Source organism: Vulpes vulpes, chromosome 10 (assembly GCF_048418805.1).
Source record: "Vulpes vulpes isolate BD-2025 chromosome 10, VulVul3, whole genome shotgun sequence".
NCBI lineage: Eukaryota > Metazoa > Chordata > Mammalia > Carnivora > Canidae > Vulpes > Vulpes vulpes.
The window spans coordinates 35,297,386-35,851,242 of record NC_132789.1 but is presented as its reverse complement, the minus strand read 5'-3'; the positions used below and the strand labels follow the sequence as shown (position 1 = coordinate 35,851,242).

Here is a 553,857-nt window from a genome sequence, read left to right as displayed (position 1 = left end):
TGCATAGCGGGGGCAATCATGGAAGCTGATGAAGATGGTGGTTTTTTTGCGGGTGACATAGTAAAGGATGGGATTTGGGGACAACCAGAAGGCCTTAGTGAGAATTTGAATATGTAGGGAAGGAAGGGGAGGAGTAAGGAATCGTTTCCAAGTTCTGGCGTGAACTGTCCAGAGGACAGGGTGGTGTGATTAAGGAAGATGTGGAAGACGAGAGACAAGGCAGGGTTGAGGTGGAAACACAGGAGTCCAGCTGTGTGTGTCTTGCATTACTGTGACATTCAAGTCAGGATGGCATGAAAGCACTCGGATATATAAGTCTACGGTTTAGAAGAGACGTCTAATTTGTTGATAAATATAATCTTTAGTGTTTGTTTCAGGCCATATGGACAAAGAAACTAACATGATTTTTTTTTTAAAGAAACTGATTCAGAACAAAGCCCAGAAAAACTACCAAATCCAGAGGTAGACAGAAAAAGAACTAGTGAGGAAGTTCTACCATCATGAAAATAACCAAATTCATTCACCAAACCTTGGTTTGATGCTTTGGTGTTATCTAAATCACATCTGTCAACAGTTTCTTAGATGAAAAGAAAGATTGAGACATATCCCGATCCAGTTTCTGTTTCTATCTACTGCTCTTCTCCATTCTCTGTATTCCTTTCCTGAAATGCCAGTGACCAAAATGAACAACTATTTATTTGTGAAGGGCTTGAAAAATATAAACATCCATGTGACATGTTATCACAGTAATAAAGAGTTGTTTTAAAATTTTTTTTGAAGATTTTATTTATTTATTTGACAGAGAGTGCACAAGCAGGGGAGAGGGGCAGAGGGCGAGGGAGAAGCAGACTCCCTGCTGAGCAGGGCGACCAATGTGAGGCTGAATCCCAGGACCCAGAGATCATGATCTGAGCCAAAGGCAAATTCATAACTGACTGAGCCACCCAAGCATCCCTTAAATTTTATTTTTTTTTTAAAGATTTTATTTATTTATCCATGAGAAACAGAGAGACAGAGAGAGAGAGAGAGAGAGAGAGAGAGGCAGAGACCCAGGCAGAGGGAATAGCAGGCACCATGCAGGAAGCCCGACGCAGGACTCGATCCCGGGTCTCCAAGATCACGCCCTGAGCTGAAGGCAGACGCTCAATTGCTGAGCCACCCAGGGATCCCAAATTTTATTTTTATTTTTTTTAAATAATTTTTATTTATTTATTCATGAGAGACATAGAGAGAGAAGCAGAGACACAGGCAGAGAGAGAAGCACACGGGGAGCACCATGTGGGATTCGATCCCCAGACTGGGATCACACCCTGAGCCAAAGGCAGACGCTCAACCGCCGAGCCACCCAGGAATCCCCCAAATTTTATTTTAATTGAATGTTTGAACTACATCATTTACCTGTGAATCCCCAGACGTAATACCTACTTTCATGCTGAGTGGATGCTCTTGCTGTTCCCTCTGGTTTGAATGCCCTATCTTCTCTGTTTTTGACTAACCAAGTCCTACTTAACTTTTAAAACCTAGCTCCAGGGATGCCTGCGGGGCTCAGTGGTTGAGCATTTGCCTTCGGCTCAGGTCATGACCCCGGGGTCCTGGGATCTAGTCCTACATCGGGCTCCCTGCAAGGAGCCTGCTTCTCCCTCTATCTGTGTCTCCACCTCTGTGTGTGTCTCTCGTGAATAAATAAATAAAATCTTAAAAAAAAAAAAAAAAACCTCAGCCCCAGTGGCATGCTCTTCTCTGAGCCATTTGCTGGTCTAATATGCAGAAGGAACCACTTCTCTATATCCTTACAATCTTCACTTTATTCCATTAGTAGAGATCTTGTCCCATTTGGTTTTGATAAGGTTTATGGACAGGTATAGATATATCTGAACCTGTGAAGTTTCTATCTATAGATAGAACCTCCTGTGAGGTTCTAACAGGAAGCAGCCATGTATTATTTGACTTTACATCTGTGATAGAACAAAGCTCACTGAATTTAGTCACATGTAATTGGAGATAATGTGGTAAAAGATAATGTGAACATACTTAATTTAAGTTCAGATAAATGTGACTTTTGCAAAGAAAACATTCAGCTGACTTTTTAACTTCACATCCCCTTATGATGGCATTTAGATATTTTCCTGTTATACACCAGCTCAGGCTGGTGCTACAGTGGTCTACATACTGTGTATGAATTTATATACATAAGATACATAAGATAAATTCCTAAAAATGGAATTTCTAGGCTGAAGAATATTTTGCTGTCAATAGATGTTGCCAAGTTGTTCTCTGAAAATGTTATACCAGTTTACACTACCACTAACGGTTGATGAGAGTGTCTTATCTCCCTTCCCTCTGGGCAACACTGAGCATCATCAGTCTTCCTAATCTTTGCCTGTTTGAAAGATGGAAAATGATATCCCACTGCTGGCTTTTATTTCGTTTTGTTTACAAGTGTCAACATGGGAAAGTCTTAGTGACTGATGGAACCATATACCAACAAGCATGGTACAAGAATAGAATGTATTAAATTAGAACTACCAGTCTGAATCATGAAAAGAAATCTTTATCCTGGCAGTCCTGAGAGGCCCAGAAGCAGCCCTTTTGCTCATCGCCACCGCTTGTATTATACACCGCTGAGCCCATATTTCAATCTCCATCATTCTCTACTAGAGGAAACCAAGGATCCTGAGGATAGTTTAATGTCCTGGGACAGAAAACCATCAAGAGGCATCTGGAAATTCCTGTTTTTTCTAGGAAGTCAGGGTGTTCTCAAGATCTTTGGAGGCAATTCTAAAAAGCCAAAGAGGCCATTTTTAGGGGGTTCCCTATCACCACATTGAGCCAACTTGATCACAAAACAATTATAATCATTATATTAAATTAGAACTCATTGAATTTTTAAAAGATTTAAAGTTTATAATGATATTCAAAAGGAAACTTTATATGAGGTATAAAAATGATACCTGTAAATACATAAAAAGGTGAATACATTACATTTAGCTTTTGTTAATTTTAGTAAATAAGATAATGTATAATATAGAATATATAATTTATTAAGATTTATAATATTATATCTATTTCTAGTAAGCATATCCATTCATAAAGAAGTTAAGTTCTTGTTTCTTTTTTTTTCCCCGTGGTTGTCACATGCGTGATGATTTCTTTTTTTTTTCTTTTTTTTAAATTTATTTTTTATTGGTGTTCAATTTGCCAACATACAGAATAACACCCAGTGCTCATCCCATCAAGTTCTTGTTTCTATTTGTATGGACAGAGTGAAGCAATGTTCATGAATTTTTTTTTTTTTACAGCAGTCTGAAAAAAAAAAAAAAAAAGACTATCAAGGATCAAGGAAGGGATCTCCCTGGAGGACAGGAGGTAATAGCTGATTAGCACCTCTAGTCACACACAGTAACCATTTAAATGAGAGTCCAATGGTGTGTTTGAAGATGTGCTTCAAGATGAAAAATTGGACAAATGTCCCCCCAAAAGAAACTTAACTGCATACACTCATTTTCTCATCTTCCAGGTAATATAACATTTAGATGACTCTATAATGATAATGAGGTGCTGATAAGACATACTTAAGTTTCCAATTATACCGACAGACTATGTCAATGTATCATTATGAAAGGATAAAAATTAAGTGCAGCCAGCCCACGGAACACCTCAATTCTAGTAAGAGCACCAAGTTTTTTGAACTTCAAGCTATACATATGACTGTATTAAGGATACTGTGGTAAGCTGAATAATGATTTTCAAGATGTCCATGTCCTAATCCTACAGAATCTGTGAATTTTACCTTCTATGGCAAAAGGGATTTTGCAGATGGATTAAGAACCTTAATATGGGAGACTATTCTGGATTATCTGGGTGGGCTGGTGTCATCACAACACTCTTTGGGTGGTCAGAGGAGGACTCCATGTCAGGGAGGAGGTGTTGGGATGTTTGAAGAGAAGATGGAGCATTGTGCTTTGAAGACAGAGGTAGAGGCTACAAGCAAAGGGATACAGGAGGCCACCAGACACTGAAAAAGTCAAGGAAATGGATTCTCTTTTCAGCATCTCCAGAAAGAACCAGCCCTGACAACACGGTGATGTTAGCTTGGTGAAAGTGATTTCAGACTTAACTCCAGAACTGTATCTAGTCCATGGTACTTTTTTATGGCAATCCTGGCAAATGAATATAAATATATATCAAAAATTAGCATTTATTATATCTTGAAACAAGCAACATTGCTCTAAATATCTCTACTTATATAAGTAAATCGTAAGGATTAAGGAGTATTTTGTGTTGCAAACTTAACGTTTTAAAACATTTAAAGTCACAAACACAATGTATTAGTTTCCACTTTAAGAAGCAAAGAAGAGGAATATTAAAAATTACAAACTTGGAAGCAAAACTTATTTTCAAGAATGATTACATCATAGAATTAATCTTTTTCTTCTTATTGCTCATATTCCCATTCTTAGTAACTTCCCAGGATCAAAGTTTGGCTTGTCTTGGCTCCCTTCCTCCACTGTCAAGTGTGTGTGGTTGTCTGCCCCTCACAAGACTCTCAGGATCAAGCAATTCCTGGTCAAGAAGCAAACACAGAATCGTCCCATTCTGTAGTGGATTCAGATGAAAACTGTTAAGGTACAGCTCCAGGAGGAGGTATTAGAGAAGACCCAAGCTGGGTCTGCAAGAGATGGATCACACATGAGATGGCACATGTGTCACCTGCTCACGTCACATCGCTCTGTAAACTACATCACTACGGCCTGAACCATAGACATGTTTTATCGGCAGAGTGATTTTTCTCTTACGTACGTAATGCTTCTGCATCAGTAGGTTGGTTCAGAAACAAACACATGAGAACTTTTTTTTTGAAATAAAGATTTTTTTACTCATCTTGGATTCTAGTAATGTTATGAAAGTCCATGCACATAAGGTCTTCTGAATCTATCCTTCATTTTTTTGTTAACTTTTCATTCATTACTTTTAGTTTGGCTTTGTCTTATATTTTCTTCATCATTCTTCCATATATTTTTTTTCCAGTAGTTCTTTTCCCCCAGGTTTTCTATTAAATTTTAAGTTTGAAATCATGTATTAAGTTTCAGGAACTATTTTGTGCTCTTTTATTCTATCTGCCTGAGAGTTCTCATTATGTTACAGGAGAGCTCTTCTGCCCCTTCTGTTGTGTCTGTATCAGTGTGAGTCATCTGTTCTAGTCGTTTACTCAGTATCCTTTCTTATGTTCTGTTAAGTTCTCTTAAAACGGGCATAAGTTCCTTTAACATCAGAAAACTCAATGAAAAATAATGTAGGGGTGTTCTTCTCTCTTAGACTAGTGGCAGATTGGTTTATAAGCTAAGAGCTCTCTTGTGAGGCAGGATAAGGATGGATGTTCTGTTCTCAAGTTTCTCCAGAGCTTTTCTCTCTTCCATGTCTCACTCCGTCCACTCCCTTACTCCTAATTCCTAAGATCACCTTCAAATAAAACGTGGTTGCAAGTCCTTGTTGAACGGTCTGCTTCAGGGCAAACCCAAACGAAGACACCTATCATGTATTCAGTTGGATTCTGGGCAAGAAGAAGCGGTGAGAACAATTTTTGGTTAAAAACAATCTTCTCCAGCTTCCCTCAAACCATCCCATCAAGGCAGCTGCATATTCCATGCAGAGGTGGGTGTGCTGTTACCTTCTGATGAACCTTTATAGTGAAATGAGCTGGGCTGGAGATGACCCTGTTCCCTGGCCGCAGCAGTGTATGGTCATAGGATGTAATGCCGAATCTAGGGAGCTTCTAAAAGTTCTCTTATAATTTTTATCATCACCTTTCAAATTGCACCTAAAGCCAGATGATATGTTTGTTAAATCTACGTTAAGCTGTGCATCTGCTAAGTGTTCCAGGTTTAGATGGTTGGAAAGGTCAGGCACAGATAGCATTGTAAGAATTAATTTTAAGTGTAAAGGACACAGAAGGAAGTCAACACAATTAAAATATGTAGACAACTCACTGGAACAAACCAATATGTGCAGCTTCCTGGTCCCGGATGCCTCCCAGGAGGATGTACTCAGATGATAATGCCTGTGTAGCAAGGGTCCTGTCAGATGCTCTAGAAGTAGAGAAATCTCAAGTATCGTCATACATATATACATATGTACAGTGCTGGAACTTTCCTGCCTGTAGCCCCGTGTAGGTATTCAGAAGAGAATAGCTGACCCAAGAGCACCTCATCAACCTGGCGGTTACCATGCTGCATAAAATGCGGTTGCCAGATACAGGGTCTTTGGCATAAACAAAACCCCCCTCTGTCACTCTCATGCTCTCTGGTCTAGTAGAGCCTGAACCCATCCCTGAGGAAACACTGCAAGGGTGAGTTTCCCAGCCCCTTCCAGGAGGCGTTTAAGCAAGTATTCAGACCAACTGTAGGGCTTGGACTGACTGTATTCCACAACCTGCATTTACCTCTGTAGCTCTTACCACAAGGAGAAGGTAAGCTTCATGAGGACAGTGGTTTTTATGATTTGTACATTGCTGTGACTCAGTGCTTTAGAACAATGCCTGACACATGATAGGACCTCAATAAATATGTCTCAATAACTAAATGAACGAATTCAAGATTCCATGTCCAATGCCTCTCTCCTTCCCTAGATCATGAACTCCACAAAATGAGGGATCTTTTACTTGGGTCACTGGTCTCTAACACTGTACCTGCTTCATAAAAGATGTTGCATAGATTTTTGTTAAGTTAGTGAATGTCTGCATGAATGACATTTGGCAAAATCCATTTAGCTAAAATTGAAGTAAAAATCATATAATTATTGTTTATAATAAGTATAAACAATATATATAAAATATAATATTGTTTTTTAACAATAAACATATTATTGTTTTAAGACTTCCTTGAAGATAAACCTCTTAGGCTAAATAATGATTCAGTAATACATCCTCTCAGCCTCTAGAACCAAACATTTTGCTTATCTCAACAATATAATTTCAAAATACCCAATTCAGTCTCACCTTCCCAGAGAAAATTATTTTCTCTTTTGGATTATTCCAAAATCTGTAAGAATACACATATTTCCTCTCTGCCTCTTTTTTTTTTTTTTATAAATTGGTGTTGACTTTTAAATTTTTATTGTTAGTTTGAAATTCATAATGAAAATGAAAATACCAATAAGGTCTTTGGCTCTAGTAATAAGTATTATAGATAACTCAAAACATAAAGCTTTCGTACATTACATCAAAATTTATCTCTTGGAAAATGATACAATATGGTTGACTGGAGAAAAAAGTAATTTATCAATTCATTTGGTCGATTCATATTTCACAATTATAACTTTTCTAAAATTAAATCTCAATACGTAACAACTTGGAGCACCTTAATGCCAAGCCTTTTCACTTGGGTGAGCCCCTTTTTATCAAGCTGGAACTGAGAAAGTCCTTGACATCATCTACTCCAATGACATGACACATCAGTGGCTTACTTTGTATCATTTATTTTCATAGTTCATCCTTTGTGAAAAATATTACCAAAACTGAGTGAGTGAAACTTAAAGACAAAGAAAAACAATAAAATTAAAATTGAAGAGAAAATACTCAGAGGTTGGGAGCCACTGATTCAAAAGGAAGAAATGAGGGATTTATAGAAGTATCTTATAATGTTCATTCATTGAGTCTTGGTAAAAACGCATTCTGCAGGTGTAAAGAAGTGGTTGAATTATTCACATAGAAATAGTCTGAGATATGAGCAAAGTTGGAAGTCACTCTGGAGGAAGATGGGCATTCCAGGGTGAGAGGATTAGAGTCCTCCAGAGTAGAAATGCTGCGGTGGCTTCATAGACAAGAGATAGAGTAGATTTCAGTTGTTGTTGATGACTTCTTGGGAGTAGATTGCATTGCAGATCCTAGGTTTTTAATCACAGATAATAGAATTAGGGAAAACCTCCAGTAGTTATGCAATTCACCCCAGTGGTTATGTGTTTCTCTCACCTCTGAGACATCCTGTAGACACAGGTGCATATATCATGAGTATAAATTTCAAAAGAGAAGGATGCTACAACCCCTCCCTTAGTAACCTGTAGGTTTATCCAACCTTTCTCTCATCTTCATTCTCATTCCCAGAGGATTACACTTCTGGAATGTCTTTTGAATTCCTGCTCTCCTTATCTTTCCATTGCCAGACCTTGTCACCCTCTGTGGAGACTATTCAGGTGCCGTCCTGAATGGGACCCCTGTACCCGGGTCTTCCTCTCTTCAATATGTCTTCCATCTTCCTGCTATTTACATTTCTCAGTGAACAGCAAAACACACGACCCCTTACTTACAAGTATTTCACTGCACACCACTGATTTATATTTTTTTAAAGTCCTAGAATGCTTCATTCAGCTTTTGATCTGACCCATTCCACTCTTCCAGCTTCACCCAGTAACCAGTTCCCACTCCTCACCATGCTGAAACAGATAGTATTCCTTCAACACATGGCACTTATGTTTTCAAGGCATTATTACCACTGCTTCTACCAGAAATGCTCCCTTCCCAACCCCTTCCTCTCTTCTTTGCTTGCAGAAATCTGACCGTTCTATTACAGCATCTTAAATATCATCTCCTGTGTGAAGCTTAAAAGGGACTGTTACTTCTTGACAGTGATGTCTCTTAATTTAACTTCTATCAGACCACTTAGCAGTGTGAATTTAAATGAGACAAAGACTCTCAAACTTTTGGTTTGAATGGGGAATGCAACGAAAAATAGGTTAATTGCCTATTCTTTTAAATTTTATTTACTTACTTGACATAGAGAGAGAGAAAGAGAGCAAGAGAGCACGATCAGGAGGAGTGGCAGAGGGAAAGCTGAGCAGGGAGCCTGATGCGGACCTCGATCTCAGGACTGTGGGACCATGACCTGAGGCGAAGGCAGGCACTTAACCAACTGAGCCACCCAGATGCTCCGGTTTATTACATTTTTATATATGAAGGGAGAAGGATATTATGAATCTCTTCATGGTTAGCGAAGAAATCTGGCAAGTGTTTATATTTCTCAGAAAAGAGAGATCAATCTAAACATTATTCCTCAAGCAAGAAATTATTACATAAGTTAACTAATCAGAATTATAGAATTTCTAGCAATGATGAGTCTCTCTTTTCACAGGGTATACATATGTCCTCAGAAGTCCAGGTGTCTTTAAAAGACCTTTCTGTTGGCCACCTGGGTGGGTTAATGGGTTGGGCATCCAACCCCTGCTTTCAGCTCAGGTCATGATCTCAGGGTGGTGAGATCAAGCCCCACATCAGACTCTGCTTTGGGCATGTAGCCTGCTTAAGATTCTCTCTCTCCTTCTCCTTCTATTCCTCCTGCCCCTCGACTCATGTTCTCTCTCTCTCTCAAAAAAAAAAAAAAAAAAAAAAAAACAAAGATTAGAAGATTTTTCTGTTAAACCAAAGAAGATTAGAATACAATTACATAGTTTTTACACATTTTCATATTTGATTAGGGAATAAGAGCAATAATTTAGTGAATGGCCTGAATTCTCTACTTTAACAGAACTGGCTTTACAGTCTGGGATGATATGTGCTCTTCTGCAGGTCTATGGGAATATTGTCTTCTCTTTCTGAGAGTCTTACCATGAGATACATTCTCAAAGCTATTTGATTAGTTAGTAAAAAGAATGTGCTTGAGAATCCTAAAGAGGTTCCACACCCAGGGCGAGCCCAATTGAGATCATGACCTGAGCCAAAATCAGGAGTCAGATGTCCAACCAGCTGAGCCATCCTGGTGCCCCCTAAGCTCTCTCTTTTTATTTATCAGAACTTACTGATTCTTTCCAATTTTCCTGGGGTTCTGCAAGCTGACTAGTTAACATGATAAATTGAGTAAGTGCTGCTATTTATCTCGGGTACCATTTGCACTTGTACTGAGGTCCATTAAATGATTAATGTGGGGCCTATAGGGACCAATAGAGACATTTATATTGGAAAAAGAAAAAAAAAAGCTGTCCTGGGATCCTTAAAATCTCAGCTTCTTAGTCTCCCCTTTGTCTGGACTTGCTTGAAACTTGCATCAACTCAAGACCTGAAGAAGAAACTTCTATTCACTTAGAACGTCTTTTCAGAGGCGCTAGTAGCAGTGACGGAGTCCCCGTAATGTTTTTTCATCAACCGCACATAGGTGGACTCTGCAGTGTAAACACTCCCGTATCAGGCCGTGAGGGGCCAGGTCACCATCAACACCTAGCCTCCTTATGAGTCCTCAGACCTGAGCTCAAACGGAAACAATTTACGGGTGATAAACAGCAGAGAAAGTGAGTCCGTTTGGAACTTTTCTGTTTTCTTTGTCAAAACAACCCTGGAAACTAGGGCGGCAATACCGCGCAGATAGGGGAGGGCCAGCTGGGTGTGAACCTCGGTTATCTCAGCTGGTCACACGTGAACCATGTAGAAGGAGCCACAGTCCTTTAAGTGATGGTTGAGTCCTATCTTCCAAACCATACACATCCCCAGGGAACCCGGGTGGAGCCTGCTGCCTCGCCCCGTTGGTTCACCCTGTCCCGTAGGCCACGTGGTGCCTTCCTACCTTCCCGTCATCCCCCCACTCTGCTTCACAGCCCTGAGTCCCTTTAAGCTAGTGATGCTCAGTGTGAGCCACACAGGGCTTCTCCTAAGGAGCTTTTCAAATATGCTAAAATACCTCCCAGAGGGTCTGGTCCATCTGGTCTTGGATAAGGCCTGGGGCAAGCTTTCTCTTCTTTTTCTTTTTCTCCTAAAATTACCCAAGGGCAGTGCCCGGTCCAGCTGACAACAGCTGCCTCCTGGGCTCCGCTCAGCCAGGGTCCCACCTCTTTGTCCAGTTGGCCCTGCCAGTCACTCGATTCCATCAGCTTCATCTCTGGGTGGAGTGACAGTCACCAGAAACTCAGAATGACTTTCTCATTTTGACTAGACACTATGCCTCTTGCCATTTCTTCTTCTCACTTCTGTGCTGAAACAGCCCCCCCACCCCCCGTCTCCTCCGCCACCTCGAGTATGTGACCACATGCACCCTGTCATCACTCTTGCTCAGTGTGTGTAGGCAACAGCCCTTGAGTCTGATCCTGCACTAACTTGACGAGTATATTTCTGGGCCAAGAAAATCTGCCTTCATTTCGTCCCTTGTGATTATCCCAGGGATTCCGAGCTGTAACATTGATTTCCTACTCTGTAATTAAGAAATTGAAGGGCCGGCAACAATACGAAGTTTGCTTGTTTGTATGTTTATACATGCCTGAATTTTAATTACTATGTTTGTAGCCTTTGGACTGGCCCTGGAAATAAGGAGTTTAAATTGTAAATTCTGGTGCTCTCCAGACGTCCCCAGGAAGTGTCCGGGAGCTCCCTTCAGAATATAAACAACTGAGGAGTTTCTTCAGCTATAATCTTACCGTGTTTTTGTTGTTATTACTGATTAGTTCCTGGTCCTTTCATTGGCTGAATTTAACTTAAAGCGAGCTGGGTCTTGTTTTAGCTCTGCCCTCCAAATCAAACCTGGGCTGATGTGTTGACATACCGTGTCCTGTTGGCTTCTGAAGAGAATTGCTAGATGTAGGCTAAAAAACAGAACACTGGAGTTCACTGTACCTGTCGAGGAGCGGCTCTTTTCCCTTTGTTTTCTATCCTAACGTAATAATATACTACATTTCGGGCCAAAGCTTGACATTAAAGATAACAAAAAGCGCTTAGAGTTTTACATTTGGAAACTCACGCCCGAGTAGCTGGGGTAGGTTTTGGGGGCAGGGAGCGGAAGAAATGCTGTGGCCGCTACTTTGCTTCTCTAAACCCTGGTTTTGTCATCTGTAAAATGGGGTAAAGTTTGCTGTCTTGCAGGATTGCTGGGACAGTTCAATGAGATAAGGATTATTTGTAAAGTAACTTGGCATGTTGTGAGATTTAAAAAATGGAAACTGTTATTGTTTACATCCCCAAATAACAATGTGTGAGTCCATAGCCAAAACTACCAGGTAGGTGCCTATCCTGTACATCAGAGGCACTTTTGCCTAGAAGTGCAAAGCTCCAAATATTAAGTAGAGTTCTAAAGCCCAAGCAGCAAAACAACAGCAAGGGAGCATGGATGTTGCTGTGACTTTTTAGCAGCTTCTGGAAGACACCCGATCTCCTTCTCACCTCAGGATCTTTGTTTCCTTTCCCTCCAGTCTGGAAAGCTCTTACTCAAGCTGCTCCCGTGGCGGGCTCCTTATCCGTCGGTTATCAGCTTAGTATCACCTCTGGAGAGGGGCCCTCCATGGCACGGTGGCTGAACGAGGCGCTCCCTTCCCTAGGCCCTGTTGCAACGCCTGGCTGTTTCCTTCCGAGGTGTGTTTGCACCCCGAATGGCTCTACTTTTGTGCTTACTGGCCTGCCAACCGCCCCTGTGAGGTGCTGCGGGGCCAAGGATCGCGTATGTCCCCTGGAGCACCGAGGGCCTGCTGCCTCGTACCTATCTGATGGCCAATAAACACTCATGGAAACCCTCAATTAGTAAACAAGGTTCTGAATGTCACAGATGGAGGAGGAAAGACGGAGTCGCTCCAGGGCCCTTGCCAGCGTGTTCACTCACACTCCACCCACTTGATCCAGTCCCAGTGGGCTCAACTCCAGACTCATTCTCTGGGCTCCTGCAGCTCCTTTGCCATGTATTCCTCTCTTCCCTTGGCCAACCCTGCACTTTCCCACTTGAATAATACTAAAATTTGATCCTAGAACTGGCTGGTGGTCAGGAGAGAAGCGGAGGCAAATTCTGAGTGGGGTCAGCATTGTTTTGTAAGATAACCCGGCTCATTTGAAGCTTCTGTATAGTTTACAAGCAAGAGAAGTTCTTCTCTCTTCCGGAGGTCCAGAGCGTTTAGGGGAACCTAGGTGAGTCAGGCTGTTAAGTGTCTAGCAGGTGTCTGTGCTCCAAGTCACCCAGTCTCTCTCATGGCTACGAGGGCCCTGATGCTGCTGGGCTGAGAATTCACCTCCTCCAAGTCCTGCCACTCTTAACTAAGGCTCATGTCTGCCCTTTAGTTCTGTCATCCCTGTGGTCGCCAGTGACGAGGGTCTCTTTAAAAGCTGCCCATGAGGCCCTGACTCTCATGTTTGGGTTTCAGTTGGAGCATAATAGTTGCATTCCTGTCTTCTGCACCGCTCAGTACATCTGTGGTGCCTTCAGTTTCACAGTCTTTGAAGTGGCTCTTTCTCCAGTACTCACAGGTGCCGGCCACCATGCAGGGGTTCATGCATTCCCTTTGACCTGTGTCCTGCCTTGGTTCAGGACAAGCCCAGGGAGGAGCCAGCTGCCGAGTGAGCAGCTGCAGGCTCTCATCCTTGCCCTCAGATTCACAGGACTACTGCTATCAACTGTCCTAGTTATGCTTGTAGGAAATTTGACGGAGGGGGCGCCTGGGGGCTCAGTTGGTGAAGTGTCTGCCTTCGGCTCAGGTCATGATCTCAGGGTCCTGGGTTTAGGTTCGAGCCCCACGTCAGGCTCCCTGCCCAGCGGGGAGTCTGCTTCTCCCTCTCCCTCTGCCCATCCCCATACTCGTTTTTTATCTCTCTCTCTCAATAAATAAATAAAACCTTAAAAAAAAAATGGACAAAGTTCCCTAGTACAGAAGGTAAGTTAAAAACAGAAACCAAATTTTGGTGCCCCCCAAACCCAATTAAAATGACTGCATTTTTACAATTTTTATTTTTTTAGGTGGGGGTAGAGAGAGAGAGAGTGAATCTTAAGCAGGCTCCATACCCAGGCTGGACACAGGGCTCCATTTCACAACCCTGAGATCATGACCTGAACCAAAAACAATGACTGAACTTTTGAAAGGCTTCAAAGAGGGGAAGTGGGGAGGAGAAATAACAGGAACCAGACTGGAAACTTGAGAGATGGTGGATGGGTTGTAAAAGACTTAGCAGGTCTCCCTCAACCAAATCCCTTTGCTGGAAGCAGCAAAGCCAAGGGGTAACTTGTTTGATGCTGAAAATCCTCAAAGTCTCAGGAATTGGCAGCCTCAGATTCTCCTAGAAATGAGGTGAAGAAGAGAGACTGGAAATGATGATCCATTGAAAATTTGTTGAAGAATCAAAAGGCCAGATCCCTTTGACCTCTGAGAAGCTGCATCTCTGCTCCCCTTTCATTGGAGATACATTCTCATGAGAAAGTAATACGGGTTTCTGGCTGTGGGACCCCTGACAGAATCGAACATGGTGCAACCTTATGGAAACAGTGAGCCCGTGTGCACGAGGAGCCGTCTCTGCTCACCCACCCTGTTCTCCCCAGCTCCGGGAGCTAGAAGCTGCCACTCTACTCTTCAGAGTACTGGACTCTTGCAGTCTTATCTGACCAGCCCAGGAGGGAAAAACAGCAGTGACATCAGAGGTTCTGTAACTGAACTGCCCAGCCTGATCTCTGTACAGCGACTATGAGCACCTCACCAAAACAAGAGATGAGACCCAAGAAATGGAAGGCCAGGGGAGTAAAGAAAGTCAGCCCAGGAGGAGGCTGAAGGCAACGTCCCAGGACAGCAGCTATTGACCAGTACCTGTGAATTTTCACCAGCTATGGACCAGGCATGATGACCAACACAGGAGCTGTCAGAAGAATCCAAAAGATATTTCATCAGCAAGATGAAATCAATACATCTTAAGATTTAGAGAGCTGGTAAAAAGAAAAATTGGGGTTTAAATTGTGATAAGTACCTGGAAAATGAAACCAATGATAAAGCAAGACAGTTTGCTGCAGAGCAAGTAAAAAGCTGTTCCAGAAAGAAAAATCAACCACAGTTTTCTACATGGCTCAGATGTGAGTGGTTTTCCATAGTCATGTTCATGTCAACATATTGATTGATATAATCGAAAGGAAATTTGCTGTGACCATATCATGAGGAGGTAAAAAAGTGAAGGTGTGGTAGGAGCAGTCATCTCATAGTGGGAGGTCAGAGGGTGATCCCCAAAACTGCAGATCCAGAAATATCAGTCTATGCACGTTCTTAAAAGGTGTGGAAATAGATGCTCACATGCCCAGTAAATGAAATAAAAATGATTGTTGTGAGGGAAAGGAGAGGTATTTAAGACATGTTTTTCAGGATGCCTGGGTGGTTTAGTCGGTGAAGCGTCTGCCTTGGCTCAGGTCATGATCCCAGGGTCCTGGGATCAAGTCCCACACCGGGCTCCCTGCTCTGTGGGGAGTCTGCTTCTCCTTCTACCCCTGCTTGTGCTCTCGCTCACTAGCTTCCTCTCCCTCTCAAATAAATACAACAATTAATTTATTTTAATTTAATTTTTAAAAAGACTGACGTTTCCTTAGTAAACCATAAGAAAGTATTTGACTTTTTTTCTAAAGGTTTTATTTATTTATTCATGAGACACACACACACACACACACAGAGGGAGAGAGAGAGAGAGAGAGAGAGAGGCAGAGACACAGGCAGAGGGAGAAGCAGGCTCCCTGCAGGAAGCCCGATGTGGAAATCAATCCCAAGACTCTGGGGTCACGCCCTGAGCCGAAGGCAGACGTTCAACCACTGAGCCACCCAGGTGCCTCAGTATTTGACGTTTTAAAGTGCATGTTTTTTAAAAGTTTGATACAAACAAATTCTAATATCCCACACCCATTAGGATGGCTATCATTAAAACAAAACAAAACAAAAAAACCTAGGAAATAAATAGTGTTGATGACGACATGGAGAAAGTGGAACCCTTGTGTACTGCTGATGGAAATGTAAAATGTTAGTCACTGTGGAAGTTTGGGGTTCCTCAGAAAGTTAAACATGGAGATACCATATGATCCATTGATTACATTTCTAGGGATAAGCCCAAAAGAACTGAAAAGCAAGGACTCAAGTGGAAACTTGTACACCGATGTATAGCAGCAATACTCATAATAGCCAAAAGGTAGAAACAAACCAAATATTCATCAACAGATGAATGGATAAACGTGTACATAAAGTGGAATATTATTTAGCCTTAGATGGGAATGAAAATCAGAAATATGCTACAACATGGACAAACCTTGAAAACACTATGAGATATACCAGACACAAAGGCCAAGTATTGTATGACTCCACATATAATGCACCTAGAATAGGCAAATTCCTAGAGATGGAAAGGAGAAGAATAAAGTTTACCAGGGGCTGTAGGGAGGGCTGGATGGGGAGCTATTATTTATATATAATTATATATAATCCATATATTGTTTATATATAAGAAGAATATATGGCTTTAATGGGAGATGATGGAAAGGCTCTGAAAGAGATAGCAATGATGATTGTATGACATCAGAATGTACTTAATGCTATTGAATTTTTTTAAAGATTTTATTTATTTGAGAGAGGGAGAGAGAGAGAGAGAGCATGAGTAGACGGAGGAGCAGAAGCAGAGAGAGAAGCAGACTTCCAGGACCCTGAGGTCATGACCTGAGCCGAAGGCAGATGCCTCACCGACTGAGCCACCCAGGAACCTTGAGGATTTAAAGATATCAGGAAGGAAGACTACAGGCTACAGAGGAGAACTCTGGGAAAGGGAGTTTAATAATAAAAGAAACATGAATTGTTTTAGAGACACCATGACTTGAAAATATGGGAAACGTGTCAGCCAGAAGATGAGGACAGACATGGAAGATGTACCTTGCTTTCAAGATATCGAATGTCGAAGACAGAAAATACCTCCATCCAGAACAAGGGAGCTGCTCAGCCTGCAGTAAGGAAGCCAGCTCTAGAATCATTTAATCATGGAACCGACTGGAGGACTTGGAACCGACTGGATGCCTTTTATCTCAAAGGAGCTGGAAGAAATAGGGCTAAATTAAATATCGAAGTCAGGATGAATTCGACAAACTGAAACTGAGAGTCATACCTATAAAATTCCGAGTACCTGTGAATTTTCACCAAGCTAAAGTGAAAAATTAGATAATGTTTGTAACTATCTGTGCTTTATACATTGCCATGGAGTATGGTATACTATGGATTCTGGGCTAGACCATGAAGGCTACCAGGCTGACAACATTGGGAAGAAGGGAAGGTTGGAGAGAAAGGGACATGGGAAGTCCTAAAATTTGGGGATCTTTGGTTATTTTCTGGGGTTTGCATGAAGTAATGAGCACCGGTGGTCAGAGCACGAGCTTCAGGGAGTTACTAGCACTGAGCACCAGGTAGGTGCCCACAGCAGGAGCTCACGGAGGGTTTCCACCCTGACACAACTGAAGGAGAATAATTTTCGTGCTCAGAATAGCTTTCCTTCTGCACTTAACAGGGGTCTTTTATGGAAGAACACTCTGAGGGAGAGGTGAAAGAGAACAGATTATATCCTGGATGTTTGGAAGAACTCCAGCCAACGTCCCACCAAGCTTTATGAAGGTGCAATACCACCACCCTCCATTCCAGTGGTAGAGTGTTACCTAAGGGGTGAGAGCGGCTTGAGCTACTATGCCAGGGGATTATCATCGCCAAGGGATTATCATCAGTGTCTTTATTTCATCATATCCCCAGGGATCCCGGGAAGGACATCATGGGCACCAGCCTTTGCCCAGGGCACTAGGAAATGGCTTTGTGGGCGGCCTGGACACTGGACTCCCCGATGAGGAAAGTCAAGATCTCAGGGTGTGTTGTCAGTCTAGACAGCTCTGAAACGGCCAGTGCAAGAAGATGCACATTCTGCTCAGCAAACCCTAGAATAATGAGATGAAGGGGGAAAAAAAAATGAGATGAAGGGGCGTGCCTATGCATTTGAAATAATTTTTTGAGTAAATAAAATGAGAGAGCAGTAAATTTGGAAAACTCCTGACTCCAAGCAGCGGTATAGGAGGAAAGTAGACACAAGTCTATATTTAGTGCAGACTATGTAATAAATGCTGGGAATAAAGTCAGTCCCTCCTCTCATGAGGCTTATTGTCTAAATGGGAAGATAAAGGTGAAATAATCCCCAGAGTAATTAGCTCTGTTGTGGGAAATTAGAAAACAAAATTAAAAGAACATGGTAATATGAAAAAAAGTCCTTTAAAAATGTAACAACAGGGGAGAGCCCGGGTGGCTCAGCAGTTTAGCGCCGCCTTCAGGCCAGGGTGTGATCCTGGAACCCCGGGATCCAGTCCCACGTAGGGCTCCCTGCATGGAGCCTGCTTCTCCCTCTGCCTGTGTCTGTGCCTCTCTCTCTGTGTGTATGTGTCTCTCATGAATAAATAAATAAAAACTTAAAAAAAAAAAGTAACAACATTCTAGGTGCATTAACAATGATTCAGAAGGTGCCTGGATGGCTCAGTGGGTTAAGCATCTGACTCTTGGTAATCAGCTCAGTTGATGACCTCGGGGTCCTGCGATTGAGCCCTGCACCGGGCCCCACACTCCGCAGGGGCCTGTTTGAGATTCTCTCTCTCGCTCTGCCTCTTCTCCTCACCTGACACACTCTCCCTCTCAAAAAAAAAATGTTTAAAAACATTTTAAAAATTAGAGACAGAGAGCAGGTGTGAGCAGAGCAGCTGGGGTGGGGGTGGGGGGGCGCAAAGAGAAGGCCTCAGGCCCAGCTAAGAGCCTGACCTCCGGACTCGAGATAATGACCTGAGCTGAAATCAAGAGTCAGCCATGTAAACAACTGAGCCCCCAGGCATCCCTCCTTATTAGAGATTTTAATGTCTCCAGTTTTCTCTCTCCATTTTTTTCCAGGTTTGCTAGAAGTCAGATGGGTATGAACTTTTCAGATTAAAAAAATATTTCAATATAGATCGATCACGTATTATGGCTCCTTCTTCCCTGAAAATGGTGATTATCAAGCAGGGAATTTAGGTCAAAGGAGTTAAAAAACATGCATTACATTCAGGAACAAAACTGTTTTTCCAATTTCAAGGTTTCGTCGTAAGCATTTAAATACAGTTAATGACAAGTCAACACCATCTGTAAAACCAAAGATGCTGCTTACTTGGCTAGGCGCAATCAATATTTGTTTACTGTTGTTAGCCTCTCTACATGTACCCGGGTGCTTCATTTCTTACAAGAAATCTATGTCTGTAACGAAAAAAATGACTGTGAAATGGTTTTATTTAAATCAGCCTTTTCTAGTTATTGAACATTTCACATGAATAAATTCATCTTTATGCACATGATGGCCTATCTGAAATAGCTTCCCAATTCTTTAAAATGTCACAGGCACTTCATAGCATAAAAATACTAAAGGCGTTTTACTCTCACATGGTTTGTTAGCAGAATAGGAAAATTAATCTTATCCTAACCAAAAGCAGAAATATAATTAGCTGAATCAAGGAAAGTGTGACATTTGCCCGTGAACTCTTTCTTCCAATAATATATCTATTTTGGGAAATCGTAAGACGGGAGTAAGACAAAAATATGAGAACATGTTAGGCATCTCTAACTAGTTATTGTCAAGTATTAGGAAATGAATGTGGTTCTTATCTGTGACTTTTTTCCAGGTCTCTATGAAGAGAAATAAATGAAATAAAAAGCTCAGTTATTAATAGCAACCGTCTGGGGGTGTCACTCATGGTGGGTAGTCAGGTGAGAGACTGAGTGTACCTTGTTCTCCCTCGGGCTCTCACACTGAGAATATTTACTGAGTTAATCACGTTGGAAAGCCTGACTCTATTGAACACTGACCTGCTTTCAGACTGAGCTAAAGACATTCTTCACCATGGAGGGAGCTGTTGCACAAGATTTCATAAAGTGTTGGGGGGACAGTGTTGAGCATCTGACATTTATCTTGTGTTCAGCTTCGTGTGTGTGCCTGGGTGCATGCAGAACATGAAAAATCTGGGTTCAAGGAAAAGTGAATGCTGTATACAGTGCTTATTTCTGCGGACTCAGATGATCTTCAATATGCTCCTCATCATTTTCTGGATTTTTTTTTGCAGTCAGCATACCTTACTTCCTAATTAAGGGAAGAAAAGTGCTTTCCCCCAAAATGATTGAGCATTTCGTATGAGCACAGTACTGCACTAAGTAATTTGTGAAAATAAAAAGTACAGACTTCCTTCCATTTGAAGCCTTCAATATGATGTCAATCAAGTGATATCCTATGTGATAATCTTTTTATTGCCTGTTATGTGTCAGATAATTCAAATTCCTTCGTGGACTCTATCTCCTTTAATGCAATCACACAGAAAATGTGTCCGTTCACTTGATGGTATATTATTCGGTAATTTCAAATGGTGTTGTTGAGGGACATAGGGATACAGATTTTCTAATAGTAAAACATAAACAGGCAGAAAAAAGGCATGTGTAAAGAGTACACGGGAGACAGTCTAGATTGTGATAATTCCTTCCTGCCATTAACTTTTAATGATTTTGATATATTTGACAGCCAAAGAACAATTTTGTCCTGACTTTGGGGGTACCGGTATGCAGGATGACGGACATTCTGTGAAAACAGAGGCCAGCGTGAGATGGGCAGCTGGAGGAGGGTTCAAGAAGCAGCCGCACAGGGCTCCCTGAGTACTTCAGAGGAAGGGGGACAGACGACGTTCGAGGAAGAGAAGGGGCTTGTGCAACAGCAGTTAGAACTGGGCCGCTTGTGAGACAGGGCAGCACCAGCTTGCTTATACGGTGGGTGCAGAGATCAAGTGAAATGGTCCACCTGGTGTCTTGTCTGGGAGGAAGACGCATAGGAAATATTAGCCATCATGATGATGGTGACAGTGAGAAGAGGGAGGAGAGGGACTCAGGACAGAGTCCAAAACAGCGGGCAGCAAACCTGGTTAACAGTCTGCTTCCTTGGGCAGCCCCGGTGGCTCAGCGGTTTGGCACCACCTTCAGTCTAGGGTGTGATCCTGGAGACCCGGGATCGAGTACCAAGTCAGGCTCCCTGTGTGGAGCCTGCTTCTCCCCCTGCCTGTGTCTCTGCCTCTCTCTCTCTCTCTCTCTCTCTCTGTCTTTATGAATAAATAAATAAATAATCTTTAAAAAAAAAAACAAACAGTCGGCTTCCTTGAATGGAAATGAGAGTGCCGCATAAGGCCTTCGGTGCTCTGCACATCGGAAACCAGGGGGAGTGCCCTGAGCCAGAGCAGTAGCTGATGCGTAGGGGAAGTAAGGAGAGCAGCTTGGGACATTCAGGATTAACCATCTCCGTGGGGTATTTATCAAATAGTAGTAAATAGGTGTGAAACCTTGTCATTGGTAGTGACGTGGACGCAGCTGGAAAGGATTATGCCAAGGGAGATAAGCCAGCCAGAGAGAGACAGATACCATATGATTTCACTCATACGTGGAGTTTAGGAAACAAAGCAAATGAACCTAGGGGGCGAAAAAGAGAGGCAAAGCAAGACGTAGAGCAAATTGATGGTCACCAGAGGGAGGGGGTGGGGGTTGGTCTGCTTTGATGACCACAGCTGGTGTACGGATGTGCGGAGTTTTACTAGGCCCTACACCTGACGCTAATATTCCGTTGTATGTTAACTCACTGAAATTCGAATAAAAATTTTTTTTCAAAGATTTTATTTATTTATTCATGAGAGACACACAGAGAGGCAAAGAGAGAAGCAGGCTCCATGCAGGGAGCCCGACATGGGACTCGATCCCGGGACCCCGGGGTCACGCCCTGGGCGGAAGGTGGCGCTAACCACTGAGCCACCCGGGCTGCCCTCCTCTGCCTATTTTTAAATTTGATTGCTTGTTTGCTTTTTTCTGTTTTTTCTTTTCTTTTTTCTTTTCTTTTCTTCTTTTCTTTTTCTTTTCTTTTCTTTTCTTTTCTTTTCTTTCTTTCTTTCTTTTCTTTCTTTCTTTCTTTTTTTGCCATTGAGTTGTATGAGGTCTTTATATATTTTATAAATGAACTCCTCCCCCCCCCCCCCCGCCCCTTATCAGACACACAGCCTGCAAATATTTTTCTCCCATTTGGTAGGTTGCCTTCTCATCTTCTGCTTCTGTTGCCTTGGCTTTTGGTGTCAGATTCAAAAAGTCGTTTCCAAGATTGAGGTTGTGTTGTGCCCAAGATTGCGAATCCAAGAAACCACCGAGGAGCTGACACCGATGCGAGTACATAAGGGTTTATTTACAAGCTCGAGCTTGGGTCCAAGTGTACCCGTCGCAGCAGAGCAGGGACTTGGACCCCGAGACTCAGAAGCACAGCAGTGTTATAGGGGCCAGTGGCCAAGGAGATCGTAACATATGCAGAGAGTTGCACAGTCATATTGGTCCACACGCAGGTGGCCAATTGAATTACGATTCACCCTATAGTGACCATTTGAACCAGCCTATTATTCTGGTTAGAATTGGCGCGCAGGGTTGGTGGGCAAAAGAGGGGTTTTCATTCCTTGACGGTTAAAGGTCAGAGGTCCCACATTCCTATGTGTGCTGGTTTCTGATAAGGATGTGCTTAATAGCTAAACTAGGGTGAGGGAGTGCCTTAAACAATAGGAAGCTCATGTGGGGGGTTTTTACATGAGATGGGTGTAGCACTCTGCTTGTCCAGGGGTAGGGGATTTTTGTTAGATTTCCTGGGTCCCACAGTTGGTGTCACCGCCCATGTTTTCCTCTCGGAGTTTCCGGGTTTCAGGCCTCAGGCTCGAATCTTTAATCCAGTCTGAGTGTACCTTGTGGGTGGTGTAAGATACAGGCTCAGTTTCACCCTTCTGCGTGTGGCTGCCCAGTTTTCCCAACACCATTTGTTGAAGAGACTGTCGGCTCCCCATCGTTTGTGCTTGGCTACTTGGTTGTAAATTAATTGACCATATGAGGGTGGCTTTATTTCCGGGCTCTCTATTCTGTTCCATCGGTCTCTGTGTCTGGTTTTATGCCAACACCACGCTGTTCTGGTGACTAGAGCTTGGAGATATAGTTTGAAATCAGGAAGTGTGATTTCTCCAGTTTTCCTTCTTTCCCAAGATTGCCATGGCTACTGGGGGCCTTTTGTGGTTCCAGACAAATGTTGGGACTGTTTGCTCTATCTCTGTGAAACATGCCATGGAAATTTTGATAGGGATTGCATTCAATGTACAGATATAGACATTGTAACAAAACTAATTCTTCCAATACATGAGCATGGACTGTCTTACGTTTATTTGTGTGATATAACTTTTAAATTTAACTAATTACTTTTTTTTTATTGGTGTTCAATTTGTCAACATATAGAATAACACCCAGTGCTCATCCCATCAAGTTAAATTTAACTAATTACTAATTAATCTTTAACGACCCTGTTTCCAAATAAGATCACATCCTGAAATATCAGGGGTTAGGACTTGAACATCTCTCTCTCTCTCTCTCTTTTTCTCCTTTGGTGGAAGGTACATAATTCAACCCAAATAGGGGCTGTGCAGATAGAGTATAAAATCTTAAAAATAAGTATCCCTCTTCAAATCTTTAATGCAGAGCCCCCACTTTTTTCAATCCTAACATTCCAAGAAAAATTTCCTGATAGCAAAGTTCCTTCCTCAGGCTTTCTCAATACCAGATGTTAAGTCCTCTAGAGAATCTGCAAATGGCAGAGGAAGAATGCAGAGAGAACACAGTTCTCAAGTGCAGCTAGCTTCTACTCCAAAATAAAGCAACGTCAGAATTTTTTTCAAGCTCTGTAATTTCAAAAATGTCAACAAACACTGTTCAAAGTGTTGGAATCTGTTTCCCTTTTTTTTTTCCATTCTGGAAGTTGAGCTATAAAATCAAATACTAATTACATAAAACATTATTCTCTGTTAATAAATAAATTAATCTCTGTTTTGTGAGCAGTTTTGTGACCTCATATAAATGCAAAGGCAATATTAACTTAAGTGGCATTTCAAATGAACACAGAAAAGATGGATTACTTAATAAATGAACAGGGATATTTGGCTAACCATTTGAGACAAAATAAAGTTAGAGGCCTACTTCATAAATTAAACTTACATATAATTGAATTACAGATCAATTTTTAAAATTAGATAAAATCAATCATAAAATAACTATGAGAAAATATAAGTGAATATTTTTATTTTTTCACATTTGTTACAAAAAATATATAAACAAGTAGGCTAGCATCATAAACACTTCACGATTACCTTTAAAAAATAACTGTAACCATTTTGGCATATTTAGTTTGTAAATTTAGAGTATTTTAAAACACATTATGGACATCATGACATTTTACCCCTAAATACTTCAGTAGCCATCCCTGAAAAATCAAAATATTTCCTAAAATTCACAACTTAATGATCACACTTTACAAAACTAACAGTTATTCCTTAATAATGTTTCATTTTCAAATAATATTCAACTTTCCTCAGTTGTCCCAAACAAGTCCTTTAGAGCTGGTCTATTAATATATTTTAAAAGATTTTATTTATTTATTTATTTATTTATTTATTTATTTATTTGAGAAAGAGAGAAAGAGAGAGAGAGAGAGCACAAGCAGGGGGAGAGGCAGAGGGAGTGGGAGAAGCAGATGCCCCACTGAACAGGGAATCCACCATGGGGCTCTGAGATCATGACCTGAGCCAAAGGCAGACACCCAACTGACTGAGCCATCCAGGCACCACAGAGCTGGTCTAATCAAACCAGGAAATGTGCGTGTTCATACATCACAAGTCCAATTTTCAACATAAATGTATTTGTGGATATCTTTGTAAATTTTAAGATTACGTTTATAACTTACAATTATAGGGCAGCCTGGGTGGCTCAGTGGTTTAGCGCCTGCCTTCAGCCCAGGGCATGATCCTGGAGACCTGGGAGCAAGTCCCACGTCGGGCTCCCTGCATGGAGCCTGCTTCTCCCTCTGCCTGTGTCTCTGCTTCCCTCTCTCTCCCTCTGTGTGTCTCATGAATAAATAAATAAAATTTTAAAAAATTACAATTATACTTAAAATGAGCCAAAGAGAGAAATTTACTTCATCATATTTCAGGCATTCTGAGATTGGTTTTATCAAAATATCCCTTAGCATTTATTTTTTATTACTTTTCATTTTTCATTGCTCAGATGCACTTGAATAAAATGAGAAAATTAGAACTAATTTGGTTTGGAGGATTTGATTTCAGAAACTCCCTTTTTCTTCACATTTTTTTTTTTAGTATTCAGTTTATTTGAGAAAATATATTTAAATACATAAAATCTAAAACTTATTTGTATATATATATATACATACATAAAAAGAATAACATGAGGGAAAAAGGTGTGTACTGTATATAACAGATGTTTATATTTTTCATATAAAAACAAATTGCTAACAAATTCATTCTTCAATAGAAAAGACAGCAGAATTTTATTTTATTTCAAGATTTTGTTTAAATTTAACATTTAGTGTAATATTAATTTCAGAAATAGAATTTAGTGATTCATCACTTGTATATAACACCCAGTGCTCCTCACAACAGGTGCCCTCCTTCATGCCCATCACTCAGTTACCCCACCCCACCACCAACCTCCCCTCCAGCACCCCTCAGTTTGGTTCCTAGAGTTAGGAGCCTCTCATGGTTTGAGACAGCAGAATTTTGAAAGGCAATCCACAGGAGAAATACAGCCATTAAACATATGAAAAGATGCTTGTTTTCATTTAAAAGAAAAACCAGTTATAGGATCCCTAAAGCCTCATCAGTTCTAACACACTATGATTCTGAATATAGAATATAGAAGATTCAGTTGGCACATTTTGTATATATTTGCCCTTGAATTCACCTTCCAGCACAAAACATTTTAATCTCTAGTCACTTGTATCTCATTTATCATATCGCTGATAAAAAAAATCTGGATCTTTAAAAAACCAACTTTATTAGGATCTTTTGGTTGCATAAGCTGGAATCCCAACTCAAACTTGCTTAAGGAAAAAAAAAATCAGCAGATGTCTACCACCTCCACACATTCCTACATCCTCAGTCTCCCTGTGTTTTGAAAATTCAAATGAGCTTTCTTCAAAATATAAGGGCAAATTGACCTAATTCTTCTCTCCTGCTGAATGGAGGAGAGTTAACTTCTCACACTCACGAGTCGAAAAGCTCTTAAGTAGAAATGACCTGAGAGCCTGCCATGGCCTCCGGGGACTTCCATTTCTGGAAATTTCTAGAAGAAAATCCCATTCCTGGCTAAGCCTCCAGTTGCATCTCTCCGGAGCACCTTAAGAATAGCAACTGCACGTCTAGAATGGCTTGTTTGTCAAGCCTCCAGGTGGTAGGGCGGTGTGGTGGTTATATTTTTGTTTGCCCAGCCCTCTCTTCCTCCTCCTCTTGGATTCTTTGGGCAACCACCCTCTCTCTCTGTGGTCCAGGCAGGCCTGTCAGTCACAGCATGTTCCCTGACCCCCCAACCCCAGCCCTATTTCCCACAAGGGGTTGTGACCCAGGCTGATCCATCACAGTATTCCTAAGGTTGGATTAATAGATGTCAGGGGAGATGTGCTCTTCCCCGTAAAGGAGGTTAACTTGGGATGAGAAGTTAGCTGCTGGTGGCCAAAGAAAGCCATTTGCCCCAGGAGAAGCATAAAAGCATAAAAGAGAGCTGGAGGTGATACAGGGGACAGAGAAGAGGTGGCATCAGATGAGCACATCAGATGAGCAACAAGAGTCCTGAAGCCATCCTACCCCTACCCTTCCCATATATGTGAGCCAGTAAGTTACATATGTTGCTAATTAGCTTGAGTTGGGTTTCTGTCCTTTAAAACCAAACAGCCCTAACTTATGGTACTTCTTGCTTGCAGGGCAGCTCCCATGGACCTGAGTTGTTCAACCAGTCTTCCTCTTATCTTCTGAGCTACTGTCCTCTACTCTCTTGGGCGTGTGACTCTGTGTGTGTGTGTGTGTGTGTGTCTGTGTGTGTGTGTGTGTGTGTGTGACTGTGTGTATGTGTGTGGGGGGAGCTGCTTAAGGGTTATCAAATGGCTTCCATAACAACAAAGAACCTGGTGGGTTGTGTTTTTTTTGTTTTTTTTTTTTTGTTGTTGTTTTTTTTCCAAAAACTCGTTTTTCACTTCCAAGGATGTGGGATATATTTTAAACACACACGCACACACACACACATATCATTTCCATTGGGCCCACTGATCCACGGGTTCACCCCAACACTGAGCATTCCTTTCCGTTCTGGTGGTCAATACAGGCATTGCCCCAAACCTAACAGTTTGAGAAAACAAACGTCATCTCCTAGTTTCCATGGTCAGGAGTCCAGGAGCCCCCTAGCCGGGTGGTTCTGCCTCAGACTCATGAGGCTGCAGTCATGGTGTCAACCACGACTGTCGTCATCTGTAGGCTTCACTCCAGGGAAGGATTTCCTTCCGAAGCTTGTTCCCATGGCTGTTGGCATGTCTGACTTCCCCAGGGAATCTGAGTTCTTTTGAAAGTACCGTGATCCTGTGCCAAAGGCTAGCCTGACAATCCTAGGATGGGAAGGAGGGTACGTGAGGGAAGGCAGGAAGAGTAGGGGGGAAGGTATTCCAGGCAAAGGAGAAGCACCCCATCAGGCTCCTGTGCCACTACCTGCCTAGAGCTATCTCTAACAGTTTCAAATATGAAAGTGGCCATGAACCCTAACTTTTTCAAATGGGAATCAGGCAGCTCCTGGGAATACAGTTCAGCGGGTCTGAATTCAAGCTCAGCCATGAGATTATAGTAGGTGGGAAAACACACAAACATGTGGATTGCTTGAGTTGCAAACCAAACTCATCGGGCCAGCAGTATAAACAAGAAGGTTCGGGGGCTTTCAATTCCAGAAAAAGCACAGTTCCAGAGGATTGGAAGAGCTAACCTCAGCTCAGCTGCCCACTCCCTTGGTCACCTATGCTCACAGCACCCCTCGGACTCTGGGTGGGCAGAGTCTTGTCCCATCTTCACCCGGGTCCTCCATTCTTTATCCCAAACTGATAGAGCTCTCCTCTGCATTCCTTAAGCAGTATTTATGTGCATCACGCATTGGGTGCTTAATCAAATATGTTCCAATTAATAATTCTATTTTTCAACAGTTTTAAAGATCACAACGATTAGTTTTTCGTGTGGGAATGCCATTTACAGGCAGTTCCCTGGGTTTAGATGCTTTGAATCCTTCACTTTACGCTAGACCAGTGCTTCCCAACCTTGGCTACCCATTAGCATCACCTAGAAATGTCTTCCCATTCCAGGATTCGACACAGGAATTAAAAGAGAATACTGAACGACTAAGAGTTACTAACTTTTGCTAAATAAAATTTCCTTGGCGGGAAGCCTAGGTGGTTAACCATCACTTGAGAATCTTTTAACTCCAAGCATGTCCTGTATACCAAGGGCATCCTTATAACCTGTGAGCTTGTTGGAAATGCAGAATTTCAGGCCCCTGCATCAGAATCTGCATTTTAACAAGGTTCCAACCAGTGATTCACATGCCACTAAAGGTTTGGTTTTGTTTTGTGTCCATTGGTTTTATTATGAAATATTCACACGTATAGAAAAGCTTATAAATAAACCTCCAGGTGCCTGACATTTTGCCCCGTGTCTTTAGGTGAAGACTACAATGAAAAGATATGAAGAAACAATCGAGACCCCCGCTCCTGTGTGGTCTTTCTAGTGTCTCTTCATCTGCTTTCCTTCCCATAAGTGGGGGGGGGACTGTTCTGAAACCCCCCATTCAGGTTTTTATATCTTCATTGTCTCTTTTCCAGTGGCTCTGTGCTTCTGAACGTTACATCTGCATTCCCTATAATTACTAATTTGTGTGTTCTTGAACATTCTGTGTTGGGACTATCTGTTCTGACAGATGTAGTTCAAACTCATTTATTCAGCTGTAGCATCATATTCCATTTGTGAATATATCACACGTTATATAATTTGTCAGGTGTTTAAAATTAATAATCCCCAAATTCAATAGTTTTCCATTTTCACCATTACTGTATTGAAATAAACATGTTTTTCTGAAACAAACATTTTATCCTGGCTTCCTGGTGGACTTGTGAAAGTGTCTATACAGGGCATGTACCCACAAGTAGATTTCAGCTTGAGCAATTTTGGTAAACTCTACCCCAAAACTATTGTGCAAATAAAGCCACCAAATCCCAACATCCTGACCAATACTTAAGATTGCCCGCAGTTTTTCCCTATTTATTTATTTATTTATTTATTTATTTATTTATTCCAGAGAGACACACAGAGAGAGGCAGAGACAGAGGCAGAGGGAGAAGCAGGCTCCATGTGAAGAGCCCGATGTGGGACTCGATCCCAGGACCCGAGGATCCCACCCTGAGCCGAAGGCAGACGCTCAACGCCTGAGCCACCAGGTGTCATCTCCCCCACATTTTTTTTTCTGATCTAAAATAAATGACATATTCATTCACAATTCCCTGACTATAAGTAAGATTGATAACCATTTGTTGGTTTAGTGGTCCTTTAGTTTTGCTTTTCTGCCAAATAATCAAATTCCTTGTCCATTTTTTAGCATGTAAGTATTTTAAAGCTAAAAAAATTTTCATCTAAGCAGGGATTTGTCTGTATTTTACAAGTTTTAATATGTTGTGTCTTCATTTCTATGCAATTTAAAAGAATTTTTTTTTGGGTGGGGGGAGCAGCTCACTCTTTATTAATGGAAGGCCCTGGGTCACTTGGAGCTGGTGTACTTGGTGACGGCCTTGGTGCCCTCAGATACAGCATGCTTGGCCAGCTCTCCGGGCAGCAGCAGACGCACCGCTGTCTGGACCTCCCGGGATGTCAGTGGGCACCTGGCTGGTTCAGTCAGTGGAGCATGTAACTCTTGGTCTCGGGGTTGTGAGTTCAAGCCCCACATTAGGCAAAGAGTTTACTTAAAATATATTTTTAAAAAGAATGTCTAATATTTTTTAAGACTTATTTTCCTTAAGGTACAGAACTTGATGTATGATATACATACCCATTGTGAAATAATCACCATCATCAAGCTAATGAACATATACATTGCATCATATATATTATTTCTGTGTGTTTGTGTGTGTGTGTGTGTGTGTGTCTGTGGTAAGAAAATTCAAGTGTACAACACTGTTGTTAACTGTATTCATATTGCTGTGTATTAGAACTCCAGAATTTGTGGCACCTGGGGGGCTCAGTGGTTGAGCATCTGCCTTTGGCTCAGGGTATGACCCCAGGGTCCTGGGATCGAGTCTCACATCGGGCTACCCGCAGGGAGCCTGCTTCCCCCTCTGCCTGTGTCTCTGCCTCTCTCTGTGTGTGTCTCTCATGAATACATAAATAAAATCTTTTTTAAAACTCCAGAATTTATTCATTTTGCAGAACTAAAACTTTGTGCTCCTTGACCAAATCTTCCCATTTCCCCCTCCACCCACTCCCTGGCAACCAGCATTCCACTTTCTGCTTCTGAGAGTTTGAGTATTTTTGATTCCACATATAAGTGAATCACGCAGTATTTGTCTTTCTGTGTCTGGCTTATTTCACTTCGCATGATGTCCTCCAGTTTCACCCATGTTGTCCTGAATGGCAAGATCTCCTTTTTGAAGGCTGAGTAATGTTCCAGTGTCGATACATACCAGTCTCTTCATCCATTCATCTGTTGATGGACATTCCTGTTGTTCCATTTTTTGACTATCGGGAATACTGCAGTAAACACAGGAGTGCAGACATGCCTTTCAGATACAAATTTAATTTCCTTTAGATATATATACCCCAAAGTGAGATTGCTCAGTCAAATGGCAGTTCTATTTTTAAGGTTTTTGAGGAAACTCCTTACTGATTTCCATGATATCTGTATCAATTTAAAAACTGCATGAGGGCTCCCTTTTCTCTACACCCTTGCCAACATTTACCTTTACTTTTTTGATGACAGACATTCTAACAGGTGTAAGGTGGTATCTCATTGTGGTTTAGATTTGCATTTCCCTGATGATGAGTGTTGTCGAGCACCTTCTCATATACTTATAGGTCATTTGTATATCTTCTTTGAAAAAAAATGTCTATTTAGGTCCTTTGCCCGTTTTTTAATTGATAAAATAAGTGGCTAAATAGACTTTTTTTTTTCAAAGAAGATATACAAATGACCAATAAGTATATGAGAAAGCTCCATGCCCAGCAGAGTTGATGCAGAGCTTAATCTCACAACCCTGACATTATGACCTGAGCATGCAGAGCTCGATCTCACACTGACATTATGACCTGAGCAGAAATCAAGAGTCTGACACTTAACCTACTGAGCACCCAGGTGCCCCAGCTGTGGGCTTTCCATAGATGTTCTTTATAGTGTTGAAGTACCTAATTTGCACCCATTTTGGTAAAACTCTTACTCATGAATTGATGTTGAACTTTGTCAAATGCTTTTTCTGCATCTATTGTGATGATCATATGAGTTTTTACTTTCATTTTGTTAATGTGCTGTATCGTGTTGATTAATTTCCATATGTTGAACCATCCCTTGCATCCCAGGGATGCAATTTGGATCCCATTTGGTCATGGCATATGACCCTTTTAGTATGTTGTTGAGTTTGATTTGCTAGAATTTTGTGGAAGATTTCACATTTATGCTCATCATAAATTATTATGCTCATCAATAAATATTCATTTACCTATCATTTTCTTTGCTTGGGTTGGCTTTGTTTCATTTGGGTATTTGGATGATGCTGAGTTTGGAAATGTTCCCTCTTTTTCCAGTTTTTGGAAAATTTTTGGAAGGATTGATATTAATTCTTCTTTGAATGTTTGATAGAATTCACATGTGAAGCCCCATCTGATTTAGGCCTAGTCTTTATTGGGAGGTTTTTTTATTTTTAATGTCCTTATTTGTTATTGGTCTACTCAGGCTTTCTATTTCTTCTTGATGCAGTTTCAGTAGGTTGCATGTTTCTAGGAATTTATCCATTTCTTTCATGTCATCCAATCTGTGGGCATGTAATTGTTCATAATAATTCTTTATGATCCTTTTTATTTCTGAGACATCCGTTGTAATGTCTCACTTTTCATTTGTGATTTTGAGTCTCCTTTCTTGACTTAGTCTAGTTAAGGGTTTGTCAATTTTGTTTATCTTTTCAAAAAACCAACTCTTAGTTTATGTGGATTTTTTCTATTGCTTTTCAATTCTCTAATTTATTTCTGTCTAATATATATTATTTCCTTCTTTCTGCTAAGTTTGGACTTTGTTTTTCTCTTTCTGATTCGTTGAGTTATAAAGTTAGGTTATTCATTTGTAAACTGTCTTTTTTAAAAAAGATTTTATTGTATTTATTCATGAGAGACACAGAGATAGAGAGAGGAGGAGACATAGGCAGAGGGAGAAGCAGGCTCCATGCAGGAAGCCCGATGTGGGACTCAATCTTGGGACTCCAGGATAATGTCCTGAGCCAAAGGCAGATGCTCAAGCACTGAGTCACCCAGGCGTCCCAACTTTCTATTTTTAAATGTAGGTGCTTATCCCTATATATGTCCCTCTTTGTACTGCCTGTGCTGCAACTCGTAAATTTTGATACGTTGTGTTTACATTTTAATCTCAAGACATCTTTTAAATTACTTTTGATCCCCTCTTTGATTTTATCCAATTTATAATTGATCCAATTATAAATATATACACACCCAACATCAAAGCATCTAAATGTATAAAGCAAACATTGACAGATCTGAAAGGAAGTTGACAGTAATATAGTAAGAATTCCCTTCAGTCAGTAGAGCATGTGACTCTTGATCTTGGATTCATTTCCCTCCCAAACATTGAAAAAAATTCATCCATTATTTCTTTAAATAACTTTTTCTCCTTTCTCTGTCTCTCTTCAACTGCTGGGACTGCCATAAAAAAAATATGTCTATTCATTTGATGGTGTCTCATAAATCTGATAAGCTTTTCTCCTCTCATTATTTTTTCTTTATCCTCCTCTTACTGGATAACTTCAAATGATCTGTCTTTGGAGCATCTGGGTGGCTCAGTGGTTGAGCATGGCTCAGGGCGTGACCCCAGGGTCCTGGGATCGAGTCCCATGTTGGGCTCTTTACAGGGAGCCTGCTTCTCCCTCTGCCTGTGTCTCTGCCCCCCCCCTCTCTATCTCTCTTTGTGTCTCTCACGAATAAATAAATAAAATCTTAAAAAAAAAACCTCAAATGATCTGTCTCTGAATTTGTAGATTCTTTCTTCTCCTTGACCAAGTCTGATATTGAAGTTTTATATTGCATTTTTCATTTTATTCACTATATTCTTCATATCCAGAATTCCCATTTGGTTCTATTTTACATTTTCTATCTCTTTTTGGAACTACTCATTTTGTTCATGTATGGTTTTTCTGATCTTTTTGAGTAGTCTGTATTTTCCTGTGGCTTGCTTAACTTCTTTACAACAATTGCTCTGGAGTATTTGTGGATATCCATTTCTTTGGGGTTGGTTACTAGAACTGTATTGTGTTCCTTTTGTTTTTTATTTCCTTGATTTTTCATGTTCTTTGTAGCCTTGCATTGATGTCTGACATTTGAGGGAACAGTCACATCTTCTAGATTTTCTGGACTAATTTCAGTGGGGAAAAACTTCTTTACCTTTGCACGGGTGTGGGGATGCTAGCTAGGTAGGGTGTGGCAGCTTGCTTCAGGGGGCACAGTGGCAGAGACTCTGAGATGCTGTGTCAGCGGAAGTCAACATCAGCACAGAGTGTGGAGTCCTCAGTGGCGAAGGCTGTAAGTGTCCACAGCAATGGTATGCATTGGCTTTAGGGATCCTCCAGCTCCACTTTTCCCCTACAGGAGGTTGTGACCAAGGATATTCTTGATGCTGAGAGGTGCTGGGCTGGGGCAATGGGGTGACAGAGGTAAAATGCCTCCTACATGTTTCTATGTGGCCATCCTTAGTTTTTGTGCTCCATTGAGTTGCTACTGATTCTTAATTGTACTCCAGAACTCTCCTGGAGCTTTAGTCATTGGTGGATAGTTCTTAAATCCCTGTTTTTGTGGGGTGGCCAGGGTTGGGACCTCCTAATCTGCCATCTTGCTCATGTCACTTCCCATTAAAGTTTGAGAAGTACTAATTTAGGGCTTCCCATTACCTCTGTCTGACCACTTTGCATATTCCTAAGCTTCCTAGTTAGTGGCAGCTGAGGGTATAGGCAGATTACAACTTCAACCAGAATCAATGGAATATAGTCACACATTCATTCTACAAATATCTTTTCAGCTGTGGGAATATCGTCTATGGTTGTGCATACCATGTACCGCAAATACTGTCACATCTAAGAAATGCCATTCACGTTGTACATTTATATTTTTATTGCTACAATTTTCTACCAGATGGCAGTACAGTGTCTTGTTCTAACAAAAGCAATCTGTATAACAAAGTTCAGCCAGATGGAAATAAGTACCTTGAGGAAGGGGTACCATTTTCTATTCAAGTGTGCCCTGTGGGCTAGATGTCCTTTAAGTGAGAGCAAGGACCTGAGGACACAGCAGCAAATCAGAGATGCCAACTTATTAAATAAATACTTGTCATTGAATATAATTTTTGTTAGTTTTTGTGCTAAGTTATGCTGTAGTAGGTTTTTAAAATTTAATGTACATGGCATATTCCCATTGCGTAGGTCGTTGCCTATGACTTTACTGTTTAATTTTATTACATCTGGTCTTTTTCCCTTCATCTTAGAGCATACTCCCTAATTACAGTACTATTCTATGGGGAAAATTCTAGCTACTTCCAAGTTTTGTACTTTATGGCATCATTGACAAGTATTCATTGTAGCAAGGTGAAAGGAAAGCTCTCTATACTGTTCTGAATAATTCAAAATTCCTATCAGCAAGTGCCTTGGATATGGACAATATAAGTTCAGTCAGTATTTGTTTTTGTATTTTCAAGTTTTGAAATACATCTCTTTTGAAGTTCTTGGACCCTAATGGAATTCTCCAACACAGTTGCAAGTTGTGGTGCAGAGTAGCAAAGACTTATGAGTAGGGATGCAACATAATTTATGATAGCTAAAAATAGGAAGCATTTTAGATTTCAAACAAAAGGTGAACAAGCAAATCACTATATATTCAAGCAACTAAATATTACACAGGTATTAAACCATGAATCTAAAAAGTAATATCATAAGCAATATGCTTACTTAAAATGTTAAGTAAAAAAGTTTATAAAGTAGAAAAAAATCATATATACAGTGCAGTCTGAATGTCCCCTCACTCCTTGTTATTTTGAGCTGTGAACTAGTATCATAGACATGACCCAGAGCTAATTAGAAAATCAGACTTGTGGACTCCACTTCAAAGCCATCGAGTCAGAATCTTCAAGTGATTCTTAGGCATTTCAGAGTCTTAGAATCATGGTCCAGGTCTTATTAACTTGGGGAATAACATCAGGCCATCTTAACAATTTGAACCAAAGTTCACTAGGTCATTGGCATCTACCCACCTAACACAAGACCATAGCCCTCCTCTGAACACAAACCCGGTGTCTCCACAGGGGTATCCACAAGTGTAGACTCAGGCACTGGGGTGGTAGCTTTACTTCTAACTCAGCATCCGTCCAAAATGGTCTTTGATAACGATTATTTTTAAATTATGTCAAAGAAAGGGGAGGAATGTATCTTCTTACCTTCACAATTTCTCGTTGAATAGGATTTTAGTGTAATTTCTGCCTATTTGTTTTCCTTTGTGCATCTTCCTATCCTTCACATGCCTCCTCCTGAGAAGAGGGAAGGAGGAGACCCAGCATTCCAGAGTTAGGAGAAATGATTGCGCCCTCGTGTGTAATGATGGATACCACCCCAGAAAGCCACACACATGCTCTCCTACCTCCTCACCATGGGATGTGGACATCACTATCCCTCTTGACCATTGTCCCAGTGACCATCTTGCTACACGTCCAACCTTGCTGATGTGGCTCACCCCCTGGTCCACTGACCACTACCCTTATGGTTAGACCAGTCTACCCTGGATCTCAGCTATGACTCTCACTATTGTAGATTGCTCTGTGGGGCTCTCCTAGGTCACTACCCAATCGTGGTTCTTTTTTTTCTATTTTTTAAAAGATTTTTAATTATTTATTTGAGGGAGTGTGAGTTGAGGCGGGGAGCAGAGGGAGAAGGGTAAGCCGACTCCCCGCTGAGCACAGAGCCCGACAGGGGGCTCGATCCCATGACCCTGAGATCATGACCTGAGCAGAAATCAAGCATTTCTGAGCCACCCAGGTGCCCCCTACATCGTGATTCTTAAGTCAAGTGCCTCCACCCACCTAATTGCTGGTGTCCTTAGGTAGTTCAGTGCAAAGCTCTGGCCACTACTAGAAGAACCTTTGGACTTTCTGTCCTCCAGGCTGGCATCACCTGTCGTATCCACATTACAGACACCACATGTCTGCCTAGAAGGGCAGCTGGGAGAGGACTTAAGCAGACATTGGACAAAGGCAGAAGGGTGTGGGAGCAGAGATCCCTCCCCTGAGAGTTTCACAGGAAATGGCCCATCCCGGTTACATGCAAGCTTAGAGTGTATAGTAGAATAGAAAAAGCAGAGTAATAGAAGTCAGAAAACAGTGTCTTGTCCTAGTTCCCTGTATGACCTTGGGAAAGTTACTCTCAGACTTTCAATTTCGCCTTTCATAAAATGAGGGTAAAAATATTTGTAGATTTGAATCTCCAAGTTCTGATTAAGTTCAATGAGTTAGTATTTGGAAAGGGCTTTGAAACATGTAAGATGTAGCACTATATAAATAATATCCAGCATCATGGCAAGAGAAAAGGTGATCTGTTCCCAAAATTGGCCTCACCAAGTGTCACACTTGGCCATCTGGTAGGATTTAGGAGTAACTATCGTGTATTACAAGGTCAGGAGAGAACCTGAAAACAAACACCACGTTAGAAAACAGTACACAGCTGCTGCCTTATAGGAGAAATGAATGGCATCCAGAGAGAATAAAATGTTAAATACAGGGGAAAAGGCATCCTGTCCTAAAAACATACCGGTAACAGAATATCTACATTTTATTTTCTCAAACATCTAGGCAATTGTTCAGATCCTGAATACATGAGGTTTTCGCATTTCATAATGTACCCTTCAGTCTACATAGATTTGTGGCAAAATAAGCACCATGCTTACAATATAATGGCTTTGTCGAGTTGGTTAAATTAGCCGAAGGCCTTGTTCAGCTCATCGTTAAAATTCATTTCCCAACATTCTTTAGCTTTGTTGACTCTTTCATCGGTTCCTCCTCAGTTCTGTCATCATTTCTTTCCTTGGATCTATTTCAATTTCCTATCAACAGTGTTCCAAAATAATTATTATAAAAATTGGAGAGAGTTGATGAACCTTTTTTATTGGAGAGAGATGAACCTTCCAGACTCCTTCCCAGCTCATCATTGCAAGCCCCCAGAGTAGAGAGTGGAAGTTTATAACTTGCGGGAGCCTTGGTGCTTAAGCATGCAGAGCAGATGTCTCATTTCACACGTTTTCCCCAGTTATTATACATGCTATCTCTGCCTGTGGGAGCGGAGCGCTGCTTTGGGGGGTGGGCCTTCCCTTGCCCCGGCAAGCCGGTGCGCGCAAGTGGGCTGTTGAGTCGGCTTCTCTTTACCCCGGGAGAGGAGGTTTTTTGATTGCTGTTTTCATACAAGCCCATCAGAGGGAAGGAGTCACACTTCCACACTCCTGCCTCCGCTTTCCCTACCTGGAGTGCGAAGACGTGGACGCACCCGTCTGGCCAGGCACAGCTTAATTCCCGAAGCGTGTGACACTGATGACCGCCACTGGGAGCGATGGGGCCCTCTGTCTCCAAAGGGCTGAGGGGATCTGTCGGTGTTACCGCTTTTTGATGCCACGGTTAGCAGCACAGGAGAGAGAAAGGCGGTTCTGGCCGGGGCAGTGGCTGCCTTCGTGTCTCCCCTCGTAGCGTGCGCCACGGCCGGCACACACCGTTCTCGCCCTGCAACGTCTCACAGCGCCTAGGACGGTGCCTTGCACACGACTCGTGTTTTGGAAGGACTGCTTTGGGGCACCTGGTTGGCTCCGTCGGTCAAGGCTCTGCCTTGGGCTCAGGTCACGATCTCAGAGTCCTGGGATCGAGCCCCACATAGTAAATAAAATAAAATTTTTATAAAAGGGTTGCTTCGTCAATTATATAAAATAGCCTTCCCCCTTTGGTAACCTAACTTTGCTCTGGTATTAGGGCTAAAAGAGAGGGGGGAGAAGGAATAAGGACACAGAAGCCAATCCAGAAAGCTACTGGGACGAGGAGAAAGGTTGGCCTTATCAGAAGGGCACAAAGATCTTCAGGTCTGAAGGTCTGGTTGGTCTTCTGGGCTAGGCGTTCACCTGCCTCTGCCTCTTACTCCTTCTTCCCTACAAGGGTTCTCCAAACAACCCCGTACAGGGAGTCTAGGTTCACATGCTTAACAGTGTCCAACCCAGGGAATCTCAGACACAACCAGTGGAAGGGTCAACTGGCACAACCCTGAACGGAAAGCAACCTGGCAGCAGATTGCAAGAGTCCTAAAGATACTCATGCCCATCGTAGCAGTAATTCCACTTCTGAAACTCCGTTCTATTGAAAAAAATCCTAAATCTGGACGAAGATGTGTGCCCCTGAAGTGCTCGGTACAGTTTTATTTGTGCGGAAACAGGAACAATCTGAGAGGTCTGCAGCAAGGAAAGAGGTGGATAATAACCCAGCCCCTGGCTGGGATTTTTATTAAAAATTATTTTGAGTTATAGGCATTTTGGCCTATTTTTAAGAAGTAGCATGCAGTAAAGTTGACTTTTGGTGTATGTAGGTTTTTTGTTTTGTTTTTTAAGATTTTGCTTATGTCTCTGAGAGAGAGGCTGAGCACGGGCACAGGGAGGGCCAGTGGCAGCCCAGTGCCCCCCAGGGCATCACAGTGACCCCCAGAGGGAATGCTCACAACACTCAGTGAGGCGGATACTCTCGCTCTGGTTTTACAGAGGGACGGACCAGGCGCAGAGAAGTTCCATCATTCCCACGGTGACACAGTAAGCGTCACTGTCTAGTTATCAGCAACCATAAGATGTCTCGGATGCAGGAGAGGGGCTGACAGGTAGGTGCTGCCTTCGGAAACCTTTATTTTCAGTGGCTGGTGCCATATGTTAACCCATTAAACAAATATTTTACTAAGTACCTTCAGTGTGGGTAATGGTCTAGTCACCGGGGAAACAGGGGTGAGCACACATGGCCCCTGTATTCACAAGACATGTGTTTTTTCTTAAAATCAAGTTCCTGGGGGATCCCTGGGTGGTGCAGCGGTTTAGCGCCTGCCTTTGGCCCAGGGCGCGATCCTGGAGACCCGGGATCGAATCCCACATTGGGCTCCCGGTGCATGGAGCCTGCTTCTCCCTCTGCCTGTGTCTCTGCCCCCCCCCCCTCTCTCTCTGTGACTATCATAAATAAATTAAAAATTTAAAAAAAAATCAAGTTCCTGGCAACATATACCAAGAGACCTTAAGGAGCACCCAGGTGGCTCTGGGGTGGAGCATCTGCCTTCAGCCCAGGGCGTGACCCCAGGGTCCGGGATCGAGTCCCCCATGGGGCTCCCCACATGGAGCCTGCTTCTCTCTCTGCCTGGGTCTCTGCCTCTCTCTGGGTCTCTCCTGAATAGACGAATAAAACAAACAAACAAAAAAAAAAAGACCTTAATACAAGTTTCCTCTTCTATCCAAAAGAAGAGCATTCCTATGAAAGCTTTTGTGGTAAATCCTCTTCATGGTAGCAAAAAACATGTACCTAGTGTTGATGTTTTCTTATTTTATTTTGTTTTATTTTTTATTTTATTTAATTTTATTTTTTGGAGAGGGAGAGGAAGAGGCGTGGGAGGAACACAGGGAGAGGGAGAGAGAGAATCCTAAGCAGACACCACACGCAGCGTGGAGCCCAACGCGAGGCTCAATCCCATGACTCTGAGGTCATGACCTGAGCTGCAATCAGAAGTCGGACACTTCACCGACTGAGCCACGTGGGTGCTCCTGTCAGTGTTTTGTTTTTTTTTTTTTTAAGTGAAGTGGCATAAAGCAAACCTGTATGTGTGAACTGTAACCAAGAATCTCATTTCTAAATGTGAAAATAATCTAAAATAGGTACAAGTACTTATACGGAGAGCTGTTTATCAGAGTGTGGTTCATAATGGGGACAAATGGAAACAGCTGTTGTAGCCCATAGTTGGGAAATAGTTGGGTAGATTGTGGCACAACCACACGCTGGATATAATAGTCCTTCATGACAGTTCTCAAAATGTTTCTATTTTATGAACAAATATAATGTTAAATGAGCAAAGCAAACTGGAAAACAGCCTGTTTAGTACCCTCTTACATGTGTGAAAGAATATGTATAGGACGTGATCTAGGTAAATTAGCATAGACCATAGGAAATGAACACGTTTGTAGGTGGAAAGGATGAAATATCAGCAGTTTCACAAAGGAAAAAACATCTGGCAGCAAATAAGCCAAAATATTACCTGTGATGATTTCCTGGTGGTGGGATCATCAGCAACGTTCATGCCGTTCCTTAGGGTTCTCAGCACTTTTCCATTTTCACAGTATACACAGATGACTTTTCCAATAAAAACATGGTTGTAGAATGAAAAGAGAACAAATGTTTCCCTTTTGGCCAATTGGCTGACTTGTAATGCCAGTCGCACTCTGGCTCCCCACCTGGAACCCCTCGTGTCTTATTAATTCCGTCTTATTTACGGGGTGTGGACTGGGATAGAGACTGGGCCCAACTGTGGGTCGCAGGAGGAAGCAGGGATCTGACGCAGGTAAAACACACGCCGACTCTCTGAGCCTCATGGGAAACGGCTGTTTTATGCTTGCTGCCCGGGAGGCAGGTTCCTAGGCCCTGACTCCTGACATCTCCAAGGAAGCCACTTGAATTTTTTGCTTATGACATAGAGACCTCCCAAGCATTAAAAATATGGGGGCGCCTGGGGGGCTCAGTCTGTGAAGCGTCTGCCTTCAGTGCAGGTCATGATCTCAGTGTCCTGGGATCGAGTCCCGCGCCAGGCTCCCTGCTCAGTGGGGCATCTGCCTCTCTGTCTGCCCCAGCTCGTGCTCTCTCTCTCAAATAAATGAATAAAGTCTTTTTTTTCAAGTCTGTATTTAGAACCAAAAGGAAGGTGTGTCATAAAGTTCCAGCTATTGAGGACAACAAGGACAAGTTGTATACGGTGGAGAGGGTGTTGTTTTGGGGAGATTAGCTGATCACTTTCCCGTCCTCATCAGTTGGTGCCGCTAACCACGCACATCCGTTCATGTAACCGAACACTGGGAGATAAAAGGTTTAAGTAAAAGAGGCCATCCTTTCAAAATACATCATAACTTCTCCTTTTATAGCGTGTTAGCTGTGTGCATACATCACGTGTGCACCCTCCGGAGTGTGCCCCGTGCCAGGCCCCACGCCAGGACAAGGTATGGCCCAGTGAACGGGCCGCCGGGCGTCCCACAGCTCTGCTGCCAGAGACGGATGCACCTGCAAATACAGGCAAAATTCTCCCTTGTGAGAAGCGAGACAAAAGCGAAGGACGGGGCACTGTGAGGAAGACGCAGGCCAGGAGCGGGGACCCTGCGCCAGCTGGGGCCCTCTCTGAGGAAGGGGCCTTGCCGTGGGGAGGGAGATGCAGGAGGGCCCTGCCCCAGTGACGAGGGGCTAGAGGCGGCCTAGACTCTTCTCTAGCAAGGCCGACCATCCTCAGCGGTGTCGGCAGGTGAGGCTGGGCCGCGACCCAGGAGGGTACCGGCCATGCTAAGGTCGTATCCAAAGTAGAAGGGGAATCCACTGGCGAGCTGGAAGCCGACCAAATGGTATGACTTCACTGGCATAGTTAAAACGTCATTCCAGCAAAGTGTTCTACTGGATTCTATTGGGTTCCACAGCTCTACTGCGTAAAATTCTGGGACGTCTGGGGTTTGCTTTAAAGATACTCCAGATACAGGTGCGCCTGGGGGGCAGTCGGTTTAGCTTCCAACTTTTTTTTTTAAAAAAAGATGTTACTTATTTATCCATGAGAAACACAGAGAGAGGCAGAGACACAGGCAGAGGGAGAAGCAGGCTCCATGCAGGGAGACCGATGCGGGACTCGATCCCGGGACCCCGGGGTCATGGCCTGAGCCAGAGGCAGACGCTCCACCGCTGAGCCCCCCGGGTGCCCCGAGTTTCTAACTCTTGATTTTGGCTCAGGTCATGATCTCATGGATAGGAGATTGAGCCGACTCGGGCTCTGCACTCAGTGTGGAGTCTGCTTGGAGTCTCTCCCTCCCTCCCCCTCCGCCCCCACCCTGCTCGCTCTCTGTCTCTCAAACACATACATACATACATATTTAAAAAATACTCCAGATATAAGAAAGAAAGAAAAAAAATATGAGGGTATGGGGGAGAAAGACAAAATAAAATTGTTACAAAAGTGCACAAATTGTTGCATCCGGGTGGTGGGCCCAGGGCGGGGGCGTGTATCACACACTTCTCTGTACTGGGGGTGTGTTTGAGAATTTTTCTGATTAAAAGCGTCCTTTCCAAAAGAGAAAAAGCAGGCGTGTTGGCTCTGATGCCGAGCTCCGCGTCTGCCCCGCCCCGGGGGCTGTGGGACCCTGGGCGCTTCTTCCCTGGGAGCCTTGCTGTCCCCGCGCTGGCGACACGCAGGCTGAGTGCCATGGTGGCCGGGCCTGGTTCCCAGGCGGCACCTGCCAAACGCTTCGTTTCTGTAGGTCTCACTCGGGACGCGTTCTGTTGCCTTCCAAACACTCGCCCCGCATGTGTGGACATCGGGCGGGAGACGGGGACAGTCGCCCAGGAGGGCAGCCAAGAGCTGGGCGGGGCCGGGGCCAGGGTCACAGCTCTGCCGCTTGGAGCCCGGGCAGACCAGCGCCTGGCGGGAGGGCGTCTCGGGACCCCCGCCCCCACCTGGCCCGTGCCCTGGGCTCCAGGTCCCCAGGGAAGGGAGGCAGCATGTACGCCTGCTCTCTTGGGCTTTTCCACCGGGCCTGACAATGACACTGACACAGGCAGCCCCATGGGACCGAAGCGCGCCCATTTAGGCAATGGGGACGTTGTGGGGCCCCCTAAGGAAGTGAAGCCCCCCGGGCAGCAGTTCGAGCCGAACCCTTCCATGCTGAAGCTGGCGAAGGGAGGAAGTTGTGACACTGGGACCAGGACGGGGCTGGGCTGGGGGAGTTCGTAGTGGGGAAGCTGGCGGGAGGTCGGGGTTCGCTCACAGGGCTTGTTGGTGTGGATTTCTCTAGACCCCGACTTGCCATCCCTGGTGACAAAGCCTTCTTTTTCTCCTGGTACAGGGAGGACATCTTCCATTGGGAGTTTTATCCCTTGCGTTGCGGGAAGGGAAGGAGGGGAAGCCAGAGACTTCTTGCACCTGCCGTTTCTCAAGAGCCTTTAGCTCAAAATCATCCTTATATCGAAGCGGCATATTCTGGGGTGACCCATTTTGCCATCCTCTGCACCCATGAAATAAAATCTATGAGATGCCAAAAAGCCCCAGTGATACTGAAATACAGGTAGGAGAATATTAAAAGCGGGTTTTAACATAGTAATATATATTTATAGTCATGTACTGGGTAACAAGACCCGGCAGGCTAATAATGACTGTAACATCGAAATAGGGACGAGCAGGTACACTATTTCAGGATATTGGCAACAGCTGTGACCGGGAAATATCGGCGCTTTCTCCAGAATCTAAGCTGGAGACTGGCATTGAGGGGTTTGCTAGGACGGGTGCCCGGGCTGGGGGAGGGAGGGGAAAACGCAGAACTGACTCGGACGCATCCTCACCGCCCAGAGCTCACCCTTGGCGACGAACACCCAATAGACTCTGGCAAGTGTACACTGACAGGTGCCACCATTAGGATATCGTGCAGAAGAGCCTCACGTCCCCCCAGATCTGTGCCCCATGCGCTCATCTCTCCCGCCAACCACCAGTCTTCTCACTGTCTCCGGTTTTGCCTTCTCCAGAGGTCACACGGTTGGAATCCTGTGGTCCGTGTCCTCTTCAGATTGGTTCCTTTCACTCAGTGGTAGCAGTTAAGGTCCCTCCTTGTCTTCTCAGGGCTTGGTGGCCATTTCTTTTGAGCCATCCTATATCTTTGTGATGATTTTTTTTCTTGTTTAAGTAGATGTCGGCTGCTTCCAAGGTGAAATACCCTGTTGAAGACAAAGAGACTTTAAAAAAAAAAAGATTTTATTTATTTATTTGAGAGAGTGAGAGAGCAAGCATGAGCGGCAGGGAGGGAGCCGGTGGGGATCGGGGCAGAGGGAGAGCGAGGAGCAGACTCTCTGCTGAGCAGGGAGCCCGATGTGGGACTCGATCCCAGAACCCTGAGGTCATGACCTGAGCCAAAGGAAGTGCTTAACTGACTGAGCCACCCAGGAGCCCCCACAGAGATACATTTAGTAGCCCCTCCCTTCCCAAATTCTTGAAACCTGCGGGAGTTTGGCCTGCGGAGCATCTGGCAACAAACGGGGAGTTGGGACGTGTTCAGGACTTGGTGCCAAGGTGTGTCACTGGGGCTCGGAGATGTCCGTGAAAGCCTTGACTTTGCCTTTTCCTTGCTGCGCTCTAGAACTGCCTTCAGAAACAGCTTCCACGTTTTGATGACAGCTGTGCTGTAAAACGGGAAGAAGGCCCATTATCATCTTTTCTTTAAACTGACAGAGCAAGGCAGGCAGTGGTGAAAAGCTATTCATCTGGATAACAATCTAGATTTTTAAAATCCAAAGGTGGTTAATAATGCGAACTAGGTACTTTGCCATTATGATGACGTATCGTATGTAAAATATTAAGCGCATCTAATGTTTCATTCATTTCCATCATATCAGTCTGTCAAGATATAATAAATCGACAAAGCTGTCTACCAACAGCTCCGCCCTAAAACATTCCCTATTGAACAACTCTTAGCTTTTCTAGGACTCATGAAACTTGAAAATTGCCCCTAAATTAGCATAGCTATATTCACACAGTATTTCCAGCCCCAACAAAGAAATGCCACTGGAACAGTCACCGAGTACTTTTTTATGCAAAACTGATGTTAGTGACAGATTTTTAAGCATGTAATTTGTTTCATTTTATTCGTAAAAACTCCCGGGACTGAACACTGAACTTTCAGAAAGTTATTTATTTTGCCTTCTGGCAGGCGAAAACTGATGTAAAAACAACCAACCAAGAGCACTGTGCACTGGCCTATTAGGTTCAGCTGTGCAGCAGGAGGGGACATAAAAGATCTTTTCTCCCGCATCCCCTCTCTCCCTGGAGACCGAGGGCACATACTTGGATTTTGTCTTATCATTTGGTCCTGATGCAACCTTACGATGGGGTCAGATTCCTTACGGGAAAATTGCATGCCCCGCCCCATTCTCCCCCCACTCCGGACTTGGAGAAGAGATCTTATAAATAAATAGCGGAGTCACCTGCTGCCAATGGGAAGGATGATCCCCTAGGGCCTACGGGTAGCGGGCGGGCTACACACGGACGCCCGGGCCCTTTGGAGTGGGTCAGCCTTGGACTCTGTCCTGGGCACAGAAGACCCATCGAGCAATGCATATGTCCCCGGAGGGACTCACAGTCAAGTGTGGAAAAAGAGATTAGTGGGGAAACAAAGAGTTAAAACCTGCAGTGGAGGGTGTGGGGCCAGAGGAATGGGTTGCTGACGGGATGTAGGGCAAGGATGGGGTGTCCAACTGCCCCGATTGTCATCTCCCGGGGGCCAGTCCCGTGAAGGAAACAGCAATTCCCCCCACTCCTGGGGGCAGCCACACTGTTTGCTCTGGAGGCAGCTTTTTCCAGAGTTGGGGGTGGGGAGGGCTCGGGGACCAGAGGTGCCAGGGACACTTGCCAGGTGCCTCTGCCCCAGCTTAATGAGAGGTCTGCAGGAATGCCAGGCGCTTTCCCTTGGTGCTACTGGAACGAACTGGGAACATCCGTGACATTTTCTGTCACCTGTACGCAATACTGTGTACTCACTTCTTCACTGTGAAATGGGAATACTGACTGCAGCTGCCTCATAGGGTTGATGTAAGGTTAAGGATTACAGGTACGGGCGCCTGGGGGGCTCGGAGTTGAGCGCCTGCCTTCGGCTCAGGGCGTGACCCGGGGTCTGGGGATCGAGTCCCACGTCGGGCTCCCTACTCAGCGGGGCGTCTGCTGCTCCCTCTGCATCTCCCCCTGAGTGTGCTCTCTCTCTCTCTCTCTCTCTCTCACTCTCTCAAATAAATACATAGAATCTTAAAAAGGTCAGATTGTGTCACACCGAGTAACCTCGGTTGTGTTGTGGAACTTCAGCTTGCTTGTGGGCGGCAACACATCCCGGGTGCATTCTCTAGAGCTGTGTGGTGCCAGGGCTTTGAAGCCACCCTGCTAGGACGTGTTGGTGGCTGCTGTCGGGGCCCAGGCTGGCCTCGCAGTTGGGGCCGCTCTTCTGTTAAGTGCTCTCTCTCCCTGGACCTTTGTGGCCTCCCCTGTAAGTCGAGGGAAGGTCTCTTTCAGTCTCTACTTCCTTGGTGGAGCGCAACAAGCAGGACACGGAGGCGACACACAGTGTGTGATTCCAGGAGGGGAGGCCTCGTCCCGGCCCTCCCAGCACCTCGCACATCCTCTCTGACACAGAACTCAGATTTCTTCAAGAACTGAATTACTTCTCAGCTCGTGGCTTCTGCTCTCCTGCAGGCCAGGTCCCCAGAGGCCAAACATTTGGGTGGTTGTCTCCCCAGTGTACGTGGCTGGAGCTTGCTTCTGGCCGCATGATGGTCAGCGTCGGGCCTTGGGATCCCTTATTAATTTTTAAGTGATCCTATCCAGCACCTTTGCGCATGGAGCCTCTGTCTCTGCTAGTGGACGGCGTGGTGCCCTCCGGGAAGAATGGGTGCATCTGGTTGTCCGCAGCCAGCGGCTGGCCGGGTAGGGCAGGCTCTCCGGGCTGGGCTCCGACTGCAGGCCTTACAAGACGGCGGTCCCAGGCTCCCAGGGCTGTGCTAACGGGAACACGGGCCATCAGGCGGGCTCAACAGCAGATACTCCTGGCTCCTGGAGATGCCAGCTGTGCAGGGGCTGGTGGGGACCGTGTCCCAGGCGCCTGTCTCTCCTCTGTGCCCTCCATGGCGAAGCTGGTAAGAGAGCTCTCTAGAGTCCCTTTTGTTTATAAGGTTGGGATCCCCTTCCTGGGAGCCCCTCGGTCAGGACCTGGCCATCTCCCAAAGGCCCCTCCAACCTCAAGGGGGAGGATATGCTTGGTCCCCACGGAACTAAAGGATTTACCTGTGCTCCCCTTTGTCCATGCTACAGGGCGAGGGTGCAGCTGGGGGAACGACCTAAAGCAAGCAGGACATTCTGGTGTAAGCTTTCTCTTTCTGCTCACTAGGATCTGCCACAGGAAGCCTTGGGGTTTGGTTTTGTTTTGTTTTTAAGATTTTATTTATTTATTAGAGTGTGTGAGCAGGAGAAGGGGGAGCAGTGGGAGGGGGAAAAGCAGGCTCCCAGCGGGGCAGGGGCCCCAGGATCACGACTGGCGCTGAAGGCGGATCCGCAGCAGCTGAGCCCCGCAGGTGCCCCGGCCACAGGACATCACTTGTGGAGCGAGAACACTGATGAAGTCCCCCCCTTTCTGTGTGAGTCAACTGGGGAAACCCGCAGCCCGGCGGCCAGGACCACGGGTTCTGTTCATTACTTCACGGTCTGCCGTTCGCCCACAATGCCGCTGCTGCCTCTGCGGCCCTGGTCCCCCGGGACCGTGGCTTCCGGGGGGGTGCTCTCCGTCCCGGCCCGTCCCCGTGGGGTCCCAGCTCCCAGCTCGCGCTGGGCACCCGGCTTCTCCTGCGGGCGGGTGCTCTGAGTCCCCTTCACCCCTCCCGGGCCTGCACTTCCTCCTCCCCACGACCCCCTCTGCGGCCCAGCACTCTCCAGCTTCTCCGCACAGAATGGGTTTGGACCAGGGGCTCAGAGCGACTTCCGCGGGCGGGGAGACGAAGTGTCGTCTGCTGGACAGACAATGGGGGAGGAGGAGGTAGGAGTGGGGGACGCGGGCGTGCCCTGCGCACACCTCCCCTGCAGAACACACGGCGTGTGCAGGACTCCAGTCCCCGCAGCAGGGAGCGCTGTGGGAGCTCACCGGAGCCGGAGGCCCCGCCCCCGTCCTGGGCCCCGCCTACCCCGGGCCCCGCCCCGCCCGAGGCCCCGCCCCCGTCCTGGACCCCGTCTACCCCGGGCCCCGCCCCGCCCCCGCCCGAGGCCCCGCCCCCGTCCTGGACCCCGCCTACCCCGGGCCCCGCCCCGCCCGAGGCCACGCCCCCGCCCCGCCCGAGGCCACGCCCCCGTCGTGGACCCCGCCCCGCCCCCCGTCCCGCCCCCGCCCTAGGCCCCGCCCCCGTCCTGGACCCCGTCTACCCCGGGCCCCGCCCCGCCAGAGGCCACGCCCCCGCCCGCCCGAGGCCACGCCCCCGTCGTGGACCCCGCCCCGCCCCGGGCCCCGCCCCCGAGGCCACGCCCCCGCCCGAGGCCACGCCCGCTGGGCCCGCATTCAGTGGCCTAAGGGACCAGGGGCGTGAAGGTGCGGCCCTCCCGCCCTGTCCCACTGTCAGGTCACTACTGAGGGCGCATCCCATCCTCAACCCCCACCGCACCCCGCAAGACCAGCTGAGGCTTTATTTGGGACTGAATGGCACTCAGACTCTCATAAGATTTTATTTATTTGAGAGAGAGAGCGCCCGTGCAGGGGGAGGGGGTAGATGGAGAAGCAGGCTCCCCACTGAGCAGGGAGTCCCACATGGGGCTTGATCCCAGGACCCTGAGATCATGACCCGAGCTGAAGGCAGACGCTTCACCCACGGAGCCTTCAGGCGCCCTCGGATCTCTCTGCCCTCCCACCCCCTGACCTGGGTCTCAGAGCTGGCTCCCCGGGGACCTCAGCACTGCGTGTGCTGGTCTCCATCCTCCCTGACTGATTCTCAGCCGTCTGTCCACGAGCCCCACGTGGCTTCCTTCAGATCCTTGTCCCCACGAGGACAGAGAAACAGAGGATCTGGGTGGATTATCCAGAGAGACGTGCAGGCCGAGGGGGACCAGGCTCAAATCAGTATGGGGACTGGAGAGGGTTCTGGGGGATGCTCCCAGCCACAGGCAGAAGACCATGGGCTAGACCCCAGCCAAGGTGCAGCGGAAGTAGAGTGGATTTAGTATGGAGTGTGGGGCTCGCTCAAGGCTTCCGGCTGGGGTCGGGTCCATCTCCCAGTCTGGAGAGACAGAGGGGATAGGCTGAGCTAGGAGGAGGAGAAAGACCTGGAGTCTCCAGGTCTGGTCAGTGGTTAGATGTAGAGACAGGAATTCAGTCAAGTTAGATGGCATTGACACATACACACACACACACACACACACACACACACCACCCGGTACTTTTGGGGAAATGACTGAGCTTAGGGAGCACCATACATTTGAATTCGTTCCCCTTTTCAAGGCATCACTTTGCAAAACTACAGACTAACTTTCTCATTAAACCTTCCCCGCTAGCAGGAAACCTTCCCCACATTCATTCTCCATGACGTCCATTGCATAGGGGGCAACAGATCTCCAGGAAACCCTGCGCAATCACAAATATAAATAGGATGCCTATATTTATGAGCACAGGAAGGAAGTGTCAGCCAACGTCAGGAAACAAGAAAAGCGATGTTAAGGTCCAGAGAAGGGGCAGCTAGAGGGGAGGAGTCCTTGGCTTTCCTCAGTACCTTCAAGGCTGGAAAATTTGTATTTTGAGCCAGTCCAGCAGATGGTGCTGCTCCGGTAGAGAGCGGAGAAGTCGTTCATTTCCTGGGATGCAGTCTCTGCTGTTTACAGTTCTGAGCTGATGGAGTTTCTGTCATAGTAAAATCCCAACGCTGCGTCCTCAGATGTTAATACACAAAAAGAACCTGGTGTGCGCAGCAGACCCCTGTCTTGGTTTCATCAGTGGGGGAAGCCCGCCTGGGTCATTCTTACTTCGCAGGTGCATTGTTATCGACAAGGAACTTGATTTTCTCTCACTGTTTCCTCCTAGAAGAGGCTTTGGAGTCAGCCCTGTAGTACTCGCTGTCACTGTCACCTGCTCTGGCCTGTGTGCTGACAAGGTGGCACACCAAACAGTATCTGTTTTGTCTACCTCTATTACATACGTGTGTTATGCATTATGTGATAAAGTGTCAATATTGTCTATGCCTTATTTTATATGTATACCTATGTGTGCCATATATAATAAAAGGGATAACACTACACAGGCAGGAAATCAGTCAGGAAATAATCACTAAAAGGTCGGTGTCTTAGGCCACGAGGCCGCAGCCAACTACCATAGCCTGGGGGGCTTTAGGTAGAATTCCGGCCGAGTGGAGCCGGGGTTTGGCTGCAGGCAGGAGCCCCTTCCTGGCTTCTGACCGGCTGCTTTCTCACCGCGTCCTCACCGGGGGAGGCACGCAGAATCCTCCCCTCTCAGGGCCTGGGTGGCGCAGTTGGTTAAGCATCCAATTCTTGATTCCTGCTCAGGTCACAATCACAGGGTCGTGAGATGGAGCCCTATGTGGGCCTCCGTGTGGAGGCTGCTTGGGGTTCTCTCTCTCTCTCCTCCTCTGCCCCTCCCTCTCAGTTCTTGCTCTCTTTTTTAAAAAAAAGAAAAGAAATTTCTCTCTCATCTTCCCCTTACGAATTTCCAATCCTCTCCAATTACAACCTCATTTAACCTTACTACCCCCTAAATGCCCTATCTTCAAATATAGTCCCCTTGGGCATTAGGGCTTCCACATGCCAGTTTGGGGGAGACACAGTCCAATCCACAGCAATTACTAAAGACAAAAGGGCTAAGTACCCGGATGCTCCGGAATGGCGAAATGCGAGCCCGGCCACAGGTATTCACCGGGTGGAGTGTCCGTGGCCCTTTAGTCTAATCTCAATGTGTTAAGAAAACAAAACCCAAAACCCTTGTGTTTCTTTCTACAATGATGTAAGATTTTTGTCACCAAGTAGTTTCCAGGTTTTTTTTCTCTGTTTTTGTTTTCTAAATTTCAAAAAAGTTCACATGTGCAGACGAGGTGAGAGAGTCACGCTCCTGTATACGGGCTCACCACTCGGCCGTCCTCCCAGCGGGAGGGAGCGGACCCTGAAGGGCACTCCAGCCACACAACCCGATTCTAGCTCCTTCCTCCCATGACAGCTGCACAGTGTTTGAAGGCAGTGCCGTGCCCTCCTCCCAACCCCGAGGGAAGGCTTGGCACCCACGCCTCACTTGGAGTCCTGAGGAGCCCTTACCGGCTGGGCAGTAGGTACACGTCTTCACAGACTGTGCCTCAAAGGTGAGAAGGCCATGAGGCTTCTTCGTCTTCTCTGATGGATAAAGTCTCCCACGTTGGCCCTGCCAGGTACTCTGTCTCGTGGGGTTTGCAGAGGTTGGGGGTTCCCAAGCCAGTTTCCCGCGCCAGTTTCCATCATTCACCGCAAGAGGCACGGAACTTGCTGAACGCTCCTTTACTCACAATGACGGTTTGTTACAGCAAAAGTCTGCAGACCAAGGTGGCCCAGGGGCAGCAAGCAACACCGGGGGCAGAGTCCCCCCGTGACCCGAGCCCTGGGATTCCAGCACCTTCTCTGGGTTGAGGATCTGCTCCCTTCTGCCAGCAACCACGCAGGACAGCCTGCAGGTGGGCGGAGCTCCCTCTACCCTGGAGATGGGCCTGACCCAGGCGAGTGCTCGGCTTCCAGCGACTCCAGAGGCCGAGGCCCGTTGTGAGAGGAGACAATGCTAGGGCTCCCAGATGCGCAGGGACACGCTTACCAGGCAGGACCTTCCAGGACTTTCCACACGGTACCTCTCAGGCAAAGGCCCAGACTTCTCTTCGGGGCAACCAATGATCTCCCACCAGGGTCCATGAGCCATCCTTCCCGCTCCTTCCCGGCCCATGTCTGCCCTCCTCTGCCAGCGTGGCATCTGGGCAGGTGGACCCCACGGTGACCGGAGAGTGGGGCCTTGACCTCCGGAGGTCCTGCCCCCGCCTCAGGGCAGCTGCTGCAGCCTTGACCTCCCTGGGGTCCTGCCTCAGGGCGGCTGCTGCAGCCAAGTGCCCTACGCCCTGCAATGCACTTCCCCGAGCACCCTGTGGCTCCTTGGTTACCCCCGAATCCCCCCACTTATACCTGCTGGGGCTGCAGGCCCACTGAGGAGTCAGGCCCTCCCTGTGGCCCTTGGCATAGGGACCTGCCCTTCCGCCTCGACGTTGGGGTCCTCATCCTACCCACAGAGGCCCTGCTGGGCCGGCCCCCCCGGGGGGGGGTCCCGTTACCTGCCTGGTCTCCCGCAGGAGCCTCCTGGGCCCTGCCGTGGCCTCCCTCTGCGTTGCCCTGCCCCCCATCCTGCCGGGGCGGGGGTCCTGGGCTGCTGTCGGCCCCCTGCACAGCAGCTGCTGTCAGAGTCCTGGGAAGGCCTGGGCACGTGTCCCCTTTGTCTCTGTCCTTCTCCCCTCTTCCAGCGTGTGGCCCAGAGAGCACAGGCCCCGGGCCTGACCTTGGCCCTCCGTGAGTTAGCGTGCAGCCCGCTGGGCCAGAAGTGGCTTCCAGTCAGACTCATCACCGTTCCCTGCGCTGCCGAGCAGGAAGGTGTGCATCTGATCCCGTTGGCCCTGGGGAAGGGTTTCCTGGGCTCTCCCGCTCAGGCGCTGCAGGGAACTCGATTTGTCACCAGAAGAGAGAAGGATAGTTTCAAAACACCATCGCTGTGGCGCTCATGGGACGCGTTTGGCAGCCGTGGAGGCCCAGAGCCCCCTGCGAGCAGCCGCCCATTCTCTCCCATCTTCTGGCCAAGAGCTCCCGGCGCGGCTACTGCCAGGCCGGGGTGTTGCAGGTGGACGGGGTCTCCGTGGGAATGAGGATGCCTCTGGGCCTTTCAGCGCCAAACGCCCAGTACTGTGCCGACTTCATTTCATTCTCCCCAAAGCCTGCTCGTTACCCCCACTTCACTGATGAGAAAATTGAGGCTTGGAGAAATACTTTGCCCAAAGCCTTCACCTTCGAGCTTCGAACCGGTCGCATGAGGGCTGTGATGCTGCCCTAACCACCCAGCACCCCCCTGCCTCCCCCGGGGCCTCCCCGCCTCTGGTCCCTCCTGAGGCCAAGGCTGCCACGAGGCCCTGTACAACCCGACCTCGGGCCAGCGGCACCCATTGCGTTGCCAACTGCTGAGGGTGCCGGGTGAGGGAGCCGTCGGGTGCCGTTTGCAGCCTGCATGGGGGCTGGCGAGCACCCAAGCCGCGCCCGTGGGATGCCCGCGGGAGTCGCCCCCGGGACTGCACGTGCCTCGGGGCTCTCGGGGGAGCTGGTAATGAGCCTGGTAGCGAGCAGCCGCTGACGCCCCGCGGGATCACTTTACCTAAAGCAGCCGCCACAGGAAAGGCAGGAGATCTAGGGGAGAGGAAGGGGGGAGGGGTTGAAAGCACCCTGGGGGCCCGGGAAGGCGGGCGGCCTGAGGCTGGGCCCCGGTACCACCCCAGGTGCCAGGGCCGCGGAGGCCGCAGGCTGGGGACCCAACTGGGGGTGGCCCGAGTGTGCACGGGTCTGTGCCGGCATCAGGGCGCGTGACCGGGAGGGAGCCCGTCTTGGGCTTCCGGGCGGCTCCTGCCACCGCCCCCCCCCCCCCCCCGTGGGCATCAAGCAGACCCAGGAGGGGCGCCGGCCCTCCGAAGGAGGGAGGGCGGCCTGCGGGGGCCTGGGAAGCAGCTGGTGGCCTTGCTGGGGGGAAGGGAGGGGAGAGCCTGGGCTGCACCCCAACCCGGGGCCCTAGGAGGACGTCACGGAGTTAGGGACGGGGCGGTAGGCATCGGGAGGTGTTAGACCCTGGGGTGGCAGGCTTCCCAGACAGCCCCAGGCCGCTCAGAATCCAGGCCCTGAGCAGTGGGCCGACGCCCCTGCCTCTGGGGCACAGCTCCAGTTCCTCCCACATGGCTTCTCTCTCTCGTTTCTTTTTTCTTTCTTTCTTCTTTCTTTCTGTTTCTCTTTCTTTCTTTCTTCCCTCTTTCTTTCTTCTTCTTTTTTTTTTAAGATTTCATGTATTTATTCCTGAGAGACACACAGAGAGAGGCGGAGACCCAGGCCGAGGGAGAAGCAGGCTGCCTGCTGAGAGCCTGGTGCAGGACTGGATCCCGGGACCCCGGGGTCACGGCCTGCACCCGAGGCAGACGCTCCCCCGCTGGGCCCCCAGGCGCCCCCAGGATGGCCTTCTCTGCAAGTGGAAACAATACAACCCTGCGGTCCACTTTGTCCTGGGTTTAAGAACGCAGTCACCTAGACGGTGGGTCTGCGTGACGTCAGCGGTGTGCAGGAACCGATCGTCGGGGGGACCTGCCTCGCGTGAGCAGCCCTCTGGGCCTCAGCGCCGTGGAGTCCTGTCCGGTCAACCCGGCAGGGCCGCCGCCCTCTGAGCTCGCGGAGCCGGGCTCCTGGGCCTGCAAGCGGGCGGAGCCGGAGTAGCGTCTTCGCTTTTCCTTTACCGTCTACACCCGGCTGTTCTTGTTTCCGGGTTGTTTTATTTTCCAAGTTCGTTGCCCTTCCCTTTGGCACAACAGGACATTTGTATAATAAGGCGTATTATAATTCCTCGTAACTTCCTAGTTTCTCTTCAAGACCTGCGTACTTGTGACGGCTGCTTTCCGCCTCCGGGAACCCCGGGGCACCCGCCGGCCGTGGGTGCAGCCTCACTTCGCCTGGGGTCTGGCTCCTCCTCCTTGACCACCGCCACCGCCACCGCCGCCTCCCACGTTCAGCAGTGATCAAGCTGAGCCTTGGGAGGTGTCCTGGGCGGGGGCTCCTCCCAGGAGGAGCACGGCCTTGGAGAGCGAGGGCCAGGCCAACGCGCCCCCGCCCAAGGTGCCAAGGTGCGGCCGCGGACGGGCCAGCAGCGCGCGGGCGGCGGGGCGGGGAGACGCGCGGGGGAGGGGTCACGGCGCAGCTTGGCTGTGAGGGCTCCGCCGGGAAGCGGCGCCGGCCGCCTGCTGGCTCTCGGCCTGGGCCTCCGGCCTCCGCGGCCTCCGCGGCCTCCGCGGTCCGGGAGCGCTCCCCTGGGGGCGCCCACGGGCCGGGCCAGGGAACGAAGGAATTTAAGATGGTTTTCAGGGCAGCCCGGGGCTCGGCGGTTTAGCGCCGCCTTCGGCCGGGGGCGTGACCCTGGAGACCGAGGATCGAGTCCCGCGTCGGGCTCCCTGCATGGAGCCTGCTTCTCCCTCTGCCTGGGTCTCTGCCTCTCTCTCTCTGGGTCTCTCATGAATTTAAAAAAAAAAAATTAAAAAAAATAATAAAATTAAATGATTTTCAGGGATAGTAGAAAGGGTGTTTGCGGCTCGGCAAAGAACAAAAGCCCCGCGGGACAAAGCGTGTTCCGAGCAGCCCGGGGCGTGGAGAGCAAAACCGCCCGCGCCAGCCCCGGCTCATTTACAAGGGGCCGTTGGACACCGCGGTGGGGCCTCGACCCGGGAGCCGGCACCGCGCCTCGCGGCTCCCCACAGGCCGCAGGCTGCAGGCTTTGGCCGGCTCTGCGCGGGCCAAGGCGCTTCCTCCGAGCCTCCCGCGTCGCCAGAAGATAAAGGCGTCTGCAGCTGCACCCGCTGGGCAGAGTCCTGAAGGCCGCCCGAGGGCTCCAGGGGCAACGCCCATCACCGAGCTTCACCTCCTCCCCGGCGCCATCCTGTTGGTAGGCCGCGCTCCTCACCTCCCGGTGGCGCCTCAGGGGACGGGCCCTCACCTCAGGATGGCGCCTCTGGGGACAGGCCCTCACCTCAGGACGGCACCTCAGGGGACAGGCCCTCACAGGGGACGGCGCCTCAGGGGACGGGCTCCTCACAGGGGACAGCGCCTCAGGGGACAGGCCCTCACCTTGGGGACGGCACCTCTGGGGACAGGCCCTCACCTCAGGACGGCGCCTCAGGGGACGGGCCCTCACCTCAGGATGGCACCTCTGGGGACAGGCTCCTCACAGGGGACGGCGCCTCAGGGGACGGGCCCTCACCTCAGGACGGCGCCTCAGGGGACGGGCCCTCACCTCAGGATGGCACCTCTGGGGACAGGCTCCTCACAGGGGACGGCGCCTCAGGGGACGGGCCCTCACCTCAGGACGGCGCCTCAGGGGACGGACTCCTCACAGGGGACGGCGCCTCAGGGGACGGGCCCTCACCTCAGGACGGCGCCTCAGGGGACGGACTCCTCACAGGGGACGGCGCCTCAGGGGACAGGCCCTCACCTCAGGACGGCGCCTCAGGGGACGGACTCCTCACAGGGGACGGCGCCTCAGGGGACAGGCCCTCACCTCAGGATGGCGCCTCAGGGGACGGACTCCTCACAGGGGACGGCACCTCAGGGGACGGGCCCTCACCTCAGGACGGCGCCTCTGGGGACAGGCCCTCACCTCAGGACGGCGCCTCAGGGGACGGACTCCTCACAGGGGACGGCGCCTCAGGGGACGGGCCCTCACCTCAGGATGGCGCCTCTGGGGACAGGCCCTCACCTCGGGGACTGTGCCTGGGAGGCGGGAGCCCCAGTGTCTCCTCACAACCCCGGTGACCGCTGACCAGGACGCCGGCAGCCCGAGGCTCCCTCAGGGTCCCGATGGGCGAGTGTCCACGGACAAGGCCCTGCGCTGCTCCGGGCGTGGGACCCGCGGCGGCCCGGGTCAAGGCTGCCCGGGCCTGGGCCGCAGGGGCCTGGAAGCCGATGCCTGGGTACCCCCCCCTCCCCGTGTGGTTTCCTGGGCCTGGGCTGGCCCGGGCCTCGGATTCTTTGCCCCCTCGGGGTGACGGGCGCGGCTAAGCTGGTGAAGGTAAAGGCGCGAAGCTTCATTCGGCGGCGGCGGGGCGGGCGACGTCCCCTGGAGCCCTGGTCCCCGGGGCCTCCTCGGCCGGGGCCTCCCCGTGCAGCCGCTGCCGCCGCCGCCGCGATGCTCTCCGCCTCCCGACCAGTCCCGTGCCAGGGTCCCGCGGCGCTGCGAGGCCGCCCGGGGTTATGGCGGGTTAGGCCGGGCCGTTCCGCCCGTTCCACCGAGGAGGAGCTTTGCTTAACACCACGGGCCCGTCCTCGTGCTGCGCTCCGGGTCCGCGGCCTGGCGGGGGGGGGGGGGGGGGGGGGCAGCCCGGGAGCGGCCGGCCGCGCCTCCCCACGGGACTCGGCCATCGCGGATGGGAGGTGAACAGTTTTCTTCACCTGAACGCCCAGGGTCTGTCACGCAGGCGCCAACACCAGGATTCCGCCGTGAGGTGGCCGTAGGCACATGTATCGCAGGTTCCCTCAGGCTGCTCGTGTGCCGAAGCTGTTCTTTCCGTGTTAAAACCCGCCCTTGGTGGAGGTGTTCCTCCCTAGGGCCTCCCCGACTGGAAATTTCAGTTGTTTTCTCCAGGGAGGCTGTACCTTGCCCACCCTTCTGTGCCTCCGGTCCTGAGCATTCTTTCTGAGGTGGGGCAGGGCCCGTAGTCTTCACTGCCCCCATCCGCATCAGGGCCTCTCTCTCAGCACCCTTTTGACCTGTGGCTCAATTTCACTCACAGCCTGCCCTTGGTTAAAACAGTTATTCATTACCTAAGGATTTCAGACTAAATATCCTTATTCCTAAATCAGTTTCCAGATGCTTCTCATACAGATGATTGGCAGACCATGCTTTGCAAAACACTGATTGCTCAGAGGGTCACTCATGGCTAAGGATAAGGATCGTTTTTGGTTTTGGCAAGTTTGGAGCAATGAACATTGTGCATTAAATGTACTGTTTTAATGCAGGAAAGCAAATATTTAAGGCCAATAATTTTTTTCCAAGATAATAAAACTTCTACACACATGATTCTACATTATATTACCTAGTTGTTCAGTAGTCTTTCTTTATTTCATTAGACATTTTGTAAGAGCTTGGACAATGTGTAACAGATCTAGATCTTGGGGGTCAGAGGTGGGTAAAATGTAGTCTAACTTTTTAAAAGATTTTATTTATTTATTTGAGAGAGAGGGCGAGAGAGGGGGGGAGGGGCCAAGGGAGAAGCACACTCCCCGCTGAGCAAGGGGCCCAATGCGTGGCTCGATCCCAGAACTCCAGGATCACGACCTGAGCCAAAGGCAGATGCCTAACTGACTGAACCACCCAGGCGCCCCAAAATGCAGTCTAACTTGGCAACGAGGATCATGTCTTGGATTATGTCCAGCGTGTACAGGATCAATGGATGTTTATGAATGAGAGATGATAAACAGCAAAGCAAGGACATGAAATGGTGAAAAATGACCACCTCCAGGTTGGGGGATATCAAGGCTCAGAGAGACCTCTTAAAAACAGAACTTCTAAAAAATAAAATAAAAAATAAAATAAATAAATTAAAAAAAATGAACTTCTGTTTGGGGAAAGATGGAATAGACTTACTTTTTCCTATTCCTGTCATGTACAGCTAAAAATCCTGGAAATTACATATAAAATAAACATTAGCTTCTGAAGGATGGAAGAAGAAGGTAGACCCTAGGGACATCAGGACCCAAGACATGACAAGGTACTGGGTTACCTGGCTTATCTGTTTGCCCCATATATTCCAGACCTGGAGATGAAGGAGCTAACATCCTAGAAATGCCAGTGAGCCAAGACAAAGACCCCATGAAATAAAGCCCTTACTATCTTTAGCCAAACAAACAAACAAACAAACAGAAAAGGGACAAATAGAATTCAGCAACATATATGATAATTACATACCATGACCAAGTGGGGTTTATTCCAGTGATACAAGGCTGGTTTAAAAATTTGAAAATTAGACTATGTAATTTACCATATTAATAGGATAAAGAGAAAAACAAAGCAATCACATTAATCAATGGATACAGGAAAATTTTGACAAAATTCAACAACCATGTTATGATTTAAGAAAAAAACTATCAGAAAGATAGGAATAGAAGGGAATTTCCACAATTTGATAAAGTGCAACTACCAAAATCCTACAGTTCACATTATGCTTGATGGTGAGATCAGGATCTGGGTAATGGTGTCCACTCTCACCATATTTACTTGAAGTTCTAGCCAATGCAATAAGACAAGAAAAAGAAAAGCATATAGATGAGAAAGGAAGAAATAAAATGATCCCTATTTATAGATTACATGATTGTCTACATAGAAAATCCCAACGAATCTACTAAAAAACTCCTATTGCTAATAAGAGACTTCAAAAAAAAAAAAAAGCAGCATACCAGATGGACATACAAATATCAGTTGTATTTCTATGTATTAGCGATGAGCATATGGCCACTGAAATTAAACATGTAATATTCTTTGTAATCATTCAAAAAAAAAGGAGAATACTTAGATGTAAAAATCTCTATATAAAACATTTACTGGACTTGTAAGCTGAAAATATGCTGATGAAAGAAGATCTAAATAAATGGAGCGAGTTCACAGATTGGAAGATCCAATATAGTAAAGATGTCAATTCTCCCAAATTAATATATAGTTTTTTTTAAGATCTTATTTACTTATTCGAGAGAGAGACAGAGAGAGAGAGAGAGGCAGAGACACAAGCAGAGGGAGAAGCAGGCTCCATGCAGGGAGACGGATGTGGGACTTGATCCTGGGTCTCCAGGATCATGCCCTGGGCTGAAGGTGGCACTAAACCGCTGAGCCACCCGGGCTGCCCTAATATACAGTTTTAATGCAATTCCTATCAAAATCCCAGTAAGATTTTTTATAGATATGTATGAACAACATTATTCTAACATTTAGATGGAAGAGCAAAGAAAATAGAATAGCTAAAACAATTTGAAAAGGAAGAATAAAGTAAAAGGAACCAGTCTACCCAGTTTTAAGTCTTAATATATAGCTACTGTAGTCAAGACTGTATAATATTGGCAGAGGAATAGGAATGTAGAAAAATGGAACAGGACAGAAAATCCAGAGTTTGGCTCACACAGAAACACACAACTGGTGTTTTAACACAGGTGCAAAAGAAATCCAATGGAGAAAAGATAGCTTTTCAACATATGGTGTTGAGCAATCCATAGCTAAAAAAGTGAAACCTGACCTGAAACTCATACTCTCTACAAAAATTAACTCAGAATGATTCATGGATTTCAATGTAAAACACAAAACTATAAAACCTTTAGTAAAACACATAGGAGGAGATCTCAATGATCTATGACTGGGCAAACAGTTCTTAGACTTGACCCCAAAAGCATGTTTTATAAAAGGAAAAATTGATAATGTGGACTTCATCATTATTAAAAACTTTTGCTCTGCAAAACATTCTGCTAAAAGGATGAGAAAACAAGTTAGCAAGTAGGGAAAACATGTTTGCAAACCACATACCCAACAAAGAGGACTGATATCCAGGATATACAAAAGAATCCTCAAAACTCATTAAAATCTAATGATCTAATTAGAAAGTAGGCAAAAGACATGAATGAGCACTTCACCAAAGGGGATATACAAATGGGAAATAAGCAGACAAAAAGATATTTGGCCATTAGGGAAATACAAGTGAAAACCACAACAAGATATTTACCGCACACCTTCTTTAGCTCCTTTACATATGATAGTTTCTACAGGTTACTACCACACGCCCCAGCAATTATGCCACCAGGCATTTATCCCACCGGAGCCCGCACACAAATGTTTACAGCGGCTCTGTGCATAATGTGCAAACCCTGGAAACAACCCAGACATCGTTCAGTGTATGGATGGTGAAACAAGCCGTGGCTCATTCACACCATGGAATACCACCACTCCGCACAAAAGGGAGATTATTGATACATTACAACCACCTGTATAAATCTCCAGACGATTATGCTGAGAGGGAAAAATATGTAATCCCAAAAGGTTAGATACTATATCCTTCCATTTAAATAAAATTATTGAAGTGGCAAGATTCTAGAAATGGACTATTGAGAACAGGGGTCAGCAGGAGGATATGGAGGGCATGGTCATGGGGATAAGAGGGCAGCCGGAGGGATCCTGATGATGTTAAGCCATATTCCCTGTTCTGACTGTATCGGAGTCAATATCCTGCTTGTGATGCTCCATTCTAGTCTTGCCAGTTGTTGTCCTGGGGAAACTGGGCCAAGGTATGTGGGATCTCTTTGTACGATTTCTTACACATTCATGTGAATCTACACTTATTTCCAAATTAAAGAGTTTAATATTAATAATTAAAAAACCCAAATCTTACTAACTCACCCTCCTCACCATTGTTGTGAGACAAAATCAAAATGCTTCCTTGTGCTTGATGAGAACTTGTCTAGTCTGGCCCCCGTGATTCCCAGCCCTGCAGCCTCTGAGAATTACGTATGGAGCTTATAAAAAACACTGATGCCCGAGCATCACTCCAGTTCAGTTAGATCAGGATCTAATCTCTGGGGTAACTAGATAGTAATTAGCGTTTTCTTTGATTACTGGTCACGGCCAGACCATAGGCTCCATGAAGCCTGTTTTTGCTTCCCAACTCCTAAATCAGTGCCTGTCCCCTGGGAGGTGCTCTGTGAATGTGTGCAAAGTGAAGGAATGAATGAATGGATACAGGGGAAACAGAAGGATCCTCCTCCCCTGTTTTGCTGCCTCCCTGAACCATGAAAGAAGAGGAGGAGACAAGGTGCCTTCCCTAGTGTCCTCTCCATCTCTCCCCAGCATCATTTCAGAATTGCAGTAGGGATCACAGATTTGCTCCAAGACAGATCCGTCTCCGAAGTATAAGATCTGGAAATGATGACAGTGCCTTCTCTCCATGCAACCGGCAAATGTAATGAAAGTGAAAGAGTCTGGCAAGGACTTATACTGATTTTGTCTTATTGTCCCTCAGTATGTATATGAACATTTACAATGTGAGCATGATAATCAATGTTTTAAACAATTACCTTGAGACAATTGCAAGTTCCAGAATTTTATACAAATTTCAGTCCACAAATTCACAAACATCAGTGTGGGGGAAATGTGACTTTATTTTCAGTAACTCCATTCAATTTCCATGTCTATACCACCATTACCACCACCACCACCACCACTATCACGACCATGACCACCATGACCACAACCACGACCACCATCACCACCACCACCACCATGACCACCATGAGCACCAGCACCACTACAACCATGACCACCATGTCCACCACCACCACCACGAGCACCACCACCACCACCACCATGACCACCATGACCACCATGACCACCATGTCCACCATGACCACCACCACCACCACCACCATGACCACCATGACCACCATGTCCACCATGACCACCACCACCACCATGACCACCATGTCCACCATGACCACCATGTCCACCACGACCACCACCACCACCACCACCATGTCCACCATGACCACCATGTCCACCATGACCACCACGACGACCACCACCACCACTACCACCATGACCACCATGTCCACCATGCCCACCACCACCACCACCACCATGCCCACCACCACCACCACCACCACGACCACCACCACTACCAATTACCATGACCACCATCATGACCACCACAACCACTACTACCTGTTCTACCTACTTGGTGGGAAACTTACCTTTTTATCCTTATTTTTGGCGGGTGGAGTATTTTTCAAGTGCTCCCTGAAAGTGCCAAGCTTTAGGGAGGTAAAGGTTTGTGAGGATCGGGAGTTTATTGGCCCTTGAATCCTCTTCCCATGCAGGCAGAAGGAAGCAAGGCCCTTTATGTGTGACGGTGACACTGTTCAGACTCCTGCTTTAGGCTTGGGGATCTTCACTAGGCTGCTTATCTTCATATCTGCCCAGATGTCTCAGTGGCCCTCCCCTTCCTGGTGTTGCTGGTTCCCTGGCAGCTGTGTGCTTGAAAGATGACCCAGCACCCTTTTCCTTCTCTTGTCTCCTCGCTCCATCCAAACAAAATGTCTTTCTAGTTGGGGGTGAAAATGTCATTGAGGTGGCTGAGCCAAAAAACAGAAGTGGGCCACTAGACTACCTGCCTTGGAAACAGGAGAAATGATGGGCCACAACTCAAGATACATCAAGAGGTGAGGGAATATGAAAAGAGAAAATAATTTAAATAGTAATTATACAAAGACACATTGAAATTTGTGCATTTATTGAGATTTGTCTTTGAATCTCCCCCTCCCACAAAGCCTCCTCAGGTCCAGACATGATTATCGATTATTTATTTCCTGCTTTCTTAACCTATATGGTTTCCTTATATCATTCTCCAAACCCTATGGAGAGTTCATATCATTCCTCGGGTAGACATGAGAAACCATGACCCCAGGAGGTTAGTGAATATTTAAGGACAGGGCCCACGGGTCAGGGAATCACTTTTCTCTCTTTCTATTGTATTATATCGACTCTGGCAGGCCTTTAGAGAGTGGATCCGGAGTTTGAGGATGATACCACATACCTGGATTGCTTGGCCTTTTGATGTTCTTCAGATTAAAGCATGGAAGGCCTGGCCATTCTGCCTCTGTGTGAGGGTGACCTGGGGCCAGGGTGGAAGCACTGGATGTGCCATCAGGAGTTATCTTCCCTTTGGCATTTGAGAATAAATTCTGTAGAGCAGTGATGCTCACTGGAGAGCTTAAAAGAATCTTCATGTCTGACTGCGTCCCAGGCCACTTAAATCAGAATCTCTGGGTAGGACCCAGATACCAGTATTTAAAAAATCCTCTAGGAGTTTCTCCTCTGCGGCCACAGTCGAGAACCAGGGCTCTAAGCAGCTGTTCCCAAACCTGTGCAAGCATCAGAATCACCTGGAAGGCTTGTTAAAACCCTGACTGCTGGGACCCACTTGTAGAATTTCTGATTCAGCAGGTCTGGGTGAGGGCCAAGATTATGCATTTCTAAGTTCCCAGGGGATTGGTGATTGAGCAGAAGTGAAGCTGGTGTGAGCTCCTGGTCTCTTCTTTACGCCTGTTAGGCCACAAGGGGTTTGTGTCTCCTGTTCCACAACTTCCCACATGCTGACTTGCTCAAGTACTAGAACACCGTTTGCTGTGTGAATGCTAAATAGCCTATGAGCATCAGAAGTATTTTGAAATAAATCAGGCAATGAATTCCATCAGGCTTTGAATGGATTTTAAGGAGCTTATCACAATTTTCAGTAGGAAAATAAGCATCTTTCAAAGGAAATTTACCATATTGAAATTTAGTTGTGCCACTCCTATTAACATTCTTTTTCTTATCTTTTCGACATCTTTGCAATAACTCCTCTTTATTAGTTTTATTTTTTAAGATTTTACTCGTTTGACAGAGAGAGAGAGAGAGAGAGAGCGCGCGCGCACAAGCAGGGGGAGCGGCAGCAGAGGGAGAGAGAGAAGCAGGCTTCTCGCTGAGCAGACTCGATCCCAGGACCCTGAATCATGACCTGAGCCAGAGGCAGGCACTTAACCGACTGAGCCACTCAGGCACCCCCCTTTGTTAAGTTTTATTGAAGTCAAGTTATAAAGTTTATGGAGCCAGAACTCAAGAGACAGGGATACATTTTCAGATGTATTGGGGTAGCGTTGCCAGATTTAGCAAAAAAACAAAAACAAACAAAACCCCAGGACACTCAGTTAAATTTGAATTTGAGGTAATGAAAAAGTTTTATTTTATTTTATATTTATTTACTCATGAGAGACACAGAGAGAGACAGAGACACAGGCAGAGGCAGAAGAAGGCTCCCTGCAGGGACCCGGATGTGGAACTCGATCCCAGGACCCCGGGTTCATGCAATGAGCTGAAGGCAGATGATCAACCCCTGAGCCACCCAGGCGTCCCTATAATGAAAACATTTTAAGCAGAAAAATGTCCCCTGTGATACTTGACAATCCTGATGATGGGACAAGTATGAGGATGGGAATGACCTATGCGCCTGCTGGGGAGGAACAGAACGTACCCATCCATTTCTGCTCATGGATACACAGAAATACTTGATCTTGAGCCTTGTCCACGGAGAGCTTAACGACATCGGCTGAACTGATGCATCACGGACACCTAGGGTAGAAGGGCAGTCTATGGGATTGCTGAGTGCCTTCCCGGGGGGCTGCTGATAACTCCGATCCCCGTCTCTTTCGGTTCAGTTACTCCAGTTGGTTTGGACAGAGGGTGATTGTCCGCTGTGTGCCGTGGGCATTTGGCAGTGTCCAGAGACACGTTTGGCTGTCACGCCTGGGGAGGTTGGTGCCACTGGCGGCTAGTTGTTTGGAGCCAAGGATGCAGCTACACATCCTGCTGCAGCGGACAGCCTCCTGCAATCAAGAACTGGCCCTCACAGAGCTGAGGCTGAGAAACCCTGGGCTAGATCCGACCGTGCAGGGTAGCGACTGTGTCAGACCACTCCAGCCCTGTCCTGAGTGTCACAGTGTATACTGTTCCTGGGTGTCAGTTTGGCAGAGAGATGCCTTCTACCTGTACGGTAAAGGAACAGGTAGAAGGATTTTGATAGGCTCCTTTCAGATCTTACAAAACAAGGAAAGTGCTGTAGAGGTTCCATAAAAAGTGCCAGTCCTCACTTGTGGCCGTCTTCCTTGGCATGGCCTAGATTTGGTACCTTTGAAGAGTTCAGGCAGGACCTGTGAAATCTAGGTGATGGAACCCCATAGCTGTCCCGTTTCTCGGAGTAGGGGACACCATTTGGTCTCCACCTTCCACATACCTCTGGCCGTTCAGGACTCCTTTGGTGTAAGTATTTGGGGGAGGCGCTGACCAAACACGTATTTGTCATGTTGTGTACGACAGCTGTTGCTATAACCCTCGCATTCAGAAGGAAGCTGATTGCTAAATCCAGCAACAGTGAACATTCATGATATCTTAATACCTCGTGTTTGCATCATGCTTACCTCTGATGAACTGTAAAGCATTTCATAGACATTCTCATTAAAGACCTAATGGTGCTCGTGGGAAGCAAGAGGAGGTGGGTCATATTCTTCCCACTTTAAGAGGTGATAATTAAGCCTGGAGTCACACACTATGTGAAGAGCTAGGAGTACATTGCGACTCTTGACACTGGGGCTGGGGCTGTCAGCCAGTAGAGCATCATTCTGCTGATGGAGTTGACTCATCAGACCCTGCTGAGAGCCCAGTCATAAATGTCTAATTTCAAAATCCTTTAAAAAAATATTTGAGAGAGGGAGAGAGACGGGGGTGGGGTGGGGAGCGGGGATATGCAGAGGGAGAGAGTCTCCAGCAGACTCCTCCCCAGGCGCAGAGCCTGCCATGGGGCTCGATCTCATGCATGACCTTGAGCTGAAATCAAGAGTCAGATGCTTAATGGACTGAGCCACCCAGGAGGCCCTCAAAATCCTTTTGAAATGTACACAGCAGATTGTGAAGGGTGGTTGTTAATCAGAGGACAACACAGCAAGGACATCTCCATTTCTAGTACTTTTGCCCTTTTTAAACAAAAATGCAGCAAAAGTATAAAGGGGAAGGAGTAGGAATTGGAGTTCAATAAATATTTGCTGTGGGCTCCGTGGTGCCAAATCCTGTGCTAGATACCACGGAAGATGAGATATAAATAGACGTCCTTGATATGTCATCTCATTTGTAAGCCGGAGACTCGAGACTTCGCAGAGAGAAGCCTACGGAGAGCTGTAAAGTCCTATAACACACACGTGCGCCGAGATGTGTGTATGGGAGGCCACGGTGTCCTGGGAGGCCAAGAAGCTTTTATGTAAAGGGAGGAATTATAGAGGAGACTTGAGGTATTAGTAGGACTGGTTCAAGTGGTCAGCGGGCATCTGCAGAAATAGGATTCCATGAGACAAAGGGGTTAGTGAATAGAGGTGGGGTCGTTCTTGCTACTCTCTGGAAGAGACACACACTTAGGGGCTCCCAAGGGGTCATTTCCTGATCTGTGAATGAGTGGAAGGCAAAAAAAAAAAAAAAAAAAAAAAAGCCACAGGATGAGGGGACAGAGGAAACAAGGGCTCAGAAGACAGAGGAAGCGTTCCCGAGCTCCCGTGAAGACCCCAACTCCCCGTTCCAGCTCTGCCCCAGCCGCAGATGCAGCTCCGACGAACCCCCGTGTCTTCCAGTGAATTCCAGTGTTTTGTGGACCCATAGCAGAACCTAAGGCTTTTGGAGTCCGGGAGTCCTCGCTGTGCACAAAGGAAGGAGCACGGAGGGTTGAGGCGGCCCGGACCGAAGCCCAGGGCGAAACCCTGGAACCAGTTCTGCCGTCCGCAGCTGGCTCTTCTGGGCAGCCTTGGTTCTGATGCCAAGTTGTGGGTTGGCCAGATGAGCTTCAAAGGCTGGGGGGCTACCGAGGTCTCGGGGCTGCTCCTCAGGCCCTGTGGCTCCAGACTCTTCCCACGGAGACAAATCGCCCCGGATGCAGAAGCCGCCTTGCTTCTTGAGCGCTGACTTTGGCTGCAGGTGGGTGGGTTGCGGCTGCTCGTGGCGGCTCCACTGGACAGAACTGCTGCCTTCCTCAGCAGCTGGTGGGAGAGGCCTCTGTGTGCAGCTAAACCACCAGCTCGGCGGGTGGAAGCGTTGTTCTGGCAAGTGAACTGTTTCCCCCCAGTATTTGCTTTGAGGATTTTTTTTTAAAACTTATTTTAATGACAGATTGTGATTTGGAAGTGATTCATTTTCATTTCATAGTTGTCTTGACAACAATGTAATTTATGACATTTCAGGGGCTTGAGAATCCTAGAATCTTACAATCAATGTGTTGCTTATTAAAATTCTCATAAAAAAACACACTGGCAAAAATTCTTTAGAGTTGGCAGACTAAAGGAAGAATTGCTTTCTGTAAACCTTTTTCTTTTTTGGTCACTAACGGTAGTGACTTCAGGACCATCGGCTAAATTTAATCTCAGGCCGAGCCAGACTCGTCTTTTTTTTTTTTTTTTTACGTGTTTTACCCAGGATTTGTTTGTATTGCCTTTGCAACTTCTTTTTGGATTTCTAAATTACAACTCTCTCTCTGAATTATCTTATGAAAGTGGAATCAAGTGGAAACAGCTTTATATTTTGCTTTTCCCCCACGTCTTACATACAGTCCTAACATCCCTCATGGAAAACGGTTTAGGAAGGTCTTTATCATGGAGCATGTCTTCTTTTTTTTAAAAAAAGATGTTCGTTCTTTATTCATGGGAGACGCAGAGGCGCAGGCAGAGGGGGAGCGGGCGCCCTGCGGTGACCCCTGCCCGATCCGGATCCGCCAACCCTGGACCCTGGGCGGCCCGTCTCGGAGCAATTTAAAGCTGCAGAATATTAAGGGAAAAAGTCACAAATGAGCAACTCTGGAAAGACGCTTGCAGTGGAGCACTGAGTGTTTTGCAAAATTCAAGTTTATGCTTTCTTTGGGGGGGGGGTCGGGCGGCGGTGTGGACGCCTCGGCAGCGTCTACACCGCGTGCTTCCGTGACCGATCACGTCGCTGGAGGCCGGCGCTCCGAGGACGCTCCGCACGGACGGCGCCTGCGGGCCTTCGGCGAGGCCATCCCGGGCGGCGGCAGGTGCGCGGCGGGGCCCGGGTCGCGCCCCGGGTCGCGGGCCGCGGAAGATGGCTGCCCCCAGCGCCGCGGACAGTCACGTGCCCGCCCCGCCGCGCCCCCTCCCGCGCTCGCCCAGACCCCGGCCCCGCGCTCGCCGGCCGCCCGGCGGCTCCCGGGCCCGAGGCCGGTGTGCCCGCCCGCCCGCCCGCCCGGACCCCAAGCCGGCCGCGGGGTCGGGCTCCCGGAGCCGGGCACCTCCGTGGGGGCGACCTGCGGCGGGCCGCCTACTGGGCATGCGCAGGGCTCCCGTCCGGGCGCCGCCGGGCTCCGGGTTTTCCTCGGCACTCGGAGCGGCGGCGGGAGGCGGGGCCCGGGGGGGCGGCCCTGTCCCCGCCCCCTCCCCCTCCCGCCCTCCCCTCCGCTCCTCTCCCCGCCCCGGGCTGGGGCCCCGGCGGCCGCCCCCTGGAGGCCGAGTTGCGGCCCCGCCCCTCCGGCCCCGCCCCCTTCCCGGGCGCCGCCAACACCCGGACGAGCGGACCCCGCGGAGCCGGGCCGACGCGGGCCGCGGACTGGGCATGCTCGGCGGCCGGAGGCTCGCGCTGGCGAGTCGGAAGCGTTCGCAGCAGCGCGGCGGCGGCGGCGGCGGGACGGAGCGGGACAGAGCGGGCCGGGCCGGGCCGGGCCAGGCAGCCGTCCCCGGGGAGCGCATCCCGCGGCGGGGCCCCGACGCCGCCCGGCCCCGGGTCTCGGTGCGCGGCGGCGGCTCGGCGAGCGCAATCCCGGCGGCGGCGGCTCCGGGGCAAGTGAGCCCGCGGCGGGGGCGGGGGCGGGGGCGGGGGCGGGCGGGGAGCGGGACCCGGGGCCGCGGGCGGGGGCGGGGGCGCAGCCGGGGCCCGGCCGCGCGCTCACCTGGCGGGCACTCGGGGGGCGGGGGCGGGGGCTGCGAGGCCGCGGGGGGCGGCGGGGGCGGGGCGGGGCGGGCGGAGGGCGGCCGGCGGGGTCCCACCCCCACTCCCACCCCGCCCCCGCCCCCACCCCACGGCCCGGCGGCGGTGTGACAGTCGGCCCGGGGCGGGGTCGCGGCGGGGTCGCAGCCGGCCGCCCCCGGTCCCGGGCTCCCCGGCTCCCCGGCTCCCGGCTCCCCGCGCCCCCCGCGCCCCCCGCGCCCCCAGCTCCCGGCGCCCGTATGACAGGGGGGCCCAGGGGGCGGCGGGGTGGGCGAGGCCTGCAGGCGCCCGGGCGGCGGGGGCGGGGGGCGGCCTGCGCAGGGGGCTCCGCGGTCCCGCGGCCTCGGCTGGGGCAGGGCGGCGGCCTCGGGGTGGGGTGTGGGCCCCGGGCCGGGCCGAGCGGGCGTCCGGGGCAGCGTCGGGGCCGTGGCGCCCGCCCCCGGGGCAGGGGGTCGGCGCGGGGTGGGCAGGTGCGCGGGGGCGGGGCGCAGCGGCGGGAGGCGGCTCCGGAAGGGAAATTTGTCCCGGTGGACCGGAGGCCCGCCGTCCTGCCCGGTCCTGCCCGGTCCTGCCCCGTCCTGCCCCGTCCTGCCCCGTCTGCGGCGCTCAGGCTCAGGCTCGGGAAGGCACCCGCGGGGTGTTGGGGAGGGCAGCGGAGGAGCGGACTGGTGCCCGACGGCTCGGGGAGGTGCCGGGGCCGCCCTGAGCCAGGGTCTGCAGGTGCCTGGGCCCGTGCAGCAGGAGCTGGACGGGCTGGGGTGGGAAGGTGCCTGGGCCCGTGCAGCAGGAGCTGGATGGGCTGGGGTGGGAAGGTGCCTGGGCCGGTGCAGGAGGAGCTGGACGGGCCGGGGTCGGCAGGTGCCTGGGCCCGTGCAGCAGGAGCTGGACGGGCCGGGGTCGGAAGGTGCCTGGGCCAGTGCAGGAGGAGCTGGACGGGCCAGGGTGGGAAGGTGCCTGGGCCCATGCAGCAGGAGCTGGACCGGCTGGGGTGGGAAGGTGCCTGGGCCTGTGCAGGAGGAGCTGGACGGGCCGGGGTGGGAAGGTGCCTGGGCCTGTGCCGGAGGAGTTGGGTGGGCCGGGGTCAGAAGGTGCCTGGGCCCGTGCAGGAGGAGCTGGACGGGCTGCGGTCGGCAGGTGCCTGGGCCTGTGCAGGAGGAGCTGGACGGGCTGGGGTAGGAAGGTGCCTGGGCCCGTGCAGGAGGAGCTGGATGGGCTGCGGTCAGCAGGTGCCTGGGCCCGTGCAGGAGGGGCTGGACAGGCTGGGGGTCAACAGGTGCCTGGGCCTGTGCAGGAGGGGCTGCCCCAGGTGGGGGGTTGGCAGGTGCCTGGACTCATGCAGAAGGGGCTGGATGGACTGGGGGTCAGCAGGTGCTTTGGCTCATGCAGAAGGGGCCGCGCAGGCCAGGGGTTGGCAGGTGCCTGGGTCCGTGCAGAAGGGGCCGCCCAGGCCAGGGGTTGGCAGGTGCCTGGGCCCGTGCAGAAGGGGCCGGTCGGACTGGGGGTGGGCAGGTGCCTGGGCTCATGCAGAAGGGGCCGCCCAGGCCAGGGGTCAGCAGGTGCCTTGGCCCACGCAGGAGGGGCTGGACGGGCCAGGGGTCAGCAGGTGCCTGGGCCCATGCAGGAGGGGCTGGACAGGCCGGGGGTGGGCAGGTGCCTGGTCCCATGCAGAAGGGGCTGCCCCAGGGCCAGGGGTCGGCAGGTGCCTGGGCCCTGCAGAAGGGGCCACCCCGAGCCAGCTCAGCAGCTGCCAGGGCCCGTGCAGAAGGGGCTGCCCCGGACTGGGGCTCGGCAGGTGCCTGGGCCAGGCAGGGGTTGGCAGCTGCCTGGGCCTGTGCAGAAGGGGCCACACCAGGCGTCCCACGGTGGGGCTGTAGGATGCGCGGAGGAGCCTGGGCCTCAGGTCCCTGTTGTCGGGTCAGGGCTCCCAGGGAAGCCGGGGCGGCTTGGTGATTCAGCAGGTGGCAGCCTTCCAGCTCTGAAGCCCGGCCGAGCCTGCCCGCCTGTTGGAGGCTCCAGCTTCGGGGGAAACTCCCGGCGCTGCCTCCTGCCTGGAGCGGCCCGTGGCCTTACCTTGCTGCTGCTCTGCGTTTGGAGGCTCAGCGCTTTTGGTCTTCCTGGCTGTGTCTCCTCAACTAGGTGGCGTGTGCTTGAGTCTCTCCAGCCCTGTGACCTGCTGGATGGCAGGAGGTGGCCAGCTGCCACTCTGCACGGTGGAAAGCAGGACGAGTTACTCTGCAGGAATCGATGGCAGTGTGCAAAGTGGAGAAATAGGCTTTTCTTTCTGTTCTGCTTCAGAGACTAGAAATTAACATTTTTAATACAATAGTAGGATGTATTTCTGTAACTCTGCAGGGCTGGTGGTAAGCTATTTAAGACATCTGACGGCATTTTTTTTTTAAAAGAAATTAATTCAAGGGATGGATTAAACTAAAATGAAGGGATGCAGTTATTAAGATAATATCTTGTTCCTTGGAGAATCCCAAGCATCTTGCACAGCGCCCGACTCGTGATGCTCCGTGAGTGCTTATTCAGCTGTCCTTTAAAAAAAAAAAAAATCCTAACAGAATCTCGTCATTAAGTTTTGGCACACTAGAAACTTTGTTTTCCTAACATGGAATTGCCTGTGTTGACCACAGGCATTCAGTTTTAGCTCGAAAACGGAATCTTTTTACCTTTTTGTTTTCCGGGTTAAGTCCCTTAATTTTCATATGGTGGCAGGTCCTGTATTCAGCTGGAAAAGAAAACCACATGCTTTGCTCACACGTCATGAAAATCTAAAAGGACTCCTACATACAGCGATCCTACGTTTCTTTAAAAAGCTGAAACATACTCTTGTTGCACATCAAATGTGCTCGGTCTCTATACAGAGCATTTCAGGAAGACTCTAGCACTCCTAGACCTTTGCCATCCCGTGAAAAGTGCTGCAGTGGAAAAGACAAAACCATGTTTGGGGAACAAAAACCCTGGATTGTTTGCACGGGGGGGGGGGGGGGGGGGATAAGCTCCCCTGTCTGGGGGAGGCATGAGTGTCGGGCCAGCTCATGCCTATGCATCATTTTAACTTTGTTCTTCTGCTCCTTCCTCCAGTTGTTCATCTGTTTCTTCTTTCCCTAACGACATACTTTCCTGGCATGGGCTTGCTTGCTTAGAGCTGCTGCCAGAAAGATCTTTTGCATTTTCTCACATAAATTCAATCAGCGGTGATTTTTTTTTGACTGTCCCCACGCTGTGGAAACCACTCTGTGTGGTGAACTGTTCCATGGTCCTTGGAAAAAGCTGTGTGCCCCTGAGGGGGTGTGACAGGTCATGGATGGCTTTTTCTTTGCCTTTTTTTTTTTTTTTTTTTATGGTGGCAATAACCAGTCTTTTGGAAGAACTGTTAGGGCATGCCTGTTGCTAAAGGCTTTGGCCTTTGTGTCAGAGGGCCTTGGTCAGGAGTACAAATGGTCGTTTGTTGTCTCTGCCCACATTCTGGGCATTGTGGCTGTAAAGTTTGTCACTTGGTAAGCTAGTCTGACCCCAGATGATGTGCTTATCTGCATGTGGGAGCTGGGCAGCAGAGTGGGATGCAGGGGCGGGGAGGGTGAGGAAAGGGGAAGAGAAGGTTAAGGGCCAGGAAGGGCTTGGTTTCATAAGGGACTTCTGGTTTCAGTGAAGCAGAATAGAATGCTGGCCAGCGAGTATGGCTCAGTCCCTGTGGGAGAGCTCTGCTCCCTTCCCGAGGCTTTCCCCCCTGCTCCCCCCCACCCCCCGACAGGCACAGATACAGAGAGACCCACACCCACCTGTAGACACAGGCACAGACAGGCGCAGGGAGAAGGAGCCCGAGTCTCAGCTCTGTTTAAATGCTAATACGTCAAGGTGGGAAAATGCAGTGCTCAGTAGCAGGTTGTGTTCTGGGGCCTGAATTCACCGGAGCTTGTGTGTCAGAACGGTCCCCCTCCGTCTCCGAGTGCTGAAGGGACCTGGAAAGTCCTGGGGGCTTCCCCTGAAGCAGCTCCTGCGTGCAAATGCAGGCCAGTGGACCCTCGAGCCGCTTGGGTGCCTTTTACCTCTTAGACGTGAGGTGCTGAGAGTTGGCCTCCGTTGTTGGCACAGGATCCCCCCTGTGCAAAGCCCCGTTCTGGTTTGATTTTTTCCGCTTCGTTTCTACTCCGTTTCTTCTCCCCGCCGCCAGAGGCGCCACCTCTCCCAGGTTGGAGGTGTCCTTGGGTGTGTCTGCGTCCCCGTTAAAGATGGTGTTTGTGCCTGTGAGTCTTCAGCTTACGCAAGTGGTGCTGTGCTGCAGGTCGCACCGGGTTTCCATTTCATCCAGCATCCCAGTGTTCATCCCGGGAGTCTGCAGCCATGTATAAAAGCGGGGAGAACTTTTCAGGACTTGGGGAGCTGTGTCCGTGTAGGCGCGATCTCGTGCGTTGCTCTGGTTCCTGTGCTGGGCCGCCGTGCGTGCACGAGCTTGATCACCCCTTTTCCTGTCGAGGGACACTTGGCTCGCCTCGGCCGCGCAGAGCTGGGATGAGCGTCCTGTGTGCCTTCTTCTCCAGGTGGATGCGGGACCGTCTCTAGCGCAGCGGTGTGCAGCCCAGTGGCAGCCGCATCGCCTGGTACCTGCTAGGAAACGCGGATTCTCGGGCCCCAACCTCGACCTGGCTCAGAAACCCTGGGGGCAGACCCCGATCGTCTGGGGATTGTGACAGTGGGGACACTTGGACACCGTCCCGTGAGGGCGTGTGCCCGGAAGTGGAACACCTGGGCGGAAGGAAGCAGCACGCCTGTTTTCACTAGAGGCCGCCGGCCCGGCCTCCGCGGGGGTGCGTGGAGGGCTGATGCCCCGCATCCCGCGAGGGTGTGTGACTTCTCAGTGCGTGTGAGCATCTCCTAGTCCCCAGAGCCTCTGACCCCGCTGTGGGCCGTTTCTTGCGGGGCTGACTTGCACTTGCTACTTGCATGTTCTACGTGTTAATCCGTCCTGCCGTCTGTCAGTCACCTTTTGTCCATGGTCACTTTCCGAAGTATGTGTTTCGACAGAGCCCATTACGTTTTGCCTTATGTTGCGCTTCAGGGATCTGGCGATGATCTTCCTTATTACCTGGGGCTCACGGGGATGCACCCGTTTTCCTCCATCAGCTCCATACTCCTGTTTTTCACAGTGAGGGCTTTACCCGTGTGGGGTTTATCTTCACACGTGGTGTCAAGCGGGGATCCGGTGCCGTTTCTTCCTTTCCGTTTTGTGAGCCAGTTTTTCCCACATCGCTAAGTCGTGTACTTTTTCCGTAATGTTTTGGAGGCGACTATGAGCCACATCTCTCATACTCGGGGTTCCCACGTGCACACACGAGCCTCTTTTTAAAACTCAATAGAATCGTAATTTGTGTTTGGTAACTACATCCGTTCTGAGTGTACAAGTTGATGGACTCCGACCGATGTACGCACTTGGGAGCCAGCACAGTGAAGATACCAAGCCTTTCCAGCGCCCCGACCTTCCGTCCCCGCTGTGTCCCCAGACCTGGGCAGCCCCCAGTGTGCTCTCTGCCACTGTGCAGTTGTGGTTGCGTTTTTAGAACTTTAAGTGAAACCACAGGGTATGGTACTGTTTAGTCTCTGGCTCCTTTCACTCAGGATACTGACTTTTTAAATCTTTGCTTTTTTTTAAAAGATTTTATGTATTTATTCATGAGAGAGACACAGAGAGAGGCAGAGACACAGGCAGAGGGAGAAGCAGGCTCTGTGCGGGGAGCCCGACGCGGGACTCAATCCCGGGACCCCAGGATCACACTCTGGGCTGAAGGCAGACGCTCAACCCCTGAGCCACCCAGGGATTCCTGGTGCCCCTGAATCTTTGTTTAAATTGTGAAAAAGGGGCACCTGGGTCATTCTATCCATGAACATGGTTATCTCATCTCTTACAAATGACTTTTTAACAGAATTCAAGGTTTTCTGTCATGGTGATGGTGGTTTTTGTTGTTTGCAAAGGTAGAAGGTGTTGCTCTGAGGGTAGTTCCTTCCGTCTTAACCTTTCAGGTGGGCAGAGTCCAGGCTTTGGGGGCAGATCCTTCTCTATTCAGCAGCCTTGAGTGACTGCCCCGTGGTTACTGTCTGGAGCCCAGCAGCCTCCCCGGGCCCTGGGGGATCAGGTCAGGGCGAGGGACCTGCAGATTGTGAAACAGCTGCAGTTCAGCGGCTGTTGGGTTAGAGCTCCCCTGATGCTGGCTTTAAATAGCTGCACACTTCAGTCCTGCTTCCTAGCGATTGGTAACAAAGGCGTGTCAGGAGAGCGAAGTGAATCAGCCGACCGTTGAACCGTGGGACCCCCGGTTCATCTACGTCTACGCCGGCAAGGCCGGGCTTCCACCCAGTTTTGTGGGGTTTCACGGAGAGTGTGGTACCTTCCAAGACTCCGGCAGTCCCGTGGGGGAGAGCCGTTAGAGAACTCCGTGATATAGACGGTATATAGCGGGTCAGGTGGTGTGTCCTGGGAGTTGGGAGAAGGGAGGTGTGCTGCTCTGTGAGTCGTGCCCTGGCTTGGGTAGAACCAGAGCAGAGACAGGAGGAGGGAGACCCCACGTGCGTTAGCATTTCTCCCCGGGCTGGGAGGGCCTAGTGGGTTCAACCCCACGGCAGTGAGTTTTGTGCCTAAATGTAAGTGTCGCAGTCATTGCTTTGGGAAACATGGTAGCAAGTGGCGGACAGATGCTCGGCTGGCCAGCAGCCGTGTGTTGTGTGGCGCGGTGGCTCAGAGCCCTGGGCAGAGCCCGAGTGTGTGTGTTCAGGGCTTGGCCTTACTGTTCAGGACCCGTGGGACCTTAGGCATGTTATGGAAACCTGCCGTGCCTCAGTTTCCCTGACCCTCACCGTCAGGTGTGGTAACTGCAGCTAACCTCACGGTGTCCTCGTGAGGACCACATAGGTAACGTCCGTCAGGTGCTTAGTGCCCAGCACAAGTTAATCACAATATAAATGTCACTCTTGTACTCTTGTGTCTCCTTCTGTTACTGTTTGTCGTGTTCCTCCTGTATCTCCTTGATGCGTACCAGGCCTTATGTCCAGAGCTGGGTGGCTTTTGTCCAGAAAGACCTGTGGGAGCCACAGTTCTGTAGGGTGGACTTCCTCTGCTCGTTGCCAGGCTTGCGCAGGGCGCGCGGGTTGTAGACTGCATGAATAGCCCTCGAGGGGTCGTGGGGCCCCGTGCCACCCCGCTGGGGCCCACGCGTCCTCCATCAGGGCTGTGGAACGAGCGCATGGACGTCGGGGCTCAGGCAGGAAGCTCAGCAGACCTTCTGGCCAAGGTGTATTCATCGTAGGGATTCATGTGGCCAGAGACCGCCTGAGCCCCTGACCCTTGGGACAGTTGTGCGAGGTGGAGAGTATTAGCATTCCCTTTTCGGACCTGGGGACGGTGGGGCACAGGTCATTTGCCCAACAGCGTAGGAAGAAGCCCTGAGGGATCGTCCTGTTTGGGGCCTCTGCCGGTTGGTAGGACCAGGTGGGACCGGGTTCAGATACCGCAGGTATTGGCCACACCGCGCAGGTATTGGCCACACCGCGCGCGTCCTGCTCTCTAGGCCGGCAAGGGGGAGGGGTGGACCAGCGCGGAGCCAGCGGTCGTGTCCGGGCCCAGGTTCTGAACTTGGGGATTTCCAGGGTGGAGGGAGAACTGCCCTCCCCAGTTCTTAGACCCTGTAGCAGCATGAAGTGCCCGTCCCATCTGGGGAGGTGCCCTGCGTGTTGGGTAGGGTTTGCCTCGCTCTGCCCTCGGCAGGGGAGGCTTTGTCCCCTCCTTTCTCCCCGAGGAAAGGTTGGGGTGCAGGGAAGAGAGCCACGCATGAGGACATGTCATGGCTGAGGACACATCGTGGCGGTGGCGAGCCCGAGCAGCCTCTCCTCCGGCCTCACTGTAGTAGGAAGCCGTGGTATGAAGGCCCTTTAAGAAAAGGAGGAGAAAGCAGGGGCTGTGTCCCATCCATGTCGTACAGGGTCCACATGTGGGAAGCCCTTGGGGAGGAGTGACGGCGTTTTTATGGCAAAAGTTTTCCGGTTTGCAACCGAATCTGCATTTTCCTCCTTGGGAACAGCGTTATGCATAAGACTATGAAGTGAGAAATTTTTAGATTTGAAAGACTTTTTAGGACATTAGAACTTAGATTCTAACTCAGAGGAAAACACACCAGTTAATGGTATTTAGGAAGGGGACTCTTCCCTGTGCTAGTTGTGGGGCCACCCCTGACCCCGCAGCTGGGGTGTTGCTTGGGGAGGGGATGTGACTGGCAGGTTGGGGATGGCCAGGGGAGCGCCGGGAGCCCCTACGAGAAGTGGCCAGATGCCCGGGTCTGGCCTTCTCGCAGCCTGGGGTTCACGGTGGCAGTAAATGGGCGTCGAGGGGCTGCAGTGGGCAGGAACCTCGTTCAGCCTCGAAAGGCACGGAGGTGAGACAGATGGGGTCTGGGCTCTCGGAGGGGAGGCTGGCAGGGGGACAGACGGGCACAGGTGAGTGCCTGGCCAGGTGGTGCCTGCAGCCTGGTGCCTGCATGTGCAGCCCCCTGGGGCCAGGGGTGGGAGGCTGCGCCAGGGGTGCCAGCACATGGGGGAAGGTCACTGAGATGGTACTGGAATGGTGCTGTTTGGTCTGGTCTTTCCTCCCTTGCTCCCGGGGCTTCCAGGTGGACAGCAGAGGGGACTCTCGGGGGCGCCTGCTGTGCGTGGCCAGATGGCAAAGGGGAACCGGAATCGCACTGTGCCCGGAAACCGTGTGGGAAGTCCGAGCGGGCGCTCCACGGTTTGTCTTTAAAAAAGGTGGCTAAGGTTTAGTACCTCCTGGAACGTAAAACCTGGAGGAGATGAATGGCTTTCTATCTTTAAGGTAAATCAGTGTTTTAAAGAAAGATTCTTTATCAGAAACAAGATTTTATTTTATTTGCCCACAATCTTTGGCAAAGTTCTAAATTCCAAAGTCAGTTTGTTTGCAGTGGTTTGCATTTCTCACTTAGGCTGTCCTCCCCTCGCCTCTCCGCCTCCCCGTCCCCCGGCAGCCCAGGCCCTGCTGCATAGCTGTACAGACCCCTGCACGCCCGGCACCTGTGCCAGAGCCCGGGCCTTGAGCTTGGGCAGCTCGCTCCTCTGTGCCCGGTTTCGGAGCCGGTCAGCTGGTCCTGGATTGCACGAGCCCCGGGTCACCCGTTGTTATCATCTTGTTTGTAGAAAAGAATCTTGTTTCAGGGTGTTTTCCCCCGAAATAAAAGCCGTGTGTCTGGACCACGCTCCTGAGCGGCCACGGCCACGAGTGCTTGTGCTTGTAGTTTCGAGGTTGTTAAAGGTACAGGGTGGGGGCTGCCTGGTCGTTCAGAGTCCGTGACCTGTCTCAGACCGTGGGTGGGGTGGGGACTCCTCCCAGGCCGGGTGCGGGTGCTGGGGACCGAGCTCTCTGGGGTCACGAGGTCGGGGATGGTGAGGAAGGAGCACAAGCATCCTGCGGGCAAGGTGGAGGATGGGGTTCCCCTAGACTGCTCCTGGAGGAGCGGGGAGAGCTGGCTGGGGTCCCCCCTCCCAGCAGTGGGGGCGGCAGGGGAGGCCAGGGAAGTGGCTGAGGGGAGCGCAGGGGTGCAAGGGGAAGGGGCGCTGGGCAGAGAGCTTTCCACTCTCATGACCCTTGGCGGCGGGGGAGAGGATTGGGGGGGGGTGTGTGTGCTGTGGTGTGTGTGTGTGGGTGGGGGGCATGGGGGCGGGTGTGCGCGGCAGCAGAGGAAGCCGAGTGGGTTCCTTCTGCAGAGCTCGGGCTGGTGGAGGTGGTGGGGGAGCCAGTGGCCTGGGGGTGGAGGGGGGAGCAGGGGTGTGGTGAAGTGGTGAGGGCAGTCGGTGGCCTGGGGGGTGGAGGTGGTGGTGGTGGTGGTGGTGGAGCAGGGGAGCTGGTACCCTGAGGAGGGAGGGGGGAGCGGGGGGGGGGTGGAGGTGGGGGGGAGCCGGCGGCCTGCTGTGCTGGAGCCCAGGCCCTGGGACCCGAAGGCCGGGGAGAGAACCTGGCCTGTGCGAGAACCCGCAGCCTTCGTTTGGCTGAGCTCGAGTCCCTTCCTCGGTGAGGTCACCGGGGACGGCACCTGTGGGGGCACGTGTCCCTGGCTGCGCACGCACCGTGAGTGTGCAAACCCCCTGAGCCACCGTGAGCTGGTGCCAGACGGGGGTCCTCTCCGTAACCAGAAGCGGGAGGGCGAGGACCCCGAGCCAGCCTGGAGTTTGCCCGTGGGTGGGGGTGCCCGACGGGGCAGTGGATCTGGGGGGCACTGGCTGTCCCGCATGCGACGGGAATCGAGGCGCCTGCATCGCGGGGTGGTCAAGTGGGTCCCCCGTGTGTGGCTGCGGCAGTGCAGGCGGCTGTCCTGGGACGCGGTGGCGGCGGGCGACCCGGAGAGTCCCCTGTGATGGAGGGAGCCCCTGTGAGGAGCGGGTGGTGTGGACCATTCCCTGGACGGTGGGGGCCGAGCGGCGCTCGGAGCCGCTGTGCCGGGACTGGCATCCGCGCCCAGCCTGGTGGCCACTGCTCTGACCACGGGGCCTGTTGTCCTGCTCGTGTCTATGGCGCTCGTCCCAGAGCCTGTCCCAGAGCCTGTCCCAGAGCCTGTCCTGGCCCCGCTCGTTTGCTTTCTCTGCCCTAAGGTCCGTGTCGTCGTCAGGTGGCTTCCTCTTGGGCCGAAGCCTTGAGAATCCTTGCGGCCACCTGACGTTGGGCGAGGCTGAGGGCAGGTGGTGGCCCGGCGTCCGCCCACTCGGGCCCTCTAGGGAGGGGGTGGCACCCGGTAACCCCGCCGCGCCTGGGCCGCCTCGCCTGGGCCGCCTTGCGGCTGCGCTGCCCTTTGCGGCGGGCGTGTGACGTTGGCCTGTGGCCGCTGCCTGTGTCGTGACAGCCGAGTGACTGGAGAGAGGCCGCGGGGTTAGGGGCTTCCACGGCGCCCTCGGCGACAGCCGCTTTGCCTCCGAGTTTAGAGCCCCCGGCAGGCCGGGGAGCCCATGGCTTGAGCCCCGTTGCCGTCGGCACGGGTTTCATGAAGCCGCTGGGAGCAGCCACACCTTGGGGTGTGTGCGTTCTCGTGGGGTGTCTGACGCGTCCGCTAAATTCACTGCGAAGATCTCTGAAAGGTCCTTTTTAAAGAAAGTTAAAGTGTCTGCTGGAGGGTGTTTGTTCCTGCCTGTCCCCTGTTGGAGGGACTGATGGAGGGCCCCTCAGGGGAGGCGGTGCACGCCGGGGTCTGGTGGGTACAGGGGACTTGACAGGGCCTGTTGCTCCCCCGAGGACGCAGGGGCAGAGTGACGGCGGCATCCTGGAGGGCCCGCCGCTGCCAGGGAGAAGGGGCGGGTGGGATGCCCAGTGTGGCTCTTCCCGGGGGGCCACGGGGACGGTGAACCCTGGGCTGGATGGTGCAAAAGTTAGGTGTGCAGGGCACGCTTAGGCCTTGGGCTGTTGGTGTCAGAGCTCCGCTTGAGATTCCTCTGCGCTAGCTAGGAGGGCCCGTAGTTTACGCCAGTGATAGGGTTCACGACGGCTGTCCTTCAAGGTGAGTATGTGGAGGGTAGCTTTTTTTTTTTTTCAAAGATTTATCTGGGGGAGAGAGCGTGTGGGCACAAGCGGGGAGGGGCAGGGGGAGATGCAGATGCCCCGCTGAGCAGGGAGCCCGATGCAGGACTCGAGCCCGGAAGCCCGGCGTCCGGCCCTAGACTGAAGGCCCCAGGGAGGGTGACCTTTGGGAGGGCTGGCACGGGTACACACCTGCGAGTAGATGGAGCTGTTCGGGTTTGCCCCAGAGCGGTGCCACAGCCGACGAACGTCCACGCCGGGAATGCCAGGCAGCCAGTGAAAATGTTACCTAGAAGGATGATCCTATAGAAAGTTGTCCTATAAAGTCGTCACGTGCAGGAAGGTACGTGGCCCTTCTGTGGACAGTCCAGGCTGGCGGCTCCTCCGGCCGGTGCCCCCGGGTGCCCCTGGCGCCGTGTGTCCCTCAGCAGGCCTGTGGTGTGCTGGGGACGAAGCTAAGTGCCACTCACTTTCTCAGAGTGCCCACGTTCTCGCGGGGGGACTGTGCAGAGAAGGGCTCCCGGCAGGCAGCTTGGCCCTGGGAAGCCCCATCCCCGTCTCCCTTTACCCGTGAGTCCCTGACCTGACGCTGATTTCCTAGAGGTTGGGAGGGCGTCCCGGAGGTGTCTTCCCTGCAGCCTTCTCGTCTCCCCGCACGGTGCAAGGCTCCGCGGGGGGGAAGGGCTGGCGGTGTGTGGTTCTGGGGTGGGGCGCCCCCGCCCCGCCTCCTGGCTCCTGTCCCTGGCACCACTCTCAGGCCCGCGTCCGTCGAGCCCCCGCCCCTGATGTCCTCTCGTCTGCAGTGTTTGCAGCCACGGGGAGCACGATACCCCCTTGGAAGTCACTGGTCTGGATCCCTTCTCGAAGCCTGGCGGGGTCTGGATCCCGGTCCAGGTGGCACCTTTTTCAAGGGGTGACAGCGCGGCCCCTCCGGTCGCTGTAGGATGGCTCTTCCACGCAGAGGGGGGCTAAAAACCAGTGTGCACTTCCCATCGCTGGCGGTGTAGACCACGGAGGATGGGAAGGTGTGGGGCCTGCTCCCGGGGGTGGTCCCCCGGGGAAGGCAGCCCGCGGGGAACCTCAGGACGGACCTCTGGACGCCGCAGGTGGTGGCCTGCTGAGCGCTCAGGGGCGCGGGCTGTGCGAGGGCGGGTGGGTGCTGGGGTGGGTGCGCGCCCGGGCAGGGAGGCTGTAGGGAGGCTGTCGAAGGCTGCTCCACCTTTGTCTTCTAGCCTGGGTTTGGTTTCCCTTTAGAAAACCCCCTCCCGCCTTCTCCCCGCCCTCCCCTCCTTTTTGTCTTTCTCCCCCATTTAGAAAACACGTAAGCAAACAGAATGTCATTCAGAGTCCCAGCTCCGCTTGATAACCGCGGTTGGCGTCTTGGCCTGCGTCCCGCCCGTCAGTTTTATCCGATCATTGGGTGTGCGCTCGGTGAACAGGCCAAATGCCAAAAGAGGGAATGTTCAAAGGACCTGTTTTGCCAGAAGGAAATCTCACGGCTCTAGAATGAGCTTCTGGGATGCAAGTGGGAGTCTGAGATTTCATGGGAATCATTACGAGATGATAATGGGGCCGTGGCACAGGATGCCCGAGTCCCATTGGGGGCCGGGTCGGGGCTGGCTCCGCAGGGGGGACGGGGCGGCAAGAGGAAGCTCACGTGGAGATGTGTGGGCCAGTGGTCAGCGTAATGCACTGGAGGGGCGCCCGCCTCCCACTCGCTGACCCTGTCAAGTCACAGACTCGCCTGTCCGCGGGTCCTCCCCTCGTCCTGGGTGATGAGGGTGCGGTTTGTGGAGGTGGCCCCTCACCTCCTTGGCGCGGTGCTTGCGAAAGAGGGTATGTGGGGGACCTCAGAGGCACAGGAGAGGTTGTTGCCTTCATAGGGCTTTCTTCCCAGCGTGTTTGTGGGCGGCTCCTGCCTCACGCAGCCCCTGAGAGGAGTGCGCACCCCCAAGCCCTGGCCCTGGGACCATGGGGCCGTGTCACTGGCTTTCGAGGTAACAGCTGTTTTCCCAGGCTCCCTCTGCATCTGGACTTGGCTGCGCACCGGCTTCAGCGTCCTCCCTGGAGGAGGTGACCGACGGGTCTGGAGAGGTAGCTCGCCCCCGCAGGCGTCCCACCTTCCAGCAGCAGGTGCTGTCAGGTCAGCGTGCTCTGTGATGCTGTTTGTAAGCAGGCTGTGTGCCCTCAGCGCCCTGCAAGGTACTGTTCGAATTTTATTCAAGCAGCGTTTTAAAATTGGTGATAACTGGCCGGTCCATCCTGTTTGAACACCCAGCACGTCTGTCGTGTCGTAGGTACATACATGCTTGTGTAAGTCACAAGTACGCGGCACTCCCTGGGGCGTCATGTGGCTCATGTTTGGCGGAAGAGATCTTTTTTTTTTTTTTTTAAATTATTTATTTATTTATGAGACATGGGGGGGGGGTGCGTCAGAGACCCAGGCAGAGGGAGGGAGAAGCAGGCTCCACGCAGGGAGCCCCGTGTGGGACTCGGTCCCATGACCCCGGGGTCATGACCTGAGCTGAAGGTGGTGCTGAACTGCTGAGCCACCCAGGGGTCCCTTTGGTGAAGAGGTCTTGTAAGGTTCACCTGGAACGCTCACAGACATTTGGGATCGACTTTTCTGACGCTAATAGGAAATATTCAGATGATGTGCCTCGTTGGCATGCTGCTGTCGCCATGCCAAGCAGCGACGCCTCGGTCAGACGCCAGGTCAGGGGCGCCAGAAACGTTCAAAGAGGCGTTCAGGTCTTTAGCCTTCCAGATCGAAGCTCAGGACCAGGTCTGGGTGTGGAAGCACGGGAGCTGGACAGCTCTGGTGGGTCCTTAGATACGTAGCAACCTACGTTTTACTTCTATGGGCTTAAAACACGCTATTTCTAGGATGTGACTGAGAATGTTCCAAATCTGTGATTTGCTGCCAAAGACTACAAACATCTTTTATCTTGTTCTAATTATAGTAAAGTAGACGTGACATAAAATTGACCATTTAACCAGTTTTAAGTGTACAGTTCATGGCATTAAGTGGACTCCCATGTTGGGTAGCCCTAACCCATCCCCCCTCAGGACTTCGTCGCCGAGCGGACATCCTGCGCCTGTTACGCACCGGCTCTACATCCCTCTCACCCCTGCTCTTAGTCCTCTGTCGATTGTGGAGCGAGAGGCGACACGGTGACTGCGTGACTGTTAGACGCGCTCGCCCCCCTGCGGGCTCACGGCGGGGCTGGCGGGGCTGAGCCGTGAGGCTCGCTGGCTGGGGCGCACTCGGGCATCCTCACCCTTGGGTCTCCCCGGCGAGGTAGGCTTACGGGACGCCGAGGAAGAGTGTGCGTGAGCGCGGGCTGGCCCGTGAGCTTGGCGGCAGCCTTCACCGAGGCCTGTCCGTGTTCTGGGAAAACCGCAAGGCATTTGCTCCTTGGGGCCCAGCTGTCGGCCCCTCGGCTCAGCCTGGGCCCCTGAGTGCGTCGTGGGCACCTGCTGGGGCCCCGGGGTGAGGGGCTGTCACAGTGCTGCGCAGGGTGCTCATCGCTGGCCTCAGGCACTCTCGATAGGGACAGCAGTGTGGCTGGGAGGGGCTTCCCCGTCCCCCCCCCGCCCCCCGGCGGGGACCCTCTGGGTTTGCATGCACACGTTTCCTGCACCTGGGGCCGGAGACGGGCGGGGGTGCGGGGGTGCAGGTCGTCCTGCCGGCTGGGGCGGCGTGTGTGCAGATGTGGGAGGCTGGCTTCCTGTTTGTGGAGGAGACCTGAAATGTTTTGTGCTCTTAGGGGCCGATGAGAGCCTAGCGACATTCGCCGCGGTTGGGGCAGCATCGGGCCACTGTGTTGCCGCTGCCCGCGTTTGCCCGGGGCTCGGGCCGTCCAGGAGGGCAGCCGCACTGGACGCGTGTTTACAGCCGTGGGCCCTTGCGTGTCATCGCGGTGGCCTGGGGCCCGGCCTCCTCATTCCAGTGCGTGTGGCTGCAGGGTCGGGGCTGGCTCTGTGCTCCAGGCCTTGCCTCCAGGGCGGGGCGTGCACCGAGCCACAGCACGAGTGAGCCTCCGTCTTGGGGTTCACATAGACGCTTTGGCAGGCAGTTAGCTAGTGCCCTTCAGAGGGGAAGCGCGGGCTCGGCTGACTTAACGTCTCGGCTCAGCTTGCTGGGTATCCGCAGTGCCCGGTCTGGGCGGAGCGATGACGGTCCTCGGTGCCCTGAGCCCTTCGAGGCCACAGGTGAGCGCACAGCCTCTGATCCCGAACGCGAACGCGCAGCCGCCGGGCGGCAGGTGCACTCGGCTTACGTTGTGCACCTGACAGCTGGAGGCAGCGGGGCATCTGCTGCGTTGACCCCACCCCGTAAGTCATGGTCGTGGTGCCATTTGGTGGCGAGAACATGGCAGAGACACGGGGCTCCTGCCTGCGTGTCCCCTGGTGGATGGGGGTGGGGGCAAGTGATCGGTGCCTTTACCCCTGCTGGGGAGAGTGGGCCCCCCTCCCGAGGAGGTTGAGATCTGAAGAGGGAAGTGGCACGTGTCCCCAACGTGTGCCCCCGTGTCTGTGTCTTCCACCCTCTGCGGAGCCCCCTCCGTCTGAGCCTCCTGACCACGCCGCCGAGATTGCTGATCCCCGTCCTTCCCCTCGTCGCCGGTCCTGGACCTCACTGCTGTCATTTCCTTCGTCCTCACCGGGTCCTGAGGGCCCGTCCTGTGAGTCCTTCCCCGGCACGTCTGCCCGACTCGGACCTGTGATGGTTCCCCGAGGCCCACCCCTCAGCCTTGCGGTGTGCAGGCCCACGCCCGGGGACCCGTGCCTTCCCTTCGAGCTCGGGTCTTGTGGGGCTGGGCGCCTGGCCGGGAGAGGGCTCCCATTGCTGGGCTTGACTGAGGGCTCCTCGCTGCCTGTGAGGCACGGTCAGGGCGTGAGCCCTGGAATGCTGGCCACATGGGCAGGGACGGGAAGTGCAGGGCGTTGATGGGTGTAGGTTAGGGCCAGTCGTTGGCCTCTGACCTGTACACCACTTCCAGGATGGCTGAGCCCCCGGTTGGGACAGACGGCACGGATTTCAAGCTTCATACTCTTCTTAATGTTTAAAAATTCAGTAAAAGCTAAAATCTCAACCTGCTCCCACGTGCTCTAGCCTGCCCCCTTCCTCCAACGCGGTGTACAGCACAAATTTTGCACACTCTTCGCAGTAACAAATGTTTAGAGATAAAGAGTATTAGAAATTGAGCTCAAGAATTCAGTCTTTGTGTCTCAGGGGTTTGTTGCCAGCGCATTGTTAAGGTCCCTTCAAATTCTATGGCTGCGCAATTTAAAATATGCAGTACTTATTTTATGACTAGAGAAGATTGCACAATTTTCTTTACCCTGAATTTTCTTTATCACTGCAACATTCGGAGGTACTGATTTTGAGAGTGTGTATCTTAAAAGACTGATTTCTTGGATTTTTTTTATTTTTTTAATTTACTGAACTTCCTGGTGGAGATGTTGTCAGATGGGCTCGTTCGTGTGGCGCAGAAGTTGTGGAGAACGAGTGCGAGAACGCCAGACGTAGGGGCGGCATACAGCGTTATGGATGGATTCTTGCCTGACGCAGGTTTGGGTGCCTGCCAGCCTGCAGCAGCGACGGGGGGGACAGCGTGCCTGTCGTGAGGTGTTAGGGGATTGGGTCCATAGGGGCCCAACTGCGGGGGTGCAGGGTGCAGGGCTTCCCTCTTCAGGCCAGAGCCTAGTAGATGGTGGTTACGAGGCGCCTGGCTGGCTCGGTTGGTGGAGCTTGTGGTTGTGAGTTTGAGCCCCACGTCGGGGTTAGAGTTTTCTTAAAAACAAACAAGCAAACAAAAAAACCCAACAAAACCTCTTTCCTTCTTTAAAAAAAAGGAAGTGGTTATGTCTTCCTGTTATTCTTTTATTATTTTCCATTGCAGAGGGTTTGGTGGAGCATGAGGGAAGCCTCGACTGAATGAAAACCTCAATTTCTTTTCGCTTGGATTCCTATCTTTTAAATTTGTTCATTTCCATCTTTTGTTCTGGTGGCTTTTTCAGCTGTGGAGGATGGTGTTAAAAACAAAATAAATCACGATAAGATTTTCTCTGTTTCTAGAAGGTTTGCAAATGAATCAGTCCGACTGGCCGGCTCTTTGTGCAGGGAGTAGTGGCTTTATGTTTTGTTTTTCATAGTTTTAAATATTTTTTATTATGAACTATTTTAAACATTTAGAAAAATACAGAGAATAGTACAGTGAACATATATATATATATATATATATACCTACGTCCGTAGTCTTATCAGATATTTTGCATATTTGATGTGTTTTGGGGAGAGTGTGTATACAGTTTTTTTTTTTTTTTAATATCTCGTGTCTGTGGGCCATAGGTTGAGGATCCGTGCGGTCCACCTGTCTGCTCTCTGGTTCCTGGTAGCGCTCGGGGCGGGGCAGGCTCCACGCGGACACTGCATCCGTCTCTGTTCCTCCGTCCTCCCCGACGTGACGTCATCACAGGAGAGCACCTTCCAGGAGGGGAGAGTATCTTGCTGGTCTCTCCGCCGGGGATACAGTTGTGAGGCCAGTGAGGGCCATCCTCCGGGAACCTCGAGGGCCCCTAGGAGGTGCGGGCGGTGGGGCCGTGATTCGGAAATGCTCCTGTGGAAACCAGGACGGTCTCCCTGTCTGTGCAGCCTCGGAGGTGGGAGGTGGAACGGACTGGAGGCCGCTGGCTGGGAGCAGAGCTCTGCGCTGGGAGCCGTGTTCCTGGGAGTGCAGGGCGCCTGCAGCCTGTGGCCAGAAGGGAGCGTGGGGCGGGGCCGGGGGGGGGGGGGGGAGGCGCGGGCTGGGAGCAGGGCCCCGAGGTTCCCCTCCGGGGCTGTGGGCCTGGGGGCAGCCTCGCCCTCTGAGGTGAGCTCCATTCTCACTGCCCAGGAGGTAGGAGCGCGGCACTGAGCTTTGGCCTCCACCTTCTGCTCTCTGCAGTCCCGCTGCCGTGGGCTTGAAGGGAGCAGCTGCGTGCTGGGGCACCCGAGGCACCGGCCGGTCACAGGTGTGCGGACTGAGCTCCGCACGCGAGGTCGTCTTGCCAGCGGCTCTGGCCCCTCTCCGGTACCTCGTGAAAGCGCCCGTCCCCTGTGGGTCGTCGGAGCAGCCTGGGGGCCGTCTGCGGTGGCTTCTCGGGTGCCACCGCGCCCTTCCAGGCACCAGAGAAGGTCATTTGCTGTCTGGATTCTCTCTCGCATTTATCCGGTCCCCAGCCTGCACCCTCCTGCCCGCTCTCTGCGCTGACCTCCTTCCTTCCATCCTCTCGGCTGCTGTCACATCCCTTCCAGGCTGCAGTGGTGCTCATGCGCAGGTCCTGCTGGGACGTGCCCCTGGAGAGAGCCCGAGCGCAGCAGGTGTGAGTCTCTGTCTGTCCCTTCCCCGGCGGTCTGTTCTTCCCAGCTCCCGGCCGTGGGAGAGCCCCCTGCTGCCCCCCCTCCCGCAGCCCGGCCAGCACCACCCCGCAGGTGCTGCACCTGCCGCGCTCGTCCCCCGGCTCCTCCGCGCTTCCCGAGGGACACGCTCTGATCACGGCAAAAACCGCCTTCTTCTTGCGGCCCGGCATGCTGTGTGCCACGTAGGAGGCGCTCAGGACAGCGAGGAGGCCGTACAGGATCAGGGAGCAGTCTGACCTTCCCGAAACCTGCTCTGCGTGGAGCCGCCGCAGCGTGATTAGCGAGGCCGGGCTGGGGTAGGGGGATGTGCGTGTGGGAGCGGGCCGGGGCCTCCGCGTGTCCTCGCAGCTGTGAACTCCGCTCGTGGGGAGGGAGGCTGCAGACCTGGAGACCGCCCTGCTGTTCCTCCTCCCCGCTGCTCCTCCTCCCCCACCCGGAGCCCGCACACCAGGGCTGGTCAGGGCCGCTCCCTTCCCCATAGATGCAGCAGGGCCGGGGCGTGGAGCTTGCTGCTGGCTGACTGGACGCTCTGTTCCAGAAGCCACACGTCATTACACCCCCTCCCCCCCAGTTTTGCAATCTTTATATTTATCCAGTAGCATAACTAATCAGCCAATTAATTCTTTAACTTTTTAAAAAAAAAAATTTATTTGAGAGCATGTGAGCAAGCATGAGCTGGAGAGAGGAGGGGGGCAGAGGCAGAGGGAGAAGCAGGCTCCCCACTGAGCAGGGAGCCCGACGTGGGACTTGATCCCAGAGCCCCGGGATCACGCCCTGAGCCACAGGCAGATGCTCAGCCCCTGAGCCACCCAGGGGCCCCGGTTGCTGGAAATTTTTTAATCTGTCATTTGCTAGCCATTTAGTCAGATGTTCTCTTTATTGGCGAGCTCATTTGGGATGATTTCCAGGAAACCGGAAGTACTTTGAAGAGACGTTGCTTTTTGAGATGAGTGCCCAAAATTTTTTAAAGCCGGTAATAGAAGAGCTGAATGAGCCAAATGTTTATTTCTTAGAGTCCGTCGCGGCTCCAGTGCTACGTGACGAGTGTCTGACCATTAGGAGTATCGCCGGGTGATCAGCTGGCAGGGTTCTTCTGTTGAGGGCAGGACAGGAGAGGAAACTGAGCCAGAGCTGTGTGATGCAGCAGTGACCTTGTGCGGGTCATTAGCCCACCCGCCGTGCGCCGTGCGAGGCTTTGTATGTGAGAGCAAGGCCGGGCTGCCGTGGGCTCCCGGCCTTGCCTGACCCGTCGCTGGCGTCATGCTCCCCTGCTCAGGCGTGGGTGTGATGCCCACCCTGCGCGGGCCCGTTCCTCCGGCTGGCATCTGGAACCCACAGCCACACAGCAGGGCCCCCACTTCACAGGTGGGGACGTTGTGTGGGAGGCCGGCTGCCGCGCCCTGGGTGACCCGTGTGGAGGCAGTCTGAGCCCCGGGGCTCTGACTGTGGCCTGCCTCAGTATCCCCAGCCGGGGGCCTGGCGGTGTCTGCCCACCAGTCACCAAGGAGGCCGGCACGCCTCCTCCCAGCACGTGCCACCACAGGCCTGGGCCAGGCACCTTGAGTAGGTCCAGGAGGCCCACCGAGAGAGAGCGGAACTGGGAGGTCCAACACGGGGTTCACGTGGCATCTCTCCCATCTTACTTGGTGGCCTGTGCGGTTTTGGCAGAATCGCTGAGACTCTGGAGCCAAAGAAGGCGTGACCCACGGCTAGTGCTCGGCTCAGTGTAGCCGCCGCTGTGGTCGTGACTGTGGCGGGCCTTCTGGTGGCCTTGGACTGAAGGTGCTGCCTGAGGAGCGTAGGAGGCTGCACTCTGGGGGAGACGGCCTCTGCTCACCAGCGGTGCTGCTGTGCACAGCGTAACCGCTTCTGCACCTCACTCTCCTTCACCTGTAACATGGGTGTGATGATGGTTCCCACCCCACGGGGGTCAAGGATTGTAAGGAAACCAGAACTGTCAAGAGGCTGAGCTGGAATGACCCGATTCTGGTCACCGGCCCCACTGTTTTTGGTGACCTGATGCGAGCCTCCTTGAGATCCAGTGACATTTCCTCTCCTTCCTGCCCGCATGGAAAGAATTTCTCAGTTTTTGTATTTCCTGCCAATGGAAAAGTTTGATTGCATGTTTTTACTAGACTTATAAATCATTATTGTGAAAATGGCTGTTGCCACCTAAGAAATTGAATTAGCTAAACTATAAAAGGGACATCTCGTATAAAGGAAACCTGAGTATTTTTTGTAGGGTTACTGCACCTAAAGTTGGTTACTGTAAGTGACAGTCTCATAGGTGAAAATATTAGACACATGATCAGCGCTCTGCTAACACAACCCAGCATTATTGTGTTGAGGTGATTGGACTCTCCTGCTTTAGCCTTGAATTTGGCTGGAGTGCAGGGGAGTTAATCCTGTTAGAAGTGAGCACAGGAAGATGGGACCCTAGACGTGAGTCCACTCAGAGGGAAAACCGTTTGTGGATTTTTTTTTTTTAAGATTTTATTTATTCATGAGAAAGGCAGAGACACACAGGCCGAGGGAGAAGCAGGCTCCCTGCAGGGAGCCCCATGTGGGACTTGATCTCGGGACCCTGAGGTCATGACCTGAGCTGAAGGCAGACACTGCACCACCACCTGAGCCACCCAGGCGTCCCAACAATGATTATTCCTCAGAGAACAAAATGCAGTGCACCCCGCCCCCCCAAAGTGGTGTGTGGATGTGTTTGCCCTCTTGGCCTTGAGGTTGGCTTTCAGAGAGCGTTGGGTGGGATGGGGGTGCCTGTAGGCTGAGGCAGCCTTGAGCCTGGGGTCAGAAGATCTAAGCAGAGGTTCCCCCTCCGGTGTTTTCTCGTCCAGCGTCCTTGTCCTGCGTCGTCTGCGACACTTGGCTGCGTCCTCAGAAAGCGGAGCCCGTAAGCTCTGCCTGTGTCACAGGCCGCGGGAGGATGTGTGCCGTGGTGGGTGCGTACGGAGGCACGCGCAGGCTGCGGTGTGGCTGGAGCTCGTGGGGGTCGGTCCTGAGTGTGCACGGGGCGGGGCCCTCGTGGCGTCTGCGGGATCCACGGTCTGGTTCCGCCCCGGAGGCTCTGCTTCTCTTCCCAGGGCAGGTGTGGGCTGCGTCACATGCATCTGGCTTCAAATTGGTGTGAGTTAAACTTAATCAGGAGTTTCTTCGTTAAAAGTGCCAAGAGGGGGTGAGGCTGACAGTTGTTTCCCACGTTCAGGATGTGATGGATCAGTTTTTTTCTCTTCACTTTTCTCTTTGCTTAAAGACAAATATTTACAGACCCGTTTTAATCCAGAGGCTCGTCACATATGTCGACCGAAATAGCTCTAATTTAATAAAAATCCTTGGTGGTAACGTGTTGTTTCACTTCCACTTGCAGGATGAGGGCAGCATGAGTGGCCTCGAATGTGCCTTTGGGAGTAGTTAGCCTTTCGCTCTTGATGAGGAGAAAGACGTCGGCCATCCACTTGAAGGGTGAGTACGCATTTCTGTGCACCTTTTTATCATAGAGACATGAGACCTACGTAAGCGCTAAAAGGCCGTGCAGGAGATTGGGGGCATCCACCACCTACAGCTAGCAGGCAGCATCTTGCCACAGATGTGCATGTGCGTGTGTGCGGGCTCGTACGTTTTCCTGCTGAAGCGTGGAAGGTAAAACTAAGCTGCAGGCATCATGACATTTCATCCTACGTTCTTAGGGCTGTAGCTCCTAAAAGAGGGGACATTTGCCCCTGAGAGGCATTTTAGAACATTCATAAACTATGTGGTGTGGAATCATTTAATTAAATGGTTATAGTTTCTTTTTTTTTTTTTTTAATGGTTATAATTTCCTATTAAAAGGTGTGATTTTGAATTTATGATCATTTCACAGCTGATGTAAATAAAGTCGTGTTTCCAAAAATGTTTAGGCAGTGATTTATTTAAGGGGCGGATAGGAAGTATGAATTTGCTTGATATGAGGGACGTTTGCATATTAGGACTGGGATGTGCACTTACACATGTGCCCCGCCTAAGAGGACGGCCGCGTTACCCTCCCGTGGTCTCTGCCCGCCTGTGCCCGTGCGGTGGCGTCCGGCGTTAGGTCCGTGGGTCTGACCACTGCTCTTCCCTGTCAGCATTCATGAGTAGACCGGTCTCTGGGCTTGCCTGTGATCGAAGGTCTTCCCAGGGTTTTTCACCTGAACTCCCAGGAGAGCGTGAGACGGCCAGCTGATAATGTCACGTCAAGGTTACTGTGTTGAAACCAGCGTTTGAGACATTCGCAGGGGCTTCCAATGCCGTGACTGGACTACTTGAACTGAAACTTTCCATAAAACCCTAAAGATGTGTTCACTGTGATTAGAGCTGTAGGTTGTTACACATCATGGCCAGCCACACCATCACTTGCCACTGCTCGGTGGTTCTGCACGGCGGGCGGCTGTGTGCTGTTCCATGCTCTCAGCTGCGTGTTTGTGGTGTCTCCCTCAGGTAGGCCCTGGGAACCCGGGCACTTTGTTGGGTGTGTATGAACTACACTTGCCCATTTAGAGCGGTATTTCATTTTATTTATTTATTTAATTTAAGACTGTATTTATCCATGAGAGACACGAAGAGAGAGGCAGAGACCCAGGCTGAGGGAGAAGCAGGCTCCCTGCGGGGAGCCCGATGCGGGACTCGATCCCAGGACCCCGGGGTCACGGCCTGAGCCTAAGGCAGACGCTCAACCGCTGAGCCGCCCGGGCATCCCTGGAGCATTATTTTAAAAGAAGTGTATTGAAGTGAGCCGGATAGGGCCGTGAAGGCCTCTTACATCCTCGTGTCTTATGTGGAACACAGAGTTAGTGACGGGTGAGGTTTCTTTGCAAGACTCCAACATCGTGAAGGAGCCGTGACAGGAGTTGTCGTTGTCAGCATGATCCGGTGTGGTTTTTGCTTTTTGGCCTCTGGTTGGACCTTGAGAAGATGATGATGATGAGGATATGGGCTCCGTGTGGGGGCGGACGGAGAAGAGGAAGGTGCCGGGGCCCTGTGTGGGGTTCAGTTAGCCCTCTGCTCCTGGGCTAATGGTTTTTCTCCGTTGAAACAGGGGATGTGAACATAAAGGACACACCTTGCTAAGGCTCCGGCTGAGGGTACTCTCACAGCCTGAGTGCTCCGTGTGGCCAGCCCTGATCAGGGGGCAGGATGTGCCCCCCTCCGGACCCTGGTCACCACCTCGCCCCGCAGGAACCACTGTCCTAACTTCCAAGTGCGCATGTGTGCGTGTGTGGCCTTCAGTGCAGATGGTGGTGTTTTGTGTCTGGCTTTTCCCGTCCACCGTGTATTACGTTGTCCCGTATCATTGCGTATAGTTGCAGACCGTTCCTGCTCATTGCCGTGGAGCATCCTGTTGTGTGAGCATTAAACGGTTTCTTCAGTCCATTACATACAGGTAATTTTGTGGGGGGTTCTCCTCCCCGGAGCCTCCCCAGCAGAATGAGGGCCACTCAGGGTTTCGTCCTTGTGCCGACAGCAGAGCAGTGCTGGTCACACAGCCCGTGCTCAGCTTCTGAGGTCATGAGTGAGGAATCCAGGTGACAGACGCAAGGCGCAGGCTTGGGCGGGAGAAGCCTGTGGTTTTTCAAGTCCTGTAGTGAGTGCTGCGCTCCTCCTGGGACTCCTCATGTCCCTTTGCACTTTGCTCCCTGCTGGCACAGGTTTTCTGCAGCCCCGCAGACGGGTGTGTGCAGTCAGGGGATGTTTAGTTGGTAGGCGCTGCTGTTAGGTGTTGGTGGAGGAGAGTGCTCCTGAGCACCTGTGCTGGGTGGGCCGGGGGGCACCTCCCTGGAAGCCGGCTGTGCTGGGGGGTCGGCAGGTAGGCTCAGAGGCTGTGTGGGTGGGGACTGCCCCAGGACAGGAAGGGGGCCGGGCGTCCCAGCACAGAGGCCTGGCCCACGTCCGCCTGAATTCTGCAAGTCCCCGGCTTCGAACCTTTAGGGACTAGAATGTTCTTTGTAAGGAAGTGGTTCCCATGGGATTTGGATGTGTTTGTGGCCATATCTGGTTTTTGTAAATAAAGTTTTATTCAGGCGCAGTCGTGCTCACTTGTTTATGGCTTACCCAGGACTGCTTTTGTGCCGCAGCTGCAGAGTGGAGGGGTGTGAGGCTTCAGGGTCGAGGAGCTCCAGCAGTGGTCGCGGGGCCCACGAGGCCTCACAGGTTCACCATTGGGCCCTTTCCCAGGCATTTGACAGCTCCTTCTCTACGTCATAGAGCAGGGCCGTGGTGGTGGTGGTCACCTCTGTAGTCTTCAATCGTCTGAGCCTGTTTAATTCTAATCCCTTTATTTATGGGGAAGCCACCACATGGCAGCAGTCGGATGTGGCTCTTGCCCTTGTGGGACTTACAGGAGGCTCCTGTGAACTGGATGCTCCGCTCGAGGGTTGTGCTTTTTATGCATCAGAACAAAACCATAAAATGGAGATGGAATCGCCCAAGTCCTCGATTTTAAGTGAGTGTGTTGGTTACACTTATTAGTTTTATAAATTTGGTAAGTGCTGTCCGTAACGTAAGGGTTGCCTTCGCTGTAAGGTGAGCGTTGTACGGGCTACGGGGAAATAGCCGTGTGTCTGTCTCCCCGCGGTGACCACAGACTCTCGAAGGCAGCATGTCCGGCGAGGGCCACGGGCTTCGACATGCCTGTCCCAGCAAGCCAGGCGGACCTCCCGTCGCAGGCTACCTGAGTAGTAAACACTAAACTCAGCAGAACAGATCCCTGGGTGGCGCAGCGGTTTGGCGCCTGCCTTTGGCCCAGGGCGCGATCCTGGAGACCCGGGATCGAATCCCACGTCAGGCTCCCGGTGCATGGAGCCTGCTTCTCCCTCTGCCTGTATCTCTGCCTCTCTCTCTCTCTCTCTGTGACTATCATAAATAAATAAAAATTAAAAAATAAAAAATAAAAAATCTATTAAAAAATAAACTCAGCAGAACAGCCTACGAGGTGATAGAGCTTGGAATGTGTGACAGGTGCGTCCATCTGTCACAGGCTGACCTGTTTGCCTTCGTGAGGCTGTAAAAGTTAATGGAGGCTGTAGAGGACACGGGCACAGGCAGGCGGGTGGAATGGTTTCTCTGTTGCTTTGCCCCCGTTAGCATTTCCACGCGTGCGCGTAGGTGTGTTAGAGGTGAGTCCACGCCCCGTCGTCACCCCCGCTGCCGTCCACAGACAGGCGGTGCCCGTGACCCGTCTGCACAGACCCTCGTAAGCTATCCTGGCTGCGTGGCCTGCCCCAGCCTGCGCCTGAACACGCGTTCGGATGTCGTAGTTACAGTTGCCTAGCTGTGTGTAACGATCGACGATAATCAATGACGATTTAAAGATGAGGGAGTGCGTGATGAAGGGTGTACCGTGTTCACTCCTTGCCCTAGGAGCTCCCGGCGCACTGGGACGCCCCCTGCCTCTCGGGCAGCCACGTGGGTGGCGGTGCTGTCCCTGCCCGGCGGCTCCCGGGCCCGTCGCTCCGCACCGGCTTGTCCAGTTGCCGTAGTTAAAGTGAAGGTGTCGCTCGTCTCTCTGAGGAGGGAAGGGTACGTGGCCACTCGTGCTTTCTGCTTCTGTGTTTAAAATGTGTGTGCAGGGATCCCTGGGTGGCGCAGCGGTTTGGCGCCTGCCTTTGGCCCAGGGCACGATCCTGGAGACCCGGGATCGAATCCCACGTCGGGCTCCCCGTGCATGGAGCCTGTTTCTCCCTCTGCCTGTGTCTCTGCCTCTCTCTCTCTCTCTCTGTGTGTGACTATCATAAATTTAAAAAAAAAAAAATTAAAAAAAAATGTGTGTGCAGATTCGATCCCAGGCTTCACGAGTAATTTTTTATGGTGCTGCAGGTTTAGGGGTCAGTGAAAGGAGAACCGAGAAGACCCATGTCCGCATGTTGTCTGTGGCGGGAACCACAGGTCTCACTGCTGTGGTTACGGGGAAGCTGCCGGAGACGCCGCGAGGGTGGGCCGCCTTGCCTGGTCTGTGGCGTCGGGAGAACTGGACCTTCTGTCCTTATAACCGGGACCCCCTCTGCTTGGAACCACAGCCCAGGTGTCTGCAGGGGGGTGGGGGGGGCGTGTTGACTCAGCTGGCGGTCCAGGCGTGGACCTGACCTCAGGAGGGGCTCGTGTCATGAGGACCCTGCTGGCTGCACTTCTTGGGCTCCGAATGGGGGCTCCGGGAAGCTTCGAGTCCACACTGATGAGGGGTCCCCCGGGACGCAGGCCGCATTCCTGACCCAGTGTCTAGTGCGGGTCTGCCCCTGGGACCGGGCCAGGGGCCTGTCCTGCCTGGGTCGCGTCGCTTCTATGTCTGCTTGCAGGAGGGTCTTGGCTTCTCCTATACCCAGTGTCCTCAGGCGTGTCTTGGGCTCCAAAGGCGCGTTTCTGCGAGGAAAACTGTGCTGCCGTGGTGAGCGCCCGCTCGGGAAGGTCAGCCTGGTGCGGGGTTAGCACTCGCCCGGGAACGTTGGCTGATTTTCCATCAGATCCAGGGTTTGGACCTCAGAGGAAGCAGAGCCTTGCGTGGGCCGGAGGGGCTGAGGCTGCAGGTGTGCTGGGTGAGGACGCGCCTTCTGTTGGAGACAGGCTTGGGTTGGCGTGGGTTGGTGTGGGTTGGTGTGGGTTGGTGCCGTCAAGGCCTCGGCCGCCCCGTCGGGACCAGACACCAGCGTCGTCCTTAAGAGTATCCCTCCACAGTGTGAGAGTGTTTTATGGAGAAACTGCTCACACTGGCTTCCTGAGGGAGGCTTGCCCCGGCGCGCAGACCTCAGAGCGACCCAGACGTCGGAGGAGGCCCCCTGCTCCCCGAGGACAGGGACAGTGATGTCTTTGTCCTCGCTGTGGGCTCCACACCCTGGAAACCTCACGTCTCCCCGTGGGCGATGGCACATGTCGGATCTGCGGCTGCGCACGCAGGGGGCAGCGTGGGGGGTTCGCGGGGCTGGGCCTGCCTGCAGGGCTTTGGGAGAGGCCTGGTGCTCTCGAAACTCCCAAAGCTGGCTTCGTGGCCAGACCCACGCGTTTGCCCTGCGGCGTCCTTGGCCCTGGTCCCCCGCCGCTGCTGCCTGGTGTGTGGGAAGCGCTGAGGTTTCTTGAATGAATACGTCTGTCTCAGCGGCGCCTCTGTCTTCAGTTCGGGTTCCTTCTGCTGAGAAACTGTGTGCCGTGTGGATGTCTTTGGGAATCAAAGCTTGGAGTCCTCCGTCACCTCCTGTGTGTGAACACGCCGCGTTTGGTGGTCCCTGGATGGAGGTGGTGCTGTTCCGAGTACCGATTCCAGCACCACTTCTACTCCACAGAACAGCCCTGTCCCGAGAATGGAAGGCTCAGCTGCGGATTCTCTAGAAACGACCCCCGGCTTGCCCCGTCCTCGTGGGGATCATGGGAGGTCTGGAGGTTGAACCCTGCTTGCTGTGTTCTCAGTTCCACGGGAGCTCCCTGCCTTGCTGAGCTGTCTGGGATTAAATATTAGCGGTTCCTCCATTGTCTTCACTTAACTGCATTTTAAAGGTGGGAGACCCTGGTCGGCCCTGTTTCCTGTGTGTCAGCAATGGAGAGTTCTTCTCTTGATCCTACTCCATGTTCTCCACGGCACCGTGAGCTGGTCCTGTGTGTGACAGCGTGGAGGCAGAGGTGGCGTGGCCGAGGGGCCACAGGCCTGCTCGTTCCACTGACCGTACTTGTGCCAGCACCTGCGCCATCCCCTGCTTGATCTCTTCCCGTGAGAGTCTTATCACGAGAAGGGTGGGTGCAGCACAGCCAGGTATTTTGAGAGAGTGAGTGTGACCACAGATTTCAGGCACACAGATTTTGCTTTTCTTGGATTTAATAATTACGTTTTTTTTTTTTTAACTTATTTTAGAGACAGGGAGAGAGAGCAGCGGTGAGGTGTGCAGAGGGAGAGGGTCTCAAGCAGACTTGTCGCTGAGCGTGGGGCCCTGATGTGGGGCTCGATCCAGAACCCTGAGGTCACGACCTGGGCTAGAGCCAAGAGGCAGAGGCTTAACGGGCTGAGCCACCCACTGCCCTAGTCATTGTCTGGTTTTAAAAGTGTGCGCAAATCGCTAATTTACGTTCCTTGAAACTCTTCTCCTGGTATCTGAAGACATGAGGTATTTCATGAGTTTCTTTCTTTTTTTTTTAAATTTTATTTATTTATGATAGTCACACACAGAGAGAGAGAGAGAGAGAGAGAGGCAGAGACACAGGCAGAGGGAGAAGCAGGCTCCATGCACTGGGAGCCCGATGTGGGATTCGATCCCGGGTCCTCAGGATTGCGCCCTGGGCCAAAGGCAGGCGCCAAACCGCTGTGCCACCCAGGGATCCCCTATTTCATGAGTTTCACGTGTGGACGTTGCCTCTGCTGCGGGCTCCTGCCCGGCCCGCGTCTCCACACCGCTCTGGGCTGCCTTGTCCCGCTCCGGGACCGGCTCCCTGCTTCCCTCATGACCTCTTCTCTCCTCTCTCCCTCGTCTGGCGGACCACATCTTCTGGAACCTTCCCAACAAGTCAGGGGGGAGGTTGATGTAGGAGTCCTTAGGCGTCTGAGAGGGTCACACTGGTTTCCAACCTGGCTGGCCGTGACGTTGTGCATGGAGGCCTCCGAGCCTCAGGGCGGGGAAGGCCTGGGCCTTGTCCCCTGGCTTCCAGCGCGGTGGAGCCCGGCCTTCGGCTGCCCGGCCCGCGTGGGCCTCGCTTTCCCTCCTCTCCCCGACTCTGTTTTAGCGTTCTGAAATTTCGTGGTAATATTCCTTGGCGGGCGGGGTGGGGGCTCCTTTCATTTACTGAGCTGCGATCCACTGGGCACCCCAGGCTGGAAACTCATGTCCTTTGTTTTCAGAAATTTTCTCGAAGTCATTACGGACCTCCTCTCCATCTTCTCTGATGTTCCCGTTAACGCGGCTTACCTGCCCTGTGGCCGTCCTGCCCTGGACGCCACGCCGACGTCTTCCCGCCTCACTTTCTCGTCTTCTGATGCCGTCGTCACATTATCTGGTTGCATTTTCTGACAGCTCTGTGTTTCCGGGTGGTGATCTCGGGATCTCCTGGTTGCAGAATCTTGTGATTTCAGGACGGGGTATTTTCTCGGAGTTCTCAGAGGGGGTTAATCACGTTTCTTCCTTCTCTTTGAAGCCCCTCCCCTCCCTGCATTATGTAATTTCTGCTACGTTGCTTTCTCTCCCTCCTGTTTCCTCCTTTGGTGTCGGACGCTTGCTCTGACTGTGCATGCTGGGGCGTGAGGCGTCACGGATGCGCACACCTGGGCTCTTGGGCCTGCCAGGTGGGTTGCGAGACTCTCTCTGACCTGTAGCTCCAAACAGGCTCAACTCTTAACCTCTCCTGTTGTCTGTCCCTGTGGCTTTATGCTTTGAAAAGCATTCCTTGTTCTTGTTTGGGGCTTTAGGAGAGAGGCGGCCTGTGTGTCATTTCCCCGTCTTTAACAGGAAGTGGACGTGGAAGTCGTACCCTGCAGGGCAGGGCTGCTGGCATTGCTGCTGCCCCCGGGCCAGCCCTGGAATCCCCTCCTTCTTAAGACGTGACGTGTACGTAGGTGGTCTCAGCCGAGACCTTGGCTTTCTTGTTAACTGCGTAGCAGCTGCCTCTTCTTATTTAAAGGCTTTCATCTCATTTTGGATATAAAATGCCAAAAACTTATAAATAATTGGGCTTTGAGACAAAAAAATAAGGAGCCTTAAAAACAGTCTTTATTGATCTTTCTAAAAGGAATTTTTCCAATCTTGAGCACATAATCCTTAGATTAAATTGCAGCTGACACATTAAGCCTTCTTACATGGAAAGCGTAATAATAAGCTTTAATGCCGCTGTCCTTGGCCACCCACAGAGGGCATTCCCGCGGGCCTGGACACCGGGCCTATTTGTGATTTGATCCCTGGTAAAATGCTCCAGAGTGGGTCAGAAACTCTGGTAAAAAAAAGTAACCTTAATTGTGAGAGTCGAAATCGGGCAGTTTTTAGGGGTAAGTGTAGTTCTTTTGATAGAGGCTGACGACCTTGGGTGCCAATTTCCTGGTGTGGCCCTTGCGGTGACACGTCCTCTCTCCAGCCCACGTGCTGCCCTCCCGCTCCCTGGAGCGTAGCCCCTGAGGAGGGGGTGCGGCCCCCAGAGGGCCCGCGGGGTGGCTCCTGGCCTGGTGACAACGAGGTAGCAGCGTTGGAGGACCTGCGGCTCTGGGCGGCACCACAGGGGCAGGAAGCCTCTGCCTCCATGCGGCCTGCTGCCCTGCAGGCCGGCCCTGCGCCTCTCCCCTGCAGGAAGGGCCGGGCAAAACCCAGAGCTCGCTTTCTGCTTGAGAGCCTGGGCTTTCTGTTGCTCTGTGAGCCGTTGAGGAAGTGAGAGCCCTGGGTCTCCAAAGCCTAGAAAGTCACTTAACTCACTCTTCCTGCTCGAGCCCCGGACCACCGAGGGCTACTTCGCATTTTGTCTTGAGATGGAGAATAGGAAGCCCAGCCCCGCAGAGACGCCTGTTTGTTTATTGCGTTTTTAAAAACAGCAAATACAAATATGTTGGGGATTCTTTTTTTTTTTTTTTAAGAGACTTTATGTATTTATTCATGAGACAGAGAGAGGTAGAGACACAGGCAGAGGGAGAAGCAGGCTCCATGCAGGGAGCCCGATGTGGGACTGGATCCCAGGACCCTGGGGTCATGCCCTGGGCCAATGGCAGACGCTCCACCGTTGAGCCCCCACGCGTCCCTACACTGGAGATTCTTGCAGGTTAGGGAGGGACCCTCGCCATTTAATCAGCAGCCCCTGCCTTCCTCTGTGTTCTTCTCTTCCTCGTGCCTTCCCAGGCATCTCCTGGTCTCTTGACATGTCTGGCAGTGAGCGGACTCTCTGAGCTGTGTCTGTGACTCGTGAGCAGGGACCAGACGATGACAAGTGTGCCGATTGGCGTCCGGGCGAGGTCTCCTGGGTTCTGTCCTCCCCGGAGATTATCGAGCTGGTGCTGTGGTGACACGTCTGCTTTCGAGGCTCTGGCCCCAGTCGGAGCGAGAGGTTTCCTTAGTTACCCTCCGCGCCACTGAACCGCCCCAAGGCTTCCCGAAGGCTTTCTAAATTCTGAGGGTCAGCAGAGGAAGAGATGTGTGTGTGTATACATATTTATCCTTTCATCCTGTCATTAAGAGCAGAACTGCAGCTGTTCTTTGCAGAGACTACAGGGTCGGGTCTTGGCCGGAGCGCACGTGCTCCCGGGGCGCAGAGCCCTAGCTGGAGCCCTAGCTTGCTGGAGCTCAGCCATTTCTCGTTTCTCCGTTCTGAGGGATTGAGCTCAGTGGCCCCAGGGCAGCCCCGAGGTTGCATTGGGCGGGGTCAGCTTTAGCCTGTCCTCTGCTGACGGATGGTGGGGGGGGGGTGTAGCGCCCACGTGCACCGGCATCGCAGGGGATGCCCCCAGCAGTGGGATGCCCCCAGCAGTGACGTCGGGAAGCGAAGCCTTATGCTTACGGGCTGGATGATTCTGCGATTCACAACCTGCACGAGACAGACCACAGCCTTGCCCTTTGTGACCCCAGAGTGTCATGAACAGGCGCCCTCATCGGGTAGAGATTGGGAACTACTGCGTTTCTCCTCCGGGAAGGAACTGCCCTTCGGGTGGTCGTGACCGAACTGCCTTGCCCACTGTGGGCCGGCCCTCGCCAGACAGGGAGAGGAGAAGGCGGCATTTGTGCGTTGGGCCACCCCGCGGGGAGGCGTGCGTCCCTCCCGCTGCAGCTGTGGGCGCCGCTAGCATTGCGGGGGGCAGGCTGAGTGCAGGCTCCGGGAGCCGTGCGCCCCGGGGGGTTCACAGCTGCTGGCTCCTCACACAGGGCCCCGGGGTCTGTGCCGCGGCCATGACGCTGAGCCGGTCTCTCTCGAGTCCGTAAGGGCTGGCCTGGCCTCGCTCCTGTCGAGGGAGGTGGGGTTTCCCCTGCTGCGGGGGCCATGTTGGCATGTGCACCCCCTTGCTGTGGGCGCCCTTGGATCAGCAGCTGGGGGCTGGTGGGTGCCGGCCTGAGGGTGGGCTCACCGGCTGCCCCGTGGCTCTGGGGGACCCCGAGTCTAACGGGGTGTGTGATGCCCCTGGGTGGTGCTCAGGCTTGCAGGGAGCGGAGCTGGGGTGCTGGGAGCCACACAGCCCGGGAAGAGGTCTGCGTGAGCGGTCACACCGCGTTGCCTCAGTTTCCTCTAGATTCCCTGCAGAACTTACAAAAGCCTCGGAGGGCACTGGCGATGCTTTTCTGCCCACGCTTGGGCCGCAGGTCTGTGTGGGCCCTGGAGCCCTGCTTGTGGGGGAGGGGCCCTCAGGAAAGCTTTCTGGAAGCTTCTCTGTTAGGCTTCCAAGCTCTTCATGGTGGAGGCAGTCCTGCGGCTTACTCCCTACTGCACGCTGCGGACAAGGGGGATGAAGAGGGCAGAGGACAGTAGCCCCTACAGAACACGGAGGAGAGCAGAACAAAAGGATCTCTTTCCAACCGGCAGACTTCCACAACTTGTTTATGCTTCACTTAAAGGATTAACAGGTGCCGTTCCCTGCGGTACCATGTTTCCCACTGATTTTGGCGAGCTCGCCATCTTGGTTTCAGCAATGGAAGCTGCTCTGTGCACGTGTGTGCACGTCTGGTGTGAGTTTGGAAAGAAAAAGTAATGTATGTGTATGTGCACACGCGCACACGTATGTGTGGAGCAAATGCCTGTGGTGGTCTCGTTGAGGCCCGCCGGTCACCTGCTGCTCCCACCGCCCACTGACACCTTTAGCGTACTGCCCATGACGCTTGAGTCGGGTGAAGTCTGTTATGGGCAGGGAGCTGTGCGTTTTGACCTTCGTGTTGTGGGAAGTGAGGATGTTGGGGTCCAGGTGGCCGACGGGCCTCAGCGAGGGGGCTGCTGGGTGCTTGGGCCGCCCCGTCTAACACAGTACCCGCGTCCCTGGTTACGAGTCCAACCCTGGGGCAGCAGTTTCAGGAGTTGCTTCCTTCTGACTAGAAGGAGGGACGTGAGCCTTGGAGGCGGTGGCCTTCCCGCCGGTGGGGGGGGGGGGCTCACATGTTCCTGTCTCTAGGGAAAGAGACGACCTGTGGTCAGAACTTCTGTGGAACGCACGGCAGGGGTCGTCCCCCTCTGGTTTTCCTGTGTGCCTGTTGGGTTGTCATTGCTCCTCCTTTGGTGAGTGGCATGTGAGAGCCCTGGTGGGGACCTTGGGGAGGTTACTTCACCTTCTAAGCCTTGGTTTTCTCATCTGTAAATTGGGGCTGTTGTTTGGCTTGGAGTTATTTTAGGGGTTAAATGAGGTTTTACACACAACTAATACTTATGTGTATACATGAGTTCATGTTTGTGCTAACAGGTGGGTTTTCACATCTCTGCTGTGCGTGTGCACGTCCCTGTGTACTGGGTACGTCTGGTGCTCAGCCCGGCACCTGGCACACAGTAGGGGCCCAGTGCACAGGGATGTGACCCTGTTACCTGTCGTTTGCTACAGTTACTCGCCAGCACTCAGGGGGCGCTGGGCTTGTTCAGTGCTCGCTGTGTGCAACCTTCCCACACACAACAGCACTGGCTGTAGAAAAACGGAGACGCTGCTGGGCTTTGTTTTGAATTACGTCCAGGTTCTTGTTTGCTTCTGTTGGTTTGTATTCTTCTGACTCGTAGCCTCTGTCTTTTCTTCATGTTTGGTGCATTCCCTCAACGTCTCGACGGGTGAGGCGGACGTGATGTTTCTCGGGGGCAGAGAACCTGGGCTCTGGGAAGACGGCCTCATCAACACATGTTAATCTTTTTACATTTTGGGGTTTCCTGTATGTCCGTGGACGCTGAGGGAGAAAGGATTTGTCAGGAACTAAACCGCATCCATGCGGCAGCTGTTTGTTTTCCTACTTTATGTCAGTAATTTGATCCAAGGCTGGGTCAGCAAGAGATGACTGATGTGTGTAGTCAGACCCGAGGCATTTCTGCCAGGGGCAGGCTGCTTAGGGCGTGCGCTTGTCCAGAGGGATCGTGGGCGGCATCACCTGCTGGGCCTGGAGCAGTGGGCAGGGAGGCGGGGGGGCGGAGACCCCCGCAGGCCCGGCGCCCTCAGTACGCCCCTCCGTGGGTGCGGGTGGAGGGCCGTAGCACTCCCACTGGGTCCCTAGTGGTACTTTTTAAAGAAAGATTTATTTATTTATTTATTTGGGGGAGAGCGAAAGAGGGAGAGTAAGAGCGAGCGTGAATGCAGTGGGGGCGGGGCGGGCTGAGGCGGGACTCACTCCCAGGACCCAGATCACGGCCTGAGCCCAAATTGAGAGTTGGGTGCTCTGCCCACGAGGCCACCCGGTGCCCCGTTTTCACTTTTAAAGGGAAGTTGACATGTGAGGGGGTGGCATTAGCTGTGCTCACGAGGGTTCACGTTGCACGGTTTCTGGGTTTATTCACAGAGGAAGTTCAGGGGAGCTGGGCCCAAGGACGACCTGTCCCCCGCGCTCTGCTCCACACCGGCTGCCCGGCTTCTCGTCACTGACCTGCGGCTCTTACCCGCCTTGCTTTGGAGGGACGGAGACCACGAGCCGCCTCCCAAGGGGCTGTTCCTGCCGGGGGCACGGGGTGGGACGGTGGGGACCCTATGCTGCTGCTCCGCATCCAGAGGGGACGGGGTGAGACAGTGGGGTGTTGAAGCCACTGCCCTGTGCTCGGGCTTCCTGCTGGAGGAGAGCCGGGCTGGCTGCCGAGGTCCCCGCAGCCTTCCTGGCCACTCTCCCTCCGGCCCGGCGCCGTGCAGCCGCTGTCGTCTCTGCTGCGCTCTCTGAGGGGCCAGGAGACCCGGGAGGCCCAAGCTGTCCAGGCCGTGTGGTGGTGACAGAGGCAGCCGGGCCTGCCCGTTACCCACATATTGCTGCCTCCGGCATGCGCAGGGTCCACTCCAGAGCCCCTGCTGCCTCTGCGGCCGCATCCCTCCCGCAGCCCTCCCGCAATCCCTCCCGCAGCCCTCCCGCAGCCCTCCCACAGCCCTCTCCCATCCCTCCCACAGCCCCCCTCCCGCATCCCTCCCGCAGCCCTCCCCCATCCCCCTGCAGCCATCCCACATCTCTCCTGCATCCCTCCCACCACCCTCCCATGGCCTGGCTCCCAGACATGTAAACTTCCCCCTCGCGGCCCTGCAGCGCCTGTGCCCGGGACACAGTCCGTCCAGCCTCCTGTCGGGCGCAGGGAGGACGTGGAGAGGACGGGGGTGCGCTGGGCTGGGCTGGGCTGGCCAAGCTGTACAGAAGAGCCTGCCCCGGGGCTGGACGTGGTGTAGACGGGCGTGGGCCTCGCTGCCCCTCCATCCTCCACCGCGCTGGTGCCTCGCTTATGCCTTCTTTCGAGCCTTCACTAGGAGCTACTAAGCAACAGTGTTTTCTTGGTTTCTGTTTTTTTGTTTTTTTGTTTTTTTTTTTTTTAAGATTTTATTTATTTATTCCTGAGAGACCCACACAGAGAGAGGCAGAAACACAGGCAGAGGGAGAAGCAGGCTCCCTGTGGGGAACCCCATGCAGGACTTGATCCTGGGACCCCGGGGTCACGCCCTGAGCTGAAGGCAGACGCTCACCCTCAGAGCCCCCAGGGGACCAGGCAGGAGCATTTGAAGGACATTGCTGCTTGTTCCTGAGTGACCTAGACACATGTCTCCACACCCTCCCCATGCCTGATGGGTGGAGGGGGATGGGGAGGCATCGTGCCATCTCCACCAGGCAAAGATTTAAATACTTGATGTGAGGATGACCTGAGCGATATTGCAGTTTAGAAATGTGGTGTTTCTGCAAAGTCTACAATTCAGGGAATGTTTGAAGTGGGAGAGGATGTCTTCCCCCATGGAGGAAGGAAGCTGGGGAGCATCTGAAGTGTGTGCGCCTGTTTCCTCGAAGCTCCCTCTGTGTTGCATCTGAAACAGGAATCCCAAAGTTGAGTGCCCTGGGGGCTGGGCAGGTGGCAGATGAGCAAAGTAGGTCAGAAGCTACATCCTTGCCGAGCCGGGGCCTGACCGCAGGAGCAGGTGCTGCGGGAACCCACATCTCATCACCGTGTGGTGGCCACGCAGGGGGACGGGGTGGGGGGCAGATCCTCCTATCCTGATAGAAATCCAGTTTTGAGGAACCAGTTGAAAGCCTTCATGCTGCACCCTGAGGGCCACACAGAGCCTGTCTGGGGTCTGCTTCTGGCTATGGCCAGCCTCCTTGAACCTGCTGGTTTTGTACTACTAGAATAGGTCGTATAGAGCCCAGAACACTCACAAAATAATCACTGGGGTGTTTTACATTAAAAAATAGAATTTTCAAGCTCAAATTAGAAACGTGTCCGATGGATTTGAATCCTACTGTGTCTGCTGTGTCTTCACGCTACAAATGCAGAGCCGGGTGCCTTGTGCATGGTGGACCCGTGATAAAGGTTTGTTAGCCTGTACTGGAGGCTGAGGACTCGTGAGAATCCACGCTCTTCGGGTTTCCAAGAAGCTGAGAGAAATTCAAGAGCAGAAGAAGCTGTCAACAGAACAACACAGGGAATACTGATAGTGTTCTGGGGTAGCGTCCTCCTGTGTGTCCAGCAAGTAGACAAAGCTGTGTGCCCAGGACCGTGGCTCCGTCCTGAAGGTCAGGGTGAGAGGAGGGGCAGATGTGTGCACGAGCACTTTGCAGTGGGAGTCTCTATAAGTCTCCTTTTCTGAGCGATCACTTCTGTGGTTTAGCTGCTTTGATGTTTTATTTCTGTCCTCTTAACGCTTCTGAAAGCCAGGGATTGTCAGATTCGTTCGACCTTGGCCCATGTGGTCTTGGTTGCAAAGAAGAGCTTGAGCGGAGAAAGCAGTTATTGGAAGAATGTCCAGCAGTCACCCAAGGAGTCAGAGCTGGGGGGTCAGAGCTGTCGCAAGAACCACCCCACAGGAGAGAGAGGCACCGCTGTGCTGCCAGTGCTTGGGGGGGGTGCACCTGTTGGCGCCAGCCAGGCCCCACGTGGGCAGGCACCGCCCTTCACTCAGCGCATTCTTCTCCGTCCCAGTCCCTTTGCACCACCTGCTTCAGGTGCAGAGTCCTGGGTGGGAGCATCTGATTGTGCCCCCCCCCCCCCCGGGGCATGTGCCACACCGGGTGCTGGGACCGGGATGCCTTCTCTCTCAGCAGCTGTGATCGGGGCCGCCAGCCACCAGCGCTCACCTCGTGGATATGAGGTCCTGGACACCGCGGCAGGAGAAGCCTCCAGCCCGGGGCTCGGGAGTCAGGTGCCACGCCATTCCCAGTGCGTGTCGCCTTGGGGCAGACACGAGGTTGTGTGCTTGGCTGACAGTGGAGTCGAGGTATTAATCCGCTTGTGTCCGACTCCCAAACTGCTTCTCGTCCAGGTGCGTCTTTGATGTAACACACCTGGCAGCGTCAGGAGGCCTTTCTCAACGTCAGGCCTGACGCGGGCCTGGGTGTGCAGTGCAAGCTACCTGGTGGAAGGCCGTGTCACCCTGCGGTGAGGGCACTGCCATCCACCGTGGCAGGATTCCCCAGATCCCCATAGATGGCGTGGGACACACAGTTGGACACAAGCATCTTCTGATGGCAGAGATTTGAGAAAGTGATCTTTGTTTTTGTGAATTCAACAGGCACTTCTGTGGGTCTGCTGGGTGCCGACACGGTACGAAGCCGGGGGTTACTGATGGGACAGCTTCTGCCCTTGGCCTTGTTTTGGAGAGCGGGGAAGGGAAGGGCAACAGGGTGCAAGCACCTTGCTTCTTTACTGGAAAGCTGGCAAAAAAGAAAACTGTGAATTACAGGGTAGACACCTTGTGGGGACAGGGCGGGGTGCCAGGGAACGGGCAGGGGGCAGCCAGTGGGGTGGGCACTAAGGGCGGGGTGCGCGCGGGGGGAGGGGGACCTGTTCTGATCTGCTGTCACCTGCCCTCGCTCGCTGCAGCCTTATGGCATTTTTATCCTGGGTGAAACTACTTTTCCTAGAATCCATTAACTGTGTGTGGTTCTCGTTCTCAGATGTTCTCTCTTGATCACTTAGTGTCACGCTGGCTCGCGCTGCGTCTGAGGGCTGGACCTCGGAGAGCTCTGCGGACCACCGGCGCTCCTGGGTGCGTGGCCGCCAGTGGGCGCGTTGCTCAGTTCTGACTGTGGCTGTTTGCTCGGCCCAGCACTGTCAGGGATGTGTGGCCCCGACAGCGCAAGCAGAGCGCCGGTCTCCAGGCTTTGAGAAAATAGTACACTTCCATTAAAATACATAGAACAGGGCGCCTGGGGGGCTCCGTGGTGAAGCGTCTGCCTTCGGCTCAGGTCATGAGCTCAGGTCCTGGGATCGAGCCCCGCATTGGGCTCCGTGCACGGTGGGGCGTCTGCTTCTCCCCCTCTCCCTGCCCCTCCCCTGCTCATGTTCTCTCTCTCTCTCAAGTAAGTAAATAAAATCTTTTTAAAAGAAGCCTTAAAAAAAAAAAAAAAAAAGCACAGGACAGAAATTCAGCTTCACCCCGTAAGCACATGTTCCCACCACCCAGGTTAAGAGGCAGAGCTTTTCCAGCCCTGACCTCTCACTCCCTGGGAAGCGGGCATGTCCCGTTCCACCCGGTGCTGCCTGCACGGCTCCCTGCGTGCGTCCTATTCCCTGATCCAGGAAAGCCCATGCTCTGACCTCAGTGTCCCAGGCTGTTGTGAATGTTCAAGTTCACCCTCAAGTGACAAGAGCAGGAATGTGTGTGGAAGTGAGGGTCCCGTGTTCTGCATCTCGATGTCTGGTTGGACCACAGGTTAGTGCGCTTGGCCTGAGGCCTGGAGTCTGGCCAGGCCCTGGGTGGTACCTGCTTGTCTTTCAGGCTGGTCCCTCGGCCCTCTCCCCCGCAGGTTGGGTGTCAGGGCCCTGACAAGCCCTGGAGCTGTCAGCCGTCACGTGGAGGTGGGCTGTCACCACCGTGGCTCCAAAACTACACGAGTGTAATCAGAAACCCTGCACCTGCGGATCCTGGTAACTGAAACCCCAGTCACTATAGGACGATTGCACAGGAGACCAGCTCCATGAGAAAAGCCTCTTATGCAAGACGATTTGAGTTGGGTTTATAGGAGTCTGTTTTATAGTCCTTTGTTCTCACTGAATTAGCAGCCCCTTCGGTGGCCTGGGGCTGCCTGGCCTGGGATGGAAGGCTGTCCTGCAGGTGCCGTGTGGGGATGTGGCCGGGGAATGATGGGGAGCGAGGGGTTCAGGCCCGCACTTGTCAGGGCCCCCGCCTGCCCTGTGGGTTGTCACCCTGACGCCGGGCGGGCTTGCTGGAGCCGCTGGGACGCAGCTGCTGAGGTTTCCTGGGCTCAGGAGGAGCTGGAGGTCCCCTGATGAGGGCCAGGGCAGAGACCGGATCAGAGCAGGGGGGTGTGCTTTGAGGGTACAGCGCTGGGGGTCGTGGGCAGATGCACGAGGAAGGAGCAGAGAAGACGCAGGGTGGAGGCGGCCTCTGCGGCAGGGTCCAGCTTGGTCGGCCAGCCCCTGTGTGAACGGGCGGGAGGGCTCATCAGACCTGGAGCTTCCTGAGCCGCACACCGGGCCCTGAACAGTGTCCTATGGGTGTCAGGGCCAGGAATCTGCATTTTAACGAGACGGCTCCACTTTGTGCAGAGCAGCGTCCTAGAATCTCTGATCTAAAAAGTGGTTGTTCGAGCCATGCATTTGGGTGAGAGTTGAGTTGGAGCAAGGAGAAACTTGGGAAGGAGAGAGAGTGGGCTTCAGACACGATCTGGAGAGGAAATGCATGTGAACGGGGAGTCGGGGGTTCATAGTCTGTGCAAGAGCCTTGGACTTTAGCTCGCCCTTTCTGTGGGGCATTCTGAGCCCCGAGGGAGACGTGCCTCCTGTGCTCTGTGCAGGTGCTCCTCCCTGTTCCGTGTGGGAGTGGAGTGGAAGGTCAGCTTCCCAGGGCCCTGGGTGGGCAGGGGTCCCGTTATTCCACAAGCAAACCTGTCTCTGTCTTGCACCTGTCCACCTTCAATTTAGCTAATAGCCAAGTTCGTCTTCCATCAGCTGAGAGCGGAATGGTCAAGGAGCGTTCAGGACCCGAATGTATTTTTAGCTCACTTTGCATTGACCTTTTATCAGAGTCAGTGTTTTGGGTGGCTGCTTTAAATCTTGCCGTGCTTCTTCAAGGCTTTGTTACTTATGAAGGGTACAGAGGACACCTGGCACGAACATGGCCCGTGGAGCCGCGCTCATTCCTAGAATCCGGGGATGGCCGCGGGTCAGGCTGGGAGGAGTCCCAGAAGCCCTCTGATCCTGCAGTGTACCCTCACTCAGCCGTCGGAGGCCAGATGTAGAACTTCGCACCCGCTTCGCAGCTGCAAGGCGGAGGTGGTGATCCCACTGGCTCGTGCTGGGGGGCATCGCGGGCTGGTATCTGCAGAATGCTCGGCTGGTGCCCACTGCACAGTAAATGCTCGTGGGCCGTAGCACAGGGGGGAGCAGACCCAGGGAAATTTTGATTTGCCTGAGGTCATGTAACTAGTTCAAGGTTCAGAAAGCGGCTCATTTAACTCCTCATTTTATTTTATCCCTGTCGACCGTACCAGTTAACTTGCTCTTAGACTGTGGAGTTGAAACTTTACGTCCACCCGGCGTAAGCACTAGGGTTCCCAGCCTCTGCTTAGCCTTCAGTGCCAAGAGTCTTCTTGAAGGAGGGAAATGCCCTGGGACGATGGCGCCGTGTTAGGGGAGAGGGACGGCTCGTTCACCGGGTGCGATGCTCTGAGGGTCGTTGCTGTCGGCGCCCCTGCTGGAAGGGCCGGGCTGCCAGGAGCCTGCACAGGGCTGTCCTCTCCCTGCTGCCCTGATGGACCTGCTTTCCTCAGTGTCTGGCGTGAGGACCTGCTGCTTGTGTTGCCAGAGCCCGTAAGAGAAAACAATGCACACGTGTGTGTACGTGCCCACATCAGCTTGCGGGACGGCCTGAAGGTCCACCAGGAAGCCGCGTTCTTGCTGGGCTCTTCCCCGGCTTTAGCTCCTCTCTGCTTTCACGACTTTCCTTATTAAGGAGGGGGTGTCAGGTGCTTCTCCCTGTTTACATGGGTGACTTGGGATTTCTTACAGCTTTACATAGGAGAGGGTGGATTTTGGTTTTCATCACGTCTGAGTGATGGGACCGTCACAGCGTGCATTGTAGTTTCTGCGTGCCCGTGAGCACCTGCTCCGGGCTACAGTCTCCACCCGGAGCTCACTAGGCGGGAAGCCTGATGATGCCCACTGGCGAGAACCTCCGTGCTCTGGGCAAGCTCAGAGAAGTCCTGCTAAAAGCTGGTGTCCGTAGACCGTGAGCGCAGGGCGGCCGCTTACCCTCAGTGGTCCCTGTATTGCCGTGGATGGGTTACTTAGCTTTGGGTTCAGCGTCCTCACCAGTAAAGTGGGAGGGATTATTTCTAGTTCAGGTCTCATGGGTCTCCCGTATCAGAGATGGGCTTTCTTTCTCCCTTGCCCCCAGAGCAGCCTGGGTATGCAGTGTGGGTAGGATTGCAGATGAGGCTGTGCACACAGTGAGGGACTGCGAGTGAGTGGGACTGGCAGGGCTGGGGTGCCTCTGGCAGCGCGGTGGGCATGCGCCCCGTGGGTGTACAGTTGGTGGCTTGGGTCTGGTGTTGCTTCAGGAAGCAAAGGCAAGGGGCGCCTAGGGCCTCAGTCAGTTCAGCATCTGTTTTCAGCTCAGGTCATGATCCCGGGGTCCTGGGATCGAGTCCCGCATCGGGCTCCCTGCTCAGCGGGGCGTCTGAGCCCTCTCCCTTTCCTGCTCCCTGTGCTTGTGCGCATGCACTTACTTGCTCTCTCTGCCAAGTAGATAAAGAAAATCTTAAAAAAAAAATTACAGGCAAGTTGAAGTAAAAGATTATGTCAGGCAAGTAAAACAAGGTCTAGGGTCTTTCTTGTCTAACCCATAGAGCTTCAGGAACAGGTCTCTGATGAGTGATGTTTGCCCTGCAGCACGTGTTTCACGTCCCCTTACATCCTGGTCTCTTTCTGGTCAGAATTCCCATTTCCAGGTGTTGTCTGAATGGGTCGGTGTTGGGACAGTCTTCGATGGTCAATATCCTTAGGTCCAAGGCCTTAAAATTTCATGCCCTGGAACACTGACGGAGTCCAGTCCTCCAGTTACCATGGAAAGGTGCCAGCTGCTATTTTTCATCACATTGTTTGGCTCATGCCACATTGCTTCTCTGGGATATTTCAGGTACGAAATGTAAGCAGCCTGGGATAACGTGGTTATGTTTGTGGAATTGATGCGGAAGGTTCCAGCCCGGGAATTAGATTTAGCACACGGGTGAAAGCTTATGTGGTGCCTTGAATACAACGTCCTTCCTTGTAATTAAAAAAAAATAAGCTAAAAAAAAAAAAAAAGCTGATAAACAGTAATGATGATGATGATGATGTTGGGAGTTGGCTGGACCATTACCACATGGAAATCGCCAGTTGTACTCTGAAGCCATAGGGTCCAGTTGAAGAAGCACCGAGGCAGGAGATCTGGTGGCGACTCGCATGGATCTAGAGCCAGAGTCCGGGTTTGGATCTGCCTCTGCCACTTAGTAGTCGTGTGATGAGTAGCTTGGTTTCTCTGTGCCTCAGTTTCTTCGTTTGTAGGATGGGAGGAGTAGTAATAGGACGTGTCTCATCGTGGCTGTGAGGATCGTATAAGGTGGTGTGAGCCGACTGGCTGAGTAAGGCTGCGCTGAGGCCCCGGAAGCTTGAGAGCCACCACGTCCCCCGCTGTCCCTCCTGCGGGCCCGTGTCGGCTGGCCGCAGCGGGAGGCAGTTCCCCGAGGCCTGTCTGGGGTGAGTGGAGGAGGCATTGGTTTCTGTTGTGTGAACAGAGCATGGCCTCAGAGGATAAAGCTCTCAGGAGCACAGGCGGGCTTGCTTAGTGCTTGTCAGAGATGATCTGGGCTTCCTCAGCCCAAATAGGAGCTCATTTCCTTTTTAAACCATTTTTCTGGTTGCCATCATTTGGTTCAGGGTGTGATTTCTACGGCATTTACATCTTTTCTTCACATTTCTCCTGTTAAGGCACGTTTCCTGCTTCAATTTTTCCTCTTTTATTAGACATTTTTACAACATTTAAAACTTAGTGTAAAAGCTAATTGATTTTCTCTGTGTTTATACTTAATATAAGGTATTAAAATTATCCTGACCTCATTATCGTGGGTATCTAAAGACATGTTTGATGAGAAATAGTAACCTTAGTGCTATTTACAGAGAACTGTTTATGTGGACTATTCAAACACTGGAAAATGCTTGTGAACATCACCTGGTCGTGTTTGAGCGATGTCAGCACTTGGATCTTCTGGCAAGATGCACGCAGTATGCAGAGCCGGGGCGTGTTAAGCGTGCTGTGCATAGTTTGTTAATAGGACCTGTGTCTGCAAGAGGGACTCCGCGTTGGCAGCAAACAGGACTCTGGACACACACTCGGCACATGGCATTGGCGTGGGCAAGGCTGAGGGGTCGGGTCGGGCGGCCTCTCCTCTCGCGCTCCCGTCCAGCTCACTCACCAGATGGGCGGCCTGACCCTTCCCGAGCTCTGCTCGCCAGCATTTCCTGCTCCTGCTTTGCTCTTGATGTTGAGTGGGTTCTCTGGATGGCTGAGCAAGTAGGAGAATTGGAATCCTTTCCCCCTGTTTCTTGACTGATTTTTCTTGGGGTCCTGAAGATCTGTGAGTTTCCCAAGAAATTCTGGGAAGGAGTTAACACCTGGACAGCCTGTCCCCATTTCTGTCCCGCTGCTCTCCCAAGGCCCCTGGGTGCCGCCCGCACAGCCCTGTGTGTCTGCCATCTGGTTGTACTGCTCACCTGTCCTCTGCCCACCGTGCGGGGCCGCCGTGGCCCTTCGCGGTCAGGCACACAGGCACGTTCCCCTGGGAGGCATCTGTTGTCCGCCCCGCCTGCAATACTCCTCCCCTCCCTGGGAACACGCTCCCATGTCCCCTTGGGAATGAGACCTCGGCTGACCACTTAAGCCCCAAGTGCTCCCCATTCCCCTGTGGCGCCCACCACTTACCTGCCACCACGCTGGGGTGGCCCTGAGGGCGGGGACTCAGTGCCCTGTTGCCTGCCCAGCAAGGGCTCTGCAAATATTTGTTGAATGAGTAGGTGAGATTACTTGGGTGGTTTTGCGGGGAGCAGGTGGGAGAGGGAAGATTGGTGACAGGGAATGAGTAAGAGGTGAGTGCCTTGGTCTCCCGAGCTTTGCTGAGAACCACCCCAAGGACTGGGGAGCACAAGGGGGTCAAGAGACAGGGAGGCGGGGGCAGACTCCCGATGGAACCTCTTTCACGATGGAAGGAAAGGGGAAAGCGATGCGATCTGGAACATTCCGTTTCTGGCTGGGTAAGACCTAGATGGTCTTCCCGTGTAGCTGAGATAAAGAATACCAGAAAAAAACCGACACCAAAACGTCTCTTTTATAAAGCAATTATATTAATAGGATAAAAGAATAACTTCCCTCTGCAATGTGTGTTTATCTGAAATACAGCTTCTCAAAGCCTCTAAGTAACCTTTGCTGAAATGCCGTTTTTAATTTGAGGTCAAGTTTCCTAAAATGTCTCGAAAGCCAGCCGCAGGGAGGCTTTGGCCTCCGGGGAGCTTATATCTTTAGACAGAGAGATCTTTCTCTGGGAGCTAACTGGAGTTTCTGAAGGTCTGAGAGCTTAATTAGCTTTCCAGTGCCTTGACTCACTAACAGAGTTCATATTTTAAATATGGAGTTTGCAATTCTTCCTTTTAATAAACGTGCCCTTTCCTGGGGTGGGCTCTGCGGCGGAGGCTCCAACCACACGGCTCGTTCCCTGGCATGGCCCTGGACCGGCTCGAGCGGCCCCGAGGCTGGAGGCGTCTGGCCGGCTGGGGTGAGGCTCCTTTGTGAGCCAGGCTGGCCCCGTTTCTTTTAGACCTCGAGTCAGGATGACGGTGAACCTCACAAACACCTGAGTTAACGCCCCTTCAGATGTGTTTTGGAAATACGTAGAGTATGACTGGCAATGAATTCTGATTCAGTAACCTGGAGGGATTCAGAGCAATCCTAGATATTTGCTGATTAAGAAAAAACGCAAAGTTGCTGGATGTGAGGTTCTTCACTGATCGCCCTGAGCTGATGCTGTCTCCCTTGTCACCGGCCACGGGGGACGCTGGGCCCATCAGTTCGCCCTGAGCTGATGCTGTCTCCCTTGTCACCGGCCACGGGGGACGCTGGGCCTTTTGGCTCGGCTCTCTTGGAAAGCGAAGATGATGGCAGGTTGCTGGTGACACCTGCTGGCGTGGCTCCTGGGGGGCTCCAGGTGTCCAGAACCCCTGGGGAACCCATCTGTCAAGTGAACAGATTGGCTAGGAGGCTCTCCCATCATCTCCCAGCATTAATTCTGTAGTCTGACTCTGCATCTGGTAAAAACGAAAACAAAACAAAAACCACACAAAAAAACAGGAAACAACTACCAAACAACCCAAACCCCCAAGCAGCAGCAGATCTGAATGTACTGACGCGATGCCTCTGACATGTTGTTGAGTGAGAAAAGCAGCTCCTAGAACATTTTGTGTTTCTAGAAAAAGGATGCACGGTGATCTGATCTGGTGTGAATAGGGGAGTAGAAGGGAAGCGCTTCACTTCCGTTATGCTCTTCAGAAGTGCATTTTATGGAGTCCTGTGACTTCTCATCCCAAAGAAGGGCAGGCGGGCGCGGAGTGGTTTGTGACTGTAACTGGGCTGTGCCGGGCGGCCCTGCGGTCAGCCGGGGTCGGCCCAGGGGCTGGGTCGGGGTGCAGCCTCCAGCCGTGCGTGCCCACCAGCTGCAGCCGTCCCCTCTCCATGCCTGGTGTCCCTGGCGTCGGGTGTGCCGTGGCTATTTTAAAATTTAAGAATAAAGAACGTGCTTCCTAAAAGCCCCTACCGTTAAATTCTTCGCTAGTTGAAGGCCACTCTTCTGGATCAGTGGTCTCTAGTGAGGTTTGCTGTGACCCAGGGCGCTCTTCCCTGGCTGACAGATGGGGCAGTGGGCCTGTGTGATCATGGACACGTGTGCTTGTGCTTGTGATTGTTTGCTCGCTACAGGCGGCCTCCGTCCGTGTCCGAGGATGCCGCACTGGCTGCTGGGCCCGGCAGGTGGCTTGCTGCGAGCTGCGGTGGCGCCCCGGCTGCTTTCCCACTGGCCGCCGCCCTCCCGATCACCGTCCCTGTCCTGGGAACGAGGTGGGAGGCTGGGCGGCGGGGTCACCCAGTTGGTGCTCGCACCCGACCTCTTCACGTCACGCCGTTCACCCTGCACCTGTTGGGCCTCGGAGGTGGAGCCCGGAGGCGTTTACTTCGGCCCCTGGTGTCGGGTCGTGCATGTGCTTCCCTGGAAACAGCGAGGGACTCCGCGGAGCCTCATGTCCACACATGTCCCCGGCAGCGGGCGTGAGTTCCCTGAGTCACAGCCACAGTGGCCTCCGTGGGGTGCGCACTGGTGCCTCGAGGTGGGAGTTTGTCTTACTCTTTTTTCAAGATTTTATTTATTCATGAGACACAGAGAGAGGCAGAAACACAGGCAGAGGGAGAAGCAGGCTCCCTGCGGGGAGCCCGACGCGGGACGCCGGGTCACAGCCTGCACTGAGGGCAGCCGCTCCACCGCTGAGCCCCCGGGCACCCCGAGAGGATGCCGTTGCAGCACGTGGGGACGGGCGCTTTCTCTGTGTGGCTGTAGCGCCGAGGCTGTCCCACGGCCGGGCCCTGACCCCCTGGGCTGTGCCGGGCTGCCTGGGGGGAGCTTGGTGATGCTGCTGCGCCCTCGCAGAGCTGGTCACGTCCCCGTTTTTGATCTTGTTGGTACCGCACACGTGCACCGTTCTTGCCCTCGAGGGACAGAGGCCCCCGGGCTGGGAGCGTTTCACTTCTCTTTTCCTTCTTCCCGACAGAAGCTGAATCCTTCAGCCGAAGTATTTAGCGGGCACCAGCGGGAGGTGAAGGGGTTTGAGTGGAGGGGGCTCAGGGAAGTGAGTAGCGTGCACGTCACTGTTCGTCTGGGGCAGAGGGCAGGCGCCCTGGCCCGGGCCGTGGGGCTCACGTGCCTGGCCCGGCCTCCCGGAGTGCTGCTGTGCACCCCCCTGCCCCCCATTCGCCCCAGCTTCCTTCATGTTCCTAAGCAGCCCCTGCTCCAGCACCGCCAGGTGGCATCGTGGTTTGTCAGTGCTCCAAGGATCCGGTCCACCCTTGCTCCCTGGCCTTCGCAGTGACTCACCCCCATCTACTGTCTGAGCTATGCAGTGACGCTTTTGATCTAAATTCGCTATTCAGGACAAAAACTGCACATGAGCAGAAGGGGGCTCCTGGCGGCCGCCGGCACCGTGACTTAGAGGTGGGAGGCTGCGTCGGCGCACACAGGCTCGCAGGCCGGCCCCCCTGGAGCTGGAGTAGGTGGTGGCTGGTTCAGAGATGCCACGGGGGTCCGGTCCCCCGCTCTGTGACGCCATCTGCGGGAGCAGGTGCCCGGGAGGCTGCTCCCCCTGCACCCGCTCTGGGCTGCAGCCGCCTCCCGTGAAATGCGGGTGAGGAAGGTTCTCCCGAGTTCCCGCGAAGACCGGCAGGTCCCTTCACAGGCTTCGGGTTTACCTGCTGTTGTGTGTGGTCACGTCCGAGTGTCCCGTGCGCGCCCGAGGTGGCGTTTCCTTCCCTGGCGCCGTCTCCGTGCAGGATGGGCCCGACGCGGCAGGCGGTGTGTGCAGGGCGTGGGGGGGCCTGCCCGGCCGCTCTGGAAGCTATGGACCTGCGTGCTTGCCTGTTGCCCTCAGCGGCCACTTTTCTGTCACTTGAGTGAATGTTGAGTTTAATTTTTTTTCTTTTTTGAGCTTAAAAGGCATTTGGAATCCAATCAAGTGAAAAAAATGTTGTGGTTTTGGGCAGCCCGGGTGGCCCAGGGGTTAGCGTCTGCCTTCAGTCCAGGGCGTGACCCCGGGGTCCTGGGATCGAGTCCCATGTCGGGCTCCCCACAGGGAGCCTGCTTCTCCCTCTGCCTGGGTCTCTGCCTCTCTCTCTCTCTCTCTCTCTCTCTCTCTCTCTGTCTCTCTGTTTCTCATGAATAAATAAAATAAAAAAATGTTCTGGTTTAACGATTTACTTGAAGAGTTTACTCACAAGCATGGTATGGTCATTGGGTCCAAGAAGCTGAGTTGTTCTTGTTGTTTTTTAAAGATTTTATTTATTCATTAATGAGAGACACACAGAGAGATTTGCTCACATGCAGGTCACAGTCCCTAAGGAGACTCTTCCTGACAATCCCTGGGACTCTGTTCTGCTTTACTTGCAGGTTTTTTTTACCCCAAACCCTTTTTTCTAACAGTGAATAATCTACAACCAGACAGAAAACAGGTATGTTGACTCGCCTTGGCTTCTTACAATAACTTGATTGCAGGCCAGCTTTGGGCCTGCTGTGCGGACGTGCAGAGGCTCACTGTGTCCCGTCCCTCTGTCCTCTTCCCCTCCCCCGAGTCCCCAGGGACGTGAGAACCAGCCCCAGACTTGAGGGTCATTCGTGAACCGTGTTGCTAGCCTTTTCCCGGCGAGCGCCCTGGGATGAGAGGATCTAAGTCTGTCTTGAAATGTTCACGGCTCTGCGCAGCCGGCAGTTGGTGTCAGGGTGGAGCGGGTGCTCACGGTGTGGACCTGGGCAGCTGCGTGTCATGTGGGTGCCTCACACCACTTGTTAAAATCGGCTTGAGAGTGGAGTGAGTAGCCACGGCTGGACGAGGGAGGAGGGCCGAAGTCTGAAGCATGACGGCCTGTCTTTGCTCTGACCAGCAGGCAAGTTGCAGGCTAAAAGCAATGCAGGCTGGGAGATCAGAGAACACTGACCTTCCCTTGGTTTGCACTCAGCATTACGTTATAATCTCCAAAACGTCTGCGTGAATGGCTGCTGAAAAATCACAACCAACGAGCAAATAAAAATCGGGACTTTTTGAATAATATGTCATTGAGATGTATTTAGCTTGTAAGTTGTAGGTAATACACAGCTTTCTATACTTTAGGTAATGAGTAATATATATAATTATGTGTTACATATTGTATTTGTCAACATGTTACACGTGTATAACAGACATGTAACACATCATATCTGTGTATATCATTCTTATTTTTTTAAGATTTTATTTATTTATTCATGAGATGCACACACACACACACACACACACAGAGGCAGAGACAGAGGCAGAGGCAGAGGGAGAAGCAGGCTCCATGCAGGAAGCCCGACGTGGGACTTGATCCCGGGACTCCAGGGTCACACCCTGGGCTGAAGGGGGCGCTAAACCGCTGAGCCACCCGGGCTGCCCATATCATTCTTATTTTATTTAAATATAAAATATGTGCACCTTTGAATGGCACGAGGATTATGGGCACCGATCCCCAACACGGTTTAGAATCTGCATATGACTTTTGACTTCGTAAAGCTTACCTGCTAACAGCTTACTGTTGACCAGAAGCCAACACGGGTGATTAACACATATTTTTTGTTATATACGTGTACTGTATTCATGCAATAAAGTGAGCTGGAGAAACTGTCAGGAAAATCCTAAGGGACAGAAGGTAATTTGCATTACGGTCCTGCGTTTATGGAAAATAGTCCCCATGTAAGTGGACCCAGGCTCACGGTCGGCTGTATGCAGTCTTACGCGAGGTACATATTCTCTGTATGGCTTTTCTCTCAGACTTTTCTTCATGGCACTTTGACTCATGTTATTCATAAATTCTCATTCTTGACATTTAATTTTTTGTGGGCAAATGGGTACATTTCCTGCTCTCCACCCAGATCGGTGGTGTCAGAAATTTTAGTTTTTCTTCTTTATCTCAATCCTGTAGGCCTCCTGTACTCCATCCCGCCAACAGGTATCTAAGAATAAGCCAGGGGCAGCGCCTCAAAACAGGGCTGGGTACACACGTGTGTGCGTCGGGTCTTTCTGAAATTTTTTTAAGTAATCGTAAGTAATTTTAAAGCATAATGAATGTGTTTCTGGCCAACCCTGGCAAAGCTTGTTTACACACACCTGTGTCATGTGCCTCCCCCTCCCCAACCATGTTGCTGGGGAGGGACGCGTGGAAGCGGGGTTCGGGCTGCCTGCAGCATTCCCACCGTGGCCCGTGGGCCCTCATCCACCTCTGGATACAGCGCTCAAGGTGGTCCCCTTGCACCCTGTCGGCAGGAAGACCCCCACCGCCTGCGGGGAGCAGCTGCCCGGGGAGTGCCTTCTCCTGGGACATGTCCACTTGCAAAGGAATGTCAGCTCTAGGAGTAAAGGTGCTTTTCTTTTTTTTGTTTATTTAAAAATTTTATTTAGGGGATTCCTGGGTGGCTCAGTGGTTTAGTGCCTGCCTTTGGCCCAGGGCGTCATCCTGGAGTCCTGGGATTGAGTCCTGCATTAGGCTCCCTGTGAGGAGCCTGCTTCTTCCTCTGCCTGTGTCTCTGCCTCTTTCTCTCTGTCTCTCATGAATAAATTAAAAAAATAAAGCTTGTATTTGTCACAGAATGAGTGAGGGGGGGGACAGAGAGAGAGAGCGAGAGCATGAGCAGGGGGAGGAGTAGAGGCAGAGGGAGGAGCAGACTCCCCACTGAGCAGGGAGCCGGACTAGGGGCTCTACCCCAGGACCCCAGGATCACGACCTGAGCCCATGGCAGATGCTCCACCGTTGGGCCCCAGGCCCCCAAAGTCCGTTTCCTCTGCAGGTGAGTCTACAGGTGGGTTCACTCACGGCTTTTGGAGCCCGGCCTGGTCTCTTGATGCACTGACACGGGCCTCTGCTCCCCAGACGGCCCAGGGTGGGCGGCTCAGCCAGGGGCAGGGCCTTCATCTTGCACCTCCGGGATCTTGGCCGCTGTCCTGGTCTCATCCCCGTGGAGGGTGGCGGTGTGACGGGGTGCCGCACCACACGGTCAGGGCCGGGCAGGGAAGGACGGAGGCCTGTCGGCGAGCCGTTCTTAGCAAGGCAGGAAAAGGCGAAATCCTTATGTTTTCAGTAGCAGGAGCTTCCTGGAGGCTTGAATCAAATTGTTCCGAGAGTAAAAGCTGCAGTAAGTGCTGCGATTTAGAAAATTAGGTTTATGTGATCGTGTCTCTGTTGGGTGAGGTCTTCACAGGTGTAACAGCATGACTCGCACAAAAGTCACCCAGGCTGCGGAGCGGGAGGCGTAACGCTCTCGGCCGCCCCGGGCCACACCCCCACGTTTCCAGAGCTCACACCCTCCCTGAGGTTTGTGCCCTGCGAGTGTGTCCCCAGCCCCGCAGCCACAGCAGCGCTCGGTCGCTTTCCCAGGTCAAGCCACCGCTGCTGGTGCCTCCAGAGGTATCCCGGGCCCACCCGCTGTCCCTTCCCGTTGCCGTCCTCCTGGTGTGGTCACGGGGGTCACTGTGGTCCCCTCCACGCTCCTGTGGCTCTCGTCCATCCTCTGTGAGGTGCACCCTGGCAGTTCACCCCCCTCCCCAAGGAGAGAACACGCTTCATCCCCCAGTCTCCCGTCGTAAGCTGGAATCAGTCTGCGCACCCCCGAGCCCGCCATCCCCAGCACGACCTGTGTCCTCTCCCTCTCCGTGGGCCCACCGTGCAGACTTGGTTTCCGTTCCTCAGAGTGCCATTCGCTTCCCCTTTCCTCCGTCCTTTTCAAGATTTTGTGGACTTGTATTCTTTCTCCAGTTCTCCCTCGAAATACCCTTCTGTCAGGTAGAGGCCACCCCGCTGCATCCCGCCGTGTCGTTGCTGGTACCCCATCCTCCTACCATCTGGCATATGGCAGACGCCTAACCGGATCCGGTGAGGGCAGGAGTGAGCGCGGTGGTATTTACGTGTGTTCAGGGCTTCCAAGGCTCTGGCAGGTGGCCTGTCCGCTGTCCGTGGGCACAGGTGCCACCACTTTCCTCACCGGAGCTCCACCCGGCTTGGCTCATCTGCCACCACTCCCCTCCCTGGGCTGGCTCTGCCGGCCTTGCTCCCTGGGTGGCTGTGGCCAGTCTGCTGGTGTGTGGGCGTGTGACGTGGCACCTGGGGGGGCCCCTTCCGATCCCACACCGATGCAGATAAATCCGACAGTGAGGTAGGATAATCTTTCATGAGGATGAAGTAACAAGTACTGTGGAGTCAGTGATGTCTGTGCAAGTGTCAGGCTGTACGGCGCGGGTCAGCGGGCTCTGAGGTCACACGTGATCACCGTCTGATAGAGGTGCCTGGGGGGCTCGCGGTTGAGTGTCTGCCTTCAGCTCAGGGCGTGATCTCAGGTCCTGGGATCAAGTCCCGCGTCGGGCTCCCCACAGGAGCCTGCTTCTCCCTCTGCCTGTGTCCCTGCCTCTCTCTGTGTTTCAGAAATAAATAAAATCTTAAAAAAAAAATCGCCTTCTAGTCAGCTGCCCTTCAATGGAAACCAGTGCGAACTGGCTGCTGTGTCTACAGGAGAGCCTTCCAGTAGGGACTTGACTGATTTTCTTTCTGAATTAAGTTCTCTTATTTCTCTTCTGTTGACTAGATGTTTAGTTTTCCTTTTGCAGGTGGAGAGTAAAACACCTCAGGGGGAGAGAACGGAAGACGTGGGGAAGTTGCCGAGTTTTATTTCCTGAGCTGTGGCTTGGTGGCGGGCGGGCCTCAGGGAGCCTTCCCGTGGTTCACGTTTGCAGCTCCTCCCCCACATCTAGCAGCACCAGGGCCTGGAAATCTGCATTCCACTGAGCTCTTTGCATCTTAAATAAGTTTTAGAAGTTTGAGAACCGCAGCCAATTGGAGGTGTCTTGAGTTTTTGACAGGATCTAAAAAAGGTGGCTCATCCGCTGAGCTCTGCGGTCTCACCTGCACGTACAGGTGACGTCAGGAAGCATGCCCCTGCCACCGTGGTGCAGTGACAGGCAGGGACACTGTGGCCGAGACGAAAGCAGCCAGTGGCCTTGCTGGGCTGGAGGTCAGCAGCGGGCATTGTTCTGGGGCCAGAACAGCGGCCCTTAGATCACAGCTCCGGGGGGAGGGGCCAGGGTGCCGGTGTCCTGGGTCCCATCCAAAGAACCTCCCCTCCCCGGGTCCCCTGCCCCGAACCCCACATCTCCCACCCCCGCACCTCCCCTCCCCTCCCCGGGTGCCCTGCATCCCACCCCTCCGGGTCCCTCCCATCCCACTCCATCTCTATCCTCCGTTTCCTGTTGCCTCCTGGGACTCAGTTCCACGTCGCCCAGCAGGTAAAGGGGTCCCAGTGGGGGACGGTGTCTAGAGACCAGCGAGGACATTGGTGCTGGTCACGGCGACCACAGGGTGGGGTGATGCTGGAGCCCGAGGGAGGCTAAATGCCCTCCATCCTGGGGACCCCCCCCCCCACCGAAGGGCGTCCCTGTGGGCAAGCCCTGGGGCGCTTGAGAATGTGACCCCGCAGCGAGCCGTGGGGTTCCCGCGCAGCACGAGGCTAAGCACCTGCCCGGAGAAGGGAGATGGCTGAGGCCACCTTCCTGGGTGATGGTTGTGCTCGGGCGGGGCAGCTCCTGTTCTCCCGTGGTGTAGACGGGTTCTGACCTCAGGGACCCCGGGGGGCTGCTCCGTCCCCCGCAGGGACGCTGATGAGTACTGCTGCACGTTGTCCCGCTGACACGTGGTCCCGGCAGATAAGCGGCGATGCTGAGTACTTGGGGCTGGGGACAGAGACCCCGGGATTTAGCAGCAGTGGCACGGCTGTGACTGACTTTGGCTTCAGGGCTCCCGAGCCTCGTGGAATTCTTCGGGGGCCATAAAGCTCCCATGGGGAGGAAACGAGGCTTGCACCAAGGACCGGATGGGGTCGAGACGTTCTGGAATACTTGGTGATCCCGTCGGTCTTGGACCGAGAGGTCGGGGCAAGGACAGGTGGATAAGGTTTAGGGATGTAAAGGGATGAGCCCACAGGGTGATGTCAGGTCTTGATTTGGGGAAGGACTCGGGTTCTGCTGAGCCAGATGGCGTGTTGCGCCGAGGATGTCCAGTGGACTCGGGGATTGGGGCACCTTGAAAACTGGGTAAGCAGTGGATTGGCAGGAAGGGCGGCAGAGACCCTGGGGGGAGCCACGGCACCGAGCGGCGGCAACAGGGCCCGGCTGCATCCCCACGGCCCGGTCAGCGGCGCGGCCTTCCTGTGGCTCACAGCCTGCCCCGCAGAGTGGCTCCTGGGGAAGCCGGTGGTGTCCAGAGATTCCGCTCAGAAGGCTTAGCGAGTGAGCACTGTGTGCACCTGTGTTGGAGCCAGACGGCCCGAGGGCAAGGCTGCCTACCGCCCACAGGGACAAGGTGTCGCCACAACAGCGATGTTGACGCGGAATGAAGCGCGTGAGCCTGTCCTGGAGCATGTAGGAACACAGCCGCGTTTTAGTAAAGGAACCATGCAGACCTGGGGAGGTGCCGGAAAGGCGTCAGTGGGAACGTTCACCTGCATTGACTCGCGTACCTGGAATTGTCTCGGGTGTGCTGCGGGGAGTGGTTAACCTGAACACGTCTGATGATTAAAACAAACCGTTTCACATGCTGAATAAAAACCTGATATCGGGTACAAACTTGCATCCAAATGTTTCAATACCTAATCATTTTTCAATCCAGATATTCCTGGTATTGGGATTCTAAGGAGCTGTTCTACTTGGAATTTGTTGATTTGGGCCCAAGGAACTGAGGGCTCTGATGGCAGGAGCGAATGTGGGTGGGGAGGCTCCGTTGGCAACCAGTGTAGTCGGGTCTAACAGGTTAGTACCACGAGGCACCCTTGGCCTGCCTCGCTCGAAACCCTCAGGGAATTCCCCATTCCCCACAGCAACGCTGCACCCTCCTGTCTCTCCGTGGCTGGGGGACACCCACCCGGCCCAGAGCAGCTGGGTCAGAGGCGAGCGAGGCTCAGGGGACAGTGCTCTAGATGAGCCAGCATTCCGGCCACCCACCTCGGCCTGGGGGGCGGTTTCTGGTTTGCAGAGGTGCGGCCACAGAGCCGTCGCAGTGAATCGGCCTGTCCAGGATTTAGGTCTTGTTTTTCAGCCAATTTGGAGGGCAGGGGGTTTGGGGGCCGGCGGTGGTTCCTGAGGCCCCCAGGGCCTGAGGTGCCAGCGCATCCGTGTGTCCGGGTCTGTTGCAAAGTCAGAGGGCCTATGCTCAGGCCTGGAGCTGACGCCGGCGGGGCCGGGCCCACCCTGTGGCTGCGGGGCTGAGACCCGCATCACTCTGTCCAAGTCTGGGGAGTTAAAGACTCGCGTCTTCCTCGGCTACTCCTAGACCCCACTCTCAGGAGACGGGGAATGTAGGAAGATAATACAGAGGAGACGTTTCCAGTAAAAGCAGTTGAGGCTGCTGGTGAGGGAGTCTTGAGCCTGCAGCAGGATAATGCTCACCTAGTCAGACGTGCCCGTGATGAATGCGGAAGACCCACAGAGGTACGACATCAGGATGACTCGGATGGTGTGAGTTTCGTTGCTGTGAGCAGGGCCCTTGGCGATGCACCTCAGCCACAGCCAGGCTCCGGGGCGCCAGCTGGCGGGCCAGCCTCCTCTGGGGGCATCACACAGCGCAGGCCCCCTTCCTCCTGCCCCTGAGGCCTAGACTCAGCCAAGCCCTCCTTTGGCCCTGGTGGGAGGACGGACACCAGCATACGTGTGATTATCCAGGGAATAAAAAGTCACACTTTTCTGGATTCAGCAGGAACAAAGACATTGTCCTGTTTTCATCCTGTTTTCCCAGTGAGACCCATCTGGGAAAGCAACGAAAAGAAGACTCTTCTTGAAAAATAAAGTCTTAATTAAAACGTCCCCCTTCCCAGTAAACCAGAGGGACCCATGTCACCCACCAGGCAGTTCCAGGTGAGGAACGCGTGGAGACATGTCCTCGTTGCTTCTGCAGTCCTGCACTGACCTGGGCCTGTCATAGTTGGGGGTGCATGAGGTAGGGTAGGAGGTGCTGTGATGACGGGAACACTGGAATACAGCCTCCTGGAATCCCGCTGCTGGCACAAACCCGACCGAGGGGCCGCGAGAGGGGAGAGACCTGCTGAGCAGGTGACAGTGAGCCCAGGGCCATGTGACAGGCCATCGTTAGGGTGCCAGATGCTTTAACGTTTTTCTCAGTTGTGCAGGTGACCCGAGTACATCACATAAGAGATTTAAATATTACCCACAAAGTCCCCATTGACCATCTTGTCCCCCAGCTCCTTTCTGGCTCTGGCGGTAACCACTTACTGTTTGGTGTCTTTGGAGACCTTTTACTGTATGTGTGTGCGTGTGTGTGTGTGCGCGTGTGCAGATAGCTGGGCACATACTATGGGAGAGCTTTAAAAACTAATATTTTAAATATGTAGGGGTGCAGTTGTGGTTGTAAAAGTTTTTAATTCTTCAGGGAAGTCCTAAGATACAGAGAATGTTTTTTAACAGGTATATAGCATTCTATGTTAAATGTACTGTGGTTCACATAGCCATGTATTTATTAAAGCTTTTCTGTTTTCCCCTTTTTCCTATTAAATTCGTGTAAATGTGCATATTAAGTTTTTTATTTAAGAATAAGTGTTTTTCTTACGGGTTTATGTATGTTCTCTTAACATAATAAGCTAATAATAACGAATGGATTATTAATATTATTAATAATAACAAACGAAATATATTCATAATAATAATAATGAACCACTATTCATTATTCTGTACAATGAAAATAAGTCAGAAATTGCATGAATGTGCTTCTATATGTGGGTAAACACATTTACAAATAATGAACTTTTAATAGGTTCTGAGGAGGTAAAATACTGTCTGTTGACAAATGATGATTCAGATGAGCTGACAGTGAATCTTCCTGTCACTCATTTTTCATTCAAAAGTTAAGCCGATGGTTAAAGCCGATGGAGCCAAGGGCCTCGTGCTGTCCACACTTGCTGGTATTCACGAATACTTCAGCCTCACACTACACTGGAAACCACAGCAAAGGAAGGAAGCACTAGTATATAAAGTCTAAAAAAAAAAAAAAGGAATTCACCTTTACAAAATCCTGAATGAAAATAAAAAATACTCCCTAAGATCCTGACCTGTGCCGGTTCTGTCAAATTTCAAAAAGAATGTAAGCCTAAAGTAAAATAAAAGAATTCCTTGGAGGGAATTCTCTCCACTTATTTTTCACCATCTTACTTTGTCTCAGATTCCAGGGAGATTTTAATACTTGCCTATGGTTTCTGTTCTTAGAACGTGACACAGAGACATTAGTTTCTGTAAAAATACCCTATTGTCACTGCACTCAGCCTCCGTATGTCTTCTCGTGAGGATGCGTACCTCCTCCTCTGGGTGTCTGTGGCACCTGTCTCGTATCGGTGGACACATTATGTGTCCCCAGTGACCTGGAGCGGACTGTCCCTGGGGACTAACCCAGCCCCGGGCCTGGTGGTCGCACTCAGTAGGTCCCCTCCTGCCCTGGCACACTCAGTGGCCCGCCCACTGAAAGAGATCAGCTATCGGTGTTTCCCACGGTCCTAGCAAGTGAGAAAATCCCAACCTGAACCATGTAGCACTAGGAAAAGGTGGCTGGGCCCATCTAAGGTTACGCACAGGCCATCTTCCAGGTGAGCAGTTTTGGGGAGGATTGCAGAGGTATGTGTAAGCCAAAGCTTGAGCATATTTAGGGCTTCATGAAATAATCTGAGTTGATGCAAAGTTTGACTACACCTGTGAACGCAAGTAATCCACGCCTGCATTTGGCCACAGAATCTGGGTTGGAATCCTGGCTCTGCCACCTGCAAGCCGATTTCTTACCCTTTCTCTCTGACCTTCGTTGTCGTACCTGTGAGAGGGGGAGCGGTGCCTGCCTTCTCTCGCCGTTGCTCGGACGAGGCTGAGGGCGGGTGCATCCCAAGCGCTCGGTCAGTGGAGATGGTGGGATTGTTACGCGGGGACACCCCCAGAAGTCTCACTCAAGCTGTGGGTGACGAGTCAGGGGAGCCAAAAGTGTTTTCCTTGTCCATTCTAGGTTCCCATTCTAGGTTCTCAGCTGCGGCTCCTGTAGCAAAAGACAGAGCAGCAGGAGAGAAGCAGTGTATTTGTCAGTGTGTGTGTCTCCTGTATACACGAGGAGCTCGGGGTGGCCAGCATTTGGGCTCACCTACCCTCTTTGGCTAAAACGAAGAAAGCCAGGTGTGGAGAGCAGGTGGCGGTGAGGTGGTCAGGAGAGTACGGCAAACAAGGAAGGTTGCTTCTCCGTGGGTCCTTTTGTGAGTGCCCTGTTCTTCCTTCTCTTCCTGGGACACACGGAGGAGCACCCTTGTGCAGGAGACTTCCTTTGTGCATGTACATTTCCCGTACTCTGTTTTCTGAGCTGCTTCTGTGTCTAATAATTAGCTCACAATGACCCTTGTGCCAAAGAGGCACATTTGGGTGACATATTCTGGTCTCCTGCAGTAGGGAGGGTCCTGACGGCAGCAGACAAGAGGAAGAAGGCAGATCACCGGGTAGGATGAGTGGGTTCCACCGGCCCCCTTGGTGGGGCGCTTGGTGGAACGGGCAGACCGGGAGCTTTGCAATTTGCAGACCGTAGTTTGAATGCTGCCGGGGGGATTTGGGAAGACTTTTTTCCACGTGTAGGGTAGTGGCTCTTGTCCCTGCTTCAGTAGTAATCATGCTGATAGACCCACGGAAGGAGCGGTGTGGGGGCGCTTGTCCACCAAACGCTTGTGCCATCTTTACTGAGCGTCCCACGCCGGGCGCCTCAGGACAGCCAGGTGGTGTTTCTTGCAGCAGGCTTCTGAGTTTGCAGCAACTGGGATTTGCATGGAATACAAGGATACAGGGAGTTTATAAGGCAAACAGCTAGTCAAAGGGTGGCACTGTCCCCAAACAGTTACAATAGTTTTTTACTATTAAGAAAAGTGAAAACTGAGGGAAACAAAAAAATAAGAAAAGATACAAACAGGTAGCCTGTGTATATTCCTTTTAAGGTAGAAAATAAAGTCACGTACACACGTCAGCACACACATCAGGAATGCTGCCCCCCTTCTGGTTAGGTGGCCAATACGGGGGTCGTCATTGGTAAGTGACAGATGAATCCACAGGGGGTGGGGGTGATGTATACAGGATGCCTCCTCCCGCCAAATGAGGCCATCACTTTCTGGGTTGTGAAATAGTTGTTGAAATTTCTGAAAACCTTTTTTATTTCAGTTATTTCTGGGATTTTGTATAAGTGATCACATTCAAATGTTTTTTTTTCCTGGAAGGCCTTGATTTGAGGACTAACCTCTCTGTGATAGCAGTGTGTCGTCAGTCATCTTATTTAGGGTTTTTTAAACCTGACACAGGGAAAAGGTGTTTTTCCCCCCTGTATTATCAGTAACTCTGTGAGTACCTGCTCTGATTACACTTTACTATTCTGTTCACAGCTCTTATTTAGTAGAAATGTAAGAAACCCTGTGACAGTACTTCTACGTGTATTGTGCAAGCTGTTGGTAAAAGATGATTCAGGGGAGCACAGGGGTGGCTCAGTCGGCAAAACATCTGCCTTCGGCTCAGGTCATGACCTCAGGGTCCTGGGGTCAAGTCCCACGGTGGGCTCTCTGCTCAGCGGGGGTCTGCTTCTCCCTCTGCCCCTCCCCCTACTCATGCGTGTGTGCACAATCTCTCTCTCAAATAAATAAAATCTTAAAATCTTTAAAGAAACAATGATTCGAGTTTTCGGTCTTTAGAGATAAAAGCCTCTTTATATTCTTCCTTTGATCAGAATTATGTGGTCTGCCCCATTTCCCCCTTCGCTCCGGCTATCAGAAATCTAAAAGTTATTTTAATATTCAAGGACACCAGTGACTTCATATTTGTGCCTGTTCCTTCCAAGTGCATGTGAGACTTTCTTGGATGTGGGTAATATTGAAATAATTTAATAAAATGAACTTGTTACGATAGTGTCATCCATTCATTTGGCTTATTATCTTTAAGACTTTTGGACAGAGAATGACATGCAGTTTTAATTGGCTGTGCATAGGCCAGGGATCTCGATGGAAACAGCAGGGCCGAAAGCCCTGTGACAGCTCAGACACTGTGTGGTTTGTCACGGAGGTGGGGTGAGGACTGAGGAGCATGCTGAGGGCTTAAATTATGCCGTGCATGGACGGCCGGGGCTGCTGTTCACGCTGAAGCAAATAAAGACTGGATGAGGAAATTGCTCAGCACGCGGGGCTGAAGTGTGCGGCCGCATTGGTCATCCCCGGCCTTGGTTCTGCTCTGCTGAAAGCACTCGTTGTGCGATACCCTGGTTGGTTGTGGCCCGTGTCTCGATTAGAGCTGTCTTCTCCAGAATGTGGTGATGAAAATACTACTCTTATTTGACAATTTTCTTCCAATTAACTTTGTGTCTGGGGTTTCAGAGTTTTGTTTCTTTTTTGCCCATTTTTTAAAAGTTTTATTTATTTGACAGAGAGGGACAGAGAGAGACAGAAGGAGAGAGCACACGAGCAGGGGAGGGGCAGATCCCAGGAGCCGGGATCATGACCTGAGCCTGAGGCAGATGCTCCACCGACGGAGCCACCCAGGTGACCCTTTTGTTTTTTGGACCATTTTTCCTCATTTTCTCATCAGTGGTTAGAAGTAGGGACGTAGACACACCAGAAGATGGTTTCTATTGTGCGGACTCCTCCCCAGCCTACGTACGGGCCCACAGACAAGAAAAATGAAGAGCAGCAACTGCGTTTTCTTTCTTTGGAGTCTGTGGAGTTTTGTCGTCTGCTGCAGGAAGAATTGTGGAAATGCGTGTCGGAGGGTAGGCAGCTGGCTTCCGAAGGGACCATCAGCCTTCCAGGAGGACTGCAGGCGGCCCCTCGTGCTTCCTGTGGAAGGTGCCGGTCGGCCCCGGTGTTGTGGTGAAAGCAAACGCATGCACCTCCGGGAGGCCTTGTTGGAAGGAGAGTTTCTGTGTCAGTGAAGGGCGTGCACTTCTGCTCTGCGTCCGGATGCGCAGCCCCCCAGGACGCAGCTCCTGCTCCTGAAGCATCACCGACGAGGGAAAGACGAGCGATGGTGCTGGGCCTGCCCTCCCGGGGTGACTGGGAGCAGCAGCCAGCCCTGTGGTCCCCAGGGGCAGGGAAGACACCCATTGGGCCTGGTCCCTGCCCGAGCGGTGGGGTGGTGTGCTGGTCGCGCGGCGTCGGAGCTGCTCAGTTGGTAGGGCCCGGTCCTAGAGGGCTGCTGTGGGAGGGGACTCAGACTGCGGTGTGTGTGCGCAGGGACGCACCTAGCAGGAGCCCCGGATGCCAGGCGGGGACCGGGGGCCACACGGAGTACTGAGTACCTGGGCCCGGCCGAGTCCTGCGCTTCTGGGGGATGCAGAGGGCTCTGGCCTCGCCAGCTGGGGGACAGCAGGAGGACCACCGGGAGCAGGGGCCCTGTGCAAGGACTGGGGACACAGCTCAGAGACTCGCCCCAGCCAGGCCTCCTGGGGCGAGGGGGCCTGCCGGTGACCCAGCTGCCCTCTGGAGCACACGGAGCCCCCCCCACTGTCCGCCTTAGGAGAGAGGAGAACGCAGAGAAGCGGGAAATGTGGCTCATGCCAACACGCAGAGCAGTTGTGGAAGCAGAGAGGCCCTGCACCCTCTGCCGCCGAGGAGCCAGGACACTGGAGGAACCAGGCGCAAGAGGAGCCCAGCACTTTCTGTTTTTAATGTCAAAAGTAAGGAAATAAATGTCAAGAAAATGAAACAATGATGGGGGGCGCGTTGCAGAGATAAAGGAGGGAGGTGTGAGTCGAGCTGAGCACCAGGACAGTTTAGTCCAGCGATAAATTATTCACCACGTGGTGAAGATGATCAGCTAGACCTCCAGGTGTGACGACAAGTGGATAAATAAATGAGCGACTGACGTGGTGCCGTGTCACGAAGGGGGATGTGGACGGGGCCGGAGTTGGAATGTTGGGCACGTTGCTGCTGTTGCAGTGAAGTCCGTGCCAGGTACGGGTCAGCGATGGATGCGAAACCCGTGGATCCTTTTGCTGAGGGAGAAGATATTTTCATAGCCTCAGAGTGTCTCCTCACCAATGACTTACTAGTTTTAAGAGAAAAATAATTTTTTTTTTTAAGATTTTATTTATTCATAGAGACACAGCTAGAGAGAGGCCGGGAGCCTGATGTGGGATTCGATCCCCGGTCTCCAGGATCACACCCTGGGCTGCAGGCGGCGCTAAACCGCTGTGCCACCGGGGCTGCCCAGAAAAATAATTTTTTACTGGAGAAATTGGACAGCACTTTGCCTGGGTGATTAGAGTAGGTATTGCCAAGAGGGGCTGATGGACGTCTGTCTGTGCCTCCGAGTTGGACCCTCGGAGAAGAAGGCCTCACCTCCGAGGTTCCTGGCCCCTAACGCATGGCCTGAGTTGAATCATGAGGAGAAGTCAGACCGGCCGAAGTGGAAATGCTCTGTTAATTCCGCAGGGGTGGTGGAGGACTGTTCTTCTGAACTGTGGGTGCTGTGTGTTTCAGCGTCTTGGCAGCCGGAAGCGGTGCACCTGCCCCTGGAGGACCCTGAGCTTGGAGGAAAGAAGTGCTGTGAAACGCACTGTGGTGTCGACTGGATATGGTGGTAAAGTACTGCGTCCGTGCGGTGTTTCCTGAGTGATGACAGCGTTACCCTCACGTATGGACACCCCCATTCTCAAGAAGTCAGTTCTGAAGTACTTAGAGGGGAAGCGTTGTGACGTCTGGAACGTGACGTCTGGAATATATCTCCACGGGGCTCGGAAACGTTGCGTGAACATGTGAGGCGGCCCAGCAGTGGTCACTGTGATTTCAAGTGTAAAGGAAGGCGTGTGAGCAGGATACGCGCGTTTCTTAACCCCCCGGGGTGGATCGTCTACCTTTGGAGGTGTCTGTGGTATAGACATGTAGTCCCACGGCCGTCGCTGGGTCCCTCGCCAGGCAGAGCCGTTGCTGTGTCTGTGGGCCGGGGAAGCGGATGTGGCGCACAGAGACTCTTGGGCTGAAAGCATCCCGCGTTACGATATGTTGCGACGGCAGAGGGTTGGGATGAGGGGCCACAGAGGTGGTTCCTTCGCCTCCCAGGCGCTGGATGACGGTCAGGGGAAGGCCCCTAAGCTTTGGGAACGCCAGCTGCTGCCTTTAAAATAACACTTGCCCAAAAAAAAAAAAAATAAAATAAAATAAAATAACACTTGCCCACTTTCAAGATCGTACGGCTCAAATGAGAAAATGCCTGCAAGAGGTCTTCGTAGAGAACAATTTCTTCTAAAAACCTCAAATCACTATTAATAGTTTTGGCAAGAGGTGACAAGTGGCTTAGGCAGGAGGCTGGTGGCAAGTCTCCTTACCTCCGGGGCCCCAGCTCCTTTTAAGTGCGGAGGTTGACGGTGCAGGCAAATTTCTTTCCCCTGCAGCCCCTTGGGCTCCTCCCGGTTGCCTCCTTTCTCATTTCCTGCACTTACTACTCCAGGCCAAGCTCCAGCGACCCAGGAGCCGTGGATCTTCTGACTTCCGAGAGCAGCGGAGCACGAGTGGAGCAGAGGGTGTGTGTGCACGACTGACACATAAGTCACGCTCGGCCTTCTAGCCGTTTGCGGGCGGGTCGTGGATCTCACGTTCCCCGGGGTTGCCCCTGCTGTTCTGAGGTCGTGTGCGAGGCTCTGATGTATGGAGTCCAGGCCTTTGGGTGAGCCCAGCTCAGAGCCAGCCTGGGGAAGGCCAGGTCTGGGAAGGCCGCTCGGGCCAGCGTGGTCGAAACGTGGGAAGCTGAGGGCGCATGAGAGAGCATCTGCCGGAGTCGCCGGAGGTGACGACAGTGAGGGCATCTAAGAGATCTCACGTGACATGATAAACAAGGACGTTGAAAGGATAAAGGGCCACCTGCATTAAGGAAAATCTGTTTGAGCCCAAGTCACTTTTCACCTTGAACCAAAACTATAAATAGTGATGTGATTGTAGAAGAAGTTATCAGGGGACGCTCCAGGCGTGGGGTTCCTAGGGCGTCCTTTGGGCCCAGGCCTTTCCTGTTATCCTGGAATTGGTTCTGATCGAGGCTCTTATCCGGGAAGATTGTGGTTGCTGTGTAGTTGGACAGCCTCGGGCTGTGCCACTCGGGGTGCCAGCCTGGCGGGACAGGGAGGGCATGTGCAGACCTGGACCCGCAAACCATGTCTTGTGTTGAGGGAGTCTTTACCGAGAGTGAAAACCCCCGCGTGAGACTGCGTGGTGCTGCTTGTTTCCATTCTGGCGCATAATTACTGCCTCTGTGTAGAGAGGCTCTGTGTATTGCTCAGTGTTGCTTGTTTGTAGGCTGGTTAAGAATGTGTTGTGGGGCGCCTGGGTGGCTCAGGAGTGGAGCGCCTGCCTTCAGCTCAGAGCGTGACCTCAGGGTCCTGGGATCGAGTGCCGCACCGGCTCCCCGCAGGGAGCTGCTTCTCCCTCTCCCTGTGTCTCTGCCTCTCTCTTTGTGTCTCTCATGGATAAATAAATAAAATATAAATATATACATATATATATATTTAAAGAAACGTTATGTTGTATGTAGCGTTCTACAGGATGCATGGACTCAGTTGTGTTGTTCAGATTCAGTGTTTGCATGTGATTATAGTGAATTATTTTTTATGATTAAATAAAATTCTTATTGTAAAAATCTATCACATTTTATCTGTTGCTCTACTTCCTTCCCAAGTTGGGCATTCTGTTGCGAGTCTAGTGGGTGTAAGATAGTATATCACTCTGGATGTAATTTGCCTTTTCCTGATTGATGGTGAGGTTGAGCATCTTTCTTTTTAGTATCCTTTGGAGAACAGTTTGTGATTTTAATGTGGACAGAATTTTCAGTCTTTTATTGTATAGCTAATGTACTTTTCTTCATTTTGAGATTTTTGGGTTTTTTTTTTGAAGTATAGTCTAATATTCTCTTAACTGTGTGTGTTTGATTCATTTTCATTGCTTTTTTTTTTTTTTTTTTTTTTTTACATTGAAGCTTTTGTCAAGTTGTGTTCCCGTTCAGTACTTTTCCCTCTGCGGGTTGGAACACACTCTCTTTCTGTTCTGCTGTGGTTACTCTGAAAGTACACTGCGCGTGCTTCACAGTTTGGACGGCAGTCGGCAGTCAGGATGTTCATCCCCTCTCAGAGCAGCGCAGAGCTCACAGGCACCGCGGAGGAGCGTCCCCTCCTGTTGTGTGTTCCACTCTGTACGTCGGTTCTGTTTCGCTGTACTCGTCAAACCATGGGTAACGTCCAGATGTTATGTTTACCTTTGTATGTACCTTTGCGGTGCTGGGATGTGGCTCCTTCAGAATTGTCCTCCCTTGGAAGCACTGGGTGGTAGCGTCTCCCGACCTTGGTTTACGTGAAAGCGTGTTCATTTTGCTCTCCTGGGTCTTCGCTGACAGTGGCTGTCTGGCAGCGGCATTGCGATCATACGGCTCGTCACCCCACGGCTTTGCTGCTGCTCTTTGGGAACCCGCTGTTAGGTCTCCCGTCCTTCATTCTTCGGTAAATGACTTGGCCTGTTTTGAGATCACTTGTTTGTCACTGGGGCCCTGCACTTTTCCTGCCCTGCATCTGTGTGTGGCTTTCTGGTTTTTATCCTTTTTCTATTTGTTGTGTGCTCTGTGTCTGTGGATTCATGCCATTCGTTGGCTCTGAAAATTCCCCCGCTATTAATGCTCTGACCACTGTCTCTGTCCTGCTCACTCTCTTTGCTCCTTTTGGTTTTCATAAGCAGGTCTTCGAGCTCCTCTTTGTCTTCTCTGTGTCTTTTAATTTGCAGTTGATACTTTCCTTCCTGTCCTTTTTTCCGTTTGATTTTGGTAATTTCTTAAGATTTAGCTTCCAGTTCAATAATTTTCTTTTCAGCTGTGTTGAATTTTTTATTTAACCCATCCTTGGAGTTTTTAATTTCAATGATTATATTTCTTACTTTTTAAAAAAATATTTGATTTATTTATTTGAGAGAGAGAGTGCACAGTGGCAGAAGGAGAGGGAGAAGCAGACTCTCCCGTGGGCAGGGAGCCCCAGCATCGGACTTGATCCTGGGACCCTGAGTTGTGATCTGAGCAGAAGGCAGATGCTTAACCGACTGTGCTACCCAGGCATCCCTATTTCTACATTTTTATTTTTATTTTTTTAAAGATTTTATCTATTCATAAGAGACACAGAGAGAGAGAGAGACAGACAGACAGACAGGCAGAGGGAGAAGCAGGCTCCATGCAGGGAGCCCAAGGTGGGAATCGACCCCGGGACTCCAGGGTCCTGCCCTGGGCTGAAGGTGGTGCGAAACCACTGGGCCACCCGGGCTGCTCTATTTCTTCATTTTTAAAAGCTCAGTTTCTGCTTCAAGTCTGCCTGAGTATTTAATGGTCTCTTTTTTGCTGGCTCATTTTGGTTTTGTTTTTTACTCCATCGTTCATACTTGAAGGAACATCAAATGGAGTTCTTTCACGCCCTGCACTGGATGATGCTGGTATCTGGAATCTTTTGTGGTGTAAATCTGTGTTTGTGGCTTGTTTCCTAGTGTCCATGGTGAGTTTTGATTATGTGCTCATATGTGTGTGATAATTATATGTCAGAATGCTGAGCTCTTGTTGAGATTTGTGTGTGTTTGTCCTCAGAGCCAGGACCGTGTTTGTTTCCTTTGGGAGTCCTGGTTTCAGGTCGGGTTTTCCCTCCTTGTAGGAAGCGGAGAGCCTGGGTGTCTCATCCCATCCTGGTATTGACGTGGCCTCCAGGGCGACTCCCGCTCTTGTCTTTGCTCAGGTTCCGGCGTGCTGTCCTGCTGTACCTTCCTGGTGTTTGTTTCAATACCTGAGGCAAGCCAACGTATGAAAATGTATTCCTAAAAGTAATTTATCCAGAATCTAACTAACTGCAGCACAGCAGATGGGCCCTACAAATACCTAGCCCACCGTAATTTCTAAATTAGTAATACTCAAGCAATACTTCAAAGCCAGTTTTCTGCACGTGCCCTTTATCAGTTTTCTTTGGCTCTTAAAACTTTACCTGGAACACGACTGTGTTTTACCCACGGCTGGGGAATAACCATAGTGATCTCCCTGAGAGCTCGCTAAGCCATATCGAGTACTTGTGTCACGTAATGTGGCCTTATGCTTTTGCCAGGTTTTTTCTTTTTTTCCTAGTTAATCTAATGTACTAGTTCTAGTTAATCAACTAGTACTTCTTTCCTTGGAAATTCAAATCTCTACTTTTGGAATAACCCGTAGGCACACAGCTCTTATTCACTCCTCCTTTCTTCTGCTTCCCAATCTATTTGCTGTTCGAGTGTCATTTTTCATTTTATCCAGAATCCCAGGTATAAAGATTCAGTGGTGGATCTCGCCTGTGGGTGCTCTCCTCACGTGGGGTGCAGAGGATGGGTGTTTACTTTGTGAACTAGGGGCGTAGCCTGCACAAACCCCCTGTCCACCCTGTGTGTCCCCTTCAAGGCATAGAAAACAGCGTGAAGTCTTTGATCTGTAAAATGTCAAGTTGCCTTGGGCGTTGGCACATGAAAACACGTTTTGTTTCGAAGTGGATGCCAGCCAAGGTTGCTGATTTAATAGTTTTTTATTCATTCTGCAGCAGAGTAGCCACCTGTGGGCAAGCGCACTGACCGGTATCTGTGGGTTATGGCTCGGCGGTGGAAGCGCAGTGGGAAGTGTGTCCACACTGCACGGTCTTTGTGCTTTGTGGGTTACAGGGAGGATTTTTGTAATCGCAGGTAATCATAAAAACGGCAGGCCCTGAAAACATCCCTGGGAAACGCCGAGCTCTGCGGCTAGCCCTCGTCTGGAGGATCGCCTGTTACTACTGGCTCAGTACCTTGCCTTGGAAACTAGCGGCGTCATGGTTCTGCGGCTTTTCATCCCTTGGACAGCAGTTGCTTAGTCTTTGTCCTCATGTTTTGGATTATTGTTGGCTGTCAGTTCAGGCACTATGGAAGGCTTTTGCTTTCCAAGTGGTTTGGTTTGCTGGGTTCTCCGGAAGCTTCTCTGGGGAAGCTGGGCGGGAGATGAAGAGCTGGAGAAGCTTGCCGGGGGTGGCCAGTGCATCCCGAGGAAGCCCTGCTCAGCCTCTGGGGCCAAGGGCCACTGTGCACGAACGCCCACTGCCTGAGCGTGGGCAGAGGAGTCCAATCCCCCGTTCCGTTGCTCTGGGGTCAGGACAGTGATTGGGGAGAGCGGCCACAGGCCCTTTGGACGTCCCTATTCTCTTCATTCACTGTGAATGTGTGTCCCGTTGAAGCCTGAGATTTGGATCACTAGCATGATTTTAACCCAGTTCACCAGAATGCAGTTTCTTGCAGGAATGTCCTGACTCTGGCCCCATCAGAGTGATGCAGAGAGACAGCCCAAGTACGGGTCTCTCACATGTCCTCCCCAGTGAGCGTGTGAGCTGGGGCTTCACAGTCGCTGTCAAGGTGAGTGACTGTAAATCTGAGTGCTCACCAGGCCCTGTCGTGTGACCCAGAGCAGTGCGTGGTGGCATGTACTCCGCATCTCGCAACCTGGGTTGTAATCGGGCTTGTGTAGACCAAGAACGATGGGCTTCTCTGCTGACTCAGCACGGGGATGCTTGGCCATTCATGTTCCTCCTTTCCTGCACAGGTAAGGAACTTGTCTATTTCTAAAGAAGGTTTTGAGAAGCAGGCTTATTTTTAGCACCTTCTTGTCCAACTTGACCTCCATCCTGCTCGGCAGATTCACACGGAATGCTCATCGTCATACCTTTTACTTGCTGCCTGTGGAAATGCCCAGTCAGGGTAGGCAGCATGGTGTAGAGGGAGTCACACTGGGTTCATTGGTCCCCAGACAGCCTGTGGTCATGCTGAAGTTCTGTTCGTGGTCTTTGTGACCTTGGGTAATTACTTGGCTCTTCTGGGTTTTATTTGCCCACCTAATAACTGCCTTCATCGGTTCATGTGCTGGAGCAGTCGTTCTCAGATGTTTTGCTCTTAAGAAACCCTTTCTACTGTTAAAAATTGTTGAGTACCCCAAAGTGCTTTGCTTCTGTGGCTTGTATCTTGCATTTTATGGTAGACGGGAAAACAGCCCCCAGAGATGTCCCCACGCTAATGCCCAGAACCCAGAACCTGTGGATAGATCACGTTACGAGGTGAAAGAGACGACTCCTGTGCTGAGCTGAAGCTCTTGAGATGGGGAGAGGATCCTGAACCATCTGGGGTCACCAGGTCATCACAAGGGCCCTTCTCCGGAGAAGCAGGAAGGTCAGAGCCAGAGACGGAGTTAGGAGGATGGAAGCAGAGACGGAAGTCATGCCACAGCTGGAAGGGAGGGAGCTTGAGCCAAGGAGCAGGGCCGTCTCTCGAAAAGAGGGCCTGCTTTTCTCCTGGAGCTTCAGGAGGAACTCAGCCCTGCCAACACCTTCATTCCGGCCCCATGAGACTCGTTTTTAGGCTTCTGACCTCCAGAACTATAAAATGATTTGTGTTATTTTAAGCCCCACTTAATTAAGTTAGATTTATATTTAAATTAAAAAAAAAACAATTCAGTTACAAATAACGAACCATTATAGGTTAGCATGAATTACTTTTGGGGGGGGAAATAAAATTTTTAACTAGCAGTGAGAAGACTGGCATTGCTTTACATTCTGTGAATCTCTCAAATTCTGCCTTAATAGGAGACAGCTGGATCCTCACGTGAGGCTCTGCCTACAGGCTGTTGTGGCATCAGATGTCACGTAGCGTCTGAAGACGCGCCCATGTGCTCAGGGCACAGGGAGCGGGGAAGAGGCAAATCATATCTTGGAGCTATAATTAAAATAGTTTTGGCCTCATGGATGACCTAAGAGGGCTGCAGGGTCTCCCCACTTGGGGACCTTCAGGGCTGGCACCGTCGCCCCACGGCCACTCCTAGCCCCAGAAGATACTGGGAACTATGGGTCTTATGCTGGGGGTCCCGTTACTAAGAAAGAAAGGGAGAATGGATACCAAGGGGTGTTTAGCGCGCTCAGATTCTTATTCTAGCAAAGTTCGATGCACATAGTAGGTCATCGCCAAAGCGTTGGTTCCCTGCTCCTTGCCAGGGAGGTGGGCATTTCGCTTAGATGGAATCTGTTAGAAATACCTACCACAGCGCACAGTGGTGTGTAGGCAGAGGCATAGCTGCAGCGACTTGCATTTTTGGCATTTGTAGATAAATTATATAAGCTATCTTTTGTTTGCTGCTCACAGGCGGCTTTTTGATATCTTGTTTGGGTCTTTTGAACTTAACAATATGCTTTCTTTCCTTGGGTAGGAGGAAATTTGGAATTGAAATGAGATCCAGACCAGCTTTGATTCATAGTTATTCTTTATGGGTTTGACAATACAGGGGGTGTGACGTTTCCTCTGGGTCATCCTGCGAACTGGCGGCGTTCCGTGGCCCGAGAATATCCCGGTTCCAGTTTCTGATGTGAAAGGGCAATTAGGAACATTTGTGCTAAAGAGCTGATATTTGTAAAAGATGTGAATAAATAGAGTATAACAGTTGGGGTTTACATGGCTTAATGTTGAGCTTCATGCAAGGCTCAGTATCGATCTCACTAATTGACGACCACGTCTAATGCATCTGTCGCACGGTCCTCGTCTTTAAGTCAATTGTCGTAATAACCTTTTGGGTGAGTGAGTACTTGGGAGATACGTTTACATCTGACTGTGTGATCTTGAACTGATCCCCAGGCCTCTGGGGCGGGTGCAGTGTTGTGGCTCTGACGCCCCAGATTGTCCGTTGGCCAAGTGAAATGCCCGGGACGGGCAGTGTGGGTTTGGGATGGGGGGTGGGGGGATAGAGGAAAAGCAAGGGAGATAATTCTGGAGCCTGGTGCACTTGTCTGGGAGCCACACCAGGGCGGTGCTTTAGGGGCCAGAGGGTGGCTGGTGGAAGGGTGTTCCTGTTAGGTTTTGAATATTTTTCGGACCATTATTACCTGGTGCTTGTCCACTCCACGCCAGCTGCTCTGGGGGTTCACCGGGCCTTCCAGAAGGGGAGATGTGGATCTGGCTGCCGGGCCCTCCCCTCTTCAGGGGCTTCACGGCCGTGACCGCTGTGCCCCCGGCCTGCCAGTGGGCAGCAGACGTGCAGGTGCTGGCTGGGGTCACGAGCCATGTACTGATTCACTGCAACAGCCGGTGGTTTTGAAAGTAGGGGCTGGGGTAATTTTCTGATACTTTCAGGTCGCTGCAGTACAATGAAGATCGCAGAGAATTAGCGTTTTGATTGGGGAGTTCGTCCATTAATCACTAAACGCCCACCCATTCCTGTGGAAGAGGCCTGGCTGTCCAGGGCCAAGAGCAGGGGCTCACGGGCGTCCCCAGCTGTTCGCGGCCCCGGGGCTGCCCCTGTCGCTGGCCCCCGAGGCCGCCTGCGCACAGGGCTCTGGGGCTGGGAGACGGGAGGGCCCCGGAGGGAGCAGAGGCGCGGGCGGCGAGCGGGCCCTTCGTGCCCCTTCTTCCCGGTGTCCTTGTCGTTGTCGAAGGTCCTCGGGCCTGGAGCTGCCCGGCCCCCCCTCGTGTGTGTGCTGGCGGGGTGCCCTGCTGCAGGGGAGCTGGCCGGCGCGGGGTCCGTGCACCCTTCCTGCGGGCCCTGCCCAAGCCCCCCCTCCCCGTGCGCGCTGTGGCCTGACGGCCGTGCCCTCCCGTCTGCCTGATGGCTCCTGACCGCCTGCTTGGGGCCGGGAGCTGGCTGCAGATCCGGGGCTGCTCTGGTGACCGTGGGGCTGGGGAGACACGGGAACACGCACTGGGGACGTGGTGGCTCCGTGAGGACACGGCGGGCTGGGTGGCCGTGAGCCCTCACGCTCGAGGAGAGCATCCTGCAGCCACCGGCAGCCGAGGTGGGTGCCCACGGCCCTGGTCCCCCTGGGTGGCACGGACAGCTGCACCCTCCTCGCTGCAGAGCCTCGGGTGGTGGAGTTAGACCCACTGGAGGTGGTGGGGAGGGAGTTCCCCAGGCTGTGGGTGTGCCTCAGGCCACGCCCGCGGCCAGATGTCAGTTCTGGGCCAGGCCCCAACCTCTATCTCGACCGGGAAGGCCGGCCAGCCCCGAGCCTGGAGGCGTGTTTGTGTTCCGCCATGAGAATTTGTTGGTTAGGAGCCGCCTGGGTGCACAGTTGGTGTAGCGGCCGACTCTTGATTTGGCGCAGGTCGTGATCTCAGGGTCCTAGATCCAGCCCCGCGTCAGACTCCCCACTCGGCACGGAGTCGGCTTGAGGTTCTCTCTCTCTCCTCCTCTCCTCTGCCCTCCCCCACTTGCGGTCTCACTTTCTCTAGAATAAGTAAAGATTTAAAAAGAGAATTTGTTGGTCGCAGACCAAGTGCTCAGAGGCTCAGATACTTAGATTCCTTGCTCCTGCAGCCTCAGATACTGAGTCTGGACGGGCCGAGGTCGAGGGACCTGCCAGCCTAGACCAGCTTGTGTCTGAACTTTCCGCGTACGGTTTACTTGTCCTTCACAGATGGTGCCGGTCAGTTTGTCGTCGTCTGCACGTGTTGTTTGAAAGGCAGGGAGTACTGCTGTCCCCAGACTTGGTATGTGACCCCGAAGTGATGGGACACCCCCATCCTGAAACCTGCACTTCTCTGCCAACAATGGTTTGCACGTGGCAGCCTGAGACTAGAGAATTGACTTCTACTTTGGTCAAGAGAAAGGGCACAGAGAGGCGTCTTCATTTTCCGAGGCCTCCCAGCAGATAATGGTTGTAAAAACCCGGAAAGGTCTTTTCAAAATATGCGCTTGGAGGGAACAGACAGTGGTAGTGACTCTGAATCTGTACACGTGATAAGATATCCTAGAGCTGCTGCAAAAAGAAACAGGTGACAATGACCAGGAACACATAAAAGCTAATGAAATCTGGAGGAGGGCTGCAACTCGGGTAGCGGGCCTGTACTGACGTCAGGTTGCTGCTGTCGATGACCCTGCTGAGGTTATGGAAGGTCGGGGTGCCTTGAGGAGCCCCGGGAGCCTCGGGAGCCCCACTCTCTCAGCAGCCTCTACTTGAGTCTAAAATTATTTCAGAATCAAAAGTTAAAAACAGTTAATACCACCCCACCCCTGTTAAAAATGCCTAAAAATTTGTTAACCATGGAGGTTAAAACAAGAGCTTCTGCTGGGCAGTTGGGGGCAGTCGGAGGCTCTCTTCACTCCCTGAATATTTAATCAGGTGTCACCCTGTGTCCTCTCTTGGCTCCTTCGCCATGACAAATGTCCTGAGCAGAGTAGACGAGGTTTTGCATCGTGCTCGGTCTCGCTGAGACAGCTGCCGTGTGAACCCCGCCCGCCTCCTGTGGGCTGCAGGAGGGAGGCCCCATCACGTTCAGTGTGGGAGGAGGGGGCTCATCTCTGTGCAGCAGCCTTTCGTCCAACCTCAACACAACTCGCGAACGTCGGCAGCCAGAGCTGGAAGATTGCAGTGGGAAATGGGAAACTGCGGCTCCAAAGCAGCATCTCTTGATCAGCAGCCTTTGTAGATCAAGGTCAAAAGGTGATTTTGGAGGGAGACCTAGGCACCGAACTCTTGGCTGTGATTTGGGGGGTTGGCAGGTACAAGGCCTGCTGGCTGCGCAGACGGAGCAGCGATGCCTGTCGGATGACGGCGGGCTTCCCAGCTTGCTTTGGGATTAGTGCCCTCCAGACATCACGCCTTTCCTGGTCATCACCCAGGTGTCTTGCCCGTTAGCAGGCGGTGCCCCATCCCACAGGCTGCACCCGTCCCTGTGCGGCCCCGCCAGCCCCACCCTGGAGAGCCCTCAGGACCAGGCCCGGGCCCCCGGGCGACACCGGATGACACTGGACGGGAGCCTTGATTTACGGGTAGAATTGAGTCTGGTACAGAAACGAGAAAGCTGAGGCCTTGAGGCAGGAGGAGCTGAGTGCTGTGGGAGGCTATTTTTTATCTTTAATTAACTTTTTTCTCCAATTTTTTTTTTAAAGAATTTATTTATTCATGAGAGACACAGAGGCAGAGACACAGGCAGAGGGAGAAACAGGCTCCCTGTGGGGACCCCGATGTGGGACTCGATCCCAGGACCCCGGGATCACGCCCTGAGCTGAAGGCAGGGGCTAAACCACTGAGCCACCCGGGCTGCCCTTTTCTCCAATTTTATTGAGAAACACGACAGCTTCTGTGGACAGGGAATCATGCCCCAGACTCCGGGCAGAGACTGTCTTTTCTCTCTCCGTGCCAACACAAGAGTTAAAATGAAAGCCTCACATTTACAGTAAATGTTCAGAGTATCTGAAAAGATACAAAATGCTAAGTCATTTACCCAATTTTTTCCCTCCTGTGTGTTCCTGCTGCGGCTGCACACTTAGTACCTACCCTCCCATGGACCCGAAGCTGGCTGGGCCTCGTTGCGTTAAGATCGACACACAAGGCTCTGGGCTCTGCCCACCTTCTGCCGCTTTCCTGGGTTCGTGGCCTCCTCCTCCGTCGTGCCTGGGAGCTGTCATTCCTCGGCCAGCAAGCCCAGGGAGGGGTCCCCGACACCAGAGCCCCGCAGATGAGGTAGGCCCCCGGCTGACCCTGGATCCTGTCTGTGAAGCTTCTTTTGCCCTGTGAGCTAATACACTGCCCACCCCGGGGGAGGGGGGGGGTGTGTGAGGGTGTGGACCTGGGCCATTACCCCGCCCACCCCCCTACCTCCCCCGCCCTTCCTGGCTGGTAAACTATTTGGACACTGAAGCTAGTAGACGTGATTCCTAGAGAATTTTATCCATTTGGTGGTCGTATGTAAAGTTTTATACCTTCTTTCCTTTTTTTAGCACCTGCTTTTAAAGCTCGGCCCGAGCGTTCTAGTTGGCTGGTCGTACTTTCTTGTGAAGGTGACAGGCAGTGCCGCAGTGGCCATCCTCGGACGGAATTTTCTGCAGGTGTCCACAGGCGAGATCTACCGAATTGCTGGACTAAGAGTAGAGGGTGGGTGGTTAACGGGGGAGGAAGAATTTGAAGGGTTGATCACAGGGAAGAGGGATGTTGGTAGAGAGAGGAGGTTCTTCAAGAGCGCGACGGAAGGGAGCAAGCGTTAACTTAGGGTCTACTTGCTGCCATTCCCGTGCTAGAGGGGTGACTTCCTGTGTCTCATTTGCTGTTTTGCTGCAATTCGGGCGAGGGGTTGCTGACCCCAGCCCGTCGGGGAGGCCGGTGCGGCGTGCAGGCTCGGTCACAGCCCTGGGATCCAGCCCCCGGGCTGTGTCCCCCATGCCGACGCTGGGACACCATCCCTGTCAGGGGCGCTGGGGACCCCTTGGGTCCCCTACATCTCTGTCCTCAAGTGTGGGCAGCAGAATGGCTGATTCCCAGATTATTGAGCTCCTTAAACATTTGAGCTGCTCTTATGTACATTCTTATGTGATTTTTTTTACTTAAAAAATCTCTCAGAATGAATGACTTTTTTTTTTTAAGTTTATTTATTTAAGGACTGTTTACACTCAGCATGGAGCTTGGACTCAGAACCCCGAGATCAAGAGCTGCATGCTTCACTGACTGAGGCACCCAGGCGCCCCCAGATTATGTGTGTGTGTTTTTTTTTAAGATTTTATTTACTTATTCACGAGAGACACAGGGAGAGAGGCAGAGACCCAGGCAGAGGGAGAAGCAGACTCCTGCAGGGAGCCCGATGTGGGACTCGATCTCGGGACCCCCGGTTCACGCCCTGAGCTGAAGGCAGCTGCTCAACTGCTGAGCCCCCGGGTGCACCTGATTATGGTTTTAGTGGCTGCACGACACCCTCAGGGATGTGCGTGGCTGCCGCCCGAGGTGGCCAGGGGCACTTGGCTGAGTGGCCAGGCTGGAGGCTCGCGCGGGGTGGGGGGGTCACCCCCCATGGGCCCTGCTGGCCCCGCGCTGCCCCATCCAACCGCGGCTCCCCAGCTCCCCCCTCCCCTTCCCCCCCAGGTGGCTCTGGGCGGCCTGCATTCTGGGGTTGAAGTCCCACGGGTGGTGTGGGGCCCTTTAGGGCTGTTTCTCGAGGAGCGCTGTGCCTGCCAGGCCGCTGGGGAACCCGAGGGTCGGGTCCGCAGCAGAGCCGCTCGGGTCCCGGGGTCCGTGGCCTGGGCCCAGTCCCGGTCGGGAACCGAGCGGGCGACCACCGTGTGGCCCGGTGGTGTAGCTGGCTGGTCCCTGTGGGCTCGGGGCTTGGGCTCGGGGCGGCTGCGGGAGGGGACGCCGCAGGCCCTTTGGTTGGGCTTTGGCTCCTCTTGGGAAGCTGCTTAGGGTTTTCGTCGTGGCCCAGCGCCCTTGGGAAGGCCGGCGGCCGCGTCGCCTCATGCCGGGCTCGGAGCTCTGGGCCTGTGGGCGCCCGGCTCGGCGATCCGCCTTGGGCTCTGGGTCCTGGAGACCCAGCGGTGCCGTGGTTCCTGCGTGGCAGCAGTGGCGGGCTCCGCGGGCCGAGCTGGCGACTGCCCTTCCACGCCGCTGGCGGGGGTCCGGGGGGCGGGGGTGCAGCTGGGTGGTGGTGGGGCAGGTGAGAGCCGCAGTGGGGAGCAGCTCCAGGGGGCCCCCGTGGGGGGCGTGTATTTCCCGCCAGACCAGTGGCTCCAGGATCCTGGATTCTCCTAAGGGGTCCCACTCCCCGCCGCCCTGCCCCAGGGCTTGCTGCGCCTCCGGCTCACTGCCCCACTCCCGAGGAGAGTCTGGGGGCCGCAGGTTACAGGTGACCGTGTCTCTATGGCGACACTGAGAACCCACGGTGCTGGGGCCCCTTGGGACTGTGTTCTGAGCGGGGAGCGCAGGGGAGCCGAAGGCAGGGCTGGCTGGTCCCAAGTCGGCTGCGAACCCCGCTGTTCCGAAGGCAGTGAAGTGCCCAAGCGCCTTGAGGCCCTGTGGTCGACCACAGGGATGCCCAGACATGGTCGGAGCTCCCTGGGTGGCGGGAGTGGGGCTTTAACCCAGGGGAGGGTGGGGGATAGCAAGTGCGCCTGCACGGGCTGCAGGGACAGTCAGGCAAGGCCCCTGGCTGTGACTGAGCTGCAGGTGTGACACAGGAGGGGAAGGTGTCCTCAGGCTAAGGGGCCGCCGGCAGAGGCCCTGAGGCAGAAAGCACCTGGGCTGGTTAGAGAAGCTGACGGGGATGGTGAGCTCTGGGACGGGGCGGGGAACGCTCAGGTGGCCTGGGCTGGGCCCAAGGGACCTGGACATGGACCATCCGTATTTCATTCCAGAGAGCAGTGGGAGGCCACCATATGATCCACGTGTGTTTTTCAAAGACAACCTCAGCTCCCCAGTGGGGCTGGGAACGTAAAGGACGTGGGGAGATGGGTGTGGAGCTTCTGCGGCCATCCGAGCTTGTGATGATAAGGCCTTTTGTTGCTCAGGTGGGGACAGAGGTGACTACAGAAGGTCCCGTCTACAGGACGCAGGGGGAGGCGGGGAGCGGCTGGGAGAGGGGTGGCCCAGTCTGGGCAGAGAGGAAACGGGCATCTGCGGTTTGGTTGGGGGGGTGTCTGCTGGATACCGTCCTCCCTGCTGGGTACACGCTCCCCTGGATATAGGGGGGCTGTGCCGCGCAGGGGGTGCCCCTTACCAGGAGACCCGGGACCCCTGCAGCCGCCCTGCCCCTGCCCTGCCCCGCGACAGCGCAGGCCGTGCAGGCCGACCATCTGCTTGTGCTCCTTGCTCAGGTGCCGATCCTCCGGGAGGACGGGTGCTCCTTCGGGCAGGGGTTTTAACCCGCGTGAGTCCGGTTGTATCTGCAGTACCGAGAACCGTGCCTGGCATCTAGAAGGACGTCCACAGGTGCTCGTTGCCGGAGTCGTGACTTTGATTCGGGTTCTGGTCTTCGTATATCCTTTTCAAACTTGACGGACTTGTAATTAACCTGAGGCTGGAGAGAAGTGGGCGCCGGGGATGTTTCCGTGCTGCACTGTTCGTCTCACTTGGCTAGACTTATTTTTAAGCAGGATAAGTAGAAACATTAGATTTTTCTTTTTCAATTCAGTGTTAGGTTAGATGTGATAGAGGAAAGCAACCGTGGAAATGTCTCAATACCACATTGTTTTTGGTGGTGGTTCTTTACTACTGAGTGTAGACCCCTAGCTCTCCATCTGATGTGTGGCTCAGATTTGGGGGCTAAACCACAGCCCCTTGCACTCTCTCTGAGCTAATTGCTACTTTTTCTTGGACGGTCCGTTGGCCTCTGATGCCTCTTTTATTCTTTCTGGGGAGAGGTGTGGAGGCCAAGATCCAAACTCCCTGGAAGACCCTGAGAGCAGCATGGGATGAAGACCTCCTGTATCTCGGTGGATCTCTGCGTCTTCACAGAGCCAGAAGTCTGAAGGGACCGATAGTCTGGAAATGTTTTCCTAGACCGTTACGACTTTTTGGGACTCAGTCCAGTGCTGTCCCTTGTGAAACAGGAGCAGGATCCGTGCCGTGGAAGAAGAGGCAGGGTAGGAATGGGTCGGTGTTGCTGTTGGAGCCTGAACAGGCGCCCGTCCCCGTTGCCCACTGGGTGCATCACCCTGCACAGGCCACGTAAACCCTTTCTCTGAAATGGGCATCACCAAACTTGTATTATGATTTGAGGGGTTTGGGGAAGACAGATACGCATCATTGTTACCGTTTATACGCTGACACAATCGGCGCTCTTGCTGAGTGGGATTTAAAGGTGGAATGGCCTTCGAGAGAACTGAGTGTTACGGTGTGTCGCTGGGCCTGTCCCGTGCTCCCCAGACTTGCCCAAGCTGAAGAATCTGCTCAGGTGCTTGTTAACAAGGAGGGCTGCCCAGGCACACCCAGGCCGCGGGGTCAGATATCCATGGGAGGGGCCTGGGAATCTGGTTAGGGGGCAGGGTGGTGATATACCAGGATTTTGTGAGCCCATCCTGGGTTGCAAAATCCTGCCTGGTGGATTCCAGATAAGTGTGTGTGCCTGTCGGACTGTGTCCCAGCTTCGAGGCAGGAAGTCTGGTCGCTGTTGATGGAGGCCGCCTCATTCAGGGTGTCCGTGATCCGGGCGGACGGAGCCAGCTTCTAGGTCCCCAGGACCGCGAGGCGGTGCACAGTTGCCCACGGCATGGCGCTGGTGTGACGAGCTCGGCTCTCCTGCCTGCCTGCGTTCTTTCTCTTGGTAAAACCCGTATGATCTTAATAACCTGCCGTGTTAAACACATAGAGCAAACTCGGTTATCCTGACAGCTTTCCGTCCCCGCGGGTCTCCGGGCTGTCAGAGTGACGGTGACGGGAGCAGTAAATGCACACGGAGGTGACCCCCGGGCTGTGATCGTTGGCGGCCAGGCCAGCAGCTTTGTTCTTTCCTCCTGTGAGGGCTGCGAACCAGGAAGGAACGTTTCACTCGACTGCACTCAGGACAGCGTGTTCTTATTCAGCTGTTCTGGGAAAACAGCGTTTGTTGTCCTCATACAAGCCACACAAGCCCGCAAGTTTGTCCCCGTCTGTGCCCGGGCGTAGCCGGTGGCTTCCCCTTACCGACGCAGGCCTGAGCGTGGGACGTCCACGGAGGCCTAGCTCTCTGCAGCCCTCAGGAGGGAGGTTAGGCCTCTGAAAGGACTGCAGGCCTCCCAGCCTCCAGCAAGGGGCGGGGTGGCTGGGGGCTCTCACAGGCTCCAGGAGACCTGGAGAATCTCCCCTGCAGCGCAGCTGGCGTGGGCCACGGCTTCCGGCCCTTCTTTCAGTTCCTTAGCGCTCAGGCTGGCTCCCGCTGTATCCATTTATTTGCATCATCGTGGGAGAAATGGATTTGCCCTGAGCATCTTATTTGGATGATAAGTTCGCTTTCACACCTGTGACAAATCAACCCACTTTTTTGGAGCTGTTGTTAAGATCGAAAAGTTGATGCATATTTATAGATTTGCAGTTTTACTTCCTTAGAGCTTGTGAGTTCTTGAGGGCATCTGCCTAAACACATTGAGAGTTAAGGATCTGGAGATTGAAAGACGAGGGTGTCGTCGTCTTCCTCCTGCCCTGTGTTCTCAGGTGACAACATCTTGTATCTGCACGGTGGTAAGTAGCAGAACCCTAAAACTAATGAATTTAAAAACAACGCATCAGGAAAATGTGAAACGTGGCAGACATTTGTTGTTCTGTGGACAAGCGTGAAAAACCAAGGCTTCCCAGTGGAAAGGCCCGGAGGTGGTCTGTGCGTGGTGTTTGCGTGTGTGTCTGTCGTGGGCAGAGAGCAGGAAGCAGGTCCTCAGGGGGGCCTCGCCGCTGGACGCCCCACTAGGGGATCACGGGTGAGCCTGGGCTGCAGCCTGCCTTCCCGGCCTCCCTTGTCTGGCTCTCTCCTGCTTTCCTGATCCGTACATCGCCTTGCTGTGGGGAGAAGCCGGAGGTGGAAACTGTCACCTGTTACAGGCAGTGGGTGTGATGACAGGTGAGTGGTTCTGCTCAGCCCCAGCTGCACAAGGAGGTGGGTGTGCAAGGACAGGGAGGAGGCAAGGCCCACACCAGGCATTTCTCAGTCCCGCCTCCAGGTCTTCAAAATAAACACCTGGTCTCTGTCCGCAGGCAAGCCGTCTGCCGAAGAAACGAATTAGAGAAAAACCCCAAACCTAGTTCCTCCCTTCCCCGAGCAAACACACATACAACAAAAGTGACAATGAAGCAAGACGTGCAATTTTAATTTCATTAAATGCCCATACTTAAAATTGTGGTCCTGCATGCCGTTATGTCTGACGACCTAAGATCTTAGTCCTAGGACTTTTTTTTTTTTGGTTAAGGTTTTAATGATGCCGTGCATTTCAACATCCCACCACGTTGTCTGACCTCTTTTAGAAACTCCTGCAGCCCCAAACATAGGCCGGGGCGCCCTGTAGGGTGTTAGAAAGGATTTGTTGAACTGCCTGAAGCGTGAGTCAGTTTGTCCGTGTGGGTGGAATTAGGCACCACTTGCGGCGGGTGTCCACGTATTCATGAAGTGTATTTACAAGCTGTTTTAGCTCTGGAAATGCCGGCTAATTTTTCTCAGCCTGTGTGTGAATCATAGAATTATCTCTGTAAATTAATTTCCTTAATTAACCCACAGAAGAAGGAAAACTCAGACATGTTTCATTAAGTGCCTTGCTTAGGATAATTAAAAGTGTAACAAAGTACCTTTATACGTACGCACAGTTTTGTATAAAAATGTTGTATAAACCATGACTGGTAAATGGTGCCACTTAATTTCCAGGTGAGTAGGACCCTGTTTGCATTTGTGTTCCGATGGTGGAATTTGTAGCGGCGCCTGGAGGCTCAGCTGGGGGGTCTGCTTCCCCCTCTGACCCTCCCCCCAAATAAATAAATAAAAGATCTCTAGGAAGCCAACCAAACAACAGGATGGTAGAATCTGTAGGCCGGTTCCTTGCCTCTGTCCCGTCCTCAGTGGGGAAGGGCCACCTCAGAGGTGCCGTGGTGGACGGGGGGGAGGACCCCCGCGTGGGGGCCGTGGTGGGCACGGCTGCGGAAGCCAGGGCACAGGTCACAAGACAGGGAGACAGGCTGCAGGTGGCGGGGCCGGGCGCTGAGGGTGCGGGTGTCTGCAGAGGGGGCAGGAGGTGAGGGCGCAAAGGGCTGTCGCCCTGTGCGGGGTGCGGGGTGTGGGGTGGGGGCCCCGCAGGGGCTGCAGCCCTGCTCCTCCCTTGGCCCTCCTGGGCCAGCCTCGGGGGCAGGGAGGTCTAGCAGGTGCTCAGCAAATAGTCGCTCAGCAGGCAGACGCAGGAGTCAGTTTCTGGAATCAGGCAGGCCCTCGTTTCCCCGCTAGCTGAATAATTGGTTGGGGGGAAGCGTCAGTTCAGTGTGGATGCGGGATAGGACCTCACAGTTGGTCCAGGTTAGTATCACCAGGAAGGGACGGCGGATGCCACTGGCCTGGGACAATGCTCTGTGTCGTCCCCCAGTCTAGAATGTGGCATCGGAATGTGACCCTGAGGAAACCCCACACACACCCCAGATCAAGACATTCCCTGAAATGGCTGGTCAGTGTCACCGCGGGCTGTCCTGGATCAGTCAACGTCACCATGGGTCAGCGTCACTGTGGGTCATTGTCACCGTGGGTCAGCGTCACGGTGGGTCAGCGTCACAGTGGGTCAGCGTCACCGTGGGTCAGTGTCACCGTGGGTCAGTGTCACTGTGGGTCAGCGTCACCATGGGCTGTCCTGGACCGGTCAGCGTCACCACAGGTCTGTGTTACCATGGGTCAGTGTCACCGTGGGCTGTCTTGGACTGGTCAGCGTCACCATGGGCCCATGTCACCATGTGTCAGTGTCACCGTGGGTCAGCATCACCGTGGCCTGTCCTGGACTGGTCAGTGTCACTGTCGGTCTGTGTCACTGTGGGTCAGTTTCACCACGAGCTGTCTTAGGCTTGGTTAAGGAGTTCTTCCAAAAACAGACTGACTTCCCTTGCTAAATCTTGAACTACCAGTGGAAGATTAAAAGTCACACACCCATATATCATAGTTACTGAAATCAGAAAATAGTTTAAAGCATCTTAATGCAACAATGGTTGAAACAGTTTCTGGTTAAGATTTATTTATTTATGAGAGACATGGTCTGAGAGAGGCAGAGACACAGGCAGAGAGAGAAGCAGGCTCCATGCAGGGAGCCTGATGCAGACACTCGATCCCGGTTTCTGGGATCGTGACCTGGGCCAAAGACAGGTGCCCAACCACTGAGCAACCCAGGCGTCCCCAGTTTCTGGTTAAACCCAGAATAATCAGCCTAAACAGATTCCATTGCTAGGGCATGTCTATGTTTCCAGCCACTGCTTTGGGAGAAAGAAAGAGGTTTGTGTGAGCTTACCAAGATGGAAAATGCAGACAGTCTAGAAACCTGAAGCCAGTAACATAACTAAAGTATTGGAGTGTTATTTTACACAAACGTTTCTCTATCAAAATTTTAAGAATAACTTAAATGCATTGTAATATTAATAGGATCTGAATCAGAGTACCCATGAGATTAAAATTGTTAATAACTGTCAAGTGTTTAGAAAAACGCCCGGTGCACACGTACATATAAGGGGCCTAGAGGTGTTTTCCATGGTGAATTAGCACCCTTTCAATTGAACTTTTATTTTAAAATCCATTTCTATTTATTGGTTGGCTTAAGGGTTCCCAAATATTTTCTGTTTCACAGTGAGTTATTAGTAAATCCAAAGAAACAGAACTAACAGCAGGTATTTGGTCGGAGTTTGGGTTAAATGATTTCTGTCTTCCCCTCAAGCCCTGGGAGTTCACAGGAGATGCCGGGTGAAGGTGCAAGAGATCCCAAGTAGGCCTGTCTCTTTCATACAGGACTTGATTTAGCCAAAGCCACATGTTTGAAAGGGCGTCTGACATGGACTCTTCATTACTCTTCATTTCTCCGAGAGCAGAGAAAAACAATCTCCTCTCACAATGTGCTCCACCTTTCTGCTCTAACTAGATTTGAGATAATTTAAAATATGTGACAAGTGCTCGTTGCCACTTCAGCTTTGAGGTTTGAGGAGAAAAATGTGTAAATTGTATAGAACAAGCTTACCTGCGTCAACGGGGAAAGGATCTACATGTATAAAATGCTAAATATGAGATCTTTTTTGATCCACGTGTTGGTGGCATTCTGGTAGTCATGACTCATTCCCTCGTCCTCATCACCTGTCCCGTCCGTGACAGGACACCTGTCCCGTCTGTGAGGTTCCAGGCTCCAGGCACAGGCCAAGTGCATGATCCAGTTCTGTAATGCAATTCTCCCGACAGCTTGTAGAAATGAGTGTTTCGTAGATGAGTAACTTAGGAGCTTGGTTCCATTAATGAGTAAACTGAAGTTCAGAAAAGGCAGTTTATTAGTCTCAGAAGTGGCACTTTCAGATTTGAAATACAGGGTGATTTTGTGTCCAAAGTTTTCTGGTTTGGGCTTTTTTTGTTTTTTAAATCTTAGCTGCTCTGTGAAAATTAACCTCTCAGAATTATTTCTCAGCATACTCATGAGAAACAGATTTGCTAATAACATTCTTAGCTGCACAGGTGAGACAAAAACTTAGTTCAGTTAACCAGTTTTAAAGCTTAAAAAATGAAGGGTTGTCATCAGGATGGCCACTGGAAACACACAGACAAACGCAGAATGTGTCAATGCTGAAGCCCTGCTGGAAATGTGAGGTGGCCACAGTCACTATAGAAAGATACAGTGGTTCCTTCAAAAATTAAAAACAGAATTGCCACATGATCTAGAAATCTCAGTTCTCGGCATGTGCCCCCACACCCCGCCCCCCCCAGAATTGAAAGCAGGGTCTTCCAGAGATGTTTGCACCCCTAAGTTTCAGTAGCATTTTTCATACCGCCAAGCAGAAGATGCAACCCAGCTGTCCCCTGGTGGATGAGCTGGTCAACAAAATGTGACCTAGACAGACACAGCCCTAAAGAGGAAGGAAGTGCTGACACTTGCCACAGCGTGGATGCACTTGAAGACATAATGCTCGGTGACATACGGCAGCCACCGAAGGACAGACATGCTACACCTCCACGTACGTGAAGTCCCGGGAGCAGACGAGTCAGAGACAGGGTGGGACGGTGGCTCCCGGGGCCATGGGGAGGGGCGTGGGTGGCAATTGCCCAGTCGGTACAGAGCGTCAGTCTGGGATGACGGATGGCGGTGGTGGTGGTACAGCAGCGTGAGTGGTCTTGACGCCGGGGAACTGCGTCTAGGGCCCTGGAAGTCCTGTCTCACAGCGTCGTGCCCCCGAGTAGAGGCTGCATGGGCTGTGATGCTGGGAGAGGAGGGCCCAGAGTCTCCAGTTGGTTGCCAGCCGTGTAGTTGTCACCCTGCAGCCAGTAGCAGCGTGCTGTGCGTGCCGTGTGAGCACAGTCTCGGGGGCAGAGTGGCCCCCAGTAGGCCCCTTCCTTTCTGTAAGTGTGAAAAGGTCAACACAGGAGTTTCAGGAGTTTCGGGAGCATGTGGCAGGGGCTTCCACCTTATTTTGGGGTTGGGCAGGGAGGTGGGAGTGGAGCGAGAGTTCCTCCAGTCAATGATGGTCGGCCAGCCTGGAGAGGTTGGCATGGAGGCTGCTGGGGGGCCGTGGGGGACGGTAACCGGGATGACCTCCCCTCCCCACTGTTAAGGTCACTTGGGCTGCTGAGAGGAAGCTAGCGTGGAGTTAGAGAGCGCAGTAGGGGGCTGCTGCAGGGTCGTCTGTGATGAGGATGGTAATTAATGATCCCAGCTGACACGCGTAGGGGAGTGCCTGTGTGTCAGCCTTACATGCCTCATTGTCACTGCAGCTCCATGAGCCGTGGGTAGATGGCATTGCCTCCACGGCTTTGCAGATGCCGAAATCCTGGAGCAGAGGGGCTAAGCCGTTCACTTGTGATCACACACGTACACCACCCGGGTCCAGAAGGGCAGGCAGGCCCAGGTGCTGGTAGGAGGGAGCTGTTTTTATTGTCCCAAAGCCCTGTGTTGGCAGGAATGTGGTGTGAGAAGGTCCAGGGGTGGTTGATGGCCTTTCATCTGGGGTCCAGGGGCCCTGTGGTCTCTCTGGCCACATCGCTTGCTTCTTGGGACAGGTGACACCTGTTGTCCCGTATCCGCCAGGCTGGCCCGAGGTAGTTGAGCAATGGGCCCGTGGGGGCGTTTGTTAGGGCTGTGCGCTCCCAGGTGCCCGGCTGCTCTTCTGGGTGGGGTGGTTCTGGAACGCCCAGCGTTAACCCTGGGGGGACGAAAGCCCTCTGTTGATAGGCCCTGACGTGAGCGGGTCGTGCCAGCCCCTGGGCATTGGGCTGGGGGATGAGGAACAGCCAACAAACAGGGTGCTTTTTGTGATGTTTACTTTATGCAAGACTGTGTGCTTGGCACTACAGTAAGGGCGCAAGAAACTTAGGGCTATTAAAGAATTATTTATACAGGGATACAAAAGCAAACTTCTCAAATGTTTAATGGGCCCGTTTTCTGCAGGCATCCGTGGGAAATGTGTGCCTCACGTAGTAAAGTTGAGGAAAGGTAGGTAGCGGATTTGTACAGAAGCAGGGAACTATAATTTCCATGTTTTTAAAAAATCTGCCTTGGTCATGCTTGTCATTTAATATGTTGGATTCAGGGTTGAAGGCAAAATGATAGGTAGGGAGCATTTCTCTACTCTTACTTTAAAAAAAGGGGGCAGCCCCGGTGGCGCAGCAGTTTAGCGCCGCCTGCAGCCCGGGGCGTGATCCTGGAGACCCTGGATTGAGTCCCACACCCTGGATTGAGTCCCACGTCAGGCTCCCTGCATGGAGCCTGCTTCTCCCTCTGCCTGTGTCTCTGCCTCTCTCTCTCTCTGTCTCTATGAATAAATAAATAAAAATCTTAAAAAAAAAAAGTAAAATGGTTTTTTTTTTTCTTCTATTGGAAAATGAAACACATGCATGTGGTTTACAAACATTTCTTAAGTAGCACAGAAGGATATAGAAAGTGGAGAACCTCCCGTTGCTTCCTCCAAGGTAGTTTTGGTTGTCTTGTGTGGTGTTCTGTGCAAGTACAAACACGCACCGCCTGCAGTGTGCACGCTAGTCTGCGCTTCGTGCTTTGCATCCTGTAGTACTTCCTGAGATGGTCACGTATCGGCACATACAAGTCTATGCCATGTGCTGTAACGGCCACACAGGTCCAGTGTTTGCAGTGACTGGTGTTTATTTACACCCCCCACCCCCAGACTGTAATGCTCTTATCAACAATATCAAGAGGTATATCTTTCATTTTTTCACACACGGCTGAGTACATCTGTAAAATAAACTTCTCCGTCTAAGTACATGTCCATTTAAAATCTTCGGAGGGCTTACGCTTAGGTTTGGGGGAGCCAGAATTTTGAACATCTGTTGGGTGAACGACCACCTGTCCTTTAGAATTTAGCCTGAGTAACATGGTGTCCATCCTGCCAGCAGCTGTGAAAAGGTGCTGATTAAGTACAACAGGTCTCTTTAAACCTTGTCTCCTCGAAGGTATTTCAGCCAACTATCACTTCACGCAGGTACAGCCTCATCATCAAGTGTCTCCCTTGACCAGATACAGGCCCATCCTGACTCTCAGCACCCAGCACCCCATTAAAATGCCGGAACCTCAGGCTGCTGTGATGGGCACGGGATGGCATTCGCTCGCTCCTTGGATGAGGGACTTCGGGTATGGGGACATGGGGATGCACTGAGTGTGTCTCAGTGGAGAGTGTGCAGCTCCTGAGGGGTTTGCAACTCGCTGTAGCCACGGAACTATCTTGTTGCTCTTTTCATCTGCACGTAGGTGTTACCAGTCCGTGGGGACATTTTTCTGCCAGCTTCCTGCATGTTAACCCATTGTGGGTGTGGAGAGCTTAAACTTATTGATACCTAGGCATTTCTGCAATGTTGTTGGCTCCTTTTCACCATCTTTCCAAAGTGCGGTCTTATGAGGGTGTGAGGATGTTCGAAGAAACTGGTATTGGGTTTAGTTGCTTGGTTACATGTCCCAGCATTTAGCCTGGAGTTTGGAAGCATTTGATCCTCTAGACTATTAATTATATTGTGGGATGCCCCTGGAAACCTCACTAGTCAATGACATCAGTATGTCTTTTTTTTTTTTTTTTTTAAAGACAAGACAAAACACTAGTTTGCAGGTTTGTTTTGAAAGGCCATTTTCTAAAATGTTACTGATGCACTAATGAATAGGCCCTACTTTTATTTTTTATTTTTATATATTTTTTCTAATTGTTCTTGTCCCTGGTGATGGGAGATGGGTGCAGTTACTGAGCTTTTGAATGTGTGTATGTGGGTTCCAGCATGGTCCTGAGTGGCCCCGGAGTGGGAGTGCCACCAGCACCCGTTAGTCACTAGCCCTGCACTGGCGGTAGCACAGCTGACGTGCACTGAGCCGCTACTCCACGGAACCCTGCCAGTCTTTGGCCTGAGTTTTTATGGCTGAGGAGACCAAAGAGTTAACCTACACATAGTGTCTCATAGTTTGTATGTGTAGGTCCAGAACCTGAGCATGGGCAGTTACTTCAAGCCCCTATCACGGTATCCCACAAATAACCCTTTGTGGGAGGTGGATGGTAATTTTTCCAGTTCACCTACCACCAGCTTGAGGCTCAGAATGAAATGATGTAACCATAGGTCATTAAAGGGCAGCTCCTGAGAAACCGTGCGTTCTGAAACCAGGATTCCTCAGGGTTGCTCACAGTTGTTATTTAAGGCGGGACTGCCTGTGTGGGCCTGTCCCATGTGCTAGGCCATTGGGCTTCTCTGGACCCCACTCACTGGCTGCCAGTGGGCATCCCGATGATCGTGCCACCCAAGAATGTCCCCACATGTTTCTAATGCCTTCTACTAGATGTCATATTTACATTTCTTAATTTTAAATTTGTACCATGATACTACATTGCCTCCCATGGCAATTTTTTAATCAACAGTAATCAAACTCGACTCTTGCTCATAATTTGGAATAGTTAGAATAATTGGAATAATTGTAAATGCAAATCATTTCAACACAGAATCGGAGATGAGACATCACATCTCACCTGGCCTCCTGTTTCACACATCTCACACACACACACACACACACACACACATACACACACACACACACACCCAGAAGCATGGAGATGGCAAAGAATAAATTGGCCACTGACTGGACTCACCCTCTATGGAGGTGAGGACCTTTTCTTCTCATTAGCAGTTTGCTTTGGGCAAATGTATTTGAGTGAGCTGTGTTTATTTTCTAATGAGTGATTTTTGACCTTTCCAAGGGAGACATTTGGAGAGTTGATGTGATTGAGTTGAAACAGCACATTATGGAACTGCGGGACAGGTTTGTGGCTATTTTTGAAAAGTTACTTTGAACGTGGTCTTTCCTTTAAACAAATTAATAATGCTGACAGCACTGGGGACTTGTGAGGAGACTCATCACTTTCACCGCAGAAGGTGTTGTGTAGGCTGCCCCAGAATTGAAGTAGAATTAAAGGCAGAGTAAATAATCTCATATATACTAATCCTGATGAATCCCATCAGGGTTTTGGGGGAATGAAAAATGGTATTGTTTGAAGACCTGCACTTGTTTAGAAAATTTATTGTATCCTTGTCGTGTGGCAGATAGGAGTTTTAAGCTCTGTGGATGAATTGGGTATAGATTTTGGCCATTGTTTATGGTACTGGTAATTTTCATGCCCTTTCTGTACCCTCAGTAAAATATAATTTTAAAGGATCACTTGCTTACCTCCCCTGAAGTCACTCGACAACTGCAGTGCTCATTGTATAGGAACAGGGCTAGAAATCAGTTCTGGTAAACATACCCTCTCTTCATCTGATGGTATTGCTCTCATTCATTCCATAGTATGCCTATTGAATATGAAACGTGTTTTTTGAGAACACATTTAATGAAGAAGTTGATTCATTATGCAAGGAAGGTCATCAGATAATTATATCTTTTTTAAAAAAAATCTTTAATCTCATGGAGTTGATTTGGCCTCAAATTTAGATGGTGTTGAAACCATCAACAAAACTAAAAACCTACTGAATGGGAGAAGGTATTTGCAAATCATATATCTGACAAGGGGTTAGTATCCAAAATATATAAAGAATTTACATGACTTGATATCAAAAACAAGTAACTTGATTTTAAAAATGAGCAGAGGACCTTGAATAGATATTTTTTCCTGGAAGACATACAGATGGCCAACAGGCACATGAAAAGATGCTTAAAGTCACTCATCATCAGGGAAATGCAAATCAAAACCACAATGAGATATATCACCTGTCAGAATAGCATCAAAAAGACCAGAATAACAAGTGTTACTGAGGATGTGGAGAGAAGGGAACCCTGGTTGTGCTGTTGGTGGGGATGTAATTTGGTGCAGCCACTGGAAGTTCTTTAAAAAATTAATAATAGAACTATCATAGGATCCCTGATTCCATTTCTGAGTATTTATCTGAAGAAAATTAAAACACCAATTTGAAGAGATACCTTTACCCTTACGATTACTGGATATATTTTTAAAAGATTTTATTTATTTATTAGAGACTGAGAGAAGAGAGAGAGAGAGGCAGAGACACAGGCAGAGGGAGAAGCAGGCTCTGTGCAGGGAGCCCAATGTGGGACTCGATCTCGGGACCCCGGGGTCACGCCCTGGGCTGAAGGCGGCTCTAAACCGCTGAGCCACCTGGGCTGCCCTGATCACTGCATCTTTATCTGCAATAGCTGAGATATGGAAGCAGCCTAAGTGCCCAACAGTAAACGAATGGTTAAAGAAGTTGGGGTGTTTATGTGTATGTGCGCACGCATGAGCACACTGGAATCTATTACTCAGCCATGATATAAAAAATGGAATCTTGCCATTGCTTACAATGTGGATAGACATAGGGAGTATTATGCTAAGTGGAGTAAGTCAGACAAAGACAGACACTATAGGATTTCACTCAGATGTGGAATCTAAAATATAAAACAACTGAACAAACAAAACAGAAACAGATTCTTAAATAAAAGAAACAAATGTTGATGACCAGCAGGGCAGGGGCTGGGGGATGGGAGAAATAGGTGAAGGGGATTGAGAGGTCAACTGCCAGTTACAAATAAGTCATGGGATATAACGTACAGCATAGAGAATATAAATAATAATATTGTAATAACTTTGGTGACAGATGGAAACTAGATTTACCATGGAGATTATTTCATAATGTATAAAAATATCAAATCACTATGATGTACACCTGAAACTAATAATAGGATATCGCATGTCACTTATACGTCAATTAAAAAAAAAACAGCAAAAGTTGGATTGCGGTTAATCAGTTAAGCCATAGAACTTGGGGAAACTGATAAATGCAGAAAAGTCTTCTGATGAATGATGGGAAAGAATTTGCAGGTGTTGGAGTAAACCTTCTCCAGATGCCCTTACACAAATTTGGAGGTGCTGAGGGATATGCATTTGATACGGACTGTGGGAAAGAAGTTCATTGAAACTGTTGATACAGATCTTTCATTACTAATTCATAAAGCGGAGAGTTGTTTTGAAATCATCCAAGTCGTAACAGGAAAATAATTCTCCTGCTCCTCCTTATATGGCGACTGGGAGTGTTACTTGGAAAAGTCCATTCGAATCAGTAACTCCCTTTGCAGACACTTGGATTGAGAGCTATTTTGTGCCTTTTTTTACTTTCACAAGGGAAAGGCCACTGATTAAAAAGCTCGACAGTGGAGAATTCCTCCAAGGAGGAAGGGGGGGCCTTGAGATGTCAGAAAGTCCGTGAGCTTCTGGGCACCTGACACTTCTCTGGGCAGCCTTCGGCAGGGACAACAGGGATGCATCTTTTACTTGGGGTGGAGACAGAGATACCTGAAGATTTAACTAGAGGAGAAATTCACCCCAAAAAGTCCCTTTTCTTTTATCTGGGCAGCTGAATCTCATTTATCAGTTTCTCATTTATATTGTTTGATAACTGAGCCATTTGAGGATGTTGTTTTAACTCGGGCCTCCTAAGGGAGGTGATGCTTTGTAGCCTGTGGTCCTTACTACCTAGTGATGTAAACCTGAGATACCAGGGCAGTGAGTGGTTGTTCAAGTGCTCAGGTCACCTTGGGGGATGAGAGTCAACCCCCACCCCCACCCCACCCATGGACACTTAGCTCCTGGCTGAGGAATCACTCGGTGGAAGAAACTCAAGAGCCAAGCTAAGTGAATCATTTTCACCAGGATATGGATTTCTAAGATGTAGCCTTTGGCATTCCGAGAAGCAAGAGATGGTGGTGATTCACCGCAGTATTTTTTGGAGAGTCTCTGTGTGCATCAGCATTTTCAAGGCTCTGAGCAATTCTGGAGCAAAAGCAACAGCTGATAGCGGCCAGAGAAGAGGTCTTAGTGGAATTCCACAGCCGTCCAGGGAGTGGAGAGCCAGGGGGATGGGCCCTGAAGGGAGGAGTAGGCACTGGAGATTACAAGGAGGAGGAGATCTTTCTGGTCAAGGGGGTGCCTGTACAGATCTGGGAGTGACCTGAAACTTTTGAGTTCTCCAAACCTAAGGATGTGGTTTCAACGTTAGTCTTACATGTGCATGAAGCTCTAAATGCTTTCCTGAATGCGTTGTGATAGCCTTGAAAACTGTGCTTAAATACATTTTGTAAATTATGTAAATAAATTCCTATTTTAAGTCTTAGTAAGAGACTTGTTACTTGCAGGAATCTTTGTGATTTCTACTGTGTAAATCCTTAGTGCAATGTATTTTCATGCATCGCGGTTATTTATATTGAGAAATCATTGGCTTTTAGTTCATGGGTTTTCTTGTAACGTTTAGAAAAATGAATGACACAATTAACCTCCTATTCACTGTTTCTATAAAGTTATCTGCTTGATGTCTGTAGTTCTTTGTTTAAAGAAGTCCTGTCAAGTGATGGGTAGAGAACCCAAGGCCCCTGTTTTGGGGGGGAGTTTAAAGGCTCTGAGAATTAAATAATTGTGCCTATGTGCGTGTGCCTCGCTTTGCGAATTTTGCTGGCTAGCTCTTTAGCTTGAAAAACTTAAGCATAAGGGCAACAGATTAGAACCAAGATTATTATTTTTTTTTCTGAATAAATGGAGTTGCTTCACTTTCTAGCTTGTGTGTTCCACCTGTCTTCACTGCATGGGTCTGGCTGTATTTTTAGCTGCTTTTACACACAGGCGTGTGTGCACACACACCAACTGCTCCATGCATCAACTTGGATTTTGTTTATATGATATCCATTAGGATGTAGATCCCTCACGTACATCTATGCAGCTGGAATTCAAGGCTTTCTATCAGTTGTCACGTACTGGTGTACAGGAAGGACCAGCAACGTAACTGGCTTTACTGGGGAAATAAGGGACTGCGACGGCATGGACATGTGTGTTACCCCTGGGTCGCTTGGTCCAAATCCTAGGGATCCGGCTCCCAGACAGCACGGGCCAGTTACTTCATTGCTGATAACCTGGCGGTCATCCCGGTCCTAGGACTGTGGATGCTTTTCTATATGTTTGTGATGGAGCAGTGTTTAAAACGGATCAGCACTGCTAAGGAACGATCTTCAAAAGGTTAGTGTTTCCTGTGGATGTAAAATGAACGTGTTATCATAGGTTTTATTGGACTCCGTGAGAGACTCAAAGGAAGATTGGAGGAATTGGGAAAAAAGCGGACGACTTGATTAATCTAGAACAGAGCAGGACAAAGTGCTGTGGTGGGGTAGCTTGTGTTTCAGGTGGAGAACGAGTCCTGCCTGCCTTCTGGGCGGGAGCCCCGCAGGCCCCTGACCCGGGCGCCCCCGCCCGCCGCTGCCCCGCCCGCCGCACCACGAGGTCCTGGCGGTCTTGTCTTTCCCGGACTCCTAGAGATTCTCCTCCAGCCTGGTCGGCTGAGCGCGGAGCTTCAGCCCTCGCGGGGCGCTCCTCCCGCAGTCGGGCCCTGCGCACCAGGCACGCGCCCCGTGTCCGCAGTCTGGCTTTGGGGCCCGGCCCCCGCTCCCCGCTCCCCTCCCCCCGCTCCCTCGCCCCCATCCCCCCACCCAGCGCAGCCTTGGCGCGGTCCCTGATGCAGCCGTCCCGTGACCACCGAGCGGCCAGCGCTCTGCCACGTTTAAGAGGCAGGCGGGGCCGGGCATCATCGGATATTTAATTTTTATTAAACACCCTACCTATTGATTCATGAGAGACACGCAGAGGGCAGGGCCCCGGGCAGGGGGCGAAGCCGGCTCCGTGCGGGGAGCCCGGCGGGGACTCGATCCCGGGACCCGGGGTCACGGCCTGGGCCCCGGGCGCTCCCTCGGATATTTTTTTTTTTTAAGATTTATTTATTTATTTATTCATGAGAGAGAGAGAGAGAGAGAGGCAGAGACCCAGGCAGAGGGAGAAGCAGGCTCCATGAAAGGGGCCCGACGTGGGACTCGATCCCGGGACTCTAGGGTCAGGCCCTGGGCCTAAGGTGGGTGCTAAATTGCTGAGCCACCCAGGGATCCCCCCTCGGATATTTTAAATGAACCACAGCCGCTGAGAAGAGGAGACCGCAGCGTTCCTCGTGCCCGTAGCCGGCTCGGGCAGCCCGGAGGGCGCAGGGGGGCGTCTCCGTGGAACGGGGTCCTTCGTGCCCTGGCAGAGGGGACTGTGCAGGCGACCCCGTGGCCCGACCCGCTGCGCCCGGGGCCACGCACCGGGAGGGGCTGGCGTCGGCGCCCCCCTTCAGGGACCCGGAGGCCAGGGTTCCAGGCCGACGTGTGATTGGCCGGCGCCGGCGCCTTGCGTTCCCGGCCAGCCTATGAGCGGCTGCGCTGGGGTCAGGTGCTCCCGCAGGTCCAATCCGCGGTGGCTGTGTGGCTGTGTGGCTGCGGCTGCCGCGCGCCGGGTCCCCGAAGTGGGCGGGGCCGCGCAGGCGCCCTGGGGCCTGAGTGCTCCCGCCGTTGGAGTCACGTGGTCCGCGTGGTCCTCGGAGCTGAGGCGACGACGGCCCCCGAGCGGGCCGCGGCGGGAGAGCGGCTTCCGCGGCGCGGGGCCCCGTTTCCTCGCAGGGTCTGCGGCCGCTTGCAGGTGTCGGAGGAGGAAACTGGGAGGCTCCCGTCGGCGCCCGGCGGCGTTGAACACTCCCTCAGTATGTAAAGGGCGGCAGCACTGCCGGCGACGCCGCGGGCCTACACCTGCTCCAGCCGGGAGGCGGAGGCTGTGGAGGCCGCGGGGCACGGAGGAGCCCGGGGGTCAGGGCTCGGGACGAGGCGGCGCGGAGAGCGGGAGGGTCTCGCTGCGGCGGGGGCGGGGGCGACTCCGAGGCCCCGGAGCCCGAGGGGGAGGGGGAGGGGCGGCGGGCGACCCCGAGGCCTCCAGGAGGGGTCGGAGCAAAGCCGAGGGCCCCAGTTGGTCCTGGCCCAGGGGTTCTTGGCCTGGAGACGCCCAGCTGTGGGGGGCTGGGGCGCCCAGGATCCCGTCACCCCCTCGGGTCCCTCCGCAGAGGTTTCAGACCTCAGGTTCCTCTGCAGCAGGACCCAGGCTCGGAGCAGGGAGCCCTGGGGGTGGGTGGGGGTGAGGGTGCAGGCCCAGCAGGGAGGGAGCAGGTGCTTCAGCTCCTGTGTCAGTGTGAGGTGACCTCTGCCTGTGAGACTTCCTGACCAGTTGGGGAGACGGTGTGTAAGAGGGAGGCTGCTGGGACCTCGCTGCCGGAGACCTCGTTGAGGTGGTTTTTTTAAGGATTATAGCTTTTGATCATCTGTAATTAAGACTTTTCTGGATGGTGCCCAATGGCCCAAGGATGGTCTAATGGAAAGTAAATTAGGTTGATGGTGGGTGGGAGTCATTACCCATCCAGGCCTTACTGGGTGCACTTGTGACGTTTTGAGAACAATGTTCTTGTTAAGGAAAAGTCAGATCACGTGGAAAATTCCCCTATTATTATAAGTATGTTGACTTCCGATTTTTGTAAGCCTGAGGCCAGGCACGATTGACAAGGGAAGGCCGGTAGGGAGAAGTGCAGAGTCACACGTGTAACAATGAACAGATCGTTTGAAGGTGGAGAGTCCCTTAGCTTTGAAAATGATGACAAAGTGGGGCAGCTGGGGGCTCCAGGGGTGAGCGTCTGCCTTGGGATGAGGGCGTCACCCCGGAGTCCCAGAATCGAGTCCCACGTCAGGCTCCCTACATGGAGCCTGCTTCTCCCTCTGCCTGGGTCTCTGTGTCTCTTTTTCTGTGTCTCTCAGGAATAAATAATTAAAATCTTTTTAAAAAGAAAGAAAAGAAAATGATGACTAAATGTGCAAAGTAAGGTGGGTGAGCTGACCTGAGAAATTTGATTTGATAGAATACAGGATTTTGTGGCTGATGATCTCTAGCTGCCGCAGGTGCCGGGAGCGTGATGAGCAGGGACAGAGCACAGCCCTGACCCCCGAGGAGCTGTGATTGACGTTGAGGAAGGTTGTATGGGCATATCCACGGTAGTGGTTTTGTGACCGCCAGACCCTCCTCCAAGGAGGAAGGGGGGGCCTTGAGATGTCAGAAAGTCCGTGAGCTTCTGGGCACCTGACACTTCTCTGGGCAGCCTTCGGCAGGGACAACAGGGATGCATCTTTTACTTGGGGTGGAGACAGAGATACCTGAAGATTTAACTAGAGTAAAACTACTGCGTTTGTCTGAAAGCCCTTTCTGTGTCCCAGACGTCCTCAGTTCCACCAGGAAGAAGGAGATGACGTTGGTGGGTCTCTCAGGCTGCTTTCAGGGGTTAAAATGAGATCCCTGCGATGTCCAGGAACGATGTCCAGGAACCGTGCGGGGCTCCTGGCAGGGAAGCGCCCGGACATCTGCTCTTCCCTCCCTGTACCGCGTGGCACCCAGAAGTGGGAATACCGCTTTGCATGTTCCGCTGCTGAACTGCAGGCTCCTTCTGAGGAGCTGCTCCCGCATCCCCGGGCCCCCACCCAGCCAAGGTCTGCCCAGCGGAAGGATGAGGGTTCTTTCCTTTTTCCTTCTCGGGAAGGCCCTTGCCTTCTCTCTGGGGAAGGGGCGCGAGGGGTGATTTTCGCCAGAGGTCACCCTCAGGCCCCCAAGGATTCGCCTCTGGGCAGTTACCAGTTCGCTCTGTTCCCATCGATTTCTCTGTCGCTTCCTGGAGTACAGTTGCTTTCTCTTTATCGTCTTTGGGAATGACTAAGTGCTTTGTATTTCTCTGAAAATGTCACCCCCTCCCCCAGATGCTCTCCCTCAGCTCCCACATGTTAGTGGGCTGCAGTTTGCAAACGTGTCCTTTTCTTTCAGATGAACCCGTTCCTCCAAACTCTTCTATTCAGATGCACTTTACAGAAGAGAAGGAAAAAGAAAGCCCTTTGAGAGGCAAGTTGAGAAGTCGCCAGGGGAGTTCATGGATGATTTCCTTGTAGTTTGCGTTTTTTTTGCGCCCTGGTGAGCAGCTTGGAGAAGGAGCTGGGGCTTCCTGGAAGAAGCAGGGGCTGGGGAGGGGGGCAGGAGACCCTGTTCCCTCTCGGTGCTAGGTTTCTGGTGGAAGGAGGAAGGCCTTGCAGTGAGGGGCAGCTCAAGGCATCCCTGGCCCAGAGGCCGAGGCTGCCGCCAGCAGAAGGCAGGTGTCTGCAGGTGTGCAAGTGCACGTGCCCCTTCCAGTCAGCCATGTGCCTGGGGCCCGCCAGCTGGCCCTGAAGCCCCCCCGCTGCCAAGAGACCACGGAGCTGCTTCTCCAAGCAGAGCAAAGGAAAAAAATTGGATCCGTTAAACTGTGTTTGTTGAGTCTTATTGATTAGGAGGAAAGCACTAACTTTGTACTTTGGATTTTGAAGTTTCAAATTAAGTGTTAATTTGCATTTGCTGTTTATGAGTGAGAATGAGGAAACTTGTACTGGTTTTTTTTTACTATTCTAATAAAGTGTAATTTTAATGAAAAAAGTAATAAAAATACAAAAGTGTAATTAAATTGATCTTGTGCTGTGACTGGGCTCCGTATCGTTCCTGTCTAATTTCACACCGACCGTTACCCGCCCCCCGAGAAGAAACAACTGAATTATAATTGCACAGTTTGGGCCAGGGCTGCCAACAGCAAAGCATGCCCGCTGCCCTTTCCGTGTCACGTGTCCGGGGTGGACAATGGCAGTTGGTTTCAGCACTGTCGCCCCGTCGTCCTGTGGGCAGCCTCTCCCTCCCAGCCTGTCAGACTGACCCGGCCCCCCCAGAGGAGGCCACTGCCCTCCCTGATCCAGGAGGAAGAGGGCTAGCCCGCCTTGCAGAGTGTCGTGACCTTGAATCTTTCCTCTCCTCAGCCTTGCCGCTTGAGCTCACTCCTCTCTCTCTCTGAGCTCTGTGCTCCAGGTGTGGTTTTCTTGAGGGGGAGTCAGCAGCAGTAGCACAGCAGGGTGAGTGCCACTGTCCACAATTAGTGAACAAGGGCAGGCTGCCTTGCTGGGTGCTCTGCCCCCCAGCATTGCACCTGTGCCTGGGCCATAGCCCTACCGGTGTGATTTGGATAAGTACCCTGCCCAGCCCCCAGGTGCTTAAGCTGTGCCAAGGTGAGCACAGTTCACCGGGCTTACTCCCAAGCCTCAGAAAGAACCCCTGTTATTTCTCTGCGGCGTGTGTCAGGGGTAGAAAAACCTGCAGCTCTGCTGTGCTGTCCCTATGCCAGGTCCCATGTGCACACGGTCCCCAGGGGCTCTCAGCCGCTTTAACCGTTAGCTCCTTGACAAAAAGAGTCCATCCAGGCCTGTTTTTGTTTCTGTCCTCAAGCCACTCACTGTCAAGACCTTACCCCCTCTTGCAGGAGGAAGGCCCGCCTGGTAGCCTTTACTCAGGACAAATCAAAACCAATTTGAAACCAGGAAATAGTGAAAGAATCCTTAGGTGAATTGGAATTGAACAGCAGGTTTGGTGGCTTTCACCTGGGAGCCGGAACTGTCCTGTGTCTTTGGTCCCCTGCAGACTTGATGGGATCTCCTTCCTACTTGGCACTGTGGCCTGGTGTCTGCTCCCATTAGCTGGGGATCCCAACGCCTCCCCGCTAGGGTTCTCCTAGGATTAAATGCGACAGCATTTACTTAATTTACCGATGGTGTCCGGTGGTCCTAGCTCATGTCCTCACCATCGTCTTGTACCTGGCAGTGAGGATGCAGGAAGGCCCTATGAGCTACTTGTCCTTCGGCGAGTGCATCACAGAGTCTTATATCCACTCTTTTTGGGTATTTTCTTTCCTCTCTTCCTCAAGGAGAATAGAAAGTTCTCCTTTTTGAACTGTTTCCCACTTCTTGAAAGTACTTACAATTAAATATTCATGCAGGTATGGCATGTCGTTTGAAGGTGGAATTGTCAGTAGGTTCCTCCGTAACTTTCTGGTGGCACGTTGTCTCTGCGTCTGTGACTTTTCTGACGGACATCATGTTCTCTAGATTTCCCTGCTGCAGTGGGAGAAGCATCTAGAGCAAAAAACAAATTAACACGGCAGAAAATTACATCTTGTGAAGGGTACGGATTTCTTTTGAAACTGCTCCTTTGAGGCCCAGGCAGATAAGTGGGCCTACCTTACAAGTGACAGAACTAGTCAGCTTTCCCGTAACTCAGAAGACTTCTGTGGACGCTGAATTACTTGGTTCTTTTCCTTTAAATGATTCATGAGTTGGAACCATACAGCATATTCTGTATTTAATTAGCCTGGCCTCTTTTCTGTGAACATTTTCCTTTTGGTTTTTTGGTGTCTCTACACCTGCATAGAAGCTGTAAAGACGAGCGAAATTGGGGGCGCTTGGGTGGCTCAGTGGGTTAAGCATCTGCCTTTGCTCAGGTCATGATCTCAGGTCCTGGGATTGGAGCCCCACATCAGGGTCCCTGCCCAGTGGGGGTCTGGTTCTCTCTCTCTCTCCCTCTGCTCCTCCCCCAACTCTTGGGCGCTCTCTCTCTCTTTCTCATGCTCACTCTCAAATAAATAAACTTTAGGAAAAAAAGAGGAACAGTTTTGCCTCACCTACTGTTTAGCTTGGAGTAGCACCCTTACCTATTCTGAGACACAGAGTCCTTATCTGTCTGCAGGCTTCACAGCAATTAGAAGATCAAATGACTATCAGTACCTTAGCCTAGTTTTTAGCACAAAGTCATTTGATTATTACCTATATTTTCATAGGTGTTTCTGTACCTACAGAAAGGAGAATCTAACTGCCAGTGGAACATTCATCTATTTATATCATAAAACATCTGTCCTATAGTCTCTAGAGATCCTGCAGGTTGACCTCAAACAACCATCCAATCAGCCAAAACACCTTCCCCAGACGTGTCAACATCTTTCTGAGATAAGTCCTTGTAGTCAGTGACTACCTGCATTTCTCTTCCCAGAGCATTTTATTTTGGTCCAGATACGGGGATTCGTGGACTCCCAGGCACGTGCCAGGGTAACGGCACCTTTCCCAACAGGCAACACGTATGCGTTGCATTTGAAGTCAGGGCAGTGGTGACCTTTGGGGAGAGTGGTGGCTCCACATGTGTATTTGCTTTAGCTCAACTAAGTGAGCCACTCAAGATTGCTGTGCTTTGCTGTATGCATGCCATATATTAACATGGATGCCGATGGATTTTTTTAGAAAGTGAACTTTGTCCTCTTCCTGGAGGTACCATAATTCACACCTGTATTGGAAGGGTGCTATGTCATTCTTAGTTGGGAAAGTCTTTAGTGAAATTAAATGAGGAAGCAAGTCCAAGCCTTTAAGGGGATGCAGGCCGAAGATGATTTCCAAGCTTTTCGATAATCTACGTTCATATATATGTAGTCTTTAGATGTTCCACTTGCCTTGCTAGGGATTGCGTTTGGTACAAAAGTGAAGATTTAAACATGGTGCTGCCCTTGTCGTTGTAATTCTTAGAGTTTGAGAAATGATTCCCTCTTGCTTTTTTTTTTTTAATCTTTCTCTGTATCATCAATTAGCAAATTATCTGCCTTAGTAGAGGAGAGATAATTTATAAAAGCAAATGATTCTGAAACTCATGCTATACCATTAAATGCGCTTGGGTACAGTTTTTTATTCACAGGAGATTTAAAAGCTTGCTTTCCCATGGCTTTGCCTAATAACATCTTCTCTGTATACCATGGTAGCCAGAAACCAGCCGGGAAGTGGGAAAGCACAGGTATTGCTATGGGACGAGAATAAGAAGTAAACAGTGGTTACCCTGGGTTTTAGTTTAGTTTTTTTTTTTTTTATATGTAGTTCATTATATTTTATTTTACTTATTGTTTCCTCCTAGGTTGAAAGGAAGGCTGATGCAGAGAAATAACAACACAATTCAGGTAAATGGGTTTTTAATTTCTTCCTGTACGTCTTATGCTCGGTTTATATTTCCCATGTTTTCCCCTGAGAAGAACTAAAAAAAAAAAAAAAAACAAAAAAAAACTCCACAATTTTTGAATTTGTAAAGAATTTTTGAATATGAAGAATGTTTTGGGCACTTCGAGGTAAGAGTCAAATGCCTATTTGTAACAATTTAGTCAAATATAGTATATTTAATAATCATGTATTTTTATCAAACTGGGTATTGTAGCTAATACTGTTTCCTACCTCAAGAGTATTTTCTTCCCAGTCTTTTTTTTCTTAAGATTTTATTTATTCATTCATGAGAGACACAGAGAGAGAGGCAGAGACCCAGGCAGAGGGAGAAGCAGGCCCCCTGCAGGGAGCCCGACGAGGGACTCGATTCCAGGACCCTGAGATCATGCCCTGAGCTGAAGGCAGAGGCTCTACCACTGAGCCACCCAGATGTCCTTTCTTCTGTTTTTACATACGTATCTGATGTCAGCATCTCTTTTATTGGTCACGTTTCTGAAGCATCCAGTAGTGTTTTCCAGAGCATGTCACTGTGTTAGTTGTTTCCAGTGCAGTGCATTCGGAATCTGCATGTGATGCTATGATCAGAAGTTTTACTCTGAGCTCTTAAATAACTATGTGCCCCAGCTTAGGAAAGCTGTTATTTCAGAGATCTCCATCCACCAGGGGATGGTTTGTAGGTTTGCTTTGTTAAATATTCTTTCCTCCTTCATTCCATCTACTCATCCGTATATTCTGTTTATTTTGAGGTGATTACAAGCACATTGTTTATAATTAAAATAATACTATATCAGGGGTGCTTGGGTGGCTCAGCCAGTTAGGCCTCCAATCTTGATTTCAGCTCAGGTTATGACCTCAGGGTCCTGGGATCAAGCCCTGCATCGGACTCCATGCTCAGCAAGGGTGGGGGGGGGGCGGCTTGATATTCTTCCTCTCCCTCTGTTTCTCTCCTGCTCATGCTTTCTCTTTCTCTCTCTAAAATAAATATATAAATCTTTAAGAAAAAAAAATCATAGTTATAACGGCCATCCCCTGTTCTTATGCTGCCCTTACTCCTTTGCCCAGAGGTAGCCCTTTCAACTCTTTTCCTTACATTCACTTATATTTGCCTATTTCTAAACAGCACACCATATGCTGTAAATGCCATTTATTGATCTCTTTTAAAATTTTAGACTTCTATATTGATTTCCTGCTGAAGATTGGGCCCTCACACATAACCTTTACCCTAGGTAAGCGCCTCCTCACCCCGTCTCTATTTTGTATCTGTAGTCCTGTTACAGTGTGGATACATTAATATTTAATGTTTGCTTTATTATAAAGACTGTGTTTTGATTGTGGCTGAGCTTTGTGATACTTACTTTGAAATGTCTCCGGCCATTCTGCTTTCCAGTTGGCTGGTTGTATGTGAACTGCTTTCTTTCTCTGGAAAATGTTTGACTCTTTATCCCCAGAATGCTGAAATTTCCAGTTGGGACATAGGTCTTAGGATTTCTTGATGTCAGTGGTCCTTTCAGTTTGGGAAATTTTCTTGTACTACTTTCAGATAATTTCCTTTCCACTCTTTTCTCTCTTTCCTGCAAGAATGGTAGTTGGATATTTGAACTCACTGGTTTGATTATCTCATTTTCTTATGTTTTTTTCTGAACAATTTTTTTGTCTCTGTGTTTTTGTTCTACTTTTTGGGGGATTTTCTTAGTATTGTTGACATTTTATTTTCTGCTAGCATGTTTTAGTTTTTACTGGTCACTGAATATTTGAATATTTTATTTTTTAAAATAATATTCTGTTCTTGTTTCATGGAAATAAGGATGGTTTGTCTGGCCCCATTAGCTGGGGGAAAGATCTGGGGTTCTAATTGCCCCCTCTTTTTTTGGCTTAAAACAAATAGCATTTTTTGACCTTACCGTTCTGTAGGTTAGAAGTCTGATGGTTCTCGAGATGCCTGGGTGGCTCAGCATGTGACCGTCTGTTTTCCACTCAGGGTGCGACCCCGAGGTCCTGGGATTGAGTCCCACATCAGGCTCCCTGCAGGGATCCTGCTTCTCCCTCTGCCTGCGTCTCTGCCTCTCTCTGTGTCTCTCAGGAATAAGTAAATAAAATCTTTTTTTTAAAAAAAAAGTCTGATGGTTCTCACTGGGCCATAGTCAAGGTGTCTACACAGTTGCATGCCTTTCTGGTGGCTCTAGAGGAAAATCTGTTCCCTATCTTTTTCTAGCTTCTTGAGGCTGCATTTGTTGGCTGTTGGCCTCCTTCCAGGTAGGGGCCTCTTTAAGTGAGCAGGTCAAGTACATCTCCTGTTACATTCCTCTGTCCTCTTCTCCCTTCTTCTTTCACTTTTTTTGGACCCTTGTGACTACATTGGACCTACCTAGATAATCCAGGATAATCTCCCACTTTTTTTTTTTTATTGTGGTAAAAAAAAAACATAAAAAATATAAGATTTAGGGGCACCTGAGTGGCCCAGCAGTTGAGCATCTGCCTTTGGTTCAGGTCATGACACGGGGGTCCTGGGATCGAGTCCCACATCGGGCCCCCCACAGGGAGCCTGCTTCTCCCTCTGCCTCTGTGTGTCTCTGCCTCTCTCTCTGTGTCTCTCATGAATAAATAAAATCTTAAAATATGCAGTTTACCATATGAACCATTTTTAAGTGTATATTACAGTAGTGTTGACTATATCAACATTGTTATGCAAAGACCTCTAGAACTTTTGCATCTTGGAGAATTGAATCTCTGTACCCATTGATCCAGCTCTCCCTTCCTCCCTGCCCTAGCCTTTGGAACCACTCTTCTACTCCCGATTTCTAAGAGTCTGACTGCTTCCGGTACCTTATGTATGAGGATTCTTACAGTATTTGTCTTTGGGTGCCAGGCTTCTCTTACTCAGCATACTGTCCTCAAAGTTCATCCTTGTAGTAGCATATGACAGGATTTCCTCATTTCTTAAAGACTAAATAATCCATTTTATGTCTGAACCAGTTTTTCTTTATCCATTCGCTCGCTGTTGGACATTTAGGTTCCTTCCACCTCTTGGCTATTGTGAATAGTGCTGCAGTGAACATCAGTGTGCAAATACCTCTTTTAAAAGTTTATTTTTTATTTTAAAGTTTTTCCATATTTTGTTCAACTATAATTAACATACAGTGTTAATATTAGTTTCCTGTGTACCGTCTACTGACTCAGCATTCTGTACATCACTTGGTGCTCATCATGACAGGTGCACTCCTTCATCCACATCACCTATGTCCCCCATCCCCAACTCACCTCTCCTCTGGTGACCATCAGTGTGTTCTCTGTAGTTAACATTTCGTTTGTTTGTTCACTTATTTCTTAAATTCTGCATATGAGTGAAATCATACAGTATTTTTCTTTCTCTGGCTGACTTATCTCATCAGCATAATCCTCTCTAGCTCCATCCCTGTCATCGCAAATGGCAAGATTGCATGCTTTTTGATGGTTGAGTGATACTCTGTTGTGTATATGTACACCACGTCGTCTTTATCCATTCATCAGTCCATGGACACTTGGGCTGCTTCCATGATTTGGCTATCATGAAAAATGCTGCTATAAACACAGGGGTGCATGAATCTTTTTGAGTTAGCGTTTTCATATTCCTTGGGTAAATACCCAGTGATGCAATTACTGGATTGTAGGGTAGTTCTACTTTTCACTTTTTGAAGATATTCCATCCTTTTTCCAAAGTGGCTGCACCAGTTTGTATTCCCACAAATAGTATAAGAGGGTTCCCCTTTCTCCGCATCCTTGCCCACACTTGTTTCCTCCCCATCCTTCCCTCCTTCCCTCCTTCCTTCCCACTCTGACACGTGTGAGATGATATGTCATGTGGGTATTGATTTTCATTTCCCTGATGATCAGTGATGCTGAGGACCGTTTTGTATCCTCGTTGACCAGCTCTATATCTTCTTTGGAGAAATGTCTCTTCAAGTCCTTTGCCAGTTTTTTAAATTGGGTTCTTTGTCTTTTGGGTTGAGTTGTAAGAATTCCTTATATATTGTTAATAATCCCATTATTGTGTATGTAGTTTGCAAATATTTTCTCCCACTTCATAGGGTGCCTTGTTACTGTTTCATTTGCTGTGCAGAAGTTTTTCTTTCACATAGTCCCATTTGTCTATTTTTGCTTTTGTTGCCTGAACTTTTGGTGTCCTATACGAGAAATCGTTGCCAAATCCAGTGTCATGAAGCTTTCCTTCCGTGTTTTCTTCCAGCAGTTATACATTGTCAGGTCTGGCATGTAGGTCTTGAATCTGTTTTGAATTAATTTTTGTGCATGGTGTCAGGGAAGGGTCTAACTGCTTTCATGTAGACTTTTAACCAGTCTGCCTCCTCCCAGCCCCTTTCCCTGTCCTTTGGAGGAGCCACAGCCCTGTTTGTTGAGCCTTTCAGGAGCAGTCAGCTGGCTCTTGTTTGCTTCCCAGGTAGTAAGGTTCCAGCTGGCTCTGCTGGGCTCGGCAATCCTCTCTGCTCTTGGCTTCCAAAATGCCACCGATGTCTGTTATCTGCTCTCATCTACTTTTCTGTTCTCTTTGTCCTCAGGAATTTTTGTCTTTTCCTCCCTTCTACTATAGTCTTAATGAGGATTTCGAGGAAAACAGAGATAAACCACCTCGTTACCCCAAAATCCGGATTGCTTTTTAAAATGATGTGAAATATCATTTAGTTTTTATCATGATATTAAATATGATTGAAAAAAGCAATCCGGATTTTGGGCTTTTAAAAAACATTAGCTCATAAACGCCATTGTTAGGTTGTACCTCTATTCTTTTGCTTCCTTTTTTTTGTTAAAACATCCAACATCCAAGGCTAGCACTGATTGAAGTTCCTTTCCCAAACATTATTTTGTAATTCAAAATAAACAGATTTTGTTCATGATATGAGATCTTGAATATGAGATGATAGCTGTTTCCTGAGGTATATTTTCTCGTAGGGGGAAAAGTCCTGATTTATCTTTAGGTGTATACAGTCTGTGTTCGTATCATCAGGAGATGATGTTTGCTTGTGTAAATACATTTTACTCTGAAGTTTTAATCGAGCACTCTTAAGCCAATGTAATAGCTAATTTTTGTTAGTATTTTTTGTCAGTGACAGCAGCTTTCTTTGCGACTGTACACATCTTCTTCCACTTACTGTGGGTTTATATCATGATAAACCCATCTAAGTTGAAAGTATTGTAAGTTGAAAATGCATTTAATATGCCTAACATACTGAACATCATAGATCAACCCAGCCTCCCTTCATCCCGCTCAGAACACTTACATCAGCTCATAGTTGGGCAAAATCAACTAACACGTCTGTTTTATAATGAAGTGTTGAATCAGTCATGTGATTTACTCAGTACTGTACTGAAAATGAGAAACAGAATGGTTGTGTGGGTACAGAGTGGCTCTAAGTCAGCCTCATGTCTCGTGGCTGCCTGGGAGCTGAGAGCATCCTGGGAGAGTTTTCTACCGCATATTGGTAACCCGGGCATAGATCAGAATTCACATAGGGTCTCCACTGAATGTGTATTGCTTTTGCAACACCAAAAGTCAAGGAATCGTAACTTAAACCGTTGTAACCCAGAGAACACCGGCATTTGATTATTTACAGGTGTGGCTCTTTCTCAGAGACAGGATAGAGCGACAGTAATTGGGGGACTGCCTCAGGCTGTATGACTAGGTCCTGAGAGCTGTTAAAGGAGTGATGTCTTTTGTTCCAAGATTTGTTTCCTCACATAGTTAATTCTCTTGGTAGGCTCAAGATGTCAGCCATCCTGATTGGTACATGGCCTGAGGATTTTTATCCTGGGGTCCAAGGATGGGCTTCAAAGACTTGATGGTCTTTCTGAAATTTGAGTGATATTAGAATAGTCTTTGCTATCATTAGCCAGTCAGTGATGTAGGGCTTATGTGAGCCCAAAGAGTTGAGAACCTAGTTCTCATAGATGGTTCTAGAGAGAGGAAAATAGAATGCTATTGATTAAACATGATTACAATAGGATGCCCTGTAGCCAGCTGCCATTAGATTGCACATTCTTTGGTGTGGAAATACAAATGGCTGTACAAATGAGGGACTGCATGAAGAACCCTCTTTGTTCTTTGTCAGATGCAAAACATCTCTAGCTTCCTGGTTATACAGAAGCCCATTTCCACATATGTCACCAGATGAGATATTGTTCATGAGGGTAATGGTTTGGCCTCCGAGGAATGAGCACCTTTTCATTAACTTGTAAAGAGGGTAACAGTACTTACCTTTGTTTTCATACTGAGGTTGATGCAGTTCATTTGTCAGAATCAGTTATTTGTTGAGAAAGAATGGAGATAATTTATAAAAGGAGAAATGCCTCTCTGACAGAGAATTTACAGACTTTAGTTTTCTGTTAAAAGATGGGGTTTAGCATTATGTATATTTATGGCACAAAAGAGTGAGAGAGAGAGAGAAAGAGAAAGCTTTCAAAATGGAGAAAGGAAGGAGGAGAATGGGAGGTTGGGGAAGGTCAGTTGTGAATTTTTTGTTTCCCATCCGATACTTTAATGTTTTTGCTCACAGTGACATGGACTGGATTTAGAAGGAGTGTCTCAGCTTTAGGGCTTTATGGTTCCATTTTCACAGTGGCCAAGCTTCAGTTGTTCATCCATTGCAGAATCATCATTGAGATTTTGGAGGATTGCACAAAAGCATCTGGTCGGGAACGTCGTTATGAAGGAAGAGACGAGACCCTGCCTGAGGAGGCACATACGAGAATAACAGAAAAGGAGCCTGTGGATAAATACAGAAGAGCAGCTGAGGAGGTAGGTAGCAGCCAGAGCTGCGGCTGGACCTGGCATGGCTACTTCTGCTGTCCTCGGGCCCATCTCTGGAATGGAGGTGGTTCTTAGGGCAGCACAGTCACTCAGCTTCTGGCCCCAGAAGCAACTTGACCAAGCAGAGGGATGCTGCTCTTAACTCCTCCTAGAGCAGCCCTGATGCAGCCCCGCGGACCCCTTTCTGATGCTCCAAGGACAAGAAAGACCATAATGGGCACCTTGAAGCTCTGGGCAGGTGAAAGGGATAACACATTTGCAGCCAGATACCTCCCTGCCTCTGAGTCTGGAACAGGGAAGCCAGTAGCAAAGCTCAGTGAGCACGTGGCCTCTGAATCAGCTGTCCCTTCTTGGTTTCACTCTTACCCTGACGGCTGCCCTGTTGGCCCTGAACTGTGACCTGCCCCGACGGCCCCTCCCCCTACAGGTACAGTGGGTAGTGATTACTTTATTTCCTCCTCGATAGCCTACAGTTCTTATCTCCTCAATAAAGTTTGTTGTCAAGGTCAGGGTCGTCGGTCATTTCATATCCTGTGACCTCCAGTGGATGTCTTTTGATATGCTGGCTCCTTATGGAACAGGCCACATCATGTATGTGTCACCTTGATCCTTTAGGTTTTTTTGTTTTCCTTTTAATCTACAGACTTAGAACACTGTGGATGGGTCTGGGGCCAAGTATTTTATGTCTGTGGTCATCACGTTATCATGGGAACGTCAAGCTCCCTTTCCTAGACGAGGGTACTAAGGTTCCAAGTGGTTACGTGGCTGGCCTGCTGTTTCCCACAGTGCACCTGGCCAACACAGTGGGCGTACGGCAGGTCTGTCTCTCAGTCTGTGCCATGGAGACCGTGTCCCGTGCTGTCTCCCCTTTTTGAAGCGAGATTTGAAAAATACCCTAATGCTTGTGGAATTTAAATCTTCCACTCTGCTTTCTCCACCATTTTTCCTACTTGTTCCAATTTCATGGATTCTTGTTTGGTTTATGACTACACTTACAACATTTAATAAGCATCTTTTTTTTTTTTTAAGACTTATTTATTTATTTATTCATGATAGACACAAACAGAGAGAGAGAGAGGCAGAGACACAGGAGGAGGGAGAAGCAGGCTCCATGCCGGGAGCCCCACGTGGGACTCGATCCCGGGACTCCAGGATTGCGCCCTGCGCCAAAGGCAGGTGCTAAACCGCTGAGCCACCCAGGGATCCCCTTTAATAAGCATCTTAAAGTTTAATATTTCTAGCAGTTATTGTTTCATAACTTTACTGGCATCTGAGACATGATGAAGAGTGCGCCTTGTCTGATGTAGGCTCTCATATCTCCATTGATACGTTCTGAGCTGATGAGGCCAGGAGAGGCAGTAGGAGTGGGCTTGCATGTTTCTGACGCAGCAGCATTACCCAGATCCTTTCCGAACAGGGTCCATGAGGATGACGTAGCACAGACCTGCTGTTTTGCCAAGCGATCTTCTCATGGAGTTCACAGAGTTGTTTCAGAGCCCATAGCCTTTGAAACATAGACCATCTGTTCAAGTTCATAGTGTTGGCTGGGTGGTCACGTCAGTGTGTGCAGCTAGGAAGTTGCCCTGCAGGATGTGAGTTTTAAGTTTGAGGCAGTTTGAGAATAAGTGAAATCCACTTTTTTTTTCAATAGTGGGCTACATGATTTGAGAATCTGTGTATTTAGGCTTCTAAAATATTTTTATTTAGTTGGCAGATGCTGTATGTACCTGTAAATATTTTAAATCTTCACTAAAGCCTGGGAGGTAGGTGTGTCTACCTTCTCTGAAGCATGAGTCAGCTGAGGCGGTGACATTATGAAGCCTGCCCGCCTCAAGCAGTCAGAGACTGGTAGAGCCAGTGCTTGAACCCAGCTTGGCTTGATTTCATTCACTGTGCTTTGGACAATTAACGCTGCCTCACTGTTTGCTCACAGCCATGACACTTTGACGGCAGACACGTCCAAGGGTTTGTTTTTTTTTTTTGTTTTTTTTTTTTTGTGCTTTGCATTAATACAAAGGCAGCCTTACCACCAACAGTTAAATGAGCCTTGTCTTCACAGAAGTGAAGGCTTCTAGACGGGCCTGGTGCTGTCACTGGTGAGGCTGTGCTGCGTGGCTGATGGTGGACTGAGCCACCTTTGAGTGGCTAGGAGGAGCGTCTGTCTGCTCTGGCCACATGTCCTTCCCTGTGTGCTGCTGGGGCAGCGAGGCTTGGCTCACCTGAGCTGTGGCATGAGCTGCTTTCTGCTCCTTTCGAAGGAATGCTGTCTGGAGTTTGGCCACACATGCACACAGGTTGGGGCAGCCCTGGCCTTTCTACAGGAATCCCAAAATTTACAAGATATGCAAACCTCAAAATTTCAGATATATTGAATCAGTGTCACTGTAAAATTTCTTTTTGTTTTTAAATGTATCTTTTCCCTGACATTACACCAGAGACGTGGTAAGCACTGATGATTTCAAACAACAAAATGCCCACTACCACTCAGGTAGCCCCTGATAACATTTTGGTGTGGATGCTTCCAGTTTTTATTCTTATGAGTGAGTATATCTCTGAAAAAGTACAGAGTTGGAATGATAGTGTTCTGGATCCACTTTTACTTGCTATAACTTCCATGTTTCCCCCATCTTTTAAAATTTTCTTTTATGACATACTGAAAATTGACTATAAGATGTTCTCTGTGGGCAACTGCGTAAGTGGTTCCATCTGGTTATCTGAAAGACCTGATCCTTACCCGTTCAGCTAGTACTCCAAAGTAGGCCATGGCGCTAGGACAGAAGTATTAAAATAAACATAATTGCCAATGGTGTTCATACGTCCTGTAAAATGACTAATGATGGTCAAGACTCAGTGATGAGAAAACCCAGGTAATTTCTGTCACATTATGCAGTGACAGTGACTTGTAAATTCCCCGGGACAAACGCCATGCATGAAGGGAGCATAGGAAATTCTCTCTTGACCAGGACACTTTGAAACCTGCTTTTCCTTTTATTGAGGTGACTCACCTTTGGGCTTTTTTGGTTTTTGGTTTTTGTTTTTTCTGAGAGAAAGGGAGAGTGAACAAGCACAAGTGCATGAGTAGGGGGAGGGGTATGGGGAGAGAATCTCAAGCAGGCTCCATACTCGGTGCGGAGCCCGGTGTGGGGCTCCATCTCATGATCCTGAGATCATGACCTGAGCTGAGATCGAGAGTCAGGTGCTTAACCGACTGAACCACGCCAGCGCTGTGGAGGTGACACAACCTTTGACAACCAATTTCTCCAAACTAAAGTGAAACTTCTCAAACTCTGATCTGCAGGTTTTCACCCTGGTAGTTGCTTAAGATATATGATAATTCATGTGCTATCTCATTGAGCATTTCCCCTCCTCCCACTTTCTTTGGCTCTTTCATGTGGGTTAAGCCCTAGGTCAGACAGGAGGCCATAGGTCCCCTAAACAATGCTGCTTTTGCAGGTTGCTGGGGGGGGGGGGGCATTCCTGGTGCAGCCCGAGCATGGCTATGAATCCAAGAGCTCTGTGCACCTAGCCATTGGAGTTCCCCGACTGAGGGGCTTACAGGTGCCATGGGTAAACATTTAGTAGAAGTGCTCCAACAGGCTGGCATGGGGTGGGGACTGTATTGTTCCTTCTTCTTCTCTTAGAGGCATCGTTACTAAGTTAAATTATCACTGTCACCACCATCATTGCCATCGCCATCCCCACCAGGTCACTGCTCTCTAGATCTGGTTCCTTGTTGCCTTTGGGATTCCAGTGTGCCTGGGGCTAGGTTAGGGCCAAGGGAGGAGGACAATGTCTATGACCTGCTTATTGTCCCATCAGCCAGTAGCTCTGCTTTTCTATGTTTTATTTATTGAATGTCCACAAAGTTTTGTTTCGAGAAAGGACTCTGCTGTTTAGGGAGGTAAAGACAGAGTCTCTGTGGCATGGAGACCTTACGGGAGGTTGACAAGAGAAGGAAGACACATGGTCACACAGGGTTGCTTTACATTTCCCTCATGCCCATATTTCTCCTGCAAGGACATGACACTGTGCTTCTTGGGCTTGATACTTAACATAATCCCTCCAGTTGGGATTCCCATAGACTGACATGCTTTTAAGATCGTAGTTTCCATAGATGTGCCTCAAAAGTTGTAAGGTTAAGAGAGATGGTGGGATAACCTTACAAGCATGGGCGGTGGAACATAACTTTAGTGAATGGGGTCAGCAAAGGGTGGTAGTTATAACTTGTCAGGGAGGGGCCCCAGGAGACTGGTGTCTGTGTTGGGGTTGATGTGGATACTGGGAAGATGTTCTTGATGTCAGAGTGATGTGGTGCAGGAAATTGAGCCTGACAGTTTGTGAAATCTTCATTACCTATTTCTATATTCTTTTAAAACATTTTTGGTAGGCAGTCTTAAATTGAAGGTTGATATTGATGAGTTGCAGAACTGACCACTTCTGAATCAGGAACATTAAGGTATATTTGTACCACAGCTCAGTCGACTATGTAAACAATTTCCCTAAAGACTTTTGTGACCAGGGGAGAATAAGGAACTGACTGCAGAATTTACAATGTCTAGTTCACAGCTGGAGCTCAGAATCCTTAGTCAATAGTTAAAAATATTAACTGCTTATTGACAGGTTAGTTGATGCAGGAGTGTCCACATGGGAAGAGCTTAGCATGAATGTATATTCGATTATTCAAAGAACGAGATTAGTCTTGTGAAAAAGAGAGAAAATTCTTGTTTATCTCTAACAGGAAAAGAGTAAATTTGCCCAATTTCCAAATGTAACAGGATACATTGAAGTCAAATAGGGTCTGAGCTGTCTACCTTTTGGCTAACACCAGCTCTTGGCCTACTTCCTGCCATAGTATAGGGCTCTACTTTCTGTGTACTGTACAAGCCACTCCATGTGAATTAATGGTACTCCTGGAATTGTGCCGTACTGCAGTCCTGAGTGTATCCTTCCATACATCTACCCACCCATCCATGTGCCCACCTATGCATCCATCAACCCACCCACCTGCCCATCCATCCATCCACCCATCCAGTAGCTATTGATTATCTCTGCTTTATGCTGCACACGATCTAGTTATGAGTCAAGTGGCGAGCAATGCAAACAAGATCTCTTTCCTCATTAATTGTTTAGTCCGGTGGGAGTGGGTCAGGGTGGTTTAGGGAGACAAGTGATGCAAAGGTAGATAAACAAGACTGTGGATAAGTGCTGTGAGGAAACTAAAAGAGGGTGACAGAGTTTTGGCGTAGGAAAGACTACTTTGGATTGAATCCAAAATGTACAGCTGTGTATGGTTGGCTATTTACCTCTTGTACTACCTGTACTTTTACATTTACTGTCTTCAGTAATCCTGAGAAGAGATGAGACTCCTTTGTGTGTTCTGTAGGAACTAAGGAATGAAATGTTTCTCAAGGTACTAGCATTCATTGGGGGAAACTGAGGTAACTTGCTTGTTAAAGTAGTTTGTGGAAGTAGAATTTAAAATAATTTGTTGCCGACCCATAACACATAAAGGGAAATTTCAGATCCATCCCAGAAAAAAGTGTGATCTATTTGTAAGGGTAGAAGATGGAGGAATTGGACTGATTCTATTTAAGTGTCACAAACTTTAACGGACTCTCACTGCTGGGTTTCCTTTACCATGTCCCCTTTGCCTGCCTTATTTTGTCTCTTTCCACTAGTTGATCACTGCCCTGGGAAGGTCCATGTTACCGTAGACTGGTCTCTAGTGGCCTTCCCCCTGGCTGGCTCTGCCTCTGGTCCAGCTGAGCGGTTAGTTTTTCTCATGCTACTCCGGGTTCTGTTCCTTCATCAGAGCCTTGAGGGATGACTGGCCCCTCATTTTGTGATATAAGCTGGACTCTCTAGCTTGGCATTTGAGGCCCTCTCTGTCTCCCACCTCGTTCCTGCTGGCCTCCAACGCAGACCTCGGGTTCCGCCCTGACCTTCCACCCCTGTCCTGTGCCTGCTTAGCTCCTGTGGGATGATCCAAGTCCAGCTCACATCGCTCGGCTCTCTTTCTGGCTGCTTTAAAGATTCTGCTTTGTCTTTGGTAGTCATGATTTGCGTATGTGTCCTTCCTTTCCTTTCTCCTGATTATGATTTTGGGGTTTTCTGAATCTGAAGATTGATATTAGGAAAATTTTTCTGTTATTCATTAGAATAATGCCCGTTCCTCATTTCTTTATTATTTTCTTCAAAAGGAAACTCCACAAGACATATGTTATACTTTCTCACTTTCCACTGGGTGTCCCTTTTTTATTTTTGTTGTCTTTGTCCTTAGGTGTACAGTTCTGGACTGTTTCTTTGCATTTGTCCTTTGGTTCACCAATTTCTTTTCAGTTTGTTTTTAATCTGCTGTTTAGACTGTCCTTGATGAAATACGGATTTTATACTCTCAGATTTAATTAATTAATTAATTTATTTTTATTATACTGCTTTATCTGCAGAGCCTACACAAAGGTACAATACTGAGTACATAGGTAATCAATAAATACGATTTTTTACTTTTAAAATTTTAAACCATTATTTTTGGTCCCTTCTAAATTTAAGCAACAAAAACAGGTCTTTCCTTCCTGCAGAGTGACACAACTACCCCCCCACTCCGAATGTGCTCACTTTAAGAAGAAATTGCCTGTATCCCGAGGGCATAGTGCTGTGGGGTCCCGTGTTATGCCAGGATCTGTTAACTCAGAGCTGAGCAGGCCTGGTTTATCTCCTCTTGTGCCCATGTAAGAATTGTAATGGAAGGTCAGGGGTACTGGGGTTCTTGTTTTGGTCCTTCTTCTGATGTCTCTTGATTGTCACCCAAACTGGTTTATTTAAAAAAGATGTATTTTCCTTAGTTGTTGGGTTTTTTTTTTTTTTTGAGCTAGGGTAGCTGTGTCATTCTGTCGGAAGGAAAGACCTGTTTTGTTGCTTTGTTTTTAGTAGGCGCTTCTAATAGATGAAGTAAGAAGACAATACTTATTGAAATGAGATTTAGTTTTGTTCATCGATTTTAATTAGCTGTCTCATGTTTTATTCTATCATATAATTTTACCCTTCTAAGTAAATTTTTGATTCCCCCAATATGATATCTGCCATGGGTCCTCATGGTGATGTCCTGAGAGGCTCTGATGGAGGTCAGTCCTTTTATTCTGTGTTACTTTGTTTGATTCTGAATGAGTAGAATATTTTCTGTAAGTGAAAATAGCTGCAAGTGGTAGACTGTGCAGTGATGTAAACAAGGAATCACTCTTAAGAAGAAATCCTTGATGTTGTGGTTTACCTGCACAGTGCGCAGACCTGCGGAATCAGTTTTATGATTTGAAACTTCAGTTGGCTCTGTACTCTGAGTAAAACCCAAGCAGAGCTCTAGATAGTGAGAAGCTCTGCCATCTGATAGGATTGTGTAACGTGTCTGTGTGCCACTCGTGAGCCTGAATGAATCACATACTCTGTTGTGAGCCTCAGCCTTCGCTCTTTGAGAATCCCATCCTGGATTAATTTTGCAGAAAAGGACCTGCCATCTGAGTCACGCGTCAGCACCACCACATTAGACCACAGTGTCCTGGAAACAGCGTGACTTGAGCTAACAATTAATTGTTCAAACATATATTATGGTACCAAGCAAATGTTAAATGAAATAGGGTTTCATTTGGTTTAAAGTTGATTTAAATTGGTAGAAAGCACAAGTAGAAAGCACTGACCAGAGTAGGGATAAAAATTGCCTGGTACAGATAAATATTCTGAACCCTAGAAAATGAGGTCACCTGGGTGGCTCAGTTGGTGAAGCGTCTGCCTTCAGCTCAGGTCGTGATCTCAGGGTCCCAGGATGGAGTCCCATGTGGAGCTCCCTGCTCAGCAGGGAGTCTGCTTCTCCCTCTGTCCTGCTCTCTCTCTCTCTGAAATTAAATAAATAAATAAATAAATAAATAAACAAACCAATCAATCAAGAAAATAAGTAGTGTACTTTACATATTTGCTGGGAAAAGAAGTGGGAGCATTCCATGGTAAACATGCCAGCTGGATTACGAGCATGACTTGTCAGCCATAGACTTTTACATAAGACCACATTATGATGAGTAGTAACAAAATTAGTATTCCAAGGGCTTAGAGGAATTAATATCCTGAGTTTTTTTCTGATTTAGAATTTTAATTTTATAAAATGTTAGCATAATGGATCTTCACATTTAGTCATGAAGAAGTGGCTGTTTTTAAGATATTGTAATGTTTACTTTGAGTTGGCATTGGTGCAAATGGTTTCTAACGAGGAAAATGGTTTGCAGCCCACATTATGAATATCTTTAGGCTTTTAAATAATTTAATCCAAAGCATTCACTATTTATTGTTTTTTGCTCAAAATTTGATAGCATGGACTTTTCCCAGGGTTTTCCTGTCCTCAGTTGTATTTTTTCATGTAGTGAATGCATTTCTGAAAATTATATTAATATTTTTAATAAATTGAATTAATTTAGGTGCCAAGGAAAGTTCACTGATTTAAAGAGGACTTCTTAAGAAATCCTTCAGTATAATGAAGAAAAGCCTTTTTGATGTAGATCAGTCTTTTGCTTTTTGTGCAGGGGGTTTTAATCTTGGGTCACTCCTTTGATGATTTATTTATAGCATACTCAAAGATGTGTTGGGTATTTTTGTTTTGACTGTATGTACTTATCTCCACCTATATTAATTTGAGAAAGAAACCAAAATAGAAGCAAAGATTATATAAGTAATAGCTCACTTACAGAATCTTTTTCTTCCAGCATAGTGGGTGGAAAAATGTTAATTATTAACAGAATCACTTACAAACCACCACATGGTCAGAAAAGCCACTACTAAGAAAAATATTTGGAGGCATGATTATTGTCCTGACATTCTCACATCCTGTTGGTTTTCCCTTCTGTCAAAATGAGTGAATCAAAATAAAATAAAACCCACTGAGTGGTCTTTCTCAGTGATGGGGCCCAGCTGTTGGGGGGTGAGTAGCTCCGTGGTGAAGAACACGCAGTGGGCACCCGTCCACTTGCAATCCAGAGTCTCTTTGAAACCCAGTCCTCTTGGAATCCTTGTTTACCATGAAGACTCTGTAAAGTTCCTGGTTTCATCAGGTAGGATAGCCTGGAGCCGTCTCACACCTGCCACCCCACCCTATGGGTTTATAATAGTTGCTTCTTCTGCACTCCTTTGCTACTCCGTGAGCAGTTCTGTGTCATCTCTAACATTGCTGTTTGCTTTATTTAAAAAATATTAACAGTTTCAGATCGTCTCTTCTCTGAAGGTAGTAATACCTGCGAGTGCCTTCTAGATCCTCAGGACTCTGCCACGAACAGAAACCCTGGGACCTTGCAGGGACTTTCAAAGCTTCCTTCATTCACCAAATTTTTGGTATCACTTTACATTCTAGGCCCTCTTTATGTACTTAGGTAGTGAACCACTTCAAACAGAAAAACAAAAAGCCCAAGCCTACACCTTGGAGCTTGCAGCCTACTGGGGGAAGGACTTTGAATAAAAGAGATGAACAAGTAAAATGCTCGTGTGCTGGATGATGATCAGGGTTCTGGCCAAACCAGCTGAGAATTGGATGGGAGTGTCAGTGTGAGTGGGCACTTGTGTGCATGTGTGTGAGATGCACCCCGTAGCACGATGTCAGGAAGGCAGGGGAGGCCTTCGTGTGAGGGTGACCTCCCAGTAGGACATGAAGGAGGAGGGGATGAGCCTGCTCTTTCTGGGGCAGGGAGACTGAGGCCCAGATGTTCTCTTTATTTCAGATCCAGGAGCCAGGCCCCACCTTGCACAGGCACAGATCGCTGGTTCAAATCCAGGTTGTCACAGCCACACCCACTCTCTCCACCTCCTGGGTGCCTTCAAAGGGGACTTCCTGTTCATTGTCTGAAACTTCCCAGCTCCCAGCAAAAGGTGTTCTACATCATGAGCCCGAGGATCAGGCCATGTCTGTTCGCAAACAAGCGAACATCTTAGACAGGGAGGGATGTGGATTAGTTTTATCTGCTCAGCTTGCAGATCCCCAGATTTATGTCTTCCCAGCAAAAGGTGTTCTATATCATGAGCTCGAGTCTTCCCAGCTCCCAGCAAAAGGTGTTCTACATCATGAGCCCGAGGATCAGGCCATGTCTGTTCGCAAACAAGCGAACATCTTAGGGAGGGATGTGGATTAGTTTTATCTGCTCAGCTTGCAGAGCCCCAGATTTATGTCTTCCTTCCTCGGGTCTCTTAAGAAGGTTAAGAAAGAACTTTTAGGGGAACCGCCCTTTCTGCTTTTCCTTTTCTCTATTTAAAGATGTTTAAAAGTGACTTTACTTTAAAAATATTTCTGTTCTCATATTATTCGGGATGTTTCAAAAGAGCACGCTTGTAATTGTGTAGAAGCCCATAGAAGTCGTAGCTTCCAGGGAGAGAGTCCAGCAGAGCCAGAGACCAGAGTCAGGCCGCGTCTCCTCCATCCCCTCCAGGATGTCTCCTTTACTGTTGTGTATTTTGGAGCTGGGAAAAGGCAGTTGGCTTGGATCATTGGGTGCGGTGTTTTGTTGGAGTCTGAATAATGAAACACTGAATTGGGGGCGGATTAAAGCAAGGCCCCACCATGGGCCTGAGGAGGAGATGCCTGGTCCTGAGCTCCTCTTCCCCACAGCCTGCCAGGAAGGACGGTGGGTGACCCCACTGCTGGTGCCCCGCATCGCCCAGCGGGATCTGGGGGTCCTCGTCATCATCTGAGTCCGTATGTGCTACTTTTCCTTCTTGCTCAGGATAAGGAAACGTCTTTATTCTTTTCGAATAAAATCTTTGTCGACTAATGTGCTGTTAATGGTTTTGTGACTCTGATTTTAAATACTCTTAAGTAACTCTGATGCTTGCTCTTAGACGCCTGACCAAAGTGATTTGCTGTGGGCTTTTCTAGGCAGACCCACTGAATTTCAGTGGCAACAAGGATTTCATGTCGTATAACCATTAACATTATACTGTTGCCCCCACTCTGGGAACCTTCATAAGAATGGCTGAAAAGTCCATGTGTGTAGGCTGAGGGTTTGCAAAGTAGACTAGCAGACTGGTCATTTTCCTTTGCACCGGCCAGTCATTCTTTTTTGTTTAAGATGTTTGCGTATTTTGAGTGAAGCTTAAATTATCATTTACTTCCCTGGCCTTCATAGAGGTAGAAGCCACTCCAGCTCTTGTCTTCTTTGTCTTGGGGAGGCTGCTTCTCCCACATTTATAGCTTCTGCTCCTACACAAGGCTGGTTTGTGTGTGGCTCTCCTGGCCTCTCTCTACTTTGTTGTCACTTTGGGCCTCAGTTTTGTTTAATTTCTTTTCTCTTTTTTTTAAGATTTTATTTATTTATTTGACTGAGAGAGAGCACAAGCCTGAGGAGTAGTAGGCAGAGGGAGAGGGAGAAGCAGGCTTCCCACTGAGCAGGGAGCCTGACATGGGACTTGACCCCAGGATCATGGCCTGAGTGAGCAGAAGGCAGACACTTCACCAGCTAAGCCAGGCGTCCCTGGCCCTCAGTCTCTGATGCCACCTGGACCCATGTCTCTGTTCATCCACTCAACCTTGAGTGCCAACTCCATAGGCACTATTCTAGGTACTGGGGTATAGCATGAAGCCAGAGAAGGTCCCAGCTCTCATTGTATTGGGAGAGGGAGGAGAGATATATATGCCAGGTAATGGGGAGTTTGGGAAGAAAAATAAAGCAGAGCAAGGGTGTGGAGTGATGGTGAAAATACCATCTTTGATCTGGTGTGGTGTGTGAGTGCTGACGGGGGCAAGCCTCAGACCCAGGCTCTCTGAGGGAAGGCTGTCTCAGGCCGAAGAATCTACAGTTGCAGAGACCCTCATACAGAACACACTGTATGAGCACCAGCCACGAGGCCGGCATGGCTGGAGAGGAGTGGTTGAGGGGGTGGTGCAGGATGCGGCTTCAGGGAGGTCATCAGTGCCTCTGTGGGGTGTGATGAGGACTCTAGCTCTTGCAGTCAGGGAGGCGGGAAGGTACCCGGGGCCGTAAGCAGAGAAGTGGAGCCATCTGACGTATGCCTTAAATCTTCCTGTTGCTGTGTGAAGGGTGGGCTGTAGGGGAAATAGGAGGATGCACGGAGACCGGTTAGGAGGTTCTTGGCAGTCTAGGCCAGCCGGGTAAGCTTGGATAGGTCGGGGGGAGTAGTGAGAGGGCTGAGGAGGAAGTGGTCGGGTTCTGGATATACTCCCAAAGAGGGCTAAGTGAACTTGAGTGTGGTCAGGTGTGGATTTGGGAGGGAGAGGCATGCAGGGTTTCTCCACAAAGATTTTGTCCTGAGCTACTGATGAGTTGTTATTTCCTGAGGCATGGAAACATGCAGGAAGAAAATGTTGGGGCTGTGGGGAGTCAGGTCTTTATGAGTTCAAGTGCGTACCTGTGGTACTTTTGTTGACGTGTAATGGGCTTATCGTTGCTTATAGATGAATAGATAAATACTTAAGAATTTTCTCAGTTTTCAGTCATTATAACTGTGTATGGATGTAACCCTCATAAACAAGAGACTTTTGAGCTCCTTAGCCATTTTTTAAAAGTGTCAAGGGGTCGTGAGAGCAAAACACTTGAGGACTGCTGACCTAGAGAGGGAATGACAACAACAGAGAAGACATTGGAGAATTGATTGACCCTTTGGGCCCTTGCAGAGCTGAGGAAGAGCCTACAAAGGACAGTGAGAAGGATCTGCCAGAGGGAAGGCCCATGAGAGAGTGTGTGGAGTTCTGGGGGCCAAGTAGAGCCAGCGTTTTGAACAGAAGCAAGAGGTCACTTGTGTCGTGGGCTGCTAATAGGTCAGATTAAATGAGAACTGAGAACTGCCCATTGGCCTTAGCAGTGTTGAAGCTCATTGATTTTCAAATGATAATATCAGTGGAGGGGACGAGAGTAGGCCCAGGAGAAGGGAAGTGATGTGTATCACAGTTAGATTCCTGAGACTGGGAACTGACCTAGCTCATCGCTTCACTTTGACACTGGCCTTCAGATTTGCATGGGGAGCCACCCCAGGCTGACCAGCCCTGAGGCTGGAACACAGGATGTGAGCACGTAATACCAGACAGAGGTGCCTCATCCCTTTTGCTGTGCGTGGGATAATTCTCTTTAAGAAGGTATATATGGGCCGCGCCAGTTTGCTTTCCCACCAGCAGCATAAGAGGGTCCCCTTTCTCCGTATTCTTGGAGTTTACATAAAAACTTTTTTATTTTTATTTTTATTTTTTTTAAATTAATTTTTATTGGTGTTCAATTTACCAACATACAGAAAAACACCCAGTGCTCATCCCGTCAAGTGTCCACCTCAGTGCCCGTCACCCATTCCCCTCCAACACCCGCCCTCCTCCCCCCTTCCACCACCCCTAGTTCGTTTCCCCGAGTTAGGAGTCTTTATGTTCTGTCTCCCTTCCTGATATTTCCCAACATTTCTTCTCCCTTCCTTTATATTCCCTTTCACTATTATTTATATTCCCCAAATGAATGAGAACATACACTGCTTGTCCTTCTCCGATTGACTTATTTCACTCAGCATAATACCCTCCAGTTCCATCCACGTTGAAGCAAATGGTGGGTATTTGTCGTTTCTAATCGCTGAGTAATATTCCATTGTATACATAAACCACATCTTCTTTATCCATTCATCTTTCGATGGACACCGAGGCTCCTTCCACAGTTTGGCTATTGTGGACATTGCTGATAGAAACATCGGGGTGCAGGTGTCCCGACGTTTCGTTGCATCTGAATCTTTGGGGTAAATCCCCAACAGTGCAATTGCTGGGTCGTAGGGCAGGTCTATTTTTAACTCTTTGAGGAACCTCCACACAGTTTTCCAGAGTGGCTGCACCAGTTCCCATTCCCACCAACAGTGTAAGAGGGTTCCCTTTTCTCCGCATCCTCTCCAACATTTGTTGTTTCCTGCCTTGTTAATTTTCCCCATTCTCACTGGTGTGAGGTGGTATCTCATTGTGGTTTTGATTTGTATTTCCCTGATGGCAAGTGATGCAGAGCATTTTCTCATGTGCATGTTGGCCATGTCCATGTCTTCCTCTGTGAGATTTCTCTTCATGTCTTTTGCCCATTTCATGATTGGATTGTTTGTTTCTTTGGTGTTGAGTTTAATAAGTTCTTTATAGATTTTGGAAACTAGCCCTTTATCTGATATGTCGTTTGCAAATATCCTCTCCCATTCTGTAGGTTGTCTTTTAGAAAAACTTTTTTAAAAAGGTACGTGGGTTCTTTTTTCCTGGAGCTAAGAAACATGATTATATGGGATTAGTTAATAAATAAGTTTTTCTTTTTTAAAGTTAGTTCAAAAGGAAAATTTTTTATATTTACTCCTTGTATATTATTGGTCAATATTAAATGTTATGGTTTTAGAGGGAAAAGAGGAGATACAGTTTCCTCAAGTGAGGTCTTAACCAATTTATGCTCAAGAATATTTATTTGCACTTTAAGGTAATTGTTTATGTATATATATCACGTCCATCAGACTGAGAACTTTTCATCAGTAGAGTATGAGTTTTCCCATTTTATTTCCTTATAGACTATCATTCTACATGGACTACAATAGGAATTTAATAAATATTTTAGAGGGAGTAAGATACTAGAACATTCAGGTATTATGTTTTATAGTTTATTTTTTGAGTAATTTCTCCATGGTGTTAAAAGTGACCTTTAAGTGGGGTTAGTAAAATCAGGTAAAACCTAAAGGACAGATTGCTTTTAATTCTAGGTTGAAACAAATGTTCAGAGGCTGTTTTGACAGGAAGCAGATAACAATACTTTTTCCTTTGCTTTGGTTGGGTGTATATTTCAAAAATGGAATAACTGGACAGACTCCACACACTGTTTTTGAGGCCTTACACGTCCTCAAAGTAAGAAGAGAAGTAAGTTTGACCTGTGAGAGACAGTATCTTCTTTAGAATTAATTCAAAGAAAATTTCTTGTAGACTATTTTAAAATTTGGATATAATTTATATGCCATACAATGTATTAGGTTTCAAATGAACGGTTCAGTGTACCAACATCTCTCTCAAGATGTAGGACATTTCCATCACCCGGAGAATTCTCTTGTGCCACTTCCGGTCATTTGTCCCACCACAGAAGTCAATGGTAATGTGATGTCTATCAACAGAGCTTAGTTTTGTCTCTTCCAGTACTTCATACACATGGAGTTACACATACAATACGCATGTATGTAGCTTTTGCTCTTCAATTACAGGTGTTTTTTGAGATTCATATTTGTTGTTTACATATCAGTAGATTGTTTCTTAATGTTGATAAGTCGTATTCTGTTGTGCAAATTTACCTATTCATCTGTTTGGGTGGGTTACAATTTTTGACTCTTATGCATATAACTGCTGTGAACATTAATGTACAAGTCTCTTGGTGGACTTATGTTTTCATTTCTTGTGCATATACTTAAAAGTACATCACTGGATAAGTATATATTTAATTTTTTTTAAAAAAAATTGTCAGACATTTTCCTAAAAGGCTTCTATAGTTAAACATGCCCATCAGCAATGTATTTGATGCTCCAATATGCTCTGAGCCTTTGCCAACACTTGCTGCTGTTAGTCTTTTCAATATCAGCATTCTAGTGGGTATAACGTAGTACTGTGTGGTTTCCTATGATTTCTTGGAGCATAATGATGTTGAAATTTTGTCACGTACTTATTGACCATACCTGTGTCTTCTTTTATGAAGTGATCTAGTCAGGTCTTTTGCTTTTTTAAAAACTGGGTTGTGTGACTTTAATTTTTAACTTTCTGTGCTTTTTAGTTCTTGAATTATAGCTGTTCTTTATGTATTTTGGATATGTCCATTGTCAGGTATGTGTATTGTGAATATTTTCCAGTTGGTGGTTGTCCTTTTATTTTCTTAACTGTGTCTTTCAAAAAGCAGAAGTTTTAATTTTGATGAAGTCCAATTTATCAAGCTTTTTTTCTTTTATCCATAGTGTTTTGCCTCGTTTATGGTCTCCCATGTTTTCCTGGTTTATAGTTTTAGCTTTTATGCTTAGTTCTATGTGAAGTGTAGAGGTGAGGATTCATTCTTCTTCCCAGGTGGACATCAGTTTGTTCCTGCTCAATTTGTTGAAGAGACTTTTCTTATACCCGTAAATTTTTTGGGTACCTTGGTCAAAAAAAATCAGTTGACCATAAGTGTGTACATCTGTTTTTGGCCTGTGTTCTGCTTTTTACGATTTATTCATCTGTCCTTACACCTATACTATATTTTGTTGAGGATTTTTGCACACGTTTTTTGAGTGATACCATTCTGTTGTTTTCTTTTATTGTCTTCGTCTTGTTTTTGTATTGAGATCGTGTTGGAATATACTTTTCCACCTGTTTATCTGTGTCTTTGCATTTAAAATGCATCAGCCATAGGTAGTATATAGTTGGGGATTGGTTTTTTTGTGTGTTTTCTGACAATCTCTGCCTTTTAATTGGAATGTTTGGTCTATTTACTGTTATTATTGATGTGGTTACTTTTAAATCTACCATTTTGTTATTCTTTGTCTCATCCTGTAGACATTCTTAAAAATCCTATATTCCCTTTTCTAATGTTTCTTTGTTTAATTAGATATGTTAAATTTCTCTCTTAGGTGTTCAGCTATACCTCTTGGCCTTCTTCATATAGTTTCTGTACAGATTACAATATTTATCTATAATAAGTCTTTTTTTGAATTAATATTTTACTACTTTGCATAAAAAATGTAATAAATCTACAATGTGGTTTCATTTGTCCCTTCTGGTTTATTTTACTGTCCTCATATATTTTAATCCGTATATGTTACAAACTAATACACTTCCATAGGTTAATACAGTTCCTATTAAGTGTATATAAATAGTATGTGTATATCCACACAGTTAATACAGTATCTGTAACAAATATGTCCTAAGGGAATGAAGAGACATGGTCTTTCATGTTTACATATGCGTTTACCTCTTCCAAGGCTCTTCATTCCTTTTTGTAGATTGAGTTTTACATCTGGTATCACTTCTGTTCTTCCTGGAGAGCTTCCTTTGGCACTTCTTGCAGTGTAGGGCTGCTGGCAACAGATTATCTCAGTTTTCATTTATATGAAGATTCTTTATTTTTCCTTTATTTTTGAAGGGTTTTTGTTGTGCATAGAATTCTAGGTTGACAGTTTTTTCCTTTATCCCCCCCTCACCCCCCTTTCAGTTCTTTAAAGATGTTTGCTCTCTTTTGGCCTCCTATTTCTCATGAGCTGCTTGCTGTATTCTTATTATTATTCTCTGTCGTTTCTTCTCTGGTTACGTCTGTACATTTTTGTTGCTGTATCTTTGGTTTTCATGTGGCTAACTGAATACCCTGCTCTGGCATATTGCTGTTTTTTGCTCAGTTTTGAAAGTTTCTGCCCCATTCTCTCTACTATCCTCTAAGACGTAAATCAGACTACTTGATATTGCTCTCTGGTCTTGGAGGCTTGTTTTAAACCATTGTTTCTTTTTCTCTGTGCTTCTGCCTATATTCTTTATATTGACATGACTTGAAGTTCACTAGTTCTTTTTCATTATTGTGTCTGCTTGATACTTTCTTCATCTGATTGAATCTTGTTCGTTTCAGATATTGTAGTTTTTCGTTGTCGAATTGCCATTTGTTTTTTTTTCCCTTCAGTTTCTTCTGAAACTACCTCTTTCTTTACCCCTTCTGTCATTCTTTAAATCCTTCACTATATTTAGCATTGTTACTTGAAAATCCTTGTCTTCTAGTTCCATGTTCTTGGGTTCTATGTAGGTCCATTTCTGTGGACTGCTTTGACTGTGGAGTTACTGCTCCCATTTGTCTCACTTACATATTAATTTTTGATCTTATGCCAGGCATTGCAGATGCTGCAATGCAAACATTCTGTTCTGTTCCCCTGAGAAAGGTTGAGTTTTGCTCAAACAGGCGGGTGAATTAGTGGCAAATCAGCTTGAATAGTACAGAGACTCATTCCTAGGCTTTGCTGTTTCTGTTTTGCCTGTATTTCCCAGGAAATGTCCACTTGTCTGGGGAAGTGGGCTTGTGCCTTTAGTCACAGTGCTTCTGTGGTTTCAAAGGAACGTCTGAGGCCTTTATCAGGCCCCTGGAGCGCCAGACTCATTCTGACTCTTCTGACTCTCTTTAGCTGTTGGAACTGGTCAGGTTCTAGTTGTTTTCCTCAGGATCCTTAGACTTGTAGTTCTCAGTTTAGCCAGCAAATGTATTTATTTGCAAATTTAGGACTTCACCCTGGATGGCTTCCTTATTTTGGAGACTTTCTTCCTCAATTTTCAGCCACCGTGGCAGGCCTGTATTCTGACTAAAGGCTGTGTGGTTTGCACTGAGTTCCATGTGCTGTGGCACAGGTTTCTTTCACTCTCCTGCCATAACATAAATTATCATCGAGTGTGATTCCCTTCCTCTCAGGGGTTCTAGAGTTTCATTTCTGCCTGGTTGTTTCCCCCTGCCTTCAAAGCTGATTTTTATTTTCATCCACCATTTATAATTGTCACTGGATGGAGGTCAACTCTGCCACTGGATAACCAATCTCTGAAGGAATTTGTTCTGTGTGGTTTATTTCAGTCATTTAAATAAACCACAACCTCTTTCCTTTGGAGCTTGAAAATGTCCTCAAGTCATGTATAACCGATGAAACTTGTTACTGGTCAGTAGAACAACATTGTTTCAACACAAGATGGTGTTTATGAGATAGTAGTATTTATGGATAGTTATGGATAGAAATAGAAGATATTAAAACATACTCTAAGAAGGGGAATTTGGTAATCTCTCTGATTTACACAGAGGGTGATGTTAAAGAACCACTTTAGTTGCAATGAAACTAACTTGGTGCATGTTCTTGGAGATTCCAGTGTAAACATGGAATTAAGCTTCAGGTAAGTACGGGGATATTCCTAATGTCTGCCTGGCAATTTCTGATCTATACCAATAAGCTTTAAGAGAGGAGACTTAGCTTTTGAAGTTTCTTACCACCAGGAATTCCTTTTGGTCACTGAAATTGGCTAGGTGGTTTTATGCAGTTAGCAGAGTCCAAGACCAGAGAGAAATTAGGCCAATTTGAAATATATCATGCTCCAGGAAAAGTAACAGTGCAGTTGGAAGCTGAAATTAATACCATCAGCATTGGTGCTGTTTTGCTTGTGTGCCAGTGCTCACCCAGGTGAGATGCATCCTCACTGTGATACTGGTGGGAGTGGGTGAACATTTAAGCAGGTCAGAAACTTTTTTTTTTTTAACTATGTCAGCAACACTATGTTAAATAACAACAGCATTGCCCTGTTTCATGTTTTCTCTCTCTGTTTCTTTGAAAAGGCTCTGAAGAACTGTCCAATCAGCAGATTTTTTTGTTTGAAATAACTTTATAAAAGATTCTTTACAAAAATATGTGGTCATTGTATAAAAAAAGAAAAGAAAGCCCTGTTGACCCTTGAACAATGTGGGGTTTAGGGACACTGATCCTCCCACCCCCTTTTAACCATGGTTAAAAGAAATCCGTGTATAACTTTTGTCTTTCCAAAACATAACTACTGTTGACTGGAAGCCACCCTATAACAGAAACAGTCGATTAACACGTATTTTGTATGTTGTATATATTACATACCATATTACGATAAAGTGGTCCAAAATGGAAAATGTTCTTGAGAAAATCGTAAGAGAAAATGCACTTACTGTACTGGATTGTTGTATTTACTGAAAAAATGATGTATAAGTGGACCTGCACAGTTCACAGGGTCAGCTGTTGTTCAAGGGTCAACTGTACCAAGAGATAAAAAAGGAGAAAATAAAATTTTCCAGATCCCCCTGCCAGCTATAACCACATTGGGGAGGAGGGGGCATGCATCATTTAGCTAGTTTTATTTTAATTTACAAAAATGGATCATAGTATACATATTTTATGATCTGCCTTTTTTCCTTCTTAGTTCCAGCAGTTTTGTATGTATGTCAGTGTTTGTGCTTTTATATAAGCTGTCTGTGTATATTTAAACAAGAAATTGTGCAGATAGTTGTTTAAAATCCATCCAGCTAAATAGCTTTGAATTTGCTAGGGCCTAGGTTAGGGAGCATTTTATCATGAACGAAAACCACATTTGTTCTTGTAACTGAGAAGCATGAGAGAAAATGTCTTCATAGCTTCTACTTTGGCCAAGTGAGAATGGGTTTCCTGCCCTTACTCTGTTGAAATGCAGGTGCCCACTGCTTCCTGGCACGTGGACACAGTACAATCTTCTCTCTGCCTTTATTCACACTGCATGCAGTACAGGCTGGAAAAGCTCCAGAGCTGCTCTGCAAAATCACGCTTGGTGATTTGGTGGTGACCAGCTATATCTCAGTGCAGGGTCACCTTGAAATGCCAGAGCCTTCTATGTAGTCGGGGTCTCATTGCCAGTCTTGTATGTAGGCGTGGAGCAAGGCATCTCTCTGGAGCTTGTGGTCAAGAAGGGCAGCAGACCTTAAGCTCAGAAGGAGTTACCAGCGTGCCAACGGTAGTGAAGGAGTTTAGGGTCATAGGCGTGCGTGGTGTCTTACAGACCAGTTCTTTGAATGGTAGTGACTTGGGATGAACTGGCAGTGGACAGACGTATCCCTTCCATCTCTTCCTCTAGGGGTGAGGCTGGGCCCCACGGTCTAGGTGCTGTGGGAGTGGCCCCCGGAGTTCTTGCTGCCTGCTGGATTGGGGCTGTTGCCCCAGATTTTTTAGGTGGGCTGTAGCATCTTTCTCCTTGCTTTTATTAGTACCTCATGGGTTTCTTATGGAGGTCTGGTGACCATCCAGGCCAGGGGTAGCTGGCGACAGCAGGAGGGCCAAGGCTGGCGCCAGGCCTGTGTTTACAATACAGTTCTGTGGGCTCACAGCCATGCCCTGTTGTTTGTGCATCACCCACGGTGCTTTTGCACTGTGACTGCACAGCTGAGTGGTTGCAGGAGATGCCATGTGCCCTGCAAAACCCGAATACCGACTCTTTGGGCCTTTCCAGAAAACATCTACTGACTGTCTAGGCATGATCCACAACCAAATGCCCCACATAATTTCTTTTTTTGGTTGGTATGTATTTCTTCCCCTATTCTCCACAGCCCATCTGTTGGGTCCTTTTCATAGGATTTATTTCTTTCTTCTCTCTCTTCTGACCAGTTACTCTCTGGTGAGCTGGTGAACAAATGGGGCTGACGTCACATGGCCTCATAGTGCACTACATCACCACCACTGTCAGCCTTTGTTTTTGGCTCTTCTCCACTTAAATTTTTAAATATTTATTTGTTTGAGAGCAAGAGAGAGTGAGTGGAGATAGGAGCAGATGGAGAGGGAAGGGCACACTCTGCTGAGCTTGGAGCCCAACAGGGGGCTCGATCCCATGACCCTGAGACTGTGACCTCAGCCAGAATGAAGAATTGGATGCTCAACCAACTGAGCCACCCAGGGATCCTCTCCACTTCAGTTTTGCTCAGAAGCTTTTCTCATCCTTTCCATTGCTTCATAGAGGCCTACAGGGGAAAAAGCACAAATTTTGGCTCTAAGAAAATGGTTTATTTATTTGTTTATTTTACGTAGGCTCTACCCCCAGTGTGGGGCTTGAACTCACAACCCCGAGATCAAGAGTCAGATGCTCTACTGACAGAACCAGCCAGGCGCCTCTTCTCCAAGAAAACTCCTTAAAGTTGAGCCCTGCCACTACAAAGTAGTTACCCTAGGTGTGTCCTGTACTCCTCTGAACCTCAGGCTCTTCTTCTGAAGATGGGGTCATACCCTAGCTGCCTTACCTACCACATCAGGGGTGTGGCATGATGGGGGCGTGTGAGTGCTGTCAAATCTGAGATATGTTCTTTTTTTGTGAAGGTGGCAATGCTAGATGACTGACTTCCTTCACTCCCATAACTGTATTTGTGAAGTTAATTGTGTTTTTAAATGTATTGTGGAATGAAGGTGGTGTGTTTTTATTTGAAATTTTTGCTTAGAGGATGCCTGGGTGGCTCAGCGGAGGAACATCTGCCTTCGACCCAGCGCGTGACCCCAGGGTCCCTGGATCGAGTCCCACATTGGGCTTCCTGCATGGAGCCTGCTTCTCCCTCTCCCTCTTTTCTCTTTGTGTCTCTCATAAATAAATAAATTTTAAAAATCTTTTAAAAAAAATGTTGCTCAGATAACACCAAGGAAACTATCCTCATTAAATACAGTTTGAATAGGATGAAGCTCAAATGATCTGCATAAAAATATCCCCATAGCAAAACCAAAAATCAATATTACTGAATGAAAGCCTTTTCAGTGCATTTTTAAAACCAGAAACACTGCGTTTTGAGAGTCCATGGAAGTTCAAGTGAGAAGTCAGGAAGTTAGAGGCCTTTTTATTTTCGGATGCCCGCGTTGGGGCTGTGATTTTTGTCCCTGTACCCTCTGTGGTAGGAATGTCACGCAGTGGGTCACGTACGGGCCCTGCCAGCCAGGCTCATACACCTCTGACGCGCCTTGTGCAAAAGTGATGCAGCTACTGATGCCAAGTGAGATCCCACTCCCTACATTAGGGTGCTCCAGTGGCAGAGGCTTCCTGTGCCCATTTTACATATTTGGAGAGGAGATGGTGTTCTTAGAGCCAACACGGAGAAGAAAGTAGAGGGTTGGCCTTCTCTTTTAGATGCCGCTGGACAGTGAGTGAGAAGAGTGTTCTCTCCTGAACTCACCCTGCAGACTCTGGTAGACTGTCATTTCTGTTCTTGTGTCCCTTTGGGTTTGGGTTTCATTTCTTTTGTCTTTTCCTTTCTTTTTCCCTCCCTCCCTCCCTCCCTCCCTCCATTCCTTCCTTCCTTCCTTTCAAAATATTTACCTTTTCCACAAAGGTCTTGCTACCTGTTTGGGCTCTAAAGCTTGTGTCAGGTCTTGAGAGGATGCATAGTGGACTGATGCCTTTGTTTCTCACCGGCCTTGGGCCAGTGGATGGACCAGTGGCAGTTAGCCCTGCAGAGGTTGATGAGGGGAGTGGGGCCCTACAGCTTTTCTGGACTTCCGTGTGTGAGTGAGACCGGTCTCCCCCTGTCATGGGGCAGGGAGCAGCCTGCACTGCCCCCGTCCTGTGAGGAGTCCCCATGGCCCTGAGAAGAGGGGGAGTCAGGAGAGTCTGGGCCGTGTTGCCCAGGCCCTGCTCCCAAACCCACCGTTCTCCTAACTCCCCTCACCCAAGGAAGATTCCAGACGGCCACCTGAGGCCACGGGACTGGGGGCCTCCTGCCAGCTCTCTGTAGGACAGGTGGGCGTGTGAATGCTGTGCATTCTCGGTAACTCCACCTCACGTTGCTCTTGTGTCACACTAGGGAACAGGATCCCCAGCCCTCATTGTGCTGTTGTCCGCTTCGGTGAGTTTGTGCGTGTGCAAATTTAGGACAGTCCCGTGTGTGGGGGGACTGTGCCTCGTGTACCTTCTGCAGGTTAGTAGGACTGTGTCGGAGCGCTCACACCCATGCAGAACACGGACTGGTTAAGTGAGGTCCTGTCCTGGTCGTTCCTGTCGAGGCGCAAGTTCACGTGGAGGAGAGAAGCCTGCTGCTACAAGGGAGAACATAAGCCTTTAATTCTTCTTACCTTGTCTTTTTTTTTTTTTTATTAATTAATTAATTAATTTATTCATGAATGACAGAGAGAGAGGCAGAGATACAGGCAGAGGGAGAAGCAGGCTCCCTGTGGGGAGCCCAATGCAGGACTCGATCCCAGGGCCCCGGGGTCATGACCTGGGCCGAAGGCAGACGCTCCACCACTGAGCCCCCCGGGCGTCCCCTTCTTATTTTGTCTTAAATATATGTTTATTCTTGGTACTGAGGAAAAGATTAGGAAGGAGAATATTGAGTCGATTGACTGCTTCTTTTTTTTTAATTGGTCTCAGGCTGTGGAAAGGGTCCCATGATGAGTTCTGAAGGAGCATGACCTGGGGATGGAGGGCTAACCCCTTTGTTTTGGCAACTCCTGCTGCTGTTGTAGGTGTGGGATCATCACTCATCACAAAAGCAAGGTGCTATTTATCTTAAACACAGAAGTTTCCAGGAGAAAGAGAACTGCGATCTGCGTTCTTAACAGCCTGCGCACACACAGATCCTGCATTCGGGATCTGCTGTCTGTGGTTCTTTGCTTCTTCACATGGGGTTACTTCTGCCGGAGGCACTGGGAAGCATGACTGTGTGTCCAGCCAGGCCGCATGTGTACAGGTCCTACTGCGGTGCCTTGGCAGAGGAGGTAGCCCCACAGTGTCTGGAATGGCTCAGTGGGCTTGGGAGCACAGCTGTGTGAAGCAGTGGCGTGGACATGCTTGCACAAGTGTTTGTTCTGAGCCTCTTGATTTGCTTCCCTGGTTAACGCCTATTTAAAAAAAAAAAAGTGGATCTTTCTTAAGAAAAGGCAGCCTATTTTAGGGTCATCTCCATTTACTCAGAAAATACTATACATCGTTTTTGAAAATGAATTGAACTTTCAATTTCGCTTGTCACAGAGCCTGTTCTTTATAAGTAAGAGCTTTATAGTGTCGTGGAAAGTTCATTCCAATTTTGTTCCTTACAGAAGATCTGATACCACTTATTTCTGGCTTGAAGCTAAAGTTTGGTCGACGTGGGTAGAAAGAAGCCTGAGAAACAGAAGGTCTAGGTTGTGCTTCTGAGTGATCCTGAACGGGTAGGTCACTTAACATCTGTGGGTCGTGTCAGCATCCGTCGCTGAGAGCCTGGGACTAGAAGATTAATGAGGATTTCCCAATTTTCAAATGATGCGATTATAGATCTCCCCACCCATGTCTGCTGGAGGGAAGATGGCCTGTTGAGACAAGAGGTCTTTGGCTCACCGCGATAGTCTTAGCTGCGTGCTCTGCTTGAGAACTGTTAGTTGAGTTTATTTGTAAAAGCTATTGGTTCTTGTTCAGAAGACATAAGTATATTTATATTGGGGGGGGCGGGTGCCTGGGTAGCAATAGTTTAAGCATCTATCTGCCTTTGGCTCAGGTCATGATCTTGGGGTCCAGGGACTGAGCCTCCATCGGGCTCCCTGCTCAGTGAGGGGTCTGCTTCTCCCTCTGCCTCTCTCCCTGCTGTCTCATCCTGTCTCAGATAAATAAATCTTTTAAAAAAACAAAAGCAAATTAAAAAACTCCACCCAACAACACAAAGAATATTTGTATTTGGATTTTAAAGAGCTCGTATTAGCATAGTTTAGATGGAACTTTGGATGTTTTCATTTCTGTTCTGTTCTCAAGACCACTAATACAGAAAGTCTCCAGCTTGTTTCTCTAAACATGAGTTTTATGAAGTGTTTTAAGTCTGTTACATCACCTTAAAAATACTGTTTTGTTGGAACACCTGGGTGGGTCAGCAGTTTAGCCCCTGCCTTCGGTCTAGGGCGTGATGCCTGGGTCCTGGAATTGAGTCCCACATTAGGTTCCCTGCATAGAGCCAGCTTCTCCCTCTGCCTGTGTCTCTGCCTCTCTCTCTCTCTCTTTCTCTCTCTGTCTCTGTCTCTCTCTCTCTCTCTGTGTCTCTCATGAATAAATAAATAAAATCTTTAAAAATAATACTGTTAAAATTGTTTTATGAGGGGTAGGATCCTGACATAGTTCCTATGATGATCGAGATCCTCTTGCTGTTTTAATATGTCACTGTTTGGCATGCTGAATCCCCTTTGTAGGGCAGCCGATGACCATTTGTTTATTATTTCCTGGGTAAACGTGTTCCAGTATGTCCTGTAAATGGCAAGAATGGGGTGTGAGGACATGTGTGGTAAGAGAGGAGATGCAGAGTCTGAGCCAGAGACAGCTCAATGGCAGGATACATGCCAGTGGACAGGCAGCTCCCTGTCCCGAGTCCTGGCCCCCAGCCTGGTTGTGTCAGGGACTCCGTCTGCACTTCCCTTCTGCACGAGTTAGCTGTAGTCACAGAACACTGGTGCCCCAAACAAAGTGGCTTCAGCAGTGTAAACACCATCTCCAGGTTTCTGTGGCCAGGGGGGTCTGGCTGTGATTCAGCTGGGCACAAGTTTAAGGCTGTGGTCAAGACATCAGCCTGGGCTTCTGTGTTATCTGAAGCTTGACCGGGGAAGGGTTTCCTCCTAAGCTCATGTGATAGTTGGCAGTTTCTTGTGGGGTCTCAGACTGAGGGCCTCGGTTTTGGCTTCGTGTTCACTGGGAGCTGGAGGCTGCCCTCACTGCTGCTTCTTCAGAGCCAGCAGGAGGGAATCTTGTAGCAGAATGGATGTTACAGTCTTGTGTGAGGTAACCAAATGTAGCCCATAATTTTTGCTTATTCCATGTATAAGAGAATCTCAGGCCCCAGCCTGCTGAGGGTCGGGGGAAGTGACACAGGGACAGGGACCTTGGGGCCATTGTAGAGTCGGCCACAATGAGGCTGACCGGGAGTATGGATTCCGTGTGTCCCCACTCCAATTCTGTGGAATTGGATTCCTCTGCATTTTCCCTCTTCACCCGGAGCATGCTTCTGGTCCCTCCTGTCTTCTTTTCTTCCTCTGACCTGCAGAGAGCTCAACACCTGAGGGTGGCTTTTCCTCCTCTCTCCTGCTATAGAAATTCAAGGGAAAGGTGGCAGGAAGCTGAGCGGCGCCCAGGCTGTCAGGGCCCTGCCTGAATGGCTGGTATTTTGGGTGTGTGACACATCCCTAGCCGGCATTTCTAGGTCATAACGTGCTCTATAGAAACGACCCAAGTGGGGTCTTTTCAGCTTTTGTGTTTTGTGGTCACTGCTGTCTTAAAGCAAGTGCTGATTTCCAAAATGAGTTCAGATTCCCGGTGTCGACCACTTAGGGGCTCTCGCTGTGACTGTGCCTTAGATTTTAATTTAGAATCATTAGTGGTTTGGGTCCTTTCACTTTCTGGCCCTATTACCTGATCCTTGGTATCATTATCTCTTTAGTCCTCTTTGGGGTGGTCTGTCTTGGTCTGTCTTCCTTGCCAAGGAGCCAGTGTGGTGTGGTTAAGAACTGAGGGCAAAGCCAGGCTGCCTGGGTTCGAGTCCTGGCTCTGCTCTCTCTTAGCTGAGCATTCTCAAGCGTGTGGTTCCATTTTGTTTCTTTGTGGCAGGTTTTACCACTTCTGATTTTTCCACTGACTGCGGCGGCCAGTGACCTCTGACTGCGGCGGCCACTCTCACTTTGCTCCCAAGTTATATACATGCTGCTAATAGGAGCAGTTTGTGCCTTATTACTAATCAAACGTCCCTTCAAGCCTTTTTCTGGCCTGGTCAAGTGGCCCACAACATGCGTGAGCTTGCGAGGACACCTCTGTTTTGGTGACCTTGCCCTGGTACCTGCTTTGCCTCCTCAGGATGAGGATAGCATCTTTCTTTTTTTTTTTTGGCGTGAGCTTGATGGGACTGTTTGCAGGCAGGGTGTCTTTCGGCCCGTGTCACCACACTGAGCTGTGGTAGTGCTGTTGCTGCCCTTCTCCGGATGAAGAATTAAACACCATGCTCCAGGTCTTCAGGGTCCATTGGTCTTCAGCCTTGTTCTGTGTGACCGTAGAGCACCTGCTCTTAACGACTGTGGGACACCGTCTCTTGTAGAGGAAGCCCCGACCCACCTTAGTGAACCAGCTCCTTGGGAGGGAAACGAGAGGCCAAGTGTTGGAAACAGCACATCTTATGAGCATGAGAACTTTTAGCCTCTTCTGCTGCCTTCACTCCACTTGCTGTCCGTGAACATCTTGACACCTACGTGTGCCTCCCTCCTCGGGGAGCCAGTGCGGCCTTGCTCTAGAGGACACGGTGTACATTCAAAGCGGGAGTGTGGGGGCGCCTGGTGGCTCAGTCAATTAAGTGACTGACTCTTGGTTTGGGCTTAGGTCATGCAATTGAGCCCCACGCCAGATTCTGTGCTCAGTGCAGGGTCTGCTTGGGACTCCCTCCCCTCCCCTCCACACCTACCCCTACTCTCCCTCTCTCTCTAAAATAAATGAATTTTCAAAACAAAACAAAACAGTAGTGTGTTCCTTTCAGCCAGGTTTTTGACATGACTGATGGGGAATCTTAACAGTGCATAAGCAGCATGATTGAGAAGTCACTGGGTTGTTAACAGTCTCAGCCAGTAGTTACATATCCAGATTATTCTCTTTAGGTGCATCAGATAAGTTAATTGCTTATGTTCTGGTGATACTACCCTTGCACTGCATTCTTTTACATGCACTTTGTCTCCACCACCTTCTAACCCTTCCCCACCCCCAGTACTTAGCACAGCGTCTGCTGCCAAAAGGATGGTTCATTAACATCACTTGTTGAAGTCGCTTATTCTTTTGAATAGTCATAGTGGTGGCAAATTACCAACTTGGAAGAGGAATTGGATTCCGTGAACCTATTAAAATATTTTCTGTGAAAGCAAAGAAAGTAGGACTTGTTTAAAAAATCAGGATTAACATTGTAATGAGACCGATTTTCTTCTGGGCATTATAGGCTGGTTTTGAAGGTAAGAGAAGAGTGGCCAACCTGTTCTGAACAGTCTGCATCATTGGAGTGAGTTCCAAAGACGATGATGTAGAAGGGATCAAGGAGCACTTTTTTTTCGGAGAGAAAGTTCTGTTTAGGGGCACCTACCTGGGTGGCTCAGTCGGGAAAGCATTTGCCTTCAGCTCAGGTCAGGGTCTCAGGGTCCCTGCATGGGCTTCCTGCTCAGCAGCGAGCCTGCTTTTCCCTCTGCCTCTCTCCCTCCCCCTGCTTGTGCACTCTAGCTCTCTCTCAAATAAATAAAATCTTTTTTAAAAAGTTCTGTTTAAAAGCTGCTGTTGCCTTTCTTGTAGGTCTTCTTTTTTCCCCCCCTCTTGAAAGCATAGCTGACACACCCATGCTGTTGATGATGAGGCTGTAATGTGAAGCTGGCCGTGGCGATAGGCCACCTGCTATTCTCAGTGTGGCCGTTCATTCCCACAGGTGCCTGCTGAGTACTTGGCATTGCACACCAGAAGTATTAGCACTGATGGAAATGATTCATTCCTTCTTTCAAGAATTTATCGTCAAAAAAGGAAACGCAGTGCTGCTCTGAAGAATGCTCACACATGCACAGCTAGAGCTTTCTGCATGCATGTTAGTCAAGGCTGTCTGCTAAGATGGGCATTTTTATCGGACATTCTGTTCAGAACAGCTCAGGAAAGTTTGATATTCTTGTCAGAAGTCTGATTGACCTGTCTCCAAAATGTTCACATAGGGCAAGAGTCTGAATTTACTGGGCTGTAAACTGTAATTGCAACTGTGGCCATTGAATTTACTAGTCTTTGATGCTCACATTAGCAAACATGGTCATTGCCAATATGTCTTGGGAACATGTTCCACGATGGGCACAGTTGGTGCATCCTCTCTAACACACATAACTTCTCTCCACAGTACGTGTCCTTGTCCTTCTCTTACAGGCCTGGAAACTGAGTTTTGGAAGGATTCAGAAACCCGACAAGCAACCACCACACTGCGGGTACACGGCAGAGGTGTCCGCCAAGCCTGTCTGCCCAGAGTCAACCCCTTCTCCACTGTCTACGGTTTTGAAAGTCTTCGGCGCTGAGTGACCAGCACAGAAAGCTCTCGCCAGCCAGGGAGCACAGGGCTCTTTCCTCTCAGTGTTGGGTATGATCTCTTAAGTCCCTAACTTTTGAGTCCCTGCTACTGTTTTGGATGTCGGCAAGTTCTTTCCTCGTTACTAGGAGGTTCTCTGGACTTACATGACATTTGTTGTATTGCTTCCCTCACTCGCACACAACCCCTACCAGTTTGGAAAACTTAAAGCTTCTCCCTATTTTCTGAGATGACAGTGTCTTTTTTTATAATTAACATGAGTCTCTTCTCTCTGACAACACTGACGCTTCAGATGAGGAAGAGCAACAGTTTCCTATCTTGTAAGCGTCTTGTCTACTTGGAGCCACATGTTCTTCATAGAAAATGAGTAGTAGTTGCATTTTACTGGTGCAGGCGGGGTGTTTTCACTTGGGACTCTTCTGTGAGGGGAAAGAAAGCAGAACGTCTTGTCCCTAGGCCGTGGACCCTAAAATATTATGAAATTAAAGAACAAAAGTAAAGCGTATTCTGAAAGCTTGGCTCTTGGAAGAAAGCAGGCACTTTGCTGGGCATCTAACATGACTCCCTGAATTATATGACTGACTCTCCAGTATTTGAGCTGGACACAGATAGGTTAGCAAGTCTGAGCATGGAGCATGGGTGCCCCTGGTTCCGGGATAATGCCCTTTTGGATCTAAGCATGCCTGACTTGCAGATTTTCTCGCTCATCTTATTTAATCCTCTGAACCACACAGTAGAGTGGGGAGCATTTGATCCTCTTTCAGAAAAATAGAAGTTGAGGCTGGGAAGAGATAATGGACTTTGGGAAGGTCGCGTGGCTAGTAAGTGGTAGGACTTTGAGCCACGGTTTTGTTTGTGTGGTGCCCTGATATTGGTGGTTTGGGTTTCCTAATGATCTTTCCTAGCTTGTGAGTCGTAAACAGTGTGGGAAATAGAGCAAGGATCTTATGGGAATCAGCAGAGCTGGTCGTTTAATTACTGGTAAAGCAGGATTGGAGACTTCACAAGCATCTCTGAAACTACGATGTGCATTTGACCCGGACTTGCGGGGAGCTGGAGGGAGCCCCTCACTGCCCCACTCAGCGCAGGGGCTGAGCACTAAGCCAGAGAGAGCTTCCTCGCAAACTCCCAGGCACATTTGTCACTCACCTTCCAGAAGAGTGCAAGGAGGGGCAGGGGCGAGGGAGAGGTAGCTGGCCTCCTCCCAGGAAACAGGCGCACATCTCTTCCCAAAAACATAAGGTAGGGCATTGTAGGGGCTCTCCACCCCAAGCCCCAGCAGTAGAAATACTGCTCTTTATATCTTTGTTTTTCTTGGGGTGCTCTGTGTTGTTATTCTTTTGAACAGAGCATAGCTGTGTCCTTTTTTGATTTTGAAGAGAAAGGAACAGATGACTATTTGTCTGTTTTGGTTATAAGGGGAGGAAAAGATGAATGTAGAAATCCAGAACTGGTCTTCCTGAGACGTGTTACCAATCAGACCCTTTCTCCTCATGACAGGTGATGGAAATGTGCTGGAACGATGGGAGAAGCTGGTAACTTATAGGAAGCCAAGATGACAAGAATTCTTTTAAATAATCAGTAAGTAAAATTTTGTTGGCCCTTTGGAAGTCTTTCAATTACTGGGTGAACGTTCCCTGAGAAACCACAGAAAAGCATAGCACAATCAAATAGCATAAAAGTATGAAAGAGAAAATGCTTAAAAAATAAACATTCAAACCCTTCAAAAAGTTGTTGCTACCTTTTGTATAATTATTCTATCCTGATCTGTATGTTCTTTTATGTTGGGTGTAGCAGTTGGGCAGATAGAGCCTAAATATTTAAAGGATTAAAGGAGGATTTCTTTCATATTAACTTTGGAGAAGCCCTGCTCAAATACAGCTTTAACTGGTTCAGTGAGCTCCATTTCTCAGCAACGGTTGGTATGGACATTTTGGAAATCAGTGTGAATAAACTTGGGGAATGTGAATAGAGTTGAGCTCTTTGCCTGCTCCCCTCCCCACGTCCCCCTTTGAGTATCTCATTTTCTACGCATCAGAGGCTATTACTGGTTGCCAGTGATCTGACAGTTAGATGCGGTTACTTCTGGTTTCGTTATGACGATGATGGTGTCAGTATGAGGGCTTGCCTAGTCAAAAGGTACATACGTCTGGGTCAGACGGTCACAGGCCTGACTCTTATCTTTGTGCTTTTGGGCAGTTATTCAGCCTCTCAGCCTGTGAATCCTGGGCTTGATAGTCCTCTCATGAGAGGAAAGACGGTGGGTAGTGCTTTGTGCTCTGACTGGTACGTTATAGGGCTGCTGTAAAAGTACAGCTGACCCTCGAGCAGCACGGGTCTGAACCATGCAGGTCCACTTGTGCAGAGGTTTTATAGTACGGTTCTTTAAATGTATTTTCCCTTCCTTGGGATTTTCTCTGTGATATTTTCTCCAGCTCACCTTGTTGTAAAAATATAATATGCAACACGTACAGCATACGAGGTGCGTGGTGTCGACCGTCGATGTCAGTAAGGCTTCAGTCAACAGTAGGCAGTCAGAAGTTCAGTTTCTGGACAGTCAGAAGTTACACACAGATTTTTGACTGTGGGAAGTTGGTGCCCCCAACCCAGTGTTGTTCACGGGTCACCTGTGGCTATTCCCCTTCCTCATGTTTGTATCGTGATGGTCAGTGTACAAGCCTATATTTGACACAGCCTGGCCAGCTGGACTTCCTTAACTACTGTCAGACCGTGGTGGGTCAGCATCGCAAGCATCGATGTACAGAGGAATGCTGAGACCTGACCAGCAAGGAGGGGGTACGGAGGAAGGCATGGAGGGAGGACAGAGGGGAGGGAAGAGGAGGAGGAGGATGGGAGGGAGGATGGGAAGGTGAGAGGAAGGACAGGAGGGGGGACTGGAGGGAGGATAAGAGGAGGATGGGAGGATGAGAGGAAGACGGAAGGGAGGACTGGAGGGAGGATGAGAGGAGGATGGGAGGGAGGATGGGAGGATGAGAAGAAGGACTGGAGGGAGGAAGAGAAGGAGGATGGAAGGGGAGGACTGGAGGGAGGATGGGAGGAGGATGGGAGGGAGGATGGGAGGATGAGAAGAAGGACTGGAGGGAGGAAGAGAAGGAGGATGGGAGGGGAGGACTGGAGGGAGGATGAGAGGAAGATGGGAAGATGAGAAGAAAGACTGGAGGGAGGATGGGAGGAAGAGAAGGAGGATGGGAGGGAGGATGGAGGGAAGATGAGAAGGAGGACCAGAGGGAGAATGGAAGGATGGGAAGGAGGATGGAGGGAGGATGGGAGGAGGAGAAGAAGGACAGAGGGAAGATGGAGGGAGGATAAGGAGGAGGGCTAAGGGAGGACAGGGTTACAGTGTTTGCTGAGTTCTGTGATGTCAATACTCCAGCGTGGTTGGTTTTCCACCACGACACGGTCACTGTAAGCAGAGTGGGGGAGGGATGGGCAGGTGCTCACCTCTGCATAGTTTAATACCAGCCACACACTGCAGTGCAAGCTACACCAAGGGCATAAACTGTAATAAAATTGGAAGTGGTGAGTTTTGAGTATTTCTTATCTTTGTGTTAGTCTAATTTATTTTAATTGTGTGTTTATATAGTTTAACTTTGAATGATGGCTGTGCTGAACCACTGCTCACAGTCTGCCCCAGTGGACTGGTAGGACGGCCAGGCCGTAGGTTTCCCGATGGGAAGACAGTTGGAGGCCACAATTCTTCAATTACCTGTCCTAGCCCTGGTGGTAAGAGTTTGGCTTGACTGGTGAAAGCAAGGTTTGCTCTTGAATCTGTGCTCGAACCCTCAAGTTGCTAAGCTCACATGGCTTCTGGAGCTGAAGATAAGTCCTGAGACCAATTTAGAATGGAAACCCGTTGCCTGAGGCTTGTTGACCTCGCGGTGGCACTGCCCCGGCACCCTCGCCTCTCCGGGCTGTGCAGTGACAGTGGCTGCACACAGGCAGGCTGTCCACTCCCTTTCCAGTTTGTTCTGTGCCTTTGCTGTGCTCCCTGGAACCTACACCTCGTCAGGTAGTGACACTGCAGGGACCAGCAGCCAGGCTTCCTCCTCACCAGCGATGGCTCGTAGCTTTGCTTTTGTTCAGAAATGAAGTTTTCATGAAAGTACATTGTTTCCAGAGAGAGAGAAACAAAACAGGACGGTGTCAGGTTCACACTGGCTTGATGCAGGTCTTCGGGAGGGGGATGGAAGGTACCAGGGACCCTGGAGCAGGTAGCCCGTGCTCCCCCAGCCCGCTAGCTTGCCCTTTCCAAGGGACAATGGGAGCCTGAAATCGCTCAGTAACAGCTAAGATTGTGGTGGTGGTTTTTATTCTAAATCTCACCCACCTCGCTCTCAGAACACATTCTTTACTGAACCTTAAAAAAAAGTCTTGGGTATTTCAAAACATTCGTTTGTGTCAGTTCCCTGAAACGGACTTACATAATCTTAAAACATTTATTTCCCTTATTTCCTCCTGAAACAATAGATATTTATAGCTCCTTCTGAGTCAAGAACGGACTTAGATTATTGCAAAAGCAATTCTTGCCCCTTTCATGCTGAAGCTGATGGATGGAAACCTGAGACACTTGCCCCTGGATTAAGAAATATTGACCTGTGTTTCAATCAAGATGAATAAGGGTGTCTTGGGTCGCTGTGAAAGCAGACTTGGGAGAAATAACCAGCCGAGGAGCCTCACCACACATAAAATATTCTGATTTATGATTTCTCTCCCAGGAAGGACCTGATGCTATTTCTGGGCATCCCCAATATGGATGCGAGTTTGACTGGAGAGCTCGCAGGTGTGGCCTTGGGTGTGGGGAGGTTGCAGCCTGGCACGGTGGTCGATCAGCGCACTCCGAAGTGTGCTCTGTACTTGGGAGTCGCAGGTCGTGATGTGGTCGATGTCATAGGAGATGCAGTGAGTGTTTTGGAAATCAGTCGGAGAGAGAAGTGCCTTGTGTGGTGGGAGTGATGAGGTCAAGGAGACTTGCAGCAGCACATGACAGGTGCGGTGGGTATTTAGTGACTGTGCTTTTTAATTCAAATACCTATTTTAAAAATCATAAAGGTTAACAATTGGAAGGAATTTTAAAAATGTGAAAGTTATTAAGAATTGAAAATTCATCAATATCATCTACCTACAGATACCATTATTGACTTTATTTTTTTTATTTTTTCATTTTTTCTGTTTCTTTCTGTATCCTCTTCCTAAGCCTGGAAGGGTTGACATGCATTTTTTTCTTCTAAAATGGATCTTTTGTGGTAAATATCATTTGACACCTAATTTGGTTGACTGTGTACCTAAACCATACCATGTTGATAAATACATCCTGTTTGGCAGCGGTTCCTGTGTTACGTGGCCCGTATTGTTTAACCGGATCCCCAGGAGCGGGCATTTTGGTGGTTCCCCGCTCCTCCTCCTCTTTGTAAAGCTCACTGTGGTGAACATCTCTGGGCATGCATTGTGGCACACCTGCCCCGCTCCGTGGGCAGATCTCTGAACAGAGTCAGGGCGGTGCCTTCGGGAACATTCCAGCAGGAAGACAGACTGTGAGTGAGCAAAGAGGTAGAGGCAGGAAGGGAAGCTCTCACTCTGGGGAAAGGCGGGAGGTGCAGTTGAGCAGCAGGCCACGAGGGAAGGCCCGCTAGCTGGGGCTGTCGGTGGGAGATGGGGCCTGCCGGGCCCAGCCCTTATTCATTCTCAGTTGGGAGCCATGTGGGAGTCCATAGCCTGCCTCATACAAAGATTCTGAGAATCTTCGGTTTTCCTTAACTTACCTTATCTGAGGAGAAGTGATTAATTAAATGTTATAGGTAATAATTATTCATTATGGGTAATAGATAATTAATGGTTCTACCTTCTAAAACTTCCTGAGAGCCTTAAGAAACCAACAAATTAGGGAGTGAACAATTAATGGAAGTCGGGAAGAGTATGTATATATAGAAAAAATTGTAAGATTAGAGGGGCCTGTGGTTTTGAAAAGTAAAGGAAATGACATTAATTCATGTATTTTATACACTTCTTAACAAACTGAATAAAATTTAAAGACAATTTGGGAAAAATATGGATTAGGATACAAGTATCATAATTTAAAATAATACTACCTTATGCTTACTTGCTTTCATGTGCTTGTGTGTTTGAAATGCATCGCCTTCCCTAATTTCCCCTAAACTTTCTCAGGAGAGTACAGGATTGTCTCCACTCTGTAGGTGAAACAGAGGCCTCCAAGGCTGGCTTTGAGGAAGTGACACCGGGCTTGCAGTTGGAGGGAGGGGCTGGTAGGGCCCTGGGTAGGTCTGGGGACTTCCCTGGGAGGGTTGTGAGGCCACAGTTAGACTTGAAAGGTGACAGGGAGGGACTGCTTTCTAGCCCACAATGGTCTCTTTCATTGTCACTGAAGAGAAGAAAACACTTCCTCAGCCATTTTCTGTTCCCTTTCCCTTTGTGGTAGGTGACATTGTTGTCAAATCACTTGTCCCTGCCCACCCTGTGGGAGGATTACACTTTCCTTTTTTTTTTTTTTTTTTTAAGATTTTATTTATTTATCATGAGAGAGGCAGAGACACACAGGCAAAGAGAGAAGCAGGCTCCATGCAGGGAGCCCAATGTGGGACTTGATCCCAGGACTCCAGGATCACACCCTGAGCTGAAGGCAGATGTGCTTAACCACTAAGCCACCCAGGTGTCCCATAGATTACACTTTCCCACCCCACTGAGGGTTGGCCCCCGTGGCTTTCTTGGCCATAGGACCTGTTTTTGGCCAAAACAATGTGAATAGCGATGACACGTGCCATTTCCTGGTAGAAGCTTTAACGAGGTGTGGCCTGGGTCCACCATGTCTCCCTTGTCCCTGCCATGGGACCAGTGTGTCCCACTTGGGGTGTTCCTTCTCCTTTGGTCCCTGTGAAGAGGACACAGCTCACCTCCATGAAACCAAACAGGAGCCAGGAATAGTAAGACCTTTCTCTCATGTTGGCCTCCAGAATGTTGGCACTCTTTGATACTGACTGCAGTGTGACTTAGCCTAAACCCATAGAGGCCCGCTGTCCTGCTGTCCTTCTCCTGCATTGGAGAGGTGAACCTTCTTCACACGTTATCACTTCAAATAAGGCGTTTAACTAGGTGTGTAGGGTTGACTGAGTTGCCCCTTCGTTTGTTTGTTTATTTATTTATTTGAAAGAATGAGACAGAGTGAGAGAGCACACAAACAGTGGGGAAGGGCAGGGGCAGAGGGAGACGCAGACACCCTGCTGAGCAGGGAGCCCAATATGGGACTCAATCCCAGGACCCTGACATCATGACCTGAGCTGAAGGCAGATGCTTCACTGGCTGAGCCACCCAGACACCCCCCTTTATTTTGTTTCCTCAAACACTTGCAGAACATGTTCCAGGTCAAGGTCTGGATGTCTAGAGGTTTTAAATAATCCAAGCCCCTGCCCAGCCTCAGGACCCTGGGAGCATGGCGTGACTGGGTGCCATGTATTCAGTGGCTGTGAACAGGGCACGTGGTTGGGTCCAGAGCCCAGTGTCACATGGTCACTGGTGGGCTGTGCTCAGGGAGGTGAGCCCCCTGATGGGTGCCACCCTTATGATGCCCTTGCAGTGGCATTCCTCTCCCATCACTCAAGCTCATCTCCCCCGCCTCCCCTTCCCTCCCCCGCAGCCGGAGCACAAACTAGTTTGTACTCAACACTAGACTTCCTTATTCCCAACTTGCATTTTTAGTGAAACGTTTTGTAGCAACTCATCCACTACATTGGTGTATGTCATTTCTCTTGATATGTATCATAAACCATTTAACTTCACAGACGACATATCTTAAATTTTTTCCTTGGAGTATAAGTTGCTTAACATGTTATTACAACAAAATTAAACATTCAGTAAATTATTGACCATTTTTGTTGATTCTCTCCCCACTGTGCCGCCGAAGTTATTGGTTCTTTTCTCTGTGCTGTATGAAGTAGAGGTTGCTGTTGTTAGAGCATTCCTTTGCATTTTCTCTTTGTGGTGTCTGATGAGAGAAGACTCTGCATGGGCTTAGTAATACCTTGCCTCAATTTGGAATAACTTGTTGGAGTTGTCCTGTCATATTTCAGATCCTGTGTCTAATAATCGGACAGGTGTTCAGGGGATCTAACTTGATTTCATGCTCCCAGTGACTCACCCTGGCTTTGGACCATGGCATGACACCAAAAGCTCCAAGAATTAAGTAGTCTAACTAGTAGTTTCTGGGCTAAGACAATGCACGATGTAGTTTCCCAGTCATTCAGCTATTTCCTTTCTCGCTGCTTCTGATCCCTTCTCCACTTGCATTTCAAAAGGCACATGACTAATTTATTATTCAAGTCCCATCTTGAACCAAGAGCCTTCAAACTTTTTTGTCCAATATGCACAGAAAAAAAGGGTTACAGCCCCAGACAGAGGAAGGAATACTCAGAGAACTGCCACTGTGTGTCCATAGTGGTCTGGTCTTAAGGTTGGGTGGTGGGTTCATGATTGTTGATTTTAATATTATTTTTCCTGACAGATACGTTAAATAAATTCTCTTTACGTATGAAATACTATATAACCAAAAAGTTTTTTTTTTAAGTGTAAAACAGTACATGCTGTTAAATGCATCCATTGTGTTTATATTGGCAGCATTGAGTCCTGTCAGGGGCACCTGGGTGGCTCAGTGGTTGAGCATAGGCCCTTGGGCTCAGGTCAAGATCCCAGGGTCCTGGGATTGAGTCCTGCATCGGGGTCCCCGCAGGGAGGCTGCTTCTCCCTCTGCCTCTCTCTGTGTCTCTCATGAATAAACAAATAAACAAAATCTTAAAAAAAAAAAAAAACTGAGTCATGTCAGTTTTACGATTTTAATTTTCTTGTAAAACACCTTAGATGGGTGTTTTAATAAATAGTGCTCTCTTTCTTCAACAGAGCAAAATAATTTTATTTTGAAGACACTATTTATTGACCTTTAATTTTCAGAGGGTCTTCCTATCAACATAGGCATCGATATAGTTTAGGGCTCACCCAGAGAAATATTTTCTTTTGTTCTACCACAGAGAAGTATCCTCTGTTGGGGAGAATATAGAAAGTTAATGTCTGGTTATTGACAGTGACTGGCCACTTGTCCCTTCTCTTTTTTGCAGGAAAACCTCAGTGTTTACACAGAGTCTGAAACATTAGCCATCCGTACTCTGAGCTGTAAGCCCAGGCCTGTTTGGCAGCTGTGGGGATCAGACATTAAAACCCCAGGTTTGGGGTTAAACATCCATAGTTTTGAAGCTGGCTCTGACTCACCTTGACAGTTGACCTTGGGCTCAGAACCTTCATGACTCCTAGTTAACAGTGGGCTCAGTACTGCTGCGAACACCTGCCTTGCTGTGTTGTGTACATATTAAACGGGAAATAATGTGTGTACAGCGGAAGGCACTATCGTGACTAGATCCTCAGTAAATGAATTACATTGAGCAATTTTTTTTCTTGTTTTAGGTGCAATTTCAAATATATTTTCCTATAGGGACAGTGTTAAGAATGAGGTTTGAGTACAATATTAGAAATATTATTAACATTATACTTGAGATCAATCATAAGTTAAATAGGCTTCTAAAGACTGGCCAGAGAAGCTACTGTCTATGTTTTGTCTGTAGTGAAATGCATTTCAAATGCCACATAAGTTCATTGACTTCATACTTAGGAGTGAACTTTTAGAATGTAATTTATTACCAGGTTGAGGGCTGACTATTTAGATAACCTTTTGCTTGGACATAAAATGGAATTGCTTGATAGGCGGTAGGTTTTTTGGGGGCACATGAGTCCTTTTTTCTACTTCTAGGAAGTCCGCTCACCTTCTGGAGAAATTACTGCTCTTCTTGCAAATCTAACCAGGTAGTTTTATTGTAGACCTGCCAAACAGAGGACCTTGACCCACCGGGTGGGCGCATGGCCCCAAGTGGGACCTGTGTAAGTTTTTTCCGAGAATCTTTAAAATTATAACTATAGTATAGTCCCTTTTACTGACAGAGCCGGGATTTAAGCGGAAGAAGACAGATTTCAGAAAGGAAGAATGAAACCATCTGGTCCTGGTGGAGTTTATTTTGAGTTGATCCTAAAGCCCAGCTACCCTTATGACTCTCCTATTGCTGGGTTACTTAAGTCAACACATTCCACCTTTTATTTTTTTAATTTTTAATTATTTATTTTCTAATTTAAATTCAATCAACATATAGTGTATTATTAGCTTCAGAGGTAGAGGTCAGTGATTCATCAGCCTTATATAACACCCAGTGCTCATTACATCATGTGCCCTCCTTGCTTTTACTGGCGATGCTTCAAGTGCCATTTCTGTTACCGGCAAGTTAGAAAAAGGTGACTAATTCATTTGTTTAGACTTGGAATGTTTAAGAAGTTGTGTCTTTGTCATGACAATTATCATAAATATAATTACATAGTAGGACAGTTGATTTATGACATAGCTTTTTGAGAACAATGGTAGTGTTTATGCCTATCTCATAAAAGCAGAAATATATTAATTAGCACTAATCAAAGGATACCAGTGACTGTGTGTGTGCGTGTGTGTGTGTGTGTGTGTGTGAGAGAGAGAGAGAGAGAGAGAATGAGAAATAATGACTCTTAAAACACACTGATGGTCACTGGAGGGGAGGGGGGGGACATGAAACAGGTAATGGGCACCTGTTGTGATGAGCGCCGGGTGATTAAAATAAAACCTTTTTTAAAAAGTAAGAGAGATAATGATTCTTGATAGGACTTTGTGCTAATATAGGCATCTATAATGTTTGATTTTAAACCATATAAACAAACATATACATATGATGGTTCTAGTAGTTATAAGTTGTATTGAAGACTGCCTTTTGCTACTGTTTATAATTAGGAGCATTAGTAGGTAAGCAGGTAGATGCTCGTGGCTATACCATGTATGTTGAGAGAGACGTTTATCTTGACGGACAGATTGGCACTTTGGCAAGATGACCCAATGTGTGTGTGTGTGTGTTCCTTACTAGTAAGGGAAGATAATATGACTGAATCCTTTTGTTTTCTTCAGTGGCTTTGTGTTGGAGAAACTGAGATTTTATGTGATGACACTCTTTCGTAAACCCTACTTCCTTTTAGGAAGTACCAATTTGTGCTCTCAGTTGTAGCATTCGGTATTGTTGGAACATGTCAGAGAGAGCAAAGAAACGCATCTGCCGCTTGAGTTCTGCCTGCCAACTGGCTTGGACAGCTATAATATCTGCTTATTCCTGATGTGTCAGCAGTTAGGAGAAACGTTTTCCCTTCTCCTTCATGGCTGTTGTAGAACTGGAGCATCAGTCACATCAACATGACTGTGTATTCAGAATCTGCCGTGTGCTGGGGATACAAAGCACAACCTCATCCTCAGAGGGACTTGTATCATCTGGCCAGAGAGAAAGGTCAGGGAGAGATCTTGAATCAAAGAGCAATGCTAAGGTTCTGTAAATCAGTTTTGAGATGGAGGTATAAAAAATAAGGTCTGTAGGCATTTGAGGAAAGGAAAGTTCTCCAAGGCTTGAGCCAGTGGGGAGGGTTCTAGGAAAAGGAAGGGTCTGGAAGGTCATGACTAGTATGAAGAGTGAGAGAAGGTCTACCTACTGCCAGGGGGTGTGGTGTGGGCCTCCACAGGAAGGTAGTGCTGTGCCCACTGCCTTAGGGGGACAGCAGGTAGATCAGTTGGGTTATTTGATGGAGGGTTCCTAAGATGGAAGATGGGGGTTGGAAAGGTGAAGGCCAGCTTTTGAATGACTGAGCAACATGGCATTGGGCGGGTGGGCTGATCGTCACTTTTTTGAACTGTACAACGATAGCCTGTACTACTGATAGTTTTGTACTTTAGGCAAAAAAGACATCTGTAAGGACGTTTTGGCAACATTGGCAACTCTGTCCTTGCTTTGGGAGCATAAGGATTATTGTAAACAACTTTCAAGTGCTTTGAGTGTTAGGATTGTAGGTAGACATATTTATGAAGCTCTTCTTCCTGGACAGAGCACCCACTCTGTGAATTTTAAGCCTGCCTGGATCCTAGGCATTAGAAACAAACTAAATTCTCTCTCTCTTTTCTGGACAGCTGCCTTTCCCTTCCTCTTTAGTGTATCTCAGTGTATCTGTATATATCTACACACATACAATTGCATTTTTCAGATTGCAGGTGATAAGTTTACTCAGTTGCTCAAATACACAACAGTTTTATATATATACAACCTTCCCATATAAAAGAGCTGCTATTCTTGGTGTAACAGCCAACATATCATCAGTTTGGCCAGTGTTAACTGCTTATAGTATTTTTGTAAACAGAAAATCACCGTTCTTAAAAATACATATTAATTTGCATGAATGTTTGAGGAAAGTTGCCCAAAAAGCGGATGTTTTCTTTTGGATCTCTACTATAAAACCATAGCTGTTCAACTGATAGAGGGAAGGTTTCTGACATGGTGGCACACTGGACTTTTGCATGTATCATGTGAGGGTGATGCTGCTTTGGGAGTAGAGAGGGGGACTTGGCAGCTGGAACAGCAGTCGGGGACACTCAGCCTCGGTGACCTGGCACGGGGGGATGAATACCTGAACCCGGAATGGGAAGAATGGTACAAATAACGGGAGATGACTAGGAGGCTGTCATCATACCGGTTGATAGTGAATGAAAGAGAGAGTGTGTGTGCTCAGATGACTCCAGAATTTAACTCAAAGCATCTAGGACAATGAGATTACCTTTATGTGAGAGTCAAGAGAGATTTTCAACCTTATCATCTAGACTATGGGCCCACTGATGCCTGTTGCTAGGAAAATTTTGAGGTAATAGGCTTATCTTGTGCCTGCCTGTTTGGACCACAAGTTGGTCCTTCAGGTGGAAGAACTTTTGGAACTCTTGAGAGAGATGAACCGGTTTACCTCGCACCGCATTCCTGGTCTCTTATGGGCACAGCTGGGATGAGGGCTGGAGCTCCTGAGTCCTGGTGCTCTGTTCTTTCCATGCTGGTTTGGAGAAAACCCCATTTTAGGAAGGGCCTTTGCTCTCACTTTAGATTTTATCTTTGGCCAGTGAGTATTTTGGAGAAATTTTGGCTTATGGAATGAGTGACCGGTTCTAAAAAAAATATGAGGAAGTTAAACTCAGGAGATTTTCTCCAAAGTTAGAAGGTTTAATTTGTTACTTTAAAAAAAAAAAAAAAAAAAACTTCCTCTGTTAAAACACTCTACTCCTATTAGCCATCAACTTCTTTTTTTTTTTTTAAGATTTTTTATTTATTTATTCATGAGAGACACACACAGAGAGAGAGAGAGAGAGAGGCAGAGGCAGAGGGAGAAGCAGGCTCCATGCAGGGAACCCGACATGGGACTGGATCGCGGGAGTCCAGGATCATGCCCTGGGCTGAAGGTGGTGCTAAACTGCTGAGCCTCCAAGGCTGCCCTGCCCCATCAATTCGTTTCTTAACTGGTCCATAGGACACAGTAGTTCTGGAGTCTTCTGTGATTTGCCAATTCCCAGTTAACCTAAAACTCCCTTAAATATTTTTTCTACAATAAAAATGTTTATTCTATCATATAAAGTTTCCCGGCTCCCTAGCCTTGCGCTCTCTGCTCTGGGCTCCGCGCTCCTGCACCCGCTCATATAGTTTCCTTTACATACTACAATTTAAATAGTTTTTATTCTATAGTAACCCAGATAGAGTGATTTGCAGAATCTTACTTTTTTAAAAGTTGGTTTAGGGATGCCATGGTTGCTCAGTGGTTGAGCAACTGCCTTTGGCTCAGGTCGTGATCTTGGAGGTCCTAGAATCAAGTCCTGTATCAGTGAGTGTCGTTTCCCTCTGCCTGTGTCTCTGCCTTTCTCTCATGAATAAATAAAAATCTTTTTAAAAATTAAAAAATAATAGTTGGTTTACTGTGGCATAAATGAAATTGCTTCAATTTTAAACCTTTTTTTTTCATAGTAAAGTTCCTGTTGTATAATAACATTAAATCCAAGAACCCTAAACCAAAAGTTCCTTTAACTGCTTAAAGTCTACAGGACACTAAAGTACTATTTCAGCTGTAAAATTATTTGCATATTTTAACATTGAAAATAATTTTTAGGGATCCCTGGGTGGCGCAGCGGTTTAGCGCCTGCCTTTGGCCCAGGGCGCGATCCTGGAGACCCGGGATCGAATCCCACGTCGGGCTCCCTGCATGGGGCCTGCCTGCTTCTCCCTCTGCCTGTGTCTCTGCCTCTCTTTCTCTCTCTGTGTGTGTGTGACTATCATGAATCAATAAATAAAATCTTGAAAAAAAATAAATAAAAATATTAAAAAAAAATTTTTTAAAAGTGATAGCTGGTTTGTCCATAGTTTTGGAGATGGAACCCATCTTACAGGGGCCAAACCCAGCATGGTGTGAGCGCCCCACTGAATGTCAAGCACTGTGCCAAATGCTCCGTAGAAGCCGTTCCACGAAGTGGAAGTGTCAGGTGGGCGTTTCATCGGACGCCCTCGCTGCGGAGTTGCCTTGCCCGGTGTCGGCCGCGGTGTCCAGCTCTGACCCGCGTGTGTGGCGGTGCCAAGCCTGCGCTCCTGCACCCAGAATCGCAGCCTCGCTCACGGACTTTCTTACAGCAGTAGCACTCACCTGCACCCGCCGGTCAAGCATGTCCTGACCACTGACTCTGGCTTTGAAAGAGTTTTTAAAGAGCCTCTGCTGCGTTCTTGGAAGTTGTTAAAGGCTGAAGTTCGGGGGGGAAAAACTCTTTTAAAGGCTGTACCGGGCTCCTAAGCCTGATATAAATCAAGACAGGCAAGTTCCGCCTTAGCCGACAGTGAACACGCTTATTGGTTAGGATCCCACGGGCTGACTCATTTCTTTTTTGCTGTGTTAGAGGGCCACACCCTGCATTCCAAAAACCTCGGCTGCCCGGCCACACCCGCGGCCTCCGGCCGGAGCCTCCGGGTACGAGCCGGCGCGCCTGCCGCCCGCGGCCCCGAGCGCGGGTGCGGGAGCGCGGAGCCCAGAGCCCGGAGCGGAGAGCGCGGGGCCGGGAGCCGGGAGCGCGGGGCCGGGAGCGGGAGCGGGTGTCCCCGCCGCCCTCCGCCCTCCGCCCTCCTCCTCCCCGCCCGCCCGAGCCGAGGGAGCCGCGCCGACCTGCCCGCGGGGAGCGGAGACGTAAGTGTGCGCGCTGCGCGCTCGGGGCCGGGGGTGCGCCCGCCGCCCGGGGCCCTCCTGGGACGGCGGGTCGTGCCGGGGCGGGGGCCGCGCCCGCACAGGCTCTCCACGCGGGAGGGCACCCGAGACCCGCAGGGAGGGAGGGAGGGAGGGAGGGAGGGGTGGCATCGCACGTACGCGGGGTGTCCAGCCAGGGGCGGCGCCCGCTCCCCGCAGGCCGCCCCCCGCCGGGAGCCGCCGCCGGAGCCGGTGCTGGGCCACAAGGGCGCACGTGCTCCGCGTGCTCGCTCCGCGGCCCTGCCTCCCGCGTGTGCCGGCCTCTGACGGCTCCCGTGGGCTTCGTGGAAGTGACCGCCCGACGGGAATGCGCGGGCTCGGAAGTTACACCGGAGGGAGCGGAGTAAGAACCCGGGACACCTGAGCCCCAGGTGCGTCCATTCTTACCACCGTCACCTTTCCTTTCCTTTTTTTTTTTTTTTTTTTTTAAGTAGATCAGGTATGAGTCTTTTTAAAAAAATAATAAATTTATTTTTTAATGGTGTTCAATTTGCCAACATACAGAATTACACCCAGTGCCCATCCCGTCAAGTGTCCCCCTCAGTGCCCGCCATCCAGTCACCACCACCCCCTGCCCACCTCCCCTTCCACCACCCCTAGTTCATTTCCCGGAGTTAGAGGAGTCTTCCATGTTCTGTCTCCCTTTCTGATATTTCCTACCCATTTCCGTAGATGTGAAGTTGTGCCTCTTCCTCAAGAACCTTTTCATGTAGGAAACTAGTCTGCAGAGGTGTAGAGATTTGTATGGTGGGGTCTGTTTTGGAGGGTTCTGCAGGAGGAGGGGGGGAGATGTAGGGGCAGGAGAAGCGGAATCTTGGGATTGTTCTGTTTGGGTAAAAGGACCAGCACAGGGCAACAGGCTTCACCACTGCCAGCAACGCTGTGCCGCCAGCAGCATCAGTCCGGAAGAGGAATATTGCAGCTGCCTTATGGAGTCACGAAGCGAACCACGCTGTGAACGGTCTTACTCCTCCTTTACGGAGAGAGAGCCTAATGCAGTAGTAGGCAAGATTCTAACAGAGACCATGAACTTCTTTGCAGCTGACTTTTCAGGTCTATGAAGGAAACGTGCCTAGAAAGAAATCCCTTCTAAAGGCACTAAGTAAATAACCGGATAGAATTTTTAATGAGTTACTCTTTGAACTCCTAGGAGTGCTGTTTCCAGGCTGGAAGGCTTGTTCAGCTCTGCTGCTTTGAGTTTAACTCATGAAGTGCCTCGGTGTGCATGGGAGGGACTGGGGACACCCGTTCTTTTGAGAAACAGCCTGTGGTGTTGAAATCCACTGGGGTAGTGGGAAAATCCCCCCATCGGGCTGTGAGAATGGGAAAATACTCTGTTAAATCTCTAGGATGTCTAAGATCTAAACTGATGATTAGATTTTGATTCAAGTTTTATCTAATCCTTGTGACAGAGCCAAACATTTAAGGATGCACTTTTATCAGGCAGATGCTTTGCACCCGCTACCTCATTTAATTCCTACAATAATACTGAGAGAGGGGGGTATTATTATCTTCATTTTATAGTAGAAGTGGCAGCTTTGGCAGGGTTATATAATTAAACTGGAAGACAGCGTTTGAGATTTTATTTTTCCCATGTGGCTTCAATTACTCCTAACAGCGTTAATTTTTCTGCATGAAGTGATCCGGAGAAGTTTCTTCATTTAAAGCAGATTCATTATTATTATTATTATATTATTATTATTATTATTATTATTATTATTATTATTATTATTATTATTTTGGTAATTTTAAAAGCTCCTTATTGCCCTCATGCCAGGATATCAAAGTTCAAGGAATAGTGCATTTGCTCTGGGAGCTCATGGTTTTCAAATATTAACTAAGCGAGCCCTGTTCTTGATGAGCCTGTTAACACACATGGCGGCCTAACGGTTGTCGACTTGGGGGTGACCTCCTTCTTTTTTTCCCCTGAAGCCCTTTTAGTTCTAGACTTGCATCTCATTCCTGCTCCTCACTCACAAAGTACAACCCAGGCATTCCCTGATCATTGAACCAAGCAGCTGGGGCCGCGGATGTCCAGCGTTGCACTGTGAGTGCACACCAGTGGGATCTTCTGTGCTACGTATATCGAAATGCTTTAAAATTGTTTATTGGCACTTAAGTTAGTGTTGAACCTCTTTGTTAAGAACTGTGAGGTCATAGACGGCACACTCTGTGGTGCTGGAACTTTTCTTGCTGGATGAAGGTGAGAAAGTCTCCGTGTGTCTCGCCAGGGGCAGCCGATACCGCAAGGGTCCATCTGCTGGGCCAGCTTTTGGGAGGTCATAATGAAAGAGAACAGTGTCACCGTCGTAGAGACTGCCATGAGCTCCAACATCTCTGCCAAAACCCGGGTGTTGCCCACACCCCACCTCATGACTGGCACCATCTATTTGACACAGAACACCCACCTACTTCCTAAAGCAAAATAAGAATGCTGTGGCCTCCTCCCTAAACCTCTCTACGTCCTAGCTGCATTATGTGACTTGAGTTCTTGAGGATGTTGAAAGCACATGCCGGTGTGATGATCAAACCACTTGGGGGTAATCTTATGAAAACCATGGAGAGGAGGAAGTGTGCCAGGCAGCTTGATTTTCAAAACTGGGGACATGGTAAATCTTGGAAACTCGATATTCAGGACTTATGTTAGTATCTAGCAGAATTGTAAATGACATTTTTGGAAAGGTGGATGGGGATCGATTTAGAAAGAGGGGTGATGACCGGTGTGCAGCATCACTCATCTCCATCTGACCTTATTTCTTTTTTGGTAGTTACTGGACAGGTACATCAGCATTGCCACACATGATGACAGGTCTGCTTCAGCCAGACGTTTAACAGAGTGCTGCATGTTCTTTACTCAAGGTGGACGAGTGTAGGTTGGACAGCAGTATAGATGAGTGGGTTTGTGTTTGCCGTTCCACAGAGGGATGGTCAGGCTTGCTAGGTACCAGCACCGTGGGGCAGTTGATGTGGCTGGAGGTGGAAACTCCTCCAGGAGTAGACATAGAGAATTTAGAACCAGGCGGGGGACAGCCCAGGGTTCTCTGAGGCACTGTAGGCAGTGGTTAAGAACAGGGACTGGGGGGCTTCTGCGTGGCTCAGGTCATGGTCTGGACGCTCAGCCCCTCTCCCGGTCCCTCCCTCTCCTCCTGTCCCTCTCCAATCAATAAATAAAATCTTAAAAACAAAACAAAACAAAACAAAAAAAAAACAAGGACTCTGGCTTGACCTCCGATAGGTTATTTGAGTGCTCCCTTCCGCAGCCCCTTCATAAAGTGGCAGATAACACTGCCTCCTTATGGTCGTCAGAGATGTTGAAGGATGACATAGGCAATCCAGGTCAAGGGCTTTACAAACCTGAAGTGTTGGTGCTAGTCTTCTGTGGTGGTTCCTCCTTTTACTGCTTTGGGCAGCATCGTGTCCGTTTCTTGGTCTGTGTGCAAATGTGGGCCCAGAACGGGGCAGTCACGTTTGGGCGAGGGTCTAGGAAGCTTGAACAGAGGTTGAAGACACGGGGGCTGCGCGTACCCCTGTGTAGAAGCTGAGGGTTGGCGCTTGCATTCTGCCAGTGAGGCACAGCTGGTCCTGTTCTCAGCCCTGCACCTTGTAGCCCGTCTCACAGGTGCTTTCTCTTAAGGAGCCGTAGCTTGGTACCCTTCAGTCTCCGTCGAACTAGGCTCTGGAAGAGCTCTTTCTTGGTACCAGTACGATGGCGAACCCGTGGTGTGGGCTCAGGCGCTCAGCTAAGCTCCGCAGTGCTCTGGGGTGACGGGGAGGCGTGCTGCCGGCTTCGGCATCGGGTGGGCGGAGGCCAGGATGCTCCGGCAGGCCACAGTGCACAGGACAGGCTCCCCAGCGAGGAACTGTCCTGTCCCAACTCAGTAGTGCCGATGGGGAGAAACCTCCACTTCACTCCAGTGTATGTGTCTCTGTGAAATTTGACTGCGAGTCTTTGCTTTAGCAGCATCACAGAGTAGCTTTAAGGGGATGTTTATGAAGGGCCTTTGTGAGCTAATGCGTGCTGGAATCTGCAGATGCGGGCAGCGTATATCTTTATCAGCAGCAGCGTTTGCTCTGTTCTCTAGAGGAAGACATTACCGTGCTGGGAGAGTCAGATAAGCCCGTGCTTGCATCCCAGCTGTACTGATTTAACCTGCTCTGTGATCGAGACAGGTTTCTTCATCTGTGAAAAACCAGTCTCTGTTTTGTAAGAGTGACGGGACTCCTGTGTAAATCTTGCAGTGCCACTCAGGCACCATCGTTAGCCATTGTTTTTCAAATTAACTTTTCCTTTTTGGTCATGGGATTAACTGATGGTTGTGAAAATGTAAGCCTTGGAGAGCTGATGCATAAAGAAAGTGCACTTGTGATAGTTGCAAGATAAAGCTGAAAAGGAGGGATGCCTGGGGGGCTCAGCGGATGAGTGTCTACCTTCGGCCCAGGGCACGATCCTGAAGACCCAGGCTCGAGTCCCATGTCAGGCTCCCTGTATGGAGCCTGCTTCTCCCTCTGCCTGTGTCTCTGCATCTCTCTCTCTCTCTCTCATAACTAAAATCTTTAAAAAAAAAAAAAACCTGAAAAGGGTCTGGTTGTCAGAACTCAGGAGAGGTTCTGTCTTTGGACATGTTAAACAGTGGCCCTGCAGGGAAGGATGGGACATGCCCTGAGGGCAGAAGCACTACACAGTCCTGCTCCTCATGGGGCTGGAAGCAGCCAAGAGTAGCATCTTTGTGTTTGTGCATTGCTTCACTGGAAAAACTGGCCACCTTTGTTGTTCTTAAGCAGGGTGATTAACTCTGTTTCTTCATCCTCCTCCTCAATGGTAGGGTTTCTTCATGTATTTTCTAGTGCCTTGAGACATAAGCCACACACCCAGCCGTCTGTTCACAAGTGTCAACTTTGCAGGCTTAGCGGCTTCCTGGACCCACTCAGCCTCCCCACAAAAGACGAAGCAAAGCTTTCCTGCGATGACTCTTCCTGTCACCCCCACTGGTGCCCCAGCCAGGGAGGTAGAGTCTGGAGCCATCCACAAGCCCCTCTGCTCTCCAGCCGTCCTGGCTGCCTGTGGCAGCGCGTAGCACATCCCTGAGATCAGCTGAAAGTTGACGCATTTGACTTCATGGTGATTTTGTTTTGTTTTGTTTTGTTTTTTCTTTGAGATGAGCCTGGGGTGGAAAGCTGGCCACGCCGTCCACTGGTCCACTGTGTGTACGCCCACCTGCTGTCTCCTCTCTAGAGGGAGGAAATGTTGCAGCTCTGTTGGTGTCCAGGAGGCGAGCAGTGAGACCCGCAGCAGTGGAAAAAAAAGTTCCCTGGCTTAGAGAGAGAGGCTCTTATGCAGGTCGGAGGATTGAAGTTTGTGAAGTTTTGAAGAAATGTTATTTTCTTACTCAGAGTCCCTGCTGCAGTGGATGGAGTCGTTGCCATCTTACGAACGCGGGAGGTGTACCTCACGTGGGGCACGTGTCTGCGTGCCTCCACCAGCAGCCCGCCTCTGACTGGGTGTCCGGAAGGCTTTGCCCTTGGAGCCAAGGACCAATGACACACCACTCCACCAGTGGCAGCCCCAGGAGGCAGTGCGGCGGCCATAGCCTGAGTGGCTCGTGGAATAGGAATGGGGGGATCAGAAGCCACTTCTGAGAAATGTGTAACCCAGACTAAGCCCGCAGCCCTTGGAGGCCTTTGCTGAGCTAAGCTCCAGGCCACACAGACGCAAGGCGAGGCTCTAGACTCATGGTCTCTGGCTGTCCCAGTGCCGCTGGGTTTAAAACAAGTTGACGAAATACCTCAGTGGTTCTGCCGGAGTCCTGAACCAGGGACATGGAGTTGTACGCCTCAGTGGGGTCAGAAGGCAAGAGTTTGACTGTCGAGCCAGGCCAAATGTCCGGTTACTAGTAGACGAAAGAGAGGACAGACCAATGACAATTTTAGGTGGTCCCAGTGAGCATGGTTCTTGAAAGCAGATGAGATTATTTCTCCGCTGCGGGTTCATCCCTGTGGCTTTGCCTTCGCGGATGTGGGTGAGACTAGCAAGTCCATGAGCTGCTGTCCGAGTGTCGAACATCCTCGAAGGCGTCATCCACCCGGTGGAGCTCTGCACTGTTTGCTGCCAAGATCCCCGGTTGTAGACTGGTGCTGGGTCAGCACACGTTAAGATAGATTTCTTTGCGTTTTGAAACTAGAGTCCCTCCAAAAGGCCCAGGTGCGTTTTAGACACAGAAGGAAGAGGAAATTGAAGATGTCACAGTAGAGTGCGAGGGTGTTGCCCTTTACCCCTGCCTGTGCGCTTGCCTCTAAACTTGGCACTTCAGAAATTCTTTGATCTGCTAAGTCTATTCAGTGGGTGTAGTTTGCCCTTTGAAGAGAGGTTGCTCCCCTCCCAGACAAGTGCGTGTGGAAAGCCCTCACGTCCTGGGAATTGCTGGTTTCCACTGTGAGTGTGGCTGGGCTGTGGGTACCCCACAAGAGCATAGACCCCTTGCCCTTTCTGACTTGGAAAAGACGACAAGTAAAACACCTGCAGGGCCTGGAGCTCAGCGAAGGTAGAGTGAGTGCAGAGCCACTCGGCTCCTCCAACAGAGTTAGCACTTGGTTCCAGGTGGTCTTCTGAAATGGCCTTTGGAGGGGAGTGTGTAGACATGGAGCCTGTGGCCTGGTGGGGGCGGGGTGGGGAGCTGCCCTGCCTCTTGTGCAGCCTGAGGTCTGCGGGGGGAGCCTGGCCCTGGGCTGGGGCTGTCCATGCACTTTTCAACTTTTCAAATCAGCACGGCAGAGCCCGTCCTGACCTTGCAGTGGGGTGTTGGGCCACGTGGGGACAGTGTGATTCTGTCCCCTGCCCCCTATGCGTTCCCTGATTGCTCTCTGGGCTCCGTGTGAATTGTGCTTCTTTGAACATCCCCATGAGCACGTACCATCTCCTGATCACCCTGTTGATGGATCGCAAGGTAAAGGGGCCAGAACGCCGGAAGCACCGGCCCGAGTGCCCTTTTCTCTGATGGCTAACGCAAGAGTGATGACCATCAGACAGCTGGTACTTTCCTTTGCCTTCTAGACAATGTTGAGAAGAAAAATGAGTGTAACTGAGTGCTTATTCATGCTGGAAATGTGTTCTGCTGTGTGGGTGACTCATGTGAGCATGAGTAAAGCAAACCGGAGTCCATTGTTATAGTTACGGTGTAAACTCACCAACTCCTACCCTGCTGGTTAGCAGATCCTGTGATTCTCATTTAAATTGCACGGATTACCAACCGTCTGTAGAAGTCCCCGGTCAGAGCAGCTCCTGGCCAGAATTTCACTGAAGTTTTTCATGGTTTTGTGTCACTAAGATTCTTACAGATTTTAAATAGACAAAAGTAGAGTTTTAAATAAAAGAAGGCTACTTTTCTTTGGCTGTTGAGATAATATGCCCCAGTCTTTTGGGCATTGGGGTTCCGGAAGCCATGGTACTTTAAAAATGTACTCACATAAGGCTGTCCTTTTAACATTCCTCTATTCACTCTGGTGTACTGAGACTTCTGCAGTTGTGACCCTGATGTTTGTAGTGCTGAGTAGTTGCTGGAGAAATACCAGTCTAGTGGCCCGGGCGCGTCCTCTTAAATCCTTAGCCTTTGCTTTCAGGAGCAGAATTCTCCAGAGAGTCAGGAGCCCGATGTCATTTACTGATCATGTCCTGGTCAAGGGTGGAGATACGGAAGTTCAAAGTGTCCAGCCCAGACAGAGGGACTGCCTCTCACAGTGTCCGCAGTGCCAGGGTGGCCAGAAGTATGTCTTAGGGAAACCAGGGAGTCCCAGGAAGACTACAGGGAAATCCTCCCGGGAGGAGAGCAGGGGGCCGGGTGGGCATTATGCCCACCGGGTGGAAGACTACGGAATCCTGTCCTCGAGCTCCACGCTCCACCGAGAGCTCCTCCCCTTCCCAGCCCTGGATTCCACACTCAGGCCTCTCCTCAGCTGCTACCATGCCCTCCGACTTCCTTCATCAGCCGCCACTGTGTTCCAGGGAGCTTTAGTGTCTGAAAATATGGTAGCTAAATTATCTGAACAAATTGTGTCTGTGTGGGTGGGGGTTGGGGGGGGGCGGCTGGGAGTCGCTGTATTCTTACACTGTGAATAGAGTCAGAGAGGCTGATGCTTCTACTCTGCGACTGTCTACACCTGCCCGTTGCCCACCAAGCACATAAAATGCCAGCAGCACCCCTTCCCTGCAGTGGGGATGACCGTGGGTCATGCTTTGCTGTCTAGAACCCTAAGCCGCTGGCCACGTGCAGACATTTACATTAAATACATGAAAATGAAGAGTTCTTTCTCTTAGTTGCACTCACTGCATTCAGGTGTTCGGTACCCTACCCTCGTGGAGTGATGTGGCTTCCACGGGTGAGGTGAGCAGGGGCATGGAGAAAGCCCGAAACCACAGGTCCTTGTGGCCTTGGGCTGGATGAACCGACGGGGGAGCCTGTGATAGGCATGCAGGGGATGAAGCTACAGAGGACATTCTGAGAGGTCAGCAGAGGGAGGTGAGATGTGCTTCTGGCAGCTTCTGCTTTCTTTGTAGGTCTTCCGCTGTGCCTCCCACTGGCCCTTTCCGGGGGGGGGGGGGGCGGTAGAGCCAGCAGTCGGGGACAGGAAGGGCTGGGTCTTCGGGCCAACAGGCTCAGGACGGACACCGTCCGGTCTGTGAGCTGAGCTCCTCTTACATGTAGGGTCAGCTCCTGTGCCGCCCTCCTTCGGGCATGCACAGTGAAGCACTTCTTCATATGTCCGTGAGCAAGTGGCATTAACTGTGTTTCTCCAGAGATGAGCTATGAACTCCTTGGGGACAGGGACTGTGTCGCATGCGACTTGGTATTCCAAGCCCCCGGCACATAGTGCATTTTTAGGAATCTAACAAATTGGTTAAAAACTCACTGAAGTGTGTTGTTTGGAAGGTTTCTTAACAGATATTTCTTCATTTTTTTTAAGTTCCTATTTAAATTTCACTTAGTTAACATATGGTGTGATGTTAGTTTCAGGTATACAATATAGTGAGGCAGCACTTCCATACATCACCCCGTGCTCATCACAACAGGTGCCCTCCTTCATCCCCATCACCTGTTTACACCTCCGCCCCGACCATCAGTGTGTTGTCTACAGTAAGAGTCTGTTTCCTGGTTTGCCTCTATTCTTTTTTTAACCTTTGCCCATTTATTTTGTTAAAACCATGTATGAGTGAAATCATAAGGTATTTGTCTTTCTCTGACTGATTTAGCATTATACTCTTTAGATCCATCTATGTCATTGCAAATGGCAAGGTTTCATTCTTTTTTATGGCTGAGTAATATTTCACCATGTGTATACAACACATCTTCTTTATCCATTCATCAGTCTATGGACACCTGGCTATTTTCATAATTTGGCTGTTTGTAGCTAGTGCTGCTGTAAACATCGGGGCATAAGTATCCCTTTGAATTAGTTTTTTCTTTCTTTTCTTTTCTTTTTTTTCCCTTCCCCTTCCCCTTCCCCTTCCCCTTCCCCTTCCCCTTCCCCTTCCCTTTTTTTTCTTTTCTTTTTTTAATTCTTTGGGTAGATACCTACTAGTGCAATTGATGGATCATAGGCTAGTCATATTTTGAACTTTTTGAGGACCCTCCATACTGTTTTCCACAGTGGTTGCACCTGTTTGCATTCCCACCAACAGTGTAAGAGGTTTCCCCTTGCGCCTCATTCTCACCAACACCTGTTGTTTATTGCGTTTTTGATTTCAGCCATTCTGAGAAGTGTGAGGTGATATTGTGGTTTTGATTTGTATTTCCCTGATGGTGAGTGATGTTGAGCATCTTTGCACATATCTGTTGGCTATCTGGGTGTCATCTTTGGAGAATGTCTGTTCATGTCTTGTGCCCATTTTTAAATTGGATTATTCATTTTTTGAGTGTTGAGTTTTATAAGTTCTTTATGTATTTTGGATACTAATCCTTTATTGGATGTCATTCGTAAACATCTTCTCCCACTCGGTATGTAGCCTTTTTAGTTGTATTGATTGCTTACTTCACAGTGTAGAAACTTTATTTTGATGAAGTCCCAATAGTTTATTCTTGCTTTTGTATCCCTTGCCTTAAGAGACATATTTAGAAAACAGTTGCTGTGGCCGATGTCAGAGAAATTACTGCCTGTGCTCTCTTCCAAGGACTTTTATAGTTTCCTGTCTCACATTTAGGTCTTTAATCCATTTTGAGTTTATGGTGAAACCATTTTTGTGTGTGGTGAAAGAGAAGGGTCCACTTTCATTCTTCTGCACGTGTCCATCCAGTTTTTCCGACACCATTTGTTGCAGAGACTGTCCTTTTCCCATTGGATATTCTTTGCTGCTTTGTCAAAGATGAGTTGACCATATAACTGTGGGTTCATTTCTGGGTTTTCTGTTCTGTTCCATTCAACTATGTGTCTGTCTTTGTGCCAGTACTATACTGTTTTTGATGACGACAGCTCTGTAATACAGCTTGAAGTCTGGAATTGTGATGTCTCCAGCTTGACTTTTTTTTTTTTTCCAAGATTGTTTTGACTACTCAGAGTTTTTTGTGGTTCCATACAGATTTTAGGATAGTTTGTTCTCGTTCTGTGAAAGGTGCAGTAGGTATTTTGATAGAGATTGCATTAAATGTGCAGATTGCTTTGGGTAGTAGAGGTATTTTAACAGTGTTTTCCCAATTCATGAACATGGAATGTTTTTTCATTTTGTTGTGTCATCTTCAATTTCTTCCATCAGTGTCTTATAGTTTCAGAGTACAGGTCTTTCACCTCTTTGGTTAGGTTGATTCCTAGGTATGTTATAGTTTCTGGTGTAATTGTAGATGGGGTTGTTTTCTTAATTTCTCTTTCTGCTACCTCATTATTGGTGTGTAGGAATGCAACAGATTTCTGAATGTTGATTGTGTATCCTGTGACTCAACTGAATTCGTTTATTAGTGGAGTCTTTTGGGTTTTCTAAATATAGTATCATTTCCTCTGCAAGTAGTGAAAGTTATACTTTTTCTTCGATGATTTGGATGCCTTTTATCTCTTTTTGTTGCCTGCTTGCTGTGGCTAGGACTTCCAGTGCAATGTTGAATAAAAGTGGTGAGAGTGGACATGCCTGTCTTCTTGACTATAAAGGAAAAGCTTTCAGATTTTATCCCATTTCAGTTGATATTAGCTGTGGGTTTTTCATAGGTATGTTCCCTCTAAACCTACTTTGTTGAGAGTTTTTATCATGAATGGATGTTGTACTTCATCAGATGCTTTTTCTGTGTCTATTGAAAAGATCATAGTGGTTCTTACCCTTTCTCTTTTTAATATGGTACATTAATTACATTGATTTGTGAATATTGAACCACCCTTGCATCCCAGGAATAAATCCCATGTGATTGTGGCAAATGATTTTTTAATGCATTGTTGGCTTTTGTTTGCTAGTATTTTGAGGATTTTTGCATCTGTGTTCAGCAGGGATGTTGGCCTGTAGTTCTGGTTTTTGCTGATGTCTTTATCTGGTTTTGAAATCAGGGTAATGCTGGCCTTGTAGAATGAATTTGGAAGTTTTCCTTCTTTTCTATTTTTGGAGTAGTTTGAGAAGAATAAATATTAACTCTTTAAATTTGCGTGTGAAGCCACCTGGGCCTGGACTTTCATTGTTGGGAGTCTTTTGATTAGTGATTGAATTTCATTGCTGGTAATCAGTCTTTTGAAATTTTCTTTCTAGTTTTGGGGATTTGTATGTTTCCAGGAATTTATCCATGTCTTCCAGGTTGTTCAATTTGCTGGCATATAGTGTTTCATAATAATCTCTTATAAATGTTTGATTTCTGTGGTGTTGGTCTTTCTCCTTTCTCATTTGTGATTTCATTTATCTGGGTCTTTTTCTTTTTGATAAGTCTTGCTGGAGGCTTATCTGCTTTATTAATTTTTTCAAAGAACTAGTTTTGGTTTCATCTGTTCTCTTTTTTAGTTTCTATATCATTTATTTATGCTCTAATCATTATTATTTCCTTCTTTCTGCTAGCTTTAGGCTTTGTTATTTTTCTAGCTCTTTTCATTATAAGGTCAGCTTGTTTATTTGAGATTTTTCTTTCTTCTTGGGATGGGCCTATGTTGCTGTATACTTCTCTCTTAGGACCGCTTTTGCTACATCCCAAAGGTTTTGGACCATGTATTTTAATTTGTTTCCACGTATTTTTAAAAATTTCTTCTTTAATTTTCTGCTTGACTCATTCATTGTTTAGTAGCATGATATTCATCCTCCATGTATTTGTGGTGCTTCCAAATTTTTTCTTATGGTTGACTTCAAGTTTCATTACACTGTGGTCAGAAAAGATACAGGAAATGACTTTGATAGTCTTGAATTTGTTGAGACCTGTTTTGTGGCCTAATATGTGATCTGTTCTGGAGAACGTTCCATGTACACTTAGAAAGAATGTGCATTGTGGTGTTTTAGGATGGAATGTTCTTTTTTTTTTTTTTTAATTTTTATTTATTTATGATAGTCACACAGAGAGAGAGAGAGAGGCAGAGACACAGGCAGAGGGAGAAGCAGGCTCCATGCACCGGGAGCCCGACGTGGGATTCGATCCCGGGTCTCCAGGATCGCGCCCTGGGCCAAAGGCAGGCGCCAAACCGCTGCGCCACCCAGGGATCCCCCGGGATGGAATGTTCTGAATATATCTGTGAAGTCCATCTGGTCCAAGTGTCATTCAAAACCATTGTTTCCGTATTGATTTTCTGTTTAGATGATCTTTCCATTGCTGTAAGTAGGGGGTTAAGTTCCCCTACTATTATTATACTATTGATTATTCCCTTTATGTTTGTCATTAATTGTTTTATATATTTGGGTGCTCCCAAGTTTAGTGCATAAATATTTACAACTATTAGATCTTCTTGTTGGATTGTCCCCTTTATTATTATATAATGCCCTTCTTTGTTTTCTGTTACAGTCTTTGCATTAAAGTCTAGTCTGCTCGGTATAAGTGTTATTATTCTGGCTTTGTTATGACATCGATTTTTATGATAAATGTTTCTCCTTCCCCTCACTTTTTGATCTGCAGGTGTCTTTAGGTAAAATAAGTCTCTTGCCAATAGCATATAGATGAATCTTGGGTTTCTTATCTATTCTCACAACCCTATATCATTTGATTAGAGTGTTTAGTCCATTCAGAGTGATTATTGATAGCTGTGTATTTACTGCCATTTTATTACTTGTTTTGTGATTGTTTCTGGAGATTTCCTCTGATTCTTATTTTTTTCTCATAGTTTACTGGTTTTGTTTAGTGATATATTTTTACTTCTTTCTCTTTATTCTTTCCATATTTATTAGTTTTTGATTTGTGGTTATCATTAACTTTGTATATGATAGCTTCTGCATGGACCAGTCTATGTAAAATTGTTGGTCATTTACTTTTGAACCCATTCTTTACTCCTCTCCTCCCCCACGTTTTAGGTATTCTCATATTTTACATCCTCTTTTATTTTGTGAGTTCCTTGGCTGATCTCTTAATAGAAATATTAATTTTTACTGCTTTTCTGTTTCCTACCTTCATAATCTAACTTACGTTCTTTCCTTTCCACCCAGAGTCTCCTGTAGTATTTCTTGAAGGGCTGGTTTGTGGTCATGAACTCCTTTAATTTTTGTGCGTTTGGGAAACTCCATCTCTCTCTCTCTCTCTCTCTCTCTCTCTCTCTCTCTCTCTCTCTCTCTCTCTCCTGAACAATAGCCTTGCTGGATATTGTATTTTTGGCTGCAGATTTTTCCCATTCAGCACTTTGAATATATCCTGCCACTCTCTCGTGGCCTGCCAAGTTTCTGTAGAGAGATCTCCTGCTAACCTTATGTGTGTTCTCTTGTCAGTTAAGGAGGTTTGTCTTGATGCTTTTACGATTTTTTTATCACTCTGTTTTGCAAATGTAATTACAGTATGTCTTGGTGTTGGCTTGCTATTGTTGAATTTGATGAGCGTTTCTGTTCCTCCTGGATCTGGATGTCTGTTTCCTTCTCCAGATTAGAGAGGTTTTCAGTTATGATTTTCTCAAATAAATTTTCAGCCCCCTTTCTTGCTCTTCTTCCAGGACTCCTATAATACAAATGTTAGTATGTTTGATGGAGTCACTGAGTTTCTCAAGTCTATTCTCATTGTTCTATAATTCTCTCTTTTATTCAGTTTTGTTTTTTTCCATTATTTTGTTTTCTAAGTCATTAATTTGTTCCTTTCCTTTTTTCAGCCTGCTGTTCATTCCATCAAGCCTATTTCCCATCTCATTTATTGTATTTATCCTTCATCTCTAATTGATTCTTTTTCAACTCTTTTTATCTCTGTGGTAGTAGTCTCAATGATGCCTTCTTTTCTCAAGCCCCTGAGTATGCTTATGATCATTGCTTTAAATTCTCCATCAGGCATATTACTACATCTGTTTCACTTAGATATCTGGCTGTGGTCTCATGTCCTTTCATTTGGGATAAATTCCTCTGTCATGGTTGTCTAAGTCCCTGCCTTCTGTATGTTAGAAAAGCCTGTTGTATCTCCTGCTCCTCAAAGTAATGGTCTTAAAAAGAAGAGGTCATGTAGTGCCCAGAGCCTGGTGCTTCAGGGAGTGTCCCAGGTGTGTACTGCATGAGCTCTGGTGTTGTGTTGTGGCTGCTCTATCCTTCAGGCCAGTCATCTGCAGAGGCTCTCCTTGCATTTGTGAGCAGTGTTTGGTCCCTGGCCTGTATGTGGCGAGCTTTAACTAGATGTGCTGTAGGTGCTTGTGAAATGAGCCCTGACACCACCTCCAGCAGATCTGAGGCCCTGCAGAACTCTCTGGTGGGGAGGCTTGGTGTGGGCAGCAGTTTGTGCTGGTCTTCTTGGGGGATGGGCCCACTGCGCTGGGAGTGAGGCAGGCTTGACTGAGAAGTACAATCCCACAAAGGCAGGGGGACTCGGTGTAAGCAGGTGAGGCAGCTAGTGTAGGTGCTGCACTGCTTCCTGCAGGTTCTCTGTGTTTATGCTGTGGGATGGGGAGAACATGGCACAAGTGAACTGCCATGTTCCTGGAGAAGCGTCTCCCTGAAGGCTGCCTCTGGGGCAGATGCTCTGGGCAGATGCTCTGAGAAGATCGAAGCATCTGCCCCTGTCTGCCCCAGGCGTTTCCATGTCATCTGCCCCCAGGTTGTTTGGCTGCTTTGTCTCCAAGAGCAGTGCAGTGCCCTCCAGGTTCTATCCCAGCCAAGCCTGCTGACCTTTACAACACCAGGTGTTAAGCCCTGCTTGTTGCTAAAAATCATGAAATACAGGCCCTCTCACTTTCCAAGCCAGTGGCTATGAGGAAACATTCCCCTGTGTGCTGTCTCACGGTCCTCCCCAACCATGGCTCCCTCCCCTCCACAGCACCTGGAATCCGTGTCTCTCTTAAACCTTCTTTGATATGGTCTCTTCTCCAGGTTTAGTCATGGAGTTTTCTTCTGCCCATCTTCAGGTCAATTTCTGGGGTTTGTAGGATGATTTGATAGTTAACCTAGTTGTGTTCATAGGACAAGTGGAGCCTAGGGACCTCCCACTCTGCCACCATCTTCCCGGACCTCAGTGTCAGACTTTTGGTGTTTTTTAAAAGAATGTTTGTGGCCACCAAATTACAAAGATAGAAGCCAGTCCTCTCCAAGTGGGCAGGGAGGGTGAAGAATCTTGGAAGTCCCTGTACCAGAGCAAGAAGGATGAGTGGGAGGTAGCTGGCAGCTGGGGGATCAGCGAAGGGATCTTCTGGGGGAGTTTGCTAGGATTCAATACATAACTGTCTGCACTAGTCCAGTTCTCATGAGCTCTGTCTTCTCGGGATCCCTGCAGTTTGTCGTTTTGGCCAAAATGAGGGAGAAGGAGAAGGCTCTGAAAAGAACATCCAACTGAAAATACTGTCTTGACTGTACAGAAATTGAAAATAAATCGAGTTCTGGTATGCCATCAGCTTTGGATCATGGACGTTTTGCTCCTAGTATTTAAGTTTACTGAAATCTCCTAGAGATTTTAAAGTTCAGTTTCATTTTTATGTTTTCTACCCTAAGCCCACCACTGTCCTGACTCATATGATGGCTATGGTAATAGTAAACTTGTACCTAGCAGGGAGTAGGCATTCAGTACAAACATGTTCACCAAGTAAATGAGCAAATGGTGAGCAGTCACAATTTAAGGCGTTTAGCTGTTTTTCATAGCATGAAATCCTTGCAGAGATCTCTAATTTAAACCTGTGTGTTTTGTTCTCTCTCTCCTGTCCTGTAATCCATTTGAGAGCTGTGCTCAGTGTGGGCAGGCCTCATCTCTGCTCTTTGGAGGGAGGTACTACTATTCTCAGTCATGAATAAAGTTGCTGTTGATTCCATTTAGTGGCTAGACAGCTGACATTCTGGGTTCCCCAGAATGCCGACATGACTTTAGTATGAGAACAATTTGACTACAGCTGAAAAATCATGGCCCTTCTTACTTTTTTTTGGATAGGACTGTTCTTTAGAATTTTATTGTGAAAATTACTTTTCATGAAAAGTAAGGGAGAGGTTCATGGGGTTTTGTTTCTCTCTTTCTTTATCGCTGTGTTTGTTTTCTGATCTCTTAATCTTTCTTGATCCCTGGAGCATGGAGGAGTCAGCAGGTCTGGGCGCTGCCGCTCCATGCATCAGGGCACTAGGTAGGGGAAGCCGCGGCATGTTTAAAGTCAGATAAGATGTGCTGGGTACTGGGTTCATGCCGTGTCTGTGCTAGCCTCACTAAATCCTCACAACTTTACACTTTCGGTAGCACTGAGACCCATCATCATCATCATTTCTGAGATGTGAGCAGACTCAGGGTAAGAGAGGTGAGGTGATACAAGGCCATGAAGGTAGGCAGAGAACGGGAACAATTCTTGCTCTTTCTTTCATGTGTGTAGTTTGCCACAGGACTTCCAGCAGGAGTGCTGGTAGGTTGAGGGGGTGGGTCAGTGCCCCCAAAGTCAGGGCCATCTAGGAGCAAAAGCCAGATAGTCATTCGAACAGGAACGAGGTTTGAGCAGGGAATGCTTTAAGAATTAATACCTATAATAATAAAATAGATGGATTAGATGAAGGGGATTAAAAGTACACTTATTGTGATGAGCGCTGAGTAATGTATAGAATCATTGACTCACTGTATTATACACCTACAACTAATAAAACATCGTAGGTTAATTATACTTCAGTAAAAAAGTAAAATTGAGAAAAGGAAACATAGGAGAAAATTAAAATATTGACAAAATAAGAACTATGGGAGGTTAACCATAGTAATTGCCATAGCAATTAAACTGAAAAATTAAAAACCTTGAAGTAATCACCAAATGGAAAAAGCAGGCCAATGAGATAAACACACAGACACGTTATTTTAAAAAATTAAAGAATATTTAGTTATGGCAAGGGGTTGGAACGATAATGGATTAGCTAATAGAAAGTAAATGGAACTCTATAGGGTATAGGAATAATGGACCCTAGGGAGCAAGGAAGAGGCCACACCTCACGCACCTCCGAGAGCTGGACCAGACCCAGACCCAGACCGTGTGGGAGGGGATGGCCTGTGACCGGCCGTCTGGCACAGAAGTTGCTGGGTACCTGGGAGAGCTGTCCTCGGAGCAACGTCCAACTGGATACAGCCCACCGACCACAAAGCTAACAGGCAGGCGCTGCAGGAGGAGGCTGCTGAGGGGGCACCCCAGACCCAGGAAGCTCTGCTCCTTCCTTCTGCATGGCAGTCTTTCCAGAAACTTCCTTCTACTGGCAAAACTAGCCAGCAGATAGAACACGTATTTGAGAGACCCAGATCCAGTTTTTGCCGATCAGGCTATAAAGTGTGAGTTTGTGGCTGAGAAGGGCACAGGGTGGGGGGAGCCCACCTTTTTTCTCAGAGTCTTTATGTTTCTTTCATTCAGCCAGGCAGTGGGACACACGTACACACGTGTGGGTGGTTTCCCGTCTTCCCCTGCACCATGTGTGGTTTCATTACCTTATCTCCGTGACTTCCCACAAGGGGCCTATTGAGGATTAAGCTGCTTTAATTTTCTTTTCTATTGTTTGCCTCTTAAACCTTGGTAAGTACATGGGTAATCGGGAATCAGTGCCACATGTGTGAAGTGCCATCCAGCAGATGATATCCCGGGCTTGTCGAGGGAGCCCATGAAGGTGTTTGGTACAACCCAGGATGGTAATGGCATGTGAAGTAATGCAATTTGAGACTTTTATCTCTTAGGCTTTATAAATATTTGCTGGAGGTTTTTCTGATACACCGTAGGGCTAGAGTTTTATTTGTCCATGATGGGTTTTTATTTAGTTGCTACTGCATTTCATTCCTGCCTCCTTGTGAATCTAGAAGAATCATTCTTCCAGAAGAGCTCTTTAAACCTTTCCCATCACGACTGTTTCCTTCGTAATGGCTTTGAACTGCTGGATTGGTTTGTGACTCCTTGCCCCCTAACTCCATGCAATGCGTAATTTCTCATTTTGTTGAAAACATTAGAAAGGGAGAAATACTCAGCCTTGTCCTTGTTGCTGTTGAGCTGTGATGCCTTGTCCATTTTGTTTTGTATTTTGTTCTATTTTTCTCCCTCAGAACTCTCCTAAAAAGGCTTTCACTCCCTAAATACTTTTTGGGAGGTTCAGGTGTTAAGGCCTATAAACTTAAATTTTCTGGGTTTTTTTTGTTTGTTTGTTTTGTTTTGTTTTTTTCCGTTAGATTTTGTTGAAAAACAGTACTGAGAGGATAACTGCCCATGCTCTTACATTTAGGTGACACCTGATAATGTTGAAAATAAATAAAAGTAGTGCATGTATGTGGTTAATATACACATAGTATGGAAAGGGACAGGAAAAAAGCCTCCCTTCAAATATAACTATTTTTATCATTTCTTGTGATTTCTTCCAGGAAAAAAAATGATTTTGGCACATACCTGCATCTGTGGCTCTCTGCTTTTTACATTATTTAATAAAGGAATTAAATATACATATTTTTCTGGCTTTTTTTTTTTGTACTTTTCCTGTTTTTAGAGACCTTGTCCCTACACACAGATCTTCCTTATTCTTTAATATGATGCATACACAGTTCCGTGATACGGATGTGCGGTAAGGGATGGTAATTAATTTCACCTGTGCCTTATCTCAGGCTGTTTTAGTAATTGCCAGGTGTTTGCAGGGAAGAGTTGTGGTTACTGTTGGGAGTTGCTACAGTCGGCCTTTTCGCAAATAATCATCTCACCAGTGTATCTGTAGGTTAAATCCCTAACGGTGAGATTGCTGGTTCAGCTGATAAATGCATTATAAACTTTAACAGACATTACCAAATTGCACTCCACAGAGGTCACACGCATTGATTTTCTTTTCCCACGCCCCTGCCAGCACCGTCCCATCACCAGGCTTTGGCATTTTTGCCAATCTGGTAAGTTAGAAATGTTATCTCTTTGTTTTTACTTGTTTATCTTTAACTACAGGTTTAGGATCTTCTCATAGGTTCCTTAGCCTGTTGAATTTCTTTCGATCAGTTGCATGCTCCTGCATGTGGCTTTGTGTTCTCTTCCCCCTTTGGCTTCGTTTCCCTCCTTTTCTTTCCTGTAGGATTCTTATCTTTCTCATATCTGCTTATATGAGCTCATTTAAATTAGAAAACTTAGTTGTATTTCACGTGTTGCAAATGTATTTTCCCACTCTCTTCTGAAAGCATTCATTAAAAATACTGTTTTTAGTTTTTTATTTTATTTTGTAAAAATTTTATTTATTTATTTGAAGGAGAAAACACGAGCAGGGTGGAAAGGCAGAGGAAGAAGCAGATTCCCCGCTAAGCGAGGAGCCTGATGCAGGACTGGATCCCAGGACCTCGGGATCATGACCTGATCCAAAGGCACTCAAACATTGAGTCACCCAGGTGCCCAACATTATTTTTGTTCTGGTGTAAAGATTTTTAAACATGTTCTTTTTAAAAAGAAATTTAAAAAAGCATGTGGGTTGAGAAAACTTTGCCAGGCTTTCTATTGTTTTTACGGCTGAGTAGTTGTAGTTTGGGACAAATGATTATTCCCATAGATCTCAGTATGTCCCACAGCCCTGAGACCCTGTAGCATCTTACTTAACAACAAGACGACCCTGAAAGAGTGATGGAGCTGGTGTCCCTCCCACTCTGTACTTGCTTTGACCCTCAGCAACTTATGGGGGCCCTCTGAAGCGCAGGTGAGCTTGTGAACAGCCATGTCTACAAACATCCAAATGTTGCCACTTGCGGACATCATTCCTGGTAGCCGGAAGTGGCAGGCCCTCTTCACGTCTGAGTCCACAGCACCTACAGCGATACCTAAGTGAGATACGATGTCGAGTGAATCGATGGAGACAAGGGCAGGACGCAGTGCAGGGAGGATGAGCAGGAATAGAGAACTCACAGAAAGGTTCACGTTAGAGTGCTTTCATCAGCATGATGTGCACCTGCCTCATGCTACAGCCCTGGAGTCTGGAGACTTCTGTGTCCTGTCCTTAACCACCCTGTTCATCTCGTGATAACACTGTGTAGGATATTGAGGAAGAAGACCATGCACTGGGGCCTGTGGTGTTTGGGTGACACTCTTTGTGTTACCACCGGGTCTGTTCCCTTGTCATGAGACTGTTGGGAAGACAGTATTGTAAAAAATCTAATTTCAGAATAATGAATGTGTGAAAGACGGATTTCTCTCCAGATTTCTTCAGGTAACAAGCTTCTCCTTTGAACATTTAAAATGTAAGATTCCGGTTAAGAGAAATGGACTGTATGAAAGCTTGTCACATACTCTGTAAACTGTGACTCAGCCTAAGTCCAAGCTAGATATTTTGCTAGTTCTTCATTTATTTAAATATCTCCAGGGAAGAGTTTAAGGATTTCCTGACAATTCAAGTAATCTGTATTTATATACTTACCTTATTCAGACACATGAAAAGCTTTCTCACGGAGTCCAGTGAGGGTCAGTCAGTATGATGGTACGATACTTTCTTGGTTGACACATGGTGTGGCTCCTTGAAAATACCAGTGGCATCTTCATTTCTGGTAGGCTCATGGCCTCTTACTCAAGCCATTTGACTTGAGCTGAGATGTCTTAAGGCTTCGTTTATTCTCCATAGTTTTATGAATGCAGTTGATTCTGTTCATTTGAATTTGCTGAAACAAAAGCCTGCACTGGTAAAACAGGTTAATTTTTGAGAAAGCTAATGCTAAGCTCTGACATCTGGGAGCCCTGTTCAGTGGCATTCAACACAAAAATAGTTGGCCGTCAGAACGTGAGCAAACCAACTATTGGTTTGAACGATCCCAGTGCTTATGAAGCACCCATTTCAGTACAGGATCATGAAGGTATTGATGAATGAGGTCATTAGTTAGCTTTGCTCAGGCAGATCCCTGGTGGTTCATCTCCTGATGTCAGTTTTCTTCTCTAAACAATGTATGGAAATGAACATGAACGATTAAACGGATGTTTAAAAAGGTCTGGGGATCCCTGGGTGGCGCAGTGGTTTGGCGCCTGCCTTTGGCCCAGGGCGCGATCCTGGAGACTCGGGATCGAGTCCCACGTCGGGCTCCCGGTGCATGGAGCCTGCTTCTCCCTCTGCCTGTGTCTCTGCCTCTCTCTCTCTCTCACTATGTGCCTATCATAAATAAAATAAAAATTTAAAAAAAAAAAAGAAGTAAAAACCATCCAAAGAAATATGAACTAATTAGGAAATTAAAGCTCCATCCATTTCCCTAAAACATGCTTCTCCAATAAAATTTAAAAAAATAAAATAAAAAAATAAAAAGGTCTGTATGGGGCACCCCGGGGGCTCAGTGGGTGATACGTTTGCCTTCTGCTGGGGCTTGATCCCAGGGTCCTGGGATCGAGTCCCGCATTGGGCTCCCTGCCCAGTGGGGGCAGCCTGCTTCTCTCCCTCTCCCTCTGCCCTTCCCCTCCCCTGCTGCTGTGCTTTCTCACTCTCAAAGAAATAAATAAAACTTAAGAAAAAATGAAAAGGCCTGTCTAGCTTTGTCAGTGGGAGCTCACGAACAATTTCTTGGGTGTGTTAGTTCTGTTGTGTCCCCATCCACCTTCCATCCTTGACTGTAGCTTACAAATCAGGTTGACCAAATAAAGGCTGACAAATCATTTTTGCATCCACCTCTGACATTTCATACTGGAGGACAGATGACTGAGACAAATGGAATCTACGTGGAAAACTGAGTTTCTGAAAGCAGGTGTGTCTGCACTTTGTCCAGTGGGGACGCGGATGGGTCTGTAGGCGAGACTGTGGTGCCCAGTTGGGAACTGGTCAGCCTTGGAGAAACAAAGCCAGTGAAAAAGCTGCTGCTAAAATCAGCCGCGGCCGTTGCAGAAAGCATATACTTCAGGGAGGTCTCGGGAGCTTGTGTGGTGCGTTTGGTTGGGTGGTATAAAATTGGGGGGGGGCGTACAGGCTTTTTTGAGGGATGTTCTGCAGCTGGAGTCGGTGTGAAGCCCTTGCCACAGCAGCTGGGTGGGAAGACCGCGGCTTTGCAGACAGACAGACGTCTCTGTCTTTGATTTTCCGCGCTGCCACTCCCAGGTGTCCCCGAGAAAGGAAGATAGTCTCTCCAAGCCCCCTGTTCTTCCTTTGTAAAGGCGGAGATTAAAATACCTACCTCAGGGGTGAGAGAAAGGCAAGAATTGGGGTCCATTGTGCTCGCTCAGCAAGTGGAGGGGTCCTTCCCTTAACAGCAGCGCTGCCGGCCCGGTGCAGGTCGACAGGCTGCCTCGGAAAGGGCGTGAAGGTGCCGACCTCGAAAGCACCTCCTACGCAAGAGGTACGGGAAAGGGGGCTCACGTAGGGCCCCGTGATTTGCAGGCAGGCGGAGGTTTGCTGTGTTTCTAGAGCATGACTGTTCACGGTCTTCCCCGCTGCCGGCTCCAGAGGCGCATAATTGACCCTGGTTTCTGTTGTCTGCCTCACAACAAGGCCCCGAGTCCCACTGAGGTCAATTATTCGGCCTAAGTGTTTATACGAAGCAGCTGCGATTCGGGCCTCCCTTGCTGCGGCCTGGTCACACGAGCTAATTACTGCCATCGCACACGGTTGCAGTGGTGGCGGCCGCTGTAGGTGGCGGTCACAACATCTTGAGCCAGGGCGCTGGGGAGCCTCCCGGCCAGGTACCCTCAGGTCCCACGGGGAGCTTGGTTACATCAGCATCGGTCGTGAGACGGGCTCTGACCGCTGTCCAGACTCCAGTGGGTGCAGATACCTCACTTCCTGATACTGAACCTACTGGAGGTAATGGAACAGAACGTCCCTGACTCTGGTTTCATAACTTTCTTTTTTGTGCACAAAAATAAAGCTGCTTCCTGGGGATGAGGCATTGGTGTGCCTGCCGCTGAGCACTGGCGGGGAGCACTTGCTGGGTGCGGGACTCCATCCCCGCTGCCTGCTGTGACACTTCGCTCGTCCTCACCAGCTGTGGTTTGTGTAGGTGCTGTTGGCCTCCTGTTCTCAGACGCTGAGAAATTTGCCCAAGTCCTTACGGCAGGTAAGCAGCAGGCCTGGATTTGAATCTAGGCCCATACTGACCTTCTTCTCCAATAAGAAAAAAACAGGAAAAACATGACCATAAAAATTCCATCTAGCATGGCAACCGTTCTGAGCACTTTGGTGCCCATTCTTCCAAATCCCTAATTTAACGTTGTTGGGAAAACCCCCCTCTCCCCTGCCAGGTCCCCTTCCAGAGGGAAAACACGGTGAGCAGTCTGGTATTTATCTTTCCAAGTACGCACGCAGGCCCGTCCCACATACACGGGTAATTCACACGTGTTCTTACACGGCCCACTACGTGCACTCTTCCACTTGGCACTTTCCGCTCCGTGTGTCCTATGCAAATTTCTGCATGTGTCATACATAATCTAACATATTTTCAATGGACTGTTGAACATGGACTACAGGACTGTCGGGATGACAGTGCCATGATCCTGTCATTGTACGGCCTGCGGTGACAGACGTTTCTGTTGTGGCCCCGTTCTCCCTCCATCACTTAGCATCACCGTGTATGTTGTACTAGAGGAAAGTGCTGTGATTTAGTGACCTCTTTTGAAATTTGGGCCATTATAAGATCCCGGGATGAACCTTCTCCAAACTCAGGATTGGAAGACCTCCTTATTAGTTGCTTTCCAGTCCCAGTCAAAATGCTAAGTCCAAGTGGTCAGCCCGTTACTTAAATATTTTACTAGGATGCGCCCTACATACCACAAATTCACCTCTTCTAAGCGTGCCCTTCAGAGATTGTTAATAAATTTATGGGGTTGTGCGGCCAGCACCATCACCCAGTTTTAGAACATTGGCGTCAGTCCGAGCTCTCCCGTGCCCTTCACAGCTACTTCCCATTCCTGTGTGCAGCCCTGGGCCGCCACGGATACTTTCTCTCTACAGGTTTGCCTTGTCTGGACATTTCGTCTAGCCTGTCACGTTGACAAATTTGATGTCCTCGGGTTATATATCTCTTCTTACTCTTTTGAACAGTTTGGCCCATGTAAAACTCCTGGCTGGAATTGTTCATTATGTTAAGGCTCATTACTGTCTTGAATGATGATAACGTGTATTACCGCAGAAGTGGTTAGTCTCTGCGGTGGAGGAGGAGGGAAAATGGGTGCGTGTACACACCTGCATGTATATATATGCACAGTACATATGTGCAGCCGTGTGTGCCCGTACACGTCTACATGTGTGCACGTGTGTAGTGTGGATATATGTGCACACGTTTACTTATACATACTCAGGAACACACATGCGTGCACATGCGCACACACACATGCATGTGTATTCGGTCATGAGGCCGAGCTCCTCAGTAATACTCAACATATCGAAAGATCTGTTGGATGATCTTCAGCTTGATTAATTTCTTCATGTGGTGACTTGATGGTAATGGAGATTCTTGGCTCAGTTCAGTCGAGAGCTGAATACGTGCCAGTTGCACAGGAGACACTGCCAAAGTGTAGCAAGAGCTTACCAGAACCTCAGCTTTAAGAAGTGATACCAGACTCTTCTGAGTCAGGACACCCCAAACCTGTTCTGGGCGGTGAGCGGCAGCTTCGTATCACGTAGGGAAGGCGTGCACCTGGGCCGAGCAACTCTGTAGTGTTGAAGTGATTTAAAAATTCTAAAACTTAATATTACAATTTTTTTAGCTTGCATAAACTCTTTTGACCTAAAAGCTGATAACTTAAAAATCTAGGGGATAATTCCATGTCTGTATCTAATTCAATATCTCATGCCTGCCAGTTCCTTCTAGTATTTGAGATGCGTGCTCCTGGCGCCTGTGGAACTGTTAGGGATCCAACTGTACAGGATCTGTGTTTGGGGTTTCCATTTGAAGTACATGTGTTTTTATGTGTGATTGTCATTGCAGGTAAATAACTTACTGTTTCCAAAGACCTGGTAAGAAGCTGAGGGAGAGTAACTGTGGCTTTTATTAACGAGAAAGCGCATGCCGTGTGCTGTTGCCTGGTCAGGTGCGTGCCAGCACATCAAAGCCCCAGTCCCGGGCGGGACGCTTTGGTGCGTAGGGCCTGGAAATGTGTGTCCCAGACGGCACTCCCCAGTCAGGGCTGGCAGCGAGCAGAGGGAGCCAGGTCACCGCCTGCCACCACCGCCCCTCCGCCCCTCCGCAGGCCCCACGCCCCCTCTGTTGGGGACGGCGTCTCTGTGAATCAGGACTTAACACCCGAGGAGGAGAAAGCATCTCCTTGTGGGAGAGAATGCCTCTGGAACCTGAAGGGTGCTACAGGGACGGCTGCATGGCATCTCACACGTGGCAAGCGGGGATGGCAGTGTCCTCAGGGCCGTGAGCTGGCGTTGGTGTTTATCCAGAAAACGTAACTCTGGCGCCGGCACAGAGAGGCCCACCAGCACGGCTGGCCTCGCGGCGCCTCTCCCCGCTTGCGAACCAGAGTTTTCTGTCTTGGGAGGGGACGGAGCCGGGGTCCGCGGTGTGCAGCCAGACCGGCCAGCCTGACCCGCCTCCAGCTCCCTCCGGCACGTCCACCTTGCTTTCCTGGGCATGCACACGATCCAGGGTTCAAGAGCCTTCTTTCACAGTGGGCGGGGCCATGGAAGCAGACGCCGCGTGGGGCTCCCGGGGGCTGCGGCTGGTGTGCCGCCCGTGCAGCAGGGCAAGTGCCTGCTGTTTGCACGGGACCACTCAGCTCTCAGCCCTGCAGCCGCCCCGAGATCTCAGGTGGCAACATGCACTGCAGGATGTGCTGGAGCATGGCCACACGCGGAATAAACCCACAGGCTGTTCGTTGCCCTTGATCTTCGTGCACATTAATCTTGAGTAAACGTGATAACATGAATCAGGCCGCTGATGTTCACGTTTTGAGGCTCTGATATTTGAGGAGTTCTCAAATCGAGAGGGAAAGTGTAAAAAAAAAATGCCATTTTGGGTTCACTGTCATCTTGGGTGTGGGGGCAGCCATGATTTATTGAGCACCTGCTATGTGCCTGCACCGTATTAAGTGCTTTGCAACCCTTTATCTCGTTCAATCCTAAGAAGTACCGGGTGGTATCCTTAGGGTTTGTATATAAGGAGACTGGCTTAGAAAGGTCAACTTTCCCAAAATCAGAGTCTAAATCCAGCTCTTTCAGGACACTTGGGTGGCTCAGTGGTTGAATGTCTGCCTTTGGCTCAGGTCCTGATCCTGGGGTCCCAGGATTGAGTCCCGCATCGGGCTTCCTGCATGGAGCCTGCTTCTCCCTCTGCCTGTGTCTCTGCCTCTCTCTGTCTCTTGTGAATAAATAAATAAAATCTTTAAAAAATGAATCCAGTTCTTTGTAACCCGCTTGCCATGAGACTAACCTTTCCCTTTAGTGTCTGGTTCCCATATTACCCCTTAGATGGTACTGAAGTTTTTTTACTCCCTGTCTACTCTTGAGCTGCCACTGCTTACAGGTGGGTGAGTGGAGATGGATCTTCTGAAAGCACAGTGTCCTGGGGAAGGGAAACACACCTTGTAGTGCGAATTGACCTCTGCCTCGCTTTGCTCCACTCCGAGTTCAGCCTATGAGTCAGTTTGGGTTGTAAATGCAGAGAAAAGAGAAGAGGCGGTGTTTAACCTTGGCCACCAGACGCGGGGCACTGGGTCCCTGCTCTGCGCAGCTTCAGAAGGGAGACAGACTCCAGAGGTCACCGGCCACTGAAAGGGGGCTGAGATTTCATCAGGGCAAACTGTCCACCTCTCGTTTTTGTTCCAGATCTTCATCAAGGAAAGAGGAAAATACAAGGGTCTGGACCCCGGTGTGGTTTCTTAGAGAGTCTTGACGAGTACAGGTGGCACCTGGAGTTGCATGATTAATCAGTGGAGAGTGGAAGTGGTAAAAATGACAGATGCCCACCATAAACATTTTGTTAAACTTGGAAACATCAGTGTTCAGAAGTGGCCAGTCTTTCACATGGCGTCGGGACCATTTCTCTGGACGCAGGTCCTTTGACTGGTGCACTGTGTTGGGTCCCCCCCAGAGAAGCACACTCATAGTGCCAGCACAGCAGACTGTCCCAGGCTGCCCAGTACTGAACCCATCGGCATTTTAAGCCACCCATTTCCCTCAGAATATTAAGTGTGGCCTGGATCACACCTCATTGGGCAGCAGTCTGTTCTAGCTATGTTTATTTTTTATAGAAACAACAGCACAGTTTGTTTCCAGACTCAAATTCCGTTATCAGTATTGAGTTGGATTAGGTGATAACAGAAACCAGCACGACCTTCGTGAACAGGTTTGGAGGCAGGTATCACTGAGTCTTGGTAAGCATTGCGGGTTGACTGGCGGGAGCAGCGTCATCTGGCCCTGTGGTAGCCGCTGCCGCTGGCGGGGAGTGGCGCTCAACCACCACACACTGCCTGGAGCCCGGGGGTGGGGGGTGGGGAGGCGGCACACTACACCTGCTCCCTGGAAGGGAACCAGCAATGGCGAGTCTCCGGGGGCCAATCCCAGCAACTTGTTCAACATGGTTTTTACTGTGAATCCCATCCTGAAATTGCCAACACTCCACGTCCTGGACCTAGCTGTCCCTCACAAAGGTGTCATTTAGGATGTGACCACAAAAAGGTGGCTGGGGGGAGCAGGGTGCGGATGCAGCAGCCCCCGGCGGGGCCTGATGCCTCCCGTGTCTCTCTACCAGAGGAAGAAGTTCCATGGCCAGGCGTGAACCAGCCCTTGTGGCAGGCGCAGGTGCTTTGGCAGAGCACTCCCTGTTCATAAAACCTGAAGGGAGTCCACACAGATGACAACACTGCTGTGCATATGATCATTAGTTCATAAAGGGTCATTAGCTAGTACATTAGCTTGTTCATTTGGCTCCTCACGTGACTTTAAGAGCTAGTTGTTAAGTTTGGTTACTGTTCTTTTTAGTTAGGAAAGCTTCATACCGGTTATTACTTTAACCTCTTCAGTGTTGAAGGAGAAGCAAAAGCCTAGAACAAGACAGAGCTGGCTCTGAGAGCCTCAAAGTTGGGGTCAAGCTTGATTGGCTTTCCTGCCCTTGAGATACGTTAGACTCGACGTAAGGCAAGATACACAGGCAGCGCTAGAGAATTGAGGTTTTTTCCTATTGTGTATTTATTTCATATAACCTCGGATTTACTTTGATGTCTGTTTCATAATTCCTGGCACCAGAATTTGCTCAGACCTTTCTAAAGACCACACCTTCTGAGAAAACCCACAATTTGAAAGTTAATGGATAACCCAACGGCAACAGGAGTTTGCTGGCAGATGTGATTCTTGATCAGGTCTGGACAATTTCTGCCCTGTCATGAGTCATAAACTGTGGTACAGACCATCATCTGAAGTGTCGGGAGAACTGGCACTGTGCTGTCACCTGTTTGCTGCTCCTGACTCATCTTCCTGGAAGTAGGAATTCAGGTGGCCTGTGACGGACGTTTGATCGTAGGATTCACGAGGCGAGCACTCAGACTCTTCAGGTACCAGCACTGGATGTCTAGGCTCAGTCCGGTTGCAGATGTGGCTTGCACGTTTAGCTCAGGCGCTACAGGTGGCCAAAGCCAAACGGGAAACATTGTAAGATTCGCATCATCCATAAGGTAGGGACTGGCCAGTTTTTAAGAAAAGCTTCTCTTCTGTGCTATGTATATACAATGAAATATTACTCAGCCATCAAAAAGGATGGAATTTTTCTGTTTCCGTCGACATGGATGGAAGTAGAGGGTATCATGTCAAGTGAAATAAGAAAGACAATTATCACTTATATGTGGAACATAAGAAACAGCACAGAGGCTTATGGGGGAAGGAGGGAAAACTGAATAGGAAGACATCAGAGTTGGAGAGAAACCATGAGACACTCTTCATTCTAGGAAACAAACAGGGTCACTGGAGGGGAGGTGGGTGGGGGTCTGGGATAATGAGGTGATGACCATGAAGGAGGGCACCTGTTGTGAGCACTGGGCGTTATATGAGGCTGATGAATTACTGTACTCCACATCTGAAACTAATGATATTCTATATGTTGGCTAATTGAATGTAATTTTTTTTAAAGGAAAAGCTTCTCTGAAAAGCTCAGAGAGGAAAGATAACGAGAAGGGAATGTAGCTGATTTTCCTCTTCAGCCTGAGGATTGGCTGATGTGGCCGTTTTCCCCTGCTTTCCCAGTGTCCATATAGAGAGATAGGATGTATGACTCAGGTGACAAAGGTTGAGTCTGAACTCTCAGATCCTCAGTTTCTTGCTCCTGGAGGATGAAGTAAACAGTGTTCTGAGGACATTAGATCAAAAGAATCCCCCTAGTTTGGGGGTTGGACCTTTATCAACTCATCTGTGAGACCCTTTTTTTTTTTCTAAGATTTTATTTATTCATGAGAGACAGAGAAGTAGAGGCAGAGGGAGAAGCAGGCTCCATGCAGGGAGCCCGACGTGGGACTCGATCCTGGGTCTCCAGGATCACACCCTGAGCCAAAGGCAGCACTAAACCACTGAGCCACCCGGGCTGCCCTCACCTGTAAGATCTTCTGAAGCTGTACTTCCCAGCCAACATTCCTGTTAGCTGTGTCTTGGCTGTGCATACTGACACAACATTTTGCCAAGAGAATGTTGTTTTATTGTTGAGGGACGGCTGTTGCGAAAGGTTGCCGGTATGTAGTTGGCCCACACAAGTAGTTGGCCTCAGAACTCAGTACCTCTGTCAAATGGAGTTTCAAGAACAGAGTCTCCTTGCTTAACCTGCCTCCCTACCTGCCGCTGTGGAGTTTCTCAGATGTTCCTGACTGTCCTCTTCCTGCAGTGCTGGAAAGGAAAGATGAGGCAAGGGAAGAAGTAGAGCACATGGAGTGAAGCTTTAGCGTGTGTGTGCATCTTCCCGGTCAGCGGCAAGCGGTAGTTTGGGCTTCCTCTGGTTCCTGTAATCACCCTGGTGTGAGGCAGTCTTGCCTGTTAGCGTCTGACCCTTTGCCTTGCTCTTCCATTGTGGACTAGACCTGACCTCTTTGGGCAAAGAAACCGGGTTTATGTCCTCATTTTCTGAGCAAAGAGCTAGTGGACAGAGGCCCCCACCCAGTGGTAGAGTGACAGGTGGGTGACACTTGGGTGCACAGCCAGGGGCAGGTTGCACTTTGTTCAGGGAATGTGCGTAGGGACAGGTTATTAAAGAGCTGCTGGTTTCGCTATGTCTCAGTGTGTTAAATCATCATATTCCCCACCCTAGAAGGGTAAGTGAAATCACGGAATGGCGGCTCTAGTAACCGTGAGGAATGTGTGAGGCTTGCCGGACAGATCTGTGAGCTATGCACGGTGGCGCTGTGCTGGTGGCACGTGGCATCCGCTTACTTACCCTTTGGTTTCATCCCACCAGCCCACATAAATTTGTGGGTGCATTTGTTTTTCTTCTTTTTTCTGGCTGCTTTCTGTTTTTGTATATGTCTGTGTATTATTTTCAGAACAGATGGGGTCCGTACTAAGTCAGAGCTTAAAAACATTTTATTGAAGCAGTTTTTAAAAACCGTTTTTAAGAACATAGACTGACAAGTAAAATGAACTCCGATCCTTATCACCCAGCCTTAATGACTGTCAACTCTCTGTGATTGTGGTTCCGGGGCGGGGTGGGCGGTATTTTAAAGGAATCCCAGGCAGCGTATCATGTTGCTCCAACACTTTGTTCTCCTGTTTGTTACTCAATTATTTACTTTTTGTCTGTTGACTTTTCTTTCTCTTGTTCCCGAAATAACTCTTGGACTGTGCCCTGCTGGTGTTTTAAAGGTGCACCTTCTGACAGCCTTGCCCTTTGCGCAGTGCTCGATGGGCTGGTCGTCTGGGACCTTGAGGCGGACAGTCTTGGTGGTGTGAAGGTCACAGTCCGGTTACTAGGAGAAACTGGAGGTATGCCTGCGGCCTCCCTGGTTTGTGGGGTTAGGTGGAAGGCTAGGCCTTTCCTTTATGATGTTGTGTTTATGGGAAGTAGATCCAAATCGAAGTCACAGTGATTTGCGTAATTTATCAAACTCCTAGAGAAGCCGTGGCCTAGAGTAACAAGCCGCTCCCGGGGCGTGTGGCTAGATCTTGTTTTATTTCTGTAGTTCCCCGGACGGAAAGCTGTTGACATGACAGCTGAGTCGTTTCTAGATTTGCCATGCTTTGAGCACTCTGACAATCTCTTTTGTGCAGTGTTTCCTGGTTTTGAAACATTCCCATATGGTTTGTCTTATCAGGCCCCAGGGCAGCACAGAGTGAGGAGAGGTGTTGAACTCTGCCCGGGTCAGTTCAAAGAGAAACCAAAGGATGGGGAGGGGTCCTCAGTGACTTGACTTCAGTTCTTGAGTTTCCTAGCCTGGAAGCCTTCCTGTTTCAACGGGTTTTGAGTTGCTTTGGAATCTGTTGTGAAGCTGGAGCGTACCTTCTTTATACTTCAATGCTGCTGTGACAGATGTTTGGGAAATTCACAGCACTGTGGGCAAGACCCTGAAGATGTTTGGGGAAGACTGTGTCCTCACTGACATCCTTCTGTTCCACAGCAGGGGCAGGGCAGCCCGCACACCCTTTCCGGAGCTGATTCCTGACATCAATATCTCACCCCCATGACATTGGTTTCCCTTCTGACCTCTCCCTTTTTGTTTTTTTTTTTGGGGGGGGGTGTTAAAGATTTTATTTATTTGAGAGAGTATGAGCAGTGGGGAGGGGCAGAGGGAACGGGAGCTGAGCAGGGAGCCTGACATAGACCTCAATCCCAGCATCCCAAGACCCTGAGATCCTGACCTGAGCCGAAGGCGGACACTTCATGGACTGAGTGACCTAGGTGCCACCTCCAGGAGCTGTCTCCACTGCTAGACCAAACCCTGACTGTGACCACTGCTATTCTTACCTTCGTACACTTTCGTTCGTGACAGTATAATTCTTTTGAGCCTAAAGTGTCTGAAATGTTTCCTGGGAGCTGGAGATCTTCGATCTGGTAGGGAAATTGTTTGGGCATCCTACTACCCCCATAGGAACTTGGTGCAAACATCAGATTTCCCAGTTCCTTTTAAAATGTCTAGACATGAATGTTCTATTGGCCGAAATTCCCTAAGGGGGTAAAATGATTCCTCAGAGTCTGTGCTTTATTCAAGAAACTTTTATGGTAGTAATCTCGTAATTTGTGTATTTTGTTTCTCGCAAAGACACTTTTTCTTTTATCTCATCAGTTAAAACTGGTTTCTGGGTGGAGTGTCTTTCCTGCGACACGTGTTTCATAAAACGTGGTGTATGCATTTGCCTTAGGGGCATTACACATACTAAGTACCAACTATTTCAGGAAGAATTGAACATAATTTCAGTGCAGGAATTTTAACAGTGGTTTATGAGTCAAGGAATTTGTTACAGAAAATAGGTTAACCTAATTTTTCAATATGAAGTTGCTTTGAAAAAAACTGAGAGAGAGCCAGCTAAAATCCGGGGGAACGTGGACTATGGCACATGTTACTTGATAGGCCGCGCTAGTTCAAACATTAAATTAGTCAAAATGGTTGGTTAGCCAAATGTCAGCAAACCGAGGTTCTGGTTTTAACACATAAATAAAACAGATCTGCAATTAGTACATTGGCCAGTATGCACTTGGCACGGTCTAATAATTGAGAAAGTGCTTAGAAGCAGTTTTGTTCGTGAAACAAAAAGGTTCATTCAAAGTCTGATGAGATACAGGGCTTGTTGGAGATTTTGTGTTTTGGGCTCCCCTGGACTGAGTTCAGCAGGCGTGTGCGGGGAAGGGCTGCACCCGAGCCGCTCTGTAAATGAGCCAGCGGGGGCTCCGGAGGGCTTTTATTTGGGGAGTCTGGTAGTGGCCGTGTGTGGGGGGTAGGTAAGGGGGCGGGAGGCACCTGCAGGGCCCGTCAGTGAGGTCTCGGCACCCACAGCCTGGCCTCCGTTGCCGCGTGACCCCAGTTTGTAGACTTTTAGAGACTCAGAGTGTGATTCTCAAGTTAAGGTGCTTGAATCCCCCCAGACAGCAGTGGGCGGGTCAAGGGGCATGAAGTGATGCCGTCAACACATCATTTCTTCAAGATTCGGGCAAGGGGATGGTCTTGCGTGAAGGTAGCCATGACTGTAGTCTGGGACAAAATGCAGTTTACATGAAGTTGTAAGGAAATCATGAACTAGAGCATCGCCCGCCTTGGTGTGGAGTCCGTCAGGCCCACGCGCCAGCCCGTGGGGGGCTGTGTCTACCCTCCACTACCCTCCACCCACGGGCGTCCTGGGAGCGGCTGTTGGGGATGGTAGTGGCCGTCTCTGCCAGTTGCCAGATGAGTCTAAACTCTTCCCTCTGGGTTGATAGCATCCTCCGTAAGAGGGGATCGCGGTCCCCTTTCTCGGTGCTGCTGCTGTCATGTCCGTGGGTGATTTCATGCAGCCGGTGCCACTGAGGCACCAACTCCTGTTCCGTTACCCTAGTTAGAGTTTCATTGGTTCTGTCTCAGCATGAGTCCCTGCGCTGTGCTGGGGTCTGGGCTTGTGAGAAGCACATTGTCTCTGTTTTACTATTTAACTTAAATACCCAATGTCTCGAGTAGATGACACACTGACGTGGGTCCACCTTGAAGTGGAAGAGGGGATGCTGAGGGACAGGTGTAGGTCCCTGTCACCCCTGATCTGCTCCCCGGGCTCAGTTCCTTGCCTGTCTTGAAGCGTCCAGCAATGTTTTATGTGTGTCTCCTTCCGTGTCCTTTACGCACACGGTGTGATGCGATACGTATGGGTCTCCCCCCTCGCTTTTTCCCTGTGACAGTTAGATTTGCTTTTTTTCCCCTAAGTCCTGAAGGAGGCTCCTCAAACGGTTGGCACAGCCTACCTGAAGGATGGGGCTGGAGAGGCTTGTCCGCCCGCCTGCCCACCCTGATGCGTTCTGTGTCTGAGTCACTCCCAAGGAGGACACGTTCTTCTGGGACGAGCAGGGAAAGCCCTGGTGAAGGAGGACGTGGTGTGAGGTGGAGATGTTCACACAGACACACGTACCTCGTGTCTCTGCTTCCTGCAGCAGCTCCTTGGAGCTGGGAACCCAGGCCTGGGGGAGCGGAGGGGTGGGGGGCTCTCTGGAAGAAGCCATCACCTTCGTGTGCCTTTGCCTCCGAGGCTGAGGAACGCAGGTGTGTGGGACGCCCTGCGTGGTGCCCTGACGACGTGACGCCGCCCACTGTGGCACATGGGACGTGGGCCCAGGAGTGGTCTGCGTGGCAGGTGGAGCTCGAGTGCTTGGGGCCAGAGGTAAGACTGTGCACGGCTTGGGCTCCGGATGGGAAGTCTGCTCTCGACTCCCAGCCACGCAGCGAGGGTGGGAGGGTGGTGGCCGCACCAACCTGGGCAAGGAGCAGATGAGGCAAGGGCATCCCAGGTTGGGGCTGCTGACCCCAGTGCTGCTGACCATGAGTATGCCCCCGAGGTGGTGGGGAAAGAGGGGAGAAGAATCTGTCGGTGATAACAAGGCTCATGGCAACAGTGCCACACACTTCAAGGAGCGGAAAAAGCATCTTGGAATCTTCTGTCGGCCTCACTCCATGATGTGAAGGGGAGGCATCCTCCCTGGGAGGTGCACACCCCTGCGTGTAGTGTGGGGCGCACAGGCTTGGAGCTGTTGGAAGCCCACCCCGGCGTGTGGCCTCGTGTGCCCAGCCCGCTCCTGGGGCCTTGGTCCTCACCTCTCCGTAGGGATTCTTACTCGTTTTCACAGGATTGCTTTGCTTTCAGTGAGCCTGTCTGTGAAAAGCCGAGGTCCTGGTACACGCTGAGTAGTGTTGGCCGTCCTCACCTCCCTCCTTGCCGGGAGGCGGGAACAGGACGTGAGAAGGCAAGTCACAGACCTTCCCTCTCACACGCGGAGCAGAAACGTGCTAAGAAGGGACCTTGGAATTTTTTTAATTTTCATTTGTTTTTGAGAGCGTGTGCAGGCAGTGGGGGTGGTGGGCAGAGCAGGCTCCTTGCCTGGTGTGGAGCCCGACGGGGGCTGGAGATCGTGGCCTGAGCTGACAGCAAGAGTCAGGCGCTCAACCGACTGAGCCACCTAGGCACCTGTGGCCTTGGATTCCTGTTCCTGCGCCGTTTGTGACTTAAGCTGCCCTCTGAACATGCGGTGCTCTGAAAAGTCACATAAGGGTCAGCAGGGCCTCTGGTCCGTGTCCTGGCCTGGGCACCAGAGCACTAGTGTCAGTGAGACGGGCTTGCTCAGAGAACACAGGCACTACTCTGGTACTTTGGGAATTAGCAGCTAAGCCGCGGGACAGAGTCGAGTCTGCCTTGCAGCACGAGTGTATTTTTTGGTCCTGTCGTGTCTGTAGGTTGTATGAGGCTTTCCAGAGCTGAGGTCAAATCCAGAGGCCGTGGTGCAGTGATTGGTTTTACGATCCTTTGTACACTCTGATGCAGAAGTGTTTATAAAGCTCTGGCTCATGTATCCAGACCACTCAGGGTTAGTTCTAAGTTTCCTTGATTTTCTGATTCCTTTGGGGTTAGATTTGTCTTTTGAGAGGAGCGATCGTTTTCTCATATGTTTTAACTCCCACCTGTAGACGTCCTGAGCGACCCCCTTCACTGAGGGACAGGTGTGGGTCAGCAGAGGCAGCTGGACAAGAAAACAACCTAGCTGTCCTGGGCCTCAGCCAGCAACTCCTGCAGGGGATCCCAGCAGGGGCGTGGTGATCTTACCAGGGGCACGATGTGGGCCAGCCCCCACCCCCACCCCGTGCCCTCCACAGCAGGGACCACCAGCGACGTGGGTTCTCCGAGGGCAGGGGAGTGGCTGGCTCTGCACCCACCTCCTCACAGCCCTCCAGCCTCCCTCCACAGTGCCCCAAATGCATCTTTTCCCTCGGATCTCAGACTTCCTTAGGTCACAGCGCTGCTTTTGCAGAAAAATAGTAACTTCCTTACAAAGTAATAATAGTGTTTGATTGATGGAACATTCAAGACCTCCAGGCACTGAGTGCTTTCCCTAAATCTTGTCCTTTTGTTGTCTTCACAATGTTATGGTGGCCTCCTGACAATGTCCCAGGAGGTTTTGTCTTTGTTGCACACCCAAGGAAGGTAGGGGAGTGAACACATTTGCCCACGGTCACATGGCAGGAGTGGGTGGAATGGGCATGAGAACGCACATCTGCCTGGTTCCAGAACTCGTGTTCTTGGCCCAAACTTTGCCATAGTAGTAGGTGCCATCTGTGGAGGACTTCTCCAAGGTCACCAGCCCTTAGCATCACTAGTAAAAAGACAGGGGCATCGCATGCCCGGTCGTACGATGCCCCGAGTAGGATCCAACATCACTTCTGAGGGGCTCTTGCAAAAATGCAGAGCCTCTCGCTGATCTTGAGAAAACACCTGAGAAACCCAGACTGAGAGATGCTCTGCAGAGTAACTCCTGCTGACTGTGGTGTCAAGGCCTGGAAGCACAAGGGGAGATCGAGGAGATGGGCCAGCCAGGTGGTGGTGGGGACAGAGAGTGGACACTGGCGGGACACAGGGGAAATGCAAATGAGTCTGTTTCTTGGTTAATGATAACAGCAGTGTTAGTCCCCGGGTGTTAGGACCGGCCTGTGGCCATCTAAATTATTAACGGAGAGGAAGCTAGGCAAAGGGTACGCCTCAGCCTTACTGCAGCTTTTCCCTAACTTTGAAATTGTTTCAAAGCAAAAAGGCAAAAACAGTTTCTTTGTAGCCACCTGAGATTTTATTCGCATTTTAGAGATGAAAAAACAAGCTTGAATGTTCACACAGATGGAAGGCATCATTAGTAATGGAAGGAGGGAGAATTTGAACCCATTCCTGGATGTTCCAGAGCCCACTGGAAGCACCAGGCCAGGGGCTGCCTCGTGTTCAAGTGTGTGTGCAGGAGAGCAGCCCTGACCAAATGTTGCACAGTCTCTGTAGTAACAGAAGAGTGTCTGTGCCTGTTGAGAAAAAAAGCAATGCATGTTAATAATATAAAATTATATATATTTTTGTTTCGTGTGTGCATATGAAGCAGTTATAGGAGAATTTTATATTTAAGGCAATTTTAAAATAACATCCTTCATGTCCAAGTCAAACTTATGTACATTTTTATGTAGGAAAGTGGAAAACAGGGCAGCCCCGGTGGCTCAGCGGTTTAGCACCTGCCTTTGGCCCAGGGCGCGATCCTGGACACCCTGGCTCGAGTCCCACATCGGGCTTCCTGCGTGGAGCCTGCTTCTCCCTCTGCCTGTGTCTCTGCCTCTCTCTCTCTCTCTCTCTCTCATGAATAAAGAAATGAAATTTTTAAAAAAAAAGGAAAGTGGAAACTATTCATTATAAAGACATCGTGGTTTGTTTTTTTTTTTTTTCCAAGTAATTTCTATATCCTTTGTCTCCAAGTGACAAATACTGTGTTTCTCTCTCTCTCTCTCTCGGTGCTCTCAGACTTTTCTCCATATAGTTGGCACAGTTCCGCACATGGTGCTTGTACCATTTAATTCAAATGATACAAGAAGAAAACCATCCTTTAGTCTTACTTTATGAAAAGATTGATGGTTTGTAAAAAACATGTTTTGAAATAACAGGATTGTTTTAAAACTTGAGGCCAAAGTGGAGAATACAAGTTTGAAAGAAAATCCTGTATAAATTTTTAAAATCTTGATAAAATAGAATTGCAACGGAAGTCTTTTTAACAAAAGCAAGAAGTGAATCATTTTATCTTTTTATCTCAGATAATTCAGTGAGAAATTCTGAATAATTCCCTTGATATAATAGAATTAAAACTGTAGTACAAAGATCTAACCTGAAAATCATTTTCTGAGCCTCCATGTCCTTATAAGTAAAATAGGGGTACAACAGACTTACCCAGAATTTTTGCCGAGAGGATCAGCTAATTTTATGGCCTACAAAGTACCTGCAAATAAAAGATTTAAGCGTTTTGTTTGTTTGTTTGTTTGTTTGTTTGTTTAAATAAAAGCAGGTCCTTCCTTCCTTGGTAGGAATCCATTGTACGTTGTGTGTAACTCCTGCTGAAGTCCATAACCTGCTTCTAAAGACCTTGATCTTTGTTATTTGGACTTACATGTGTTAGGGGTTCCACAGAAGTACAGAAAACGGTTGCTACGTGCTGATACCGCATCAGCTAGTATACGGTGGTGCGCTTCTCACTGGCATGTGATGCCCATGGCCATGTGATAAAACTGGTAGCTCCTAAGGATGAAGCCCAGAATGACAACCCTAGGGAGTTTGGTGAGACCAGAACGAATTCGGGGGCTGGTTTTGAGAGGACCTGTAAGTTAGATCTGTATGCTTGCTGGGTCTCCTCTCAGGTGCTCTTGATAACAGGAGACAAGGGGGTGTGTTGGGGGACTTTTGGTGAGGGTCAGGTGGGAGATGGAGTGTGTGTATGTGTGTGTGTGTGTGTGTGTGTACTGGAGGAGGGCACCCACCTTTAAAACAGCTACTTATGTTTATAGCCTTTTGTTTATTAGAAAAGTATTAAGTATCCATGATAGTAAATGTTGAGCTGTAAGAAGGAAAGTAGAAGTGTTAAGTCACCAGGGGTAAGCGACATCCATTTGGTGTGTAGACCTAAACTCTCATTTTCTGGCCATGTATATCTATCTGTGATACAAATATCACAAAACCACGATTAAGCCACATATAGACTGCATAGAAGCTTGCTTAAAATTGGCGATATAGAATATCACTTATATTTTTCCATATGCTTGAACGCTTTCCAAGATGATTTATCGCGGTGTAGCATCGCTCGTTAACGGTGCTGGTTCAGCTGGTCAGTTTCTTGTTGTACATGGCGACTCTTCCCAGAGATGGACAGGTGTCACCTGAGGCCCACAGGTCAAACATCAATTAAATATAATCTCAGCTTTTAATCCCCAAGCTTACACCATGTAGATGTTACGTAATATAAAAGCTATATACATGTACATCTAATATAATCTAATAATCTAGTAGTTTTAACCTCAGGGGTATGTGAGAATTTAAAAAGAGAAGAAAGTCTGTCTTCTGCTGTCGTGCGGCTCAGCTCTGGGATGGGTTAGCAGAGCCTGCAGGTGGCTGGGGCTGAGGGCTGCTCTGTTTATCTTTCATTCTGACCAGAGCTGCTGCTGCCAGCCCGGCTGGATGGATTTCCAAAGATGTAGGCAGTCCAAAGCCCCAGGGAGAGGTGGCTGTCAGGGAAGGCGAAGCCCAGTTCCTACCTGACTTGGGCCAGTGTTTCCAGATAGGCATTGATAATATATTTTTTTTAAGATTATTTATTTATTTATTTATTCTTAGGCAGAGACACAGGCAGAGGGAGAAGCCTCTGTATGGTGCATACCTGTAGACTTTTTTTTTTTTTTTTTTTAGTCATTCATTCATTCATTCATGAGAGACACAGAGAGACAGAGAGAGAGAGAGGCAGAGGGAGAAGCAGGCTCCATGCAGGGAGCCCGACATGGGACCCAATCCCAGGACTCCAGGATCACGTCCTGGGCTGAAGGCAGCGCTAAAATGCTGAGCCACCCGGACTGCCCTACCTGTAGACTTTTTATGCCTATACACACATAAGTACATACATGCAGCAAAATGCATGCATTTCAATTTATTTATTTATTTGTTTACTTACTTTATTTAATTTCAAGTAGGTTCCATGCCCAGCGTGGAGCCCAGAGTGGGCCTTGAACTCACGACCCTGAGATCAAGACCTGAGCTGAGATCAGGAGTTGGACGTTCAACCAACTGAGTCCCCCAGATGCCCCCCAAATACAGGCATCTTACAATGAAAATAATACATATTTCTGCATCACAGACATGTTGGTATCTACAGATCCGCCCCATTCCTTCAGACGACTGCATGGTATTGGGTTGTGAGGAAATACCACATTTATTTATCCAGACCCAATGAAGGATATTTAGGCAGTTCTGCTCTGTAAACAGGGCTGCAGTGAATGTTCTTGAATCAACATCTCGACTCATTAATATGCCTGTAAGCCAGATTCTTAGAAATGGAATTTCTGATCCATAGAGTTGTAGATTTTGGTAAATCATGTCCCATTGCCTTACATAAAGATTATGATGGTCTTAACAAGTTTCTATTCAATTATTTTTGCTTGTGTTGAATCTTACATACATTCCTCTTATTTATCTCCTGTTCCACGCCTTTGGTACGTTTGGTTCCTTTTACCCTGTCACGGACGTTCCCCGGGCTACCCTACACACATCATTTTTCACTGTTGGGGATACACCGTGCCCCGAGAATGGTTGCTCAGTACAGTGATGAGCTTTAGAAACAAAAATCTTTATTTACCACTTTGGGAATAATAAGGTTACTCCAAGTTCACTGCATGATCCTGCTATTCTTGTGGGTCCTGGTTTGATTGATGTTCCTTAGTGGTGAATAGTAGCCATCAGGTGGGAACCTCAGGACTACGAGTAAGTGCTGACGTGCTAGATGCTGGTGGTGATGGCTAGCTCCACATACTCCTTCAACAAGCATTTACTAGGACACTGTTATGCTAGATGTTCTGCTAGTCCACCGAACATTTTCAGTCAAACTGCATATTTTCATGCAAGTATGTATGGGGGGCTTCCGAATAAAAGTTTCTGATTAGTACACAGGTATGTCTTTGAGTATTATGGGTCTTATGCCTGATGGGATTGCTTGGCTCTAATGGTTTGCATGGGAGGGGAGACTGCCCGGGCAAATGGCAAGCTGGAATTGCAGTGCACGAAATGGAAGAAAGCATGCAAGAGAAGCAGGTTTGGAGAGGAATGGGAATTTGGATTTTGGACATACTAAATAACCCAGTTAGGCAGGAGCCATGGTGAATGTCCTTGTGGCTTAACAAATGCCCAGGATGATGTTTAATGCTTGGTATGTGCTTTAATAAAGATTTGGTTTTATTTTGATGAAGCGATTTGGCTTTTATAGATATGTATGATTTCCAGTCCTTAGCTCTTTAGCGCTGGCTCTGTTTATACCAAAAAGAAAAGCTCATTAGGATTATAAATAGAAGATGAATTTGAGCTTGTGTCTTCAGCGAAGACTGTGATGTGCCTGTCGCCCTGCCAGAGCGCGTTGGTAATCTGCTCTCTGAATGCTGATCAACAAGTTCCTGTAATGAACAGGGTGTCTCTAGAATGTACCCGAGATCTATGCAAGCCGCACTTATTTTAGAACAAGGATCTTTTCGTTATGTGTGTAGCTTGACTCCTCTAACGTAGGCGTAGAGCACGATCCAGATATGGGACTGCCGCTGTCATTTTACGGTATGCTTCTGGTTCTCAGAAATCATTTGGAAAGCCATTTTTGGCATTCTCAGTTGCTGAATACCCTCCTAATTGAGAGAGTCTTTTCCCCCAAATGAAGTATATAATTGCCGTTCTTGGTCAGTTTCCAGGTTTGATCTTCATGACTGGTGTTTTGTTCTTTTACAAATTAAATCTGTTTTTGCCTTGCTCCTTGTTTCTCTTCTGTACTGAAATAACCTGTGACATTTGGAAGTTAAATTGTTTGGTCTCACAGTTTACATCTTTAGACCATTTGACGAGACGGTGAAATGCTTTTAATGAGCCCGGCCACCTTTTCAGGTTATGATAACATGATGTTCTCATTGTATGTGAAGCTGACGTTTCCTCAAACGGATTATGTGTTAAGCATACAGAGTCTCAGGAAGAGAAAAAAGAGCATTCCGTAATCTGGGCATTAAAAAAAAATCCCAACTCCAGGGCCAACACCCGCACGTCTGTTCTAGTGGCCAAGCTCTCTCAGGCGTGGAATACTTAGGGACGTGCTGGCCTGACCCCGTGTTGCTTAGGGGTGCCTGTGTTCTCTGGTGATGCTCCAGCCAGGGTCTCCGCCGGGCTGCAGATCCATCTGTAAAGGATCTAGAAGTTCTCGTACTTTCTGAAGTTGTTGGGAAACATCTGTAAGGTCTCCTGTTTCTCACAACGATATCGTATCTCCTACCGCGATACTCTTACAGACCTGATCATGTGCTGCCGAGGAGGATTCTGGTAACTTTGAAAAATATAAACAGCTTAATTTTAGGTGGAAAATGACTGTGTTTATAACTTGGAGGAAAAAAAGTTCCTTTTTTTTTTTTTTTTAAATTCACTATGAATAAATTGCAAAATTTCTTTGAATACTTTTGGTTTCTGTATTGTGGCCTTGACTCTGGATTTTCCCTCTACTTTCTCTATGGCAAAGAAGAAACCTCTCCAAACCTCCTTTTCACACATCACTGGGGATGGCCAGTTCCTTTTGCATGTTTAAGAACGGCAGTTCTGGGGCAGCCCGGGTGGCTCAGTGGTTAAGCATCTCCCTTCAGCCCAGGGCGTGATCCTGGAGTCCCGGGATCGAGTCCCACGTCGGGCTCCCTGCAGGGAGCCTGCTTCTCCCTCTGCCCTCCCCCCTCTCTTTCTGTGTGTGTATCTCTTGTGGATTAATAAAACCTAAAGAAAAAAAAAAAGAATGGCAGTTCTGAAGCCAGCAGGGCTCAACGTCGTTTTCTTCTCCTACTGGAATTGAGTCTGTAAGGAAGGAATGGTGTGGTTAAAGGGTAAGTATTTTCCCATTTGAAAATCCCAGCTATATTTCTTTTTAAGAGATTACTTATTTTTAATGAGTTTCTATGATGTATTTTATGGATCTATTCTCTTTTTATAGGTGGGAAAAATGAGTTTTAAAGAGCATAATCTGTTTATTGTCACACTGTGAGGAATTTGCATTTGAGACCTACACTCTTAGAGTTTGGATACTTCCAACTGCCTTCCTCATTCAGGATTTGTTTTTTTCATTCGTGGAACAGAGATTTATACTGAGTGTCTGCTGCGTACTGAGCACTGTGCTGGCTCCTGGGGACACAGGAGTGGAAAGACACAACAAAGGGCCTTTCTTCCTGGAGCCTCCATTCTGGCTAGGACACTCACTAAGTGGGACGGTGTAGGTGAGCAGATGGTCACAGGAGGCTCGCCTGAAGAGATGACATAGGAGTGGAGGCCTGGAAGTTGAGTGAAAAAGTGTCCCGGGTAGCAGTGAGGCATGTTCAAAGGCCCTGAGGCAGTCAGGAGCAAGAAGCAGACTCGCCTCACGGAAGTGTGCGGGGGTGACACGTGGCCGCACACAGGCAAGAAGGGTCTCGTAAGCCACATGATGACAAAGTGTGGGTTTTATTCTCAGAGTGGTGGGAAGCACTGCAGGACCTCAGAGACGGGCGTCGCATACCTTAAGAAGTTCTCATCTGCCTTGTGGAGAATGCAGCTGGAGTTTGAGTGGGTGGTAAGCGCAGGAGGTCAAGGCAGAAACTCACTGGAAGTGTGGTCGCACGGGAGGAAGGAGATGTGAGTGGATGCGGGATACACTTCAGAGGTGCGATTGACAGAATGTGGAGTTGCTGGGGTTTTAAAAATTATGGTTCTTCTTTATTTTTGGCGACTGAGTAGCTCAGTTGTTTTTAATTGGTGAGGTTGACTTCTTTCTTCCTCCGCATTTGTTGGTTGGCTGTGTGTGTGTGTGTGTGTGTGTGTGTGTGTGTGATGGGCATACTTGTGATTTGTGTTTAAAATCTTTTCTTTAACTGATTTAAGAGTTCTTTGTACTTGCCCTCTGTGACAGATGAAAAACGTTTTGCCCAGTGTCCTGACTTACGAAGTATTTGAGCTGGTGTTTTTATGGTTGTTTGCCTACTGCTGTGGTTCATACACCCACGTCCTGTTTGGGTTCGTGTTAGAGACTTCAGAAATGCACGTGAACTTGAGGGAACACTTTACATATGACCCGTGTGAATTTACTTCTCTGTAACACAGCAAGGTGATGTATGTTTGATGTATGTATTCTCGAGTCAAGAATGTCTTTCATCAGAGAGAAAACTGGTGGTTGTGGGTGGGGGAGGGATGGATGAAATGGGTGAGGGGGGTGGGAGGTGCAGACCTCTAGTTACGGAGCGAACCCGTCATGGGCAGGGAAGGCTCAGCATAGGACGTGGGGTCTCTAGTACTGTAATTGTGCCACGTGGTGACACGTGGGAGCCACACTTGCGAGCGCAGCGTGATGCGAAGAGATGTCGAACTGCTGTGTCCCACCCCTGAAACTGGTGTCACCTTGTGTGTCAGCTGTACCCAGAAGTGTTTTTTTGAAAAGAATGTATTTCACCACATATGAACAACAGCCTTAATGGTGCTTGTTCAGAGCTTCTAATTTTTTTCATCATGCCTTTTGCTTACTAATTTTACAACGTAGGTTGATGTTACGCAATGTTTTTACAGTTCAACTGTCATCACTGATTTGGGTTCATCATTTGCAAGGGTCTGATTTTGTTGCATTGAGTTAAAGTAGCCAGAGAATAAAGCTTATTAAATTGTTGTGTGAGGCAAGAATCCATGTTGAAGTGGTTGCCTTGTTTAGGTGAGATCACAGGGTAGCTCTGATTTGTGGAGTGTGATTCCCCAGAACCAGCCCTGGCCAGGTCACTGATTGTGGGGTCACTAGATGCACCTGAGAATCCAACAGATAAGGTGGAAGGAGTATCATCCCGGGGTTGAGAACGCAGAGAGGTCCTGGTTCTTGCAATTACGAGGCCTCCTTGTATTGCTTGGGCGCAGGATCTCTGTTGGAGGATGTCTCCCACAGCCTTTCTGGCTCGTTCCAGGTGCAGGGCAGTGCATTGGTGGGCTCCGTGCTGCCCCTGGTGGCACTCTCCCTTGGCCCGAAGCCAGAGCTGCAGCCCCTTGCCAGCAGAGTCTGTTCCAGTGCCTGCTATTAATGGGTAAGGATCACCCCTTCTGTGCAGCCGCACTTGGTCCCGTGGACCTCTGGTCAATTGAGGAAGCAGCACAGCTCGGTGGGTAGCGAAATGTATAGAGAAGTTAAATCACTGTGTTGTAAGCCTCAAACTACAGTAACATTGTATGTCAACTCTACTCAAATGAAAACATTTTTAATTTAAAAAATAAAAAGCTCAGTGAAGGTGGGCCCTGGAAGTTTGAGAAATTATCAGGTAGTTAGAATCAAGAAGTCATGGCCAGTGGTGCATAGAGAGACGTTCATGAATGATGGGTAGATGGATACTCATTTCCTAAGAGTTGGTGTAACTGCTGTTTGGGGGGGTGGGGGGTTACTTCAAGCAGCATTTTTGAGTGTGGAGATACAGGAGACCCACACTTGCTTTCTCGGGATCCTTGATTCTGTTTCCCTCCAGGAGACCAGGAGAAGGGGTCCAGGGCAGGAGGCAGGCAGGGGAGCGCGGGCAGCGCCCTCGCAGCAAGGGCTGTCCAGGGGATACATGTGTAAGCGCCATCAATTTTGAATTTACCTCTTTGGATGTTCTCTGGTCTGAAAATAGTTTGCACTCATCTGGCTGTCCACAGAAGTATTAGAAATTTATTTTGGGAGAGAGACTTGAACTTGATTTCTCCTATCTGAGCCTGTGAGTTGTTGCTAATTTTGGAACATGGTGTTACTCCCCAGGGTCACGTTCCCTAAATTAGCTTTTCTTTTACCTCAGTGAGTTACATTTATTTCTGTAAGTATAAGTTTAGAAGAGATGGCGTAGACTTTTTCTCACTGAAATGGAAGAGTTTTGAGTTACGTGGTATTGTGGTATTTCTGATCCTCAGGGGACTGTAAAAAAAACCCCACTTCCTCGTAGATAAGATTTTTTTATTTTAGATTAATCAGGAAACTGTGTTCTGTCCTTTCAGCCTGCTGTCAGTCTGCTACCAACTCTGCTACCACTTCAACACCGTACTATAAAGTAGCTGCCTGCGTAGTCCTACTGCGTCCTATTGTTGTGTGCGGTGATTTGCCCCCACCCCCTGTCTTCCCAAGCCGATAGATGGTTAAAAATGGCCATACTTCTGAGCAGAATTATCAGCATACATCTAAATGAGAGTTTCTAACTACTTCTGGGTGACAGAAGCATTCTGGGAGAGAAGCATTTTAGAAACTGAAATCTTAAACCTCCAGCACGTTTTGATGGTGTGTGAGACAAGGGGGAAATGGACTGGAAATCTGAACTTAGGAAATCTTGGGAAGATGGAGACTGACTCCAAAATGCATGTAAATCTCATGGTACTTTTATTCTGGGTGTTTCTATAGTACTGCCCAGTGCAGCGGTGTGACCCCACTGTCTGGGAGGGAGAGCATCCCTTTCCTTGCAGCCATCTCAGGTTCTCTGGCTGTGGCCCTGTGAATTAGACTGACAAAAGGCAGATTCAGGAGAGAAATGCAAAGGACTTCATTAAGGAGCCTGGCGTGTAGGCAGAGAGCACTTAGGGAGGAGGAACCCCAAGGAGGAAGGAAGGGGAAGAGCTTGGGTGAATACCGCGTCTTAACAGAAACAGTACATTTTCGCAGTGGAGGCAAGACAAAGGCTGAGAGACATTTTGCTTATCTAGGGCAGCAACGCGAGCCAGCGAATCACTACACGGGAAAAGGAGTGCGGGCTGAGTCCCACTCCTCTCCCTGGACTCCCTTCTGCGGTTCCTGGTGGAGGGGTGGGGGCGACCCTTACAGATTTGGGTCCAGCTTTAGGGCAGCTGGGGGCGGGGGGCGGGGCAGAGAGCAGTTCTTGTCTCTGCTTCCTCTCCATCGATCGTCTTCACCTGAAAATAAACCTTCCGCCAAGGCGGCCTGTCTTGGGGTTGCGTGTCCTGTGGTCCTTCATTCCAAGGACTTGGTCTTTGGTCCTCGAGCTTGAAGTCTGCAGTGGCTCCTATGGCTGGGGATGGAAATGCCAGTAAGGGAGGGGGAGGCTGGGGATGTGGACTGGAAGCAGGTGGGGTGGGGAGAGATGGAGGGAAACACGGCCAGGGGGCGACAAGCCGAGGGCACAGCATCCTTCCAGATCTTGCTTCTTCTTTTCCTTTAAAAAAGTTTTTTTTTAATTTTTTTTTTTTTAATTTAAGTAGGCTCTGCATCCAGCGCAGAGCCCAGCGTGGGGCTTGAACTCACGACCCTGAGATCGAGACCTGAGCTCAGATCAGATCGAGTCAGATGCTCAACTGACTGAGCCCCCCAGGCACTGCCGCTGAGATAATTAATATACAAATAATAATAGCAGGAACTTGTATTTTCAGCCATATTTCTTAGACACTTGACTAACGCTTCCATCTGGCATTCGTAGCCCAAGCTCTGAGAGATCTGCTTTCTCCTGCGCCCTCACGAGCTCCTACTACTCACACGTGGAACTCCCTAGATTGCGTGTTTAATGTTTCCACCTTTTCTTTCCGTTTTCCATCTTTGTTTTTTTTTAATTATTTTTTTTTCCAATTTCATATATAGTGAGGTTTTCATATTTACCATGAATTCACAAAGAGCTTTCTCTTTAAAATTCTCTGAATGCCTTTTTGTGCGTGTGCCATTTTGTTCATAGCATCTGTTTGGGGATGTGAATACTAGTTTTTCTTACCATTGTGCTTCCCTACTTGGTCTGTGTCTTCCACGTTCTATTTTGTTTTGCTCTCCAGCTTTCAGATTTATTAGAGCATTTCTTCAAATGTCTGTTAATTTTTATTTATGCATTCATATTTTATTTTTATTTTTTTATATATTTTAAGTTAAATTCGACTTGCCAGCATATAGTATAACACCCAGTGCTTATTGTGAGCATTCGTATTTTAGAGGAAGCACTAAAAATGCTGTCCGGAAGTACTTTTCATGAATCTTGTTTCTGTGGATTTCGATACAAGACAATCCATGTTTCTTCTCTCATAAAATGTCTGGTGTTGAGGAAACATGTACCTGTTCACCTGCCTGGAAGTTTTCATCCTGGCAGCCAGTATTGTGGGGTCCAGGGAGGTAAAGGGTTGGGGCAGGTCTGACTTAGCATCTGTTGGCATCTGTTTTATTTAGTCTCTGTTTTAGTGCAATGCTCCTACTTGCTATCTCTCTCTCTCTCCTTCCCCCTTATTTTTTTTTTTTAAGATTTGCTTATTTTAGAGAACAGTCGGGGCAGAGAAAGAGAACCTCCAAGCAGACTCCACTCTCATCGTGGAGCCGGACGCGGGGCTCGATTCCAGGACCCTGAGACCGTGACCTGCGCTGAAATCAAGAGCCGGCTGGCCGTTCACCTGACAGCACGCCCCGGGTCCAGGGCCCCTGACACCCCTGCTTCTACCTGTGTCGGTGTCCCCCACCCCGGCGGCAGTTCATCTCCCCCATCCACAGAAGACAGGTGCAGGTTCTCAGCAGGCAGAAAGGTGGTGGCTATGTTGTGTGGGGAGAAGCTGGAGGGAACTTTTTTTTTTTTTTTGTAAGATTTTATTTATTTATTCGAGAAACAAATAGAAAGAGAGGCAGAGACACAGGCAGAGGGAGAAGCAGGCTCCATGCAGGGAGCCCGATGTGGGACTCGATCCTGGGACTCCAGGATGACGCCCTGGGCTGAAGGTGGCTCTAAACCACTGAGCCACCCGGGCTGCCCTGGAGGGAACTTCTTAACTGGCCTTTTAGCCAGCCCTCTGTTTATCCCCATGGTGGAAGGTGACTGTGCCACCAGCTCCTCGTCTTTGTAAAGCTTCTGTTCCCTAAACCACACTGCTGCTCACCTTTCCTCTTCATGGGCCCAGTGCTCCTTCCTTGGATCTGCTTCTGTCAGTGACCCACACGCCACCTGCTTCCCGGCCTCCTCCTCGCCTTGCCTTTTCTGTTTTCTCTTTTTAAAAAAGTCCCTGCACAGGCATTTCAGGAGAGGAAAACGCAGATATTCAGTTAGACGGTTTTTTTGAAATTGGCTTCATCTTTTTTTTTTTTTTAAATCTTTTTTTAAAAGATTTTATTTATTTATTCATGAAAGACACAGAGGAGAGAGAGAGGCATAGACACAGGCAGAGGGAGAAGCAGGCTCCATGCAGGGAGCCTGATGTGGGACTCCAGGATCATGCCCCTGGGCCAAAGGCAGGCGCTAAACCACTGAGCCACCCAGGGATTCCCTTGGCTTCATCTTTTGATCGGCTGCAGGTCCGTTCCATGTCCCCCACCTTCCCTGGAGCAAAACTCCCCCGGGGCCTGGATGACTTGGGCTTGGGGGTTTGGAAAAACCTGTCTGTTGCCTTTAAACACACACACCTTCTCCATCGGCCCGTTTCTCATCCCCTCTCAAGCCCTGCTGAATGCTTGTTCTCTCCCCTTTCCTCCCGGGGCCTCAGCCGGTCACAGGCCCGGGCTTTTCCTGCACCTTCTTCAAACATACTTGTCTTTTTTCCCACTGTGTCTTATTCTTTCATTAACGTTTCAACATCCCTTTGCCTCTTTTGTAAAACACCCCCCTTCCCACCCCCCACCCCCCCCCAGCGTCTCCCAACCTGCTTGACTTTTTCAAGTTCATGGTCTGGCAACTTCCTGTTTGTCGCACCTGGCAGGGGTCTCCCTCGTGGTGGATTATTTCCTCATGTGATTTATGATTTTCAGTACTTGTTCATCTTAGCTGACATTACTTTTTCCTTGGGAATACTGTGAACTCTTGCTGGTTGAAAGGTCTCTAAGGGGCTGTTTTGTATTTATTTCTCTTTTGTGTTTGCATTGATTTCTTGGCTTGGGACTCACACTACACAAGTCATGTGAGTTTGGAGTTTGCATTGTTGTGTGCTGATTTCACGGGCCCAACTTTTCCAGTCTTAGAGCGATTCTTTTTTAACTCAAGGGTCTTGGTTCCTGTTGCCTGCCTGGATCTGGCCTCAGGCCACGTCCTCTGCCCTTGGATCTTAAAACCCCAGCCCCTGGCTGCTAGGGTCCAAGGCTGGCCTCCCTCTGGGCTCAGTGTATTGGCTTGTGTCTTTCCCACTCAGGCTTTGAGATGCCTCCTTTTTTCATGCATGGGAAGTCCCCTTTCTGTATTTCAAAGCCCATATGGTATTAAAATTCCAGCAATTATATTTATGTAGGTTTTTAGATGCTTGATATACAAAAGAGGTACACATCACTGGGTCCATCGCTTTGCATTGTTTTTTATTCATGTGTTCAACAAACATCTATTACGTATGTACTGTTTGTTAGGCTCAAAAGATTCAAAGGCAGATGAACTTAGGCTTCCTGAAGGTGGTAATCCTACAAGGACGAAAATTGGGCGGGGGGGGAGGGGATGTGAAGGGCCCTCTGGGCAGAAGATACAACATGGGAGGTACACAGTGAATGTGAAGGGAAGTCCTACCCACTTGGGTATGAGTATAGCTCAGGTCCACTGTTTGTAGGGAAAGGCCATAAAGTAAGGGAATACTGGAGGCAGAAACTAAACCAGAAGCCGATGGGGGGCCTTTCCCAGCTCCTGGGGGCAGGTGAGATCACCGCTGCACACCCGGGCTGGACAGGAGAGCCCGTGGAACTTGCACACACTGATCATATCCCAACATTGCCAAGTGCTGCTGCAGTGAGTCTGTGTTCAGAGACCATGGAGTAACCAGATGAATATTAAAATAGTCCTGCTGGTTTCAGACGTTGGCAGCTATTAATCAGTTGAGTGGAAATAGATCATCTTCAGAGTTTCGGTAATTGGGTTCTAAGAATGAAACCCCCGGGGAAAGCCCTGGTGACAGCTGTCACGGGCGGTCTGCGCGGTCTTCCTTACTGTAACGACAGCAGGGCAGAGTTTCCAAACGGTCTTTTACATTTGGCTGTAGATACCTGGGTGAGCGGGCATCGGAAACCCAGGAGAGGGTAGAATAGTGTAGTTGTGGTGGTTTGTTGTTGTCTTCTCTCTGGCAAGACGGGAAGTATCTGGACTGGAATCTCTTGGTGCGCTGGGGTTGAGATTTCAGCTTTATCCTTGTGGATGATTTGGCTCCTCTCCTGGCCCGTTCTTCAGACATGTGGGAAATAGGAAGGACTCGGGGGCTAGTTCCTACATACGGGAGGCAGAGGTTCCAAATACGTGAGGAATCCGCAAGCCCACTTGTTATTTGGAAAGAAAGCTAACATAGGACGTGTCTGTGCTCTACAGTGCAGCCTCTGTGTTTAAAAACATAGAATATGCTTGAAGGGAAAATAACCCTTCTCTAAACACAAGCAGTATGTGTTTACTAGAGAAATTAGAACGCTGAAAAAAAGTGAGCAGAAAGTTAGTTTACAAAGGACAGAAGTTCGTGCCTTCCAGCATTCTTTCTAGTGAATAGTTGTGACACAAGTGTGTTTACAGAAATGGTATTGTTATCTTTTGTAACCTGTTTGGCAAAAGTGTAGCTATGTCTCACTACAGCTCTACAAATCTAGTCTGGTCCTAGAGGGGGAGGCTTGTGTTCTGTGGTATGATGCCTTATTTAATTTTCCCTATTGTTTGTCTTTCAGGTGGTCTTTTTAATTTTTGCTGTAATAAATGATTCTTTGAATTTTCTACTTACTAAATGTTTATATTCCGTCCCAGGATGACTCATATTGGAAGCTCAGGGTGTGGGAAATGGAATTAGCGGGTCTCGCTGGTGGTGTAGGACTCTGCTTGAAATGGATTGGCACAGTTTTGTGTTCGATACCACCCGAGCAGGACCAGAACCATGATACCTGTTTCAGTTGGCATGGCTGGTTTCTTGTCGTTACGTCCTGTGTGCTACTTTTGTCAGCCAAGACTCCTCTCTTTTTCCCTTTGGAACATTGGAGTCTACCAAATTGGAATGGGACATTTTGGAGGGGCCGCATAAAGGGAGGCTGTCGGTTTGTTAAGTTCTAGGGCAACTGCTGAGAGAGAATACACTCCAGACACTGTGCAACCTAGGTCTCGGCCATCGAGACACAGACAAAGGGTGGGGGGGCGAGAAGGTGCCACCACCTGAGGCTCTCCTAGAGGCCTGCATGGATCCCTAGCCCTGCCCTCCTCCCGTCTCAGCAAAATCAGCCAGCGTAGACCTCGTTCTAAGGGACGATTTTGTTTGCCAGTCAGTCTGACTCTGGAATTGTGAACACTGCGTGTCAGAGCAATGTGAAATAAAAGGACCATGGAAAGGTTCAGGCATCAAAGCTACATACAGTTTCTTCCACTGTAGATCGACGTTATTAATATGCAGGTCCTTCAGCTGAAACTGTGCAGTTGTTGTTCCAGCCATTCTTTTCTCTTCAGATAAATACAGTTTTGTGAACTCTGCCTATTTAGGTTAACTCTTTGTGTGTTAAGTTGCAAAAAAACAAGACAACAACAACAAAAAACTATAATTAGATTGGAGGGAAGCATTCAAGTGTATTCTCCACATTGGGCTGGAGAAGAATCGAGTACCTGTCTCCTGAGTGTTGCAGCGGGCTGCCTTCCCTAGAAGGTCCATTAGGTTACTGTGGCTTTTTATGGAAAGTTCTGGGATGTTAAAGACCTTCATCTAGACTTGCAGTGTTTACAAAGAGGCAGTTCGTGTGTTTCAAAACAACAATGTCGATTTCTTATTCGTGTCACTCTTTAACAAGGCACCACAGGTAGTTTCGGGTTAAAGGTCTGAACTCCTACACATTCATCAAATTCTGATCTTGCGCTAAGTTGATGATTTGAGCTAGAAGACCAGAATCTCCACGTTACTTCTGCTTTTGTTTCTAATTTGGTGCAAGAAGCAGAAAGTTCAGCGCACAGAATGCTTCTAAGACTAATTTTGCCCACACTATTTTCTCCTCTCATTCACCACTGTCAGCATGTAGAAACATCTGGAACTTTGCTGTAGTTTCTTCACTGACACGGCAGGTAAGTGCATTCAGTCTTGGGTTCATCATGTGCCTTAAAAAAATAGTCAAGACTCGATTCTTAATTTCATGGCATATATTTTAAAAGGTTGACGAAGGATGGAACTGGAGGGTATTATGCTGAGTGAAATAAGTCACTTGTCCTTGTCGGAGAAGGACAAACATTATATGGTCTCATTCATTTGGGGAATATAAAAAATAGTGAAAGGAAAAAAAGGGGAAAGGAGAGAAAATGAGTGAAAGTATCAGTGAGGGTGACAGAACATGAGAGACACCTAACTCTGAGAAATGAACAAGGGGTAGTGGAAGGGAGGTGGGCAGGGGAGTGAGGATGACTGGGTGACGGGCACTGAGGGGGGGCACTTGGTGGGATGAGCACTGGGTGATATGCTATATATTGGCAAATTGAACTCCAATAAAAAATAAAAAGTAATAAAAATAAATAAACAAAAGTAGGTTCACATGACAAGAATAAAATAAAAGTTCCACAAATCTTCAAAGAATAAATTACATTCAGTATACTAATTTCTTATATTTTTATGTATCACTCTGTGTTATCCAAAGCACTGTCGGTTGTGCATAAATTCCCTAAATTAATGCAGTAAGCAAATGGAATAAATTGTTCCATTATGGGAGACTGAGGCAGTAGGATTAGAATAAGGTCCAGAGCAATTAGTAGAACTCAGATTTTCTGAGCAATTGCTCCATAGTTGTGCTATGCATTCTGTGGTGTTTTACTTCTTGAAAACTTGTGTTCATTGTTAAATTGTGTGGTATTTTTTTTTTGTTAACACAACAATGCTTATTTCTAGACAATGCCAGACGATAAGATAATATAGTATGTGCTTTTCAAGTAGGGATAAATGCATATTCATAAGTGATTTAGTTATTTTGTTTGGTTAATGTTTTGTTTTCATTACCAGGATAATTGCTTTAACTTATATTTCTGGTTCTAGAGAGCTGGCTTTGATAATCAACCGTAAATAGTTTATAGTGTGTTGTGGCATATTATCTGATGGCTTTTATAATCTTAAAGCTTAAAATATCTATACTAATAATTGGACCCAAATTGTTTTAGCAGATTTATTTTTCACTTAGTTGGGGTCTGATAGAAAACCCTGCTGGGTTTGGAATCTATAATGAGTATGTGATGTCATTTCTGCCCTTAATCCTACAGGACTCTAAATTTTTTTTTTTTTAAGACTCTTAGACTCCCCCTCACCTATGTTCACATCTGTGAGGTTGTTGGGTATTTGCAGCGGGTGGCTCTGGAAAGCATGCTGGGTTTGTCTCCCTCCAGGACAGCTCTGCTACATAGGAGAGTTTAGGTGCTTCACAACCCCACTGGACTTCACTTTACTTATACATCCGAAACTTGGGGATGAACAAGCGAGCCCTCCAGCCCCTCTTCCAGTGCTCATAATTGGATATTGGGGAGTGTAAAGATTTTATTCTCTTACGGATTCTGAGTTCTGAGGACCAAGTCTGAGTACTTGAGCTATGCAGTATTTATTAACATTCTCCCAGTAAGGGATTGAGGGTGGCTTTTCTGGACGAGGGTGGGGGTGGTAGTAGACATGCTGCAGTATATTCCATTCCTTTCTATTGTAGAGGGAGAGTGTGAGGCCAGGAGGAAGTCACCCTCCCTCCTCCCCTCCCATGGCTGGGCCCTGGGGTCCTGCCTTTGACCAGTGGCCTTTGAGGTGCTGAGCAGCTGCCAGGCAATTACTTCCAGAGAAATGGCCTTTTCCCCTTTTACATGATTTTGGAATCGTCTGCACAAAAATAGCATCTAGGCCTTTATATTCAAGCTTCAAAGCTTGCTTGAAAAACAAAGGTTTATTTTCTCATGAAATTTGGAAGGCTGTTTGAACTCGTGTGTCGGAATGATTGGGCTTTTAAAAGTGCCATTTGGAAGGGGCAGCTTCAGTCCATATTCAGGAGATGTCACCGTGGGCCCGGGTGGGGGTCAAGAGGAAACAGGAATAACAAGAACAAGACCTACTTCTTGGAGTGGTTAATAGCTTTCATTCCTTTTCCCTGATCAGATCCTCATGGCAGGAGCAGCCCATGGGAAGGGGTGTGGGGTTAAAGCCCTCTGCCAGGAAGGGGGGTGGCCGGGTTGGGTGTCTGTTGCAGGCTTCTCGACCCCACGGCTGGCGTGCTCTGCGGCCCCGGGCACTCACATCAGTTATAGTACATGGTCGCCGACCCCGGTGGTGTCAGGATTCAGGGAGGAGACAGGACTGGGAAGGACCCAAGGACTGAGGGCAAATTGGGAATTTGTTGGAGAGCGCTGGATGGAGAAGGCCAACCTGGGGAGAAGCACTGGGATGGTTTAAGGAGCGAATCATTTCATTGGCCTGGTTATCAGAGGAGGCCACTGACTGACCTCCCTGTCTCTTTGGAGTCCCTCCAGCTGTCAGAGGCTGCCCGATGGGCTCGTTCTGTAGGTCTTTGTTCCTTCCTCCACGTGGGAGTCTGGCCCCATCTCATCTCCGACCATTAGCTGTTTTTCTGTTGTAAAAGTGATTAAGTCTTCAGAGGGGAGTATCTGACAGTTTGCTCATCAGAGAGGAGTGAAATGACACGTTGGCATCGGTCTGGTCTCTGTGGTTTTGAGGGGTAGCCCCTCCTGGCAGACTTCCACATCGGGCAGGGGGAAGGGAGGAGCCCACGGGAGGAGCCCTTTCGTGCCCTTGGGCCCGGACATTCCACCAGGAGTTTTCTCTGGAGTTCTCCTAACCACTGCAAGATGGGCAGGTTCCCTTGCCGGTCCTGTCACTCTGCTGAGGACTATTTGGGGCGAGGCCTGGGCTGTGACACCAGGAGATCACCTTTCTTGCAGGACTATTGGGCGGGACTTCCACTCAGCTTGTGTCTTCTTGTCCCTGGGCGGTACTAGTGACGACCCAGGCTCCTCTGTAGGGCTTTTCAGTTGGCCAGCGGTCCACTTGGGTTTCATATTCTCTCTGAAGACCATCTACCTTATTATCCTCCTCAACTCCAAATTATTTTGAAGCAGTTTTCAATGTCAGTAGCATTTCCGGTAGGATTTTTCTTTTGAAGCGTCTCATGTTGACAGATGTCAGGGACATTTCCTGAGATGTGAGCACATGTAGAGGGAGCACCTCTGAGCCCTTGCGTTGTGGATGCTCAAGACAGTAGCTCATCCGCAGTTGCTCAGGGTCTCCTGGGCGGGTGCAGACGGACACGTAACACAAGGCAGTGGAACAGAAGAGAACACCCAACCTTTGGGCAAGGCTTGGAATATCTTGAGCTTCGTGGCCATTTCATTGATTGTTATTTGGATGGGGAAATGGGGAGTGGACATCCATCCACCCTCATTCTGGTGTCTGATTCGGGGTTCTGTGGAGCTGAGTTTGGGCTTTGAAATTGAAGACCTGGGTCTTGTTTGTGTCGTTAGCTCCCAGTTGAGCTCCATCGGGAGTTGACAGGAGTCACTGGGGAGGAGAAGTGGTGGCCAGGAGGACAGACTCCTGTGAAGTCCATTTGAGAAATCCTGCTAACCAGTTTTGTCACTGGAGGATTTTCTGGGGCTTCTAACATGCTAATGCGTGCTGCTGTCTCTAGGAGAAGTTATAGTTTACCGTTCCTAGACAATTTGGATTTTTCTTTTTTTAAGCACTGAGCATTTTATCAGATTATTTTTCTACAAGGCACACTTGGAAACACGGCCATCACTGGTTTCTAGCCACTAAGCCTACAAATCTGTGCAGGTTGTTTTTATAGTTAGCACAGCATTCATCTTTCAAGGAAAAAAAAAAGCCCACTCTTAGGGTGTTTTCATCGTGAGATAAAATAGACAGTAACTATTGGATAGGGTAGAAAATTTGAGAAAGAACAAAGGATATGGATCAGCAGACTCCTTTTGGTGCTAGATTTATATACGGTTTTTAAAATACTGACAGCAGCCCCACAAGGGGGATACTGACTGTTGCTGCCTTTCCAGACGAGAAGGCGGAGGCTCACCCAGCGGGTTACCCACGGGAGATGCTGAGTCAGATTAGGGTCTTCTGCTGACAGCCTACTCGACTCAGCACAATGATTGGTATAGATCCAGGTCTTTGTTCCTGACTCTACGTGTTGTTTTAAATTATAAGGGATTGTTAGAAAAGTAATATGTGCTTAGTAGAGAAAAACAGGTGGGAGAGAAGTAGAGAAAAAGGGAGTCGGTATTTTTGCACGTGAGACTGTAAGTCGTCAGACCAGACGGTCTCAAACTCAGCCTTTCTGTGACTATCCCGTGTATCTGAATGCCGTGTGGTCCGTCCACCTGAAAGCCTTTCTCCACCGGGACCAGGGCAGGCGGGGCACAGTTGCCACGGTCTCAGGCTGTCTCGGGCCGCAGGTAAGCACGGAGGGAATTGCGGCCCCACAGCACCCTGGCGCCCTTCGCCGGTAAGCGCCTTGGTCCGGCTGTGCGGCAGGCCCCTTTGCGATGACCCACTGACCCGTTCCTGGTGTGTTGCCTCCTGCCCGCTCAGGTCACGAGCCGGCCGGGGGGTGGGGGACAGGCCGGGGCGCCGTGCCCTGCAGGGACTGCCACGGAGCCCCCTCCTGACTGTGTGTCTTGCCTCTGCAGAAGGAAGACGGCGGGGGCGCCATGAGGTGAGTGCCCGGAGCCGCCCCGCGCCCCTGCCACGCACGTCCCCCCACCCCCACCCCCGGCATGAGGCCGGCCAGCATGGGTGCGCCGCCGCGGGACCGCTGACCCCCGCCCGCTGGGACCATGAAGGAGGTGGAGTACTGGTCCCCCAAGAAGGTGGCAGACTGGCTGCTGGAGCACGCCATGCCCGAGTACTGTGAGCCCCTGGAGCACTTCACGGGCCGGGACCTGATTGGCCTGACCCGGGAGGACTTCGCACGGCCGCCCCTGTGCCGCGTGTCGGCCGACAGCGGGCAGCGGCTCCTGGACCTGATCGAGACGCTGAAGGTGGAGCAGCACATGGAGGCGCACAAGAACGGCCATGCCAACGGGCACCTGGGCACAGGGGCGGCCGGCCCCGGCCCCACGGGCAGCTTCGGTCTGCAGGCCAAGCCCAATGGGGTGCCCAACGGCTACAGGAAGGAGATGATCAAGATCCCCATGCCGGAGCCCGAGCGCTCCCAGTACCCCATGGAGTGGGGCAAGACGTGCCTGGCCTTCCTGTACGCACTGTCCTGCTTCGTCCTCACCACGGTGATGATCTCGGTGGTCCACGAGCGAGTGCCTCCCAAGGAGGTACAGCCCCCGCTGCCGGACACTTTCTTTGACCATTTTAACCGGGTGCAGTGGGCCTTTTCTATCTGTGAAATTAATGGCATGATCCTCGTAGGACTCTGGTTAATTCAGTGGCTGCTCTTAAAATACAAGTAAGTAAAGCGGGAGTGCTGGGACTGGGACTGGGGGCGGTGGGCAGGAGGTCTTCCTGGCGGACGTGGACACCTGAGACACACTGTTTGGAGGTGAGCGTGATCAAGCAGCAGGGATCGAAGCCCACTAGCTCCTTTTTAAATTTTCATTGTTATTTTTTTAAACCGCTTGTCCTGGGAAGCCCACCAAAGCCCCGGCAGCTGTAAGGAAATACTGGTGTTCATTGGCTATTTTGCACAAGGTTCATAGAGTGATGAATGGGCTTATTGAGACGGTGTTGTTCTGTTTTCACGAGGAAGGAAACTGCCAGAGAGCACAGGCTGTGGAGTCTCAGATAAACTCCCCAAACTCGGGGTCTTTGGCCCACCAGATAAACTGCTGAGGGTGGGCCTGTGCGCCGTCCCACAGGCGGTCAGACAGCGGGCCCCTCAGCAGTCGGTATGTGAAGACGTTCCACGCACACACAGCGTAGAGCAGCGATCCCAGAGTGCTGTGGGTGCTCGGGACGTGGGTGAGCCTGCTGGGCTGTCCACCCTCTGGAACGTGTGGTGCTTGAAGTACCATGTGGCCGTTCCACATGGGTTTCTCGGGATTCTATGTGGATGCCTCCTGTTAGGGTAATAGGGAGCCAAGGTGGCTTTCCCGCCCCGGCTCTGCACCCAGTACAGACCCCTTGGGCGGGCCCTCCTCGTCGGGGTCTGCATTTCCTGATTGTGGACATGGTTAGGGCTTCCAGCTCCATGTGGGAGCTGGCAGTGGTCTCAGGGAAGCGCACTGTGTCCAGTGGACCGTGGTTCACAACCCACAGTACAGTTGAATGTCAAGGAAATCATCTTGAATCAGGAAAACAAAACACAGACGGAGAGTCTGCTAAACTGTATCCGCAGACCGACGGGTCTTCTTCCTGCTGTGTTTTCACCTTGCAGTGAGGTGTCCCCCGTGGGACGGAGTGCAGCACCCGGGTGCCGGCATGCGCCGTCCCACCTTTTATGAAGGAGCCGTTTAGGTGGGCGTGTTCACCGTGGGGTTGGTCTGTCCCACAGCAGGCTGAGTCTGAAGCAGAAACCGCGGCCTGGGCTGCGTGTGATCTGACGGGAGACTTCGTGGTGGTTTGCTTGCTGAGTTTTAACAGACTTACTGGGTAGACTCTTGAAATGGGAGATGCTCAGAATTTACTAATTACTTTCAGCTGCCAGATTTCATATCTGCCTTTGACTTTCAAGCCATTTCCCCCCCCAAAATCCCATTAGAAAAAAATGCCAGCACAGTTTGCTTTACAAAGGCCGGGTCAATTCAAGTGACGTTTCCTGAGTTTTTCCTGGTTTCTGTTGTTTTGTGTGTTACGAATTTGTTTTCCGATTTTTCATAAAAATTCGCACTTAAGCAGTTTACTGCCCCAGAGGACGACCTCGTGTATCAATCACACGATGTACACGTTCAGATGTTTCACAGAACTGTGACTTTTATTCATTTTATTTTTTTTTTTAGAACTGTGACATTTAAATAATTTAAATTTTAAATTGTTCTAAGAAGTGTCCTCACCATAGGGCTTACTTCTTTAGGTATATTACTATTTATGTTTCTCTTAGCTGGGCCTTCTCAAACCGTTTCTCTTCAGGCTTTGTGATGTCAGGTTTTACTGGTACTGTGGTCATTTGTGTTTTGGAATTAAGCTCCTGCAGTGAGCAGCGAATCTGCTGATCACACCTGGGGCAGACCTAAGCCGGTGCCGGGGTGCAGGGCCGCCCGGGTCCCCGCCTCCGCCCCCACCATGCTCCACTGTGCTGGGTGCTGAGGCCGAACCTCCTAGTCTCCGGAGCTCATTTTTCTCAACACGTAAAATAAGGACCTCCTAGTCTGGAGGATTTCCCTACTGTATACAATGCCGCAGAGCATTCTGTGCAGGATATGCCCCCCTGAGGAATCTTGGAAGTCTTCTCTGAGGACCCCTGTTGGCAGGGTGGGGGCGTGGGAAGGGGCGGCCAGCTGTTGCATGAGAATCTGGCCCCTGGCCTTCTCCTGGGTGCGTCCCTGGCCTCCCGCCCCGGCCTCTGGAGGCCCCTCTTCAGCTCCACTGACGTGTAATGAACTCACTCCCCTTCCCTGGGCCTCGTAGGGACTAAAATGTTGTGTAGAGTCAGAGAGACCCCCCCCCCCCCAGGTGTTTGCTCTCGAGATATGGCAGTTCTGTTGGGGAAGTGGATCCTTCTAGCTACGAAACGTTCTGGGTTCGAGCTATTCTGGGTGAACAGTGCTGACGGCTGGCTCTGCCCGTGCCCATCCCTCCCGATCCTGGGCCCCGGTCCCCAGCCTCCACCGGGAGCTTTACTGCTCAGGAGCCCTGTTCACACAGCTCCTCAGAGTGAAGCCTGCTGGCCCCTAATTCCCAAGGGCCATTCTACTCGTACCTTAAGAGTCTCAGAGCTCTTAAAGGAATCAGCCCATCCGTTCTTGCTTCTGTGTCTTCCACTTTTTTTTAAAGATTTTATCTATTTATTGGACAGAGACAGATGGAGAGGGAGAGAAAGCACACAAGTAGGCAGAGCAGAGGGCAGAGGGCAAGGGAGAAGCAGATGCCCCATGGAGCAGGGAGCCCCATGTGGGACTCGATCCCGGGCCCCCGGGGTCACGACCTGAGCCCAAGACAGATGCTTCACTGATGGAGCCCCCCAGAATCAAACTGTAGAGGATGATTTATTAATTGAGAAATGAGATCACCAAAGTGTGGGCAACATGCCCCAACAGCAGGCCCTTCATCCAGATGGAGTAGGTGGTAGGAAAGCTTGAAGCTGAATTTGAGATGCATTGTATCCACTGAGATACGTTGTATTCTCCTGTTGTCCTTGACTGTTAAATGTTAAGTTTTGGTCATTTACTTAGAAATTTATTTTTTGCCTCCTTTCCTTCTTAACGCATCCCCTCATGTTAGTACATATGTATGTTTATACGTATACGTACATTCACTGTGGGGTTTCCACGACACTGCAGAGCGGAAAGAACAAGAACGCCTGTCCTCGAGAACTTTCTGATTGTTAAAATTGTAAATAATGTCTCCCCATTACAGTTGGACTTTCAAGCCACTGCCTAGGAAAAATCCCCGGGAGTCTCTGCATTTGGGTCAGACTTCACCGCGAAACAGGTATCCCTTGTTTTCAGAAATTGTGATAGAGAATACATTGACCTCACGGGTTCGGCAGGGGCCCTCTGTGCACGGTGAATCTAGCCGACCCGGCAGCACCGGTGCGTGACTCGGGAGCCTGAGCTCAGGCAAGACGTGGCGAGCCCCTGACAGAGAAGGCCGCCGAGGAGCAGGACTGTGGGCTCCCCCGGGAGCTGCCGGAGAAGGTGCTGTGACACTCCGCAGTCACAGGTGTCATGAGCCCAACTTGTCCTGTACCAAGTTACTGTGTTGGTCTTCCAGCTTCTCCCCTCTGGGTGGGCAGTGGCGTTTCCTGGAAACCTGCACCGGCTCCTTTCCTTTCACACAGGCAGCCACTGTGTCCTGTCTGTCCTGACTCGTTCTTTAGCTCTTTCCACTCACACTTTGTGCTGAGTGTGGGTGCCCTGATGGAGGCCCTGTCCCTCCGTGCGCCGTTCAGGCTCCTTCGTGATCTGGCCCCTGGACTGCCCCACCTCGTCTCTAACTCCCCCGCTCGCGTCACGGAGCTTTCTACTTGTTCTGGATGGTCTCCCTCACTGCTAGGTTCTAAGTCCCTCGGGGGAGAGGATCCATCCCGCTTGTCATTCATCCATATGCCCCACCACCTGGCACAGACACGGCCACGTACAAGGTGCTCGTGTAAAAGTCATCTGTTCCTTGAACTTGTCTCTACTGAACCACCTTCCGGGTGCCTGGCACTGTGACTGACCCCCAGGGGTGCTGCAGGGAGCAGAGACCCCCGATGTTCTCATGGAGCTTCTGTTCTGGACAGGCAAAGCAGGCAGTGGACGGATGGACGGACGGATGGATGGATGGATGGATGGATGGATGGATGGATGGATGCGTGGAGGCATGGATGCGTGGAGGCATGCATAATGCCCCATGGTGGTCAGGGGAATGGAGAGAATTAAAGCAGTGAAAAGGGTCAGCCGGTGTGGGGGATCGTGGGGACAACGTGGGTGATGACAAAAGTCTTCTGGGAGGGGACATTGGGCAGACACCTGAGTCCAAGGAGAGGCCTCCACACAGGTGTGTGGGGTGAGCGCAGTCTAGACGGGAGACATGGCAAGCACAGGGGCTCCGAGGCCCCCCGAGGAACAGCCACGGGCATGTGTGGCCCCAGAGCTGAAAGGAAGCGGTGACATGGGAGGTCAGCAAGGTGTGGCTGGCAGATGCAGGCGAGGGCAGTGGATAAGGACCTGGGATAGTGTTCCAAGCTGGTGGTAGGTCGTCAGAGGACAGTGATAGGAATAGGTTTGTGTTACAAAAGAACCGCTCTGGCTGCCAGACAGAGCACAGGAGAGCAGGAGTGGTGGCCGTGGCGGTGGCCCAGATGGACAGCAGAGTAAATCTTGTGGTGGCTGGTGGGGAGGGAAGGGCTCTTTGTAGAAGCCCTGGCTTCTACTGCATTTGGGGTTTCCTTGTGTTTTGTAGCCACAGGGCTGGCTCCCATTGCAGGATTTCTCATACAAGGTTTTAGGGTCTTTTCTGTGAATCCCTGGATTTTATTTAGAATTTAATGAGGAGAAGGAATTCACTAAGTTGGGAGCTCTCACAACCTTGCTTGGATATGTTTTATTTTGGAGCAAAGTCCAGTCATGCATATATCCCAGTAGGTGTTTTCTCTCGCGGCTTCTTGGGGATCACACATTTGCCTAAGAGGAGTGTGGGTCGGTTGGGGTTAGGGGTGGGGACTGTGTAAGGTGAATTACCTATCACAGAATATATTGGCCCTTTGGTGGAGAAAAGATGGGGAGAATGAAAGGAGCCCCTGGATAGCTGGGATGCAGAGTGGAGTTGAAAGTGCTGAGGGGTTGAAGCCCTTGGGGCATGGGCTAGAACATTCCGAATAAATGGTGGCAAGGAGTTAGAGACCGCAGCTACTGGGTAGGTTCTGTGAAAGTCAATGACATGCCAGTAGGGAAGCAGGAGAAGGGAACCGGGGCTAGCAGAGTCCACGTAAGACCTGCCAGGACGTCCCCGTGGAGAGGAGCCTGGGCCCGTGCGCGTGTCCCAGGGAGCAGGTGCGGCTTCCCCGTGTGGCTCTCCCGGGACAATGGTCTGAGGGCACCGCCTGGGTCTAGATGGTTGGGGCCGCGGTGATTCACGTTCCAATACCACTTTGGAAATGACTGCTGTGTTGTATCGTTGCTAGACGCTCTGGCTTCGAGCGCCTTGTGCCCAGAGCAGACGGCGGCTGCAGCGTTCACCTGTCTTCTGGAAGCTGGCTCCGATTTCCCAGAACGGTCCTTGTGCTGCGGGCAGCGGCGCTGTCGGCTGCTCGTGTGATGTGCGTTGGCCTGTGTCTGCTCGGCGGGCCACGCTGCGCACTAGCCGCTCTCTCCCTTTGCCCGCTTTAATTCCATCACTGCCATTTCTGCGCCCAGCTGCGTGGGGCGGAGTCCTCAGCTCTGCCTCTTCTGATGCCCGAGGCGGTTTAGGGCACAGTTCCTGTCCGCGTCCTGCCGTGATTTCAGGTCTCCACGCTTGCCATCAGGTCCTCCAGAGCTCTGGACACTCCCACCCCTGGGATGCTGCTCTCCCCGCGACCCTGCGCAATCCAGTCATTTGCCCAGTTCAGGAAGAGCCTCTCTTATAAACCGACCCCGTGCTGTGGACCGCGAGATGCGTCTGTCGTGGGATATCAGGGCACCTTGAGTTTTAGAGTTTATCATGCACGACGCGGCTGCCAGCCCAGCAAAGCCGCGGGGAGGTTACCTTTGGCGGGTGTCTGTTTTTGAAAGTGTGTTGTCCACACTGCACGCTCCTGAGGACACAGACTCCCCGTGTTGTACAGCCTCTGGGGCACCTGGCTCCCTGGTTAAGGGGCTGGTCCGCTGTCGTGTCGCTCGCAGCAGAACCCCGCTCCCTTCCTCCTCTGCACACATGCTGCATCCACCTGTGCCCACCTGTGCCCATGCCGTCCTTCTCCATCCATGTTGTCAGCGGTCACCGTCACCCCTGTTGGAGTGGCCAATGCCAGACCAGCTGAGTAATGAGAACCGGGTTTTTAACCTGGTCAGTTCCTAAAATAAGTGGTGGCTCCCCTGTCCCAGTGCAGGTGATGCAGACGTGGAGACGCCGTCCGTATGTCTCAGGCCCTACAGGCCCCATCCGGGGATGGGAGGCTCCTCGGTATCACACCAGGCATACCCGGGCCTGCCCTCTGGGGACGTGCCGCCTTGGCCCTGTGGTGGTGAGAGTTGGCGTTCGTATGACACACTGTGAGAACGGATCCACTCCCTGATCCTGATGAGGACTGGTGTCCTCCCTGCACGTAGGAGACACGCTGGTCCGCCATGGCTTGTAGACTGGCCTTGGCTCTGCCCTGGCTGTGTGCAGTCCCATGACCCCCGGGGGACGGCGTGGGCCCTCTCGCCACTGCTCGGGGAAGTCCCTTCGGCTGCCAACTCCAGCCTTGCTTTTCCACTGAAGGCTGCTGACCAAGGCACCCGACCTTATTTCCTTCTGTTTCTAGCAAGATCTGTCCCCCTCTGATTCTGACCTGCCAGCTATCTGGGCAGAGATACTGCTTCCTTTCCTTTGCTGGGGCCCTTTCCTGTCCCGTTACCTTCCCCTGTGACCCCGACCTCCTGAGGCTCCTGCGGGCCCCGCTCTGCCTCCTCTTACGGGGGCATCACCTGGAGAGGGAGGACCCGCCTGTCACGCTAGGAGCTGGCGATGGACTCGGCCCCAGCTCGACCTCAATCCTCATTCCCACGGTAGCCGACAGGTGGGCTCCTCTCATGTCCAGGTTAGATCTCAAGACCTTAACGCTCGTCTAGGTCCTAGGAATTGTGGGACAGCTGGGTTCACCCTGAAGAGCTGCCTCAGTTCAGCAATCTCAGCAATCCAAGTTACCGTAAACATGGTAAGAGGCTATTTAACTAAGACTTCAGATGAAGGGACAGAGTTACATAGGGACAGTGCCATACGTTTGCGTGTTTATTGAGCACGCCAGAGAAAACGAGGCACTGCAGCTTGCCCCTAGGCTGCCTGCAGGAGGAGCAAAAACCACTGAGCCCCCGGGGACCCCCACATGTGCGCTTTTTTTTTTTTAAGATTTTTATTTATTTATTCATGACAGAGAGAGAGAGGCAGAGACACAGGCAGAGGGAGAAGCAGGCTCCATGCAGGAACTCAACGTGGGACTTGATCCCAGGTCTCCAGGATCACGCCCTGGGCTGAAGGCAACGCTAAAGCACTGAGCCCCCAGGAGCCCCCCACGTGTGTGTTTTTAAATGGTGTTGTTTGCCTTGTATTTTATAGCATGCCAGGGTGGTCTCTTCCCCCCTTCCTTAAAGGGGAGCCCCACCAGCGAAGCCCCTCGTCTGCCCCCCACCGGCCTGTCAGCTTCAGTCAGCCTCATGAGGTCGTGAGGTCACGGCCACGCTCCGTGGGGCGGCGCCTCCCCGTAGCGTCCACTTGGCCGCCCCCACCGCGCCTCCCGAGTCAGCTGCTGAGCTGCTGGCCAGTTGCCTCCCGGCAGGCCCGAGCAGCACAGGAAGCGGTGTCTGCACGCCATGTTGTGGGTGGGGGTAGCGTGGAGGCCCCGTGGCCCCCTACTGCGGGGCACCCCTGTACACACCCCCCACCCCCATCCCCCGTGCTCAGCTGGACCTCCTGCTTTCACTGCCAACCCCGCTCCAGCCCCACTTGCCACCTTTGTCACCGCCCAAGGTCGCCCTCCAGCCCTCCCAGCCAGGCTGTGGTGGGCCCGTCCCACGGCTCCCTGCCACCTGGCAGCCTGGCAGCCGGCGAGTATCCCTGGGAGCCAGCGTGGCAGCGGGTGGCCTTGTCTCCCAGCACCCACAGGCTAGAGGCCACGGTGCTGCTGGGCCCAGTCAGCAGACCCGCACTGGCCTCGCTCTGGACTCTGCTCCCACAGACGTCAGGGCCAAGCCCCTCAGATTGTAATCTCCCCTCCCCCGGGGACCCCCACTTGGTTTTACCACTTAGTGCTTATGTGACATGCTCTGTGTTTCACGTATTTATCTTGCTTCTTGCCTGCCTCATCCCCTAGAATGCAGGCGCCACATCCCTGGGGCCTGCTGCGGTGTGCCCCGTGCACAGGGTAGGTAGGGCCTGGCACGCCTTCCCTTATTTAATGAATAAACAAGCAGTCACAGCAGCTGACGTTTACCGAGTGTCGCACTATGTGATTTCTGTGCCTGAAACTCAGTAAGTGCTGGCCATGCTGATCTCTGCGGAAGCGAGCCTGGGTTACGTTAAGGTTAATCCCCAACCGTGGCCCAGCAGGCCCTGAGGGGCTTCAGGGTGGTGAGTCCTGACGAGGGAAGGACCCGGAGTCCCTGGGCACACCTGCGTCACAGACATACACGCAGCTACCTGCGTACATGGACTGGGGGATACCGTGGCTGTACCACTATCAAGTAGACGCAGGGGTTTGTGTGTGTGTGTGTATGTGTGTGTGTGGTCGTAGCACACGCGTGTTTACGTGCACACGTACACACTCACACACGTGTATCGTTTTTGTTAACAGCCCAAAATAGCAACAAGACATGTGACTCCACCTGTTTTGAACATTTGTAGTAGCAGTTTTTGGAAGCCACTGGATTTAGTTCTCATAACTGCTTCATGTAGATCATGTCGATGTTATATCTTAGAGTAAAAGTTTTTCTTTATGTTACCGCCTCTATTTAATACAGGAAATGATTTTTTTTAAGTGGGTCAAGTGGGGCCAGTTTTATAATGTGATCTTTTCTTTGCAGATTACACTAAACCACTGTGGGTCATTTCCTGCGCTTAAGGGATGATTATATTATATTGCAGATCTTTTACATGGAGCTTAGGGCAAAAAAATCTAAGCCATTACCTTTTTTTCCCTTTTACGATGACAGTTGCATTAATGAAAAGAGCAGCAGATTCAAAGTCCAGACACCAAGGGCCTGTGGTGATTCTCATTGACTGACTCTGGCCCCAGGCTAGTCCTTCAACTCTTTACACCCTCATTTTTCCGTCTGTAAAATGGGGCAGTAACAGAGGCTAAGCAGGTATGTGATTAAAATAATTAGTACCGAAGATGTAAAATCTCTTTGAGTTGGCTTTTTAAAAGGCAGCAGGGCAGTCGGCGTGTACAGACACACGTCTGTGCTGGGTCCAGGCGCCTGTCTCGTGTTCCTGATGCACAGACTGTGCCAACACCCCGTGTAGGCACCTGGGAACTATCACACGTGTTCTTGATTTCCCAGGGGAGCACGTATGTTTACTCTTTGTTCTATGGCACTTATTCCTTCCCTTTTATTTCACAAATCTTTCCTTGGTATTTCCTTTCTTGAAGGACTGGACTAAGCACTGGGTGTCCATGGTCCTCCCCCCAGAGCCCTTGAGACCCGTGTGAGGGCGGTGAGGAGATGGGGAAGGAGGGGGAGGGCAGGACTTGGTCCCCAGGCTCCCGGGGTTTGCAGCCCCTCTGGGATGAATGCAGCAATCTTAGCAAGCCTTGTAAATTTTGCTCTGCGTGCGGAAAGGCTGCAGAGTGAGCGTGAGCGCAGATCAACTCTGGCCAGTAGATGAAAGAGCTTAGAGGAGAAACGTCCATGGAAAGCAGCAGGAAGGGCCTGTCAGAGTACAGAGCGACGCTCTGAAGCCCAGACCGCGTGGTACGGTCAGCATCACAGGTGCCATCGTGAGGCCGAGTGAGGCACGGCTGTGTGTAAGAGCTTCCTCTGGTAGAAGGGGTGAGACCCTCTGGTGCCAGTGGCACTGTTAAAAATACCATAAAGTACAAAGTTGTGAAGTGATTTGGAGGGTGAAGCGGTCCTGTCTGCCTGGGGAACGTCGGGAGGCTTTCCTGCAGAAGTGGTCATCAGGGTGGATGGTAGGATTGTAGCAGACAGGACAAGGGGAGGGGCCACGGAGAGATTTAGGGCCACAGCAGGACACTAGGGTTCTCTCTTGCCCAGCTCAGGGGGCTTTATGTCTGCCAGAGAAGACGGGCAAGGTAGATGTGGGGCCAGGTTGAGGGCAGTTTGAACTCAGCGAGTAATGGTGAGCGGTTGTCATAATCCGGGGAATCCAAGGGCTGGGAGCAGAAAGGGAGAAGAGCAGATTTAAAAACTCTCTGGAGTGGGCTTCAGTGGAATGTGGGAATGGGGCAGGAGTGGATGAGATCGAGCACATCGGGGAACCTCTTTGGAGTCCGACCCCCGAGACCTGAGTGACAGGCAGCGTCCTGGGAATCCACATCCTACCCGAGGCGGGAGGGACTGCGCAGCGTGGACTCCAGGAGCACCGACTGCTGGACTGAGCTGCATCTGGAGGACATTTGGGCAGCGTGCTGGGAGAGGAGGCTGGAGCGCAGTGGGCCAGCGCGTCGGGGCCTCCTGGGCTTCCTCAAGGATTTGGATGTCATTTAAAATGTATTTGGCAGCTATTGATGAGCAGCCCAGGGGGCTCAGCGGTTTAGCACCGCCTTCAGCCCAGGGCCTGATCCTGGAGACTCAGGATCGAGTCCCACGTTGGGCTCCCTGCAAGGAGCCTGCTTCTCCCTCTGCCTCTCTCTCTCTCTCTCTCTCTCTCTCTCTGTGTCTCTCATAAATAAATAAATAATCTTTAAAAAGAAAATAAAAAATAAAATGTATTTGGCAGCTATTGAAAGGTTTCAAAGGACACCTTCTCTTTATCTGTTTCCACAGACTGATTCTGGTGGGTCCGTGTGCAAAGGGTCTTGGGAAGCACGAGTGGAATTAGGGACAAGAGATCGGAGAAGGTCAGTGTAGAAGTCCAGGGGAGATAGAAGCAGACACGGGGCTGCCGTTCCAGACAAACTGAGAACATCGGAGCTGCAAGCAGGCAGCACTGGGCGCGGTCTGTAAACAGTGATGGAAAGTTGGCACATTTTGTGTCGGAGACCCAGAAGGATTCATTTCAGCACTCTCAGAATTAACACAGTCACTAAGGCATTATCAGATTCTTACTGGGGGGAATTCTGGCCCATATGAAACATGACATAAAACACTGTGAAAAAATCTGAGTTAAGTAGATTTTTTTTTAATTTATGTACATGAGACATAGAGAGCATACGTGTGTGATGGGGTGACAGAGGGAGAGAGAATCTGAAGCAGACTCCGAGCTGAGCGTGGAGCCTGATGGGCTGGATCTCACGAGCTGAGCTGTGACCAAGAGCTAGATGCTTACCTGATAGAGCCACCCAGGTGCCCCTAAATTAAATGGATTTTTAAACGTAACTTAAATGTGTTGGGATGTCAGCTTGTCTCAGGTAAAATTTGGGTTTCTTACCCAGTTTGACGCCACTTCCTGAGTCTGTGTCGTGGGCTGTATTTTTACCTGAGCTCGCACTCCGAGCCTCACTTTCCCCGTCTGTGACGTGAGGACCGCAAGGCATTGCAGTTGCTTTAAGAACTAAACAGCGCTTGGCATGGAGGAGAAACGCGGCAGTAGCGTTCCTTAGACTCACGACAGAGGCGAGGCATCCTTTTGCTGGTGAGGAGACTCATTTCCAAGGAAGTCCTTCGAGGTGGCCCCGGTTGCCAGGTGAGGCTGGTGACGGTAGACCTGGCACCTGCGTGCAGAACTCTCCGAGCTGGTGCAGGACCTGACTCTGCCCCGGCTCCCGTGACCCCGCTAGACCTGGGGTCTCCCTGGCCCTTTTGCCGTCTTGCTGCTGGTTTAGGATTGCTCCGTTGCTCAGAGTCACGGCCTGTTGTTGCCGGAAGCCAGGAGTTTCCATCAAGAGCCTGCAGACCAGAGCTGAGCCCTCAGAGAGTTGCTGTATGTTTTCTGGCTGTGCTTTAGTGGAAGGAGGCAAGCTGTGGGAAACGAGAGAACTTTCCAGTATTTTAATTTTCCATTGTAGTACGTTCACATCTTTCACCATTTTTTTCTTCAGAATTTTGAACTATTGTGCCAAATGCCAAAAACAACACAGCCCTGCTCCTCCAGGCCTAATTTTGGTAGTGTTTAGTCAGCCTCTCAGCACCCTCTTCTTTTTAAATAGGGATTTTGAAAAGTTTAATAAAACACACTCTTGTAGCAAGCCTCTAAATACAAGATATTTAATCTATAAAATAGACTTTTAGTTGTGTTTCTTTATAATCCCGTTTAATGAATAAGGATTTTTCCCCTCCTCTCAGGAAAAGTAGTGAAAGCCTGTTCCCCAGATAGTTGAGAGATGAGTAGATGGCTGGGCTGCGAGGGTCGGATGAGGTCGTAGGCAGCCCCGAGTGAGGGGCTGCAGGCTTCTGTGCAGCGGGACGGGGGAGATTGCCCCGTGTGAGAAGAGCAGCACTGTGGCTTGGACAGTCACGGCCTTCGGTTCTTGGCAGTCGCTTGATCTTTTTTTTTCTTCTTCTTTTTTTTTGCAGTCGCTTGATTTCCCCTAATATCTCATTAATACCTCTTCCGGGGCTTTTTTGTCACCTTGTTAGGTTTTTAACCACCTTAAACCTTTTCTTTTCAAACACGTCCTGAACGTGTATTGTCCCAGTTTTAGTGTCTGTGTTCCCTGGGTGAGCACACCCATCTTGAACTTTTCAACCTCTAAGTAAGTAAAAATTGTAGTGTGTGAAATTCTTTGGTGAAGGAAATAAATGCCTCAAGCACATAGAATTCTTTGAAACACTTTAATAACCTGCTGGTTTAAGTTTGTGGGAGGAGACCCCAGTTAATATTATCGATTGAAGATCGTCTAAGATGAGTTTTTAGAAGATTAAGTAAATGCTGCAGATAAGATTCTTACAAACAAGCCCGTTCAACTAACCACCTGGTTAATACTGATGAAATCACATGATAAAGTCATTTGACTTTTTCTTTAAGTCAGACAGTAATTGTGGCTGAATCTCCAGTGTTTGTAACTTTGCAAGTCTCCGTCATCTCAGCCATAAACTTTACCCAAGTGGAGCGATAGCAGTCACTTTGTTATTTTTTTCCTTAAAGAGATGAACAGATCTAGATAAACAGAACAGCTTTCTGCCTTAGATCTTTCCTGGGTAGTTCAAGTGAAATTGCAAATAATTTGTCCTTTTGGGCAGGATGGCTAGAGAGGGCATTTCCTTCTGAAAAAAGATGACCCTTCTGTCTTGTGATGGAAAATGCACTGGTATTTCAAGGATTCTTGGTCAGACACTTACAGGGTTGGGGTTATTCTCCAGCATTGTCCCCGTTTTGGTGTTGAACTACATGGTGCTTTTTATCATACGTGAAGGCACATCCCTCTACGAGACAGCTTTATGCTGAGTGAATTCTTGTCCGTGGAGGTGGGGTGCACAGCTGCAGTGAGACAAGGTTCTACTACCTCTGCGGAGAGTTCCTGAAATCTGGGTAAGGGGGCAACACCCGGCGTCCATCCATACATCTAAGTAGCCTACGTGCACTGGCACACTTAGGTATGACGTGCAGGGTCACATGGGTCATTGTTGAAAACTGTTCACATAACTGGGACGTTACTTTGTTCCTCTTGTTAAAACAAACAAACAAAAATGCAGGTGATGCCAGTTGTCTTCCAAAGACGCGCTGTGTAGGACTGTCCCTCCTGCAGCAAGACCAGGGCCCCGCTGTACGCAGTGATTAAATGTTTGGGATCTGAGGGGAAAGCCTGCCCACCGTTTCTGAGATTCTTCCAGTATGTTGAGCACCAGTTGCCCAGACCAAGGAACGGGTGAGGGAGGAGGAGCCCACAGGACCGGGGTGCTGCCTGAGGAGGAACGGGGTAAGAGCAGGAGTAGAGCGGAGGGAACATTGGTGTCCGCAGACGCACGCAGGGGAGCACGGCTCAACCTCACTCAAGTCCGCCGGGGTGGAACTTGGTGCCCGGTGAAGGTATCAACGTCAATGTACTTGTTCACGCGTGGACGTCAGATACTTTCATGAGAATGACGCGTCACCTTGAAACGGAGACGATTTCTCATCCTTGTGTATTTTGTTACCCACATAACCAAGACATCCAGCGGCCCCTGTCGTGCCTGTGAGGCTGGGGCTGCTGTCCAGTGTTTGTGACGTTGTCGTCCCCAGTTTCTGGAGTCAGAAGCGGGCAGTTGCGTGTCGGCAACCAGTCATGGACGTGTGGTTGGCACGCAGGGAGGTGGCGTCTGGTGATGCTGTGCGGGCAGGCTCTTTTCTTGACATTGTACTTGGCCAGATGGAGTCCGCTAAGAGTGCCCATGCAGGCCGGGTCACTACATGGCCTTGATCACGCAATGCCAGAAAAATTTGGAATTCCCTTTTCATGCCATTTTAATTTTCTGAGCATCTCCCCTCTTCATGACAGAAAACACACTGCACTCTGACCGTTTGAGCTCAAGTACTGAGTGGGCTGGGAGGAACGGACGTTGCACCTCAGGTGGACGTCCCCTGGGCATAAGGCCTCAGGAAGCCTCGTGAGCTGCGACAGGGCGATTTAGACTCTTCTGGGCAGTTCACATGAAAGGAATCAAAACCACAGCATTCTCTGGAGCCTCCCCTTAATCTATGTCTGCTTTGGTTATAACGTTTTTATTCCAGGTTCTCGAGTAATTTTGGGGTTGGTGTGTTTTGTCGGGTCACTGAAAACTTGGATGAACCTGCAGAATCTCATGACTGAGTGCCTTGTTTTTCCCTTTTTCCAGGTCTATTATTAGCAGAAGATTCTTCTGCATAGTTGGCACGCTGTACCTGTATCGCTGTATCACAATGTATGTGACCACACTCCCAGTGCCCGGCATGCATTTCAACTGCTCTCCGAAGGTAAACCTTTGCTCGCTGTGATTGCCCCTTCTGTCTGTCTGTCTGTCGTCCTGCCCAGGGCTCCTCTGAGCCAGGCCAGAGGTGACTGTTTCCTGGGACTGTGGTCAAAGCCCCGCACCCTTACAGGCAGTGTCACTAAGCAGTAAGGCGAGGCCCCCGCCGGCACTCCCCAGCTGGGAGAGTATGTGGTCCAGTTAGTGTGCCGTGGGCAGCTGGGCTCCGTGTGTGGGTGTAGCTCCTTGGTTTCCTGCCAGACTTCTAAAATATCGTTCACTCCCTTGACACAGATCCAAGAGCTTCTCTATGCTTTTTCCCCTCTCTTGGATGGAAAGTTTGGCCTCCGGTGGTATTTTTCCCTTCTTTCCACGAATTCCTGTGGTAGTAATGTGTAACAGCAGAGCGAGAAACACTGTGCCTGTGCCCTTGCCCCCTCCGCCCACCCAAATGGGGTCACCCTTTCCTGGAGGTACACCCTGCCCTGTTGATCTTCTCTGGTGACCTTTCTTTAAAATAAACTCTGTTCTTCTCTCACTGGCTCAGTTTTTCCATCAGGTTCACAAAATACCCCTTACCCCTGACCTTTGCCTTGCAATGCTTCCAACGGGGCCGATCCCTGGAACTTTTGAGATAATTAGCAGGTTTAGTTTTGAAGACATTTGCCTGCAACAAAGCTCCAATGCAGTGAGAAGTAGAAGAGGCCGGCCGCCTCGCTTGGGTTGGAGGGTATAGGAGTGCCACTGTGCGTTTAGAATCCTGTCTTTGCATCGCACCTGCATTGGTAAAACACCCACGTCCTTTCAGTTCCGTCTCCTTTCCCTGGAGTTCTTTCCAGAAGAGACTGTGTCTCTGCCAGAACTGGGAAAGAAAGAGTCACCAGACATCTTTATCACTTGACGTTTTGGGTCCTTCCAGGTTACGTGCTTCCTGTGTCCCCTCCTTTTTAGACTGAGGCATGTGCTCTGGAAGGTAGCTGGCTCCCTGCTTCATTCTGTCTTTGCTTTCAGACTCCTTAACTCTGGAGAAGCCGTCATACAGAATGAGTGGTCTCATCTCTGTCAGCAGGGCCCCCTCCCCACACTCTCCATCTTGTTCCCTCTTCCTCTGAAGCGGCCAGCCTCACATGTTCTCCAGCCTCCGTGAAAGCTCCTGAGCGCTTACCTGTGGGCCCTGGATTGTAGGAGATAGATGCCTCCTTATCAGTGAGGGTCCAGTGGACTCCTGGTGGGAGGCTGGCCTGATAAGCCGGGTGTGCTCAGTAGGAGGCTGACCTTCTAGATTTGTGCCTACGTCTAGTTGAGCTTCTGGAAGGAGTGTGTGCATCGGGAAATTTCTCTGCCAAGGAGCATAGCATGCCTGGCCAAGCCCGCGGTCATAGGTCCGATGTGCCTCTAGTCCTTCCCTGTGCTCCGGCTCCACCCCAGGACCTCTCTCCCTGTTACTGGGTCCCTTGGCCAGCAAGCCCAAGCTGGGTTAGCCTTGGCGTTCAGAGAGCCAGCCTGAGTCATCAGCAAGTCCAGCCAAGGTCCTGTGGCTATAAATAGTTGTGGTTTTTCTTGGTAAAGACAGAGGTCACAGCAGGAACTGTGCAAAAAAGTCCCCGGCCCAAACGTGCTACTCACTTACGGTGTTGCCAGAAATCCTGACTGCGGCCATCCTTCCATGATGGTCATTTAGAAATTGGGATTTTTTTTTTTTAAGTAAAAGAACACAGAAGGGGACAAAACATAAGCACAGCTTAGCAAAAATAATTAAGAATTCATTAACTACTTCTTTGGTAGCATAGGCTCTTGGAAGAAGGAATTCAGACAACAATTTTTATTTTGAAACTTTTGTTGTATCTCCCAGGGAAGAGAAGCTTGTATATGGAATCTCCATACACCCAACACCCAGATTCAGTAATTATCCTCCTTTTTGAAGTATTTTAAAACAAACGTCAGGCAGTGTCGTCTGGTGGCTGTGTGCTTGAGTATGCGTCTGAAGATTTGGGGGCATTTTATTGAAAACTGTACTGCTCTTGGTACAGTGAACATGATCAATAGTTTTTGGTATTAGTGATTTTTCATGGAATATCTTTTCTTTAAAATGCGTTTTTAAAAAACTGGTTTGTGTAATCAGGAGCCAACGCGTTTACATTTAGTTGCTGTGTCTCTCCCGAGCCTCTGATTGTAGGGCAGCCCTTTCTTTCCCCCCTTGTCACCCCGTTCGTGACTCTTACAGAGGAGATGCGTGGTTCTGTGGAGGAGCCCACCTTCTGGATTTTCCCGTTTGATTCTTGGTCGTGCCTTTTTCTCTGCTCCATTTCTTCTGTAAATAGAAAACAGGCTCTGGACACCCAGTTCGGTTTGGTTTCAGCTCTGTGGGTGAGAACACTCCGCAGGTGAGACGGCATGATTTCTGAAGCTGGACAGAAGAGTCGGGACCCGTGGAGGCCGGTGCTGCCCCCGGCCTGGCGGGTCAGGCCCCCGGGATCCAGCAGCCATTCGGCTTGATCGCTGTCCTGGGAGCCGAGTTGGAAGGAGGACGGCCCGGAGGCCCACGTGGCCACGTCACAGCCCAGCCCGGGTTCCTGGGTCAGGCCCGAAGTCATGTGGGCCAGCAGTTCCATCAGGGTCTCCCCAGAGCAAGCCCCCTGAACCATCATGAGGTGAGGTAGCCTCTCGGGCCCTAAGAATACGGACCGAGTCTTGGGAAGGACCGGGGTCGCAGCGCATGGCCTTGCACCCTGCAGCCCTTCCCTGTGGACCCGGGGTTACTTCCCAGGGCCACGGAGCCTTGACTGGCAGCACGGTGCCAAGGACATGCTCTGGGTCTGTCCTGAGGGGCTCTAGACGGGTGGCGGCGACACGTCGGGGCTCCGTGGGTGGGCAGTGCCACGCAGGGGTGAGGAGAGAGGCGGATGTCATCACCAGGCTCACCCCTGCACCCCTCATGCCTGGTGACATTCACTTCACAAACCTGTGGGAAGGGGCGGGCCAGAGCACACGCTCTCTGCTTCCTGTAGCCCGTGAACTTGGCTCTGCCATCCTGTGAACACGCCCTGGAGCTGCTGAATTCCTCCCTGAGCGCCCGTCCTCCCAGCGCGTGGCTTCCACGACATCAAGCGGGCTGTTCCCACCGTTCACTGGCTTGGTGGCATCCGGCCCTTCCCGGGCAGGGTGCAGGGGCTTGGAGGAGGGGCCTTGGGGAGACGGGGAAAGTGTGGGGAGACGGGGAAGGGGCCCTGGCTGCCCGGGCTGCTCAGCTCCTAGACTAGGAGTTTGTGGCCTGGTGCGAACACCCGCCCTGCGCCCTGAGACAGAGCCCGAAGCCTGTGGACGCGGCAAGTTGGGCCCTTTGCAGCTCTCATCTTAGGAGTCATCTGAGGACATCCTGGCTCCGCTTGGAGTGCGGTGCTTGTGCTTTGTGGTCTCCACAGCGACCATGGGCTTGCACACCTCAACAAAAAAAAAGAAGAGAGAAATGCACTAAATCATTAGTTTTTTCTCTCTTAGAAAGATTACTTTTTTCTGTTTCAGAGGAACTACGCATCTATTATAGATACACTGAGAAATACAGAAAGAGGAAAACGTTTAGTCACTCGTGGCCTTGTTTACTGCCGACGTTTCTGTGTATTTATTAGTACTTTTTGCAGATTGTCTTACGTGTTTCTGATCGTGCTTTCTGTGCAGTTAATTGTGCTTCCTTAACAGTTTACACTTGTGGCCTGGGCTGAAATCAAGAGTCAGACGCTCCGCTGCTGGAGCCACTCAGGCACCTGCCCCCTAAGTGATTTTAGTTAAGAGGCATCACCAGGGCCTAGTTCTCCTGCAGCGTGAGGCAGGGAGAGCGCAGATGAGCCTCCTTTTCATATGCAAGCAGGTCGATGATGTCAACTAAGCAAGCATTTCTACAGAGCCTGCCCTGTGCGGGAGAGCTTGAGGATCCACTAATCCGTACCACAGGTGTCTGCCAGTCAGGCACCCAGATGCCGCGACCCCTGGCTCTGATGGCTGAGGCCCCGTGACCCCGTGTGGTGCCCACAGAAAGTGGCAAACACTGCTGAGTGTCGGCTGCGTGGAGGACATGCCATCTGAGCCGAGTCTCAAAGAGACAAGTAGGAGTTTGCCAGGTGGAGTGGGGGGAGCAGAAGGGTGGGGAAAGCACGGGGTGTGGAGGGGGTGTCCTGGGAGGGGAGGGGGGATCCTGGTGTGGGACCCTGTGGCGAGTGGCCAGAGAGACTGTGTGGACACACCAGGCGGGTCCTTGAGCCTTTGAAGGAGTTCAGCCACAGAAGCCAGGAATGGTTGCAGGAGGAGGAGGGATATGAAGTGGCCACATGGCCCCTGGAAGGAAGGGACGGAGGGGAGCACCTCCAGTGACGCCAGGTGTGGTGCCCAGCACACTGTTGTCACTCGGTCCTCCCGAGGGAGCAGGGGAGAGCGCCATTGGTTCAGGGACACTTGGCCTGCCTGTTGTCTTGCAGGTCCCACCACTTAGGATGACGTGAGGACGTGGGCTGGATCTCTGTCCTGTTCGTGTGGAGGCCAGTGAGGCCCCATGGGTGTGCCGGTGTGGGCCGGGCAGCGCGAGCCGTGTTGGGGGATGTGGGGACGGGCCAGAGGTTTTCAACAAGGCAGCAGCCATCACGTGCAGAGGTCACTGGAGTCAAAGAGCCTCCCACCGGTCGTCGGAGGAGCGTCGGAGGTGGCGGTGTGGGCATCCCCGTGAGGCGTCATCCACTGTGTCACGGCGCATGTAGGTGGCTGATGGGACTTGCACGCTGAGGGAGGGGCCAGAGCTGCCCTACTCCGCAGGCATATTTCCTGCTGGGCGGCGCCCCGTTGAGAGTACCCCAATGAAACAGCGACCGTGACTGATGAGAATACGTTAGTAAAGAAACTGAGTGTTGAGGGAAAAAAAGGTCAGTTCATAGATGGAAAAATATTAGAGAAAATCCCCATTTGCAAAGACTGCAGTGGTCCTTCCAGCAGGAACCAGGAATGGGCGGCAAGGCCGTTGGGTGAAACGTGGGGGGGCACGGTATTTACATAAGTTAAGAAAACACAAATTGCTCATGAATTATTCAGGGGCAGGGGTGTGTGCTCCGTGGAGAAATCAGGTAGATGCTCCCACTGCCGGGTGACCAAACCGGTCATGGGACAAACGGTATTGGGGGCTTTCTGACGTGATATGCTGAGGACACACTGTTTCTGTAACAGCCTCCTGCCAGGAACCTTCAACATGACTTTGAACACACACGATCCGATAAAACCAAATTGAGGGACATTCTGTAAAGAAACTAGACTGGACTCTTCAAAAAAAACATCAGTGCCCTAAAGACAGAGACCTAGAAATAGAAAAATTAAGACTGTGTCAGGTAGCCGCGAGATGTGTGCCCTGGCTGGACCCTGGACCAGGGCTCGGGAGCTGTGAGGGCATGCTGAGGTCCGTGACCACATTGCCTCGTCATTACATGTGTAGGACCGTGACGATGGAAGGTAATGTCTTTGTTGTCACACCTGGGGCAAAGTATCACTGGGATGCCTCCACGTGTCGTCACGCAGTCCAGGAGAAGAGAGGAGAGGAAGTGGCTAGTGTGGTGAAACACTGCTCCTCGACTGGTCCCAGCGAGGTCTGGGTGTTGGTCACATGGATGCTCCCCACCCACAGTGGCTCCACAGTGATGGGAGAGTGATGCGAGTGCAGTAGAAGCCGTGCTTCAGAGTTGGTGGATTTGGACCTTTTCCTAGGCTCGTGATGGTCTCTGGTGGGGCCGGAGCCGCAGCCCCAGCCCCAGGCAGCCCTCTGCTCCTCACATCGGGACAATACATGAGACGGCCCACGCAGGGTCCTACGGTGGGCCTCGTCCCACCCGCGGGCTCACGGGAGTGTTCGGAGCATGTGTCACGTCAGCGAGGCTAAGCCATGAGGCTTGGGGGGTTGGTTATAACAAATGCATCTTTGACTCAGGATATTTTCAGCTCGCTGAAGGTTTATTGGGCCATGACACCGTTGTAAGTCGAGGAGGATCTGTACTCCGTAGATCGAGAAATTTTCCTAACAAAAATTGGAGGGAATTTTTTAAATGTTTACCTCATAAACAGATAAGGCTGAAGAATCTCTCAACACTTAAAAGATAATTTTTTTGGAAGGCAGTCGTGGCTTTCCGAAATGCTGGATTTCTTTCATGTGACAAGTGAGAATATGGGTGAGTGGAAATCCGTGGCCAACTTTGAGATTTCATGAAGCTTTGAGAAGCCTCCTTACGAGAGGCTGTGAAAAGAATGTTGAAGTTTTTACTGGGAGGAGGGAGGCTGGTTAGGGATGCGTGTTGTGCTGCTGATAATTATAGAGACCCTCCCTCCCCTCAAAATGAAAAAGCCAGCCCAGTAGAGGAGTGGATGGATACAAGTGATAATGGGGAGGTGCCGAGAGCCAGACCCTTCCGAGTTCAGTGGAGGGAAAAGTCTTTAGAAGTTGTCCGTGAGTGCTAGACCATCGGTGCGCGTACTGAAATCTCTCTACTCCGATCAGTTGAGGCGGATCCGATGTTGGAAATGGAGCAGAGTCTTCCCAGGACTGAGGCAGCGACCGCAAGAGGAAGAGAAAGGTCTCTTGAGCCCACAGCCGAGAATCCATGAAGACATTGTATTTGAGGAGCAGACCTGGATTCCACGTGCTGGGTGCTGGGTGCTAGGTGCTCCCTGAGGGCTTTGGGATCGTGGTGTGGTCTCACGTCGGGATGACACTTTATAGTTTCAGGGGTCACTCCTGCCAGAGATCATCTCTATTTTGGGCTGAGGGCGAGGGCCGGTCGCCCTTGCCACCCTGCAGGTGAGTGGAATCTGGAGCTGGAACGGGCACGGCGTTTGTCCAGAGCCCCCTCCCCCCCCAGACCCTTGACCCTGACCTGGGGCTTGGGTTGGATGTGCGCCCCTGAGAAGGCAGACTCCGGGACGTGTGGGGCATTTGGAGCATCGCTGCAGCACAGCACAATACAAAGCAAGGAAACTTAGAGTCCAGTCGAGCACAGCTGGTTTGAGAAGCCGGAAAGCATGCAGTCAGCGTGCAAAAGACTTGCACGAAAATTTCTTCGGAAGTAGGGCAGCTTAGTCTCCAAGGAGAAGAACGCTTAGGAAGAGAAGGACCTTTAGTGAAGAGTGGTGTGCACCTGCGACTAAGTGACGTGTGTACGGTGGGTGGGATTTCGTTGGAACAACCACAGCCCGGAGGCGGTGTCCGGCGTCACCTGGGGAGGCTTTGGCAACAACAGCGAGCTCTTTGTTTCATCCTGGGGATGCAGAGGCAGGTCTGCTTGGGGGAGAGGAAGGACTTGGCCTGGCCCCACTGACTCCCTGCGGGACAGGACAAAGCCTCTCTGTTTCTGTGCTTATCTGTAACACGGGCGGCGTGACTTCTGCACTAACCACCTGACTGCCTTGGGAGGACACGAGATGACTCCTGGGAAAGCACTGCTGAAAAGTTGGGAGCCTCTGTCCAAACCAAAGCTAACGTCTTCTTAGGTTAAAAACCACCCTGCTCTTCCCATCGGGGGGAGTAAGAAATCTGAGAGAGGAGTGAGGTGACGGGTGATGCCCGGAGCACCTGCTGAGCCTGTAAACACACTCCGTCTCCCAGAAGGACAGTTTCGTGCCTCACACCGGTTCCTCCATGCCTGTCGGTGGTCAGGTGGGCTGTGAGCGGTCAGGGAGCACAGCGTTGTGCGGTGGGCCCCCGTCCCGAGAGAGCTGAGCTGAGGGGAACCATGTGCACAGAGCGTGTTTCTCAGCTTGCTTCAGGCCGCCTGGGACGTGGTTGGCAGCAATCCCACGGATCTTCTGCTCCTCCGTGCTGGGCGCCCTCGCAGCTGTGGACTGAGGTCTGATGTTGCAGAGCAGCTTTGTGGACGTGGCACAGAGAGATGACAGCGGATTTTCTGTTTGGCAGTGAGATGATCCCTCAGGAATAAGACAAAAAGTGACTTGCTCTGGTTGGTAGTAGGTAGATTGATTGATTGATTGATTGAATGAATGAATGAATGAATGAGTACTTTGAGAGGCACGTTCGTGGTTCATGGCTGTGGGAGTGGGACGTGACAGCAGGCGGTCCGCTCCATACGCCTCTCCTGCCTGGGCTTGCTCTCTATGCCTTGTTCTTGCTTAAGACTTGGCGACGTTACTTACTTTGTGAGCCATTCATTAGGTATTGAAGAAAGTTGCTTTATTTTTACTGACAGCCGACTTCCGTAATTCACACAGTGGTGCAGATAGGAGCACTCTCGTCACAGCTTCGTACTGTCCCCCGAGAAAGTGGCCATGTGACTGTCCTCCCAAAATACCTCTGCTTTCAAAAATTAACATTCAAGAGCCCACCCGGGGTTGGTTTATACCAGTTCTAGTGGAGTAGTAGGCACACTCCGTGCTGTGCCCCTGAATGCAAGTAAAATACGCCAGGCGGAATCTGCGGAGCAGCGTTGTGGGGGCGCCCGAAGATGGCAGCAGGCAGATTGGGGAGGGAAGCCCGAGTGAGAAGTATGAGGGATAAGCCAAGAGTCTCCTTTTTTCCTTCACATATGTCCTGCTGCACGCTGAGGCAGTCTGCATCCCAGAGCTACAGACTTCAAGAGAATCCCTCCCTTTCCAGCCCAAGGAGCAGGAACGAAGTCCCCCTGGGACAGAGACGGGGAGACACCCTGCCAGCTTCATGCAAATCCTAGTAACGCGTAGAATGTACCTTCTGGACTTTTTCTGTGCATATTTTTAAAACATGGTTAAGTACACTAAATGTTTTGTTTTTCGCACAATAGGAGAAAATATTTACGACAAAAACTTAGCACACAGGCGTCGTAAACTTATTTTTTCATAATTTCTTAAGCAGTTATAGGGGCACCAGGGTGGCTCCGTCAGTGAAGTGTCTGCCTTGGGCTCAGGTCATGATCCCTGGGGTCCTGGAATGGAGCTGCCTGTCAGGCTCCCTGCTCAGTGGGGAGTGTGCTTCTCCCCTGGCTTGTGCTTGCTTGCTCTCAAATGAATAAATCAAAAAAAAGAGAGAGAAAGGAAGGAAGGGAGGAAGGAAGGAAGGAAAAAGAAAGAAGAAAATAAAAGGCAGTTACAGTGTAGTTCAGTGCGTTTGAATCACTGTAGTGAGTCAAATGAGTTAACCTCAGATTCCAGTTCAGTGTGCCCGGAGTTATTTACAGGGACTCCTGGTGTTGCCTGAACGGACGCGACCTGCCCTGAACGGACGTGGCCTGCCCTGAACGGCCGGGCCTGCCCTTTGAACAGCAAGGGAACACAGTTAGTTAATAACTGCTCCTGGAGGGTTGTTTCCAGTTTGTTGCTTTTACACAGGACATTGCGGTGTTTGTACATAAAGCTTTCTTTCATACGGGGGTCCTTCTTCAGGTCGACCCCTGGAAGCCGCGTGGGGGGGTCCGCGCTGATGATGAGTTCTGCGCGGGATTCTGCTGATGGTAATAAAGCTATGCCTTCCGGGGTGCAGGTGAGGAGGGTGAGGTTAGCCCAGCCGGTCGTCGGGGTTGCATAGCCGCATGGAGGAGCCCAGCCTGCCTGCTCCCCCCCCACCCCTGGTGCCCCTGGCAATTGCATTCAGGACACCCCGTCCTCCTGCCGGAGCCAATTGAGGAAATGGGAGACCCCATGCCAGCCCCCCCAGCGCCCGCTCCTGCTGCTTGGCTGACGTGACACAGGGACATTGAGCTGGTGGCAATGTCAGTTTGTGTTTCTGTTTGTTTGAGATTCTCTGCCTGCAGCTGGCCGTATCCTTTGTCCTCTGGTCTCTGGTCGATTCTGTTTCCTACATTGGTCTTTCTTACTGGATTTATCTCGGTGTGTGTGTGTGTGTGTGTGTGTGTGTGTGTGTGTGTGTGTGTGTAGGAAAAAGACGTTACCTTTTTCTACTTCAGTTGTTCTGTAATTTGTCTTTTCCTTTGTTTGCTTTTTTAAACATAATTACAATTTTTCCCTGGCTGTAACCGGCTATCCTCCTTTCCTGTTTGCCCCTAAGCTTAAAGAGGCTGCCCCCTCACAGAGATCTGACGGACTTGGAAAGATATTTTTAACAGAAAGCATAGGTGTTTTCTCTCCCGCTGTTTACCTTGTAATTTCTCTCTCCTACCTACACATGCAGGTTCCCCACAAGTATTTTTGTGCTAAAATGGGAAGGCAAATTATTGGGTGCTGGTGCCTGAGAATAGGGTTTTCTGTAAAAAAAAAAAAAAAGTTTTCGAAGGACAATCTGAAATAATATAACATGAAAATCTTACCTAAGCTTTTTTTGCCACAATTTTCTTTTTTATCCATTGTTGTGGCAGAATTAGAACAAACTTCCAATTTAAAACTTTTAAAAAGGGGACGCTTCGGTGGCTCAGTGGTTGAGTGTCTCCCTCCAGTCCAGGGTGTGACCCCGAGGTCCTGGGATCGAGTCCCGCATCAGGCTCCCTGCAGGGAGCTTGCTGCTTCTCCCTCTGCCTGTGTCTCTGCCTCTCTCTCTGTCTCTCATGAATAAATAAAATCTTTTTAAAAATATTTTAAAAACTGAGACTTAAAAATGTTATCATGTTTATAGATGCATGCAATTTAAAATATAAAATGGTTCTACACAGCTTGTTACAAAAAAACATTAGCTCCCCAACCCTGACCCAACTCCAGCCCACGTTCCTAACTCACTTTTAACTCTAACTGAATCTGGTGGTGTTTACCTTTGTATCTCTTCACTTTTTACGGGAGTGTGTGCACACGCATGTGTTTATCCTCTGGTCTTTAAATGATGTGGCAGTTCTGTTTCTTACTGTTCTGATGAAAATCTTATTGACCTCCTACAGGGAAGGCCAGGACTGAGGGTCCTCGGTGCCCCAGGCCCCAGTCCTGTGCCCTTTCTGCCCCACCCTATCCCACCATGGACTGTCATGCTCCCTGTCTGTCCCGTCTTCCCAGTCCTAGTTTTCTGTTCTGATTTAACTCCATACTCCGTGCTTACGTTATTAGTTTGTAAATGCTCTTTGTAGGCAACTCACATCATTTCCTGTAATTACTTTTCTTCACAATATTTTTTTTTCTATAGAGTTAGTGGTTGCCTTGCTTTTTGCTTTCTTAGTTTCCTGTGTGCACATTCATCCCCATGTGGTGACTCTTCATTCAGTGCTGTCAGAGGCAGTGGGATCTGCTGTTGGGATCACCTCCCCAAGGACTACCCTACTGTGGCCTGACTGTCCTCCTGCATTGTTCACTGTCCAGGCTCACAGCCCCTTGGCTCTCCCTTCATAGATGTCCTAGTGGGTCCCATCTTTTCTTTTTTCTGCATTTACTCCTTTGCTTTACAGAGCATACCCTTATAATTCCCTGAACAGAAGAGGACGTAGGTGGTAAATGCCGTGAAATCTTGTGAAAATGGCTTTCGTACAGTAGGGCCGATTTATCATATGGCTGGGTATAGGACTCTTAAGTTGGAAATCATTTTCCCACAGACTTTGGAGGCATTTTTCCAAAGTCTTATGTTTTCAAGTATTTTTGAAAAAGCCTGACTCTTAATGCTTTGTATGAAGCTTGTTTTTAATTTCTGGAGGTGTTAGGATCTCTTGCTTGACCCTCATTCTTGAAATTTTACGGTGCTGAGTCTTGGTATGTAGGTCTGTTTTCTTCTGTTGAACTGCATGTCCACTGACCTTTTGAACTTGGAAATCCATATCCTCTGTGGTTTGTTCAACCTGCCATCCTTAACTAGAAATCCAGATACATATGTTTTAAGGGAAATTATAATAAGAACACGTATTTCCCAAAGCCCAGATTATTATCAGTGAAATATTGAAATGGATCACGGTGATTAAATTGGTTAGCTAACCAGAATTTAAAAGTGTGCTGACAAGCGTAAAATACAGACAAGCACACATTTCGTTCAACAGAGCAAGTAAAACTTGAAGTGAGCAAGTTGTTTAAGCCACTTACAACTCCTATATGCAGCCCAGACTTGTATCAGAGAGGGGTAGATTTATTTATGAACCTTTTTCACTCTTATTGAAAGGAAAAACATGCAGTTCTACCAACATAATTTCAGAAGATTGAAAGTATACCCACCTCAGTCCCTTGTTTCAGTTTGGTCACTACATCTCACATACCGATGTATACTTGTATTTGCCCCAGTGTCCAACGTTTCACCTAAGTTAGTAAAACCTTTGTCCTCTGAGCCAAGCTCTGGAATTTTTCCTACATATTTTTTCCAAAATGGTTTTGGTAGCAAATCAGTCAATTACTCTTTGCCTATCAGTGTAATTTTAGAAGTTGGGTAAGCGTCTGCTGAAATGTGCTATAGAAAGTGCTACTATCTCAGGAACGTTCTGAAGCCATGAGCTCCACCTCTAGGACCGTACCCCTTCCCAGGGTTGTCCAAAGAACAGTGAACGTTGAGTGGCAGACTTCATGGTGGGAGTTTATGTATCTTAATATAAGCTCATGAAGGCAAAGCACTCCCGTGCATCTCTACTCTGAGTACCCACGCCAAGCACTTCTCTGACCAGATAAGTCAGAGAATGGGGGGACGCATTCTGACGCCGCCTCCTGGAGAGCGTATCAGATCCCAGAGGCTGAGGGCTCAGTCCCACCGACTATCGGCACCTGCGCTTCTGGCCCCCAGCTGTAAATTGGAGGGGCCCATAAGTGCTGCTCAGGCTTGGCTACTTTGCTAGCTGTTGCTCACAGAACACGGAACGCAGGAAATAGACTTCCGGTTTATTATAAGAGGATATAACAGGGCAGCCAGATGGATGAGAAGCATCAGCCGAGGTATGTGGGGAGAGGTACAGTTTCCGTGCCCTGTCCGGGTGCACCACTGCCCCCCAGGACCTTCCTGTCTCTCCTCTTTCACCCTGGAAGCTCTCTGAACCCTCATCCTTTTGGCTTTTTGTGGGGCTTCATTATGTAAGTGGGATTGATTAGGTTTTTGGCCGCGGCTGATTAGCTCAGCCTCCAGCCGCTCTCCTTGGAGATTCAGCCCTGTGCTCCCTGGTTGGCTCTCCTGGCATCCAGCCCCATCCTTCGGGGCTTTCCAAGAGTCACCTCATGAACATGCACTCAGGTGTCATTGGAAGAGGTTCTTAGGAATAACCAGAGAACCTTTATCTCAGGAAATCCCCAAGGTTGTGCCAGGAGAACAAAGTCAGAGGCCAGGTTTATATCTCTTATTAGCAATCAGTGTCAAGGGACGCCTGGGTGGTCAGTGTCCCCGTCGTGATCCCGGGGTCCTGGGATCAAGTCCCACATCGGGCTCCCCACAGGGAGCCTGCTTCTCCCTCTGCCTCTCTCTCCGTGTCTCATGAATAAATAAATAAAACCTTTAAAAAAGTGTCAAAAAGCTCAATTCTGAATATTAGTAATCATAGCACACTTTCATGTGGCCTTATAGTGAGTCTTGTTTTCTCTTTTCCCACCAGCTTTTTGGAGACTGGGAAGCCCAGCTGCGGAGAATAATGAAGCTCATCGCTGGCGGTGGCCTGTCCATCACTGGTTCTCACAACATGTGTGGGGATTACCTGTACAGTGGCCACACGGTCATGCTCACACTCACCTACCTATTTATCAAAGAGTGTAAGTCTCCAGCAGCCTTCCATGACGCCTGCCATTTCCCATGGTCCCTGTGAAGTGTGGCTGGAAGCCTCAGGAGGGCGGCACCTCATCTCCCCACCGCACCCAGAGAGACACGTGGCGGGGGGGGGGGGGGGGGGTGACTGCTCTTCCTCATGGGGTCACTTGTTCACCCTCAAGGGTCAGCACAGCATTTGGGGTGCACGACAGCTGCTGGAGGAGGCTAGAAGGAAACCTCCCAAGACGCCAGGAATGCAGTGTCAGGCCTGTGGGTGTGATGGTAGACTGTGTTTCTAAGTTCCTAGCCCTCTGCTCTGAGCCGTGGGGACAGAGGTGCTCAGTGATGTCCCTCACAGAAGCCGTGGGCTCGGGGACACTGAATGAGGAGGGCACTAAATGGGAAATTTCCTTTTTAAAAAAGTACTTAAAATATTTTATTCTGAGACACACAAAAAAATAATACTAAATATACCCTGTCCGCCACTCAGACTTAATAGGTATTAGCTTTCGCCGTGTCTGTTTCCAATAACCCTTTAAAAATCAGATGAGGTGTTAGGAGGTGACAGGCCTTTCATTCCTTCCCCCACCACTGTCCTCTCTCCTTTCCATCCGTGTTTTTATACGTGCGCATCATGGTGGGATGGTTTGTCAAATCTGCGTACCTGGTATTATGCTGTCTCTGGTCTTCGGCCACTTGATTTCTCTCAAATGATGTTTGTGAGACGTGAGGCTCTGGCTCGCTGTAATGAGCCACAGGTTACTTCTTTTTCTCCTTGTGGAAAACTCAGTTGTCCTAAGTCCTCAGTATTCTGCTGTTAAAAACAGCCTCCGTGAGCCCGGTCCAGGCAGGTTCCGTGCAGAACAGTGAGTGGCGGCGGGTTGCCGGTACCTCCAAGGAGGGACGCACAAATTGCCATGTCGATGTGTGTCGGGAGTGAGTGCGGCGCCGTCGAGTTGGCAGGCAGAGCAGTGATGGTAACAAGAAGTGACCGACAGGAAGGGGTCTGAGTCCGTCCTCCGAGATGGGGCTGTGCTGTCCTGTCCCCCGTCAGCAGGAGAAACCCGTCCTGCAGCAGGTGCAGGTGGGTGCGGGGGCGGGGGGGCTGGCTGCCGCTGGACCCTGGGAAGATGGGGGCCTGACCCACCCTGATGGGCTGGCACTGGCGAGGCACGGCAGGAGCACGGCCGGCTGGGGACTGAAGGCTTGAAAGCCCAGCTCGGGTCTTTTTAAAATTTATTTTGTTTGACGGAGAGAGAGTGTGAGCACAGGGGGACAGGGAGAAGCAGGCTCCGCGCTGAGCAGGGGCCGACGTGGGACTCCATCCAGGACCCTGAGATCAGGACCGGAGCCTACGGCAGAGGCTTCACCCCCTGAGCCCCCCTGCCCCCCAGCCCGAGGCCGCTTGTGGTCTCAGGGAAGACAGGAAAGGGCCAATGTGCCCAGGCGCCGGGAGAAGGGAGCGTGGGCGCCCCTGGCCTGTGGCTGAGCCCAGGGAACCATACCACCTCCAGGCGCCCTCCCACCCCGCGCTGGGCCACGCGGGCCTGGGGTAACCGGAGCGCTCCCGGCCCTGCTGACTGTACTTCAGCGGGTGAGCCTCCCCCTTGAAGGAAACCCAGCGTGCCCTGTGGGGAGACAGGGGGCAGGGGGCCAAGTCAGATGGAAGGTCCCCGTGCTACCCCGAGCCTCTGACCTCACTACGCTTCACTCCCTCGGCCCTGGATGAGACGCAGAGAGCTGCTCCTGGCCGGGGGAGAGGTTATAGCGATGGAAACGGGCGGCACATGGGCCTACTGTTCAGCAGCGGCGGCCACTACTGTTGTCTGGCTGGGTGTCCAATCGGATCTTGCTGGATCCGAGAGCAAGAGAGCCCCCCCGCCCGACCACTGCCTGTGAAGACCCAGCCCCCTTCACCTTCTCTCTGGTCCTGCTTATCTTGTTCAGCGTTGCAGTTTTTCCTGGCATTTGACACCTTCTAACTTAGTGTATAATTTACTTATTTATTATTATAAATGTATTATTATTATAAATTTACTTATTATAATTATTTTGTATTGTCTCTCCCCCGTACTAGGAAGGTATTTAGGAAGAACCACAAAGGCAGGTTCTTTGGCCTGTTTGTTCATTGATCTCAGTAGCTAGCACATTTCCTGTGCTGGACACATCGTAGATGCTGGATAAATCTCAGTCACATGGCTGATTAGTCCTTTGGCCGTTTGAGAATCCAGTAAAAGTCTGAACTTCCTCCCCATGGAGAGGGTGGGGAGGATGGATCACATTCAGACGACATTCCTCCGTAAAGTTTCAGACCCTCTTCAGCCCATTATTTGAGAACACAAGGCGGGAAGGCCTGATGCTTCTTCTCTCGAGGGGCTTCCAGGTGGAGGTGTGGACAAGTGTTTATCTGACCCTGCCCGGCCTCTGAATGAGCTTGGACCAGAATTCCCAGGCATCTGGATCCTTTATTTCCATTTGAGAAACAGAAATCCCAGAGACTTTCAGATCAGTGCATGGTCACAGAGCTTGGAAAGCAACTAAGACGGTGGTAGCGGTCCCAACCGCCCACTCCCCATATAAGCTCTCTCCAGACCAAAAGGTATTGGTTTTTCTTAGAGCATTAAGCCCAAATTTTTTACAAGTAAATGGACTTAAATGTCAGTGAACTTTTTTTTTTAACCGAGCGTGATGCATTATCCCCATCAGTTGACCTTTTAAATTGTATTTATGATTATCTGAATCTAGCAATAACTAAATACAAAATACAGTTGTAAATCAAAAACCAAGCTGCTGCCGTTCTAACCTTTTTTCCACGTGAGCTAAAGCCCTCAGACTTGCTGCCCGTGTGACCTGTTTCCAGAAGGAAAGCTCGGAGTCACTGGACTCAAGTGGCCGCAGAGGCGAGCGTGGTTGGTGCCCTCCGTGCTACCTGAGTGACAGGCTGTTGTGCCTCTCTCCTCATTTCAGATTCCCCTCGACGACTCTGGTGGTACCACTGGATTTGCTGGCTTCTCAGCGTGGTTGGGATCTTCTGCATTCTCTTAGCACATGACCACTACACTGTGGATGTGGTGGTGGCGTACTACATCACCACGAGACTCTTCTGGTGGTACCACACTATGGCCAATCAGCAAGTGAGTCCTTCCCCCCCCATCTGATTGCAGTTCCCTTCGCCCCGGCTGGGGGCGGGGGCGGCACAGCAGGGGGAAGGGGATGTGCAGAGAACCCACCGATGGCTCAGGTTTCTCTTAGAGAGGTCGGTGGGTAGGACTGTGTTGTCTCTGGTGATGCTGACCCACCTCTGAGTGGAACATGAACAAGAAACACATGAACACGGTGACACCAATGCTGCATCCTTGCAGAACAAATGTCCCTCCCCCCTGCCCCTGATTGCCCCCGCCCCCGCCCTTCTTCCACCCTGGGCCCTTACCAGCTGAGTGCTTAACTGGCGTCACAGAGAAGTGACGGCCACACTGACTGAGGCCTGTGTATATGGGCAAGACCCTGAGTAAGCCTCATGCTGTCCATGCACTCCCAGAATCAGAGTATTTTTTCCTGCTGGGTTGGGTGTGGCACAGTTAGCAGATGAGCGCAGAGTGGGGACGTGTGTTGTGTGTGTGTGTGTGTGTGTGTGTGTGAAACGGGGACACACGGGGCGGGTCTGGGGTCCTCTGTGAACTGCAATAAGGGAAATACCTGAACTGCAAGTGGAGGATGACCAGCAGAGCGTCCTTCTGTGGCTGGGACGTGGCTTGTGCTCCCTGACGCAGTTACCTGTCCTTGTCGTCCTAGGTGCTAAAAGAAGCCTCCCAGATGAACCTCCTGGCCAGGGTGTGGTGGTACAGGCCATTTCAGTACTTTGAAAAGAATGTGCAAGGAATCGTACCTCGGTCTTACCACTGGCCCTTCCCCTGGCCAGTCGTCCACCTCGGTCGACAAGTCAAGTACAGCCGCTTGGTGAATGATACGTAACGGCCGGACCCAGCGGGGAAGCGAGGAACTGTCCGAAGTGCTAAGAACTCCATGAGAGAAGATGCCATAAACAAACACCTCCCTAATCCTGTTCTCTTTCAACAGTTACCTTGACTTAACCTATTGAGTTACCTGGTCAGCACTGTGATCTTTTTTTCTCTCCAAAGGACCTGCGTTGGACAACAATAAAGAAAATTTAACCTATCATGCACTGTACACATTTCCTCTTCATAAGTTTGGGATTTACATGACCTGCGACCACCATGTTCCTTTGTATATGATGCAACAGCATAAATGTGAGCTTTTATATCATCAGTTCTGGTCTTTCCAGTCACATCTGGAAATAAAGTGTATTATTTTCTTGGGAAAACATACTTTTCATATCTCTTGCCCCAAAGATTGGGCTGTAAGCCATTTTCTAACAAATGTCTCTATGAAGGTTTCTAAGTACCTGAATGGGGTTCAATTCTGAAATCTTTCTACCTGTTGCACCGATATTCAAATAAAAATGACAGACACAGAAAGGTTTGGTAACTTTGGGTTTTGTAAAAATCAGCGGAGAGAGTGTGTCAAAAAGTGCAAAAAAAAAAAAAAGATTCTGTTACAAAGTGATTTTCTAAGTATTTCCTAACTTTATTTTTCAAAATAATGTTATGAAAACCAAATTTAAAGATTTTTACATGTTGGAGAGAAGAGAGTTAAAATTTAAAAATGCTTCTTGGGAGAGAAATTTGTCTATGTTTCTAGTGCCTTTCTTGTCTTGATTGTATGGTCAGTAGGCAATCTTAAATGTTTTTATTTAAAATAAAATATTCCATGAAAATATAAATGTATGTATACACTACTAAATTTTGCATTTATAGCTAAATTAAATCAGAAGACTGCTTACGGTTTTTAAATAGCTACGAGTTAAAGAAGGGGGGAAGCTAATTAGAAAGTCCGGGCCTGTTCCCATATTGTGAACAGGTGGCAATGACGTGTACCACTTAAATTATTTTATCATCTATTTGGTAGTTCGATTTTAACTATACAATGAAAACAGCCATGAATACTTTGTTTTTAAAAAAAGAGAGTCTTGAAAATGATCACTTAACTAAAACTTGAAAGCTCTAAATTAGTCATCCATACTCTCATGACAATTTTGTTGGTGAACAACAAAACAGAGATCTATTTCTTTCAAATATATTTGTGCAGAAACTGCATGGAACTCTGAGTTTTACTCCTAACATGAGTATGTTTGGGGAAGTATTCTATTCTATACTTGCCAATGTGGAGAACAAAATAGTTTTTTAAGAATGAAGAAGTATATATATCCATTCTGTATTTTACGCAGCAGAATTATCTTCCGTAGGGTTTTTTTGTGTATTCACAAGGTGATATTTGTATTGTAAAACAATAATGGTGAAGGAAATAAAAAGGCTTTTAAAATTTTGTTTTAAATATTTGTAAAGTTATTATTCCAGAGTATACTGATATCTTAACAGCTTACCTAGATCATAAATTAATCAAGATGCACTTTTTAATAAAACCTGATACTTAAAATAAATGACTGTTATTTCTAATGTGTTCGCATCCTTCACGGAAGTCAGAGACGAAGTCGTGAAAGCAAGGTAATAAAAAAATCACCGTGCGTGTTGGAGCTTCCCCAACATGGGTTGGTTTGAGACACGGCCTGTGGCAATCCTGATTGTTTTCCCTTTGAGGTTTCTGGGAAGGTACAAGTGTTTTTTGTTTTTTTTTAATACGTAAAAGAATCACAGATGGGTTCGATCCAAACTGCGGTCAGCCTTTGCCGGAGAGGAGGAGAAGTCAAAGCAGTGAGACCCGCATGGGGCTTCGGCCGGGCGTCACCGTGGGCACGGGCAGTGGCCTCTGGAGGCCAGACCGGGTTCTAGGATGGCTCCCCCTTCTCCCCCTTCCCTGCGGCCCCACCCTGACCTTGACCCTGGAGCAGGTGCTGCGTGGCCTGAGGGAAAGTAACGTGAGTAATGCAAATGCATCCGCTGAACACGGAACCTTTTTTTTTCCCCTAAGTCGAATTAGTTTTCTTTAAAAAAAAGGGGGGGGGGGGGCTACTGTGTCTCTGCAGGCTGCCTGTTGGTTTCCTAAGAAACTCGTACCCGGGGCCTCGGCTGCTCCCGGGCTGCGGGCGGGCACAGGAGCGCCACCTCGAGGTCTGTTCCCGGCCTCCCGCTGCCCCGGGCCCTGAGGGCTCCCGGGAGGCCCATGTGGGGGGGCACCGGCGGGAAGGCCCAGGACGAGGCCCCTCCCCGTGAAGCGAGCGGGTGAGCGCACCTCGCGAGGTCCGAGGCCTCACTGCAGCCCGGTTCCTGATCGCCAGCCCTTCGCACCGGGCGCGGAGCTGAGCACGGAGCCGAGCACGGAGCCCGCCACGGAGCTGAGCGCGCGGGGCCGGGCACGGAGCTGAGGCCGGCGCGGCAGTGGCCCGAGCCCGCGGCCACCTGGCGGAGCCAGGTCCTGAGGTGCCTAGATACAGGATGTGCTCCCGGATCCCTTGACGTCCCTACTCAGGTTTTCCCCAGATGTATTTATTTTAGAGAGAGTTGGGGGCAGGGGGCGCAGAGGGAGAGCGAATCTAGGCGGGTTCCCACTGGCCGGGAGCCCACGTGGGGCTTGCCCTCCGGCCCTGAGATCACAGCCTGAGCCAAACCAGAGCCGGGGTCCTGCCTGCACCCCGGGGTAGATGCTGGGCCTCTGTGCCCTCCGCTCCCTTCGGTCAGGAAATCCAGGCCGCATTCGCTGCTGTGGGCCCCTGACGTCCTTACCTGTCTGCCAGTGCGGTGTCCGCCCCCCACTAGGTACTCCAGGGACAGGGGTGTTCCTGGGGCAGAGGTGCTCCGAGGTCAGAGCTGCTCCGGGGGCAGAGGTGCTCTGAGGTCAGAGGTGCTCCGGGGTCAGAGGTGGTCAGAGGTGCTCTGGGGTCAGGGGTGCTCCGAGGTCAGGGGTGCTCCAGGGTCAGAGATGCTTCAGGGTCAGTGGGGGGCCGGTCCCTGGGGGCCCCACAGGACGGGGGGGGCGGGGAGGGTGACCCAAGGCCGGCCCGGGCTGCCTGGGTGGACACGGGAGGGGGTGTCACATGTGCCAGGGTGCGGCCCTGCTGTGGCTCGGCGTGTGGCTGCTGGGAAAGGCGCGCCGCCAGCCTGGAGTGCCCTGCGTGTCCGGGGTCCCCCGTCACCACGAGCGTGGACATCTGACCGCCGGAACGGGCCTGAGGGCCACTGGTGTCCCACAGGTGAGTCCCCCAGGAATTCCAGGGCCGGGGGTTCGTGGGGTGCAGAGCCCGACAGCAAAGAGCCGCAGAAGCAGGGTTGGTGGTCCTGGGGCCCTGGCGCCCGGGTGCCGGGTGACATGTCTGGGGTGGCTTTGGGGTCGCAGATGGTGGGGTAGGGAGGGCCGCGGCCGACAGAGGCCAGCCCAGCCCCCCCGCCCGCATCCCTGAGCCCCCCGTGCTGGCACTTCCCCGGGAGTAGGGGGGCTGCTCCGGGCTTGTTAGGCGACAAGCCGGCTTCCTCCTGGTGCCAGGGCCTGGTGCCATCCCTGTCCTCCCCTGTCCCTGACCCTCTCTGGTCTCCATCCTTGAGGCGCGTCCCCCTGGACAGATCACATGCACAGACGGCACCTCGTGTGTGTGCTCTCCTGACCGTCTCCGTCTTTTCACCGCTGTGCTGAGACTTTTCACGCGTGAAGTGTAATCGATGGCACAGCTGACCTTGAACAATACGTGTTCGGACCCAGCGGGTCCACCTACGTGTGGATTTTTTTCAGTAAATACAGCACCAAGTACTAGAGAGGCACTTTTACGATTTTCCTAGTTTTTTCCTCTAGCTTTATTCTAGGAACACAGCATGGAACACGCACACCGACTGCGCGCTAGTCGTTATTGGGAAGGCTTCTGGCCAACAGTAGGCTATTAGTAGATACATTTGCGGGGACTCCGCTTTTTTTGTTTGTTTGTTTAAGATTTTATTTATTCATGAGAGACCCAGAGAGAGAGGCAGAGACACAGGCGGAGGGAGGAGCAGGCCCCATGCAGGGAGCCGGATGCGGGACTCAATCCCGGGACCCGGGGTCACACCCAGGGCCTAAGGCAGGCGCCAAACCGCTGAGCCCCCAGGAACCCCCCCAAAACAGTCCTTTCTCGACAAGTTCGCCCAACCTTCTGTAGCTGTAAGGGTGGCAGCGGTGACGACCCCAAAGCTCTCTGAGGCTGGAGATGCAGCTGGAAGCCCGGGGCGGCCGAGCGTCTGCGGCCGACCAACAGGACGGGCTGCTCTCCGAGGGAATCCCGCCGGCTGGACCGACCAGGCTGTGTCCTCACGACAGCCCAAGAACTGAGACTGGGAGCGGCTGTCGGCGTCTGCGGCGGCAACCTCGGGCCTCCGCTCACAGGGTGTCCCGGAGGACGCGAGGACAGGCCGGGCCGGGAGCGGGGGGACATCCGGGTGCCGAGCCGTGTGCCACTGGCCGGCGCCTGCCGTGCGCTCTCCCGCGAGGCCCTGGGGTGCAGCCCCGCGCCCGGGGAGAGCTCTTGGCGTTGGCCGCGTAGCCCAGGCCCGTGGGAGGGGAGTGGCCACCAGCAGGGCCTGGGCAGTGACTTCGGCTCCGGAGGCCGGGTCTCTCTCCACCGAGGGCTTCCAGTGGGTTCTGTGGGGTGCGACGATCTCCCTCTCCCGGGGCCCCCTCGCTCGAGGTCATTGCCAAGAGTTGCACTTAGGGACTCCAAGCGTTTTTCAGTGAGAGCAGGAAATGCGGCAAGTGTTGTGACGCCATCCCGGGCAGGGTCCTGCCAGGAACCCCCGCCCGATGTCGTACCTACTTCATTTCACACCAAGGACATTTTTTTTTTAAATATCCAGGCTTGTTTTATTTTTTTTTCCCCTTGAATTACATTTATCTATATTCCAGCCCATTGTAACCCTTTTTTTGTATATTTTTTTTTATTGGAGTTCGATTTGCCGACACAGAGCACAACACCCAGGGCTCATGCGTCCGGTGCCCCTGTCAGTGCCCGTCACCCAGTACCCCTGTCCCCCGCCCACCTCCCCTTCCACCGCCCTTGGTCGTTTCCCAGAGTTAGGGCTGCTCATGGTTTGTGTCCTTCTATGATTTTTCCCACTTATTTTCAACACCAGCAGTTTTTTGTCCGACTCCTCCCTCAAGAGTTGCTCTACGACGCAGTGGTGCTCGGGGAGACATTACTGGTCACATCCAAGTGCCCGGGGCGGGTCGCGGCGGAGCGGGAACCTCGAGGCCATCAGTACAAGTGTGACGTAGGGCGACGGTGACGGGGACTGGGCAGGGGGGGGTCGCACAAACAAGCTCTGGGCTCAGTAAACCCCGTGATCGCAAGGGAAATGGGGGGAGGCATGAAGACAAGGCCCTGGGCGCCCCAGGAGAGGTCCCAGCACATGCAGGGCGCCTGCTGCGGAGCAGGGAGCTGAGCCTCGAGCTCCACGCCAGTGTCGCCCGCATCTGCCCCAGACGCAGCATCCCTGGGCCCAAGCGACGGCCGCCTCCCATATTCAGTGGGGCGCAGGCTTGGCCGCTGGAGCCGCCGACCCGCGGGGAAGCAGCCAGCGGCCACCCAGCCACAAGCCGTGCAGCTCCGGGCCATGGGCTCTGCGGGCCCCACCAAGGCCCTGGCACTACTGTGACCACCTCCTGACCACGGTCGGCGCCGGCGCCACAGGAGCCCCGAGGGGCTCGGCCGAGCAGGTGGGCCGGGTGGGCCTGGGCAGGTGCACACAGCTCAGGGTGTCCTGGGGGGGCGGGCGGGAAGGCGTGATCTGCTGGCACGAGCGTGCTTGGGAGGCGCCTCTGAACCCTGGGCTCTGAGCTCCTCAACGCGTGGTGGCCAGGCCTGCGGGAGGCCCGTGGTGGCCGCCGCCGTGGTCCCCGCCGTGGCCCAGGTGAGCAGGGAGGCCGACGCCGTGCCGGACGCTGCCTGTGTCCGGGGCCCAGCTCGTGCGGCATGGCAGGGTGGGGGGCGGTGTGTGCAGGTGGCACCGCTGGGCCCATCACCCGGAGCGCGTCACGGGGGGTGGGGAGCCCCACCCTGGTGGCTCGCGGGCCGCTGCCTGGTGAGCGCTCCCGGGCTCCCCCTCCTGGGGGGCAGGTGCAGGATGGCAGTCGGGTCGAGGCGGGGCCGACGGCAGAAGGGCCCGTTCTGTTTTGTCACACATGGTCCCAGCTGCACCCAACACTCAGCAGACGCGGGGGGAAGGGGGGCACTTCCTTCAGGAGCCGAAATGTTGATGTGTGCGGCGCTCGCATCCCCATACTGCCAACACCCACCAAGTGCAGCATCAGAGTCCCAGGGGCTGGACGGCGAAGCATCCGAGATGTCACCTTAGCACGGCGGAGCTTGAGCGCTGACACGTGGGCCGCCCGCACATCCGGGTGTGCAAAGCCGCCTAGTCCCTCAAGGTGTTCAGGGTTAATCACCAATTAAAATCGGCCAAGACAGCGAATGTGCACGGGCGCTGGGAAATGCATCTTCCTCCTGGGAGTGAGCAGGGCCCCCACCCAAGTGAGGAGGTGCTGCCGGCGGTGCTACCACCCCCCCAATGCCCCCAAAAGGGGCCAGAGCCGGAAAGACCCTGCGTTTTCTGCTCCGGTTTAGGGCAGCGTCGCCTCCTGGGCGGGACCGCGGGAAGCACACGTGGCCCGGGCAGGGGAGCCTGCGGGTGTGCAGAGCACAAGCTTCTGCTGCCCGCGTTGCCCCGAGGTGTGCGCCGTGCTGCGGGGCGGCGGGGGCGCCTTGGGCTTATCCACATGCACGCACACGCGCACACACATACCTTGAGCGTTTGTATCAGCGTCTTTAGAGCCGTAAACCAATCTGCCCTTAGAGAAACATACATTTCCTTAAACTGGCCTGTGGCCTTGAAGCCCTGTCCACGCAAACCTTTCTTCCCCTCTGATATTTCATCATGAAAAATAATTTTTTAAGGTTTTATTTATTTACTTGGCAGAGCGAGCGAGCGAGCACAAGCAGGGGCAGAGGCAGAGGGAGAAGCAGATGCCCCCGAGCAAGGAGCCCGACGCAGGGCTCCACCCCAGGACCCCGAGATCACAAGCTGAACTGAAGGCAGATGCCTCACCCACTGGGCCCCCGGCGCCCCTGCAAGACAACTTTTGAGTCCACGCTCACTTGGTAAGGACTGCACATGAGAACCCCCGTAGGCACCGCCTAGTTTCTACTGTTACTTTATTCCCTTGCTTTATCACGGATCCATCCACTTGTCTGTGTTTTTATGCGTCTATAAATTATTCGTATCGTTGTGATGCACTTCAAAGTAAATTGCAGACCCTTCTTTTGAAATACGTCAGCATTCATATCACTAAAACCCAAAATTTGTTCCCAGGTGGTTTTTTGCTTTTTGAGTAAAATCTATAGGCAAAGAAACACAGAAACGTGAAGTGTGTATTTGCTGTTTTGACAAATGCATGTAATTAAGGCCCCTGTCCTGACACAGAGCAGTTTAGCACCTGCTCCCCGCCCCTTGCCCATCAATCTCGGCCACCCGTCCCCTACCCCACATCCCGGAGGCAAACCTTGTTGGCTACTATTGATCGGCTCCCCCACCGTGGACTGCTTATGTTCTCATTGGGACGGCTGCTTTCATCCTGCGTAATAGGTGTAGAGTCCTGCGTGCTGCTGTGTGTGTCGAAGCATTGCTTTCTAATAGTGACCAGTATTCCATCGACTATGTGTGCCACGGTGTGTTTACCCACTCTTCCACAGATGGACACCTGGGCAGCTTCCACGTTGAGGATAGTATCAATAAAGCAGCAGCTTACAATATGCTGTGAGTTTTCTATTCGTGTGCACATATGTGTGTGCATGTACATATGTGTGCCATGCATACATGTGCATGTACATATGTGTGCCTGGGTGTGTGTAATGCATGTGCATGGATGTGTGCATGTACATATGGGTGTGTGGTGTGTATGTGGGTACATGTGTGTGCACGTACATATGGGTGCCTGGGTGTGTGCATGTACATGTGTGTGCATGGATGCATGCATGTACACGTGGGCACATGGTGTGTATGCTTGTACATATGTGTGCACATACATATGGGTGCCTGGGTGTGTGCATGGATGCATGTGTGTACATATGGGCACATGGTGTGTGTACATATGTGTGCATGTACATATATGTGCCTGACGTGTACATGCATGTGCATGGATGCATGCATGTACATATGGGTGTGTGGTGTGTATGTGTGTACATGCGTGTCCACGTGCATATGGGTGCCTGGGTGTGTGCATGTTCATGTGTGTGCATGGATGCATGCATGTACATATGGGGTGTGTACATGTAGATACATGTGCATGGATGTGTGCATGTACTTATGGGTGCCTAGGTTGTGTGTGCATGTACATGCGTGTACATGGATGCATGTGCATGGATATGCATGGATGTGTATACACATGTGCATGTGTGTGAATTGTGTGTGCATGGATGTGTGCATCTGTGTGAATTGTGTCTGCATGCGTGTACATGTGTGTGCACATATGCATGCGTGTGCACGCTTGTGCATGTAATTAGGTCTATAGGTTGTTGTCTCTCCCGGGTAAATACTACCCAGGTGTGGGGTTGTTGGGTTATAGGGTTGACGGATGTTTGATTTTACAAGAAATGACCAGACGTCCTTGTAGGAAATTTTTCTTGCTCTTAAAGAGAGGGACCCCCCAGATCAGAACAAACCAAGCCAAACCCTCCCTTGGGACAAGGCTGTGCATAGATGTGACGCCCAGGACGTCGCAGCCCTGAGCTCAGAGCTGACACCTGGATAGGAACGGGGTTCTCAGTGACACAGGAGCCCTGGAGGGACCAACTCTGGGGCTGCCTTCCTTGGACGCATGCGAACCAGTGACACCCCTTATTCCTTAAGACAGTTGGAATCAGAGATTCTTTTAAAAGAAATCGATAAAAAAAAAAAAAGAAATCGATAGAGCTGTGCTCCGCTCGGCAGCACAAATCCTAAAAATTGACACGACGCTGAGAAGATGAGCCCGGCCCCTGAGTGGGGAGGACATGCAAACTCCACGGGCGTTCACTATTTTGGGGATGAGTGCTGGGTGTGTGTGGAAGTGAGGATCACCGGATTCTACTCCAGAAACCACTGTTGCAGTCCACGTCAGCGCACGAAATTCAAGTTAAAAATGCATCCAGTAAAAGTATTTTTAGAGGCGCTCCTGGAGTATCTCATCCATGTAGCAAAGCGCCTCTGGAGTAACCGCACAAACCAACACGCAGGGACCTGGAGTGGAGGGGCCGTTGGCCGCACCCAAGCAGTGGGTCTCCCGGAGCGCACCCACTCGTGCACAGTGCACCCGGCCTCTCCCCAGAGCCATCCATCACTTACCCTATTTTTTTTAATTTTTATTTATTTTTATTTTTTTCTTTTATTTATTTATGATAGTCACACACACACACACACACACACACACACAGAAAGAGAGAGGCAGAGACACAGGCAGAGGGAGAAGCAGGCTCCAAGCACCAGGAGCCCGACGTGGGACTCGATCCCGGGACTCCAGGATCACGCCCTGGGCCAAAGGCAGGCACTAAACCGCTGCGCCACCCAGGGATCCCCACTTACCCTATTTTTAATTAGCATTTTTCCTCCAGCGGCCTCCTTACAAAAACGAGCAAACGGCCTGACCCTCGGCCTCCACCCCGGACTCCCTCGCAGCCCCACATAAGGGCCAAAGGAGAAGCGGCTGCTGGAGTCCCTAAAGCCCATCGCCTCGGAACCGGTCGCTGCCGTTGCTGATTCTGCAGGCGGAGGGTCGCCCCGGCCCCTGTGGGCCCAGCCGTGGCCAAAGGGTCGCGAGCCCAGAACGTGTCCTGAGAGGGTTGGCACGGACGCCCAGCACCCATGCCCCTCTGTCGGCTCTGTCCCTGCTCACGCCGAGGGCGCCCATCCAGGGCTTCAGCCGGGAGCCTCCTGGGTCTGTCGCCTCTCGCTGAGCCCCCCGACACCCTCCCCACTGGCACCCCCGCAGCCCCTCGCTCTTGCCCGGCTGCCTGGAAGCCTCGACATCAGGCCGGGGCTCCTCACGCCTTGTCCCTGCCACTGGTGCTCCCCATGGAGCCGGGCTCACGGGTGCGCCAGGAATCCCCAGACGCCTGCTGGTGCCAGCACCCGTGGGACAGCGAGTCCCCATCAAAATCAGAGCAACATCGGGAGCCTTGCAGCCCCTGGGAGCACCACACCCCATGGCCCCCTGGAGATTGACCCCACCATGCCCCATGGCCCCATGGCCTGAAGGAGCACCACGCCCCGCGGCCCCCGGAGCACCAGCCCTGCTCGGCCTCCCCACTCGCCAGCCGCCCGGTCAGCTGCTTCTCCCTCGGCCCCTGCCTGGGCCACAGCCTGGCCACCCTCTCCTCCATGCACTTTCCTGTCGGGGGACCTCCACGGGGGGCCCCTCTTTCTCCAGGACTGCTTCCCTCGGGCGTCAGTGGCTTGGACGCGCCCCCTTCCTCGGGTCTGTCAGAGGGGACTTCTCCGATGGTGTCGTGGTGAACGGCGTCCTCTCACCTGTCGCTTTGCCTTCCTGTCCTTCGCAGCATGTGGCGCCCAGCGGGCGACCCATGATTGTTCGTTTTCCTTTGTCTCCTTCCATTTAGGATGGAAGCGTCCTAAGAAGCTGGACTGTGTCTTGGCCTAAGAGCGTGCCTGGCAAACAGTAGGCACTGAATCGTGCACAACTAAATACGGGGCTGGACTGAATACTGACCGTGGGGCCCCGGGTCCCAGAAAGAGCACGACGAGGAGCACCGCCTCCCGCAGCTCTGCCGCCTCACGCCCGCGGCCACACCCTCCTTACCAGATTTCCTGTCGTGCAGGAGGCAAGAGGTCACAGGACACCTGGGCAAGTAGCGGGTGCTCGTACCCCAGGACTCAGCGGCTCTCAGGGGCAAAACCAAACAAGTGAAAAAAACAAAAATACCCTCGAGGCCAAAATTATCAAGGCTCAAAGGGCTCAGAGATGCAAGTGGTGGGCGGGCGGGGAAAGGCCCTCAAAGACCTAGAGCCCACGCTGGCCTCCGAGGACCGTGTCCCAGGGAGGTGTGCAATCCCACTGAACTGTCTTATTACGGCCGATGGTCTGCTGGGTCCGGAATTTGGGCAAGACGTGGCTGGGTGGCCCCCGACCCCACGCGGCGCCGGGTCCACGCGGGCCCCCGCCCCTGTTTGCAGCCTCTACGTGTGGCCCCTCTGGCATCCCAGCCCCAGCATCCGGTGACCAGGGCCCAAGCCCCACGCCAGCAGCCCACGGCCCACGGGCCCTGGCGGCGCTCGCAGAAGGGCCCCCACCCTGAGCAGGGGTCACCAGGTTGCAGTCTCCTTGCCTGGGAGCCCCTGTTGTCCCCTAAAGGGACGCGACCTCGCGGGCCAGCCTGCCGCGCTGTCCGGGTGATGGTCGCCCCCCCCACTCGTGCCTGTGAAGGTCACTCCGGCAGCGCCTGCAGCTCCTCCGTGTCTGCCGCGGGCGCTGCTGCCCGGCATGGAACAGAGCCCGAGGACCTGTAAGTCACGGTGCGGGGGTCCCAGGATCGAGCCCGCAGGGGGCCTGCTGCCCCCCTGCCTGGGTCTCTGCCTCTCTCTGGATCTCAGAAATAAATAAATAAAATCTTAAAAAAAATTTTTTTAAACGTACTCAGTTGAATTTTTTTTTCGCTGTTCTAAGAGTAAGAACTCCAGGAAACACAGAAGTGACACATGGCTCTTGTGACCAGGACTCAGGAGTCACCCGGCATGGTTTCCGTGTCCTCCTGTCATTCCGGGCAGTTCCAGGCCCACCCAGCCTTGAGGGGCAATGACATAGCTCCCCACTTATCCACCAACGGAGTGTCACAGAATTGGCAGCTATGTTTTTGAGCTCAGGTGGGGGTGACTCAGAGGGGAGTGGTTGGGCGAGCAAGCGTCTTGAGATAAAAGCTCGGGCAGCACTGGGATGGGGCAGGTGCATCTAGGAACCTGAGACCCGTGGTCCCCATGGGAGACCGACACGGTGAAATGTCAGCGCCAAAGGCTTAGGCGAGGCGAGTTTGAACACCTGGTTACAGGGGCTGGTCTTTAACCTGTAGACAAGCGGGCCCTACGGTTGCATGTCCCTAAGGGAAGTTTGAAAGACACATTTTTAGGTTCACATCCATTTTCCCTCCATAATTTAGAAGTGATTGCAACCAGTGAGAATATGGCTAAGGTGAACGAGACAGGAAACCACAAATGTTGGGGAGGATGAGGAGAAAGGGGGACCCTCTGCATGGCTGGTGGGAATGTGAACTGGTGCAGCCGCTCTGGAAAACTGTGTGGAGGTTCCTCAGAGAGTTACAAATCGATCTGCCCTGCGACCCAGCAACTGCACTGCTGGGGACTGACCCCAAAGACACAGATACAGTGAGACGCCGGGACCCCTGCACCCCGATGTTCACAGCAGCAGTGTCCACAGCAGCCACACTGTGGAGGAGCCTCAGTGTTCGTGGACAGATGATGGATAGAGAAGACCTGGTCCATGTGCACCTAGAACATTCCTCAGCCGTCAGGAGGGACCAGCACCCAGCATTTACATGGATGTGGACGGAACTGGAGGGGATGATGCTGAGCGACGTCGGTCAGTTGGAGAGGGACAGTCATCACATGGTCTGACTCACACGGGGACTGTAACGGTGACGGGTTATAGGGCCAAAGAGGGGGAACCGACGGGAAATATCACAGGGAGACAAACAGGAGACTCCAACTCTGGGAAACGAACACGGGGCTGAGGAAGGGAGGTGGGGGGTCGGGGTGACTGGGTGACGGGCACTGAGGGGCACTTGGGATGCGCATGGGGTGTCACACTGAATGTCCGCAGACTGAATTTAAATTTTAAAAAATATTAAAGGAAAAAAAAAAGAACACAAAAAAGGAGTCGCAAAGTGCAGCGGCTCTCTGAGACCCTGAGGCTGCGGAGCTGCCCCCTTGCCTGGCCGAGCCCTCGGGCCGTCCGCGGTTTTGCGGGAGCCCAGGTGCGCAGGTGCAGGTGCAGGTCCAGGTGCAGGTCCCTGCAGGCCCCGGCGTCCAGCGCACAGCGCATGCGCAGCTGCATCGCCGGGGGCCGGGCGCTCCGGGTAGCAGGCTGGCTCCGCGGGGTGGGGGGGGCTGCGGGCTGGCTCCGTGTGCGGGTTGCGCCCTGGGGTGCGGGCTGGCTCTGTGAGGGGTTGCGCCCTGGGGTGCGGGCTGGCTCCGTGGGGGGGGTGCGCCCTGGGGTGCGGGCTAGCTCCGCGGGGGGGGTGCGCCCTGGGGTGCGGGCTAGCTCCGCGGGGGGGGTGCGCCCTGGGGTGCGGGCTGGCTCCTTGGGGGATGCGCCCTGGGGTGCGGGCTGGCTCCGCGGGGGGGGTGCGCCCTGGGGTGCGGGCTGGCTCCGTGGGGGGGTGCGCCCTGGGGTGCGGGCTGGCTCCGTGGGGGGGTTGCGCCCTGGGGTGCGGGCTGGCTCCTTGGGGGATGCGCCCTGGGGTGCGGGCTGGCTCTGTGGGGGGGTGCGCCCTGGGGTGCGGGCTGGCTCCTTGGGGGATGCGCCCTGGGGTGCGGGCTAGCTCCGCGGGGGGGGTGCGGGCTAGCTCCGCGGGGGGGGGTGCGGGCTAGCTCCGCGGGGGGGGTGCGGGCTAGCTCCGCGGGGGGGGTGCGGGCTGGCTCCGTGGGGGGGTTACGCCCTGGGGTGCGGGCTGGCTCCTTGGGGGATGCGCCCTGGGGTGCGGGCTGGCTCCGCGGGGGGGGGGGGGTACGCCCTGGGGTGCGGGCTGGCTCCGTGGGGGGGTTGCGTCCTGGGGTGCGGGCTGGCTCCTTGGGGGATGCGCCCTGAGGTGCGGGCTAGCTCCGCGGGGGGGGGGTACGCCCTGGGGTGCGGGCTAGCTCCGCGGGCGGGGTACGCCCTGAGGTGCGGGCTGGCTCCGCGGGGGGGGGGGTACGCCCTGGGGTGCGGGCTGGCTCCGCGGGGGGGCTCCCCAGCTGCGCTCCGAGGCGCCGGCCGACACCCCCCCGCAGGCGCTGCGGCCGGGACTCTGGGCCTCGCGCCCCGCCCCGGGCCCTGCCCCGCGCCCCACCCCGCCCGCCTCCCCTGCTCCGTGGCCCCGGGTGAGGGGGCGCCCACAGAGACGCAGGGTGAGCCGGGGCAGGGGGCACCCCCACGGGCAGCACGCGCTCTGTCCGCCCCCCCCCGGGGCTCCGCGCGCCCCGGGACGCCCCGTCCTGCCTCTGGGCCCCCAGGGTGGAGAGGAACCTGCCCGGGGCTCCAGGCAGCAGGTGCAGCGCAGGGCGACCGGGGAGGGCGCAGGGCCAAACCCCTTCCCACCGGTTCTCTGCATAGGGGAGGCCTTACTAGGTCGGGGGGGGGGGGGTGAGGGGGGGTGACAGGGGGCGTCCCCGCCAGAGGGCTTAACCCCTTCATCCCCGGTGTGACCTCCAGAGGATGGGGCCCGCGGGCGGCAGCTCCTCTGCTCAGAGGGTCCAAGGTGGAGGCCTCCGCACCTGCAGCTCTGCGGGGAGTGGGGCGGGAGCAGCAGGGGGGAACGAGGCAAGGAGAGCAGGGGGGAGTAGGGCGGGGGGGGGGGGGGGCGGGGCGGAGCAGCAGGCGAAGGGTGTGTGGAGGGCACCGCAGGCCGGGCGGGGGCTGCGGGGGGGGAGCAGCAGCAGCAGCTGGCGGGGGTTCAGGGGGAGCAGTAGCAGGGGGGGTGCAGGGGGAGCAGCAGAAGGCGGGGGGGCGGGGGGAGCAGCAGCAGCAGGCGCGGGGGGAGCAGGAGCAGCAGCAGCTGGCGGGGGTTCAGGGGGAGCAGCAGCAGGGGGGTGCAGGGGGAGCAGCAGAAGGCGGGGGGGGGCGGGGGGAGTAGCAGCAGGCGGGGGGGGGAGCAGCAGCAGGCGGGGGGGGCGGGGGGAGTAGCAGCAGGCGGGGGGGGGCGGGGGGAGCAGCAGCAGGCGGGGGGGGGGGCGGGGGAGCAGGCCGCCGGGGCTGCGGGCGGAGGGGGGGGGGGGGTAGCCCGTCCGGCCGGGGCGGAGGCGGCGGCGGCGCGGGGCGCGGGCGGCGGCAGGTAGGCGGCGGGCCAGGGGCGGGGGCGCCGGGAGGAGCAGCGGGCGCCCTGGTCCGCGTCCGGGGACGGGGTGGGGGCGGGCGCAGACCCCGGGCGTCCCGGAGGCCCCGGCAGGTGCTCCCCAGCGTCAGCCCCGCGGCCCGGGGCAGCTCTGCGCTCCTTGGCGTCCGCGGACGCGTCTCCACCCGCGAAGGGGATCAGAGCGACGCGATGGGGGAGACCCTGGGGGGGCGGGGCCCTGTTGAGCCTCGGGGGTCCAGCCCGGCCTCCAGCGCCCTCGGTGTAGACCCCGCGGCCCCAAGTGCGTTGAGGACCCGGCGCCCCGGGTCACCCCCCCCCCCCCGCCCCCGCGCCCGGGTCTGCGGCCCACGGAGTGTCTGGAACCCGGAGCAGACGCCACCGCCGCCGAGCTCGGTTTGGGTGGAATTCCCAAGGATGTAGGGACGTCCGCAAACTTTGCATCTCATTCCGTCTCCGATCTCTTTTTTATTAAGAGGAGGGGGCAGCGCAGAGGGAGGGAGGAGGGAGAGCCTGGGCCGCGCGAGGGCCGGGGGGCTCAGCCCCAGGACCTGGGAGCAGTCAAGAGCTAGATGCTTAACCGGCTCAGCCACCTGCCCCCCCCCCCGGCCCCCCCCTTCTTGTTTATGTTAACTCCATTGCCACTTTATTATTAAAGGATGCAGTCGGTGACACCCACACCCAGGCGGGGGGGCCCTCCTGCCCATCCAGGTGCTCCACTCCCCGGTACCTCCGCATATTTCCCATCCCAGAAGCTCTGCAAACCCCAGCCCTTGGGGTTTTTTTAAAAGGATTTTTCTATTATTTATTTATTCAAGATAGACATAGAGAGAGAGAAAGAGAGAGAGGCAGGGACACAGGCAGAGGGAGAAGCAGGCTCCCTGCAGGGATCCCGACACAGGACTGAATCCCAGGACTCCAGGATCTCACCCTGGGCCAAAGGCAGTCACCAAACTGCTGAGCCACCCTGGGATCCCCCCCAGCCCTTGGGGTTTTACGGAGACTGCATGACAGAGGCGGAGGATGCACTAAATCCTCATTCCCCACCTTCCGGCAGCGACATCCACCAATAACTGACATCAGGTGGGGATGATCACGGCGACTGTCCCCTGCCCTCGGAGCCCACAGGTACGAGTTCCAGTCCCCTGTGTATAGCGTGTGAGCTCTTGGCACTTCCTAGGGCCCCATCCACTTCACCTGTAAAGTCGGGGTCCTTGTGCCAGCGTCCGGAAGGGCGCTGCTAGTGCAGAGGGACGAGAGGAGGCTCTGACCCCGAATCCAGGGGAGAGATACTCGCTCATCACAGAGTAGGAGCCCCCGCCAAAGTGGGGTGAAACTCTGGGGGATCCTGTCCTGAGAGTGAGCGTCCCTCTGGTCCTCCAGTTGGCCCAGCAGCATGACAAGGGTCCTCTCTTGACCTCACAGTCCTGTCCCCTGGATGCTCGCTTGGGAGGACAAGGAGCGCAGGCCCCACGGCCTTCGCCCCGGGGCGGGGGGATCCTCTGTGCTGTGAGGTGACCCCTGGAGGCCTCGCCTGGCCGGTCGCAGCAGGGGTGCGGGCAGCCGCCTCTCTGGGTTCTTGGGGCTGGCAACTCTCCAAGCTCTGCCGCAGGCAGGCAGGCAGACTCTGCCAGGCTCTTCCTCTGCTCTCAGAGAAAGGAGCTCCTCCCACTTCCCTGCTGAGGCCTCTGCAAGGTCAAGGGTAGGTGAGAAAAATGGAGAGCTCACCACACCTCGGGTGCAAGTGCAGTGTCGTGGGGTGGGGGGGACCGAGTTATTCGGGACCTTGCCTCAGGGCAGGCACCAGAAGTTCTGTTAGCACCAGGGTACGTGGGTGTTTTTGAAAAAATGGTGATGAAAGCTTTGAGATGCTGAGTTATCCAGCCTTAGTATCAAGACTCTTAAACAGCAGGTGGAGAACCACCTCGAATCACTAGACTTGAAGGTCAAGGACCACCCTCCAGGGACAGAACTCCAACACCCAGACTTCCTGCAGCAAGGGGTCGCTGGCTGGGACTCCGCGGTGTCCCCCTCACCTGTTTTCCCATTCAGCGTGTGGGCCTGGGTCTTAGACTTCTCCAGAAAAGCCACCCAGTAACCCTCGTAACCACGGTCATGGGGCTTGTTCTCCCACCTTACTGAGGATAGCTTCGCTGCCATTGAAGCGACTGGAAAGAAGGGACAAAGGTGGCCCAGGGTGAGTCAGCCACCCCCAGGCCATGGCCACTGAAGCCCTGAGAGGGCGGTGCGGAGAATGGCACCAGTGACCATGCGGGGGAATCTTGACCCTAATGAGCTTCTTAGGATCCTGCCCAGAAACGAGGTCCCTCAGGACCTGGGACAGTCTCCTGGGACGGTTTGCCTGCTTGTTGTTGCCACATTCCCTGAAGGCTCCTGGGACACACCTGGTGCGGGAAGAGGGTGACTTAGAGACCAACGTAGTTAGGACACCAAACCAGGCGCAGTGTGGCAGCTGGCTGCGGTTTTCCCAGCCCCCGGAATAGCCAGGCTCGGCTCCGCTCCCACTGCCTCCCTGGCTCCAAGGACAACACTGTTATCTCGGACGATACTTAAGAAATGTCTCGTCGGTGGCCTGAGAGGTGTTGGGTGGTGTGACGGTGATATGACAAGGAAAGTTCCTGTTCACCGGAGCCAGCTGTGCTCCGACTGCCCTGGCTCAGCTTCCGGTGCCTTCCTGGCAGCTTGAAAGGGGCCACAGCTAAGAGCATTTACGTCACAGAAGGTGGCAGGTGGCACAACCACCGGGGCTTTTTATTCCTAGAGAGCCAGTTCAACATTTCGCGACACACCGATGCCGATACTTGTCGCAGAAAATTCTTTGATAAAGAAACGATTTACTGGTTTAAGACATTTGGAGAAAAACTGCCTTTGGAAGAAATTATTTTGTGACGTTGTCGAGCGGGTGATAGAGCCATGGTCGGGCTGGCTTAGCAGAAAGGCCCTACACGTTTGAGAACGAGGGATTTTCTAGCCAGGCCGCCTTTTCAGGGAATGCTACTGCTTCTTCCCGAAACGCTCAGCCCCCCGAATTGTGGTACCCGAATCTCGAAGCACCATCTTTATGTCACTAGGTTAATAAGAGGAAGAATTTAGAAGTGAATCTGCAGCTGGAGCGTAAGAGTGCTGGAATCCACATCCAGCTCATCTATCTCTTGGGGTCAATACAAGTAGAGACCAGAAAATTGTCCAAACCCTAACGCGGAAGATCATTTGTGGAGGTTCATCTCCCTAACTTCATCTCCACGGAGCCTGGGGGTGGCTGGTGCTCCACTTGATCAACCCTGTGACAGGATGACCTCCAATCTTCTCAGACAGGAGGAAGCTGCCACGAACTTCCTTAATAGGGGCATGCATCCATTCTTAGGTCCTTGAAGTTCCTCACCTGGTCATGCTAAACAAAAGGAAGTTTCCTTTTAGACAATGAGAACCTCCTGTGGATGATACTAATGTATAAAAGAGATTATTCATTAGCACTTAGTAAGTGTCTGTACTAAAAAAAAGGTGGGGGGCATTGTGAAGCCATCAGACTTAATCATTACGGACCTCCGACATGGATTTCTCAGGGAATCCTCACACGCCCAGGAAGAGATGGTTAAGAGCATAAGCTCCAATTTAAAGACAAAGAAATCAATGCACTGATGCGTCCTGTGAGGGCACTGCTGGGATTTGAACCCAAAAAATCTTAATCCAGAACCCATCTTCTTAAACCACCGTTCCTTACTTTCTCCCTGCAAGGCAGAAAACTCTAGTTTTCTCCTTACTAGACATCCATCTCCTCTCCTCTGAACAGGGGCCCTGACTTTTGTCACATGAACAAAGATTTCAATTTAGAGGCAGCAGAACGATGGACCTCATAATTTGATCAAGTTTTCCGTGTTTCATTAAGTCAGGACTTCGTTCAGACACAAAAGGGAGGCTGGAAGCTGGAGGCTGGAGGCTGGACGATGAAGGTTGGAGGCTGGAGATTGGAAGATGGAGGCTGGAGGTTGAAAGATGGAGGCTGGAGGCTGGAAGTTGGAGGATGGAGATTGGAGGCTGGTGGTTGGAAGATGGAGGCTGGAGGTTGGAAGATGGAGGCTGGAGGTTGGAGGCTGGAAGTTGGAGGATGGAGGTTGGAGGCTGGAGGCTGGAGGCTGGAGGCTGGAGGTTGGAGGCTGGAAGATGGAAGTTGGAGGATGGAGGTTGGAGGATGGAGGTTGGAGGCTAGAGGCTGGAAGATGGAGGTTGGAGGATGGATATTAGAGGCTGGAAGCTGGAGGTTGGAGGCTGGAGGCTAGAGGTTGGAAGATAGAGGATGGAAGCTGGAGGTTGGAGGATGGAATATGGAGCCAGGAAGCTCAGGTTCCAACAGGGCCAGCAATGGAGTTCTTTCCAACTGTTCCTTTTGCGAGGGGAAGGCTTCCTTTGCACACCAGTTCTTCACCGCTCCTCCTCCTCTGGGTTCCACTAGGATCTTGGACGATGTTGCAATATTCTTAGAAAAAACGAAAGTGTGTTTCACTCCCATGTGTCTTCTTCCAACGTTGCTGGAATCTTGGAAGAAATGCTAAGTTCATGACTTTCTGTTGCAGTTATGTGTGTTGGCTTTGGCCCTTGCCCTGATGCTTTTCACCTGGTGTTTCTACCCATGACTCAAACCGAATCCATTTTCTTCCCTGTGCAGTTGGCTTTCCCGACTTTCTTCTTTTGGTCCATGACACCACGAGTCCCTCCCAACCTTAGAAACTTGGAGTGATGTTTGGTTTCCCCTCTTCTTCTTTTCCCACCTTGACCCATCCTAGTAGCAGATCTCAGAGAGATGACCACACTCCTTTCTCTACCTCCACTGCCAGCCCCAGACACCACCGTGGCTCTGCTTCCCCCCTGCCCCCAGCGGGGCCTCACCTCTTACAACACTGCCCGTCGCCAGCCCCACCATGCCCGGCAGGTTCCGATTTGTTTGCCGCTCCATCCTCCACAGCATTAGGGCACTAAGTGGAGACAGATTTGGAGGGTCTCAGGAAGAAGCCCTTTGGTCTGCTAGTCATGGTGGCCACGGCGGGGCCGGGGGGTGAGAAACGAGCATCCTCTGCGAGCCTCACCCTGCCCATTTCACTCCATTCTGTCAGCGAATGTTGGCAAAATGCGGCTCTGTGTTCTTTATCTCACTCAGAAACATTCGGGGATCCTTTCCTGCATTCACAAAGTGAAGATTCCCCAACCTGACATTTATTTTTTTTAAGATTTTATTTATTTATTTATTTATTTATTTTTATTTTTATTTTTTATTTTTTATTTAAGAGAGAGTGGCAGAGAGCATGAGCAGGGGGAAGAGAGAGAAGCAGACTCTCTCCGCTGAGCAGGGAGCCCAATGAGACACTCGATCCCAGGACCCTGAGATCATGATCTGAGCCAAAGGCAGATGCTTCACCCTCTGAGCCCGCCAGGGCCCCCCCCATCTTAGAACATCTGATAGCCTCTCCCTTCAGCGGCCTCTTTTTTTGCTCCCCCCGAAGCCTATGTGCGTGGAGCTGAGGCTCAGTGTCAGAGCGGACCAGGGGCAGGAGAGGCTGGGGTCGCAGGGCCGGCCGTCTTCCCAACACCGGATCCTGTCCTAAGCCTGGCGCACTAGGGAGACGAATGTGGGAGTGTCACGTAGGAACATTGTCTTTTGGAAGTTTAGGGTAGAGAAAGATTGAGAACCACTGCGCTCCGTGTAGTCAAACCCCACTGCCTGCCCCATATATATTTGGGGCTTTCCTTCCCTTGCACTGGAGCCTATCCTGATAGGTTAGCATCCTCGTCTCTATGCGGCAAAATCTGTTGTTTTTTTTCCCCAAAGTTTGGCTTCAATTCCATCTCCTTCCTGAAGCCTTCCTTGATTTTTCAAACTAGATATGATACACCTTTCTTGCCAGCCCCCAGAACGTTTCATTTAAGATGCTTATGTTCAAACCTTGCATTTTATTTATACTGCACCTGTCCCGCATTCCCCATCTAATCAGCAGAGAGAAAGATTTTTATTTGACCCAATTTTTATTTTATTTTTTGGATAAAGAAAGATTTTTTGGAAAAAGAAAAAATCTTGCCGTTTCACTGGGCCGCATCCACGGTAGGACCTTCATGAACTTGCCTTTTCTGACCACGCTCATCATGTCCTTCCTCGGTACCCCCTTTGCCTTCTTTGCTCTCGTGTTAGCAGATCACTTTGCACCTGCCATGCCTTCTAGATTGCCAGAACGGTGACAGTTCTCCACCCCTCCCTGAATCCACACCTTCTGCACAATGTGACTTCCCGCCAAGAGGTGGAGACCGGGTCCCATCCCGGGCAATCTGGGCTGGCCCCAGAACTTGCTTTGGTCAGTACGATGCTGCAGAAGTTACGACACGCCAGCTCCCAGCCTGGCCCTGGAGGAGGCTTACCTGTTTCCACTCGCTGTCATGTGAACAGCCCTGGGCTAGCCCGTGGGAGGGTGAGACTCCACGTGGACCAGACATGGGCTGTCCCGGGGAGGCTGTCCCCAACCAGCAGCCCCAGCCAAGCCCCAGCCAACCCAGCAGCTCTCTCCTGATGCCTTCACAAGCCCCGAATCAGTAGGACCACCCCGAGGGCCCAGCCGCGTTGCTAGCCCACAGAATCATGAGCTGCACAGACTGTTATTTTAAGCTATCTGGCTCGGCGTGGTTTGTTACGCAGCCGTAGCTACCTGATGCATTAGGTTAACAGCCACATTTCTGGACTCCGCTTAGGTATCACTTCCTGGGCAAGACCATTTCTGACTCCCTCCGAGTCTGAGTTGGGGTTCCCTGTTAGGTACCCCCGAGGCACACATAGCCCAGGATTATAATTACTTGGTAATCATCTCTAGCTTACCTGAGACTGTAAGATTTTGAGAAGCAGGATTTTGTCTTATGAATTCTATTCTTTAGGTCCTGCACAGTATCTGGTACTTGGTGGGCACTGGAATATATTTTTTTAAATTTTTTTCCACTGGAATATATTTAAATGGAGGAAGCAATGTTTGCTAAAATATTATGATCATGATAAAATGTGTGAATGATAATGTATTTTTTAAAAAATTTGCCTACATTTGAAAATCAAGAAATTTCAGATAAGCCCCATGTTACTAACTTTTCACCAAAAAAAAAAAAAAGGAGGGGGATCCCTGGATGGCTCAGTGGTTTAGCGCCGCCTTCGGCCCAGGGCGTGATCCTGGAGACCTGGGATCGAGTCCCACGTTGGGCTCCCTGCATGGAGCCTGCTTCTCCCTCTGCCTGTGTCTCTGCCTCTCTCTGTATCTCTCATGAATAAATAAATAAAATCTTAAAAAAAATAAAATTGTAGACATGAAAGATATTGATTCCAACCTTATTAAAAAAAAAAAAAAGGAAAGATCCTTCGCTATTAGGCCTTTACTTCCTTGAGGCACCGGCGAGTGGTGGCTGTGCCCTTCAGGTGAGCACATGCGTCTGGCTGTGGCAGTCCTCAATGATCCCTACCTACCTGTTGTGTCATTTGTCATCGTATCTGGGCAGTTGTGCTGCGTCTGCAGGTTTCACTCAGCTGCCTACCTGCTGGAAAGCACTCAACACCTAGGGAAGCTGCTGATAAATGTGTCCACTCGCCTCGTTCTGCCTCAGTGTGGGTGGGATGGAGTCAGCTTCTCTCTTCCCCGGGCAAGATTTTCAGCATTCCTCCTAATCTCATTTTCCTCCTCTACAAGTTGAGTTTGTTTTTTTCTCCCTCCAAAGGGTTTTCAAGGACTCCTCGGCTTGTTACCTGTCCAAACTGGAGCAAGGTGTCTTCCATCTCATAATTCTGCTTCACTGTGGCAGGAATTGTGGTTGGGCTGGAGGCAGCCCCCTCATTCAGCAATGCGGGCAAGCCTGTCTGGAACACGCCAGTTTCCTGATGCTTCTCTCCTACAGTGGAGCTCACGAGGGGCCGTGTAAGACCCGCTACCTATCGATTCGTGGTCGGCCTCCTTCCTAATGGATTGCAGCACTTTTCTTCTTCCCTCTGATGACGACTGACCGTATTTACGGGGCTTGGACTCGTTGACGTTCAGCAGGAGCACGCTGGTTCCAGCTACGCCGGCTGTTTACCCGGGCACCTGCGCTAATTGGTCAGCGCCCAGGCCCAACCAGTAGTCAGATCTTCTGAACATATCAACCCTGGACTTAACACATTGGAATGGAAAACATGCTAGCCTTCCATTACGCCTTTACCTTTGGACTCGGCTGTGAGGCAACAGGCTCACAAACCTGGCTGCAGCGCCATGCCACTTGGTGGTATCGGTCCTCTTATGTAAGCACCCCCTTAATGATCCAGTTCAGAAGAACCTTTATCTCTCATGGTGCATCCAAAGTTCAGCTTATCAGGGCACGAAAAGGCAGCTCAGCCTGTTTTCTGATTAGTGAAATGAATAAGCAGTAGAACTTGCTCTCTTCCCTTAGTCCTGACTGAATTAGCTGGTGCTTCATTATTTCTGCAAGTGCTTTGGGATGGGATACCCGACTTACGAGCTCCACCACGATGGACTCTGCAGGGGACACGGTCTGCCTTATAAAGCCAAGAGAAAGACCTATGTTCTGTAGTGGTTAGTCTTCATTTAAGAACACATAAGAGTGGACTACGGCACCTCCTTTTATCAGCCTCGTTGGAAAATTAAGTTACTCTACGTGCCTTTTTCCCATCCTGTGTTCTTCCATTGGGGGGAAAAATCTACCATTGTATCACAGATGTAATACACGATCATGGCAAAACATTTTATTTAAAAAAAAATTTTTTTTTATTATTATTTATTTATGATAGTCACAGAGAGAGAGAGAGAGAGAGAGAGAGAGAGAGAGAGAGGCAGAGACACAGGCAGAGGGAGAAGCAGGCTCCGTGCACCGGGAGCCCGATGTGGGATTCGATCCCGGGTCTCCAGGATCGCGCCCTGGGCCAAAGGCAGGCGCCGAACCGCTGCGCCACCCAGGGATCCCCATGGCAAAACATTTTAATGTGGTTCAGCAAAATGCAGAAAATAAAGTCTCCCCAACTCACAATAGCGTTTCAAAATGGATTTGTCCAGTTATCGCTTTGTCTCTGTCTCTCGCCTTATATTTCCCACAGCTTTACAGCGTGGGGCTGCTTTCTTGAAAACCCCAAAGTTAAATAAATTAAAAAAAAATCTCAGAGGGGATGTTTTCAAATCTGGCACACATTCTCCTGCTGTCTTAGCGATTGTCAAGCAAAAATGACTCAGGTTGTCGCTCTGGCCACTGACCAGTGTCATGGCTGAGTCATTGTCCCGTGAAGCTCCTGGACCGGCCATGCTTACCGCCTTCGAGAGACCTGGAGCGTTCTGATTTTCTGTGATTGGAAGAAAAAGAATGGTTGGTTAGGACTGCTTGTAAATTAAAAGTCAGTAAGTTCTGCGCAGACAAAATGCAGACTTTATTTCTGAAGTTTCTGTGACCTGGAGACGTGTTATATTTGTAATTATGGCTTAGAGTTGAGACTCCCTGAAAAGTGACCTCTGAACTGGCGGGATCTTAGTATATTTTTGAAAGGGAACGTTGAGTCCTTTTCATGTTCTGTTTATCATTTGGAGGTCTTCTTTGGGGAAAAAAAATCTAGTTCTTCTGCTGGTTTTTTAATTGGATTGTTTCTTGTTATTGGGTTATATGAGTTCTTTAAATACTTTGGGTTAATTTCTTATCTGATATATCTTTGGAGATATTTTCCCCCATTCCGTAGATTACCTTTTCATTTTAGTGGTGGTTTCCTGTGCCGTGTAGAAGCTTCAGTCTGATGGAATCCCACATGTTGATTTCTGCTCACGTTGCTTACTTACGCTTTCTGTGTCATGTCCAAGAAATCACGGCCAGGGCTAACGTTAAGGATCTCCCCTGTCAACTCTCGTAGGAGTTTTACACTTACGTTTAAGGTCTTCGATCCATTCTGAGTTAATTTCTGGGGGTGGTACAAGATATGGGTCAAATTTCGTTTCTCTTTATGCGGTCACCCCGGAATAAAACCATTCCCCTTGTGACACTTGCTGGACTGAAAGGAATGTTAAAGAAGATCCAAGATTTTGCCAAGTGAGGAGTCTTCTTCATTCACTGGTGTTAACCAGGTGGCTGTGTTCATCAAAATGGGTGGGGGGCTCTCTGTGGGGAAAAAATCATTGCTTAACACATAAGCATTTATTTCTTGCTTATGCAAAGCGCACTCCTGGTCTGGTGAGTCTCTGGAGTAGATGTCTTCCAAGTGGTGACTCAGGGATCGTGTAACCTGTCATCTGGAATAGGCTGTTATCAGGGTCACCAGAGCAGAGGAAGAGAGATCATGGAGAACCCACACCCCCTCTTAATGCCTCTGCACTAAATACTTCAGTCTGCAAGTGACACATGTCATTGCCACTCACAGCCCATTGACCAGTGACTGCCAGGGGCCCAGACAGCATAACCTCCCCGGATGCCCACAAAGGAGCAGACGACCGACATGGACGAGTGCTTCAAGGCTCCATCACCATGACCTCAGGCAAGTACTGTATCTTCTCCACCCCGTAGGGGACGGCCGTGGAATCCTTGTCTCTTTCCGCTCTCCGGAGTCTCCATATCTGGTTTCTTCTTCGCTTTGTGATTTCGACTGCTCTGTAGGTACTGCATCCCCATTACTCTAAGAATATCAGACAACTATGCGTAAAGGACGGATGGTTGGTCTTTTACTGAGAGTATGAGCTTTGTCTGTTGGTTTCTCTTCTCCAGGACTCTTTTTTTCTTTCTTTCTTTTTATTTTATTTTATTTTATTTTTTTTAAATTTTTACTTATTTATGATAGTCATACAGAGAGAGAGAGAGAGAGAGAGGCAGAGACACAGGCAGAAGGAGAAGCAGGCTCCATGCACAGGATCGCGCCCAGGGCCAAAGGCAGGCGCCAAACCGCTGCACCACCCAGGGATCCCTTGTTCTTTCTTTTTAAATCAAATGTAGAATGAGGATAGGAATAATGCCATCCTCAAAAAATTGCTGTGGGTACTCAATGAGGTAACTCATGTAATGTTTTAGAGCAGTGTCTGGAACATACCATGAGTTCAGTACATTCATGTTATTTTATTTTTATTTTTACTTCTTAAAAAATGTCCCCCTTGCCTGGCTTGATAAGTGTCGGTGTTGTCCTTCGCGTCCTGGTGTGATTAGTCAGCCCAACCCATGCCAGTCTCCTTAATCTCCTGACCCATAAAGTGGAGTCACAAACTCCATAGGCCATCTGGGTCTTTCAAGACCACCGCCCCCTTGCAGTTGGGCCACATCTTGTTAGCTTAGATCTCAGTGCCGCCGGGCCCCATGCTGGCTCCATATCTCAGCTGGATCCTGCCTTTGGCTCCCACAAGCTTGAGATTCCTGTCTGGCCTTCCCCCGTCATTGAGCTCTGGCTTCTCTCCTAGAGTTATGAGCAAAGTCTGGGCTGGCCTCTTGCATTTCTGGAGTCCTGACTTCCGTCAGGGGGGAGCTGCCCACCCTACTGCCCACCCCAGCCCCTCAGAGTCCAAGCTGTCCCTCAGCTTCTGGTTCAGGCACAGGCTTGGCCCTGGCCCCCCACACAGCACAGGGCACTTTAGACACCTCCTCTCATCTCAGGAGCCACACCCTCTAAGCAGGGGTATTCCTGGAGCCACCTAACCCTCATCACCATCCCAGATCAATGACAAGCCCAGGATGTTAAGTCCTCCTGCAGGCATTATCCCTCCAGGTGGATACATAGGAGCAAGAATTGTTCCCCATTTCCCCCTGGATCTTAAGTAGATTGCCATTGGGAAGGAGTTAGACAAATCACGGCCAAGAGAGAATGTGAGAAATGGGGTGTGTTCACTCTCCAGCATGGGGATGGTCCAGTTCCCCTCCCCTCTGCTTTTTGGCTACTCTAATGAGGGTGGGGGTGCAGGGCGGTGGTCCCCTGAGAATGGTGGCCAGTGTGTGTGCTCTGGGAAGGGAAAAAAGCAATTTTCGCCAGGCAGTGTTCCTCCTCAGGCTTGGTTCGGCCCCAAACAAGAAAGACGATATGCTTTCGTGTCAAGCTCTACTCAGGTTGTTCTTAACCCCCATGGGCGGGAGGGAGCATTGAGTCAGGCTAGACTTTGATATGAGCAAACGTTCTGCTTCTCTTGGTCCTTTCCCCCACAAATTCTATCAAAGGACAAGGTGGTAGGCTTCCCCCTTTTTTCCCCTATCTCCTCTTCCCCTCCTCGGGTAACCATCAGTTTGATCCCTATACTTACAAGTGCATTCCTGGGTTTCTCTCTCTCTTTTCCCCTTTGTTTTGTTTCTCAAATTTCACATATGAGTGGAATCATGTGGTATTTGTCTTTCTCTGACTGATTTTGCTTAGCATAGTGCTCCCTAGGCCCACCCTGTGGTTGCAAATGGCAAGATTCTGTTGAATGGCCGAACAGTATTCCGCTGTGTACACACCACATCTTTATCCGTTCACTCATCAATGGACACTCAGGCTGCTTCCGTAATCTGGCTGTTGTAAATAATGCAGCAATAAACATGGAGGCACATGTATCCTTTGAATTAGTCTTTTTGCACTTTGGGGATAAACACCGGGTAGTGTGATTCCTGAATTGAAGGGTAGTTTTATTTTTAACTTTCTGAGGACCCTCCCTACTGCTTGCTGCACGAGTTTGCATTCCCACCTGTGGTGCAAGAGGTTTCCCCTTTCTCCTCATCCTCACCAACATTTGTGGTTTCTTGTGTTGGATTTCAGCCATTCTGATAGGTGTGAGGTGATAGCTCATTGTGGTTTTGATTTGTATTTCCCTGATGCCGAGTGATGTTAAGCATCTTTGTACGTGTGTGTTGGCCATCTGGGTATCTGCTTTGAAGAATTGTCTGTTCATGTCTCCTACCCGCTTTTAATTGAAATATTTTGGGGTTTTTTTTGGTGTTAAGTTGTATACATTCTTTATATATTTTGGATACTAACCCTTCATCAGACATGTCATTGGTGAATATCTTCGCCCACTGCTTAGGTTGCCTTTTAGCTTTGTTGGTTGTTTCCTTCAGTGTGCAGAAGCTTTCTGTTATGATGTAGTCCTGATAATTTATTTTTACTTTTATTTCCCTTGCCTCAGGAGACATACCTAGAAAAACGTTGCTACAGCTAATATCAGAGAAATTGCTGCCTGTGCTCTCTTCTAGGATTTTTGTGGTTTTGGGTCTCACATTGAGATCTTTGATCCATTTTGAGTTTATTTTGTGTGTGTGTGGTAAAAGAATGTGTTCCAGTTTCATTCTTTTACCTGTTTTTATCCAGTTTTCCTAATACCATTTACTGAAGGAGCATCTTTTACCCATTGGATATTTATTCCTCCTATGTTGATTAATTGACCATATAATTGTGCGCTTATTTCTGGGTTTTCTATTCTGTTCTGTTGATCTGTGTGCCTGTTTTTGTGCCAGTACCACACTGTTTTGATCACCAAAGCTTTGTAATATAACTTGAAATCTGGAATTGTGGTACTTCCAGGTTTTGTTTGTTTTTTAAATTGCTTTGGCTATTTTTTTTTTTTTTAAATTTATGATAGCCGCAGAGAGAGAGAGAGAGGCAGAGACACAGGCGGAGGGAGAAGCAGGCTCCATGCACCGGGAGCCCGATGTGGGATTCGATCCCGGGTCTCCAGGATCGCGCCCTGGGCCAAAGGCAGGCGCCAAACCACTGCGCCACCCAGGGATCCCTTGCTTTGGCTATTGAAGGTGTTTTGTGGTTCTGTACAAATTTTAGGATTTTTTTTCTAGTTCTATGAGAAATGTTGTTGATATTTTGATAGGGAATGCATTAAATCTGTAGATTGCTTTGGGTAGTATAGACATTTTAACAATATTTGTTCTTCTGATCCATGAGATGGAACGTCTTTCCATTCTTCTGTATCATCTTCAATTTCTTTTATCAGTGTCTTAGAGTCTTCAGAGTTCAGATCCTTTAGCTCTTTGGATAAGTTTATTCCTAAATATTTTATTGTTTTTGGTGCCACTATAAATGGGGTTGTTTTATTAATTTCTCTTTCTGCTGCTTCATTATTAGTGTATAGGAATGCAGCAGGGGATCCCTGGGTGGCTCAGTGGTGGAGCGTCTGCCTTCGGCTCAGGGCGTGATCCCGGGGTCCTGGGATCAAGTCCCACATCAGGCTTCCTGCATGGAGCCTGCTTCTCCCTCTGCCTGTGTCTCTGCCTCTCTCTCTGGGTCTCTCATGAATAAATAAATAAAATCTTTTTAAAAAGCTACTAGTACTGATAAATTCAGTAAAGCCACAGGATACAAAAACAATGTTCAGAAATCTGAGGCATTCCTTTAAAAAAAAAAATATATATATATATACACACCACATCTGCTTTATCCATTCATCCAATGGACATCTGGGCTCTTGCCATAGTTTGGCTATTGTGGACTTTGCTGCTATAAACTTTGGTGTGCAGGTGCATTTAGACCTATTTTTAAGTCTTTGAGGAACCTCCACACAGTTTTCCAGAGTGGCTGCACCAGTTTGCATTCACACCAACAGTGCAGGAGGGTTCCCCTTTCTCCACATCCTCTCCAACATCTGTTGTTTCCTGAATTGTTCATTTTAGCCATTCTGACAGGTATGAGGTGGCCATTTGCTTGTCTTTGGAGAAATGTCTGTTCATGTCTCCTGCCCATTTCTTGATTGGATTATTTGGTTTTTGGGTGTTGAATTTGATAAGTTCTTTTTTTTTTTAAGATTATATTTATTTGTTCATGAGAGACACAGAAAGAGAGAGGCGGAGACACAGGCAGAGGGAGAAGCAGGCTCCATGCAGGGAGCCCGGCGTGGGACTCCTTCCCGGGACCCCAGGATCATGCCCTGGGCTGAAGGCGGCGCTAAACCGCTGAGCCACCCAGGCTGCCCGATAAGTTCTTTATAGATTCTGGATACTAGCCCTTTATCTGATATGTCATTTGCAAATATCTTCTCCCATTCTGCTGGTTGTCTTTTAGTTTTGTTGACTGTTTTCTTTGCTGTGCAAAAGCTTTCAATTTTGATGAAGTCCCAATAGTTCATCTTTGCCTTTGTAGACAGGTCTAGCAAGAAGTTGCGATGGCCAAGGTCACAGAGGTTGCTGCCTGTGTTCTCCTCTAGAATTTTTGTGGATTCCTGTCTCACATTTAGATCTTTCATCCATTTTGAGTCTATTTTGTGTAAGGTGTAAGAAGATAGTCCAGTTTCATTCTCCTGCATGTGGCTGTCCAATTTTCCCAGCGCCATTTGTTGAAGAGACTTGTCTTTTTTCCAGTGGGTAGTCTTTCCTGCTTTGTGGAAGGTTAGTTGACTGTAGAGTTCAGGGTCCATTTCTGGGTTCTCTGTTCTGTTCCATTGATCTATGTGTCTGTTTTTGTGCCAGTACCACACTGTCTTGATGACCACAGCTTTGTAGTACAGCTTGAAGTTAGGCATTGTGAGGCCACCAGCTTTGGTTTTCTTTTTCAATATTCCTCTGACTACTCAGGGTCTTTTCTGGTTCCATACAAATTTTAGGATTATTTTTTCCAGCTCTGTGAAAAAAGTCAATGGTATTTTGATAGAGATTGTATTGAATGTATAGATTGCTCTGGGTAGCATAGACATTTTAACAATATTTGTTTTTCTAATCCATGAGTATGGGAGGTTTTTCCATTTCTTTGTGTCTTCCTTAATTTCTCTCATGAGTGTTCTATACTTTTTAGAGTACAGATCCTTAACTTCTTTGGATAGCTTTATTCCCAGGGATCCTATGGCTTTTGGGTGCAATTGTAAATTGGATTGACTCCTTAATTTCTTTCTTCTGCCTCATTGTTAGTGTATAGAAATGCAACTGATTTCTGTGCATTGATTTTATATCCTGCCACTTTGCCGAATTCCTATATGAGTTCTAGCAATTTTGAGCTGGAGTCTTCTGGATTTTCCACATGGAGCATCATGTCATTTGTGAGGAGTGGGAATTTGACTTCTTCTTTGCCAACTCAGATGCCTTTTATTTCTTTTTTGCTGATTGCTGAAGCTAGGACATCCAGTACTATGTTGACCAACAGTGGTGAGCGTGGACATCCCTGCTGTGTTCCTGACCCTGGGGGGAAAGCTCTCAGTTTTTCCCCATTGAGAATGGTATTCTCTGTGGGCTTTTTATAGATGGCTTTATGATATTGAGGTACGTTCCCTGTATCCCTACTCTGTGAAGAGTTTTAATCAAAAAAATAAGCTGTACTTTGTCAAATGCTTTCTCTGCATCTATTGAGAAGATCATATGGTTCTTGTCCTTTCTTGTATTAATGTGGAATATCACGTTGTTCATTGGTGGATATTGAACCATACTTGCAGCTCAAGAATAAATCCCACTTGATTGTAGTGAATAATCCTAGTAATGTACTGTTGGATCCTATTGGCTAGTATCTTGGTGAGAATTTTTGCATTCACATTCATCAGAGATATTGATCTCTAATTCTCCTTTTCGGTGGAATCTTTGTCTGGTTTGGGGATCAAGGTGATGCTGGCCTCATAGAACGAGTTTGGAAGTTTTCCTTCCATTTCAATTTTTTAAACAGCTTCAGAAAAATAGATATTAATTCTTCTTTAAATGTTTCGTAGAATTCCTCTGGGAAGCCATTTGGCTCTGGACTCTTGTTAGAACATATTATGAGCAACTATATGCCAACAAATTAGGCAATCTGGAAGAAATGGATGCATTCCTAGAAACTTATAAACTACCAAAACTGAAACAGGAAGAAATAGAGAACCTCAACAGTACCATGACCGGCAAGGAAATTAAAGCAGTATCAAAAATCTCTCAATAAACAAGAGTTCTAGTAGATTTTTAGTGGAGTTGTTAGGGTTTTCTATATATAGTATCATGTCATCTACAAATAGTGAAAGTTTTACTTCCTCCTTACCAATTTGGAGGCCTTTATTTCCTTTTGCTGTCTGATTGCTGTGGCTAGGACTTCCAGTGCTATGTTGAATAATAGTAGTGGGAGTGTGCATCCTTGTGTTCCTGACCTTAGGGGGAAAGCATTCAGTTTTTTCCCACTGAGTGTGATGTTTCCTGTGGATTTTTCAAAGATGGCCTTTATTTTATTGAAATATATTTCTCTAGACCTACTTTGTTGAGAATTTCATCATGCATGGATGCTTTTTCCTACATCCACTGAAATAATAATATGTTTTTTGTCCTTTTTCTTATTGATACGACATATCACATTGGTTCTTTTGTGAGCATTGAACCACACTTGTGTCTTGGAAATAAATCCCACTTGATTGTGCTGTATGATTTTTTTAAATGTATTGTTGGATTCAGTTATTGCTAGTGTTTTGTTGAGGATTTTTGCATTTGTGTTTATCAGAGATATTGGCCTGTAGTTCTGTTTTTTGGTGATGTCCTTATTTGGTTTTGTTACCAGGGTAATGCTGGCCTCATAGAATGAATTTGGAAGTTTTACTTCCTTTTCTATTTTTTGGAGTAGTTTGAGAAGAATGGGTATTAACCCTTCTTTAAATGTTTGGCAAACTCGCATGTGAAGCCATATGGTCTTGCACTTCTGTTTGTTGGGAGTTTTCTGATTACTGGTTCAATTTCATTGCTGGTAATTAGTCTGTTCAAATTTTCTATTTCTTCCTGTTTTAGTTTTGGTTGGTTATATGTTTCTTGGAGTTTATCCATTTCTTCTAGGTTGTCCAATTTGTTAGCATATAATTTATCATAATCTCTTAATAATCCTTTGTACTTCCGTGATGTCAGTTGTTTATTTCTCCTCTTTTATTTGTGATTTTGTTTATTTGGGTCCTCTCTCTCCCTCTCTCTTCTTATGTGTCTGGCTAGAGGTTTATCAATTTTGTTGATCTTTTCAAAGAACTAGTTCCTGGTTTCATTGATCTGTTCTATTGATTTTTTTAGTTTCTATGTCATTTATTGCTCCTCTGGTCTTTATTATTGCCTTTCTTCTGCTAGTTTGGGGTTTTGTTTGTTCTTCTTCTAGCTCCTTTAAGTGTAACTTTAGGTTGTTTATTTGATATTTTTCTTGCTTCTTGACATAGGCCTGTATTGCCATATACTTCCCTCTGAGAATAGCTCTTGCTGCATTCCACAGGTTTTGGATTGCTGTGTTTTCATTTGCACTGGTTTCCATATAGTTTTTTATTTCTTCTGTGATTTTTGTGGTTGACTCATTCATTGTCTAGTAGCATGTTATTTAACCTCCACATAATTGTGTTTCTTCCTGATTTTTTCCTTGTCATTGATTTCTAGTTTCATAGTATTGTGGTCAGAAAAGATGCATGGTATGACTCCGATCTTTTTCAATTTGTTGAGACTTGTTTTGTGGCCTAATATGTGATCTCTTTCAGAGAATGTTCGATGTGCACTTGAAAAGAATGTATATTCTTCTGTTTTAGGAAGGAATTTTCTGAATATATCTGTTAAATCTATCTGGTCCAATGTGTCATTCAAAGCCATTGTCTCCTGGTTGATTTGCTTTTTGGATGATCTGTTCATCAATGTAAGTGGGGTGTTAAGTTCCCCTAGTACTATTGTATTACTATCAATTGTTTCCTTTATATTTGTTATTAACTGTTTTATGTATTTGGGTGCTCCCAGTTGGGTGCAAAATATTTATAATTCTTATATCTTCTTATTGGAATGTCCCGTTTACGATTATATAGTGCCCTTCTTCACCTCTTGTTACAGTCTTTGTTTTAAAGTCTATTTTGTCCTCTATAAGTGATGCTACTCTGGCTTTCTTTTGATTTCCATTTGTACGATAAATATTTCTCTAGCCCTTCACTTTCAGTCTGCAGGTGTCTTTAGGTCTGAAATGACCTCTTGTAGGCAGCATATAGATGGGTCTTGTAGTTTTTGTTTTGTTTTGTTTTTTAATCCATTCTGTCACCCTATGTCTTTTGATTGGAGAGTTTAGTCCATTTATATTCAAAGTAATTATTGATAGATATGTATTTATTACCATTTTGCTACTTGTTTTGTGTTTGTTTATGTAGTTTTTTGCTGATCTTTTCCTCTCCTGCTTTCTTTCATGGTTTGTTGACTTTCTTTAGTGATATATTTTGGTTACTTTCTCTTTATTCATATTGCATACTTATTATTTTGCATTTTGACGTGTGGTTACCACTACATTTGTATAAAACATGTGCATGTAGCAGTCTATATTAAGTTGATGGTCATTTAAGTTTTAACCCATTCTTTATTCCTGTCCTCCCCATGTTTTAGGCTTATGGTGTCTTATTTTACATCTTTTATTTTACAAATCCCTTGTCTTTTCACACTCTCACATTCTTCCCTTTCCTCTCATAGAGTCCCCTGTAATATTTCTTATAGGGCTGGTTTGGTGGTCATGAATTCCTTTTAGTTTTTATTTGTGTGCAAAACTTTTTTTTTTTTTTGAGACTCTATCCCTCCTTCTATTTAAGTGACAGTGCTGCTGAGTAGAGTATTCTTGTTTGCAGATTTTTTTCTTTTCAGTGCTCTGAATATATCATGCCACTCCCCCTTTGGCCTCCAAAGTGCTGAAACATCTGCTGATAACCTTATAGGATTTCCCTAGTATATAACTGTCTTTTTTTTTCTTGCTGCTTTTAAGAACTTTTCTTTATCACTTTTGCCATTTTGACTACTCCATGTCTCAATGTGGCCCTCCTTGGGTTGATTTTGGAGGGGAGGGTCTCTCTGCTTCCTGGATCTAGATATTGATTTCCTCCCCCAGATTAGAATAGTTTTCAGCAATTATTTTTTTCAAATTCATTTTCTGCCCCTCTTTCTCTATCTTCTTCTTCTGGGATCCCTATAATGTGAACAATGTGGTATTTTTTCCACAAGCGCACTGTGCTGATGGAAGATGCTAAGCATCTGAGATTTACATAGAGGGAATGAGTTACATCAAAAGATGTTGCAACCTTGTCCCTAAAATGAAGATAAATGCAACTGCAGCCTATTTTCCCCGAATCTGCCTTCATAATCTATGGCAAACAGGTCAAATTTGTCACTGCCAAATGTAATAAATTCCTATCCGTGGTTTTGGAAAAAGACAAATCATCAAGAGAATAATTTCCAAACACTCTGTAAAGGTTACATAGCCCCATGTTGGTTTTCTAAAAGTAGGAAAATAGGGAAAAATTTCATTTCCAGTCTTACCTACATTTCAAACTCTCTGGATGTTTCCAAAATGGCAAAGGACACCCCTTCTTCCGGACACTGAGTTTGTTAGACTCTACTGGGAAGATCATTAAAACCACCCAGAAAAGAACTGTGTTATAAGGCTAAATGCACAGAACTACCACTCTTGGGCATCTACAGTCAGCCTAATTTAATAACTCATTCACAGCAAGCTGTAGAGTTAGCAAAGAACTTTAAAAATATATGTTGCCTGTGTGAACCTTTCAGCAAGGTAGGTTTTTGTTAGTCTCCATTTTTCCAATAAGGAGAATGAAACAGAGAGATTAGAGTCACTGAGAAAAAAAGCTTCAATCTTCAGATTCCAAATTCCAGTCCTTCTTGTATATTCAATCTTTGCCTTTATTTTTTGCCCTTTGAATCAAAATCAGGACTGAGGTAAATTTGGGGAGAGAAACTCTGCTTCCCTAGAGAAGTTTATCTACCTTCTTCTGTAAGAAAAGCAGGATTGTAAAAGTTGCTGGGAACAAGGGCATTGTGAACCTCCCAGGGAAGGAGAGCCACAGTGCACTGCTCTGTTGCACACTATCTTCCTCCTCTGCTCTGCCACTGTGGTCAGAGCTGGGACATCCCTTATAGAAGGAAACTGGGCTCCCCACTGCAGTGAAGTACATCCATTAGCCTCATTCTCAAGCTCAACATATGACAGGTGCAGAGGGTTTTAATAAGGAACAATCTCTCCAGCTTGGAACAGAAGGGACCTCTTTTCTATTGCTTGAGGTTTGAGGTCAAGATTCAATGGAGACAAGTATGATGGTGAATCTATAAATAGCTGATAATGGGACTGCTTTGAGTTTCAAAGGGATTTTTCAGTCCTTTGAAAAATGTATGAGGTAGTAAGGTATCAGTATGGCAGCCCTGTGTACTTAAAACTAATTTCTTTTCTGACCTAATGAAGAATTCATTGTGTTAGACTGCTTATTACTTTTAACTTCAAAAATGTTCCCAGAGGCAGCTTGGCCTACACAGTGTCCAGTGGTTGGAATGCATATATTCTCCAAAGGGAGGTCCAATGCTCACTTTTATGAGATTTTAGCTTGGGCAGGTTCTTAGTTGGAGATAACAGAATCTACTCCATCTAGCTCAAGATAAACAGGATTTATTAGGGGATGGAGATAACTTGCCGAATCATCGTGAAGGCTCAAAACAGAGAATTGGGGTTGAACTTCCAGAAAAAACCTGTCGACTTAAATACAGACCTGAGCTGCTGAGGGATGGGCTGCTTTGGTCATGGTCCTGAAATAGAGAAGGGGCTGTAGTATCTAGAAGAAGTCACCATACTACTGTCTCAGTCATGCTGCCACGATCCAAACCAACAAAACAGATGTACAATTGAGTGTCTCTTCCTATGTGGCTCAGTTCTGAATCAAAATCTCACACCAGTGCATCTCAAAGACAGAACTGAAACTGCATCTGGGACTCTAGGCAAATGAGTGTCTGGTGTTGGCATCCACCCAGGTTTAGAAAGAGTGTTGAGGGAAGCCCTCTATAGAACCAACAGGGTTTTAAAACACATCTCTTCCCTCCACAGGCATACTAAAGAGCAAAGCTTATTTCCCATTATTCTAGCCCCTGACCGGTCCATCACTCATCCATTTACCCATCTATGTATCCACCTATCCATCCATCCCCCCACTCATCCATCCCCCCACTCATTCATCCATCCATTCATCCATCCATCCATCCATCCATCCATCCATCTGCCAATCCATCCATTCATCAATCTTTGCACTTTGGATATTATTTATTTAAAAAAATCTGTTTCAGAATATGTCTAAAAGATAGGACTATTTCAAAGATCTGACTACAACTTCATTATCATACACACATTCTTAATAATAATTCCTTAATATCATCAAATATCTAGTCAATGTTCCAATTTTCCCAATTGTCTCATAAGTTTCAAAACCAGTTTGTTTGAATAAGGTTCTAAATAATCAGGGTTTGAGTGATACAGCATAAATTGATTGACATCTCTTCAGCCTCTTTTAATCCGCAGTTTCTTCTCCTATATTCTCCTCTCCTCCCCTGCCTTTCTCTCTCCTCTCCACTCTGCCCCTCCTCCTGTTTCCTTCCCCTCCTCCTCCTTATCCTCTTACTTCTTCACCTCTCCTTCCCACTCCACTTTAACAATCTCTGTTAAAGAAACTGGGTCATTTGTCCTACAGAGCCTTTCTCAGTCTGGTTGTGCTTGCTCTATGCATCTTCACAGTGTCTTCTACTATAGTTGGTTGTCTTTTGTATTTTCCATAAACAAGCACTTGGATATAGAGGCTGATCTAATTTAGGGTTCCTTTTTCTTTTGGTAAGAGTACTTGAGAAGAGCACATCACTCAGAGGCTTGTAATATTTATTTGTCTCTCTTTTGGTGACATAAGCATCCAGTTGATGATCACTGCCTGAGTCCACCTTTTCACTAAGGGTTCGCAAAACATCTAGATTCTTGATGTGTCATTCTTTCTTCACTGATTGGCTGGAATATGTCAAGTGTGAGATATTATCCCTCATCAATGATTGGCTTTCCCAAGGCATCTCAAGATGCCTTTATATAGGAAAAGCAGAGGACATTCTTGATCTGCACCCCCACCCCTGCATCCTTTATTTCTTACCAGTTTTCAGAAAAACAAATTGGAATTCATTATTTTAAAGGTAGCATCTTTTACAGGTAATCAATGAGGTTTTTTTTAAGTATCACTATGACATCATGGACTTAAGCAAATTTGGTTTATGTCAATCTATTGCAGTTATTTTTTTTAACTGATGCCCAAACTGACCCATTTGAGAGGGAACCTCTATCTTTTTACATAATTCTAATCATCTTATCATCATCTTGGCTTCATTAATTCCTTGTATGAAAACATGTTGCAGGTTTCTTTTGTGTCTTTCTTGCCCTAGACCCAGAACCAGCCATTTCTTCAAGGATCTTTTGTTCCCTTTAGTAAGAAAAAGTATTTAAAGACCACAATCTGGATGCTTCATGAAATAATACTTTTTAAAAGTAATTTATTCTTCAATTATTGCAAAGAGCAAAGAATGAAAAAAAATGTGACGATTAGCATGGAGCATAGAAAGTCAGCATCAAGCCTTTGCAGGCCCCTACTCTGTAGGTATAAGTAAAAAAACTGATGATATTGTTTGATGGTTTATGAGTTGGGGTTTTGGGAGAAGCATTTTGGGGGTCGAATACAGTTCATATGTTTCTCTCTAGCTGCCTCTGCCCTCTGCTGGGTAGTTCTCCCTCTGTGATAGTGTGAGGAGACAGAGGACATGGTTTGCTTCATCACCTGCTAACGAGGAATGACCACTTGCTTATTCCCAGAGGCTGCGATGCCAGGGCCCTGATCAAAGTGACACAATAAGAATTTGGTGAGAGGCAAGAGATCTTGCCTAGGAATCTGGAGACTTGGGCTCACATGCTGCAATAAGTATTGCTCAACCGTGCTCCCTTTTAACTATCCTTTCCTATTCTAGAAGCCTAACCTTTCTCTGTGTGTTTCCTCATCTGTAAGGGGTGGTAGCGTATGCGTGCATGTCTTGGTGTAATGGGTAGAGTAGGACAATTATCTGTATCCTAGCAAACAAGCTTTATCTGAGGGCCATTCAGACAGAAATAAAATATATGTACAAGTTAAAATATTTGCAGTGATGTTATCTGCCCCCCCCCACCCCCAGGTAGTTTTAATCCTGGCTTCAGGAGCCCGCTGTTTTGATGGGCATTGCAAATCCCCTTGACCTAACATCACTTCTCCACTGGCCCTGCTGCAGTGCTCGGCATTTCCTCAGTTCTCACCCTTGGTATTTAGGGATGGTTCTTCGTATATTGTCTGGAAGAAATGATATGTGATCTACTACAACCCTGGTTACAATGATTCTACCGGACTAGACTGTGGGTGACCACCTTCAAAGTCTTGGTGTGAATGAGCATGGCAGGGCTCTTTTCTTGGGGAGGAAAGTAGTGGCGAGGTCTGGGGTGGGGGGAACGGAAAGTACAGTTTGGAGGTCCACTGTTAGGGTGAAGTTTGGGAGACAATCTCGTGGCAAGTCACTAGTGGATGTCTGTTGTGTTTTACCTGCCTTGATTTCATTCTAGAGAATTACCCATTCTCTGTGGGGATGGTCTTATTGAGAGGACTATTTCCATCTCTCCTCAAGGGAAAGGATGTGTCTATGCTCTGAGCTAGGCCAGTCAGATGCTGTCTCTCAGGAACTGAATCCCAGGTGGTGCAACATAGAGACCTACCACAGCTGGGGTGGATCCATCTCAATGGTGGTAGCTCCTGCCACCTGGATCTGCCCTGATGTCTGGCCTTCCAGAGCCTGTGTCTTCAACTTCTTTTTGCTGCCTTCCAGTGAATTTACTTCTCTCTTCCCTGCACTGCTTAAGTTACCTGGATTTGACCTCTGCTCCTTGACACCAAGAATTCTAGCATAAATGCATGTAAAAAAAACCAAACTGGTTTAATGACATAATTTAACCTGCCTTCCTCCCAGCCCCCACCGTGTAGCAGAGAAGTAGCTAAGCCACATTACTAAATGCACTATTGGAAGGCACTTCTATCTCTGGTTTTTCCACTGGACTTTGGGGGCTGGTCTCTTTTAACTCTGCAAGACATGAAGAGGCCTATGTGTTCTTCCAGCTGCTTCCTGGACAGCTTAGATTTTGTAGGAACCAAAGGTTGGCCTATTTCTTCCTCTCTTTGCCTCTTATGGGCCTCTGTTTAACTCCATGCTGTTATACAGTATACATCCTTCAGGAGGAGGTAACACATTTTATCTTCTCCATTACAAAACTGTGCATGGCTCTTACAGAAAATATTTTTCATGAAAAAATGAAAACAAAATTCACTCATAATCCTATCACCAGATTACATCTTAAAATCTTGCTGTGATTTCTTATAGTCTTCATGACCACACATATATAAATAATGTATACTTTTTAAAAACAGGATTATAATGTCTTTTAAACTTAAAACACCTTAAAGGAGTTTCAGGTCATTAAATTATTTAATGGTTGCACAGCATTCTTGCCCTGTTGTATATTCATTATTCACATTCTCATTTCACCTAAACCTTCACATTCTTTTTATGCACAAGAACCTAAGAGTTAAAATCACTTTCCTCACCTGAAATTGGTGTACACATAGCTCAACGTGAGCTGTAGCCCACACTAATGTCCAGCATGCATCATCAATGCCTCTTGAGCACTGGTGGAGTAACCAGAGGCAAATAAAGCAGGTGCTCTTTTTTTGGTGCTCTAGGTTACAGACCTCGCACAGAGCTTGCTGTGCTGGGGAGGTGTGTAAACGCTGAAGTCAATGACCTTCAGCCCAGCAGATCTTCTGCAACTTTTACCTCAGTATCAGTCTGTCCCAGGGGAGAGTTTGCAGACGGCTCTTGTTATCAATACACTTTAATCTCGTCCTGCACCAAGCCCACACCAGTATGCTAATGAGAACTCTACTCTCCTGGGCATGACTGTGAACATCTTTCCTCACTAGGTTTCAGAACATGCTGAGAAATCTTGGCTGAGCACCGTGCAGGGGGGAAAGGAACGACATTCTGGATGGTCATTTGCTTTACTGGATGCAGGATTTCTTTTGATTGGTTGAATCAGGTAAGAGTACTTGTATTTTCTTGGAGAGGGAGGGAGGGGTCTTGAATCATCCCTTTGTCTTAGAGATCTTGCTGAAATGCGAAAAGCTTCACTCCGTTTTCTTAGCTTTGGAAACCCGTTTTGCTAAATTATTACCTTTTTACTCTCACGATCTTGAAAAACAGAGATGTGGTAGAGATGGTAGAGATGTGGCAAGTGGGCTTGCTGTTGTGTCCCAGCCTCATCACTGGGCTTGCAAACTGTGCCAGATCAAGTGAGAACCAGTGGGAAATGTCAAATCTTTTGAGTTCCAACCACTAGCTCAGCTCTCCATGGTGTATTTCGAAGGCAGACATGCAAAAAAAAAAAGCAAAAAAAAAAGCAAAAAGGCATTTGCTTTAGATTTGAATCCAGATTGTAGTCATCAATGAAAAATAAATAGTGGAACCAGTTAAAAAAGAAAGGTAATAATGTTGGCGGTAATTCTGGCAACAGGACAGTGAAACCCATGAAGTACATGATGAAAATCTGAGTTAGAGCTGGAAACTCTAATGTTAGATCAAGTGCCACTGTTGGCTTGTGTAAAATGCTGCTGGTGGTAATCAGTTCAGCAGAATAAAGCTAGCAAAAAAAAAAAAAGTTATTTGGAGCCATGTCTGTGTGTTGTATAGGCTCCTACCATGTGGCCACATTCACACGTATGTGCCATGTGCATGTAGATGCTCTGGGGTCGGGAGGTCTGCTGCCGCTCGGCCTTGTTGAATTGTCCTGGTGGAGCAGCAACTCTCCCAGCCAGAAGGAAGATGAGTGAAACCAAAGCTTTTAGAAAGAACTAGGTACACTGGGTTTGAGGTTTGCCACTGAGATAGCAGCTACAGACTAGTAAATGTACTTGGATCGTCCAAGTTTCAGAGGCACAGGTTAGATGTGTTTCCTGACTCCTGAGGGCTGACAGTGAATGTTGGGACCAAGATCAGAACTAATTTGTTTTGCCTTAAATTTGAAGTTGTCCCTGATGGTAGCAGTGAAAGTGACCATGGTGGTGATAAATGGACCAGGAAAGGGTACTAATTTAGGAAGATGTGCCAGTCTCTTTGTTCACTTCCAGTTCAGCCTTACCTGTGAAACGTTTGCTGCTAGACTGATTTTTAAACTCTAGTCCAAGGGCACCTGGGCGGGGGGGCTCAGTCAGTGAAGCATCTACCTTTGGCTCAGGTCATGATCTCAGGGTCCTGTGATCGAGCCCCACGTTGGGCTCCCTGCTCAGCGGAGAGTCTGCTTCTCTCTCTCCCTCTGCCCTCCTCCCCTCTTGTGCTCTCTCTCTATCTCAAATAAGTAAATAAAATCTTTAAAGAAATAAATAAACTCCAGTCCAGGGATTGCAAAATAAAATAAGTACAAAATAAGGTAGTAACTTAGATAGAAAAGGGCCACTGGGAAGAGTCTGTGGTGGGTTGGAGGACACATGCCCCCTCTGAAGGAACAGCAGCTACTATGTTCTATAAGCTCTTGGCACCCAGGAATGCTGACTCAGTGTTGCCATGGTTTATGAACTATTTTGAAAGGAAACTTGAGGATTTAGATTTGTAAATGTAGACTCTCTTTTTACAGATGAACTGTTAGCTCCTCTATCTTGTCAACTAAATCAAATTGAAACAGAAAGTTGGGCCATGCTAAGCACACTTGTTTGGAGGGAATTTGTAACTTTATGGGGGGGATAGCATCTGAGTCACATAATACCCATCTTGGCAGCACGTCCTAGGACTCTAATCCCATCTCATTGCTATGGTTCCCTGAAGTATGGGTTGAGAAAATGAGCTCTGAAGTTCCTACCTGTGATTCCAAGAATTCTTTAATGCAGCTTCATTTAAACTCCCTTCAAGAACAGTGAGGAGCAGAGTTGCTGTTTTGCAACCTAACGATAACTGCAAACATTTTGAACACCTACAGGACAAATTATTGCTTGTCATCTCATTTTCATAAGAACTCTGTAAGGTGAGGACTAAGGTTATCATCATCATCACACCTCCATTTACAGATGGAAAAACTAAGGTTCAGTGTTGGGGAGGATCTCCCAAGGTTGCTGAGTAAGTGGCAGAAATGATATTTGGATTCTGGAGTCAGAAGGTAAAATCCATTTTTTTAAAAGATTTATTTATTTACTTACTTACTTACGATAGACATATATATATAGAGAGAGAGAGGCAGAGACACAGGAGGAAGGAGAAGCAGGCTCCATACCAGGAGCCTGACATGGGACTCGATCCCGGGACTCCAGGATCGCGCCCTGGGCCGAAGGCAGGCACCAAACCGCTGAGCCACCCAGGGATCCCCTAAAATCCAATTTTTAACCACCATATTATACCTTTTCCTACAATATGTGAATTTTTAGCTTCCATAGTCTCTCTGAGTGATGATGACTCTGACTCCTAAAGTATCTTAAGGGATCTGTAAGGACATTTTCTGCCTTTGTAGAACACAGAGGCATTGTCTTTGCAGCTTTGTCTTTGTCTTCATCCTTTGACAGGGTTTGTAAAATGTATGGGATCTTTCTGATGATAGAAGAGGGAGATTTTCCTAATGCCTGGCTTGAGACCAGAGACGGCACCTTCCCTTTCATACTTTTTTCTCATTAGATGTTAACTGAGGGTTAGCAAATGGAATTTAAAGGCCAAAATAGTTTTTTTTTTTTTAATGATAGTCACAGAGAGAGAGAGAGAGAGAGAGAGAGAGAGAGGCAGAGACATGGGCAGAGGGAGAAGCAGGCTCCATGCACCAGGAGCCCGACGTGGGATTCGATCCCGGGTCTCCAGGATCGCGCCCTGGGCCAAAGGCAGGCGCTAAACCGCTGCGCCACCCAGGGATCCCTAAAGGCCAAAATTGTGTGTAGACACCTCCTTATAGACAAGGTCCTTTTCCTTAGGCCATGACCATAGGGGACAGCCCTAACCAAGGGTGATCACCCCTGTCGACGGAAGTGTTCCCACATCGACCCATGTGCAGATAGCATCATCACCACCAACGAAAATAGTATGATGCAGCCAAGGGATAGACATACATTTTAGCTTAGTTGCTAATGCCAAATGGTGAGTGGTGGCTTCTAGAATGAGCACTGTGCTGAGAAGAGTCTGGAAACCACATCCGAGCTCACCAACGAGTGCTATAATTGACTGGTCTTGTCTGCCATGGCTTGGCATATGCAACTAGTGGCTGGTATGCTCTGTACTTTCCATGGCCGCCATCGTCTATTTGTGTGGTGGCACTAAGACATCATGGGCTGGGGCAGCTCAAAGCACATGCATTTTAATTTGTGATCCTGTCTTTTCCTGCCTCATCCATTTCTGCTTTTCCTCAGGAGAGATGGCCAAACGCACCTTCTCCACATTAGAGACGTTCCTGATTTTCCTGCTCGTGATGATGACCGCTGTCACAGTAGCCCTTCTCAGCCTCCTGTTTATCACCAGTGGGACCATTGAAAATCACAAAGGCAAGTTGTAATGGGCTCTCTTGGGTGCTATTCCTAGCCTGTGGGAAGTTTCTTGATTACTGGGGACGCCAAGGCAAAGAACAGTGTCTGCTGATAATGCCGATAACAGGGCTGTTCAGTGTGTACTTAAGCAGCCTAGGATGGCCAGCTAACCTTTACATTAATTGCCCTTTCTGCATTGATAGCAATTTTTATCAAGTTTACCTTTGCCCCCAAATAGTCAGTTGACAGGCATTCTGACATGGCGCTTACTCATCTGTCACTTTTCCACTGACTGAAGCCCTATTCAGAATTCTTCAAGGCCCAGTAAAGTGAGCATTTGCCCCATGCTCCTGTCCTTCTCTTTGACTTTTCTTGGGCATCATCTTCCCTTGGGGACAAAAGGAGAATGAAAGACCCATTGAATATCAACTAGTCTGTGGAAAGCATTGAACTCAAATTCTTAGGAAGGCCGATCAAGTTTTATAAATGAAGTGGAGTGAGGAGGTGGAACAGGGTAGGGCAACGATCTGCAGCCCCTCCTGAGTGCCAACTGTTAGTTGTCATGGGGTCACATGGACTCAGATCCCCAGAATTTTCAAGAGAAGCTAGAATGGATGATTTAGGCAATTCTCTCTCTCTCTCTCTCTCTCTCTATATATATATATATATATATATACTAATATTGGGAATTTATTTAGATTTTGAAGATGATGTAGGCTACATTTACAGGCAATATTGGGCCCTTGGATCTTTGATGGAGCCCTACTTTAATGGCGGGTCCTATACTAGTAAATAAGTAGAGAAGACAGGTGGGGGTTGAATGTTTTGACCCAAGTAAAGGGAGGGCTGGCTTTAGGCCAAACAGAAAAGGCTTTCATCTCAGTTTTCCCTCTTGTGGCCTCTTCTTTCCAGCACATTCTCTACCATGACCCTGAGCTTTCAATTCCCTGCAAACACAGAGGGACAGAGATTCTCTGTGCCAGTGGTGTGGAGAGCAGGGGCATGAACTGCTAGGAAAGAAAGGACCCGTAAGACTTCCTTAGTTTTGGCTTTTAAAGTTAGAGAATCCAGAGGCTGAGACTCAGGGAGGTGATCAACAGTTAAGGTAACTATTCTTAGAGTAGGAGTTGCTGTTTGTTGAGTAGTTGCTGTGTGTTGAGCACTATGGTCAAGAGTCTACATACTTTTCTCACTTAATTCTCATAAAACTTCTATAAAGGTAGGTGCTAGTCTTAGTACCATTTTCCAGATGTAGAACCTGAGATTCTGAGGTCATAAAGAAATCACCCTTGGCCATTGGACTTGGTTTGCTTTGGTTGGCATTCCATTTCTACTTAGTATCAATAAGGCAAAGGTGCCTGCCTCCTTCCTTGCAATAATTGATCTCTCGAAGGCTTGTGGTTGAGAAAATATGGATTCTAACTACACAGTGAATATAGATGAAATAGCATCAGATTCTGAGTCAGAGGACCTGATTCATCTCGTGCTGTCCATGAAATTGTCGTTACATTCCTTCTCTGGGCTCCAGTTTTCCTATACATAAAATTGAGGAGATCAGACTAGGTGACCTCTACCTTTTCTTGAGTCCTCAGGATCCCAGGGAGTCAGCAATCTCCTGACTAAGTACTTTCTGAGCACTGATGCTTGTGACAGTGACATCTGTTGCCTTGGCCACCTTGGCTATTGTCTGGGGTGGAAACAAACAAACAAAGAACAAACATATGTAAGATATCTTAATATGTAAATAGGACCAAAGCTATATGCTGGCAATTATTCTAAATGTTTAATATGTATTAACATATTGATTGTTCAAAACAGCCCTAGCAAGTAGAGTATTGTTAGCCCTATTTTATAGATGAGAATAATCAGAGGAGAAAAGGGTAAGTGATTTGTTCGGTTAGTAAGTGGTAGAGTCCATTTTCAAACACAGGGTATTTGTTTCTGGAATCTGCTCTTGTAGGCTCTGTGCCATTCTGCCTCCCTTGAGTGTGTGTGTGTGTGTGTGTGTGTGTGTGTGTGTGTGATAGTCACATAGGACATGTACACGCATATATGTTGATGGTGATATGAGTAAAATAAGGTGGAGCTATGTTTTTAAATTTTTTTAAAGGTTTTATTTATTTATTCATGAGAGACAGAGAGAGAGAGAGAGAGAGAGAGAGAGAGGCAGAGACATAAGCAGAGGGAGAAATAGGCTGACATGGGACTCGATCCTGGGTCTCCAGGATCAGGCCCTGGGCTGACGGTGGCGCTAAACCGCTGAGCCACCAGGCTGCCCAGGTGGAGCTATGTTGAGCATATATGATCTAGTCTGCATTCTGAATAAAAGGCTTAAGAGAGTTGGGGAAGAAGGGGCAGCATAGAGATGGGGAGGGGCGTGGCATTCCCAGCTCAACCTAGTGGAGCTGCCTCTGAGTGTGATGGAAATGAACCAACTCGGAAGGGAGTCATGGAGCTTGGTTGGTGGACAAGAGAGAATTAAGGTCTCTGAATGCAGAGAAGGGTGGAGACAGATCCCTGGAGGTTAGATCTAGTAGGCTGCATGCCAGGAACCTGGTTTGGCACCTGGTTTGTTTGTCTAGAGGAGAAGTGCAAGGGGAGTAGGTGCAGGGCCATGAGTTTGACAAGGAATGGGAAGTTGAAGGACATTTGACATAGGCCTTGACTGTTAGGGTGAAGTATCTCCAGTTCAAGAGAAAGATCTTCTTTAGGATTATTATATACAGTAAGTTCCTGAGATGTTTCTTACCATATATTTTAAATATAAGAGAATATATAACGATTTCTCCTTAGGAACCTGAACCTACGTGTTCTAATCGATGCCAACAAATATGTGGACTGGAATGTTGTTCCTTGAGTATTTTATTTTGCTTTTAGATTCAGGTGTTCCCACAACCCAGAGCTCTACAACCACCCTGGGCTCCACAGCCACTCAAGGCTCAACACTCACCCATGGCACAACAGCCACCCAGACACCGCCAGTGGTCACCACCCCAGAGCCTCCTCTCTTTCAGAACTTTAGTGGCTACCATATTGGTGTTGGGCGAGCTGACTGCACAGGACAAGTAGCAGATATCAACTTGGTAGGTAAATCATGGGCTCCTCAAGGAGAAAGAGACAAGTAATGTTATAGCTTGCATCCTACACTTACTCCTGATGATCACATCATCTTCTTCTCACTTTTCCATTGACTTTACTGCTAACACTATGTATATTGTACTCTGAAGAGGGACCGTGTGTTCAACTGCAACTCCTTTATAAAGCCAATTGGCCATTTTTCATGAATGGAAGTGGCAGGGCTGGCAAACTCACATACCACGGGGGGTGAGCTGGTACCATAAAGGACTGAAGCTGGCCCGTGTAAGCCGATAAGTGTCTAAAGAATCCTCAGTTTGGAGGGCAGCCGGGAAGTTGTGGGGTACAACTGTAAAGTGCATGGCTTTAGCGATTATTGCCATGTAGGGCTGCCCTATCTTAAAGTCTTTTCAAGAGAAGCTGGAAAATCTCTGGATCAGAGACCTCAGGATCTAAATCACTCACTTGGAAAATATAGGCAAGTCTAGTTAAAACTGGAAACCTAGTGGAGGCCGACATTGTAAGCCAAGGACAGCACGTCTGTGGGTCGAGTGTGGCCTACTGGCTGCTGGCATGCAATATCTTGGTTGAGATGGTGGATATATTCATTCACCTCAACCCTTCTCTAGGAAGCTAGGACATGAGGTTTTTTGATGAGATTTTCTTCCTCCTAATAAATCATCTTTAGAGTCTAGGAATTATTCCCTACTGTCTATTCTAAGAAATAGCTCTACAAACCCTAAGTGAACACACCTATGAGGTGCAAAGCAAGCAGTAGAGGGAGCGTTCTTTATGGGTGGGCCTTATGACACGGTGAGGAGGGGGGTTTGCAATATGTAGATTTGATCTGACTCAGTTGAGGGATGGTCAACAGGGTAAAAGCCAGAGTGAGACATCTTCAGTAGATATTATTTAATCGTAAAGAAACCATTTTCTTCAGAGAAAGAAAGAAGATCCCACACCAATAAAACAAAGAGAGGGAGACTTCAGTCTTTAGGATGTTCCTGGGAATGTGGAACGGTGGTAGGGGAACTACTTCATTCCATAGTACCTTAGGCAGGAGGAAAGAATAGAAAACTCTGGAAGGTCTCTGATATGGTAATGGCATGCCCAAGCCACGCCAGCCCCTTCCTTAACACGTGGGCCTGTGAATGGCTTCTGCCAAACTGATGGCTACTGTGCGTTTACGTTTTTCTGCACAGAAAACGATGATGGCTTTATTATTGAAAACACATCGTATTATCTCACGCAGAGCCATGATGTCCCGTGGATTGTGTTTTACTTCGCCTTTCCTGTGTGGTCTCTTCTTGTGTGGGTGTGCCTGGTTCTGGTGGCAGGGGAGTGAGGCAGAGTGGCACTGACTCTCTCTCTCTTCCTTTCTAGATGGGCTACAGTAAAACTGGCCAGAATGCCCGGGGCATCCTCACCAGGCTGTACAGTCGTGCTTTCGTCATGGCAGAGCCCGATGGGTCCAATCGAGTGGTGTTTGTCAGCATCGACATAGGCATGGTATCCCAGCGACTCAGGCTGGAGGTGAGTGGCTGAGGTGACAACGCAATGACATGATTTAAAAGAAAAGGTCTGTGAGTGAGTGTGACAGTAACTAAGCCCTCCTGGCTTCTCATCCAGTGAGTTCCACTGCCCTCCACCCTTAGAAGCTCTTGACAAACCAGCAAACAATGGCAGTCTAAGTCATCTTGGTCAAACTTGCTTTCAATTCTGCTGACAGCTCTTTGTCATTATTAATGTTAGTGTTTTGAAAGCTTATTATGTTCTAGGCGACCTTCACACACGTGCCCTTATTTAATCCTCCTTGATAGAAGCCTGAGGGCTCCAATTATTCACTAACCCTTCCCTCACAATAGACAATTGTGAAGAGGTGCAAGGAGCCAGATGAGAAGTGAAACACAGCACTGAAATGAGGTCGGCCATAAATGGCTGAAGTTGGGTGAGAGGTACATGGAGGCCTCATTATGCTATTCTCGTTATTTTTGCATGTGTTTGAATGTTTCCATAATAAAATTTAGAAAGAGTAGTTTTGGCTCTCTCCCTCCTTATTGTAGAATATGGCAAGCTCTTCTGTGATTTCTCCTCAAACTGAGACCCGTGTTGCCCCCTCTGTGGGGAAGATTGAGCTTAGTAGAAGGGTGCCCACGGGTCCTGGGCAGGCAGCAGTAAGATGTGCAGAGGGAGAGGGAGAAGTAGGGAGATGGGCATGGACTTCCAGGTCTGTCTTTCTAAGCCAGTTTCTTGGCCCTTAGGCAGTTGGAGTTTCTGCATGGGATCGGGTCACAGAAAGAGAGTGTGCTCTCTGAATGTCTGCTCACATATTGACAAAGGTGAGGAAGAAGAGAGGCTGGAGCATCCAGGAGAGTGACTGTTAAATGTCTACTCTTCAATGTCACATTCTATCAGTCTCGTCTATTAAACCCTGTTCCTCCCTCTGTGTGAAATGGCCCACGAGAGCGATGATGAGGGGGCCTCGAGGCATTTCTCCTACATAGCTCCCCAAGAGGGGAGCGGAAACCACCCCCATCTCTGGATGTCCACTCCTACACTTACAGCACAACTATGAGGTGGGTTTGTTGTTATCCCCACTTTATGGATAAGGCAACAGAGTCTTAGAGAAGGCAAGGAACTTCCCCAAATTCACACAGTTATCAAATGGTAGAGCTGGGTTCTGAACGCACATGTGCCTGATACCAGAGCCCACATTCTTACAAGTGACATTATTCTATTATCTTGGAGGGGCAAACGCACTGACTACCCATTTTTGTTGTTGTTGTTTGTTTTTGTGTTTTTTTTTTTTTTTGGCACAGTACTCTGGTCACTTCAAGGGGCACACAGCCGAGTGAGTCAGAACCCACATTCCCTATGAGCTCACTAGCCAGTTGAGGAGAAGAGGAAGGAGTGAATCGAAAAACATAGTAACTATAATTCACTGGAGTACAGTACAGTGATGTGTTAGTTATCTATTACTGAGTAACAAATAGCCCCAGAAATCAGCTGCTTAAAACAGAAAACATCTTTCATTCTATTGGTCAGGAAATCAGGACTGGCTTAGCTGGGTGGTTCTGGCTTAGGGTATCTTGAAATCAAGGTGTTGGCAAAGGCCATAGTCATTGGAAGCCTTAATTAATCCACTTCCAAGATGATTCACTTGTGTGGCTGCTGGCAGAAGGCCTCCTTTCCCTACTTTCCATATCCTCGTGGCCTAGAACAGCCCCTTCCCTCGGAGTCGGTGGATGCCAGAGAACGAGCAGGGAAGAAACCCCGGGTTAACCTCTCCTAACCCAGCTCAGAAGTTGCACGTCCAGCCTATTGTGTCCATTGGAAGCAAGTCTCCAAGTCCAGGTCACACTTGGGGATGGGAAAGCAAAGCGTGCCCTCTGAAAGGGAGGAGTATTGAAAAACTTGTAGACACACGGTGTTTTAGAACCACCACAAGGGGCTTGGAAAGTAGGGGATAATTTCATAGTGGATCTGACATGTGAATGGGCAGATTTTTATTTTAACTCCAGCATAGTTAACAGAAGAGTTATAGTAGCTCCAGGAGTAAAATGTACTGATACAACAACTCTATGCAATACTCGGTGTTCATCATGGCAAGTGGACTCTTCATCCCCTTCACCCGTAACTATCTGTGTTTGTTCTCTATAGTCAGAAATCTGGGTTTTTTTGGTTTGTCGCTTTTCTTCTCTTTGTTCATTTGTTCTGTTTCTCAAATTCAGCATATGAGTAAAATCATCTGATATTCATCTTTCTCTGACTGACTTATTTCACTGAGCATTACACTCTAAAGGTCCTTCCATGTTGTTACCAACGGCAAGATTTCATTCTTTCTTATGGCCGAATAATATTCATTATATATATACATATACCACATCTGCTTTATTTGAATGGGAAGAAATTTTATTTTATTTTATTTTATTTTATTTTATTTTTATTTAATTATTCATAGAGACACAGAGAGAGAAAGAGAGAGGCAGAGACAGGCAGAGGGAGAAGCAGATTCCACGCAGGGAGCCCGACGTGGGACTCGATCTGGGTTTCCAGGATCACTAAAACGCTAAACCGCTTGGCCACGGGGGCTGCCCTGAATGGGAAGAATTTTAAATGGTTAATGTGGGGAGGGTGGGCTATCAAATGGAGGGGACAGCTTGACCACAGGGAGGCACAAGGCACATCCCTTTGAAGAGACAGGGATTTGTGCTATTAGGACACACGTAAGCATGTAACTGGAAATAGGCCAACGACCAATAGGTACATTGGTCCTAATTGAAGAGGACCTGGGATGCCAGTTTATTTTTATTTCTGTAGGTGATGGGGATTCTTCGAAAACATTTGAGCGGTGGAGTACTACAAACCCAGCTTTGATTTAGGATAATTAACCAGTGATGTTTAGATGAAAGACTGAGGTTGGGGGTGAGGACACAAATTGGCAGCTTTGTTAAATTCATGTCAAGGCTCTACTGGTGAGGGGACAGTGGGGAAAACAGTAACCATATTAGGTATTTCAAATGGGGGAGATTTAACACAGCGGGGTTTTGCAATGCACTGGAAGGCTGAATGAACTAGAAAGGGAAGCTAGGGTTGCTGGAAGAATTTGAACTTTACCTGGAAATTTCTCTTATGCCATGTGAGGCTGGCACAAAGGTCTTACGTCAATGGGGTGGCAGCGATACTATATGGTAGGAAGAGGTCACAAAAATTGCTTATAAGATTTGGGAATGAATAGAAATAAAAGCTAGTGCTTGCATAGTTCCCACAATGAGGTATGCACTAATTGCTTCATATATATTAATGAATTTAATCCCCAAACAACTGAATGAGGGAGGTAGTATTAGTATGTCATTTGACTGATTGGGAAAGGGTGTTGCAGGGGATCAAGTAGCTTGTGCACAGCTAGCCAGCTAGGAAGTGCCAGGGCTGGGGCGCACACACAGGCACCCCAGGGCCAGCACCCACACTCACTACCACGATCCTAACTCCATCCTCAGAGCATCAGCTATGCTTCTGATGGGGAAATGGTAGGATCGTGAGAAGAAATGGGAGGGTCAAAGGAGGACTTTGGGGACTCTGGAGGGAAGGCTGTGAAGTCAACGAGCCACCATTTCTCCATCTCTTCCTATTGTTACTTCCCCGTGCAATCCAGAGGCTGTGGGAAGGCCTTTAAATGAACCAACTTCCTTATCCCAGGTTAACATGAGGGAAGGTGTGGAAAATAAATGTAGCTAAACGGGGGCTCTTCTGCTTCTTTAGAACGCATGAGCTTCTCAGTCTCAGCTTTACGGATTGATGAAATTGATAGCAGGGCATGAAGGTCCGGGAAGATCACTGAGCAGTGGGGCAAGGCAGGAGAACAGAGTGGCTTTCCAGCTCTTTCTATGGCAGGTTCCCAGGTGTGTCAGTAATAGGAAAGTGAACACAAAAGGGTGAACTGTTGACATTCAAGTAACTTCTTCACTCTGTTCAAACATCCTCCTCTCATGAGGGAGGGAACATGCTAATTATAATGGCTATTCACAGATGGTTGAGTTTTTCTTTCCTTTTCCTTCAAGTCCCACGTGTCGGACTTTATATGGAGAGTGTCATTTAGGATGCAATGTCTACGAGCTGCTTGTAGTCTTTCCCTTTTAAAATTTGAGAGCCATCATTTCTATCTATTTAAGAACTGGGCTCTTGAGTAAACCCGAAGAAGTACACTGAATTCTAAAATTCTAACATTATCGTTCTCTGGGAATAAAAATGGGGTAGGGCCAGGGGAGCTTTACAGTTGACAAGATGTTCTTTTTTTCACTTCCTTCTTGCCTTGGTGACAGAATGGTGAGAAAATTAGCTTTGGACAGCAGTTTTTAGTCGAGTCTTGTGGTGGTACCCCTTCCGGGATCATTACACCTGCTCCATACAGATGCTTCTTCTTCCTGAGTGTAGTCATCACTGTGTGGAAGAAGATGTAACTGGGATGAGGCTTGTGGGCTGGAGTTGGGTCACACAGAAGCAACGTGGAAACTCCTTGGGATGGAGAATGTGGGTTACTTGGTCAGAGGGTGTTAGTCTGGTCATGTCATATTTCCTCTCCACATTTGCCTGGTATCGCAGGATTGCATATGTGGATGTGGTAACCTAGCGATCAGTGTTTGGGACATGGATTGGTTAATGAGGCAAGATGGTTGGGAAGATCTTCCTCATTCAATGACCACATGAGTAGATGCGGGTGGTGTCGCTCCTCACCTGAAATAGTAGAGGTCAGATGGATGTATTTATGTGTGTTGAGTATATAGCATCTAAGTTGCTGCTACTCCCGTATGTACCAGGGGGGTGTGGGGACTGGCTGGGACCAGTTCATAAGGGCTGATTATTGCTGTTTTTAAAAAAGATCTTATTTATTTATTCATGAGAGACACAGAGAGACACAGGCAGAGGGAGAAGCAGGCTCCCTGTGGGGAGCCTGACGTGCACTTGATCCCAGGACCCCGGGGTCACGATCTGAGCCCAAGGCAGATGCTCAGCCACAGAGACACCCGGGTGTCCATAAGGGCTGATTGTTAAATGTTCAGGAACTTTGTGAGCTACTTTGGTAAATTTTTGTAGCTTGAAATCCACTGTGGTGGGGATATTTACACCACAGACATGGGCAAACAAACGAGGGCTTTCGTTTCCATCTTCCTGACAATTTATAGCACTCTGCTGCCTGTGCCATGCTCGAGGTAGATGGTGTTGCTAATCCAAAAAGACCCTCTTTTTTTTTTTTTTTTTTTTTTTTGCTAAGCCCAGGTTTAGATTCAGAATCCCCAACACACTGCATCTGAGAGCAGCTACTGACAAATAGGACTGGGTACGCGAGCTGAGCAGTAATCACCATCCCATCCACAAAGGAGCTTTCATTATAGTGCCTGGTATTAGGTGATAGCATCCTACATCAAGGAAGGTTGCTTTGGGTTTGGCAGTTTTTTTAAAAAAAGATTTATTTATTTATTTATTTATTTATTTATTTATTTATTTATTTGAGAGAGAGAGAGAACAGGGAAGAGGGAGAGAATCTCTAAGCAGACATGCCGCCAAGTGTGGAGCCCAACATGGGGCTGGATCTCACAACCCTGAGATCATGACCTGAGCTGAAACCAAGAGTTGGATGCTTGACTGACTGAGCCACCGAGGGCCCCCACTAGATCATTTTAATGATTTCTGACATTAAAAAAGTCAAAACATCTTTCACAAGGAAACCACAATAATACTGAATTTTAGATCGAAGCTGATGATTAAAGTATAATCAGAACCAGGTACTCAGCAACATCAGGAGTTTCTCTGTCACTTTCTCGACGTGTCTGTGCCACACAACCACACTTTCCATGCATTGAGATATTTACTGATTGATGAGTTCCATGAACACTCACCGAGGCTCTCTGGGTTTGTTGTCTCTTGCTCCACAAGTCACCTGGAAAACCCACGGGCTTAAAGCAACAATCAGCCCATCCTACTGCTCAGGATTTCTGTGGGTCAGGAAAAATCACCCAGGGAGGCCAGGCTGGCTGATTCTGATTCTGGTCAGAACGGCAGCCACACAACCCCCTTCTGTGTCGAGAGGTTGGACTCACGTGCTGGGGGGCTGCAGGTGTTGGGGGTGGCTTGCCTGAAGGCAGGGGTCTTTTCTTCCTGGGGGTCTCACCCACGTGGCTAGCAGGTTGGTGCCAACGAGATAGCTTCTTTCCACACAGGCCTCCCCGCAGAGTTGCTGGGGTGTCTTGAGGTCACAGTGGCTGACGTCCCCCAGCCCAATGCATGTCAGGGAATGCTGACTTCTCCGTTTGGGGCAAGGAGGCAGCACAGCGGCCTTTACGCTGCTCTGTCCACTGCCCCTGGGATGCTTTCTCCTGGGTGTTGCACCACCAGCTTGGGCTCTTCACGATAAGCCTCTGATAAAAGGTAACATTTCTGCAAAGATTCTTCTCCTCCCGACCCCCCAATCTCTTCTTCTTTCCTCACCCAGAAACGTCTTTTTTCACAGCATCGCCCCTGCATGATACGACATCATACCACACACGTATCTGTTTGCTTTTTCTCCCCTGTTAGAGTGAAAGCTTCATCAAGGTGAGGACTTCATGCACTTCTGGTGCTTAGACCAGCGCCTGGGCATGACCCCTCTGTGTGGGATGATGAACAGGAAAGCCTACTGGTCCTACAGCGTTAGAGAGACGCGGATCGGGGTTGTGGCTCTGCTGTTTATTAGATCCGTGGGCAAGTTATTTACCTTCTGTGTGCTTCGATGTCCTCAGCTGGAAGATGAGATTGAAAACACCTACCTCTGGGGGTTGTTATAAAGATTTTAAAATAACATCACGTGTGTAGTACCTAACACTGCGCTGGCCCCCAGTGAGAGTCCGTGAGACGTTAGCTGCGGTGGGGACTGTCGGTGTTGATGCTGTGACCAGGACAACACACTCAAGCAGAGAGTGAAGGGCCACTCGACAGGGATGTCGCTGATGTGGATCGGTGATTAGCCTCACAGGAGCCTTTTCCAGGGTGACTTGCTGTGTCATCCCTTTTCGTTCTAATTTTTTTTTCTTTTCCTTTCTCCTGAAGGTCCTGAACAGACTACAGAATAAGTATGGTTCATTGTACCGAAAAGACAATGTCATCCTGAGTGGCACCCACACTCACTCGGGGCCAGCGGGCTATTTCCAGTATACCGTGTTTGTCATCGCCAGTGAAGGATTCAGCAATCGAACTTTTGAATACATGGTCACTGGCATCGTGAAGGTAGGCCCAGAGCCCCTGGTGGAGCTGCTCCTTCCCCGCCTGCAAGTGCTTAGGAGTGGCTGGCTGTGATATGGAGGGAGTCCTCATGGGATCGCGGGGTGAGCATCCTTGCCTTGGGCCCCAAGGCAGTGACTCAGCAGGAGAGGACAGCTCGCCGCAGGAAGTATCATGCAGTTGTCTAAAGGGGCACCTATGACCTTTATAACTCAGAGGGCCCCATCTGGTTGTTCTCTGGGCAAAGTCCAGTAAAAGGAACTCATCAGGGAACCAAAAGAAATGACAAATAATTGCCTCCTATTTTCCAAACGGCGTGATAGGGGATCCTGTTGATAAATCCACCCTCATTGCTCATGCCCTCAATGGTAGTGGTAGACAGCATGGTACCCCTTCCTGGGACATGCACATCCTCCTCCCATTCCCGGTTTTGGTGCCTCTTACTCCTCTCTCCCCGTCTCCCAGCTTACTGTTTCCTTACATGGGATCCTGTCTTTTTTTTTTTCTTTTTAGCAAAGATTTTATTTACTTACTCATGAGAGACACACAGAGAGAGGCAGAGACACAGGCAGAGGGAGAAGCAGGCTCCCTGCAAGGAGCCCAATGCAGGACTCGATCCCAGGACTCTGGGGTCATGCCCTGACCTACCAAAGGCAGACGCTCAACCGCTGAGCCCCCCAGGCATCCCTACGTGGGGTCCTTTCTAATGTTCCTTCATGTCTTTGCTTCTAGATGTAGTCTCTCTCTACTTTTTCTCATGAAGCCAGACCCCAAGCCCAGTGATCTAGTTGGCAAGGCAGACATGTCTTCCCAACAATGTTTTCCAGAATCTGGCTGGCAGTTCATGACTGGCTGCATGAAATATTTTCATGGGTTGCAATAAGCATTGAAAAAAACAGAACCAAAGTCAAACAAATAGGGGACTATTGTGATACAACATACGTAGCGAGGGTGTATGTAGTTTGTCTTGTGCCCTCTTGTTTCAACACACCTACGTCAATGCGTATTAAGTGGTGATGAAAGGTGTATTGCCTGCTGTGGTTTTGTGTTAGAAAAGTTCAAAAACCTTTGCCTCAGAGGGTGGGGGGATGGAGTGGGTATGTTGGAGGGACCACCTACATGGAAACAAGTTCTGGTCCTGTGTTGGGGAGTTGCTTCCAGGTCACCTGATGGGGCGGATGGTGCCAGACACAGTGGCCTGGAGACATCCAGGAGCCCGTGGGCGCGAGCTTCCCGGGTCATGACAATGCCATGTCTCAGCCCCGAGGCCATCTGCACACCCCCAGGGTGACGTTGGCTCATCCAGGGACTCGGGCTCTCGTCCCGTAGCAAGGGCAGCTGGGCGACAAAGGAAATCATCCACAGTGCCCTCCTGTTTGCGTGGACCAAGTCCTTGCCCCAGCAGCGTTGCCAAGTTCACAACTCGCTCTCGCTCTCTCTCTCTCTGACCTGCAGAGCATTGAGATGGCGCACAAAAACATGAAGCCAGGCAAGATCTTCATCAACAAAGGAACTGTGGAAGGTGCACAGATCAACCGAAGCCCCTATTCTTACCTTCAGAATCCGGAGTCAGAGCGAGCCAGGTGAGGGCGATTGTCAGAGTAAGCTCCTGTGTTCCCGTCAGCGATTAGTCACAAAAGCGAAGAACACGTTCGGTGGAGGCATACGGCGGGATCCTGACGGAGCGGTAAAGCCAACATAAATGTCAAACACGCTCATCATCCAAGAGCAGAAGAAGTAAGATGTGCACATGCGGGCACGCACACCCTGCACACAAGGCTGCCCACTGCCGGCTGCGAATGGTGGAAGGCCTCCCAGCTGTGGAATCGGGGATGACTCTGGTCTCAGCTCAGCTTTGTCACCTCCTAGTCGTGTGACCGTTGGTGACTGGCTTATAGTGACTCATTGGTTTTCAGCCTCTTCTGTACAGCAGAGATACAAACGTGCACAAGGTGTAGTTGTTAAATTAATGAGTAGCTCTTTTTACTGTGTTATTCAGAGAACATCGTCTCCATCCAGGAGGATGTGGCAAGAGAGAGAGGACATAAAAGGATAAAGAAACTGGAATGGAGAGCAAAAAAATAAAACTAGCATAATTGAATGGAACAACTAAGGGAGATAGTTCTTTTGTGTTTTTCTTTCTTTTTTCTTTCTTTCTTTTTTTTTTTTTTTAAAGTGCTGAACCAGGTTTGTGACAGAAGAGAAGCCCGGGCCGCTATGGCAAAGTAAAAGAATATTTCTGTTTCAACTTGACCACTTGACATTTTACATTCATCTGCATATTTTCCAATAGATTTTAAAGGAGTTGATTTTTAGATAACATCGTCCAATTTCCCCTGAAAGGACATGAAAGAGCCACTTAAAGCTGCAGGTCATAACTATTTTTTGATTTTGTCTATTCCCTGTTATTTTTAAGAGATTCCATTAAAATTTGATATGAGTAGAAATTTCAAAGACAAATCCTTTTTGTAAGGAAAACTAGATTGTGTATATTACGGAGAGATGTAGATTCCGTCCCCAGTTAGCTGGCCGGATGCCCCTGACTCTGACAGCATTGGCAAACCATTTCTTTAGCTGAGGAACGAGGTCTTGGATGTGGTTTGTCAGACACTACGTAGCAGACCAGGGCGCCTCACTTACTGAAAGGTGTTTTGGTTTTGGTTTTTGTGTCAACTTCTGCTGTTGGCCGTACAATAGGGCTAAGCCCTGACATAGAAGTGACTGAGTTTCTTTGTTTTGCTGACCAGGTATTCTTCAAATACTGACAAAGAAATGGTTGTCCTAAAAATGGAAGATTTGGATGGAGCTGAGCTGGGCCTTATAAGGTACTCTGTTTCCTTATTATTTTTTTTTTATTCTGTCTGGGTCATTTTCCTTAATCACAGAGGAGGGGTGATGGAAGGAAGAGACAGGAATAGTAGTAGCAGAGACTGAGAATACATTGAGTGGTTGAAAGTCCAGGGAATCAGGCCCTTCTGGGATCTGGCCATGGACCCTGGGACAAGGTTCTCAGCTTCCCAGGGCTCATTCCCTCACCTGGAAAACAGGGCGAGTTAAAGGATGATGTAAATGAGGGATCTGGGTGGAGAAGGGTAACATAGCAACTGGCATATGACGTAAGGATCCAGTTGATACCAGTGCTTATCATTCTATCAAGATGTCCTATATGGAACTTCCATGATGGTGGACCACTATCTCTTGGTAAAATTAGAAAATGCTCTGACCAACCAGGCAAGTGATTATGGGTTCGAGACGACTTGCCTGTGTTTCCTAAAAGAAATAAGTTAAATCGAATGTAGGACAATGCTAATGAGTGATGGAAGCAGAATCAAGGCCACCTCAAGGAGGCAGATGAGGTAGAATTACAGCTTGGCACAGATTTTAGTTCAGTTTTATATGTAAGAAAGTGTGGATTTTGTTTTCTTCAAAAAGAAGGCATTTGCATTCATGTGTGAAATTTGTCCTGCAATTTGACTGACTCAGGAGTTGCCTGGATGGGGAACAGGGCCAGACGCCTTGATGTGTGGACTTCCAGGTGATGCAGGATGCCCAAAGGAAGCATAAGATGGCATGTGGGCACTGCAGTTGAGTGGCCTGGGTTCACTCTAGGTTCTCATCATGATGAGCTGCACGACTTTGGCCAAGTTACTTAACTGCTGTATGTCTCGATTTTCTTACTTTAAATGTGGCGAGTCGATAATAAGTATTAGTAAAGGCGGAAAGCCTATGAGATAGAATGATGAAGTCCTCACAAAGTTTCTATGGAAGTCAAATTTATCGTTAATTAAAAGTAATAAAAGGTGAATGAAAACATTAAGGACTCTGACTAGGGCTGGCCCTATAACTAGATGGAGGACAGCGCGGTGGTGAGGTGTTCTGGTTTTAGGCGTAGGTTTTAGGACTTGAGTTCAAATCCTGGCCCTGCCATGCAGTAACCCTGCGGCCTGGGGAAAGTAACTTACCTATTTATACCTCAACTATTCCATTTGAAAATGGGGATAATGATACCTCATAGGATTAGGTCAAGATGAAAAACCACCATTATTGGCTTCCCAGAGTGCTTGACATTCTTAACATTGGAGTTACGTCTTTGGGTTCCGAGGAAGGTCACTAAAATCTCCCTGATAAAATAAACTTTATTATATGGGTTGACAAAATAAGAGTCATTCTTTCATCAGTGATTAATTCATCTACTGATTAGTTGCCACCTGGTGTTTCACTCAAGCGACTTTCTCAATGTCAGACATGCAGCCGTGTGCTGGAGATATGTTGTGATGAATAAGGCATGATCCCCATCTTGAAGGGTCTTACAGACTCGTGAGGTGACTGGGGCAGGGGAAGGAGACAGACAGACAAGTGATCACAGCATAAATCTGATGGCCAACAGGGCTACCACCTGGGAATAAATAAATGCTGTGGGAATTTGGAGGTGGTGGCACTGATGTTTGAGAGCGTCGTGGAAGGATTCATAGAGAAAATGATGTTTGAACTGGATCTGAAGGAGCCTGGGGGATTTCTCATGGAGCCAGGAAAATACAGTGAAGCAGTGAGGCCAGAGTATGGGCTACTGTCAGGGAGGAGGTGAGAGAGGAATCTGAAAGGTGAGCTAGTTCCAGATTGCTGGTCACTTTGGTGGGAAATTTGGTTGGAGATGGTCGGGATACAAGCATGTATCTACGACTAGTTAGAGAATTCCACATTGGTTGGGCAAAGAAGGAGCCTTTCCCCTTAGTTTCTACTTAACTCTTGGCTGGATGACTGAGACCATTCACGATTCCTTTATTAGTTCCCGAACCATTTAGCAATGCCAACGGCAAATGAAAAAATGCCGTCCTTTTGCCAGATGTTCTTTGCTTCCTGGCATATGGCTATATAATGGGTCTAGAAGTCCCAGGGTCAACTGTCAAGGTTGTAACAGCTGTCCTCCATCTGCTGTGCTTAACACCCTGAAATAATTTTCCATTGTTTTTGTAGCCGCCATATGTTAGCCTTGATGTAATTGCGCCTGCACTTGCCTCTTGTTGCATAGCGGTAATTGCTCCTTGAATGCATTAAAAATGATCCAAAACATAAAGTCAAACCTGGGCTGCTAAGTAACTCAGCCCCCGTATGTAGGCGTCTGCTGTTACACAGAATCTCAAGGTAGGAGGAGTCTGAAAGCAAAAAATCTCAGACTTGCGGAGCATGGATATCACCTAGTTCAAAGCTCAGCTACAGCCTAGGAAGGTGATATGACCTGTCCAATGTCACGGCCAAGACTGTTCTCTTTCCCCCCAAAATCATATTGAAGTCCACAATTGATCCTTGCCTACTTTCATTTTTGTTCTCATGTCTTCGTTCAGCAAATCTGCACTGGATACCTACTATGTGCCACGCAGTGCTCCCCAGTCCTTGGAATGGTACAGTTCCTGGCCGTGAAATCAGGAATCCAATACCTTGGAACCAAACACCCATGCAAATCCCTTGAGCTCTCGGAGACTCAATCTCCATATTTCTCAAATGTGGATTTACTATCTCAGAAACTCAATATCCATATTTCTCAAATGTGGATTTACTATCTCAGAAACTCAATCTCCATATTTCTCAAATGTGGATTTACTATCATCTCTCCACAGATTATTATTCATTCATTCATTTATTAAATATTGTAGAGTATATATGTCCCGGGCTAAGCTAGTACTGTAGATACACCGATGAGCAAAAATAGATGGAGTTGTTGCCTTTATAAGATTTATTATTTCCTGGTAGAGACAGAAGGTATCCAAATAGTATACAAATAATTATAATTGGGTTATAATTCTATAATCGTATGATTATAGTGGGGTTAAGTGCTTTGAAAGGAAGGTATGTGTAGCTACCTTAAAGGGACTTGACCTGCTCAGGGAGATTGGGAACAGCTTCCCTAAGGGAGTGACAATGGAGCTAAAAACCAAAGGAAGGGTGAGAATTAACTGGCAGAAAAGGGGTGGGTGCTGGAACATCTAATACAGCTGAGGGATGCTTAACCTGGAGGGAGAAGCATGTTCAAAGGTCCGGTGGCCCATCTGAGGGGCCAATAGAAGGTCTGTGCGGCTGGGGTGCAGAGGAGGCTGTCTGGGTGGCAGTGAGCAGTGGAGATTAGGTCTCTGATAAAGAGTTTGGTCTTTAGACCATGGGGAGTGGAAAATCATTCACATGTTTTAAACCGAGGGTTAGAGGCTCTTGCAAAAGGTCATTCTGCAAAAGTAGATACTTGGTTCCACTCACTCTGGGCACTAGAAGCTTTAAAATACTCAGAAAAAAAATACTCTGAGAAATACTAAGTGTTTCTCCACATGCTAGTGTGTATGTGTGTGTGTGCATGTTTTGTAGTGATTCTCTTTACATCTAATAATGATTTTTTTTGTCTTAAAATCTCTGTATTCTCATGCTAGCATAACTAACTCAGCTTTCTGCAGGTTAGAATTTGCAAGTATATTTTTCTATCATTTTCTTTCAACTTTTATTTGCTCTTACGTTTTAGACGTGTCCCTTATCATATAGCTGTATTTATGTATTTATTTATGTATTTTGCTCTGACAATCTTCATCTTCTCGTAAGTGAGTGTCGTCTATTTTCAGAAATTGCAATGATTATGTATCTGCACTTTTTGGGTATCTTTTCACTTTGTACTATTTCTCTTTTTCAAGGCCTTTTCTCCTTCTCTTATCCTTTTAGAATTAAGAGATATTTTTAAAAAGTCTTTAAGTGGAAAATTATAGTATCCAAATATGGCAGCAACAAGAACTCTTATCATGTGTACTCTATACAGAGTGACTTTATGGGACCTGTTAAGACACGGAGAGGATTCCTCCAGCCCTTGAATCTTGGCTGGCCCTGCGACCATAGTGATCAATAATAGCACTGTAGAAGGGTTAGCATAGCTTTTTGTTTTTTAATGGACTTTCTTTTTTAGAGCAGGCTTAGGTTCCCCAGCAAAATTAAGCAGAAATTGCAGAGATTTTCCATGGGCCCTGTACTTGGCCTCCCCCAAAACAATATCTGGGCCCGGAGGGGTATGTATGCTAAAATCAATGAATGTACATTGATATATCATTACCACCCAAAGTCCATAGAATTTTGATTGCAGTGACTTAATGGAACCCATCTAAACCAGATGTCTCTCCAATAACATTATTTAATGAGAGGGCCTTCATCATCTGAGACTTTTGAAGATAATAAAAATAGTTGGGAATGTTCATCTTCTCTGAAAGAGAGATGCTAGAAAGAGTTTTCCAGGATGCTGGCCACCAAGCTTCCCTGTGACTTCAGAGGGGTTACCCTTGCTACAGCTCATTGTCTGTCATTAATTTGGGTAACTCCTCTTTGTACAGGGCACAACCTGCACACTAGACGTGGTGGCCCAGGTTTGAGAGAATGGAACTCCAGGCAGGTTTGCTACTGTTTCAGAAGATGGAAGAAGCTCGATTTTGCATTTGGCTTTTCTTGTCTGCTTCAGAGTAGGAAGTGCAGAGTGTCTGAATTAAAAGAGGCCCTAGAAAATGCTCCTGTTCTATAGGAGGAAAGAATAATTAGGATGTTCTATATTAATTTGCTGTGCATTGATTCACAAAGCCTAGATGAAATGTAGCCTTAGGAAACAGAGACCCAGAAATTTTCACTACCTTTGCTACAGACTAGGATAAAAATCTCAAATCCCTGGACCTTCCTTGGTACCTCGATAGCATCATGCTGACCCAAGGAGAGCCCTGCTTTAGCTGTGCCGTAATCATTATTTAGAAGTGTTTATTAAGAGGGGCATATTTATTTTTTTATGTCTGTATTCTAACATCTTTCGAACCCACCTCAACCTCTCTTTCTCTCTTTTGAACTCTGCTTTGAAGAATGCTTCTTTTGACCAGATAAAATAAATTGTGAGTGCATCTTTCTTAAACTAAAATGACCACTCTTCTGGGATCCCTGGGTGGCTCAAGCGGTTTAGCACCTGCCTGCCTTTGGCCCAGGGTGCGATCCTGGAGTCCCGGGATTGAGTCATGTGTCGGGCTCCCTGCATGGAGCCTACTTCTCCCTCTGCCTCTGTCTCTGCCTCTCTCTCTCTCTATGTCTATCATGAATAAGTAAATAAAATATTTTAAAAAAATGAAATGACCACTCTTCTGTATATATATATTTTTATAAATATTCATCTATTACCATAGTACTTTGGTTGCTGTGACAAACCTGATATTTTAATAGCACATATTTCCAAGGCCAGAGGAGGAAATATACAGCATCTTCTTACTCTGAAATTCAAAGTAACTTTTTCAAATACTTATTTTTTCAGTTCTGTAGAGAAAAAAAACTCTGTTTGTTTTCTAAGGCCTGAAATAAATGACAATAAATACATGAAATCAGTAAGAATTCAAGTCTGTAGTCTGATTAGCAGGCCAGAGCTCTTTGCATTTGCTTTCTCCACAGATATTGTTCCTCGATGGTAGGGGACACACCTGATTCCTCTTTATGTTCCTTGGGCTCTAACATGACACCCAACAAAGGCTTGGCTACTAATAAATTCATGTTGATTGAGTGAATAGAACAACTGCCATGACTCCTTGCCCTTACCCATTCTCCTGCGGCCACACCCCTTCCCATCTTCGTGTTTTTGCTACAAATGAGTTTTCTCCAGGAACCCTCTTGCCATGTTCCTCCTCATCTTTAAAGACCCAGCTCGGATGTCACATCTGCCATGAAGCATTTCTCAAGGGCAAGATGATGCCATGTTCATGTCTATGTCTCCAGTGGTTGGCACAGAATCAAAGTTACTCAAATGTGTAGCAAATGAGCCAGTGAAAGAAAGGAAGGGACAGAGCCAGTCTCCTACAGCATAGAAGAACTTGAGCTTTGTGGTCATAGACCTGCTTCTTGACTTTCAACAGTGTGACCTTGGTCAGGTTACTGCATCACTCTGAGAGGTCATTTCCTAGCTGTAAAATAAGGACAATGATAACATCTGACTCAAAGCGTTCTTGTTAGAAGGAAATGAGATCCTGTGCATAAAATCCTTCACTTAATCAGTGCTAAGTGATTGTCAGTGTTGATAAAATTGTTCTATGGGTTTCCTTCGATTGCACTGGAGACATCGCAGTCTGGCGGGACTGGTTGACCTCAGTGCAATCGCGTCAGACAGAAGTATTTGGGTCAGGGAGCCATGCAAATGTCTTGGCTGCCACCCCCTTTTACTTCCAAACTAGATGGAGTAAAACTGCAAAACATACTCTCAACTACCTGGAAAACACGAGTTGACTAGAATTTTCCCTGGCACTTGAACTTTAGGAGAAACAGACAAACTATACATGCAAAAAATAAACTAGCGTAAGGATATTTTAATTTTTTTTAAATATAGAAACTCTGCAAGTAACTTCTAGGGGATGACCTTAGAACTACCTTTAGCCTGAACTTCTATCCTTTTACATGGTGGCAAATACATATCTTGGGGACTGAATTTTGCTTATAGACTGGTGATTTGGCCTAACACGGTCTAAAAAAACATTCGAAATGGATGTCAACATGAAAAAAAAAAAAAACCTCTTATGGAAATATTCAAATATATGCCACCTTAGAGTGATTAGTCTAATGAATCTCCATGCAACTCTGATCCAGCTTCAGTGATTAGAGTGCTCTGCTACTGTTTCATCCCTCCTCTTCTTTGGTTTGTTTTGCTAGACTTTTAAAAGCAAATACCAGATGTCAAATCATTTTGCTCATAAATATTTCACTGTGTATCTCTAGCAGGTAAAAACATAAGAAGAGTATAACTGCAATCCGTGATCATAAGCAACAAAATTAAAAATAATTTCTTACTATGATCTAAAAACCCAGGCGATATTCAGTTTTCCCTGTTTGTACCCATAAGGTCGTTTTACAGTTATTTTATTTGAATTGGAATCCGAACAGTCCACAAACCACATTTGTTGGCTATGTGCTTCTAAGGCTTTTAATTGGTAACATTTCCGTCCTTTTGATCCATGCTATTTACTTCTCCCCCCCTTTTTTTTAATTTAGATTTTTTTTTTATTTGAGTTGACACACAACAGTACACATAGTTGGCACACGGTGTCACAGGTGTACAATGAAGTGATGCAACATTTCTGTGTGTTGTGCTGTGTTCACCAGCGTGGCTACTGGCTGTCATCACACAACACTATCACAATATCATTGGCTCGCTTCCCATGACTGATTCATTTCATAACTGGAATCCTGTATCTTTCCCTCCCCTTTGCCCATTTTGTTCATCCCCCCCCCCCATGTCATTTACTTCTTTGGGAGTTTTTAAATTGATAAATATTTCACAAAAAACATAGATTTATGGAATATCTGGCCGCACCGGCTTACACTCTCATAAGCAGTGTAGTAGAGGCTGTGCACGTGCCTCCGAGTGTCCAGAATCCATGCCAGTCCCCATTCCACCAACCAGCCTAACTCACCTATGCGGCCTACCCAGCCCTGACGGGTGTTGTGCTGGCGATCTCTGACCTACATATACACCTGTTGGGCAATGAGAACTGAATCCTAAATGATAACCTTGAAATTTAGATGCATCCCTAGTCATTAAGTAAATGTTCAGCTTCATGTACTCAGTGACTTAGGTAGGAATGTAAGCTGAAAGGTTTATTTATTTATTTTTTTAAATTAATTTTTATTGGTGTTCAATTTACCAACATACAGAAAAACACCCAGTGCTCATCCCGTCAAGTGTCTGCCTCAGTGCCCGTCACCCATTCCCCTCCAACACCCGCCCTCCTCCCCTTCCACCACCCCTAGTTCGTTTCCCAGAGTTAGGAGTCTTTATGTTCTGTCTCCCTTCCTGATATTTCCCAACATTTCTTTTCCCTTCCTTTATATTCCCTTTCACTATTATTTATATTCCCCAAATGAATGAGAACATACACTGTTTGTCCTTCTCCGATTGACTTATTTCACTCAGCATAATACCCTCCAGTTCCATCCACGTTGAAGCAAATGGTGGGTATTTGTCGTTTCTAATCGCTGAGTAATATTCCATTGTATACATAAACCACATCTTCTTTATCCATTCATCTTTCGATGGACACCAAGGCTCCTTCCACAGTTTGGCTATTGTGGCCATTGCTGATAGAAACATCGGGGTGCAGGTGTCCCGACGTTTCATTGCATCTGAATCTTTGGGGTAAATCCCCAACAGTGCAATTGCTGGGTCGTAGGGCAGGTCTATTTTTAACTCTTTGAGGAACCTCCACAGTTTTCCAGAGTGGCTGCACCAGTTCCCATTCCCACCAACAGTGTAAGAGGGTTCCCTTTTCTCCGCATCCTCTCCAACATTTGTTGTTTCCTGCCTTGTTAATTTTCCCCATTCTCACTGGTGTGAGGTGGTATCTCATTGTGGTTTTGATTTGTATTTCCCTGATGGCAAGTGATGCAGAGCATTTTCTCATGTGCATGTTGGCCATGTCCATGTCTTCCTCTGTGAGATTTCTCTTCATGTCTTTTGCCCATTTCATGATTGGATTGTTTGTTTCTTTGGTGTTGAGTTTAATAAGTTCTTTATAGATTTTGGAAACTAGCCCTTTATCTGATATGTCATTTGCAAATATCTTCTCCCATTCTGTAGGTTGTCTTTTAGTTTTGTTGACTGTATCCTTTGCTGTGCAAAAGCTTCTTCTCTTGATGAAGTCCCAATAGTTCATTTTTGCTTTTGTTTCTTTTGCCTTTGTGGATGTATCTTGCAAGAAGTTACTGTGGCCAAGTTCAAAAAGGGTGTTGCCTGTGTTCTCCTCTAGGATTTTGATGGACTCTTGTCTCACATTTAGATCTCTCATCCATTTTGAGTTTGTCTTTGTGTATGGTGCAAGAGAGTGGTCCAGTTTCATTCTTCTGCATGTGGATGTCCAATTTTCCCAACACCATTTATTGAAGAGACTGTCTTTCTTCCAATGGATAGTCTTTCCTCCTTTATCGAATATTAGATGACCATACATTTCAGGGTCCACTTCTGGGTTCTCTATTCTGTTCCATTGATCTATGTGTCTGTTTTTGTGCCAGTACCACACTGTCTTGATGACTACAGCTTTGTAGTACAACCTGAAATCTGGCATTGTGACGCCCCCAGCTATGGTTTTCTTTATTAAAATTCCCCTGGCTATTCGGGGTCTTTTCTGATTCCACACAAATCTTAAAATAATTTGTTCTAACTCTCTGAAGAAAGTCCATGGTATTTTGATAGGGATTGCATTAAACGTGTAAATTGCCCTGGGTAACATTGACATTTTCACAATATTAATTCTGCCAATCCATGAGCATGGAAGATTTTTCCATCTCTTTGTGTCTTCCTCAATTTCTTTCAGAAGTGTTCTATAGTTTTTAGGGTATAGATCTTTTACCTCTTTGGTTAGGTTTATTCCTAGGTATCTTATGCTTTTGGGTGCAATTGTAAATGGGATTGACTCCTTAATTTCTCTTTCTTCAGTCTCATTGTTAGTGTATAGAAATGCCATTGATTTCTGGGCATTGATTTTGTATCCTGCCACGCTACCAAATTGCTGTATGAGTTCTAGCAATCTTGGGGTGGAGGCTTTTGGGTTTTCTATGTAGAGTATCATGTCATCGGCGAAGAGGGAGAGTTTGACTTCTTCCTTGCCAATTTGAATGCCTTTAATGTCTTTTTGTTGTCTGATTGCTGAGGCTAGGACTTCCAGAACTATGTTGAACAGCAGTGGTGAGAGTGGACATCCCTGTCTTGTTCCTGATCTTAGGGGAAAGGCTCCCAGTGCTTCCCCATTGAGAATGATATTTGCTGTGGGCTTTTCGTAAATGGCTTTTAAGATGTTGAGGAAAGTTCCCTCTATCCCTACACTCTGAAGAGTTTTGATCAGGAATGGATGCTGTATTTTGTCAAATGCTTTCTCTGCATCTAATGAGAGTATCATATGGTTCTTGGTTTTTCTCTTGCTGATATGATGAATCACATTGATGGTTTTACGAGTGTTGAACCAGCCTTGTGTCCCAGGGATAAATCCTACTTGGTCATGGTGAATAGTTTTCTTAATGTGTTGTTGGATCCTATTGGCTAGTATCTTGTTGAGAATTTTTGCATCCATGTTCATCAGGGATATTGGTCTGTAATTCTCCTTTTTGGTGGGATCTTTGTCTGGTTTCGGAATTAAGGTGATGCTGGCCTCATAGAACAAATTTGGAAGTACTCCATCTCTTTCTATCTTTCCAAACAGCTTTAGTAGAATAGGTATGATTTCTTCTTTAAACGTTTGATAGAATTCCCCTGGGAAGCCATCTGGCCCTGGACTCTTGTGTCTTGGGAGGTTTTTGATGACTGCTTCAATTTCCTCCCTGGTTATTGGCCTGTTCAGGTTTTCTATTTCTTCCTGCTCCAGTTTTGGTAGTTTGTGGCTTTCCAGGAATGAGTCCATTTCTTCTAGATTTCCTAATTTATTGGCGTACAGCTGTTCATAATATGTTTTTAAAATCGTTTGTATTTCCTTGGTGTTGGTAGTGATCTCTCCTTTCTCATTCATGATTTTATTAATTTGAGTCTTCTCTCTCTTCTTTTTAATAAGGTTGGCTAATGGTTTATCTATCTTATTAATTCTTTCAAAGAACCAACTCCTGGTTCTGTTGATCTGTTCCACAGTTCTTTTGGTCTCGATTTCATTTAGTTCTGCTCAAATTTTAATTAACTGTCTTCTTCTGCTGGGGGTGGGGTCCATTTGTTGCTTTTTCTCTAGTTCCTTTATGTGTAAGGTGAGCTTTTGAATTTGAGTTCTTTCCAGGTTTTGAATGGATGCTTGTATTGCGATGTATTTCCCCCTCAGTACTGCTTTTGCTGCATCCCAAAGATTTTGAACGGTTGTATCTTCATTCTCATTAGTTTCCATGAATCTTTTTAATTCTTCCTTAATTTCCTGGTTGACCTTTTCATCTTTTAGCAGGATGGTCCTTAACCTCCACGTGTTTGTGGTCCTTCCAAACTTCTTGTTGTGATTAAGTTCTAATTTCAAGGCATTATGGTCTGAGAATATACAGGGGACTATCCCGATCTTTTGGTATCGGTTCAGACCCGATTTGTGACCCAGTATGTGATCTATTCTGGAGAAAGTTCCATGTGCACTTGAGAAGAATGTGTATTCAGTTGAGTTTGGATGTAAAGTTCTGTAGATATCTGTGAAATCCATCTGGTCCAGTGTATCATTTAAAGCTCTCGTTTCTTTGGATATGTTGTGCTTAGAAGACCTATCTAGTATAGAAAGAGCTAGATTGAAGTCACCAAGTATAAGTGTATTATTATCAAAGTATTTCTTCAGTTTGGTTATTAATTGGTTTAAATATTTGGCAGCTCCCACATTCGGGGAATATATATTGAGGATTGTTAAGTCCTCTTGTTGGATAGATCCTTTGAGTATGAGATAGTGACCCTTTTCATCTCTCACTATAGTCTTCGGGGTAAATTTTAATTTATCTGATATAAGGATGGCTACCCCTGCTTTCTTTTGAGGACCATTTAAATGGTAAATGCTTCTCCAACCTTTTATTTTCAGGTTGTAGGTGTCCTTCTGTCTAAAATGAGTCTCTTGTAGACAGCAAATAGATGGGTCCTGCTTTTTTATCCAGTCTGAACCCCTGCGCCTTTTGATGGGGTCATTAAGCCCGTTCACGTTCAGAGTTACTATTGAGAGATATGAGTTTAGTGTCATCATATCTATTCAGTCCTTGTTTTTGTGGATTGTTCCACTGAACTTCTTCTTAATGGGGAATTTTAAGAGTTCCCCTTAAAATTTCTTGCAGAGCTGGTTTGGAGGTTACATATTCTTTCAGTTCCTGCCTGTCTTGGAAGCTCTTTATCTCTCCTTCCATTTTGAATGAGAGTCTTGCTGGATAAAGTATTCTTGGTTGCATGTTCTTCTCAATTAGGACCTTGAATATATCCTGCCAGCCCTTTCTGGCCTGCCAGGTCTCTGTGGAGAGGTCTGCTGTTACCCTAATATTCCTCCCCATAAAAGTCAGGGACTTTTTTTCTCTTGCTGCTTTAAGGATCTTCTCCTTATCTTTGGAATTTGCAAGCTTCACTATTAAATGTCGAGGTGTTGAACGGTTTTTGTTGATTTTAGGGGGGGGGTCTCTCTATTTCCTGGATCTGAATGCCTGTTTCCCTTCCCAGATTCGGAAAGTTTTCAGCTAGGATTTGTTCAAATACATATTCTGGCCCTCTGGCCCTTTCGGCGCCCTCGGGAACCCCAATTAAACGTAGGTTTTTCTTCCTCAGGCTGTCATTTATTTCCCTTAATCTATCCTCATGGTCTTTTTTTTTTTTTTTTTTATGATAGTCACAGAGAGAGAGAGAGAGGCAGAGACACAGGCGGAGGGAGAAGCAGGCTCCATGCACCGGGAGCCCGATGTGGGATTCGATCCCAGGTCTCCAGGATCGCGCCCTGGGCCAAAGGCAGGCGCCAAACCGCTGTGCCACCCAGGGATCCCCTCCTCATGGTCTTTTAATTGCTTGTCTCTTTTTTCCTCCGTTTCCCTCTTTGCCATCAACTTGTCTTCTATGTCACTCACTCGTTCTTCCACCTCGTTAAGCCTCGTCGTTAGGACCTCTAGCTTGGATTGCATCTCATTTAATTGATTTTTAATTTCTGTCTGATTGGATCTAAATTTTGCAGTCATGAAGTCTCTTGAGTCCTTTATGGTTTTTTCTAGAGCCACCAGTAGCTGTATAATAGTGCTTCTGAATTGGCTTTCTGACATTGAATTTTAATCCAGATTTTGTAACTCTGTGGGAGAGAGGGCTGTTTCTGATTCTTTTTTTTGAGGTGAGGTTTTCCTTCTAGTCATTTTGCTCAGTGCAGAGTGGCCAAAAACAAGTTGTATTGGGAAAAGGAGAAAAAGAGAGAGAAGGAAAGAAAAGAGAAAAAGAAAAAGAGAAAGAAGAAAAAAAAGGGGGAAAAGAGAAAGAAAAAGAAAGGAGAAAAAAAAAAGGGGGTGGGGTGGGGGAAGCAATCCGAAATCAAGAAGAAAGAAAGAAAAAAAAGCACAAAACAAAACAAAAACAAAAAAAAAAAAAACACAGGGGAGTATCTTCCGATTCTCTGTACTTTAAGTCCCTTGACTTCCCCTGGAACTGGTCCGTCTCGCTGGTCTTCTGGGGGAGGGGCCTGCTGTGCTGATTCTCAGGTGTTAGCACTTGGGGGAGCTGCTCTGCCCCTGCCTGGTGCAGGGCTCAGTGGGGGTTGTTCACCCCGTGATTCCCCGGGAGGAAGCCACAGTGGCGGGGGCAGCTCTGGGACCCTGGAGTCAGCTCCTGCAGTAGCTCCGGGGCTCTCCGTCTGCAGGGCCTGGGGGCTCCCGGGCGGGGCCGCTGATCTGCTCAGCTGGGGCAGGAGCGTCCTCGCTGTCCTGGGCCCTCCCGGCCTCTGCCTGTCCCGGGGGAGGCCGGATCCTGGGCTGTGTACCGGCGCCCTGTGCTCCGGGGCCTGCGCTGTTGCATTCGCTCCCGCCCCGCAGCCCCCTCCGCGGAGCCGCCGCCCGAGCCCCTCCGAGCTGTTCCCGGAGCCGCGCCGCCCCCTCCGCGGAGCTTCTTCCTCCGCCCGAGCCGCCGCTGAGCTGTTCCCGGAGCCCCGCAGCCCCCTCCGCGGAGCCGCAGCCCGAGCCCCTCCGAGCTGCTCCGGGTCCCGCCGAGCGCTGCAGCCCTTAGGGAGCTCGGCGCACTCTCCCCGGGGCGCAGGTGCCTGTTAGTGTCCCCGGGAGCCCGAGGGCATCCCCGCCCTCCTGGGTCCTTCTCTAACTCCCTGCGGGCCCCTTTCCGCGGGGAAGGTTGGTGCAGCTCCTGCTCCTCCGGGACGGGGCTCTCCTGTCCTGGGGACACTCGCCCCGGCCTCAGCCCGGCTCCTCGGGGCCCCTCCCCCTTGGAGGCCTTTTGTTCCTTTATTTCTTTTTCCCCGTCTTCCTACCTTGATAGAAGCGCGAACTCTTCTCACTGTAGCGTTCCAGATGGTCTCTCTTTAAATCTCAGGCCGAATTCGTAGATTTTCAGGATGATTTGAAGGTTATCTAGGTAATTTGGTGGGGACAGGTGACTTGGGGACCCTGCTCTGCCGCCATCTGGCCCCTCCCCCCAAGCCGAAAGGTTTAAAAGGTTTTTAGCCAGGAATCAATCCACAAAAGATTTATTTATTTATTTATTTATTTATTTATTTATTTATTTATTTATTATTTTATTTATTTATTCATGAGAGGCACAGAAAGAGAGAGAGAGGCAGAGACACAGGCAGAGGGAGAAGCCGGCTCCATGCAGGGAGCCCGACGTGGGGCTCGATCCCGGGTCTCCAGGATCAGGCCCTGGGCTGAAGGCGGCGCTAAACCCCTGAACCGCCCGGGGTGCCCTATTGATTTATTTTTTTACAAATCCTGAATTGGCCTGAAACTTTATGAATTAGCATCTCTCTTTCCTTGAGCACGTATTCTAGTGAATTTGCTTGATGGCCCACTGTTGTGTGAGTATCTTTCTCGCCTGTATGGAGGTTTGATCCTACAAAGGCCACAGGACAAGGTGTCGCGAGACCCTGAACTTGAGTCTTCATCCTTGATGACAAACGGGCTTCCGTTTTGCTTCTCTGAGACACTCTGCAGATTGGAGGGAATAACTGTCTGGCTCTCAGGGTGTTGTGAAGTTCAAGTAAGGTAACAGATGAGACGTTCCTTTGTAGACTGTGTAGCTCTACACTAAACAGGGTATTACTATGCACGAGGCTGCATCAATCATGCATAACAGCCTCGTTCACACCTCTGTGCACTCACTCTGTTGTGTCTTTTCCCTGGGACACCCATAAGAATTAATTGCTAGTCATCTGTGGGCCCCAAACACTTTATGCCTATTTCCTTATAACATTTGCCACATTATATTAAAGCTGTTTGTTTGCGTCTTTGTCTTCTGCAAGGTTCTGAGCATCAGCTGCAGTTTATTCAGTGCTCAGCACACAGCAGATTCTCGAGAAGTATCTACTGAATTAGATAGGATCGATTTTAATGTTATTATGTGTGTCTGTCTTTAGAAAAACCAAGCCTGTGCTTGTGTGGATGCTTTAGCTAGATTGTCTCATCTGGTCACCGACCAGTGTTCACTCTTATTATAAGCTTATGATGATTGATGATGACGATGAAACATTTATAAAAATAGAGTTTTGTATTTTTAATTTTAGTCAGTGATTAGACTTTTTGAGTATGTTAATTAGTCATTTAAGCTCATCAACAATGAAAGAAACTAAATGTGGAAAGCCTATCACTAAAAAGAAATTTTTTTCCTGCTGGAGAAAAAGTAAGCTCCCTGTCACTGTTTTTGGCCCCATTATCTGGTTCTCTTCATTAACTGAGGGCTTCTTGTCCCTTTGCAGCTGGTTTGCCGTTCACCCAGTCAGCATGAACAACAGCAATCACCTCGTCAATAGTGACAACATGGGCTATGCAGCTTACCTTTTTGAGCAAGAGAAAAACAAAGAATATCTACCTGGAGAGGTGAGAATTTGTGTCATTGAAAGCATCATCTTTTAGAATCTATCTATCTATCTATCTATCTATCTATCTATCTATCTATCTATTTATTTAAGAGAGAGAGAAAGAGAGCGTGCATGAGCATGAGTGAGGAGAGGTACAGAGGGAGAAGCAGATGTGAGGCTCGCTCCCAGGACGCTGGGATCATGACCTGAGCCAAAGGCAGATGCCTAACCAACTGAATTACCTAGGGACCCTTAGAAGTATCTTCTTAATTCACTGAGTATCATCATTCATGCAATGTTCATAAGAGCTGATTTGAATCTTCAGCGTAAAGTGTCATCATGTATGTCACATATTAATAGGCTTGGATAAAAAGAATTCTCCATCCTCCCTGATAGGGAAAGAAAAATTGAGAATGACTAACTGTGTCAAGTACTACTTCTATTGATAGCTTCATAAATTTACAATTAGTTGGATAAGGAGGGACAAGTTCAAGAGTTCTGCAATATGTAATAGCTTTTTTTTATAATAAATTTACTTTTTATTGGTGTTCAATTTACCAACATACAGAATAACACCCAGTGCTCATCCCGTCAAGTGCCCTCCCTCAGTGCCCGTCACCCATTCACCCCCACCCCCCACCCTCCTCCCCTTCTACCACCCCTAGTTCGTTTCCCAGAGTTCGGAGTCTTTATGTTCTGTCTCCCTTTCTGATATTTCCCACACATTTCTTCTCCCTTCCCTTATATTCCCTTTCACTATTATTTATATTCCCCAAATGAATGAGACCATATAATGTTTGTCCTTCTCCGATTGACTTACTTCACTCAGCATAATACCCTCCAGGTCCATCCACGTTGAAGCAAATGGTGGGTATTTGTCATTTCTAATGGCTGAGGAATATTCCATTGTATACATAAACCACATCTTCTCTATCCATCATCTTTCTGTGGACACCGAGGCTCCTTCCACAGTTTGGCTATTGTGGACATTGCTGCTAGAAACATCGGGGTGCAGGTGTCCTGGTGTTTCATTGCATCTGAATCTTTGGGGTAAATCCCTATGACTCAGCAATGTAATAGCTTTGATCAGCTTGGAAATATGATAAACTGTGTTGATGTTTACTTTCGTTGTCAGAGCTATGAAAGTATGAAGCACCTTGCAAATTGTGTTAAGAAACTGAATGAGGACAAGATGATGAGTTTTGTTTAATGGTCCAGATGTCCCTGTTAACGGCGAACTTCCTTTCAAGGCATTTGTTTTACTCTCCTTCACTAAGGCCAAAGTCAGAGACAATCTTAATCCACTAGATCTGTTTTTTTTTTTTTTTTGACTTTGAAACACGGTGAGAGATGGAATTAGAGCCGAAGGGTTGGAACTTAGTCCCCGTACTTGAGAAAGCTCCTCGGTTTTGTATAAATTAGCGACTGCAGATAGTTAAGTGATGAGGGAGGACCCTGCTCTGTTTGACCCTAGTGTCCAAGGCCTTACTGCAGAAGAATATAAGAGGATAAGAGCCCCAGGCCCTGGACTAGAAAAATGTCTAAAGGTAAATAATGATGCAAAAGTCAATAGCCCCATGAACATTTGGTCTGATCTCTTAGCTCTTGTTGACAAACAAGCCAGCATTTTAGGGAAAAGATAGGACGTTCCCATTTAATGATCACTGGGTGCTAAGCGCTTGGAGAGAAGTTATCCTTTTAGTATGAAAAGAGACACATGATCTCCAATACCTGCTTCTCCTTCTCCCTAAGAAAACTGAAGACATTGAAGGTAGAATAGTAGATCAAGTGGGTTGAGGTTGAAGTCTTGCACCACCCAGAAAGATTACGTGTTGTTACGTCAGGTGGAAGGGATAAGAGAAAAGCTACATGGAGGCAGACCTGGATAGTGGATGTTATATTTAGGTTCACTTCTGCCACAGGAAAATCTGGATTCACTATATTTTTTTTAAGCCAGTAGGATATTTATTTTTCAAGGAAAATCTCTGAGCTCCAGATACAATCCCACAGAACAGGTTGATGAGTCAGCATTTTATAGTTTGTTGTTGTTGCTGTATGCTGTGTTTCTTGTCAAAATGTTTCTGTTTGTGGCACAGGCTTGAAACTCTCCTACTCAGAATGGTTTTATTGATCATTGGAATATCACAAGTAATAATGTGTATGTGGACTGCAATGTGAATTTTTTTTCCAGAAATTTTCTCAGAATGTTAGATCTCCTCCTTTTATTATCTGCAAATGATTTTGAATAGTTCACCAGAGTGGAGTGAATGTTTGCACTTTTAATGGAAGTCATTATGGGAAATAGGAAAGAATAAAAGACACTTGGATGTTTCTTTTGGCAGGGACCATATGTGGCAGCCTTTGCTTCATCAAACCTGGGAGACGTATCCCCCAATATTCTTGGCCCACATTGCGTCAACACAGGAGAGTCTTGTGATAATGCCAATAGCTCTTGTCCCATTGGTGGGGTAGGTAAATGAAATCTTTGTTCTTGCATCTCAGGTGTATTTTATGTTTAAATATTCACCATTAACTTATAATTATGTTTTTCTTGTGTGTACACAGGCCTACTGACTGCTAGCTTTTGCTCTTCTCAGAAGCATCCCTTAAATTTCAGTTGGGTAAAATTCTAGTTTCCCATTGGATTGACCACTGAGTTTTTCAAAGGGTGAGAAAATTAGTTAATGTCAGAGATGAAATACCCTTCCCCATACTTGGACAGTCTGAAACATTTTGCCTTGGCATTTCTGATGTCACAAGTTAGTACCAGAAACTGCCTGCCTGAGATGTTTTTCAGTGATTGTAAAGCCTATGGGATTTTTTTTTTTTTGGCTATGGGATTTTTTAAAAATACAATGTCAACATTTTTTTCTTCTTTTCTTTAAAATCACAAACAAAAAGAAATCTTGCTATAAGAACTCACAGGATATGGAAAAAGTGAGTCCCTTCCCAGGAATTACTACTGTCACACCTCTTCTTACCTACCTGTCTAAGCATTCATGAACAAAATTTTGTAACTTATTTATTGGTTGGTTTTTTGTTTTTTTTTTTTTTGGTCTGGGATTCAAGTTTTCCAGTTTCCATTTTTAGTTCTTAAAAATCTTTGTATGAATGTATATAGGTCTGTGTGGTAGGTTTTAAAGACAACAAGAACGGCTGTGCCATCATTTATTTAACTGCTTCCCTGCCATATGCATTTAGGTCTTTCCCAGCTTTGACATGAGCAGCAGATGCTAGTTTCTGGACTCTTATTCTTTGTGTTTATAGAACATACTGCTTTCATTTAAACATCATTTCTAGGGTATTTCTTCTATGCCAGTCAACTCCACCCAATGAGTAGTATGACTTTAACATTTATACTTTTCTATTTTTATATTACCATTTTCACTAGAAAGCCTTTCTTCATTACCCTTCATTGGCAAAATTTTCATACATTATTAATTAATGTACATTAGACTTAAAGATTACTTGTTAAATTCCAAAATTTGGCAATGAAATGCTTAAATAAGTTATGATACCTATTTGCAATAGAATATTATGCATCGACTCAGTGTGCTGTATTGGAATACTTAATGTGGGAAAACACTTGTAGTACACAACGTTGATTAAGAAAATTGGGATTTAATATTGCATATTCATTATGACTACAGTTTTAAAAATAAATGTGTCACAGTAAAAAGACAAAGAGAAACACACTGAATTATTAACCCTGTTCTCTGTTTGGCATTACTATAGGGGGTTATATTCTGTTTATTTTATTTATTGTTTTTTTCTACTTATACACTTTTGTATTTTTTCCACAATGAGCATACTTGTAATCATAAAAAATTATAACAAAATCACACCCTCTCCCACAACAGAATTCTGTTTCACTCTACTTTGCTCCATCTGTTAGATTGGCTTCCCTCATGTTTGCAAGATGGCAGTCAGTACTGAAGAAGCTATATCCTTTTGCCCCCCCTTGTATGGTAGGAGAGAGAAAACCTCTCTTCTAACCACAGAATAAAAGATTTTTTTGGTCCAATTGGGTCAGTTGAGGTACATACCCATTCCTGGGCCAAAACAGTTGCTGGGGAAATGGTAGGTGTTGGTTGACTTAAACTGGGATTTCTGACCAAGGCCTAGGCAATGGCCACAATCACCTCAGACTCACCTGGAACTGGGAATGGAATGGAATCATTGACTGTTACAGAAGAGAAGGCTTCCTGAACAAAAGCGTGATACACTTAAGACGAAAGAGGGAAACAGGCAAATGGTGCCATGTCATTTGCTTTAAGGTGGCTTCTTTAAACAGATTTTTTTTTAACTTTAGAAACTAGCTTGGATTAAAAAAAAAGAGATATGTGCTTGTTAAAACCTCAAACACTATTGAAAAGTTCAGAAAACAAAACAGGTAAATAAGCAGCCCCTAACTCCACAACTAACCTGTTAAAAATTGAATGAACATCCTCCCAGACAACTTTTTCTGTGTCCAGACACCTATATGCATGTACAGTTGTACATAAATGAGGTCATACTAGAATGCTGTTCCAGAACCTGCTTTCTTGTTTCCAGTAAATATACCTGAAAACCTCATTTAAACAAATGCCCTCATTTTCAATTTTAAGTACCATAAATTAGTTCACCAATTCCCTACTAATGAGTGCTTTCTTTCCCTCCCTCCTTTCTTCCTTTTGTCATATAAACATGCTCTGGTCACGTATTTTCACGTGTGTATGAGTCTTACCTTAGGACAAATTCTTTTTTTTTTTTAAGATTTATTTGGGAAAGGGCATGGGGGGAATCTCAAGCAGACCCTTTGCTAAACATGGAGCCTGACATGGGGCTCGATCTCACACCCCTGAGGTCATGACCTGAGCTGGAACCAAGAGCCAGACATTTAGTCAACTGAGCCACCCAGGTGCCCCTAGGACAAATTCTTAAAAGTGAATTCGTTGTCAAAGAGGAAGCACAGCTACCATGGGGGGCACACCAGTCCTATCCCCACCCATAGACCATGAGTGACAATTTCCTCAAACCCTCACTGACATCTGGTTCATTAACCTTTCAGTCTTTGCCAACATAACATGCAAAGAGTCTGCTGTTTGTAGTTTAAATTTATATTTAATTATTCATGAGATTGAATATATTTTAATGTTGAATGGGCATTTACACTTCTTTTTTGCAAACTACCTATCTCATCTGTATTCCATTGTGTATCCATTAGGTATTTGTTTTTGTTTTGTTTTTTTTTTTGCTTTATTCCTCCCAGCTCTACTGAGATGTAATTGATGTATAACATTATATAATTTTAAAGTGTATAATGGTGATCATTTTGATACACAGGATGCTTTTTTACTGCAAATAAGAGAAAACCCAGGTCAATATGGGTGGACAAAAGGGAAGTAAGAAGGCAGCCATCCATATTTTCTTGTAATACTTTAAAATTTTCAATGATCTTTAAGTATCTGATCAATTTGAAACTTTTCTGGTATAATAAGGGACAGTATAGAGCCAGATTTATTTACTTATTTTTCCCAGAGGGTCATCTAGTTGTTATAATGTAATTTTAACTGAGTTTCAATTTAAGGCAATCATGAGCCATGGGCAAGAACAGACAGGTAGGAAGATGTGCAGCCGATGGGGAGACTCAGCTTTAGTTCTCAGCACAGATTATTAGCTGCCTGTACAGTGTCCAACACATTGTTCAACCCACCCGAGCCTCAGTATCCTTATATAGAAAAGAGAGATTATCTGACAAAACACTCTAGAATGTGGCTTAAAAAGATGTGTTGGCTTTGACCCCCTTGTAATTTTGCCTTCCTGGAAACAATTGCTTAATTCACCAACAGTGGGTCATGTCTCCCTGTGTTGCAGTCCAGCATGTGCATGGCTATGGGACCCGGACTGGATATGTTCAACAGCACACAGATTATAGGACGGATCATCTATGAGAGAGCGAAGGTCAGCCGCGGGCCCAGCTTCTTTCAACCTCCTTTAACGTTGTTCTTTAAAATCCACTGACAGCGCTCGTTGCACAGCCAGCAGTGGTGGGAGGCAGCCGAAGGCCGCGCTGCATGAGGTGCCTGGAAGATGGTTGCCTGGCGCCTCCGCTAGGAGGGCTGCTTCCGTGAGCACACAGACACCCCTCCCGCTGCCCACCTGCCTCCTCCTAGGAGGTATTTGTGTAAACCAAGGAGCAAGAAAACGTTATTTCAGCCTGAGTGCTGGCTTCAGGCCGTGGGGCAATAGGCGGGGTGTAAGGATCTACCACTGCGTCACACCAGAGGGACCCAAGCTCTTTAGGCCCTGGGCCGACCAGTGGCCTGGCCCCGGTGACGAGGTGAACCCGAGTGGTACAGCCCCCCAGGCCTGCAGTGTGGATGCAACCTAGTTCCTAGTCTAATTCAGTATGTGCCCCAACCGTCCATCTCATATTTTCTTCTTTCTTCTTAAGTCACGTTTGGATGTGGAGCGGATCTGGTCTTCCGTGAGGTTGCTCCGAGTTCTCTACATGTGTCCCTCTGCTGAAATATTATCTTCCATTTTCCCCCATGTTTTGTGTCCACTCCTTTGGGGACAGATTTCTGATGGAAAAGACACAGGATGATGTCAGGCTGCCCTCTCTTCCTTAGTTCAGTCTCTTCGTCTCCCTGGCTTGCTCCTGCCTGTCGCATGTGTGCACACGTGACTGTCCGTATTTTGCTCCAAGGGTTCTGAAGTGCATCAGGAGCAACCAGGGAAGAATGAAAAGACCTTTAAAAACATTAGCCACCAGTCAGCCCAATTGCTGCAATTCCTTTTAATGAGTGTGGTATTATCAGTGGATGGTTCTGGATTAACAGATTCTAGTGAGGGGGTGCACCCATGACGCCATTTGCTGTCAGAAGTTTTGTTACTGTCCTGGGCCCGGGAATTATAGGGATTTGTCCCCCACTCTGGATTCTCTTCTCAGGAAGGCCCAACTTTGCTCTTTACCCAGGAGGCAGCTGGTGTTACTGACAGCTCATTGCAAGAGCCCCCACGTGGCTGTGCAATCGGGGATGGGGGTGACAATCCGTGTCAGGCAGGGCAGGCCTACCACGTGTGGCACAGATCAATACAAGCCCATGTTTCCCATCACACTGACTCATATTTTCCAGGAGATGAGAAAAACATCACTTCACCCTACAGGAACAACAACAAAAAAGAATCTCCAAGGGTGGATGGTGGGTGGGAGAGTGGCAGGTCTTCCAGCCACCCTTTGGTGCCAGCCCTGCCGGAGGAATCACAGCTTCCAAACGAGAGTCCATGAGGTCACGCTCTTGTTCTGGCATGACAGTTGTTTGGCCTACCTTGTCCCAATCTTAAGTTTCCTCGACTGTCTCTCAAGTGGGGCCTGTTGTGTCATAGTCTGTATCATAGAATTTGCTGTTTGGGGGGCAATGGACACAGGTCAGTGGCTCAGGGCCTCCAGGCATCTGGGATGCAACTGGGGTTGGCAGTTGTACCCACTACATGGGTAGTGACCATTTGTGCACAGGCCACAAAACAAAACTCGGCCAATGGGTGCTTTTCCAAAGGAGCAGGTATTGGGCACGCTTGGTGCCGTTCACTTCAGCCCCTGCGCTTCTAACGTGAGCCCTTGTGGGTTTTCCAGGAACTGTATGCCTCTGCCTCCCAGGAGTTAACCGGACCGCTTGCTGCGGCTCACCAGTGGGTGAATATGACAGATGTCACTGTCTGGCTCAACTCCACGCACTCGGTAAGTGTCACCGAGCCGCGTGGATCATGCCACCAGGGCTAAAGCTCCGGGCTGACCTCATTACTTACTTGAGGTTTAGCTTCTGTTTCTTGTTTCGGTTTACTTCTTATTTTTGTGCTGTTTTTAAAATCTTCCCTTTAGGTAAAAACGTGTAAACCAGCCCTGGGTTACAGTTTTGCGGCCGGCACGATTGACGGATTTGGGAGCTTCAATTTTACGCAGGGTGAGATGCAGTCTGATGACATTCGTGGTTGCAGGTTCTGGAAGGTTTAACTGTAGCTTCACGTTTATTATTTTTTACTATTATCTTTAGATCCCAGGGGTGCACAGGCTTTTGAGGTGCAAACATGATAGCCAGATTTCCCAGGGGTACGTTTCTTCTGGAACTTAGCTTCCACTTATTCAAATAGAGTAGGACACAACTTCTCTCTCTCTCTCTCTTTTTTTTTTTTTTTTGGACACAACTTCTCTTTGCATTTAGGTCTATGGATGGATGCTCTTTAACGGGCCTGGGGTTAGGGTAGAGGTGAGAGGAGGACAGAGCGGGATTGTCATTGTACCTTTAACAGTGTGAGTTTGCTGTGCTCTCTGCTAATGAATGCCTCTTTCTCTGGTGCCTTTACCGAAGCCCAGAGGCCTCAGGGCGGAAGGCTTCAGGAACCCCAACATGAGCTCCCAGGTCCTGTTTCTGGGTGCATTTCCACAAATTTATAACTGGTTACTGTAGGTCGTGCATCCTTTTATCCCGATCATCTCTGTAATAACAAGAGATTTCGCGGCTGCAAAATAGAGAAAGTAGAAAAATGGACAAGACTCACTTGTAGGAAACGTTTTGGCTTCTTTCATTCTTGCTTTTTTTTTAAAAAAAATATGTGTATTTGGAAACATTGATTGACAAATTAATGAACGCAGTTGCAATTTGAGACATTTGGCTCATCTTTCCTGGTAATACTTCGTTCAGTGCGGTCTAATTTCCCAGAACAGTAATTTTTAACAGCTTTATTGAGAAATAATTCACATACCATATGATGTACCCATTTAAAATGTATAATTCAGTGGTTTTTAGTGCATTCACAGATGAATGCAACCACCACCACAGTCCGTTCTGGAGCATTTTCATCACCTCGAAAAGAAACCCTGCTCTCTTTAGTTTATTACAATCCCTAGGCCTCATCTCCTCCAGACCTAAGCAACCCCTGATCTTTCTATCTCTATTTTCCTATCCTGGATGTTTTCTATAGATGGAATCATAAAATATGTGGCATTTTATGTTGGCTTCTTTCACTTCACATCATGTTCTCAAGGTTCGTCTGCGTCGTACTATTTATCAGTACTTCATTACTTTCTATGGCTAAACCCTTTGAGCAGGGTGCAAATCCCGTCTTCCCTAAACCGTCACCCCTGACAACCATCATTTTACTCTCATTTCTATGATTTTGGCTTTTATAGGTTCCACATATTAAGTGAGAACCTGCAGTTTGTCTTCCTCCATCTGATAATTTTACTGCTCCTTTCCAATTTCAATGCTTTTTTTTTTTCTTGCCTAATTGCTCTTGCTGTGACTTTTCTTAAATTGGGGGTTGAAGAGTGACTAGTTAGACAAGAAGACTCCACCACCCACCAGCGTTCCTACTGATGGGGAATCTGTTCTCTTCTTATAGAAACTGTTATGTTTTCTGCCAGAGAAATGGGCAGAGGCCTCTCCCTAGAACATGGCTGGGGAGATGTTACTCTCTGGGAAGACCCTCCAATCTCTGTGAACATGCCCAAACAGGCCCAGCCTTCTGTGTTCCTCAGTAGGGAATAGAATCTTACCAATAAGGTGGAAAGGGTCTGAAACAGGGCCCCTCTTTACCCTACAAAAACCTTATACTAAAAGGAGAAGGGGAGGAAGCACCAATGAAGAATTTGAGATGTCTGATTGTAGCTTTTTCAAATACAAAGCATTTTTAACCAGTCCGTTTTAAAATTTTAGATTCTTGACCTTATAAAACTGGAATTTATTAACACCTACTCTTATATTTCTTATTGACGAACAGAAATAAAATTCATGAGCCAAAAATCCAAAGCAAAACTAAAAACAGGGAAAAGCTGATAAAACTTTAGTATATGTGCTTGTACCAAGCACAAGCTGGTAAAACTAAATGTGGATCTCAGCATTAACAGCTGAAAGGAGAATGTTGGTTTTTAGGTTCTAAGTGGAAGGTTAGTCATATACTATCTATGACCTTATCTGATGTACATTTCTTCTATACCCAGTATGCCGAGTTATCATGAAAGGATGTTCAATTTTGTCAATGCTTTTTCTGCATCTATAGAGTTGATCATACGATTTTTATCTTTCACTCTATTAATGGGGTGAGTCATATTTATTTATTTGCATAGTTTGAACCACCCAGGAATAACTCTCACCTTATTGTGGTGTATGATCCTTTTAATCTGCTGCTCAATTCAGTTTGCTGGTATTTTTGTTTGGGATTTTTGCTTCCATATTCATCAGGTTATATCATCCTAAAATTTTCTTTGTTTGTAGGGTCCTTATCTGGCTTTGGTATCAGGGTAACCCTGGCCTTGCAAAATGAGTTGTGGAATCATCCCTCTTATTCAATTTTTGGGGGAAGTTTGAGAAGGATTGACATTAACTCTTCCTTTAATGTTTGGTTGAATTCACCAGTAAAACCATCAGATCATGGGCCTTTCTTTGTGAGGAGACTTTTGATTATTGGTTCAATCTCCTTACTCATCAGTCTCATCAAATTTTCCTTTCCTTTGTGATTTAGTTTGTATGTTTCTTCTAGGTTTTCCAATTTTGTGCTGTAAAATTGCTCATGGTAGTCTCTTACGATTCTTTGCATTTCTGTGCTAGCAGTTGTAATGTCTTGCCTTTCATTTCTCATTTTCTTTGAGTCTTCTCTCTTTTTTCTCTAGTCTAACTAGACTATTGACTATTGTCAATTTAATTTATCCTTTTTTAAAAAAACAGCACTTCATTTTATTAATCTTTTCTATTGTTTTTCTGGTCTCTGTTTTATTTATTTCTGCCTGACTCTTGTTCTTTCCTTCCTTCTGTTAACTTTGGGTTTGTTTTTCTTTTTCTAGTTCCTTGGGGTATAAAGTTAGGTTGTTTATTTGATATTTTTCTTCTTTCTTTTCTTTTTTTAAAAAAGATGTCTTTATTTATTTGAGAGAGAGAAAGCGCGCGAGAGAGAGCAAGAGAGAGAGAGAGAGAACACAAGCATGGGGGGAAGAGGAGAGGAAGAGGGAGCGAAAGAAACTCAAACAGACTCCATGCTGAGCATGGAGCCCAACACAGGGCTCAATCTCATGACCCTGAGATCACAACCTGAGCCAAAACCAAGAATCACACTCTTACCCAATGAGCCACCCAGGTGCCCCTCTGTTTTTCTTAATGTAAGGGTTTATCCTTATAAATTTTTCTCTCAGGACTTCTTTTGCTGCACCCAATAAGTTTAGGTATGTTGTATTTCCAATTTTATTTGTTTGTGATTTCCCTTTTGATTTCTTCTTTGATGCACTAGTTGCTTAGTAGTGTGTTGTTTAGTCTCCACATATTGGTGAATTTTCCAGTGGTCCTCCTGTTATTAATTTCTAGTTTCATCAGAAAAGATAGCCTGTATAATTTCAGTCTTCTACATTTGCTAAGACTTGTTACCTAATATGTGATCTCTCCTGGGGAGTGTTGTGTGCACTTGAGTAGAATATATATTCTGATGCTGTTGGATTAAATGTTCTGTATATGTCTGTTGGGTTCATTTGGTCTAAGGTGCGGTTCAAGTCCAATGCTTCATTATTGATTTTTCTGTCAGGATGATCCGTCTATTGTTGAAAGTGGGGTAAAATGTGTCCTACTATTATTGCATTGTTCATTTGTCCCTTCATATCTGTTCATCTTTGTTTTATGTATTTAGGTGCTCTCATAGTGAGTGCATAAATATTTACAACTGCCATATCATCTTGATGAATTTACCCCTTTGCAAATATATAATGACCTGCTTTTTCTCTTGTTGCACTTTTGGATATATGTATGTTCCCGCTTGTTTTTGGTTTCCATTTGTATGGAATATATATCCATTGGGCCTTTATTCCCCCATTTGATAACTCTATACCTTTCGTATGGAGAATTTAATCCATTTCCATTTAAAGTAATTATTCAAAGGTTAGTACTTACTAATGCCATCTTATTAATTGTTTTCTGGCCATTTTGTAGTTCCTTCATTCCTTTATTCCCCCCTTCCTTTGTGATTTGATGGTTTTCAGTGGTAGTATGTTTTGATTCCTTTATGTTTTGCATATCTACTATAAGTATTTGCTTTTTAGTTACTATGAGGTTTACATAAAACATCCTATTTATAGTTATGTCTATTTTAAGCTGATCGTGTAACTTTGATTGCATACAAAAGCTACCCTTTTATCTCCTCTTCCCATACCTTATGTTTTTGATGTCACAATTTGCATCTTTTTATATTGTATATCTGTTAACAGAGTATTGTAGCCTTAGTTATTTTTAATACTTTTGTATTTTAACCTTCATACTAGAGTATGAAGTGCTTTATATAGTATCATTTAGTATTAAAATATTCTTAATTTGGTTATCTACTTACCTTCCCCAGTGAGTTTTATACTTTCATATCTTTTATGTTAGTATCCTTGTATTTTACTGAAGAACCCCCTTTAGCATTTTGTGTTCCATAATATATGTAGGTTTTCTTCACTCTTTTATTTTTTCATCCTCTGATTGGATAATTTCAAATGACTTATCTTTGAATTGACAGATTATTTCTTCTGCTTGATCAAATCCACTATTGGTGTGCTCTACTGTGTTGTCATTTCATTCACTGTGTTCTTCAGCTCCAGAATTTCTATTTTTTCAATGATTTTTATCTCTCTGTTGAACTTCTCATTTTGTTCATATGTTATTTTCCTGATTTTGTTGTCTGTGTTCTCTTGTAGTTGTTGAGCTTTCTTAAAAAAAAAAAAAAGTATTTCAAGGGGCACCTGGGTGGCTCAGTTGGTTAAGTGTCTGCCTTTGGCTCAGGTCATGATCTTGGGGTCCCAGGATCAAGCCCCACATCAGGCTCTCTGCTCAGCGGGGCATCTGCTTCTCCCTCTTTCTGCCCCTTCCTGCCACTTATGCACTCTCTCTCTCTCAAATACATAAATAAAATCTTTTTAAAAATTATTTTGGATTATTTGTTCATAGATATCCATTTCTTTGGGATCATTTATTGGAAATTATGTGTTCCATTGGTGGTGTCATGTTGCCTTGATTTTTGTTGTTTCTTAGAGCCTTGAATTTTGTCTGTGTATTTGATATAGCAGTCACCTCTTTCAGGCTTTGCAGACTGGTTGTGAGATGGAGGGAGACCTTTACCCAAGGGTGTGTGCAGGGACATTGGATGTGTGAGCTGTGGCAGTTCCAGATCCAGAGCAGGTCAAATGGCACAGTCTCCATGTAGCTCTGTCAGTTTAGGTCAGCACTGGTGAAGACTGTTGGGTCCACAAACACCAAGGCTGTGGGTGTCTGTAGCTGCCATCAATATTCTTGGGATCTCTAGGCTGCTGCTGAAATCCTCATCTCCTTCCCCACTGTGTGTGTGTGGGGGGGGGGCGGGGAATGTCATGCCTGAGGCTCTCTTAGTGCTAGGTTTGGCTTTTGAGTGCCCTCACCATAGTGGTGGCACTGGTGGCTGATGCATGAATGCCCGTGGAACAGTGACAGATCTGAGATCTGGAGCAGAGGTGCTTTTAGAATAAGGGCAGCACCAAGGTCCAGGGCACTGGCTTCCCAGTAGTGATTCTGTGCCTGAGTTCTTGGTAGATGTGGAGCAGCCATGGAGCTGGGGAATGGAGCACATGTGCTGGCAGAGGACATTGGCTCCGGGGTCCAGGATAGCCTGCAGTGGTGGTGGCTCTAGTGCCTGAGACTCAGATACATGCAGAGCAGCTGCAGATCCAGGGTCTGGAGCAGTGGCACACACAGTGCTTCCACAACATTAGGTTCTGAAACATGGGTGTGGATGGAGCAAATGGAGCTCTGGGGTCAGGGGCACACTTAGGGTGGGGGCTGAAAAACCTGGTCCCAGGATGATGCACTAGCAGCTCCTTATAAGTGAGGACTAGCAGCATCTCATCCCCTGGGGGGTGGGCCATCATCACCAGTGGTGACGGCCACTGGTTACCTTAGTCACAAAAGTTGCTGGTGTCCTCTGTGGAACAGGCTGCTGGGGTCTATGCCAGTGAAGACCACAGGGTCCTCTGCTATGAAAACCACAGTAAGTCTGTCATAGGGGGTCTTGAGTGGCAGGGGCTGCTGGAGTCCTCCATGGAGCAGGCCATTGGGCACTGTGATGGCACCTGCCATGGGCTGATACCAAGACCTGTACTTCTATGTTCCTTGCTGTTTCTGCTACGTTAATCCTTCCAGTGATCCTTTCTGTGTGAGTATTCCATTTTTCCCTCCATAGGTTCTTAATTGGACTTAATTGAGCCCTCCCAGGACTATTTTTATTTGCAAGTAGCTAACTGTTGTTTTTGGGGGGTGACAAAGGCAGATATTTTCTACTTTCCCTTCTTTACCATGCCACTAATCTTTTCTTTTTTTTTTAAATATGGGTGTTAAAACAATACATTTCCCTCTAAGCACTTCCTTTATTGCATCCCATGAGTTTTGGTATATGATGTCTTCATTTGGATTTATCTGAAAGCATTTTCATATTTTCTTTTAATTTCTTCCATGACCATTATCTATTTATGATCATGTTGCTTCATTTCCACATATTTGTGAGTTTCCCAAATTTTCTTCTACTATTTATTCCTAATTTCATTAAATCATGTTTGGAAAACATACTTTGTATTATTTATACCCTTTCAAGTTTATTGGTGTTTATTTCATGGTCTGCATATAGTCCATCCCAGACAGTGTTCTATTTCTTTTTTTTTTTTTTTTTTTGCACCTCGAGGTGCCCCTGCAGTTTTTTTTAATTTTTAAAAATTTTATTTATTTATTCATAAGAGATGCAGAGAGAGAGAGGCAGAGACACAGGCAGAGGGAGAAGCAGGCTCCCTGTGGGGAGCCCAATGTGGGACTTAATCCCAGGATCCCAGGATCATGACCTGAGCTGAAGGCAAACGCTCAACCACTGAGCCACCTGGATGCCCCAGACAGTGTTCTGTATGCAGTTGAGAAGAGTGTCTGTACCTGCATGGAGGGTGGTATCTGCAGGTACCTGTTAGGTCCACTTGGCTTCGAGTGTTGCTCGCATTTTCTATTGTTGATCTTCCAACTGGTCATCCCAGCTATTACTGTAAGTGGGTTATTAATGTTACAACTGTTATCTTTGAGTGTCTCTTTCTCCTTCCATTTCTGCCAGTTTTGGTTTGTGTATTTTGGCGCTCTATTATTAGGTCCATATGTGCTTATAATTGTTATCTTTCCCTAATGGATTATAGATCCTAAATTCATAGGTTTCAGAATTAATGGAACCTTCCGCCAGATTGTGGCATGGACCCATGATTTTTGCATTCTATTCTGTGTGTATGCACGCACATGTGGCTGTGAGCACGCCTGCATGCATGTGTGTAGATGATTAAGTGATGAATTAAGAGAGGCTCTTTCTGTGGACCACAAGCCAAACAATCATTTCTTCAAGTTGGAGGTGTCATTTTTAGTTTTTAAAATGGGAAAAAAGTGATTCCGTTCATAGATCTGTATAATTAATTATGTCAGATTGTTTTTATTTGCAACATGGGTGAGGAATTGCAAAGGAAACAAAACTTTAAGGATGTTGAACAAAATATTTTATTCTATCAGCCACTGTGGGGATCTAGTTAAATAATGACTCCTATTTTAGAATGCACAGGAAATTTTCCCTTTTCTATTATTCAAACCGTTTGGAATTATTTGGCAACAGCCATAATAAAAAATCTTTGCAGTAAAGGCATCATTGTACATTTGTCAAAGTGATGGCATTTTTCAGAGTGTTGGAATCAAATTAGTGTTAATGTTCCTAATAGGGACAACAGTAGGGGATCCATTTTGGGACACTCTTCGGGATCAACTCCTGGGCAAGCCATCTGAAGAAATCAAACAGTGTCAGAAACCAAAACCAATCCTTCTTCACACTGGAGAGGTAATGCATTTTGACTATCATGGTAAAATTAGTATTTTATTTTAAGACTTACGAATTGTCAGAGACAAATGATAGATCTTTGTTGACATGGGAGTTCTTATTCAAATATTCTCACATCAAAGTTTTAATATTAAAAATATGTATGGGGTGACTGGGTGACAGATACTGAGGGAGGCACTTGATGGGATGAGCACTGGATGTTATTCTATATGTTGGCAAATTGAACACCAATAAAAAATAAATTTATAAAAAAATAAAAATATGTATGTTAAGGATCTAACTCTAAGGAATAAAGGGTATGATTATTAAATGTTTGACTTAGAATTTATGATAAATAACTGGAACAATGTAAGCAATAGAAAAGGAAGGATTCAATCAACATCTGTCTTATTCAGGATTCACTTATGCTGACTCCAGGACAGGAGTTCACATACAATTCTCTGCAGAAACAAACATCCTCGGGTCATATAAAAAGGGACATGTTCATGTCTTAATTTTCTCAGAACTCAGACAGCATGATTAACTAAAGCAATATTCCTTTAATACTCCTTTGGACCATGGATTTTCACGTTCTTAAAGTCAAAAGGTCATACCAGAATTATTGATGAAGAAAAAATTTTTCAGTAGAGTTTTTTCCCCCCTAATATTCAATTAAAATTCTTTAGGAAGAAGAAAGAGAGGAAAGGAAGGAGTAAAAGGAAAGCCTCTATACTAATCTGACTATGCAAAGGATAGATTGTCTTGGAGAAAACTTGGAAAGTAAGACACGACTTGGTAACTGCAAATTTAAAGTGCTATGAGAGTGAAAAGAGAAATCATTCACTTAAGCTGTTCCAAATGTAGACTCACTTGTCCATCTTGCTAAGGATAGTCACCACAGTGCACCCAGAGAACCCTTGGTTACCTGTTACATGTTATCATTCCATGATGCCAGAGCCACCAAAAACTTCACTGATGAGAAAATAAGTCTGGGTTAAGGGGGCACTGGCATCTGAGATCCTTATGTTATGACCAGATAGAATATTTACTACCTCATTCTCTAGAAAGGAAATCTGGGCTAGTAAGATTGAGCACCCAAACCAGCTGGAAACATTATAAATTCTTTAATTAAGGAACTTCTGTGAACATCATCTGTCTCTTGTAGAAAGAACAATACCCCTAACACAGTTTTCATGTTTTGGGTTCTTAGTTGACAAAACCTCACCCCTGGCACCCCGATATTGTTGATGTTCAGATGATCACGATTGGGTCCTTGGCCATCACTGCCATCCCTGGGGAGTTTACGTAAGCTCTTCTCTGCTATTTCGTAGTTAAATATGTATTCATTGTGTATGTGTTTCTGCTGGAGTCACTTCTTATCATGGGCAACAATTCTGAACTGATAATAATCCTTGGTATCTCACCATGCCATTCTGGCAACAGTGACAAATATTCCAACCCTCTTTGGGTGGGCCTCCGAAGAGTCCATCTTTCCAGGTGTATTGCCAGTGAGGAAATTATAGCAAATACAAACATTTGAAAAAGTTATTCCAAATGTAAATGATGTTGGGCATTATTATGTCAGTAGAGAGTCTTGAAGTGGTATCAAAATACAGGTACTTGAAGCAGTTGAAGTGTTAGAAGCAGGAATGATGATCTGGAATCTCCTTATGCAGTCTTCCCTATCTGAGTAAGTAGTATCTTTCCAGTTGCTCAGGCTGGGAAACCTTGGAGCCATCCCTGAATTCTTTCTTTTTTTTCAATTTCCCCACTTTCAGTCTTCTCACAAATTCTACACATTCCACCCAACACTTTCTATCACTCCCTCCCCGGTCTAAGCCTCCATAATTTGTCCCCTAGATTACCTCAGTAACCTCCTGTCTCACCTGTTTGCTTTTTCCCTACTCTTCTGTAGTCTTTTCTCAACACAAACAGCCAGAGGAATCCCTTTAAAACCTAAGTCAAATCACGTCAGGGCTCAGAACCCTCCAATGGCTTTCCATCTCACTCCAGGTAAATTCTTAAACAGTTACAACATCCTACACGGCCCTGGGAGAGACTTTTCCTTGGCAACTTCTCCGATCTGATTTCCTACCTCTCTCCCCCTTATTCGCCCCTGCTTTAGACACCTTGGCTTCTTTGCATTTCCCAGATCAGCAAGCATGTGCCTGTCTCAGAGCTTATCAACTTATGGTTCCTTCTGCCTGAAATGGTTACCCTCCTTTTATCCCCCGACCGACTCTTATTCCTTCAATTCTCCACTCAGATGTCTAACAGAGATGCCCCTCCTGCTGATGCTATATGACTCTGTGTCACTGCCGCCACCACCACCATATTCCCGCATCATCACAAGGACAACCACCATCACCTTTTATCTGTACACTGCACCCCACACTCTCCACAATGCGTTTCTTGATCATTATTTCTTTTATTTGTTTCTTGACCATTGTCACTCCCTGGAATGTAAGCTTCCTACTATTGAACCCTTAGCACTGAGAAGTGGGCCTCATCGGTAGTCGATATTGTGCTTTATTGAAGGATTTAACGAAGGAACGAAATGATAAATTCTTCATAGGCAGGAGCAGTGCACTCTCTACTTGCCTCAGCTCTTAATAACATCGAACACAGACAGTATGTTCTTGTTGAATCAATGAATGGAAAGTGATTGTAGTCTTTGCCAGTGATATTCATTGATTCTCTTTCCTTCCATCAAGTTGTTTTGAGTTTAGGGTTTATTTTCAAGATAGGATGCTTAGGGACAAAAAAGCTCAACTTTTGCTTTGCGTTGCCATAGAGCTCCTACATACTTGTCTATATTGTGTTATGAGCCAGGATCACATTTGTCTTTCACTATGAGTTTTTCTGTATTCTTTTCATACATTCTGAGTAGGGAAACACTTAGATAATTCTGTTTTCTTGACTCAGGACCATGTCTGGACGAAGACTTCGCGAGGCAGTTCAAGCAGTAAGTTAAAAATGAAAGAAAATGCCTATTTATGTTTCATGAAGAGAAAAGAATACCCTATTCCTATGATCTGATATCTTTTAAGTTAATCTTTGTGGAGATGACTAGAGTTTTACACTTCTTGAAAGAAATATCTAGAGGTAAATATGAAATATTAGTGGTATAAGAAGAAGCTTAAAAATTATAAGGAAACTATAAACAGGTTTAAATGATTTATTGCTATTTATATACTAATAATTTAAAAATTAATAATGGTTTTATGGGTTAAATAACAAATTACCCTAAGTACTTTAATATCATGGAGTCCTGTCTAAATAAGACCTAACACATGTTAGGAATTCTGGATTTTATCTACATTTACAATTTTCTTTATATTCAGGAAGCATTGCAAATGGTTCTAGAATGACATAATCAACAGAGGTCTTATTACTTGGAGCTGGAAATAACCATTATGGTTAGTTAATATCCTCCCATTATGCTTTTTAGGAAGTGGATAAAATATCTGTATTTTAGTAATAAGATTCTACATCTGCAAATGTAAGCACTAAGATGTTCATCGATCCATTGACTTGCCCAACTGTAGTGCAGTTATGGCTCTAACTTTTCCTCAAGGACTTGTCAGTACTTCTGCGTTCCCAGGAGCATTGATCACTGGGAATGACGTTAAGAGAGACATCCTATGCCACTGATTCACATCTATGATCGTGTGTTAAGTATAACTGGGCCAATAACACCCATTACGATGAAGAGTAATTTTATTGAGCTCTATCTTTCCCCCACTAGGAATTTGCAACGTATGGGATGCAGAATATGACCGTCGTTATTTCGGGTCTGTGCAACGTGTATACACATTACATTACCACCTTTGAAGAATACCAGGTAAAATAAAAATTCTCGTCATTTAAATTAACTATACCATTTTCAAGACTGTTGCATTAAATGCAGGTTTTCCTTCTAGACGTCCTTAGCGGTGTTTTTGAGAGATGCCTTTGTTTTGGGACGGAGGAGAGAATAAGACAGAGGTCGCATTTGGGAGTTCTAGGTTTACCCTTTCCAAATTTGAGTCAAAATTCTGGTCTCTGTGACTTCTACTTTTTCTGAACTAAATTATTTTGTCAGGGATACTGGTAATAAGCCTGAGTGGTGGCATGCTACCTCTGTAACCCTGCCCATAGTGCTTCTGGAGCCTGAAGTTTTTGTAGAACCTGGGAATATTGTCTCATTGATAGCTACTATTAATTGAATGCACTAGATAGGCACCTTGACAATGTTATCTTAAGTCATCTTCACAACAGCTCTGGAGTAGGGTTTTTTTTATATGTATGACAAAGATTAAGAAACACAGTCTCAGAGAATTGAGGGGAGGTAATGTTTCTTTGTTTGCAAATAGCACAGAAAGTAGCTCAAGTACTTTTTAATGGTAGTTAAAACCATGGAAACAATCTAGGTTCCCACCATTTCTATTTGCTAACCTATCTGCTGGTGTATCTTGGCGGTCCACAGGGAGGCATTCAGCCTGCCTCTTGACAAATGGCCAGTGATGCCAGGAGTGGAGGCTGCCCTGCTGCCCTCTGTTGACTTTCCTGAAAGTCTCTGCTTTCCAGGAAATCCTATTGAATAAAGGTTCTTAATTGGGGTAAACTTGGATGGGACTAATTTTCATTAATCTATTTTTTCATTTCTCTTTAACTCTTGATTTAGAATTTCCTTCAGTTAGGAGTACAGATAACAAACGACAATATTAGCAGTACCTCTGACTTTGTCACAATAGGAACCCCAGATACTTTTTATATTACAGAGAGGGATTGCAGATTTGGAAGTAACTTCACTCTCATAGCTATTTTAAAATCACAGTAGTTATTAGATCGGCTATCAGATCTTGTTACTCAACAAAGAAGCACAAGCATTACTTGTTTAATAAAGAAAAACAAATATTATCCTATCACAAAATGGTTTATTATTGTTTGATTAAATATATTTCAGTCTAGGGGCACCTGGGTGGTTTAGTCGGTTAAGTGCCTGCCTTTGGCTCAGGTCATGATCTTGGGGTCCTGGGATCAAATCCCACATGGGGCTCCCTGCTCAGCGGGGAGTCTGCTTCTCCCTTTCCCGCTGCCCCCTCCACCCCTCACCATGCTTTCTCTCATTCTCTCTCTCTTGCTCGCTCTCTCTCACAAGTAAATAAGTAAAATCTTTAAAAAAAGAGTCCAGGGCACAAATAAGTTTAGGAACCCCTACAGCCTCTCTCAGGGACATACTCCTGCAAGAGTTAATATTAATTAATCTATTCACTAATTCATTCAACAGAAACGTGTTGAGACAGATACTGTACTAGCCATGATCTGCACATAACAATAAGTAAAAATCTGTCCCTACCCTCAAGACTATTGGGATTTATGGTCTAGTGAAAGGCAGAGAAGAGCATGTAATCACATTTCTGTAAAAGGGATGCACAAGGTGATATGAAAACAAATAGAAAGTGTAGTAGTCTATATTGGGTGTTTGAGGTTAGAGGCTGGCAGATTTTCTGGAAGATGTAACATCTGTCTGAGTTCTTGAGAATGAATAGAGCTAGTCAGGGAAATATAAAGTGAGGGCCGTGTCCCATATTGAGGAAACTACACATGCAAAGGTCTGGGGGTGCTGAGTTAGTACCTTTGAAGGGCCATAATTAGTTGAGGGTAGTGAGACAGGGGACTAGTTGATGGGGAGGTTTTAGTTGATGGAGCATCTTTTTATGCTATACTACAGAGCTTTAACTCAACAAGGAAAGTTTTGGAAAACTGCAGTAGAATTCTAAAGAAGGAGTGTTATGATCAAGTTTTGATTTAGAAAGGTCACTAGGATGACATTGTAGAAAAATACATTGGAAGGACAAGTGTGGGGACAGAGCACTGATTAGGAAGTTGTAGTTATGACCTGGGTGAGAACCAAGAGTTTGGCCACAGTAAGATCAGGAGAGATAGAGGAAAATGAAAGAATTCAAGAGATGCCAAGTAATGGTAGTTCAGAGACTTCCAGGATATAGGATGGGGGAGAGGGAGGAGTCCAAGATGGCAGAAGGGTGGTATCCACTGGAATGAAGAATGTTGCAGGGCAAGCGGGTGTATTTGGAGTGATGAGCTCCACTTTAGTTTTGATGAGTCTGAGGTTCCTGTAGAACAACCAGAGGCTTGTAGTTCAGCTACAGGAGATGTATCTGGTTCTATTTTATAGCTGTATGGTGGTTAAATGTCCTTCTCCAGGCAGTATCATCACCACCCAATTTCTCCAGGAGTTACTGAGACTCATTTTCCCTCATTTTTTCCTCCTGCTATGCTCCTTGAAGGCAAACATTTAAATTGCAAGTGCTTAAAATAGTCTTATGCTTAGGAGCTATTTACCTCTTTCAGATTAGATGGACTGATAGTCCAAGTGGCATGAACCGAGAAAACCCACTGCCTTTATCAAGTAATTGATGGTAGCCATTGACGTTCACTGGTAAATGGAAATGCCCACCACCTCTTGTCATAGTTAATCTTGAATTATGCCAGTTTGAATTATGTGAGATGTCCAACATCACCCCTCCCCTAAGATGCACCAAATGGATGGAGATATGCAGAACAGTGTAACACTCAGCCCTGTTTCTCCTGCAGGTTCAGCGGTACGAGGCAGCATCTACAATTTATGGACCACACACTCTGTCTGCTTACATCCAGCTCTTCAGAGCCCTTGCTAAGGCCATTGCTACGGTAATCAAAACTCATATGCATGTGTGTCTCAGGGTGGGGAGATGCAGAGGGATGCAAAAGAAAACCGTAGCTTCAAATGTCCAGTTTCTTTCAAAATCTTTATATTTAAAAAGTTTGTAGTCATGAAGTATTTCTAAGAAACGAAACTGATAGTAAATTCAGATACAGTTAACATCATTTGGTAGGGACAGCTTTGTTCACATACATGATTTCATATTATCCTCATAATCGGATCCCCGTGTGAAATGTGAAAGTATCATTTCCCCCCATTTTTCAGATGAGAAAATTGGTTTGAAGATGTAAGTCATCACACTTACTATAACTATAGCTGAGGGTTGAACCAGTGTTCTTCAGTCCTGGCCAGAGTCTCTGCAATCACTTCATGAGTTGAGCCGGTCATTCCTTGTGAGGTGCCCATTGCCCATATGGTAGCATCTCTGAAATGATTGCATCTTTCAATCAGAATAATTTTATGATTATGATTAGTAGCAGGTTTTTACTTTCTTGGTGGCTCAAAAATAATAGCAGTTGTTAGAATCACTAGAGGCTTAGAGGTGATGAAGTACAACCTTGGAACGCGTACACATTGCATCAACTTAGAATACATACAGCTTAGTAAGTTGTCTTAAAAGAACTCCACTGTGGACCTCTTCCTTTTGGCATACAGTTATTAATGAAGCTGACTCTGGCGTCAGATTATGGGCCAATAGGCAAGATAAAGGGCTTAAAATCATAAACAAATCTTTATATAACACCATAGAGGCCCCAGTAAAGGCTGGGACACAATTATGGCAAGGACAACAGAGCCCTTTCAGAGAAAAAGCTTGATTGTATTGGGTTGAAACAAATAATACAGCTGCTTCGGTAGGTCAACACAGTTGAATATTGGCAGTTCCATATGTCTCTACCTAATTGCTGACCATATGAAGTTTCACTACAAGATGTCTACTTAGGACATATTTTAATTGCCTGATTATTGTTTTATAGCATTCTTCTCAATTTTAGGTCTGGTCCTTTATTTTTCAAAGTAGAGCTGCTTTAATTTTCATCCTAAAAGCTATAACTAGTTATAGAATATTCAGATTATATGGAAAAGTGTAAACCTATAACCCATCCCGAGAGATAGCAACTGTTTTTACTAGCATTATGCCTCTACATCTACCGTTCCTCCCATGGAAAGAGAGCCTTCAAATTTTATAGTGATACTTAGGGAGAAAGTGTGATTCATTTTGTGGAAATTTGTGTCACAGTCAGTTTTATGTCTGTATCTAAGATTAGCGAAGTGATCTCGAAAAAAACTACTGAGTATCTCCCAGCGTATGTTCCCATTTGTGAAGGGGGAATGCCAGGAAATAGATGTTATGGCTGCTGAAAAAGATTAAATTATTAAAGTGAGGGTTAGTGTACATTATGAAGGACTATTTAAAATTTGAGATTAGCCATTGTGATGATGCTATTATAAGTGACAAATGTGGAAAACATAGATTAAACCAGTCAAGGCACATGCCGATCTTAAGTTAAAAGTGTATTTATTATATTATTATATTTTTTAATTAGCGTAGAGAAGGACTTAGGGAGAAAAAAAAATTCTGGATAAGAAAGGCCCAACATTTTTTAAAAATTAAAAGAGTAATCACAGCGTCATGATACAGAGGCTTACCTTGTATTAGGCTTCTATCCAAAGTCAGACAGTTGAAAAACGGCTGTCCCGGAATCTAAACTTGTATAGTGTTTACACTCTGATTGCTGGACTACGTGGTCTGGGGGAGTGAAAGTGTTGTCTATGACCCAAATTTTCCTCTAGTGACAAAAATTTAAATTGTACATCTAGACTCACATTTTAGCAAAGTTCCCCCACATTTTGTTAAAGCTGTTAGGTCTTGGAGAGAGGATGTGAGTGTGTGTGGATGTGTCCTTTAATGAAGGCATTTCTGGAAGGCGGGAGCTTGGGGAAAGGGGCTTTGACTCTACATTCTGTGCTTCCTAAGCCAATGCTCTCTGTTCTAGGACACAGTAGCCAACCTGAGCAGAGGTCCAGAGCCTCCATTTTTCAAACAACTGATAGCCTCACTAATTCCAAATATTGTGGATAGAGCGCCAATAGGCAAAACTTTTGGGGATGTTCTGCAGCCTGCGAAACCTACATACAGAGTGGTAAGGCACACAAAGAGATCTTGAAATCCTCCAGAAGCCTGTGTCTGGGGTTGAGGGAAAGATACTGTCTAATGTCAACACCTGCTTCTAATAATGCTGTAGACCAGCTGTTAGCAACGATAATTTTGACAACTGTTCTTAGCTCTGCAGAGCCTCTGCAAACATCAGAATGGGGAAATATTTATTTTTCAGGTGGTTGTGATGTAAAATCAAATCTCTAAAATCCAAATTCTTCTTTTCTTCTTAAATGGATGGTCATGGAACCCTTTGCTAAAGCTCAAAAAAGTCTCTTAAACCAAGGACAGGAAAAACACGTAGAAATTAAGTAGGACTTATACTATCGCTATTTTATATTGGTCTCGTGTCCCACAACATTGCTAAATCATTTATTAGTCCCAGTAGATTTTAGGTGGGGGATGTGGATTCCTTAGAGATTTCTACATATAAGTATCATGTCATTTGTGAATAAAAGCAAGCTCACTTATTTCTTTTTGGATTTCTTTTCTGGAGGCCTTTGATTTTTTTTTCCTTATTGTGCTGGCTGGAATCTCCAATACCCTGTTGAAGACCCACTGTAAGACTGGGCGTCCTTATCTCATTTCTAATCTTAGGAGGAAGAGTATTAATCAATCTTAAATGTGATATTTTCTTAAATATCAATTTCTTGATATCTTTCTTAAATATCAATCTTAAATATGGTATTTTCTCTAGGATTTTTGTAGATGCCTTTTATCAAGTTGAGAGAGTTCTCTTGTATGCCACTATTTTTTTTTTTTTTTTGATGAAGAATGGGTGTTGGATTTGCTTCAAATGCTTTCATGTCTACTGAGGTGATTATGTAGGATTTTGTCTCTGATTCTGGTAATATAGTGTATGGCATCAGTTGATTTTCAGATGTTAAATAAATACCCTTTTGTGATAGCAAAGCATCTTTTTTAAATCTGTTGTTGTACTTGGTTTGTTAATATTTTCCTGAAATTTTATACTCAAATCCATGAAGCAAATTTGTAGTCTTCTCTTCACGTGTTGTCTCCATTGCCTTTGATGTCAGGGAGAATGGGTTAGCAAATGTTTCCTCCTGTATTTTCTGTAAGTGCATGGAAAATACTGATATTATTTCTTCTTTAAATATTCAATCAGTTTTATTAGAAAAGCCACATGGACCTTGGCTTTTCTTTATAACAGAATCTTTACTTACTACTCCAGTTTCTTTACTTATTATAAGCCTGTTAAATTTTTTTTTTTGAGTCAATTATGTGTCTCTCTCAGCACTTAGTTTGTCTTGAGGAATCTGCATCTTTCTAAAAATTGACATCTTCCTGGGAATTTGCCTCTTTCATGTAAGGTGTCTAATTTGGGTAAAGTTTATGATATGTTATTACAATCCCTTTAATTTCTGTAGAGTCAATAAAGATGGCCCTTCTTTCTTCCTGATCTTGACCATCTTTGTCTTCAGAGAGCTAGGTTTTAGCTTCACTGATTTTATCTATTGTTTTTCTGTTTCAATTTCATGGATTTTTGCCCTGGTGTGTTATATTCTTCCTTCTGACTGTTTAGATTTTATTTTGCTCTTTTCATTTCTTAAGATGGAAGCTCAGGGTTTTTTTTTTTTATGTTTTAGTGTACCATTTTTATTTCTCTGTTGATTTTTTTTACTATATATATATTTGATTATTTTCCTAGTAGCTGCTTTATGGACTTGAAAAGGAAAAAGAATTCTGATTTTCCTCTCCACACTATCCACTCTCAGGACTTCTGACCGCAGGTGTGTGGACATGTTCCCCACACCAAGCAATTCTCTGCAGACATCTTGGTGAATTCATCTGCAGAACTTGGTGTTCTATCATTCAATTCAATTCTGACACTATTTACTTGGGTTTGGCATCTACCTCACAGGTTAAGGGCTCACTCCCACAAGACTGTACCCCTCCACCTCCACTTCGTCACACACTTCAGATACCAATGGTGAATCTAAGTTGTCACCTCTGCTTCTGACTGATTGGCTACAAATTGAAGATTCCCATGAGCCACTCCCCAGGTTAAATAACTTGCTGGAACAGGCTCACAGAACTCAGAAAAACAGTTCACTTACTAGGTTATCAGTTTATTATACGTGAATATAGCTCAGGAACAGCCCAATGAGGAGAAGGAGAGGGCAGGGTATGGGGGAAGGAGCCAAGGCTCCATGACCTCTCCGGGAAGACCACCGCCCCAGCATCGCCATGTATTCACCAATCTAGAAGCTCTCTGAACCCCAGACTTTAGGGACTTTTATGGAGGCCTCATGACATAGGCATGGTTGATTAAACCATTGGCTGTTGATGATTAACTCAACCCCCAGTCCCTTTCCGCTCCCTGGAGATCAGGGAGTGGGACTTGATCATTCTAACTCTCTAATCACAAGGTCAATTCCCCAACTAGCCCTCACCCTGCTGTTACTCAGAAACCCTCAGCCACTGGTCATCTCATTAACATACAAAAAGACACACCACTTAGGGGATTCTAGGGGTTTTAGGAGCTCCGTGCCAGGATGTGGGGACTGAGACTACAAATAAATATCTTATTATGTCATAGGGATATAATATGCATCGCAACTAATTGCACCCTACTTCAATAAAATACTAACAATTCCAAAAAATATAAAAAGATTGCTCCAATATATCTATTTTTCCTTTCCCACACTTTGTGATATAAATATATATAAATGCAGTAATACAGTATTATAACTATTGTCTTATATAAGCTTACACCTTTTAAAAATTTTCTTTAAATTTATTTTTTAGCTTACACCTTTAAAATAGTTTAAGAGAAGATATGGAAAAGTATGTTTATAGAATATTTTAAATTCAGTCCATATATTTACTTTTCTGGTGCTCTTTATTGTTTCTTAGGAATTAGAACTATTTTTACCATCTAGCATCATTCCCTTTCAGCACGAAGAACTTCCTTTAGTATTTTTGTAGGACAGCTCTGCTAACAAATTCTCTCAGGTTTTATTTAGCTGGAATGGCTTTATTTTCCTTTCTCTCTAAAGAATAGTTTTGTTGCATTCTTGGTTGAGAAATGTTTTTCTTTTATCACTTTGAGTGTGTTATCCTGTTGCCACTGTTCTTCTCTGACTCTCTAAAGAGAAGCCAGTTGCTAATCTTATTGGAGTTTCCCTGTAAGCAATGAACCATTTTTCTCTTACGGCTTCCAAGATTTTCTATTTGTCTCTGCCTGCCCCCAGTTTGCTACAACGTATCTAAATGCAAAGTGTTCTGTGATTATCCTGCTTGGGATTTATTGAGTTCCTTCCATTGGCAAGGTAACGTTGATCAAGTTTGGAAAATTTTCATCCATTCTTTCTTCAAATAGATTTTTCGTATATTTCTCTCTTTCCTTGAATTTTGGGACTTCTGGGACTTCTGGTTTGTGAATGTTGGTATATTTGACGCCCTGTTTGTTTCTGAGGTTCTAGCGATTTTCTTCACTTTTTTTCTGTCCATTCTTCAGATATAATAATTCATATTGATAAAATTCTAGTTCACTTACCCTTTCTTCTGTCTTCTCATATTTGCTATTAAACCCTTCTAGTGAATTTCTCATATAAGTTGTGATGTTTGGCTCTAGAATACCCAACCTGTTTTTTAAAATTACTTCTCTTCACTGAGGTTCTCTCAGTGATTTTAAGTAATTATCATCAGACTTTTCTTTAATTCTTTACAAATGACTTGTACTAGTTCTTAGAATATCTTTATACCAGCTGCTTTGAAGTCTGTGTCTGTTAAATACAACATCTGGGGACCCAGAAAGGCAGATTTGATTGGGCTTTTTTTCCCTTAATATGAGTGATATTTTCAGGTATGGATATCCCATAATATTTTGTTGTTGTTGAATACTGGATGTGTTTTGACATTGTCCCAATTCTTGATTCTAGCCTCATCTCCCCACCCTGGAGTTGTTTCCATTTGTTTGTTTGCTTGTTGAAAACTAGACTGGACAAAATTGTAAAGTCTGTCTCCCTTGCAGTGTGTGGCTACTGGGTCTGCTCAGTGTTTTTATTCTTGATTTTACTTTTAAATCTGGCTCTCAAGGGGTTGCCCTGTGATTACATAACTGAATGTTCAGCCACATATTGATCCCAGTATGTGCTTAAATGCTTCAGGGAGTAAGGGTTTCACTCTCTGCGATAGGTTCTTTTCCTGGCTTCAAGTGGTTCTCTTACTCACATGCAGAGTTGAGAGGAATCTCCTACAATCTCCAGAGTTCTCTTTCTGTGTGTGTGTAGCTCTCCTCTCTCTGGTATGTTCTTCTCTGTTACTCTACCTTGTGAACATAAGACTATTTGGCCGTCATGGACTTCCACATCTCTTCCTTAACTTAGCTTGACTGCCTGGCTTTGCTTGAGCTCTGCCTCCTTGTGCTGTGAACCACACCCTCTCCGGGCATTGGGCTGGGGCAATTGCAGGGCTCATTTTGGCTGTTTCCTATCAGTCTAGGATCATTGTTTTCATTGATTGATTGTTCTCACTGCTCTGCTGTCTATAAAACCATGGTTTAATGCATATTTGTTCAGCTCTTTTATTTGTTTCAGGTGGGAAGGTAGATACACACCCTGTCATTCCACTTTGTGCAAATGTCAGTGCCAGTATAAGTCATTCGTGGAAAGCTTTGACTGTTTTTATTTGAATCCATCCATTTCCTGATTGTGCGTTGGAGGGAAGTATGAGACAGTATCAAAGACTAAAAAAAGCCATTTTTTAAAAAAAATTTACTTATTTATGATAGTCACAGAGAGAGAGAGAGAGAGAGAGAGAGAGAGGCAGAGACACAGGCAGAGGGAGAAGCAGGCTCCATGCACCAGGAGCCCGACGTGGGATTCGATCCTGGGTCTCCAGGATCATACCCTGGGCCAAAGGCAGGCACCAAACCGCTGCGCCACCCAGGGATCCCAAAAAAAGCCATTTTAATGCACTGTCTTCATCGATACCTGAATGTACTGAAAGCAAACTCATTGGCAAAAAAATCCTTGAGTAACTTCTCAGCCAAAAATTCCTTTGTCCATTGTGGCAAGGATATGTTCTCTAGTATTCTCAGAAGATAACTCACTTGATTAGATGGGATAGAATCCATACAGGTGCCCAGAATCCTAGAACATTTCATAAATCATGGCCCAAATATGAGCATAGCAAAGATTACTTTTACTTAAAACTCATCAAATGAGTTTCTATTTTAAGGGAGAAGTTGCTGAAGTGACGTTCGTAGGCGCTAACCCGAAGAATTCAGCAGAAAACCAGGTAAGAATCAATGATTCTTTTTATAGATTTTAAATCCACCTTTTAGTTTTTATTTGAATATCCTCATAGAGGTTAACAACATGATGATAAAATGTCCCAACTTGCTTTTCATCTTATTTTTTAGGTGTGGGGAAACTTTCAGTAGGAAGAGTAATGTGGAATTCAGTCTGGGGGGAAATAAGGCATAGGAAACCTTTAACTGGGTCTGCTTAGGATCACATATTGCACAAAGCATAGAGAGCTACACTGTCTCTTGAGAAGATACAAATTTGAATATAATCCCACTTATGTATCCCAATTTAGAAACTTGACTAAATTTGGTAAAATAATTAAAGGGCCACGAATGAAGTATATCTTTGGTTCCTTCCTACTCCCATTTTGGTTTCTCTCTTCCTCCAGCACCATAGCATCTGGTCCTGCCCCCAGTGTTGCAGACTGATCATGGACCCCTAGGGGATGCTCCTGGCTCAGAGCCCTGGCCCATGTACTTTGCTTTATCTTGCACTTGCCATTTCCTAACTCTTTATTGCTGCCACTAATTGGGTATTTATTAATCTTGAGAAATAACACAAGGAATACATGTTCATGTGTAAACAGATAATATAGAAGTGCTTAAAATAGAACATAAAAGTACCTCTCTTTCCATAAACCTTCCTAGAGGTAATAATTGTTCACAGTTTGTTATATATCATTTCATACGTTATTGTATTGATCAAATATAAAGTATACATATGTAATGGAGCTATTAATGAAACGAATTAATTTTACTCCTCTGTAACTCCTTTAGAATGTTCTTATAACTGGGGCAACTGGGTGGCTCAGTCAGTTAAGCATTCGACTCTTGATTTCTCTTAGGTCATGATCTCAGGGTCATGAGATCGAGCCCCACATTGGGCTCCGCACTTGATGTGGAGCCTGCTTAAGATTCTCTGTCTCTCCCTCCCCCTCTGTAATCCCTCACTCTCTCTCTCTCTCTCTAAAAAAAGAGAGAGACAGAGAATGTCCTTACAACTACACAAGCAATAGGTAGACATATTCCAGTTGTAAAAATTAAAATAATAAAGAAATGAGTAGAAGCAAAAGAGAGTAAGTATACAAAAGTGATTTCAAAGTCAGATTTTTTAGTATGGCCGAGGATGTATTCACTCTATCCCTCAGCCATTCTTCCCAGAGACCATAGTTACTTACAACTCCAGACACCTTTCTCCCAAATGAACCTTCCATTTCTGTTCGTTGAAATATCATTCTGGCTGTGATAACGATGGTGGCGATATGACATTGTCAGACATGACACTGGGGAAAAATGTTCCACTGCCTTGGAAAGTCCACATGCACCTGTTTAATTTCTCTAGGCAGTCAAACTATACCATAATATTGCATGTTTGTAGCATTGTTTTCTGAAGGTATCAACGTGTTATAGCAAAACTGCAGGATTAGATGTCCTTTGATATCCTTTGGGTGGAGAAATATCGTCATCATTGCTGCCTTGGAAAAGCAGGAGAACAAAATGCTTAAAGCACTGTAACAAGAATAGAATTGATTTGTAAGAGTGCCCAGGGACTTGGCATACAAAAATTTCCACTACCTCTTATTATTAGTAATCCTCAGCACTATTTATTGAAGGTTTACCCTTTGCAGGCAGCAGGTGAAGTGCTTTACATACATTATTACATCAATCTCATTTAATCCTCACTGCTATCCGTTGGCTTATATATTATAGTCTTCATTTTACAGATGAGGAAACTGAAGCTTAGAAAGACTAAGTAACTTGTATTAATTAATTGTGTATCACGTAGAGATTAGGATTGAGAGGCGGGAAAGGATAGTCACATAATTCACATATGCACTGGTCTAGACTTGTTATCTGGTCTACACTTTAGACCTGTGTGCAAGGGCTCACTCAGTCTCCTCCTCCATATATAACCTCCCCAGTGTCATTCTGCCCTGAGTGGCCAGAAACTGTTCTCTTTACAAGTCACCATCATAATGAAAGCTTTATTGAATATAACCTATCGGTTGAGTAGTTAGAGTTTTAAATAATCCCATGGCCCACTGGAAGTAAGTGATCTGAAGCAAAGTTTTATTTGAACACCTCTAAGTGACAGGTATAAAGGGCTGTAATGGATAAAAGTGAATTAGACACAAATCTTGCCTTTAAGGGCCCACAGTCCAAAGATTTCTGAGGGAAATTGAGATTTATGACCTCTGTGTCTTTTAATTTGTTATATTATTCAAATCTTTGGTTTATTTGACATGTAATTCTTGGTCTCAACTGAATTATTATAGCAATTTTCCAATGGGAAAAATAAAACCTGTTTTTGATGTGCTTTCTAGGAATCCATTATGACAATATATAGGGATTGCTTTTAGCACCCCAGGACAGGGAAGATTTACGCATCCTTGTCAATTCTTTCACTTGGGAGGTATATTTACTAATAATTCATTTACCCAGGGAAGGAAAGATGAAGAAACTCTCCTGTTTTCTCTCCTAAGTCTTGAGGTGACTAGAGAAAGTCTTGGAATATAGATCAATAAACATGTCATGAAAGTTTTGACTTATGCCTTTTTAAAAATCTCAAATTTTATTCTATCTCTTCTCTGCCCTCATTTGCAAAATTTGCTATCAGCTCTAAAATTATGATCATTGAGTTTTCTAAAATAAAAATAAAAATAAAAAAAGGTCATGGTGTGCCTAGATAAATTAACATTCTGAAGACATTGCCAGAATGTAAAGAGAAGTGCCTAGGCATTTGGATGAAATTCTAATACATTTTCAACAAGACATTGGCAGGTTAGCCTGCAGTCCACAAGGGATGTATTTACAGACAAGTTCCTTCTAGGACTGGGCAAGGGGTCTCATCAGTTATATTAATTGCATTTCAGACCCATCGGACCTTCCTCACTGTCGAGAAATACGAGGCCACATCAGCAACATGGCAGATAGTGCATAATGACGCCTCCTGGGAGACTCGGTGAGCATGTCTGTTGGATGTTTTGTCTTTCAAGCCTTGACAACAGTTGGTTAGTAATGCAGGGAAGACAAATGGGAAGCCTGGCTCAATGCATGATATTAATGATATCAAGTTCCCAAGGAGCCTTCTGGCCATATTTAGTTGATTTATTAGACTTCATTTTGATTCTGTTTTTCTGCAGAACAGTGTGGTGTGTGCTTCTGGAAGATTAGGTGCTAATGAGGTTACAGCCTCCATTTTTGTAAACATCTGTTAGTTGTTTGTTTTTTTTCCACAGCCACAGACATTACCCCTAAAGGCTGGCTAGTCAGTCTTCCTGCAAACTGGCTGAAAGGCACACTGGGGTGGAGGTGTTGCTATGACTCTACAGAGCCTGACATTCTTTCTGGGAAAAACACGAGTCTATACGCAAAGTGCACTGAATGTGTATAGGGGGTCAATGATTCTTCACTGGAGTCACTGAAAGATGGCTGGAGTGCTATCTCTTCCTGACTCAAGGAAGGAAGGCAGGAATTTGCCGATGGAGATCCCTCAGAGAGGCATATCTCTGTGCCTTTTGTTACCAAGTACCTGAGCTGAATACAGATTTTAAAGTTTTGAAAATGTGTCCGAAGTAAGAAAAACTTTCTGCTCCCTAGTTTATATATTTCACACTCCATGACAAATGGGCAAAATTTTTGGCAATTTGTGTCTAATTCAGATTGCCTTCAATTACGTGATGGGTTCTGTGTTGGTTTGCTTCCCGTGGTTAACTGAAAATCAAAGTTTGACCATGCTGTGGCCCCTTTGATAGTCACACATAAATAAGGGTGTACATTTTCCTCTAATCTTTAGGACATAGGTCATTTTTAAACAAATAATAAATATATATTTATTATTAAAATAGGCATAGGTCATTTTTAAACAAATAATAAATATATATTTATTATTAAAATAGGCATAGGTCATTTTTAAACAAATAATAAATATATATTTATTATTAAAATAAGATTCTACAGATAATTTAAAAAGAGGGATGATTTTTTTTTAAAGCCCCAAATCAGAATAGCAGTAAACACTGAGGACATGGATAGACCTCGGTCTGGCTCACCACCAGCAGCATTGTCACCTCTGTCATGAGATCACTGGGCCCATCATTGAAAAACACAGCATGTTGAGAACACTGTCTCTGCCCAGAGCAGTCACTCTCTACACAAGTGGGGACATCAGTCAGTTAGCCAGTCGTATCTTACTTCCCCAGCAGAGTATCTGACCTCCTTGGTGGCGGTCTGCAAGGACCCACGTGACCTGACTCCATCTGTTTCTGTAAGCTCAACCACTGTGCCACTGGGCACTAGGCCCTGATCCTACCAGCCTGCATTCTGTTCCTCCGCTACACCACGGGTTTTCCTGCTGGAGCCACTTTGCATCTCTGTTCCTCTTTCCTGGAATGTCTTTCCTCTGAGCATGTGTGGGTTCAGGTGAACAGCACCTCCTTAGAGATACCTCTGCCTTACTTTGTTCATTTCACTTTACACTTTTAAGATCACTTGCTGATTTACCTGTTTATTGCCTGTCTTCCCCCCTTGTCCTTGGGGTGGGGGAGAGCATAAGCTTTGGGCCATGTCTGTCTTGCTCAGCACTGTATCCTCACACCTCTAGAATAGAGTCTGGCACATGCACTCATTAAGTATATATTTTTAACAAATGAATCTTGATGGGAATAGAGCTGTCAGTTGACACAGAGGATGATAAGGGTGGAAGGAATGCTCTAGCAGAGCAGGGGACATCCTGTATTCTGAGTATCAGGTGAGGAAGGCTTCCCGGGATGGATAGTGTCTGGGTAGTTAGAAAGATAGAACGAGTGAAACTATTTCTACAAATGGCTATTTCTCCTTCTTCTTCTTCTTCTTCTTCTTCTTCTTCTTCTTCTTCTTCTTCTTTCTTCTTCTCCTTCTTCTCCTTCTTCTCCTTCTTCTCCTCCTTCTCCTCCTTCTCCTCCTTCTTCTCCTTCTTCTCCTTCTTCTTCTTCTTCTTCTTCTTCTTCTTCTTCTTCTTCTTCTTCTTCCTTTTTCAAATGGCTATTTCTTAAAGGTTCTCTTCTAGAAAGTAAGTTCCTGTCCCTGTTTTGTTCATTGCTGTATTCTCGCTATTGAGGATAGCACCTTGCTTATGGTGGGGACTCCCTGAATATTCATATAGTGAATAATCACACATTCTTCTAATCACACGTATTTAAGAGTAAAATCTGATTGGTTTGTCTGTTTCCTCCCAACAGTTTCTATTGGTACAAGGGATTGCTGGGTCACAGCAATGCAACGATACAATGGCATATTCCAGATACTGCCCAGCCTGGAATCTACAGAATAAGATACTTCGGACACAATCGGAAGCAAGACTTTCTCAAGCCAGCGGTCATACTTCCATTTGAAAGCACTTCCTCTGCCTTTGAAGTAGTAACTACTTAATGACAAACTGATAATTCATTTAAAGAGCAGCTATACTCTATAATTTATAAAAATGATTTCATATGAATGTAAATGATGATGGTGACCTCTTTGATTGTCCCTGTTTGGGGACAGATAGTTGACTGCAAATGGGACAGAAAGGTGTGTGTGTGTGTGTGTGTGTGTGTGTCCCGTTCATCTGGCACTAGCAGCTTTACACCTGGTGCTTCTAGAACCTAATGCATGAGTTCCCTCCAGGCCTTGCTGTTGTTTGAAGGAACAGTTCCCCTCAATATGAAGCCTCTGGAAAGTGAGTGAGAGTGGTTGAAGATGTGTGAACAATGGTAAAACTATTTATTTATAGAGTTATTGAATGTTAGTGCTGGGAAAGTTTAGAGATTGTGTACTTCGCTTCTTTATTTTGCCGATGGGAGCAATGAAGTTTCATGGATTTAAGATTAATGAAGGCTACGGGACCTTCCCCCGCTGCGTCACTTAAAAATATATTATATACACATTGACCATTAACATATCAGCCCAATTAGAGAAAATGACTGTGGAAATTAATATGCCAGCTTCTCTGTATTGAGCACAGCCTCTCAAAGCAACCACCGTGGAGGCTACGTGCGTGATCCAGAGCCGTTCACGCTGGTAAATTACTGCTGACATTGCCTTCGGAGGTCAATTACAAGAAAGTCAGACTTTTAATATTTTGATCAAGTCTTGTGTTTCCCTAAGTGCCCTTAACCCTCCGAATTGTGTTTCCTATTCCCAAGACTGATTCTGAGTGATTTTGACTATTTTCAATGATTGCATTCACTCCCAAAACACAAGCTTTGCCATTAGTGTAGATATTAAAATGAAAATGTTACTGGATTGGAAGGGGATCCTCAAAGAGCAAACTCTAAATTCACTTATCTGTTCTTTTATCGCTCACTTACTCGTGGACTCGTTCAATCACAGAATTTTTATCCAGACCTGTGTACCCAGCATCGTGCTAGCGCCTGGCCTTGATAATTACCGTGATCATATTTGGGATGAATGTGTAAGAATCAAAAGGGGACTATTTTGAAGGAGAAAATTCAGTATATAAATTCAGTATACTCAGTTCAGTATATAAACTCTAGAAGGCATTTAAAAGGCAGTAATCTTCAAGTTCTAGCTCACATATATAATCTGTGTCGGGTGCTCCCATATGGGGGGAAAGAGGCTCCAGATACTTTGGAAAAAGTTGTTTTCATAGTTATTTGGGGGCCTTATGAACTACCCTGCCCAATGTCTGGAAGAATGAGATATGGCAGTCGAACATTGATTGCCCAGAAGTACCAATTCCATTTAAAATGATCCAAGTTAATGAGGAGCTAGCTCCTAGGCTACCAAGTAAATTTCCAAAAACCAAGTCATGCTTTTCTTGTATGTATATAAAAGCATTAGCATTTTAGGGGGAAAAAATCAACCTTTATTTCAAAAACAAACTTGAAATCTTGAAAACGGTAATGATACTGAGCACAACAATACCAGCACTCATTTATGTGTGACTGAACATTCTTTATCACATTGGAATGGACCTGGAACACTTTTTGATGGACCAGGGTTCTGGTTCTGGGGAGTTAACTGCTGGAGAATTAGCTAAGCAGGATTCCAAAGAGTACTGATCATTTTTCCTAAGGACACAGTGTTTAATCTAACAATTCAGAGGCTTCAGAAGAGGAGAGAATTCTGAAAGTAGTTGGCCTTAAATTCTATTAGAACTGATGATAAGACTTTAAAAAGTATTTTGCATGATTCAAAAGAGTTTTTGATTTATTTTTCACTACCTCCATGCCCCCCACTGATGTTCTTCAGTGGGCCTGTGATTCCCTGTTGTTTACTTGCAACTGTGCCAAGCCAGACAAAGCATTGCCTTGGTGCTATCCTTCTGCACCAACCCTCTACCCACCAGTACTCCTGGCCCCAAATCACCCACAGAAGCATGTGTGCCCCCTCGCTGCTATCTCTTCCAACCCATGCAGTTCCATTTCTGCAGTTTGTATGACAATAAGGCCAGATCCTGCATGATAGAAACCATAGCTAGCCACTTATGCTTTAAGGAACACCAGAGGGAGGCAGATCTGACCTGTTAATATACAAACCTAGATCCAAGCTGTGTTTGGGGCTGCTGCTGGGAGTGGCTCATTGGAGCCAAACCATGTGGAGAAAGCTACTGAAATTGCAGGAGGATATGGGGGCAAGGAGTTTGGTTGGTGGGAGGACACTTCTGCAGAAGGTCTTGTGTTTCATGTCAAAGTGTCTGGTGTTCTGTTTGTTGTCCTCTGTCCACTCTGGTTTTAAGGATGCTGTGACTTCGTCAGAAAGTACTGAACGATCCCTCTGTATTTTTTCAATGAGTATTATGTAAAATTGCTAATACGAAATATAATATTTAATAAATTAGTGAGTACAATCGGGAATGTATGTTCTACTGAGAAGTGATATGGATGAATGAATGCTTGTTTTGCTTTTGAAGAGATGGAATGAATGGTACTGGATTCGTACTGGAATGACGTACTGGATGTACGTCAGGCTGGAAAGTGATATGAATGGCATCTGTAAGTGGCCACCCGAACACAAGGGATCCACTTCATCAGGTCCTTCCTGCCCTCTGAAGATTTATTCCTGCAAAATACATATGTTTGAACATTTTTTATTAATAGGGCAACTGAGAGTTTCCGAGGCAGGTAATAATTCATAAAATTATTTCATGAGCCAGGTATGATTATAGACGCCAAGAATGAATGTGTTTGTGAATATCCTTCTCTGATTTACCCTCTCATGCTTCTCCTCCAGTGTAGGCAAACACTGTCCTCTTCTAATGTGAGCACATGGATTTCATCTTTAGCCAAAATATTTCATCATTAGATGACCCTCTCGTGTCTTTAATTCTTCAAATAATGATCTTTGTCTCCTGGGTATCCTTATCCCACATGCTGGTTTACACTGGCTTGTGGAATATCATGTCTTATATGATGCCACAGAGGAAAGTTTGCGTGTTCCTTACATGACTAGTTGGAATGTGTTCAGCTGCAAGTAACAAAATATTCCTGATAAGCAGGGGTCCAAACACTAGAGACATTGACAGTCGCACATAGCCATTCATCTTAAGGTGACCAAGTCTGGTTTCCTACAACCATTCCACGACGTCACTGGCTTTTTTTCTTAACTTACTAACTTTAATTCTCAAGCTTGTTGCCTCAGTCTAGAGAGAGCCACCTCATGTCTTCCAGCAGCAAGAAGGAAGAGGAGAGTTCCCAGAATCCCTTTTTTGGAAGGTAAAAGATATGTAGTAGGATCCCAAGTAGAATTTCCCCTTGCATCGTGTCCACAGTTGGGTCACATAGCTTCAAGGGAATCTGAGAAAGAGAATATTTGGCATTTTCTGCCCCTAGAGGGGGAGGAAAGTTCTGATCAGCAAGGAAAAAGAGATGGTGCAGGTAGCTGCTCTGTGAGCGTGTCAGCAGACTCTTTGTGAACAGCCCTCCCAGTTACCATGATAGGCAAGCAACATGAAATGCATATCCTACTTAATAGCTTTTTGAAATAATTAGCACTTTTTCCATCTTAACAAATCTGTTTTAGGAAAGAGCACATCTTGGAACCTTGATGGCGACAGGACTTGCTCTCTACACTGCAAAACCTATGCATTCATTCAGCAAATTTATATGCAGCACCTATATTTTCTCTGGGCATTGTGCTAACCCCTAAGGGCACAGTCATGATCAAGACAGAGCAAGTTCTTGCCATCAAGGAACTTAGAGTTTTACTAGGAGAAGCAGACAGGTACACAGGTGATTCCGGACAGAGTGACCCATACTGCTGCCAGGCGGTTAGATATGGCACCTTATATGGTCTTGGGGATATTACAGGAGGTTTCCTGGAGAAAATAACATCTAAGCTGAGACCCAAAGGATATTAACTAGAAGAAAGGTAATGGTGGGGCAGCCCCCGTGGCCCAGTTGTTTAGTGCTGCCTTCAGCCCAGACGTGACCCTGGAGACCGGGGATCGAGTCCCACGTCGGGCTCCCTGCACGGAGCCTGTTTCTCCCTGTGCCTGTGTCTCTGCCTCTCTCTCATTACTCTAATGAATAAATAAATAAAATCTTTTTTTTTTAAAGAAAGATAATGGTGTGTGTGTGTTTGTGTGTGTGTGTGTGTGTTTACATGCATTGGTGCAGGATGACTACCTTTTTCAGGTAAGCGGAATATCAAATAGTTTACCAAGGCTGTAGTTATAGTACAGGGAGGAATGGTCAGAGATGTAGCACTGAGCTTCATCTTCATAAATAGCAATTTGGTGTTATAGTCATGGTAGCATTTTCCCCCTTAAGAACCTTCACTTATGGCATGAATGGGCTCGAATGTACTTTCCCTTTGCTAAACTAATAAGACACATTATTTTATAACTAAGGAAATGGATTTTGGTTCCCAGTCTCCAGTGACACTGGATATCACCATTCTGTCTTCATAGGCTGTAACCGTTTCTTGGAATTGGATTTATTGATAGTTCTTTTGCTTCTGTCCATCTCATGTTTCCAAATCTTGATTCTTCTTTCACCTTTTTTATGCCTACTAAGTGGGTGAGTATAGCCAATAAAGACCAGTCTCTCCCTTTAGATGGAGTTCAGTGTTCCAGCCTACATCTTGTAAGTGCTTATTAATACTAAAAAACTGACCCAGCCACATAAACTTCAGAATACTTTGGTGTACATAATTTCAAGTTATCAGAGACCAAGCCCGTATTGATATTTTTCTCGCCGTGTTTTAGGATAATGAGCAATCCAGAAACCTGGGATATTGGCTTAACACTAGCAGAAGAAAACAAACCTACCGCCCCACTCTCTGGATCTCCACTCCCAGGAAAGATCGACATGGACACATTCCCTGTTCTATTGGAGCATCCTTATTCAATACAAGAGCAGGGTAAGCTAAATGAACATAAGAACTTAACATCCCAGCCATTATAACTTTGGAAAAAAGTCCAACATGGGCCCACACATTCCTAAGTGGAATTTCAATAAACTAGCGTGTATGATTTTATAAAGTTGGTGCCACCACAGTGAGGAGAGTAAGTACTTTGAATGTGTTTCTGAAACTATGGATGGTGTTGTGCTGACCCATTGCCACTCTTTCACAGTTTCTCTTAGCCTCAAGTCCACAGATACAAAATATCTCAGGGGACAAAGGGGTAGCTTTTAACCATGGGACATACGTGAGAAGTTGTATAATGTGAAATAAAGAACCTAGGTTTTGAAGTCTGGTCAACTTGGATTGGATTATATCTGTGACCTTGGGAGAGTCACTGAACATCCCTGGTTTATAAAATGGTGTAACAATAATGCCCTTCTATGGTTGATATGGGGTTGTAGAATTTAATGGTTAAGAGAGAAAGCTCACTGGAAACTGATTGGAAGCAAATTCTGGAGACAAGTTGGTTCAAATCTCAGTAATGTACTCAGTTTCTTAAAGTCCCAGTTTCTTCGTGTAATGCATCTTAATTTCTTAATGTATTGATGAGAACAATACAATCATAATTAAATTTTTAGTTTCTGAGATTAGAATAAGGTAGAGTTGTTGGCAGAGTATCTGATGTATGGAATATGCTTAATTTATTTATTTAGCTGTTAATTAACTTAGCTGTCACTGAGTATTATGTAAGATGATGCATATAAATATCTGGAAAAGGGTAGGAAATAAAAAAATTATCCACTGTGAACTGAACCCATCATTTGCCCTGAAGATACTATACTTTTCCTGATCTTTTGGTATCTCTTGTGTTAGTGTAGGAAGAGTTGGGATGCATGGCAAGTGAGGTTCTGAGGGTTGTCTAGACAGAGAGACAGTGGAAGTCCGAACCAGAACCAGAAGCAGCTTCAGGAATGGATCACAACTCTTTCAATGTATGAAACTCTACAGTTAAAATGGTCATGCCTTACTCATTAAGGGGATGGGGAGGGGGAGAAAGACAGTTAAAAAAAAAATTAAAACCCTAAAACGTCACTTGGGTGATGTTAAGTTGTTGTTAAGTTAAAACAAGAACCGGAGTAAAAGAAAGAGGATTGCAGAGGGGTAAAGGCAAAGCTAGGTTTGGACATCTGAGACTTGACAAAGTGTCCAGGCAGCAAAGTCCATTGCACAGTGAGATATGGGGAGCTCAACTTTTGCAGAGAAAGTAGGACAAAACAGATATGGGAAGCATCTGTTTCAACCCAATAGCAGGAATCAAGGAAGTTGATGACTTGCAAGAAGGAGAACAAAGAGGTGGAAAGAGCCTGGATGGCAATCTTGTGGGCAACACATCTTTTTCAGTAAAGGAGAGGAGAAGGAGGACCAGAAAATATTATCACTAAGAAGAACAATTAGGAGAATTCAGAGAATAGGAAGAGAGAACTCTAAGAAGGTCAGTTTATAAAGGTTGTAGAGGTACTAAAATGGTTAAAGGATTGAGGTAAACCTTTAATACTTAAGAGTGAGCAATTTCTGAAGGATGTAGAAGGCATATGCAAGAGAGAGTGTGGTTCCCTGCGGGGCTGGTGGGATGTGGCAGAGGGAGTTAGTGGCTATTCCTTATCTACTCTCCCCTCCCTAGTCTCCCTAGCCCCTAGAGTTTCCCCCTGGGGCTCCATTTTTCAGCCTGAGTGTACCCCAGCACTGGATCTGGCAGCTGGAATAACCATCTGACTAATTAAGTTCTCTTCAGGGGGATGAGAGACATGATACATTCTATTTTCCCACCTGCCGTCAGAACAGAGAGCCATACACTCCCCTGTCCAGCTCCCTTCCTAGTAGCTGGGTAACAGACATGGCCCCCAGAGCCGGAACAGCCATCTCGAGCCCAGAGATGGAAGCTCCATGTCAAGGATGGCCATCCTATAAAAGGTGCCTGGGTCCTTGCCAGTCCCCGATAGTCAAATCATTCCTTGACTGCTTCATTTCAGATGATTAAGTGAGGGGGAAATAAAACACCCATCTCACCTTTTGCTATTCACGGTCGTTGTTAGAACAGCAGAAGCCTTTATTCTAACTACTATACTGATTGTAGTCTCTACAAACAAAAGCTACGGTTGACACACTTTCTTCTACTGTGTCTAGGACAAATATCAACATATTTACGTAAAATCAGAGAGCAGATCTTTACTAACTGACCTGGGGAAAGTAGTATGGTGACCTCCTTCTATTTTTTGACTCTCTGGCTATTATGGGTTGAATCATGTCCCCTAAAACAGTGTGTTGAAGTCCTAACCCCTAGTATGTCAAATGGGACCTTATTTGGAGATGAGGTCATTCACTGCAAATGTAATTAGCTAAGGTGAGGTCATAGTAGAATAGAGTAGGTCCCTAACCCAATATGACTTGTATCTTTATTTAAAAAATGCTGTGTAAAGAGATGCACACAAGGATAACGCAATGTGAGCAGGAAAGCAGAGACCTACGAGCCAAGGAATCCCAAAGACTGCCAGTAAACCACCAGAATCAAGTAGAGAGGCACGGAGCAGATTCTCCCTCGCAGCCCTCAGAACAAACCAATCTATTTATTCTTTGGTCTTGGGCTTCTAGCCTTCAGAACAGAGAGCCAACAGATTACTGTTGTTTAAACCACCCAATGTGTGGCATTTGTTATGGCAGTCCTGGGTAATAATACACTGGCCAATGGATTAGTTTCCAGACCCATAGACACCCACCAAAAGAGATTCTTGGGTGCCATCCAGTTTAGACGACACAGTAATTATGTCTGTTCTTTACTCTTTTGGACAACATGGTCATTTTACGGCAAGTGGTCTCATCCGTCTTTGGTTGCCTATGAGTGTCATCTATCACTGTCAAGGACTATTGTAAATTCTAAAACTAATTTACATATCATAAAAAGCCAAATGAATCAGCAATGATGTAGCTCTAATTAAAATTTTATGGAGAATAAACATTCCATAATTTTGGGAATTGATCTTTTATGGGTTGTGGGTGAGACTATGAATATCTATTATATATATCTATAAGATGACAGAATCAGGACAACAAATGTAATTATGCATGTTTATTCTCTGTTCTTATTGAACTAAATTGGTTTTTTCCCCCTCTCCAGTGTATTGTGCAAGTATTATAAGCTCTGCAGCAAATGAAGTACATGTCAGTATGGGGTCTATCTTGCTGCTTACATGGAGGCAAAGATAGAAAGGAGTCCTAATATACTTTAGGAATTTGGCAGTGCCAGTTTTAAATCAAGACTGGAGATGCTTGCTTCCGTGTATTAGAGAGGTATTGCAAGAAGTACTAGCAGTGAGTTTTTTCTCTCTATGAATAATTAATGTTTACATAAATGAATATTTTCTAGTTCAAGAAATGCTTTTGCGAGTAAGAGAAGGCTTTAAAGGTTATCGAAGAGAAATCTCATTTTGGGAGGGTTGTTATTTTCTTTGAATTAACTAAGTATATCTCAATGTCTATTTTTTGCATAAAATTTATGGGGGTCTTGTGGGAAATATGCTGTTTCCTCCTGGTTGGGTGCCGTGAAGCCCACCCAGAGGAGTCTGATAATCTTCTCCTATAGGTATCATCCATCCTGTGTCTCCACCATGGTAGGGACGTCATGAAAATGCCATTGTGATTCCAAGCTTAGACTGTCATTGAACTTCTTGAGACCTTAGAAAGAAAATTATTATGAAAAATGTGAAACTTACAAATATGCAGGATAGTACAATAATTGCTGTATATTTTGTCATTCAGCTTCAGAAAGTATAAACAGCTTGCCAATTGTGTGTCATCTCTTCCTTTACATTCTATGGGGTGGAGGTGGGGTTGAGCCGGACTATTTCTCTTATAAAACTTTTTAGCATATTTCTCTGACACATGGAAATGTTTTTTCTTCTATGTAACCAGAAGTTCACTCTCATATCTAACAAAATTTACCATAACCTCTTAATTTCATCTAATACTCAATCCATGTTCCTGATTGTCTAAAAAGTACCTTTTCACCATGAGTTTGTTGAATCTTGAATCAGGGTCCAAACAAATTCTGTACATAGCATTTGGTTTATTAACCTCTTTAAAAAAAAGATTTTATTTACATACGAGAGAGAAAGAGCTGTGGGAGGGGAGGGGCAAAGGAAGAGGGAGAAGGAGAAGCAGACCCCCCGCTGAGCAGGGCACTCACTGTGGTGCTGGATCCTAGGACCCCGGGATCATGACCTGAGCTGAAGGCAGACATTTAACTGACTGAGCTGCCCTCGTGCCCCTGGTTTATTAACCTCTTAGTTACACTTAATATGTAACAGTTCTCCTCAAATCACACCCCTTTCCAGGATGGATATCTGTTTAAGAAACCATGGATCTAAAAAAAAAAAAAAAAAAAAAGAAACCATGGATCTGATAGATTTTCCTACCTACGACCTTTGCTTCTTCAGGACGGGCTTTTATTTATTCTTCTACCCTTACCGTTTCTTGGAAACATTAGCTCTAAACCCTTGATTAGATTCAGGTTAATGTTTTTTTTTCTTTTGGCAAGAATACTTTGTCCTTTGTTTTCTATTTCATAAAACAGGAAATACATAATGACTGGTTGCCTCATTTCAGTTAAGATTGACCTGACATTCAGGGGTCATCAACCTGATGCATTCATTAGAAAAGTTCCTGTCAACCTTTGATCTTTGGTTTTCGCAGCCAAAATGACTGTTAATTAGGCTCATCATTTCTTTAGGGATTAAAAAATAGTGATTTTCTTTTTTCAGCTTTATTGAGGTATAATTGACAAATACTTTTATAATGTCTGTATATTTTGAAAGAATTCCCACTGTTGAGTTCATTTACACACCCATCACCTCACACTTGTATATATTTTTCTCTTTTTTGGTGAAGATACTTACATTATACTCTGAGCAGATTTTAACCCTGCAACACAGTACTATCAACTATCATCACCATGTTATTCATTAGATCCTCAGACTTTGTTTATAACTTGTAACTACCATCCTATAGTCTGTTTCTGTGTTTTTTTTCTTTTTAAGATTCCATGTATAAGTGATACCATGTGGTATTTGTCTTTCTGTGTCTGACTTATTTCACTTGGAGCAATGCTCTCCAAGTCCGTCCTTGTCACCAATGGCAGGATTTCCTTCTTTTTCGTGGTTGAATAATATTCCATTGTATATTTATACCACATCTTATTTATCGCTTCATCCATTGATGGGCACTTGGGTTTTTTCCATATCTTAGTTATTGTGAGTAATGTCACAATGAACATGAGAGTGCACTTATCTTTGTGATATGTTTTCATTTCTTTCGGACATATACTCAGAAGTATGATTGCAGGACCATATGGTAGTTCTATTTTTAATTTTTTGAGGATCCCCTCATACTAGGATCCACAGTGGCTGTACTGGTTTGTATTCCTACCAACAGTGCACACAGGTTCCCTCTTCTGTACATCTTTGTTACCACATTATCTATTGTTTTTTTGATGGTAGCCATTCTGACTGGTGTGAGATGATATCTTGTGTGTGTATGTGTGTGTGTAGATTTTATTTATTTACTTGAGAGAGAGAGAGAGAGAGAGAGAGAGAGTATATGTGGGAAGGAGAGGTAGAGGGAGAGTAAGAAGCAGACTTCCTGATGGGCTGGGAGCCTGACATGGGACTCAGTCTCAGGATCCTAAGATCATGACCTGAGCCAAAGGCAGATGCCCAAATGACTGAGCCACCCAGGTGCCCCTTTGTCGTGGTTTTGATTTGCATTTCCTTGGTAATTAGTGATGGTGAGTATCTTTTCATGTATCTCTTGGCCATCTGTATGTCTTCTTTGGAAAAATGTCTACTCAGTTCCTCTACCCGTTTTTAAATTAAATTGTTTTTGTTGTTGATGATGAGTTATATGAGTGTCTATATATTTTGGATATTAACCCTTTATCGGATACATGGTTTGTAAATATATCCCATTCTGGAGGTTGCCTTTTCATTTTCTTGATGGCTTATTTTGCTGTCTAGAAGCCGTTTGATTTAGTCCCATATATTTGTTTTTACTTTTGTACCTTATGCTTTTGGTGTCAGAACTAAATAATCATTGTCAAGACTAATGTCAAAGAGCTTATTGTCAATGTGTTACATTTCTGTACATCAATAATGAAAACAGCAGAAAGAGAAGTTAAGAAAGAAGTTAAGAAAACAGTCCCATTTACAATCGCACCATATATAATCAGATCCCTAAGAATAAACCTAACCAAAGTGGTGATGAAAGACCTGTACTCTGAAAACTACAAAACACTGATGAAAGACATTGAAGACAACACAAACAAATGGAAAGACATTCTATACTCATGGATTGGAAGAACAAATATTGTTAAAATGTCTCTACTACTCAAAGCAACCTGCCCGTTTAATGCAATCTCTATCAAAATACCCACAGCATCAAAAAAAAAAAAAAAATACCCACAGCATCTTTCACAGAACAAGAACAAACAATCCTAAAATTTGTATGAACAACAGAAGACCCTGAATGTCAAAGCAATCTTGAAAAAGAAAAGCTAGGCTGAAGGCTTCCAAACATCAAGGTATAGTACAAATCTATAGTAATCAAAACAGTATGATACTGGCACAAAAATGGACACATAAATGGAAGGAATAGAATAGAAAGCCCAGAAATTAACCCACAATTATATGGTCATCTAATCTTTGACAAACCAGGAAAAAATATGCAATGGGGAGAGGATAGTCTTTTCAACAAATGGTGTTAGGAAAACTAGACAGCAACATGCAAAAGAATGAAACAGAACCACTTTTTTTACATCACACAAAAATAAATTCGAAATGCGTGAAAGACCTAAAATCATAAAAATCCTAGAAGAGACACAGGTAGTGACTTCTCTGACATTGGCCTTAGTGATTTTTCCTATATATGTCTCTTGGGGCAAGGGTAATAAAAAAATAAACTATTGGGACTTCATCAAAATATAAAGCTTCTGCACAACGAAGAAAATAATCAACAAAACTGAAAGGCAACCAATGGGATGAGAGAGATACTGCAAATGACATATGAGATAGAGGGTTAGTATCCAAAATGTATAAGGAACTTATACAACTCAACATTCCAAAAATGAATAATCCAATTATAAATGGGCAGAAGACACGGATAGACATTTCTCCAAACAAGACATACAGATGGCCAGTGGGCACACGAAAAGAGGTTCATCATCACTTACCTTCAGGGAAACGCAAATCAAAATCACAATCACCTCACACCTGTCAAAGTGGCTAAATTCAACGACACAAGAAACAACGGGTACTGGCAAGGATGTAGAGGAAAAGGAACCCTCGTGCACTGTTGGTGCACTGCAAACTGGTGCAGCCACTCTGGAGAACAGTATGGAGGGTCCTCAAAAAGTTAAAAATAGAGCTACAATCAGCTACTAGGATCCAACAATCGCACTACTGACTATTTATCCAAAGAAGACAAGAACACTAAATCAAGGGGATTACATGCACCCTTAGGCTTATAAGCAGGATTATTTACAAAAGCCAAGATCTGGAAGCAACCCAAGTGTCCATTAATAGATGGATGGATAAAGAAGATGTGGTGCACATATACAATGGAATATTATTCAATCATAAGAATATGATTGTCGTTTGCAACAACATGGATATATCTAGAGGGCATAATGCTAAGTGAAATAAGTCAGTCAGAGAGAGACAAATATTATTTCACTTGAATGTGGAACTTAAACAAATGAAGAGAAGAAGAGACAAAAACCAGGCTCTTATCTATAGAGAACAAGCTGATGGGTACAGAGAGAGGGTCAGTGGAGAGATGGGGGAAGTAAGTGAAGGGGGTTATGAGTTCACTTGTCATACTGAGCACTGAGTAATGCACAGACTTGCCGAATCACTATTGTACACTAATGTAACATTACTGAGGTGAATATGACACTATATGTTGACTACACAGAAGTTAAAATAAAAATTAAAAAGTTGGGATCCCTGGGTGGCGCAGCGGTTTGGCGCCTGCCTTTGGCCCAGGGCGCGATCCTGGAGACCCGGGATCGAATCCCACATCGGGCTCCTGGTGCATGGAGCCTGCTTCTCCCTCCGCCTGTGTCTCTGCCTCTCTCTCTCTCTCTCTGTGACTATCATAAAAAAAAAAAAAAAAATTAAAAAGTTAAAGTTTATTTTAAAATAAAAAATAGAAACACCTGCAGTAATAATGGGAAAACACGACTTGCTAGAGGTCAATGGTGGATACATGGCGGTCCCTTATGTTGTTATACTTTTGGTCTCTCCCATATGACTGACATCCTGCACTGACATTTGTAAAAGGAGTGGATGCAGAACAGATGGGGGTGAGCAGGACTGTGAGCATGGGCTGAGAGAAGGAGGAGGTTGAGAAGGGCTGAGATTTCAGGGTGTCAGGAGAATCGCAGCGCCTTGAAGAGCTGCACTTGCCACGTAGAAGTCAGGAATGAGCCGGAGGCTGATAGCACCACTTTGGGTGCATGATAGTTTAAAACTCTGGCTGGATTTCATCTCCAAGTGCCCCCGAGCCCACTAGAGATGCTCATTCTGCATCGTCAGTGGTTTTGAGAAGTAGCAGGATGTAGTTTACATGCTTCATACTCAACTTCCCAAAGCACTTTATTTTTTTAGCTGTCGAATATTTTATTTATTTATTTGAGAGAGAGAGAGAGAGAAAAAGTAAGCACAAGTGGGTGGAGGGGCAGAAGGAGAAGCAGGGAGCCCGATGCAGGACTTGATCCCAGGACCCCGCGATCATGACCTGGGCCACCTGGTCACCCCTTCTGCAAGCACTTTAGAGCAGCAAATTCAAAGCTGAAAAACCATAGAGAAAAAAACATACAAAACTGTACAAGATTCCTAAGAAAACAATATTAATGAAGGGACTGGCCATTGAGCTCAAGATTGGACCTGACTGCCTTCAAAGCCAAGGGGTAAGGTGCCTGGGCAGGTGGAGGTGGTGGGCTCAGGGCAGGAGCATCCAGAGGGCTGGGCCGTTCTGGGCCCGCAGAGCAGGCCTTGCTTCTCCAAGGTAAGGCCGGCCTGCTGGGCGACGTGCGCTAACAGCACAGCCCCTCACGGGCAGTTCTGGACTGAACTTGTGCCTCCCCTGCCCCTGCCCCTTCTCCAGATGAGGAGGGGGGCACTTGACCGCAGCCGGACCCCTAGTGCTCCCTCGTCTGGGCCTCTCCTCAGGCTTTCTGCTTAGATAATCCGACTCCCAGCAGTAGAGGCTTGGTCTCCCTCGGGAGGCAGAAGGCCTGGGTCCCTGGCCTGGTACCATCATTTATGATGGTCTGGTGAGTCTGGGATACGTTTGTCACCACCTCCGATTCTTGTCAAGGGCTTGACCTTCCAAGTCTCAGAACCATGTGGACTTCATGGGGCATCGCCGTCGACTAGGAGCCACACGGGAGCGGCAGGAGGAGCGTGTGGGAAGATGGAGAGCTGTGCTCTGGTTCACTAGCTCTGGCCAACGCGGGGGGGGGGGCCAGCGGCTGACTGACGGCCCTGCCTCTGCCCTTCCTACCCTCTGGAGCTCTACAGGCCCACCTCTTCTTACTCTTTCTTCCTCTCTTTCTTTTTTGATCTTATTTATTTGTGAGACACACAGAGGGAGGCAGAGACCCAGGCAGAGAGAGAAGCAGGCTCCATGCAGGGAGCCCGACATGGGACTCAATCCCAGGACCCCGGGGTCACACCCTGGGCCGAAAGCAGATGCTCAACCACTGAGCCACCAGGTGCCCCATATCCCCCCTTTGCAGGGGGATTAGATCCACAGGTAGAGTTTGGCTGGGAGGGGGGCAGGGGGACAGAGACCATTCTGGGTGCTTCACCCTCTTGTCCCTCCAGCAAAATAGACAAGTTGCTCTGGGTTGACGGGACATCAGAGGTGACAGGGGGGAAGGAACAGACGGGTCCTTCACGGCTGGAATGAATCCACCTGGACACGGCTGGAATGAATCCACCTGGACGCGGGGATTTTCTCTACGCTGAATCTGCAGCGCCACCTGTCGCAGCGGCTGGGAAACCACGCCAGGCCTGCAGGGCGCCGAGGGGCCACCTGAGAGGAAGTCTTTGCTTTTTCACATGGTTTAGTCTCAAGACTGGGCTGCGAGGATGTCGCAGTATTTTACTAGAGGAGTCCTTCGGAGAAGCTTAGAGCGCTGTGAATCCAGTACGATCGATTGTCAGTAGGTTGTCAGTACAGGTGGGATTGTTGATTCATGTTTAAAAACGATGATTTTAAGTGATTAATTGAAGATTTAAAACTCCAATCCCTTGGGCGGGGGCGCTGGGTGTCTCAGTCGGTGAAGCATCTGCCTTTGGCTCAGGTCATGATCTCAGGGTCCTGGGGTCGAGCCCTGTGTTGGGCTCTGCACTCTGCACGGAGTCTGCTTCTCCTTCTCCCTCTCCCCCTGTTTGTGCTCTCTCTCTCTCTTTCAAACAAATAAATAACATCTTTAACCCCCCCCCCCCAAACTCCTTTTGTACACTTCTGATGTCCTTATAATCTTACGGACATTGGTTTTAGGAGGTAAATAAGCCTGGGAAGGAGAAGCAAAAGGCAAGTGATATTTGCCAAGCGTCTACTATATTTTTCTCCAAACCACTATTCCCAGGGATGAGAACTACTATGTACTAGTCCCTTTCTCACCGACTCACAACACACTAGCATAGTAGAGGTTTTTAGATTCCCTGATGGCAAGAAATCTATTTCTAATTCAACGTTCCCTACATTTAGTGAAAAATGACTTATTTTAAATTATTTCAGCTATGGGGCCCTCACACGCCAGACACAGGGGTAGGGGCCTGGCATAGGTGAGCTGGTTTAGCCTCATTACAGCCTGTGATTGTTTTGCAGAGGAAGTTGCGGAGGGCTGAGGGGACTTTTGCAGTGCACATCATGAGCAGCAGTGCTGCAATGGGAGGCCAGGCCTGCCTGACTCAGCTTCGACTGCCCCCAACTGCGCCACAGCTTCTTGACAGGCCACTGCACTTTCCACATGGCTGAGGGCCGTGTCTGCTGCTTTGCCAGGCGAGGGGTGGTCCCAAGAACTCCCATTTTTCAGTCGGCCTGTCCCTGGGATAGAGACGCTTCAAAGGCTCCTCTTGGAGAAGAAGCAAGCGATCTGCTTCTGCACGTTTGACGGTGCGGCCCGCCTGCGACAGATTCCCTGTGGCCCTCTTCGTGAACTCAGCGGTCTCCTTCCAGAGCTGGCCTTGTTTTGCAGGGTGTCTGGAGAGAGGCGGTGCCTCCGGGGAATGTGGCATTTGTGCAACACACACCAGGCCTGCAGGAGGCTTGGGTTTCTTAGCTTGGAAAGCAGGGTTTACAGGCAGGTAAACCTGCGTGTCTCACCCACATTGCAGGAAATATTCTAGATCCCCCTGCCACTTCTTTATTTTTTTATTTTTTATTTTTTAAAATATTTTACTTATTTATTCATGAGACACACACACACACACACACACACACACACAGAGAAAGAGAGAGAGAGAGGCAGAGAGAGAAGCAGGCTCCACGCAGGGAGCCCGACATGGGACTCGATCCCGGGACCCAAGGATCACACCCTGGGTCGAAGGCAGGCGCCAGACCACTGAGCCACCCAGGGATCCCCCCCCTTTTTAAAGACCCTGCCACTTCTCTAAATGGTGGAGTAAAAAGGAGGTGAATTTAAGAAGTTCAAGGAGAGAGGAGGAAATCCAGACTTCACGTGGGTCAGACATACGATGATGGCACATCACGGAAAGGAATTTGTATCCCATGAGTGATGCATGTGTATTGTGTTCTGTCCTGAATTTCTTTCTTCCCCTCCCTCTGCCCCTTCCACTGGGCTCGCTCTCTGACTCTCTCTCTCTCAATCTTAAATAAATAAATAAATAAATAAATAAATAAATAAATAAATATTTTAAAAAGTCACCTATTACATGTGATGGCATATTATGCAACCCAAACACAAAGAAAAGCAGGAAACCCTGCTGTTTGCAACAATGTAGATGGACCTTGAAGGCTTTACCCTTAAGTGAAATAAGCCAGACAGAGAAAGACAAATCCCATCGGATCTCATTCACATATGGAACCTAAAAAAAAAAAAAGGAACTCACAGACACGAGAACAGATGGGCGGTGGCCAGAGGTGGAGGGTGGGCGTGGTGGGCTTGAACGACCCCCTCCAGGTATAAGACGGACGAGGTCTAGGGGGTCCCAAGTACAGCAGAGAAACTCTGGTTAGTAATATTGTTTTGTGTATTCGAAAGTTGCTAAGACATTGGCTCGCAAAAGTTCCCATCGCGAGAAAAGATTATAATGACACGAGGTGATGGATGGTAACGAGACCTACCGCGGTGATGATTTCACAATATACACATGCGCCAAGTCATTGGATTGTACGCCTTGCACTCATGTCACCTTATAGGTCAAAAAAAAAAAAAAAGGTCATCTGGATGATGCCCTCCCCACCCCCAAGGACGTTGGTGTCCTGGTCCCTGGAACCTGCCCACAGTTACCTTCCTTGGCAAAGGGGAGTCCCAGCCGAGGCTGAGGGCCCGAGTTTAAGGCCAAGGCTGGGGAGAGGGGGTCCTCAGGGTGGGCCCGGGGGTCCCTGCTAGAGGGAAGTGCTGCGAGGCTCCCGAGGCTCGGAGGCCCACGCAGGGGGTGCAAGCCCTCTGGAAGCTGGCCAAGCCAAGGCAACGGTGTGCCCTTGGTCCCTAGAGGGAAGGGGGCGGTGCCGAGGCCTTGGTTCCTGCCTGCAAGCTCCCCTCTGCTCTTCGGCTCTCTGCGGCCGTACCCCCTGAGAGTTGGGGTGTTTGGGCCGCTACCCTTTGCATGATGTGCTACAGCAGCGGAGAGCATGCAGCCACCGCCACGAGTTGGCCCCTTCCTTAGGGACCTGTGCCAGGCCACCAGGGCGCCAGGGTGCCAAGGCCTCCACGGTGCCCTCTGCCCTCCCCAGCCTCACACTGGCCCCTGGAAGCAGCGCTCACACAGTCCGACCCCAGGGGTTCTCCTCCCGCTTCTGCTCCTGTTTACTGGTAGTTTTGGTTTTTTGTTTTCAATATTTTCTTTATTATTCATGAGAGCCCCAGAGAGAGGCAGAGACCCAGGCAGAGGGAGAAGCAGGATCCCTGGGGGAGCCCGACACAGGACTCGATCCCAGGACCCCGGGGTCACGCCCTGGGCTGAAGGCAGATGCTCAACCCCTGATCCTCCCCGGGCACCCCTGTGCAGGGTAATTTTTGCCATTCCTTCTGGGGGTATAACTTTCCTCCCCTTTCAGCCCCAGCGTGGCCAAAGCTGAGTTCTGCTGGATTTGAGGCTTTCTGTTGGCCTGGCCGCCAGGAGAGGAGGTGGGAGCGTGGCCTTAGGGGGACGTCCATTGCCTTGTGCAAGAGAAGCTTCCCAGTATCTCCCCACAGAAGGGGAAACGCTCATTCTTCTGTGGAGGTGGGGGGCACTTCTGTAAGCTTTTGGTGCTGGGCAGCGGCGAGGGGATCTGTAGAGCCAACCTTGGGGGTATCCACCCAGATGTCTTCATCCCATATTCCGGGGTCCCATCCAGAGACATGGCTTTTACTCAACTGACCTATTTGGGGTGAGGATTTGAATGTAGGATTCCAAGGACGGCACCGCACAAGCCAGCAAAATGGTGTAGTGGGCGTAGTGGACTCACTAAGCATCTGAGGTGAAGGGGACGAGGGGACGCCCTACAACATTCCGTGAGCAATAGATGCTCTCAGAGAAAAGATGAGGGCAGATTATTCTGGAGCCACCAATCCTGCTTTATTATTGAGATGTCTCCGGAGTTGTGCAACTCTAAGAATGGGGTTCAGAATACTCCCCTCCGTGATTTGCTTTTCCCCTGCAAGAGACACGATACTGATGAGGCCCTCGGGTTCCCTCAGCCCCTGGCTGTCTGTCCACCACCCTCAGATGCACACCGTCCTTCTGTGCAGCGTTAATACGACCTGGTGATGACCAACCCACTCCCCTGTCTTCATAAGACGTGTTCCCCAATATCCTTCAAATGCCCGAGTCGTTGTACTGTTGAAGGCATTGCCTCCCACCACGGCATTTCCCCCGAGGGGTAACGCCAGGGAAATCTCCCTCGAGTAGGCCGCCACCTGTGCCAGCGGCCCTCCAGGCCCTACGTTCCATCAAGGATGGAGTCGTCCCCACCCGTTGGGTCACGATCGCACCAGTGCTGAAACCTCACGGTGTTGGCACGCGGAAGGGGCACCCAAATGGCAGGCGAGCACATCCACAGAGCAGTGATCTTTCTTGGACCCCTTCTGGGATCACCTGCGTCACCCAAGAAGCAGATGCCCGAGGAGATTAGACGCACAAGAGATCATCTGCTGGGGTTAGAGAAGCTTCAGACTGCACTTGTGGAAGGAGAGGCGGGGAAGGAACGATGGCATCCGAGATCCTCGGGCTGATGGCGACTCTCTGAGCGAAGCTTGCTTGACCGGTGACTCCCATGACTTTCCTAGGCCCGTGGCCTTCGATCACCATCTGGGAGCAGCCCAAGAAGAGTGTGGCCCCGCTGTGCGCCCCGTGGTAGATCCGGCCTGGCCGCCGCTCCCTTCCAGGAGGTCTGAGTGGCATCCCTCCGTGGCCCCCTGTGCTTAACACCCTCCATTCGGGAGTGAAGCTGCAGGGCTTGAAACTTGACAGTGCCACTGAGGAGCCACGGGATTGGTTTCTGTAGGCCCTACCGTCACCCGCTGGACCGCGAGGGTCAGAGCACCTGTCTCTCAGGCACGCGGTGAGGCTGACAGGAGTGCATAGGTGTAAAAGGTGCAGAAGCAGCTGGGCACACAGAGGGTAGTGTAAGAGTAGCTATCGTAAGTTGTGGCTGAACCAGTCAAACAAACAGGGTCGGTAGCTCAAGAACCTGTATTTTTGCTTTGCGTCTACCTACATAGCGCTCTAGGAAATTCAGTAGGGTGTCCGCTCTATTCCTCTTTGTGTATTTGACAGATAATTTTGCAGAGTCCCCTGTGCAGGTCACAGGACTTTGCTGATCCTGTGGTGCCATCTCAAAGTTCACTCGGAGGAGTTCTGTGAATTCTCCGAAACCCTCATAAACTCAAAATGTGTGGCTACTGCGGGGTCGCTTTCATCTCATTCCCCTTGTTTCAGGGAACTCCGGTTCTAACTGGGAGATACATTTATAAGACAAATAATTGAAATATAAGGAGAATCTCTGGCTGGAGGTGGAGAGAGATGTCGCATGGCTCTATTCCCAGACTCAGTTCCAGGGTTGAGAATGAGGTAAACCCAAGCCAGCCCTCAACACAAGCTATTTACACAGAAAATGTTCACTCTCATCGTTTTGGATGTTAAATCTTTCTAAACTAGATGACACATTTCCCGATTTGATTAAGCCTAGGACTATAAGAAAAATTTAATTGTTCTTAATGCTCGGGGTCATCTTTATGGACATTAATCATCAAGCCGGGTTATATAGAGTGAAACATCTGGACTTTAACGTGTGTCAGACCTTTTGCCCCTGCGCTAAGGGGATTACCTACCCATTCCAGTTTCTTAAAATGGTTGTTATTGATTCTCGTTCGTGTCCTCTCTGCCGCCAGCTCTTGATATGAAGTGGTTGGTAAGCTTGCTGCTCAGGCCACCTGGCAGGGCGGGGGCTCGTCTTTGAAGTAAAGTAAAGGGTCTTTGTGGTCAGTCTGTGCTTCAGAAGCCTGGGTGGAGCTAAAGGATGTTTCCCATATGAACAGTTGATTATGGGAAAATTAATAGGTGGATCTTCTGCAAGATCTGGTTTCTAGGCTCAGCCCTCTCCCCAAGTAGATGGTATCTTGGCATCACTTCACCTTTGTCAGACTAATTGCCACATTTCAAAACTGGACATTTGGAAACCAGAAGTCCCAGAGTGATGGATGCAGCGTGATGGATTTGGGCAGCAGGCCGTGTTTATGATCTCCGTGTTGTGAATTGGCAAGGTAGCTGGGCAAGTTACTTAACTCCTTTGCATCTTTTCTGTCTCCTTATCCGTTTCGGTGGCTAGCGACATAGGTGTCACAGTTGCGGTGGAGTGTGGGTAGGACTCACATGGGAGGCTTTGCTCACAGGGTCTGGCCAGCAAGTAGAGAACACTTCCTTTGAATTCAGTGCCTGCAAGGTCAGAATTCCCTAGGCTGGTCCAAAGTCTCTGAGTGTCATTAGCCAAGCAGACCACTGGATGTCACACTTGATCTAAGTTAGCACACACCCACTGTCCCCCGCACCTTGGCTTGGACCCTTGCAGGCTTGTAGAGGTGGAGTAAGCCATAGGGATCTTTGAAACCAGGCTCGACTGCAGGGCCACAGCCAACGTTTCGTCTCACGTGCATTTTATTCTTTTCAGTTTCCATGAACCTTGAATGCATCGAGGCTCCGTCCTATTCCCTACGGTCCTCCTTGGGCCCTTCCCTCGTGTGGGTTACCCACCGGTTCCCCGAGGCGATCAGGTGAGGAGCACCCACTCTCATCTTACAGAGGTGGAGACTCACTACCTGACACTGTCGCAGGTTAACCAAGGACACAGGCTCCAAGTTCAGAGTAAATGTGGGACTAGAAGTCCTGTCCCTGGACTCCCAGGTTGGCCCCTGGCATAGAGCCAGGCACTTTAGACAGAAATCGAGATTAGGTATGCTTAGGACGTTTCCGTCGTGCAGAAGCAGATGCGAAGCATCACTATCTGATCGAAGCTCCGTCCTAGGCTCTGTCCCATGACAAGCTTCGGAATATTTTGGCTGTCATGTTGGCTTTGGATTGAACGCTTCATCTCAGGAATTTGGTTGGGGCGACGGGGGAGATGGACATTGCAGCAAGTTTTGGCCGTTGCAGTGTGTTTCCCAAGGCGCTTAGCAGAGATACTTTAGGCTAACAATAAAGTCCACAACCTCTAACAGGAAACCAGTAAAACAAGACAAGGGTCATGAATTATCCCAGCTCTTATCAGAAAAAGCAAGCCGTCGGAGCTCAGTACGGGCACTAATAAGTTACAGTGTAACCACACACGCACGTTTACATTTTCCCAACTGCCAGATGGAGGATAAGCCAAGGGTGCACACGCCACCCGCTGCGTTTGGAGAGAGCAGGTCGGGGAGGGTAATTCTCTCTCGGCGTTAGGTTTCCCTGGCTGTGGAGGGCCGCAGAAGGTTATTTCTGGGTTTATGTCAGCAGAATCGCCTGCAGGAGCTACGAGATAAGAGCAAATCAGGCTTCCATTGAGGATGTTTTTACTGGTTTTACTGTGGGGGGCCCTGGGCCCACACGGCGTGGGGAGCTAGAGTCTCTTCCCTGGGGATCGGAAATGCGGGGGGTGAGCCACCCCTGGCTTGTTAGTCCACGGGAATTTTGGAGGTTCGGAGGGAAAGCACACAGGCCGCGTCTTTAAAGCCTGTTTTGGAGAATCCTGAGGTCAGGGAGTCAAGATAGCAGAGCCTCTAGAACAGTTATTAAAGAGCATCGCGTCCCTTCACGTTGCAGAACCAGAAATGCGGGGCCCAGAGGTGATAGGTTGCAATTCGCTGAACCAATATTTTTCCTTTTTTTTCTTTTTCTGCTAATATACTTTCTTGTACCCAGATCACCAGAGTCGTCACCCCTTGACCTCTGTAGTGACTCTGTCCCTTGTACTCTTTTACTATTTATACACATTTGTTTGTTATTTTTTCTGTTTATTTTTATATTGAGTCTTGCTGACACCCTAAACCACACATCACAAAACCGTACAAGTGTTGATGTTTTGATATGTCTATACTCACGAAGTCCCCACTGCAGCTAAGATGCTGAGTGCAGCCCCCCGCCCCAGAGGGTGCCGCTGCTGCTGGGGGACCCCTCCCTCTGCCCTCTGCCCCACACCCCTGCTCTGCTTTCCCTCCCTGGAGGAGGCTCTGCATACTCTGGGATTTTACATAAAGGGAATCACACAGTGGGCACTCTCCTTGTCTGCCTTCCTTCATGTAGGGTCCTTATTTTGAGATTCATCTATGTCCCAGCACGCATGGAGAGTTCATTTTACCTACTGCTGAGCAGCATTCCTTGGATAAAGGTATTGCAATTTATTTGTTTATTCAACTGTTGATAAATGTTTGGGGTTTTCCCAGTTATTGGCTATTTCGAATAGAGCAGCTGTGAACATTCACGTTTGGGTCTTGTATTTCTGTCTTAATGTACTGGCGGGAAACCCCAGCACAGCATTGAAGGGACGTGGAGACTGGATCTGTCCTCATGAGGAAAGCCGAGAGAGTTTCACCATTAGCATGAGAGTTAGCTGTCCAGAGCCTGGGTGGCTCAGTTGGTTAAACCTGTGCCTTTGGTCGTGATCTCACGGTCCTGGGATCCGGTCCCATGTCGGGGTCCCTGCTTCTCCCTCTCCCTCTGCCTGCTGCTCCCTATGCTTGTGCCCTCTCTCTGTCAAATAAATAAATAAAATCTTTAATATATCCTAAATATATATTTCATATTAATGTTCTAATTATTAATTTATTAATATTTTAATTAATTATAATTATATATAATTAATATTAATTATTATTAAATATAAACATATATTACATATAAAATCTATAAATAATATTATATGAATTACACAATTTAATTAAATATAAATTATAATTATATTAACATACAATTAATTATAATTAATATTTTAATTAATATCAATATATTTTAATATTACTATATTTTATATTGATAGAAATATTAAATATATAACCACACACACATATAGATGGTTATATATAAATATGGTTAGCTGTAGATTTTTTGGTAGCTGCCCTTCATCATTTTGAGGAAGTTCTCTTTAATCCAATGGGGTTACACATTATTATAATCATAAGGGTCTGAAGTTTCTTTGTTTGATATTGGGGTAAAGCTGGCTTCATAGAATAAGCAGGAAAATATTCCTTCCTTTTCAATTTTCCAGAAGAGTTTGCATAGAATTGGTATTTCTCACTTAAATATCTGATAGACTTCACCAGCGAAGCCATATAGACATGAAGTTTTCTTTGTGGGGATGTTTTTATCTTCAAGCTTAATCTCTTTAATAGCCGGTGGACTAGGAGCTCCTGGGTGGCTCAGTGGTTGAGCATCTGCCTTCGGCTCAGGGTGTGACCCCGGGGACCCGGGATCTAGTCCAACATCGGCTCCCTGTACGGAGCCTGCTTCTCCCTCTGCCTGTGTCTCTGCCTCTCTGTGTCTCTTATGAATAAATAAATAAAATCTTAAAAGAATAAAGTAGCCGTTGGACTACTCACGTTCTCTATTTCTTCTTGATTAGGCTTTTGTAATCTGTGCCTTTCAAGGAATTTGCACATTTTTTAAACTGTGGAATTTCTTTTAACACATTTGTTCATAACACATTCCTCTATTACCTTTTTAGTATCTGCAGAATCTGTGGTGTCTTAGTTAATTTGCTGTCTTTTCTTCTCTTTTTCCTGATCAGTTTGGCTACCGGCTTACAAATATTATCGATCTTATCAAAGAACTACCTTTTGGTTTCATTGATTTCCTTTATTGTTTTCCTGGTTTTTATTTTATCGATTCCCATTCTCATCTTTATTATTTATTTCCTTCCGCATGCTTTAGTTTGCCCTTTTTCTACATTAAGAAATAATTGGATCCCTTCTTTCTAATATATGTGTGTAGGGCTCTACCTTCCTCCCTAAGTACTTTGGTGGTATCTCAGATACGTTGGTATGTTGAATTTTCGTTTTCATTCAGTTCAACATATATTCTAATTTTTTTCTTTGGATCTTTTATTTTTAATAAAAATTAAAGTATATTACTTAGCATCCAAATATTTGGGTATTTTCTAGATACCTTTCTTTTTTTGACGGGGGTGGGGGGGTGGGGGGAGTGGTTTGGTGCTTTTTTTGTTGTTCTGTTTGTTTTTAAACCAGGCTCCACACCCTACGTGGGGCTTGAACTCCCAACCTTGAGATCAAGGATCACATGCTCTACTGAGTGAACGAGCCAGGTGCCCCTTCCAGATATCTTTCTTTCACCGATTTTAAGTTTTGATTCTATTGATCAGAATCTGTATGACTGGAAATCTTTGAAATTCACTGAGATTTCTTTTACAGCCTCACATACGGTCTATCCAGGTGAATACTCTCTGTGCATTTGAAAAGAATATATATTCTGCTGTTGGCCGGTGGAGCAGTATATGACTGTTACATCAAATTAGCAGGCGGTATTTGTCAAATCTTTCATGTTTTCACGGATTTTCCTATTTGTCCCATAGATCACTGAGAGTGATATTTCAATCTGCAACACAATCGTGCATTTCTCTAGTCCTCCTGTCAATCTCCTCGGTCTTTGCTTCCCGTGCTGTGAGGCTCGACTAGTGAAGTTGTCAACATTTAGGATTGTTCTGTCTTCTTTAAACAAACTCTTTTATCATTCTGGAATAGACGTCTTTATTCCTGGCCATAATCTTTAATGTGTCTTTTTAATTTTTTTCTGAGTATGTGTAGCCTGGTGGGGTGAACCTGGAATTATGTGCATTAATACACAGATTGAGGAATTTCCCCTCCCCAGGATCCCTTTCTGGGATTTTTCTTATGTTCTGTCTCCAGGGACTCCTTTGCCTCTTCCCTTTGGCTAAGAGGATGTGCTTCTGAGTGTTGTCTTCCTGTGTGTCCTCCTGAAGCTCTACACTACAGGCTCTGCCCTCCGGGCACGGAGGCAAGAGAACATGGTTCAAATGAGGGTTGACTCCAGACTCTTGCTCCTCTGCAGGAAGGAGGAGGCTTCTTTGGGTTGGGGTGGGGTGGGGGCATCTCTGTGCTGCTTCATCCTGGCAAGGAGCTCAGGGGTGGGCAGGACTGGGAGAGGAGGAAAAAAAAAAGAAAAGAAAACACAAAGACAACGCTGCCCCCTCGCCTGCACTGCTTGGTTCTTCCTTTCCTGGGCCTCTGGTTGCAAAGGGGGCCTTCTCTTGGAGGTTTTAGTGCTCTTACTTGTAAAATTTTGTGACTCAGGTCACCCTCAGGTTACATCCCAAGGAAATAAAGGAGAAAATAACAACAATAACAGAAAAGTCACTACCATTATGGATCAGTCTTCAAGTTTTGCCTTTCGCTCTCGAGCTCTTGCTAGAATTTCTTGCTGTAATCCTTGGGGGCAAGAGACAGTTGGGTTACTTGTATGGACAGCACTGGGAGCCCCGGAGCCTGATTTCCCCTTGTTTCTTAGAGAAGTGAGCCTGGAAGTTTCCATCAGAACCCGACATCGTCTCTATAGCACTTTTTGTAAAACGTTTTTTAATGTGCATTTGGTGCCAACTTTTTTCTAGAGCTGTATCAAAAACTAGAAACCTATACTCACATCACAATGTAGTTTTGATAGGGGTGTTTTGTTTTTACTAGACAGGATTGGGTATAACCATTGAATTAAATGTAGCAAATATGTCCTCAAAAAAAAAAAAAAAAGACATCTCTTTATTTGGTTTTCGCCATGTCCGACGCTGGGCAGAGCGCTCTAATGTGCACGATCTCCACGCATTCTTACCCCAGCCCTCTGGAAGAGATATTACAATTTCTCTTTAATAGATGAGGAAACAGAATCACATAGTTCAGGTTTCTCCCAGGCTTCCAGCAGTTAGTAATTGGCCGCCGGGTGCCCTCTGGCCAGCTCGCAGGCCTGTGCTCTGGCCCCTCCATGGGGTCGCGTGGGATCCCAGAGAACCATTGGAACCATGTCGAGGTGGACCTTAGATGCCATTTTTCCATAATTGAGTTAAAAAAATTTTTTTTTTCGTAATTGATTTTTGACTGAGCTCCCGTCCAATGGGGCAGGGACGGGCAAAAACTTGCCAAGCTTGGTGGCCCCCTTCTTGAGGCGGTGCTGCAGTCTTCGGCACCCTACACAGCAGTGGGAGGTGATCCAGATCTCCTGTGTTCTTGGATCTTTGGGTCTCTTTCTCCTCTCTCCCCTCCCCGTTCTGTCTGGGAGACGAGGTGCAGGCATTCTTCCCCTTGCTTTTCCATGATACTCAGTCTCTACCATCAATCACTCTCTCCTGCTCTTTGACCTCCTCCAGAAACCCCGTAAATTCTTTGAATTGCTAAAGTTTTTGGAAAACCAGAGCCAGGAAGGCTGCACACAGTCTGTCTGATGTTTGGCCAGATGCCTTCACTGCAGCAGTGATAGATGGGCTCGCTGGGAACCGGGGCAAATGCGGCGAGGACTAAGTTAGCCTCTTCCCTCCCCTCCCTCTTCTCTGCTCCCCTGCATCCCTTCCTTTCTCATTCATCCCTCCCTTCCTTTCTTCTTTCTCCTCAGTCAGCATTTTTGAGCAACTCCTACGAGGTATATACAACTTCCCTAGCTTTTATTCTTCTTAGTACTGGGCCTATGCTCCTGGATCCTGACAATAACAGGTCATTCAGAAATTTGGAAATTGGGTTGGCTTCACAGGGTAACGTATAGAAGTGTTGGGTGACTCCGTTGTGCACCTGACACTAATGTAACACAGGATGTTAACTAAGTATGGGATGAAAATAAAAACTTAAAAAAAATTAAATTAGGGCAGCCCCGGTGGCGCAGTGGTTTAGCACTGCCTTTGGCCCAGGGCATGATCCTGGAGACCCAGGATGAAGCCCCATGTCGGGCTCCCTGCATGGAGCCTGCTTCTCCCTCTGCCTGTCTCTCTCTCTCTCTCTCTCTCTCTCTCTCTCTCTGTCTCTTATGAATAAATAAATAAAATCTTTTAGAAAACCTTAAAAAAAATTGCGTTGGTTTCTGTGATTCTGCAGAATAGCTCTGGTGACTCTGCTGCTAAACCCACTTGTGTTCACTGTAACTTTATAACTTTTTACTCTTGTATCCGTTCGTTATCCATTGTTCACAGCAAATTATCCCCAAACCCAGTAATTGAAAACACTTATGATGCCACAGCTTCATAGGGTGGACGTCCAAGTGTCCCAGAGCTCTGTCCTGTGCTCCAGGCCCTCTCCTCCTCTCAGCCACCGTGTGGACCCAGGCTGTGGTCCATCAAGGCTCCACTGAGACCACACCTGCTTCCAGAGCTCGGTCACCTGGCTGGGGGCAGCCCTGGGTTCCTCACAGGCCGTCGGCTGTCGGCTGCCTTGGGGTCCTTGTCCTACGTGCCTTTGCACAGCACAGGTCACGCCCCAGCAGCTGGCTTCATCACAGTGAGGGAGCAAGGCCAGAGAGCTGGGAAGCATACTCTGTTATAACCTCATCTCAGACGTGCTATCCGATTCTATCCATCAGAGGCCAGCCCCCAGACGCAGCCTGCCTTCGGGGGAGGAGGTTATGCAGCGGGGTCAAGACCAGGCGGTGGGACCCGGGGCACTGTCCCTACCACAAATGTGCCTTCAACGGGTGACTAGACTCCGAGAAATTCTGAGACAAACTGACAGCTTCCTTCTAGTTGGGGAAGGAAGGGGGTGCCACGCCCAGGGCCTGCTGACCTCAGGTGCTTTGGTTCATCTCACCCTCATGTCTTTCCTGGGGCAGGGGTTGTGACAGGCACTGCTGTTGCCCTGCAGTACCCATTATTCCATTCCTCCCCAGCAGAAGTGTTCCTTATGGTCACCCAGATGAGGACCACCTTCCACATCTTGTCCCTGGGCATGGCCCTTGCTGGGCTCTGCCGGGAGAGGGGATGGAAGCCCCTGGGAAGTGTGGCACCTGGTGGTCGGTCTCCTTAAGGGAGAGCTAGCTAAGGCTCCTTCCCTCTCCCCTCTTACCCTTCCTCTGTCCTTGTATTTGGAATGCACAGGCCATCATCTTAGCCCTGAGGTCAGATCCTACAGGGAAGGAAGACCTTCTGTTCCTAACGCCCTGAAGCGTTATACCCGCATCCTACTACCTTTTGGGACTTTTGGGGGCCAGCGAATAGCTACCTTATGCAAGCCACTGCCACTGCTGTCCCTGGCAGCCAGACCCAGTCCTAGCTAACTCGGAATTTAGTACTTAGAAGTGGGGGGTTACCTGCAATAGAAGCAGAAATATGCGGGGTTGGCCTGGTGCAGGGTTTGGGGGAACTTGTTGCAAAAGGCCAGGTGGTAAATATTTTAGACCTCACGGGCCACCTAGGGTCTTGTCACAGATTTTTCCTTTATGTTTAAAGCTTTTTTGTTTGTTTGTTTGTTCTTATTGAAGTTCGATTTGTCAACATATAGTATAACACCCAGTGCTCATCCCATCAAGTGCCCTCCTCAGTGCCCGTCACCCACCCAGTCACCCCTTACGCTTGCCCACCTCCCCTTCCAGGACCCTTTGTTTCCCAGAGTTAGGAGTCTCTCCTGGTTTGTCTTCCTTTATGTTTAAATGACCTTTTAAAATGTAAAAGATGTCTTGGCTCAGCCCTTTGAAAAGATCACAACCATTCCTTGCTCAAGGACCAACAGAACACATAGCAGTGGGTTCAGGGGCTGGAGGGCTGGTTTCTGATCTGGGTTCTTGTCCATTAGGGATGGGCCAATGTTGGCCTCAGAGCCCACAGACCTTGCTGGAGTCATGCTTTCTCACTATCTGCACTTTCTGAGAACTTCTCTTGTTTTCTTTATTGACTGGGAAATAATGCGCCTGATTATTAAATGTTACCTCTACCCTCAGGAGAGGCACAGAGGGCACTTTCATAAAAGATGCAAATGTAAAGAAATGGCCAAAAAAAAATACCTGCAATGTTAGGTCATTAATATTTAAGTATTTACTCCAAAGGAGTAAAACTGTAGCACTCAGGAAAGAAGAAAAAGAAATCAGCAACTCACATTGGTACTTTTAAAACTTTATAATGTTACTTGAAAATTCAACTGAAACCACTTTGTCATCTTGAAATTACACGAGTCATCACAATACTGCATTACCTTTCATTTCATGTGATTTATGATCCTGTGGTACCATTATGTTTACATCTTCCAAACCAATGATCATTTTCCCAATGAACGGATGTTGTAATTTTACTTAGTACATTTAGACCGACCAGAGTTCTATAAAATACTGTACTCAGAGTACAAAAATAAGTGCCTTTTGCACCTTCTTTAATACTGTTTTTAATCTCTCTCTCTCTTTTGGTACCTCAGCTAACTAACGTCACATAAATAAAGTCATTAATAACAAAAAAGGACAAGAAGCAAGAGATGGTTAAACACCTGGAAAAGAGAAATGCATATTGCCGACAGTATTATTTTAGTTGGCAGGGAATAATGATACCTGGCTCTACTGCAGGCAGAAAAGTAGGAAAAAAAAAAAAGTCATGAAGGAATAGAAACAAAATTACCAATAATCACATCAAACATTTAAACCCCTGATAACGATAGATTGATTTCAATACACTTATCTGCGGCTCTTATCCTACCATCCCCCAGATCTCTTAGGAATTACAGTGGAAAGTGCCAAATTTCAAAATAAAATGTACATCTGAATAGAACATGTATACTTCATTGCAGGTCATTTATTGCAAAACATATAGATGAGGCTTGTTAAGAAGATTTTTGAATTTTATAAACACGAGTATATTTAGAAAACAAAAAAAGAAAAAAAAAAAACGAAAAAAGACCCCAAAATAATTAATAACCAAAATGTGTTCAAGAGAACAGCCAAGCTTGAGTACCTGGTCTTTAACATCACGAATCAGCATGCGAACTTGTCAGTCGCGTGTTTTAAAGCTTCTGGACCTCTAATAAAAATCGTTCCTTCTTTTTTTTATTTTTTACACTACCTTTTGTATTTCTCCTGGGGAACATACTTGAAGACTCATTTTACTTGAACAGCAGTAATAATAGGTGAAGAGTTAAAATGAATCTCTAAAAGGACTTTTGGTGTCCAGCTAGTATTTGGCAATAATAATTGAATCTTAAAATTTAGAACAGAGTTTGATTTCATGGTGGGGATTCTAAGTGAAACGAGCTGCCAACTGGTGAACCTAAGTGCAATCATATTCAGTTTATAAAAACGCAGACCGCAGACCGGTCTGGATCGCCAGACCGTGTACCCCGTTGTGGAAATAGGCGCACACCGCACACACGTTCATAGTTCCTGGCGTTAGAGAAGGTGCGTAGTGAATACAGAATGATCATACACCCTAGGGGGTAGAGCTTGTGGGTTTATAGCAATAGAAGATTAGGATTCGCTTAGTTCTTAATATTAGCGAAGAAAATAAAAGAGTAAGAAAAGAAGTACAGAAACAGGAAGATACCTGGCAGTATTATTTTCCATTAAGAAATATTTGAAACTTCATATGAGATCATCTGAGGATTTGGTCAAGTTCATGGGCAAGCGTAATGGAAGGGGAGAACAAGTGTCGGAGCAAATCTGCAAAACACGGAAGGGAAATGACAATGTGCCTTGTAAGATGAAGGTTTAGGTTGCGAGTCCTTTCTGGCGTGCGGTGTGAGGGGCTTGGTTTACGGAGGAAGCAAATCCTCTGAAGACCCTCCTCAGGCCCTGGCTCTCTGGGCCTCTGTCCCACGTGGCCCCAGGGTTGGGGGGCGCTCGCTCTGTCCACTGAAGGCACAACTGGGGACCGAGAGTCCGGGAACTGGGAAGGACTATAGGACCAGGAAGGGGTTGTGTATGGGGTCCCTGGACAGGCAGTGGCCAGAGGGTGACCACCAAGGAGAAGATGACACGTTCCTGTCTATTCACTAGGCTCTCAGCCCCATCAGAAGGAAGTTATTGGGACCTTTTGCTTATTGGAGAAGAGACAGCCAGTTCTACAAGATTAAGAAAGAAAGAAAAGAAAAGAAAAGAAAAGAAAGAAAAGAAAAGAAAAGAAAAGAAAAGAAGGAAAAGAAAAGAAGGAAAAGAATAGAAAAAAGAAAAGAAAAGAAAAGAAGGGAGCCATAAAAATGGGGTCACGGCACATTGTCTACATTCAGGTGCACTTGTGACACGAAGGCTTGTGGTTCACAAGGGCAAAGCAGGCTGCCCAGCCAGTGGGGACGTGCCGTCACCCACATAGCACTAAACCCAGAGTGGGGCTGATGTTCTTCTGGGTATCCAAGAGCATCCTGCTGGCAGCTGACTTTTTTTTAAAGGCCCGTTTCTTGGCATCTCCCCTCCCCTTAGACAAGGTAACACATGTGAAGAGAGGACGAGGCATCATAGTCTTTTTCTCGACTTCTCTCCCAAAATGAGAGAACGGTGAGAGAGGGAGAAGCAGGAGGGTTCTCAGTGTCATTCCGGGCACGGTTGAATGAACGGAGGCTGCTGGTTTCCCGAAGAATAAGTGAATTAGTTTTCACTTCTAGACAGCTTACTCATTTCTCCTCACTATTAGCTGAAGCTTCAGGTGTTCTCTCATCTTCTCTGCAAAGCTCAGGGCACCTGGAGATGCATAAAGCCCGCATGCTCCCCTAAATGAGTGTGTGTGTCCGAGGTGTGCACTGCTGTCCCTCTTAAACGCACACATTCTACTCTGTAAGAAAAAGCTGGCTTTTAAAACGGACATTTTGGGAGCAACAGACTATCCTGTACCCATGTTTTTATTTTTATTTATTATTATTTTTTTTTACCCATGTTTTTATTGAATGAAATTTCTAAAAAAATGTTTTACTCCATAAGTAAAGTGATAGGGCATGGGGGTCGGAAAGTCTCCTTTGACTTACTGTAGCAGGACTTGCTTTGCTTTGCTCTAATGTTGGCGAATATAAACATATATCCTGGTGGATGCATCCCGTTGTCTAAGGCTATGTTCTTGCAAAGCTCAAAGCATGTCTGGACATCACTGGGATGAAGTAAAATCTCGGCATCAGATTTGGCGGTGGGTTCAACGAAACACAGTAAATCACTATTGCCCGTCAGGTAGGAATGTTGGTTGCCCTGTTTCTCTGTCTTTCCATGGTACATTAAAATTCCTAAATTATGCTATTAATATGAATATTTTCTTTCAATGGGATCACAAAGTTCACTAAAAGTGTCACAGTTGAAGCTTAGTTTCATCTCGAACAGATTGTATCTCCGATACATAAAAATGTATCCGGAAGATATATGAAAAAGTACCAGGTCTTCAGGTTGAGTTGCAGGTTACCTTTCATCTCCTGGGAATTTCTGTATGGATGCGAGGAGGGGATAATTCATATTATCTTGGGGGTCATTGTTCACGTTTAGTTGTAGGTTGCTTATGGAACACCTTGGGTAGGCCTGGAGTCGCGCAGCAGTGATACATTTTATCAGACTTCGTAGCTTTGCGTACAAGGACAATTTACTTGCAATACTTTCTTGACTGACCCTTATTCCGGAGAACCGCCCCGTCCCCCATGGATTCACATTGTGACCCTGTGAGCCAAGACTGAACTATAAAATAGTTATTGAAAAATAGCGTGAAAATGAATATACGTCGGACGTTATTGGAGGTGATATTTATGGAAAACTAAGAAGTCTATGTGATTGGAAGAACGTATGTATTTTTTCTTTTAAACTTTTAAGTAAAACTAAAACTAATTTCCTGAGTAACTATTGTCAAGACATAGCTATAGTGTGATTTCCATCCATCATTAAAAAGTCAAAGAACTGTGGTTGCTTAGGGTTGTTTTCTTAACACGAGGTAGCTTTCTAGCAGCATTTTGGGTGCTTTTACCCAAACACGGTGTGGTTTGCCGTGATACCAGGTTTGGGTAGGGGTGGGACTTAAAGATGGTCTTTTAGTGATAGGAATGGGGTGGGAAGCAAGCACAGCAATTTGAGAATAGGCAGCATTTTTACAGGTAAGAAAATAAATGTCTCATCTCACAGTTGATTTTTAATTTTCACTAAGCTTTTCATTACCAAAATTTAGAAGCTCAATTCTAACTTACTAGATGCTTCTAAATTATTGGTTTGGGTATTCTGTTATCACTTGGTTGGTTGACTCATTTTATTTTTATTTTTATTTTTGGTTGGCTGACTCATTTGAATTTCCTCTATAAAGAGTTTTTTCCCCCCCTACGAAGCAATAAAGTAAGAAATAACAACAAAAAAATAGATGTCGATGCACAAGAATTTCCAAAGTCCAAAAACATAAACATCACGCAAAATAAGCCTTTGGTTCCACACATGATTTTTAACAATCCTATTTTTTGAAGTTTCAAACTCGTTAGAGCCGTATAATGAGTTTGTGGAGCTCTGTAGTTGCTCTCCGTTACTTAATTTGGACACAGTAAATACACACGGATGGCACAGTAGACACATTGATACTTCCTATGAGTATGTTCTAATGGAATTCAGAATATTTTCTAGATCTTACTAAAACCACTTCTACTCACTCGAATAAAATCAGTCCTTAGGAGGTTAGTGTACAAATACTTGTGTTTCCTTAAGCAAGGGTGTTCCCATAGCAATTTTCTTGATACTTTGCCGTTTTTGTATATTTAGGTTTCTGTTCTTAGTCTTAAAAAAAATTTTTGATGATTTAATCTGGAATAATGCTTCTTTTTTCTCGTAAGAGATTCCCATATTAACTAATTGTTCGTTCTGATTAAATTTAAACCTCCTCTGGATCAGACCTTCGACTTGGCACTGGCTGGACATGCAGAGCACTGTTTTCTATATTTGAAGATTTTAAAAGAACATTAAAACGTTCACTCTTGTAATCTGGAATGCTTTTTTGGACTAAGTAGGAACTTGCCTGCCCCAAGGTCATTACTCTTTCTGAGTATAAAAGCAGGTCTGTGCGGGAATGTAGATTTGGACCTCAGAACTGCTGATGGGAGAATTTTTCACTTTCTCATTTAAAAATATTCGTTTGGTCCAAGAGTTAGTTTGAAGCCAATTATATTCGAGTTTGTACTTCTTATGAGATGAATATTTGCAAAACTATGAGTTGGCTATCCGTTTTGCCTTAGACAAATTTTTTTCTTGCATTTTTCTGTTTAATGAAAGTGAAATAAATTAAAGAAAACATTAAGGGTTGGCTGGAAATGGACAGACCAGAGCCGTTCCCAAAGTGAGCTGCACATTGAAATCACCCAAGATCTTGAAACACCGAGGCCAGGCTCCTGCTCCATGGTACCCTACCTAATGGGTGCCAGGCGTCATCTTGGCATGGCGCTCTGCAAGGTAGTCCAGCTGTTTCGAATGCGCAGCCAAGCTCGGGAACCACTGGCCTCTGGAGTACGACGAACAAAATGTAAAGCCAAAAGCACCAACCTTTCAGAGTGTGAGCTGCGGCCTTGGGGTCTTTGATATCTGAATGGACTTAATGGAACTGAACAGTTACAAGGACTTGCAATGATTATTGGAATTGAGCCGATTTTGACTAGAATCTGGGCTGATGTTGAATCCCAGGAGTCCATTCAAGAGTTGACAAATTTTTCTGTCTTTGGGTTTATGTTTCCCTTTGAGTCCTGTAGAATTTTACCAGGGCCAAGGGACTTTTTTCCCCCCCGGAAATTCTGGTACCATATGTCTTAAACCACGAATGAGACAGAAGCAGTAGTGATAGGTGTTTGGAGTTCAGACCTCGATTGTTTCTGTTTTGAACAAAAAGCAGTCATTTACAACAATGGCAAGAAAGTAGTGCCTCTGCTCCCTCCAATCCCAGTTTTTGTAGCACCTACATCCCCAGGAGATGTTTCTGCAGAGAGGCCCTAAACCCATGGGATTTTGGTCACTAACATCCTTGCTGGGGGTCTAAGAATCCGCTTCTAATCAGCAGTGGCAAGTTTAAGGTTTTCTGTGATGCCTTCAAGACCAAAGGACTCAGATATTGTAAAGCTGTCTGACACTTGTTGAAAACAGAAGGAAGGGAAGGCAGAGGATTTCTTGGCAGATTTAATATAAGAGGTTAGACAGTCCAAGGCCAGCCCCAACTGTCTCTGAATGCTGGATGCTGGTCTGGGTGCTGCAAGAAGACCAAAGAAATGAGAGTAGATCTTCACGTCTCTGTTTGAAATGACTTTTCAACCCATTTGCTGAATAGGAAAAAGCATCCTAGGGTATAGTTTGTATATTTGATGTGCTATTTTTTTTTTATGGCATGAGATACGAGCAAAATGAAACTGGTATGAAAACAAATCCATGTGGATGAGTCAAAATGTTTGAAATGAGAAGCCATTTTAAGTTGGGATGATTACTGTGTTGGAGGATCCTTGGGAAGGGTAGGTGCTCCAGGGAAGAAGAGGTGTGGGCTGATGAGCTTAATAAACAGGCTTGGATTCGTTTTATCCTTATCTGTACCACATCACATTGAATTCCAGGAGGTCCCCAGGGGACGTGGGTGACAGGGCCTAGGATGGATAGAGGAGGTAGGATTTTGCACCTGAAGTGATGCTGGCCCCATCAAATCTTGGGCTGTCTTTCATAGGTTCTGACCTGAGATGGAGATGCCCATGCAGTGGGCAACGGGGTAGGCATTTCTGACAGCATCCTCCACCCTCCCCTTTCCTGTCTGTGACTTTGTGGATCACAAAAGCAGCTGTGAGCTGGGGTTAAGACTCTGGAGTTTACTTGCCTCCCTCTGTTGCTCCTGCCGGGCCAGGTCTGCTCAGCCCCCTGAACATTTGCTGGTTAAAAGATCTCTCTTCATGTCGATGCATGCCCACGTCACTCAGGAACCTGGGAGAAATAACTTTTGGGGGGCACTGGCTCTTAAGATTTCTGTCAGGCAAAAGGCTTCTTGACATCTCATTTCACCAGGAATATGTCCTCATGTCATGACTAGAATTAGCATAAGCTGCACGGTCTCAGGAAGGGCATCCCTTTAGAAAAAGTATGACTTCTGATCATAAGGAAACTCAGTGAGAGGTTTATTTCTTCTAGATAGAGTTTTGTGTGTCTTAAATTAAAAGAAAGTTATCTTCAGAAGGCTCCATATCCATCCCCTCGGGCAGTCACTGCAAAAGTGGGGTAGACCTCATACGTCGTATATGCTAAGTCTTGTCCAAGGGTCACTGCTTGCTTGAGCTGGGCTGCGGACACAGGTGCCGTTGCGTTGGGAACAGCGTATCCTGGAGGAGGAGGCAGAGAAAACTTCATCGAAAGCCATTCACATTTGCTCCCTGTTGGCTTGTTGTCTACTTTTTTGGAATTTGAAAATTTAACGCCACTTCAGGCCGAAAGTCAATATGGACATCTTAAAAAGTGAACTCGGGACATAGAACCTAGACTCATTGACTAGGGGACAGACAGCGTTCCTCAAAGTGAGGTCAGCCATGTGTGCCAGAACCACCGCATGCTTAGAAAATTGGAAACACTAGGGACGGAGTCCAAGAAACAGAAACCTAACAGGATGCCAAGCTGATTAAAGCTTGAGATTTTAGAACTTTTTCAGAGGCTCTCAGAGTTTATAAAGGAGGGGAGGCAATCGGGGGTCTGATTGTCTGATGGGTTGGCAGGGCTGAGGGGTGGGGCTCTGGGGGTCGGCTTCTGTACCCGCATCCCCACCTAAATGAAATGTTGAAAACCATTGCCCTTTCCCAAGAAGGACCTAGAAGGCCTGGGTAGACCAGTAGGAGAAATATGGCAAGTTTCAGTGCGCTTCTACACAGCACCCTGAAAGCAGATACTTGGCCTCTTTCCATGTAGACCCTACTGTGAAGGGCAAGACCATTTTGCTTCACCACCAAGTTGGTGAGGTGTGAGGTGTTTTCAGATGATGCTCGTCTTCGCCACCAGACAGCCAAGGGTCTGAGTGGTAAGGAGGGCATCATGTGCGGTCACACTAGGATCATGTCTGCCTGATTGCCATTCACTTTTACAGAAAAGGGCATAATAAGTGCTATTATATAAACGCAGTTGTTTCCGTGTTAACGTTTTAGGTCAAAATTAAGCCATTTCTGACATGATCCAAAAAATATGAAGATGGCAAGAAAAAGAGGGAAATTTACTTAAGCAACAAATGGGGGACCTGATTAAAACAACAACAACAACAACAACAACAACAACAACAAAACCATACAAAAAAAAAAAAAAAAACCTTGTCCATTTGGTTTATGTGCTGCGGCCGTCATCCCAACCCCAGACACATTGATTTCTTTCTGGTGGCTTCTCAGGAAGTGGTGGCAGGAAGCTGGCTGGACTATTTTTTAAAAAAATTAAATCCACTCCTTGGCTTGTGCACTTTGGCCAGTAATGCTGACTAATGCACTACTCAAGTATGGTATGTTTTCCAAGGATATGAGAAATGTGCTACCAATTACTTTCATAATTTTGGAAATAGCGTTTCTAAGTAAGCGAGAAAGAAATACACATCTGTAAGAGGGGTACGTGTGTGCCTGTGTGGTGTAGATTTTATCGTGGGGGGTTCTGAATTGTCTTCTTTCAGTTTGGCTACTTTCTTAAGTGCAAGAGTATTTGGATTCTCAACAGATTCTTCCCCAGGAGCCTATTATTCTTTGCTTGACTCCACAGCAACGTTACGAGAGAGGCTTTCCCAAGACAACTCTCATGCCCCGGATATTTTTTTTTTTACTTCTTGGAGGAGCAAACAGAAGTGAGGACAAGACCAAATATTTGTAGGTGAAAGCAAATCCTTTCCAACGTGCAAGCGAACCGTAAAATTGTGACAGCGGCTTATGTGTTTTTATAGCACATTTGTGAGCTGTCTTTGGGGTGCAGCTTCCCGTGAGACAGGGGCTCTGGCTTCTCCAAGAACCAAGAAGCCTGGCCATGGGGTCCCTGCTAGATGGACATGTCAACACCCCGCTCTGTGGAAGGCCCAGAGGCCCTGCCCTTGGCGGTGGCACCTGTCGCCCTGGTAACCTCGCGGAGGTGCAGGGCCCAACTTCTCCGCGTTCTACGGATCAAAGCTGGAGTTGAGGTCGTGTCCGCGTGTGACCTGTGGTTACTTGCCAGAATGGAAAACGTGTTTGCAGTTTTTGAGAAACCCAAGAAAACGAGAGTAAGGGCCGGATGGGGGGGACACCGCGGCTGTCACGCCCGTGCGTGCCCAATATGGGCACCAGTGGATTGATTGAAGTGCCCCGTTTCGGGGTCCACTCAGATCTCTGAATTGGTCTAAAGGGACGCAGGCCAACACAGTGACACGCCGGAGTGGCTGATTTCTTCCAAAGAAATGCGCTTTTCTTGCTAAAAAAGAATGGGGTTATTCAAACTAAAGGCTAAGGAAAAGTTTCCAAAACAAATCTCTTGTCCGGTCACTTTTAATCTCTAGAGGGTTCATTTTTTTTAAGTTATTAGCATTTATTGTAGGTACATAACAAATGGGGAAAAAAGTCTTTTAAAAGTGGCCTTGGGGGATCCCTGGGTGGGTCAGCGGTTCAGTGCCTGCCTTTGGCCCAGGGCGCGCGATCCTGGAGTCCCGGGATCGAGTCTCATGTCGGGCTCCTGGTGCATGGAGCCTGCTTCTCCCTCTGCCTGGGTCTCTGCCTCTCTCTCTCTCTCTCTGTCTATCATGAATAAATAAATAAAATCTTAAAAAAAAAAAGTGGCCCTGATGGCATGTCCACCTACAGATGGGCTTTGCGCGAATAGCCTGCGCTCTAGGCCAAAATCATGGGACAGATAGATGAGAGCTGATCATCCACATACTGAAAGACTCTGTCTCTGTCTTTCTCTCTGTCTCTGTCTGTCTCTCTCTCTCTGTGTTGCTCTCTCTCACACAGTTTTTGACTTAAAACAATTTAAGAGGGCGCCTGGGTGGCCCAGTGGTTGAGCGTCCGCCTTTGGCTCAGGGCGTGACCCTGTGACCCCGGGGCTCCCCACATAGAGCCTGCTTCTCCCGCTGCCTGTGTCTCTGCCTCTCTCTGTGTGTCTCTCATGAACAAATAAATAAAATCTTTTAAAAAAAAACCAACATAAGAAAAATATGATGCACACATTTCTTTTAGAAAGCAAAGCAATAAAAGTCAAGTTGAGTCAAAGATGAGAATTGTGCAGGGAGTCCAAGGACTCCTTAAAAGTCAATTGACCTTGGCCACATTCCTTAGTAAGCATTTAGGTAAACAACTGCTAACAGGTAGTTCCAAACTCCCTTACTAAAAGTTAAAAACTCAACCCACCCAGACGCAGAGACTGGCCCTTTCAAGGTCACGCAGCTGCTGGAGCGGAGCTGAGACTAGGCCCCCTTCTGTTCCCTGCTCACTCCTCTCATCTCCCATCTCGATGCTTCACTCATCTGGCAAGTGCTTTTGGTCACAGATGGTGTAAATCTGTATTGTGGGTAGAGCTCAGAAACAGGTCCTGGAGGTCATGGTACCGAGGGAGGGTTTCCCAAACACTGTGGGCAGGGTGCCATCCGGGGCCCCACTTCCCCTACCTGGGAAGGCGGTGGCGGCGGCCGCAGTGGGGGCGTCGGCCCCCTCAGTGGGAATGCCCAGGGTCTGCAGGGTGTACTCTGCCGCGTAGGTCTTTGCTTCATCCACGTACGCACTTAGCTTCGGAGGCGTGAAGGGGTGGCTGGAAGGCACATGCAGGCATTACATTTGAGGTGCTGAGATGGGAGGAAACCTAAGGTGTTACTCGTGTGTTAAGATGAGCAGATGTTGGACTTTAATGTGGCTGGGTTGTATTCTCCTTGCATTTAAGACTTCCACATGTCTGTGCACAGAGGAGCATTCGTGACCTGCCCCAGGACACTAGCAGTGGATGGCACGTTCCTGAAACACACCTGCAACTCAACGCACAGGGGAAATAGGATGGTTCCTACAATGTGTAGGAATGCAGTCTGGGGGTGGTGATCCCCACCGAGAGGATCTTTGACCCAAAAATGTAAGTGGCCGGGCGTGGTGTTGTTTACACAAAATAGCTACTCCACAAGGTTCAACCTAAACACCGACACAGATAAAAGAGTGGGCTATAGTTTTCATCCCTGTTCCATTTTATGTTGGCAGTTTTTTTTATTTGTTGATAATACTACACACTCTTCATTGTGTGAAATCCGGGGCTCCCGAGATACCAGTTTCTCAGCTGGCATGGACACCACCCCAACTACACATCTCAACATTGGCGTTTAATGAAAAACGAGCAAGTAGTACATGGAAATGTCTCTCTTATTTGGATAGTGATAAGATACACTTAACTTCTAAGAAACTCTTATTCTAAAAAGCTTGAAGGATTAGAAATTTAGAGATGTTACCCACATTGTAGGATTCTGGTTGGCCAGGGCAGGAATGGTTATCTTGTATAAGAATAGTTGTCTCTGATCTTGTCCAATGGCCGAGTGCAGCTGATACACTGGCTGTCCCCAGTTGTTTTTCTGACAAATTTCTTCTAATATCTACAAGAGTGAAAAGAAGTGATTTCCCTTTCAAATGTCACATTTGCATTATTTCTCCAGCTTTCAGGGTCTTAAACTCGGATCTTCAGTATTTAAGCTAATGTAAGAAAAATATAAAATGCCACATGTTTTAATGACTCATAAAATTTAAGATGAACTCAACTTGAACTCCATTTAAAATGTGATGTAGATTAATTCATAAAAATCATTTTCACACCATTTATTCTAATATGTTTTAGTTTAGTCCATTAGCTGTAACTTTTTTTAACCAATAGTTTAAATTTATGATTTGTTTGATATATTTGTCCCATTAAAAAAAATGGACATTTTCAGCACCGTGTGGCTGGATTTCCTCATTACTACCCTCTACTCTTCTGTTTATAATGGTTTAGAGAAAATAACCTAAGAATATATTCTTACTTCATGTCATTTGCCATAGGATTTTAACTTCACATTTTCATAAAAAAGATCGAGTTAAAAAGTTTAATGGTTACTACTTACTGACGAGCATTAATAGATGGATGTTGACAGCTGCAATGTCTTTGTTCTGGCTAATTTTACAATGATCTGAATTTTAAAATTTTCCTGCGTGTTTTTTTTCTGCCTTTATTACTACTCCAAACTGAATCTTACCTAAAGGCACCCTTTTTATTTTTCATCCTGAAGCCATTTTTGGTGGCCCACCAGCCCTGATACTCCCATGAGTCAGAAGATTCAGGAAACTGTGCAAAACAGGGCATAATTCTGAAAGGAAGAAGACTTTGGGACAGGACAGTGCCCCCCTGGGCTGAGTTGATGGAGCTTCTTATCTCATCTGTTCCGACACTAATCTGCAATGGCAGAGCATTTTCCAGCTTATTAAATTTGTAGATTGCTCCTATCTCCTCTACTGACTTTTATCAGCTAATCCTCTTGGTTTTGTAGCATCTCTTGCCATCTACAAAGCATTCCCTAAGGTCCCTGGGCTCTAGTAGACTGCTTTAGTTGGCAGACAGTCTACCTGCCTGCTGGGCAGGGCTCAAGGAGGACAGACTCTTAACTCCTGACTCTGCTGGGCACCCTTGTCTTGCTGCTCTAGTTGGACATTCATGACTCCCCCATGGCATTGTTAAGGTTCCATATGCATTGGTTGGGGTTGTTGGCACAGCCTTTAAATTCTAAGCTGTGCTTGTAGAGATTCAGAGACAAATTAATTGAAGAACTTTTTCATCAGTTGAGAGAGGTGGTTACTTACCTATCACTATAAACCATGACCAATTTCTAACCTGGGTTTAATAGAAGAAGCAGAGATGATTCCTCACACTATGGCAGCTCTTTGAACTATTATATGGAATATATAATAATTATTATTTTTTATTTTCTTAAAAGATTTCTAAGTATTCTAGGTACTTAACAAGGTTCTTTATTTTGCATTTTAACTCAAGATAGACTAGATGACAAGCTTTTGTGTTTTCTGAGCAAAGTGCCACCAGGACACTTACTAGAGTTTATAATGATGATCTTTTTATGTGTCTCTATTATCTCCCTGGATCTCCATATGATTTTTTCCTGGCAAAGATTGCATTATATTCCCTTTTCCATGCCCAGCACCCAACACAATACTTGGTGCATGATGGATGCCCAAGAAATGGCTTTTGAACAAACAAGTGATTGCTGTTTACCACTCTGCTAGGCTTCCTTACTTTTGATTGCCTGGGTAGGGTGAGTAGAAACCTTAGATGAACTCATTTGTATGCATAAGAGAGCCATTGACCCTACAAAAATAATACTCACAATGAGCTTTTAGAAAGCCATGTTTCCTACTTGATTGCGATCATAAGGCTACTTCCATACATTTGGGGCTTGTGCTTTTGGGCCTGGAATAGGGACATTTCCTTGAGAGTCCTTAAACCGTACCTCAGAATGACTGGGTAAGATTTCTTCAGCCAGTATCTCAACAGAGAGCCTGGCATGTACTGCACACCCATAGAGAAGAGGCTAAGCGCTAACAGAGATCGTGTTTTATTTTATTTTTAACCCTGTTATTCACTTTCCACCCTGGAATAGCTTTTCATAACTCCCAATTTTCCAATAATAAAAACCACAGCTTCATGCAGAAACACGGAAACTTGGAGCTGGGGAATGAAAGCATTAAAACTTCACCATCATGCCCCTGCCTAAATTGTAATCATCGTTGGAGAACTGATTTGATATGAGTGATGGCATTTCACAGTTAATACAAGCAATAATATCACCATGGATAGTAAGGTGTCCTCTTTTGTTAAACACAAATAAAAGATATCTTAAGGGTCTATATGTTTCCTGTCATGAAGATCCTTCATTAACCAAATGATACACAGTATGCATTTATTTTGAATTAGCGTCTTTGCATCATTTTGTTTTCATTTAAGGTATTGGTTGATAATTCCTAATTGCTCTCAGGATCTTCACATTCCAGTTGTTCAGATTATTTAGGGTGTCAAACTTCATTTTTAAGAAAGAGGGTGATGGAACAGTGGCACTTAACAGCCAACATTCTCTCAGTGTACGTTATGTTGATTGGCCACTTTATTTAACAAAACCAAAGGCAATAGCCCAAGTTTGGATCAAATCAAATCATTTGATGAAAGGTGGATGATGTTGGTCTTTGGCTTAACTTAAGGAAACTATCTCTAGAATAGTATTACCTACCTGGGGAGCAAGCTTAATTCCTTGGGGTTTTAAAGTGACAGGATTCATTGGGGTGAGCTCCATCCCAGGTAAAAGGTCATAGAGTTTGTCTTCTCTCTTGTCTCCCTTGACCTGGTATCCACGACCCAGGCCTGTATAGGCCAAATAGCCACGGCCGGCCAGTCCTCTCACTCCCGCGGCCCCTACAGGTACATTCATGTAAATTTCTAGGAACGTAAGAAGGCATTAAACTGAATCAAACCACCAGAAAATCACCCTGAATCTTACTGTAATGGAAAAGTTAGCCCAAGTCACATTGATCATTGCCCTGAAGATGCATAGAAAACTCTAGGGTTTTAATGAAATGAAGCTCAACATAATGTAGGGTTCACCATAGGTGTCTTGCATTTTTTTTAAACTGTCTGTGGAAGAAAGCCATCCCCTCAAAGCTATCAATAAGTACATGAGCAACTTTAAAACTTTGGCACAGAACAAAATTTTGCAATTTCTGTCTTTGGTTGACCTTTTGTTGACATTTCTCTACAGACTCATGAACGTTGGGAAGGTATTTAAACATCCCAGGATGGTATGGCCACATGTATTAAAATAAGTCTTGCATTTTTATTATTGATCAGTAAATCAGAAATGAATTCTAGCTTCCTCAATAATTCCATCCCCAGTGATCAGTTGGGAAACATTTGAACATTTAGAAAATGTGTTTATAGGTTTGCTATTTTCTGTTTCACGTTCAGACAATGTGAGGCTTAAATTTCCATTGAGTTTCATTAATAGATTCCTTTTGATTTTTTGTTTTACCATGTTGCTACTTTGATTTCCTATTAGTGGTGTAAAGTGATAAAAAAATTAAATTGATTACCCATGAATATCATTCATTGATTCCTTTCTGGTTATAAAGTATTTTTTCCCTTGCAGTGGAGTTTGTTTTTTTCCTACATTACAACTGGTTGACAATTTATATTTAACGTATGAATTATTTAATAATATGATTTCAGAATATAAATGCAGAATATGTTAATGATATAATTTTCCATGACAAAGATAGGTTATCCTAGAGGAAAACCTGATGATTTCTTTTGCATTATAATTTTGGGTGGAATGATTTTATTATGATTATGGAACTTATAAGGCTCCTGATGACTAGAGATCCTAGGTTGGTCTATTCGGTTTTCCTGAAAACTAGTAAAACACAGTAAGATAATTGTTTTCCCAGTAATCTGGACATGCCCCTTTGCTTCAAAGTAAAACCCAAGAATAGAGTTAAATACACAGTTTGTTGTCAAATTGCCCAGAATGGTGTCAAACTTGAAGATAGAACTGGGATTCTTTTGGCATTAACTCTGTCCTAGCAGAACTATTCTGAAGTATCCCATTAGTCAGAGACAAACTAGTTTACTGGAAATAAAGAAATGCTGGAAAATTAACAAGGCAGGAAACAACAAATGTTGGAGAGGATGCGGAGAAAAGGGAACCCTCTTACACTGTTGGTGGGAATGTGAACTGGTGCAGCCACTCTGGAAAACTGTGTGGAGGTTCCTCAAAGAGTTTAAGGTTCCTTAAAGAGTTAAAAAAACTCTTTGAGAGTTCCTCAAAGAGTTAGGGCAGGTCTACGACCTGCCCTACGACCCAGCAATTGCACTGTTGGGGATTTACCCCAAAGATTCAGATGCAATGAAACGTCGGGACACCTGCACCCCGATGTTTCTATCAGTAATGGCCACAATAGCCAAACTGTGGAAGGAACCTCGGTGTCCATCGAAAGATGATGGATAAAGAAGATGTGGTCTATGTATACAATGGAATATTACTCAGCAATTAGAAACGACAAATACCCACCATTTGCTTCAACGTGGATGGAACTGGAGGGTATTATGCTGAGTGAAATAAGTCAATCGGAGAAGGACAAACAGTGTATGTTCTCATTCATTTGGGGAATATAAATAATAGTGAAAGGGAATATAAAGGAAGGGAAAAGAAATGTTGGGAAATATCAGGAAGGGAGACAGAACATAAAGACTCCTAACCCGGGGAAAAGAACTAGGGGTGGTGGAAGGGGAGGAGGGCGGGTGTTGGAGGGGAATGGGTGACGGGCACTGAGGTGGACACTTCACGGGATGAGCACTGGGTGTTTTTCTGTATGTTGGTAAATTGAACACCAATAAAAATTAATTTAAAAAAAAAGAAATGTTCTCCTTGTCTATATTGAACTGAGCTGAGGAACTTCTTGAACATTAGGAATTTTTGTAGGATTACATAGGAAAGATGTATTGCTAGGTAGTTGGTCTTTTTTCCATTTGGACGTTACTATCTAGTTCCCCATAGCCTGGAGAAATAGGTTGATTTCTCAATGGTGTGGCTTTTTAGAAGGCATAGCATGCATTTCCTAGGGGAGGTCAGATGAGAGTATCTCAAATATCTGTTAGAATATGTTTCTGATAATCTGTGATTTATGTATGAATATGATGCCACTGAGTTACCATCAAATACACACATGCCTTGACATGCTTTTGCGATTTGAGATAATTCGTTTCCATTGGACCACCCTGCTCTCACTTGGAAGTTTTCTAATGAGTCACATATGACTGCAGTATGGTGCTCCAACGCAAGGGAGAAGCTAACTACTTAGTCTGCACAAATTTTGCAGGTCTGTGTAAGATCAAATGTACGCATTAGACTCAGTTCTGCTAGGTTCTGACCAAGTTTTTTCAATAACCAGTTGTAATGTGAAAAAAGATTTTTTATGGAAGAGCAACTATTGATAAAATAACACTTGATTTTTCTAAAACAATTTTCCAGTCCCTTTCTCCCGGTGGGCCTATCCAATTTGTCTAAGGCTATTGCAGTACAAATCATTTGAAATTGTAGAGTTATTCTAGGGTGAGAGCTGATGAGCATTACCTCTCACAGAAGGAGCTCGGATGATGGCCCTGTTGCCAAGGTGTCCTTTGGTGGCTGGGAAATGAAGGCTGGGAATTGCTGTATAGGCCTGAGGAGCATAGAAGACAGGAGCTCCAAGGTAGGTCGTGGTGGGATCATAAACATGGCCCAAAGAGTAGGTGTACTCTCCTTGCAGCATGCTGCCTCTTCCGCCCGTGCCTCGGGTGTACCTAACATAACTGTCTTTGTCCACTGGCTTGGCTAGGGTCACTTCAATGGGGGAACCATCCAGCATCTGTCATAGAGAACAAAGAAGAAGCCACATGAGAAGATATGAAGACAACCAAATGTGTCTGGTCTCTTGAGTCAGTCAATTTGTTGTTCTGTTCACTGACTGTGTCACTTATATGTATCCTGTCTCCCTATAGGTTCACATTTGTGTGCCAATTGAGTTTTCCTGAGTGGTTTTGTTGGGAAATTGCATATAATATGTAACAGGTTTGAGAGTAACAAATTGGCCACTTTCCACTGATGTACAAGGTTATAAATTATGTGATAGTCACTGTGACAGGACATTATGTGATATTTTATGCGATATATGTTTTAAGTTACATATTATAAAATTCTAAGAAATTTTAGGTTAATAATTGGTGGAATATAATGTCTACTACATAGTATAGCACAATGAAGGCAGAAGGGAACATTACGAAAATCTTACCGATTGTGAACACCATGGCATGGCTAGCTGCGTCAGGTCTCTCTGGCCACCAGGCCGCTAAAGGGTTTACTTCTTAAAGCAGCCATATTATAGGTAAGTTTTTATTGGAAGAGAAGAGAGGCTTAAAAGTGGGGCCCTATTTAAGAAGTGGAATCAAGGAGGCTACAGTGTTGTTCCCCACAGGTACCCGTGAAACGACATTTCGATCTGAACAGCTGGGAACTGGCAGGGATGGTAGGGGCAGTACTGCAATTTCTCAAGTCACGCACGTCTTAAAACTTGTCCTAAAGAATTATCAGAGACGTTTTTTTCTGATGCAAGTTTTTGACATTTTGCAAATAGATCCAGATACTGAAGATAATGGCTGTATGTAGAGCTACACGCGCAACCCACTTTTCCGTATTGCTTGCATACACCGGAGACAAGCGGGCTCTCAACAAGTGCTTGATGGATTGAGGTAATTCTTATCGATGGGACACAGTATTGTGAGGAAGCATTTGTAGCATCTTATGAATAACACTATCATAAACCTATGTTTTTATAAAGGAAAAAATAATATAAAGAAAAAATAATATGAAGCATCCCCTCAAGAATTTCCTTTCATGACAGCTCGCCATTTTGTGAGTGCTTTGGTGGTTCTGTGATCATTGAAGTCTGCTGGACCAAGTTGTGCTTTCTGGTTGTCCTGACCATTTTGATTAGCCTTGGAGCATCATATTCCTAGTTTTACATATCTGCCTTTCTTTTTGGGAGCAGGAGCCATATCAAAGATGTTGGATGGAGTACACTGAGAGAGAGAATCCTGATGATATTCAACCATGTCACACTGGCCTTGATGTAATCAGAAGGAACAAACCTAAGTATCCAAAGGAATGGAGTGCTCTTAGATAGAGTATTTTTTTTTTTCTTCAGTCCTGTCTTAAAGAAGGTCAGAGACCCAAACAGGTCTCTGCTTCTAGGCACTCCTGTATCAAGAGACATTTTTAGTGGAGTGATTCTTTACTGCAAAGTCAGATTCCATATAGTATATTTAGTCTTGCCTTCATCTGCCTCTGTAATAATAGTGTTTTATTTTATTTTTAAAAAGATTTTACTTATTTATTCATGAGAGATACAGAGAGAGAGGCAGAGACCCAGGCAGAGGCAGAGGGAGAAGCAGGATCCCTGAGGGAAGCCTGACACGGGACTTGATCCCAAGACCCCAGGATCACGACCTGAGCTGAGGGAAGATGCTCAACCACTGAACCACCCAGGTGTCCCTGTAATAGTGTTATAAATTCAGTTTTGATTTTTGTTATTCGGTCTAGATGTTTCAAGAGCTAGGACAATATCTTATTAATCAGGATATTACCAAGCCCAGCAAAATTCCTTGCACATCACAGACATCCACAAGTATTTCTGGAATAGATGAACAATCAAATGCAAAGCTCAGTTCATCACTTTTCTCTCTAAATAGGTTTCCTATCCTGGCTTCCCTGCCCCTATCATCCTGGTCTCCCATATTGAAAACTGATGACTCTTGCTCATTCCAACATCCAATCAATTCCTGACATTTTGAGACTCCTCCAGAGCCCTCTCCTATTTCCTTGTTCAAACCCTATTTCCTCCCATTTGGGTGGCTGTAATAGTTTTTCAAATAGTTCCAATATCACTTCTTTCCAACTCCATAAAATTGCATCTCTTAGGACATTCATTTCCTTAAATTCTAAATTCATTTCCTTAAATTCTAAGTGTGATCATTACTCTATTGCACAAAAAGCTTCAGAGTCTCACCTTGTCTCATAAGTTAACTATTTATATGCATATGTATATAGACTTAAAGCTTGCTTCGTTCCTAGGCAAACTTACTTTTGATTTTCCCATACCGCATTGTAGTTAAATATAATTATAATTTGGTATATATTTTAAAATATATATTTAACCTCATAATATGTATACATCACTATAAAACTAGCTATAAAAATTGGGGGCAATTTGTATTTTCTCCATTGTGATTATTTTAAGGTGACTATTTAGCAATTTAATTTATGGTAATTATTTTTAGCATTTATTTATTTATTTATTTGTATTTTAGCATTTAATTTATGACTAACTCTTACTTCTCAGCAATCATCATGCATCCTCAAGAATGCTTTCTTTTTTAAGATTTTATTTATTTATTGAGAGAGAGAGTGCACACGAGTCAGGGGAGAGGCAGAGGGAGAAGCAGACTCCCCGTTGAGCAGGGAGTCCGACACAGGGATTGATCCCAAGGCTCTGAGATCATGACCTGAGCTGAAGTTAGATGCTTAATCTACTGAGCCACCCAGGCACCCTGTATGATTGTTTTCAAATCCAGAAATTAACCTACAAATTGTTTGCAAGGTCATAAAAGTTTTATAATACTAAATGTAATCATCAATAAAGATGAACTGATGTTTTGTTTCACGGACATGTACTTAAATTTGCATTCATTTTTGCTTTACAGTTTTCTTTTTGTGTTCTGGAGTATTTTTTTTTTCCTCCAGGACTCAAACATGTGTAGGGGCCTCACATTGGCTCCTAAGCCCAGCCCCCACACCGTGACTGAAGGACTTACTCTGGGAGGTGCTCCCTTAGCCCAGGGCATCCTTCGGCCAAAGATCCCTACTTCTCACAAGGAGACATGCTCTACACAGTCCTCTCCCCACTAGGTTTCCTGTTGCTTCTGTCCCTTGTCGCCTTGACTCTGGTAGTGCTGTGAGCCTTGGCTTCTCCACTGTCTCGATTCCCTTCCCCACACTCACCCTTCTGCACTTGGTCCCCTCACCACCTGTATGCTGTTAGGACTAACTGCAAAACCCAACAGGCGACATGGTCCTACGTGCATGATGGTCTGACATCTAATTGTTGTGCTTTCACTCTTCCTCAGTCACTTCTTGCTCTTTCCAAATTCCATGCCTCTGAGACTCCCTCCATTTCTGTGATTTTTCCTTTGGAAATTTTGCCCAGTGTTTATGGCTTCTCGTGGATACTATCTTCAGATCTCCATGAAGATTTTCTGATTCCTTATGGCTTGCTCCTCCTTCCTTTGGACTTTCTCACCACTATTTATGTATGGATATATTTTTAATGAACCTTGACTCAACTATGAAATATGTTTGTGTTCTCATCTTATTTCTCTGCAGACTTCTAGTCTGTTGACAAGTATCTTTTTTTTTGTATCCCAGACATTATTTCATAAGACAAGTGATCTATAGAAGGGATTTCATGTTGGTTGGTTACACTGATAAGTAAATATGATACTAGTTTCTATGTACACATCAGGAGAAAGGATTTTAGAAGTTCCCAGACCCCACTCTTGGCAAGAGGAAAAGATTCAGAGCCTTCCAAAGTAGGGAGAGCAAACTCTAAGGACAGAATGACAACAGAATTGACCTGTTTTCTGGTCATCAGCCTCCGAAATACTGCATTAACGAGGTGATAATCTCATAAAGTAATGAGGGAAAGCTGGACCTGAGAAGAACATCCTTGAAATAATGTCCTCCAGCCCCCCACTTTGTAAAGAAATTTAGGGCTTGTGACTTGTTCAAATCACCCCAAAATTAGAGCTAGAGCGAAACACAGGTGCCACATCTCCACTGTGTTTTCGATACTTCTGTTCATCTTCAATGGACCTGGGCAGCCTTGTCAGAGGTGGAGAAAGCCTGAGTGACACACTTACAGGATCGTTCTTTTGAATAAAATTTCTGCACCACACTTGGGTGAGTGTGTGTGTGTGTGTGTGTGTGTCTGTGGGGGGGTGTCCTACATTACCTTCCCATTTAAAGCTTTCATAGCCTCAACAGCATCTTCTCGATTACTGAAGTGCACAAAAGCATAGTCTCGGATCTTCTTTACCCTTTCCACAGCACCTGGAAACAGAAAGTTGGCCCCATTAGCAAACCGGAGAAAGCCCAGGGAATGATACACATTAGCATTTCACTTCCAGGGGTATTTGATTTTTTTTTTTCTTTTTGGAGACTCATTATTTAGGTCAAAATCTCATCGAGAATATTTGGTGTGTCCAGGTTTACAATTCTACACATTCAACAGAAGCTTTTGTTTGTAATTTTTTTATATCCCCTATAGTCTGCCTTATTATTAATTATGGATTTGTGTTTTCCACTTCCTAGATTATAGGATCTTCAAGGATAGAGGCAGTATCTTATTTGGTCTAGGATAAAATATAAAAGATAGTAACTTATAATTCAGTAAAATATTTGTTGAATTGATTTGAACTTAACTATTGGCCATCCTATAAATCTATACTTAGGTGATTGGTTTTTAAATTTTTATGGCTTTTAGAAAAAATTTAATGGCTTTTTCCCCCCAGAAAAATATTGTGTCTCTTGATTTATATAATAAAACTTTAGGATTAGGAGACACTTTAGCAATGATTTAAGTTTTTAAAAAATTCATTTGACCTTAATGTATTTATTTTTAACTTAAAGATTAGGAATCTGGGTTCTGACAAGGGAAGTAAGATTCATGAGTTGACACAGCTAGGAACTAGAATGCAAACCTTTAAACTGCTTATCTGAGATTCTTTTGATTTAAAAGAAGAAAGTAGTTTCTGAAAGAACATGGGAAAACCAAGATAGTTCCTTATCAAGGTGTTCATAATATCTAAATGTTGGAAACAATGTAGGTATCCACTAAGTCTACCTTGTGGAATGTCTCCTACAGAAGCCCTCCTATTTGCAAAAGGACCATGTATGAGGACATTAACTCTACCACTGTTGAAAACTCCACCACTGCGAAAGTCCATTCCCATGAGACTGATGAGACCTAGTACATTTTTACCCAATAAAATGTCTTTAAAGAGAACAAGTAGACCTACATATACTTACATGGAAAGATTTAAGACTATATTATCAAATTTAAAAAGTTGTGAAATCATGAGGATAATACTATCACATTTAGTTTTTTTTTTTTTAAGATTTTTATTTATTTATTCATGAAAGACACACACACACACACACAGAGAGAGAGAGAGAGAGAGAGAGGCAGAGACACAAGAAGAGAGAGAAGTAGGCTCCCTGTGGGGAGCTCGATGTGGGACCTGATCCTGGGACTCTAGGATTATGCCCTGGGCTGAAGGTAGATGCTTAACCGCTGAGCCACCCAGGCATCCCTACACATTTAGGTTTTCAAAATCCCACCCACATCTGTCCATGCATAAATATGAATATAGACAGAGAAAGGGAAATGGAAAGATAGCAACCAAACTGTTAATAGAGGTTACTTTAGGAGTGGGGAGAAAATTCGGAGAGAATAAAGGGAGATTTCATATTTTAATTTTCATTCTTTGGTATTTTGCAAATATTTGCAATGTTCATTGATATTAATTGTGTAATTAAAAAATAACAAATCAACCTAACCTAATTTTATATCAAGGAACTGCGTATGTTGATGGTAATATAGAAAAATAATTTAAAAAAAGGTTTAGCAAAATAGTTGAACTTTGTATTTTATGTTTTATTACTAAAATGTTGCTAGAGAATATTGCTGATGACTCAACATGAAAGAGAAGCTTTTCCTGGAATGAAGGTAAAACGGACACCTGTGTAACTTGTTAGCAGTTTGCTAACAGGTTAGCGTTGCCAGCTGTCCTCTTTCGGTGACACTCACTAGGGTGTCCTGGAGAGACTGGGTTTCTTCCATCCTAGTTGCCCGACCTAACCTATGATGGGACCTTTCCCAGGGAGGACCAGAAGGGGAGATGAGGGTTCTTCTCTGTCTTCTCCCTATCGAGATTCAGTTATCGACCCTCTTAGATTCAAGGTCACAAAAGCAATTAGACTTTTCACTCTACCACGTGGTTCCACGCACTGTAAGTTGTCTTCTTTTGGAATAACGGCAGGGCTTAATGTGAGGATCGTTTGAAGACATTGTCATACTTCTCTCTCTTCTCTCAGCTTCCCACCCTTGGCTTCTCATGGCAACGGTTGTCCAGAGCAAAATCGTCTGGTGAGGCTGAGGTGTTTGAGACTGTGAAGCATGGACATTAACGGAACCAATTCATTGAGTTAACGAGTAATTAACTGAACTTCCTGCATGGTCTCCGTGTGCCTTCACTGTAGGTGTATCACCTATGGTGACATAGCCCCATGGCTTGTTCGGGTGATTTAGAGGTGAAAGGGGTGCCATTGAGGGTCTCTGTTGTTCCAGTCTTGGCTCCATTTGTTCTTCAGCCCCGTCCTTCTTCTGGGCTCCGCTCGACTAGATGAAGAGGACCTGTTTCAGGGGCATCATGGTATTGTCTTCACCCAGGGCCTCCTAGTAGGTTGTGCATAGATCTAGGCTGCTCTATAAATATACACGGAGCGAGCAAACACCACCAGTCAATTCACACTCCAGCTTCTCTCACTCACATTCATTAGCCGGCATTTCAGACGGTGATGGGTCTAAATGTCCTCTAATGCCGCTCACAGATAAATACACCGGCTTGCACTTTTAAGCAACATTGTTCAGCTGCACCTGGTTTTGGAAATCTTAAGGAACGAAGATGTAGCCTCATAAAACAGGTTAGAAAATGAGAGTTTGGTCTTCTGTACAATAGGATTCACCACGTGGCTTATTGTCCTATGTTGCTGCTTTAATCTCCAGGAGTTTGTTCACTGATTGATCATTGTTTGGCAGAGGGCGGAGGCAATGTCAGTGGTGATCATCGTGTTGATGCAAAGGACTCCGAAGTCATAATACAGGGAATTGGGAAAATACTGCTCTATTCATGATCAACTTGTTAGCAGTGTATCCATGACCCGAAGAGAAACACACCTGCAAGCCGCAGGGAAGCTCATCTGGGGGCCATGGTTCTCCAAGTGGGGTCCTCAGGCCGGCAGCAGCTTCCCCAGGAACTTCAGAGAAATGCCAGTGCTCGGACCCACCCTCGACGCACTGAATCACCAACTCCTGGGATGCAGCCCACAGGCTGTTTTAAGCCTTCCCGGGGATTCGGATGGACAGGAAACTGTTTTAGGGAGATCAGATTTTGTAGCACGACTGTAATTGGAATTTCAGCAGATAGCCTGAAGCTATACTGGGGAAGAACCTACATTTTTCAGCCCATTTCTATTCTGATTGTCATTTATTTCTCTGAGTGGCAGTAGGATATTTTCAGGTTAATCAGGGTTACAACTATAGGGTGAGAGATTTGCTGGGAATATTCGGGCTCCTCTGAGGGATCTAAACTTCCAGTAGGATTTTTAAAGAGTTATTTTCCTGTTTCTCTCTGTAAATTTTCCTAGAGAAGTATAAACACACCCTTTCCACTGGAAAATAAACTCGTTAGCCCTGATTTTTTCTTCCTAATACAGCAAATGTCTGCTGGTCCTCCACCCTCTTTTGTGGAGTGCCAAGAGGCAGCCACACATCACTGTAGAGCTCCAAGTTGTGCCACCAGAGGGAGAGAGGAGAGAGGGAGAGAGCGAGCCAGCATTTACTATTTTCATTATAACCAGGAGGACACGAGCTCATGTCTCTCTTTAATGCGACAAGCTGATAACCGGTGACCAGGAAAGGAAGCAGCCTTTTAGGTGTTTCCCATTCCAGCCCTTTCCAAAGAGCAAAAACAAAACAAGAAGGTAAGGTCTTACTTAGATAAAAGGAAGAACTATATCGTGCAACTGGCACCACCGTGCATTTCTAGAACCTCTTCATGAACTCAAACTCAAGGCCTGTAACTAGTAAGCATTTCTGAGTCCTTTCCCCCGCCCTGGGTAGCCACCGCTCTGCTCTGTCTCGGTAACTGAGCCTACCTAAGGAACCTCGGATACCTGGCACCTGTTACGTCCTGCTGACTGTCTTGTGTCATTGCGCTCGTGTCTCCGAGGTGCATCCATGCCGTGTGCTGTGAGCCTGGTAGACAAGTATCTGTGCAGGTCCCTGCTTTTCCTTATTTTGCGTGTATGCCCTGAAGTGGAATTGTTGGATTACATGGTGATTATATGTTTTTTGGAACCCAGTGTACAGTTTCCCACAGCGGCTACATTATTTTGTGTTTCTGTTTATATGGCACATGGTTCTAATTGCTCCACAGCTTCCCCCAACATCTCTGTCATCTTCTTTGATTACTACTACTACTACTACTACTACTACTACTACTACTATTGGTATCTTGGCAAGTGGAAATGGTTTGGGGTTGTATTTCCCTGGTGAATAGTGAGTGATGCTGAACATCTCTTAATGTGCGTGTTGACCATGTGTGTGTGGCAAGTGGACAATATCGATCATTGGACAAATACACATTTCTGTTTTTACTTAATCTTTGGTTGATGTATTGTTTGCAGACATTTTCTCTTGTTCTGTGGGTTGCTGTTTCAGTGTCGCAAATGTCCTCTGATGCAGTTTTTAATTTGGGTGTAGTTCAATTACTCTATTTTTAATTCATCGCCTGTACTTTTAATACCATCCAAGAGTTTATTGCCAAATCCAATGTCATGAAGCTTTACCTATATATTCCTCTAGTGATTTTTAAAAGTGATATTAGTTTTCTTTTTGTTAGTCCCTGATCCATTTTCAGCTAACTTTACCAATTCTATAAATCCAGCCCCACTTTATTATTTGCATGTGGGCATACCATTCTCAATACAGTTTATTGAAAAGATTGAAAAAAAGGAAGTATCAAAAATAAGGTGGGAAGTCAACACAAAGTTGAATGTGGTGGAGCGACATCTACATGCACACGTCATTCCTCTGCCCACAGATGCATCAACATTCAGATCTCAGCTCACACGTCACTTCTCCTAAACATGAGTCTTGTCTGTACCCCAAGGGTAGGCTGTCATGGCTTTGATTTTTCTGGAGCATCTTTTTTTGGTGGGGAGGGGTGGAGGGAGAGAGAGAGAGAGAGAATCTCAAGCAGGCTCCCCACCAAGCAAGAAGCCGGATTCTGGTCTCCATCTCATGCCCCTGAGATCATGTCCTGAGTTGAAATCAAGAGTCAGACACTTAAGCAGCTGAGCCACCAGGTGTCCCTCTTCTGGAGCATCTTAAACTCCTTCCACACACACGTCACACCTGTTTGCTCTTCCCACAGTGCCTGGCACATGGGAGCTACTGAAGTAATGACAGCTGAACGAGTGAGTGAGTGAGTGAGTGAGTGGAATAAGGATGGGAGCTGGAGGTGGAAGGGGATAATTATTACTGTTAAGCATGTGGTTTTGCCCAGACCTGGATTTGAATCTGTGATTTACCACTGGTTAGTTGTGTGACCCTGAGCAAGCAACTTATCTGCTCCAGGTCCTGGTGTTCTCACCTTTACAATCACGGAAGTGATACAGTGACCTGCGTCCCAGGGTTGTGGTGCTGAGGAGGTGACACCTGCTGAGAAAGTGCCGAGGGCAAGCCTGGCACAGTCACTTGCAGCCTCTGTATTAGTGATGGGCTCACAGCTGGTGCTGCGGGGTCACACATTGCACTAGAATGTCAGGAAGGTGGGGTTCCTAAAGCCTGGAGGACAAAGCTGGTGCATCTCCAAAAACGGGGAAGTGGCATCCTTACTAGTCACCTGTGCAACAAATCATCAGCTTATTCCATTACACCTGACCCAGCACCTGGAGCTGGCCATGTGACCAATGGAGGGGAGTATTCTCAGGCTGAGTTGACATGATGGCACCATCATGTCACGTCCACATGGCTCGTGCTTATCAGCAAGGTAGAGGGATACTCCCTAGAGTCAGAAAAACCCTGGTTTATGGAAAGATGTTACCACAGTGATAAATTTAGGCCAGAGTGTGTTCCAAAACCTGCTAATTCCACAAGATGGCTGGCCAAAAAATGAGATCCCTGGTCCAGAAATTTGGGAAGCCATCCTACATCTCCTTTTGGAGACTTTCAGAGCATATTAGAAGGTTAAGGACTCTGGTAAGTCCTGCAATAAAAAAAAATCTGTTTAATTTTCTTGAATCCGGTGTTTATAGATTTACTTGATCAAGGACCCCTTCTATCAGTAGCTTCTACTAACCATCCACAGAATTAATGTTCTGCAGAACTGGCTTTGGGAAATGTTTGTTTGGACATTCTTCCCTGACATATTTTACCTGTCTCACTGTTGTAGTTCCTATAGGAGAAAAGAGCAGTGAGGCCTGAATCTCATGGTATAAAACTGATACTGCAAAGTATTGACAAGATGAGCAATAATAATTATCCCCCGCCACCTCCCTCTGTTCCTTTCCCTTCCACTTTACCCAAATGAGTTTCCTAGGATTAATTCCCACCTTCCTACGTATGTACCTGATATTGTAGTCATATTCCATTTGATCAGTGGTTCTCAATGGAGGGCAATTTTGCCCTCCAGGGCAAATGTCTGGGGATATTTTGGGGTATTATGTCTTGGGGGTTGCTACTGGCATCCAGTCGGTAGGGGTGTGGGATGCTGTTAAAATTCCTATATTGCTCGGCAGAGACCCCCCTGCCACAACCAAGAATTATCTGACCGAAAATATTAAGATCCCTGAGGCTGAGAAACCCTACCTGAGATTATAGCTCTGGCCGTTCATTCATCAACACAGTAAATATTTATTGAGTGCCTACCATGAGCCAGGTACAGAGACAGGGGCTGAGGAGATGATCGAAGCCAAAAACCCCTCATGAAATTTATAGTTTAGTGAAGAAAATCTGCATTAATGAAGTAACCACATGGGTAATGGTAGAGTCATACTGCCGATAAATGTTGTAGGGCCATGTGTCCCTTCTTCGCTAATCCCAGGGTCGGAATATGGTTGTTGTAGTCCGCCTGCGATTCTAAGAACGCAGAATGAAAGCTATTCTGTTTGTAGCCATGGGAAGTCATCTCAGGCGTAAGGGTTTTTAAAGCACAGCTGGAAAACGGAACCTACTACGGCATGTCCTACCTGGTTTAATATTGTTGAATTCTTTCTCAATCATCTCTTCGGAGGTAGACAGCATCAGATTTCTCACGTACAAGATTTTCACCGACGACATCGTGTCCTCATCAACCTCTACTTCTGGTTCTGCCCAGTCTACGGCGATAGGATGTCCCCATAACTGAATCCTTCCTGTCCAAAGGGATCACAAGTATGATTAGTTACGCAGAAATCAGGACAACATCATCTCAGTTCGCTGAGATGGCCTCTTAAATTCAACCGATGCTTTGAGGTCTTGATCAAGCAAGAGGCGGCTGTTACAGGAGGCGATTATTGATCTTAAGAAGCCTTCCAGATAAATGGAAGAGCTGGCTAGGAGGGCGTTCTCATGACAGACGGCTTGTTGTAATGACTCAGCACAAGGAGAACGAGGATGTGGTTGGAAATGGATCAGAAATGAGGCAGCAATGGGCAGGTTTGGGTCTTCGAGCAGCTGTCACAGGGGGAGGTAGTCATTGCAAGGGAAACAGCAGAAGAGGAGAAAGGAACATATGGATTGAGGGCTCGGACAGAGAGCGACCTCATGAAGCCTCATAAAGGTCATTGGGAGGTAGGTCTGCTGCTGTTGGGATCTGCGTCACCAGGTGCCACCAACAACTGACAACTGGTATGCGGCAAGAGTGAGCAGGCCTCAGGCACCCCTCATTTGTTCTCCGTCCCTTACACCTGGTCAGCTGTGTCCCCTGATCAGCTGACCCCTCCGATCAGCCACATCCCTTTCTACTTCTCTTCTCAACTTGGGAGTCTGCAGAAAAAAAATTTGTATCCCGATTAAGAAGACAAAGAGCAATGGAAGGGTCTGTGATGAGAAACTGAGCTCTTTGGGGACGGGGTAGTTGTCACCCATGACCATGACGACATGTATTTGGTATTTCTATAGTGGCAATTTATTGAGGGCATAACGTGTTTTCCATTCGCTACCTCAGTTTCTGCTCATAGTCACTCCATGGGGAGGAGACGGACTTTCTCGATTTCATGGAAGAGGAAATGAGCTTTAGAGGCACAAGTGACTTGCCCAGACCCACCTCACTTCTCCGTGGCTCCGTTTTCTTCTCTGCTTACACAGTCCTGTACCCCTACCCGGTGCGGAGCTGAGCTGAAGGGGTAGTGGGGGGGGGGGGGAAATCAACTCAATTCCTACATTTGATTGGGAATCTTGTGTGCTTTTTATTAGTTGTTTTGGAAGAGCCTAAAGAAATACCCAACCTGAGGGGGCCAAGCATCTGCTTTTGGCTCAGGGCATGATCCCAGGATCCTGGGATTGAGCCCCATGTTGGACTTCCTGCTCAGTGGGGAGTCTGCTTCTCCCTCTGCCTCTGCCCCTCCGCTGCTCATGCTCTCTTGCTTTCTATCTCTCATAAATAAATAAATAAATAAATAAATAAATAAATAAATAAATAAATAAAATCTTAAAAAAAAAAAAGCACCCAACCTGAGCCCCCCCTCACTGGTATGCTGCACCCAATTCCTTTCTACTTGCAACACCAGACTGTTAAATTTTCAGAATTATGTGAGCCAGTTGGTGTCATCTTGGTAGCTTGAAATCGGCCACCACCGTGGTAGCATCAATACCATGGGGACCTGCCCGTGTTACACGGGGCTTGGATTACCCCTGGGAGGCAATCCCAGGACTCTCCTTCCCAATTTTGATACGAGTGGTCCAGGCCTCCTGAGGCTTCTTAAAAGCACTCTAGTTAATGCAGCCCAAATGGAGAACAGGTGCCGTCCGTTGGCCTTTGCCCTCCTGGCCTGGGACCACAGGAAGCCGCCGGCCACCTGAAGACCTGCAGAAGGCTGAAGGGGACAGCATTGGAGGAGGTAGGGTGGGCAGTGGTCTCCCCAAGCATCCTCGTGGCAGTCAGGGTGGCAGGTGGATTCGGGAACATGGGCTTTGAAACCAGACACATCCACATGTCAGATTACGGGCCTGGCTGGGAAGCGACCTAAACCTCAATCTCCTCATCTATAAAATTGGAATCATAAAAGTCGCAAGCTGGTGCTGCTGTAGAAATAAAAGATGATACACGTGAGGGACATGATCACGTTCCGCTGAGGCAGTCTCCCCTTGAGTGTTTTGGGGTTTTGGGGGGATCTCTTTTCCTGCGTGTGTGGTTTCTTCGGAGCACTCTTTGGGTGCAATAGAGAGATTTGTTGTTTTTGTTCTGTTTTTTAAAAGAATTTCCTTGGGAAGAGACCAAAGCCCATCGTAGGTGCTGAGGAAATGTTTCCACACTGCGTGGCGGGCAAGTGTTCCTGCTGACCTCTCCCACGGGGCAGGGCCGGCCTCCAGCCTCAGCCGGTGGCAATGCTGTGGATCACAGAATTGGCCGCACAGCAAAATCACCAGGGAAACTTAAAACACCGGGGACCAGCTCTGCGCCCCAGAGCAGCAGACTCAGCTGATTGGGGGTCGGTTCAGTCTGTAGTGTTGTTTAGAAACCTCCTCGGGTTATTCGGATCTGGGGCCCCCGAGGGGCGGCGGCTGACTTACGCCGCAGGTTCTCAAACTTGGGTCTGGGGTAGCGGAGCAGCCCGGGAACCGACTATAGACGCAAAGGAGCAGGTGCCACGGCAGGTGTATGGACTCGGACTCTGGCCCCCCCCCCCCCCCCCGCGGTGCCACTTTCCCACGCCCTCCAGGTGACCCCGCGCGGGCTGATGCTGGGGCCACGTGAGAGCTCCCCAGAGCGTCCTCGGAGCTGGGCGCCGGCCTGTGTCCACGCACACCTGGGGAGGGAGCGGCCGCCGTCCACGGGGAGGGAGGTGGCTGGGCGGAGGGTCACGCAAGGCCGTGATTTTCTCTCTGCCTCCAAGTCTGGGTCAGTTAGGAAGGGAGAGCTCGTGGCCCTCGCCTGTCACGCGTGCTGAAGACCGCCTTCTCTCACGAGAGGCTCTCGGGGGATGCGGCCCTAAGCCTCTGCCCTGGGGGGGCCTACGGTGAGGCAGCAGGTGGTGCGTCCAAGCGCGTGGAGGCCTGGCCCCAGGTGCCAAGAAGGAGCAGTTGGCTCGGGCCTGTCCGTGGTGCGGCTGCTGGGGGCCTGGCCACGCGCTCTGTGGAGGGCTGCCTGGGGAGGCGAGGGCCGCTGCCCGCCCAGGCCCGCTGCACCCCGAGACACAGGCTCTGCCGGGCCACGCGCGCTTTCCTTGGTGGAGGGCGGGTGCTCTGGGAACTCGGGTCTGGCCCCCGGAAACTCTTTTTCTCCCCTTCCGGAGCCTCTCTCACTGTGACCCTTCCTGGCCCCCCAGAAGCTTGCATGTATCTGGTGGCGCAGGTGACAGAGAGAGGCAGCTGGCGTGAGCTGCCACAGGCCCAGGCTGGGCCCTGAAGGCCGGGGCGGCGCAGGGGGCAGGGCACGGGTCGCTCCAGCGGGGACGCAGCTTTCGGAGCAAACAAGATGAGAATCAGCATGGCCTAAACCACAGGGGGGTCTGTCCCGCTGCAAAGAAGGGGCTTGCTGGGAAGTGGCAGGTGGCAGGTACAGCTGGGAGGGACTGGAGCCTTGAGGAACGGCCGCAGAGTCCAGTTCCCTCCGCAGCGAGCAGTGGGCGAGCAGCACCATTCAGCCCCTCGGCACACAGCGATCAGGTTCCTACTGCTTGCCCTAATCCTGGAAAGGATGACGTGAGATTTGGGGGAACATGAGTAATCTGGTGGTGACGGTTGGGACGGAGCAGGTGAACAGTGGGGTACCTCCAAAAGAGAGCAGGGCTCGGAGAATAACCTGGAATTTTTTAAAAGAGTCTACGTTCAGCAATATATGTTTTTAGACTCCACCATAGTCTGACATCAGGATGGACACAGGGGACTTCTTCATGGCAGAAAAGAGGGCACCAAAGGGGGGCTTGCCGAGGGGCTCAGGACGCCTGCTGAGGAGCATCAGGGGTACTCTGCACCCGCGCAGCTCAGGGTCTGCCCGCGGAAGCATCCTCCTTAAAAATACCCATCTCGGTAATGGATCCAGCAATCTGGGTGGGGGGGTGGGGGCTGTCTCCTGCCCTCTCACTTTAGCTGCTTTCATGAAAATATTAATAAGATCTCTCCCGAGGCACCTGGGTGGCTCGGTCGGGTGACCCCTGACTGTTGGTTTCTGCTCAGGTCATGATCTCAGGGGCCGGAGCTCAAGACCCGGGTCTGGCTCCCTGCTCAGGGCTGAGTCTGCTCCACACTCTCTCCCTCTTCCTTCCCCTCTGCCCCTCCCCCCATCAATAGATAAATCTCTTAAAAAAAAAAAAAGTCATTCCCATCTTCCAATTTTGAAAACTTCTAGCCTCTGAGTTAAAAAAAAAATTTTTTTTTATGGTTTAAAGTAGAGTCAACGCACACTTTACCTTCGTGTCAGGGGCACGACGTGGCGACTGGACAACTGTATGCGTTACGCTGTGCTCCCCACGAGAGTTGCTACCACCTGTGACCATACGGCACTATTGTGATCCCACTGTGTTCCCTACGCTGCGCCTTCCATCCCCATGACTTGCTCAGTTTGGTTCGTTTTTAAGAATGTGTATGGGGCGGGGGCTGGGGGGCACCTGGATGGCTGCAGTTGAGCATCTGCCTTGGCTCATGGCGTGACCCCCCTAGTCCCGGGATCGAGTCCCGCATCAGGCCTGCTGCTCCCTCTGCCTGTGCCTCTGCCTCTCTCATGAATAAATGCATAAAACCTCAAAGAAAAACAAGAACAGGTACGGGGACACTATAGGTAGTGTTGGTTTTGTCTCTAATTCTGGCGGCTCTTCCATGGTGCTCGGGAGAGGAGTTGATTCCACTGTCTCCCATTCCGTCATTCTCGAAATCCCCTTGTTTTAATATTGATTTGACTTAATACCTTACTTTGTGTGAGTTTTAGTGACTGTTTGAGAACGAGCAGAGGATTTTCAACAATTTCCCGAGGCCGGCCTGACCGAGGCAGGGCCCTGGGGTGGGGGCCTTTACACACAGGGGTTGACGGTCATTGCCCAGATGGGGCCCACCCCGTGGTGGTAGCACCCAGCAGGTGCCTGCCATTGGAGGGCCACAGGCCTAAGTGTTAGCCACGGCAGAGTCGCCGGGGCAGCGTCACCGTCAGGCTCATCCTCCACGGTGAGGGACACCAGGCTCCAGTTCTAGCAGGCCTGCTAGCAGCTGCGCGGACCACCCAGGCACATGCTCACTTTTGAGGCCATCCTCCATTGTGACGCTTCACGAAAGGGTCAGGCTCGTGGCTCGGGGTCCCCCCAGTGCACACGTGTTACACTCCACGCATGGTTTTCAAAACCTCATGGGTGAAAGCTCCGGGGGCCCGAGTGTACCGTGACCTAGGTGACGGGAGGGCTTGGAAGCCCACGGAAGCCCCTCGGGAGCCCACGCGGCAGCCAGCGCCCCTGTCCCCGCCCGGTGCCCGGCACACGCGGCAGGTGGGGCTGCCTGGGGACGGGGTGCCCACCTGGCAGCAGCTTCCTTCGGGCCATGGCAGCCGTGCGATGACTCTCATACTCCACGAAGGCGAAGCCCCGGTTTCGGGTCTTATCTGCGGCGCTCGGGTAGACGATGACGTCGACGACGCCTTCGGTGACCTTCTTCATCTCTGCTAAGATCTCTTCTCTTTTCTTGGTCTTCGGGATGCCCCCCACAAACAGTCGACAGTTGTCCACGCTGGCACACACCCCGAGGAGGCGCCCGTTTCTGCAAAAATAAAACAAAACCGGAGGCAGGCGCTCTTTCTGCTCGGCAGGGACCCCCGCGTGAGTGGGGCTCGGGCCGGAGGTGGCAAAGCCTGTGACCACGGACCCGACGTGGGGTGTGCTCACGTTTCCTGGCCCGGGGCTCCCTTCTTTCCCAGCCAAGTAGGGAAGGGAAGACTTCCGACATGACTGCCCCTAATAATTGTCCCTTATGGGGCACCCGGGGGGCTCCGTGGGCCAAGGTCTGCCTTCAGCTCAGGCCATGACCCCGGGGTCTTGGGATGGGGCCCCACGTCGGGCTCCCTGCTCAGCGGGGCAGCTGCCTCTCCCTCTCCCTTTCCCCCTCCCTCCTGGCTGGTGTGTGCTCTCTTTCAGATAAATAAATAAAATCTTTTTTTTAAAAAAGAAATGATCCCTTATGCTGGGCAGGTTTTCCCGTATTATCTCATTTGACCTAGCTGAGGAAGGTGGGCAGGCAGGTGCTGGAGGAAGGCTGGAGGCCCCGAGAAACTCAACGACCTGCTTAAGGTTTTGTAGACGGGGAGGGCTGGGGTTCACCTGCAGACTCTCGGGTCCCTCCCATCCCTTCCACGCGGGCCCGCCGAGGGCACGTGCATGCGTTCCTCCACCGGCAGGTGCAGAGGAAGCTCTTGGGAAGCGGGGTTGCTCAGGGAAAATGCATCAGAAACCTTTTGTGTATGATTTTGGGGCATATAGTGCCCCTTCTGGGAAAGTGTGTCTAGCCAAGAGATGAACACCAACAATCTTGTATCAGGACATTCGCTGCTATGATTTAAAATACTCCCCAGATTGGAAATCAAAATATGCCCCCCTCCGGAACCGGTCTGATGCCTGGTGGCTGAGATGACGTTGACCCTGCGGCAGGGCCTTGCCCCCTCGTGCCCGTAGTCTGGCTGTAGCCTCGGTTCCCGGTGCACCACGAACTAACAGCCACCTACTGGGTCATCTAAGAATGCCTCTTCACCTTTGTACGTGTCCCCTGGGGTGGACACTACTGCTCCGGCTGAGGCTCACTGCTAAATTAAAGATGAGCGTTTACACCGTAGACTGCTCAACAGCGCAGTAGCGTAGGAGAATATTTATTGGTTAAAACAGCAGCTCACACACACACACACAAAAAATCAGCTCATGAGATGCTACTGGCTTAAAAAAAAAAAAAAAAAGACATCAAGATATGCATATGAGACCATGTTGATGAACGCTGTACCGAAACCTTAGGAAGACCATGCAAAGTAGAAAGCCGACATAGTGACTGTCTTGGGGGCAGTGGGATTGTGGATGGAAGGTGTGAACTTTTATTGGCTTTTTTTGGGCTGTTGTGTGGCTTTTGTAATAATAGGAAGTTAGTACAGTCATTAAAATGGGGAAAGCTCCTTTCACAGAAAGGACTTGCACGTCATGAATAGAAGCACTCCGCTTTCCCGGCACTGGCGGCCTCAGTGGGGTTGGGCCTCCGCCCGGCTCGCCCTCCCTGCCTCGCCGAGGACCTGGGGACCACGTGTCAGAGCTGCGACGCATCCCTTGCCATCCGCTGAACGTTGTCCAAGGAATGTGCTTTTCCTTGCAGGAAGGGAAGGGGGAGCTGAAGGAATATTTCAGGGTTTTTTTTTAACTTAAAAAAAAAAAAACTCCCTCTATTCCAAAATATTATTTCCTTAGCAATCCTGTTATTTTTTTTTTAAATTTTTATTTATGATAGTCACACACACACACACACACAGAGGCAGAGACATAGGCAGAGGCAGAGAGGCAGGGACATAGGCAGACATGAAGCAGGCTCCATGCACTGGGAGCCCGACGTGGGATTCGATCCCGGGTCTCCAGGATCCTGCCCTGGGCCAAAGGCAGGCGCCAAACCGCTGCGCCACCCAGGGATCCCCAATCCTGTTATTTTTGATGGAGGGCCCGCCAGGTGTCAGCGACCAGCAGGTGGAACCTGGAATCTCCGTGTCCTGGTTTTAAATTTGTGTGGTCGGTCGGGCGCGTTCCCAGGACAGCTTGGCGACCAACAGCCATCGCTCGCAGGCCGAGGGCACGCGTGGACGTCTCCAGAAGCCCGGCGTTTAGACAGAGCTCCGTGCATAGTTGATGATGAAGACGATGATAGGACGGCTCCAGGGCTTCTCCGGGGTGCGGGCCTTATCTACCCCGAGACATAGCAGCTGAGAGCAAATCCAGGTCCGCCCCCCTCTCTGCAGGGAAGGTGCTCCCTGGCGGGACTGGTGGGGGCAGAGTAGACGTGGCTGGGATTGGCAGGCGGGGTCTCCGCTCCCCCGACGGGTCCTGTGCACCCCGCACCTCGATGTGTAGTGCGCCTCTCAGCCTCCCCTCGCTTCTGGCGTCCAGCCAGACTTTGACTGGAATGTGGCCCCCAGCTTGCTCCTTCCAGATGCTTTGTGATGTGTCCCCCCAACCCCGGTCCCTCCACCATAATCATCAGCGAACGTCCACGGCGCATGTGAGCTTTGCCTGCATCACCTATATTTTGGGAATGTCCCAGGAGGGCGGCCCATCTTCATGTCTCGTAGACGCCGCCGCCGGAGTTAATTCACAGGGTGCCATCGCACATCTCTGCCACACGTCACTGGTGTCCCCGTCTCACACCCTGTCCGTCCGCAGAGGCAGGGGCAGGCCCACGCGGAACGGAGCGTCAGCACACGCGGCCACCTGCGCGGCCTACCTGCGTGGCCGGTCTGCATCCGTTTTGAGAATGACCCTCACGCTTAGGCTGCCGGGGCTCCACGTGGGACCAAGGAGCGGGGCCTTTTCTGATCCTCGCCGCCCTGCACCTGTCATACCAAAAGGCTACGTTGACCCAGGGCTTTCCGTGGCCCTTTCCCCAAACGCTTGTGTTTAGGTCGTCTCCACGCCAGACGCCCAGAGCGTGTGAGTAGTTAGGTGCTGACGGTAAAACCATTGCTGGAAGAAGTCCCAGGATTTAATCTGCTCTGGTCGCCTGGTTCCCACACCAGACAACCCCCCCACATACCAGACACAGCTCTCCTGGCTCCCTGGAGACCTGCGTGGGAGGGGAACTCCCAGGACTTCCCTCCAAAACTCTGCTCCACGATCTGACCCGCGGCCTGAGTGGCCAGGCCACGCTGGTTGCCAGTCCATTCTGTCTTTTTGTGACTAAGGGACTGAAGAAACATGACCCAGTAACTGGTTTACAGAATTCTAAGGACAATAATGCAGGACTTATTCAGGGCCTAGAGGGAGTGAGAGGAAATAAATGGCAGGAAAGCCCTCTGTATTCACGCTGAGGATGACATCAGTTTTGAGACGCAGAAACATATGAAAATTATTTTCTTAGAATTGCTGAATGTGCTAATATGTAAGAGGTCCATCATTCATCGACCCATTACTGTGTTCCAGACGCCGGGGTAAACGTCTAAAAGTCTATAGTATCCCCGCCATCACCGCTCTGACATGCGTCCTAGTAGTAGCCCCACTTTCGGGATGAGGACACTGAGGCTCGGGGAGGTAAAGCCACTCGCCGGCACTCAGGTGGAGCCTGTCCGACCCCAAAGCTGTTGCTTTTCAACCGCTGTACGGGTTTCTCTTCCAGGGGGCTCAGGGCTTCCTTTGAGAGATGATTTAGGACAATTCTGTCCGTAGGTGAAGCTTGTAGGACTCAGGCAATTTCATACGTTGGCCCCGTTTCCAGTTTAAAATCCAGTTAATTGACTGCACAGGGTCAATTATGCCCTGGAAGCTTCCACTGGTCCCATGATTTGCAATATCATCCAAGTCTGGCTGGCCCTGTGACCTCTCTCCTGGCTCTGACATCGTACACGCCGTCCCCTCTTCAACAGCTCCCCCGGGGAAGTCTCATGCGAATCTAAACTGTGACTTCCCCCAAACTGAGCTCCCCACGTCCCGGCTATTCCTCCGGTCTTCCCACCTCAAGGGCACCACCTCATCCACAGATGCTGGGACCAACATCCTCGCCTTCTTCCCTGAGTTCTAACACTGCTCACACTCTCTAAATCCAATGTTTAGCCAGTCTTGTCTGTTCAACCTCCGGGCCGGACTCCAGGCCCGACCCCTGCAGCACCTGCACCACCAGCCCCTGTGCACCTGCTGCAATCCCTTGTCTAGACCTAGACTACTCCCCGCTTTCCCTCTGGCTTCCCTGCTACAGTCCACGCTGCATCCAACAGCCAGAGTTCTGTTTTAAAAAGCATGAATCTAAAACAAAAACAAAAAACACATGAATCTCATGGAATGTTTTCCCTTTTTATCAGAACAGAAGGCAGATCTTGAATCATGGAGCATAAGGCTCTCAGACGACGCTGCCCTCAGGTCTCCTCTCTGTTTCTACCTCCTCGGCTTTGTTCTCCAACACATTGAACTTGTTCTCGTTTTGGGGGACTTGGCACTTGCTGTTCTTAATCTCCGGAATAATCCTCCTCCAGACCTGGCCGTCCTGGCTGGATCTTTGCTTTCAAGTCTCAGGTAAAATTGTACTTTCGTGGAGAGTATTTTTTTTTCTTTTCAAAAAAGAGTTTATTTATTTATCCACGAGAGAGGCAGAGACACAGGCCGAGGGAGAAGCAGGCTCCCTGTGGGGAGCCGGATGTGGGACTCGATCCCAGGACCCCGGGGTCACGGCCTGGGCCGAAGGCAGATTCTCCACCGCGGAGCCACCCAGGCGCCCCTGGAGAGTGTTTTCTTAAATGCACCAAGTTAGAGTGGCCACCTCCTCACAGGTGGTTTTCTTTTTTTATTCTTAATTTTTTTTTTAAGTGTAGCTGACACACAACATGACATTCATTTCACAGTGATTCCGCTTCTCTATTTTCCTCTGCTCAGCACCATACAGCACTATTAAAATACCCTTGATTCCATGCCCTGTGCTGTGCCATTCGTCCCAGTGACTTACCCCATAACTGGAGGCTGTGTCTCCCCTCTCCCCTTCACCCATTTTGTCCAGCCTCCCTCCTCCCCCCTCTGGCAACCATCAGGTCATTCCCTGTATTTACAGGTCTGGTTCTGCTTTTCGTTGGTCTCATTTGCTCCTTTTAGAGTCCTCATGATTTTCATAGTCCTAAAAAATCTTCTATCTCCATTTGCTTACAACGAGGATAGGAAAAGGCATCTTGAAATTTCCAATATTTTGAACAGTGCCCATCACACGCACATTTGTGCAACAGATGAATTAATGATTTTTGTTTCTTTGAGCATTTCACAAAACTTAGCTTGGTACCTTAGGTAATGTTGACATTAAATAAACATTTTATCAAATTGATTTTCACCAAGGAAAAGACGCCTTTTTTTTTTTTTTAAATGTCCAGTCTGGCTGTCTTTTGCATAGACTGTATTAGATAAGTTTGATGGAAGAACAGATACAGGTGCATTGTCTGCTTCACTTTTTAACCACAAGAGGTAGATCTTACCTAATTTCGTAGTTGTTAAGTTGCTTGATTGCATCCTTGGCTTCCTGTCTATTTGAGAAAGTTACAAATGCATACCCTCTATTGTTGCCATTAAAATCCATCATCATTCTCATTTCATAAATTTTACCAATCTACAAGTAAAAGAAAGAGAGAATCCATGTATGTCCATTTGTACTTCCAAATGAAAACACACACACACACACACACACACACACACACACACATACACACTGTTTTCTGAAGTCTTATCTCTGCCATATTTGGCATTTGCATCCTGTGGGGAATGGTTTGCATATTTTCATGCTGGGTTCAGATCTGTTATCTGACTCATGGGCAAAGTCAAGTTAAATAAAGAAAGCGCGTACAAATGCATTTCAGCTTGACTTCGCAGAATATGTTTTCGATAGAGCAAATGGCCTTTCCTTTTTTTTTAATAATAAATTTATTTGTTATTGGTGTTCAATTCGCCAACATACAGAATAACACCCAGTGCTCATCCCGTCAAGTGCAAATGGCCTTTCATCACACAATTATCTGTGGATTTATCCGCTGTCCTGGGACCTAAAAATGCGTTTATCATCAGAAGCACAATTTCTTTTTTTCTTTTTTTTCTGTTTCTTTTAAAAAATTTATTCATGGAGAGAGAGAGAGAGGGAGAGAGAGAGAGAAGCAGAGACACAAACAGGCTCCATGCTGGGAGCCTGACATGGGACTCCATCCCGGGTCTCCAGGATCACGCCCTGGGCCAAAGGCGGTACTAAACCGCTGAGCCACCGGGGCTGCCCCAGAAGCACGATTTCTTGATAGATTTGTCCTTGCCTACTCCCTTGGCCTCTCAAGTTTCTGTAGTTTAATCTAGATTTGGTCATACTCTACCACTGATATTTAAAACAAAGACCCAGGATGCTCACTTGGAACCTTGCTGATTTCTTAGCTTTATCCCACCATGACCTCAAGATGCAAAGGGAAGATGTGTTTCAGAGGATGATCTGGGGATTCTTGTTTTATTTTATTTTATTTTATTTTATTTTATTATTTTATTATTTTATTTTACTTTTTATATATATATATTTTTTATCTGTAGGCTGAAGGTAGATGCTAGTTTTATATAACCAGCCCAAGGTCCGGACCTCCACAGAAGGCGGGCACTCATTCTATCCCTCTGACTCCAGCTCTTTTGTTTTGCCTAAGTACTGTTCCTTCCTGCTACCCCAAATGCTCTCCAGCAATCCAGACTCAATAATTTATTCTTGCTGGCGGCTGTAGGATGAGTGGCCCTAATAGATAGGAGAGGCATATGCAGGAAGAAGAGGTGTTATTAAATGTGTGCTATTACCTCAGTGCTTGGTTACCTCCTGACCCAGCCTCCCCCACCCCAGGGTACTCAGTGGTGGACGTTTATCTATCCCGGGCTCATTCAGAAAGAGTTCAAGCATGCTTCATCTGTTTCAGGTGTTTCGTGGTGCTCATTTTCAAGTTCAGTATATAAAATTCTTAAAGGATTAAATCCTTATAATTTGTGCATGTGCCAAGTGATGTCATTCATATAAAATTAGGAGCAGTTCTGAATCTGAGTTATACACATACGCACAACTGATTTTGGCATTTAGGGAAAGAAATAACCAGATTAGAATTTTTCTAAATTTTCCAGGAATGTGGTTATTGAAACACAGCTTGGTAAAATATTGAAAATAAATTTTCATTTTCTGTTCTCCCTGTAACTTTGGGTTTAGTAACCATATGTGACTTGGAATTACAACTAAGGACATGTTCCTTAATTATATAATGACTTTGAGAAAGCACATTATTAATCTTATTTTTTTTTAATTTTTTTTTAAATTTATTTATTTATGATAGTCACAGAGAGAGAGAGAGGGGAAGAGACACAGGCAGAGGGAGAAGCAGGCTCCATGCACCGGGAGCCCGACGCGGGATTCGATCCCGGGTCTCCAGGATCGCGCCCTGGGCCAAAGGCAGGCGCCAAACCGCTGCGCCACCCAGGGATCCCACATTATTAATCTTATTGATGCACTAGGGCAGACAAATTCAAACTTGTAGAAGAAAATTTCATTCTGAGTCAGTGTCTAGGTACACCTTTGAGCCATGACAAACACACACACACACACACACACACACACACACTCTTTGAATGGGAACATGGTACGCTTTAGGAAGCCATATTAAGAGGTCAAGTTGGAGCAATCTCTTATTCTGGAGAGGTTGTTGTATTATTATAGAATGGGATCTTGCCTCAAACTCAGTGCATCTCTACAGATCAAGGATCAGAATTTGAAAGTTAGCAGCAGCAGTAGTTCAAGCAATCAAATAACAGGAAGAGCTACGTCTTCCTCTTATAGTGACAATAAGGGGACAGCCACTAACAGGAACGTTTTGACTCTGTCCATGTTGAGGAAGGGCAATTGGAAGAGAAGCCACCACCGACCAAGACGAATAAGTGCTAAACAAAGTGTGCAATATTTTTCCCTTGAAAGATAAGAAAATATATTAAATTTTGGACTCACTTTTTCACATAGTGGTATAAGTTCATCCTCAAAAAGGTCTCGGGGAAGTTTTCCAATAAAAATTTCACAGCCTCTTTCTGGGGGTGCAGCATCCCAGCCCGGTGGAGGGCCGCCATATTTTCTTTGTCCATTTTCCTGCAAATTCCAGGTGGATTGTATAAGGCAGAGAAGAAAACAATAAAACCTTTAGTTCAAGTTCCTCAATTATTTTCAGGATCATGATAAGGAACCTATTTATCATTGACAGGTAATAGTGAACTGGTCAGAGGATAAAATCAAGTTCTCCTTTATGGGGATTTTAATACCATGCTCTGTGCTTCAGCAACTTGCTTGTGAGAAGTGTTGTGAAAACACATAAAGTGCTGGACAGATTAATTATTGTCATTCAAACTCACCAAAGCCTGATTATCAGAGGCTCTGACTGTGCTGTGAATCCAGGGCCCTGCTGTAACATGGAGTCTCTGCGGGGCGTCAGTAAGGGCTCTGGAGCTGGGCTGCCTGGCTCCATGACTCACTAGCTTTGGGGCTTTGGGCAAATGACTTCATTTCTTAGACCCTCAGTATTAATCATAATCAAAGAGGGGATAGTATTGGCTTTTTGACTAAAGGAGATAATACATCAAATATGCATGGCACTGTTCTAGGCATGTGATATGCAGTCAATAGTTACTAGTTCTCTTCTTGGCCCCCTGGATTTGGGCTGTCTCATGTGCCAAGCAAGGCCATGTGAGCCCCTAAATAGAAACATTGTGAAGATGAACATCTGAAGAAGTGGACTGGCTCCTGTTGTGGGTAGCCAGTGAGGGACTTGAAATTAAATTTGTTTGCTTTTCTATGTGTATTCTTAAAAGTCATATGTTAGTTGTTTAAAGACATTGTTTTATATGATAGTTTGTTTAAAATCAAAGGTAGAGCAGCTTCCAGTTTCACTGTTAAATCTTTATATACAGCAACTTGGGACTTTTTCAATTATTTTAGAAGTATTAGCACAAAGGCTTTTGGTTCACAGTGTAAATTATGTCACAACTGGAGAGTTGTGATCATTTTTTTATTCTTAATTTATATCATATTGCTTTAAACTAAAAAAAGGTGTCAGAAAGGTATTCGACCTCAATTATTTTTTGCCTCCAAACAACTGGGTGTTTACTTATTTCACTAAATATTTTAATATTTGCCTCAAGAGCTTTTGCGTTTTTCCTTCCTCCTATATTCTTGTGGAATCATCTAGCAGCAACGATAACTTTTGTAACACTGAGAAATGAAATGTTTTATTCTTCCAGGGGAAGAAAAATGCCTTAAGGATTCAATGAGATCTATCTCAACCAAGAATTTTCTGAAAAACATGAAGTTCATATTTTCAAAGATATATTAAAAGTCCTAGTTACTTATTTTCTCACCAAAACCTGTATGACATTTACCACTCACCAGACACTGTTGTCACTGTTCAACGGATTAAAGACTACTGCTGTTCTCATTTTACAGAAAACCCTGAAGCCCAAAGGGATTAAGTAATTTGCTGAGGTCACATAGTTGGGGAGAGGCAAAGCCAGGATTTGAACCTAGACAGTCTGGTTTCAGAGACCATCAGTTTAATCCCCACATCTGCCTTGTTCTATGGAAGCCTAATTGTTTATAACAGATCCATACCTTTACATACTCATTCAGGAAAAAAAAAAAGATCATGTCATTAAATTGCAGACTCTCTGCTGCATTTAAAATCCTTTCCAATTTCCAATCATTCTATTACACACATTTTGGAAGGACATAGTTGATGTCCGTTGCTTATCAGGGGGGATATTTCTATTGCCGAACTAAAAATCCATCTGCGTTGTCTGACCCTGACCATTTTGTTGATGACGACCCCTCTGAGGCCATTTCTGTATGCTAAATGTCTAGAGGTCTGTAAGTCTACTCAATGGATCACTGGAATAAATGTGTATAAATTTGGTAGTATTTTTATTCTTCAGTTTGAAAAAAACAAATTTTCATCCCATAATACTAAAGTAGCTATTCCAGAATTTCTGATTTGACAGGCTTTGTCTGATAGTTTCAAAGTAAATAGGCAACCAACAGACTGACCTTTTGAATTTTCCCTTCAACTTTCTTTCTTGCTAAAATTGCTAAAAATATCACCGAACTCTTTTGTGCACATCCTGTTAATAGGAGGATCATCTGCTTATGAGCCAAGAAGATTGGGCAGGAAAGCTTATTAATTGTCTTTCTGTGGTTTCTATAAACACTTGACAAAAATTCCCCAAGGATATTTTTTTGGGGATTACAGAGTCTGGTTGGTTCAGAGACGCCCTGAAGTCCACTCACTGAAGTCCACTCACGGGGGGAATCTGCTCTACGAACCGCCCACTGGGCTTGGAATGCACCAGTGGTGGCAGCCCAGGCCAATTTAAGACAGTGCTGGGCGTTAGTCATGGAATTAGAATAGCTGTCCATTACTCAGAAAGGACAGTTGGGAGCTGGAGTGCTAGTATTTTTGGCCCTGTTTTTATAGTTGAGGAGTTTAAAATAGATAAAGCCCAGTTATAATGGCTCTTTCCCCTCCTGGCTGATGTCCTTCTCGTGGGATGCATTCCCCTAGTAGCACAAATGTATTAATAGCTCAGAGAGAAAGAATATAGGTTTTTGTTTCTCGTGAGAGAATGTTCGTTAAACTTTGGGAACTTTTATTTTTCTAATCAAACACTTGGAAACCATTTACTCCCTCTCCTAGCACATAAATAGATAGAAACTTTCAACTATGTAAATTAAACATTGCTGGTGTAATTCTAACTATAAATCCAGTGGGTGTAATTCACATACTGGAGCCTACGCCTACCTAGTAACTCAGTTTATATATCAAGAGTATTTGAAAGTCCCTCTGGCACAGATATTTTAAGCCATTCACTATGGGATCATAGAGTCTTTAAGAAATGATGTACACCATCTTCTTGATGATGAATAAAACCACCCAAACTTCCATAAATGATTGTAAGCAATAAATCTTAGCATGAGATCAAATGGACTGAGTTCATTTTGGCCACCTGGCATCTGACCTTTTTATATATCCAGGGAATCTGAGCCAAATTGCATTTTTCTACAAGAGTTAAAAAAGGCCAAACACTTGCTATTCCAGCTTCTTTTGCAGCTCGGATAGTGATGGTTGCAATAAAGTAAAATTGAGTTCTGGTGCAGAAATCATAACGGTGCAAACTTCAGTGTTGAGCACCCCATGATACATTTTCTTATCATTCCTGATTTGCAATGTGGTTTCCTAAAAACCTTGAAAACCTTCCTGAACACTTACTCTTAAATCTAGTTCTCCAAATCAAAGTTTCCACAAACATTCAATGAACTCCTTTTCTGCATAATCGGCCAGAGTGGACTTCTGTTACTTACACGTAATAGTAACAGCAGCAAAAAAACAAAAAACAAAAAACAACCCCCCAAAATCCACAACAGTTAATTCTAATTGAGTCAGGGCCTTTTGATGTATTAACTCATTCAATTTCCTCAACAAAGCTGTGGGGATGATACTATTCATTTTATAGATGAGGAATCCAAGGCATAGACTGAGGCCAAAGTCACTCAAACTGTAAGTAACAAAGACAAAATCTGAATCCCAAGCCTACGCTTGTATTAATACTTTTCTTTGGTTCATATATTAACCCAGTATGCTCATTTTGCAGATAAGGAAACTGAGACCAGAGATATCATGTGACTTGCCTGCAGTCACACTGGTTTAATTTGTTGCATGAAACTAGACTGAAGGTCCTCTGATTCCCAGTGCGGTGAATTTCCTGGCGCACGTGCCATCCAAAGGCATGATGGCATTTTTCTCAGGCTTATGAGTCTCATAATTCTTTGTGTTGTGCTATGCCTACTTTTTACTTTCGCCAGATATGGAGACCACATGGTTTGTTGTCTCCTCTAAGTGAGCCCATCTATAACCTGGAAGGAGATTAATTAATAAACCCCTATACAGTCTGGTTCTCTTAAGTTTCCTGAGCAGTAATTTCCATTCCTTGAATGACTCTTTGGAAATTATCTGTAATCCACTTTGTGGTTCTCTTTGGTCCTTTGTTTTTTCTTGCCAAGGGGAAGAAGTTGTGTACATTCCCTTCTTAAACTGCTTTCAGATGCTCTCTTGCCATTTTCCAACCAGCTATGTTTCTCTTTATTTCTGTTCCTCTTAGCTCGGGTGCTAGACAATCCACTTGTGCTCGGTGGCATCCGTCGCCTTTGCAAGCATGGCGAGCACCAGGGCCATGCCCAGGACATTGGTTCTGTGGCCAGACTCTTGGAGACTGTTTTCAACTGCCGATGTCTGTGTATTGAGAATGTGTGTCAGGACTGTGTCTTTTGAAGTTTGTGACTTAATACCATGTTTTCCCAGTTATTGATTTGTGAGATTGGATAAAGTTCTTTATTAGACATTATTTCTATTCCCCCTATATACCACCTATAGATCTCATGTGTCATAGACTTCAGGGCGAATCTAAGAGTACTTAGATGAACCAAAAGGGTCCTCTTAGATGATTTTACCATTGGTCTGTTAAGAAACGTTTTGTCCCATGAGGCCAACAGACAGTGCTCTGGGGAACACTCATTTTGTTAATTCTGAAGATAATGATCTATCTTGCGTATTTTTATTCACCTTCACCATCATAAGATCAGTGACCTCAGGTTGGCCACCTCTATTTTAGGCTGGGAAATTTTTAAAAAATAGGGTTTCTCTGACTTATATGCTGTGGAATTTGATCTTACCCTTACTAGCTCTATTTTTTACAGCACTTACAAAGCATAGCCAATAGGCATGTTAGGTATTATTTTTCTAAAAATAGGAGGAACAATAATAATCGTGATATAAAGGCTGAGTAAATAGGATGTTAAAATTTATAGAGATGTGAGACTACATCTGGAAACTAGGAAGGAAAAGCTAAAGCATGAACATAATAGGTAAATATAAATTTAGGTTTATCCTGATATAGTTTAGTGTTTCTGAAAGTACAGTGTGTGAGATATTAGGTGGTTTATAGGCCATTGGTTTATCTTAATAGGTATGCATTTTATTGTACATTAGAAAACATGTAACTACCATATAAAACCTGTGGCTTTTCCACTTCTGTAAGCGAGAAAAAGTTTACCTTTAGAATTAACTTGAATAGAAATAGCTGATTTAATGGATTCTGAATAGTATTATTGGTGGCATGTGTTTATAGCAAAAAATAACAAAAAAATGTATGTAGATTTGGTTCTTGACAATTATTTGTTTCACTTTCCACAGAGCCCTTACATTTGATCTTAAGGAAATAAATGTTCAATGTGGTTCTTCCATGAAAATGACTTTCAGCAAATTAGGAATCATGTTCTCATTTCACTTTGGAAAGCTGACAACTGAAACCCTATTCCCTAGCAAAATATTCCTAATAGCATCTCAGGTTGTTCACTGTCTTACAGAGGCAGAACTAATTTATGATATCAGATGATGTATTTAATAATCTGTAATATGTGCCCTTTCCCTTAAAGCATTATGTGCTGCAAACTACTCTTTCGGAATTCAGTATCTCACTATTTGAAGTATTCAAAAGCAAACAGCCTTAAGTGTAGCTTATCTTTCGTAAAGCTTTTCATAATACTTGTTTTTGACCAATGCATGGGAATATTAGATTCAAGGGTATCCTGACACAAAATTCAAAATCAGAAACACTTTTTGGAGTGTGCTTGTTTTTACAAAAGAGGAAGAATGAAATGCCAACTCACTTCTAAGACCCTGCATTCCCATTTTGCAATGAAGTCCACCTTACGAGGAACTGCACAGCACCTATTTGCATGAGACCAGATTTGCTGTGTTCACGCTCCCTTTTGGCTCTGCGTGTGTGTGTTGACACACTCCTGCAGTGTTCAGGGCCTCTCCATTCCATTCCAGAAATAACTGGGTGAAAGCTTTGGTGACTCCTTTATCCATTTGGGACTTTTACCTTTCAGCACGTGTAATTTATTCAAGAGGCCCATCCAACTTTTTATTATAGATAAAATTTGCCTTTTTGAGTTGAGTAATGTAATAGTAGATGGAAATCTGGTTAAATTATATAAAGCTGTTCACATACAAATGAAGACATTTGTCCCTGTGCAGAAGAAGAACGTTGGTTTGGGTGATTGCCCTCCTGTCCTGTCCTACTGTCCTATGTTCTCAACATAGGCCCAAAAGAATTCTACCTAATGCACTTGTTTTTTTTTTTTTTTTTTAGCATGAGAGGATTTTATGCAGTGATTATTCTCCTAACCAAATCCTCCATGAGTTTTAGGTTCTGACAAGCTGAGGGATTTGGCAAGGTGCTTAGCCTTTCCTGACTTTAAAGTCTTCGTTTATAGAGGGACGGGGCTGACCGGGTTATGATAGCAAAGGTCTCAATGTAAGGGGGTCGGATGCTTGTGAAAGGGAGGCTGCCCTTCCCCCCACAGTTGATGGCGGGAAGATGTTCAGAGACCGTTTCATGAGTTAGTCAAAAAGGACCCTTAAAAAGGGAATGTTGTAGGGATTTTAAAAATCAGTGTGTCTCCGGTTGCATGTCTGCTTGACACCTGTTCTATTACTAATTGACTTTCTTTGCACTGATTTCCCTTCTTAAAGATATCTTTATCTATATAAAATATAAATCATTTTTATAAGCACAGTATCAGGATCCTTTCCCACACCTAGAAGGTGACTATAAAAACAATTGCAAAGCGGGAAATTGTGACCCCATTCCAGCTAGGCTTGTTGCCTTCTAAAGCCTCTAAGCACGAGTACTGTTCTCTGTGTTTAAGAAGATGGGCAGGGGCTGGGGAGGTGTTCAAGACCTTCCTCCCACAACTAACTTTTCTCATCAGAAAGTTTGAAAGAGAATCCAAAATGCTGTTGATCCTTGAACAACACATATTTGAACTCTACAGGCCCATTTACGTGCATTTTTTTTGTTTTTGTTTTTTTAACAGAGCTGTAAAAATATTTTCTCTTAGGATTTTCTTAGCGTCTCTCTGGCTTTATTGTAGGAAAGCAGGATATATAATACAACATACTAACTGTGTGCTAATCAGCTGTGCTTGTTATCAGTGAGGCTTCTGGTGGGCAGTGGGCTGATAGTGATTCTGGTTTTGGGGGAGGTCAAAAGTTAATAGGCAGAGTTTTGAACTGTGGGGGCTGGGTCAGCACCCCAATCCCCACTGTTCAAGGGTCAGCCATAGAATAATTCTTACTCTGAGATTCAAAGTGATTTAATGCGATGCCATTGTCCCCTTCAGCATCCTCTCTACTCTCTCTCTCTCTCTCTCTCTCTCTCTCTCTCTCTCTCTCGTACCTCTGACACGATGTTAAAAAGAAGCACAACTGCTGAAATCCTGTGCAAATCTCACGATTGGATAGCATTGCGATCCGACTGCTTTTGTCCTCACCTATGTTACCTAGCTAGCTTTGAATCCCATGGGAGGGTTTTAGGTTCTGAAGAGGAAGAGTCACTTATATTTGGTTCATTACTAAACAGACTTATTTGGATAATGCTTAATACTTATTTTGATCAGTATTAAATAGCAATTTCAGAAATGCTGACTTTGCCTGCAAGCAAACTCCACAGCCCCCGAGAGCCATCCTTGCTTCTATATGCCTGAGTCATGAAGCTCCCACCTATTTTTAAATGGAAAACCCTGCATGCTTCTCGTTGAAGGGAAAATGCTCTCAAAGTGTGCAAAGATTTTGAACCTTCCACGGAAGAGCTCATCTATAACCAATTCTCTACTAGGCTGTTTGAGGAGAAATAGCTTCGGGAATACATTTCTATTTCTTGGGATCCTGAATTTCCCGTCACCTGTCAGGCCCACAGGCCTACATTTTCCACAAAAAGGGTCACAGAGCTGTTCCTTCATTTGGAGTCTTCCACGCCATGCTTTGGCATTCCTGGCTAGTAGAAGCAAAGGCTTCTTAGGAGTTTTAAAGCTGGTCTGTGGGTGGCTGGGCTGATAAGCTGAGGGAAACACGTGTCTGTGATGACCTACGGGCCCCATCCTGTTCTCATGCTTAGTCTACCTATTTAAAGAATTAATGTCAACACACTTGGTGAATGAAGTTCTTGGCTAGCAGGGACGTGAGCAGGTGCTATCAGGCAATGGAAGTAAAAGTAGGACTTGGGAAGCTATATTTTACTATGAAGTCAAACTCCTATTTCTGCTCCTAGGATTTTTGTGCCGTGGTTGGAAAAGAATGTCGATGCCACAGTCTTCTTTCATCTGCTTCTCACTGTGCTCATCTAGATGAAGCCGGTTATAAACACTGGGGTGCTAAGTGGCGTATTTTCATTGCATTATTCATAAGAAACAAATTGCCGCTTGAGAACTCCCCAAGTAAAATGATTGAAGCCCTTTGTACAAAACCAGAGAGATGAAGGGAGTTAATCTGGGGCACACCTAGGAGAAGGGTGGTATCCTAATTCCATGCATATGGATCTAGCACCATCCTTTCTGCCTTATGACTTGCACATATTTGTTGAAGAGATAAGCAAACTCTAATTAAAATCTGTGGTCGTATTGAAATTCCACATAAGAGAACATGCACAGCAAGCAGAGTTTGAGGAGTGGGAATTAAGCTGTATTTTGTTTTTCGCTGGAGGGAACCGTTTCCGGGATCCCAGCCTCAAGGCTGATTAATAGAAGAAGGGGGAGGATGGAGCCCACTCATTTCTCTTATTTATCTGGTGGAATCTTACTGGGTCTTAAAAATTAAGACATACTAATGTCTTTACTACTCAAAAATGCTGTGCATCTTAGAAATAATTCTGTTACGCGTACCGCCCAGGTGGCCGCCTCTGCTACGGACACTGTTTTGTCTCTGACTCCTTATAGGGTTCATTTTTGTGCTCATCCTCCAAGTGCCAGCATCAGTGTCCTCTTGCTTGAAAAGGGTCACCTGCTTTCTCTGTTACACCACCCGATTTATGATACTCATGGCACTGACCATGAACTGGGATTTTGGGGTTCCTCTACTAGATTATTTTCTGCCTCCCCTTGAGGATAATCTTCATGAAGGCAGAAACCGTGTCCCTTTTTGTGGAGTCAGCGGAGGGCTGAGTGAACGAGGGCTCAGGCTTGAGCTGCAGGAGTGGTTGGAACCAAGAGGGCGTACCTGCTTCTAGAAGGGAGTTTAAACCCTCATTCATGCTGTGGGGACTTTGCATTAGAAACTGTGGATTAGCTTCTCAAACAAAGTACTAGCATAAGCACCAGAGTTGAGGTCAGCAAACTTTTTTCTGTAAAGGGCCAGGTAGTTGATATTTTTGGCTTGTTAAAAGACAACTCTTTAAAAATGTGAAAAATTACTTGTAGCCTACAGTCAACAAAAACCTGCAGTGGCCAAATTGGAGTCCTGGCTCCCTTGGTTGGCCTCCGGCTCGTGTCTCTACAAAATTGTATAACCCTGGGACTAGTTTTCTGACTGCAGAATGAAAAGGTTGGACGATATCAATAATAAGCAAATGTCAAATCATTACAAAGATTTGAAAGACCAGCCTTTCAAAGACCAGGGACCTGTCCTGTACCTTCAGCAATGAGGTTTTCTCCATGAAAGTTTCCCAATTTTTTGACTGCTGACTGAATGCCACTTAAGAACAGTTTCCACTTCATGAGATGTTTTTTCCCTTATAATAAAAATAGTCCATACTCATTATAGAAAGTTTGGGGAAAAAGAGCATCAAGCAAGAAAAACCACTCTAATCAGTACTTATGTTTTATTATTTTCCAGTAGTTTTACTGTGTGTAAAGAATTTCTCAGAATATTATCTAGAAGCTATATATAGTTTTACATTCCCATTTTTAGGTGAACATTCTTGTTTGGATGTTTCTCTATGTCTTTCCTTGAAATTCTAGTTCTACGTGTCTATATAATTGGGAAATAGGAAGGTGACCATATTTTATGTGACGAGTAATATTTTATTGGAACTTTAGGATATATCTAATTTTTGACATTATAAATTCCATTCTGATAGACATCCTTATGTCTAAATATTTGTCTCCACTCATTAGGTCAGGGCATGGTCAGTTTTATGGCTCCATACAGAAAGGGGGCACTCACAGCGGTATTGCTCACTTAATGGGTCTTATGTCACCATTTTTAATTTTGGATAAACTCACTTTCATCCCAACTACTTTGTATGCATTTTAGGGCAGATGCTACATCTTATACTTCTATAATCCCAAGGCTTTCCACTAACACATTGTGTTCAATAAGAGGGACTAAAGAAACAAAACAGAAAAATAAAAAATCCTTTATGCATACTAAAGACAACGGGACTCTCATACTTCATAAAACTTTGTGTCATAGTGATTTTTAGAAAATTATCAGGGTAATGGGACAACAGTGCTAATACACACCATATTTTAAATTATTTAGAAATAATATGTAAGTATGGTAAATACATGATACATATGATAAATATTTTAAAATAACGTGACCAAGTATCCTACTTTTAAAAATATTTGGACTACTTGAGGGTGATCTTTATTAAATATATTTCTAGTTTTAGTTTTACTAGAATTAAAATTGATGTAAACTCATCACACTTTGGGTGGGAAGTTTTTTGAAAATGCTCATCTGTGAAAATGTGTTTTTCTGGCATTAAGGAGAAAATTCCAGATGGAACGATCATCATAGGTCAGAGCCTATGACCCACATCATTAACGCATTCTTGGAGAAGGGATTAGCATAATCTGATTTTTTTCTCTTTGACTCTCAAAACTATATTTGTTTTAGGAAACCTGGCAAGTTCAGTTAAGAATGAAAAAGTAGGGGGAAAAAGCACCACACACAATTCCATTGTCTGGAGACAAAGACTGTTGACAAAGTAATATCGCAGCATACTTCCTTCGAAAATATGGCTATGTGGCGCTGATGCAAGTATGAAGCTGAAGGTTTAACTTGTCAACATTACACACTTTTTATCATTATTTATTGAGTGTCGACTAAACACAGGGTATGGCATTAACTTGCTTTTATTCTCCAAGGTTCTTCGGTAAAATTTCCAGCTATCAATATCCAAAGATGTACTTGATGATATATATCTTTTAAAAATAATTCAAACCCTCACAGGCACCAAGTGTTGCATCAGTTGGCATATAAAACTGGCTCACGTTATTAAGTAACCTGCAAAATTCTATTTTTGACGGCTGTATTTGTCCTGCTAGTGATAAGAGAGCACAAATGAGTTACTCTCTGGTTTTCAAATTCTTGTTTTGCAAGTATTCATGGTCAGTCTCAGAGGCTGTGAAGATCCAACAAAAATAGATCCTTCAAAACCTAATTTAGCAAATACCATAAGATTTTAAATGGTCTTTTTATGGGTATGCTCCCTGAATTGTCTTAAGATGTTTCTTTAACTTTTTGTGCAGAGATTTTTTAGTATATGGGCTGCCGAAGTGAGCACTATGCAGAGATTTTTTAAAAAGGAAACCTGATGCTGCCCTCTTTTTGAAGGCTGATGTATGTATGGAAAAGGCTGAAGAGTCTCCCCTAAATCCCCAAACACTGGGGCTGTACCTCCCACGTGCTCTTCTCTTTGAGCCAGTTAATCCAGGCTGCTGACCAGAGACTAGATTGAGCAGATACCAGGATTGCAACACCATGACTAGTAGAGTGAGGGTAGGACCTTGCCAGTATTCTGGAAATTAAGGGTGAGAGGGGTTAAGGTACATGTTGAAGATCATACAACTTGCCTGTGGCAAAAGCAGGCTAACAGGTCTCCAATTTGAAGTCCTGGGTGACTTCCTGTACTCTGCAGCCGAATCAGGAAGGATTTTTTCAATTCATTCAAAATGTATTTAGATCTTGATTAGAGGCATTAGATCTGGATAGCTAGGTTTTAGAATTCTAGGTTTTACATTATGGAAGAATTTCTGACCCAATTAGTCATTCTGGTAGCAAAGAAATAGTGCTACTCAAAGTGAATCCTGTTAAAAGTTTAGGCTCACAAAATATTTTTTGCATGTCCTGTCATGCTAATCTCTAAAATTTCAATCATAAAGATCGTATTGTAATAGCTCTTAGTTTTGTAAATCTTGCTGGAAGTTCTGGCCAGTAGCAGTGTAATTATAGCCTGTAAATCCTGGGCAAGGTACCTAACCTCCTTGTGCCTTGTTTTCCTTATCTGGAAACTGGAGATGATTGGTGGTATTGTAAGGATTAAATGAATGAATTTATACAAACTAGTTAGAATAGAGGTGCCCACTAAATGTTTACTATTACTTAGTTGCTATTAACTTGTGGTTTCATCATTAACATTTTCTGAATGTAATTGAATATATAAGTTCAAAGTAATATGCAGATTGATCATATATTTTTGGGGCTATTTTATTGGGAAACATTTTTAATTATGAAAGTAAAATAGTCCTATTGGTTTCTCTTCCTCTATAGTGCAAATGTTCTTAACTCCTAGTGTTTGGTTTGTAAAATTATCTCCACTGCTATGTGAGTCTTTAAAAAATATACTATTTGTAAACTTTGTACATAGCTATAATAATATATTACAGTTCTCTGTCCTGCAGAGTTTTTTTTTTTTTTAATGATCACTTAATGGCCGAATACTATTTTGTTTGCAACGGGACTTTAAGATGGATGGGACTCTTTTTGGCCTCTGGTTTGGATATGAAACTAAACCCCTGGACCACCAAGCAGGATGAGAAGGTAGCAAGAAGCTGCTATAATTGCTTAACATTCTTGACTGAACACCTCCTCCCCGCTCCCTGTCCTTGAGTTTAGGAAAGCAATGGAGGAATTTGAGAGGAGTTTTTGGAGTTCATCTAAATGATGAATGGTGGTGAATTGTGGATCCTAATTTCCACCAAGTGAGAGGAATTGTGAGGTGCATCTCAGTTTACCTGAGGCAGCAGAAATAAGGAAATCACTCAGAGAGCTTGATAGGCATTCCCTGTGTTTGGGAACACATTTAGGCTGGTGTGGTGTTTCAGTCTTGAAATTCCCAATGGTGAGAGCAATGGGTTCTGCTGCTTTGATGTTGGTGAGAAGGAGAGGTGGTTGCTTTTTGGCAACTGTACTTCCGATTTTACTGGTCAGAGAATGTGTGAATACTTCTAGAGGACTAGAGTTTGGCCACATGTAGGAGCCAAGGGGTATCTTCTGTCTTCCCCAAGAGGGCTGCTTGGTGTGTCAAAAAGAGCTGTGTAGAAGGAGTTGGAGGCCCAGGGAAGTGGCCGGGCAGAGGAGAGCGGAGCCAGGTGGGAGATGCCCAACAATGGAATTAAGGATGTCTCTGATGAGTCTACCTGCTGGGCCCAGAGAGTCCAGTACTGACTATAGGTCAAGCACACCCTGCCTCCTCTCCTTCGCTTTGATCCCTTCCTTCTACTTGAGCTTTGAGTCAGAAAGTATAGTTAGCAGACTGGCATGGAAATTGTGCTTCTGAAAGCATAAAGGACGAAACTAGAAATCCCCCTCTACTCTCACATATTTGGAAAAGTAAATAGCTATAACTTTGAAGTTTCTATTATCCTGCACTAGACATATTATTATTTAGTGGAAGATTTTTTTAATTTAATTTTATTTTTTTACCTGAATGTTACTAGAAAAGTCATGAGACTTCCCCTGAATTTCATTTGGGGGAAAAGGAAGAGCGTGCTTAGAATAAAATTAAACAGACAATTTACATTGTTTTGTGGTTAATTCTCATCAAGTTCTGCTTGTTGAATGTGATGATTATATATTCATAGCTTACTTAATAATGTTCTTTTATACATTTAGGTTGGTGATCTTGAGTTACTATAAATAATGCCACACTAGATAGGTTTATATGTGTCCCTATCATTATATTTCGGACCATTCCAGATTTATTTCCAGAAGGCAAACATCTTTGTATATAAATATTAATAAATTGCTTTTCAAAGGGTTTAAATGCTTTCTACTACCACTGTTTCTGCTTGAGTGTTTCAGATAAAAAGAAGGTAAAAAGAAAAATTCAATTATTTTTGGCAAAATTTCTAACGTAATGTTACACTTTGTAACAATCTGACAAAGGATGCTGTATGTTTTATAGTTATCCAAATGAAATTTGTATTTGTAATAGCATATGGGTTTGGTTAAGTTCAAAAAGTATATGTGAAAGACTATAGCTGGGAATGAAAATACTTTGTCTTAACTGTAAAAAGGGGAACAATATTTCTTCAAGTAAGATCGTTAATATGCCTAATACTAGCTTTATTTTTAATGTGTTATAACCTCTCCAAAGGAGACTTCCATAGAAACAGCAAAAATATATGTATAATTCTTAACAACCAATGTCTATGAATAGTCAGTTTTAGGACTTTTTCCTTTTTAAAAATACTGAACATGGAGAGAAATTCTTATGGATAACAAACTTAGCTGGGTAGGTATTACAAGAAAACATCAGGGAATAGGTAGGGTGACCAAATGGTCATTCCTGGGATCCCACATCTGGAAGTCTTCCTGCTTCTACAGTAGGGAATGTCTCTGGAAACTAAGGCTAGTTCCAGGATAGTTTGTTCTCTGCTGATTCTTGAAACAGTAGCATGGTTCTATGCCATAGAACCACTTTGGGTAGTGAATTCCAATTGCCTTCTCATATACCAAAGCAGTCTTTTAAAGCTACGATAGTCTCTATGACTGTGAACATGGATTCTGTTTTCAAATGACCAGTTAAGGTTAAGCTGATAACCCAGAGTAGAAAGAACATCACCTGTAGGGTCACCTACAACACAGAAATGATGTGACTTCTTCCTCCCTCCCCGCCCCCCCCCCCCCCCCCAGGAAAGAACATCCATTGAGAGTTACACAGCGGACCATTCATATTTTGCATCTTGGGACCATGAATATTCCCACCATCCAGCGAATTCAGTGGTGGATCTCAGCAGATGTCACAAGAAGTTCCTACCTGGACCAAGCTATATCCTGTGCGCTGGACCAGTGCGCGGAGGGCTGCTTCCTTCTGGGTGCCGCTCAATCCATCCCCGGATTTGTGATTTGATTCCATTGAGAGTGATTATCAGCAAAAAATCAGGTTAATTAGGGTTGCTCACTGAAACCAAATTTAAGATAAATTAAGTAAATTACTGTTGCCACATCCAAACTTGTCCCTCTCATGAAGGACACCTTCAGGAAACATTCTCTATAAATAAGTTGTTAAGGTTAGAGCAACAAACAGCCACACACAAACACGGCTGGTGAAATGTCCTCATTAAAAAAGAGTTTTTTAAAAAAAATGTTCAATTTTAGTTGAAATTTAGAAGTAAAAAACGAGCAATACTTCTTCTCCAATTAGAATGCAGATCAGTCTCAATCCAATTATTTTAGAATGTCACCAAATGCTCAAAAACAAATTAGCTCATTTCAATTAAAAATATGCAGAACGGTCCTTGCAGATGTGGGAAGAGAGCATGGTTACTAAATCAAACCAACTAGGATAAAGTATTAAAATCTCGAGAGACTGAGCTTTATTTATCTACTTAATGTGTCACCTAAAACATTTATCTACTTACTCTCCAAAGATAAAATTTCTAGAACGGACTGTGCTGGCGTGAGAGATACAGGCGCCCTCATGCAAACTAGTCTGTATAATAAAGAGGTCACATAGGCTTTAATAAAACAAGAACGATAGATTTTTTTTTAAGTGGTGCTAGAAGGGCCTACTAATATCAGGATCATCTATCACTTAGAATACCCAGGAGAGGACAGTAAGCCCTTTGCAAAAAAGAAAAAAAAAACCTAAGGAACTCTAGATTTGCACATCTCCATGCTTGTGTAGATAAGAAGATGCAGTTTCAGCATTTTATCGGCTGTACTTCTTATTTGGGAACATAATTTGAACCCTACTGCAAATAGGATAATTGCTTCTAGTGCAGAGGGGCGTATGCTGACCTGCTCCCTGAGTGTGAGGACTCAGGAAGGTTCCGCGCTGAGCTTTCACTCTGCCTACTGTGCTCTGTCAACCAAGCCAGAAGTGTGTTTTACAGTGATTTGAATCACATGCAGATTGAGTGCCTTTCAACATAGGCGCTTTGAAAACTTTCTGTGCCATGCACTGAGATTTCCTATACAACTTTTGGGGGCCATTTAAAGATTCTGAATGAATGGGCCATTAATAATATAGAAAACAGGTAAAAAATTGGGTGAAATGTAAAGCTGAGGTGATCATGTCAATAGAAGATTCAAAGCGTTCTATTAAGGTAATAAATAATAGACAAACTAATGGACAACCATCATCTAGCATTGTCTAGAAAGTAATACTTTCAATAGAATACAGGAAACAAGCGAAGATTTCGGAGAGACTATTCATCAGCTATTATAGGGACAGAACAATTTCATGCTTCACATACAAGCATGGCCACTCCTGCCCTTGACTGTTCTAATAATTCTTGCCTGCTGCTAAGCCTGGACAATTCCATTTTTACACATTCATTCTCTCAAGTAGTATTAGTCAGTGCTGTCTTCATGCCAGCTTCTCCTTGTCCTGCCCTAAGCATTGTGTGGTGGAGACAGTCAGCTAAGTCCATTAAGTTAATGTACCAGGTTCAGTTGCTGCCCTTTGCAAAAGGCAGTGATTTTTTATTTTCTAACTTTGTATCTTGCCTAAGACAAATTTTCCTGATGGTGCTGTTTTGATAGACCTGTAGCATCCAGGTCAGGACATGTGGCTTTACTGATACCTTTATAATGTAAACAATCTTTCTAGGGATGCTACAGGGTAGGGGGTAAAAGGAGACCTGTATTCAGCTTGTAATGCTAACTGGTGCTTATAGAAATTATAACTAATTTCTGAGTTATAGAAATCTCTATGAAACAATAGAAGTCCTCTTAAAAAGTAAAACTACGAAAAGGCATTTGGAAGATTTCCAAAGAAAACTAGCCTTTTTGCACAAAATGTAACTCTTGCACTTTCCCCAAATGTTGCTAAAATTGTCTTTTCATCAGGACCCTCTCAAACACCCCCTCTCCCCCGGTCTAGCCCATTACCCCCTCCCCGCACCAGGGCTGGGGCTGGATTTAACCTGCCAAAGCAGGGTGGCCAAGGATGGACTGGGGTCTGGTGGTTAGTTCTGTCAGTCATCATGTGTCTTACAGATGTTTGAAGGCAAAGTCTATTGTCTTTTGGCCGAGTTGTGGGTTTATTCTTTGCTGAGCTTCACCTTTTCCAGCAAAAAATAACAGTTCATGGTGAAACGACAAGTTTTATTTGCAAGACCTACCTTTGGTTTTAGTTAATGATTTGTAAAGATAATTGAAAACACTTTTATGTAGGAAAGGTCTTTTGATCGCGGAAACTCACCCTGCCATTGTTGAGGAAATATCTAGAACCTCTCAAAGTAATGTCAGGTCATTAGAAATGGAGGTATAGCAGGAAGATTCAGAATTTGCTACAAGAGATACCTGAGCTTTGATGCTTGTTTCTCAAGTACAATCCCCCCTCCCAACATTGACCTAACCTAAAGGATGAACTTGGATCCCAGATAAATATTTTTTTAAGCAAGTTAAACTTCTGTTAAATTTGGTCAATTTGGGAGAGAGATTGTGCAATACATTTTCTAATTTAACATCCCATAATTGTTCAGATCTGAGACCACTGTGTTTTGAAAGACTGGTTCCCAGTGTAACTTATGTAGGCAACAGGATTTAAGACCTATACAAAGCAGCCATTAGGAACATTGGTGCCCCAGGAGAACACCCGTGAGTGGTTAAGCATATGAACATACTTCTCAGTGAGTATCGGTTATTCTTTAAGAACATATACTGAGTACCTAATACCATTCTAGAATTCTTTGAGACATTGGGGGAGTAGCAGAGAACAAAACAAACCCCTCTCTGTGCAAAAACCATGGAGTTTTCTAGAGGATGAGAGAGAGACCATAAGCAAGTAAAATACATAGGTGCTAATGTTAATTTCTGAGGAGAAAAAAAAATAAAGAGGAACATGAAGTGTGTGCGGGAGGAGGGAGTGAAATGTTAGACAGGTGTGATCCTGATGGGGTGAATTTGGGAAGAGACCTGGTGACGCAAGAGATGTGTCTGGGGGAAACCATTCTAGGCAGAGGGCCTGCAGCCGTAAGGGCCCTGAGGTGGGAGCTTGGTGATGGAATAGGGAGCAGGCCTGTGGGGAGGGCCCAGAGCTGGGCTAGTGAGGTCAGAAGTAGGAGTTATCAGAGAGATAGTGGTGGCCCCGGCCATAAAGGATCTTGCAGGTCATGGTGAGGACTTTGGCTTTTGGCTTTTGTTCTGAGATGTCAAGCCAGAGGATCAACAAGGTGTTTAACAAGATCACTCTGACACTGAAAGGAGTCAGGCAGGGCTGGGACTGAGGTGAGTCATGCAAATGCTCTAGTCATGTGTTCACTATCGACTTTGCTGTTTTGTGCATTTTTATGTTTTTTTTTTTTGCATGGATTCTGATTTTTTAAAATGTTGCATGAAAGCACCACTTGTCTTGATTCCTGAGTTTCTTGATGCTTCTACATGCTGCATTGGAGGCAGAGCCTCGCTCACCTCTGACCTCACTCTAGTCAGCAGACGGCTCATGAGGTGAAGTAGGGAGACCAGTCAGAAACCATTGCACCTTCTGGGCAAGAAGTAGTAGTGATGAACTGGGGGTGGTGAAAAGCAGGTATTGTGGATAAACTCTACAGATGAATTGGACGCATCATGAGATAAAAAGTGAGGAGTTAAGGATGACATCAGTTTTCTGGCCCAGGCAACTAGAAGAGTGGAACTGCTGTTAGCTCAGATGGGGAAGAGCCGGAGCTCCACGGTGGGCATGCTGGTTTTGAGATGCCTATTAATAGCCACATGGAGAGCCTGAGTGCTCAGTTAGGTCCATGAGCTGGGATTTCCTGGGAGTGTTCCAGGCCGGAGGTACTTGTTGGAAAGCTATCTGCCGAGAGATGATATTTAAGCTATGAAATTGGGTGAGATCATCTATGAGCTGAGTGTAGAAAGTAGGTCCAAAGACTGAGCTTGGGGGGGCGGGGCACACTCCAACTCTCGGAAGTCAGGGAGACGGAGGAGAATGAGCTGGAATAGTCAGAAAGGCAGGAGGAGAACCGGGTGAAGGAGGTGAATGAAAGCCAAGTGGAGAAGGGATTTTGAGAACAAATGAGTGATGAGATGAGCATGTCCTATCATGTCAAGTAAGATGAAGCCTGAATAGGGATGCAGACCTTGGAGCTAGACACCTGGATTCCAATCCTCCTTCTGGTTCTTACTGTGTCCCTGGAAAGTTCCTGAACCTCTTGATGTCCATACATCCTCAACTCTGGAAGCAGGAGTATTTCTCCTAGAGCCGTTGTATTATATGAGTAAATATGTTGAGAGAGCTTTGAGAGCATTCCTGGCACAGAGTGAGTGCTAGGCGGGTGGTAGGCCCAGGTATCTATGACTAAAACAAAAGGAGAAAGGGAGACACAGCATAATCACCGAGCACCCCACCTTCTCAGGTTCTGCAGGAAGACATTCCATGGTTTCGGGGAAAAGGACTGTTACCTGGATGAGAATGGCTGAGTGAAGAAAGTGTGCGTTTTCTTAGGGAAGGGATGCTTTGTTCAAATGGACGCTCATCAGCAAACCTGCTAGGTGAAGACGTTCCCCGCTCCTGTTGCTCTGCCTCCCTTCGCTCTAGTGGAGACCCTGAGTCTCCATTTCCTTACCTAGAAAGTGTTAGGACAGTAAGAGTTCCTACTTCATAGAGTTGTTTCAAGGATTAAATATGAAGAGATTTAAAATATTTAAAGTGGTTCCTGGCATTTAATAACTGCCCATTGAGGGTTACCTATTATTTTAATTATTATTAATTATTATTATAAGTAATCTCTAGTTCCGAGGGGTAACATTTCAAAATCACTTTCTGGGAAGATGAAGTCTCACGCGCTTAGCATGATCCATTGTCCCTCCAGGACTGGATTCCCTTCCGGTGTTCTCACTCCTTTCCCTGCCCCCTTGGGCCACCAGGTTTTCTTACACTTGTCCACTCTCTACTTGGACTGCTGTTCCCTTCCCTTCCCACATCTAACCTTCACCACCTTGGTCCTGTTATCTTTCCAAATTGGATCAAAATGTCTGCTCTGTGAGCCTTCCTTTGATACCCTCCCTGGGTAACATTAGGAGCCACGTCCTTAACACTCTCAAGAGAGCCTGAGATCCCATGTACTATTGCATATAATATTGGAATTATCTGCTTACACGGCTGTCTTTCTGACCACACCGTGAACTCCTTGAGTGTGGGGACTGTGCTGGACTCTTCTCTCTTTGCCCAGAAGGCTTAGCCTGACATTATGCTAAGTGTTCGATAAATAACTTGGAGAAAAAAACGAAAGACCTTGGACTAGCATTTTATAAATGATGGTAACTTACGCCCGATCTGAAGTAAACGGAATCTGCATCTAATCTCCTACTATTTACTATTCTTTTTGCTCCAACCACTTCTAGAAAGTTCAATCCTGGAGTGAATTTACATTTTGTGAGAAATGGATGTCAGTGGTTTCCCTGCATTTACAAATATGTTCTTGTATTTCGGGGAGAGACAAGAGGAGTCAAATTTTGAATGCAAAGCGATCGACAAATAGGATTGACATTTGAATTCACTTTTCTTCTTTTCAATGCCTTTCTGGTTTTATATTTGCAACATCATGCCTATTTCTTTGGAAAAAGAAGGACCCAGAAGTTATTGAGGGTTCAAGATTTCTGCCTTTCTGAAAGTCACAGTGGATTGGAGTGAACATCTCACCTCCTCACTTGGTTGAGACCTTTCAGTAAAAATTTCCAGAGTTCTCTGTTGGGTAAGGTTAGAGCTGCTGTTCCTGACCCTTGACCCTGATTGCCTCGGGTACCAGTGGGTCCTGGCTCAGGGAAGATGCCAGGGATACAAATACAGGAAGGAGGCAAGAGAGAAGCAAGTGGGGGAGCACCTGCTGACTTTCCTTGCCTCTACAGCCGTGAGGGGGGTACTGTATGCTGCCCTTTCTTCATAGCCCAAGTCCATAAAGAAGAAAAGCATATGGAAAAATTGTACATGTAAATTGAGCTCACCAGATGTGGAAGGAAAACAGAGGATTTTCTGTGATATTTATTTGGATTTGCCTAAAGTTAGGCAGTGTTGGCAGATTAGCACCCTAGCAGAGCATAAGTTGGCAGCTATGGCAACAGAGAAAGAGGGAAAACAAGTTGTTATTTTTTTTTAAATAGTAAACCAGGCAAGACAGACAAAAGTACGAGGTGCATGATGGAAGGCACACAAAATGTGTGCAGGAAAAGTAGCTTGGAAAAGTTAAAGCAGGCGCAGTAGTGTGTGTGAGGCTGAGGAGAACAAGACGGAGAGGAAGGATGAAGACAGAGATTCAAGTGATCAGCCTCCTTGGTTTAAACACAAAACAATTATTCTCAACTTTAACAGAAGATCCACAGGTATTAAAGGAATATCTGCTACATGCTCAGCAATGTGCTAGATGATTTAGCCAGGAGATAGAGTAGTTTTGTTAATGTGAGGGTTTCTGTATGTATTTTATGGACTTTTTCCAAAGAGGAGGAATAAGGACACTGAGTGGAGGGAAACATTGGTTCTGACTTGCTAAGCAGAGGGGAGGTGTTCCTTTGTAACCAAGCAGGGGACACTGGGGCCTATGTGAGCAAGGTTGGTGGTAGCATCTAGTGCCACCAGGATCCCTCCAGATCCAACCCAGGCTTCTCCAGCGTTCATGAGCCCATGTTGCATGACGTAGGCTGGATGTAACTCTAACACAGCATGCAAGTTGTACAAGTGGTTTTATTGTTAGTTCCAAGCATTTAGTATCTCCTGGGAATTTTACACAGAAGGACTTCTAGTTGAATTGACATGGTCTGTGAAGGATTGATGACCAAAGTTTATGCATTTGCCTAATGATGCTAAGTCAATATTACTATGCGTTACTTGATAAAGAAATATAAACTAGCTCCAGCGGTCTCCTTAGAAATGTTTACAATTGGTCTTAAGTTTATTTTGGAAGTGAATCCATGTGATAGCTCTATAGTTGGCCGTGTGTCATGAACCATGGCAAAATTAACAGAGGATATGCACACATAAAATTCCACGGGTGCACCTGGGTGGCTCAGTGGTTAAGTGTCTGCCTTTGGCCCAGGGTGTGATCCTGGGGTCCCGGGATCAAATCCCACATCGGGCTCCCTGCATGGAGCCTGATTCTCCCTCTGCCTGTGTCTCTGCCTCTCTCTCTGTGTCTCTCATGAATAAATAAATAAAATCTTAAAAAAATAAAATTCTAAAACGTAGCCATAAAAACATCCCACCAAGTCCCAATATGCAGTGTCTTATTTTTAAAAACCGATATATTATTAGCCAAAAAAATTAAGTTAGTCAGAATCCCTTCTATATTCATAAGGCATTAGAAATGAATCCTATCCAAATCCTATGTAATTTGGGCCTGGTCAATTTGAACCTAGACAAGGCTTAAAATAAAGAAAAATTAAAGTTGTTCATAGTAGATACATTAACTTATAATTATTGAAAAAATCCTTCTATAGTAGGTTGCACTTCTCTGAGAAAGACAAGCTTGCATTGAAATTTACATCCTGCCACCATGATTTTAACTTTTCTAAGACCCTGGTTCTAAGAACAGGAGCACTGATGGGATCCCTGGGTGGCTCAGTGGTTGAGCATCTGCCTTGGGCCCAGGGCGTGACCCCGGGGTCCTGGGATTGAGTCCCATATCGGGCTCCCTGCGTGGAGCCTGCTTCTCCCTCTGCCTGTGTCTCTGCCTCTCTCTCTCTCTCTGTGTCTCTCATGAGTAAATAAAAAATAAAGTATTAAAAAAAAAATAAACAGGAGCACTGACACCTAACTCGAAGGAGGTTTTGTCTGTTTTTCTGTTTTTGTCTTATAGCAAAGGACAAAATAAATCAGATAATGGATAAGAAAGCACCTAATAAAGTGCTGGGCATACAGAAGATGCTCAATAAATATTTCTTTCTTGTTCTTTATCTGCTACCTTGGCTGACTCTTCTTAACATCATCTATGGTCATCTGCTAGGCTATTCTTTCTAGAAATTGTTCTAGGGAAAGAGAAACACAGTTTTGAATGTGTTATGTTGACTTCTTTCATGTTGCTTTAATAATTGACCTGATTGTTCATGTGTTTGTTGTCACTTCTCAGTAGGAAAAATCCAGAAGGTCTTCAGTGTATGTGTGTGTGTGTGTGTACATGTGTGTGTGTCAAAGAGCATGTTAATGTTGTGATGAGAATTAGACACGACCTAAATATCAGTGATTAATGAATATTTGAATAAGTTGCAGTACAGTGCAGCTAATAAAACTGCTGTTCTAGTAGGATATATAATTCAGACAGCTATTTGTGAATAGAATCAAGTCAAAAGAAAGCAGGCTAAAAATAGCAGGTGTAGTCTGATTTCCTTCATGTTAACTTTCATCTTCGTAAGGCTTTATGAAAGGCTAACTAGGTAAACAGGTCAGTTTGTCATTCTCCTTCGGTTATTTTGAGTTTTCTATAATACATAGCCCTTACTCTAAAACTTTAAAAAGTTAAATGATGCTGACAAATGAATGCCAATGAGAACAAGTCATCAAAGACTAAGATGGGGGTCAAGATCCTATTCCGGAGAAACTGTTGATCATTAATTAGAAAAAAAATACTGAAAATCACTACAAGGGCCCAGCTAAACAGGCCAGGAACAGAACAAAGTAGACGTAATGAAATCAGAAGGAATCAAACATAAATTATTAAGACAGAAAAATCTGTAGACTTGACAAAGGCAGAAGCCAATTGAAAATTTGGCAAACTAACACCTCTGGCCACTTTGACAAAGTAAAAAGGAGAAACTTATTCCAAAAACAGGTGGGAAAAATGGATGTAGCCACAGATGAGAGACTCTTGATCTTTTTATCAATATGTTGACAAATACAGATGCAGTGACCAGTTATCCAGAAAACTCAAGGGTAAAGTAAAAATTTGAATAAGCTAATAACCACACACTGTAATGAAAAAACTCACTGTTTTACTCCTAAATACCACAAGGTCCAGGTGGTTTTATTGGGAAAGTCTTACAAATCATTTAAAAAACAATTCTTTCATTATAGAGAGCCTTTTGAAGTGTACAGAATAATGGAAAACTGATACTAAATCCACCAATAATTTCATATCTCTGATACAAAGCCAGACAAATACACCACAAAATAGAAAACTATACACCTCAATATCACATATAAGTCTAGATATGAACTACATACAGCAAATTATCAAAATACTGACATACAATGCATTTATCACCAAAATACAGAGACTATGCCACCTTAGGGATTCTATTCATTTAATTCATTTCAGTGATGAAGAAGAAAAAACATGATAACCCCCATAAATTAAAATTAGCACTTAATTCAGCAGCCACTATTGGTTTAGAAAAAAGATAGATTGTTATTAATAGACAAAAGCATCCTTAAATTGATGAAGATCATCAGAAACACACAGCAAACATACTTAATAGTGAAACATTGCAATCATCCATTCTCATTCAAGACAAGTAAATCAACTGTGCACAACAATTTGAATAAAGGAATACTACAAGAAAAGTAAAAACAAGTTCATCCTTGAAGAAGAAATGGCAGATGAAATGAGATCTAAACAATATAAACAAAACTTGTAAGAATAAATGTAATGTGAAGTGTCCAAACTCTTTATGAATAAAATGGTAAAATTACACTGAAGGATCTAAGGAAGGCCTGGATACATGGAAATGTTCTTATTGAAAAGTTTCCATTCTTCCCATATTATCAATCTAACGAAATGCCAATTTAAACCCCAATAAAATTATTTTTAAATTTGACAAATTAGGTCTAAAGTTCATCTGGTAGGAAAAACAGTCGGGAAATACCACAACATGTACTGAACGTATAGCATTCCCCGGGGACCAGCCTGATTAAAAGTTCAAATTAATACAACCATAGGAATAGACACATTTTAATGGAAAGAAAAAAAGAAGTCTAGACTATAGTTTTGTTTATGCTGGAATTTGCTGATCGGTGTTATTTCAAAAGATAGATCATAGACACTTTGAGAAGAAAGTTGGCTTACCCTCTCATGGCATATACCAAAATTCTAAGTGGATTAATGAAAAAAACCTTTAAAAACACTGTGTAACTACTGAAAGAATATATGGGGGAACATTTTTGTTATCTTGTGAAGCAGAAGGGCTTCCTAACCAGGCATATCAACCACTAAAAATAAAAAGGCTAACAGATTTGGGGTGCCAGGGTGCCACAGTCAGTTAAGCATCTGACTCTTGGTTTCAGCTCAGGTTGTGATCTCAGAGTGCTGGGATCCAGCCCTATGTGGAGCTCTGTGCTCAGCAGGGAGTTTGCTTGGGGTTCTCCCTCTCTCCATGGCCCTCTGCCTCTCTGCCCATCACATGGGCATGTGTGCGCTCTCTCTCTCTCTCTCAAATAAGTAAATCTTAAAAGAATTACACATATCTGTAATGGTACAACAAAGTTAAAAAGAAGCCACAGACAGGAAGAAAATGATTGCTACTTTTATAGGCTAGACCAAGAATCAGTATCTGTAATACACAAAGAATACTTTGATCAATAATGAAGACTGATTGAATAATAAGATTGATTTATCTGCTGATGTGGACAAATGAGCAAAGGGCATGAGCAGTCAATTCACAGAAAAAGGATATTAAAAAGAGTTTGTAAACTTACTTAAATACAGTCATCAGATGAGAAAAGGTAAAGTAAAACAAAACCCAAGATGCCTTGGCTTTGTCTATTATGTAGCAAAATTTGAAAAGATTTCAAAAAATAAACAGAGCTAACGATTCCTGAGCACTTATTATATGCTATGTGCTGGAAACTGTAAACCCAATTCATTTAATTCCATAAAAACTCAGTGGGGTTGGCATTATCATTCCTATGATGCAGGTCATAAATCAAGTTAGGGAGGTTGGTTAATGTGTCCAAAGTCACCCAGGTAACAAGTGGCAGACCCATAATTTGAATGCAGGTACCGTGGCGCCCGAGTCTGTGTTCCTCATTACTATATTCACCTTAAAAATGTAGGTGAATGGTGCCAAAGGAGTAGAGAGGTTATAATATCTATCCAGCTTTCCCTAAAGCGTTTTTGTGAGGAACCCCGTGATGCCACGATGAAACTGAAGAAGCTGACACTATGAGCCTGTGTCCTCTTCCATAGTGCCAGGTGGCTTGGGTCATCGGAAGCACTACAATGACTTAGACTCTTTGCTGGAAAGAAAACGAGCTATTATCATCTGAGTAGGCCTGTGGGCAGGCCCTACTCTGATGGGTTCACCTGGACACATTCAAGATCTGGCCCCCTTTGGACACGGTCCAGAATGGATACACGGTCATTGCCAGCTCTCTGCTATGCACCCGGTTATACCCCCGAAGCCTCATGCCCTATACATTTATGGCAAAATGTGGAGCCTTCAGAGATGACCAGGGGATGTATCACTTGACAGGATGTGGCTTGGATTCCACATGAATTTCTATTCTTACATCTAAAGTGTTGGTTCCTTCTTCCCATTGACCGTTAGCTCTTCTGGATTGGAGATAGCCAGAGAGGATGGAGCCAGCTATGGGTCAAACACCTGATGTGGTGCATTGCTAGTGGACACAAGTCCTCCCCATAGGCACCAAAAGCATCTATTTTGGGAGTGGGATCTCCTCTCTGTCCCTCTGTCTCTACCTTCCAATGTCCACAGAGTTCCTCTTTTCTGTGTTCTATTTCTTGCTCTCTCTAATCCTTTACTTTGCTCTCTCTCCTCCCTTGATGACAGCCCTGACTAGCGAAGTTGCCTATTCCACCTGGAAGGTATATCCTCTTCTTAAGGCAAGATGTTAACAGCTATAGAGAAGCAATGCTGACGGATGAAATTTTGTCAAGAAACGGTTATTTTGCAAAGATGCTTTGGGCCAGCTGATAGTTTGATGACTGTGTGCTGATGTTTAAATCTATACACTGTCTTATTGGGAGTTGTTTAAAGTCCTAGATAGAATAACTTAAGATAGCAAAACCTAAGACACGATGGAAATTGATTGCACTGTTATCAAAATATCTATGGAGAAAATAAAGCTATACCAGAAAAAAATTCCATTGGAACTATGGACTTAAAATTATCAGAGAAGAACAAGCAGATGTATAACAGACAAATGACTGTATTGTGATTTTTGGGTGTGTCCTTATCTATGTAGACATGTATATGTATACGTATCGATATGCACACACACCCTTGGACTAAATCTCAGCATTGTAAACATGCAAGGAGTGAGAAGGTGTGTCTTTCTGATATTTTTGTCCTTTTTATTTTCTTTTAAGTACTGATTCAAAGTCAGGAATCAGATACAATCTCATCTGAAAAGAAAAAGCTATCTGAACTCTTGGGCAAGTTAAGCATGTCATCATTCTTGCAAGACAGTCCTGACATGGAAACATTCATTTTGTTTTGTTTGAGGGAAAAGTTAATTTCAAGTAGAACCATATATTTTCATGTAAAAAGTGTATCCAAAACCGCATAATTTGTGGCCCAATGGGAACGCCTCCTGCTTTTTAGCATATTCTTAAGTGGGTAGAGTAGGGTAGGAACATTTGATTTGCTTCAAAAGACATTTCACATTTATTTGCTTAAAATGCCCTTTAAATATCAACGAGAAGCCATCAAATCCCTGGGATTTAGCTTGAAACTGTAAATTACACAAGGAAATGCAGGTGAGAAAGCATTAACCTACACGTGCTTTGTCAAAAGAGAACTTTGAGATTTAACTGCACGCATTCTTGGATTTTAGCAAGTCATAGTCCCTCTGTTAAATCTCCCCCTCCTCAATTTTTTTTTTTAAGGATTTATTTATTTGAAAGAGAATAAGCATGAACGGGAAGTGGGGCTGGGTGGGAGAGGCCAAGGGAGAAGCAGACTCCTCCCTGAGGCCAGAACCCGAAGCCCCTGGATCCCAGGACCCCAAGGTTACGACCTGAGTAAAAGGCAGATGCTTCAACCACTGAGCCCCTGGGGTGCCCCTTGTATGCTCTGGAAGTCAACTTCACTGTAATATTCTGCTCAGAGGATGTGTCCGGTTTGAACGAATTCCTTAATTGTCACTTACCATGACTTCCTAAGCAGGACCCTATCCTAAACATTGTATCACTCTATGGCATATTCCAAACTAGCAAAAAAAAAAAAAAAAACAAAAAAAGGAAAAATAATTTAAGGGCAGCCCGGGTGGCTCAGCGGTTTAGCGCCACCTTCAGCCCAGGGCCTGATCCTGGAGACCCAGGAATGAGTCCCGCATCGGGCTCCCGGCATGGAGCCTGCTTCTCCCTCTGCTTGTGTCTCTGCCTCTCTCTCTCTCTGTGTCTCTCATGGATAAATAAATATAATCTTAAAAAAAAAAAAAAAGAATAGCTTTGGTCGACATGAGCTGACGACAGGTAAGAGCTGCAGGAGCTAGGAGAAAGAGCAGACTCCCTGCCTGGCTTTACATTAGAGTCACCTGTCCTGGGGCAGCATCCTCGACTCCCTCCCCCCGCCCCCAGAGGGATTCACAGTGACCTAGTCTGGGCTGGGGCCCCGGGAGATGGTTACGGTGTCAGCCTCCAAAGTGATCCTGGCTGGCCGCTGAGCTGAGAGCTGCTGACCGAAGCTCTAGTCTCTACATGTTGAGTGTCGAAACAGTGGACAGTGACTGAATTTGCCCCACGTGTCACATAGACGGGCTAGACACCATGTAAAGGAGGTTGTATTAAAGAGAAGAAAAGGCCTGTAAAAGGTAGACACGAGATGATAGGACAAAAGGGAGGATGATTCCATTTTTTCTCTAATAATTATTTACATTTTCAGCATTCCTATTGAGCAAATCTTTTCTTAATTGCTAGGGGCTAGAAATACCATAAAAAAATAATCACATTCTGACTAGAGTCTGGCTCAAGTGAGTTGTTTTCAACTCTGTTTCCACGAGGACCGACCAATAAGTAGTTTATATTCCTGCTGTGACTTGCTGCGGCCCCGCCGAGGGGGAGCAGGCGTGAGAGGAAGGATGGACGGTGGGCAGTGAGGAAGGCCAGCGTGGAGGAGAGACAGGCCCCGGTGTGGGGGGCAGTCGGCTCACGTTGCTGGCGAAGCACCTCCCCGGGTCCGGGAGTTACGACTGCGGAAGCCCTTAAAGCCTCTGTATCGGAACAGCCTCCTCATGAAGTCTGATCTTGACCTTTATCCTGCGTTGTGTACACGTCTACTCTCACTTGTTGCTCCTCTTGAGATCCTACCCTCACCTCCCACCCCTTGTTCCGTCACTCAACTTAACCTGAGCTCACAGCGTAGAATGCAAGAGGCTCCGCACACGCCCGCTGGCTCAGTCTCCCTCATATGTCCCTTCCACTATCCTCCTGCCCCAACACCTTCATTGGCCTCATCAGTCACTACAAGGAACAGTCCATTTCCTTAGGCTGATATTCCGTGCCTGCCGTGAGCTGGCCCGGCCTCTACTCGCCTGGTCACGGTCCCTGCAAGTGTAGAGTATTTATTCCAGGTTTCTCCCAGACACACCAGTTACTTTGGAGACTATTTGATCTTCTTTCCTATTTGTCATGTGCCCAGTTCCCATACTTCCTTCCAGGCTCCCTGGGTGAGATAAACTGAAGCTGCTCCCTCCGGGTGTGTGGAGATTTATGGGTCTCTGAACGCCCATGCAAGCGCGTGTGGACATGAATATGTAGCTACACGCGGGTGTGAATCAACTCCAGGTGGCCAGTGTTGGTAGCATGAGATCACACGGGAGACTGCTCCACACGCCCCTTTCCCTCTGTAACTGGCTCTGACCCCACCAACTCCTTTACGAATCCTTCAGCCTCAGGTCAGCTCAGATACGACTATTGGAAACCATGAAAGCCCTTTTACGTGACCTATTGGTAACTCAGAAGATTGAGAGATGACCAAGTGTTTTAATCCAAAAATGATACGGGGAAACTTTAATAGCAGGTGGAAACTGTATGTGTTGCGTGAGGGGATAGGTGGTGGGGGAGAAATGCAGAGCTTTACGATCGGACCTCATAGGGACTCTACGTTCCATTAAGGTTCTGCAATGATGGCTAATTTTATGTGTCAACTGGACGGGGCCACAGGATGCCTGGAATTTTGGCCAAATATTAATCTGGGTGTGGTTGTAAAGGTCTTTCTGGATGAGGTTAACTCTAAATATAGACCGAGTAGGGCAGATCATTGTCCCCAAACGTTGGTGGGTCTCATCCAATCAGTTGAAGACTGGAGTAGAACAAAAAGGTCAAGTGAGGGAGAACTCTGTCTTCCCGGGAACGTCAATCTTTTCTGGACTTGAACTGAAACATTGACTCTTGCATCTCATGCCTGCTGCCCCTCAGACTGCCCCTCAGACTCTTGCATCTCATGCCTGCTGCCCCTCAGACTGGAAGCTGCCCCTCATCTGGCCTGGGTCTCCCGCTCACTAGCTTCAGGCTTTGGGGCTTCTCGGCCTCCGTAATCACGCGAGGCAACCCCTTACAATACATCCCTTTAGACAGATATATTTGAGAGGTGCTGGTGGCTAGCACTGGTGCCTTGCAGACACTAGAACAGGGACAACAGCAAAACCATTTCTGTATATATACTGATGGGAATCCCAGTACCGTTTTTCCGGACAACCCTGTTGAGTGCGTATATGTACATGGTTTCAGTGCTGTCACGTTCCCGGTAACTGGAAGGGTCAGGCTACAGATGGCTGTTGTGTTCTCTTCACTTAGTAATGCTACCCAACTCTTCCCACCAGGCCCCACTCTCTTAAAGATATCCGGGGAAGAGAATTGGCCGAGGTTGGAAATTCTAGAATGGCATAGCTTGAGAAGAACGGAATGCTTTTGCATGTATGTTTAATTTCTAAGTTGACTTACAAATTGGGAGCGTGTTAGTCACAGCATGCGACGTAGATGGTTTTCAGCCTAAAAGCAGATGTTTATTCAATAGCTCTGGGACCAATTATCTGTGTGGCAGGTTACAGGGACCTGATGAGCTGTGAGTGCTGTATTTCATTCATTCTTGGATTCATGTTGTGATGTCTCTTTTTTTTCTAGTAGAGACTATCCTTTTGAACCTATTGCTGCATCTGGTTTCCTCAGACCAACTTGGAAAAATTAGGTTGAACACTCAGTTCTCACCAAGACTGCCAACCACTGATTAATAAAATATGTTTGATCCTTGAGTGGAGTTTAACAAAAATCCAACTATCTGAAGCTCTATATCGTAGTAGCCCTGAGGCATTCGACACTTGGAATGAAAGACAGCACTGTGTTCCCTTTCAATAAAGCAGATGATGGAAGTTCTAATTTTATGCTAATTTACATGCCTTGGCATAAATTGTCCTCTGTAAGTCATTCCTCCTCATTTCTAGTCAGCCACTGACTTCCCACGGCCATTAATTATCACGTATGCAACCATCATTTCACACCTGGATTTTTGTCTTATGTTGACCTTTAGCCTTTTTTCAAACTCTAACATCCTCTGTGTGAAGCTCGTTAATTTTCTCAACCATTTCCTTATGCTACTTTTCTATTAAAAGACTTTCCGTGGCCCCATATTGTACGACTCTGTCAACCAATGTCATCCCCTATCAAACACACCCAACTTTATATTAATTTCCAGCAGATAGCTTCTCTCTACCCAGACCTGTCCAGAGGCCTAGGAGTCAGGAGAAGAAGGGAGGCGGGGAGTCTGGGGGTACAGAGGTACAAGTGCAAACAGCGTGGATGGGGAGGTGGAATATGGTTGGAAGGCCGAATGCAAGCGGAGCTGAGGGGATTGGGAGCGAGAGCAACAACAGGTAAGGCTAGTGAGGCAGGTGAATGACGTCAATCCTGGCATGATAGGGTGTTCCTGCTTTATTGTGAAGTCAGCATGGAAGAGCTCTAACAGGTCCCTGTGCCCTTCAGGAAGGCGACTCCAGGAGTGTGGCTAAGAATGTATTAGAGGCAGAAGGACTAGCTTAGGGACAGATGGGGACATGTAGAGAGGCAGGGCCATCTCCTCCCCAAGGACAGGCACTCATGTTTTCAGCTCTAGCCCCTCCACTACCACTTAGTAGACACTTCGTCATGTGTATTTGCTGGGCTGAATGGAGATTTCATACAGCCTCTCTGTCTACTCCAGAGTTCTGTTCTCTCCATCCTAATTTTGTAGTTCTACCACATAATAACAAAATACACAGACTTTTGCCCTTTGGTGTCCATTCTGGATTCCCAGGTGGGGAGAGTGGCCGGACAGGCACACAGCATCCAGTGTTAGAGGTCTGCCCTTAAGAACCTTGTAAACTTGCGCCAAGCTGTTTAGCCAGATACCAGCGTCTTCATCTTGAAGTTGGGGAGCGTGATGCCTGCCTCACAGTATTGCCAGAGCGATGCAAAAAGATAGGACAAGTGCATGGCACGGTGTGGAGTACATGGCCCCCGACGATGTTCTTCTGGGCCTCTTCCACCTCCTGTCCTGCTCTCCCCAGTTGGGAGGCTCTGTTATTCAACAAGCAATAGTGGGCATCTGTTCTGTGCATAGCAAGGTGTTAGGTCTGTGCATTGAAAAGGAAATGGGGTAACTGTCTTGCCGTTCAGGAACCCCAATGTAGCAGAGTAAAATACTCATTTTCCAGCAAAGTGAGAGACTTTAGAGGAGAGAGAGATTGAATATCCTAAGACCGCAATGGGAACCCTGGGGAACGGGTCCCTTAAAGTTGAGGACAAAAGTGCAATACATCTTTGTATCCAACACAACGTTTAGAATAAAGCTGAACTCAAGCACAGGATCCATCAAGCGGTCCCACTGGACAGATCAACACAGTAATCCCAAGAGATCCCCTTCCTGCCCTTCTGTCCAGCTCCCTCACCCCCCAAAAAAGGAAATGGTGATCCCGAACCCCTTCCTCCTCAGTCCTGATGCTCTGCTTAGCTCCTCCCCCATAATTTTCTCTTCAGGGGTCTGTTGCCCGCCCTGTGCAGGGGATTGATTTGGGGACAGGTTGTATTACCTCCTGGCTGCACTTTTGTCCTGCCGATAGCCCTGCTATCTTCTATCTGCACCTTTTCAAGTGGCTGTGAGTCCTGAGGGGTCTTCTTTGTACCTGGGAAAATAACAGGGGCCTGAGAGGCTGGCACTCCCGTGTGAAGACCCGGATTTCCATTCTGCTTCCTTGCTGTGATGACCCAGGTTCCTTCAAATCATTTTACACTGACTTAATTAGGAGCCCCTGCCCTGCCTGTCTCTGTCTCGGAAAAACTGCAACGGTGTCAGGGAGAAACTCTTCCTAATTTGCTCCACAGGCCAGCCTTGGGGACGGTTCTCAGCCACCTGACCTCTCATTTTCTACGCCTTGACCTCATAGGCTCTCTGTCTCCAGCCATATCCTAACAGGAAAGCAACAAAGGAACGAGATGACGAGAAGGTATCAGCTAAGGTTCCCGCACTCTTGCTGCTGTTCTAAGCACTTCACGTGTAATTTCTGATCCACAAAATAACTTTGACTTTACAGAAGAGGAAACAGGCACAGAGAAGTTAGATAATCTGCTGAGGATCACACAGCTAGGAAGTGCTGGGGCCGGGATTCAAGCCCAGCCATGCGGGGTCTGGGGCCTCCCTGCCACACGCCATGCTGTGAATCCATCCTTTAGGCTGCCGTGCTTTAGGGGATCCTTGGGACTCATGAGAGACTAAGTTCTTATTATAGGAAGCACTTGGCTTTATGGCTTGCTTTGAAAGGCAAGTGAAAACAAGGGTCTCTAGACATTATGGGTTTTTCTCCTGTCTTAAAATACCCTAAGGGGCCATGTGATAGCATCTTTGGCGGTTCCAGTTCTGGTTCAGGCACCTGGGTTAGGTGTCTGTTCTGTAGTGAGGGAGAGACTTGGAGGGATCTGGGAAGCGTGTTGCCCTAATGTCCTTAATAATTGTTCAAAATCAATAAGTGAATTCTTCCTCAAAAATCAAACAAATAGCTGTCATTTGAACATGAAGACTCCTAACTCTGGGAAACGAACTAGGGGTGGTGGAAGGGGAGGAGGGCGGGGGGTGGGGGTGACTGGGTGACGAGCACTGAGGGGGGCACTTGATGGGATGAGCACTGGGTGTTATTCTGTGTGTTGGCAAATTGAACACCAATAAAAATTAAATTTATTATTAAAAAAAACCAAATAGCTGTCATTCAAATACCTAACCCTTCCCCTGCTTCCCTATGACACCCCCGTTGTTGGCTGTGCCTCTTCTCCATCGTCTCTTCCCTACCATCGCAATTCCCTTGTCCTACACACCATTCTTGGAAGGCTTTGCCAGGCTAGTTAACGTGCTAAGGGATTCTAGGCTAGTGTGTTCTTGAATGTTAACACCTCCGAGTGTCCCTATCACTCACACCCTGTATCCCAACTAGCTCATATTTTAACGAGGAACTTCTGGAAACATCCTCTTATTATCCTAAATGAATAATCCCACTGAGGCTGGTGGAGCTGCTATTTGGGAACACCTGGGTCTCAATTTAAAGCTCCAAACGAGGGCAGTTTAAATATGGGGCTCCCTTAGCATTCATAGACCTGGCAGCCCAATTACTCTTTCCCGGGGGAGAGGGGTGTGTCCTCCGAGTGGGAGGGGCTGTGTCTGCAGACACTAGTCGGGTTTGGGCGCAAGGAAGCCAAGTCACTCAGGACCATTGCTCTGTGATTTTGGAGACTCCCCTGTGGCTGTGGTCCCCGGGCCTGGACATTTCTTCTGTGATCTGCACCTGGCACTCTCTCAAAGTCATGAAACAGGTCTCCTTCAACTGTGTTTCTGGCTGTGCCAGGAGGCATGCATCTGGGCAGAGTGCGGTGGGTGGGACTCCTCCTTCTGGGACAGAAGGGACCGTGGCCCCTAACCACAGGGGCCCTGCTGGCCTGGCACCCAGGATCTGTGCGGGGACTCAGGTTGAATTAGACGTGCTGTGCCCTGGGGGTGGTACCAGGGACAGGGCCTGCCCGAGGGCTGGGGGTCTGCACTGGGGTTCTTACCCTAACAACAACAACAACAACAACAAAATGTCTTTGGTCTTTGGGAAACTCATTTAGCTTTTGTCTGTCCAATAAAGGACCTCAAAATTGAGTTTCCAGGTCTAAGACTCAGAACTCAGACTGTTGGACCTCAGCGCCTCTCCACCACTCTTTAGCCGTGTGATCCTGGGCAGGTGTCTGCACGTTCCTAAGACTTGACCCCTTTATTGGAAAAATGGCATAGTAATAGCACCTGTTCCAGAGAATTCCACAGGGTTGAATGAATCTACGTGCCCAGCACATGGCAGGAGCTCCGTCAGGACGGAGGAGCTATCACACGTACCACTGTCATCATCATCATCATCCTAGGTGCCGGTTCTGGTCAGTTGGCAGTAAGTGCCTGCATCATGGGGCGCTGCTGGGGATCTTTAGGAGACAGGATTCCTGACACGGTCCTGTCCACGGGCCAACACAGACTCCCGCTGCACGCATCCGTGTCTGATCTCTGACTTCCATACAAAGTAACCAGAGGTGTTAGGGTTTAAACAAATCTGAGAAGCCAATTTACGTCACGCAAGAGGCCCCAGTGGGAAAGCACTCAGCACAATCCTGGAGAGAAGAACACTGAAGGTGAGCTGAGAGGAAGGAGAAGCAGTGGCCTTGATACACAAAACCCTGCAGGTGCCCAGCCGGTGTTCTAGGACGCGGGGCAGTGTCCCTCCCCTCACTTCTTTGCATGCAATGCTTGAAATCTCTAGGGTTGTTTCCTTCGGGGACACGTAGGGGACGAGTGTTCCTCCCACCTTCCCTGGGGATTCTCAGCCTCTCTTCCCAGTTTCATCGAACCTCTTAGATAACTCATCACCGGGTTCATTATGTCCAGCACAGTAGGGGAAGCCTCCCTACATAATCCGCCCTCTGCTACGTGAGCCCAGCTAGGCTTCTAAACTCTGGGTGAGCATCTTGCAGCTAACCAGCTTGGCTCAACTGGAATGAGGTGTCGTGACTGAACTACCTTGAAGAGAATATACATGCTGAGCTGACTATGAAGAACTTTGGCATTGAAGAGGTCTGGGGGCACGTGGGTGGCCCTGTCCGTTAAGCTTCTGACTCTTGATTTTGGCTCAGGTCATGATGTCAAGGTGGTGAGACTGAGCCCTGCATGGGCCCCATGCTCAGCTTGGAGTCTGCTTCAGGGTCTTCCTCTGCCCCCTTCCACTCATGCTCTCTCTCTCACTCTCTCTCATAAATAAATAAATCTCTTTAAAAAAAGTATAAAGGTGGGTTGCCTGGGTGGCTCAGTTGGTGAAGCATCTGTCTTCGGCTCAGGTCATGATCCCAGACTCCTGGGATGGAGCCCCACATTGGGCTGGCTCCCTGCTCAGCGTGGAACCTGCTTTTCCCTCTCCTCCCCACTCGTGCTGTCTCTCACTATCTCTGTCTTTCTCAAGTAAATAAAATCTTTAGAAAAAAAGTAAAAATATTTTTGTATAAAATGCTTTGTAAATGAGAATATTCTATAGCAATAATGTATTAGCAGTAGTCAATTCCGCTGTGTTAAACGTTGTGCTCTTTGCATCAGTTGGGCGTCCCAAAACGATGATCATTTTAGCTGCTAGAAGAAGAGGAGACATTACTACATCACTGAAGGTGGAACCTTGTAGAATTGCAAACCAGTTCTCTCACTTAGTTCTTCCTTCTGGCCACGCTGCCATGTGCTAATTCTCGTAGCCATACTGTTGCTAGGGGGCAGGACACTGCGCATGATCTTGCAGAGGGAGCAGGTTATCCTCTTACTATTATTACCAGGGATGGAGCCCTTGTGGAATAAACAAACCTGGAACTATCTTCCACATGATCGTTAATACCTGCATATGCAAAATTCCACATATGTATCCACAGAAGGACAAAAAAAAAAAAAAAAAAAAAAGCTGAGTTTGCATATCTTTAAAAAAATCAAAATAAGGAGCTCAAGGCACCAGCACATTTAGGTAAGGGCAGCCATTCTTATAAAAGGAAATATTTAAAATTTTGGTCTGGATGAATCAAAAAGACTCAACACAAAATCTGAATTTATTAAATTAAAAACTCTAAGTAGTTCCTAAGACTGAGATTTTCACTGGATGAAGTTCCATGGACTAAAATGATAGATTAGCTCTCCTGATCCAATCGGCAGGAAACACTTGCTAGCAGCTGCCTGGATCCTACAGTATCAGGCCAAGGAGCAGATGGGATTTAAATTTCTCATAGGTAATGTCACCGCAGTGATGTTTCCTCTCTTCCAGATGCTTCCCTGGGGGTGGGGGGAGGTGTTGGGACCGCTCGAACTGCACTTTAGAGGATCCTGGTTACTGTTTCCATGAATAAGATCAAATGGTGTTTATCCTCCATCGATCAATACCGTCTTGTTTGAACTGATTGAGTCATTTAGAGACACATAAGGTAATGACAACAGTTGTGCAACAGTACCCAGCGTGCCTCCCCGCTTGCTCGGGGATGACAGTGTTTTAAAAGACAGTTATTGAAACAGATTAGTAATGTCGCCTGGCTCTGTGATGAAATGAACCCACCCCACACCGCAGGCCACCCCGCGGGTTTGAAGGACAGGGCGTTGGGTTTTTCACCGGGAGTTTCCTAGAGCACCGTTCTCTAAAATCAAAGTATACTGTGTTTTGTTGGGGCCGCTTCTGTGTCGTTAGAATTAAAGAAAAGTGAGAGGTTTTTTTTTTTGTCTTTTCTGGATAAATGGTTACTCTTGGTGACCAATCAGGAGTTTATAATTTGTGTGTGGTTTTTTATTTAAACTGTCTCAGCGTGGTTTTGGCAAGGAGCAGCTAGTGGGTAAGTTTGGGAAAAGGTCTCAGGAAACTTTTCTGGAGATTGTTACAGGTGGAGAAGTGGGAAGGGGGAGCGAGCTCTGCTGGACTCCTAGCAGGTGCCAGGGATGGTGCTTGAGCCATTTTGCTAGGTCATCTCACTGGATCGTCACGAAATCCTGCAGGCCACCCTGCCACCCTTGAGTAACTGAGAGTCAGGAAAGTTAAGAAGCGCACCCGGGCCACACAGCGCGGAGTCCGGGAGGGGGCCTTGCAGCCGGGCTCGGTCAGAGAGTCTGGTGTTCTTTCTCTAAGTGCTTTGGAAGTTGCCAAGACAGGCGTGGTCCTGTTTGGTGGAAGGGGGCTAGGCCATCGGGTACCTCCGACATCTTCAACTGGGCTGATTCCAGGTGGTTCTGGTTTTATGGAGCCTGGATGAGAACCCCAACAGTGATTTGTTCTTTCCTAATCTGTGCTCTGAGGGATGCCATTTCTGAGACATGTTAATAGATGTCCCTGAGGGATGTTCGGTTGTAAAGGAAGCTTAGGGAACAACACGTCTCACACTCAGAGATGCTCACAAGAAGTATATACACGGACGCACACAGGACATCCCAGGCCCTGCGAGCACGACTACAATGGTTTCACGCTTGCGCTCTGGAGTAGGACCACTTGGCTGAGGAACCTGGCTCTTCGTTTCCCAACTGGGTGATGGGGAGCCTCTTAGGCAACTAATCCCTGCTCGATTTTCTCATTAGTAAAACGTTACACTAGTATCTACCCTATGCGGCGGGTCTAAGAAGAATACAGATGAACGCATGGAAGGTGCTCCGGAGTGGACTTGGCCATTTAATGCACAATAAACGTTTGTCATTTTAAAGGATGACTCCAAACATCCACGTAGTAATAGTGCTCTACAGCACTATTAAGTAAGTCCTGCTCTACAGCGTCTGACTTCCTTCCCTCAACCTGCCAATAGGGTCACTTTTGGGGGGCCACACATATTAACATTCACTGAATACAGTGTGGGGAATGTTGTATTTGAAACGACACAAAACAACTTGGTCTTAACCCAGTTAAAAATAATAACTCTATATTCGGTGTTTTCCTATCCATCATGTCGCTTTGTATTTGCCTACAAGGATTTTTTTTTCCTTTCTTTTTGCCAATTCTCTTTCCCCTTCCCTTATGCTGGATAAACAATAAATTGGAACAGCAAAGTGTGAGAATCATCTCAAGTGGACAGTATCAATATAATCCTGGAAAATATGGCCTGGAAATATGAACCAGTAAGTCATTTGTCTATTATTCTGTATTATTCTGTATTTAGCACTTCAACAAGCGAGTGCTCTTATTCCAGTAAGCCCTGGTAGCTCCAGACCGATGCTCCTACTGTAATCCCTCGGCAAAGATAATGATGGATGCTTTGGACCAGACCAATACACCTTTGAAGCTTCTAAATTATGACAAAACCCTCATCCTGCACAGGACACAAATAATGCTGTGTTCCTCACCTTCTTGAAGTCATGCTATACACCTCCAAGAAGTCCTACCGTAAAGACACTTATCTCGGAGCCTGGTCTCCTTGGAATTCATTTTAATACTCATAGAACGAAAGTATTTCAACCAGAGTTTATGAGAATTCTGGTAGGAAAGGATATTCCTGGTAAGTGCTCTGACACCTTTCTTAAGACACAATCGTATCATATTTTGGTTATGAATCGTCTTTCTGGAGTGAACAAAATGACCATGTGACAATATACCCACTGTGGCACAGTTGCCCAAACCATCCCAAGAAAAAGATCTAATGATTAGCTAGCCCCAAGGTTGAGATTTAACACATTCAAAGCCAGTCATTTTCCACGTCTGTTTTTGTTTTTCCTTCCTTCCTTCCTTCCTTCCTTCCTTCCTTCCTTCCTTCCTTCCTTCCTTCCTTCCTTCCTTCTTTTTTTCTTTCTATTTTATTTTATAATTTTTTTATTGGAGTTCAATTTGCCAACATATAGCATAACACCCAGTGCTCATCCCATCAAGTGCCCCCCTCAATGCCTGTCACCCAGTCACCCCCACCCCCTGCCACCTCCCTTTTCTTTCTTTCTTTCTTTCTTTCTTTCTTTCTTTCTTTCTTTCTTTCTTTCTTTCTTTCTTTCTTTCTTTCTTCTTTCTTTCTTTCTTTCTTTCTTTCTTTCTTTCTTTCTTCTTCCTTTCTTTCTTCTTTCTTTCTTTCTTTCTTTCTTTCTTTCTTTCTTTCTTTCTTTCTTTTTTTCTTTCTCTCTCTCTCTCTCTCTCTTTCATAAAGCGAACAGCTTAAGGCATTTCTCTGGTGAGTAGGATCTTGGCAAAAGAAATAGCAAGAATTCGCCAGGGTGATTTTGCATGGGGGCCTTTTCTGTGGGGTTTTGTGTTTCAGATTTTGGTTTTGGGTGATTGGGAAGGACAAAGGAGCTGGAAGGAGAAAGTTGAATCTACGAAATCCCAAGTAATGCTAGCAGTTATGACCTATATGGAGAAATCGGAATATGCCAGTGATGTTCATGCTATTCCTCTTGTAAGTACATTTTTTTATGTTCCCAGAGGTCTTAGGACTAGGACACAGTCAACCACCACTCCCCCAGCTGGCTGGCCACGGCTAAATAAACTTCTCAGAAGCACTGGCCCTGCTCTTGAACCCAAGGCGGCAAATCTACTTGTCAGCCCCAGACACGATTGAATCAAGTAGCAGAAGACGGCTGCCGTTGCATTCTGAGTGTGTATGATTATTCCTATATATTCTTTTGTTTTCAGATTGCTCCCTTAGTATAAAAACAGCCAGAAAGCGCCCTGTGTCAGGCTCTATGGTGTACAGAGCTGTTCTCACCGCATTCCCACTGAGCTGCACTGCACAGTTTCAGAGTTGAAGCAAGAAAAAGCAAAACACATGGACCGTACCTGAGTGATTTCAGAGATCCCCACCCGGAAAAGGGTTCCTTGATTATGGCGAGTTCAACGTGTCACTCCGGTTATGCTCTAATCAACATATCAAACTCCAAAGGTTCAGTGGCTTTAGGTTTGGTTTACAATTCCTGGGAGTTAAACTTTAACTCACCCTGTCCCTTGCGTCCATACAGCCCTTTGACCAGATAATTGGGTCACTACAGCTCCGCAGAATCTACATAACTGCCAGGGACTTCTGTTTACAACATTAAAATATGTTTTGCATTAAAACCTGTGGATGCAAATATTATTTTGAAGCTCTTTTTGCGAATTCCATATTTAAAAAGTAGAACTTACTGCAGCCTGGGTAACTACGGTTTTATTTATGTTAGATCCCTTGTTTTCTGTGCCGTCAAAAGGATATTGAGTCTAAGGTAAATTTGGGAGAGTCTCTCTTTCCTCCCATTTTAATGCTTTTTATATTATTGTATTGCAGGGAGCGAAGTGTGGAGTTTCAGGTCAGGTATTCAGTAGATGGCTGGCTTACAAAAATAAAATACACAAAGCATTTATATAACCGAGTAAATAGGGTCAGATCAGGGTGGGGAATCAGGCTTCTTTTTATGCAAGCTACTCATTCAGATTTCAAGAGCATGTCCTTCCTGCGAGGGCATCACCGTCAGCTGTGGACTGGCTAATATGAGATCCACAGCTAGTGTTCAAGGCTTGAAATCTCAGTGGTAACTGTGTTTCTTGAAGAATAAAGTGACATCTTCAAAGCTATAACCTCCAGATTCTAAGTTCCTTGGAAGGAGCTCTAGTCCATAGAGGAAATTCTTCAAGGTACTAAAGCCCACTTGAAAACAACCCAAAGCCCTCCCAATTTTGACTAAATTTGGCTTATGGATTTATAAGCCATAGCCCCCCAAACTCGAATTAGAAGCTACCTTGCTTGGCTTCAGTTCAAGTAAGAGGACTCTAATTCTCTAGGAACCAGCTCTTGGCAGAAGCACGTTGGCCGTGGAAGAGTGTGGAGTGAGCAATCCTTCCATGATATGGTCGTAGGGGAAGAGGGGTCACCCAAGTGCTTGGGTATCTAAAGCGCAGGACACAAAGCATGCTGCTGGGATGTTAGTTCTGCTTATGGTTTTTAGTTCTCAGATGCCTTGTTTGCCTCTGCTTCTCCCAAAGTGATGCATGGCCAGGTGAGACACAGCACTCATTTTGCCCTGAGACGTGCCCTGGGAGTGAGCCCTGGGGGAGCACTCACTACACAGTCGCGTGAGGGCCACATCCTGGACAACTGGACCCCCACGGAGAGGTTTCCCTGGAGAAAGTTCAGTCTGGGCTCAAATAGTTTCCACACATGTGATTCTGACCTTGACTTTGCCTGGTCCTGCAGAGAATGGTAAATATATATACATATATATATATATTTTACTTTTTGTAAAAAAGTATATAAAATAAAGTATAAAAAAGTATAAAATATTTATATATATAAATATATTTTACTTTTTATAAAAATATTTTTGTAAAAAATATATATTTTTTTACTTTTTGTATTTTTATTGAAAAATATATTTAAAAAAATACACAGGCATTTTACCATTTACAGATTGCAGATATAGATGCTCTAAAAGAGTTCACTCTATTTTGTTGTTTTATGATACCTCTTGCCCCTGATACCACAAACATTCCAGTCTTGTTGATATTAGTTTAGAAAGGGGGGCATGGGAGCGTGACCTGCAACATACCTGGTGAACAGAAAGACAAACTGTTCAATTATAAATTCTCTTTTATCTTCTGTACATTATTGCATTAGGGAGCCACAAAATTATGTAGCATCATTACAATGAAAACAGGTTAAAAATGAAGAAGATTATTACATAGAAATGCATGGATTCATTGTCTCCTTTAATATATTTATTATATATAAAAGAATACTATATATATATATATATATATATATATATAAGATTTTATTTATTTATTTCTGAGAGACAGAGAAGAGACAGAGACACAGGCAGAGGGAGAAGCAGGCTCCCTGCAGGGATCCCAATGTGGGACTCGATCCTGGGACCCCGGAGACACGCCCTGAGCCAAAGGCAGACACCCAAACACTGGGCCTTCCTGGTGTCCCTGAGAATGGTTGGTATTTTAAGATTGTCAGTCCTGGGAGAGTTTTCCTTGTTGTTTTGTGTGGTAAGTGCTTGGATGGGGAGAAGTAGAGATGAGGAAAGAAAAGCTGGGATTTTAGGTGTCTGGTAGAAACAGAAAAAATGCAACAGGTAAAAGAAGCCATTTATTGACTAGTTATTAAAAAAATTGGTTTATTATATGAATGCTCCTGGCATTCAACAGGATAGGGCTCTACTCAACTTAAACCAAAGTGTTTGAAAATAAGTTAAAATAGCCCTAAAGTCTGCTCATTAAGTGGGACAATTAACATATAAATCATAAGAGCAAAGGCAATAATGAATTTGGTGTAATGATATTGCTGGAAGTTTTTTTCTTTATTTTCTAAATCCTTTATTTTTGCAATAATAGGGTTATAACAGTTCACAGTAAACAGGGAAATAATGAACACTCTCTCTTGTGAATACATAAGGGGACAGACTGTGGCACTGGGACAAGGGGAAAATCACCCCATGGCCCTGATCCCATGAGTCCAGTCAAGGGAAGTAACCGTACCCAGAATGGCAGGGGTTGCCTTCCAGGGCCCCATTCTCCTGGGAAGGACAAAGCCATAAACAGCCAACTGTTATTTAAACAAAAACAAATCATTTTAAATAGCGGCCGGTAAATATTTTTTCATTCATCTATTCTACAAACAATTACCAACGACCTACTATCTGCTGGACGCTGTGTCAGACGGGTAGTTATTTCAAATGCAGGTTGCCTCTCTTAGCGTAACACAAGTTAAGTAGGTTGTGGCCAACATCTTTAGAACAGAGTAGAAATTATGAAGTGAATTGCTTGGAAAAGGGGCATGTTCTCCAAAACTTTTCAGCTTTGTGTGTGCGTGTGTGCGCGTGTGCGGGCAAACTGGTTATGATCTAAAGTTTATTGTGAAGCACAATTTGAAAAGCGTCAGAATAATATGCTAGTCTTCAGGGATTCAGCAGTTGACAACAGAGACACAGAGTAGACACAAGCAAATACTCTTCACAATACCCAAGTATGGTTGGAGTCAGTATCACGAAGGAGGAGTACAGGATGCTAAGCAAAGCACTCAGTGTAGGGACCTAAGCTAGTGTGGAGCTGGGAGGGAGTTGAAGAAAGTCTCCCAGAACATCTGACACCCTAAGGGGGGTGGGCGTCAAGGTGGGCATTACAGCAGGTGGAAATAGAACAGTGGGTGCCCTGAATCTGAAGAGTTTGGCACATTCAATCAACTGGGAGAAGGCCAGGTGTGGGGGGCAAGTGGGGGAAAGAGGCTGGCCCCAGCTGGTGAGGGCTCCGTGCCACGGCGCCACAGATTTCCAGTGCTATCGCCAAGCAATGGGAAGTCACTGGAAGGATTTTAAGAAAGTGAGCCACATGGTCTGTGTGTATATTTTGAGTGCAAGTTGAAGAATAAATTGTCATGGAATGATATTACCTGCCTCTCTCCTTTTTTTTTTTTTTAAAAAACCATATACGCTTAAGAGTTATTTACTCACATAGACATTCAAATAAGAGTTACTGATTTGGATTTGAGGCGGGCGAAGCCTTTGACAGACCAGTTAGAGAAGAGGTGGCAGGTGATGGTGGTCAAGATTAGGATGGGGGCATTGGAGCAAGGAAGAATGGATGGGGGAAGAAATATGCAGAGTGGTCCATCGTAAGTGCTCACTAAATGCTAGTTATCACCAGTTTGCATGTGAATTATTTAACTTATGGATTTTAACTAATCTGGCCTTAAATATCAAACTGACTTTGCCACCCATCAGAGCTGGCATATTTGGGTAAAAATAATTGATTATTGGGGATTCCCTGGGTGGCTCAGCGGTTTAGTGCCTGCCTTTGGCCCAGGGTGCGATCCTGGAGTCCCCAGATCGAGTCCCACGTCAGGTTCCTGGCATGGAGCCTGCTTCTTCCTCCTCCTGTGTCTCTGCCTCTCTCTCTCTCTCTCTCTCTCTCATAAATAAATAAATAAATAAATAAATAAATCTTTAAAAAACAGTTTTTTAAAAAAAATAATTGATTATTGATGGTTTAGGTAAAACCTAAAGCTCTAAGAAACTTCAACTTTAATTCAAAGCCAAAGATTGCCAAGAGCAAGAGGTTTTCCTTCCAGCCAAAGTCCTTCCTCTCCTACCTCAACAAAAGGTTTCTTCACCGTTTTCAATGTCTTATGAATTCAAAAATACATTTTGGGTATTTGATGGGGGGTATTTAATGAACCGAAATGTAGTGTTCTAGAAAATGAAAGGGCCACGCCAGACACACTACAATAGGGCAAACGTCTAATTCTCTCTCCTCGCCTGCGATCTAGAAAGAGCTCTGAGCCAGGAGCTGGTACTTGGAAAATCCAGTGCCAACATGATCACTTGTGAGCTATGTAACCTTGAGCAAGCTCCTGACCCTTGTGTGCGTCTCAGTGTCTCGCCTTTGACGAGGACAACGTCACCCTGGTGATTACGGAGAGGGTCAAATGAATTGGCATATGTGAGAGTGATTTGAAAATAATAGAGTACTGTCAGAGCACCGAGTGGAATAATTGCAGAGCAAATTAGACTTACATCCTCAAGGCTATGTCGGTGCAACGTTTTAATCTGTGAAATACGGACTTGTAGGGTTGAGGCCTGCTCTTTCAGGGGTGCACGGCATTTTGAACTTGAAAGCTTGGTGCTGTTCTCAATGCCTACGAGACTGGGGAAGAGAGCAGAATCTGATTCACAAGGTTAGAATCCATCTGGTCTCTGTCATCACATCTTAGAGTTTTAGACCTGTGAGACATATTGGTTTTGTAACTAGAGCCATCTAGTGTTGAATTGATTAAAACATGCAGATGGGCACGCGTGCATGCGTGTGCGCACATACACACACGCATGTCTGCACACACACATATACACATACACCCCCCCTTTGCTTTGTGCTCTAGGAAATAGTATTTGGTTCTCCTGACACCTTTGAATACTGTTTTCAATATGCCCTAATTGTAGGATAAAAAGACTTGAAGATTTATCCAGTCCAGGTTCCCTCTAAAAACCATGGCAGCAAGTGGGACACTCCACACTCTGTCCTTTAAACATGAATGGACTATCTCCCTCTTCTTGGTCCCTGTTCCTTCTCATAGTCATACTTGGGTTTAATGAATGATCTTGAAATTAGAGTTTCCGAATGTTGCATTTTTTTAAAGGAATATTATTAGTTCAACCCCAAAACAAAAGCAAATGCTGATTTTTGTCACAGAGCAATTTTAGGAAAAAAAATTGTACCAGTACCGATCTGTTATCTTCCTTTATTAACATTAGAAAACACTAATTTTGGGGTCTTTAATCTGCATAATTTGCTGTGCTCTATTTTCTTTACTGTAAAAGAAAATTTCCCACAGAAAAATCTCTGCTAGCTTTCAGAGCAGTTAACACATCATCATCATCATCATCATCATCCTCTCTCTCTCTTTTGCCTTCTCTCTTTTTAAGTAGTTTCCATGGAGCCCAGTGTGGGGCTTAAACTCATGACCCTGGGATGAAGACCTGAGCTGAGATCAAGAGTTGGACACTTCATTGAGCCACCCAAGCGCCCACAACATCTCTTCTTTAATGATCCTCCTATTATCTATTTCCTTGAGTTTATTTTTTAATTTTATGTTAAAAAATATATATCTGTGCATGCGTGCACCACACACACACATACCCTAGGCGAGACAGGGCCTAACCGTAATCTTCCCCCCATCACACAAATTTACTACTCCTCATGCTCATCTGATATTTTGAATTCTTCAGACTAACAAAGAACCTGGGAAGTTCTGTGTGGCAATCTATAGGGCATCTTGAATTTTTTTGCAATAAAACTACATCCGGCCAACTCAGAAACCTCAGGCTTTTCGCATCCAAGTGAGAAATCATTTATCAACGAACTAAAAAGGGACGATCTTTAAAAATTTTCTTGATAAATGCTGGAAGGACTTGGGGGTCGATAACAGAAGTAGAATAATAAAATGCTAATTGTATGCATTAATACCTTTTCAAATAAGAAGGCTGAACTCAATGGCAAGATCATTGCAAAGGGAACATTAACTTTTCAAACAAAAATGAGGTTGGGGTTATAACGGACCTAATTCCTAACTTCTGTTCATTGCGATTTATTCAAAAGGGAGCCTTACCCTTCAAGTGTACTTTTGCCATTTGCAAAGCACTTTGTCAGGTCTTCACGAGAACCAGGCCGTCTCGGGAGTGGGCGGAGTGTGATGTTTAATGACATGGACTTTGCCGTCCAGTCACTTGGGTAGAAATACCAACTAACCGGTCACTAGTAGCTAACCTCGTTTGTGTCTTCTAACGTCCCTGAGCCTCTGTGTTCAGGTCTGGAAATGGGGACAATAGGAACACCTGTCTCCCAGGTCCAGGTGAGGCTCCCAGGAGAAAAGGCGTAAAAAGCGCTTCGCCTGGAGCCAGATTCATAGAAAGTTTTCATCTATATTATTTTGATATTGCTCAGTTTTATAAGGAGTCTTGAAGGTTAATCCTTCTTCCATTATCCCAGCAAACAGGAAACTGAGCTCTTAGGAGACCTCAAAATGCACTGCTCTGAAAACTAGTGCCTCCCGTGAGGAGCTCCAAGACCATCGACCAGGCACCAGTGGGGTTGACACTGGAGAGTCAGCAATGCGAATGCGCTTTGAGAATCAGATCTCTAGAGATTAGTCGTATGTATTTGTGTGTTTTTTTTTTTAATCCTTCTAGCAACTCTGGGAAGCAATTAGGGAGAAGGGCACTTTCCTCTTGTTCTGAGGGAGAGACAATGAGGTGACAAGGGGTTTAAGGTTTTGTGCAAAGGGGTCTCACACCGGGAAATAGCACAGAGGTGAGCAAAAGGAGTGGGTTTTTATTGTTTACTCGAGCAGCCTTGGAAGAAGTTTCCTTCATGCCTTTAAACATCAGTTTTCTCTCTGTGGGATGGGACGGATGATCTCTAGCTTACCCTACTTTATCTGGACTAACTGAGCCTTGTGTTTGTGCCATGCCCGGCACTTGGTAAGGTCCTTTTCTTCTCCAGGTCTCCGCGCTGTGGTCCATCCACCCTGGGCAGACCTGGCTTGCTGTGTGGCCTCCACTGCCAGATTTGCACACGGACTGCTCAAGAACCTTCTGTGTCCTGAATCTGGGGATGCAAGTCTTCCCTCATTTCTGTAACATTCTTGATCTTCATTTCTTTTTTTTTTATTTTGTATTTTTTTAAAATTTTATTTATTTATTCATGAGAAACATTTATTTATTCATGAGGAATAAAATAAAATTTTATTTATTTATTCATGAGAAACACAGACACACACACACACACACACACAGAGAGAGAGAGAGAGAGAGAGAGAGAGAGGGAGGCAGAGACACAGGCAGAGGGAGGAGCAGGCTCCATGCAGGGAGCCAGACGTGGGACTCGATCCCAGGTCTCTAGGATCACGCCCTGGGCTGGAGGTGGCACTAAACTGCTGAGCCACCCAGGCTGCCTTTTTTTTTGTTTTTGTTTTTAATTGAGAGAGAGAGTGAGAGCAAGCACACACTCGGGGGTAGAGGGAGAAGCAGACTCCCCGCTGAGCAAGGAACCCAATGCGGGACTTGATCCCAGGACCCTGAGATCACACCCTGAGCCAAAGGCAGATGCTCAACCACTGAGCCACCCAGGTGCCCATATGTTCTTGATGCTCAATTTCCTTCTCTCTAAAATAGGGTATTTTGCGAATAACAATATAAAGTGCTTAACCATTGTCTGGCAGACTCTTAAGTATTCAGTGTGTGTTAGCTATAGATTATTGAAGCAAAACAAGAGATCCAATGATTTAGTTCACTGTCCAGAAAGATTTACTAATGCAGCAGGAAGGGAAGAGTTCCTTTATACTGTTATTTGACAGAAATATAAATGAGACAGTGTCAGGGCTCACAGCCTGTGCAGCTTGTGTGGGAACACACAGAGTGAGCCTGGTGTTCAGGGTGGCAGTCATCGTGCCCGAGGCCTGGGGTGAGAGGAGGCAGCTCATGGTGTAAAATGAAGAACAGGTTGTGTTTGCTTTGGCCAACTGGAATATTTTTGGATTTTGTTGCTGGAAATATTTTGGCCTGTCCACACAAATTACTTCTAACCCACTAATTTCACACAACAGAGCACCACTGAGCACAGAACAACCAAACCTTCCAACCTCCCCCAATTCTGTTCACTCAGTTGGAAAACGAGCTCCATGTAAACGGCAGTTACTTTGGAGTCGTTTGCTGCAAAAGGGACATTCAACCAAAACACCAATTAAAGGCCCATTTAATTCAGCAAGACCTACTTTGCTGAGTTCCTTCGAGTTCAAACATCTGACTGGCTGACGATGCCAGAGAAGTTGTTTTCTTTTCTTCTTCTTCTTCTTCTTCTTCTTCTTCTTCTTCTTCTTCTTCTTCTTCTTCTTCTTCTTTCTTCTTCTTCTTCTTCTTCTTCTTCTTCTTCTTCTTCTTCTTTCTTCTTTCTTTCTTCTTCTTTCTTCTTTTCTTTTCTTCTTCTTCTTCTTCTGATTTTTAGCAGGAAAGTAGATTGACATTTTTACCGTCCTGTGAACCTTGTACATTCTCATATGACTGTAACTTAGGACAGGCCTTGAAAAATGATTTCATCTCATTAGGACTATCCTGTGTAGTGTAAAATAAACAATCATCCCAGGTCAGATAGAAAAAGTAGGGAGCCAACCCTGGCAGGTCTGCCACATAATTTTGGAAACTTAGTCTCCCTGTCTGTAAAATGGGGGTCTTCATTGCTTATCTTCAGATGCACTATAAAAGAGTAAGGATTTTTTTGTTTGGGGACCTTACCACCACGCTGAGCACACCAGCATCTAATACACTTTAGTTTCCTTCATAGGCTGATGAAGGATTTTGGGCAAAACAGTCATGCTATGGGTGGGAGGCCGTCCCCTCCCCCAGGCAGTGGCTCGTGGCAAGCCTGACTCACCGAAGTCTCCTCCAGTAGTGAGCAGTATAGATTTCTGGCTAAGGAAGGAGAGCCTTTAAAACAAAAACAAAAACAAAAACAAAAACAAAAACAAAAACAAAAACAAACCAAACCCCAAAACCCAAAAAACAACCCAGAAGCAAAGCTTAGAACTAAAACATTAAAAAAATAATAATAAAAAAAATAAAACATTAGCTACTCTTTAATGAGCCCACCTTCAGCTTTTCCAATATTGCTTTGGGAAAACCGTTTATAAATGTGCAAAAACATAAGTCAGAAGTCCAATCTAGCAATTGCCTGCCCTGCTAGCTAGCTCCATGTGCCTCTCTTTAGGAGTGGTTTTTAAAAAGCTTTTAAAGGAATGATTATTGGAGTTTGGAACAAGTGTATTCCAAAATTTTTATGAATACTTCCTTAAAATAAATGTCATTTTTAGAACAGTTTTACATTTACAGAAACGTTGTGAAGACAGTGCCTTCCCATACATCTGGACCCCAGTTTTATTCTTCTTTTTTTTATTATTCTTTTTCAGTTTTATTATTCTTAACATCTCCTATAGCACGTGTGTTACAGTTAATGAACCAATATTGATACATTATTTCTAATTAAATCAATACTTCATTCTGACCTACCTCCTTCAATTTTCCCTAATAGTCTCTCTGTCACAGGGTCTCCCCCCACGGATACCAAATGCATTTATTCATCATGTCTCAGGTTCTTGGCTGAGGTGGTTTCTCTAATTTTCCTCATTTTTGATGACACTGGCAATCTTGAGGGGTTGATACAGAATTTTGTAGAATGTCCCTCAGTGAGAATTCGCCTGAAGTGTTTCTCATGATTTGACTGGGGTGATGGGTTTTTAGGAAGGTCACGGAGGTAAAGTGCTGTTTTAAGCACGTCACGTCAGGGTTGCATACTGTCAGCACACTTTGGGACTGTGGATGTTAATCTGATCCCCCAGCTGAAGTGTGTTGATCGGGTTTGTCTACTGTGAAGCCACTCTTTATTTTCCCCTTTGCATGCATGCTGCACTCTTTGGAAGGAAGCCTTTATGCGCAGTCCGTACTCCAGGATCTGGGGCTAACTCCTGCAGGGTGGGGTATCTACTTAATTTATTTGGATATCTTTTTTTATAAGAAAGGATTTACAAAAAAAAAACATTTTATTTATTTATTTTAGAGGGAGAGAGAGAGAGAGTTACAGGGAGAGGTAAGGGGGAAAGTGGGGAGGGGAGCAGAGGGAGAGGAACAAGCAGACTCTGTGCTGAGCCCAATGTGGGGCTCGATCCCAAAACCCTGAGGTCACGACCTGAGCCAAAATCAAGAGTCGGTCGCTTAACCAGCTAAGCCACCCAGGTGCCCGGATTTGGAAATCTTCTGCATGGAAGATTTGTCTCTTCTCCCTTATTCACTCGTTCATTCGTTTATATCTGTATGGACTCATGAATATCCACTTTATACTTTGGGTTATAATCAGATACTGTTTTCTCGCTCCTATCATTCCAGCTTTGGCTGTTGGGAGCTCTTCGGTTGGTTGCTCTGTTGGAGCGTAGTTGTCACAGTTAGTTCCTTATTTAAGATCGTTTCCCTCACAGAACTGTGAACTCCATCAGGGCAGGGAATGCGTCTTATTTCGTCTTGTTGTTTACTGCTGGGTCCTTAGTACCCCGAGACATTCCCGAAACACAGGGTGTGCTCAGCGAATACAGCGGGAAGAGGCATCAATGACTGAGTGAAAGGATGGGTCAGGTGCTGCGTAAGGCACACCACACACGCTAGTCCTAAACTTCCAAAAGGAAGACCTTATCCCCTCTTTTATAGATACGCCCAAGGTCACACAGCAAGCAAGCAAGAGCTTAGACCCAACATTCCTCACTTCACGCACACAGGCTGCCTGACCACTGCTCCTGAGAAAGATGGTAAGACTCTCCAAAAAGTCTAATTATGGGTTATGCCCATGTGTCGGTCATCACTGCCATCATGCATTCTCTCCTTGTTTCTTTTTCTTTTATACTTCCATACAACCAGGTGCTGTCTACTGTTGTCAATGGAAACAAAAGAGTCAGTGGAAGTCTCAAGAAAATATTTAAATTTTGTCAATCCTTTCCTCAAGGTGTAAATTGTGCACCCTCCAATCATTTCGCACATATCCCAGTTTGCGTGAGGAATTCCAAAATTTGAGTAAGATTTCAATTGATGCAGGGGACTCCACTATACTGGGGAGAGTTGAATAAAGCACCCTTCTGATCTTCATTAAAGGCTCAGTTGGGACCCCTGGTTTTATTTTATCACCTTATAAGTTGGCGACAATGGGCAGTGGGGTGTACAGGTAAGCAAATAGGCTTGGGGATGGAAAGACTGGGTTTGACTCATCATGGCTCTGCCATTTCCCAGCTAGAGACCTCAGGCAGGTTCCCTAACACTTTCAAGCCTCAATGTTCTCTATAAAATGATGATACTCAAAGCACCCCCCTCATAAGTGAGGGTTAAGTGGGGGCATTGTGGGTTGAGGGCATAATACAATGCTTGTCACACAGAACTCAGGACCCAACAGTTTCTGTTATTATTGTCATTATTATCATTTCCTTTCTTCTCTGGAAATCAAAGTGTATTTGAGTGTTTTATTTTATTTTAATGGAGGCCTGATCTGGAATGTAGGGAGACTAACTGAGCACTCATTCACTGCACGTGACTGATTTTAGAGGACATTTGATTTCAAGATGAGTCTCTATTTTTCTTGCAAATATATTAACTTAAATATATTCATTCTTAAATATTTAATATATTACAAATATATAAATAATATATTTATTCATATTGGAGTCTAAGTTTTTAAAAGTTTTATTTATTCATGAGAGACACACAGAGAGAGGCAGAGACACAGGCCGAGGGAGAAGGAGGGTCCCTGTGGGGAGCCTGATTCGGGACTTGATCCCAGGACCCTGGGGTCACAACCTGAGCCAGAAGCAGGTGCTCAACCACTGAGCCCCCCCAGGTGTCCCTGTAGTCTAATTTATAAAGATCGCTTCCAGGATCTGTTCAACTGGCACCCTTCATACTCTGATAAACACATCTTTTTTTGGTGACTATGAATGCAGCCCATCACTCACTACACTGACTTAAGAATATAGTCTTCTAAGCCAAGGATGCCAAATTCCTCTTTGTATTACGGCAAATAATGGCAGACACTATTCAGTCAGGTTGAGTGTGTTGGACAATGAGTTATGAGGTTGGTATAATCTCTGCTGCCAGCCAGTTTCCGTGACCTTAAAGAATTGCTTTCTGATACAGTGTAAAGCTTCACCAACGATTCATCATTCAAGCAATAAATCACTGTTGCCTTACAGAACCCCACAACTCCCACCCTCTTCTTGGCCCCACCTCTCTAGTTGTTTGGCCTGGTCATGAAACTGCAGTTGGCAGTCCATGACAGCAGGAAGTGGGGTGGCCTCTTGTGGTCATGTTCACCCAATGGCTAGGGTCCATTGCAATAATTAGGTCATGAATTGGCACATATACTCTGTTTCAGTGACTTTAAGACACACATTTTCTGTATTTTAATATTTTAATGTGTCCTACGATCACCGTTGGCCAGGTAGTCCATGGGATGTTGTCATTGCTCTACATGCATATCAACATTTGAAGAATGGGTATCTCTGGGTTGGAGGAACCTCCTGGAGAGAGTAGTGGACCATTCCTTTACAAAAAGCCATTGCCAGTGGCCATAATGGCACAGAAAAAAATGATATATGGAAAAACCTAGATCTAAGGAGAGCCAGACTAAGTGTGAAGTTTTGAGATGACCTTAAACTTGTTTTCCATATGCCCTCTTATTATGTATGAGAAAGAGATAGAATAAAAACCTACGCCCAAATAAGTCTAAAAGAGCTTTTTTAGTAACAGGGTTTTGAGAAAAATCTAAATGTAAGACAGCATTATGTCACGGGGATAGGGGTTTTTCTTAGTGGTGCATGAAATTGCATGAAATAATGGTGTATCCAAAATATGTCAATGGATGGCATATTAGTTTTGACAAAATATGGTAGCTGGATGTCTTCAGGTCGTGTAGGCTTCTGGTTTGTTTTAGAGCTTCTGGCTCCATTTTTCAGCCAACACCCTTGGTTTACTGTGTCAGCCTCATTATCATTAGGTTGGCTCAGGGCCTCACATCCCCACACAGTGAAATCCAGAGGAAGAGTGAGATCTTAATGGGCCTGCTCTTCAGTTAGCCTTTGTTTGTAGGGAAAAGCTGTTCACTGCATGTCTTACTTACGTCTGGTTTTATAAGCCAACTATTGGCAATACCTATGATTAAGAGTAATCAGGGTCAAATTTGAAAACCACATGGGATCATACTCAAAGGGGAAAAAATGGAAAATAGTCAAAAGGCTACTCTACAATGCTTTTCTTTTACTTTGCGTCAAAGTAATAGTGCCAAGGCACCTTTTTTTTTTTTATTTTGCAAGGCACACCTTTAAAGTTTAATACTATTGTTGAAACCAAAATCCCTTCCCATTACCTGATTCGACAAGCATTGAATTTTCTATTTAAGATTTTATTTATTTATTTGAAAGAGACAGAGACGGAGGGAGAGAATGGCCTGGTTCTGAAACTGCAGATGAAGCAGGGAGGAGCAGAGGGAGAGGGAGAAGCAGACTCTTCGCTGAGCAGGGAGCCTGGACGTGGGGCTTGATCCCAGGATTCCAGGCAGATGCTCAACCAACTGAGTGACCCAGATTCCCCAAGGAGCAAATTTTCTTATTTGTGCAAAATGAAATCTATTTGTAGTCATCACATATAAATACGGGCAAAGTTGTAAAACACTGTCTTGGAACAAACACGTATGGTGTATGCAGTTTGTTTGTTAAACTAGTCTTGAGCCCAAGTATTTCTATTGTCATCACAAATGATGTCAACATTTCAGAGAATCGGAACTGGGTGAGGATATTTGAGTGTAGTACCTGTGAAAACTAAACACTGCTCTTTGTAAGGTATTTGCCGAAAGTTGACTGGTATCGGCTGAGCGTCTTTCTAACTTGGGAGAGAGAAGAGTTGGGATCTCTTCTGTAAGCTAGGTGTGTGTTTTAACTTATAACCTGCTTTACTTCTGGGAAAAGGTTCGAGGAGATGCTCTTGGTGATTTGTAGATACAGATAAGCAGGTTTGTTTCTTTTTTTTCCTAGAGATAAGATGATGGGATTTTTAAATTATGGACAAGATGGTCAATTTCTTTATTCATGAGAAGGACAGTTGAACCTTCTGGTGTTGGGGTGAAAAGTTAGGTTTTTTTTTTTTTCTCCGCACCGTCGAATTGGGAGAAGGGGGTCAGAAATCCTAGGGAAATAAGGTCAAAGATCTCATTGGTGCCCAAAAAGGGGGAGTGGATGAATTCCACTCGGCTTTCCATGAAGCCATATTAGGTAAGAGCTGTCACGACAGTAGACTCTGGTTTTAGAGACACCTGCCATTTACTAGCTGTGTGACTCTCTCCTGATTTTGTCACCTCTGACCTTCGTTTCCTCATCTGTAAAGTAGGAACGATAGTTCCTCTCTCATTCTCGTTTGACGTGTTTCTTTCTTAACATATCCCAGTCATTCCCTATTTTATTGCATTTGTTGGTTTTACTTTTTTTTTTTAAAAAAGGTCTTATTTATTTATTCATGAGAGACACACAGAGAGAGGCAGAGACACAGGCAGAGGGAGAAGCAGGCTCCCCGTGGGGAGCCTGATGCAGGACTCAATCCCAGGACCCCGGGATCACGGCCTGAGCTGAAGACAGGTGCTCAACCACTGAGCCACCCAGGCATCCCTCATCTGTTGGTTTTACTTATTACCTGTCCCCCTGAAGATAACATAAACCCCATGGTTTGGGGCTCAACCTCTGTTTGACTCATTCACTGCCGTGCTTCCAGTACTTCACATGGTGAAGACGGATGAAAATAAAGATGTGACTTAAGGAATAACGTCCTTGACTGGACGAGAGGGAATGGAATCAAGGAGACAAACTGGAAAGGGTGGAAGGAAGAGGGGCATAGCTCAGTACTTCTCCAAATTCAGTGTACCCATGAGTCTTGTAGGGATCTAGTTAACAGGACAGGTTCCGACTCAGTGGGGTTGAGGTGGTGCCTGAGGGTCTGAATTTCTGACAACTCCCAGGTGATGTCAAGCTGATGTTGTAGGGACTAGACTTTCACTAGAGAAATTATTGAGTCAGACACTGTAAGGGATGGGATTAGGTGACTGTGTTTTTAATAAACTTCCCAGGTGGTTATGAGCCATATCAAAGTTAGAGGACGGTGGGGTTAATGAAGGAGGAAAGAGACATTAGGAAGCACGGAGGGAATGGCTGGGTTGGAATCAAGTAAATCTCTAATGACAGTCAAAGAAACTAAGATTAACATACAGAATTAGTTAAAATGGGATTTGGGGAATCCTCTCATATAAGTTTTCATTAGATTGAGAAAAACGAGGCCTTCAGCACGGATTCCAACCTTGCTAAGCTTTATATTGCTTAAAATGAGAACTTACATATCCCCCTCAATTGAATGCCTACATATTCTAGTTTCCTTAACTCGAACGCCTCCAAGCTTATTGGCAAACGCTGCAAACAAGTTGAAGAGCTTTCTAATACCTGGTGCCGTTTATAAAGAACCAATTCTGTCTAACAAATGAAATTTGCCTCCGTGGCAAAGTAATAGGAGATAATGAGAATGAAGTAGCCAGCGTATGTTGGCTTCAATAAGCTTTTCTTTGTCATATTCGTAAATTAAATTTCTTTGCAAGGTTCTATGTAGGCTGCACTATCAGTGGCTTAATATTAATAATGAAGAGGGGAAAGGAACATACTAGGTAATATTTTGCAGGTGTTTGGCCTCAGGCCATTGCTATATACTATTTTTTTTTTTTTACATGGCTTTAATGATGAGAAAGAGAGCACAGTCATTAAAAAAGCCTTGACAGAACTGGTATCTCATGGGCAGAATCTAAAATTAAATTGTGTTTAAGGTGATGCAGAATATTAATATTTACCTAATAAGTGTTGCGCTGCCTGTTTGTATATCTATCAAATCTGAAAAGGACTTTGAGCAGCTGGAACAGGTTTTTCAGTGTCTGGTGGGCGAAGGCTCTATGCTGGGTGTGGGGCGAGCACAGAAGGGCCTGAGCATGAACTTCAAGCTATTGGCAGCCCCAGGAAGAAGAAAGGGTGAGGGCCCAGGTAAGGGAAGCAAGGTAGGAGGCTTGCATCCTACCACATGTGTCAAGAGCAGCCCGGGGGCATTGTGGGAGGTGGCGAGAGCAGGGAATACAGATGTGATTTTGGAACTCAGCAACATGCCTCAAAATGTAAAATACGCATTTGGGCTCTGCTGTCACAATCTGCACCACATCCAGTTGCTGCTCCAGATTTTGTGGATCTTGAAATATATATGTAAATTTCATTATAATTATAAAATTATATATAAAATATAATATAATATAAATTATAAAATATTATATATTATATTATATAATTTATTATATTTTATAATATTTATATTATATTATAATTATATAATTATATTATAATTATATAATTATATATTTATTTATATATTATTTATATTTAATATATATTATATTATATTATATAAATATAAAATAATAATAAAATTATATATAATTTTATATATATATAAATATATATAATTTTGAGGTTCCCTCTTTATGGGAAAAAAATATACTAACAGGGCCCTGTAAGAGAAGGACCCTGAAGCTTGGGCTTCATTGGCTTCATTGTTAACCTGCCTCTGATTAGAGCTAGACGTCCGAATTAGCAGAATTTTTAGTGCCACAGGCTGAACACATCACACTTTTTACTCGAGTACTGGTTGTGTGAGCTACGGTCGGCGTTGGAGCACAGCATTACACAGCGGCTGCAAAGGATGAGGGCGATCTGATCATACGTGTCGGCATAGAACAATCTCTAAGACACTCTCAGGTGACAAAAGCCAAGTGCAGAGCAGTGTCCGTAGTGAGCTGTTACTTATTTGAAAAGTGGGGACGTGTCTACACAGAGATAGAGATGCAGTGAATAGCTCTGAGCCTGGAAACCCGTGGCACTGTTGCCTCTCGGCAGGGGCGCGGAGAGGGGAGCCCTCGGCGTGGGGACACATGCTTTCCGCCTCCTGCCCTTTGCCGTTGTTCAGATGTTTACCACCCATGTGCACTGATAACATTTCTGAAAATACAGTTTAAAAGCCGCCACAACAACCCAAACAAGGCCTTGGAGGAACCGGCTGTTGCACAGGGTGAAGGTGGGGCCCAGGCAGGAGGAGCTCCCTCCCCAAGGTGTTGGGGGCCGTGGGTGTGGATATTCCAGGGAGCCCGTGGCTCCTGGGGTTCCTGGGAGGCATTTAAGGAGGCGCCGAGCGGTGTCATGCAAGAGGATGGGTGTGCGCAACACTGGGCAGGTGGACACATCGAGTCAGGGAATGCACCCCTGCACCCCGTATGGAGGGACGTGATACAGAAAAGGGCCCCAGGACACAGAAGCAATAAGGTCAAGCTGGTTAGGAACCCAGGCGCCCAGCGGTGTGTCCTGAGTGGCTTTTCCATAGAAGGTTGGGGTGTGTGTCAGCTGTCGTGCAAGGTAGGACCCACGGGTGGGGGGCTCCTTTCCCCATCAGCCCTTCACAGCTTCACTGCCCGATGCCTCAGGGAAGTACAGGCCTCAAGGCTGGGGTGAGAATCCCGGGGGCCTTCCCGGAGGCCGTGGCACCTCGTGCAGACGGGGAGGAGGACATGAAGTCGCGGGAGCACGGAGGACTGAGGCCTTGCTCACTGGGCACCCCAGGGGAGCAGGGCGGGGGTCCCGGGCTGGGCCCATGGGCTGAGTGACAGGCAAGCCTCTGTGTGCC

At 47.3% G+C, this 553,857-nt stretch overlaps 3 protein-coding genes and 1 non-coding gene across 48 annotated transcripts; 3 read left to right on the top strand and 1 right to left on the bottom strand.

Moving 5' to 3' along the window:
• Positions 1-68,745: 68,745 nt before the first annotated feature.
• SGMS1 (sphingomyelin synthase 1) lies at positions 68,746-314,571 on the top strand. 27 transcript variants are annotated; one of them, XM_072723555.1, is made up of 14 exons: positions 68,751-68,947; positions 91,443-91,537; positions 132,478-132,577; positions 170,583-170,625; positions 171,832-171,888; positions 177,299-177,446; positions 206,824-207,031; positions 208,481-208,561; positions 279,848-280,617; positions 283,683-283,757; positions 295,364-295,481; positions 308,905-309,058; positions 312,021-312,187; positions 312,846-314,571. In XM_072723555.1, exons 9-14 carry the CDS (start codon positions 279,995-279,997, stop codon positions 313,023-313,025), a joined length of 1,317 nt encoding a protein of 438 aa, XP_072579656.1. In that variant the 5' UTR covers positions 68,751-68,947; positions 91,443-91,537; positions 132,478-132,577; positions 170,583-170,625; positions 171,832-171,888; positions 177,299-177,446; positions 206,824-207,031; positions 208,481-208,561; positions 279,848-279,994; the 3' UTR covers positions 313,026-314,571. The 27 variants fall into 27 exon arrangements, with proteins under 27 accessions (XP_072579665.1, XP_072579652.1, XP_072579670.1 ...); XM_072723564.1 differs by lacking the exons at positions 132,478-132,577; positions 171,832-171,888 and adding an exon at positions 270,523-270,772 and having other exon boundaries at positions 68,746-68,947; XM_072723550.1 differs by lacking the exon at positions 132,478-132,577.
• Positions 314,572-322,014: 7,443 nt separating this feature from the next.
• LOC112931998 (U6 spliceosomal RNA) lies at positions 322,015-322,122 on the top strand. The gene has a single exon (XR_003237408.1). It is a non-coding gene; the product is annotated as a U6 spliceosomal RNA (small nuclear RNA).
• A 5,949-nt stretch (positions 322,123-328,071) lies between these two features.
• On the top strand, positions 328,072-425,589 carry ASAH2 (N-acylsphingosine amidohydrolase 2). 3 transcript variants are annotated; one of them, XM_072723547.1, is made up of 23 exons: positions 328,072-328,134; positions 338,570-338,683; positions 353,874-353,989; positions 357,324-357,455; positions 360,315-360,520; positions 361,896-362,045; positions 369,096-369,272; positions 370,722-370,849; positions 372,014-372,091; positions 387,659-387,779; positions 390,103-390,228; positions 393,617-393,703; positions 395,379-395,483; positions 395,625-395,706; positions 403,518-403,633; positions 404,823-404,917; positions 406,538-406,577; positions 407,361-407,456; positions 410,213-410,308; positions 412,316-412,462; positions 417,682-417,741; positions 420,625-420,713; positions 422,971-425,589. In XM_072723547.1, the coding sequence occupies exons 4-23, from the start codon at positions 357,329-357,331 to the stop codon at positions 423,158-423,160; spliced, it is 2,316 nt and encodes a 771-aa protein (XP_072579648.1). In that variant the 5' UTR covers positions 328,072-328,134; positions 338,570-338,683; positions 353,874-353,989; positions 357,324-357,328; the 3' UTR covers positions 423,161-425,589. The 3 variants fall into 3 exon arrangements, with proteins under 3 accessions (XP_072579648.1, XP_072579647.1, XP_025870572.2); XM_072723546.1 differs by lacking the exon at positions 328,072-328,134 and adding an exon at positions 328,796-329,280; XM_026014787.2 differs by lacking the exons at positions 328,072-328,134; positions 338,570-338,683 and adding an exon at positions 328,898-329,280.
• Positions 425,590-452,929: 27,340 nt separating this feature from the next.
• Positions 452,930-536,002, bottom strand: A1CF (APOBEC1 complementation factor). Of its 17 annotated transcripts, XM_072723539.1 has the most exons (15): positions 535,844-535,942; positions 530,443-530,708; positions 528,116-528,208; positions 514,570-514,733; positions 509,975-510,118; positions 495,060-495,194; positions 492,538-492,668; positions 486,880-487,118; positions 481,427-481,591; positions 474,345-474,442; positions 469,874-470,147; positions 466,979-467,160; positions 464,172-464,308; positions 463,349-463,488; positions 452,930-460,079 (listed from the first exon to the last, which is right to left on the bottom strand). In XM_072723539.1, the coding sequence occupies exons 5-15, from the start codon at positions 510,071-510,073 to the stop codon at positions 459,931-459,933; spliced, it is 1,749 nt and encodes a 582-aa protein (XP_072579640.1). In that variant the 5' UTR covers positions 510,074-510,118; positions 514,570-514,733; positions 528,116-528,208; positions 530,443-530,708; positions 535,844-535,942; the 3' UTR covers positions 452,930-459,930. The 17 variants fall into 17 exon arrangements, with proteins under 17 accessions (XP_072579640.1, XP_072579632.1, XP_072579637.1 ...); XM_072723531.1 differs by lacking the exon at positions 514,570-514,733 and having other exon boundaries at positions 466,979-467,184; positions 530,353-530,708; XM_072723536.1 differs by lacking the exon at positions 514,570-514,733.
• Positions 536,003-553,857: the final 17,855 nt, after the last annotated feature.

Coding starts and splice junctions, on each gene's coding strand:
- ASAH2 (XM_072723547.1), top strand. CDS start 357,329: ATGGCCAAACGCACCTTCTCCACATTAGAGACGTTCCTGATTTTCCTG. Junction 362,046..369,095: donor CCCAGCGACTCAGGCTGGAG/GTGAGTGGCTGA, acceptor TTTCTCCTGAAG/GTCCTGAACAGACTACAGAA. Junction 369,273..370,721: donor TGGTCACTGGCATCGTGAAG/GTAGGCCCAGAG, acceptor TCTGACCTGCAG/AGCATTGAGATGGCGCACAA.
- SGMS1 (XM_072723551.1), top strand. CDS start 279,995: ATGAAGGAGGTGGAGTACTGGTCCCCCAAGAAGGTGGCAGACTGGCTG. Junction 309,059..312,020: donor CTACCTATTTATCAAAGAGT/GTAAGTCTCCAG, acceptor TCCTCATTTCAG/ATTCCCCTCGACGACTCTGG. Junction 312,188..312,845: donor ACACTATGGCCAATCAGCAA/GTGAGTCCTTCC, acceptor TTGTCGTCCTAG/GTGCTAAAAGAAGCCTCCCA.
- A1CF (XM_072723533.1), bottom strand. CDS start 510,073: ATGGAATCAAATCACAAATCCGGGGATGGATTGAGCGGCACCCAGAAG. Junction 492,669..495,059: donor TTATACCACTATGTGAAAAA/GTGAGTCCAAAA, acceptor TTTTACTTGTAG/ATTGGTAAAATTTATGAAAT. Junction 474,443..481,426: donor ATTCAACAATATTAAACCAG/GTAGGACATGCC, acceptor TTCTGTTTCCAG/GTGCTGTGGAAAGGGTAAAG.